The 574,271-nt window shown below is 38.1% G+C and overlaps 28 protein-coding genes, 9 long non-coding RNA genes and 1 pseudogene across 48 annotated transcripts; 22 read left to right on the forward strand and 16 right to left on the reverse strand.

Moving 5' to 3' along the window:
- The first annotated feature begins 5,309 nt into the window (after nucleotides 1–5,309).
- On the forward strand, nucleotides 5,310–6,462 carry LOC123876656. The gene is made up of 2 exons (XR_006798388.1): nucleotides 5,310–6,054; nucleotides 6,160–6,462. It is a non-coding gene; the product is annotated as an uncharacterized LOC123876656 (long non-coding RNA).
- Nucleotides 6,463–24,161: 17,699 nt separating this feature from the next.
- Nucleotides 24,162–27,262, forward strand: LOC123876657. The gene is made up of 3 exons (XR_006798389.1): nucleotides 24,162–25,268; nucleotides 25,564–25,731; nucleotides 26,435–27,262. It is a non-coding gene; the product is annotated as an uncharacterized LOC123876657 (long non-coding RNA).
- Nucleotides 27,263–29,367: 2,105 nt separating this feature from the next.
- LOC123876655 lies at nucleotides 29,368–31,042 on the forward strand (annotated as a pseudogene).
- A 3,531-nt stretch (nucleotides 31,043–34,573) lies between these two features.
- LOC123876654 lies at nucleotides 34,574–37,056 on the forward strand. Its single transcript, XM_045922954.1, has 2 exons — nucleotides 34,574–35,013; nucleotides 36,325–37,056. Exons 1-2 carry the CDS (start codon nucleotides 34,842–34,844, stop codon nucleotides 36,999–37,001), a joined length of 849 nt encoding a protein of 282 aa, XP_045778910.1. The 5' UTR covers nucleotides 34,574–34,841; the 3' UTR covers nucleotides 37,002–37,056.
- LOC123876653 (protein ALP1-like) lies at nucleotides 35,011–37,843 on the reverse strand. The gene is made up of 2 exons (XM_045922953.1): nucleotides 37,415–37,843; nucleotides 35,011–36,249 (listed from the first exon to the last, which is right to left on the reverse strand). The coding sequence occupies exons 1-2, from the start codon at nucleotides 37,765–37,767 to the stop codon at nucleotides 35,373–35,375; spliced, it is 1,230 nt and encodes a 409-aa protein (XP_045778909.1). The 5' UTR covers nucleotides 37,768–37,843; the 3' UTR covers nucleotides 35,011–35,372.
- A 60-nt stretch (nucleotides 37,844–37,903) lies between these two features.
- Nucleotides 37,904–38,304, forward strand: LOC123876658. The gene is made up of 2 exons (XR_006798390.1): nucleotides 37,904–37,937; nucleotides 38,151–38,304. It is a non-coding gene; the product is annotated as an uncharacterized LOC123876658 (long non-coding RNA).
- A 635-nt stretch (nucleotides 38,305–38,939) lies between these two features.
- Nucleotides 38,940–40,689, reverse strand: LOC123877125. Its single transcript, XM_045923630.1, has 2 exons — nucleotides 40,075–40,689; nucleotides 38,940–39,410 (listed from the first exon to the last, which is right to left on the reverse strand). Exons 1-2 carry the CDS (start codon nucleotides 40,519–40,521, stop codon nucleotides 38,940–38,942), a joined length of 918 nt encoding a protein of 305 aa, XP_045779586.1. The 5' UTR covers nucleotides 40,522–40,689.
- Nucleotides 40,690–52,323: 11,634 nt separating this feature from the next.
- On the forward strand, nucleotides 52,324–60,721 carry LOC123876880. Its single transcript, XM_045923280.1, has 3 exons — nucleotides 52,324–52,683; nucleotides 59,175–59,266; nucleotides 60,206–60,721. The coding sequence occupies exons 1-3, from the start codon at nucleotides 52,443–52,445 to the stop codon at nucleotides 60,698–60,700; spliced, it is 828 nt and encodes a 275-aa protein (XP_045779236.1). The 5' UTR covers nucleotides 52,324–52,442; the 3' UTR covers nucleotides 60,701–60,721.
- On the reverse strand, nucleotides 59,263–60,854 carry LOC123876879. The gene is made up of 2 exons (XM_045923279.1): nucleotides 60,723–60,854; nucleotides 59,263–60,183 (listed from the first exon to the last, which is right to left on the reverse strand). The coding sequence occupies exons 1-2, from the start codon at nucleotides 60,798–60,800 to the stop codon at nucleotides 59,365–59,367; spliced, it is 897 nt and encodes a 298-aa protein (XP_045779235.1). The 5' UTR covers nucleotides 60,801–60,854; the 3' UTR covers nucleotides 59,263–59,364.
- A 4,335-nt stretch (nucleotides 60,855–65,189) lies between these two features.
- Nucleotides 65,190–67,938, forward strand: LOC123876873 (piggyBac transposable element-derived protein 4-like). The gene is made up of 2 exons (XM_045923267.1): nucleotides 65,190–65,854; nucleotides 65,975–67,938. Exons 1-2 carry the CDS (start codon nucleotides 65,530–65,532, stop codon nucleotides 67,402–67,404), a joined length of 1,755 nt encoding a protein of 584 aa, XP_045779223.1. The 5' UTR covers nucleotides 65,190–65,529; the 3' UTR covers nucleotides 67,405–67,938.
- A 1,917-nt stretch (nucleotides 67,939–69,855) lies between these two features.
- LOC123876876 (MYG1 exonuclease) lies at nucleotides 69,856–75,382 on the reverse strand. 3 transcript variants are annotated; one of them, XM_045923273.1, is made up of 7 exons: nucleotides 75,235–75,376; nucleotides 75,062–75,098; nucleotides 74,665–74,783; nucleotides 73,613–73,744; nucleotides 71,884–72,309; nucleotides 71,311–71,451; nucleotides 69,856–70,414 (listed from the first exon to the last, which is right to left on the reverse strand). In XM_045923273.1, the coding sequence occupies exons 2-7, from the start codon at nucleotides 75,065–75,067 to the stop codon at nucleotides 70,249–70,251; spliced, it is 990 nt and encodes a 329-aa protein (XP_045779229.1). In that variant the 5' UTR covers nucleotides 75,068–75,098; nucleotides 75,235–75,376; the 3' UTR covers nucleotides 69,856–70,248. The 3 variants fall into 3 exon arrangements, with proteins under 3 accessions (XP_045779229.1, XP_045779230.1, XP_045779228.1); XM_045923274.1 differs by lacking the exon at nucleotides 75,062–75,098 and having other exon boundaries at nucleotides 75,235–75,382; XM_045923272.1 differs by having other exon boundaries at nucleotides 75,062–75,371.
- Nucleotides 75,383–79,507: 4,125 nt separating this feature from the next.
- Nucleotides 79,508–96,097, reverse strand: LOC123876885. Its single transcript, XR_006798450.1, has 4 exons — nucleotides 96,084–96,097; nucleotides 89,905–89,917; nucleotides 87,607–87,611; nucleotides 79,508–79,579 (listed from the first exon to the last, which is right to left on the reverse strand). It is a non-coding gene; the product is annotated as an uncharacterized LOC123876885 (long non-coding RNA).
- On the forward strand, nucleotides 84,552–333,461 carry LOC123876881 (fibroblast growth factor 10). 2 transcript variants are annotated; one of them, XM_045923281.1, is made up of 5 exons: nucleotides 84,552–84,624; nucleotides 85,338–85,530; nucleotides 154,756–155,723; nucleotides 281,430–281,533; nucleotides 325,889–333,461. In XM_045923281.1, the coding sequence occupies exons 3-5, from the start codon at nucleotides 155,504–155,506 to the stop codon at nucleotides 326,369–326,371; spliced, it is 807 nt and encodes a 268-aa protein (XP_045779237.1). In that variant the 5' UTR covers nucleotides 84,552–84,624; nucleotides 85,338–85,530; nucleotides 154,756–155,503; the 3' UTR covers nucleotides 326,372–333,461. The 2 variants fall into 2 exon arrangements, with proteins under 2 accessions (XP_045779237.1, XP_045779238.1); XM_045923282.1 differs by lacking the exon at nucleotides 84,552–84,624 and adding an exon at nucleotides 84,632–84,791.
- On the reverse strand, nucleotides 96,420–119,528 carry LOC123876883. Its single transcript, XR_006798448.1, has 2 exons — nucleotides 119,453–119,528; nucleotides 96,420–96,593 (listed from the first exon to the last, which is right to left on the reverse strand). It is a non-coding gene; the product is annotated as an uncharacterized LOC123876883 (long non-coding RNA).
- On the forward strand, nucleotides 110,593–135,512 carry LOC123876875 (protein ANTAGONIST OF LIKE HETEROCHROMATIN PROTEIN 1-like). Its single transcript, XM_045923271.1, has 5 exons — nucleotides 110,593–111,002; nucleotides 111,844–112,242; nucleotides 112,414–113,370; nucleotides 122,030–122,035; nucleotides 135,501–135,512. Exons 1-3 carry the CDS (start codon nucleotides 110,713–110,715, stop codon nucleotides 112,724–112,726), a joined length of 1,002 nt encoding a protein of 333 aa, XP_045779227.1. The 5' UTR covers nucleotides 110,593–110,712; the 3' UTR covers nucleotides 112,727–113,370; nucleotides 122,030–122,035; nucleotides 135,501–135,512.
- LOC123876882 lies at nucleotides 140,700–142,628 on the reverse strand. The gene is made up of 2 exons (XM_045923283.1): nucleotides 142,621–142,628; nucleotides 140,700–141,452 (listed from the first exon to the last, which is right to left on the reverse strand). Exon 2 carries the CDS (start codon nucleotides 141,401–141,403, stop codon nucleotides 140,750–140,752), a length of 654 nt encoding a protein of 217 aa, XP_045779239.1. The 5' UTR covers nucleotides 141,404–141,452; nucleotides 142,621–142,628; the 3' UTR covers nucleotides 140,700–140,749.
- Nucleotides 233,153–248,985, reverse strand: LOC123876886. The gene is made up of 3 exons (XR_006798451.1): nucleotides 248,974–248,985; nucleotides 240,884–240,891; nucleotides 233,153–233,281 (listed from the first exon to the last, which is right to left on the reverse strand). It is a non-coding gene; the product is annotated as an uncharacterized LOC123876886 (long non-coding RNA).
- A 1,516-nt stretch (nucleotides 333,462–334,977) lies between the features above and the next one.
- Nucleotides 334,978–336,672, forward strand: LOC123876878. 2 transcript variants are annotated; one of them, XM_045923275.1, is made up of 2 exons: nucleotides 334,978–335,544; nucleotides 336,039–336,672. In XM_045923275.1, exons 1-2 carry the CDS (start codon nucleotides 335,170–335,172, stop codon nucleotides 336,576–336,578), a joined length of 915 nt encoding a protein of 304 aa, XP_045779231.1. In that variant the 5' UTR covers nucleotides 334,978–335,169; the 3' UTR covers nucleotides 336,579–336,672. The 2 variants fall into 2 exon arrangements, with proteins under 2 accessions (XP_045779231.1, XP_045779232.1); XM_045923276.1 differs by having other exon boundaries at nucleotides 334,981–335,457.
- A 474-nt stretch (nucleotides 336,673–337,146) lies between these two features.
- Nucleotides 337,147–418,275, forward strand: LOC123876874 (calcium uptake protein 3, mitochondrial). 3 transcript variants are annotated; one of them, XM_045923268.1, is made up of 12 exons: nucleotides 337,147–337,390; nucleotides 405,820–405,961; nucleotides 406,500–406,610; nucleotides 411,440–411,487; nucleotides 411,685–411,767; nucleotides 412,343–412,408; nucleotides 413,042–413,125; nucleotides 413,877–414,011; nucleotides 414,417–414,531; nucleotides 414,974–415,201; nucleotides 415,778–415,935; nucleotides 416,194–418,275. In XM_045923268.1, exons 1-12 carry the CDS (start codon nucleotides 337,163–337,165, stop codon nucleotides 416,263–416,265), a joined length of 1,470 nt encoding a protein of 489 aa, XP_045779224.1. In that variant the 5' UTR covers nucleotides 337,147–337,162; the 3' UTR covers nucleotides 416,266–418,275. The 3 variants fall into 3 exon arrangements, with proteins under 3 accessions (XP_045779224.1, XP_045779225.1, XP_045779226.1); XM_045923269.1 differs by lacking the exon at nucleotides 412,343–412,408 and having other exon boundaries at nucleotides 337,148–337,390; XM_045923270.1 differs by lacking the exons at nucleotides 412,343–412,408; nucleotides 413,042–413,125 and having other exon boundaries at nucleotides 337,148–337,390.
- LOC123876884 lies at nucleotides 381,266–398,889 on the reverse strand. Its single transcript, XR_006798449.1, has 3 exons — nucleotides 398,821–398,889; nucleotides 389,932–389,939; nucleotides 381,266–381,276 (listed from the first exon to the last, which is right to left on the reverse strand). It is a non-coding gene; the product is annotated as an uncharacterized LOC123876884 (long non-coding RNA).
- A 1,179-nt stretch (nucleotides 418,276–419,454) lies between the features above and the next one.
- LOC123876788 (protein phosphatase methylesterase 1) lies at nucleotides 419,455–425,815 on the reverse strand. Its single transcript, XM_045923140.1, has 10 exons — nucleotides 425,639–425,815; nucleotides 424,832–425,033; nucleotides 424,298–424,407; nucleotides 423,762–423,919; nucleotides 423,184–423,274; nucleotides 422,646–422,711; nucleotides 422,136–422,363; nucleotides 421,702–421,859; nucleotides 421,041–421,105; nucleotides 419,455–420,594 (listed from the first exon to the last, which is right to left on the reverse strand). The coding sequence occupies exons 1-10, from the start codon at nucleotides 425,710–425,712 to the stop codon at nucleotides 420,496–420,498; spliced, it is 1,251 nt and encodes a 416-aa protein (XP_045779096.1). The 5' UTR covers nucleotides 425,713–425,815; the 3' UTR covers nucleotides 419,455–420,495.
- Nucleotides 425,816–426,300: 485 nt separating this feature from the next.
- On the forward strand, nucleotides 426,301–435,768 carry LOC123876996 (zinc finger protein 660-like). Its single transcript, XM_045923471.1, has 11 exons — nucleotides 426,301–426,590; nucleotides 426,840–427,080; nucleotides 427,489–427,584; nucleotides 428,299–428,388; nucleotides 428,704–428,760; nucleotides 430,288–430,447; nucleotides 430,955–431,079; nucleotides 431,692–431,811; nucleotides 432,458–432,599; nucleotides 434,400–434,544; nucleotides 434,891–435,768. Exons 1-11 carry the CDS (start codon nucleotides 426,462–426,464, stop codon nucleotides 435,101–435,103), a joined length of 1,518 nt encoding a protein of 505 aa, XP_045779427.1. The 5' UTR covers nucleotides 426,301–426,461; the 3' UTR covers nucleotides 435,104–435,768.
- A 4,127-nt stretch (nucleotides 435,769–439,895) lies between these two features.
- On the reverse strand, nucleotides 439,896–444,132 carry LOC123877003 (polycomb group RING finger protein 3). Its single transcript, XM_045923479.1, has 5 exons — nucleotides 443,862–444,132; nucleotides 443,325–443,477; nucleotides 442,467–442,609; nucleotides 441,778–441,921; nucleotides 439,896–441,369 (listed from the first exon to the last, which is right to left on the reverse strand). The coding sequence occupies exons 1-5, from the start codon at nucleotides 443,971–443,973 to the stop codon at nucleotides 441,244–441,246; spliced, it is 678 nt and encodes a 225-aa protein (XP_045779435.1). The 5' UTR covers nucleotides 443,974–444,132; the 3' UTR covers nucleotides 439,896–441,243.
- A 397-nt stretch (nucleotides 444,133–444,529) lies between these two features.
- On the forward strand, nucleotides 444,530–487,334 carry LOC123876998 (coiled-coil domain-containing protein R3HCC1L). Of its 2 annotated transcripts, XM_045923475.1 has the most exons (10): nucleotides 444,530–444,662; nucleotides 445,191–445,340; nucleotides 446,200–446,267; nucleotides 456,109–456,161; nucleotides 469,934–469,941; nucleotides 470,698–471,743; nucleotides 477,071–477,185; nucleotides 477,640–477,761; nucleotides 482,845–482,924; nucleotides 483,650–487,334. In XM_045923475.1, the coding sequence occupies exons 3-9, from the start codon at nucleotides 446,225–446,227 to the stop codon at nucleotides 482,919–482,921; spliced, it is 1,464 nt and encodes a 487-aa protein (XP_045779431.1). In that variant the 5' UTR covers nucleotides 444,530–444,662; nucleotides 445,191–445,340; nucleotides 446,200–446,224; the 3' UTR covers nucleotides 482,922–482,924; nucleotides 483,650–487,334. The 2 variants fall into 2 exon arrangements, with proteins under 2 accessions (XP_045779431.1, XP_045779430.1); XM_045923474.1 differs by lacking the exons at nucleotides 444,530–444,662; nucleotides 445,191–445,340; nucleotides 446,200–446,267; nucleotides 456,109–456,161; nucleotides 469,934–469,941 and adding an exon at nucleotides 456,177–456,378 and having other exon boundaries at nucleotides 470,695–471,743.
- Nucleotides 461,502–463,434, reverse strand: LOC123877005. Its single transcript, XR_006798475.1, has 2 exons — nucleotides 462,763–463,434; nucleotides 461,502–462,069 (listed from the first exon to the last, which is right to left on the reverse strand). It is a non-coding gene; the product is annotated as an uncharacterized LOC123877005 (long non-coding RNA).
- A 1,947-nt stretch (nucleotides 487,335–489,281) lies between the features above and the next one.
- LOC123876997 lies at nucleotides 489,282–491,077 on the forward strand. The gene has a single exon (XM_045923473.1). The coding sequence runs from the start codon at nucleotides 489,464–489,466 to the stop codon at nucleotides 490,952–490,954; it is 1,491 nt and encodes a 496-aa protein (XP_045779429.1). The 5' UTR covers nucleotides 489,282–489,463; the 3' UTR covers nucleotides 490,955–491,077.
- A 155-nt stretch (nucleotides 491,078–491,232) lies between these two features.
- LOC123877001 lies at nucleotides 491,233–492,384 on the reverse strand. Its single transcript, XM_045923477.1, has one exon. It carries the CDS (start codon nucleotides 492,319–492,321, stop codon nucleotides 491,392–491,394), a length of 930 nt encoding a protein of 309 aa, XP_045779433.1. The 5' UTR covers nucleotides 492,322–492,384; the 3' UTR covers nucleotides 491,233–491,391.
- Nucleotides 492,385–495,007: 2,623 nt separating this feature from the next.
- LOC123876999 lies at nucleotides 495,008–496,150 on the forward strand. The gene has a single exon (XM_045923476.1). The coding sequence runs from the start codon at nucleotides 495,014–495,016 to the stop codon at nucleotides 496,013–496,015; it is 1,002 nt and encodes a 333-aa protein (XP_045779432.1). The 5' UTR covers nucleotides 495,008–495,013; the 3' UTR covers nucleotides 496,016–496,150.
- Nucleotides 496,151–498,629: 2,479 nt separating this feature from the next.
- Nucleotides 498,630–500,034, forward strand: LOC123877002 (oleosin-B3-like). The gene has a single exon (XM_045923478.1). The coding sequence runs from the start codon at nucleotides 498,763–498,765 to the stop codon at nucleotides 499,678–499,680; it is 918 nt and encodes a 305-aa protein (XP_045779434.1). The 5' UTR covers nucleotides 498,630–498,762; the 3' UTR covers nucleotides 499,681–500,034.
- Nucleotides 500,035–503,641: 3,607 nt separating this feature from the next.
- Nucleotides 503,642–505,160, forward strand: LOC123877004. Its single transcript, XM_045923481.1, has 3 exons — nucleotides 503,642–503,742; nucleotides 504,139–504,531; nucleotides 505,028–505,160. Exons 1-3 carry the CDS (start codon nucleotides 503,706–503,708, stop codon nucleotides 505,132–505,134), a joined length of 537 nt encoding a protein of 178 aa, XP_045779437.1. The 5' UTR covers nucleotides 503,642–503,705; the 3' UTR covers nucleotides 505,135–505,160.
- Nucleotides 505,161–505,893: 733 nt separating this feature from the next.
- On the forward strand, nucleotides 505,894–522,698 carry LOC123876608 (phosphatidylinositol 4-kinase type 2-alpha). Its single transcript, XM_045922883.1, has 10 exons — nucleotides 505,894–506,280; nucleotides 509,422–509,540; nucleotides 514,691–514,891; nucleotides 515,104–515,229; nucleotides 515,564–515,661; nucleotides 516,112–516,241; nucleotides 516,895–517,040; nucleotides 517,161–517,236; nucleotides 518,062–518,201; nucleotides 519,067–522,698. Exons 1-10 carry the CDS (start codon nucleotides 506,055–506,057, stop codon nucleotides 519,152–519,154), a joined length of 1,350 nt encoding a protein of 449 aa, XP_045778839.1. The 5' UTR covers nucleotides 505,894–506,054; the 3' UTR covers nucleotides 519,155–522,698.
- Nucleotides 522,699–525,592: 2,894 nt separating this feature from the next.
- LOC123876609 lies at nucleotides 525,593–526,248 on the forward strand. Its single transcript, XR_006798382.1, has 2 exons — nucleotides 525,593–525,850; nucleotides 526,144–526,248. It is a non-coding gene; the product is annotated as an uncharacterized LOC123876609 (long non-coding RNA).
- Nucleotides 526,249–527,516: 1,268 nt separating this feature from the next.
- On the reverse strand, nucleotides 527,517–539,146 carry LOC123876607 (FHF complex subunit HOOK interacting protein 2A-like). Of its 2 annotated transcripts, XM_045922881.1 has the most exons (13): nucleotides 538,864–539,146; nucleotides 538,339–538,479; nucleotides 537,394–537,615; nucleotides 536,639–537,025; nucleotides 536,367–536,557; nucleotides 536,185–536,290; nucleotides 535,017–535,206; nucleotides 534,593–534,714; nucleotides 533,606–533,769; nucleotides 532,926–533,030; nucleotides 530,500–530,590; nucleotides 529,169–530,004; nucleotides 527,517–528,750 (listed from the first exon to the last, which is right to left on the reverse strand). In XM_045922881.1, the coding sequence occupies exons 1-13, from the start codon at nucleotides 538,906–538,908 to the stop codon at nucleotides 528,636–528,638; spliced, it is 2,715 nt and encodes a 904-aa protein (XP_045778837.1). In that variant the 5' UTR covers nucleotides 538,909–539,146; the 3' UTR covers nucleotides 527,517–528,635. The 2 variants fall into 2 exon arrangements, with proteins under 2 accessions (XP_045778837.1, XP_045778838.1); XM_045922882.1 differs by lacking the exon at nucleotides 532,926–533,030.
- Nucleotides 539,147–541,616: 2,470 nt separating this feature from the next.
- On the forward strand, nucleotides 541,617–549,233 carry LOC123877127 (septin-interacting protein 1). Of its 2 annotated transcripts, none has more exons than XM_045923632.1 (12): nucleotides 541,617–542,106; nucleotides 542,632–542,775; nucleotides 543,224–543,420; nucleotides 543,782–543,901; nucleotides 543,998–544,167; nucleotides 544,300–544,486; nucleotides 544,912–545,115; nucleotides 545,405–545,622; nucleotides 545,824–546,020; nucleotides 546,291–546,512; nucleotides 546,886–547,049; nucleotides 548,234–549,233. In XM_045923632.1, exons 1-12 carry the CDS (start codon nucleotides 542,001–542,003, stop codon nucleotides 548,621–548,623), a joined length of 2,319 nt encoding a protein of 772 aa, XP_045779588.1. In that variant the 5' UTR covers nucleotides 541,617–542,000; the 3' UTR covers nucleotides 548,624–549,233. The 2 variants fall into 2 exon arrangements, with proteins under 2 accessions (XP_045779588.1, XP_045779589.1); XM_045923633.1 differs by having other exon boundaries at nucleotides 544,303–544,486.
- Nucleotides 549,234–552,894: 3,661 nt separating this feature from the next.
- Nucleotides 552,895–564,828, reverse strand: LOC123877129 (mitochondrial pyruvate carrier 2-like). Of its 2 annotated transcripts, XR_006798500.1 has the most exons (4): nucleotides 564,541–564,828; nucleotides 564,415–564,455; nucleotides 559,482–560,097; nucleotides 552,895–552,945 (listed from the first exon to the last, which is right to left on the reverse strand). XR_006798500.1 is itself a non-coding variant. In XM_045923637.1 (3 exons), exons 1-3 carry the CDS (start codon nucleotides 564,623–564,625, stop codon nucleotides 562,555–562,557), a joined length of 351 nt encoding a protein of 116 aa, XP_045779593.1. In that variant the 5' UTR covers nucleotides 564,626–564,819; the 3' UTR covers nucleotides 561,229–562,554. The 2 variants fall into 2 exon arrangements, 1 of the variants encoding a protein (XP_045779593.1); XM_045923637.1 differs by lacking the exons at nucleotides 552,895–552,945; nucleotides 559,482–560,097 and adding an exon at nucleotides 561,229–562,779 and having other exon boundaries at nucleotides 564,541–564,819.
- On the forward strand, nucleotides 552,974–559,125 carry LOC123877126. The gene is made up of 2 exons (XM_045923631.1): nucleotides 552,974–556,212; nucleotides 556,738–559,125. The coding sequence occupies exons 1-2, from the start codon at nucleotides 553,317–553,319 to the stop codon at nucleotides 558,543–558,545; spliced, it is 4,704 nt and encodes a 1,567-aa protein (XP_045779587.1). The 5' UTR covers nucleotides 552,974–553,316; the 3' UTR covers nucleotides 558,546–559,125.
- Nucleotides 564,829–565,389: 561 nt separating the features above from the next.
- Nucleotides 565,390–568,697, forward strand: LOC123877128 (atrophin-1). Of its 2 annotated transcripts, XM_045923635.1 has the most exons (2): nucleotides 565,390–565,784; nucleotides 565,821–568,697. In XM_045923635.1, exons 1-2 carry the CDS (start codon nucleotides 565,601–565,603, stop codon nucleotides 566,858–566,860), a joined length of 1,224 nt encoding a protein of 407 aa, XP_045779591.1. In that variant the 5' UTR covers nucleotides 565,390–565,600; the 3' UTR covers nucleotides 566,861–568,697. The 2 variants fall into 2 exon arrangements, with proteins under 2 accessions (XP_045779591.1, XP_045779590.1); XM_045923634.1 differs by having other exon boundaries at nucleotides 565,394–568,697.
- Nucleotides 568,698–569,659: 962 nt separating this feature from the next.
- On the reverse strand, nucleotides 569,660–572,235 carry LOC123876793. The gene is made up of 4 exons (XM_045923144.1): nucleotides 572,131–572,235; nucleotides 571,129–571,191; nucleotides 570,712–570,795; nucleotides 569,660–569,809 (listed from the first exon to the last, which is right to left on the reverse strand). Exons 1-4 carry the CDS (start codon nucleotides 572,204–572,206, stop codon nucleotides 569,724–569,726), a joined length of 309 nt encoding a protein of 102 aa, XP_045779100.1. The 5' UTR covers nucleotides 572,207–572,235; the 3' UTR covers nucleotides 569,660–569,723.
- Nucleotides 572,236–574,271: the final 2,036 nt, after the last annotated feature.

The raw sequence follows: 574,271 nt of genomic DNA on the forward strand, positions 1-574,271 counted from the left end.
ATGATGGAAACACAGCCAGAAGGTTTTTTGCTAATTATGCATGTGCTGCTACAGGTGCTGAAGACTTGAGCATTCACTTGTAATGAGCATTCGTGCGAATGTTACATCACAGAAAAATACGAGAACATTTTAGCGGGCATTCTATCGAGCGTTCTGGCGAGCATTCTAGCGAGCAGATTTGCTTGGAGCTTTTTGCCGAGCCAAGCTTCTGTCATCGTTCCGCGCCCCGCCGCTCTGCGACGTCCCTCCCCGCACCCCTGTTGCTCTCCAGTGTGACAGTGTAAAGTTAATAGTAATATTGCCTGGTTGTGCGTTTAGTGCTGTGTGCGTTCAAAATGTCTTGGGACAATGATAAGTGTCTACTTTTGATTTCAAATTATAGAAATAAAAGCATTTTGTGGGACTCAAAGCACCCTCAGCATTACAATAAAATTTTGAAAAACGATGCTTGGGTCGAGTTAGCAACTGCATTGGACTGTTCCATAGAATCCGGCAATCATCTATGGCATAGATGATTGCCGGAAAAAAATGACAAGTTTGTTGGCTTCTTTACGCCGAGAAAAAAGTAAGCACGACAAAAGTAAAGGAACCGGAAAAGGTTAGTTGTTTAAGTACAATGCCTATTTTTTGTGTTTGGGAGTCAGTAATTAATTAATAATGAAGTCAACATATTACAAAATGTTTTGTCTCAATTGGCACCGACTTCATTAATAATTGATTGTTGGAAATATAATAATGAGAACATAAAATATGGCTTTAATTTGTATCTTTAATATTATTTTGTTCCTTTTTTGTGCGAAGTTGGTTTTGTTTTATTAAAAAATATTTAATATTTACATAATAGACGCTGTAAATCTGTAAGCTTGCCATATTTACGGAAAGGTATTACTTTATTAATGAATATATTAATAGCTGCTCGTGCTGATTCACTGATTGACTGATTGATTGACTGACTCATTGATTGATCACCTCTCCTGTAAAATTCTGTATGAAAATTTTTTTTTGGACTAATAGTTTCGTATAGACGACAAAAAATGATTCAGAGGAAAAATATGGAGAGAGCTGATGATTGAGGATTTCGGAGACGGGTGAGGAGCACGGCCAGGGTATTGAAGTTAGGTGGGGGGTGCTCGAACAAATGTCACTCAGAACTTCATGCAATTGCCAAGGAGCTGAAAAAAATTTCCAAAATGGCGGATTCAAGATGGCCGCCATACAAACTTTGTCGGTGTCTATCTCGAAGAGTATAGAAGATGCAAGAGTTCTTCTTTAAGAAAAGATGATCAGGACCCGAAGGTCTACTTGGTGAACAGAAAAAAGTTCAAGATGGCGGAATTATTTATTTTTCCATACAAAATATATAACGAATATTGAATATATGAAATATGGCAAGCTTACAGATTTACAGAGTGTATATGTTCCATAAATGTTTCAGGAGCGGAAGAAATTTACAACAGTTCGTGGTTTACCTATGAAAGTTTGAGGTTCCAGGCCAGCGCGGAAGCTCAATTCCATAAACTGGTCTCGGAGATGGACCCATCCCAGCTTCTTACCAAGATTAACGAGCTTGCAAGAAATTCAGGAGCTGCAGGTGACACCGTGAAGAACCTCTGGCTAACACGCTTACCGCCATGGGTCCGAGCAATATTAGCTGCAAATAAAGCAGACACTAAGCTAGAAGACCTTGCTGAGATGGCTGACAAGATCATGAATAACCTTCGCAGCGGAGAGATTGCAGCCGTGGACGCTGGCTCAACATCCATGCCAGCGACTATGGAGGTAAACAGCGAACTGTTAACACAGCTCAGGAACATGTCGCTAGAACTGAAAAACCTGCGGGAAGAGGTAAGCAGCATCAGTGATCGACGCCAGCAGTACCAGCGATCCCGTAGACCCTGGAGACGCGATCGCTCTCGATCACGACATAGATCCAGCACGCCGCGACGTACACCTCACAGCCCAGACTGGTTGTGCCGATACCATTTCCGGTTCAGGGAGGCAGCACGTCGATGTGAGGCTCCGTGCAATTGGGTGAAGCCAATCAAGCCGGAAAACTAGACAGGGTGCAACCTAGTGCGGTGGTAGAGTGCATCGATAGGGACGAATGTCATCGCTTATGTGTGTTAGATTCAAACAATGAACTTTCTTATCGATACAGGTGCGAACGTATCAGTGATACCGGTTTCTAAAGTTAGTCCTAAACACCGTAGACATAGTAATAGTGATTACAAACTATTCGCCGCAAACGGCACGGAAATTAAGACATTTGGCGTCATAACATTAGAACTTAATTTAGGGTTAAGGCGTAGTTTTTAGTGGTCGTTCATAATTTGTAAACCTAACCAATAATCGGGGCAGATTTCCTTAAGGAACATCGATTGTTGGTAGACTTACACAACAAAAAGTTAGTAGATTCCGTAACACATTTATACTCTATAGGTACCATAATAAAGTGCAGTAATGCGACAGTCAAGAGTATACAGGAATCGCATCCGTTTCGTGATTTGTTGGAAGAATATTCAGACATCACGAAACCTGTGTCATTTAAAGAAGCCCGATGTACACACGCGGTCATATCGAGACGACCGGACCGCCTGTGTATGCGAAGCCACGACCACTGCCGTCAGGTAAGTATCAAAAAGTTAAGCAAGAGTTTCGTCATATGTAGGAACTAGGTATATGTAGACCATCACGAAGTCAGTGGGCCATTCCTCTTCACGTTGTCCAGAAAAAGGACGGCAATATACGACCCTGTTGAGATTATCGACGTTTAAACGCAGTGACCAAACCAGATAGATACCCCATACCTAGAATTCAAGATTTTACTTACGGCTTATCAGGTAAAACAATTTATACTCATCTAGATATTAATAGGGCATACCACTACATCGAAGTCGAGCAAGGAGATATCGAGAAAACTGCAATCACAACACCTTTCGGTTTGTATGAATTCCCAGGCATGACCTTTGGACTGAGGAACGCAGCGCAAACTTTCCAACGGTTTATGGATAATACGGTGCTAAAGGTAATAGAAAATATCGGTCGAAAGACGAAGCCCGTTACAACCTCGTGATAACCAAATTATCGAAGGAGGCGATTCAACAGGTAACTGATATATTAGTTTCCACACCAGCTACGCAACGGTACGATACATTAAAGGCGCGACTTCTCGCTATATACGAGGAGTCGGAGACGCGACAAATCCAGAGACTCATGGGTGAGCTGGAGTTAGGCGACCAGCGGCCGTCACAACTATTGCGGCGAATGCGCGATCTGGCACGAGGCAAGGTGCCAAATGACACACTAAGGATAGTGTGGCAAGGTCACCTGCCCAGCGCAGTAAGAGCGGTCTTGACAGTCTCTGACACCAAAGACCTTGACCGTCACCCCCGCAAATCCTCCAAATCGGTTCCATCCACGAGCAGAGTCGATAAACTATTAATGAAATTCAACAAAAGATTTTTGGAGACTTGAATATCGTCATGAAAGAGCTCTGGGAGAAATGGACACAACTTAGCCTCCATGATAAAGATAAAATCAAGAATGAGATTTGTCGAAATAGAGAAAGAGATACGACTCATGGGTGAGCTGGAGTTAGGCGACTAGCGGCCGTCACAACTATTGCGGCGTATGCGCGATCTGGCACGAGGCAAGGTGCCAAATGACACACTGAGGATACTGTGGCAAGGTCATCTGCCCAGCGCAGTAAGAGCGGTCTTGACAGTCTCTGACACCAAAGACCTTGACCATCACCCCCGCAAATCTTCCAAATCGGTTCCATCCACGAGCAGAGCCGATAAACTATTAATGAAATTCAACAAAAGATTTTTGAAGACTTGAATGTCGTCATGAAAGAGCTCTGGGAGAAATGGACAACAACAAAGGTAGGTGCCAGCAAGGAAACACCGAGGCGAACAAACAGGTAAACGCATGGGCAAAAACTTGTATACCGTGCCAGAAAAGTAAGGTCGATTGTCACGTCGTAACTAAAATAGGTACGTTTCAGACTAGTCAGCGTTTCGAGCACATACACCTCGATATAGTAGGTCCTTTGCCTACAACACGACATGGCAACAGGTATTGGATAACAATCATAGACCGCTATATACACTGGCCGGAAGCCATACCCGTCGCAAATATTACTGCGGAGACTGTAGCTAAAGCCATCTACGAGAACTGGTTCACGAGGTATGGAATATGTCAAAGAATCACGACCCATCAGGGATCTCAACTGGAAAGTAGGTAGACGTAGCCTATTTTGATTTTAGGAAGGCGTTCGACACGGTCGACAACGACGTCCTGCTCGCGAAGCTCGCCCGCGTGGGCTGTACGCCCAAAACGCTTGCTTTCTTCGCCAGCTACCTGCGCGACAGACGTCAGTACGTCGACTATGGTGGATACCGGTCGGAGCCCTACTATACGAGATCAGGCGTCAGTCAAGGTAGCAACTTAGGGCCCCTCCAATTTATCTTAATGGTAAACGGCTTACCGGAGGTGGTAACTGAGTCGACGTGCCTGTTGTTTGCTGACGACCTGAAATTAGTCATGGAAGTAGAAGAGATCTCGGATCACGATAGACTACAGAAAGTCATAGATGCAGTCAGCAAGTGGAGCCAGGAGAACAAGCTTCATTTTAATGTCTCCAAGTGTTCTGTGATGGCGTTCAGCCGCGCGCGCGCCCCGCGCCACCATCAGTACCAGATGGAAAGGCAAACGCTGCAGCGGGTCACGGAGGTTAGGGACCTAGGGATTCACTTCAGCGCCGATCTATTTTTCCGGAAACATGTAGCCGATACATGTAAGAGAGCGTATCGGAATTTGGGTTTTGTCCTAAGACAAGCGAATGTGTTCACTAACATCAAGGCGTCGCGTGCTTTGTATGAAGCCCTGGTGAAAAGCCATCTGGAATGCAACGTATCCATATGGTCACCGGGTGAAGCTAAGTACAAAGTGATGCTGGAACGCATTCAAAATAAATTTTAACACTCTTATTAATAAAAAATGCTTAGTTCAAGCCTAATCCGAAGGTACGCTTGGACTTGTTACTCCCAGAGTAAAGCTTTGTTCTGGTGATTATGACGTACAACGCTGCGGTATGCGGTATGCGTTGCCGGACACTCAATCATATGAAAAACGTCGAGAATGTTCTCTTGTTCCGTCGCAGTATGCGTCCGCGGCGAGGGGCAAGCGCGGTGAAGTGGGGAGGTGTACTCCCGCACAGCGCGGCGTCATTCTGGGTTCAACGCTGCGGTGTGCGGTGTGCGTCACGGGTGTGCGTCACGGGTGTGCGTCACGGGTGTGCGTCACGGGTGTGCGTCACGGGTCAATATGGAATTTTTCGAAGACAATTTAATAGAATTAGTTCGCAACTATCCTTTTTTTCTTTATATAAAAATAAAGACAAAAAACATAAAAGTTTGATAGTTAAAGAAAATTGCTGGAGGGAGATAGCTGAGAAGTTGAATAAAACACGTCTACCTTGGTAGCTGCGGCAAAATCAACTGACCACCACCACCGCAGGGACGCTAAATGCTGCGTCGTGACGCTGCGTTGCGGCGCATACCGCAGCGTTGTGCATCACGATCACCAGACCAAAGCTTAAGCGAGTATTAACTTCGATTTAATAATGTTATTAATAATCATGGAGTAACCTTGGACAAACAATACATTCCTTACTCTGGGATTAACACTTGCGTTATGGCAACCCACTTTTTTTAAAAGTAAAAAGAATGAGTCAATGAATGAAATTGTGACAATAATGACAGTGACAGACAATATTTAGACTGTGGATCTATCTCTATGCTGTGGACAATATTTTGAATTTGACAAATGACAATTTAGGAGTTGGGACGCGGTTTTCAGTTTCCACTTTCCAGTTTTCACTTTTCTGGCTTTGCTGCGTTGATAAATAGTTTATTTCGTTGAGTTTATTTTTAATACAAAATAAGTTTCAAGTTTTGTAGAAATCGTTTTATATTTGTTTGTTTAATATATTTTTATATGTTTTATAAACAAAAACGCTGTCGCTCCCTCAACTGGGATGAAGAAGAAAAGGTAAGGAATTATAAAATGTGGTCTTTTCAGAAGTGTATCGCTTCGTGGTTTTTATTGATAACGCCTACTTATTACTTATTACTTAATAAATTACTTATTTTTCAGCTTTTATTTCGCAGAGTGGTTAAAGACTACGCACACATAATTGAAAACAAGTCCCTGGACAATAATACCAACAAAAAAAAACTGAAGCGTGGGACGAAATCCACAAAAAGTAAGTATGCTTGGTATTCTACTTTTAATTGAATATGTTGCAGAATTTCAGCATAATTCTCCACATTTATAAAGCAAAAATTCATTTTAATATTAATATCATCCCTTATTTCATTTTCTGTACTAGGTTTAATGAATTAAATGGAAGACAGCGGCAATTAAGTCAACTGAAAATTCAGTGGAAGACGATGAAGATAAATGTAAGGAAGTCGTGCAGTTCCTACAGAACTGAAATCAATAAAACAGGCGGTGGAGCAAGACCAGCAACACCTGATGAGTCAATACTTCAAATAAAAGATTTATTGAATCTTGCCGAGTTAGTAAAAGACCGTAATATACAGGGTGTCCCAAAACTTGACGATAAAATGGTAGTAGTGTTGAATTGGGGATCCTGTATCAAAATCCATGGGGATTTTGGATCACTCTCGCTAACGCTCGTTCGCTACGCTCACCGTGATACAAAATCCCCATGAATTTTGATACAGGATCCCCAATGTAGGCTACTGTCCACAACAACACATTAAATAAATGGAGTATTCCTAAATCCAAGCAACAATTAATCACTATCAACAGTGAGACAAAATCCTCAATGACTAGTTATTGCGGATCCTATATCATACGCCCGCACCGCACAGTGGATGATATAATACGATGAGTTCGACGAGACTGCGGCATTCATAAGAAATGCGAACGAGCCCATATGCATGATAATTTTACGTCTAAAAGTTTGCTCTCGCATAGTTAACCATTTGATTTGTTGCGCTCAAATTATTTTTGTATATTGATCGTGTTTCTGCTTGATCCGGCATTGCTGTATTCATTAGTATGAATTTCGATCGATTGATTCGAGGCTTGCGCATACTTATAATAGGTTGGATAAAGGTAGACTCTTTAAATGTTTATAGCTCATCAGAAATATATTCGTATTACATTAACGATTGCTTTTCCACATATCGGACATAACATTTTATCCAACGATAAAGCACATTTAGTACACGTTATAGCATGACCACATGGTATATAACACGCAGCTACTTCTTCTACAAGACAAATTTTGCAGCAAAGTGTTTCTTTAATATTTTCAACACATAATATGTTTCTGTCTGCAAAAGAACTTATTATATTGTTATTTACAAATTGTTCAGATACTTTTGATGCACCACAAACATCTTTGCTATCACTTTGTAGGTATGTTTCACCCTTCACAAGTAAAACATAGGGACAGGACGGAAACCAGCGTGCGTGCTCCGACCATGGATGATCTTCGATGCCCCAGTCTTTGAGCCTGCCATCACAAAAGTAACAAATCACGCGATCACTATCTCCTGTATAAAAAAAACCAGCATCAGCCATTTCTTGAGGTTTTTGATTTAAATCTTGAGGCCAGGTATCAAAACTTCGCAATCTTGCGATTTGAGTTGCATAGCGAGGATATTTAGGATATATTAACTCCATTCTGATCTACAAACAATGAATTTTGGATAAAGATTTATTAGTAAAAATATATTATAGCAGATTTCTAGTAAGGTGTGCAAGCTTATCATACATTATTATTTATCGAAAATTAATTCTTTAATGATGAATTTAGACACATTTCCCGCTATTTAAATATATTTCGATTGTTATAAATACTTTGATAAATAGAGATTAATGGACGAAAAAAATACGTACAATGCGTACTAATATAATAAATTCACTGATGACCCCACGACTTCATCTGCATGGATTTAGGTTTTTAAATCCTGCGGGAACTCTATGATTTTCCGAGATAAAAAGTTGTCTATATCTCTCCAGTTCTTTTACTATACCCACGAAAAATCATGTCGATTCGTTGCTCCGTTGCGACGTGATTGAAGGACGAACCAATAAACAAACAAACAGACACACTTTAGCATTTATAATAAGTATGATTAGTGATGCAAAAAGGCGTCTGTCTAAACTAAAGACTAACGGCTGAATCTTGCCGAAATTTGATACACAGACAATTCACATCTTGGAGACGGATCCAGGATATTTTTTGACGTCGAAAATTAAAGGATTTCCACTCAAGTTTTAAATCAAATTCGCAAGGAAGAAGATTGAAGCATCAAATAGGAGCAAATATTATTAGACCTTTCACAAATTTTATACCTACCTATGGAAAGTAGTAAAATGTATAACCTTTTAACATTTTAACTATCGCGAGTCCGACGCATACCATTCCTTTTACGGTTAGATCTCAATTCACTGCGTAACTATAAACAACAGCGTCTTCCATGCTTCAAAATCGAACACCTATAGCTGATGCGGCAATAATTTATACGTAAGACAGTGTTCATACGAATGTATAAATCTAGTCTGATTACTTTCGCAAATATAAGTTTTATGTTGTGATGATTTAGTGTTTAAAGTTACATGCGCAAATGTTTAAATCTAATTTATTTCAATCCATTTCGTTTATTATGAAAGAGGTTTTAGAATTCGAGCGTATAAATAGGTCGATCCTAAGCGTCACCATTCCTTTCTTTCCGAGTTTTGGATACGACGACAACAACAGTCGAAATAAAGTATGTAAGTATTTTTATTTTATATGTTTATTTTTGAATTAAGCAACTAGGTACCTATTGAATTTTTATTTGGAGTTTTCATGTTGATAGTTACTTAAATTGTTTTTCAGGGCCTCTTCATCTTTCATCAATCCATTTGACGAAGACGAAGACCCCATCGCTTTGGTGCAGCCCCCATCAACATCGAAGTCTCTTAAGAAGAAACGTGAGGTGAAGCGGAAGAAGACGATCAAGAAAAAGGAGGTGACTTCTTCTGCTCCGAAGAATCCGTTCGAATCGAGCGGATCGGAATCTGAACCCGAAACGTCTCCAAATACACCTACGAGTCCATCTGTTAAGCGGAGGAGGTTTATTACCGAATCTGAGGTGAGTTGTCTTATTTATATTTTATTGGATTAAAGCTTTTAAAAGACTTCCCAATAAGAATGTTGTTAGGCAATTGGTCTGTATATAAATTTATGAATATAGTTTGTTAAAGTTATTATTTTGTTAGGGATCATATCCGAAGGGTACCAGTGGGATCCTATTACTAAGCTACCGCTGTCCGCCCGGACGTCTGTCTGTCAGCGGGCTTTATCTCATGAACCATAATAGGTAGAGAGTTGAAATTATCGCAGATGATACTAAATTGAATATTTTTCAATTTCAGGATGAATCTACTAGCAAGCCAGTGCGCGCTGCGAAATTGAGAAGTTTTCTCAGTCGGCGCGTTGCGTCGGGGTATACATCCCAATCAGACCCATCGAAGAAAGGCAGCTACTACTTCGAGCTGCGCGTCTACAACTCTGAAGAAGTGGAGAAACTCGCGAACAATGAGCGTTGGAAGCATGCCATCTGCACACTAAAACTTGCAACTGATTTAAATTCGGTGGTATGGAAGTCCCTCACCAAATTAATTGATGATAGTAAGGCTGAACTAAAAAATATTCAGCCCATTTTATACCCTGCAAATGAAAATAATTTCTAAGATAAATTTTGTAAATTAAATTTTGTAAATCTTAGAAATTATTTTCATAAATAAATTCAAAAAATATTTCATCTGCAACATATTGTATATAATAAGTATGACAATTAAATTACTATCTTTATGTTTGTGCCTGTAAATATTTTTTAACGTGTTTTTTTTACAGAAATTACAAAGCCTAAACCATACAAAGCCTAGACCATACAAAACCTAGATCATACAAAGCCTAGACCATACAAAACCTAGACCATACAAAGCCTAGACCATATGAAACTAGAAATATAAAAACTAGAACCATATGAAACTAGAACCTATAAAATTAAATTAACGTGTTTTTTTTACAGAAATTACAAAGCCTAAACCATACAAAGCCTAGACCATACAAAGCCTAGATCATACAAAGCCTAGACCATACAAAACCTAGACCATACAAAGCCTAGACCATATGAAACTAGAAACATAAAAACTAGAACCATATGAAACTAGAACCATATAAAATTAAATAAAAATGTCTAAATGTTCATATCGAAAGATTTGAAGTTGGGATATTAATAACGTGATACTTACAACCCTTATACTCTTACTAAGTCTGCACATTGTCTGAAAATAACTAGATTACTTTATTTTAATACAGTCATCTCATAACTATCCAAAATTTAAAATCTAGAACTGAGAAACTAGAACCATACAAACTAGATACTTGACATGTTTGAATGTTGATATCGAAACATCGCATTACTTCCATTCTATTAATAACTGTTTACTGTTTATTAGCCAATAGCTTGATTTATTATTTAGCTGTATTTCCTTACCGATTTTTTATACGCAGAATATTAAAACCAGAACTGAGAAACTAGATACTAAATAGATAAACAAGATAAGCAATTCTATGAAATTGAAAATGTTTTTCTGCAAAGAGTGTAACCTTTATGTTAAAACATCTATATCGTCACATAACAGAACAAATACTCATAAATCTAATAGTTTATTTCAATCTAGATATGAGAATGTGCAAATTATAAAAACGGCTTTTAGAAACAGAATAATCAGTTACAAAGTAAATCCGACCTCTACAACTTTAGTTCCAGAGAGTTTTTTTTCACAAATATTTAAAACCACACGCGAGATCATAAATATATCTCTAAAGAAACACACTGCCATTAAAGTAAATTTCGAGTTATTTGTTTCGTATATTTTACCAAAAAATTTTGAAAAGTCTATTAAATCTTTCAGTACTAAATATGGTATTATAGTCCAAAGTACTGATATTGATAATTTTTTATTACAATGTGCTCAAAAGTTAACTTGCAAATGCGCAGAATTCGAACAGTCAGAATCTGGTTGGACAATTGATTCTATCAGTCATTTGGAGATAAATATTAATAAATATAATCCTCTGAAAGGTGGATCATATTTGGCATTACCATCACATATAAGAAATACAAAATCATGTCTAAATATTCATAATTTCGATGATTGTTGCTTTTTATGGTGCATTGCTGCTAAAATGTATCCTACAAAACTTAATTCCAATAGAGTTTCATCATATCCTCATTATTCATTGCTTTTTGACATAAGAAATATGACATTTCCTCCGGGAATTGAAGATATTAAAACCTTTGAGAAGAACAATCCAACTATTAGTGTAAATGTTTATGGGTTAGAAGCCAATAATACAGTTACAGGTCCTTTGTATGTGACTTTAGCTCGAAAACTTACCCATGTTAATTTATTATATATTACTAAAAATGACAAAGCCCATTACTGTTTGATTAAAGACTTTGGCCGACTTGTGCGAAGGCAATTAACAAAACACAAGTCTAAAATATTTTTATGTGATGAATGTTTTTTATATTTCGCAAATGAACAAAAACTACACAATCACGATTGTGCTAAAAGACAAACTGTACTTCCAGAAGATGGTAGTAAGTTGCATTTTTCAAACTATGAGAGAACTCAAAGAATTCCTATCGTGATATATGGCGATTTTGAGAGCTTGCTTTGTAAATATTCAAACGAAAATAAATCTCTTTATACTGAAGATATACAAACACATGAACCATCTTGTTTCGCTTATTACATATGTTGCCATTCTAAACCTGAGCTTAATGACTTTGTAAGCTATCGCGGACCAAACTGTGGTAAAAAATTTGTTGAAAGCATTACGCGAGATGTAAAAAGATTGCACGGTATTTTAAATACAAATAATCCAATGTTTCCTCTTACTACCGAAGAGTTGACTTCATATAATGAAGCAAAAATTTGCTGCATCTGTAAAACAATGTTTAAAAAATATGATATAATAGTAAAGGATCATGACCATTTTACAGGTAAATACCGAGGCCCTGCTCACAACACTTGTAACATAAATGCAAAAAAATGTACGTTTATACCGATCATTTTTCATAACTTGAGTGGTTATGATTGCCACTTATTTATTAAAGAATTATCAGAAATTACCGGAAAAACGAGCTTGATACCAAAATCTAAAGAAAAATATATATCATTCACAAAATTTTTACCTATTGATAAAACAAATGCTGCTCAACTGAAGTTTATCGATTCATTTAATTTTTTGAGTTCGGGTTTGGATAAACTGGCAAAGAGTCTTCATCCGAATGATTTTCAGCATATGCGTGTATTTATTAAGGATGAACACTTATTAAATTTGGCCTGTAAAAAGGGTGTCTATTGTTATGATTATATGGATGCATGGGAGAAATATAATGAAACAAAGTTACCAAAACATTCGATTTTTTTTAATAAACTCACAGGTGAAAATATTTCCATTGAGGATTACGAACACGCTTTAAAAATATGGAAAACTTTTGGTATAAAAAACTTAGGAGAGTATACAGATTTATACTTACAATGCGATGTCTTATTACTATGCGACGTTTTTGAAAAGTTCAGAAATATGAGTTTAGACTATTATAATTTAGACCCCTGCTATTATGTATCATCTCCATCTTTAAGTTGGGACGCAATGTTGTTATATACTAAAGTTGAGCTTGATTTGATTTCTGATGTGGATATGTATCAGATGTTAGAAAAAGGTATTCGAGGTGGTTTAGCCCAGTGTTCATTGAGATATGCTGAAGCAAACAATAAATATTTACCATCCTACAATAAAAATGAGTCAAGTACGTACTTAATTTATTTAGACTGTGTCAACCTTTACGGTTTTGCTATGATGCAAAAAATGCCAATGCGTGACTTTAAATTTTTAAATGAAAATGAAATTAAAAATTTTGATGTAAGGAACATTTCTAAAAAAAGTCAGTGTGGATATATTCTCGAGGTAGATTTATGTTATCCGGATAATATTCATGATGCTCATTCAGACCTACCATTTGCTGCGGAAAAATATTCTCCTGCTCAAAATCAAAGCAAAAAATTGGTGGCAAATTTATATAATAAACATCGTTTTGTTATTCATTATATGCACTTGCAAGAATGCTTAAAGAATGGTTTATTGCTTTTAAAAATATACAGAGTGCTATCTTTTTATCAGGACAACTTTTTAGAGCCTTATATTTTTTTAAACACAAGTCTCAGACAAAATGCCAAGTCTGATTTTGAGAAAGACTTTTTTAAAAAGCAGAATAATTCTATTTTTGGAAAAACGATAGAAAACAAAAGGAAGCAGGTTGACGTAAAACTAGTAAACGTTTGGAGAGATACTACAAATAATACTAATAAATTGAATGGAGCGGAAAAATATATTAGTGCACCACATTTTCACAGTTTATCAATTTTTTCTGAAAACTTAGTAGCTATTCAATTGAAAAAAACAAAAATTGTCTTAGATCGACCAATATATATTGGATTCACGATTCTTGAACTGTCGAAAACGCATTTGTATCATTTTCATTATTCGGTCATAAAAAGAATCTATGGAAATAATGTTCAGTTATGTTATACGGATACTGATAGTTTACTATATCTTGTAAAAACTGATGATTTTTATGAAGATATGAAAGATAACATTCATTATTTTGATACTAGCAATTTTGAAGATGATAATATTTTTAATATGCCGAAAGCTAATATGAAAATACCTGGATATTTTAAAGACGAAATGGGAGGAGAAATCATTTCTAAATTTGTTGGTTTACGCGCAAAATTATATTGTTTACTTTCTGAGAAAAAAACTATCAGTAAAGCAAAGGGTATCACGAAGCCTGTGACAAAAAAATTAAACTTTGAGAAATATAAGAAAGCCTTATTTTGCAATGAAAATATAAGAGATGATATGTTTGTCATACGATCAAAAAATCATCAGGTTTTTACTCAGAAAATTAATAAATTAGTATTAAATAGTGATGATAATAAAAGGCAAATAATGGAAAATGATTTTAAAACTTTGCCTTGGGGGCATTACAGCACGATTCTTTAGTAAAAATATTATGCTAAGTACCTATGTATTTTACAAATTTTTATGTGTCTAATTTTAATATTAGTTTTAATGGTAATTTAGCATTTAATAAATTTGATTAAGTTTACCACAGTGTTTTATTTCAAATAAAATCACAACATATTTTATATTCCCTTTATTAATTCAACCAATTATTTACATTACTTCATAAACTTAGTACTTAACATAAGATTAACGTATTATAAAAACTTACTACTTAATGGAAAATATTCGGACTACAACTTACTTGCATGATATGAAAATATAAAATATACTTTATACTTTAATTAGAACTCATTTATGCTTTTTATTTTTACAATCGCAAAATAACAATAAAATAATATTAAATTTAACTATTCAGGCACACTTAGCTTTTGTATAATCCTATTAATTAAATCTTCTGTAGCATCCATCATATTGTCATAATTATCACTCACTATGTACTGTACACTCAAATTAGTCTTTGCACTGTTCTCCTGTTCTTTACTATCAATTTCAAGTATTTCAATTTTTATAATGTGGCTTCCCTTTGCTTTATTTTTCCGTATAACAAAAGATGAATCTGGAGCTGGTGAAATCACATGATCTATTTTTGGAAGCTTCTTTTTTAAAGACAATTTATTTTTCTTTTTTATGGTTTTCAAACTGGTGTTATTTTCAAGTGTTTCATTATTTTTTTGCTCACGTAAAGCTTTCAATCTATTCTCTTCTTCTCTTTCTAAAATAGCATCCAAGTCTTGAGCTCCATAAAATGGATTATTCATACTTGTGTTTCTTTCGTCATCCGTGAAATAAAAGTCCGACATGATGCTGTAACAAAATACAAAATTTTATAAATATAACAATAAAACAACATTTATAAAAATATCAATAAACAAATTCTAAAATAGAAAAGAATACAGTCAAAATATTATATAAGTAATTTTTTTCACTAACCAGAAGCGAGTGAGTTCCTTGCGTGAGAAGATCTGGGAATGAAAATTGTTTAGTAACAAATCTATGGAGTCAAGTTTTCAAAACAATTGTATATACTTGTATGACATTCGTCCGCATTATGCAATCTCTAGCGACATGTTAGAACCTGTTTAATATTAAGTTCTTACGAATTTCAATTTCATACTATTATCACAAGGTTTAAATTAAAATGTATACCTACATTTTAATATAATCATCGACAAATAATAGTGCGCTAGACAAGTGCGAAGTGAAACACGAATGTGATACCTACAAGCAATACCTTAAAATTTAAATCAACTAGCAATAATATGAAGTTATTTAATAAGTTGCATTTTTAAAATTATCATCAATCAGTAATATGAAGTTGATAAAACAGGCTGAATCATTAAAAATAAATTATATAGATGTTGAAACACCACCACCATGCTTTAGCCGACATAGTAAACTTCTACCAAACATAATTCGATGCATAATTTGCGGACCCTCCAACTGTGGGAAAACAAATATTATGATAAACTTATTATTGCACGAAAATGGACTTAAATTCCAAAATGTTTATATTTACTCAAAGTCCACTTTTCAATCTAAATATTGTTTCCTACAAAAAGTTTTTCAAAATACTCCAGATGTTAAATTTATTATGTTCAAAAATAGTGAAGAAGTTATTTCGCCAACTGAAGCCTTAAGAAATTCTATTTTCATTTTTGACGACGTGACTTGTGAAAATCAAGTTAATATTCGAAATTATTTTTCGATGGGCAGACACAAACAAATTGATTGCTTTTACTTGACCCAAACATATTCAAAAATTCCTAAGCAATTAATACGTGACAATGTTAACTTTTTAATTATTTTCAAGCAAGATGATATAAACTTAAAACATATATATAAGGAACATGTTAATTCTGATATGAGCTGGCATGTCTTTAAACAATTGTGTGCAAGTATTTGGAAAGATCCGTTTATGTTTTTATCAATCAACAAAGATTGCGAACTAAATAACGGTCGGTACAGAAAAACATTTGACATATTCGTGAAATTCGACTAACAATTTTACAATTATATACCACATACGAGACACAAATTTAGTCAGTCAAATGAGAGCACTGGTAAGAATACCTACCCATATTTAATTTAAAAATGGAAGCCGTTGTAAAGAAACAATTAATTAAATCAATTGAAACCATCAAAAAGAAAGCAAAACAAATGCGTGAAGAAGAAGATGATTTAGAACTAAAAAGGCGCAAACTTTTTAAATCCATAACGGATCCATTAGAATCCATAGTATTGCAAAAAAAAGAAAATAAAAACAATAGTCACCATGATTTACCAGATACATGTTCACCTTCAACTTCTGATAAAATTAAAAACATAGAAAATGATGATAAAAATTATGTAACACCAAAACCAATAACTTCTACCCAAAATTTTGAAGAAATCGAAGAATTCTATACTCCATCTCCAACGCCTGAAAAAAGCAATGAAATCTATAATTTGAATGTACCTTTTGGTGTACGTAATGAAAATAGTAATTTAATGATTGGAAATACAAAAGTAACATTTTCAGATGGTGATGCTCATAGCAAAAATATGATGGCTAAAATAGGAAATAGATCCTATGAAGTAACCCCAGGTTTGGCAGAATTATTATTTCAGAGTAAACCAGATGTAAAGATTGTATCTGATCAAGATAAATTAGTATATAAAGATATTTTATGCAATACTAGTGCACATAGGAGAGATTATAACCCTACGAATCAGATTAAAGGCGATAAAGGGACAAAATATACTAAAATTGTGAAACCTCTCTTTACTGATAGTGAATTAAAAGAAAAAAAACAAGGTGGTTTTATGCCAACTCTTAAAACTTTGAAAAAAAATACAGATTTCATATACTGGGATGATCCGAATGAGTTAGTAGATAGATTGAAAATTTTAATTGCTTCAAAAGATGCTGGCAACACTAGTCATGACAATGAGATTATATCAATAATTGAAGAACTTAAAGAAGCTGGTATAATAAAATAAGTATATAAAAATAAAACCTGGTTACATTTTTGCTTAGTTCTATAAACACTGTTGAACATGAATGTCAACAAGTTTGGTCATCATGTACACAAGAAACTGAAAATGGATAGCTCTGCCTTAGAAAATATCTTTGATGCTCAACATAAAATCATCAAACATGTTGGTACACCCATTGACCCAAACGACTGTGCTACTAAACTATATGTTGACAAATTCTTAGATGGGCTCTATATACGATTAAAAACAGTAGAGGAAACATTGTTGCAGTTAAAATCAGAAATAAATAGTCTAAAAAGGAATATAGAAGGTGTAAGTCGTAAATTCAAAAAATGAGCAAAGATAGTGTAGTAAATGAAATACATAAAAATGTTAGGAAAAATTTTCCTCGAAGACATGTTATACTTAAAGACATTGATGATGTATGGCAGGCCGATTTAGTTGATATGCAATCATTCTCAAAAGATAATTCACAATATAAATATATTTTAACAGTCATCGATGCTTTTTCAAAGTATGCATGGGCATATCCGCTTAAACTTAAAAATAAAGAAACTGTGACTGAAGCATTTAGTAAGTTACTAGAAAAAGGTCGTGTTCCCAAAAATCTACAAACTGATTTAGGAACAGAATTTTATAATAGTTGTTTCAAAAAATTATTACAAAAATACGGTATAAATCATTATTCCACTTATTCCACTAAAAAGGCGTCAATAGTAGAAAGATTTATAAGAACGTTGAAAACTAAAATGTACAAGCAATTTAGCTTGCAAGGGAATTACAAATGGAATGATGGAACCCTCGAGCACATCATGAAAAAATATAACTCCACATTTCACAGAACAATTGGTACAGCTCCAGATAAAGTTAATGAAAAGAATAAACAAAATATACTAAAAAGATACAGACTACTACAATTATCAGCACCATCGCAGAAACGTTCAAAATTCAAAATTGGAGATTATGTAAGAATAAGCAAATACAAAGGAACTTTTGACAAAGGATATACTCCCAACTGGTCAACTGAAATTTTTAATATAGCTCAAGTTCAAAACACTCATCCAATTACTTACCTTCTAAAAGATGCAAGACAGCGACCTATTTTAGGATCATTCTATACTGAAGAATTACAAAAAACAAAACATCCTGATATATATCTTATTGAAAAGGTTTTAAAAACAAAAGGAAATAAATTATATGTCAAATGGTTAGGTCTGCCGCCTAGTGAAAACAGTTGGATAGATAAACTAAATCTTTTATAAACACATTTTATGTTAACAACTTTCAGTCTCTTATTATCTACGATACTGAGCAGAGTTCTCTTTTATTAAAAATGGAGAAACTAAAAATGGAAAAGGTTTTAAGAAAAGCTTTAAGGATATTGTATCTCGCGCGAAAAAACATATCCATAAATTGAAACCTAAATGCAAAAAAGCTGCAATCGAATTAGCTCTTGCTGCTGCTAAGGAATTAGCAGCGACATCTTCAGTTAATGTACCGCGTATAATACCCATACCAAAGACAGGTGGGGTTTTGCCACTAGTCCCCATATTTGCAGGATTGTCTGCCGCGGGCAGCTTAGCGGGTGGTACTGCTAGTATAGTGAAAGCAGTCAATGCTATTAATTTAATGAAAAAAAAATTTCAAGAACTAAAGAGACATAACGAGAAGATGGAAACATTGTGTATCGGAAAAGGATTATTTATAAAGCCCTATGGTAATGGTTTGGGAATATACACAGCAAAGGAAAAAAACTGATTCGGCGGCTACCTAATCGTGCTCTAAGTAACTTGGATATTCTAAAAATTTCAAAAAATATTCCTTATTTCAGAGGTGTATTTATGAGAAATGAACTTCCAAAATATCCTTTTAAAAAAGAGTGTGGTATCATCAACTTAGATAGCTCTCAAAATCCTGGAACTCATTGGGTAGCCTATGCAAAAATAAATAATTACATTGAATACTTTGATAGTTATGGTAATTTGAAACCGCCTAAAGAATTTGTAAAATATGTGGGAGCGAATATTAATTATAATTATGACAATTATCAAGGATCTAATTCTTATAACTGTGGCCATCTATGTATCAAATTTCTTATTAATTTTTGGAATAAAAATTGAAAATAAATAGATGATACAAAAATATGTAAGCTCATTTAACCATCATGTCTATTACACTCACGATCGTGGGTGAAAAATCTATTCTAGAATCATTTTACGCCCCTCCTCTTATTTTGGAAGACGAATATGAGTGTGGCTTAGTATATTTTTCTGCATTTAATTCAATTCCAAATGTAGACTATAATAATAATGTGTTTGAATATGGAGAAGAGAAAAAAAGAATTCTTATTCAACCAGGTGCTTACGATTTACAAGATTTGTATGAATACCTAAAAGAAAGAGTTGAAAATTGTGAATTACAAATAAAATCTAACATCAATACAATGACATGCTCTTTGTACTGTACTGAAACTATAAACTTTAATTCAGAAAATAGTATTGGACCTATGCTAGGTTTTTCTAACGAAAAACTAAAAGCAAATAAATGGCATGAATCTACAGAATCCGTTAACATTCTACCACTGTCTGTCATAAGGATCGAATGTGATCTTGTACAGAGTTCGTACACTAACGGTTCTCCTTCACATATTATTTATGAGTTTGTGCCAAACATTCCTCCAGGTCATAGATTTATAGAATCTCCAAGTAATGTGATATATTTTCCGGTCAAAAGAAAGATAATTTCATCAATAACAATAAAAATTTTGGATTTGGAAGGCAATAATATAAATTTTAAGGGCGAAACTATTGTTTTGTGTCTTCATTTGAAAAAGTCAAAATGATCGTATTTAACAAAAGTAATTATTATAAAGAGTATAACCCAACTATTAAGAAAGTTATTACCAAGGAAAGTGTAAAACAAAGAAGACGTGTTAGAGTATATAAAAAAATTCATCAGAGTAATAAACAATTTCTTAAAGCCCTCGGCTTCAAAGTATGAGCCTCCTTCAGATCAACGAATTACCTGAATTCGATAACTCTATCGAGAGTTATGAGGTTCATACATATAATCCATACAATAACAGTTTCAATGAAAATGATGAAATTCGGATACCTATTCACCAGCAAGATATTTACGTGTTACCATCAGCCAGTTCCATTTACATTGAAGGAAAAGTTTCGGTGACTCATAAAGATCAAGCTGGCAAAGTTCAAAAGAAAAGTGTTGACTTCAGTAATAATGCAATTGCATTTCTTTTTCAAGATATCCGATACGAAATGAATGGTGTTGAAATCGATCGTATTAGAAATGCTGGAATAACTACAACCATAAAATCTTTCATTTCAATGAATAGCGGTGACAGTAAAGCGGCTGCTGCTTGGGGTTGGAATATAGACGGATTTAAAAATCAAAATGGAAATTTTAATGCTTTGATACCCTTAAATAAGATTTTAGGTTTTGCTGAAGATTACAATAAAATAATAATAAACTGTAAACATGAACTCATACTTAACAGAGGTAGTACTAACATAAATAGTGTTGTCATGGGTAGCGATGATATTGTAGACATTGATATACAGAGAATCCAATGGCGAGTACCACATATTAAAGTATCAGATCAGCAAAGATTAATACTTTTAAGGAAATTAGAAAAAGATAATCCCGTACAAATAGCATTTAGAAATTGGGATTTGTATGAATATCCATTATTGCCAAAAACTACCAAACATTCATGGGCGTTAAAGACTGCTTCTCAATTAGAAAAACCTCGATATGTTATATTTGGTTTGCAAACTAATAGAAAAAACGTTAAAAACAGAGACAGCACAATATTCGATCATTGTACATTAACCAATGTCACATTATTCCTGAATTCCCACTATTATCCGTATGATGCTTTAAATCTCAAGTTTGAGGAAAATAAATACAGTATATTATACGACATGTACACCAAGTTTCGTCAGTCGTTTTACAACCTTCCTATTGATCCACTGCTTGATCTTCATACATTTAAAGAAATAGCGCCTTTATTTGTCATAGATTGTTCCAGACAAAATGAAAATTTAAAAACTGGTCCAGTTGATGTTCGTCTGGAAATAGAAACGTCTCAGGAAATTCCAAGCAATACCAGCGCTTACTGTTTAATCATAAACGATCGTCTTGTGGAGTATAGGCCGCTGAGTAACATTGTTCGAAAACTATCATGAAAATTATTGTGGACGTTCAAGGTTTTAAAAATGATCAAAATTACTTTCTGCCTAAAGAGATTGCTATAGTGTATAGTGATCGAGTTCAAGTTTTGTTAATAAAACCGCCATATCCCTATGAATGGCTAACAGACACAGAAAAGAAACAAGTTAAATGGATTGAAAAGAATAGAAAAATATTATGGAGCGAGGGAATCGTGCCTTACGAGACCTATAAATACCATCTAATAGATATTTTAAAAAATAATGATATTTATTGTAAAGGCCTTGAAAAGCAGTTATGGTTAAAAGATATATTAAGTAATCCTAACGTACATAATTTAGAAGATAAAGGATGTCCTCGTTTATTAACATTGTATGAGTTGTATAATTCACATTCTGACATATATAGTTGTGTTTATCATCCGACCATCTGTGCGCTGAAAAATGTAACTTGTTTAAAAAAGTGGTGTATGAATAATAAAGTTTTAGATGATTAAATATGCTTGTTTAATTTCCATATACCTGCTTCTTTTATTTAATTTACTGATTATACTCGTATTGAAAACACAATATTTGGTGTAGGTTGTTATAGCCAAATAGTTGTTTTTCATGTTGTAAAAATATTACATTTGAAGAGTAATTTCAAAATTCAAGGTTTCTTAGTACCTATCTAGTTTTATCAAAATATTTGCTCGTGCAAATAGAATGAATATTTCGTTCTTAAACCATGTGAATAGTTTGTTCAAAATACGGATAGTTGATTAATTTTTGCTTGGATTTAGCTACACTCCATTTATTTAATGTGTTGTTGAGGACAGTAGTTTAGAATTGGGGAATTCTGTATCAAAATTGGTGGCGATTTTGGATCACGGCGAGCGAAGCGAGCGAGCGTAGCGAGAGTGATCCAAAATCCCCACCAATTTTGATACAGAATCCCCAATTCAACACTACTAATGGTACCGACTGAGAGGCCAATTCATACCAGTTCTGGGAAAAATAAGAAAAAAATTCTATGTCACTTAGCTAAGTAGTAATAGACATTTATCAAAAAAGTTGAAAATTGACACCCTTGGTCGCACTTTTAAGTACTGTGATCACAAATTTCATAATTTGGCAGTGATTTTTTTAATGAAGTAATCTAGAATAACCGTGCTATAAATCGCAACTACAAATAAACATAATAAACATTGTTAATTTAGTAAAATGAATTAAGTTTCTTTGAGTCATGGTTTACAAAAATTTTGTCAGTTAACTTTGACACTTCATTTTGGGAAAAAAAAGTACTATACTACCCTTGGCAACTTATTTCAAAAGATGGCCCATTTACTCAAGATTTCAAAATGGTGCAACACTTGCCACTTTTCTTTCCTTTAAAAATGTTATTTTTAATTTTTTTGCAAATCGACCTCATTTAAACAAATAATACCTAATACATTTTATTGTATTGAAATTTAAAAGATAGATGTCTCCATTGTGTTTAGTGGACATAAAAGAGACAGAATGAGATAGATAGTGACGCTGTCAGTTTGTCTCACAGAGCTCTCTCTAGAGCGAGACAGATTGATATTCGACCTTTACTCCGATGTTTGATGGGTCGTTCATTGAATTTAGTACTCATCGTTTCTTCGTTTACTACGTACGCATTTCTCGTAAATTTCTTATAACTTTCGTACTAACGACTTTGGCTTGTGTTAAATTGGATTCGATATTGCATCCGTACGACGACTGACTTGTGTTACCTTGGACTTGATACTGCACCCGTTCTGACGACTGCTTTTCTGGACTTTGTGCTGTGCAAATTGTGCGTAAATAACATGCCATATCTGTACACAGCGGAAGAATATGCAAATATGCATCTTATCTACGGTGAATGCCGTGGTAATGCCTCTGCCGCAGCCAGATTGTATCGCGAGAGGTACCCGAATATGGACCGTCACCCAGATTATCGCGTTTTCCAAAATGTGCACACGTCATACTCGGAAGGACGATTGCCCAGTGCTCTTATGTCCGGTGGGAGACCTCGAAGAGAATACGATGACGTAGTTTTGAATGGAATTCAAAATGACCCAAGTACGTCGGTACGTGCGATAGAAAAAGAGACAGGAATACCAAAAAGTAGTGCTCATAGAATTTTAAAGCGCTACAAATTTCATCCATATCATGTACAACGCGTACAAAGTTTGCTACCACGGGACTACGAACCCTGAATTACTTTTTGCAGGACAATATTAGGGAGAATTAGAGAAAATCCAGATTTTTTAAATAAAATTCTATGGACCGATGAATCCACATTTAAAAGAGATGGTTATTTAAACCTACATAACCTTCATGGATGGCACACAGAAAATCCGAATTTAATGCGTGAAGATCGATCCCAGTACCAATTTAAAGTAAACATGTGGACCGGAATTTTAAATGAACAAATAATTGGACCGTTTGAGCGGCCTCAAAATTTAAATGGCACCACCTACTTGCATTTTCTCCAAAATGATTTGCCAAGTTTGTTAGAAGATGTACCACTCAATATCTACAGAGAAATGTGGTTTCAACAAGATGGTTGTCCAGCTCATTATGCTCGGCCTGTACGAGATTACTTAAATGAAGAATATCCCGGGAGATGGATCGGACGCCTTGGTTCAATTTTATGGCCTCCTCGCTCCCCCGATCTGAATCCAGTGGATTTTTTTTACTGGGGATGCATAAAAGAAAAAGTTTATTCGAAACCAATCCAAAATCTATCGGAACTACGCCGAAAAATGATGCAGCATCAGAAGAAATAAATGCACGGAGATTTGCACGACTGGTGAAAAGGTCTTTTCTGAGGCGATGCAGAGCCTGTATTCGTGCCGAAGGAAAGCAATTTGAGCATTTACTTTAGTTTTAAGGAGGAAATAATTAAATTAAAGTTTTACGATAGTTAATTGATTCATTTTGATTAGTTTGACTCTCTTACTTACCTCTTTGCTAATAATAATAGAAATAAAAATATTTTTTTCAGACTATTTTGTCAATAATTATAAAAATTTGCTAAAGTTGAGTTGTTCGCAATGAGGTCCATTTGCAAAAAAAATTAAAAATAACATTTTTAAAGGAAAGAAAAGTGGCAAGTGTTGCACCATTTTGAAATCTTGAGTAAATGGGTCATCTTTTGAAATAAGTTGCCAAGTGTAGTATAGTACTTTTTTTTTCCAAAATGAAGTGTCAAAGTTAACTGACAAAATTTTTGTAAACCATGACTCAATGAAACTTAATTCATTTTACTAAATTAACAATGTTTATTATGTTTATTTGTAGTTGCGATTTATAGCACGGTTATTCTAGATTACTTCATTAAAAAAATCACTGCCAAATTATGAAATTTGTGATCACAGTACTTAAAAATGCGACCAAGGGTGTCAATTTTCAACTTTTTTGATAAATGTCTATTACTACTTAGCTAAATGACATAGAATTTTTTTCTTATTTTTCCCAGAACTGGTATGAATTGGCCTCTCGGCCGGTACCATTTTATCGTCAAGTTTTGGGACACCCTGTATATGATTCAGATGGAATTGTGAGTTTTTTCTCTTTGATTTTTTTAAGCTAACTTTTGTTTTTTATTAAATTGAAAGTTGACCTGTCCTGGCTTCGCACGGGTAGGTCCATTAGATAATAAAGCGTCCTTCAATTAAAATTTTCAAATTATATTTAATATACAGAATTCGTCCAGTTACAGTTTTATTATATTACAGACAATATACCTATATATTTTTGTAAGATTTTTAGTTATTTTGTTTCAACAGATCCCAAGTTCATCAGAATACAAAGATATTATGACAAGTACAGGTAGTACTTGCATAATAACTGCAACGTCCATCATTGACCATGGCAATTCTAGCGAAACATGTGCAATTACAATACAGGTTAGTAGGTTAAAACTCTCAGGCATATATGGATTAGCCTTTCCCATACAATTCCGTCCGCAAAAATACGCTTGAATCTTACGTCATCGTCATTGACAAAGTCAAGAGACTTTTGCTATTTCTCTTGACTTTTTGAGCGCATTTTTTTTTTTATCTTCGAAGGGCCCATCCATATACATCGATGCTCTCAGGCAATACATATTAATTAATTAATTTGAATAACATAACAATTCATGAATGTGTTTAATGTGTGTGTGTCTTGCTTATTACTATGTACTTTTATTTTTTATTTCAGGACCCAAAACCAATTACATATCTGATTAAAGATTCGGAAACATGTACAAATTATGACAGTCAGCAGATTTTTACAATTAAGTACAGCAAATGTGGTTCAAAACGAAATCTGAGTACCAAAGTTTGCAAATAAAATTGGATGTGACAGTAAACCTAAGAAGTATCTATTGTAAGTGCTTTGATTATTATGTTATGAAAAATTATGTACCTACTTAATTAGCTTTGAAGTATGATATGCAATAATAAATTCTCTCAAATTCTCAAAGTCTAAAGTAAGGTTTAATTAGATTAGAACATAAATATTCATCTCCCGGGTGTCAGCCACATCACTAGGAGAGTTGCCTAACTAACAGCTGTAACGTGTACCTGAGCGGTCCCCTTACATCCCTTATTTTGATTGCATTTTTTTATAGAAAATTGTTAACATAGCCTCAAATCTAATTGTTTACCTTTTCGTATGTCAGTTGTCCATGCACCAAACTTCACAATGACGTTTAGGCGTGACGTTCGGGAATGTCATTTAACCATCTGTCAAACCCTCTTTCGTATTGAGGAAACGGGTAACATTTTGACAGCTCGTTTTTCCCGAACGAAGTTGGCACTTTTCGGAGGCCATCTTGCAAGCTTCCACTTTTTCTTCCTGAGATTCACGCGTAACATTTGCTCGTGAATTTTTTTTTCCAAAAATGTGACTTTTATTTTAAAGTTAAAGGAAATATTATATTATAATGGGCCTAAGGGCTATAGACAGGTAGGACATGGCGCTTTTTAGCGGTAAGTGTTTATTTTCCTGACCAATCTCCCCATTAAGACAATACATTTTCCAACAAGAAAATGAATAAAATTTTTAACCCAACATTTTCTTGTTGCAGCCGTTATCCACCGATCGTTATTCACCGTTCGTTATCCACCGTTTTCATCTTTTAACGCAACATTTAATAATTTATCATGCGGATTTTCTTTAAAAATATCATTATGGATCGTGAATGAGGATCACGTGTTAGGAGTTATATCGGATCCCATCCCAAGAATTGTGCGATGGAATGCTGTTTTCGGCCTGCGAAATTAGTTATATATTCGTCATGTGCCTAGCTGATCGTAAATTTTAACAATTTTGTGATTTTTTTTTTTAAATCTTTATTTATTTTAATGAACTTGTATACAATTTGTACATGTCAGTTCTATAGTACTTAAACCTAGATTAAACTAATTAACAATTGACTTAATAATTTTCTTAATTTATTTTCATAACCTCGTGTGTGGCCATGTGGCTCAGGTTACCCTAAGTTTGTTTTATTTTAAATCTTTGTAATGAGTATCCTATATATATAAAATTAAGATAAAACATAGAACAAAGAGACGTTATTATAAATTTTCGTATTTTTTTTCCTTTTGTAAATAAAACCTCTTATAAAATTTTGGAAATTTAATAAATTTATTTTAAATTCTAAATATATTTCTTTGATTTTTATTCACCAATCTTTGTTACGATTGTCGGCTCGAATAGAGAGCACGGCTAGGTAGACCAAATCCCTGGCTTGTGATTAAAAGTTCAGGCCTCTGCGAGACTATCCGAGCATATTTATATCCCAGCTGGCTGGCGCCCGAAGGTTTTCTTGTATCCATTTTCCTTTTCTATTTTGTCAACTGGAAGTAAGAATTCATTTTTTTTATTTTTATTTATTAACTTAATTTACATTATCATTCATAACCTAACCTAACTATATATAACGATTTTTAAATATTTTTTAATTTTTCACCTACCTATTGGGGGTGAAAAATTTATTTGTGACACAAGTTATGGTATAGCGGCGGACAAGTCTTTTTAAAAAATTAAGTTAAATTTCACAAAAGAAAAAGAAATTACAAAATAATAAAATACAAAAAATCAAAATAATATCTATGTTGAATATCGATGTGAAACGATAGCGCACAACCTGGACTGGCCTCTCTTCCCATTGTTCGGTCGGCGGTCTGTAGCGTAAAGCATGTGCTACACGGTTTCAAACGGCGCGGCGGTTTGAAACAGAGGTTTGAAACAGTGTAGATAGTTGTTTTATGCCAAATTTCGTTTGACCTTTAAACACCCTTGGCAGCAAGGCTTGCGTTTGAAACCGCTGGTAGAAGCGTTGGTTTGAAACTTGTTTGAAACCGTCTAGCCGCTTGTTTAAAACCTCGCGTACGACAGTCACGTAGCAGCGGCGAGCGCAGCCAGACGTACGCGACGACGACGTTCTGGCACGAGAAGAAAAATGGCACGAGAAGAAAAAGAACGAGAAGTAGTTACAGAACTTCTCGAGCTATATAGAGACTTGCCCTGCCTTTGGGACTTAACATGCGAATCGTACAAAGACTCGACTCAGAAAAAAAATGCGTGGGATATTTTAGCCACAAAATTAAAAGATATTGACCCTACGGCCAACGCCGCGTCTGCTAAAAAGAAGATAGACAATCTAAGAATTTCTTATACACGGGAATCGAAGAAGGTAAGTAACTTAACTTTCTTTAAGTTAATTATTACTATAACTATATAACTATATTATAACTATGACTATAAATAAACTAACTATAAATAAAAATAGACAAAATACAAAGTAGTATTGTTATGTTTTAGCGTATGATAGCAACACCATTGTGTTAGACGAGAAGTTATTATATTATTTTATGTCTATTGGTTCATAATCTTATTTTTGTATTCGACCTATTATATGACGGCGCATGGAATGAGAGCGGCTGTCGTTGTCAACGCGAGTGACAACTGACGGCCGCTCTGGCGAAGTGTCGATGTCTATGGTGGCGGGGCGGCCATGTTTGTGCGGAACGAGGCCGTCGACGCACCGTGGTTGCGACAAATCGCCGCCTATCTGTTCCAACCGTTCGGATTTTATTATTATTTTATACAATTTGAGTTAATAACGTCGAGCAGATATTAATTTGGTGTTGATTTCCTTTAATATTCTTAAACTCGCGGTAATACAAGGTGATTTGATAACACGTGTTTAATTATAATAAATTATAATAAAAGTCATATCAAGACAAGAAATACAGTAGAGCGCTCATATGGGGTATGGAAACGAAGATTTCCATGCATTGGCTCGAAGCTGAGATTGAAACAAAACAGGATAGAAGCTATAGTTGTAGCCACAGCTGTGCTGCATATTATGTGTAAGACCAGAAATGATCCTGAGCCAGATTTGGCAATCCAAATAGATATTTGGAACGTTGAGAGTAACGTCCCTAACTCTATAGATAACAGCAATGGGCAAACTGTTATCAGTAGTTTAATTCACCACTATTGGAGGTGCTTCAACCACTATGCCACTGCAGACATCTCCATCATATTGTGTAAGGTTATTTTTTAAAAAAATATTTGAGTTGTCAAAAATAATATAAAATTATTAATTTATAGTTTGATAAAATCGATATTTGGCTCATTCGATGTCATACAATCTGTTGCTAGAAGGCCAACAAGATTGAACTTGCATAAATACGGGTGTTTCGAAGGTTTTAGTTTAGTCTCCTTCTGAGATTCGGAGCGATATCGCATATTTTCGGTATTTGGATTGTGAACTGGATAATTAGATGTTGTGATAGCAATCACGCTCTAATTAAATTATTTATTTTGGCATTAGTTTGTTTAGATTAAGACTCTCGGATAACCTTTACACATTGAACTTGTGTTTTTTGTGTTGGTTTTGAGAGGACATTCCAATAATCCGAAAAATATTTAAATAATACCTGCTTTTCTGAGTGACGCCAATAATTGAGACTCAATCCCGAACACAGACTCTTTAGGGCGCTCCACATTCTCAAGAGAATCTCGCGAGAACGCAAGAAACATGCGAAAAACGTGAATGTGGAAGCGATTCGCGTATTCTTCTCAAGTTCTCGCGTGTATTTGACTCCACACTCGCATGTTTCTCAGTAGCGCGCGAGCCGCGGACTTGAACGGTTGTATAATATAGTGTACCACGTAGCGTCAATATGAGCGTAACTTGGACAAACAAACTTGAGTTGAAATTAGAATATTTCCAAGCGGAACCCGTGCTATGGAATACTTTAAAAGACTACAAAAATAAACTAAAAACCCATGATGCGTGGTGTCGTCTAAGTGAATTGATGGGAGTACCCATTGTGTCTTAAAAAACAAAAAAACTTCGTTATTTGCAAGCTACAGAGGGTACAAAAATAAAGTTAAGAAATCAGAAAACTCTGGAGCAGGTGTCGACGATATTTACAAGCCGATCTGGTTTGCATACGAAATAATAGACTCTTTTTTTGGGGATACTACGAAATGTAAGAAGACAATAAATACGGTAAGCAGCAACTTTTATTAATTATAATTATTATTACATATAGGAAAGTACGAAAGCGCCTTATTCGACGATACAGCAAGTTTTCCTTTATTACACAATCAACTTATGTCTGTTGACAACCAGTACATAACCTATCTACTGAAATATTTAGCGAATTCGTCTCTTATTTCTGTTGCGTGATGAGCCGCTCGGCGTGGAATATGTCGCGAATTTCGAATAGCACAGGTGCTCTCCACTTCTCCTCTCCAAGAGCCGGGCTCTATTAATAAATTATTGTTGTCATAAGTATCTATAGTTCCGGAAGGTGTATAGATGTGTGATGATGTAGTGCTTCGTCTCAAGAAATTATGTAAGAGTATGCATGTCAACGTTATCAAGGCGGCTTTTTCAGGTTGTAAATTTATTGGTTTCTTGAAAATTCTTAATTTTGTTACCAAAATGCCGAAAGTATTTTCAACTACTACTCGTGCTCCAGACAAAATCTGATTAAACTTTCGTTTTGGGATCCCAAGTTGTGATTTCCCGAATAGGTTGTCATAATGTTTTCCGAAAGGGCAAAAGCGCCGTCTCCCAAAAAAATGTACGGCACGTCGATGTTTGAACCAGGCAGCGGATGTGGTTGTGGTAAATTTAAATTATTTGTCTGCATTTTTGACCATAAAACATAAAACAATGTCTGCGAAAATAAAATTATACTGACTAGCAACCAACGCCATCAAAACTATACTGAATGTTCTTTTATAGTTATAATATTCTGATCCGGAATTTATGGGACATTCTAAGACAATATGTTTTCCGTCGATTGATCCAACAGCACGCGGGAATTTCAATGCAAAATCTTTTTCGATTTGTAGCCATTCTTCGGGGCACGATGGTAACTGCAACAATAAAAATAATCATTTTAATTTATTTCTATTTTAGGAGGAGCAGTCTACTGGTAGCGGAGGAAATGAAGAACTTGAAGAAATTCAGAGTAATCAAAATCCGCAAGCTGATCATCAAAGCAGTATCAACAATTCGTCGGCGAAAACACCCCACCGAACTCTTTGAAGCAGAAAAAGTTATGAAGGAAGCCTTGTCTACGTTTAATGCAACTCTGTTAAAAGAAATACACCTCAACCAATTCCAAAAGAAGACGATGATTGTGAGAATTCCAGCGACGCATTCACTCGTTGCAGATAATGGAGGACGAGGTGGGCCTCCACCAGCCGACGCATGCGGTTTTCTTCAATATTATAAATAATAAATGAACCATGCCCTTTATCATTGCTTTTTACTTTCGATGGGGTGACACCACCAACTTCCGCACCGGGTGCCACGCCACTGGACTCACTCGCACATTCGCATTATTCAAATGTCCTTGAAGATAATATATTTATTACAAAATCAAAATATTGAAACTAATATTGAAACTCAAAATATTGTCTATGAAAATCGCCGTATTTCACAAATTTCTTTTTTTCGGTTTAAAACGGTTTTTATTTGCTTCCAGAATCAGACGGCACTTCGGGGACCGGACCGTAACACGTGGATTTCTTTTTACTAAAATGCAAGAACAAGACTTGCCCGATTTTGATGCAAAATTGATTTATCTTGAGAGATATACTATTTTATCACAACTTATTTTTATTTCTTTTTTATATTTTTTATTATTATATATTTTTATTTATTACTTCGTCATCATCGTGATCAACTCATCGCCGGCTCTATTCAAAGCCACGGCGTACGAAATATCAATCCGACGTGTGCTGGCTTCGAAATTGCCTTTGCTGCAGTACTGATTAATAATAAATGTAATCTATCCAGCCACTCCCAAAGGGTCCAATTGGGAAGCAGATTCAGCCAAAATATGTCGTTAAACTCGTTAATAAAATCTTTTTTAGGACTAAGGTAACCAAATAAATAGTGATCCTGTTGAAATTGAATACGATGAAGTAATAAATGACCACATCTTAGTTGGAATACAAAGAAAAATCTGATGATAAAATCTTTGATATTTTGAAATATGTAACTGGATATGAAAAAGGTAGGACAAATGTGTTTAAAAATTGTAAAAGTTGTAAAAATAATTTGTACAGCAATGACTATAATAACTTAAAATCACAAGGCAATTACAGGCAAACATGTTGTGATGATGAGTCACAAACAGCCTAATACCTACGTACCGGCCGGCGTGGAAACATCTCGAATCTTCCACGGCCGGTTGCGTTATCGACTCGACGATACAGCCGGGCATTCATCGAGCTCCACGGCCGCGGCACAGCGATCCGCCCCCAGGGCCAGGGATATGGCTACCAACTCGAGTCAGTGCCTACCAGCATAGAGTGCAGTGCACCAATGCAACCGACTAAGACCGGTATCAATAAGGCCACTGTATCAATTCGAGCTGCTAGTGCCTAGTAGCAGCGATCTTTGGAAATGCTTGAAACAGCAAATTATAGACGCTTTTGAAATTGTTAAAAGTGACACTGACACATTAATTAAATTAAAAGAAAATTTACAAAAACGTGCTCGGTTATGTTTAGAACAAAATGGCAAGCAATTTGAACAATTACTTCAGTACAGGTAACTACCTCGGTACCTAATTTTGTTTTGATGAATGATTTTAACTGCAATCGTTTGTAAAAGTGTAAGTAGGTCGTTATTGATTCCAAGTTTTAATAATAATACGTCTGTAACAATTTACTTACAGTCAAGAAACCAGACATCGCAAATGGATAGATTGTAAACAGACCCACATCAATAAAAACCTTTTAAAAGATAAACTAATTCCCAAGTAACCATTAGAAAGATGCAACATGTGGCAGGCACACGGTTTATCAGTACAAAGCATGGGAATCATATCTGAAACACCATCGTCGCGACGGCGTAAAAGTACAAAAACCCAAAACTGCAGCGATAAGCAAAAATGCAGACATCCATTATGGCGCATCCACACATGCCCGGCGGCCAGGCCGCCGGCCATGCCGCCGGCTCATGCATCTTTTACCTGCGGCACGCGCGGCTTTTGGTGCCGGCGGCAGTTTGCTTGCGGCTTCGATACGGAGTGGTAGTGTTGTCGTATTCATTTAAATAACAAAATGACAGAATTTAACTGGGATGATAGTGCTGTACTTTTATTAATAGAAAAGTATCAAGAAAATGAACTATTGTGGAACCCAAGGCATATGGATTTCAAGAATCGCAACAAAAGAAACGATGCTGTTAGGGATATTGCTTCTGTGTTCAACATAGCATCAACAGAAATTGAGAGAAAACTGAAGAATTTATCTAGCCATTATTTTCGAGAAAAACGCAAATTTGAAGAATCTAAAAGGAGTGGATCTGGACGGGATGATGTTCAATTGCCGAAATGGTTTGCTTATAAGGCGTTATCATTTCTTAATGACAAGAATGCACCGGTACCGACTCTGAACAGCCACACACCTAGTGTAAGTACCCATCAAATTCTTATAATTACCTAAGTAGACTAGTTGGTCGACCATAATAAATTTAAAATACATATTTCATTATGCAATATTTTCGTTAATAGGGGTAGGTACAAAGTTTTTGCTTCGAGTATTAATATTTTAGATACCTACTACCTACAACCCGGTAACAATACATAATACCACGGAGCGCGGGCGAGCATACTCTCGTTTTTGACCTTATGTAGTCGGCATAACACTTACCGAAAGCGAAGTATTCGGGAATAAGCGCTCGTGAAGAGTGTACAGGGTTACTGGTGAGACATTTGCAATACTTGAGGACGTGATATATGGCCAACTAGCTGATGCCCGCGACTTCGTTCGCGTGGATTAAGTTTTTAAAATCCCTCGGGAACTCTTTGATTTTCCGGGATAAAAAGTAGCCTATGTCACTCTCCAGGACCTTAACTATCCCCATGCAAAAAATCATGTCGATCCGTAGCTCTGTTGCGGCGTGATTCAAGGACAAACCAACAAACACACTTTCGCATTTATAATATTAGTATATATTAGTATGAAGTAAGAAGTATGATATGTAAGATGAAAAAAAATATATAAAGAAATAATATCAATTATTTACTGAGTAAATGTAGCTTAAACTTACATAATTATTTGTATACACTATACATACATGTTATGTTTATAAGCTTGGTTTTTATTTAATATTTACATACTGATAGGATACATTCAAAATATAGTATTGAAGCTTGTTTGCAATTATTTATAAGATTTCCTTTTTATTTTCAGTCTTCTCAAGATAATATCACTCCCCAGACTACGCTACCTTCGACAAGGACTTCACGAAAGCGAAATATAGAGAGAGAACCTGAAGTTGATGAAGCTTTGCAATTACTGAGGGAGATCACGTCTAATGCAAGGCAACGCGATGATGCTGCTATATTTGCAGACTATATAAGTAGCAAGTTGAGGAAGATGGATCATTACACGATGTGTACAGTACAACATCAAATCCAGAATATTATCTATGAAGCAGAAATGAGAATGGGTTCGATGAATTTTGATACTAGTAATACTACTCAGCCTCTTCGTTATCAAAATGTTCGTCCAGGATACTTCACCGGCCAACCTACAACGTTAGCAATGTCACCGTCGCCCTCAACTTCGCGCTCTTACGGCCCGTTCACACATGGGAGTCCGTTTTACTGGTACGTTTTTAACGGATACGTCATAAATTTATGCTCTGTTCACACATAGGCACCGTATAAGGCCTCCTACGCACTGGCGACCATGGTCGCCGCGACCTGGCCGCGGCGGCCAGTGAATTCTGGACTTTATATGGCAATCGCTATAGCCCCTACGCACTTAGCGGCCAGCGACCAGCGGCCACCGTTGGCCGCGGCGTCCAATTTGATGCCACGCGACCAGCGACCAATCGTGGCCGTCGAGAACATCACTTCTGTATTAAAATTCATCAGTGCTACCGCATCGGCCGCGGCGACCAGACGTGTAGCTAGCTACAGAGTGATTATTTTACAATGGCCAATTTCGACACGGAAAGGTTCATAATTGAAGTTGAAAATAGAAGAGGTTTATGGGATTTAGCATCAAATGATTACTCCAATAAAGATGTTAAGCGGCAGTTGTGGCTTGAAGTGGTCGATATATTTGGCGGTGAATCCATGGAAGATAAAGAAAAGGCAGAACTTGGTTAGTATTTTATTTTATTATGCCTAAGTAAATTAATAATGCGATGAACTACAATAAACGCAGCAGGTGCTGTAGTAGCATTCGACACGTATATGTGACATGAGTGATTTTTTTTTAAAGTTGTTCCGTTCATTCAAAATCTAAGAAATTTTAGCAAATAGGTAATTGTCAAAAGTATAACTATTTTATTTCTACTATTTTTCGCTTTGCACATGAGTTTTGACAATTATTTGCTAAAATTTCCCAGGTTTTCGTAATGATTGGAATAACTTTTTAAAAAGATTACTCATACCGCATGTGCGTTCGACGCCATTTTGTTTACGGCGCGCAATGGCGGCTCGCGGCGAGCACCCATATATTTACAAATTGTGCCAGGGCAAGCGACCATCGGTACTGAAGTAGTTTGCGAATATATCTCGATATTCGGTTGATGTTCTATTTGCTCTATTAGGTAAACATGCAGGTATTTCTAATAAAGCCTCTGGTACAGTTAACGTGTCCTTGAAATCATATCCGTCTCTTTCTCGCACAAAATTATGAAGCACACATAGAGCTTTTATAATCACAACTGCAAATTCTTTCTTGACGTTTAGGGGTCGGTGAAGAATCTGCCATTTATTGGCTAATATTCCAAATGTACATTCAATATAGCGGCGGGCACGGGATAGTCGATAATTAAAATTAGTCTTTACATTATTCAAGTTTCTCCCAGCATACGGTCGCATCATATGTTCCGATAGTGAAAACGCCTCATCACCCACTAAAACGAACGGCATTGATTGGCCATTTTCTTTGATGGGGTTATTGCTCGGAATATCGAGATCATTATTTAAGAGCCTATGATAAAATACAGAGTCTTTGTAAATTGACGAATCACTGCATTTGCCGTATGCTCCAATATCTACGTAAAGAAATTTATAATTTACATCACATATTGCAAGTAACACGATTGAAAAATAATTCTTGTAATTGTAATAAAGAGATCCCGAATGTTGTGGTTTGATAACTCTAATGTGCTTGCCGTCGATGGCTCCGATGCAATTAGGAAATTGGGCGTATTTTTGAAAACCTTCAGCCGTTTGAATCCACTTATCTCTGGTCAATTGTGGCATCACAATTGGTTTTAATATCTCCCATATTGCTTCACAAACATCAAATACTATTTCCGATACTGTAGGAAGCCCTATACGGTATTCATGACTTATATGAGATAAAGAACACCCAGTAGCCAAATACCTGAAAATAAAATTCACATTAATAAACATAATATTAGTTTTGTAATATGTACTACATTTATTTATTGATTTACAGGCATTACTCTCCAAAAAAGATGGAAAAACCTTAGAGACTGTTTCACAAGAGAGCTGCGCCGTCTTAAAGATGTCAAAAGTGGTTCTGCTGCAAAACGTAAATCACAATACACCTATTTCAACCAATTACTGTTTTTGAAATCAGTGCTGGACACAAACGCAACAGAAAATAGTCTCGAAGAGGCAAGTCAAGAAAATGAAAGTGCAAGATCTTCTGATCTTGAGACTCAACAGTCTGCATCAAAGTCGCTTAGAACAAAAAGGAAGAAAAAAATACCAAACGAAGAATCCGATACAGACCCTCTAATTTCAGTTCTGCATAAGACCATAGCGACTACACAGAATGATTCAAATTGTGACAGATTGTTTCTTTTATCCCTCCTCGAAAGATTTCAAACAATCCCTGCTGCAATGAAGACCAAAGCGAAAATGGAAATCATGGAAATTATAGAAAAATACCAACCGAACTGTACACCTACAACAGCGCGCATAAACTATTCAAGTAATTTCAATACTCTTAACGACCAAGAATATGACCCGCATCGACCGAGTTATTCAGGTTATTCTACTACCAACAGGATATCAGATGATTCAAATTACAGCGATACTCATACTCATTATTCTGATATTTCTCAAAATTCAGAAATGATAGACCTATTTCCCAATTTGAATGATTAATTGTTCACAATTGCCATTTTTTAAGTTATGAAAATACAAATAATTTGATTATCTACTTCAGTTTTTTAATATTTAAAAACATGTTATAAGCAAGCCCTTTTCCTCTCCTTTTCAAAGTCGTAAAGTAGAATACTACTGAACAATAGTTCATAAATTTTTTAAAGTGGCAAAACCTTGGTCAATGAATTATACAGGTTGTTGTGAAAAACGCAACAGTGGTGGTTTAGGGTGATTCAGAATCAAGTCTTGTATAATTCAAATTTACAAAAAATCCGTTTAGCAGTTTAAGTAAAAAAAAAGGCCCTATCACATTATTTTTATTTTTCCTGTACACAATACTCCATTCCGAAACATCCTTTAAAATATATCACGTATTTTTTAAACATTCTGTATTTAAAAAAGAAAAAGCTTACCTTATTGTTATTACTAATTTTTCTTCTGCTGGAATGCATTTCCGATAGTTGTTACCAGTTCCAGTAATTTTTGGTTTTATTGTATCCAGTAACAGGTTAAAAGTATTCGTTGACATTCTCATGTAATTAAAGAATCTCTTCTCATACATTTTTAAATCCAAAAAATAAGTATAATATAATCCTTTAGTCTTTCTCTCGCAAAGTAATGGATGCACCCAAAACTGTCTTTTACGTGAAATCTTCCGTTTTCGTTTTCGTAGTAAATACACAAGCACAGTTAGCGTGATTATCTTCTGCACGTCCATCTTGACACATCCTTGGAAGTCGACTGCAAATTTTTCGGCCGTCCACATGTCGCGCTTGCCTACGCACCGGCGACCATAGCCGCGGCGGCCTGGCCGCGTCTATGGTCGCCAGTGCGTAGGAGGCCTAACGTTCAACGGATCCGTCATTACTGGATGCGAAATTTTTCTGATGAAAACTCGCAGTATACCGCCGCTATTCAACAAGGATGGAAGCTGTCGTGTTGTATTGGTACTATCGTCAGAGAAGGAAGATTCGACGTTATTGGCAGCATCCACTTATGGCCCAAAGGTCTAGAGAGGGTGCTTACAGTTTACTTATGAGTCAGTTACGAGGTGGTGAATCGAAATTTTTCAATTACTTTCGTATGTCAATGTCTACTTTTGATGAACTTCTTAAACTATTGGAAAAGGATTTAAAAAAGCAAGATAAGCGTTGGAGGAAAAGTATCTGCCCAGTATATCCGTATATTTCCGTTCCGTCCGTCCAGTATTCGATGACAAAACGGAATGTCATTTTTTTACGGAACGATATTTTTTACTGTATACAGAATACCGTGCCATGTGTGAAGTCGCTCATACAACTACATACGCCATCGACGAAAAAAAAACGTACGCGATAAAACGGAACAGTAAAACGGAGACATGTGTGAACCGGCCGTTACTCTGTTCAATCAGACTATGAAATGCAAAATAGCCCAGATGTCAATACAAGTGACAGTCTGTTACAAGTCTTGGAAAATAATTTAACCGAAAATAGTGTAATAGATTAAAATAAGGTTACATATTAAAATGACGAAAAACGCAATGCCTTTACTTAAAACTAAAATAAATGTTTATATTTTCGGTTAAATTATTTTATTTTAATAAAAGCTTAAAATTATTGATACATGTTTCTGATTCCTAAATAAAACAATTATTTGAATAATCATATTTTATTTCTTTCAAACATTATATTTGATATTGCCAAGGAAGCTGACCTTGTTCCGATAGAAAATAACATTTTAGCTCATTTCTAATTACACTTGGTTCTACATTTAGAGCGATCTGCGGTATATTTTGTTGCATTTCGTTCAAAACTCCATCAGTAGTTCTTTCATTTCTCTTCATAAAATTATGCAGATGCACACAAGCCATCACGACAATTTTTGCTTTCTCATTTTGTAAACCAATGCGTGAATGCAAAATTCTGAATTTATTAGATAAAATGCCAAACGCGTCTTCTACAACCATGCGCCCGCGACGCGAAGTCTATAATTAAAAACCCTCTCAGGTGATCCTTTTGCATGATATCCAGAAAACGGTTTTATTATATTCTGTGAGATGGGGAAAGCATCGTCACCGATGAAATAAAAAGGTACAGGTGTATTTCTCCCTTGTAATGGAATCGCTTGTGGCAGACTTAAAGTTCCATCTCGTATCATATCAAATAAAGTTGAATTTCGTAGAACTCCACCATCAGATATTCTGCCCTGACATCCAATGTCTACGTATAAAAAGTTATAATTGGCATCGATTAAAGCTAGCAAAACAATACTGAAATATGACTTATAATTAAAAAACTCAGAACCGCTATTAGTTGGACATAGTATACGTATATGTTTCCCATCGAGGGCACCTACGCAATTAGGTACATTCCATTTCTGCATGAAACTTCGAGCCACTGATAGCCATTCTCCATGTGTATTCGGCATCTGTAAAAAAAATTGTTTGTGATATTTGTGTGTTTAGTTCTAGTTATATGTATGTAAAATGTGTGTGAAGTTCCAGGTAGGGGAGAGTGGGTAACGGTGGATCAAGGGGTACAGTGGATCGAACGCGGCCTATATAATGCGCACATTTACACGATATAGCATTTTACGTTCTATTTTGTATTGCCCTTGACTCGCTACCGGGGTGCGACGGAAAAGTAAGTATGAAAGCAAAATATTTTGATGTTTTAAAAATGTAATGCTGCAGTTTGTAAAAAGTATTTAATATGAATCAAAAGTCACATGGCGTCATCAGATATGACTATTTTTTTAAAGAAAGGGAAATCCTTTCTTTAAAAAAATAGTCATATCTATAAACCTGAGAAAGGTAGCCCTAAGATTGCTATGGCAGTGTGTACCTTATTGATTTTGCTCAGGCTTTATTATAAAAACACATTCTAAAAGTGTTAAATTGTGGCAATATTTAGCTCTACAAAAAAGTTGATTCACTGTTACCCATTGCACTCTCCCCTACAGTATAAAATCAAATATTATAATTGTGTCTTGTACATGCCGTAACTGTGTGAATGTATGTGGTCTGTTTTGTTTTCTAATGTAGGTGTTCAGTTTCTAACTACCTAATGTGTTACGGATATTTTGTACTTACCCTTAAATAATTGGATAATGTAGACACCAAAGTTTGACAAACATCTAGAATTATTAAAGAAATAACTTGTGGAGACACTTTAAACAGTGTACCGAGTGAAAAATAAGAGTCTCCTGTAGCCAGGTATCTCAAAGTAATTGCTAGTCGATCGGAAGCTGACACAGCATTTCTCCAGCGGGTGTCAGTTTTTGATATCATGGGTCCAGTTAAATTCAGTAATATTTCAAATTCTTCACTAGAGATCCTTAGAAAAGTGTTAAATTTCGAACGAATATTTCTTCGGTTTATGTCGTCCCTTCTAAAATCTTCAAGTATCGGGGACACATTAGGCCTATTTCGAAGACTTGGTCTGACCCAATATCTTCGTTTGATTTTGCGGTTCTTTTTATGAATAATGACATACAACACTACACTTGCGATACACGCAACTATATCATAGTCCAACATCTTTCGATTCTACGTACACGACTAATTTCAACGAAAGTCACAACACTACTGCGTAAATTGCAACCGCGACTGCAGGCCGCCGGTAAAGCCGGCGGCAAAGTCAGCGGCAAGGCGGTCTGAAAGTCGGCGGCAAACCCGGCGGCATAAGCCGGCGGCATGTGTGGATGCGCCATTGGAAACACAACTACTGTCAACGGGGAAGAGATTCGGTTTAACTTGCCGGATTTAGCAGTTCCACAACCCGCGGATGATGCTATACCATCGGGGTCTTTCGGGCCTATTAACCCTGAGAATCATAATATTAACGAATGCTATATCTCCCCTTTAGTTACAGCGAATAGGGTGTTGAACTCCAGAAGACCAGTTGGAGCTCCAGAAATTCCGCCCCTTCCGCCTGCGCTCGTACCAGCCGGCGCCGAACCAACCATTAATCTGCTTGGCCACGGACCAGCTGATGTGATACATCCTGAAGCCCGCCATAGAATTGATGGCTTTGATTTTCCGAACGGAGATTCTGTGTGTGCCCGTTTGAAGATTTGTCCAGAATTGATGAGCCGGGTTAATACCGTTCGAATTGAATAAAATTACTAAGTTAAATTATACCTGCCCTTTTGGCTTAAGCTTTTATAACATATCGATAAACCACGGCAAGGAACTGGCAATAGCAATGATGGTAATACAACAGGCCCGTCCATTTTATATGAATTCCCATTGCACCTTGGAAATCACTGGTGTTAACGAAGATCTCATTAAAAAACTCCGTATAATTAATTCTACAGACCAGCATAAAATATGTAACAAACTCGATGCAAGCATAAAAAATCAACCAACAGGGCGCTTTAAAAAAATCTCTTTCGTTGGCTGTGTGACAACTCATTTTATTCAATTTCCGACATTTTTAGTTAGAAGAATAAATAATATTAATATTGATATTTAATTAAGAGACATGTTACAATATAAATTAATTCACTTTTGGGTCTCATCAGGATTATTTGTTGGTCGCGCGAAAATGCTCGAAAACTGCTCGAATTTCCAAAATCCTATTCCCAATACATAGACCCATCCTATATCGGCAATACCGCTAATTACCGAGAGATGGCGCTAGCCGTCCAAAATGCATTGAATTAACTGTGACTGAACTCCCCGCGCTCGCGCACGAGTCAATAAACATGGCGGATTGAAGCTAAGTGCGTGAAGATGTTTTCTCGACCCAACCGCAAATTAATTAAGTTCGTTTAGCGATAGTTAAACGTGAACCTTACGTTGAACCATCCATATCCATTTGAGAACGAATATAAATTTTATGTCTAAAGAAACCCCGGGAAATTATTTCAGAAACAAAGAGTGAAACTTTGCTACAACCTCGTCAAGTCTGGTTATATCTGAACATTTAAGCATTTCAGTGAAAATTTCAGTGAATGAGGCGCCATAGACGTACATGATAGATGAACAAATGCTAGCATTAAAATCAGTCAGATTTCAACACTTGTTTTTACCTTTTTAATTTTTGTTTCCAGGCATGCTGTTAAGCAATTATTTTTTTTTATTTTATTTTATTTTATTCCTTTATTTGTAAACAACAGCGGTACAATTATTATAATTTTACATTTTAAACTATATAAAAATAAGGCCAAATGGGTTTACAATATATGAGTATGATTACAGTTAACATAAAAGAGATTATAAATTATAACAGAACTAAGCGAGTGTTAGTGTGTATGTGTGTGTGTGTGTGTGTGTGTGTGTGTGTGTGTGAGTGTGTGTGAGTGTGTGAGTGTGTGATTATTTCCCAATATTCCTCCAAATTTCGATCCATTTGAGGTAACGAATGTAATTCTATCATCCAATAGATTTTGTCGTCCAATATCTATTGAATTTGCTAAAGAAACCCCTGTAAAAACAAGGGAAATTATTTCAGAAACAAAGAGTGAATTTTCTTTGCTACAACCTAGTAAAGTGGTTATATCTGAACATTTCTTTTAAATGCGTTTCTTTTAAATACACAATAAGAGTTAAACTCATACTGATGAAGGACTATTTTCATTCGGTGGAATGATTATGAGGTCCCATAGACCTAACATGAAAGATGAACTCTTTGAATAAATATTAGTATTTTTTTGGAAAACCTATTTTGGAAATACATATTTTGCATTTTGTATTTAAATACTATTACAAAAAAAAAAAAAAACACGTCTCTAATGAGCTTGGCAATGATAGACGGGAGGGTTGCACAAGTGTTGATACTCCATCTACATCTGTGTGTACAATATGCCTAGAGTCAAGAAACCAGACATAGCAAATGGATAGATCGTAAACAGACGCACATCAAGAAAAAACCTTTTAAAAGATAAATATATTTTCAAGAAACCATAAGAAACAGGTTAAACCTTTTTTCAAAGGTTGTCTGGGAGAGATCACCGTTAGCGATAAGACCGCATTTGTATGATGTAAATTTCTGTTCCTACTTTTTTGTTTAGTTTCTTCTATTCATCCTTTAAGTGCAATATAAAGATTTTAAATTAAAATCAAAATTGCAATCTAGTAAAGTACAAATTTCTATTTTAAAAAAATCCTCTGTTAACAAATAAACTATTCATTCATTCACAGTTGCGATTATCTGGTGTAAAAATGAAAGCTCACTGTACACAAATGATGAAAAAGTTTTTGCACTCTCACGATATAAATTAAGTAATGAATATTATAGATTTTTTCAAATACGCATTAGACTACCAAGTAAATCCACTTTAAACTCGGCGTGACCCGGTCCTAAAAATTGTTTACAACACTTGACAGATGTTGCTTTGGTGTTTATTTTGAGAGGTATCTTTTCACCCTGGAAGATACCTATTGCTTTTTATTTTGACAGGGATCGGATCGAAACCTTTTTCTTAAAAAAGATTCTTAAAGAAATCATTGAAGCAATTAATAATCCAGGTTCTCCTGAGATTACCTGTATCTGATCAAGGACCAACTTAACCGTCTATTGTGAATCAGAAACCATTAGACTCCTTTCATAACGACCATACATACATATGGGCAGTCGCCAGTAAAGACTAAGCTCCAATCTGCCTTCTATGCCTTCCAATATGGATTCTTCTGTTTATCTTTTAAGGATGATATCCTTGGCACCGTGGGTTGTTCAATCGTCGCAAGGTGTCTCGCCCTGAAGAATTGCTTTTTTGCCACTTACAACTCGATTAAGGAAGCGAAATAATAATCACTCTTACCTGATCGAGAGTGGAAATTACCAATATTAGTACAAAAACAAAACTGCAAGATCTTTTAGTTACAGCTAAAATCTTAAAAAACAAAGATGTTTACAAAAAGAAAAACGGTTTTGGTTATAGAAAGCCACTTAGACAATGGCGTATTAACTTCAACTCAAGAATTCACAACGTTGATTCTAGCAAAAGCGAATGAAATTGGAAGATTTGGTTATAAGTTCTGAGGCGAGCTCGGTTAGTCTTTGCGCTGTCCTCACCACAATATCGTAATCGCGTAGGAGCGGTGAATGATGGCCGAAAACTTTTTAAAGCTAAGGTCTAACAGATTCAAATTTTTATTTTTAGTTATCACAACAACCAAAACTTCGATTTGTAGACATAAAATTTATAAACTTTGAAAATCCACATCTCTCTTATGTATGCCTCTATTTTGATCCGGTCTTCTTACATATTCGGGATGTCTTACACCTGCCAGGTACCGATGGTCTTGGCTTAACCGCTTGGACTGCGAGAAAGAAAACCTCTATAAAAATCACTCCGAATCACATGCGGCGGCGCACCGTGAGGAGATGCATGGCTGATGGGTTGTTGAGCCGCTAGTGCGTTCTTCGTCAGAGTACCGGCCGGCACCCGTGACGAGTTACGCTTAGACTTATGCGGGTGCAGAGGACACCACCCGGATGGACTTGTTTATATCCCTTTTACTCGTGGGAACAAATTGCCAAACAAATTGCCGAACAAATAAAACAAAAACGTGTTTCGGAGGGAGAGGAGAGCGAGCCCCAAGCGGAGTGGGGTCGGGGTCGGATTCAGAAGGCTCCAGAGCATCATCGAGGTATGGCATAGCAAGCCGTGTTAGACCTTTGGCCAGAGGTTGCAGTACTGGCATCGCTCATGTCGGAGCCGAATTGAGGGACGCCAAAGAGGAGACGAGAGATGCAATTTAACCAGTATCTCAGGGATCAAGTTTATCGCAAGGAGACGCCAACCGCATTACCGGACTCTGAGAGAATGACTGAGGTCCGAACGGAGGATCCAAACAAACTGAGTGCTATATTTCATGCAATATTTGGGACCTATCTTAAAGATTAAACAATTTTGTCGCAAATAATGAGTCATATTGAAAAATGGCATCAATGCTGTGATCTCAATGATGTTTTTCACTCTAGCTAGAGCGTCGCAAAACTCTTATTGGTTACTCCAGTCTCCAATGCATTTTATTTACTTAAGTATACTTCTAAAATGGCACAATCACTCCTCCACAAGAAAAGTTTAGAAAATATGGATCCTGTGGCCATGAGTAGACCCTAATTTTCTGGATTCAGAAAGCGCACTCATAGACATAGGTTGGCAAAAAAACATAGGAAACTTTGAATTTGTTTCAAAACTTAAAAAACAATATCAATTAATGACATCCCAGGAATTTCAACCACTTTACCCATACATTATCAATAATTTTGAAAGAAAATTATCAAGTCTCTGATGACATGTTTTATCATCAGTGAAATATTATTCCTGCTTTTAATTAAACTATGGACGAAAGCTTCACAGGAAAAGGATCGATTTTTAATAAATATCAGTAATTGGTCGGACTCATAATATTCTGTAACTTTAGCAATATCGGAAGATATTACAACTGATTCCACACCATGTACGACTTCTGGAAAACGTGGAAGACCATGCGTATCTTATACGGACTCGTCACAATACAGCAAAAAAAAGAATAGTATGTTACATAAAGGGACACAGCTACAATGCAATCTTCAAGGATTCCGGACAAAATGCTAACAGTTGAAGAAGCATTGGGCGTGTTGATTTAGATTTAACGAAAGCACAATATTTGTACTTGAGTCATTCAACAAACGAACTGTCACAACCATATCGCTGAATTGCTATTTCCGAATGAACATCAATAATAAATAATTGTCAATCAAAATGCTACATATCGTCCAAATCAATCGATTCTCAATCATTAAGTCTCATCTGTACCAACTTCGGACCTGGTTATTGCCTGCCGGTTGGACCTCAGAGAAGGACTGAAGGAGGAAGACACCGGACTGAAGAACCCAGAGTTTAGAGAGTGAAGTACTCAGTGACTCAAGTGTGGACAGTAAATAAACGGGGTGTCTATCAACTTCGTGTTTTGTTTTATGAGCACCAGACACCACCTAACAGAACGAAACTGTTTTATATTCCCACCATATTGCAAAGTACGAGAAACTAAACAAAGATTGGGCTGCTACAAGAAACTAAGCAACAGAAATTACAAACACAAGAGCAAAAAAAGTAAAATTTCAGGATTTACAGAAGGAACTGCAGCTAGAAATTTGCAAATAAATTCCGTGTATAAGAACGGATTGAACTCATATACTTACAGTAAATGGGGATGTTGAGATGGTCATGCCGTTCATCAACGATTTTATGACCATAGTACTTTGAAGCTTTTGCTCTTAGAAGAAAAACGGCTATATGAAAGAGAATAAATTACCCTAAAATTCGGAGAATAGTTGGAAAAAAAAAATTAAAACGAAATAAACTACGTACAAGAGGGTGAAAAATACATCCTAAAACTAAATTACGTTTGAGTCCATCCATAAGTTAACAAAAAATTAACACGGTCTAAAAATCTTTCTTTAGAAATCTTTTACAAGTGCAATAAACATGATATAGTATTGCAAACACACGTGCGCGAAGGAAAAAATACCGTGGGGGCTAAGGAGACAGCGAGTGGACCAGTCAGGACTATTGGGGCGGAGTCTTTAGGGCTGAACTTAGAAACGCAATTTTTTCTTCCCACCAATGAAATTTTGATGCGCATGAGACGAACGAATCACGAATCAGATGTATTCTCGCTGGGATTGATTTTGCTGCAGGATTGGGAGAAATGGAGAGAGTTGAGGGGAGACGATATAGGCAAAAACTCAGAGGCTGGTAGGACATTCATTCAACATTCAACATTGAAGTTTGAGAGCTCGCTTGTAGAGGGCAATTATATTACTAGTGAAATAGAAAGTTGTACTTTAAAAATATTATTTTAGTAGTAAATTAATGTGTTAAAATTTTGTAATTAATGAATACTATAATAGTGTAAAGTCTTAATAAACAGTGTCCATTCGAGCCAACAGATCCGATATTGGGTGATGTACTAAAATTGCATTATTTCAACTAGATTATTTGAAACCAGCTCCACAACTCTAGTTTACAAAATTAGTTGACTGATTTAATTAGAAATGAATCCAGACAATGCATTAGACACTTTGTATTTTATAAGACGAAAATCGGGGTTTCACAACAGGTCATTAGTAGAGATGGTTTTAGGAGTTTTATTTGGTGCTATGATACTTTACATAATACTAACTAACTACTCCGCGCTCGGGCATGGAATTGAACAACTTAAATCAATGGGTTTGAATGAAACGAAATACCTAACTGTGCAGCTAGGATCCAAATACATGTAGAAAAGAAAATAAATATTGATTGTATATAAAACTGTGCATAATGTGTGTCTTTAAAATTTACTCTATCATAGAAATAGGAATTATAGATAATAACATCTCCTTTAATTTGTGGGCATGAATATTTAGACATAAGGCTGTACATAATACCTAAAGCCGAAAGGGTTTTTCGTTTGAATGTTGCTTTTCCCTTTCAAAATTAGTGTGGCATAGGAAGCAACATTCGGCTGGAAATTAATGTATTAAGCTACTTAATTTCCCGTCTATAAAGACCTTAGCATTTGATTATCAGGTTTACACTGCAGACCTCCTTGCCGACAAAGCCATAATCCCGGGCTTAGCCCAGTGGCCCCATGAATATGATCGTCAAGCCCATAGAACAATGCATGGATTCTTCCCTATAGCCCCTCTTAGGACCAGCAATAATGTGATAATAAATTATTTATATAATAAATACAGTTTCTCTTTTTTTCTTGATATTAAACTGAGTGAGTAAATGAGAATCTATTCACTAGGAATAAAGTATATGAGTATTAATTTTCCTCTTTTATTGCTATATTTAATTACACCTCTAGGAAATAGTGAATATTGGATGGTGATTCAAGTTAAAGATTTATCAGGTATGGTTCTTTTCTTGGATAAAAGTAAGAATAATACGCGGGAACGGTTCTGGTGGCCTTTGGATACATATATTCAGCGTTGGATAGGCTCGTGCTAATTTTATTGTGTGCTAGCTTGCGTTCCGCGCCGCCTTATCGACTATATTATGACCATAGGCCAGCGTATAGGTACCTACATATATCTTGTTGTTTTTGAAGTGAAACGCTTGGAGTGTTTTTACACGCAAAATGGAACGTCTGCGCAAGCTTCGATTTTTAAATTAAAATATATTTTTTCCACTTTTGGAATCGTGTACTCTTTAAAGTAAAGAATTTAATGAGTTTTGTCCCAAACAATGGTATCAAGTACATGAATTAATTGGCATATTTGATTAATTGTCCATATTTCCGTAAGTATTCCCTTACGCAATTAGAAAATGTCAAGATTTGCGAATCCCATTTCTTACCGCGGTATATCGTAAGTCATAGATTAATCAAAGATTCAATTCCTTCGCTGAATTTGTACATTGCAGTCTTCTAAAAACACTGGTTTAGTACATTTAAAAATTGACAAATTTCTAGAGATATCACCTCTACAGACTGGTAAATCCCTTGATGTTAACATAGCGGACTGTATCCCATCGACTTCACAGTCAGACAAACAAAGTAGGAATGAACAATATTCTGTTATTTCAAGTCCTACTTGATTTAGTAACCCCCTTGGCAAATATACTTATTCCTGACAAACAGAAGCCACCAGATTTAATTCAGACAATACACTATATTTTAGAGCCAACAACTTCTATCACTCATTACTCGCAACCACTGAGTCCTGTGCCTCAAGTCCCTGCGTTCCGAGGTGGTATCTGCTTCACAGACTACATTTCCTTCTGCGGATGTTCAAGTTTCATTCCGTCTTTTCCCATGCCTCCTGAAGATGTATCTGCTTTACAGACTAAAAGTTCCATTCCGTCAGATCAAGATATGTCTGATCAGAGGATGTGCCCAATTCACAGGCTACAAGTTTGATACCGCCTGATTGTTGGATTTTTGCGTTTTCATTCATGGCAACCCCTTAAGCTACTGTCAAGTGTCTTTTTTTTTCTCTTTGATTTTTGCACAAGAATTGTAACCTAGCGTTCTTCCTCCACGTTTTGTAAAAGTTGATCCATTTTCGTTATTATACCATTTACACCTACCAAGTCGTTTTTTTACCTTAACACTGAACCTATGCCTTGTTGTCTGCTTTACAGACTACACCGAAACGGAAAAGATCATAGTCTAGGGTATCATCATAAAAAGTCAGATATAATTCCTGGAGTACGTTTAGATAAAAATCAAGAAACTCCTCGTAAGCAGAAGCTACATCAGGGTAATAAAACATTGAAAATAAAATTGACGAACATAATCATAAGATATTAAGAGTCAAAGGCAAAGGAGCACTTTCTGATAAAAGTAAAACTCTTTATTAAAAAGTATCCTCTTTTGAGTAATTTCGGAAAGTTATAATAAGACTCACAGTTAAGACTATCCGGTGTAAAATCTAAAGGTTCTAGATACAATAAAGATGAAAAAGTTTTTGCGCTTTCTTTATACCTACTCATAAATTAAGTCCAAGATGTTACAGATATTTGCAAAAAAGATTAAGATTACCAGCTCAATCCACTATAGGCTCTATATTAAATAATATACCTTTAAGAGCAGGTATTAATGATTTTATTTTTCAGCATTTGGCAGACGCTGCTAAAAATAAAGATTGTATGGGGTTACAGTCTGTATTGCTGTTTGACGAAATGGCAATCAACAATATTTTTTCATTTTAAGTAAGCAACTTGATATATTTATATACATTACAAGGTGCTTACTTTTATATTATAATCGAAAGACAGAAGAAAGACAAAAAGAAACCACACAATAAGATCTACTTAACTTGCAACCCAATTCATATGTGCTTACTTTTATTTATTAAAACATGTTTTTAGTTCTTTTTTAAATATTTTACTGTCATATAATCGAAAGAAGAACAATGACACAACAAGATCTACACAACTTGCAACCCACTTCAAATGTACTGACTTTATTTATTTGCATCTTTTTTAGTTGTTCTTTTTGACAACGTTCGTGACAACGTTTTATAATTCGATAGAGCCGGCTGCACGCACGAAAAAACATGACTCTTGCGGCGTTACCTCGCTCTGAGGCGTTCCATGTAAGGCTTGAAGTGCAAGCGAGAGCGCGGAACGAGCGACAAAGAAGCACAATCGGCCTTTGTTGTCACGTTCAACTATCGTCAGTAAACCGACTTTACAGACAACCAATTTTTTTTACAGTCCTTAATTAGTACTGCACGCCATCTTGGTTCAGCTTCCAAAAATATTGTAACACCATTTCACGTGTACTTTTTGCAATTCATGAATTATAAATATTTTAATCACAAGACGAACAACCACACAATTAGATCTACATAACTTGCAACCCAATTCAAATATTTTGTTTCCAATCAGGAAAGGAAAAGTTAGCAACTTGATATATTTAGTCATTTCAAGGTGCTCACTTTTATTTATGATCATCTTCTTTTTTTTTCTTTTAAGATCATCTCGTTTTTGTTTTAGTATCCCCCCTAGAACTCATGTGACACCATTTTTGAATGAGCACTGCTCATTAAAGATGAGATCGAGGAGAAAGGTTCATCTTGCAACCTTACCCTTTAATGTGATAAAAAATGGTAAGCCACCATACATTTACGAGAAACTAGGAAGAGCATATGAAGATAGGGATCATTTTAGAGGCACACTCGCGAAATTCTCAGTGTCCCCCGCCATTGCACTGCTGCTTTTAGGGGTAGCTTCAAGTATGCCGCAATCCGTTGTTGGAATAATATTCCTCCGCCAATTCGGGATTCTTGGAGTAAAGCTACTTTTGTTTACAAATTAAAAGAGTTAAAGTATGTCTGACTAAAAAAACATGAAGGCAAGAAAGTTACAAAGAAGGCTTACCATGTTAAAGAATTCAAATACAATGAATTTGAAGATTTGAAAGTAGGTACCAGCAGAGACGTAATAATAGAATAGATAATAGAAATAGAAACACAGAAGGCGAAAAAGTTAACTGGCTCAAGATTAAACGAATGAAGTATATGAATGGAGAAAATAAGATTTACTATAATTAAGACATTGCTAATGAATTTATGATCTTGGGTGTTACTACATCCATGAAAACCAACTTGGGCGAAATTACGACGACCCCTTCAACTTATGCAAGACATGGTTATGCTACCAGAAACATGCGTAAGCAACACGTAGGTAGTTGATGAAATATCTATGCAACCATCCAGTTCAGGAGCTATCTTTCCTCCCTTGCAACAACTGTAGTACAGCGGACGTCAAACATATCCATAGCTTAGAAAAAAGATCTGATTAATCTTTGCAATAAAAGTGTAATACTGGAAGAGTAACATGGGTGGTTCCAGTGTTCCAGTCTCTGGCTACTGAAGATAGCAGAGTTGATCGATTGCCAGCCGCAACTATCTCTTAACACTGATGAGGATGACACATGCTTTCTGTCTAGCTTAGAAGATTTAACCATGTTGTTTTTAATATAAAATAAAGCTCTTGTCCCAGTATTATGATTTTTTAAATTAAATCTACATATAAATCTTTATTAAATAGTATAAAACAAAGTCGCTTCCCGCCGTTTGACACTCTTTCGGGCGTATTTTCTGTGTTCGGGTCTCACAGTAAGCTCGAACGCATAGTGTAGGTTCCACCAATCAGATCATTGTAAATTGACGTGATACAGTCATCTGATTGGTGGAACGGACACTGTGCGTTCAAGCGCACTATGAAACCTCATAGTAACGTTTGTGAATACGGGTGTTTATGTACTCGTATGAATGTACGCTACCGCTGACGAACAACCACACAATTAGATCTACTTAACTTGCAACCCAAATCAAATATTGTGTATCTTTTCTTTCCAATCAGGAAAGGAAAAGTTAGCAACTTGATATATTTATAGTCATTTCAAGGTGCTCACTTTTATTTATGATCTTCTAAATCTTCTTTTTTAAATATTTTATACTGTGTTCGGCAGCTATGACTCACGGGAGGAGACGCGCGGGGAGGCCACCAGGCAAGCCTCCCGCACGGGACGGCGCGGCGTTCACGCATTAGCATTCCCTTGTCTTCGTTCGCCTCGTCACCACAGAGACGTTATTATAATTATATATAATATTCATATACTTAACTAACCTACTGCTTACTAATGTAAGGGTGCTCCCTCACCGGGAGCATTCGCGTGTAATGTAACGTTACAGATTTGAGCATTACATCAGTGAAGGAGGAGAACCGAGCATTACAATGCGCACCTTGTAATGATACAAAACGGGCATACATCAGTGAAGGAGGAGAACCGAGCATTACAATGCGCACCTTGTAATGATACAATGTGTATTATCTTGATACAACTTGTAACATCAATGCGCTTCACAGCTTCAGCGGGCGGGCGGGGGGCTTCACTGCCCCTAGCCCCCCGCCCGCCCGCTCAGTAGCCTACGTGACAGTGAAGTGAACGCACGTTGTCATAAAGTGTTTCTGACGCTTCGGAGATTTTTTTGGCGTCACGGACAGTTCTAAATTTAAGTAATGGCTTGGGACAAAGAGAAGACTCTATTATTCATAGAAAAATATAGGGAAATCAGGGAATTATGGGACCCTAAGCATCCTCAACACTTTAATAAAATAATAAAACAAGACGGTTGGGTGAAATTATCGGATCAATTTGGAATAACCGTAGAAGAATGTCAAAAGAAAATCACAAGCCTTTTAGCATCTCTTAGAAGAGAAAAGAGCAAAATGAAAAAAAGTGCTTCAGGAACCGGAAAAGGTGGGTAACATATTTTATTTATGTACCTACATCTACTTTAGTCATGACAATAACTGTGAGTGTGAGTGGCGGAGAGGTCACATTCCACACGACTCGTGGGTACCTAGGGCACGTTTTGTTTGTTGATGATACCTTCACTATAGGCCATTTGTTTAGAAAAAATGTAAACAAACTTGATTAGAAATGATCTTGATCAATGTTGATTACACTTCAAAACTGGGCATCCGCATACCTAAACAAGTGGACTATAGGTGCCTTCACCATACTATATTTTGTCAGAATATTTTTCAATTCAGTAAGGTGCGTTGGGGTAAGATCATAAATGGGGGAAGACCGTATTTGTTAAATATATTCCGAATTAGTACTTATTTTTCTAATCTGGCAACAAAGCGTGGGACGTCATTTTGTATTGCGCCACTTCCCAGTCCGTGTTGGTCGTTCCGACGCATCAGACGTCAGTTATGCGCGTCACACTGGAAGTGTCGTCTTAAATGATAATTTGTGAGATCCGGATTTACCCCAAAAACATTTTGCTGGTTTTTTTGGTGAGTATTATCAATTTTTTCAAATAATAAATCTTTGAGTTATTAGAATATGTGGTGTCTTGTGATATATCTGTTTGAAATAGGCTAAATAGAGCTGTAGGATGAGATCCGAACTTGTCCCAAGCAAATATTAACAGGTGAAGTACGGACTAAAAATAATCCGATCTTAAACTGCAGGGAAAATGCAAGTGGTTGTCAAACTTTATTTTAATCCGAACTTTAACCTCCGATGTTTCGTGGTGTTGCAATCTATCATTATGTTATATGAAGCTGAGCTGGTTGATAAACAAAATTTCTCATGAAGTTGTGTTTTGTATTTTGTTTATTTTATTATATGAAATTATTTATATTTTATCAGCTCTAATTATGTTTTACTAAAATAACCAATATTAATAGACTTTTAAGATGCCTTTTATGGGCGCAACATAAAATATACTGTATCTCCGTAATATATAAACTAACTTTATAGGTATACTAGCTGATGCCCGCGATTTCGTTCGCGTGGATGTAGGATTTTTAAGATTCTCGTGGGAACTCTTTGATTTTCCGGGATAAAAAGTACCCTATGTGCTAATTCAGGGTATAATCTAACTCCATTCTAAATTTCAGCCCAATCCGTCCAGTAGTTTTTGCGTGAAGGAGTAACAAACACACACACACACACACACACACACACACACACACACACACACACACACACACACACACACACACACAAACTTTTTCCTTTATAATATTAGTGTGATATATATACCTATAGTTAGTTTTATAAATCCATACTAATAATATTATAAATGCGAAAGTGTGTCTGTGTGTCTGTCTGTCTGTCTGTCTGCTACCTTGGCACGGCCCAACAGTGTAACCGATTCTGACGAAATTTGGTACAGGCTTAGCTTATGTCCCAGGGACGGACATAGGCTACTTTTAATCCTGGAAAATCAAATAGTTCCCACGGGATTCCTAAAAACCCATACGCTTAACGGATTTGTATGAAATTTGGTACCAAGGTAGCTTGCGTCCCTGTAATTGACATAGGTATTTATCCCGGAAAATCAGACAGTTCCCACGGGATCTACGGGACTAGTATACTCATAAAAGCATTTTCTTTGTAGGGTCATAATGCCGCGTCAGTACAAGAGAAAGTCACTGCGGGCAACATCGTATTCGCAGGAGGATTTAAGATTGGCAGTAGCACAAGTAAAAAGCGGAGAACTCTCTAATTATGCAGCATCAAAACTTTACGGTATCCCTACTTCTACACTTAATGACCATGTTAAGGGTAAAACAGGCTTACTAAGTCAATCACTTGGCCGGCCCCCTGCAATCCCTATAGAGATGGAGAATAAGCTGGCACATTGTCTTAGAACCTTAGAAAAATGGGGCTGGGGTTTATCTAGAACAGAAATTTTGGACATTGTTTCAGAATTCATTAGGGCAAACAAAATTATTACACCTTTTAAAAACAACCGACCTGGGCCAGATTGGTTCATCTTATTTCGGTTAAGACACAACCTGTCAATAAAAAAACCGCAATCTGTAGAGTATCTTAGAAAAAGAATGACGGATCCATTTGTGATTGCCGAATATTTTACTTTACTGAAAAAGACGCTACTGGAATTGGATATACACAATCCTGAGCAAATCTGGAACCTAGACGAGACATCGGTATGTCTAGATCCCACGAAAACAAAAGTTGTTGGAGGCAAAGGCCTTCCATGCACAAGGACTACACAAGGTTCGGGGAAAGAAAATGTTACAGTGTTAACAACCGTAAATGCGGCCGGCTCGAAATTGTCTCCTTTGATAGTTTTCAAAGGTAAATACATGTACAATGAGTGGATGAGTGCGAATCAAAAAGACAAATATGATTTTGAGATTTCTTATGCCGCCAGTAAACGTGGCTGGATGGAGACTGATATATTTTACAATTACATGAAGAGGATTGTCATTCCTGGTTTAGGTGAAAACCGGCCAGTTTTAATGATTTACGATGGTCACAGCACCCATGTTGATACCAGGGTCGTAGCATTAGCGAGTGAAAACAATATCACGATTCTTAAATTACCCGCCCATACCTCTCATTTACTCCAACCCCTGGATTTGGCGGTATTCAAGTCATTTAAAACAAGCTGGGATAAAAAGCTAGTGCAATGGCAACGACAAAACGTCGGCGTAAAATTACGTAAACAAACATTTTCGGAATTGTTTGCTGAAACGTGGCATCAAGTAAGTCCATTTGTGATCCAAAGTGGCTTTAGAAAGGGAGGTATTTACCCATTAAATGCAGATGTTATACCAGAAGAAAAGTATGATCCGGCGGCCTTAAGAAGATGGAAATATAAGGTGTCTCAGAACAAATCAAACGAGTTGAAAACACTGAAACAAATGTGCCTGGAAGTAGTAAATAAAAACATGTCTTGCAACTTTACTTCGACTACTCAGTTTGGTATAAGCAATTCGCAGTTTCCGCCGCAATACGAGACTTCATTTGAAGAACTACTTCTGCAAAAAGTTTCGCAACATTCTAAGAATGGCACTGGCTCTAATAAGACAGTCAAGTTATCACGTGCTGCAAAAGGAAGCGAAGTCATCACACGCACATACTTGGAGAAAATGAAAGAAAAAGAGGTACAGAATACACAAAATACTAATATGAACTCAATAGAAACATCTGCTTCTCTACCCAACGATAATGAAAAACCCGGCCCATCTGGCATATCAAACAAAAAACTTAAGAAAAAGAAAGAAACTCAAAAAACTAGAACTCAAGACAAGAAAGTAACGATTGATAAGACGAACGATCAAAAGAACACAATTATTACTAAAAAGGGAAAAGGCGTGGGCAAAAAGTCTAAGACTGTAATTGAAAGTCACACTCGGACGGATACCCTCGAAAGTCGTGGGAAAGATACAAATGAAAACACAATATGTCAGAATATATCGAATAGCACTAATCTGAATATACAAAATGCGGAAAATTGTTTCCAGAAAACTGGTAGGAATAAAACCAAACATGTACCTAAAAAACAAAGACTGAAAACAACATGTTTCAAAAAAACAATGAAAAAAATTAAACGACCTCCCAGTGTCACAACGACTTCTGAAAGTGGCGAAATAAGTATCCATAGCGACTCAGATATAATAGATGTGCTTAGTGATATTTTTTCAGAATCAGACTTTGTTCCTTATAAAGAGGAACAAGAATTATCAAGAACACTAGAAATGAACCAGATAATTTTGCAGAGAGATCAAGACATGGAGGAACTGCAGATAAATGAAATAGTAGAAGTGTTGCAAAAGGGTGAGAGAATGGAAGAGTTGCAGATTGAGGAGAAAGTGGATATCTTGCAGATGGATGGGAAAGTGAAACAGTTGCTGATGGATGGGAAAGTGCATGATAAGAGAGTGGATGACGAAATAGCTGATAAAAGAGAGAGAGTCACTATGTTATCTTCTGTTCGTTACAGACCTGAAAATAAACCTTTTATCGGGAAGTTACAGCTAAAAAAAATTGATTTAAATTTTGACGTAACCAATAAACGTCGCAAAGATACAAATGATGAAAGAAACAAAGAAAATAGACCAGCAAAAATACCTAGACGGTTGAATTTTAACGATGAAAGAAATGAAGAAAAGAAAAATACACATAAAAATGAAGAACTATCAGAAACAAAGATCAGAGAGGATAACATCTATCAAAAAGGAAATGAAAAAAATTCACTGGGTAATACTAAGATATATAACACTGGGGATACAGTTTTGGTTCGTTACTACACAAAATTTTGGAAATATTACGTCGGTGTTATTGAGCACATACATAATGAAACAGAAAAAAAGAAATATTCAATAGCTATTACAAAACCATTGGTAAAAAATACCATGTAAAATTTGTTATACCTAAACGTAGGGACCAAGACTGTGTGCCTGAAGATTCAATTGTGAAGCAAATAAAATTGCTTCAAATAAAAGAGAATCCGGGTGAATTTACACTATTAAATGTCGAAGACGCGATTTACTTTTAATTTTTAACCGACTTCCAAAAAAGGAGGAGGTTCTCAATTCGTCGGGATCTTTTTTTTTTATTTTTTTTTTTATTTTTTATGTATGTTCCCCGATTACTCAAAGACCCCTGGACCGATTTGGAAATTTTTTTTTTTGTTTGAAAGGGTATACTGTGCAGGTGGTCCCATATAAATTTGGTGAAGATCTGATGAATATCTTCGGAGATGGAGAACAGAACTCCTCAATGGATAGGAGCAAATTGCTCGCGATCACTGTAATAGCTTAGTAAACAGTAGGGTTTTAACTGGGCACAGCATATTATAAGTACAGTGGGGCCACTAAAAATTGTGAAATAAAAAATTTTCAAAAGAAAAATAAAACCGACTTCAAAAACGACAAACACTAAAAAGTGAAAAATAACTTTTGTTTAGCTACACGTGTAATGCACCTAGGTATGAAGTCGGGCGAGCTTCACTCTTGGATTTCTAATTTTGTTTTAATATGCTCGCTCGACTTCATACCTAGGTGCATTACACGTGTAGCTAAACAAAAGTTATTTTTCACTTTTTAGTGTTTGTCGTTTTTGAAGTCGGTTTTATTTTTTTCAAAACAAAGTTAGTTATAATTAGGCTACAAAACAAAGGCTAGTTATAGTGTTTTTTTTTGATACTCAATTATTAATAAACAAGCATTTTTTGTCTAATGTTGATATTCAGAATTTTAATATTGTTCCAATTTTGAACTTTGTGTAATTTTTATCTCATTTTTGAGCATTACCATAATAAAAACAATTTCATATTTTGTTGCTATTTTAAGTGCGTTGGTCTTGTAGTAGTATGAATAATATTGTTAAAAATCTTTACTTCTCCCCAGGCACCAACGTACAAAGTTATGTTACTTACTAAGCAAGGACAACTTTTTATATTTACTTTTTAATCTACTTAGACTCTTTAGAAAATATTTCTAAAGAGTACAATTTTAAAGTCAAAATTATATTAATTAAAGGGTGATTGAATGTATCATGATAACAAACAACTTTCCCAAAGGAACATGGGTGAAAAAAGGAAAATATAATCACCGACCCATACAAAATACACGATCAGTTGATCGACTTATTATGGGAAGGCGAAGGTTTTTTTTTCGACCCATGTTCATTGTTCATACACTTTTCTATAGGCGACTAAGTAAAAGTCACCCTATGTAAAATAGGTTCTTAGATAAAGTTATTGTTGTACTTTCAGATAACATTTTGAAAAGTTTATTTTATTTTAATGTATAAAGACAAATAATTGGTCTCAATACCTAAGACTGATTAGAATTATAAATAAGCAGTTAAATAAAATTTTGATCAGCAATAAATTGTAAGGTTTTATTTATATATCCAACACATAAAAGTATAACCTATCCAACCTTTTTTTTTTTTAAATTTGACTGCAAAAAGTTTATCAGGATCAGGAACACGAAAGTTTGAGAGTCACTGTAATTTGAGATTTGGTCTAATGGGGTAAGATCGGACGTCCGAAACAAAAAAAAAACAAAAGTACTGTTCCAGGTGACTTTATTAGAATATAAAAAAATCCAAAGATAATCTTGTAGGACGTATAAGAACGGATATTCTCTTTCTATGAACCCTGTGTTCTAAGCCACAATGGCGATTTTAGAAGGTAGTCCGATCTTTACCCATGAATGTCCGATTTTTCCCAAGGCTTTAAAATTTTATTCATATTTTAAACACCCAGTAAACAGTAGTTGTTTCATTTATAACTAGATGAAAAACATTCTATCTGTAGCTTATTTATTAACAATCAATTTTCACTATAATTCATTGTGATAACTATTGTAACTTTCGTGTAAAATAAATTTGGCCAACATCTTCCGAATACAACGAAAAACCGTCCGAACTTACCCCAACGCACCTTACATATTACATAATCTATATTTCAGGTGCAGAAGAAGTATATACTAGTACCTGGTTCGCATATGCAGCTTTATCATTTATACTGGACAGATATGAACCACGGAAGACAACAGATTCAGTTAGTATATTATGTATATTACATTTAATATCTGTTTACACAAGTTTTAAATATTTTTTAACCTATCAAGGCTAAATAAAGCAGGACATTAATAAACATTAAGCATATTCGTTTTGCCATGGTACTGCTCCTTCTTGCGAACAATAATTACTAATTTCTTCACGTATCTCTTGAGGAACTATTTGTGCTGCTTCTTGTTGTTCATCCAAATCCATTAAACCAGTATTTTCTTCGGTATCAGCCCTCCAAGATCCTGGTGTGATTACTCCTAAATTGTCCCTGTCGAAAGATCCCGGAGGTGTGTACAAATCCCTACTTTGCCGATTTCTTCGTAAGAAGTTATGTAGGTGTGCTATGGCATTAACTACTAAAGTAGCATTTTCTGGTTGCAATAACATGGGTTTCCGCAACACTCTGAAAACTGCTGACATAATGCCAAACACATTTTCGACTACTCTCCGTGCTCTACAAAGTCTGTAATTATAAATTCTCTCCTTTGTTCCTTTACGATGATGTCCTGAATACACTTTCATTATATTTTCTGATAATGCGAAAGCTTCATCCCCAATAAAATAATAAGGAATTTCTTTGTTCCGCATCGGCAATGCTCTTGGCTGTGGTAGATTCAAAGATTTATTCTGCATTTTAGTATACAAATTACAATTATTAAATACTCCTCCATCAGAGATTCTCCCTTGACAGCCACAGTTTATATATATTAAATTGTAATTTGAATCCACAGCCGCAAATAGAACTATACTAAAAAAACCTTTAAAATTATAGTAATCGCTTCCACTTCTGTATGGGGCTTGCAGGACTACATGTTTGCCATCTATAGCGCCGACACAATGAGGGAAATTCCACTGGTTATTGAAGTTTTCAGCCAAATTTAGCCAACCATCTGGTATGCTAGGTAACTGAAAAAAAACCTTGTTTTAGATTCCTTGTGAACCTGGGACACAAGACTTGCAGGAGACTCGCGACAAGCCACCTGAAAATCCTGATGCACCACAACGGAAAAAAGCGAAGGTGGATGGAAGTGATGATATAATGCACTCGACTTTCCAAATTTTGCAAGACTTTACTTCTGCTAAATCGGATGAATGCACTACTTTTGGGAAATTTATTACTGAAAAACTCAAGACGTACTCTCATAATACTAGGGCCTGTGTACAGCACCACATTTCCAATATCTTGTTTAGTGCCGATCGCGGTGAATATGAGTACATGTACCAGCAACATGGATATTGGACTCCTGATTCTCAACTTTCGCGTAATGAATCAAACCATGCTGGACCATCAGGCCTCCAAAGTACACCCTCACCAGCAGCAGTTCCATCCACTGCAGACGCCCAACTTTCTTCGCCTGAAGCCAGCATTAATAGCCAAGAAAGTGAGGGGTTTATGCGTGAATTTGGAGATCTGATTGATTAATAAACTAGATTAATAAACTCACCAGTATATTTTCTTTTAAACATCCAATTATAGCTTCACTCACTTCTTTGATAATACAACTTATAATCTGATTGGACATTCTAAAAGTAACCTGCAAACTTGAATAAGAATCACCAGATGCGTAAAATCGTAATGTAACAGCTAATCTTTCTTGCACTGTTATTGCTTGTCTATAATTAGTATCTTCTTTTTAACATATGGTCCAATGAGATTTATTAAGTGTTCAAAATCCGAAGAAGAGATTCTTAAAAACATTTTAAGTTTACTTATGGGTCGGTTGATTCTTTCTAAAATATCCAAACCGCCTGTATTTTGCCGGTTTTGATATAATTCATGACACCAATATCGTTTCTTCTGTGTTTTTTTTTTACGTAAATAACAATGTCGAATTAATATTGCCGCACTCAGCACAACGACCGCTTCGTCTGACATCTTGCTATGAAATGCTGAAAATGCTCAAAGTCGAATCAATATTACATTACACGCAAATACTCGTCAGTCAGGGAGGTAGAATTGTAATGTAATGCTCAAAGACGAATCTATATATTACATTACACGCGAATGCTCGTCAGTCAGGGAGGTATTAATGTAATGTAATGCTCAAAGACGAATCTATAATGTTACAGTACACGTGAATGCTCCCGGTGAGGGAGCACCCTTAAATACACATAAGTGATAACTTGATTACACAAAATTGTGAAACGATGGTGTAAATTCATTCGAACCAGCCCACCACAGCGAGCGCCGAAACATACTGTCATAATCGAAAGACGTGAGGTGTGGTAGCAAAGAGTATAAGTTAGTAGTAATAAACAGACTTCACTTAAGAAGGACGTGTGTATCATTGGGACCCCCTTCCCCCCTCGCGGGCACACCATAGACGAACAACCACACAATTAGATCTACATAACTTTGCAACAATTCAAATGTGCTTATTTTTATTTATTAACATCTTTACAGTTCTTTTTCAATACGTTACTGCCATATAATCGAAAATACGAACAACCACACAATAAGATCTACATAACTTGCGTGCCAATTTAAAGTGCTCGCTTTTATTTACTAACATATTTTTTCTTTACTTTTTATTTTACTGGCATAGAATTGAAGACGAACGACCACACAAATAGATATATGTGTGAGATCTACATAACTTGCAACCCAATTTAAAGGAGAATGCCCATGGACAGTACTCTCACAAGAAGCATTGTACCTTAAATTTTTTATTCATTTATTAAAGCTAAAATAAAAACATATTTTCTCACTAAGTTTCATGAATATTTGTTTTGGGATAATTTTTGTCGTAAATAAAAGTGCTTTTAAACTTCCGGCTGTTATGTAAGCCATTATTGTAGTTAGTTTTAACTTTTAATTTTCATCCCCTTCAGGAAAGGCAAAGGTCGTAGACCATGCAGCCTGGTAAGAAGCCATTATTGTAGTTATTTACTGATTGCCATTCATTTGTCACAAAAGTACTGAGAAGGGATGTCCATTTTTAAAATGATATTATTGTTTGTTATATCGATTATCTAGGTCTACGATATCGATTTTTTTAATTTGAGTTTTGTTACTCTGAATTGTTTTTTATTATTTTTAGAGCCTATTTTTACTGTGAATAATCTTTATTTTTACCGCATTTATGATTTTTTAACCTTTTCAAATGCGGGGTAATTAATAACACGTTTTAATGTAAGTACTTATATAATTCGAAGAAAAATAGTCGATGAAAGTCGAATCGATTTATCTTTATCGGCAAGAGTACATAGCCCCAGTCTATACTGTCTATGTTCGAGATGCCTAGCGATATATGTATAGACGCCATATTTTTGGTTTGTTTAGATTCTATTTACCTAGTATGTTTTTATTTCGGTTTGTGTATGTTACGCGCCGAGTTGAGTAGCTGTAGGACTTTGCTCATAGCAGAGCAATTATCCAGTAGAGTGGTAACTAGCCACAGCCAAAGCCTCCCACTAGATGCATTATCTGGTCTCATAAAGCTAGGTATCCAACCATCATCATTATCAACCGCTAGACGTCCACGGCTGGACATAGGTCTCTTGTAGGGACTTCCACAGACCACGGCCTTGCGCCGCCTGAATCCAGCGGCTCTTTGCGACTCGTTGTCTTTCCACCTAGTGAGGGGTCTTTCAACGCTGCGCTTTCTGCTACGAGGTAGTGATGCCAACACTTTTGGGACCCAAACGCCTATCGTTTTTTCGAACTATGTGCCCTGCAAATTGCCAGTTCCTGTATCCAATACGGGTGATATATTATTTCCTAATTACTATGCAATCATTCATACTAATTATTACTACAGAACATGTAGAGTTCTGTCATCAGTGTTAGTCGTGTATAGGTCAGCGATGTACCTATATGTGAACGTGTACTAGGTAGGTAAGTATTCATAAAATCAAAGGCTATATTTTCTTTCTCTGCTATCAGTCGAATAACTACTCGACTATTTTGTTTAAAAAAATCTGAAACTGACTGTTTTATTAAGCCTATAAAGATCCTTTCTTACTTTTTAGCTGGACCTAACCTCAAAATATTGTAATTTTTTATGGTTAATATTTCTGAAATGCGGAAACCGTTTTCACTAATTTTTTCTACAAATATTCTGATGATGTCATTTAACAAATAGAACTTGATTTGATGGTGCTACAAAAATCTTGAAGACAGTACATTTGTTCATACTTGAATGGGCATTGTCTTTTGCTCACTTTTATTTATTAACATCTTTTGTAGTTCTTCTTTTATTAATATTTTACTGTCACATATCGAATGACGAACAATTACACAAGATCTACATAACTTGCAACCCAATTCTGCTCACTATTATTTATTAAAATGTTTTTTAGTTGTTCTTTTTTAATGGTTTACTGTCATATACAATCGAAGAGAAACAACCACACAAATAGATAGACATAACTTGCAACCCAATTTAAATGTGCTCACTTTTATTCATTAACATCTTATTTAGTTATTTTTTAATTTTTTTACTGTCATATAATTGAAAGACAAACAACCACACAATTAGATATACATAACTTGCAATCCAATTCATTTTTATTTATTTACATCGCATTTAGTTCTTCTTTTTTTAAGATTTTACTGTCATAATCGAAAGACGAACAACCATACAAAAAGAACAACATAACTTGCAACCCAATTCAAATATTGTGTTTCCAATCAGGAAAGGAAAAGTTAGCAACTTGATATATTTATACTCATTTCAAGGTGCTCACTTTTATTTATGATCATCTTCTTCTTGTTCTTTTTTTAATATTTTACTGTCATAATCGAAAAACAAACAACCACACAATTAGATCTACATAACTTGCAACCCAATTCAAATATTGTGTATATCTTTTTTTCTCTCCAATCAGGAAAGGAAAAGTTAGCAACTTGATATATTTATAGTCATATCAAGGTGCTCACTTTATTTATGATCATCTTCTTCTTGTTCTTTTTTTAATATTTTACTGTCATAATCGAAAGACAACCACACAATTAGATCTACATAACTTGCAACCTAATTCAAATATTGTGTATATCTTTTCTCTCCAATCAGGAAAGGAAAAGTTAGCAACTTGATATATTTATAGTCATATCAAGGTGCTCACTTTTATTTATGATCATCTTCTTCTTGTTCTTTTTTTTAATATTTTACTGTCATAATCGAAAGACAAACAACCACACAATTAGATCTACATAACTTGCAACCCAATTCAAATATTGTGTATCTTTTCTCTCCAATCAGGAAAGGAAAAGTTAGCAAGTCGACATATTTATAGTCATATCCAGGTGCTCACTTTTATTTATGATCTTCTAAATCATGTTCTTTTTTTAATATTTCACTGTCATAATCAAAAGACAAACAACCACACAGTTAAATCTACATAACTTGCAACCCAATTCAAATATTGTGTATCTTTTCTCTCCAATCAGGAAAGGAAAAGTTAGCAACCTGATATATTTATAGTCATTTCAAGGTGCTCACTTTTATTTATGATCATCATTTTTTTTGTTCCTTTTTTAATTTACGGTCGTATAATCGAAAGACGAACAACCACACAATTAGATCGACATAACTTGCAACCTAATTCAAATGTGCTCACTTTTATTTATGATCATCATTTTGTTTGTTCCTTTTTTAATTTACGGTCGTATAATCGAAAGACGAACAACCACACAATTAGATCGACATAACTTGCAACCCAATTCAAATGTGCTCACTTTTATTTATTAACATCTTTTTTGGTTCTTCTTTTTTTAATATTTTACTGTCACAATCGCAAGACCAACAACCACACAATTAGATCTACATAACTTGCAACCTAATTCAAATATTGTGTATATCTTTTCTCTCCAATCAGGAAAGGAAAAGTTAGCAACTTGATATATTTATAGTCATATCAAGGTGCTCACTTTTATTTATGATCATCTTCTTCTTGTTCTTTTTTTTAACACGTTGGCTGCCATAGAAGAATAATTTTTTTTTATATAAATTTTTTTTGATGAAATTTGGCGCGGAATGTTAAGATTTGAAAATATAACTAACTTAAGGTGAAATCGGTTTGATAGTTTTCAAAATATTTTCAAAAAACCTGACGAGGTCACCGGTGACCTGCATGGCGCTGTGAAGCGAAAATATGAAAAACCGTTACGAAGGCGCCGGAGTGACCGCAACCCCGGTCACCCGCTCCCCGTAGTTGTTCGCAAACACTGGAGGAGCGCGCACGTCGCTTTAGATTAGGGTTATATTGTCAGTTTTGTTTCGTTTTTTTATAACGCTCTCCTTATGAATCATGGATATTGAATCTTTAGATTTGGAAGATTTTAATATTACCCAAGAAGATTTACGTGACATCGATTTACTTGAAGCTAGTATTTTTGAAGAGATAAGACGGGATTGTGATTTGAGTGAAAGACAAGATACAGATAGCGAAGAGGTTATTCATGTTCCGAGAAAGCGTAGACGTATTTTAATTACAAGTGATTCCGAGACAGAATGCGATCCCGTGGAAAAGTTCGTTACAGAAAACATACCTAGTTTGAGCGGAAGTACATCACAAAAATGGGTTAAACCAAAGGGGCACCAACCATCTGTTATCGCCTTTACAGAGCCAACAGGTAATTGTTTTTTTTTACTTGTTACACCGCACCATGAATTTATTCATTTGTAGTAATAATCTTCGGCTTACATCATTGCAGTTAAATGAAATGTACATATAATTTTCTATTATTTTAAAGGAATGAAGGAACCATATGCCAGTCAACTGCGGAATGCTGCCCAAGGAGAATATTTCAGCCTGATGGTACCAGATAACATCTTCGAAGAAATCGCAGATCAGACTAATTTGTTTGCAGAACAACGAGAAAGAAGTGTAAAGCCTTCGTCACGCTCACATAAGTGGAAACCAACCACAAAAGATGAGGTAAAACGATTCTTTGGCTTAATATTATACATGGGTCTTGTGAAGTTGCCAAAAATCAGTCTTTATTGGAGTACAGACCGTGTTTACAGGCAAACTTTTCCTCCAACTGTCATGAGCCGAAACAGATTCGAAATATTATTGCAGAATTTGCACTTTACAAATAACGAAACAGCTGATCCTAAAGATAGAATTTGTAAAATACGACCTCTCATCGACAAATTAAACGAGAACTTTGAAAAACACTATGGGCCTAAGGAAGATGTCTGTGTCGATGAAACGCAGGTCCCATTCAGAGGCCGTATAATCTTTAGGCAATATAATAAGAGCAAAAGACACAAGTATGGAATGAAACTATTTAAACTATGTACAATACCAGGCTATACATGCAAATTGCAATTGTATGCAGGTAAAAATAATGAGGTTTTAAATACCTCTCCCACAAAAGTTGTGATGTCTTTATGTGATCACATATTAAGTTTGGGCCATACAGTTTCAACAGATAATTGGTATACTAGTTTAGAGCTGGCAAACCAACTTCTTGACAAAGATACTCATTTGGTCGGAACCCTGAGGAAAAATAGGAAAGGTTTGCCTAAAGCAGTGGTAGAGGCTAAATTAAAACCAGGTGAATCTATTGCAATGGAAAATGAACGTGGCATATGTGTACTAAAATGGAAAGACAAACGGGATGTGTTAATGCTATCGACAAAACATTCAAAAGGGTTCTCAAAGGTTACTAAAAAGGGCAGGACAATTCGAAAACCAAGAATGATAATAGCCTACAATAAAGCAAAAGGAGCCGTCGATATGAGTGACCAGATGACTGCGTATTCGTCGCCATTAAGAAAAACAGTAAAATGGTACAAGAAATTAGGAATCGAAGTTATTTTAAATACAGCTGTTGTAAATGGATGGATCATGTACACTGAAAATAAAAAAGTTAAAGAAAGTATAGTAGAGTACAGAAGGCAGTTAGTGGAGTATCTGGTAGATTCAGGAATGGATAGTGAAAAACCCGAAAATACTCAAAGACCGAAACGACTGAAGCACCAGTTGGAAAAGCGAGAGGGCAATGTTAGAAACACAAGACGTTTCTGTTCAGTATGCTACAAAAAAAACACTGCAATACTCGGTTATAAAATTGCCAAAAATAAAACAAAGAAAGTTGCAACATACTGCAAAGAATGTCCAAATGAACCATATTTTTGTTTGGGTTGTTTTAATAAGTTTCATCGTTATGTTTAAGTTTTTTAATTTGAAATTTTAATGTTATTTTCGATTGATAATTTGAATAAAATAAATAATTAATGCGCTGTGATTTTCATACTAAAGTTGTATTATTTTTCTTTCAACAAAATTTTCAACCCTTATGATTCTTATATGAAGTTATATGTATGTGTAGAACATTTGAGATTGAAATAGTATTTTTCTATTATGTTATTCTACCATATAAGCTATCCCTATGCTAACTTTCATTAAAATTAAGCCATTGGATAAGTGATAAAAGCACAAACAAGTTGCTTTTCACTTATCACAAACTGTCATATTCATAATTTTAGAAGTATTTTCGAAATGAAATTAGGTAGGCAGGAACCACGCCAAACATGTATTCTACAGCGCCACTCCGGTCACTTCAGTACAGAAAATGTATCAGAAACGCGTCCTCCGGCGCACAAATTCGTTCCAAAAATAGGTTTACCTTGAGGTCACCGGTGACCGTAGTGGCGCGTAGATGTAGGTAGGGGTCCGGTCACCGGTGACCGGGGTGGCAGCTAACGTGTTAATATTTTACTGTCATAATCGAAAGACAAACAACCACACAATTAGATCTACATAACTTGCAACCCAATTCAAATATTGTGTATCTTTTCTCTCCAATCAGGAAAGGAAAAGTTAGCAAGTCGACATATTTATAGTCATATCCAGGTGCTCACTTTTATTTATGATCTTCTAAATCATGTTCTTTTTTTAATATTTCACTGTCATAATCAAAAGACAAACAACCACACAGTTAAATCTACATAACTTGCAACCCAATTCAAATATTGTGTATCTTTTCTCTCCAATCAGGAAAGGAAAAGTTAGCAACCTGATATATTTATAGTCATTTCAAGGTGCTCACTTTTATTTATGATCATCATTTTTTTTGTTCCTTTTTTAATTTACGGTCGTATAATCGAAAGACGAACAACCACACAATTAGATCGACATAACTTGCAACCCAATTCAAATGTGCTCACTTTTATTTATTAACATCTTTTTTGGTTCTTCTTTTTTTAATATTTTACTGTCACAATCGCAAGACCAACAACCCACACAATTAGATCTACATAACTTGCAACCCAATTCAAATGTGCTCACTTTTATTTATTATTAACATCTTTTTTAGTTATTTTTTAACCGACTTCAAAAAAGGAAGAGGTTCTCAATTCGTCGGAATCTTCTATTTAAAAATGTTTTACTGTCATACAATGTATGAGGAACAACCACACAAATAGATCTACATAACTTGCAACCCAATTTAGCTAACTTTTATTTATTAACTTCTTTTTCAAGTTCTTTTTTTAATATTTTACTGTCACATAATCGAAAGACGAACAACCACACAAGGTCTACATAACTTGCAACCCAATTCTGCTCACTTTTATTTATTAACATCTTTTTTAGTTCTTTTTTTAATGTTTTATTGTCATTTACAATTGAAGAGAAACAACCACACAATTAGATATACATAATAATAATAATAATAATTTTTATTTCAGGCAATATAAGTCACAAGACAACCCATAACAAACAAAAAGAAAAAGAAAACAAGAAAACATAACTTGCAATCCAATTCAAATATTGTTTATATCTTTTTTATTTCATCATCACGAAAATGAAAAGAGTCATCTGATTTCATGTTACCACAACATCTTTTAAACAACTTTTTTTTATGAAATTAAATACTGATGTTTATTACTGATGTTTCAATTTTCGTAACATCGGTAACGATGATGTCCTGCCGACCTAGCTTCGGCCACGGCGGCCAATCTCCAACCAGTGTACGTAAACAAACATTGGTGTTCTCTCCATTCCCTCACTCTCATTGCCCGATGGGACGGAAATCCGACACGACTGGAATGAGATCAGGCGCAGGATCGACATCAAGTGCTCTCCGGAGGTCGAGGCTGTAGTAGGTTACCGAGGTTAGGAAATACTTCCTAACTCCGGGCTAGTACTGAAAATTTCTTAACAGAAAAATGCAATTTATTGCCCCAACCCAGGAATCGAACCCAGGACTTTGTCATCTGCGGTCGAACATGCTAACCACCAGACCAACAAAACAACGTATAAACATATTTTACTTACATAATTTGCAGCGCCATTCAAATCATCACCATCATCATTACCTCAACCCGTCGGCTCACTACTAAGCACGGGTTTCCTCTCAGAATGAGAAGGGTATATCTCTCCATAGGATTGGCAGAATAGGTACGTACCTTCGAGAACATTATGGAGAACTCTGTCATGCAGCTCACGATGTTTTCCTTCACACATAAGTAAAAGGTGCGTGCCCGGGATCGAACCGCGGACCTCCCGACGTCTTAACCACTAAGCTATCCCCGCTATTTCTAGCGGATCTCACCTTCGTGTCGTCCTTCAACGGGGCAACGAATCGACGTAATTTTTACATGGATATAATTAAAGACCTGGAGAGTGACATAGGCTACTTTTATTACGGAAAATCAAAGAGATCCCACAGGGCTTATAAAAAACCTAAAGCCATGCGGAGATCATGTATAATAGTTTCAAATGATTGTACCATGCAGCCTTGTGGTATCAATGTCGTCGATTCTGTTTCTCCAATCTAGAGTATCTGCATCTTTTTCTTTTTAATATTGCTAGTAAAGGACGGTTTTTTTTTTTAATTTGAACAATAGGCTCGCCAATTGGCAACCAAAGTCACAAAGTTTGACAGTCCTAAATTAAATTAGGTTTGTCTGTCCTTTTCTAATTACATTGGTAAGAAAAAGATGCGAATACACTAAAATTTAATTGTAATCAGTACCAATGTCGCAGTATGTTTGCTCCGTCGTTAGTGAAGTTTTAGATGGCGGCGTTTAAGCTGTCTATCGCCATGGCTAAAGCACCACCACTTGTGGTGTTTCCGCCGATGAAGCCGGTGCTGTGACAGAATATACAATCTTCTATACCGGCCACTTGGCTAAGTTCTGTGTCGCGGACGCCCCACCATTTCTTGTTCAAGGGTTTCCTGTGAAAAATAGAGAATGTTACTGTTGGATCCATAAATATATTAAGTATGCTCCTACAAAAATCGGTCAAGTGTGAGTCGGACTCGCGCACGAAGGGTTCCGTACAAGACATAGTATGGCATGTTATTGTAAATTGAACACTTGAAAAGAGCAACCGCCGAGTTTCTTGCTGGTTTTTATAGGTAGAAACGGCATTCCGAACCAGTGGTAAATTATTTTGACGATTCAAAAACACAAAGTTTCAATTGTTAAAACTTTCTATTCTAACACTGTTTTTTAATTTGCATGACGGCCATTTTTAATATTTTATTATTTGTTGTTATAGCGTTATAGCAGCAACATAAATACACACTCTGTGAAAGTTTCAACTCTCAACAATCCATAACAACACAGGCCGCATAAATACTGACTCAGTGTTTAAGCACCTTTGCGCAAAATGACACCTGAGTATGTTTCAAAACATGGCAGTCCATTACCAGTCTTTTTTTTAAATTCTAATACAAGTTACCATCTCACCTGGTAACTGATACGGTCTAAGATGGAGGCAGGCTAACTTGGAAGGGTTATGGAAGTGTCATTAAGCCCAAACCCCAGTTCGGTTTCTACGCGGCATCGTGCCAGAACACTGAATCGCTTGGTAACTAGCCACGGCCGAAGTCTCCTACCAGACCAGAGACAATTTGGAAATTATAAATTACTGGAAACCACTACGCCAGGGAGGTTGTCAATCTATAAATGTTGTATATTTCTAACAGTTAACCGCGACCTTTGATAGTAAATCTATTAACCACTAGAAGGATGTACACATCCTTTTCAGATAAAAGCTAACCACAAAAAAAAAAACGAGTGCAGTTCACACGTTTTTTTTTACAAAAAGTAGTATAATATCTTGTACCTTGTAACAAAGCTGGTTGGTTTAACGGGAACAGCCTGAACTCTCCACGAATTAGGTTTATCCTTGAATATTACATATTTGATTTCACCGCTGATCCCTAATTCCTCTTCCAGGTCAAACAGATGCTCCTTCCATGGGAATCTACGAAACAAAAAAATAATTAAAAAATGATCACATCACACTAATATTAAGGCTCAAGTTTGTGTGTATGTATATGTTTGTTGCCCTTTCACGCAAAAAGGTTTGAAATTTGTATGTGAATCTGTCAGTTTTGAACTTATATCCATGAAAATTGCTATTTAGGCAGTTTAAAATGAAAGAATATATGTTTCACAATTTTCGGAAATTCTAAGAGATATGGAAGGGAAAATTCAAAGGGACCTTTCACATGCAGATGCAGGCTACAAGGTTTTAAAAACCTAATTCACAGACGAAACCTAGTCAAATATACTCTCCTTTTGGTACTTATGCGTTCGCGCATCGTTCGTCCGATAGAGTAAAAACTTTGTGCAGTTGCTGTCGGCACTTTCGGGAAGTAGTGTCATCAACATGCAAATAGTTTAAATCACTCACCTTTCCTTAAATTCTAATATTTGTCCAGATTCATGCACTTCTAACCGTTCTTCCAACGCCGACTTAACATAATCTCTGGCAGGCAACCATACTGTTATAAAATAGTTAACAGTATACAAAAACTCCTCGCTAACCAAAGCCATAGCGGTTTCAAAAATCTTGTCAACGTTGGAATTCAACTGGGAATTCCATTCCGGGTTCAATCTATGTATTCTAGCGCTCAAATGGGTACGTATTTTGTACCGTGGTTCTTCGTCTGTCATTGGCACCCCATTGTCTATGGCGTCCATTTCTTCCACTAAGTTTTCGTATACTTTCTTGTATATTAACCGTAGGTCCTCTGGTTTTAGGGGGTCACCTTTTGGTGTAAGTTGCTTAAGGACATTTTCGCCGTAAAACGCGTAGATCAGACCGGCTGAACTTAATCTAAACAAGTGTAAATTAAAAATTTATAACACCCCCCCACAATTGAAGGTTACAGTAACTAGAAAAGAGCTTATGACTTTCAAACGGCTGAACCGATTTTCTTGGATTATAGATAAGAACACTCGATCAAGCCACCTTTCAAACAAAAAAAAAAACTAAATTAAAATCGGTTCATTAGTTTAGGAGTTACGATGCCACAGACAGATACACAGATACACACGTCAAACTTATAACACCCCTCTTTTAGGGTCGGGGGTTAAAAATAACAGTTAGTCAAGTGCGAGTTGGACTCACACGCGAAGGGTTCCGTTACATCAATCATCATACAAGAAACAACCCTTTTGAACCCTAGCCTAGCCCAACGTGCACTTGTGCAAGCACCAACTATGATGTGGTTTAGTAGACATATTCATAGACACATTTTTATATTTTTTTTGTAATGGGACTACAAATTCATTTACAGAACTATTAACTCACAACGTAAAGTACCCTATAGGTTTTTATTCCCTTGGGTCTTCACATACATGCAATGAAGTGATCCTATTTCTGATTTTCTCCAGAAAATGGGACCAAAAAAATTTATCTCAACACATTTGCTTCTAGTGAAATGACTGATTGTATATTACCACAGAATAATATGAAATAAAGAGTATAATTAATGCAAACCCTTCAGCAATGTTCCCACTAGATTTTTCAACATGTGGTTATTCAAGGGGTGGATCAACAAATTACTGAAAGGCTGAATGAATCATTCAATGAATGATTTATTCAATAAATCATTCATTCATTCAGCTAGCATCACAAAGTCGATTCCTCTGGTGCTGCAAATGTTCATGGGTGACGACAATCAATTAACATCAGGTGACCTCAATTGCTTGCTATTTTTAACAGACTTCCAAAACAGAGTGGTTCTCAATTCAGCCTGATTTATTTTTAATTAAAAAAAAAATGTGAATCTGTCAGTTATATTTTCACAGCCCATTTGCTTCACTGATTGGATAATATTCGAAAGGGATAGCTTACATCCATCTTTAAAACAAGAGTGAATAAGCACCTTCTAGGTAAACGCGTCCCATCTTAGACCACATCATCACTTTCCATCAGGTGTGATTATGGTCATGCGCTTACCTATAGTGAATAAAAAAAAAAAAAAACATCCCGGAAACAAACGTGGGCTACTTTTTATCCCAGAAAATTAAAGAGTTTTTCAAGTCACACAGTCTTTTTTTTGGGATCTTTTAATCACACACAATATTTAGTTAGTAGTAAGGATAAAATAAAACATTATCAGAGCATAACTTACTTGATTTTATATTTATCGCCAAGCTCTGGTCTCAAAGAGCTTAAGGTCTCCGTAAACTCTCTCTGATGGTGGTCATACCGTTTCTTTTCATGGTCAAACTCTGCTCCTACGTCCACCACTATGTCACATGTCCTGTAACAATAATAATTATTTTTATAATATGCAAGTAAATTATCTATACTAATAAATAAAATTGGAGTGTCTGTCTGTAATTATTTCGAAATAACTGCCGCATATTAAGGTCATATGGTTATTTGAACGATACCATAACTGAATCACACGTTTTTAAAATTTTTGTCTGTCTGTCTGTTTGAAAAGGCTAATCTTGGGAACGGCTGAACCGATTTTGACGGGATTTTCACAGACAAGTAGAGAATTGACCAGGAAGTAACATAGGCTACTTTTTTAACCGACTTTCAAAAAGGGAGTTGTGTTTTTCTACCTATGTACACCGAAATCTCCGAGATTTCTGAACCGATTTGCGTCATTTCTTTTTTAATCGATAGAGGAACTTTGCGACATTGTTTCATAAAAAATTTGGAGTCCAACTCTTCGATCCTGATGCAGCAGGGGATCTGACCAATCCACGCGGGCGAAGCTGCGGGCATCAGCTAGTTGTTATATAAAAAACTGGTCAAATTCGACTCTGCCCTTGCCCTTTTCTGGTTCCCTACATAATTGTGAACAGCATATTTTGGGTTTATGAAATATTTTTTTCTGAGCTGGAACTTTGCAATAAACCGTGAAAGAAAAACCTAAAAAGTGTTTGTTTGTTTTGGTCACAGCTTACAAACTATTATAAAAATATTGTTTTCAGAATTCGTTTAAATAAAATATACTTCATATACTGACCCCTTAAAGTAATTTTTGAAAACAACCCACCAACTTTGGAAATGTGTTTCATTTAAGACAACTCAGATATATCAAGACTACAACCAGTTCAGAAATTTCTACGGAGAAAAGCCAGCAAGAAAGTAAAAACTCAGCAGTTATTCTTATGGCTATAAGAACAGGATCATCAAATCTGTATCGCCAAATCTTTTACCACATACCTGAGTTTGTCCATGTCCCTAGTTCGGACGATCTCCGCATCTTTGTATTCAGGTAAACGTTTGAGCATGTAACATGCGAGGACTTCGTCGCAATGGAAGACGCCATCGTGGGTCCCAATCTATGAAATTGAAAAAATATTTGTATGAAAATAAAGTGAAAAAAACTTTTTCCTTACAACTAAACTGTTGTTTCCCACAGTGATTTACTATGTAAATCTGGCTTATTAATCAAAATTCTAGTCCTACGTAATGTAGAAATAGATAAAATCACGAAGCTTCCCGTCCAGTAAAAATGCACGTGGCACGCCATTACCAAACTTTAAAAAAGTACAGTAACTGTAAAGAATTAACGACCACAAGTTTATCAAATATGATTAGTGTAATAATTTAAACTAACCTTCATGATTGGATATTTGCACAACTTTAGGCTAGCACTAAAATTACGAAAATTAGATTGGTTAAGAAAATGTCTACCAAGTTCCCGAATCAACATGGCTCCCACGGAATTGAAATATTTATGAAACTACTATTTTGCATGGTTAGGATCAATGTTTAATAAATATTACTTACAATAACAACGAAAGAAACTTTTTACACTTGGATTAGAATATCAATTATAGAGGAATAAATTATATTTTTGCAATTAAAGTTCAAAAACTACAAAACTACAACGCCGATCCGCTGCCGTCCGTCGAATATATTTTTTAATAGAGAACTAGAGTGTAGAGATGTCCACAGTCTATTTGTCCAGAGTCGTTCGTCAATTATTCGACTATCGATTCAGCAACTGTTTTAATTCGATTTGCAACTTTATTGACTCGGTTTGGCTCTACAGTAATTATTAATCTATTATAACTATTATATCATTTGAATAATCGTTTGAATAATGAAGCATTTTAAATAGGTATTAAACAGTTCTTTCTATATTAAAAGCAGTAACTTTACATAATGTTTTAATATTCATACGAATAGTGGAAGTGGAAAGATTTATTTGCTTTAAGTTTGTTTGTAATCGATAAACTATCAAACTACTGAACCGATTTTAATATTATAATATTTTCACCATTAGAAAGCTATTTTATCCAGAAGTGATAATAATAAATGTGCTATAAATTACATTTGAGCCGCGGGTGAAGTCATGGGCAAAAGCTAGTATAAAATATTTTGATTAATTGACTATAAATAATAATTTTAGGTACCTATCTAAAATCAAAAAATATTCATTTTGTGAATTTTTAGTTTTTAAATTGTTTTTAAAGGTCAGAAAATGGATGAGTGAGTAGGTAGGCGGAGGACCATCGCGCTCTCAAGAAGGCCTATGCCCAATTAAAGTAGACCAAAATGGTCCGATTCTGATTTATTGAAATCGATTCCAAATCAAGCATCGATCGTTATTTCTTCGAACAATTCAATGATTGGCACCACACTAGATACAGGATATTACTCTTTTTATCTATGGTTTAGTTTAGAAACACTATCTTACAATAGATATCTCATCAATAAATTCTAAAGAAATTAAGAATTATTTTATTTTAATGTGGGCGTTAGTAAATAAATAAAATTACTATTATAATATTTGTGATCACTTAATAATGGGTTTATGTTTATAAAAATCATGTACTACATTTTTAAAACCGCCATCTTACGGCTTGTATTTATTATAGTATTTTTAAAAACGGGAACTAGAGGGCGGTGCTAGTATCGTAATTAAAACCGTGAAAACCATAAATGTAGTATGTAGTACATACTACATTTATGGTTTTCACGCTATGTACGTAGTGAAAAATCGTAGGTCTATGGTGAAAACTGTAATAATGGTCACATGGTCAGCGCACATTGACACTGCTCGAAGATTTTTGAAGTTTTTATTCAAAGCGAATAGAGAATAAGCCAGCTTTATACCCGGCTGAGTTTTTTGTGGGCTCTTCTCAGACTTGGGCGCGTTTGGAACCCTCTTAGCTTTAGTTTTAAGTTACGTAATTAATTATCACCACTATATCGTACAACAATTTCGACCATCAAAAGGAGTACAATTGTACCTACTTTGAATGAATGATTTTGACTTTGACTTTGACTTTGCCAGCGCGTACCAGACCTTCGTTATTTTATAAAAGCTGAAAGTTTCTCTGCGTATTGTCCTCAACACGAAGGAACGATAAGTGATTATGAAGTTTGGATCATGGTGGCTTTGGGAGATAACCGGTAATATAGGTGTAAAAAATCAAAGTCAACAAAGTATAACAATTTTTTTTCTCAAGTATTTTCTTCGGAACAGTAGGTATCATGCATTGCCAGACACTGTTTGCCCGTAAGGTGTTGACTAGCCACGACCGAAGCCTCCCACCAGACCAGACCAGGGACAATAATTTAAAAATCAGTAACTCCCGAATTGCTTCTTCCGACTTTCTATATTGACAATAAGACCACTACACCAGGGCGGTCGTCAAAGGATTGGAGAACTTTCTTGCTTGCATTCCCTCATGATGTTTTCCTTCACCGTCAAAGCAAGTGATGCTTAAGTTAAAAGTTAATTCCGAAAAGTTAAGAGGTGCGTGCCCGGGATCGAACCCCCAACCTTCCGATAGGAGGAAGTGTGTGAACCTACTAAGTGTATGTACCTATTACCTAAGTGTGGAAAAAACCGGCAAAGTGCGAGTCAGACTCGTGCACTGAGGGTTCCGTACTCCGGGAATTTTGCACGATAAATCAAAAAATCTGTTTTAGAATATACAGGTAAAGCCCTTTCATATATGTTAGCCCACTTGATATAGTTATCTTACTTTGAAAATTGAAACACATTTTCATTTTTTTCAAATAATTTAGTCACAAATTCACGGTTTTCGGATTCATTCCTTTACTTGTGCTATAAGACTTACCTACCTGCCAAACATAATTCTAGGTCAACGGGAAGACCCTATAGGTTTTCTTGACAGACAGACAACAAAGTGATCCTATAAGGGTTCCGTTTTTTCTTTTGAGGCACGGAACCCTAAAAACCGGTCAAACGTGAGTCGGACTCGGACACGAAGGGTTCCGCACCATCATACAAGTAATCTCAAACTAGTAGGTATGATAAGCAAGATCTTGATGTGATTTAGTAAGCTAATTATTTTGTGGACCGATGACCTGAAGAAGGTGGCGGGGAGCGGGTGGATGAGGAAGGCGGAGGATCGTATTGGTGGCGCGCTCTTGGAAAGGCCTATGTCCAGCAGTGGACGCTTACAGGCTGATGGAATGGAATGGAATGGAATGGAATGGAATGGAAATATTTTTTCGGGAACACAAGACTTCAATTTTTTTGTGATGTGACTGATGTGATAAATATACATCTAAGGCCACTTCACCGACCACGATTCTAGGTCAACATCCCTATAGGTTTTGAATTTTGATCCCACCGAATTGACAGACACGACAAATATACATGGAGAAAACGAAGTGATCCTGTAAGGGTTAGGACTTTTTTTTGAGGTATGGAACCTTAAAAACCTAACTCCACACGAACGAAGTCGCAGGCATCACCTAGTCTCCCATAAAAACCCGGGGCACGCGTCCGTTTCCCAGGAACAAATCTTCCCATCGCCCGTTATGGTAGTATTAAATCATCAGAAAAGTGCCAAGCGGGGTTTAAGTGGTCCCGTGCTGTATTTGGGCGAGGAATGTTGTACACATATCGAAAATCAATTTACAGGTTACTTTGTTTTGGATGACGGGACTTTGTTTGTGAGTCGCGGCTTCTTTTTGTGTTTTTTAGGGGTCCGTACCTCAAAAGGAAAAAAGGGACCCTGATAGGATCACTCTGTTGTTTGTCTGTCTGTCCGTATGTCCGTCTATCCGTCTGTCCGTCTGTCCGTCTGCTCGTCTGTCGTGGCTGTCAAGAAACCCTATAGGGTATTTCCCGTTGACCAAGTACCACGAAAGGCAGGTAGGTAAGTCTTATAGCACAAGTAAAGGATAAAATCCGAAAACCGTGATTCTAAAAAAAAATTAAAATGTCTTTCAATTTTCAAAGTAAGATTATACCAAGTAGAGTGTCAGATGAAAGGGCTTTATCTGTACATTCTTAAAAAGATTTTATTTATTTTTATGCATAATAGTTTTCGATTTATCGCGCAAAATGTCGGAAAAATACCCGAGTACGGAACCCTCGGTCCGCGAGTCTGACTCGTACTTGGCCAGTTTTTTAGGGTTCCGTACCTCAAAAGGAAAAAAGAACCCTAATAGGATCAGTTCGTTGTCTTTCCGTCTTTCGTGTCTGTCCCCCTGGTTTCTGGACCGACCGATTTGGTTTTTTTTAAATCAACAGGAGAAGTTTCCGTGCTGGTCCAATAAAAATTTCTGGACCCAACTCTTTAATCCTGATGCTGCAGGGTTATTGCCCGCCTTAGTTATCAAGATTCAGGAAGTGGTACCAAGTAAAGACTTCATGCTTAGACTCCAAGTCCCAACTCCTCAACCCTGATGATGCAGGGTACAGCATTCCTAAACTGTAGTGATTCAGGAACTGCGGATGGTGCAATATTATTTTAAGTACCAAGCGTGGACTACACCATTGAACTTCGGATCCCAACTCTTCAATCCTGATGCTGCAAGTTACTGAAGGTAGTGAGGATTCGGGAATTTCTAATGATGAATTGATAATTTAGGTATCAAGCAATGGCTTTATGTTACACTCCAAGTCCCAACTCCTCAAACCTGCTGATGTAGCACTCCTAAACCATAGAGATTCAGGAACTGTTCCTGTGAAACAATATTGTAAATGCCGAGCATTGACTTTGTTATTGTATTCCAAGTCCCAACTGTTCAATCCTGATCCTGCAAGGTATTAAACTTCCTGAGCCGAGTGAGAAAGTTTTGCTGTGAATTGATATTTTAGGTACCAAGCAATGACTATTTACACTAAAAAGCTTGAAAAAAACTGACTTCCAAAATCACTACAAAATAACCATAAACACTAAAAAGTAAAAAATAATTTAATTTATTACCGATATATTATGTAGGTATATGTATAACTTACAAGAGTTAATGTAGTTCTATTCTAACTTTTTTTGGAGCCGGTGCCAATTAGCCGCACGAACCTTCTACTCTTTATATTGTTTGTGACTCCACATTGGCAACTCATTGGCACCGACTCCAAAAAATATTAGATAGAACTACATTAGCACTTGTATCACACTAATATTATAAAGGAGAAAGTTTGTATGTGTGTGTGTGTGTGTATGTTTGTTACTCCTTCACGCAAAAACTACTGGATGGATTTGGCTGAAATTTGGAATGGAGATAGATAATATCTTAGATTAGCACATAGGCTACTTTTTATCCCGGAAAATCAAAGAGTTCCCACGGGATTTCGAAAAACCTAAATCCACGCGGGCGAAGTCGCGGGCATCGGTTAGTACATAATATATTCGCAAATACATTAACTATACTGAGCTGTTACACCGATCTCGAGCAATTTACTCTTATCCATTGAGGAGTCCTATTCTCTATCCCAAAGATATTCATCAGATCTTCACCAAATTAAAATGTGGTCCTATTTTAGTTTGATACTAGTAAGTTTTTTGAAGTCGGTTAAAAAAATATCATCACTTTAAAATAAGAAAGAGTTGACTATGCATATCCGATGTCATCGATTCTTTGAACTACTTAACCATACACTAGCACCAGCACAGGATGCTAACTCATGGCAACATTTCATAAATTCCGAGGGAAATCAAGAGAGATGGTGCCTACAGAGGGTGCCTACTGCCTACTAGTCAAATCAGCAACTTTTTATCAAACGTCAAAACGCTCGCACAGAGCACACAAAGGGAGCTTGTATGAAATACATAGATGTGACTTGGGACTTCGTCTGTGTCGGTGTTAGCTGGCGGGCGTGCTCTGCCTTTTTGGAGTGTTTATTTGTTAAATCTGACTGGAAAGCGCTCTAAGGGGGTGCCGTGCGTGTGTCGGCGAGCGCCGGCACAGACGGGGTCCATACTTGTATAGTTTATCTAACTTGTTACAAATAACTACAAACTTGACATTGGCTAATCTTTGTAAAGCCAGACGAGAGAGAGAAAAAAAGATGTGACTTCATAATCATTTGACGAACTTTTTTATCTAAGTCGATAATTTAAAGTGATTAGCAAACCTAAAACTAGCAGATGTGGATTTTAAGAATTTTGGAAAACCCTCTATTTAGTAATTACGAAGAAATAATTTATGTTTGACACTATGCACCATCCCAATTGCGATTTTAACAATGTTATAATCACAATTTCCATACTAATGTGGGCCATGAGTTAATAAAAACTCTATATTGATAAGGTGCCAGCTTTACGATACAATGTAAGTAGGTTAAGTTTACACGTTTATCAGTAAGTTTTTTATGGAAAGTAATACTTCTTATACAATGTGTTTTTTTAACTGGGAGTATGGCGAAATCCAAACCATAGAAGATACCTTGTAAAATTCCCTGTGTAATTTTGGTCAAGCGTATGTTGTCCATAAAAATAGCAAAAAATTGACTATGCTAAAATTATTTTCACAAAAAAAAAGACTGTAAGGTTCCTAAGACAGTTTCCCTGTATCTCCTATAGTTTTAGATTTCCCTATACTGTCCCAGTTTAAAAAAAAAACACACTGTATATTAAGTAAATACGTGATTTTGTACACAATATACTTAAAGATACAGCACAGTTTTAGTTCTCGTTAGATAAACGCGTAAGCGACGTGATTTACGGTGCGGCGCATTAGACCTTCTGGAATTAACAGGGCTCTCTCCGTGCAAAATTTCATGGACTTTGGTTGCTTAGTATTCAAATGAAATTGGAACTACGATTGTATGAAACGAGTGACGGAGAGAGCCCTCTTAAGTTTTTCACTCGCTTCATAATTTCTTTATTAGTCCGCGGCAACAAGCTGGTATGGGCCGCGAAAAGTGCGCCCCTCCGTGTTATAGCGAGAATCTACTTGTTTACCTCATAAGAAAACTAAGCTAAACTGTAAGTAAGTATAAGGAGGTATTAACTATTACCTAGGCTGTCTATGACGGTAAATATTCAAACCAATCGCTGTATAAAAAAAAACCGGCCAAGTGCGAGTCAGACTCGCGCACTGAGGGTTCCGTACTCGGGTATTTTTGCAACATTTTGCACGATAAATCAAAAACTATTATACATGAAAATAAATAAAATTTGTTTTAAAATATACACTATACAGGTAAAGCCCTTTCATGTTATGATACTCCAGTTGGTATAATTATTATCTTACTGTGAAAATTGAAACACGTTTTTTAAATGATGTAACCACAAATGCCGTTTTCAGATTTATTCCTGTACTTATGCTATAAGACCTACCTACCTGCCAAATTTCATGATTCTAGGTCTACGGGCAATACCCAATAGGTTTCTTGACAGACAGACAGACAACGAAGTGATCCGAAGTGATCCTATAAGGGTTCCGTTTTTCCTTTTGAGGTACGGAACCCTAAAAAATATGTTTTAGGAAGAAAAAATAATAGTGAAATCCTATTTTTGGAAACAATATTCACTCCAATCTTAAATAATTAAAATGTAGTAGGAATATTAGACATAGCTCAAAGAATTAGCAGACTGAAGTGGCAATGGGTAGGCCATGTCTGTCGCAGAACCGACGGCCGATGGGCAGACGTGTTCTGGAGTGGAGACCGCGTACCGGCAAGCGCAGTGTGGGACGACCTCCAGCCCGCTGGACCGATGACCTGACGAAGGTGGCGGGGAGCGGGTGGATGAGGAAGGTCCGTATCCAGCAGTGGACGCATACAGGCTGACGGAATGGAGTGGAGTAATATTAGAATAAATATTTATTGTATAAATACTTAGTTCTAGAACTCAAGAAAAACGCCGAATGATTGCAATTATGTTTAAAATAATTTCCACCAATTATTATCTTACTAGCTGACGCCCGCGACTTCGTCCGCGTGGATTTAGGTTTTTCGAAATCCCGTGGGAACTCTTTGATTTTCCGGGATAAAAAGTAGCCTATGTGCTAATCCAAGGATACTATCTATCTCCATTCCGAATTTTAGCCAAATCCGTCCAGTGGTTTTTGCGTGAAGGAGTAACAAACATACACACACACACACACACACACACACACATACAAACTTTCGTTTTTATAATATTAGTGTGATAGTGTGATACCTATGTGATACCTATACTTACTAGTCCAAAAAGGTGGACAGATGACATCAAACGAGTCGCAGGGATTAGATTCAGGCGGCGCGGCGTGGCGTGAGGGCTGTGCAAGTCCCTACTCCCTACAGGAAGATACCGCACGGTTGAAAGATCCCCAAAGCCCAGTATGTGGACAGATGACATCAAACCCAAACTGGTCGCAGGGAGCCGCTGGATTAGGGCGGCGCAAGACCGTGGCTTGTGGAAATCCCTATAAAGGTGCCCACGCACTTGAACTGCACTGCAGCGGAACTGCGCGTCGCGTCAGCGCCCCGCACGATATTCTCTCCAGGCCGCGCCGCGCGGCAGTGACGTACGCGCGTTAAGAGAAATATGTCCAGCTGCTGTGGACGTATTTCGGTTAATAATAATGATTTATCTTGGACACCTTATCGTCCAGCGTCGACACGTTTCCATTGTAATAAAGTTTTCATGTTAGTTAGTCTATTAATTCTAGTTTTATTAGGTTTAATTTTGATATGGTATGTAGAATATAGGTAGGTAGCAGGCAGGTAGGTATGTATAGCTTGCTTCCCATGACATAGGTACTTTTTATCCCGGAAAAACAAAGAGTTCCCACGGGTTTTTGTCAAAACTTATATCCAAGCGGATAAAGACGCGAGCATCATAGAGTAAACTATGAGTTTTAGAAATTGCAGAGTTTTATAGAAGGGTGATTCTACAATTTTTTGTTAATTTTACGTTTCACGATTTTTTTGTCGTAGATACCTAGTCAGTTCCAAATCTTGACATAGTTAGTTAGCCTAATGTAAAGTCATAGAAAGTAGACTCTTTTTAACCGACTCCAAAAAAGGAAGAGATTCTCAATTCGTCGGAATCTTTTTTTATTTAGTCATAGATGGTAGCCATTTTGCTTATCGTGGTAAATCGATGGATGGTAAATTCCTAAACATAGTCGTAAATGGAATAATTAAGCAAACAGAAACATTTTTGTAAACAGTAACGACCTAACCTTTCGAGTCTAAAATAGATTTTTTAAAATTTTAGGTAAAATAAAATAAAAATATTTTTTATTCAGTTATACTTTTACAAGTATTAAAGAACTAAATTTTCGAGTCGTAAAATACTAGTAAGTAGTAAATTTTCTGTTTATAAATAATAGAGCCCTTATAATAATTTTCTTTTTGTAGATAATGGAAAAGTAAACTTAGTCGCAGATAGTACGGTCTAAAAATTTTTAATCATAGATAGTAGATGGTAGAATTCTAAATTTAATATTCGTAGATACTAGAATTCTATTCGTAGATAGTAGTCCTGAACTTTGTAGTCTTAGATGGTGGAGTAGAGTCCTAAATTTTTAAGATGTACCTAGATGTTAGAGTTCTAAATTTTTGATTTGTACATGATAGAGTCTAATTTTTTGAGTTGTAGATGACAGAGTCCTAATTTTTGAGTTGTAGATGATAGAGTCCAAATTTTTTGAGTCGTAGCTGGTAAAGTCTTAAATTTTCAATCGTAGTTCTTAACTTTCCTGTCATAGAGATCGCTTGGACTCTCTTTTCTTGTTTTTGCAGTCTTTTACCTTTCTAACTGATTCTAGGGGGGAAAAATAGAGTCAATTTTTCAGGAACTTTTTTCGCTTACGAGCTTTTTACGGCTGTAGTTTCACTCAGACAGTACGATATGACCACTTAGAATCTCACTCAGTTTCTACGGTTCCTCAGTATTGCGCGAGACTCGGCACGCGTCGGTCGTGTCATGCCCACGCACGCGATTCCCAAACGCTTACGATAAACTGCTTTCGGTAAAGTGTAACACCACGGAATATTATAGAATCATTAAACAAAAAAAAAAAAATTCGCCGAAAAAATCCCTTGTTTCAGTGGAAAAAGTCTTGAAAACTCCCACCGCGTAGTTGCATAACATTGCAGACCGGCGTGGAAAATGTGTTTGAAAATTTCGCATATGCATGTACGTGTGTAGAAGTGTGTTGTGCCGTCCACGCGGTCGCTTGCCCAGTCTGATTTGGACCGATTTCAGTTGAACATGCGGTTACGAAACGCTTCAAGCAAAAAGTTCGCCGAAAAAAGTTTCGCCTGACGACAGTAATCTGATAATTTCGGCCCCGGTTCGTAATTTCTTTTCGCGCGGCTCGTATTTACCTGGCTCATTATTACCGTAAATATTATCGGTTACCGTTAATTTCGCAAAATATTGAGGTCACTATTGACCAATTTTTTAAAAGGCGATTTATATAATTTCCGTTAAAAAATATTTTTTTATTTATTTTCCTAGGTCGGTTGTGATTTTTCAAAATTTATTTTTAAAATGTTGCCGTTTTAATTTTTCGGGAGATGTTTTTTGAACTTTTTTGCAAAAATTCTAGAGTTTAAAATTGACCTATTTACGCGACTTTACAAAAAATTGTTTCCATAAAAAAACTGACTTTTGTTTAAAGCAATTCTGTAATATTTTGTGGTGGAGTGCCCGTTAGTGACAGTGTTCTGTGCATTTCAGTTCTCAGGGAAATACTAGATCTGTTACAGTTTGTATGTGTTACCAGTGCAAAGTTACAGACCGCAAGTGATATCCAACTTATAGAGGAGGATTATAGTTACATGGTTAACACGGAACCCGCGGTTGTGAAAAATACCTAACGCTGAACGGTATTTCGAAAGTGCAACCGATTGGACGACCTTTCCGCTTATAAGTAAGTTGAAATCATTAATAACCATACTTAATACGATTTTGGCTTTAAGCTTATTAGTTTTAGTTTTAGTAAATCTTCGTGTGATTATGAAGTATGTAGATTGATTGGAGAAATTTTTAACAGTTATTTAAAAATGTAGAGACGAAAAATTTATACGAAAAAGTTTTTCTATATATTATCAATTTTTGATTGATAAAAGCTTCTGTTGATGGATTGTAAAAAAACTATCAAAATGTAGACTTGAATGTAGAGTAAGAACATTTTCAATTTATTGAAACGAAATACATCGTTTGCTCAAAATGTAGAGAAAGGAAATTTTCAATTTATTGAAATGAAATTGAAATTAATATTCCTGTAGGTTGATTGTTAAAAAATATTTATAATTATATTATAAAAGAAAAGACGGAAAATATTAAATGAAAAGGTTTTCTAACGTCTAAACAATTTTAATTTTTTTCAAATGTGAACTGTAATAGTGACATTTTTATTGACTTATTGTGAAAAAAATAGTGCCTGATTCAAACTGTAGTGATGGAAAAAATACATCACATTTGAAAAATCTAAAGTAATTTCCATATGTGATTGGTATTTATGAAAATGATGACGATTCATGACGTAGATATTAAAAAATACTTACATAAAAAAGTTTTTCGACATTAATTTTATTCAAAATGTGATTGATGTTACATTTCTGTGGACTATTAAAAAAAAATTGAAAGTTAATTCAGTATGCAGAGATGGAAAGTGAACCAAAAACTTTACCTTTCTAGTTTTTCACTTCAGAATTTAAAAAATAAGTAAGGTAACCTACCTATAAATAATAATTGATTGTAGAGACTGCTATTCAAAATGTAGAGTCTTAGAGAGACTTATTGATTATTTATATTGATTAGAAAAAACAATTGAAGTAGGTATAGAGTGAATTCGATGGACTGAATTCAAAATGTAGAGTCAGAAAAAGTGACCCAAATGTTTGTCTCGCCGCCGGTCTGACGTGCCGTCTCACAAAAACTAGGTACTGAACTGATTTTAATGGAGATTTGATTTTACTTTTTTATTTAAGTAAATTTAAGGAAAAAATTATTTTAGAAAATATAAATATCTAGCTAAAATAGCTACTTCATTCGAAATAATTTTTATTTCGATTTTTAAACTTAGATCTTGAATTTCTGGAATTAATTTATAGTCATTCCAACCGATTAATCATTGTGCAGTACTTTTCCTAAAAAACGGTGAACCTCTATGTTTCGACGCTTTCACTCAAAAACAACACTCAAGTAGTTTTTGAGTTATCACCAAAAACACACACATAGATACGTAGCACACTTTTGAGAAACATCACTTTTCTAAGTTCCCACATTTTTGGCTATAACTCGAAAAATTACTTTTTGGGGTTAGCCACTTTTTATCAAAAGGACAGCATTACCAAAACAGCAACAAAATATAAAATCATTTGGAATGAGTATTTATTTAGTACATTACTCAGAAATACCTCAATAGCTCAACGGTTTAAAAGTAGACTGAAATCGAAACGGTCTGACTGATATAGTCCCTACTCCTACCACCACAAGCTTTACGCTTATTAGGAGGGGAAAGGGGAACAAGTAGATTTACAAAAAAAGTTAAATCAAGAAAAAATAAATTTCTCAAAAAAAAATTGATTTACCCACCTGTCTACTCTAAGCTACGAGTATGATTGGATAAATCGGACTTCGTCCGCGTGGACGACAGAAATTTCAAACCCCTATTTTACCCCCTTAGGGGTTGAATTTTCAAAAATCCTTTCTTAGTGGATTGTTTCGTCATAATTGCTATGTAGCTTCTCCTTTCAGCAAAGGTTACCTGGAAGAGATTGCTCTAAGCAATAAGGCCGCCTTTGCACACAATTGTTTTTCTGTTTTATTCTTTCTGTGTTGTGTTCCTTTAGATGTGTTTTTGTGTGCTATAAAGACTTCTATCTATCTATCTATCTGGCATCTGCATGCCTTTTAGCCCGATCCGTCCTGAGCTGTGCGTTGATAGTTCACTCAGTCGCCTTTTCATACTATTTGATAACTATAACTGATAATAATTTACAAAAACTAGCATTTTACGTAGAATAACGCTATTATTCTGCTTTGCATGGTAAATGGTTTTAGCATAAAAGTTTACGTTCCCATAATATTGTATTTGACATATTATACTCCCATTACGTAAGTTTGTGCGTATTTATTTATTTACCTACTATTTCTATGATCAACCCATTACCGGCCCACTACTGAGTACGGGTCTCCTCTCAGAATGAGCAGGGTTTACGCCATAGTCTGCCACGCTGGCCCAATGCGGATTGACAGATTTCACACACCTTTTAGAACATGAAAAACTTTTAGGCATGCAGGTTTCCTCACGATGTTTTCCTTCACCGTTAAAGCAAGTGATATTTCATTGCTTAAAACGCACATGACTGGAACGTGAGAGGTGCCCGGGATCGAACCCCCGACTTCCGATTAGGAGCTGGACGTTCTAACCACTAGGCTATCACAGTTTCCCTTACTATTTAAAGCATATTATAATCATGGTCATCATTATAGAAGTGTCATCATCATCTTGATCAACACATCGCCGGCTCGATGATAAGGGTTTGGCCATTGTCCACCACGCTGGTCAAGTGCGGATTGGCAGACTTCACACCTTTGACGACATTATGGAGAACTCTCAGGAGAACTTCCTCATGATGTATTCCTTAACCGTTAAAGCAAGCGAAATTGCCCGGAATCGAACTCCTGACCCTTTGATTAGGAGACGGACGTCTTAACCACTAGGCTATATCGGCTCTCAATATAACTATAGCAATCGGGGTATGAAACAGGAGGGGGGGGGGGGGGGGTCATTGCCATGTCGACCTGTCGCAAGCTATAGGAATAAGTACAATATACTTAGGATATAAAGAATGTGAGATCATTATTTTAAATAAGTATAAAAAGTTATCAACCTAACAAGCGGGATGGACCAAAATTCCGTTTCCCCCCCCCTTTTGGTAAGGTCCCAAAAACGGTTCATTATGAGTCCGGGCCCATTTACAGGACCACAAGTCTTGCTTGAGGCCAAGTTTGAAAATACTAATTGGTACCGGTAGTTTTTGTCGATTTATTTTTGTACTTACTACGTTATGTGAATTTTAGGTAAGCTTGTTTTGTTAACTTTTAGTTCAATTGTGTCATGATCAAGTAAAATATTAAATTTTTATTAAAAAGTGGTTGAAATTTAAAACTAGATTCTTCAGAAAAAATACTTATTGACTTAATAAGTAATTTGTAATTACAACTCCAGGTAGACAAATCACATGGAACTGTGGTTTTTAACCCCCGACCCAAAAAGAGGGGTGTTATAAGTTTGACGTGTGTGTCTGTGTATCTGTGTATCTGTCTGTGGCATCGTAGCTCCTAAAGTAACGAACCGATTTTAATTTACTTATTTTGTTTGAAAGGTGGCTTGATCGAGAGTGTTCTTAGCTATAATCCAAGAAAATCGGTTCAGCCGTTTGAAAGTTATCAGCTCTTTTCTAGTTACTGTAACCTTCACTTGTCGGGGGTGTTATAAGTTTTTAATTTACACTTGTAAAATGAAAAGAAAAGACAAATTCATACGACACAAAATAACGCCCATTTAAAGCAGGATTGTTTTCTAATACCTAAATAAAACTAGCTTTAAAATAATAGGTACCTATTTGAAAATATAAAATAATGTTGTATCAGTAAAAATAGGTTTGCAAATTATTACGATATTTAAATATCTTGTCTACTTGTAAATAATCGGTTCAGACTTCAGTATCAGATAAAGACTTTAATAGAAGTCTAGAATAAAAAAAGACAATAGATATCTATTGTTGCTCCAGTTTTCTTGTCACTAATTGATGAAAGACGCGTTCAACCTGATCTAGGCGAAAAGGTGAGTAACCTGGATTAACTAGGTCTTAGGTAGGTATTTTTCGAAACACGTCCCACAGTATTTTATTTTATTTTATTTAATAGGAAGCCAACGGTATACAAAGAAAAGTAATTATGACGACTTATATAAACTTAGGACTATCAATGTATACTCACTTACAGGCTAACTCAACATGCTTAATCTAAAACTTCTAAATAGTAACACTTAACCTAAGACATTCTTTGCATATAATCTATACTAATTAAATTAATTACTCAATAAGCCAAAAGTACAACAATTTTTAAAACTAACAATAAAAACTACAAAAAAGACTAAAAATAGCACCCTACAATTTCAAAATGAATCTTTAAATATTTTATATTACACTTAGTATGGAATATTTAAGTCTTTTCTTTTAATTTATGGTATTAAAGTGAGCTGAATGATCCTCTCTACCTATATACCTACATATTAAAAAAAACTTGCCCTTACTGACTGACTGACTGACTGATTGACTGACTGATCTATCGACGACATCCTAAACCATTCGTCTTAGTAATTTGAAATTTTGACTATTGGTTGATGTAATAGACGCTCACTAAAAAATTATTTTTGAAAATATCTCTAAGGGGATTGAGCAAGGGATAAACCGTGAACGTTTGTATGAAATGTGAAATGTGTGAGTGTGATGTGTGAAAAACTAGTGCTTAGCTAAGTTCCCGGCTCCCAAACTAGGATCAAGTTATTAAGGAAAAGCTATCAAGTTGCTTGCGAATATATTTCAAACTAGCGACCCGCCCCGGCTTCGCACGGGTGGACACTACCACGAAAAATCCTATCTATTTTCCGGGATAAAATATAGCCTATACAGATTCGGAAGAATCCCTCTAAGTAATGGTAAAAGAAATTTTGAAATCGGTTCAGTAGTTTTTGAGCCTATTCAATACAAACATACAAAAATACAAAGGTTTCCTCTTTATAATATTAGTATAGAAGAAGCAAGCCTACTTATAGATAAAGGAGACGGCGAGTCAAACAAGAAACGTTACTACGAGAAATCTCAGATCCAACCTTGAGCCAACGAAATTGCTAAATAGTCGCATCACAACGTCATAGGCTTTGCAAATATTCAGCAAACAGATAAACGCCGCATCGTTGTCTAACCTGGTATTTGTCTCTTCCAAGATTTTTTAAAATCCATACTAATATTATTATAAATGCGAAAGTGTGTCTGTCAGTCTGTCTGTCTGCTCCCTTTTCACGGCCCAACAGTTTAACCGATTTTGACGAAATTTGGTACCTACAGAGTTAGCTTACATCCCGGGGACGGACATAGGCTACTTTTCATCCCGGAAAATCAAAGAGTTCCCACGGGATTCCTAAATACCCATCCGCTTAACCGATTTGTATGAAATGCGGTACCGAGGTAGCTTGCGTCCCTGCTATTGACGTAAGTAACTTTTTATCCCGGAAAATCAAAAAGTTCCCATGGGATCTTTAAGAACCGAAATCCACGCGGACGAAGTCGCGGGCATCCTCTAGTACTTAATAAAATAGCGAGCAAATGAGCAGGCACCCGCCTGCTCGTTTGCTGGTGCACCTGGTGTTAAGTGATTACCGCCGCCCATGAAAATTTGCAGCCCCAGAGGTACCAGCGATGTGCTACGGCCTTTCAGGAATTTGTTGGTCTGGCCCTTGAATGAGCCCATATTGTAAATCAACATCAAGAGTACACCCACCTACTGATATAATACAAATTAAAAACACTGTTTTAAATATCGATTTACACTCGATCCAAAACTGTAGAGTTGTTTGTCTGCGCTATTTATAGTTGAAAAGAAATTTTCCTCCGAGGTCATTGTTTTACTGTAGCATAACATATAGTATAGACTATAGATTAGCACGCATGTTCTCAGACGATACGTCTGCATGAATGTAGCGTTTACAGTTTACATTACATAATGTTGGTTTACACGACGGAAACATATTTACCCGACTTTTTTGGGGTTCCGTACGTTGCATACGAATGAAAAAACCAGTCAAGTTTAAGTCGGACTCGCACACGAAGGGTTCCGTACCGTCGTACAAGAAATAACCCCTTTTTGTTTTGTTAAAATTTTCATGGCAACCATTTTGATTTTTTTTTATTTGGTGTTACAGCGGCAATAGAAATACACATTTTGTGATAATGATCTGGTCTGGTGGGAGGCTTCGGCCGTGGCTAGTTACCACCTTATCGGCAAAGCCGTGCTGCCAAGCGATTTAGTGTTCCGGTACGATGCCGTGTAGAAACTGAGCCTTCAAAGTTAGCCCGCTTCAATCTTAGACTGCATCATCACTTACCATCAGGTGAGATAGCAGTCAAGGGTCAACTTGTATCAGAATTAAAAAAATCAACGCTCTACCTATTGCGGTTTACAAGATACAGCCTGCGGACAGACAAACGTACGGAAGGGCGGACGGAGAGACAGCGGAGGCTTAGTACATAATAGGGTCCCATTGAGTACCCTATGGGTACGGAACCCTAAAAATGTGGTTAAGTTGTCATAGCCCAGCTGTGGGCAAGCCAGTGCTGAAATAAGCCAGTTTAACATCTGAGTCTTATCAGTTATCACTACACAACCATATCTAACTGGCACTGATTTGATTGTGATAAGAAAAGAAAGCATACAACGATAGCGCGAATAAAGCCATGGTCACACATGACGCGTGGCGTCAACAAGTCCAATCCGCTGAGTCGCTAACTGTCTAATGAGCTCGATGGTTAACTACCCACCTCATTAGATAGGTTAGGTTAGAAGGTTTTCTATGAATAATTATTTTATATTACACAGTGAAGCAGCAATGTAGAACCAACCAATGTCATATGAGCTCAGTGGCTACTGGCTATCATTCAGTGTTAGACACTGAGTTAACGAATCACCCCGCCGCTGAATGCTGCGATATGGTATGGTATGGTATGGTATGGTATGGTATGTTATGGTATGGTATGGTAATGGTAATATTTAGCAACTCACTTCTATAGCTATTTTGATTTTATTTAGTTCATTCTAGTTTCATCAACCTGGATTTAGGAATTTAAAAATCCCGTGGGAACTCTTTTAGTTTTAGTGATAGAAATTGGCCTAGCTCACTCTACAAATTTTTAAGTATATCCATGCAGAAAATCACATATCTGTTGTAACTCTGCTGCTTAGAATCCAGCTCGAGACCTTTCACTTATAAGATCACAGCGTTCACCACTGCGAGAGGGAGACCTCAAAAGCCGTCGTGTTGCCGTTCGGCGTCGTGTTTGACCAGGACCCTAACTATTATCAGTCCCTTCCATTATCTGCCCCCCTTTACTATCAGTTACCAAAACTGACGGAAGCGTGGGTTAGTGAAAACTTTAAGATTAACCAGTTAAAGCATCTGAGATTTTTGTATGCCCTACCTAAACAAATATTAATAATAGCGTGATAGCGTAGTGGTTAAAACATCGGCCTCTTTATTTGTCCAGGCACATGAGTAGGTCAAGGGTTCGATCCAAGGCTCACACCTCTAATTTTTTGGAGCTATGTGCTTTTTAGACAATTAAAAATATCACTTGTGGTGAAGAAAAACACCGTGAGGGGTTCTGCATGGGTGAGAGTTCTCCATAATGGTCTCAAATGTTAATAAGCGTGGTAGACTGTGGCCTAAACCCTTTTCATTTTGTCCGTTCTTAGTATTGGTTGGCGATGGGTTCATAAGTGATAATGCCCCTGAAAAAGTAAAAGAAAATATTTAGGACAGAAGCTTATGAAGGTATTATTCCCTGAAGTTAAAATTATTAGAAATGAATAGTCACGATTAAAAGTTAAAACAATACCTCTCTTCTGGCCCACAGTCGGGTAAAAGAGGGCCTGGGCCGGTCGCGTTAATCTGGGTTAACAGTCAACGGCAATTTGGCACAGGATGGTAACTTTAGTATGATTCGACTAGGGTAACCACACGTAAAATTGAAAAGTCCTGACAAAAAGCCTGATTTCTCCTGAATAGATCTAACAATGTGGCTTATTTTGTTGTTTACAAACTCTACAATAAACTAAAATGACAGAATTAATTAAATGTATAACCATCTCTTTTATAATGTTCCCTGTGGAAAAGAAAGGCAATATTGTTTTAGTTGTACTAGGCCACAATAAAATCTATTTTATGGCAGGAAGGAATTTTTATGTCGCTTATTCATTGTCGTCAACTGACAAACATAGATCTCTTGTAGGAATTTCTAGCTACCATAGTCCTAACTCCTATATCACTTGTAGCGATGATAATAACTTTTTTATTCACCAAAGAAATATAGTACCTAAATAAAAACAAGTCGTAGTTATAAAATTAAAAACATGGTTAGTAACCAAGGTAAGAGTCGTGTGATAAGTTCAAATGTTATGTTTTATTTTGAAAAATATCATAAATAGCGACTGATTTGAAAATATTACAACAAAACATAAAGCTAGCCAAATATAATTACTATACAAATCATACCCGCGTGGAAGGGTGCCAAGAATACTGGCTGCATTTCCACGCTGGACAGCCAGGCTGATCCGTTGGGCAAAAAATGAGCCAGCCCTTCTATCACTAATTTAAATAATAATGATGCAGTTAGAATTTCCGACAAATGCCTAAAAGTCCTGACATGTCGCACAATTCTGACGTCTGGTTATCCTAGTTTCAAATGACCTGCTCGCTTGGTGCAATGCGATCGCTTGCAATTTGATACAGGCAATTTGGTTAGTTGAGTTAGTCAGTCAGTTAGGTCTTGTTGGAACCAATTTAATAAAGATCATTTTCTAAACTAGCCTAATGTGCAACTTTTTAATCTAGGTTACTTCTTTTAATCTAGGTTTCTTTTTCTTCTGACTGACATAATCAACGTATGAATATCTGCAGTTCAAACTGTTCGTTGGGTATCTTGCATGTATAAGTACCTACGTAACATCCGTTAGGTAATTTTTTTTTTCGTATAAAATGTAGCCTATGTCACCCGGACCTTTACGACGAGTCGATTGACACCTCGTTCATCAAAATCGGCCCAGTAGTATAGGCGCTACGGTGGAACACACAATCTGGATACATACATACACACACTTACATATATACATACATAGATTGCTAAAATCATAACCCTTCCTTTTGGCTTTGCCACAGTCGGGTAAAAAGCTAGAATATTACATAGATAATGTTCAGGGCTAGGGTCAGAAACCTGCACTTTGCTTCACATATCTTGGGCTAGTGCCTTATCTTATCACTGGAGCTCCACATTTTCACCAGTGCACTGTTATCTTATAACTACAGTTGTTTCAAGGGTTAAATTGTTTTATTTATTTAGGCCATCAACGATATGTTAATTATATTCGCCTCGCCAGCAAATTGTTCCAAGAAATCTGTTTGGAATTTAAGAGATAGATATGGATCGTTTGATTATACTTAAACCTACTTCTTAATTAGTTATAGCCTATAGGTTTAACTTAGGTATTCTACCATCTAAATACTAATATTAGAGGTAAAGTTTGTACCTTGTAAAATTGGAATTTAGAAAACTTTATTGCACACACGAGATACGTACAGAAAACATTAGAAGAAACTATACTAGATGGTGCAAAGGTGGCCTTATTCTTATAGCAATCTTTTACGGGCAACCTTTGGTGTACTGATTTAGTGCTCAGAGCGCGTTTGTTTTTGTTAGCAGTAATCTCTAGAACTACTGAACCAATTTTGAAAAATCTTTTTGAAAAATTATTCTTGAGTGATAAAGCCTTTTAAAAACTATATATTATTTTCAAAAAAATTAGATATCCCTACGAAATAGCTACCCATGTGAAGCCGGGGCGGGTCGGTAGTATCTTATGCAAACTTCCTTATGAATCCATACTAATATTATAAATGCGAAAGTGTGTCTGTCTGTCTGCCTGCTACCTTTTCACGGCCCAACAGTTTAACCGATTTTGATGAAAGGTACAGAGTCAGCTTACATCCCGGGGAAGGACATAGGTTACTTTGGTTACTAGAATCTCGTCATTTCTGATTTGCTCACGTAGAGAAACTACAAATAAATATAACTTTCTCCATCGCTGACTCCAAACTAATGACTAGTAACAAGTGTAAATTAAAAATGTATAACACCCCCGACAAGTGAAGGTTACAGTAACTAGAAAAGAGCTTATAACTTTCAAACGGCTGAACCGATTTTCTTGGATTATAGCTAAAACACTCTCGATCAAGCCACCTTTCAAACAAAAAAAAACTAAACTGAAATTGATTCATTAGTTTAGGAGATAGAGACAGATACACAGATACACACGTCAAACTTATAACACCCCTCTTTTTGGGTCGGGGGTTAAAAATTGTTTAAATAGTTTGAGGTGTTATTTTCAATTAATTTTATTTCCCAATACCTATTGCATTGGAATGGCACATAACTTATTGTGCCTATTACTAAATCGTGCAATGTGTCTGTCTATAAACAAGCGTATGTGCGGTAATTGGCAGAGTTGTACAATTGTGACATTATAAATCTTTGCGAGACAGTTCAGAGAAACATTACCCTCCTTCTAGTGCAGTCGGCTAAATGGGATACTTTAGTGCCTTTGCGTCTTACATTTTGACTCTGGCGTCTGATTTTTAACCGACTTCCAAAAAGGAGGCGGTTTTCAATTCAGCCCGTATTTTTTTTAATGTATTTACACATAGAGATATTCATCATCATCATCATCAGTCTGTGGACGTCCACTGTTGGACATAGGCCTTCCCTATAGAGCGCCACCACACCCGGTCCTCAGCCTTCCTCATCCAGCCACTTCCCACCAGCCGTTTTATATCGTCGGTCCATCGTGCTGGAGGGCGTCCCACACTACGCTTGCTTAAAAGCGGTCTCCATTCAAGGTCTTTCCGGCTTCAACGGCCATCGCCTCTACGACAAGCATGGCCTACCCATTGCCACTTCAGCTTGATAATTGAGATAATATGTACACCGATTTTTTTAAGGTTTCTGGACCGATTTGTATTTTTTTTTAGTTTTTGTGGTGGCGACTGGCGATTCCGTGTAAAAACCAAGGGTTTGTATGGGTTTACTAAAAACTGCAATACCCCTTCCAGGTTAGCCCGCTTCCATCTTAGACTGCATCATCACTTATCACCTAGTGTGATTACTGTTAAGGGTTAACTTGTATCTGAAAAAATAAAATAAAAACGGTAGTTCCCTAGTAAAACCCAATAAAAAAAACTCAAAAAATAATTATGCTAATTTCTTCATACCAAGCATGCTTACGTGTAGAATTCCGTAGTGAATGAGAGGCCAATTCATCTGAGAGAGAGAAATGTCAACGATATTAATACGCTGAGTTATTTAAACAAACAAACAGTCATCCAAAATCAATATCGCATGAGAAGTCAATTAACCTCGATCTCGGGCCATTAAAGTGTCGCCCGACACACGAAATATAGGGATTAAAAGATATTGCACAATCATTTAAAGAAATTTTGATTAAGTATACATATATCATTATCATCAGCCTGTGGATATCCACTGTTGGGCATAGGCCTTCCCTGAAGAGCGCCACTACACCCGGTCTTCAGCCTTCCTCATCCAGCCACTTCCCGCCAGCCGCTTTGTATCGTCGGTCCATCGTGGTGGAGGGCGTCCCACACTACGCTTGCTTAAACGCGGTCTCCACTCAAGGACTTTCCGGCTCCAACGGCCATCGCTTCTACGACGGGCATAGCCTGCCTACTGCCACTTCTGCTCGCTAATAGTTCTCCACGCTTTTTTACGTGTGAATAGATATTTGGGAATGCATTTGTTCTATTTGGACGCTTTTTTAACGGACGTTAAAAAAGTTCTCGTGTAAATGAGGCCTTAGTATAGAGATATTAGTACGAAATTCGGTCCATGAGTGATCCTAATTCCTAATATTCTAATACGAGTATAATATTATAAATGTGAAAGTGTGGATGTTTGGAAGTTTGTTACTCAATCACGCAAAAACTACGGGACGGATTGGGCTGAAAGAATGGAGATAGATTAAAACCTGGATTAACACATATGCTACTTTTTATCCCGGAAAATCATTGAGTTCCCACGGCATTATTGAAAAACCTATATCCACGCGAACTAAGTCGCGGGCTTCAGCTAGTTCTAATAATCCTAATATATTATAAATGTGAAAGTGTGGATGTTTAGAAGTTTGTTACTCAATCACGCAAAACCGGCTGAACGGATTTGGATGAAATTTGGAATGGAGATAGACTATACCCTGGATTAACAACACATTGGATACTTTGTATCCCAGAAAATGAATGAGTTCCCACGGGATTATTAAAAAAACCTAAATTATTAAAATAAATGTGAAAATGTGGATGTTTGGATGTTTGTTACTCAATCACGCAAAACCGGCTGAACGGATTTGGATGAAATTTGGAATGGAGATAGACTATACCCTGGATTAACAACACATAGGCTACTTTGTATCCCGGAAAATCATTGAGTTCCCACGGCATTATTGAAAAACCTATATCCACGCGAACGAAGTCGCGGGCTTCAGCTAGTTCTAATAATCCTAATATATTATAAATGTGAAAGTGTGGATGTTTAGAAGTTTGTTACTCAATCACGCAAAACCGGCTGAACGGATTTGGATGAAATTTGGAATGGAGATAGACTATACCCTGGATTAACACATTGGCTACTTTTTATCCCGGAAAATCAAAGAGTTCCCGCAGGATTTGAAACGGGACGAAGTCGCGGGCATCAGCTAGTACGACAATAAAACGTTACGGTACGTGATCACACAGTTGTGCAGGTGCCGCGGCCGCCAGTACCCGGCGCGCTATTTATACCCCACGTCAATCGCTTGTCACGCCGGAGATTTCGCAATGGGTGTAAATGACCGCACCGACGACGACCGATTTTTTTATAGGGCTTGTTTGTCACTCTTGTTAATTACTACATCTATTTCGTTAGGTAGGAATCACTTGTGAAGACGGAAAGAACGATTAATACCTTTGACCAACTCATGACCTATGAACTATGACTACATGAGACCTATAGAACTTAAGAAATAACATACGTAATTTAAGTGTGTAATTCTGTGGGCATTTTTATGAGAAACTAGAGGATGCCCGCGACTTCGTCCGCGTGGATGTAGGTTTTTAAAGATCCCGTGGGAACTGTTTGGCTTTCCGGGATAAAAAGTTGTCTATGTCAATTATATGGACGCAAGCTCAATATTATAAGAAAGAACTTTATTTAGGTCGGTTACTTAGGTTTAGGGTTAGGATTAGGTATGACAACGATATAGAAAAAAAGCTACAAATACAAAACAATGCATAAACATTACAAATCCATGGATTACATCCATGATACTTATTATTTAACATAAGTATCTACCAATAGGTGGATACTTATATTAAATAATAAGTACTAAGGAATTATTTGTAAAAAGAAATTTCTATCAGGGAAATTTCTTTTTACAAATAATTCCTATAAATACATATTATTATATTCACCCAAAACTTACGAATAATACTTTACGTTTCAAAAGAAATTAAAGTTCTATAATTTTTATTTTGTCGCATGAGTAGGTACATAAATAACCTAAGGAAAGTAAAGTATACTAAGTAATTGAATTAATTTAAACATTTGAATAAAGTGACATTTTATACGCCTAAAGTAGAATATAAGAATGCCGAAAATTATAGAAAAATGGTAGACGGAGCAGCGGAATTGAACTATCTGATGATGTTCTAACTGTTGTTTAGTGCTTATAACAAACTAGCTGATACCCGCGACTTCGTTCGCGTGGATGTAGGTTTTTAAAATTCTCGCAGGAACTCTTTGATTTTCCGGGATAAAAAGTAGCCTATGTGCTAATCCAGGGTATAATCTATCTCCATTCTAAATTTCAGCCCAATCCGTCCAGTAGTTTTTGCGTGAAGGAGTAACAAACATACACACACACACACACACACACACACACACACACACACACACACACACATACACACACACACACACACAGACACATACAAACTTTCTCTTTTATAATATTAGTGTGATAGATTCTCTTAATGGTAGAAAAATGGTAGAGACCACGATTTTTTGGGATGACTCGACCTGTCTAGCTATGGGTCTTTAACATTTTGTTTTAAATAAGCCCTATAGGTAAAAAAATTTAAAATTTATTTTTCATTAATATTGGCTATTTTTTGAATTCGACAATATTTCCTTTTCTCATTTAAATCATAATTTCTACTAATATGTACTTACTAAAGATTTTCTTATATTTTTATTCGTTATTTTTAAAATTATCAAACTAAAATAAAACCATATGGAAATATTAGTTGCTGGTCACGTCGACTTCGTTATTTTTATTTGAAACAAAATAGCCCGATGTTTTATTAATTATTGCGAGTTTACCGTCTATTTTATTCCTTTAGTCCGTGAAAAATGCATTAACTAGAAAACAGAGCTCTGGTTTTTCTTCGGAAAGTTACCCAAACGACGGTTACCGGAAAACCGGTGACTTGGTTAGCGATCAATCCCATCGATATGTTAACTGGAATCGGTCGACTTGATGACAAGTGGTAGAATGTGTCCAGTTAAAAGTTGATTTTTCTTTGGAAAGATACCGAATAAATTACCGAAAAACGTGCATTTGGATTCGGTTTATTCGGAGCCAATCAAATATATTATTTTGTCGCCTTGCAAGTTATTATCTTCACAATTTTGCTCCTTTAAAAGTTAATAATATGTCTTTTGCTGGAATTCTCCTTTCAAAGTCAAATAATGTAGGTATTCCTAAGACTTGATGTGATTTTTGATTGTCAATTATTATTGTTGGATTTGTAAGATGATGTAGGTAAAATGGTGATAATTAATTACTTAAATAAAAAAAACTAAAGCTACGAGGGTTCCAAATGAACTCAGAGGTCTGAGATTATGTCACCATGCGGCTTAAAGACGAATATTTTTTAAAGTTTAGGACTTTAGGTATAACGTACATTAAGTTAAAGAGGAGCGGTCCCTGATTTATGTCTCAATTTGAATGGACGCTGAAGATATTTGATACGAGGTAGGTACATAATTAGGTATTTAAACGGGCACTTAGTATTCCTGATACGACTCACTGATAAGGGGAGTTTAGTGTCCCTCAAGGTGGATAATAAAATGGCAACTTTAAATATAATGACTTTTACTCAATATTGATAAACGGAAAGTCGTTTTTAATGTAGTTTTGACGACTAGGCCAATAGACAGACAAAATAAATTGGTGTTTGGATGTTGTTATCCTTACTACTAATTACTAACCGTATTATAAATGTGAACTATTGGTTTGTCTTTGTATTCGCAACGAAACAAACAGATGAAAGTGATTTTTTGCATGTACCTATAATTATAAACCTAGAGAGGGACATAGGCTACAATTATTCATGCAAAAATCATGCAAAAATATCAGATTTGCGTGAATGATGAAGCCGTTGCGTTGCTCCGTTACGAGACGGCGTGATTGAAGAACAATCCAACAAACAAACACATTTTCTCATTTATAGCGACCCGCCCCGGCTTGGCACGTATAGCTAGCTTATCACAATTATTTTCGTAGGGATCCCTATTTAAAAAAAAAACAAATATAGCCTATGTCACTCAGGAATAATGTAGCTTTCTACAGGTGAAAGAATTTTTAAAATCGGTTCTGTAAACCCAGAGATTACTTCCTACAAACTTTATCCCTTTAGCATATAGGATACCTATAAAAGCCTTTTAAAAATATTAGAAAAAAACTATTTATCACACTTAATATTATAAAGGCGAAAGTTTGTGTGTATGTGTGTGTGTGTGTGTATGTTTGTTACTCCTTCACGCAAAAACTACTAAACGGATTTGGCTGAAATTTGGAATGGAGATAGATAATATCCTGGATTAGCAAATAAGCTACTTTTTATCCCGGAAAATCAAACAGTTCCCATGGGATCTTTAAAATCCTAAATCCACGTGGACGTTGTCGCGGGTATCGTCTAGTAATTTATATAACTAGGTAGATAGCATAGATAAACAGATGTCAAGAGGTCGTGCTTTATAACTTAGATAGTAAATAACTTAATTGACCTCATTCCCTTTCAAAGTTTTCCCATTTCACACTTTGCCTCAATTGTTTGGCCAATTAAGAATAATAACCTTTGTACGGAACCTTGTAGCTTAACGATGTATTTTTTGGCGGAGTCCAAGCATGCCTTCGGGCGAAATTCGTGTTTAAAGATTTACGGGCCAAATTAAATTACAGAGTACTTTTTATCTCTTAATTTTCATTATCGCGTTCTTAGAAAGTAATATTGTAAAGAAAGAAGCGCTTTTGGCCATCACTGTTTCCAAAAAGTACGGTAAACTTTTTCAAAAACTTCTTCCTACTATTTTTTATGATTACGCTTTCTAAAGAAACAAAAGGCAGGTAGGACTGACAATGGTTTTTTGGAGGTTTAATATACTATAGTATATAAGTGTAAATTAAAAATTTATAACACCTCCGACAAGTGAAGGTTACAAATTACAATAATAACTAGAAAAAAGCTGATAACTTTCAAACGGCTGAACCGATTTTCTTTTCGCATTTTTTGGCTAAAATGCTCTCGATCAAGCCACCTTTCAAACAAAAAACAAAAACAAAACTGAATTAAAATCGGTTAATTAGTTTAGGAGCTACGATGTCACAGACAGATACACAGATGCACAGATACACACGTCAAACTTATAACACCCCTCTTTTTGGGTCAGGGGTTAAAAATTGACTTTTACATGAAAACGTACAACCTACAGTTTTCTATCTAGATTCTAGGTAGTAGGTACTTACTTACCTACTTAGATTTTGGTAATTATATTATCGCTATGACATAATCAATATCTCACTATATTTAGAAATTACATCAAAAAACCTAGATTTCTAAAAACATGCTATAGACATATCTTATTAAAATCTAGGTTCACGTCTGAGAGATCAATAGAAACGGATCAATATTTGCAGATCTATTTTACGCATCGTTTAAGCCTCGTCTCCTGTTAGATATACTGTAGGTATACAAGACCGAAATACTTACTGTTAGTCTATCTAGCTGATACCCGCGACTTCGTTCGCGTGAATGTAGGTTTTTTAAATTCCCGTGGGAACTCTTTGATTTTCCGGGATAAAAAGTAGCCTATGTGCTAATCCAGGTAATAATCTATCTCCATTCTAAACAGCCCAATCCATCCAGTAGTTTTTGCGTGAAGGAGTAACAAACATACACACACACACACACACACACACACACACATACAAACTTTCTCCTTTATAATATTAGTGTGACTAGATAAAGCCTGCGACTTCGTATGCGTCGATTTAGGTTTTAATAAAAATCCCGTGGGAACTCTTTGCTTCTCTGAGATAAAACGTTGCTAATGTCTATTTCCGGGACGCAAGCTACCTCTGTACCTTTTCTCCTTGATTTTCCGGGATAAAAAGTAGCCTATTTCCGTCCCCGGGATGTAAACTAACTCTGTACCAAATTTCATCAAAATCGGTTTAACTGTTGGGCCGGGAAAAGCTAGCAAACAGACAAACAGACACACTTTCGCATTTATAATATTAGTATGGAAGTATGGATTGTCATCCAAAGCGCAACCGGCTAGGCCAGTTTAAGTGTGCAAAATTTGAAGCTAAATGTCTAGGTTGAGAGAATTTTTGCGTTGAGTGTTCCCTATAACCGACAGATGATATTTTATACTTAGTTAAAAATTAAAAAAACCCCCGATACTAAAACCTCTAAAAAGTAAAAAAAATAATAGTAATTAAGTATGTATTGGCCGTAGAAGTTTAATCTAATAAGTAAAGTTTTTATCCATACTGTATATGTATATCTATCATAAATTAATTTTGATTAAATTTTTTAATTACTTAGCTGATGTTTGTAAAAAATCCTTGCGACTTGGTACTATCCAACCTCCTTCCTAGAACTTCTCCTTTCAGCAAAGGTTGCCTGGTAGAGATTGCTCCAAGCAATAAGGCCGCCTTTGCACACAATTGTTTTTTTTTTCTGTTTTCTTCTTACTGTGTTGTTATCCTTATATGTGTTTTTGTGTGCAATAAAGAGTTTCTATCTATCTATCTATCTATCTATCTATCTATCTGATTTCTCGTTGAGCGTTTTTATTACATACCGAACTCTAAAAACAGGTTGAATCTGAAACTAAATATCCGCTATTCGAAATTCGTTAGGCAATTTTATAGTGCCTAGGCGAAGTTTATGACGTGAGATATCTTCGATACAACCGTGATTTGGCACAAATTATCCACAGGCAGTTTTTAGTCTTTTTTGTAGGCTTTTCTGGTTAAAACAATTATTTCTGTTAGGTCATTGACTGGTCAATTCTCAGTAACCATAAAACTGATCGCATACTAGAAACCACCGCATTCGCCGTACGCAACGCATATTTCAGTATCAAAAGTGTAGGCGATAACTTTAGTATATCTTTAGAGTATAAAATAGGATGTTAAGTAGAAACCAGGTCTTTAATTTGGTTCTAATTAGCATCCTTTGTTAGAACACCAACTTTTTATTTGATTTCCCCTCTCACTATTTTACTATAGGACCGTGAGCCATCGTAAAGGTCTGCACTCCTACATAATCAAAATTCTACGTACTCATACGAAACAATTCGCTTGTTCGTTTCTAATACGCACTGCTAGAATATGATATGTCCTTATGGCTTCCACTTTTCCTGCTAATTTCAATATAGAAAAGAAAGAAAATGCATCTATTTGTTGTTGGTGTCACAGATAAATACAATGTATACATAAGTAGAGTAGAGTAGAACAGAATAGAACAGAACAACACAGAACAGAACAGAACAGAACAGATTTTTATTCAAGTAGACTTTTACAAGCGCTTTTCAATCGTCAAAATAATTTACCACTACAGTGGCCCCCCGGTAATCCGACAAACGTATTGCAGGACATTGTCGGACTATCGAATTTGTCGGATTATAGAGTACTACTGCCTAAGACCCCCTATAGTTCGGAATTTTTTACAAAAGAGTATCTTGTAATCTGACAAATTACAAATTCAATGATAACATTCTATATGTCATAAATACTCTGAAGTACAAATCATACTTCACTATGAATGTCAAATTTAGTAAATTCAATAATAATAGACATGTCGGATTACAGGGGGTGCCGGATTAAACAGGGGCCGGATTACCGGGGGTCCACTGTATATAATAGGTATATCTATAAGAGTGATTAGGCACGGTCTAGGCAGGCGTACATCATCACATATTATTTGGTTTGATTACAGATAAATATAGAATAAAAACGTGGAATATACTTATTAAGTTTTGTGTTTAAATCGGCGCGTGCGTCATTATGCAGTGGCAGATACAATCAGCAATCACCTTAACTCGGCCGACTTTAGTTAAATGAGTTTTGAATGGATCGATGTTATCGAGTTGCAATCGCGTTTTAATCGCTTGTAGATAGGCAACGCTGTATTTATATGCGTACATATTACATATACATTATACATAGGTAATTTGTATAGGTAGTGCTAATTAGTAGTACATCCGGATTTCTGTACGTCTAATTGCACAGCGCTGAGTAATCATGCTTTTTTGGGTCTAGTCATAAATCCGAAAGTGTGTTTGTTCGTCGGTTTGTTCTTCAATCACGGATGGACGTAATTTTAGGGTTCCGTACCTCAAAAGGAAAACGGAACCCTTATAGGATCACTTTGTTGTCTGACTGTCAAGAAGCCTATAGGGTACTTCCCGTTGACCTAGAATCATGAAATTTTGTAGGTAGGTAGGTCTTATAGCACAAGTACAGGAATAAATCTGAAAACCGCGAATTTGTGGTTACATCATTTAAAAACAAAATGTGTTTCAATTTTCAAAATAAGATAACTATACTAAGTGGGGTATCATATGAAAGGGCTTTACCTGTACATGATAAAACTGATTTTTATTTATTTTTATGTATAATATATGTATTTTTTGATTTATCGTGCAAAATGTTGGAAAAAATACCCGAGTACGGAACCCTCAGTGCGCGAGGCTGACTCGCAATTGGCTGGTTTTTTTGCATGGGTATAGTAATAGACATACCTGCGCTTTTATACATATAATGTTATTAGGCATGGGTGAATTATTAAAACCAAAATGCATTTCCTTGTTACCTACCACCTATAAAAGAAAGTTATGTATTCCCTTTGTGATGCAACCTGATCTAAATCTCTATATGGTCATTCTATCGTTAATCTGTGACCTAGTCCCTTTGCAGATAGTCATCTTGGCGGCAAGTGATCACAGCCACAATCTTGTTGTTTCATCTCGCGCAATTGTAGTTAATAAGTACAATGCCTTTTGAGTTTAACCGTTAGCTTATTATATTTGAACTTAAGTAATAAAATTATTATGCTACTGTTTAATAAGTGGAACCGTTATAGCTTAGTGTTTAAGACCTCCGCCTCTTATATGGGGGGTCGGGAGTTCGTTCCCGGACACGCACCTCTAACTTTTCAGAATTGTGTGTTTTATAAGCAATTGAATATCGCTTGCTTCAATGGTGAAGAATTGTTTGAGTTCTTCATAATGTTCTCAAAGGTTTTGCCAATCCACACTTTGACCAGCTTGGTGGACTATCCATAGTTTTTAGGGTTCCGTACCTCAAAAGGTAAAACGGAACCCTTATAGGATCACTTCGTTGTCTGTCTGTCCGTCGTGTCTGTCAAGAAACCTATAGGGTACTTCCCGTTGACCTAGAATCATGAAAGGCAGGTAGGTAGGTCTTATAGCACAAATACAGGAATAAATCTGAAAACCGTGAATTTGTGGTTACATCATTTAAAAAAATTAAAATGTGTTTCAATTTTCAAAATAAGATAACTATACCAAGTGGGGTATCATATGAAAGGGCTTTGCCTGTACATTCTAAAACAGATTTTTATTTATTTTTATGTGTAATAGTTTTTGATTTATCGTGCAAAATGTCGGAAAAAATACCCGAGTATGGAACCCTCGGTGCGCGAGTCCGACTCGCACTTTTCCGGTTTTTTTTACGTGACAGTAGTGCGCGACCGGCATCATGGTGGGGGAATTCCGCCTTACTTCTAGTTATAGAGAGTTTCATTGAAAAAGTAAATCGGGGCTTAAGCCAGGTCAGAGCGAGGTCAAGTGCGAGCCTTCCATAGTGCCATCAATAGAGGGGGAAAAATCTTGATCTTATGCTCTCCTTCAGAGTAGGTACTCAGTCTTAAGATCTCTTATTGTAGTGTAATCCATACTAATATTATAAATGCGAAAGTGTGTCTGTCTGTCTGTCTGTCTGCTACGCTTTCACGGCTCAACCGTTGAACCGATTTAAATGAAAGGTACCGACTTAGGTTATTTTCCGGGGAAGGACATAGGCTACTTTTTATCCCGGAAAAACAAACAGTTCCCGCGGGATAGCACGCTATCTTACACGCATTTGTCGTTCAATAACTTCGCAACAGAGCTACCGATTGACGGCATTTTTTGCATAGACATAGTTGAAGACATAACAAGTAATATAGACTACTTTTACTTTCAAAAAAACAAATAGTTCCCACATGCTATAACACATGATAAAATAACTTAGGCATTGCACCAAAAAATATTGTAACAAACCTCAAGTATTATTAAAACCTTGAGTCACGCGAGCGAAGCCGCGGGTAATAGCTAGTAATATATAACTTGAAGGTAATCATAAAGTAAAGTCAGTTGTGATTGCGGTGGGATCCGAACCCAAACCAAAGAGACTGGTGCTTCAAAATACCAAGTACCTACTTTTTTTTTTTTTTTCTTCGGGGGAGCAAAAAATCCCTACGGACATCTGCCTGCTGGCAGGGTGTGTCCGACTTGCACGGACTAAAATAACCTCCCCCTGTCTGCCAAGGTGAGCACGGAACTGCGTGGCATTACATCATGCTGACCTCCTAAATCTCTATCTTCTTCTTTTCTTCTTTTTCTTTCTCCTCCCTTCGCATCATGGTAGCCCTCAGCATTTGGCTATATCTTAGCCAGGCGTCTTCGCTCGACAGCATGCGCGCCATAAGATTTCCGGCATTCACGTCCTCCGCGTCGGTCGATCGAAGCGCTTTGGTCCTTAGGTCGGCACTACCTGGGCATTCGAATATTGCGTGTCTCGGGGTGTTTTCCTCTCCGCAAAAGTAGCAGCCTTCGCTCGGTGCTTTCCCAATTGCGAAGAGGTAGGTGTTAAACACCCCGTGACCGCTGAGCGCTTGTGTCAGCCAGCGGTCTACTTCCCCGTGCTTCCTAGTGTGCCATTTTTTACCCAAGTACCTACTGAATCATGAAAAGGATTTAAGTAAAAACCATTGTGACTGTTACTAATTCTGTAGGAGTAATTCCTGGTGGGAGGTTGCGGCTGCGGTTAGTTACCATCCTACCGACAAAGCCGTGCCGCCATGCGATTTAGTGCCGTGTAGGAAATTAGGTTTGATTATATATGCCCAAAAAACTGTACTTTTCCACAGCTGGCAAAGAGTAATGACCTACATTTGCTACGTTTCGTACTGTCGTTAAAGCAATTATATTTAATAAGACCTCAAATTGCTTTTAAGAACTGGAGCTGTTCAAGTACCTACTAGCCGAAAGGTTATGCAACCAAAAATCAATTTCTATATGTTGAGTAAAAGTTTTCACAAATACTATAAAATATACTTAAATATACAAGATAAAGTTGAAAACTAAAACCCGACTGCGATCGGCTTAATAAACACTGAAACATTATAGTAAAATTGTTTTTCTGTCGCTTGGTATGTTTTAATATTGTAGTGCATTTATATTTATGAACTCAGAATTGTCTCCTCTTTCATTTGACACCCCACTCGATACAATAGCAAAAAAAAATTTGGAGACCCCCACTTTTTTTCATGTAACATCCGTTAGGTCAATTTTTTCGTATAAAATGTAGATAGGCTACCCGGACCTATACGACGAATCGATTGACACCTCATTCATCAAAATCGGCCCAGTAGTTTGGGCGCTACGGTGGAACACACAAAATCTGGATACAAACATACACACACGCATACACACATATACATAGACTGCTAAAATCATAACCCTTCCTTTTGGCTTTGCCGTAGTCGGGTAAAAAATTACAAAACAAAATTAATGTCATCCAAATCACTGTAACGAGGCAGGGTGCCCAGAATTTAAATATGCACTTTATAACCTAAATCAAGACGTACGTATCATTTTTTTTAAATAAAAATTAGAAGTGGTGATAGCCTAGTGGTTAGGACATCGGTCTTCTTTTCGGGAGGTCATTGGTTTAATCCCGGGCAAACTTTTCGGAGTCATGTGCGTATCAATATCCGGGATGCAAGCTTCCCCTGTACCAAATCCATACTTCCATACTATTAATATTATAAATGTGAAAGTGTGTCTGTCTGTCGGTCTGTCTGTCTGTCTGTCTGCTACCTTTTCACGGAACAACAGTTTAACCGATTCTGATGTTTGGTACAGGGTCAGCTTATATCCCGGGGACGGACATAGGCTACTTTCTATCCCGGAAAATCAAAGAGTTCCCACGGGATTCCTAAAAACCCATCCGCTTAACCGATTAGTAACCCTGATCATAAATAGTTTAGATTTTTAGGGTTCCGTACCTCAAAAGGAAAAACGGAACCCTTACAAAATCACTTTGTTTACTGTCTGTCTGTCTGTCTGTCCTTCCGTCCGTCCGTCGTGTCTGTCAAGAAACCTATAGGGTACTTTCTAATCCTTCCTTCCTAAGGGCAAATACAATGCCAAACTTCTACTAGAACTAATTACTAGAATGTAATACTAATACTAAAATACTATTACTAGAATGTAAGATGTACTTTGTCAAAATTTGAATTTCGCGGGCAGACCCGTCATATCCACCTTAAGTGTAAGCAAAGTCTCAGTGTGTTCTATAGATCTCACCCTTAAGACTCATACTTGTGTATAAATATGTAGGGTCAATAAAAGGTCTTAATTATTCAGTAATGTGTATAAGAACCGTCGAAGGTTTTCGACATGTTTAACTAAGTAGCATATTTAAGGGCGACCTGACCAAATCACGCGAAAGAAAAACCGGAAACCTTCGAGTTCAACGCCTTTCTGACTTACTACACGTCAATTTACTCGCTGAATTCGTCATATTTTTAGGGTTCCGTACCTCAAAAGGAAACAACTGTAAATTAAATAACACGCTTGACATGTGAAGGTTATAGTAACTAGAAAAGAGCTGATAACTTTCAAACGGTTGAACCGATTTTTTTGGATTAAGTATAGCTAAGAACACTCTCGATCAAGCCATCTTTCGAACAAAAAAAAACGGAATTAAATCGGTTCACTAGTTTAGGAGCTACGATGGCACTTACAGATACACACATCAAACTTATAACAACCCTCTTTTTGGGTCGGGGGTTAAAAAAAACGCTTATAGGATCACTTTGTTGTCTGTTTGTATTTCTCTCGTGTCTATCAAGAAAACCTATAGGGTACTTCCTGTTGACCTAGAATAATGAAATTTGGAAGTAGGTAGGTCTTATAGAGGTGGACCGACCAAATTAAATCTGCTGTGGGCGGTCCCTTGCACGAGTGTACCAGGCTGTCAGCCAGCAGGGAGAAGTGGCGAATGCTCGTGAGGCGTGTAACATCTGCCCTCAAAGACGTTGCTTCATGATGACCACGACCGCTCTGTCAAGAGTGACACGACAAAGAAGAGGTCTTATAGCACACGTAAAGGAAAAATCTGAAAACCATGAATTTGCGGTTACATCACAAAAAAAAATGTGTTCACGACAAAAAATTACTAAATCAGCTATAGGTAGCGCAGCCCATCGTTAACTGGCAGAGTGTTCTACATAAAAGTGTAAGGTATATCTTGTAGTGTACTTTTGTGTATTGATTGTAAGTGTAAGGTACGGAACCATTCTTGTGCAATCCTGACTCGCATTGACCTTTTTTTTCATAAATGGCGAGCAAACGAGTCACTTGTAAAGTGATTACTGCCGTCACAGAACATCTTTAGCATCAGAGAAACTGTAAATGTTTTGCCAGATTATAGGCCTTAAAAGGGTTCGGACTTAGAGCTAGTTCAGACATGGCGGATTCCGCGCGGATGCAAATCGCGCGGTTCTAAACGCAAGTGTTCAGACAGGCGCGGATGTACATGCGGAGTGCCGTTATTCGCATAGGGTGACAGTCCAATCATGGAAGTCGAAGAAGCAATATGTGTGTACTTGTTGCTCCGTAAAAAAGAAAGAAAGAAGAAACGGCAGTATTGGGTGCATCCAATATTACGCGATCGGTTTACTCATGGTCAGTTTCAGACTTTATATCCAAAATTAAGAAGTTTTGAACCAAAATTCTTCAATTATTTGAGAATGTCGATAAATTCATTTGATGAATTATTAGAAATGATGAGTAAACAAATTGAATCTAATGATACCCATATGAGGTCAAGCGTGTCCCCAGAAGAAAAACTCGTGATCACATTAAGGTAAGATATTTATTTTATACGTCAGAATATATATTTTGTACTATAGAAGACTGTGAATCGTCAGTGCTATTGCATGATAAAGGCGATGGAGACTCTCCTGGTACTATTGTAGAATATCCAGTGAAATATCCTTGTGGGTTTGAATATTGTTGGTTTTGCCAAAATACTGCATTAGGCGTGTTTTGCTGGCTCGTGATATGAATAGGCGATGGTAATTTCTGCCCTTTCTGTATTACCTGGAGCAATTCAATTTTAGTAGCCAATCGTTTATTTTCTGGAACTTTCTTTAACTCTTTATACAATGACATGCAAAAAAGTTTATCATCATCATCTTGCTTTGACATACTTTCTTGTATTTGTCTTTGTATTTTATCTCTTGATTCAATACTATTTTCTAATATGTTAGCCAATCGCTCTTCTGAAGTAATTTTAGTTTTCTTCCTTTTATTGGGTACCGGTTGTATTTCACGTGCATTTACAAAATTATCTAGCTTTTGGTCAATGTTCCGAATTTCTTCATTTTTGGCTTCATCTATGTTTGTGATAGTTTCTTTGTTTTCTATCGTCTTCTGAAGAAAAGAAAGCCGGTCGAAATACATGTATTTTGAACCTTTACATGCACCAGAACCAGAAGGAATTGATTTGCCTTTCTTGAATTCCTTATTATAAGCATCACGGATGTTCTTCCATTTTTTTTGTAATGATACACCTGGAACAGAAATCACTATCTTTAACAAATATAAATACAGTAGCGGTTAGGTAATTCAAGACACTCATTATGCTTTAACTAGCGGACCCGGCAGACTTTCAAAACGATACAGATTAATATTTTATTTTTCAGATATCTGGGTACTGGTTGTTCCTTTGGAGAACTACATTACAACTTTCGTCTTGGCAAATCTACAATCACAGGAATTGTCCGTGAAGTATGTGAAACTCTGTGGGAAAAAGTCACAAAAAACGTCATGCCTGAACCCAGCGAAGATATATGGAAGAAAATAGCTAAAGATTTTGAAAAATATGCAAATTTTCCCAATTGCATAGGCGCCATAGATGGCAAGCATATAAGGATTACAAAACCCAAAGATTCGGGTTCTTTGTATTATAATTACAAAACTTTTTTTTCCATAGTACTGTTGGCACTTTGTGATAGTAACTATTGTTTTACTTTCATAGATATCGGATCTTACGGAAAAAGTAGTGATTCTGCAATTTTTAAAAATTCAGCATTTTATAAAAGGTTAATAGAAAAGTCATTACACATACCAAAACCTAAACCAATATCTGAAACAGATCCTAAACCATTGCCATACGTCATAGTTGGCGATGAAGCGTTTGGTTTATCCGAAAATGTAATGCGACCCTATGCAGGTAAAGGGCTATCATATGAAAAAAAAATATTTAATTACAGGTTATCAAGAGCTCGACGTTTTATTGAATGCACTTTCGGAATTCTGGCAAACAAGTGGCGCATTTTTCATAGGCCTATAAACGTGAATATAGACTTTGCCGAAGACATAATAAAGGCCTGTTGCGTGCTACACAATTTTGTTAGAACTAGAGATGGTATACAGTATGAAGATACTTTACATACTGCGCCAATGAGTAATCTTATTACATTACATGCAGGAAGGGGTACACCATCATCATTAAACATTAGAGACAAATATGCTAATTACTTTGTGAATGAGGGTCGTGTAGAATGGCAAGACACGAAAATATGAAATTAAAATTGTTACAGTTCGCGCCAAATAACTAAACTCAAGATGGCGCGTCGCGTTGGTGGGTTGTACATATTACAGTTAATAGCTATACGTTACTGTGGTAACGTGATAGTTTTCCCGCGCTCGTTACGTACCGCCAAACAACGTTATACACATTTCAGTTATTTGGGGTGGACTGTCTATTACAAAACATGTAAACTACCCTGGTAAAATGTATAATTAAATGTCTACTGACCAAAAAGAACCTTCTTTTCCAAAGAATCCTCATTTTCTCCAAAAATCTCCACCAGCTCCTGCCAAGCTCCGTTTTTAATCGTTTTGTTAGAATATTCTGCACATTGGATGTTCCACAAAGCAGGTCTTTTTTCCACCTCATCGATGAATAGCTCGGTGTCGAAGCGATCCATTGTCACCGTCCGATACGCGCGGCTTCCGCGGAGCAACTGAACGCCCTCTAGGTACGTCAAGTAAATAAAACCGAGCGGCGACCGCGCGAATTCATTTTCTCGGTTGAGCCGCGCGGATTGTCAATCCGTGCGGACAGGTATGAACGATTTGTAAGGCGCTAATGTAATTAGGATCCGCGCGGTTCAACCGCGCGATTTGCATCCGCGCGGAATCCGCCATGTCTGAACTAGCTCTTAGTCTACCACGCTGGCCATTGTGCGGCAGACATAATTTGAGAACATAATGGAGAACTGTCAGACATGCAGGTTTCTTCACGATGTTTCCCTTCACCTCTAAAACAAGTGGTATTTAATCCATACTGAAGATTATAAATGCGAAAGCGTGTCTGTCGGTCTGTCTGCTAGCTTTTCAGGGCCCAACAGCTTAACCGATTTTAATGATATTTGGTCACAGAATTAGCTACATCCCCGGGACGTTTATAGACTACTTTTTATCCCGGATAATCAAAGAGTTCCCACGGGATTCTTCAAGGCCTATCCGTTTGACCGATTTAAATGAAAGGTACAGAGGTAGCTTGCGTCCCGGAGATTGACATAGGCAACTTTTTAACCCGGAAAATCAAAGAGGTTTCACGGGATTTTTAAAAAATCTAAATCCACGCGAACGAAGTCGCTGGCATAGACTTGTTAGGATATAAACCTGGCTAGTAAATAGTTAAATTAGGTTTCATGTTAGCAGTCACCCATCAATATGTAGTAGGTATTTGCCGACATTGGTATCGTCAAACACATCCCATCAAATTCATTAGCTAAGGTATCTCTCGTGATCTTTTCAATCTGTTGCTTGATTCAACTCAGTTAGATTACTTTCAGATTGAAGTTTTTAACTGCACGGTTATACGTTATGTAAATTTTGGGGCATAACTGTGATTTTAACATCAAATGAAATATGAATTTATTTATCTTATTTACAAAATTTTATTGTAAAGAGCCGGCAAGAAACTTGCCAAAAAAATAATTAGTATTTCCAATAAAATCAAAATAAATGAGAAAGAAATAATTAGTATTTTCAATTTTCAAACCAAGATATTTATACCAAGTGGGGTATCATAATATGAAAGGGCTTTATCTGTACATTCTAAAACAGATTTTTATTTATTTTTATGCATAATAGTTGTTGGTTTATCGTGCAAAATGTGGAATAAAATACCCGAGTACGGAACCCACGGTGCGCGAGTCTGACTCGCACTTGGCCGGTTTTTTTAAATAAAAATAGTGAGCAAATGAGCAGGCGGGTCACCAGACAGATGGGTCACCTGATGTTAAGTGATTACCGCCGCCCATGAACATTTGCAGCACCAGAGGAACCGACAATGCGTTGCCGGCCTTTCAGGAATTTGTTGATCCGCCCCTTGAATAACCCCGTGTTGTAATCTAGTGGGAACACCGTTGAAGGACATCCGCAATAACGTCGCCAGTGTGAAAGGGCTCTAACAGCAAGATATCTGTAATGTGTGCAGTTTATTTTTACCGGGTCATAAATAGCGGCGTGGTTGGCCCAGTGATCTATGTCGCGATATATAACGCTGCGGCAACATTAGCGCACTGAGTTGTGACTGGTCAGCATAATGCCTTGTATTTTTACACTAGTTTAAAAAAATCCATTAAAAGTATGCTCCTGGAAAAAGCATATTATACAATCGAAGATTAAGTAAATGACAAAAAAGCATGGATTTGATTCGCTCTAGCAATGCGCGGGGCTGCAATTGCTTGTACAGCATATCACACTAATATTATAAAGGCGAAAGTTTGTATGTGTGTGTGTGTGTGTGTGTGTGTATGTTTGTTACTCCTTCACGCAAAAACCACTGGACGGATTTGGCTGAAATTCAGAATGTAGATAGATAATATCCTAGATTAGCACATAGGCTACTTTTTGTCCCGGAAAATCAAAGAGTTCCCACGGGATTTCGAAAAACCTAAATCCACGCGGACGAAGTCGCGGGCGTCAGCTAGTTATTGATAAATGAACATTTGATAAGAGCAACCGCTGAGTTTCTTGCTGGTTCTTCTCGGTAGGAACGGCATTCCGAACCAGTGGTAGATTATTTTGACGATTAAAAAGCACCTGTAAAAGTATACTTGAATAAAAATATATTCTATTCTATTCTATTATTCTGTGATTGAAGGAAAAACCAACAAATAAACTTTTTTTTATTCCGATACAAGTGAGCCCTTGACTGCAATCTCACCTGGTGGTAAGTGATGGTGCAACCTAACATGGAAGCGGGCTAACCTGGATGGGGTATGGTACGAGGTAAACTCACTTTCGCATTTATTATACCTATTCGTAGATGAAAATATGTAAACTAAAAACTGCTAACCTGAAAGAAGTAACACACCTTTCCGCGCAGTTGGGCAATTAAGTAACATAGGTACTTAGTTCGAGTGGATTGCACAATATATGCACATTAGAGTCCGTTGTTACTTTGTATTGCCATTTGCCACTGCTAAGTGACTAAGTCCAGATTCCCTTTCTAAAACTGAAAGTCGAACACTTACCTTCAAGTGGACTCATTGTTTTATTTTGTGGAAACTAGTAGCACACCTCCGACATTTCACACAAGCGAACAGATTTAATCATCTACTGTTAACAAAGACAGCGCTATAATATACGGAAAAAGAGCGGGACAAGGACAACGCTTCATAGTACTACTAAGCGTATCCTTCGGTTGCGGGAGTCGCTATCTTACGTGGTATTTAATAGTTCGTTTTACTTTTTGTTAGTAACCAGTTAAAGTGGGTTAGGCCTGGTTTTACCAAATAACTGCCACGGTAAAATATAGCCATAAAAATGAAAGTGTAATTAAAATCCATTTTATCTCTACCAGTTTTAATATGATTGATGTGTTGACGAGTATGTATATAACACATGTATGTTAATTGTGATATGTTGCAGTCAAAATATTTATGCGGTACAAACTACTTTTAACTGCAAAACACAGTCAGTGCTTTTGACTATAGAGTTTGGTTAAAAGTAGTTTTGACTGAAATTCCGTTCAAAACTCTTAGCTGGATAAATCATCACGAAGTTATAAATAATGCATTATAAGTAATCAATCAATCTGTTTCTGTTCACTGCTGGACATAGGCTTCCCAAGACCACGCCACCACACACAGTCTCCCGCCTTCCTCATCCATCCACTTTCCGTTACCTTCTTAAGGTCATTCGTCTAGCGAGTTGGAGGTCGTAAGTAAAATATGTAGATTAGTTCAATTCGTTTTGATGTACGTATATTGTAGTGTTACAGACAGTACAGTGATCAAATTAAAAAGTTTTCTTTCTTTCTTTTTCTATATAAATTAATATTTTTTACTTTTGACCGATCTGTATAGTTTAAAGAACTTTAATAAGTAGTTAAACCCAGATTTGACGTGATAAAAGTTCTAACCGTAGCACCCGTAGTACAGAAGGTCATAGTACCGTTTTATTTCGGCTGAACGTTTGATCGTCCACGTTACAATGTAGTGTAGAGAGTACAGACTATGTTGTTGGCAATGACTGTTATCATTATCAATGTCGATGAGTGAAATGAGTTCAAAATATTACGTGTGTAAACATCAACAATAAACACGTCTTTGTTGTCGAGATTTTTAGAGTTCCGTACCCCAAAAGGAAAAAAGGAACCCTTATAGGATCACTTGTTGTCTGTCTGTCTGTCGTGTCTGTCAAGAAAACCTATAGGGTACTTCTCGTTGACCTAGAATCATGATATTTGCAAGCAGGTCGGTCTTATTGCACACGTAAGGAAAAAAAACCGAAAATCAAGCATATTCGGACGAAAAAAGTGAGTTTTAGCCAGATTATTGTATTCAAATATTTTGCAAATCGGTTCAAAAACCTCGGAAAAATCAGTGTATAGAATTAAAAAAAAACGGGCCGAATTGAGAACCACCTCCTTTTTGGAAGTCAGTTAAAAACGGGACGAGTTCTCAAATTGATTCCTCGTTCGGTCGGTCGATACGTATTTTTGTAAAAACTATTTGAATTGAAAATCCATTACTTAAGGTCTATAAGAACGTAATGAGGTCATTATCAAAGCGCTACTCTCCGTGTGGCTACCAACTAATAGTTATATTTTCCGTTATAGTTTACGTAACTTGATATTACAGCTTCCTGTATTAACCCACCGCATATTAGTTTAATTATTCTATCAGTAATGGATTTGCTTTGTAAGGTTACCTATCCGTTCTCTAATCCAATCTTCTTTTGTATAGAAATATCGGCGGTTTTGTTCATATGATTAAAATGATAAAACAGCATAGTTACATTCCTCAGAATCAATTATGGGTGTAATGGCTCTTTTAAAATCAGTGGCTGATCCCTACTTATCCATATTTTTTATCCCGGAAAACAAAGAATTTTCTCGGAATTTTTCAACATAAATCTACGCGGACGAAGTCACAGACATCATCTAGTAAAATAATATTTTAATACTCTCAGTTACTTTTAGGTTCTTCTCAGTAGAATTTACTTTCCGAATCGGTGGTAGAGTTATTTATTTTTATTTCATAAGGATGGAGAAACTGGGTCTTAGCTAACATAGTATTTTTCCTACTAAATTAAATTTCACTATGTATAATAAGCTATTCGGCCTTCACAGACCTTTAAAAGTATGAAAGTACCTATGTATGCAAGTAAATATATACATACCTATGTATAAGTTTGGTATGCGATACACTTACTCCTAGGTAAGGTATATGAATATTTTGTGAGTTCTAAGCTACACTTGAACTAATAAAGTTTTTTTTCAATTCAATTCAATTCAATTTAAATTTGTTTATTGCGAATATGGGTAAATAGTAGAGGTGTTACAAGCCAACCGGCTAAGTGCGAGTCAGACTCGCGCACCGAGGATTCCGTACTCGGGTGATTTTTCAGGTGATTTGCACGATAAATAAAAAACTATTATGTACCAAAAATAAATAAAAATCTGTTTTAGAAAGTACAGATAAAGCTCTTTCATATGATACTCCACTTGGTATAGTTATCTTACTTTGAAAATTGAAACACATTTTATGTAACCAAATTCCTTTGTTTCCTTGTTTTGTTGTGTTTCCTTGTTTCCTTGGAAAATTTGTTTCCTTTTACTTGTGATATAAGACCAACCTAACTACCAAATTTCACGATTCTAGGTCAACGCGAAGTATTCTATAGGTTTTCTTAACAGACACGACGGACGGACGGACAGACAGACAGACAGACAACAAAGTGATCCTATAAGGGTTCCGTTTTTCTTTTAGAGGTACGGAACCCTAAAAAGGGTAGATTGTTCTGCATGCCAAATTCCAGTCCGAGCCGTCCAGTGGTTTGAGCTGCGCGTTGGTAAATCAGTCAGTCAGTTATAGGTTCATCCCTTTCCCTTCCCTCCATGTTTCCCTTTATGTGTTTAGATTTTCTTATCAATTTTCCCCGGCTGCAGTGTAACGCTTGCAGTCTCGCACAGAGTCTAAATCCGCGGTGTGCGTGTATGCGCACGCGCATGCATGTCATTATCCAATTGTTATGTAACACGCTCGTGAGCCGGCGACGACCTAAAATCCGATCCGGACCGGGCGAGACGTCGCGATTCCGGTGGACGCAGTGCCAGCGGAAATAGGATGAGCGAAAGATCACGGCTCGTTAGATAGCGAATTCGGAGCACATCCGGTGGTTTTGTTGTCTTTGATCGGTAAGGAACAATAAATTTACCACCCCGGTGACACAATGGTGGTAATTTGGTTGCAATGAGTAAATTGACAAATCTAAAAAGCAGTTTGCTTATCAGTCTTAACATATCCAAAAGAAAATTCTTGACTAACTCACTGTCTGACTCCTCATAGCCCAGCCCCTGGATCTACATAACTGGGAGCACCGAGATACCCTTTAGAATTTAGACAAGAAATAAGACCGAATTTTTCAAAATTCCCACGGGATAGGGAATATTTTCGTCGAGCTTAGCCGTGGCACTATGTTTTATCACTGTCAATTTGACGCCCTCCCTGGCGCAGTGGTAAGCGCTGTGGTTTTATTAGTGGGAGGTCTCTGGTTCGATTCCCAGCAGGGGGTTGGAATTTATAATTCTAAATTTCTTATCTGGTCTGGTGGGAGGCTTCGGCCGCTGCTAGTTACCACTCTACTGGCGAAGCCGTGCTGCTAAGCGATTTAGCGTTCCGGTATGACGCCGTGTAGAAACCAAAGGATGGGTCTAATGAAAACTGCCATATACCCCTTCCAGGTTACCCCGCTTCCATCTTAGACTGCATCATCATTGACCACCAGGTGAGATTGTAGTTAAGGGCTAACTTGTATTTGAATAAAAAAAATCGGTCATACTTATATGTATAACCGGCTTAACTTATTTGATATATTTTATATCTATCTACTTAATATCATCTAGAACATAGGTTGTGGGCATTACCTAGTAGAAAATAATAATATTTTTACCCCCGACCCAAAAGAGGGGTGTTATAAGTTTGACGTGTGTATCTGTCTGTGGCATTGTAACTCCTAAACTGATAAACCGATTTTAATTTAGTTTTTTTTTGTTTGATAGGTGGCTTTATCGAGAGTGTTTTTAGCTATAATTTAAGAAGAAAATCGGTTCAGCGGTTTGAAAGTTATCAGCTCTTTTCTAGTTACTGTAACCTTCACTTGTCGGGGGTGTTATAAATTTTTAATTTACACTCGTCTACTAGATAAGTCGCTACAAGTCACACCACACACTCTAGTTCTGCTAAATCGGAAAGCGCGATAGTCGCCACTTTTCAAGGGTATTCAGAATGTGGTTGGGTTACTATTATTCGCGCTCTGTATCACCTGCACGCATCACAGAGGCCGGGTAGCCTGCACAGGTGTCTCTTGTACTAGATTTATGATAATACAGAGATGTTAAGCCACTAGAATTGAACTTACCGCTTTTTCTTTTGGAATTCATCCATCCATTTGACATTAGGATTCTAATAACAGAGACGATTTAGATATATTGTTTTATATTATATTCATTCATACATAGTATATCATATAAGTTGTAAAGAATTTTTTTTTGTTATTTTATAAAGTTGTTTAGCGGATTTAGTAGCTTTCTTCAGAATAATATTCTAATTTTATTAAAATGGTAACCATTTTGAAATTTGAACACACAACACTTGAAGGAAGTTCCGTAATTTTACTTTTCTTTATTTTATTTTAAGAGGGCTCTCTCCGTCACTCGTTTCCACTCGTTTCATACAATCGTAGTTCCAATTTCATTTGAATACTAAGCAACCAAAGTCCATGAAATTTTGCACATATATTCTAGAAACTAATATCTATGTCTGTGGTTTTCCAGATTTCTGTTAAAATATTCGGTTTCAAAGTTACGCGGTCTTAAAATTTTCATACAAATCTTTGAGCCCCTGTAATTTTAAAACTACATATTTTTAGAAAAATCTAAAACACCACAGACACAGATATCAGTTTCTAGAATATGTCTGCAAAATTTCATGGACTTTGGTTGCTTAACATTCAAATGAAATTGGAACTACGATTGTATGAAACGAGTAGAAACGAGTGACGGAGAGAGCCCTGTTAATAGTCATACATACTCTATCAAAATCTCTGCTGGTTCCACAATTTTTGATAAGCACCTATTAAAACATTATTTCATAATTCAGAACTTCATTACTAACTAACTGACATACTTTGTCTGGTTTTCTGCAGATTTAATTACTAAATCAGTAACTAAGACCCTGATTAGATTGTAACTTTATAATAAGTATAAGTTATCAAGTGAACTTGTTATTGATACCTATTACTTTCCTATCTAGATATTCGGTCCACTAGTTTCTAGATCCTAGATCGGCACGTGTGTGAGCTAGGCTACTAAATATGCCTGTTCGACCAGTGCACTTGTAAACACACGGGCGTATATTGCGTGCGGAGACGTAGCGTGTAGTTCCCGGTTGAATATTTGTTTTATCAAGAAGCTGACTGACTGACTGACTGACTGATCTTTCAACGCACAGCTCAAGCTACTGGAAGGATCGAGCTGAACTTTGGCATGCAATTAGTTATTATGACGTAGACATCCATTAAGATAGGATTTTTTTAAAATTCAATCCTAAGGGGTTAAAACAGTAATTTCTTTATGTAGTCCACGTATACGAAGTCGCGAACAAAAGCTTATAGTTTCATTAAAGATGAAATAACTGAATTTTTACGTCTTTCAAGCAAAACATTTTTTTTTGCTTTTATCCTTTTTTGATAGTTTTGATAAAACTTCTTAATCAATTCCCGCAACAATCCATGACCACGATCTAGTTCGCGTTGTTTTAGGTTTGGAAAAATTAATGTGCTGGAATGGTGACCTTGCACCGGAAAGTGCAGAGGGGATACACCTCCCGCTGGATTCAGGCGGCTCATGAGCATGTGGAAATCCCTCCCTATAAGGAATCTAATATCTGGTTGTGGATGTCTATTGGGAGATAAGATTCGCAGGAGAACCAAGGTCACTGTCATAGCCCAAACTATTAGCAAGCTGAAGCAGCAGTGGGCAGGCCATGCCTGTCGTAGAGGCGATGTCGGGAAAGTCCTTCTGTGGAGACTGCGTTTAAGCAAGCGTAGTGTGGGACGCCCTCCAGCACGATGGACCGACGATATAAAGTGGCTGGCGGGAAGTGGCTGGATGAGGAAGGCTGAGGACCGGGTGTGGTGGCGCTCTATAGGGAGGCCTATGTCCAACAGTGGACGTGGGTGGCTGATGATGATGATGATGACGGACGTCTATTAGGTGATAACGACGACGATTAAGTTAGGGAAAGCAGTTAGTTCATTACTTTAATATTTTGATACACAAAATAATTTGAATTCGGAAAGTTGTATGTAAAATATGTCATTTTGTAAAGCTTTTAAGAGACATTTCAAATTGCAATACATTATTTATTCTCAAACAATAAGCAATCAAACAGTCCCAAGTTGTCCACGATACAACATAGTTGCATTTATGTCAACAACTTTGAATGTGTATGCACTAAAAACAAAATATTTGTAAATCTCTTTGATGTAATAAAATATATTGAAACTAAAAATTACATAATTATATAATTTTTTAGTTTCAAAATTATATAATTATATATATATTTTAGTAATATAATAATTATAATAATTACGTGACTGCCCAATAAAAGTATTATTATAATATTTTCAGGCTTTTTGTATCTAGTATGTGAGTTTCTGTATCCCACTATAACTTCTAAATGCCTGATCAGATTTGGATATAATGGGATATCGTTAGAATCCTTATATCAACACGAGTAACACTGGCTATATTTTTTGTTAAAAGGAAATATGCCAGGACAGTTGTGTTTTAATTTTAAGTATTCTAAAATGTTGTAATGAATTTCCTAATATAAAACATTTTAAGTAATACGAAATGTATCAAGTTATCTTATCATTCTTATGAAATTAAACATTTGCATCAAAAACGTAAAGTATGTAATTTTTTTATTAAAATACGAAATACATGACAATATAAACACTTGTTCAAATAATTTACTATCGCGTTTAAATTTTATACATAGTGACTTTGAAGGCAATATCAAAGATATTTATACGTTATTTGGTTGACAGATAGGACATAGAATGAAGTCATAAAGTCATTCAGATAATAAAGTGCTATTTTTGAGAGAGTAAAACAACAATCGTGTTTATTTTAAATCCGTCAATTTTTAATGCAACCCAGACACTATAAAATATGTCTTGCTGTTTGCACATATTAATATTGACATTTCATTTGTAAAATATTTTAAAACAAAATAATAAACTCATAGTTTTCAATTAAGTGAGAAATATAATTTTTAAGTTGGTAGTTTAAAAATCTTTCGAGTTCACTTTTTTTATTATTAAATAACGTTGTTTAACTTTTTTAATTGTATATTTTTTCTGGAATAAATATCTTTTTTTAATGACGTGTTCTATTATTTTTCAACAGCCCAATACCCAATAGCCTTTCTACATGAGTAGACGTCTTTGGTGCAGATTCATACATATTTTATGGTCCAAACCACGAGTTGTTCTATTAGCACGTTCACTCGCGAGTTTCTAAACGGTAAATAACGTCACATGTCCAAAGTATGTTATGTCACCTAGCCTTAGGGTTTCCATCCGTTTATATTTCATCGGATTTGTCCTAGTTTTAAAACTGAAAGTTTTCTTCAAAAGCATTGATCTTGATGATGATTGATTTTGACCATGATCGTAGATAGATGCAATTTGAAGTACTCCCATGCTCATGGAAGGATGTTCTAGACCATAACCAGACAGCAATATGCCACTATTGCCTATTAATACATATAGAAAGAAAAGACTCATCTTCACCTAGCACAAACACTTGGACCTAGAAAGATAAACTTTTGCACGGAGCTTTTATAATTTAGAAAAGAAATAGGGCTGAATTTTTGAAATTGTCCCGCGATAAGAGGAATAATATTTTTAGCGAGCTTAGCCACGAGTGGTTGCTAGGAATATACATACTCGTGCATATTTTTCTTCAATGGCTAGTTAGTCCCTAACTACGTTCTTAACGCTGTCTAAGTTTAAAATCTAGGCAAAGAGTCGTAATATTACTCTAGGAACGGAATACCAAGAATACCTTAAGTCCTAAAATATAGTTTATTGCATGGTAACCTTAGTTAAGCCGTCTTTTATTGTTTCTTAATACAACTTTATGGGAATTAAAGACAATTTGTGTTAGCATATTATTATAATAGCTTAGGTTTATACAATCTTGTTTTATAAACTTATTTCTTTTTAGATGACATAGGTGAACATTGTATTTTATGATAATAAGTTTTAAAATGGTAATAACTACAGAGTTGCAGGTTTATTTCACCTTTAAAATTCAGTTGCACAATTTTTAGTTTTCCGTATTTGCGGACAATGGTTTTGTGCACAGCACCCAATCCGAGTCCGATCCACACCCGGAGACGTTTGCGTGACAAATATATGGATAACTAGCTGATGCCCGCGACTTCGTCCGCGTGGATTTAGGTTTTTCAAAATCCCGTGGGAATTCTTTGATTTTCCGGGATAAAAAGTAGCCTATGTGCTAATCCAGGATATTATCTATCTTCATTCCGAATTTCAGCCAAATCCGTCCAGTAGTTGTTGCGTGAAGGAGTGACACACACATATACACAAACTTTCGCCTTTATAATATTAGTTTGATTCTTTGCTCCATCAATCATTTACAGGTCATGATTGACAGAATTAACTCAAGCAAAACTTTCGTCTCCAGACGAAATTTAATTTAGCACGCCTATATATTTGTGATTAAAATAAATAAAAGCGCGTGATATTGACTCGTATGTTTCATGCTCTAATACAAATATCTGGATACCAATCGATTCAGGTACTTACTAAAGCGTATTGTATTGTAATTTACACAATACTTAATGCAGTAATTGGATGTAGGTTACTTACCTAGTATTAATAGACGGTACTGTAACCTATAGTAAACTAGATTTGCCCACGGCTTCGCCCGCGTGGATTTGAGTTTTTAAAACCCCATGGGACCTCTTTGATTTTCCAGGATAAAAAGTAGCCTATGACCATCCCCGGGATGCAAGATATCTCTGTACCAAATTTCGTCAAAATCGGTTTAACGCCGTGAAACACTAGCAGATAGACCGATACCTTTTGTCCCGGAAAATCAAGAAGTTCTAACAGGATTTTAAAAACCTTAATCCACCCTTACGAAGTCGTGGGCATCATTTTTTTAGAAAGAAAAAGAAAGAAAGATAGTTTGCATCCTGAAAACGGACATAGACTTCTCTTTTTTTAACTCCCGACCCAAAAGGAGGAGTGTTATAAGTTTGACGAGTGTATCTGTGTATCTGTCTGTGGCATCGTAGCTCCTAAACTAATGAACCGATTTTAATTTTTTTTTGTTTGAAAGGTGCTTGATCGAGAGTGTTCTTAGCTATAATCCAAGAAAATCGGTTCAGCCGTTTGAAAGTTATCGGCTCTTTTGTAGTCACTGTAACCTTCACTTGTCGGGAGTTTTATAAATTTTTAATTTACACTTGTTAATTAATTACAGGCAAGCGTTTGACCACAATCACACCTGATGGAAAGTGATTATGTGACGTAAGATGAGACACGTTTACCTAGAACATGCCTATTCACTCTTGTTTTAAAGATATATTAATTTTTGTATTAGTAAAATAAAGAGTTCCCATTGGATTCTTATAAAACCTAAACTCTCGCGGACGAAGTCGCGGACATCACCTAGTATAGCATAACGGTGTGCTTTGTTATATGTTTGAAGGATAATCACGTTTCCCTTGATTTGTACCACAATATCACAAAGACACTAAATCTTCGAACACGGGCGATGGCTATGCTAATCCATCTTGGCATTTCACAATAGATTCTTGGCAATCTCAACAAGCTTTTATTTTTTCCAAAAAAGAATGAAATATTTGTTTGTGAGTGTTTATTCCACCATAACTTCTAAATGAACCGATTTGGATAGGTATACGACAGTTATCGTTAAAATCCTTATCATCCCGAATGAATCAATATTTAAAGTATTTAAATCAATATTTTGAAAAAAAAATATGGTGGCTGTATGGTGCCATTTAAGGTTTTATGTAAAGTGTAGAAATAAATTAAAATAAAGTATGATCCTGTTAAAATATTAGGAATACGTACCTATGTTTATAATCAGTGTTCATAATTATCTCCTTTTGTGGTAATCTGACTTCGGAGATATCGAAACCTCGTTTAGTTGTTAAATTGTTTAATTTTGTTAAGAAAATGTCTGAAACTTATCTTGACTGAGGAATACCTACTAATTAACAGAGCTCTCTCCGTCACTTACTCCATACAATCGTAGTTCCCATTTCATTTGAATATTAAGCAACCAAAGTCCATGAAATTTTGCAGACATAGTCTAGAAACTAATATCTGTGTCTGTGGTGTTTTAGATTTTTCTAAAAATATGTAGTTTTAAAATTACAGGGGCTCAAAGATTTGTATTTTTCTTCAAAAAAAGGCCCAACTTTGTGCTCGTTTTTCTAGACAACGAAGCAATTTAATGAAATTTGGAAAAACCACAGACCTAGAAAATTTAATGAATATTATGTAGTAAAAAAATTATCGTTATATATTTTATATTGTTATAATTATGTGGGAACTACGAAAACCAGAAATTACACCCAGAAATCTTGAAAATTTCGTGCTGTCTCGATTTGTGCAAGCGGGGTGGTGAAGTGCGGGGGACGACACGTGAAACTGACAGAAACTGACAGTCTAAACACACGGGCCACATTTAGACTGCACCCAACTCCAAACTTGTCGATAGGTCTAACTAAATACACTGGTACATTTCAACTTGCGTTAGACGTATGCGTTACCTACTCAGACGTTGCCTGTAGATAAAAATATGTCTCATGTTTGCTGGCAATAGCGCATGCATCAAACCCTGCAAGTTGCAACTCTCTTGCAACCTATTCCTCACGCAATACGCACAGCTTTAATATTATAATTTTTGACAATGTATACTATATGTAATGCCATATCACAGGTCACTCTCTGATTTATTGCTAACAATTTACTTCCAAATGCAAAGAAATCTAAGTGTGTTCACACTGCCCAATACCAGGACCTTAAATGACATAAATTCATTGATAAATAATCATATGTTGAAAATAAAGGAGAACCCCGTGTTTCTCGGTATAATGTTAGATGCAAAGCTTCTATGGAACACCCACATATCAACACTTGATGGTAAACTCAGCTCTGCTGCTTACACTGTTAGAAAAATTCGACAGGTACTGACGTGGAAACTGCAAAAATTGTATATTTTGCCTATTTTCACTGTATTATGTCTTACGGACTCTTGCTATGAGATAAAGCGGTAGATATTGAGAAAAAAATGTATTACAGAAAAGGACAGGACGTGCAATTTATAATTTAAAACCGCGCGCTGCCATACAATAAAAATATAAGGAAATAAGTACCTTATCTATTATCTTATAGTAGCTTCTAAATATATTTACAACTAGTTAATGCCCGCAGCTTCGCTCGCGTGGATTTAGGTTTTTAAAAATCTCGATCCTTTCATTTCCCAGAACAAAAGTTGCCTGTCCGTAATAGCCCGTCCCCGGGATGCAACTTGTTTCTGTATCACGTAAGAATTATTAAACGGATGATCCTTTTCAAATCCCGAGGGATCACCAGGATTTAGGAGTGCAATTTCTTACAGCATCAGGGTTGAGGTCAACGACAAAGTGTTTACTTGGTATAGATACCTTCAATATCAATTAATAATCGACACTTTTTAAATCCCATTAGCTTTAGTAGTCAGGTCCCCTGCAACATCAGGATTGAGGAGTTGGAATCCAAATTTTTTATTGAACAATGTCGCAAACTTTCTTTATCGATTAAAAAAACTACCCAAAATTACGCAGTTAGGTTACCTGCCAACAAATTTCATGGTTTTGAGTCAACGGGAAGTACCCTAGAGGTTTTCTTGACACACACGACAGACAGAGAGATAGACAACAAAGTGATCCAATAAGAGTTCCGTTTTTCATTTTGAGGTACGAAACGCTAGAAAACGTAGGAACGGCATTCCGAACCAGTGGTAAATTTTTCTGACCATCCAAAAACACTTTGAAGTTTACCTAAAAGTTTACAGGAATAAAAATTTATCATTGTATTCCATTCCATTTCATTCTATTCCATTCTGTTCAAAGATAAATAGATAATAAAAATATTTGTCACCGAAACAATAATTTACGATACATCGACCAATATCAATTTTACTGATGACAATCTGACTATTACCAAAGTGAACGACTACTATAGTATCTATTATATACGACTAACATAATATGTATTATAAATTGTGTGCCGTTTGCATTCTCACTAGGTTCTCATTAAGTTTGTTTTATTTGGTTAAACTTTCTGGCATTTATATTGTTATGACGTTTAATTGGCAAACAGTCTGTTTATTGGCTGAAACTCAAAAATTCAGCCAATCACAACAAAGAAAATATTGTAATAATGATTGATGCAGCTTTCTGTAATTGAAAACAAAATATTTGACATTAACTTGAATGTGACAGTGTTTTCCGGATAGGGTTGCCAGAGACCCCGTATTTTACTGGTTACCCCGTATTTCAGGATACAGAAACCTGTAATTATGAAAATAAAATACGGGGCAAATAAAACTAAATATTTTTAGGGTTCCGTAACTCAAAAGCAAAAAAGAACTCTTATAGGATCACTTCGTTGTCTGTCAGTCTGTCAGTCTTTCCGTCTGTCCGTCTGTCCATCTGTCCTTCTATCCGTCTGTCATGTGTTCATGAACAAATATTAGTATTTTCAATTTTCAAAGTAAGATAACTACATATATCAAGTGGGTTATCATATGAAAGGGCTTTACCTGTTCATTCTAAAACAGATTTTTATTTATTTTTATGCATATTTTTTTAATGCATAACAGTTTTTGATTTCTCGAGTAAAATGTCGGAAAAAATACCCGAATACGGAACCCTCGGTGCGTAGGTCTGACTCGCACTTGGCCGGTTTTTTACAAATTCAGCAGGAGCTGGCTGGCGAAATCAAACACTGACGTTATGTCCAGTAGAAAGAATATTTTCCGTTTGCGGCAATGCGTAGCCGAAACCCACTCGATATTGATCATGGTAGCCAAGGCGGCGGGGCTTGGTTTGAGGATGTAAGCCTTTTTTATACAAGTTAGCCCGTGACTTTAATCTTTTCTAGTGGTAAGTGATGATGCAGTCTAATTTCTTGGCCGTTAGGGCCATACTAACCATATAACTAGCCATGACCGAAGCCTCCCACCAGACCAGAAATTTTGAAATGGCGACTGCGCCTGGGAAGCCGTCAAAAACCTAAGCCTAAATTAATACTTACACTATTTCTTGCATTTGCTTACCAATTTTTTTTTGGAAATATATCAAACATTTCGCACTCACTTCACTCGCGCTTTGAATTTCTATTACTTAGTGTAAACCCCGCATTTCGTTTGCATGAATTTAGATTTTTAAAAATTCCGTGGGGGATTTTCCGGGCTAAAAAGCCGCCTAAAAAAAATGTCTGGGATGCAAGTTACCTCTGAATAGTAAGTACCAAAATTTTGGTAAAGAAGATGGGCCGTGAAAGGGTAACAAATAGATAGGCAAATAGATATACTGTCGTATTCGTAATATTAGTATGGATAGGAAGCTTTAAAAATAAAATCTTGCTATGGCTACACTCGTTTCCCTTTCACTTTAATTTTTTCTGTATTGAACCAAAAACACTTACGCTCACTGCGCTCGCGCTTTTTTATTGTTGTATTTTATCTCACTGTCAAATTGAAAGGCGAAATTCCACTAACCAGGTAATTAGCCCATAAAGTTGAGCGAATGTTTTTTTCCTCATGACAGGATTCAGTTCCGGCCCTGATAAAACCTCTCCCGCAATCGATTCCTGGCTACGGCCATAGTATTGATACTGTGAAGGTGGAATTACAAATTAAATGTAATTTTAAGTTGAAATGAAAAGATTGTATGCATGAAATGTATAACATTTTGCTTTACAACACTAAGAGTTTTTAAAAGCTATTTAAATAAATAAATCTTTTATTTAAAACCACATTGCAAACACAGTTCACCAATCAAGACACGGCAACATACAGAGAAAAAATACAAAACTTACAAATAAACTGAAATATCTAAATAGGCTTTCCATGCATTTCAGAGAGAACCACCGCCTATTTCTTCAAATACTTCAAATTTTCAAATTTCTTCAAATCTAAACCCCGTATTTTTGATGGTGGTAGCCTGTAAATCAAAAAGAGCCAGGTGGCAACCCTACTTCGACCTAGACAGAATGAAAAATTGTTTTCATTACTCGGTATGCCTACTGCCATAGTGTGACAGAAAGTGTGACGGTAGTTGTGACCTCTGATTGGCCGACTCTCTTTCACTATTTGCTAAAATTGATGATTGCAACAACAATTTTTCTTTTTTGTAATCGAAAACAGAACACGGACGTCAAACAGGTTGACTAATTGCAATCATTTCTGACCGGCTAACATTGTTCCGCTAGTGGCTAAAACTCACTGTCGCAGCAAGAACATGGTAAATTCAGCCAATCACAGCAATTTGAAATTTGGTTATCACAAATGTACCGATCTAGGAACCGAGAATGCACGAACCAGGGCAGATAGAGATAAGAACAATAATATCATACGTAGGAAATCGACGGGGGATCGTTGACAAGGATAGCCTATTTTACTTTTTCTTTATTAGAGATTTAAGTACTTTTTTTTTAATTCTTCATATTGTGTTTTTTGTGATTTAAGCTTTATCACACTAAAGGAGAAAGTTTGTATGTGTGTGTGTGTGTGTGTATGTTTGTTACTCCTTCACGCAAAAACTACTGGACGGATTGGGCTGAAATTTAGAATGGAGATAGATTATACCCTGGATTAGCACATAGGCTACTTTTTATCCCGGAAAATCAAAGATTTCCCACGGGAATTTTAAAAAACCTACATCCACGCGAACGAAGTCGCGGGTATCAGCTAGTACTTTATAATCGTATATCGGGCTTTATAGTCGTAGAATTAGTTGTTAAGCTAGAAATAAGTGCTAACATAGGTTAAGTAATGTCTGCCATACTAACACAGTTATGGGTTTAAGGCCTGAAGTAAAGTAAGTTTATTATTTATTTATTTTATAATGAAATATGATTGGTTGTGTTTATGTTTAGATGTAGAACAGTTATTCTCAAATCAGAATCGTTTTATTCTAGAAACGTCAACAATACTTTATAATACTTGAACATGAAGTGCTAAGATGTAGGAAAATGTTCTCTAAACTGCTGCAGCCATAAAATAGAAATGGAAACCATGTTCCTAATGGCGGGCGTTCCGTGTTCCAAAAACGTCGCATTCAATTCCATGAATATTTAAGGGCCTTTTGGTTAACGACCACGACTAGCCGATACGACTTTTGATTATTAAAAACGAACCACAACCAAACCAAAGAACGTGGAATAAATATCGTAAACAATTCTACAACTTCAAGTCAAAAATTTACCTGAAAAATGTAGTATTATAAGCTCTTTCAAATATTTAGCAGACTGAATTAGTAAAGATAGAATTGGGAGATTTGATGGATTTAGACGCATCTAGGAATCCGGATACTACTAGTTTCCCTGAAATGACTGATGAAATTATTGAAAATGTGTACATATTTGTTCAAATACATTTATATTTATAATACATATTTTGCATTCCGAACCGGTGGTAGAGTCATAGACGTAGCAAAAGAGATACTAGTTGTCCTATATTAAATTAATAATTTTGATTTATTTTTTAAGTACTTGATTGGATACAAAATGATAAACAAAACATTGTATACATATAACTATTTTCAGAGTCCAAGACCTACTTTTAGCTTCTTCGAACATTACTCAATAGATGATTGAATTTTTACTTTATGATTATAATTTGGAATTTCAAGTGCTTAGCTTTCTTTTAATGAAAAAAATCCTTTAAGTTAGTATATTAAGCACTAACTCTACCATCGTAAAAATCGATGTCGTATCGTAACGACAAATTTTTGTTGTATGTTGTAAATAAGTCTAAGTCAAACAAATCGTGTTTCATAGTAAAATAGTAAAAGCAATGAATAAACTATTGAATGACAAAAAACTTTTCAATACTGTTTTTTCTTTCAAATCACGATTTGTCGTATTCAAGGTAACCTAGATCGTTAACTGTGACAATAAGTACAAATCAAGATGTAAAAAATATTCAATTTTTTAATGAAAATCAATAAAAAGTTGAAATCTGCTTAGTTAGTATTTAAGGTAATGGGGATAATGCCTGTGCCAAAAATAAATTATTTCTTTGTAATTTATTAAATGGAGAGGCTTCCAAAATTCGTTAAATCCACGTCCGCTGTTAGTTTTAAGTTTTCTAACCATTTTAAATTATCGATTTAACTAAGAAAGTACATAAAATTATGTCAAATGCCTGGTGGGAGGCTTCGGCCGTGACTAGTTACCACCCTACAGCAATACCGTGCCGCCAAACGCTAAATTGCTTGGCGCCACGATGCCCTGTAGAAACCAAAGGGGTATGAGTTAAATAATACCATATCCCTTCCAGGTTAGCTCAGTTCCATCTTAGACTGCATCTTCACTTACCACCAGGTGAGATTTATCTGTACATTCTCTCTTACTAACGTTACGAGCGTTTTGACGTTGCTGATTTGACTAGTACTTAGTCATTATCCCTATTGTGTAAAAAAGGCTGTTATATTTTTAGAGTAGGTATTATTTTTATGATACGCACGTGATAATGATTTGCTTAAGTACCTAGTTAGTTAAACATGTTTTCTAAATGCTAAGTTATAGAAATAAATCTAATGCTCCCATTCAAGTAGCCGGGCAGGTAATCTCGGCAGTCAGTCAGTAGTCAGTAGTCAGTCAGTCAACGCGTCGCTGCTCGTATCAGATCTTGTTAACGCGGGGCAGGTTTACTTTGCGATGTTCTGTCAATGTCAATGCCATAGATAACAGTCGGTGACCATAGACTGCGCTAAATCAGGGCTGCCAAAACATTAGAAAACATTTTGGTTATACCAATCTCTTTTAAATTAATATTTTCTATTTATGATCCTCTTGACATTGACAATAGGTAGATAATTCTAGATGATGCCTGCGACCTTAGGTCCTGATACCTGCGATACCTATAGGTTTTTAAAAGCCCATGGGAACTCTATTTTTGTCCGTCCCGAGGATTTAAGCTAACTCTGTACCTTCCTTCAGAATCGGTTAATGGTGCTGCAAATGATCATGAATGGACGGCTGTAATCACTTAACATCAGGTGACCCACCTGCTCGTTTTGTCGCCATTTTTTTTAAACTGCATACTACAAAATAAACTGATTTAAAAAATTTGCGGTAGTGGGGTACGTTTTGAAATTTTAAAATATAATTTTAAACAAAATAGTTTCACAGCCCTAAAGCCTTAAGTTAACATGCAATGCCTAACCTCCTTACAGTAACCGTAGGCGTTTTCAACGATTAATGATTTTACAAAGTGTGAATCAGTTAACAGTTAATTTGATTTAGAATAATTACCATATTGTTGTTACAGCAGGAACCGTTTAATGTGTTCATTTGTTAAACTTAACCGTTTTATTGAATCGTAAAATTTCCTTAATGTCCCTTTGTAGGATAATTTCTTTTGTGATTTATAATTTCCTGGATAGAAATGCATGAAGAGACTGGGTTTTATATAATACGACTGATTTTTACTTTTGAATCGTGTCTTGAAGTCGAAATAAATTTTAGGTGATGCTTGCAAAATATAGGTAGTTTTAAAGCTTAGTCAACGATAGCTTGCATCCTGGAGAACTTGGACCTAGGATAATTTTTATCCCGGAAAATAAAAGTAATTTTCGAAACTTAAATCCACATGGATGAAGTCGCGGGAACCATCTAGTCCCTATTCAAATTTATTTAGCCAATATGTTTACGACTATTCAATAAAAAAAAAATAAAAACTTAGGCACCCAGCTCCTATACCTAAATCATTTCAATATGGATGCACTTGTCAATTTTGCTTTATCGATATTTGATTTAGATTAAAAAGCGATAAGTAAAAAATACAAGACTTGACATGGAGTCATTCCAGCAACTGGTTTATATGGACTTATGCAATTGTTGTCATTTCAAGAAATTATCACTTTATCTCCAGAGGCAATGAATTAAGCAGTAGGGGTTCAGGTAGAGGACCATTTAAATACAGGGCATTCCCATATCCACCTCCGTTCGCATCATTACCATCATCAACTTATTGTCGGTCCACTACTGAGCACAAGTCTTCTCTCAGTATAGAAAGGGTTGTGAAATAGTGATAATAAAACAAATACTCGGTTGAGTTTGTTGTGGGCTTCTTCTCAGACTAGGGCGCGTTTGGTCGAGTGTGTTCTGGTGGGTTTGTGTGGTGTTGCGTGGTGGTACTTAGGGCTTGCTTGGTGGCTGGTTTTTCCTGCAGGCTTAGCAGTGGGAGGGCGGATGGTGCATGTTGTACTATACAGATTTGCCTTTTCAGCGGATTATAGCTAATTAAGCTTTTGATTCTTTGTAATTCGCGGGTATCAGCTAGTACCTACCTACTTACCTACCTAAGCTATGAATTACGCGAACGTAGTTTATAACACCTCCGACAAGTGAAGGTTACAGTAACTAGAAAAGAGCCGATAACTTTCAAACGGCTGAACCGATTTTCTTGGATTACAGCTAAAACACTCTCGATCAAGCCACCTTTCAAACAAAAATAACTGAATTAAAATCGGTTCATTAGTTTAGGAGCTACGATGCCACAGCCATACACATATACACACGTCAAACTTATAACACCCCTCTTTTTGGGGCGGGGGTTAAAAATAAAAACCGTAGACCTGGCGTCTATTCTATCAATAAGTAGTGTATAAATAGTCCACTTATCAAATTATTGATACGCGGGTTGTTGGCTACGTGACACAGCGGTTAGTCAGTTGGCAATAGGCCGTGACTATTTCTGCTGAGTGTCTAGCTATACATAGATCAATGAAGTCACGTGGCCAAGGAAACTAAGCCCGCTCTACACTCTCGCCGAGCCCGCGAACGCCACCTTTGCCTTTTTTTTAAAGGTTGCCTGGTAGAGATTGCTCCAAGCAATAAGGCCGCCTTTGCACACAATTGTTTTTTCTGTTTTCTTCTTCTGTGTTCCTTTACATGTGTTTTTGTGTGCAATAAAGTGTTCTATCTATCTATCTATCAAACTATAGATTGTCGGTTTGCACGTCAAAATAGAATTAACATAAGCGAATTCAATAGTTAGACATATTGGTAGTGATTCTGACCGCTTGGAATTTAATTGACCACTTGGATATCACCGTTTCACTTAATGAGATAACTTTTAAATATTCTTTTTTTCGAGTTCCGTACCTCAAAAGTAAAAACGGAAGCCTTGTATGATCACTTTGTTGTATGTCTGTCTATCTGTACATCCGTCTGTTTGTCTGTCTGTCTGTCCGTCTGTCCATCTATCGTATCTGTCAAGAAAACCTATAGGGTAATTTCCGTTTACCTAGAATCATGAAATTTGGCAGGTACGAGTAGGTAGGTCTTATAGCACAAGTAAGTAAAGGAAAAAATCCGAAAACCGTGAATTTGTGGTTACATCACAAAAATTAAAATTTGTTACTGAACAAATAATTAATTAGTATACTCAATTTTCTAAATAAGTTAACTATACCAAGTGGAGTATCATATGAAAGGGCTTTACCTGTACATTCTAAAACAAATTATTCTAATAGTTCTTGATTCATCGTGAAAAATGTCGAAAAAATACGACTGTAGTCCCGAACCCTCGGTGCGCGAATCTGACTCGCACTTGGCTGGTTTTTTTGATTTACTATTATATATAGTAAGTATAGGTGCACGCTTGACCACAATCACACCTGATGGGAAATGACGATGTGGCCTAAGATGGGACGCGTTTGCCTACAAGATGCCTAATTCACTCTTTGTTTAGAGATACCCGGATTATAATTGGCAGGAATTTCAATTTGAAACCGCAAAGCGCGTCCGAAATTCTCTGAATTGTAGCTGATAGAATCTAGGTATAGATCTAGACTTGAATTTAGACAATTTTAACAGGCTTGATGTCCCCGCGTCTAGTAATGGACGTTAAATGGAATGACATGGTGTCATTTGTTGCAGTGCTCAGCGGGCACCCGGTAGTGAGTGTAATTGAGGGTACAATCAAGCCCTTACATCATCTTTGACGCCATACAATAGGTATTAATCGTTATTTGAATACGCGGAAACTTTGATTGATTGTGTGAGAATTAAAATTTTCGAGTTATACTACCAATGCGGAAGTGCTTGTTCGTTGGTTTGTTGATTTGACGCCAAGGAGCAACGGATTGACGATTTTTTACATAAATATAGTGAAAGACCTGGAGAGTGACAAGGCTACTTTTGATCCCGGAAAATCAGAGAGTTCCCACGGGATTAAAAAAAAACCTATATCCATGTGAACGAAGTCGGGGGCATCAGCTAGTTTTAAATATACATATTAAAAATTGCGGAACCGGCAAGATACAAGATGTTTTAATCCAGGGTACAATCTATCTCCATTTTAAAAAGGCAAATCGGTCCAGTAATTTTTGCATGAAGGAGTAAGAAACATACAGACAAACTTTCGCCTTTATAATTTTAAGTTTGTGTCATAACTTATAACAGTGAAAGAAAACGTCGTGAGGAAACCTTCAGTATGGTGGACTATGGCTTGAGAGGAGTGGGCTGGCGATGCGTTGTGATGACAATGATCCTTTAGCAAGTTTTCAAAAGTACATCAGTCAGTTAGGAAGTTGTACATCGGAATGTGACCGGTAAAAGGCTATTAGTTACATTTAGCTAGTGCTAAATGTTTCGCATTATACTGTAACTGGCGAACACTAATTAATGGGTCGTTTTATTTACCGGTTAACGTACTGTGGTACTAGACTGTAGTTAAAACTAACTGAACTGAATACTGAGAACTAGTTAAATATTTTGAAAATTTCAATGGCTATCTTGTTCTGCTTTAAACTTTAAACCTCCTTGGCGCAATAGTGAGAGCTTTATACGTAAGTTTGTGTAGTTAGATTCCCAGTAGGAGCAATTTGGAAAGTTATCATCTGTAAATTGTATCTGGCCTGCTATGGTGGGAGGCTTCGGCCGTGGCTACTTCGTAGTAAAAATACCAGCCAGGTGCGAGTCAGATTCACGCACCGAAGGTTCCGTACTCGGGTATTTTTCGACATTTTGCACGAAAAATCAAAAACTTTTGTGCACAAAAATAAATAAAAATCTGTTTTAGAATGTACAAGTAAAGCGCTTGATATAGTTATCGTACCTACTTCAAAAATTAAAAATACTTATTATACGTTCATGAACACATTTTAATTATTTTTTTGTGTAACCACAAACTTACGGTTTTACTAGACTACCCAGTTTAACTAGACGGACAGACAGACAGATAAATGGAAACTAAAAATAACACATGCGCAAAATAAGGTCTCCAAAATTAATTTAAACCGTTAAAATAGTCCAAACATAGATGTCTCAAACACAAGAATCCGATAATTTACCGCCATTAATACCACGACGCCTCTTATCTGCAGCAGTAATTTACTATCTTCAGTAAATTACTATCACATTGGTAAACATAATGCGTTGACCCATATATTTACTGTGTGAATATTACCTTAATTGATGTGTAGATAGACCTTTATGGAACTGCTTTCTTTCATGTCTGATTGAGTTAGATAACATATTATGTGTTTATTAAGGTCTATTTACACGTTCCGGTTTCGGGTTATCCACCAGTGTAGTTAAAATGTATGAAAGTTTGTGTGTATGTTTGTAATTCTTTCACGCAAAAACTACTGGACGGATTTAGCTGATATTTAGAATGGAGGTAGATTATACCTTGGATTAACACAAAGGCTACTTTTTATCCTGGGAAATCAATGAGTTCCCATGGGATTTTAAAAAAAACCTATACCCACGCGAACGAATTCGCGGGCATCAACTAATCTATACTAATAAATAAAATTGGAGTGTCTGTCTGTAATTTCGAAATAACTACCTCATATTAAGCTCATATGGTTATTTGAACGATACCATAACTGAATCACACGTTTTTAAAATTTTTGTCTGTCTGTCTGTCTGTCTGTCTGTCTGTTTGAAAAGGCTAATCTTTGGAACGGCTGAACCGATTTTGACGGGACTTTCACAGGCAAGTAGAGGATTGACCAGGGAGTAACATAGGCTACTTTTTTAACCGACCTTCAAAAAGGGAGTTGTGTTTTTCTACCTATGTACACAGAAATCTCCGAGATTTCTGAACCGATTTGCGTCATTTCTTTTTTAATCGATAGAGGAACTTTGCGACATTGTTTCATAAAAAATTTGGAGTCCAACTCCTCAATCCTGATGCTGCAGGGGATCTGACCAATCCGCGCGGGCGAAGCTGCGGGCATCAGCTAGTCATATATAAATTCCAGCTTAAAACGGTCTTAAATAAATCATCCGATCAGAAAAGTGTGAAGCAGCCATAAGTTCCCCGAAGCATCTGGAAGCATTGAGTGCCGAATTCCTCCGTAATAAATTACTGCTCCCATTCAAATGGATTTATTTGAATTTATTCGAATGCAAAGTGATCGTTCATTATCAATTGAAAAGAGTTCGCCCTCTGGAGTTCCGTACGATTATTTTATCAACTAGCTGATGCCCGCAGCTTCGCCCGCGCGGATTGGTCAGATCCCCGGCAGCATCAGGATTGAGGAGTTGGACTCCAAATTTTTTATGAAACAATGTCGCAAAGTTCCTCTATCGATTAAAAAAGAAATGACGCAAATCGGTTCAGAAATCTCGGATATTTCTGTGTACATAGGTAGAAAAACACAACTCCCTTTTTGAAAGTCGGTTAAAAAAGTAGCCTATGTTACTCCCTGGTCAATTCTCTACTTGTCTGTGAAAATCCCGTCAAAATCGGTTCAGCCGTTCCCAAGATTAGCCTTTTCAAACAGACAGACAGACAGACAGACAGACAGACAAAAATTTTAAAAACGTGTGATTCAGTTATAGTATCGTTCAAATAACTATATGACCTTAATATGCGGTAGTTATTTCGAAATTACAGACAGACACTCCAATTTTATTTATTAGTATAGATGACAGGTTTTGTATGCCATTTCAACATAATTCTAATTAATTATAAAACAGTTTTTATTTTACGTGCACCTTTTGATAACCTCCCTAGCGCATTACCACTGTGGTCTTATTAGTGGGAGGCCCCGGGTTCGATTCCCGACAGGGGTTCAGAATTTTATAATTTCTAATTTTCTGATCTGATCTGGTGGGAGGCTTCGGCCGTGGCTAGTTGCCATTACCGACAACGCCGTGACGCCAAGCGATTTAGCGTTCCGGTACGATGCCGTGTAGAAACCAAAGGGGTATGGGCTTAATGAAAACTGCCATACCCCTTCTAGATTAACCCGCTTCCATCTTAGACTGCATCATCACTTACCATCAAGTGAGACTGCAGTCAAGGGTCTACTTGGGTCTGAATAAAATAAAGTAAAAAATATTTTTCTCTTTTTAAATTATTATATTTTTCTTGAAAGAGGTGTTATTTTTAGCAGAACTTTTTAGGACCGGTAGCTCTCCTGGAGATCTTTTCTGATTTCGGAGTTCTGCTTTCACTGTTTATCACTCTATTGCAATGGCTTGAACTCACAGAAGTCTGACCGCGACGGTCAACCGCCTGGTACGCGCTGTCGCAACTAGACCGCCTATAGAAATACTAGAACAGTGACGCCTGCGCAGCGCATAATATCGTAGCTATATCCGTCACTGAGTATTGTTGGTGCCACTGACGATTTGACACAGACTAACTAATAATACGAACAGAAGTCTAAGTAATATTATTATTGAAAACTGCTCTGAATCCTGAAGTTGTTTGAAGAATGAAATTATGTAAGAACTAGTTTATGCCCGCGACTTCTCCCGCGTAGACTACACAAATTTCGAACCCCTATTTTACCCCCCTAGGGATCGAATTTTCAAAAATCATTTTTTAACTGACGTCTACATCATAATAGCTTTCTACATGTCTAATTTCAACTTAATCCGTCCAGCAGTTTGAGCTGTGCGTTGCAAGAACCATGTTTAGATTCTGTTATTCAGATTTTATAACTATTTGTCCCAGTTACTCGGATTTCTATAAATAATTCCTGGACAGTTGTGCACTTGGTATCATGACCCTGACAATGTCATGATACCAGTTGCGCTACTGCCCGCATTACATAATCTGTGACCGCGTGGATTTGGGACTCGGCTATTTGCATTTGTGACCGGTTGTCGAATTAATTACATAAAATCCTCTTTATTTATGTACGTTTGCTTCTTGAATGCCGCTTTCACGTTTTAACATTATCTGAACCTTTTCAATTGCTTTTCAATGAAAAATTCGACCAAGCGCAAGTCTGACTTGTTAAAGCGTCCACTACTGTGAAAAAAATGTATAAAAATATACATTTTTTTTTTCACTCGCGTCAAAAATCTACATATGTAGCAGCCATGCAGCGTATGATAGATAACTTGATAAATAAAAATACCACTACATATTATTATTTGTATTACTTGGGCTGTATTTACAATATGTGCTTTGGTTACAATTAAAACTGTGGTAGAAAAACGAGGTCCGGAGCTTGATGCTAGACCGAGGTGTTTCGGTCTTGATGGTCTTAAGTGAATAGGTTGAATGCGCTGCCCGGGGTTCGTCCAGGCCAGCAAGATATTTTGAATCGCTCCGAATTCAAATTGTGTTCTCTAAGTGACAGCTGCAAAGTGTGTTGCTTTCTTCGCAGCTGCCGGTCTTAAAAGAGGCTGCATGCCTCTACATCACCCCCCTACGGAGTGAAAAAGAAGAGAAAATAAAAAAAATTAATAAATTATTTGCTAAGCAGCTTGATAGGGTACGAGGAAGCGAACCCTACGACCGGAACGAGTAGTGACAGAAGGTTGAGACGATTGCGAAGGGTGAGAAGGTGGAGAAGGATGAGAAGTTTGAGAAGGCAAATCGGCTTGTTGAGGTTGAAAGATATAAGCCGGTTTTAAACGATCAATGGTTACTGCCATTGGTTTGCCTTTCACTTCAAGTTTAAAATTCTTCTCACCACGTTCTAAGACTTTGTATGGGCCAGTGTATGGTTGTTCCAATGACCTTTTCATTGTTCCTCGACGCAAGAAAACGTAATCAGCGGAGGATAAATCCTTCGGAATGTAGAACACTGTTTTACCACGTCTCGACGATGGAGTCGGAGATAACTCTGACATATAATTGCGAAGCCTATCAGCGAAGTACGCCGGGTCAGAAACACGATCATTAGTAGGCGGGTTGAAAAATTCACCCGGTAATCGCAAAGCTTCTCCGTAGACCAGCTCCGCACTGGATAATCCAAGGTCTTCCTTCCATGCGCTCCTAATACCTAGGAGTACTAATGGTAATACCTCGGTCCATTGTGGGTTGGCATGGCACATAATGGCTGCCTTGAGCTGTCGATGTAACCGCTCTACCATACCGTTGCACTGAGGATGGTACGATGACGTCATCCGATGCTGTGCACCGGTCAACTCGACGATCTTCGTGAAGAGATGCGAGCTGAATTGAGAACCCCTGTCAGTTATAATGGTTACTGGACACCCTAGTCTCGCCACCCAGCCAGCTAAGAAAACGCTAGCACATGTTTCTGCAGTAATGTCTGGCATTGGGAATACCTCAGGCCATCGCGTAAAACGGTCAATGACTGTGAGGCAGTACTTAAAACCAGAGGAATAAGGTAAGGGACCTACTATGTCTAAGTGAATTACAGAAAAACGTTCAGATGGTGGACTAAAGGTTGATAATGGGGAAGATGTATGACGAGTGATCTTCGAACGTTGGCAAGCTTGGCAAGCTCGTGCCCACATCCGACAATCCTTCTGTATAGATGGCCATACATAACGATCCATGACTAGACGAGCAGTTGCTCGAACACCTGGATGACTGAGGTTGTGAAGTTTTTCAAAAATGCTCCTCCTAAACTGTGGAGTTACGTAAGGACGGGGTTTTCCCGTAGAAACATCACATACCAGTTTGATATTCGTACCAGGTACCGTTATGCAGTCTAAATTCATGGAAGTTTGATTGCGCAGGCTCTTTAATTCTTCATCGGAAGCTTGTGACTGCGCGAGTGCAGCTAGGTCGTCTTCTAAGGAGATGCTCTCCACACGCGAAAAAGCATCGGCGACCAAATTGTCAGCACCCTTTACGTGCTGAATATCCGTAGTGAACTGTGAAATAAATACTAATTGATTCAATTGTACAGGCGGAAGTTTCTCACGCCGTTGAGTGAAAACATATAATAAGGGTTTGTGATCAGTATAAATGGTGGCCTGTTGACCTTCAAGAATGTGCTTAAAATGTTGCACGCTTTCATAAATGGCCAGAAGCTCTCTGTAGTAAGCCGGCCATTCGGATTGCTTTACAGTTAGCTTTTTGCTAAAAAATGCAATTGGTTGCCAACCCTTATTAACTTGTTGTTGTAAACAAGCGCCGACGTGTGAGTTAGATGCATCGGTAAATAATCCGAGTTGAGCGTCGGCGACTGGATGAGCTAACAGAGTTGCGTTAGCTAAACTCTCCTTGCACGAGTTGAAACTACGCTCTAAGTCAGGCGTCCAAATAAACGGCTTAGCGCCTTTACCTTGAATGGCTGACAGAGCATCAATGAGTGGAGCCTGGTACTGGGCTATGCCCGGTAAAAACTTACGATAAAAATTCACCATACCGAGGAATCTTCGAACACCTTGTACCGTCTTCGGCAAGGGAAACTCCTGAAGATCCTTGATGCGTTCAGCTGGTGCGCTTACGCCAGCGGCGCTGATTTTATAACCTAGGAACTTTACTTCTGAAACATTAAAACGGCATTTATTTTCGTTTATTACAACGCCGTATTGTTCTAAGCGTTTGAATAAAATATGTAAGTGATCCGCGTGTTCCTGTGGATCTTTAGAAAAAACAAGAATATCATCCACGTATGCGAAACAAAAATCAAGACCTCGGACAACTTCGTCAATGAATCGCTGAAATGTTTGCCCAGCGTTACGGAGTCCAAAAGTCATGTAAGGAAACTCGAACAGACCAAAAGGAGTTATAATAGCTGTCTTACAAATGTCGTCTTTTGCAACGGGAATCTGCTGGTAAGCTTTCACTAGATCAATTGTGCTAAAGACTGTTGATCCACGTAAATTTTGGTTGAGATCGCCTATGTGACGCACGGGATACCTGTCGGGTATCGTGCGCGCGTTTAAAGCCCGGTAATCACCGCAGGGACGCCAATCAGCGTCTCCTTTTGGAGCCAGGTGCAAAGCTGAAGACCAGGGACTATCGGAAGGTCTAGCAGAGCCGCATGCAATCATATTTGCGAACTCTTTCTTTGCGATGGCTAATTTGTGTGGGCCCAGGCGGCGTGGACGACACGATACCGGCGGACCATCCGTCGTTCGGATGTAGTGCACCGTGGTATGTTTGATATCACGCACAGGGCCTGGAGGCCTTAAAATAGCAGGAAACTTAGATAATATTTCATGCTTACCATTTACGGTCTTTACGCTAACATGGCCATCTGCAGTTATGGATGCCATATGAGAAAGACCAGTAGTGTTGTCGATCAGCCGACCGCTTCTGCAATTTGGCAATAAATTAAAATATGATAAGAAATCGGCCCCTATAATAGCGGTGTTAACATCGCATATTATAAAGTGCCACTTGAATTCACGGCGAAGGCCTAAATCTAATACTAAGGTAATTGTACCATATGTTTTAATATCGCTGCCATTAGCGGCGCGCATGGTAAACTCGGTAGCCTTAGGAGGTCGATCAATCCAAGTCACCGGGTAGCACGAAAGATCAGAGCCAGTGTCTATTAAGAAACGCAATTTAGATTTAACCTCAGTGACAAATAAACGGCGAGTATCAACTGGACAGTCAGGCATCGCCCCTACTGACTGTCTTTGGCGTTTTCCTGCCCTGTATAGGAACATGGTTTGATGCACTTCAGGGCACGTGAAGAAAACCTTCGATGGTACCAGCACATCTCTCCACCACCATTGCTCTATGATCTGTGAGGAGAAGTTGATTTAAAATTGTTATTAGAAAAACGACCTCTAGATCTACTCCTCGTACGTCTATGATCCCTATTCCTGCTAAGCGCAGCAACTTGTTCAGTTAACTCCTCAATGCGTTTAAGAAGCGAAGACACACTGGGATCAGACAAACTAGCAGAAGTAGAAGGTGCCCTGATGTCAGGGGAGACCTCTAAAATTTTGTCTGCCAATTCGGCAACCTTATCTAATGAAATTTCGGACTGCGCAGCTAATATGGCTTGCAAATGTTGTGGCAAGCGGCGCATCCAAAGTTGACGCAAAATATTCTGGTCGGTAAGTACGTGACCGGCCAGGGAACGCAAATGGCGAAGAAACTGGGACGGCTTACGATCTCCTAGTACTTCGTCATTAATAAGCTGTCGGACCCTCTGCTCCTCTGACGTCGACAACCGACGGATGAGCTCCTTTTTTAAGAAAGCGAAACGGTCAGTAGGCGGGGGATGAGTTATAATGTCTTCGACCTCACCAATGACACGTGAGTCGAGCTGAGCAACAACATAATTAAATTTTGTTTGGTCTACCGTAATCCCTGAAATCTCAAATTGCGCCTCTACCTGGGCGAACCAAACAACGGGGCGATCCACCCAGACAGGAGGAAGTTTTGCCGTAACCTTACAAATTTTAGAATGCTCCGTAGGGGTTTCCGATACGTTAGCCAATTTGGTACGGAGCGATTCGTTTTCCTCCATCAGAGGTAGGGCGGTTCCTGCTAAGTCCTTAATTTTTTTTAACAGAGCTGCCTTCTCCTCCTCTAACTCTTTGACTTTTTTATCCATTTTATGCAGCTGAAAACCTTACACGGAAAAGAAAAGAATCACAACATAAAAAATACACAAAATAAAATTTGAAATGTTTACAAATATTATGACACTAATTTAACGTTTTAATTTAGTTTTTAAGTTTTTGAAAGTTCGAAGTCACTTAATGTCTCTATTGTTTATGCGTGTAGATAGAAGAGTTCTTATAAGGATTTTAAAATTTAAAAAGTCAATTGTCACTCCAAAATGTCTTTCACCAAAAAAATGAAAAATAAATGACACAATAATAATAAATAATTGTTCGAATATGTTTTGCAGCACAGAAGAACAAATTAATGTTTTTATAGAACCTGGATCCTCCTTAGGGCGCCTCGGATATGTCCTCACGAGGCATGTATGAACCAGCGCGTCGGGTTCAAAGGGTTCAAAGGTTCAGCTGTAGCGAGCCAACTATTATGGCAGCAATACCATCGATGTATAAGCAATACACATATTATGTTTGCGTGTTCTTCTCGGCGGTCACCAGAATATGTAGCAGCCATGCAGCGTATGATAGATAACTTGATAAATAAAAATACCACTACATATTATTATTTGTATTACTTGGGCTGTATTTACAATATGTGCTTTGGTTACAATTAAAACTGTGGTAGAAAAACGAGGTCCGGAGCTTGATGCTAGACCGAGGTGTTTCGGTCTTGATGGTCTTAAGTGAATAGGTTGAATGCGCTGCCCGGGGTTCGTCCAGGCCAGCAAGATATTTTGAATCGCTCCGAATTCAAATTGTGTTCTCTAAGTGACAGCTGCAAAGTGTGTTGCTTTCTTCGCAGCTGCCGGTCTTAAAAGAGGCTGCATGCCTCTACACATATAAGTAGCAATGAAATTAGCTACAACTATAAGTTTGTTAGGGTTCCGTAGCTAAAGGATATATGGAGCCCTATTAATATGTCACTCTGCTGTCTGTCGGTCTGCCCGTCAGCCCGTCTGTCCGTACGCGTGTCACAGGTCACTAGGAGAAGAAGAAATGGAGATAGATTATACCTTGGATTATCTACAATTCTATTGTAGGTTACATAGGCTACTTTTTATCCCGAAAAACCAATGAGTTTCCACGGGATAGACACCTATATCCACGAACGAAGTCGCGGGCATCAGCTAGTAGGCTATAAATCACAGACTCCTCGGTGTTACAAACTATAGGTACATACCTATAATCGCGAAAAAAATTAACTGTGTAATTATTACTAATTCCTCAAAATATGATTCTTCAAATAAATATTAATCTGAATTGAGTGTAAGTAATTAAAATAATGTGTATCACAGCAGGCATTGAGGAATGGCGATATATTTATAATTCCGAGCAGCCTTGGTGCGACCTTTTGTATAATTTATCATGTATTTGCACGAAATCACGCTGATACAAGATTTATGCGTTTCAAAGATGGTTTAGGGACATAATTCTAAATAATATTATAAATACAAAAGTGTGTCTATCTGTCTGTCTGTCTGCTAAGTTTTCACGGCCCAACATGTTCATCGATTTTGATCTACTTTCTATCCCCAAAAATCAAAGTTCCCAGGGTATCCTTAAAGGCCCATCCGTTTAACCGATTTATATGGAATTTGGTACAGTGATAGCTTGAATCCCGGAAATTGATTTAGGCGATTTTTTATCCCGGGAAATGAAAAAATTCCCACGGGATTTTTTCAAAACCTAAACCCACGCGGACGAAGTCGCGGGCATCCTCTAGTTAATATTATAAATGCGAAAGTGTGTCTGTCTGCCTGCTAACTTTTCACGGTCCAAAAGTTTAACCGATTTTGATGTTTAACACTACACACAAATACTACTACAGAATTAACTTAGGTAAATCCCGGGGAAGGACATTTTTTATCACGGAAATGAAAGAGTTCCAGCGGAATTTTTAAAGGCCTATCCGTTTAACCGATTTATATGGAATTTGGTACAGTGATAGCTTGAATCCCGGAAATTGATTTAGGCGATTTTTTATCCCGGGAAATGAAAAAATTCCCACGGGATTTTTTCAAAACCTAAACCCACGCGGACGAAGTCGCGGGCATCCTCTAGTTAATATTATAAACTAGCTGATGCCCGCAGCTTCGCCCGCGTGGATTGGTCAGATCCCCTGCAGCATCAGGATTGAGGAGTTGGACTCCAAATTTTTTATGAAACAATGTCGCAAAGTTCCTCTATCGATTAAAAAAGAAATGACGCAAATCGGTTCAGAAATCTCGGAGATTTCGGTGTACATAGGTAGAAAAACACAACTCCCTTTTTGAAAGTCGGTTAAAAAAGTAGCCTATTTTACGCCCTGGTCAATCCTCTACTTGCCTGTGAAAGTCCCGTCAAAATCGGTTCAGCCGTTCCAAAGATTAGCCTTTTCAAACAGACAGACAGACAGACAGACAGACAGACAGACAGATAGACAGACAGACAGACAGACAGACAGACAGACAGACAGACAGACAAAAATTTTAAAAACGTGTGATTCAGTTATGGTATCGTTCAAATAACCATATGAGCTTAATATGAGGTAGTTATTTCGAAATTACAGACAGACACTCCAATTTTATTTATTAGTATAGATGCGAAAGTCTGTCTGTCTGCCTGCTAACTTTTCACGGTCCAACAGTTTAACCGATTTTGATGTTTAATACTACACACAAATACTACTACAGAATTAACTTAGGTAAATCCCGGGGAAGGACATTTTTTTATCACGGAAATGAAAGAGTTCCAGCGGAATTTTTAAAGGCCCATCCGTTTAACCGATTTATATGGAATTTGGTACGCGATATCTTGAATCCCGGAAATTGATATAGGCGATTTTTTACCCCGGGAAACGAAAGAGTTCCTACGGGATTTTTTCAAAACCTAAATCCACGCGGACGAAGTTGTGGGCAATCATCTAGTTCTAAATGAATCGTGAAATTCGAAGTAGAGCTGTTGTTTACTGCATATTTATTTAGCTGGAAATCCCAAATGATAGGATGGTATACTTGTTAAATAGTTGGTTGATTCACCTCGCCTGGTATCTTTTTTAGTTCTAAAGAATGTAATTATTAACATTATATTCATAGAAATCTACTTAAGAGGGCTCTCTCCGTCACTCGTTTCATACAATCGTAGTTCCAATTTCATTTAAGTATTAAGCAACCAAAGTCCATGAAATTTTGCAGACATATTCTAGAAACTAATATCTATGTCCGTGGTTTTCCAGATTTCTGTTAAAATATTCGGTTTCAAAGTTACGCGGTCTTAAAAAATTTCATACAAATCTTTGAGCCCCTGTAATTTTAAAACTACATATTTTTAGAAAAATCTAAGACACCACAGACACAGATATTCGTTTCTAGAATAAGTCTGCAAAATTTCATGGACTTTGGTTGCTTAATATTGAAATAAAATTGGAACTACGATTGTATGAAACGACTGACGGAGAGAGCCCTGTTAAATTATTCTGATTCGGGAGCGAATATAGCTATGAAGAATTGCAAGCGGCCAATGTCAAAGACAGGATCTGCATCTATGCTAATCCATATACCATACTAATATTATAAATGCGAATGTGTGTCTGTCTGTCAGTGTGTTAGCTTTTGACGCCCTACCTGTTTAATCATTTTTGATGAAATTTGGTATGGACATAGCTTCCATCCCAGGGAAAGACATCGGCTACTTTTGTCCCGGAAAAGCAAAGCATATTCACGGAATTCTTAAAATCTAAATGGACCTGGAAGTCGTGGATATGATTCATTTGGTACAGAACTTGCGTCTTGAAGACGGGCATCTTAGGCTACTTTTTATCCCAGAAAATTAAAGATTTCCCACGGCGTTAAAAACCTAACGATATCGGGAGCAACATCTAGTATTTTTAAAAGATAGATATTTTGATTTGATTCACATATGTTAAGAATGTGTTGGGTGTTGATATTAAAAAGGAAACTATTATATAATAACAGTAGTTTTATTTCATTTCCCAGACTAATTCATACTAATAAGTAATAGTAAGTTACTATGGGATCACCTACGTACAATAATTATGTACGTAGTTAAGATTATAATAGGTTTGGCCACCCGTGCGAAGACTGGGTGACTTAGCTAGTAAAATTCTTAATGTAAAAATGCATAACGAACCAACAAAATCCGGAAAGCGTGGAAAACGATAGATAAGCGCGGCCATTGACCCCGTGACGTTGATAACAGATATAGCCGGCAATTAGGAAGCCGGTGTATTTGTGGCGGAGTTTTTCGGCGAGTTTTGGCAGCCGCTAATGACGGATTTAGACGACGCTTTGATGTACGCTTCCCGTTATAGGAGCATTGTGTTTTGACGTCTTGTCTATGAATTTTTGGGACTATGACGAGATAATTCTATAAATGCAAAAGTGTGTCTGTCTGTCTGTCTCTCTGCTAGCTTTTCACGGCCCAAAAGTTTAACCGATTTCGATGAAAGGTAGGTACAAAGTTAGCTTACATCTCGGGGACGGACAGACTTTTACCGGAATTTTTATACCGGAAAATCAAAGGGTTCCCACAGGATTTCTAAAAAACCTAGATCCACGCGGACGAAGTCGCGGGTTTCATCTAGTAGGTAATATGCAGGGACCCTGACCACAAAATACATAATAGTACAGATACGTGAACTTTCGCGACAGGCCGAGATGGCAATCGGGGAAGGGATGCCCCGCAGACCCGCACAGCGCCCGCGTTATCCTGGTGCGTGATACTCGTAGGGCGGTCGCTACGCGGGTGTGCGGGGCGTTTCTTTCTACGACTCACCATTACCCGATTGTCATATCGACCTGTCGCGAACTATACCTATAGTTCACATGAAGTTAACCCGCATTTTTATCGAATTTAAAGCTATTTTACCATAGATCATGTCTTCCTTTACCGTTAAAGCAAGTGATATTGAATTGCAACGCACTATAATTACTCACGCACTAAAATACTCCGAAAAATTACAGACGCATGCCCGGGATTGAACCCTGGACCCCTGAAGTCACTTATCCCAAGGCCGAAGTCTTAACTATTGTAGTTCGCGACAGGTGGACATGGCAATCGAGGTGGGGATGCTCCGCACACCCGCACAGCAACTGACATTGCAATGCCATGCGAATTGTAGGCTATCGCCGATTTTTATCTCCGTTATAACAGTTCCAACATAATCAATATACCTACAATACTTATTCTGATAAGAATTACGATCACCAAATCAGATTTAATGACTTAACAACATAATAATACAATTTTTTCAGAGTTCAACAACCTCATTACTGTTATCAAACACCGATAATGCACTAAACGTAGCTCTATTTAAAATTCAACTCTAAACGACTTGCGAAAGCTATACTTAATTGTTATTTTATTGACTACAATATTGATATTTGCTACCAATATGTCGTAAAAGCTAACCAGTTTCGGCATTAATTAATCTATTTAGCTACTAGAAACTGGCTAAAATATTTGGAAATAATTTGGTGTCAATCTTGAACACTACAGGTACAGTGCACGGTACGGCTCCTAGTTTTTTTTTTTAAATAAACATAGCTTGGGATTCTTCAGAATTAGCGGATTTAGATTATCCTATAACTAGATAGACCTCTGTAACTCTGTATAATAGGTAAAATAATAATAGCCCAGTCAAAATAGATATTCAAGGTTATAATAATTCGCATAGAGCTGAAAATTTGTACAAATCTTCGCAACATCATTATAAATGAAATGTAAAAAAGTGTAAAGACATTTTTTATAGATAACTAGACGATGCCCGCGACTTTGTCCGCGTGGATTTAGGTTCTTAAGAATCCCGTGGGAGCTTTTTCATTTTCCGGGATAAAAAGTAGCCTATGTCACTCTCAAGGATTTTAACTATAGCCATGCAAAAAATCACATCAATCCGTTGCTCTGTTGCAACTTGATTAAAGGACAAACCAACAAACAAGCAATCACACTCTCGCATTTATAATATAGGTAGTAATACACTCTTATTTTATGCCCGGACATTTATACATACATTCTTATTTTATGCCCAGACATTTATACCTACCACATACATTTTTATTTTTGCTCGGACATTCATACATACACCCTTATTTTATGCCCCGACATTCATAAATACATTATTATTTTATGCCCGGGCATTCATACATACATTCTTATTTTATGCCCGGACATTCATGCATACATTCTTATTTCGTGAGAGGCCTAAATCTTTAACCACTAAACTATCACCACCTCAAGTAATGATCAGACATTTATCTATCAGCTCAAATATTCAAAACATTAATTAAGAGCATAGTTGCTCAATGGCGGCCATTGTCATTTCTGGAGTCAGTGAAGTTCATCATCAATCACAATCAGTAACTCGATACGTTGAATGATTAAAGAATGACCGAATCGATTCTAATTGACGTCTGTGACCACATTTAATTATGTTTCTTGCGTTTTTTGCCACTTTTATATTAGAGCCAAAATTTTCTGCCGTACAAGCTGCGATAGCCGGTGGTTAAGACGTTCACCTCTTATACTGGAGATTGGGGGTTCGATCCCGGGCACGCATTTCTAACTTTTCGGAGTTCAATCAATCAGCCTGTAAGCGTCCACTGCTGGACATAGGCCTTCCCAAGAGCATGCCACCACACACGATCCTCATCCACCAAGGTCGTCAGTCCAGCGGGTCGGAGGTCGTCCCACACTGCGCTTGCTGATACGCGGTCTCCACTCCAGAACACGTCTGCCCCAGGGGACGTTAGTGCTTTTCGGAGCTATGTGCATTTTATTAAGCAATTATGATTTTGTATATCTCAAATTGTACCTCAAATACATGTATACTTACTTTCATATTATGGCATAACTTATGAACTTTTAACACTGTTTGGGGGGGGGGGGGGGGGAATTTATGGAGTCTGGATCAGACTCCATAAATTTTTGCCCATGGTCATTTGAAAAGACGGATAAGAAGGTTCATATTATGTTATTAGGTTGGTTTCAGTATGCAGTGGCTTGGAAAGTATTTCTAACAATAGGAGGAAAAGAATCAGAATTAGAAACTTCCCGTTTAACAAAATTAATAAAGAAAGCGTGAAGACAAACTATCTTTGTGACACTGTTACTAATTATAAAGTTAATCAAGCTGCGAACAGTGACACAACCAATTGGTTCTTCAACAAATTTGATGGTGAGTGGTGACCCAGAACTTACATCCGTTATTGCTAGGCCTTTCGCCTATTCTAGACCATGATAGAGTGAATCATAAAAGGATTATTAAGAACAGCGGTTTCTTATTTGGTTTTACTGACAATAAATCTTATAAATATAAAAAGAAATGTTCACTGACTGGCCCATACCTAGGCATTAGCCTAGCTCAAATCCTTAGAACTAGAAAGCTTTGCACAGACGTTATCTAGACAATCTGGACAAGGAATAACGAGATTTTTAGAAATTCCCACGGAAGTGAAGCCGTGGGTGATCGCTAGTCTAAATATAAACAGCAAAATCCGACTGACTGACTAATTTATCAACGCACAGCTCAATCTACTGTAATGTATCGGTTGAAAGGCATTCGCAGAACGCTATTATGATTTCATATTCAAATTCAACCCCTAAAGCGGTTTGAAATTTGTGTAGTCCATGACGACAAAGTCGTGGGCATAAGCTTATATTATATGAACACGTTTAAGAGCTTCTAAAATTTACTATCTAAGACGCAACGGAATTTTAAAATTAACTCTTTATAGGCGAAGTTGCGATAGCAAGTTTGTTTTGTCTAGCAATCTAATCCATGGCCGTTTTTTTAAGTCTTTTTAAATATGGCTGCGCTTCGTTCCGGGGGATTATAAAAATTAATTACATACGTCGAAATCAACACGTGTTGAAATAGTTTTTTTTTCATTGTTATCTCATTCACACGGGTTCTTGTTGGCTATTCATTAATTTGGCGGAGAAGTTGAACTCATTAATCATAGTCTTAATTTGACGTACTCGTATGTTTAACGTTGAAGCTATGAACTCGATGTAGAATAACTTCATCTAATTTACTAATAATAATCAAAGGGCCGATATTTGAATCGTCAAATAATTTTTATCTGAGGAATAGAAGTGTAAATTAAAAATTTTCAACACCCCCGACAAATCATTTTCAAATAAATAATTATGTTTATCTAGGCAACGTCCATCTTGACAACTTGACATTTGTCAATTGACACTTGAATATTATGAACCTAAGGGTTATCTAACCTTCTTTTCTACAAGAAAACTAGAAAATAGCTGATAACTTTTAAACGGCTGAACCAATTTTTTTGGATTATAGCTAAGAACACTCTCGATCAAGCCACCTTTCAAACAAAAAAAAGTAAATTAAAATCGGTTCATTCGTTTAGGCGCTACGATGCCACAGACAGATACACAGATACACGTCAAACTTATAACACCCCTCTTTTTGGGTCGGGGGTTAATAAAAAACGCAATCAGATGGTGCAACTCTGATTCTTTATTCGACTTTGTCATCACCATCTCAACACACCGTTGGTCCACTACTGAGTACGGGTGTCCTTTCAGAATGAGAAGGTTTCAGCCATAGTCCACCACGCTAGCCAACTACGGATTGGCAGACTTCACACACCTTTGAGAACACTATGGGGAACTCTCAGGCATATAGGTTTCCCCACGATATCCGAGATCGAACCCCCGACTCCTTGAATAGGAGACAGAGACAGTGAAAAAGAAACTCTTCTCTTGATGTAGTGATCAAATAAAAAAGTTTTCTTTCTTTCTTTCTTTCTTCTCAGACTTGGGCGCGTTTGGAACCCTCGTAGCTTTAGTTTTAAGTAATTAATTATCACCACTATATCGTACAAATTTAACAATCTCGACCATCAAAAGGAGTACAATTTGTACCTACTTTGAATAAATGATTTTGACTTTGACTTTGAAACTCATCCAAATGGCCGAGTTGCCCCTAGGCCGACGTTACGTCTTGCACCGTGCTAAGAAGATACACAGATACACAGATACACAGATACACAGATACACAGACACACAGATACACACGTCAAACTTATAACACCCCTCTTTTTGGGTCGGGGGTTAAAAAACAGTTTTGACAGATTTCCTACGTTGGGAACCCAAAGTCTATGACCGATAGAAAGGCTTTCCTAACTAAATCTACTTAGTATTAAAGTAACGGAGCTTTCCAAACTAAATCAAGTATTAATAACGGATTTACCAGTTAAGGTTAGGGTTTATTCGTTATGCTTTAGAACAGTCGGCAGGTACTTAAGCGAATTTAAAAATAATTCTCATCTTTCAACCAGTTTCTAAAAAGATTCCTCGATTATTTAATTCGTTCCGAACTGTTAAGATTATAAACGGGATATTTGTATGATGAGAATAATTTCGACAGGTTTTGAGTTATTTGGATTTCACACTTGAGCTGCGAAGCGAAAAATTGTTGAGTTTTGTAAACAGAGTTATCGTCTATCGTACCTATTGTTGGTTTATCTGTGATTCAACAGTTTTATTATTTTTTGTTTCGAGCTCGGATTGTGTGAATGAATGTGTTGCAGGTTTTTCAAACAATGTGTTTGTTTTTTACCCGACTGCGGCAAAGCCAAAAGGAAGGGTTATGATTTTAGTAGTCTATGTATGTATGTATGTATGTATGTATGTATGTGGGTATGTATGTTTGTATTGTGACTATCAATATTCAAAATTATCAAATGAAAATGTAAGCCTTACGTTTTCATTTGATAATTTTGATACATAAATTCATATTTTACGTAGTTTTGCATTGTAAATTGAAGTATTTGCCCCATGCCTTAACAATTGTAACAGCCCAGGTATCCTTAACCATATTAAGTTCATTCAGCCCAGGTATCCCTTCCTACAAATAGTTTAATTGCATCACAATAGTGTAAGTTACATACAGACATTTTATGTCCGAGCTATTATTAACATAGACCTATCATTTGTTACAGATAGTGAGACGGCGCCCGCAAATCGGATCGTTTGTGGCTTCGTGTACCGAGTAGAGTTACAAATTACCACTGTGGTGCAATACACAATGCATACGTTCATAAACAGGCATCGACCAACGAAACTAAACTCTAAGTACAACACTTAAACAAAAATAATAATAATTGTTAAGTGACAAAGTAATATGCATCATAAGTTCGTGAGTGCGACAGTTAATTTCGAAGATCCCTATTTACAAAATTACTCCCACACTAAACAGTGAAAATTACAATCGTTTATCAGTGAGTCAATTAATATGCGTGATGATTGGTACGTGAAACCTGTGATTGTGACTGTAAATGTCAAAAACCGAGCGCTGAATCCGAGCATACCATTCTGGTTGTTACAATTGACAATCATATATTTGGTGGCTTTAGCACATTTCGATTGTCCTGGCTTAAAATTATTGAAAGTCCCTGATTGGGCGCCAAAATTGAAAGTCCCATACCGGGCCCTAAATTCTATCTCATTTTGGGAGTTAAGACTGACTGTTACATATTTGGTGGCAAGTGAAGTCCCAGATCGGGCGTCAAAGTCGAGAATCCCGTTTTGGGTGCCATTGACAGTTATATATTTGACGGCAAGTTTAGCACGTGGTCCCTGGGCGCCTCGGGCTAGCGCGTGGGGCAGCGAGCGGGGGTAGTCGGGCGGGCTATGCGCCGCGGGTGAGCAGTGACGGCGCCCGCGCGGCGGCCATGGGCGCGGCGCGACATGATCCCGCGCGCGCGCCCGCTGCGGCTGCTGCTGGCGGCGCTGGCGCTGGCGTCCGTGGCCGCGGCGCCCGCGCCCGAGCCGCGCGCGCAACGCTCGGCCAACCTCAGCCACATCACGGGCACCTCGCGCACAATACAGATGTTCCTCAAGAATCGCTATCTGCAGCTGATGCCGGATGGCACCGTCAACGGCACCACAGACGCCAGCAGCGTTTACAGTGAGTACTTACCTACTTAAGAGGGGTCTCTCCGTCACTCGCTCCATACAAACGTAGTTCCTCTCTCATTGGAATACTAACCAATCATACTCAAGGAATTTTGTAGAAACGTTCCGGGAACTAATATCTATGCCTGTGGTTTTCCAGATTTCCGTTAAAATATTCGGTTTCAAAGTTACGTGGTCTTAAAAATTTACATACAAATCTTTGAGCCCCTGTAATTTTAAAACTACATATTTTTAGAAAAATCTAAAACACCACAATATTGTTACGCAAATAAATAAACCCACGTTTTTCACGCAAAAATCGAGCCAAATAAAGTGAAGTGCTGTGCTGTGAGCCGCAAGAAGGGAAAGCTGGAAAGAAGAAGAGAGCGAAAGACCTTTCCTGTAAGTGCTCCCTTGTTCCTTTTGTCCAGCAAATTTTAGCCGCCACGCCCGCCACCACTCTAAACCGCCATTCGAATTTTTCCCGCAAGCGCAACCAATATGTCTGCAAAATTTCATGGATTTTGGTTGCTTAATAATATTCAAATGAAATTGGGACTACTATTGTATGGAGTAAGTGACGGAGAGAGCCCTGTTAATAATAAAATTGAATATAATATGACACTTAAGACCACGACTTGTCTGACAGAATATGCAGGCCTACCGTCTAGAAGCTTTATTTTTCTAAGGCCTGCCTATTTCTTCCCCAGCGTGAAACGTGACGTGAAAGCCCTACTTTTTCTTTTAAGGCTGGTTTACGCCGGGACTACGCGTACCAATTCGGTATATATGAATTGATTTTAAGGTAGACACGGCGCGTACATTGCGGACATCGTCACTCGGCTACGACCAATTTGCTAAGCTTCCCTTCTCATAATCAATTTTTCTAGTTTTCGTAAAGCAGTTTTGAGTGGGAACGGGTTGGATATAGGGATGCTCCAGTGAAAAGGTCGCCCTTTGTATAATAATTAAGTGTATCATATATTCTGTCTTTGTAATTTTGTTACAATAAAGTTGTTTAAATAAATAAAATAAATAGCTCTATACCAAAATTTCGGATTGTTATTATTTATCATACACTCAGTAATTTTCAGGTTTTATTGGAAAACCTGGGATTTATCAATACGCCTGATTTAGGTCTGTTTTTAAACCCCCGACTCAAAAAGAGGGGTGTTATAAGTTTGACGTGTGTATCTGTGTATCTGTCTGTGGCATCGTAGCTCCTAAACTAATGAATCGATTTTAATTTAGTTTTTTTTGTCTGAAGTTTTGCTTGATCGAGAGTATTCTTAACTATAATCCAAGAAAATCGGTTCAAGCGTTTGAATGTTGTCTGCTCTTTTCTAGTTATTACTGTAAACTTCACTTGTCGGGGGTGTTATAAATTTTTAATTTACACTTGTAGCATAATAATTATGCAGTTTGGTTACATAGTACTACGAGATAACAACTTGGTTTGGACATCCTTTAAATAGCAGAAATATAAAATTATCTCCAATAACTTTTACCTCAAAGTTCAGTGAAGGATTTTAATTACATACCCTTTCTATAGCGTTTCCATGTTGCATTGCGGTTGGTGTGTTTCCATTTCCCGGTATGCGATTACGACTCGGTACATGAGTGTAATGGACACTGTGTGAGTAGTGTTATGCCACATATCGCCTTCGCGGAAGCGCTTTGCGGTCGGAGAAATGGTAATACAAACAGACATACATCCTATAACAAACAATACCTCAGCTGGATTAAGGAAAAGGTGCACCATTGCTACAATCTTCATTTGTTGTGATTGGCTGAGTTTATGGTATTTTTGCTGCAGCAACGTATTTTAGCCAATAGCGAGAGAGTGTCAGCCAATCGGAGATGCAATCGTCACACCGTAGTTTTTTGCAACGCACCGATTCTTCAATAAACCGATAAAAAAATTGGCAGTGAGTGGAGACTGTCAACAAAAGTGAAAACTTTAAATTATGAAACAATAGAAGATTTTTTGGATTTTGAAATAGCATTATTCAAATTAGCTTTCAAAAGTGGTAAACCCGCCCGAAGAAATTTTCACATAAAAAATCAATGCTTAAACCTGTAAAATAATGTCATGGAGAAATAATAGAATAGAGGAATAGAATGTTTATATAGTAAGCAAATAAGATGTGAAATAAGTAATTATTAATTAAATAATATTCATTAAAATCGCCAAGAATAATTTAATGAAAGACAAAAGTATAACTCAGAAATAAATAAAACAAAATCTAATACCAACGTCCAACACGTAACCAAAAATTTAAAATAAAAGAATAAAAATAGCTCTACAATATCAATGGAATTCAAAAGAATGCAAAATATACACATTATAATTTATAACATTAATGTAAATCAACAAAGAATTTTATGTGAAAACGAGAAAACGGTCGACAAACGGATAACATATTTTAATTATAATAAATTATATAAATATATTCAGAGAATTTTCGCTAATGGCCAAAATTTGTTTATACCTATTTTATAGTCGCAATGAATGGTGACCAGACGGCCGCCAGACGACCGTTGCGTAATAGCGACGTGCCTTGACGACACGATTTAACAGGGCTCTCTCCGTCACTTACTCCATACAATCGTAGTTCCAATTTCATTTGAATATTAAGCAACCAAAGTCCATGAAATGTTGCAGACATATTCTAGAAACTAATATCTGTGCCTGTGGTGTTTTAGATTTTTCTAAAAATATGTTTTTTTTAAATTACAGGGGCTCAAAGATTTTTATGTGAATTTTAAGACCGCGTAACTTTGAAACCGAATATTTTAACAGAAATTTAGAAAATCACAGGCATAGATATTATTTCTAGAATATTATGTCTGCAAAATTTCATAGACTTTGGTTGCTTAATATTCAAATAAAATTGGAACTACGTTTGTATGGAGCGAGTGACGGAGAGACCCCTCTCCGTCACTTGCACTTACACTTACTTAACTTACTTACTTACGTACTTACTTAAATTTTTACACGAACCGTCAGAAAAAAGGAGTGTATTGTTTTCAGGATGTATGTAGTATACCTTTTTTACACGACTTCGGCAAAGCCAAAAGGAAGGATTATGACTTTAGCAGTCTAAGTATGTACCTACTGTATGTAGGTTTGTATTTATGTGTGTTCCACCGTAGCGCTTAAACTACTATGCCGATTTTAATGAACGAGGTGTCAATCGATTCGTTATTATGGTCCGGGTGACATAGGCTACATGTTATACGAAAAAAAATATCTTGACGGATGTTACATCCCAAAAAGTGGGGGGTCTCCTAATTTTTTTTTTGCTATTGTATCGACTGGGATATCAAATGAAAGAGGAAGAAATTCTGAGTACGTAAATATTAATATAATACAATGTTGAATACACCGAGCGACAGAAAAAAATTTTGCTAAGTATATCTATCGCTCGCTATGTACCCGCTAGGTTTGCAACCGTGAATCTAATAGAAATAATAAAGTGAAGTTAGTGGTCGCGCAGTAATAGGTAATTCATCCATACTAATATTATAAATGCGATAGTCTGTCTGTCTGTCTGCTACCTTTTCGCGGCCCAACAGTGTAACCGATTCTGACGAAATTTGGTACAGGGTTAACTTATATACCGTGGACAGGCTACTTTTTATCCCGGAAAATCAAAGAGTTCCCTCGGGATTGCTAAAGACCCATCCACTTAACCGATTTGTATGAAAATTGGTACTGAAGTAGCTTGCGTCCCTGTAATTGAAGTAGGCACCTTTTTGTCCCGGAAAATCAATCAGTTCCCACGGGATCTAAAAAAATCTAAATCCACGAGGTCGAAGTCGCAGGCATTCTCTAGTAAATCAATAATTAAAGTCTACTACTCGTACTATGCGCAGTGGCATAAATAACCCAATACCTTTAGCTAGAGGCGCAGAATATATGTAGTATAGTAAGCTACAGATTAAAAAGTAAAAAAATCTAGGTAAGTAGGTACGTAATTACAGCGTTAGACGCCTAAACAGTAGATAATAACGATGCGGGAGATCTAAAAGTTTGATCTACTTTGATCTAGTTAATTATAGGTTGTGCAGGCTGACTGTCAAATTGTAGTAATGACTCTATTACGATTGGGATCGCCCCGGGCGGCCGCGAGGTGCTCCGATTGTGATCGTTAAAGTGGTATAAGGCTTTGAGTTTTGTATTACGTATGCTGATTGACATTGAATTCTATAGAGTTTTTTTTATTTAATACTAATATTGTAAATGCGAAAGTGTGTCTGTCTGTCTGTCTGCTACCTTTTCACAGCCCAACAGTTCAAACGATTCTGACGTTTGGTACACGGTTAGCTTACAGCCCGGGTACGGACATAGGCTACTTTTTATCCCGGAAAATCAAAGAGTTCCTACGAGACTCTTAAGGATCTATTTATTAAACCGATTTATATGAAAGGTACAGAAGTAGCTTACGTCCCGGAAATTAACTTCGGCAACTTTTTATCCCGGAAAAGCAAAGAGTTCCCACGGGATTTTTAAATAAACCTAAATCCGCGTGGACGGAGTCGCGGGCATCATCTAGGATTACAATAAATAAAACTTAAGGCTAGCCTCATCTGCCTCCTATAGCTAGCCTTATCTAATTACACTATACTACTGTAGAGTTAAATATTTTTTACATCCATCACACACACATATGTACAAACAGCATCGTGAAGGAATCTGCATGACTGAGGGTTCTCCATAATATTTAATTTAATTTATTTATTTAATAATCGGACAACACAGATCCATTAGTGTTAGTAACAAAAAACTTAAAAATAATATGCTCAAAGGTGTGTGAAGTCTACCAATGCGCACTTGGCCAATTCCTTCCTCTTCTGAGATGAAACCCGTGCTCTGTAGTGAACCAGCGATCGGTCTTATGATCAGATTATGCCTGTGACTTCATCCGTGAAGATTTAGGATCGTGGACGAAGTGTTGAAAATATAAAATTGTCCGTTTTTGAAGAACCTTTACAAGGGAGTTCATTGGGGTCACAACTGTTTAATCTATTAAAAAAGACGTTATTAAAAAAATACATAAAAACGTTTATAAAGTGAAGCAAAGTAATAAATCAGTCTGGTAAATATGCTAAATGAAAACTTCTGTATTTTTAGCCATTTGTCTATGAGCGCGGTCGTAAAAACAGAAGATTAGTTTGCGATAATTTTGGTGATTTACTGCATTATGAATGTGTTATCAGTTAAATGTTTTTAATGTGAAAAAATACATTTTAATATCAAAAGAAAAGTGGCTCTATTTTGGCTCTATTATTAAAATCATTCAAAATGTGTATACTTATTCATCTATATTCTAATATAGATGAATAATATAGATAAGTATTATTCATGAAAAATCAAGTGAATCCTTTCATCTGTTGCTGAATGATTGAAGGACGAAGGCGTGAAAAATGGCATAAGTACCATCTCGCATGGACCTTTGTTTTTCCAGGGTTTTTGCATGGATTTAGGTTTTTAAACATCCCGTAGGAACTCTTTGATTTTCCGGTTATAAGTAAATAAATATTACTCTTCAAGTCTTTAACAGTATACCCACGCAATTACATCTATCCGTTGCTTGAATGCAAGCTAACTCTGTAGAGTTTATGCCCGTGCTTTCTTCAATTTGGTTTTAGTTTTTTTTTATCCCGTAGAGACTCTTTGATTTTTCGGTTTAAAAAGTAGTCTATGTCACTCTCCAGGTCTTTAACTATACCCTTGCAAAAAAGCAAACAACAAAAACCAACAAACCAATTTTTATTGAAAAAAAAAAAAACAATATGGCGCCTGAATGGCGGCATTTTCAAATGTGAAAACTTTTACTTTTTAACCGACTACAAAAAGGAGGAGGTTCTCAATTCGTCGGAATATTTTTTTTTATTAGTCATAGACCTATTACTATTGTTTTTAGTTCTTGACCGGCAGTCGTGCTTTTAAGTTATTTAATTACGATTTTTTTTAAAATTTTTGATTACGAATTATTTTATTACGATTTAAGATCCATATCTATCGTTAAGTTACGTAATGGCACCGAAATAACATTTTTATATCCGCCACCGCCAAAAAACGGCCGCCGCGATCAAGCTATAAAAACATGGTGTTTATTGTCTATTGCCAAATTAAGCCCATATAAAAACGAATTTAATGCCACTAAATGTTTGAAATGATATTTTTATACCAATATTTGCAATATTAATACAAATGGTTAAGAGTTTATATTCTTTGAAAATCCTTTTATTCTGTGGTTTATGAAGTTCTTATGAGAAATAACCCTAACGCGCTACCCAGCGCTTTTCATACAAACGTAATTTTTATCAAGCTCAATAGACACGCTCCAAAAACAAATATCTGTGTCTGTGGTTTATCAGATTTTCATTCAAAAACATGTAGTTTCAAAGATACACCGGCTCAAAGATTAGAATATAAATTTTTAAGCGTGATCTCCATAAAAATCAAAAGTGTATGAAGTCTAATTTAAGTCAAATCTATATTTGGCCAGCGTGGTGGATTATGGCTTAAACCCTTCCAATTTTATTCTAAGTTCCAATTCTAAGAGGAATTTCATGCTCAGTAGTTGTTGAGGTGATGATGAACCATCGGTAAAGTTTTCCCAGATAATTTCAGGAAAGTAGGTAAGTACTAGGTAGGTACTGAATATTTTTTTTAGTTAGAAATTATATTTGCATTTAGCAGAATGATGGATGCGCAGTGCAGTGTAGTATTTAGTGTTTACGCTTCAAAGAGATAGGTCGTCCATTTTATTTCAAAGTGCACTCAGTCATAGCTACTAAATCAAATGCTCCGTTATAAATTACTTGCTGAGATGTAGGTGGGCACTTTTAAATATCAATTACTTATTCTTTGCCAAGAAACCCGGCATTATAGTAGAGACTAGCTGATGCCCGCAGCTTCGCCCGCGTGGATTAATCAGATCCCCTGCAGCATCAGGATTGAGGAGTTGGACTCCAAATTTTTTATGAAACAATGTCGCGAAGTTCCTCTATCGATTAAAAAAGAAATGACGCAAATCGGTTCTGAAATCTCGGAGATTTCGGTGTACATAGGTAGAAAAACACAACTCCCTTTTTGAAAGTCGGTTAAAAAAGTAGCCTATGTTACTCCCTGGTCAATTCTCTACTTGTCTGTGAAAACCCCGTCAAAATCGGTCCAGCCGTTCCGAAGATTAGCCTTTTCAAACAGACAGACAGACAGACAGACAGACAGACAAAAATTTTAAAAACGTGTGATTCAGTGTTGGTATCGTTCAAATAACCATATGAGCTTAATATGAGGTAGTTATTTCGAAATTACAGACAGACACTCCAATTTTATTTATTAGTATAGATTTAGAAACACATAACGAGCAAACGAGCCGGCGCGGAGTCACCTGATGTTAAGTGATTACCGCCGCCCATGAACATTTGCAGCATCAGAGGAACCGCCGATGCGTTGCCGGCCTTTTTGCAATTTGTTGGTCCGCCTCATTCAATACCCTATGTTGTAATCTAGTGGGAACACCGCCGATGGTTCCACAGTTTGCATGTTTGAGGTGCGAGCCGAAGAGAACCTCAGACCACCCGAATAGGAATCCGACAACTTAACCACTGGGCTATCATCGCTTATACTATTAGGTACCGTTTATGATGCTAGAGTATAATATTATCACACTTAATATTATAAAGGCGAAAGTTTGTATGTGTGTGTGTATGTTTGTTACTCCTTCACGCAAAAACCACTGGACGGATTTGGCTGAAATTTGGAATGGAGATAGGTAATATCCTGGATTAGCACATAGAAATCAAAGAGTTCCCACGGGAATTTAAAAAACCTACATCCACGCGAACGAAGTCGCGGGCATCAGCTAGTCCTAAATATACGCTCTACCTTCTAACTATTCCTGGGTAACTGGACAAGGTGATAAATGGTGATGATTTGTAGAGACATGTCCCGCCTCCCAACACTCCCTGCAAGCCTAAAGGGCTAAGTAAATAAAACTAATAAAATCGTTGAGCAATTTATTACCTAGCGACACGACATGTCCTCGCGACTTCCTCTAGTTGCAAATAGAAATGTTTTGCTTTAATTTGCGATATCTGTATAACTTAATATTAAGTCACACAATATTATATTTATTACGACAGCCAAAAAAAGCTTAAGAAATCATTCTGAAATTGATATTCCGCCTTTTATTTTTCTTAGTTCATAATTAGGAATAAATCGGTCACAATCTCTTTTTGCCATTTTACTCTAGTTTGCATTAATTAGAGAAGACAGACAGACTGATTGTCGGTTTGTCTGTCTGCTAGCTTTTCACGGCCCAGCAGTTTAAACGATTCTGACGTTTGGTACAGAGTTAACTTATATCCCGCGGACGGACATATGCTCCTTTTTATCCCGTAAAATCCAAGAGTTCCCACGGGATTCCTAAAGAGCCACGCGCTTAACCGATTTGTATGTTTGGTACCGAGGTAGCTTGCGTCCCTGTAATTGACATTATGCAACTTTTTATCCCGGAAAATCAAACAGTTCCCACGGGATCTTTGAAAACCTAAGTCGCGGGCATCCTCTAGTTACTAATAAATAATAATTAATTAATTACCTATTAATCTTCTGATGTAAAGTAAACCATTAAGAATTCACTTCATATGAGATTTGGGAAAAATTACAAGTTTAATTCCGCTTACTCGTTCATCTATTGGTTAGGTTACCTTAGTAGGTTATTAATTGTTCTTTTCGCAGACAGAATAGATATTAGTTAGTTATTAGCTAGTCATAGACAATGCTAGATGACCGTAGATTTAGTCAATGACAATTAATTTATTACCCATAGGGAAACGACCTTTAAAAACAGCATTAATATTATAGTCCGTACCTAAATACCGTATTGTAATTTACTATGCGCACGTGCTATGTACTGAAGACGTAATAATTCAAGATTATTTAAGCTGATCTTGATAATTGTAATCAATTCAACTCGCGAGCAAATAATTCGGGTCAGTCACAATTTACAATAGTTTTATTTCAATAATAGACCAGGATTTTCTGCTAGTAACTTTTTGTGTAAGCTGTGGTGAAGTAAGAGATGGTGTAAGGCCTCAAAGAAAACAGGTAGATTTCATTAAAGGTAGGACCGGTAGGTAGGTATCGTTAAAATATTTTTAAAATATAATTAAAATATCCTCCCAAAACATACGCGAGGAATACAGATCAATGGCAAAATAAATTATGTAATTAGAGTTGCAACATCTAATTATCCAATTCACGATACATTATACGATGATAACGATGATGATGATGAGACGATATATTATACGATGCAAAGACAGAATAGAATACGAATCGATGTTAGAAATCTGAAATTGGCCTTTCTCCCATTTTCTAGTAAGTAAGATTACTAAAATAACTGACTGACAGACGAATGTCAGTCAAAATTTTAAGTAGGTGGAGAGTAAACAGTTTTTGAGGCTAGATTTTAAAGCCGAGATTCCTAGCGAGAGAAACATTTTCAAAACAATGCAAAATCGAGGCAAATAGGCCAAAAATCCTTGTAACGTAGAAAACACTAGGAGCTAGGTATTGTTCGGCCCACGGCAGATGAAAGATTATACACATATAAATAGAAATCGGTTGTCCGATCTGTTCGTGAAGGATTTATGTCGCTCGAGGTCCATAAAGTATGAGATGTGAAGTATTTTTTGCTATTAGGTATTTGAAATTGTTGTGTTAGGCTTATTTTGCTTGTATATTTTCAGTTTTACGCCATTTAGTAAAAGGTTCATTTGCTTCACAACCTCTAGCTTCCTTTTTGGATCATAGAACATTAATTTTCCATCAATTCATACTTAAGTACAATTTTTTTTTATTTTTAGTCTTTTTTTGTTAAGTCATACTTACTAATATTAATATAAATGAGAGATTATGTCTGGGTACAACTTGCATCCCAGGGAAGAATATAAGCTACTTTTGGTCCCGAGAAATCAAGTTTTCACGGAATTATAGTTTCAATATTTTGTTAAAGTTTTCATAAACGTGAAATCTTTATTAATTTTGGAAAGTAAAGTTGTTTACAGAACGTAAAAAAGCTGAAACAGTAAACACGTTAACCTCGAGCGAAGCGAGCATGTTTTTTTTCACGGAAAGTAGCTTTTTACCCGACTGCGGCAAAGCCAAAAGAAAGGGTTATGATAAGTTAATAGAGTTTGACTCTATGTATCTAATAATGAGCCAAAATTACCTAAGTATATAATATTTAAGTTTTCATTTCAGTTTTGCGATGTTATTAATCTTTAATTGGCTTCAAAAAGCTACTAAAAACACCCGCCTTACGCTGAAACAAAAAAGAAAATCGAGAACAATCCCGAAATTTACCCGCCAAAATCCAATTAAAATCCTCACGCGATCCCAATTAGATAACCTCAGTCGATCGACCAATTTACACTGCATAAATTTTACACAAAATTTGTTATTCAAAATGCAAGAATTCCATTTTTCATGGCATAAAGTCTGCATGGAATTAAGAGGGGTCCGTCCGTTATTCGCTTCATATAAACGTAGTTTTGTATTTGAATACTAATCAATAAAGCTCAATGGAATTTTGAAGATACGTTCTGGGATCTAGTACCTGTGTCTGTGGTTTTGCAGATTTTCGTTAAATATTTTGTTTCAAAGTTAGACGTATTTACTTGCCCGTGTAACTTAATAACTACCTACTTAGTTATTTTTACGGAAATCTGATAAACCATAGACATAGATATTAGTTTTAAGATCGTATCTACAAAATTGCATCGTCTAATATTTTTATTAATATTCAAATGGAACTTTACTTCCGCGATGTCTCACTAAATTACAACATGGGGTTATTTAAGAGGAGCGAGATCAAAAAATTGCTGAAAGGCCGTCAACGCATTGACAGTTGCAAGAACCGCAAGTGTTCATTGGCGGCGGTAATCACTTAACATCAGGTGACACGCCTGCTCGTTTAAAAAAAAAATGGGAATCAAACTACGCTTGTATAGAGCGAGTGACGGAGGGACTGCTGTTAACTGGTAACCTGCAGTAATGATGATATAGTCGGAGGCGATGCTAACAGGTGCAAATTGCTATATTAAACCGCCGTGCTATCAATCTCGCTGTCGACATGCGCCGGCGCAAGCACGACTTTGTAAAGCTCCTGACACATCGGGTGTTCCTTCAATGTTGTCGAAATCCCATCTAAATGCATTATAAAGTTATTTTGCATGCCACTCCACCGTGTAATCTACTTTTACCAAGGGTCCTAACCTACTTACACTAAGATAAATTATTTAGAGAAATTAGATCAATATTTTGAGAATGTCTGATTTTTTTTTTTTATAATAAAATAGCGAGCAAACGAGCAGGTGGGTCACCTGATGTTAAGTGATTACCGCCGCCCATGAACATTTGCAGCACCAGAGGTACTTACCGCCAATACGTTGCTTGTTCTATTCTAAAATTCGCCTAGTGTAGAAGCACCCTAACAGACATCCGCGCAAAATTTATTGTTTTCCCTTCAAGTTCAATCATGTTTTTTGTTAGCCACTAGTTTCCGTAATAACATCACAGCGATTAGCTTGATCAAAGTGTCAGGATCAAAGAGTCATCATCAATGTATGCAGCGCCGATCACAAATCCTTCCTGCATTGCAACTCTGTCCGCGAGTTATTGACTCCGTTTGATTATATCGACACTTGGGAATTACTGCTTCCTATAAATTACTGACAAGTGATGATGCGGTCTAAGTGGCTCTCAGGCTGACATTTATAGAGCGCACTTTGACTTAAGAAACTGTTAAAACGAGACAGTGCTATACCGCTGTCATAAATCTGTCTCGTTTTAACTGAAACTTGACTCTGAGCAGTGTTCTCTATAGATTTCAACCTCAATAAACTACTTTTATGGCGCTGTCGTTAGGCTAAGTCTCCTGAACTCTCTCGCACACTCTAACATTTTCAATGATTGTGAAAGACACTTTTAACAAATATAGCTCAGCCAAGTCCTAAACAATAAAATTATGTTCATTTTAGTGATATTTTTTATCGTAGCATCAATAGTATTTCATAGAGCAAAAAATGGGGAAAACATTCAGTATATTTCAAAAACCAATAATTATAATAGGTGAAAACTTTTGACAAAAAAAAATATCACTAAGTTGTTTTAAAGCTGAGTCCCTTGACTCCATGCAGTGCCATCAATTTTTCTCTCCTCATTCTAAATTCAAAAAAATCCTTACGCAGTCTTTTCCCGACATGTTTCTTTTTTTTTTTAAACTCATATTACATGTTTCTAGCATTTTTGGGAGATGATCAAAATGCTAGAATCCACAGATGTAATATATGTCTTTAAATTGCACTTTTTTTTTCAAATTTTGTGCAATAAAGAAGTCATATGCCGCTTAGAAGTATTTTACTGGGTATTCCAAAGGAATCAGGAACTATATTATTAAATAGTGAGCAAAGGCTAGACGCTAACACAACCAAAGTAAAATCGTCCATCCGTCTGTCTGTGCGAAGTGTTCCAGAGATAGATAAGTGTAAACTGCAATGACGGGCGCCAGACGCGGTGACATTTCTGACTTGACCCATTTGTGCTGCGAAATTGTTTTAGATACTCCATCGTAATTGTATTTGATTGTCACTTGCTTTAACGGTGAAGGAAAACATCGTGAGGAAACCTGCATGCCTGAGAGTTCTCCATGTTCTCAAAGGTGTGTGAAGTCTGCCAATCCGCATTGGGCCAGCGTGGCAGACTATGGCCTAAACCCTTCTCATTCTGAGAGGAGACCCGTACGTCCGTAGTGGGACGGAAATGGGTTGATCATGATGATGATGATGAATTGTATTTGATTGTCACTTGTGTTGCGGCGAAATCGGCTAATTAATTTATGTGGCCGATTTAAATTAATTAATTAATAATTTTATCTAGCGTGTTTACATACTGAGTGGTATTTAGAAATTAAGGTTGAATATAGTGCGTACAATTTGAGAAAGGACTCGCCATATTTGCTCCATGACCGTATCTACTTTGGACGTGACAGTTGACACAGAGTCCTAATATAGTGAGCCTTTTTATTTAAATAAATAAATAAATAAAACGATTCAATAAATATTCTTTTATTTGGGACCACAGCGCAAACACAGTACACCGAATAAGACACAGCAACATACAGAGAAAAAAAACTTACAAATAAACTTAAATACTTACCTAAATATTCTCTGCTACTATTTTATACTATTTCTCAAAGCATTCATCTTCTAAGCGCGGTGCAAGACGCCGCGTCTGCCTAGGGGCAACTCGGCCATTTGGACGAGATTCAAAGTCAAAGTCAAAATCATTTATTCAAGTAGGTACAATTGTACTCCTTTTGATGGTCGAAATTGTTAAATTTGTAAGATATAGTGGTGATAATTAATTACGTAACATAAAACTAAAGCTACGAGGGTTCCAAACGCGCCCAAGTCTGAGAAGAGTTTCTTTTTCCTACTGTCTCTGTCCAAGGAGTCGGGGGTTCGATCTTGGATATCGTGGGGAAACCTATATGCCTGAAAGTTCCCCATAGTTATCTCAAAGGTGTGTGAAGTCTGCCAATCCGTAGTTGGCTAGCGTGGTGGACTATGGCTGAAACCTTCTCATTCTGAAAGGACACCCGTACTCAGTAGTGGACCAACGGTGTGTTGAGATGGTGATGACAAAGTCGAATAAAGAATCAGAGTTGCACCATCTGATTGCGTTCTTAATAAATTATAAGCTTTGACAAAACAAAACTTACAATCAATATGACACATTTTAACGACAACCTGCCTATATCGGGAATAATGACGTAAATTACGCGTTTTTTATTCGTTAACGCATTCCCAGATATCAATGTAATTATATCAGGATCCTCTTTTAATGGACCTAAGTGTAGTTATGATTTCCATGAAATTAAATTTCGCACTTGATAGCAAGTAAGAAAAATTAAATTAAGGTTTTAAATGTTTGGTTTCAAATAACATGTCTCTTACTCATTATCTCGATCTTCAATACGAAAGTGTGTCTGGCTGCCTTTTATATTTTCATGGCCCAATAATCGATTTTGCGTATACCTTGCACAATTTGTATAAGGAAATCAAAAAAAATGGGATTTTTAAATACAATAATATCTTATTTATTTATTTAATTAACTACTTGATTTTCATGTAATTCTAAAATGGATTGTTTTAAAAGTAGCTGTTGTTAGATTACAGACTTTTAACTTTTCTTAATTTAACCTAGAATTTATATCTGTAAGATGTAGAGAAATAAATTCTAGGAATACCTTCTCGTCGCAGAAAACTTTATACTAAGAAGCATTATTTTACGTTCATTGTTGCAATAAATTATATTGTTTGACCCGATGTCTCGCGTAAATAGATAGTGGTTAATAACTATTTACCTACAATATAATATTAGTTACAGAAACCAATAAATAAGCTAACTGGGCCATGTGCGTGAATCTAGTGCTAAATTCTAAGCGATTGCGTATAATATTGGCGATTTTACATACGTAGTTTTACATACGTAGTTTTACTTACGTAGTTTTACTTACGTAGTTTTACTTACGTAGTTTTACATACGTAGTTTTACTTACGTAGTTTTACTTACGTAGTTTTACTTACGTAGTTTTACTTACGTAGTTTTACATACGTAGTTTTACTTACGTAGTTTTACTTACGTAGTTTTACATACGTAGTTTTACATACGTAGTTTTACATACGTAGTTTTACATATGTAGTCATGGGGCATAGGCATAGCCCCAGGAGCGGAAGGTGTGGCTGTGTTGGGTGACTGGTGAAGAGTGTTTGATCACCCATCTAATGGCTGCCCCACCGGTTTATCGCCTGTCCAGTTTGGTGACGGGCGAGGGAGATGTTGAGAATGGGGAAAGTAGAAAGGGAATTGCCCACCCCGCGAACCCTAGCCCTCGGGAGGACCTGTGAATGATGGACACGGGGTGGTCCGTCGTTCAAAGTGTGGACCTCGGGCTGGTTGGCGCTAACGGTGTTTGGGGGTATGGTAGTGGTGGGTCTGCTGCGGCGGACGTCCGCTGGCGGAGTAACGAGGCGTTGTCGATCCCTAGTGCTCCGTCATCAGCGGTGGGATGGAACTTCATGAGGTTTAGTCGGTAGGAATCCGACATATCCACTGTGCTCTCCCGTGGCCGGTGGTATGACTGATTTTCCTCACAGAAATATATCTGTAGTATATCTATAGTAATCGAAAAATTCGTTGAAAGATTTCAAATTCAAACTGAAAGCTCGATAAAACTGGTTAAAAGCGGTATGTCGGGAACAATGCCGAAATACTCATATTGTCTCAACTGGGCGCAGCACTCAGCAGACTGTCGGACGGGCGAAAATAAACACGCGTCAGATGAAGATGCTGGATATTTTTCTCACTGACACTCGGGTTTTAATGGATGAGTGATAAGTAACGTTTGTAGATCGCGCCTTGTTATGTTTGTATATTTTAGGGATCCGTATCTCCAGACAAAACAAGGAACCCTTATAGGATCATTTCGTTGTCTACGTATCTGTCGTGTCTGTCAAGACCCGTTAAAGGAATCAAAACCTATAGGATACTTCCCATTGACCCATAATCATGAAAGGCAGGTAGCAATGTCTACTAGCACAAGTAAAAGAAAACCTCGAAAACCGTGAATTTACATCGCAAAAAATACATTAAAAAGTGTTATTTCTGAACTCATCGTAATCGCGCCACCATGATCCAAACTTCATAGTCGCTGATCGTTCCTCCCAGTGTTGGGGACAATACGCAGAGACACTTCCAGCTTTTATTATAAAATAACGAAGGTCTGGCACATGCTGGCTCTCTCTATCTAGTTTCTTTCAATCAAAGAGTTTGTATGTTCATTTTTAGCCAATTAGTGTAACATATCAGTAACATCTCTACAAGAATAATGCTCTTTTTGCCATAGAACTTGCTACATTATCAAATAACACATTGAATTGGTAATGACTCGCAACAGTTCTTAGAGATGACCATTGCTGCTACTTTTAAATCAATTTCATTTGTTTAAATTATTTTTTCTTCACAGTGATTTCACAGGTGATTTTTCACGGATAATGATTTTTAAATTTTCGCACTAACAATCGTTTGCTAATTATTATTTAATAGGGATTGAAATATAGAAACATCAATAACTCTAATATTTCACAGGTGCCATTTCACGTAAAAAAAAATCATTCGTTCGTGTTATTTAATAAAAAGAAAAGAAGTTAGTTACACCATCCTTAAATCACGAATTGAACTTTTCCATGCTAGCAGTTGAAATGGACTTTTCCACACAGATTTCGAACGATAAAAAAAGCCTTTCCGAACTAATGAGATTAAAAGTTGTATGTTTCGCACGACTGCAAAATTTTTGCGCTCGTGCCTTTGAATTCCTCGTTTATGCTCAGGGTTCTATTTTTGATATTCTGGGTTCAACTTTAGAACCCTTCGCTTGCTCGTTCGAACGAAAGGCGGGATTTTTGAAAAAAAGTGTTTATTTGGTGCCACAGAAAGTACAAATAGAATAACTATAATATAATATATAACATATAACTATAATATATATATAATACTCGAAAAAAGGTCCTTTGGTTGTGATACCAAAATGGACTCCACTCGGTTATTTGCTATCTGCATTTTCACATGCTATCTGTGAAATAGTCCATCACTAACAGATATGATGCTGTTATCTGATCGTTTGTTTGCTCAAATCAAGCTCTGTCGATGCAATGATACACCGTCTGGCATCCTAATTGAATTCGTGATGTGAGAGACACAGATTGTGACCTTTGCTATCGCTAATGGATGTAGCTGTAGGCTTCTTGGTATCACTTCACTTGTTCGTTACTTGAATCGTGTCTTGTTTCGATGTTGAACTTACAAGTAATTTAGCCTTGCATTCAGTAAACATACAGGATGAGCTATGATAAGGATTTGGTTATAGATATACAGCGTGTTTGATCAACCATTACTTGACAAAATATAAGCTAGAATGTAAAAAACCATCAGAGTCAGACTCGCGCACCGAGGGTTCCGTGCTCGGCTATTTTTTCCCAAATGCACGATAAATCAAAAACTTTTATACATAAAAATAAATAAAAATCTGGTACAGGCAAAGCCTTTTCATATGATACCCCACTTGGTATAGTTACCTTACTTTGAAAATTGAAAATACTAATATTTGTTCATGAACACATTTTAAATATTTTTTTGGGATAAAACCACAAATTCACGGTTTTCGGATTTTTGCCTTGTTCCAAAACCAAACCAATCCAAAACTTAAGCTGTTGAAAGCGTGCTATAATTGGAAGGATACGGTAGTTAATTAAATCCTTAATATAGAAAATTTCTTTTAACGTTTGTAGTCATGTTCGACATTGACAAAGCGAGTGACGCCGGCGACAAAGCTAGTCCTTTGTCATATAGTCAGGCAATGTTCCAATGCGATCAGACGAAAACTAATAAAATAGCGAATTAATGAGAACACGTGCCGACGCGAAGCTTTGTGGTCGGTGCTTGTTATATTTTTTTCTTTATTTTAAGCTTTTCACTAAGATTATTATACCTAATGTCATATTTTGCGCTTCGTGCTACGATAAAAGTCTACTGTGTGAATCACGTAAATAGAAATCAAAGAAAAAATATTATTAGGCATAATGGTATGCCTAATAATATTTTTTTCGCAATGTATTCCGATTAAAACATCTAACTGACGCTTGAGGTCAACGAACGTTGCGTAGATAGGTGCCGTGGGGTCAATGAAGGCATTAACCCCGAGTTTTGCACGCTCTACATTGCGGGTTTGAAAACTACTAAATCACTAAAACTACTAGTATAAGGCAAATGGTTATTGGTATTGGATTGTGTTTAAGTAATAATATAATAATAGCGCTAATTTTTTGCTAAATGCATCGAATCAGTATCTTTAAGAGGAAAACCTGACTGACTGATTTATCAACGCATAGCTCAAACTACTGGTCGGATCGGGCTGAGGCATGCAGATAGCTATTATGACGCAGATATCATCATTATCATCATCATCAGCCTGTGGACGTCCACTGTTGGATAAACGCCTTCCCTAAAGAGCGCCACCACACCCAGTCCTCACCCTTTCTCATCCAGCCACTTTATATCATCGGTCCATCGTGCTGGAGGGCGTCGCACTCTACGCTTGCTTAGACGCAGACATACGCTAAGAAAAGATTTTTGAAAATTCAATCCCTAAGTAAAACAGGGGTTTGTGTAATTAATCCACGCGGACGAAGTCGCGAGAATAACCTAGTCCTGTATAATATGCTTGTTATTAGCAGCACAGGTGCATCGACAGCCGACAGTCGACACGCGTAAACGCTCCGCAAACTGGTCGGTCGGGTGCCGCGTCACAACTGCCGACATTCGGCGCGATTCGGCGCTGCCGGCCGATAATGAGGTCTGACGATTACAAGTAAAAAACCGGCCAAGTGCGAGTCAGACTCGCGCACCAAGGGTTCCGTACTCGGGTATTTTTTTGTCATTTTGCACAATACATCAAAAACTATTTACTATGCATAAAAATAAAAATAAATAAAAGTCTCATTTAGAATGTACCGGTAAGGCTCTTTCATATGATACCCCACTTGGTAGGTACCTATCTAACCTATAGTTATTTACTTTGAAAATTGAAAATAAGTAAGTATCCTATAGGTTTTCTTGACAAACACGACAGACGGACAGATGTACAGACAGACAGATAACAAAGTGATCCTATAAGAGTTCATTTTTTCCTATTGAGGTACGCAACCCTAAAAACACATTACTTTCAACTGTCGTTGGCGTGGATACCATAAAGTTACTTATTTCTCACCAACTCTGGTTTTTAAATAATTTTAAATACTACAAACTAAAAACTTATACTTAGATAGGGGTTCGATCCCGGACACGCACCTTTAACTTTTCCCAGTGCTTTTGAGAAAATCACTAGCTTTAACGGTAGGAAAAGGAACACATTGTGAGGAAACCTGCATGCCTGAGAGTTCTCCATAATGTTCTCAAATGTGAATGTGAAGTCTGCCGATCCGATTTTGGCCAGCGTATTAGAGGAGACCCGTTCTCAGTAGTGAGCCGGTAATGTGTTATCATGATGACGAAAATTCGGAAATAACCGAAGCATATAACATCAGAAAAGTCTGTTAACACTTTGAGTTTTCGAACAAAGCTTAAAAAATATATAAAATGGTTAAAGTCATTTTACTATTGATACAGCAAAATGGCCGCAAAATACCCGTATAGAGTAAATAAATAAAATGACAGGCACTGAGCGTACCTACCTACTGTCAAGTAATGAACTTATGAAAGCGTGCCGCGTAGGTGTCTTAGGGCTGGTGCATACTGTGTGAGATAATTTTAATGACATGAAGACATGAAATGATATTTATTACATTTCATGTAGAAAAACTTGTGCCACTTAGGATATGTGAGGGTTCTACCAGTTCGGAAAGCAGATTGTACTGAGAAGAACTAACAAGAATCTCAGCTTACTCTTTAAAAAGCAACTGCTCTAATATTTAAAAATTAAAATACTAAGTTATGAACCTATCATACTACTTTGTGGGATGCTGAAAACTAAACAGGTTGTTTCCATGCAACATGTCACTGTATAATAATCTCATAAGTATGAAATGATAAATGAAATGAAACGAATGAAACTACAAATGAGTAATTTATTATATGTACACCAAGACTCTACCACCAATTCGGAAAGCAGTTCTACGGAGAAGAGTCTAATAATCTCTAAGAAGGTACTAATACAAAAGGTACATGAGATTTGGTAAGTAGATATGTTTGTAGGTTTTTCTATATACTAGGCCTAGTAAGAAATGGTTTTCAGAAATTTCACGGAAGCAAAGCTGGGGACGGGTTAGCTAGTAGAAAAATAAGATGTAAATAATTATTTATAATGTGATAATTAATAATGTGTAATAATTAGTAATCTGTAAAATTATAATACATGTTACAATGCCGCTATTATTGTTACAATACGGCTTTCTCATTATTTAAGCATCAAAACATTATACCTCCATGACACCTAAAAACTAGAATATACCTAAAAAAAATATTCCTAAAAATTCCATAAAATTTCACCTGATCCGATAAAACTTTAATTCCAAGGCGATTGTGATTGTCGTTATCAATGAATTACATTATTTACACTATTTATAGTCTCAACTTATTAGACATATTATAGAAATTTAAAATTTCTGTCTGTTTAAATGTTTTTACGCGTATCACTCCTAAACCATTGAATCGATTGCTCTCAAAAGAGCTCTGTGCCCACAGTATAAGATTTTACTTCTCGCCAAGGCGCAACGTTGAAGTATTGGAGTATATGAGTATCTTTTATTATTATTATTAAAAATAAAACTTAAACTACATTATTTTTTGACTTAACTTTGATTTAAATCGGTCGACTAAGACAGCTCGACACGATTTTCACCCGGTCGATTCCAGGGGCAAAAACTAGTTAACAATGTTTATGGTTCCCTCATGCTGTCAACGAGGCTGTTTGGAGTAAATAACGAGACAGATCGCGTTACTCTACCGTGAGAAAACGTTACAGTCGTTAAAATGAGAGAAAAAATTGGGATGATTGCCGTCACATCAATTTATTTGTGACACACACACTTCTGATTTTGAAAGCTTCGCGCCTTCGAGCTTTGGTTCAAGAAGTGAAGTATTTTATGTATTTTATTTAATTAAAATATTTCTTAAAAATATTTCTATTACGCAAAAATGTTATGCCTTGTGATACAATTTTTTCTTAAATCATTGTTTTCTTATTAAATAAAGATAACTACACTTTTTTGGAGATACTTAATGTTATTAATTTCACAACTTACTCAATTTTTTTGCTAAGCTTTATCGAAATAAATTCAGTTTTATTCTTTTAAAATGTATGTACGATACAATTATATTTTTTGTAAAACAGTCATTGTCATTCGTATTTAATAAAATATAATATTTTTTTAAAAATAAATATGTTCGTTCATGTGCGCTTAGCCTTACAGTAAGTAAGGTAGTTTTTCAATTACTACACGGATCTCTTTGTACCCTTGTCATCGCGTGTTACGGTAGGCTTATCCGGCTTGTACAAGACACGCTTATAATGTGCGAAATGGCGTAAACCATGATTTACTACACTTCAAAGTTATTTTAATACCTTAAAGTGGGTAATAAATCCACGGTTTCTAAGTAATAGTTAGGTATTTACTACGCACGGGACATTCTAAGTCACTAAGTAAAATAAAAACCGACCAAGTGCGAGTCAGATTCGTGCACCTTGGGTTTCATACTTACGCACACTTAGTAATGCCGGGTTTTAACGCGACGGTTTTTAACGCTCTTGCGAATTAGGGCTAAGGGTTCCTTTTTTCCTTTTGAGGTACGGAACCCTAAGAATTGCAAGCTACACGGATAGATAGATCCGGAAGTATTTTAAGAAATTCCACCCAAACGAAACCGGGGTAGTTTAGCTTGTTTTAGCTAATTTGATTCAGAAATAATAACTCAAACTCCAAGGATACGATATCAAGTTTAAAACAAGTTCAAAATAAAATAATTCAAACCCCTAGATCTTAATTAACTCATGTGTAGGCGCAATTGATTTATGTCGGGATCGCTCTAGCGCGCTTCAAATAGAATGTGTTTATCCTGGATTTATGGCCGCCATAAAAAAACAAATTGGGATGTCAAAATGGCGGACACGCGGTGACAATTGACGAAGTTATTAAGGACTCAAGATTGCTGGTTAGGGCTGTCCTAATCAATAAATTGGCTGAGAGGGAAGCGAGAATTATTTTTTGTCTATAAATTCTGTGTAAAGATTTCGAGCATGCTTCGCTCGCGCTTATTGTACGCTGATGATAATATAGTACGAAAAAAAACTATTTCAGAGAAAAAGTTATTGATCCAGGCTCCAAAATGGAATCTCGCACCGCCCGCGACGGCAACACTAACCCTCGGCCCTGCTTTCAAATCATCTTATCTATACTAATATTATAAAGAGGAAACCTTTGTATTTTTGTATGTTTGTATTGAATAGGCTCAAAAACTACTGGACCGATTTCAAAATTTCTTTTACCATTACTTAGAGGGATTCTTCCGAATTCGTATAGGCTATATTTTATCCCGGAAAATAGAAAAAATAAATGTCCACCCGTGCGAAGCCGGGGCGGGTCGCTAGTCGCCAATAAAATGACAAATCACATCATTTTTTACTGTATTAGAACATTGTCATACTCACTATGAGGTATTATGTCACATAAATGGTAATGTATAATTTTATAACAGTTCCAAAAGATACGTATGTCATAACTTTGTCATTGTTTAGCTTGCGTAATAAGATAGGTGATGGTTCCCATAGACTTCTATGGTTCTTCTTGTATTGGAGCTAAATAAATATGATTAAAATTTATGTAAAATTTTCCATTGATGTGGCACCACGTTGGTTCAGCACGAATATTTTGAATACGGTTTATCACGCATTCAGAATCAAAAAGTAATTATTTGACTAATTTTGTACTGATTTCCTGTTTGCTATTTCCTGGTATGCAACATAATATTAACTATAGGTTAAAAATAAACAGAATAAGCCCCAGTTTCAAGTTTTAATATATTTAACACTTCATTTTTCAATAATTATTTCATTTTGAATTTGTGGTAGAGTCACTAATAATAGAGCAGAGATGCAAAAGTCTAGAATAAAATCTTTCTTTCACATTGAACATATTAGGCCATAAAAAACCTTGCAAACAAATGATGGACAATTATTCAGAATTTGATGATTACTTTATGATCAAGTCGATGAAGCGTGGTTTATATTTTTTTTTAATCCCATGAGAACTCTTTGATTTTGGATTATAAAAAATAACTTATGTCCGTCCTTGGGACTCAAACTTCGTAAAAGTACAAGCAAGTTTTAACGTTTTGATGTTTGGCTCATACCAAACATCAAAATCGTTAAAAAGATAGATACACTTTTGCGTTTATAATATTAGGTTAGCCAAATTTTTAGTCATATCTGCTTTCTATTTAAAAAAAAATGACAAGTAGATAAAAATGTGAGGTAAGGCTTTTTAACCAGCTCTTCGTGTGGTTGAACGGTTAACATACCTAAATCAGTGGAATGGCCCATTTGTAAGCGGTTATTGGTTATGGTGCATTGTCTGACGTTGTTTTCGTGAAAGTGGCCTTTTCTTTTGTTATGCCTGCCTTTATGGATGTTTGTGAGTTACACCTTAACAGGGCTGTCTCCGTCACTTACTCCATACAATCGTAGTTCCCATTTCATTTGAATATTAAGCAACCAAAGTCCATGAAATTTTGCAGACATAGTCTAGAAACTAATATCTGTGTCTGTGGTGTTTTAGATTTTTCTAAAAATATGTAGTTTTAAAATTACAGGGGCTCAAAGATGTGTATTTTTCTTTAAAAAAAGGCCCAACTTTGTGCTCGTTTTTCTAGACAACGAAGCAATTTAATGAAATTTGGAAAAACCACAGACCTAGAAAATTTAATGAATATTATGTAGTAAAAAAAATATCGTTATATATTTTATATTGTTATAATTATGTTGGAACTACGAAAAGCAGAAATTACACCCAAAAATCTTGAAAATTTCGTGCTGTCTCGATTTGTGCAAGCGGGGTGGCGAGGTGCGGGGGATGACGGGGAAACTGACAGTCTAAACGTGGTCTAAACACACGGGCCACATTTAGACTGCACCCGACTCCAAACTTGTCGATAGGTAACTAATTGAATACACGGGTGCATTTCAACTTGCGTTAGACGTATGCGTTACCTACTCAGACATACGCCTATAGCTAATAATATTATGTCTCATGTTCGCTGGCAATAGCGCATGCATCAAACCGTGCAAGTTGCAACTCTCTTGGAACCTCTTCCTCACGCAATACGCACAGCTTTAATATTATAATTTTTGACAGTGTATACTATAATGCCATATCAGGTCACTCTCTGATTTATTGCTAACAATTTACTTCCAAATGCAAAGAAATCTATGTGTGTTGAATTCACACTGCCCAGTACCAGGAACTTAAATGACATAAATTCATTGATAAATATTCATATGTTGATATCAAATAAAGAAGAACCCTGTGTTTCTCGGTTAGATGCAAAGGTTCTATGGAACACCCATATATCAACACTTGATGGTAAACTCAGCTCTGCTGCTTACGCTGTTAGAAAGATTCGACAGGTACTGACGTGGAAACTGCAAAAATTGTATATTTTGCCTATTTTCACTGTATTATGTCTTACGGAATCTTGCTATGAGATAAAGCGGTAGATATTGAGAAAAAAATGTATTACAAAAAAGGACAGGTCGTGCAATTTATAATTTAAAACCGCGCGCTGCCATACAAGAAAAATATAAGGAAATAGGTACCTATTCTTATAGTAGCTTCTAAATATATTTACAACTAGCTGATGCCCGCAGCTTCGCTCGCGTGGATTTAGGTTTTTAAAAATCCCGTGGGATCCTTTCATTTCCCAGAACAAAAGTTGCCTCTCCGTAAAAGCCCGTCCCTGGGATACAACTTGTTTTTGTACCACTCAAATCCCGAGGGATCACCAGGATTTAGGAATGCAATTTCTCACAGCATCAAGGTTGAGGACTTGGGTCCTCGAGGTCACCGACAAAGTGTTTACTTGGTAAAGATACATTCAATATCAATTAATATAATCGACACTTTATAAATCCCATTGCTTTAGTAGTCAGGTCCCCTACAATATCAGGATTGAGGAGTTGCAATCCAAATTTTTTATGGAACAATGTCGCAAACTTCCTTTATCGATTAAATTTTTTTAAATTTTCATGGTTTTGAGTCAACGGGAAGTACCCTATAGATTTTCTTGAAGTTTACCTAAAAGTTTACAGGAATAAAAATTTATCATTCTATTCCATTCCACTTCATTCTATTCCAGTCTGTTCAAAGATAAATAGATAAAAAAAAATATTTGTCACCGAAACAATAATTTACGATACATCAACCAATATCAATTTTACTGATGACAATCTGACTATAACCAAAGTGAACGACTACTATAATATCTATTATATACGACTAACATAATACGTATTATAAATTGTGTGCCGTTTGCATTCTCACTAAGTTTGTTTTATTTGGTTAAATTTTCTGGAATTTATATTGTTATGACGTTTAATTGGCAAACAGTCTGCTTATTGGCTGAAATTCAAAAATTCAGCCATTCACAACGAAGAAAAGATATTAATAATGATTGATGAAGCTGTCTGTAATCGAAAACAAAATATTTGACATTAATTTTAATGTCACAGTGATTTCCGAGTAGGGTTGCCACAGGCCCCGTATTTTTAAATTAATTATGAAAGTTATTATGAAAATAAAATACGGGGCAAATAAAACTAAATATTTTTAGGGTTCCGTACCTCAAAAGCAAAAAGGAACTGTTATAGGATCACTTCGTTGTCTGTCTGTCTGTATGTGAGTCCGTCTGTCTGTCTTTCCGTCTGTCCGTCTGTCCATCTGTTCGTCTCTCCGTCTCTTCGTCTGTCATGTGTTCTTGAACAAATATTAGTATTTTCAATTTTCAAAGTAAGATAACTACATAAATTAAATGGGTTATCATATGAAAGGATTTTACCTGTACATTCTAAAACAGATTTTTATTTATTTTTATGCATATTTTTTTTAATGCATAACAGTTTTGATTTCTTGTGTAAAATGTCGAAAAAAAATACCCGAATACGGAACCCTCGGTGCGTGAGTCTGACTCGCACTTGGCCGGTTTTTTTACAAATTCAGCCGGGCTGGCTGGCGAAACCATACACTAACATTATGTCCAGTAGAAAGAATACATATTTCCTTGTGCGACAATGCGTAGAATAATACCTGCGTAGCCGAAACCCACTCGATTTTGATCATGGCCGTAGCCAAAGAGGCGGAGGTTGGTTTTAGGATCTAAGCCTTTTTTTATACAAGTTAGCCCTTGACTTTAATCTCTCCTAGTGGTAATAGTGCAGTCTAATTTCTTGGCCGGTAGGGTCATACTAACCATTTAACTAGCCATGACCCAAGCCTCCCACCAGACTAGAAATTTAGAAATGGCCACTGCGCCTGGGACACCGTTAAAAACCTAAACCTAAAATAATACTTACACTATTTCTTGCATTTGCTAACCAATATTTTTTGGAAATATATCAAACATTTCGCATTACTTGGTCTATGAATTTAGGTTTTTAAAAATTCCGTGGGGGAATTTCCGGGATAAAAATCTTATGTTCGTTTCTGGGGTGCAAGTTACCTCTGAATAGTAAGTATCAAAATTTTGGTAAAGAAGTATCTTGCTATGGCTGAACTCGTTTCCCTTTCACTTATTTTTTTTCTGTATTGAACCAAAAACACTTACGCTCACTGCGCTGCGCTTTTTCATTGTTGTATTTTATCTCACTGTCAAATTGAAAGGCGAAATTCAACTAACCAGGTAATTAGCCCATAAAGTTGAGCGAACGTTTTTTTCCTCATGACAGGATTCAGTTCCGGCCCTGATAAAACCTCTCCCGAAATCAATTCCTGGCTACGGCCATGGATTGTTCCTGTGAAGATATACTGATACTGTGATACCTACCTATTGATACCTATTGATACTGTGAAGGTGGAATTACAAGTTAAACGTAATTTTAAGTTAACATGCAAAGATTGTATGCATGAAATGTATAACATTTTGTTTTACAAAATGAAGAGTTTTTAAAAGCTATTTAAATAAATAAATAATCTTTTATTTAAAGCCACATTGCAAACACAGTTTACCAATCAAGACACGGCAACATACAGAGAAAAAATACAAAACTTACAAATAAACTGAAATATCTAAATAGGCTTTCAGAGAGAACCACCGCCTATTTCTTCAAATACAATAATAAACAATACAATAATAAATAAAAAACAATGTCTCCCGTAAACAAATCTAAACCCCGTATTTTTGATGGTGGTAGCCTGTAAATCAAAAAGAGGCAGGTGGCAACCCTACTTCCTAGAATAATTGCCGAGTAATGAAAAATTGTTTTCATTACTCGGCAGGCCTACTGCCAAAGTTTGACAGAAAGTGTGGCGGTAGTTGTGACCTCTGATTGGCCGACTCTCTTTCACTATTTGCTAAAATTGATGATCGCAACAACAATTTTTGCTTTTTTGTAATCGAAAACAGAACACGGACGTCAAACAGGTTGACTAATTGCAATCATTTCTGACCGGCTAACATTGTTCCGCTAGTGGCTCAAACTCACTGTCGCAGCAAGAACATGGTAAGTTCAGCCAATCACAGCAATTTGAATTGGTTATCACAAATGTACCGATCTGGGAACCGAGAATGCACGAACCAGGGCAAATAGAGATAAGAACAATAATATCATACGTAGGAAATCGACGGGGGATCGTTGACAAGTATCCTCTTAACGCCACAACATGACGACTGATTTGACTGGGAATGGGAACAGGTTACCCTGAATTAACACATAGGCTTCCTTTTATCTCGGAAAATCATAGAGTTCCCGCGGAATTTTAAAAAACCTAAATCCATGTGGACAAATTAGCAGTAACCTTTTACAAATAGGTAAATAGTACTTTTGAATCGTCTAATGCATCTACCACTGGTTCGGAATGCCTTTCCTACCGAGAAGAACCAGCCAGAAACTCGGCGGTTGCTCTTTTCAAATATTTGATTTACAATATTAAGCCATTTAATTGAAGTCCCGCGCATTGCTGGAGCGAGCTGCAGGTCAAATCCACGCTCTTTTATCATTTACATAACCCATCTACCATTGCTTTAGAATGCCTTGATTAACATTATTAATAATGATTAATTAGGTATTATAGGTATACTATAGGTAATATTTAAATAGGTAATGTGAACAGGTAGGTTTCAGCCATGATCTGTGAGATCAGAGAATGACAACTACAGTGTCATGATCACAATCACCTCTGATTGGCCGACACTCGCTCGCTATTGGCTACAATGCATTGTTGCAACAAGAATACCATAAATTCAGCGAATCACAACAATTGAGATTGTAATAATGATTGATGCAGGTTTTCCGGAATCGACCTACAGTCTAAAAATCATCAATCTTAATGGATCACGGATATGACCTAGGATCTAAATGACACAAGGAAGTTTTAATTTTATGAATGATTTATGGACGAAGTAGCTATAGTGCAAATAAAATTGCCTTGACACCAAACTGGCATATTATTATGTATTATCTTACATAAACAACCGCGCACACACTTTGTTGTAGTTACTAAGCGCTTGCATACACTAGGTATCAATATAACTACTAACCATCCATACATTATACTTATAGTATGCGACAGGTCGAGATGGCAATTGGGGTGTGAGGCGTGGGACGTCCCGATTGCCATCTCGAACTGTCGCGTCGCACATTGCGCCTACGCCTTCAACAAATAACATAAATTACATAAGTAATACAAAGTACATTATGTATTTTTATATACTTAAGTATTTTTATATGTGATTTTTTAATAGTAAGTGACTAATAACAAGTAACCAAAAGCTTCCAAACTATTGCAAAGTCAATAGTTTGCAATTAGGCATTGTAAGGTCTACATCTCCTGAGGATGCTCCAGTGTCGGGGTGAAACGTGCATCGAGTGGTTTTGGGATTTGTGTGGTGCTGCGTGGTGGTGGTGCGTATTGCTTGTTTGGTGGCTGGCTTTTCCTGCATGTTTAGCAGTGGGAGGGCGGGCGGTGGATACATCATGCAGCATGTTGCACCATATAGATCTATATAGATCTGTCTGATTTAGCGGATTATAGCAAATTAAGCTTTGGGTTCCTTGTATATTATCGTGGACTTCCGCTTCAGTAAGTAATTAAAAAATTACTTAACAGGGCTCTCTCCGTCACTCGTTTCCACTCGTTTCATACAATCGTAGTTCCAATTTCATTACCAAAGTCCATGAAAGTTTGCAGACATATTTTAGAAACTAATATCTGTGTCTGTGGTGTTTTAGATTTTTCTAAAAATATATAGTTTTAAAATTACAGGAGCTCAAAGATTTGTATGTAAATTTTAAAGACCGCGTAACTTTGAAACCGATTATTTTAACAGAAATCTGGAAAACCACAGACATAGATATTAGTTTCTAGAATATGTCTGCAAAATTTCATGCACTTTGGTTGCTTAATATTCAAACGAAATTGGAACTACGATTGTATGAAACGAGTGACGGAGAGAGCCCTCTTAAGTTCAAAATGAGCGTTAATTTTTTTAAATCTCCAAACGCTGAGCTGTTCGAAATAAATTCAAAAAATTAAGTACAGATTAAACTAATTTAATCACAAGAATTCTATGGAGTCTCGTGCTTGAATTAATTTAATCTCCACTTTAATTATTGAATTTCCTTGTGTGTGTTAGTTAGAATTTTTATATTAACCTTAATTGGGATTTATTGGAAACATGAAGCTTTAATCTATTAGTGTATTAGTTATTTCGTCACATGACGGGCGAGGTATTATGTAGGCTCGTAGGTATGTTCCGTTATAATTAAGGAACTGAGATATGATTCGCGTAACGACGTGGTTCAAATAAAAAATAAATTAAATGATAGAAATCGACTCGCGAAAGACCGGTCTCCTGACTCGAGGGCTGCCACAAATATTTAATTCGATTTTTTTTAGATATTACGGCAAATTTCCAAAAAAAAGAACAGCAAGTCACGGTTCCTGAAAAATGCTTGTTTTTGAGATATTGTCCTCACACGGTAGGTCTTAAGATCGTCGTCCCTGAAGCTAAATAAATCCCGAGGACATCATGAGAGCAGACCTGAGAGCCAATAGACTCAGTAAATCGGATGCTCAAGACCGGCCAGATGGGTGGCAAAATGTAGAAAAGCGGACCTCCACTTAGCTGGGACAACGCTAAGTCGAAGGGGAAAAAGTATTTTAATATTGATCTATACCTAGGTACCTTCCTTATTTCTGTAAAGTTGGTTAGGACATACTAAAATAATAAGCTAGCAAGTAAAGTGTTAATTGTTTAATTCCACATCACGTTTGAACTATTTAACGAACGAGCTACAAATGTGCGTGGAATGTAAACACGTGTAAATAAATAATTTATGATTTCACTCTCAACGCTTGGCTTTGGCAACTTCTGTTTCTAAATTTATTTATGCAAAAACACAAGTTTTCGGTTGTTGGATATAATTAGCCGTTACTTTGCGGAATTCCATTATATACAAGAAACTAGAAGCTTAATTCATAATTGCAAAATGCAGTACATCGTCATATACTTACATTACACACTTTGCATTTGTGCATTGTGGAGTTTAACATCTTCTGAGGATGCCCCGAATATTGTTGGAGTGAAACTTACGTGGGGGGTGTTCTGGAAGATCTGAGTGTTGTGTGTTGGTAGCGTGTATTGCTCGCTTTACCTGCTTCTTTAGTAGTGGTAGGGTGGAAAAGTATGCATAGAAGTCATTGGCTGGGAGGTGCAGGTTGACTGTTTCAATCAATCTTGCAGTTTCTAGTATTCAAGCTTGATTTATGTGAAACACTACTACATGGTTTCTACACCGGCTAAAATCTTGCTGTAACGGTTCATATAATAGCAGTGGAGCTTGTAGACTATCGTGCTTAGTTTAATCAATCATTTATAAATTTCATTATACATCATTTTTGTTTCATTTCATTTTAATCAGCCTGTTTGCGTCCACTGCTGGACATAGGCGTTCCTTTTGGTTTTGCAGTCGGGTAAAAAGAATAATATTACTTTACGTTTGATCCTTGTCGTCTCCCCGAGTGACAACCCTGGGCAGGAGGCGCAGTTCGTTAGTAGCTCATTAGTTGCGATCGACGTTAAATATGTGTTGTTTAAAATTTCAAATCGATGGAAACTCTTGCAATTAGAGGGAAAAAATGCACTTATTTGTACTGGCATCGACTTTGTTCTACTTACAGTGTCTTCATCTCGTGCCGACTGACTTTACACAAGACTGGTGGTGAAATTAAATTCTCGACGTGGTTACGCCTTCCATTGACCTGTAACCAATGATATTATATGTATTCCATTGACCTGTAACCAATGATATTATATGTATTCCATTGACCTGTAACCAATGATATTAGAAGTAAATTTTTGCTTCTAATATCATTGCCTGTAACATATAAATCCATACTAATATTATAAATGAAGCTGTGATAGCCTAGTGGTTAGAACGTCCGCCTCCTAATCGGAGGACGGGGGTTCGATCCCGGGCACGCACCACTAACTTTTCAGTTATGTGCGTTTTAAGCACTTATCACTTGCTTTAACGGTGAAGGAAAACATCGTGAGGAAACCTGCATGCCTGAGAGTTCTTCATGTTCTCAAAGGTGTGTGAAGTCTGCCAATCCGCATTGGGTCAGCGTGGCAGACTATGGCCTAAACCCTTCTCATTCTGAGAGGAGACCCGTACTCAGTAGTGGGGCGGAAATGGGTTGATCATGATGATGAATATTATAAATGCGAAAGTGTGTCTGTCTGTCTGCCTGTTAGCTTTTCACGGTCCAACAGTTTAAATGATTTTGATGAAATTTGGTACAGAGTTAGCTTAATATCCCGGGTAAGGACATAGTACATACTTTTTATCCCGGAAAATTAAAGAGTTCCCACGCGATTTCATTCAAAACTTAAATCCACGTGAATGTAGTCGGGGGCATTTTTTTAAAATGAACATACAAACGAGCTGGCGGGTTACTTGATGTTAAGTGATTACCGCCGCCCATGAACATTTGTAGTACAGAGGAACCGCCTACGTTGCCGGTCTTTCAGGAATTTGTTGCTCCGCCCCTTGAATAACCCCATGTTGTTTTGTTTTTTAACTAAAAATAGCGAGCTAACGAGTTAAAGGGTGTGCCGTGAAAAGCAAGCAGATAGACAATTAGACAGACAGACAGACTAATACACTTTTCATTTATATTAGTATGATGAAGTATGGATATTAGTATGGATAATCATCGATCATCATCATCCATCACCTCAACCCATCAACGACCCTCTACATGCCCCTGAGCACGTAAATGAGAGGAGTTAGGGCCGTAGTCCACTAAGCTTTGTAGTTGACTGACAGACTTTACAAAGCTTTGAGTATATTATATGGAGAACTCCCAAGCATGCAGGTTTCCTCATGATGTTTTCCTTCACCGTTAAAGCCAGTGATATTTGCTTAGTTGCTTAAAACACACATAGCTCCCAAAAGGTAGAGGAAGGGAACACCCCGCACACCCGCACAGCCCTCGCGCTAACTCGATGCGGGCGACGTGCGGATGTGCGGGCACCCCCCCGCCTCATACCCCGATCGCCATCTCAACCTGTCGCGTACTATGGCTATCACTGCATTAAAATATACTACGTTGATGATATTAGTAACTAATTACTAGTCTTTACACCGCCTAAAACCACTATAAATGTTCGTCCATCACAAATTATTCGATCCGACGTTTTTATCACCCAATTATATCCGTGTAACGTTTAAACAAATTCCCATTTAAATATTCTTATTAAGAACTAACGCAAACGGCCGATTTTTGTTGAAATCGATGTTTATTCGCGAAGGACCGATTTTAGATACATGAAAAGCGCTGTCCGATATTCAGTTGACTCAATTCACACTGTAAAGCGTATATTATAGATGCCCTTTTGTTCTTTATTGCCGCGATATAAGTAATCTGCCACAAACTAACACACAATTTAGCGCTTGGTTAAATGGCACGTTTATCTCACGCAGTGCATACTTCGAATGAAAATAGAAATAATAATAATAACCGATTTTCGTAAATCTATTTTTGGTGGGAGGTCTACTTAGCCTCCGCTGTCCGTCCGTTCATCCGTCCGTCTGGGCTGTATCTCGTGAACCGTAATAAAAACAATAAAAATTTCAACATGGCAAAAAAAGTGTTATTTCTTGCACGATTGTACGGAACCATTCGTGTGCGAGTTCAACTCGTACTTGACCGATTTTATATTTGATAACAAGTTAGCCCTTGACTGTGACGTGACTCATCTGATGGAAAGTGATGATAGAGTCTAAGATACTCGTAGAAGTGGGTTAACCTGAGAAAGGTATGGAAGTTTTTATTGAACCCATAACACATGTAGTGTAAAACACTTAGTCACTTTTGAACATACAGCGTATAACTGAGTATTGTACAAAAACTGTTCCCTGCTGCGCTTATCGGATCTATTTTTATCGGTTGTGTGCGGTAGGTGTAACTTTTAAAACAAATTCCTATTTAAATATTGTAATTAATATTGATTTAGGATAGCCGCGTCGCTGTTCTTAGAACTTGAATGGTAGGTGTCGTTTATTGGTGAATTCGAATGCTTGAAATTTCTATTGGTTTATTTAAATTCCATTATTTTTATTTACAAATTTATAGATATTAGGTAATTCTAAGTATGTCGCTTTGTTAGCGTAGACTTTTTTCTCAATTTATTTAGGAATTCATCCAATTGTTTCAGTAAAATTATTTTTATCTCAACTAACCACTAACTTCCCTGTATGTTGGGGTGAAATGTATTTTTTTATTCCGATACAAGTTAGCCCTTGACTGCAATCTCACCTGGTGGTAAGTGATGATGCAGTCTAAGAAGCGGGTTAGCTTGGAGGTTTCTTTAGACCCGAACCCTCGGTTTCTACGCGGCATCGTACCGGAACGCTAAATCGTTTGGCGGCACGGCTTTGCCGGTAGGGTGGTAACTAGCCACGGCCGAAGCCTCCCACTAGACCAGACCAGAGACTCTTCTTCTTCCTGTCCTTTATAAATTCCCAAATTGCCAGAAATCAAACCCAGGACCTCCATTAATTTGTATGATCACAGCGCTCACCACTACGCCAGGGAGGTCGTCTAATGTTAACAAGAAAACACTAAAACCACGTGCTTTACGCGAAATCCAGCAGAATTTGTGTTAACGATAACTCTTATCAGTGTCTACAGTGTTATCAGAATGCCCTGACTTGGGTGGTCATTGCCACCACGCGAAAATAGACCTTAATTTCACCAATGATGATTGAAATTACTGTAACGGAAGTTTTAAAGGCCAAAATGTAATTGTTTTTCTTTTATTAGGATTTTATCATTTCATCCAAGGTGTGAAATAGTGCATGAGTAATAGAAATTTTTGAAATACCCAGCGTTTTAAGCCTATGTAAGCCTGTTGCGAATGATTGACTAGCAAATAGCTCAAAATATGAAACTTGAAAAGTACCTTGCAAAATAATGTTAAAAAATTCATATGTACTGGATATAGGTAGGTACCTACTTCATTAACTTTATGGTTCCGGACCTCAAATCGCTCTTCCAGTCTTTAACATTTTTATCCATAGAAAATTATCTCGATCCGTTTGCGTTATTGTGGCGTGACTGAAGGACAAACTAATAGTAAACCAACAAATAAGCTTACTTTAGCATTTATAACAGTAGATTTCAATAAAATAAAGTAAACAATCAAAAAATTCAATTGGTACTTAAATAAAGTCAATAAATACACTATCGGTTAATCAATTGATGTCCCTATTTTGACTGAACGGCATAAATATTATGACTCGCGTCGTTTTCTAAGATACTGTTAAAACGAGACAGCGTTATACCGCTGGCATATATATCTGTCTCGTTTTAACTGAAACTTAAGTCTAAGCAAAGTCAAAGTGCGGTCTATAGATTTCAACCTTAGAGTGCATGTAGAGATTTCGAGGTTGTGAATTTAGAGCCGGTTCCACACTTGGGGGAAATAACTTTATCTTATTTCCGTTAAAACAGGTTATTTCGTTGGCATACCTTTACATAAGTAATTATATTTTAATCAATTACGTGTAGTTATCCGACGTGTTTTACCAGTTCAATAAAAAAAGTTAATGATACACTTTTTTGCTGAAAAAGTATTTCACGACCACCGGGGTCGTATGATTCGTTCATAAGATTTTTGGCATTCGGAGCGTTTGTGCACTACTCCGATCCGGTATGAAAAGCGATTTTCCCTAAACCAGGAATCGAACCTGCAGAATCTTGGAATTCAAAACAGACTGCGATCAGGCAGGTTTCTGTTTTTATATAGGTTGAAATATATTTAAAACTTATCCGTCCTATATTTCTAAATCGAGCACGGTGACACACTTGCTGGGAAGTGATCCATCACTTCATATCTGTTTTGTAAACGATTATGATTAGGTACACAGGCTTCCCCACTTTATATTCCACCTCAGTTTTTAGACACGTATCACTGTGTCTCAAAAAATGAATCTAGATCATATTTTGTACAAATACAAAACAAGTCGTAGTGAAAGAAAATAAAGAAACATGACTGCCCTGCCAAAAAACGAGCTAATAGAATGTAAAAGCAATATTTAAAAATGGTGCCATACAGCCGCCATATTGTTTTTTATTTTTTTAAATATAACCAAGTGTCACTCAAGATGATGGCAGAGATTCTAAGGCAACCCCATACATTCTAATCTGTTCAGGCATTTAGAAGTTATGATGGAATAAAGAAACTCACATACATAAATCCTGATAACGTTACATACTCTTTTTTGGGCTCTATCCACGTGATAATAATAAAATTATATACCCTTCAGAATCCCGTAGGAACTCTTTGATTTTCCGGGATAAAAAGGGGTGTAAGCTAACTCTGTACCTTTCCTCAAAATCAGTTAAACTGTTGGGCCGTGAAAGCTAGCAGACAGACATACAGACACACTTTCGCATTTATGTATGGATATAGATAAAATGCAGAAGAAAAATACATTTGTAGAATTTAAAAATTTCACAAATCTACATAAGTAGGTAATATTAATAAAAACAAAAATCAAGACACGAACGAATATCCATGAGAATAATACAAAAAATCGTCCAAATATGTGAATATGCACAAGTGCTATTTATTTGCGTACATCCATTGTTCTGTCCGACGGGAGGCAAGGTCTGTACCAGCTCCCATAAATAAAAACTATTCCATGAAATATGTATTTACACATATGGCACGGTTGTGACGTCATTGCCTAGGTATAACGCACGAAAATGGTTTTTTTTGGAAAATATTTTAATTAGGCGATAGTTATTATAATGATAATAAAGCCATGATAGTCGATGTTTTCCTTCCCCGTTAAAGAAAGTGATATTTAAATGCTTAAAGCTAACATAGCCCCAAAAAGTTAGAGGTACGTGCCCGGGATCGAAGCCCCGACTCTCCGGATAAGAAGCGAACGTTTTAACCACTAGGCTATCACAGCTATATGGGGCTATAATAATAAGCCTACTGAAATCCATACTAATATGATAAATGCGAAAGTGTGTCTGTCTGTCTGACTGCTAGCTTGTCACGGCCCAACAGTTGAATCAATTTTGAGGACTTCGTCTGTGGTGGCGTTTGCTGGCGCGCGTGTTGTGACTTTATGGAGTGTTTTTTTTGTTAAAACTGACCGGAAAGCGCTCTAAGGGGGTGTCGTGCGTATGTCGGCGAGCGCCGGCACAGACGGGGTCCATACTTGTATAATTTAACTAACTTGTTACAAATAACTACAAACTTGACATTGGCTAATCTTTGTAAAAGCCAGACGAGAGAGAAAAAAAAAACCAATTTTGATGAAATTTGATACAGAGTTAGCTTACATCCTGATGAAGGACATAGGTACGAAGTAATATACATATAATGGACATGGCTACTTTTTATGCCGAAAAATCGATGTGTTCCCACGGGATTCTTAAAGGTCCATCCGTTTGACCGATTTGTGTATTTGATTCTATCCTACATCTATTTGTTCCTACATGACACCTAAATTGGGCATTTAGATTTAGGTAGGCAATTTGTACATCATAGTGTCTTATCAAAATCAAATAATTTAAGGACAAAAATGATTTGGATTTTATTTCAAAGGTTTTATAACTTCGGTAGCCAAATCTTTTCCTTACTATTACTGTTTTATGTACTGGCTTAGATTCCATTAAAATGAATCTCAGTTACAAAGAATAAGGTCCTCAGCAAACGCCGTTGGTACACAATCCCTGTTACAACACTGCTCTTGTAAGTGACGGTCGTTCAAGGAAATTGTTTGGGAGTAGTTATATTATGATACTAAAACGGCCTCTGAACAGGCGATTAAGTGTTGTAAATAGAAGTAAAGTGGAAATAAATCATTATGGTCTTACAGTGTCAATATAAATTCTGATATTACTCTACTATTAAATATTAGATTACTAAGCGTTGATAGCTTAGTGGTTAATGTCCGCCTCCAGTTCGGGAGGTCGCGGGTTCAATCCCGGGCACGCACTTCTAACTTTTTGGAGTGATAATTCACAATTTGGAGCCTGGAGCCTGGATCGCGCTAAAGAAGTTTTCAAGGTGGAAGGCTAAATCCAACTTCCAAGATACAAACGGTTGAACCAGTTGGGTCCCCTATAATACTGATATAATTTTCTTAACTTTACTTCTTTATATTATAACATTAGTGTACCTAGATTACATTCTATAACTACCCATATGATAAATGCGGAAGTGTGTTTGTTCGTTGGTTTATTGGTTTGTCCTTCAATCATGCCGCAATAGAGCGACTACGGGTCAGCGTAATTTTTTTTATGGATATAATCGTAGTTAAGGTCCTAGAGAGTAACATAGCTTTTTATCCCGGAAAATCTACGAGTTCCCACTAATAAAGCTCACTACATAAACTAGACACTAAATAAGCTCACACACTAATAAGTAATAAAGATAAAGTTGAAAACTAAAACCCGACGGGGATCGTCTTAATAAACGCTGAAATATTATATTAAAAGTGTTTTTGTCGCTTGGTTTATTTTAACGTTGTTGTAATTTATATTCTTGAGCTCAGAATTTTCTCCTCTTTCATTTGACACCCCACTCAATACAATAACAAAAAAAAATTTGGAGACCCCCACTTTTTTCATGTAACATCCGTTAGGTCACCTATGTCACCCGGACCTTTACGACGAATCGATTGACACCTTATTCATCAAAATCGGCCCTATAGTTTAGGCGCTACGGTGGAACACACATAATCTGGATACAAACTTACACACATACATACATACATAGACTGCTAAAATCATAACCCTTCCTTTTGGCGTTGCCGCAGTCGGGTAAGAAGTAAAAATAAAGCATCTGTTTCCGTGGCCCACCACGAACCCATCTCAGCACCTCAGCATTACACCTCTATTTGACGATCACTACGTCACACTGGTGTCAAGGTTATTAGGTTACTGTCTTTATCCACTTAGGGCTGCCACTCGGCAATTTCATATTTTCACGACTGCCCAAAAACAGGACTGTAATGTAATGTTATTAGTGTCCATGTATGTAAACAATAAGTATATGAGTTTCTTTATTCCACCATAACCTCTAAACTAACTGAACAGGTTTGGATGTATGAGGTATTGTTAGAATCTTAACATAATTTCAAGTGACACTGGCTTTAATTTTGAAAACAATTAAATATGGCGGATGTATAGCGCCATTTTCAAATATTTTTTTTTACTTTTTTGTTCGTTTTTTGGCAGGGCAGTCATGTTTTTTTTTTAAATTACAACTGGTATGTTATAATCTACATGGCAACATGCAAACTACAATGTTGTCATGTTACTGCTGAGTGCTGATTCAATGATCACATCTGATTATAAGAGAAATATTTTGATAATTATCTGGAAAGAAAATAGATTCCGAGAGCCTTGCAATGGGAAAGCCCTTGTTTAATTTTACGGTAAACTCTACGTAAACATTTTGTAAAGTGGCAACCCTAGATTTAGGCTTCTTTAATCAGTGGTTTATCTTAAAGAGTTATGAGGTCGTAATTTGACTTCAAGAATGCGTTTTAGTTAGGGACTTGTGTACAAACAAAATGATTTTGAGAAAAGTGTATAGTGTAAGTGTGTGTGTGTTTTTAAGGTTCCGTACCTCTTATAGGGTCACTTTGTTGTCTGTCTGTCATAAATTAATGACGTGAATGAAGTCCCGAGCAAAAACTAGTTAGAATTAAGATGAACGTAATTCTCAACTCTACATTCCTAATTGACAGTTCGCATTTAGAATAGAAGCCTACAAAAGCATAATAAATTACAGACGATTACAACACGTATTACAAAGATTACAGCCCTATGAGCTTGTAATTAACGTACCGTTAGATCGCAATTAGGTTCCGTGTAATTGGCTACTTAATTTCAATGTTACAAATCGTTACACTACATTTATACATGTATGATTTTGTAACTGTATAATATCGCATCTTAAAGAATTTTATATTCAGACTAGCTTTTGCTCGCGGCCTCGTTCGCAGTCCTACATATTATAGTACCTACGCGACAGGTCGAGATGGCAATCGGGCTGGGTACGCCCCGCACACCCGCATAGCCCCTGCGCTAACCTGGTTCGTGATAACGCGGGTGACGTGGGGGTGTGCGGGTTTCCCCCCGCCTCATACCCCGATGGCCATTTCGACCTATACATATGCATATGTACAAATAGCCTATACAAATAAGAGGTACTTAAAATACAAATAATCGGGGGTAGTGTACTCTATATTATGACAATGAAAGAATTTTCAAAATCGGGTCATAGTTCCGGAGATCACGCTCATATCCAAACTTACACATGCGACATCTGATAGCTACTTTTGTAAAGATTAAAGTATTATCAAAATTGGTAGAAATTTGATAGCATGATCAACCCATTGCCGGCCCACTAATGAGTACGGTCTCCTCTCAGAGTGAGAAGGGTTTAGGCCATAGTCTGCCACGCTGGACCAATGCGGATTGGCAGACTTCACACACCTTTGAGAACATGGAGAACTCTCAGACATGCAGGTTTCCTCACGATGTTTTCCTTCACCGTTAAAGCAAGTGATATTTAATTGCTTAAAACGCACATAACTGAAATTTGATAGAGCTATCGATTAAAGATTCCTACGCTTACTAATAATGGTTCCTTAAAATGATACGGTTTGATATTTTAAAAGACCCTTGCTTAACCTTAAAGGAAAACGTCCTGAGAAAATTTGCATGTCTAAGAGTTTTCCATGATATTCTCAAAGGTGTGTGGGTGTGTCTCATTCGCACTTGGCTTGCTGGATGTAACAAACCCCTTCTTATTCTGAGAGGAGACCCGTATTTAGCAATGAGATTATGTAGTAATTTCTACAGATAAACTTCTGCATCAATCCTATCAATCAACCGCCGAGTTTCTTGCTGGTTCTTCTCGGTAGGAACGGCATTCCGAACCAGTGGTAAATTATTTTGACCATTCAAAAGCACTTGTAAAAGTCTACTTGAATAAAAATCTATTCTATTCTATTATAAGCTGTGATAGCCTAGTGGTTAGAACGTCCGCCTCCTAATCGGAGGTCGGGGGTTCGATCCCGGGAACGCACCACTAACTTTTCAGTTATGTGCGTTTTAAGCAATTGAATATCACTTGCTTTGAAAACATCGTGAGGAAACCTGCATGCCTGAGAGTTCTCCATGTTCTCAAAGGTGTGTGAAGTCTGCCAATCCACATTGGGCCAGCGTGGCAGACTATGACTTGAACCCTTCTCATTCTGAGAGGAGACCCGTACTCAGTAGTGGGGCGGAAATGGGTTGATCATGATGATGATGATGATTCTATTCTATTCGATAAGCGAATGCAGAAAGCTTCTTGACTTCAGAACAGTGAGTCAGTATAAGATAGGACAGGAACAGTAAGCCAGGTAAAAGTAAAAAGAAGCGCCCGCTTGGAGCCACAAAGACACGTCTTACTTAAGTTGACAACGTACGCAGTCGTGGAGATTTTTTCAACGGAGTATGCGTGTTTTCATTGCGCTATAACGACAAAAATAATAAACACTTTAAATCTCTGTTAGGTTTAGTTTATTTATTTTATCCATGTTCACCCATGCTAATTACGTATATTATAAATGCGCAAGTGTGTCTGTCTGCTGGCTTTTCTCGGCCCAACAGTTTAACCGATTTTGATGAAATTAGGTACAGAGTTAGCTTACATCCCGAGGACGGACATAGGCTACTCTTAACCTGTAAAAACAAAGAGTTCCCACGGGAGTCTTACAGGCCTATCCGTTTAACCAATTTATATGAAGTTTGGCACAGAGGTAGCTTGCGTCCCGAAAATAATTGGCATAGACAACTTTTTATCGCGGTAAAGCAAAGATTTTCCGCGTTCTTTTTAAAAATCCTAACTCCGGGCCGGGCATCAATTAAAAAGTAAATAAACAAATAAAACATAAATACATAATATCCTTTTATTGGGGACTAGCGACCCGCCCCGGCTTCGCACGGGTGGACACTACCACGAAAAATCTTATCTATTTTCCGGGATAAAATATAGCCTATACGGATTCGGAAGAATCCCTCTAAGTAATGGTAAAAGAAATTTTGAAATCGGTCCAGTAGTTTTTGAGCCTATTCAATACAAACATACAAAAATACAAAAATACAAAGGTTTCCTCTTTATAATATTAGTATAGATCAATACTGTGATCAATTGTTACTTTTTATAAATCAGTACAAGCAAAACAAAAATCAACTAACAAACAATTTAAATTAATAGAGGTGCTTCTGAAAATATTGCAGGTATAACTTACTGAATCCGTGCGTAAATGGAAACGCACTCTCTTCCCCCGTTTCTTATAGAGTCATCATTAGATAGACCACCGCGGATAAAAACGTATGAATAAATACAGATTTATAATGTTGAATAGCAAAACTTTACTTTTTATGCGCGCTTTAAATACAATCGAAATTCCTCATACTTGTAAAACGTAACCGAAGTAGGAGCTTACGCTTGTTTTATAAATAAAACGCTCCTTGAATGAGAATCCTATGAATTATGGGAAATATGGTTGGATTGTATGGTCATTTTATTGACAAGGGTCTATGTCATATTAATATGTTTCCTTTCCACTAGATATAGGAATCCCTTTAAATTCTTAGCTTAGCTTGGGTTTCCTACCATTTGAATTGGTAGAAACCGATACTTATAATTAAACTATTATAACTGTCTATAGGGCACATTATTATCGAAATAAAGCTCAAATAAAATTTTTGTTCGTCTGTCTGTGCGCTCATCACGCTGAAACTACAGAACAGATTTGAATGCAACTTGGTATACTCATAGCTAATACTTGGGGCAATATTCCGAAAACAATAGGGATAGTTCGGGCAAGGGAACGATAATTTTGTCGATGTTCAATGTATGGTTTTCATCAAGTCCATATGTCTGTCTGTAGGATTAGGTACAGCCATTTTTAAGTTAAAGTTATATTAAAGTTCAGTTACTTATTTATTTAAAACTCATATTTTTTTTAAATTAATTTTTATAGTAATAGGGGATTTTATACGCTTTGTTACTAACGTAATAATATCATTAGTAGCAGATAGTAAGACATAATTTACAACATAGTAACATACTAAATTGTAAACTAAATAATGCTCCTTACTCCTAATAAAAAGCAAACAGGAACGAATATAAATCGAGATTCGTTAATGTGCTTCAAATTAAATAGTTCCTCGCCCTTGAAGGTATTACACCAATATATCAGGATTCAAATGATTACACGCTAGGGCGACTAACTAATCTGTTTTTCAAGGATACATCCTGTTTAACTAATCTCGTACATCATTTATTTCATGCCTGGACTCCTTAGAACTCCGTGGTAAAGTTACTTAAATCTCAACTTAAATTTTTGACTGTGTTTCAAACAACTCAGCGTTAGGCCACTGAAATATTATGCCTGAAAGTTTCTACGTATCTGTCTGATTTATTTGTCTTTGATCCTGATATAATAAGAAAGGATGATAAAAATTAGAGTAAATTCCGAAAAATGTTTTTATTTACATAAATGAAAAAAACTAGTTTTTCCGCCTAAAAAAGGCAGATAAGTAAACGAAATTACTAAAAAATTGTCTATTTTTCATTATATAAAACGAAAAATAACATTGATTGCATCAGCTGAGTCTTTTTCTTTAGCCCTTCGAGATGGTAACCCCATAACAAAGTACCATAGATTTATAGAGTTAATTCTAACAACCGCGCAGCACGCGATAGTGTGAATAAGGTTTTTACCACGTTCTTACTGTCTATGGTCTATGCACTTTGTGAAATTAAAGGTGGCGATCGGTGCACAGATTTCCAGATAGCATGCTTAATGTTTTTCTGGGATAAAAGAAGCCAATCTCTGTCCGCGGGACGCAAATTATCCTTGTGCCTCAGTCGTTTAGTGGATGGGATAGGCAAAGATGCATATCTACTTTCGCTTGTAAAATATTAATTAATATGGATTAACCAATCAAAGCGAACTTTTGTAGACACTCAAGAAACGAAAATTATACAAAGAATAAAATATATCCGTGTCTGTAGTTTATCGATTTCTGTAAAAAAATGTGGTTTCAGAACTGGGATGATACTACTACTTAGGTCAAAAATTTCTTAATTTATTAAATCCCACCAAAAACATTTCATGTAAAAAGTTAGCCAAGACTCACAACTTCATAATGTTTTCACTGTTAAAAAGTTATGAGATCTCTAGTAGAGCCAAGCCCCTAGCTGATCTTAGATTTGTGCTGGCCATGGGACCTATCCCAAGTCCAAAGTAATATAGCTCTTAAATGTTCTTGACTATATCACATTTATAACAATAAATAACAAATCACTCTACTTACAAGCTCTGATTCTACAAACCCTATATCTTGGTAAAAAAAGTACGGTTTGGCCGTTTAATAACTTTTAACGTTTAATATGTTATGTCATGTAATAGTTTTACGAACATTAAACGGCCAAGCCGTACTTTTTTTACCAAGATATAGGGTTTGTAGAATCAGAGCTTGTAAGTAGAGTGATTTGTTATTTATTGTTATAAATGTGATATTGTCAAGAACATTTAAGAGCTATATTACTTTGGACTTGGGATAGGTCCCATGGCCAGCACAAATCTAAGATCAGCTAGGAGCTTGGCTCTACTAGAGATCTCATAACTTTTTAACAGTGAAAACATTATGAAGTTGTGAGTCTTGGCTAACTTTTTACATGAAATGTTTTTGGTGGGATTTCATTTCTTTTTGGCAGGTGCCCTAAATTTTTTTTGGATCTATTTCTTGTAGGTACATCATTTTCATGGCCCACTCTCTATCGTTACCTCTTTTTTTAAAAGCTTTTATTCAACTTGCAATGTACTCGTATGTAAGTATATTTGTTCGGGTGGAATCTTGCAACTCAATTTTGAAGCAGATATACCAAATTTCAGTCTTTTAGGACTTCAGGAAACACAGATACTTGGTACGTTTGATAAATCTGCCACGGACATCTTATCATGTAAACTTTAGTATTCGAGCAACAAATTTTACAGATATGCATCTCATATACGAGGGGATGAAGGGGGACCCGATTTCTTAATTTATCTGTTGTTCATAATTCTTGAAATTTGTACTTAATGCCAAATTTCAGTCTTCTAGGACTTCGGGAAGTACCCTAGAATTACAGACTAGAAGTTTAGACTGTCAATAAATCTGAAACTATAATAGCTAGACAATTGATACTCAATGCGTTTAATCAATTTGCCAAGGACATCTTATCCTGAAAATATCAGCATTCTAGCGACAGAATTTACAGATTTGCTTTTCTCATAAGAGGCGTAGAGGGGGGAAAATTCCAATTTCTCAATTTTTCTGTAGTTTGTATGTAATTTCTAGTCTACACACCAAATTTCAGCCTTCTAGGACTTCGGGAAGTACCCTAGAATTACAGACTAGAAGTTTTGACTGTCAATAAATCTGAAACTATAAAAGCTAGACAATTGATACTCAATGCGTTTAATCAATTTGCCAAGGACATCTTATCCTGAAAATATCAGCATTCTACCGACAGAATTTACAGATTTGCTTTTCCCATAAGAGTCGTAGAGGGGGGGCATTGCCAATTTCTTAATTTTCCTGTAGTTTGTATGCAATTTCTAGTCTACATACCAAATTTCAGCCATCTAGGACTTCGGGAAGTACCCTAGAATTACAGACTAGAAGTTTTGACTGTCAATAAATCTGAAACTATAAAAGCTAGACAATTGATACTCAATGAGTTTAATCAATTTGCCAAGGACATCTTATCCTGAAAATATCAGCATTCTAGCGACAGAATTTACAGATTTGCTTTACTCATAAGAGTCGTAGAGGGGGGGCATTGCCAATTTCTTAATTTTCCTGTAGTTTGTATGCAATTTCTAGTCTACATACCAAATTTCAGCCTTCTAGGACTTCGGGAAGTACCCTAGAATTACAGACTAGAAGTTTTGACTGTCAATAAATCTGAAACTGTAAAAGCTAGACAATTGATACTCAATGAGTTTAATCAATTTGCCAAGGACATCTTATCCTGAAAATATCAGAATTCTAGCGACAGAATTTACAGATTTGCTTTACTCATAAGAGGCGTAGAGGAGGGGCATTGCCAATTTCTTAATTTTCCTGTAGTTTGTATGCAATTTCTAGTCTACATACCAAATTTCAGCCTTCTAGGACTTCGGGAAGTACCCTAGAATTACAGACTAGAAGTTTTGACTGTCAATAAATCTGAAACTATAAAAGCTAGACAATTGATACTCAATGAGTTTAATCAATCTGCCAAGGACATCTTATCCTGAAAATATCAGAATTCTAGCGACAGAATTTACAGATTTGCTTTACTCATAAGAGGCGTAGAGGGGGGGCATTGCCAATTTCTTAATTTTCCTGTAGTTTGTATGCAATTTCTAGTCTACATACCAAATTTCAGCCTTCTAGGACTTCTGGAAGTACCCTAGAATTACAGACTATGAATTGTGATGATCATCAGTGAGGGACGAAAACGGCGTATTTTAGGTATCAATAAATCTGTAACCATAAAAGCTAGATATTTGATACTTAGTATATTTGGTAAATTTGCTGAGGACACCTTATACTGAAAATTTCAGCTTTCTAGCGTCATCCAGACCGAAGTTATGACGGGTCGAAAAAGGTACTACGTAGCGCCCCGGCCGCCGTTTGGCTCGTCTTGGCGGGGGCACTGCCGTGCCCCCTGATAAAAGGGTCTTCCAAAAGTCGGTAAACTCACGTTTACTGTCAATTTTAAGTTTGCTAACCATTTTTAACCCCGATCCAAAAAGAGGGGTGTTATAAGTTCGACGTGTGTATTTGTGTAATTGTGTATCTGTCTGTGGCACCGTAGCTCCTAAACTAATGAACCGATTTTAATTTAGTTTTTTTTTGTTTGAAAGGTGGCTTGATCGAGAGTGTTCTCAGCTATAATCCAAGAAAATCGGTTCAGCCGTTTGAAAGTTATCAGCTTTTCTCTAGTTACTGTAACCTTCACTTGTCGGGGGTGTTATAAATTTTTAATTTACACTTGTAAATCATCGAATTAACTAAAGAGGGATCTTTAATAAATATTTTTATGAAAATCTGACAAAGCTTTCGAAGCATGCAGAAAAAATAATAGGCTAAATTAGCACCACCAAAGTAGGTACCCTGTTTAAATTGTTTTCAGTGCTATTTAATTTACACAGCACTGCACTCTGGTTAGCCGGTAACTGCTACAGTTAAGTGTTAACTGTGACGCAGTGTTTCGGGTCGTTGTTTACCTTACAATAACAGACGGACATGTTTTGGTTAACTTGACAAACATGGAGGCTATAAATATACATAACACAATTAGTTTGTGCAGTAGATATGCATGTACGATTTAAATATAATATTAATATATTAGAACTGTGATAGCCTAATGCTTAAGTCCTTCACGTCCTATTCTGGAGGTCGGGGGTTCGATTCTGGGCACGCACCTTTACTTTTCGGAGTTATATATGCATTTTGAACATAGTGAGTAAATCTGCATAATATTCTCAAAGGTATGTCACGTCTGCCAATTAGGGGCCAAGACTCCATGAAACTCACATGTAAAATTTTTGATTAAAAAAAAATCATTTCATCATTTCATTTCATTTCAATCCGCACTTGTTCAGCGTAGTGGATTATGGCCAAACCCTTCTCATACTGAGAGGAGATCCGTGCTCCGTAGTGAGCCAGCATTGATCATGTGCATGTATGATAATGATTATAATAATTGAATGCATAGCCAGTACAAAGCAGTAGGTACATATAATTTCGCTGTAATTTCTTCACAAGTGATATTATATTTGACTAGCTGATACCCGCGACTTCGTTCACGTGGACGTAGGTTTTTTAAAATTCCCGTGGGAACTATTTAATTTTCCGGGATAAAAAGTAGCCTATGTGCTAATCCAGGGTATAATCTATCTCCATTCTAAATTTCAGCCCAATCCGTCCAGTAGTTTTTGCGTGAAGGAGTAACAAACATACACACACACACACACACACACACACACACACACACACACACACACACACACACATACAAACTTTCTCCTTTATAATATTAGTGTGATTAAAACTCCGAAAAGTTCCAGGTGCGGAATCTGGAACCTAGAAGGTAACAAGTACCCGGATTTAAACTCGGCCTATAAACTAGAGGCCAACGATTTAACCACTAGACTATCACGGTTTTACGTAATAGAGTGGTTTAAATCATACTGGGTTATTAACCCTAGCTAACCGTCCGTCGAGACGGGTATAAATAGCGTGTTAACAGGGTTTATAAACACTCGCCCTTCCTGAAACTCCGTAACTCATGGCCAGGTGTAGACGCCCAAATAAATTCAGCTAAGTATGGACCGGTCATCGCCTGAGGAGTGTTTCGTAATGGGGATGATGCCTAGGTCAAAAATAAATTATTACTAAGTAATTATTAAATAGAGGGTCTTCAATAATTCGTAAAATCCACATTTCCTGCTAATTTTAAGTCTGCTAACTATGTTAAATTATCGATTTAACTAAAAAAGTACGTCCAATTATATCAAAATGTTTATGACATCACGTCTGTTTGTATATCATACAAGCTCCCTTACTAAGCGCGCGTTTTGACGTTTGATAAAAAGTCGCTGATTTGACTAGTAGTCATCGTCCCTATTATCAGCAATAGATTTGGATAGTCTAGTTTGATGCCAGACTTCCCTGGGATTCCTGGGAATCCCGTGGGAACTCTTGGATTTACCGGGATAAAAAGTAGCCTATGTCCGTCCCCGGGATATAAACCCTGTACCAAATTTCGTCAAAATCGGATAAACTGTTGGGCCGTGAAAAGATAGCAGACAGACAGACAGACAGACAGACAGACAGACAGACAGACAGACAAACTTTCGCATTTATAATATTAAGTATGGATGCATATGAAGTTAGAGGTGCGTGCCCGGGATTGAACCCTAGACCTCCCGACTAGGCCGACAACCACTAGGCTATTAACTTTACAAATAATATAAAGCTAGTTAAAGATGGTGAGAACTCGATCGGCGCCATAAATTATTCGACATGGCCACAGCAAATCCCGGCGAAAAGTTAGATTAGACAGTAGTAAAACTTTTATGTTTCTCGCTTTGATTGCGCACCGCCGTGTTTTGAAATTTTTATAGCTAATAAAAAATTATCAATTTCGTCTGTTCGTTGGCCATAAAGCCACACGTGTAGAAGACCACATTCCTCTGAGCCCTGAGTATAAGTTTAAAGTTAATAAAAAGGATCGCGTACCGGTCAGCGCAGTGTGGGGCGACCTCCAGCCCGCTGGACCGATGACCTGAAGAAGGTGGCGGGGAGCGGGTGGATGAGGAAGGCGGAGGGCCGTGTTTAGTCGTCCCAAATCAGCTACGACTCATTAAAAACTGTAATCTCACCCTTGGATGATACGTTAACAATTTTTTTGACCAACTGGTCCGCTACAGTGGCACAGGCATATGCATATATTATTCACCTCGCTCACAATAGATCGGGTGGCTTACTGACGCCTCGGTCGCCTTTATTCCTGGTTATTATCGATATTGTTTTTATGTGAAATTAATAGCATTTTTATGGCCCCAGTAATATCTACGAGTCATTATGTTGAGTAGTTGGTAATTATATAGAAGCTGTGTCACATGTGTTCTGATACTTATACACGATCTCAGGCGTTAATTCAATAAATACAACCAAAGACCAGTATTCTGTTGTGTAGAAATAGAAAGATTCTTTTTTTTAAACAAAGGCGACCACTCTAGTGCAGTGGTAAGCGCTGTGGTCTTATTAGTGGGAGGTCCCGGGTTCAGTTCCCGGCAGAGGTTTGGAATTTTATGATTTTTTAATTTCAGGTCTAGTGGGAGGCTTCCGCCATGGCTAGTAACCACCCTACCGGTAAAGCCGTGCGCCAAGCGATTTAGCGTTCCGATACGATGCCGCGTAGAAACCAAAAGAGTATGAGTTTAATGAAAACTGCCATACCCCTTCCAGATTAGCCCACTTCCATCTTAGACTGCATCATCACTTACCAACAGGTGAGATTGCAGTCAAGGGCTAACTTGTATCTGAATTTAAAAAAAATACTTAAGTACGTAGTCGAAATTCCACGGACACGTACGGAGCGATTTGCCTCCTCGTTTCTTATTCGAATCGCTAGGATATGGAATGCATTTCCGGCATTAGATTGGTAAACTTCACACACCTTGGAGAACATTATGGAGGACTCTCAGGCATGCAGGGTGCCTTCACCATTAAAGCAAGTGATTCTCATTCTGAGAGGAGATCCGTGCTCGGTAGTGAGCCAGCGACGGATTAATGATGATTATGAATCTTTACACCTTTTTTTAAAGCTAAACATAGCGAACAACCGGTGGGCCACCTGATGTTAAGTGATTACCGCCCATGAAATTAGCAGCACCTACCAGAGAAATCGCCAATGCGTTGCCGGCCTTTCAGGAATTTATTGGTGCACCCCTTGAATAAACCCATAATGGAAACAACGAAGAAAGGAAATGATTCCACAGTTTGCATGTACGTGGAAAAAATATGATCTGGCACAACGGGTGGTCGAAGTGCACCAGGTATCCAGGTAGTGAGGGTGAAATTGCTCGCGGTGGTGAGCGGTGTGGTTGTTGAAAACGGAGCTTTTTGCTTGGTTCTGACCTCTTGCTGATCATTCCCAAGCTATCTATTCCCTGCGACATCACTCCTTCGCCATAAAATAGTAATGGGAAGCTGTCGATAAGTCAGGCTGTGTCGATATGTCGATAAACGCACTCCTTTCCGACGTCGCGTCGTTAAACTTTTATGCGTTTTTCAGTTAATGGATGTATTAAAGGTTTCGGCTTAGTTGCTTTGGAATCTCTTTTTTATTAATAGTCATAAGTGTATGAGATTTATAAGGGTGTGTGAAATAGTTAGTGTTGGACCATTGAGTTGAGATTGATTGGCCAAGACCTCTTAGAGACCCAATTATATGAAACTATTTGTTCGTATTATTATAATAACGAATAAAATATCCGTCCTCGCTGATGTGGAAGACATAAGATACAAAATGTACGAGAGTAGAAGAGATGGCTAACTCCACAATGCAGTAGGTACATTATGATTTTACATAATGACTAGCTGATACCCGCTACTTCGTTCGCGTGTATTTAGTTTTATTTAATCCCGTGGAACTCTTTGATATTCTGGTTTAAAAAACAGCCTATGCCGCTCTCCATGTTTTTAACAATAACTCTATAACTATGCAAAAAATCACGTCGATCTTTGACCTTTTGCGAAGTGATTGAAGTTCAAAACCTAACAAACCAACAAACAAGCATTTCGTATTTAAATAATGGGTAGTGATAATAAAATGTGCAATTTACATAACCTCAGCTTTTAAGCTCTTAAATATAACCCATCATCAAATTAGCTCAATTTTTTTGAAACAAAAGTTTTACTGATTGAAAGACAAAACAAAGTTTTTAAATCCGATTTCAGCAAATCGGTTTAAAAATTTCGCGAGTTCGTTAGGCGTGACAGTGCAATTATTTATTCAAATCAGAATATTTAAACCCTTTGTACATGTTCCTTGAAATCAGTTTATCATCTTGGAGAGTGGTAGCTCTATACTGTTCAAACTTCAAATCATCCATTCATCCAGCAAATTTTCCATACTAAAGAGTATTTAAATGCAAAAGTTTGTCTGTTGCTTTTTCACTGCCCATCTGTTTTTGAGGAAACTGATTTTGAGGAAAAGTACCTACTCCCGTGACGGATATCCATGCATCCGTCCATCCAGCAATTTTATCCATACTAAAGAGAATAAATGCAAAACTGTGTCTGTCTATCTATTACTTTTTCACGGCGCATCTGTTTAACTGATTTTGAGGAAATTTAATACTCCCGTGACGGATATAAGCTACTTTTTAACCCAGAAAATGTATTTATTCTACGTTCAAATACGTTTGTATGAAACGAGTGACGGAGAAACTGCCGTAAAGTATTAGCTATACTCTCTCATACAATTCATCAAATAATGACTTTGACCGCGATGAGAGAAGCACAAATGACGAGCAAACAGAAATGGCGTACAATTATGTAACCGGTTCACACAATAAGAAAAATCAAGAGTGGTCCGACAACATCCGCGCGCACCAAAATACGACCCGCCAAATTACTTTCTGTTTTTTTCAATCCATACCATACTCGTAAGTACACATAACAACCTTCCTGGCACAGTGGTCCCAGGTTCAGTTCCCGACAAGGAATTTTATCATTTCTAGTCTGGCATGGCGGGAGGCTTCGGCCGTGGCCGCACCGCCAAGCAATTTAGCGTTCCGGTACGATGCCGTGTAGAAACCAGAGGAGTATTTTAATGAAAACTGCCATACCAGGTTAGCCCGCTATCATCTTAGACTGCACGATCACTTACTACCAAGTGAGATTGCTGTCAAGTCATAACTTGTATCTAAATAAAAAAACCCCCTTAATTTTAGATTTAACTAGCTGATGCCCGCGACTTCATCCGCGTGGATTTAAGTTCTTCGAAATCCCGTGGGAACTCTTTGATTTTCCGGGATAAAAAATAGCCTGTGTGCTAATCCAGGATATTATTTCCATTCCAAATTCCAGCCAAATCCGTCCAGTAGTTTTTGCGTGAAGGAGTAACAAACATACACAAACACATACACACACAAACACACTCACATACACACAAACTTTCGCCTTTATAATATTAGTGTGATATGATGAAAAATGTCAAAAAAATACCATCTCTCCCTCCCTCTTCCGTGATCCGACGCTTGCGAAACGAAAAATTGGAAATAATTTGAGTTTTGGGAAGCTTTACAGTTCCTACTCTGTTTTAATACGGAACCCTAAAATCACCGTTCCCGGGATGCTGTGGCGTGACATGCAAAACAAATTTTCCGAAAATCAACCAACGAAAGATTAATGCGCATAAGCAAAACATTTCGCTTGACTATTAACAGATGTGAGAATAGATATATTGTGATAATTAATAAATTGAAATATAGGTAAAATAGTTTACTTCTTACTATCTTTTACAACAAAATTCCACAATCATTTTGGACTTGCCTTTACACAAGTTTAAAAATCTATTAAAAATGCTCCTGAAAAAATCATATTAAACAATTGAAGATCATGTTAATGATAAAAGAGCGTGGTTTGACCTGCAGCTCGATCCAGTAATACGCGGGACTTCAATTACTTTTATACATGGCATGATATTGTATATCAAATCTTTAGAAAGAGCAACCGCCGAGTTTCTTGCTGGTTCTTATCGGGCGGTGCAGGTGGGACCATTTGACCAAATAAATGGGACCAAAATAAACCTAACTACATACTAAGTAGGTGACTGATAAGGCAATGAATTTGATGGGTCAAATTTCAATACAAAAGCTCACAATACAGAATATACTTAGATCAAAAAAAAAACGCCCAAGTGCGAGTCGGACTCGCGCACCGAGGGTTCCGTACTCGGGTATTTTTTCCAACATTTTGCACGATAAATCAAAAACTATTATACATAAAAATAAATAAAAATCTGTTTTAGGATGTACAGGTAAAGCCCTTTCGTATGATACCCCACTTGGTATAGTTATCTTACTTTGAAAATTGAAACACATTTTTTTTAAATGATGTAACCACAAATTCGCAGTTTTCAGATTTATTCCTGTATTTGTACTATAGGTAAGAGCTACCTACCTGCCAAATTTCATGATTCTAGGTCAACGGGAAGTACTCTATAGATTTCTTGACAGACAGACAGACAACAAAGGGATCCTATAAGGGTTCCTTTTTTCCTTTTGAGGTACGGAACCCTAAAAATTGTGTGGCTATTCAAATAACTTATAATTACTCCCACAGACATAATAATTCAGAGCATCCAGGGTGGGCTACCAGCAAACACACAAACAAACACACTTTACGACGCGCTCACAACATAATTCACGACATGTAGGATTATAAATACGAATAGTTTCGGTAAATGATTTAATAGTTATCCTTCCGTATACCTTACTGTGGATACGCCTACGATATTTTTCCCCGGCTATTATAAAAACTTTATTTTTCAGTTTGCTCAACAAATAATTTATTAATAAGAATGTTTACGTTGTGATATGAAAAGCAAGAAATAGATTTTGTTCTTGGAATAAATAACTACTTTGTTTTGTAATACTGTTTAAATACCTATTATCAAACTTAGCATATGACAACATTTTTTTTTTGTTAATATTACTTACAGTATTTTTGATCTTTTCTTTTTGGAATGAAAATAAACTTTTGAATTTCATTGAATGAAATATTGTTATTATTCCGAAAAGCTTTTTAAAATTAAATATTGGACCTTTTCCCCTCCTACCTGTCCCTTTTTACCCCTACTGTGGGGTAATAAAAAGCAGTTCTTAAATTTTAGATAAATTGAAAACTGATATATTTCAATTATTCAACCAAATTGAAAAAATTGAGTTAAAAATGGTCAGATAACTGATTCTTTGATTAGTGTTTTATATTTTGATATAGTAGGCTCGGTTTTCACCGTACAAAAAAATCGAAATAGGAAAATTGGACTTATGAGCCCCGCCCTAGCCAGGTTTTGACAAACAGACAGACAGATAGACAACAAAGTGATCCTGTAAGGTTCGTCAAAATGGATTTTTACGAACGAAATTTTTAAGTACGGAAACCTAAACAATAATTAGTGTCCTGCAGAATAATTTGTTATCCTGAAAGAATTCAAGGAATGTCCACAAGTCCCTAGCTAGAGCGCTTGGAGTTTAAAAATTGGAATCAGTTTAGGTTGCTTTATGACGAAGTCGGTAAACCGTTAAGGCCACTAAAGTTAATCACAGGATTAATCGATATTTTGGATCGCCGGTTCCTTCTCCACTCATCTAGGTCAGTTTACCTAATTTTAAAATTATTTGCGATGAATTTATCTCTTCTTTGCGGAAAAGTCTTCTTTGTTTCTTTGTAATCGACAAACTCTGAAACTACTGACGATGAGATATGGGCAAAGTATAAATGAAACTATGTGAGTAGATCTAACATAAATAACTTAGAACTAATAAGAGTTTTTGGTCGTTTAGGAGTTTTTTAAGGTGTTCTTAAACGCAGGAACTGAACTTGGATTTCTCAGAGGAGGAAACTATAAGTTATGGCAAACGCTTATTGGCATTGGATTGGGAAGTATAAAATAAGTTTTTGCTAGGGTTCTAGTTACAGAATGTATAGTAACAGAATTTACATTAGATTATTTACTATCCAGATGAGCGTGTAACACACTGATAGTACAGTAATTAATAAACAATGCTGCTTAAACACAAACAGTAAACCACTATCTCGGAGGCTAAACAGCCGACATAGTTCAAATGCTTACAATTACCTAGTTAATAGTAGTTAGAGGCCCTTTTGAAATGCCGAAACTGTTGTACCAGAACATCGAATGGTCTCTATGTGATAAGTGCCTTTTAAAATGATTTTATTTCTAACTAGATGATGTCTGTAGTGACTACGTCTGCGTGGATTTAGGTTTTTAAAAATCCCATGGGAACTCTTTACTTTTCTGGGATAAAAGTTGTCTATATCAAATTCCGGGACGCAAGCTAAGTACCTCTGTGCCCATGTAAATCGGTCGAACGAATAGGACTATAAGAATCTCGTAGGAACTCTTTGATTTTCCGAGATAAAAAGTAGCCTATGTCCTTCCCGGGGTGTAAGCTAACTCTGTACCCAACAAAATCGGTTTAACTTTTGAGCCGTGAAAAGCTAGCAAACAGACAGACATACACTTTCGTATTTATAATATTAATATGAATATCGGTTATTCGAACTATGTATTAGGTATGTCTGCCAATTATTGTCACTTCAGCTTCACAACCCGTTGAGCTATGTCGGTTCCTCTGGTTCTGCAATCAATCTGCTTTCTGATTTGAGATCACGTAGAGGCCCATTAATTAGCGACCATGTCACTCCTAAGGATTGCACTAAGAAAGAATTTTAAGTAATTCCTATGGGATCTTTAAGTAACATAAATTCTTGAGAAGCTAATCACTACTCATTATTAGCCATATTATAAATGCGAAAGTGTGTTTGTTTGTCGGTTCATTGGTTTGTCCTTCAATCACTTCGCAACAATACAATGGATCGACGTGTTTTTTGCCTAGGTATAAACACCTTAATTAAACACCTACGAAAAAATTTGAGCGACATAGAATTTTCATCCCGAAAAATGAAAGTTCCCAAGGAATTTTAAAAATCTATATCCACGAAACGAAGTCACGGGCATCATCTAATCCATACCTACTTAATATTATAAATGCGAAAGTGTCTGTCTGTCTGTCTGCTATGTTTTCACGGCAGAACCGCTGAACCGATTATAATGTTTGGTACAGACATGGGATACATCCCGGGTAAGGACATAGGCTACTTTTTACCCGGAAAAATCAAAGAGTTCCCAAGGAATTTTAAAAATCCAAGTCCACGTGAACGAAGTCGCGGGCATCACCTAGTCGCAAATAAAATATTAGTGTCAAAACAATAAACCTTTAAAATGCCATCACATTTATGCAAAGCCTCGCCATCGTTTAGGTGTAGCAAATCGATTATAATATATTAGTCTTTGCCTCGTACCTACCTACCGCTTTACACATATTTCCATATTTTACAAAGTAGGTAAAGTACTAGATAGAGTTAACTGTAGCCTTTCATGGCCAATCCGTTTTACCGATTTTGAGGAAATTAGTTAGGACGTCGTCAGTAAGCTTTCTGAAATCTTCCCCAAACAACATTATTGCTAACTAGAAGAAGCTCGCAACTTAGTCCGCGTGGATTTCGGTTTTTTAAAATCCCGTAGGAACTCTTCGATTTGCCTATGTCAATTACAGGGATGCAAGCTACCTGGGTTCCAAATTTCATGCAAATTGGTTAAGCGGATGGCTATTTAGGAATCCCGTGGGAACTCTTTGATTTTCCGGGATAAAAAGTAGCCTGTGTCCATCCTTGGGATATATGCTAACTCTGTACCAAATTTCGTCAAAATCGGGTAAACTGTTGTGCCGTGAAAAGTAGCAGACAGACAGACAGACACTCTTTCGCATTTATAATATTAGTATGGATTTTTGAAAACACCAACCAACAAAGTAACCACATCAGGGGCGTCTTACCTCACAAGTATGTTTTGAATGACTTAATCGACCCCCTAAAATTATATACTTACCACGAAATGTAAACACCGTAAGCGTGGGCCCCCAAGCGTACAATTTACATTCAAAATTTTGATAACTTCATCCAAAAATAATCACAGTGTTGCATGAGTGCATCAAAAACGAACGGCCAATCACGCGCAGCGCGTTTACATAATATTTAAATTTCGAACACATTGGCGCATAATTTTTTTTTTCATCGATACATACTGACCCAAAATCAAAACTGAAATTCAGTCCTATTCTTCTTAGTATACGCTGAAATATAATTACTTAGTAAAATTGTTTTTCTGTATTTCGCTTGATATGAATTATTTTAACATTTAAAACACAGAATTTTATTCTCTTTTAAATAAATTGTGCCATATTATGTCACATTCATCAAAATCAGCGCAGTAATTTAGGTGCTACGGTACATCGACACAAGATAAAATTATAGACTACAAAAATCATAAGCTTTTCTCTTGGCTTTGACCTAGTCGGGTAAATAAGTTTTTTTGATTCCGAGATATAAGGCAGCCTTTGACTGTGATCTACTTATACGGCATTGTGCCAGAACGCTAAATCGCTGGGTGGTACGGCTTTGCCGGTAGGGTTGTAACTAGCCGCGGCCGAAGTCTCCCATCAGACAAAAGTACATAAATATCGATATTTTTAGCTTACCTACGTGCCCCATCAAAACACAAACAAATTTTTCATTTTGCGTCGGACCACCAATAACAGTCAGCTGTTCTTGGTGGTGTGTAATATCAAAATTACAGCATCATAATTTGCAAAATGAGATAGACCTTACGAATAATAAAACCTCAAGGAAACCTGGTTAAACAAATTCCAATGTCACTGAACCCAAGTGAAAGTAATTGACCGTGTAATTGAATATTTTATCAGTTTACCTACTTGTATTACACAGAGCACTCTGTTCCTAGAGAATTCTTGATAAAAGACAACAATTGAGCGCATTGTTGTTTATAGATAGGCAAAGATATTTAGGTAAAATGTCTTTGTAGGTAGGCTAGATATCATAACAGGTTAATCATAAAAATGGATACTTTCGCATCTTTTTTACTAAATTTAATAAGATAGACAAACTTAGAATAAATTTAATTTAAAACTGTCAAACCTTGTGACTTTAGGTGCCACGCTTGTACATAGTGTTTGTAGAGTACAGTGCTACTCTACAAACACTATTTAGAGTATTAAAGAGTAAGAAATTAAAAAATCATTTTTTAGCAGAAAAACATGCAGATGTTTAGTAGAGAAAGACAGATAGACAAGTCGAAAAAAAACACAACCGATGCCATTTATCTACTTAACGGAAGTACGTGTAACTTTAAAAATGATTATTTTAACGGTAATCTGTAAAACCACAGCCTTATTATATTGTTTCTAGCACGTCACAAAATTTTATTGAGTTTGATTGGTTAGTATTCACATGAGAGCCTAAGTGTAAGATCCCATAAGGGTTCCTGAGGTACGGAAGCCTAAAAATATCAATATTTTCACTTAAACCAGATGCAGTGCAAACCGCAGTCGGGTTTGTCTTAACTTTTTAAATGACTTGTTACGCAGCCTCTGATGAAAGCTACCCTGTGGCAATCAACCCTCATAAATATGTATAAAAGACCCATTCATTCCCTATTCGCTAACGAAGGCTTGAAAGTAAACTTGTGACGCTGAAATTTGGGAAATTTCACTTTTCACCCGTTTTGACCTCTTTTTACCCCACTTACCCTCGGGTTTATTACGCAGTTCACTTTTATTGCTTTGCGTACAATTTTTGAGTGGACAATGACCTTTGAATGGGGGTAAGGGTCAGCAAATTTTTATTAAAACATTTTACGTTGAATTATGAGGGTAATAAATTTATTTTAAAAGTCAGATTGTGACCTTTAGAATTTGATTTGACAACCTCCCTGGCGCAGTGGTGAGCGCTGTGGTGTTATAGGTAAGTGTAAGGCGGGTTCGATTCCCGGGAGGGGTATTTTGGTATAAATCTAAACTCTGTCGTCTGGTTATCAACCTACTGGCAAAGCTGTGCTGCCAAGAGATTAAAGGTTCCGATACAATGCCGTAACCCGATAAGGGGTATGGATTTAATAAAAATTAACTTAACATCTTAGACTGCATCATTCATCCCTTACCACCAGGTGAGATCGCAGTTAAGGGCTAACATGCAATTAAATAAAATTAAAAAAAACCGGTCAAGTGCGAGTCGGACTCGCACACAAAGGGTTCCGTACCATCGCGCAAAATATTTTAAAATTTTTATTTGTAATGCTGCGAGTTAATGACATTTTTTTGTGATGTCACCACAAATTCACAGTTTTTGGATTTTTTTGCTTTATTTGCGCTATAAGACCTACCTACCTGCTAAACATGATTCTGGATCAACGGGAAGTAGGTACCCTATAGGTTTTCTTGACAGACACGACACACAGACAAACAACAAAGTGATCCTAATAAGTGAACAAAAATATAGACTCCTAAATCCACAGTTAAAATAGCCATTCGACCTTAAATCAAAAATCTAGCACGCAAACATTGTACCTACTTGAATACTATGTTTTCAACTGCATGTCCATACTCCATACTAAACAACAATACACTACACACTAAAATAATCCCTAATATCAAGCAGTAAAGTTCAAATCACGTTATACCCTATCAAACTCTGAAGTCGCCGCTAGTGATATAAGTTCTGACATATTGCTTGATCTCTGACCTGCAATTAACTGGTCTTACACTGAACAGCAGCTGATAGAGTTATATCCAGTTTACTCACAATGTGTGATGTATATTGACGGATTGGTTAGATAAGGCGTAATTGAATTGCTTAATTGAAAAGCATTGGACACATCGATAGGTTAGTGATCGAATGTGGTTTGCTTGAACTAAATATTTTGTACATCTGCATCATAAGTAATTCACTGTCATAGGTCCTTTATATTCTTTTTTGGGGTTCCGTACCTCAAAAGAAAAACGGAACCCTTGTAGGATCACTTTGTTGTCTGTCTGTCCGTCTGTCGTGTCTGTCAAGAAATTATACCAAGTGGTGTCACAATTATCACAAGTATCACTTGAAACGGTTTTACTTGTACATTCTAAAACTGATTTTTAACCCCCGACCGAAAAAGAGGGGTGTTATAAGTTTGACGTGTGTATCTGTGTATCTGTGTGTCTGTGTATCTGTGTATCTGTGTATCTGTCTGTGGCATCGTAGCGCCTAAACGAATGAACCGATTTTAATTTACCTTTTTTTGTTTGAAAGGTGGCTTGATCGAGAGTGTTCTTAGCTATAATCCAAAAAAATTGGTTCAGCCGTTTAAAAGTTATCAGCTATTTTCTAGTTTTCTTGTAGAAGAGAAGGTTAGATAACCCTTAGGTTCATAATATTCAAGTGTCAATTGACAAATGTCAAGCTGTCAAGATGGACGTTGCCTAGATATACATAATTATTTATTTGAAAATGATTTGTCGGGGGTGTTGAAAATTTTTAATTTACACTTGTTATTTATTTTTACGCATAGGTACTTAATAGTTTTTGATTTATCGTGCAAAATGTCAAAAAAATACCCGAGTACAGAGTCGGTGCGCGAGTGTGACTCGCACTTGGCCCGTTTTTATACCAAGTCTTTCTGTTTTTACTAACACTAGGCATCCTATTTTTCCCTCCACAATGTAACTAGACACCTGATGTCGAAGCTCATCACGTTAGACCTAGGCATAGGATAAAAAGTCAAGCCCTAGATGTAATGTCAGATACACTTTCCCGCGGTCACTCAGATACGATGAGCACTGGCATGTTTGGCTTCAGGATTGAATTACTTAGACCATGGTGGACAGGCGGAGCGGGCGCAGAAGCGGACAATAGAAATTAGAGCTGATGCCCGCGACTACATCTGCTTGGATTTAGTTTTTATACAAAAATCGTGGGTTTCCGGCAAGGTTTCCGGTTGATTTTCCGGTTTCTTTAACTATACTCATGAAAAAATTCACATCAATCCGATGCTTGGATGCAAGCTAACTCCATACAAAGGAGATGATGCCGGCGATTTCTTCAGTGTGGTTTTTTTTAAATGATTTTCCGGGACAAAAAGAAAAAAAAACACTGTACTTAACGGGGCTGCAAGATACCTCTGTATCAATTGTTATCATTATCGTCAAATTGGTTAAATGGATGGGCCGTAAAAATCTAGTAGGTACACAAAATCTAGACACTTTCGTATTCATAATATTGGTATGGATATGGATGTATGGAAGTATGAAAGTATGGATTAGATAGGTATCGCCTCTCTTATCACCATAACCACCGCTCCAGCCCCCTGTAACCCTATAACCCGACGCACGCTCCATCAAAGATCACTTTCACCGCCCAACTTGTCTCGTAATAAAACTACCATGGAAAAAACCTTCAAACACTACTTTTATACTTGTTTTCTTTAATAGGGTTAAGCAGTGGTATACTTTAAGATTCGGCGCCCTCTCTATCATTTAATATGATTAATAGATTTAAAAATGAACACAAAATGATAATAATAAATACAACCGCAAGCAAAGCGAGCGCATTCGTAGTTTATCAACAATGAATTTTATATAATATATTTTGTTATCACTTATCTTAAATTCTGTAGGCTTAAAAAAATACTTAGGAAAATCAAGTCAAAACGTTATAAAACAAAAGATAACCTATACTACTAACCTAACTAACCTATAATACTATAAATGCAAAAGTGTTTGTGTCTGTTTGTTGGTTTATTGGTTTGTTGATTTGTCTTCCAATCACGCCGTGACGAGCGACGCGACGGATCGACGTGATTTTTTTGCATGAGAAAGAGTGACATAGGCTACTTTATAATTATTCAGAAAAATCAAAGAGTTCCCATGGGAATTTAAAAAAACCAAAATACACGCGGATGAAGTCGTGGGCATCCGCTATACATACTATACAATACATACATATGTTTTCGAATGTATGTTTCTATGAAAGGTACCTTCTACAAACTCAGAGAGGCATTTTCAAAAAAAATCTCAATAAATCAAAGTCAAAAGAGATAAGAGACGAAGACCTACATATCAGAGCTTATGTAACTGCACTGATAAGCGGCCAATGACCCCGCCGTGACGCCGAATCACGATCTGATAGCGCCGCAAACCAATAAAGATTACATAGGTATATTACATATTTTGGCAATAAAAATGATAATTTAGCATAATCTAGCTGATGCCCGTGATTTCGTCCGCGTGGATTTAGGTTTTTAAACCCGACCCAAAAAGAGGGGTGTTATAAGTTTGACGTGTGTATCTGTGTATCTGTCTGTGGTATCGTAGCTCCTAAACTAATAAACCGATTTTAATTTAGTTTTTTTTTTGTTTGAAAAGTGGCTTGATCGAGAGTGTTCTTAGCTATAATCCAAGATAATCAGCTCTTTTCTAGTTACTGTAACCTTTACTTGTCGGGGGTGTTATAAATTTTAATTTAATGACAAAAAAACTTGGATTTGATTCGCTCCAGCAATACACGGCGCTGCAATTGCTTGTATACAGTATGGCATATTATTGTAAATTGTACATTTGAAAAGAGCAACCGCCGAGTTTCTTGCTGGTTCTTCTCGGTAGGAACAGCATTCCGAACCAGTGGTAGATTATTTTGACGATTCAAAAGCACTTGTAAAAGTTTAATTGAATAAAAATAATTTGAATTTGAATTTACACTTGTAATCTTAATACTTTTTAATTTACTTTATAATCCCGTTGAAACTCTTTGATTTGAAAGAATAAATTGTATCTGTCACTCTCCATATCTTCAAAAATTACGTCGATCCATTGCTCTGTTGCGACGTAATTGAGAACAAACCAACGAACAAACACTTTCGCACTTATAAATATGAGTAATAATTCGTATATTATTATCTATGTGACCTGATTCTGATTGCTTTTTGGCGTCGATTTTATTATTTATCAGAAAAACATCTGGGGCTGTTAACAATAGATTACTTACTTAATTTCTGACTCATCCACAATCTACTAAGCACGGTCTCCTCTCAGAATGAGAAGGGTTCAAGTCATATTTCACCACGCTGGCCAAGTGCGGTTTGGCAAACTTCATACAACTTTGAGAACATTATAGAGAACTCTCAGGCATGCAGATGTTTTGATATTTAATTTGGTAAAAGTTATAATGCACATAATTCCGAAAAATTAAAGGTCGGGAATCGAACTTCCAGACCCCTTGGATACATAGCCGAGTACTAGATTAAATATATTTTAAATCCATACTAATATTATAGATGCGAAAATGTGTCTGTCTGTCTGCTACGTTTTCACGGCTCAACCCTTGAACCGATTTTAATGTTTGGTACAGAGTTAGCTTACATCCCGGAGACGGACATAGGCTACTTTTTATCCCGGAAAAGCAAAGAGTTCCTACGGGACTCTTAAGAATCTATCCGTTGAACCGATTCATATGAAATTTAGTACAGAGGTAGCTTACGTCCCGGAAAATAACTTCGGCAACATTTTATCCCGGAAAAGCAAATAGTTCCCACGGGATTTTAAAATAAACCTAAATCCACGCGGACGGAATCGCGGGCATCATCTAGTTTATTATATTTTCAATAGATTTTGAAATACCAAGACTTAAATCATATAATTTAGAAAAAAAACGTAATGTAGGTTACTCAAAGTGTTTTGCCCTCTGAATCCTTTCCGTACAAACTATATTTTCCAAAGTCATTGACTTTCCTATTCTTACTACATACTCTGATCGCATCATATGTCTAGAATTTAGATCTAAACCAAACGCTACTTCACTCGCTATATTTAGGTACGCTGAAATTTTCCCAGCACACATTACGTAAAAATAACGCACGCGGCGGAGGGCGGCGGGGAGGCCGTAGTGTTATTGTTTCAAATATTTGCGTTTTTAACACCGACTGTTCACCCTAGCGCCAAGGCCGTGGAGTCCATGGACACACTTTACCGACAAATCCATACTAATATTATAAATGCGAAAGTGTGTCTGTCTGACTGTCTGTCTCCCTGTCTGTCTGCTATCTTTTCACGGCCCAGCGGCTTAACCGATTCTGACGAAATTTGGTACAGGGTTAGCTTATATCCCGGGGCTATAGGCTACTTTTTATCCCGGAAAATCAAAGAGTTCCCACGGGAAATCCACGCGGGTGAAGTCGCGGGCATCGGCTAGTACTTTACAAGTAGGTACTTAAATACTATTCTTTTAATAAATATATTTTTTGTTTCAGGTAAGTTCGTATGCTGTACATACTATCTACTAGGTTAATCCTGTTTCATATAAAGAAAATAGTGTAAGCAGAGTAGGCTAATATTGTGAACTCCCAAGTTAAACCCATGTAGTTGTAATAATGTTTTACTTTATGCCTTGTAGTACAATGTTGAAGTAATAATGCGAGTCTAATGGAAGATACAATGGTATTTGAATATTTAGATCCGACATAATATGGTTCAATGTTTTGTCGGGCATTTTATTAAAATATCTTTACTGCTTACGATATTAAGAAAGCTTTGTCGACGATTTTTTCAGGTGGTTTTTGTATGACTGTAAAATTAAGGGAGATTAGTTTTTGTTACCTACGTCTAGAATATTAAATCTGTCATTTAGAATGGACGGAAACTTACGGAAAATCGTGATTTGGATATCTTCCTAATACAGTTTTTTGCACAAACTCATGAATAGTTAACGTTAACTTCAAAACTGCATTCAGGGTTGTGATTTAGGTACAATGGAGTAATTGGGATATATTAGTTTTACTAAGATTTTATTATTTGTGCTATTTTTGTTTATTTTTAACTCAATTTTGAATTTAATAGTTTTCATGAAAACCAACAAATATAAGCTAATGGTATATTGGTATTTTTCTTGTTTTGAAATATTTCAAATAATACAAATTATAAAATTTAAGACGAACTTTTTAAAAGCTACAATTCTGCGCATAACTAACTGCTTTAGCTATTAAAAAATATTACCTCTTAAATTCTTGATCAGAAAAGTTAAAATGTTAAAAAGTTAGATCGCCACAATATCATATCGTATCGTATAAAGACACTCAGATATCGCAACACGTCATTAAATGTAAAATCGTAATAGGTTTTCATGCAGCAACATTCGCACAATATTGTAACGTTTTCACTCCCCAAGCAATTTGCATAAATAATTCGATTTAATATGTTAACCTGCCTTGTTAACATTCGCTTTGTTAACCTAGGGCTGGAATACTTGCTAAGATATACGAGTACATATTTAAGTAAAAATCTGTGACTGTCAAGTTGATTAGTAAGTTGATTGGTACCTTCTTCAATTATTGAAAAATTCATTAGCATAATGCACAAACACAGGTACACTCTATATTTGCTGACTCTCATCTAATGGAACGGCAATACGACACGACTGGAGAGAAATTAGGCACAGAATTATATTAAAACGTGTTCTCCGAGGCATGGGGGCATAATGTGGCCAGCATCCTAACTCCGAGTTCCTAGTCAGAAATTTAACAGAAAACCCGGACGAGATCTACGTATCAAAATAATTAGCTGAATAAGATAGCTACCAACGAAACAATAACTATCCTATTTATATCAGTATTGTATTTTACTCCTGTCAACCATAAGTTAATCTAGTTACGATGATGCAATTGACTATAAGATTGGTTAAGTGTTGTTGACCAAAGTCAGTCACTGGATTGATTAACTAATTAGTAACAGTCATAGCAGTATAGAAATGCATTTGGAAAGGAAAATTTAAGTTTACATCTAATCAGATCTACTGTAGTGCTATGTAACTACAATGTAACCCTGCGTTAGACCAGATTTGACTTCCATTAATTAAACTCATTCATTAAACTTATCCTACTTGAAATAGCCTAACCTGAGCCTTTCTTTAAATTATTCAACAACAGCACAAAGGGGTTGCTCAAACATTTACTGTAGAAAAACAAGATTAAAATTATGTTTCCATATCTTCCTATCTCTACAAATATTATAGCAAACCATCAGCGCTGAGCCTTAACCACTCTATATTGCCTTGAAACAGTATTATGTACCGGAAAGTATGAAATAATTGATTTCATAATGACTACTTTGCACGGGAGATTAAAGGTATTAAATTTACCTACTTAATGAAGCTTATAACTTGATGAACATTACTGTAATCATTAAATCCAATACTTGCTAATGTCTTTGTAATTAAATTTTTATATTTTCTCATACCTATGGGTTACTTACCTTGTAATTGGCCTAAAGCGTTTCTTCAGGAAATAAAGTACCGTTTATTATTGTTATTTAAGTTTACATGCATTTAAATTTTACAAAAACAAAGCCGAAAATCTGAAATTATTACCCAAATTTGATGTACGTGATTTCGTTCGCGTGGATTTAGATTTTTATCCCATAAGAACTCCGATCTTTCAGGATAAAAAGTAGCCTACGTTAGGAGGGGTTCTGTGAAAATATCAAAGCTTATTCGGCAAAGCTTATTATGCGTGCTCGGGATCAAACCCCCAACCCCTTGAATAGGAAACCGATGTCGTAGCTATTAGACCTGTGCAGTGTGTGTGTGTGTGTGTGTCAGCATCATCACGATCAACTAATAATAATAAATAATCAATCAACAACAAACAAATTCATGGTTTTCGTTTTTTATTAAATAAAAAATCAAACAAGCAGGAGGGTCACGTAATGTTAAGTGATTTCCGCCACCCATGAACATTTGCAGCACAAGAGGAACCGTCGATGAGTTGCCGGTCTTTCAGGAACCCCATGTTGTAATCTAGTGGGAACACTGCTGATGGGAGTTGATTCCACAGTTTTTTGTACCCTATAGGTTTTCTTGACAGACACGATAGACGGACAGACAGACAGACAACGAAGTGATCCTATAAGGGTTCCGTTTTTCCTTTCGAGAAAACGCGGTGTACCTATATAGAACTACCTACCTACTGTGAGCAATGCAAATGAGTCTACGATCATTCATGATTCAATAAACCCGACCAGATGATTCCAGTCACGTACGAATTGGCATCATGCGCCAGAGTGCTGATAAAATATGATTGTAGGTACAGCGTTGTTACTTGCGTAATTTATCTTTACTGCCCGCTATACTCATAATTACATTCATTATTGTAATTTTCACTTGTGCATACAAGAAACGAAATCAACCTAGATCTCATCTTTTTTTTATAACAAGTGTAAATTAAAAATTTATAACACCCCCGACAAGTGAAGGTTACAGTAACTAGAAAAGAGCTGATAACTTTCAAATGGCTGAACCGATTTTCTTGGATTATTAATTTCTTGGATAGCTAAGAACACTCTCGATCAAGCCACCTTTCAAACAAAAAAAAAACTAAATTAAAATCGGTTCATTAGTTTAGGTGCTACGATGCCACAGACACATACACAGATACACACGTCAAACTTATGACACCCCTTTTTTTGGGTCGGGGGTTAAAAAAAAAATAGCCATGTAAATCATTACCAATATCCCCCTTTTCCCTCCAACTAAGCGTAAAGCTTGTACGGGGTGGTCCGTCGCTCACAGCGTGGTCCTCGGGTTGGTTGGCGTGCTGTGGTTCCGGCATGCCTCTACGGTGTTTGGGGACGCGTAGTGACCCAGTGGCGGGTCTGCTGCGGCGGGCATCCGCTGGCGGAGTAACGAGGTGTTTTCGGTCCCTTGTGCTCCGTCATCAGCGGTGGGATGGACCTTCGTAAGGTTTTAAGTCGGTAGGAGTCCGACATAACCACTGTGCTCCCCCGTGGCCGGTGGCATCTATGCCGGTGTGAACGGTATGAAGTGATTCAATCAATCAATTTATTGCGGGTTATATATACATTGGTTTTTACATTTTATATACATTGGTTGATTACACTAAAGTGGCCCGGTAGAGAAAAAACTTTTGGAAAAATGAGCATTTCTACAAGGGGGTGCTGCAGTTTAAGCATATGCCTTTTCCGGGATAAAATGTAGAGGCCTATGTGTTAATTCCGGGTATAAAGTAATCTTAGCCAACTCGGTTCTGCCGTTGTGTCGTCGACGAGTAACAAAAATTCTGTGTTTATTGCTAAAAGAGGAATTATGTAAATATGAGCTCTGTACGTGCGACCTACACGAACAATATGTAAATGATTACGACTTATTACTGCGGTAATACTGAAATAGCTGGTAATAAATCGTATAATTCGCCCATCTGTACGCTATAAAGCTCTTATTAAGTGTTTTTCAGCGAGTATAAATTATTTTAAACATTCTACTAGTGAGACCACACATTGAGGCGGTTAAGGGGCATAGCTAACAAATTTTTTGACATTTCTTTCATCTTATAAAAAGCGACTAACTCCGAAAAGTAGCTTTTGAGTCGTCGCCTAATTAAGCGTAGAAATTTTCAACAAATTAAATTTATTTTTAAAAATTAGGACTGCCCTGCCAAAAAAAGAAAAAAATTTAATATTTGAAAACGGCGTTATACAGCTACCACAAACAATTTTTTGGGGTTATAGTCCCACTTCACATGATAAATGCAAAATACGAAATTACCATATTTTCAGTCAGTCAAAACAGTGAATGAACTCATATACATTGTTGATACAAAAAACGCATCTTAACACAAGACCCAGCTATTTGGCCCGCCGCCAAAACAAACTAGAGATTTCGTCTGTGATGGTGGCTGTAAAAATGAAGATATGGCTAACATATGGCGGTCATTAACTCAAGGTCTGCCTTTGAACCTGTCTTACCTTGGAGACGGAATAGGGTCACCATAGAACCGCTGTGACCTTAGATTGGATTATAGCTTCAATGAATTTTTTTTTTATTCTTAATTTTAGGCTTTAAATATATTATTTTTAAGGTCTAAAATTTATGTCAAAATATTATGCTAGCTTTATTTAATTAGTGTTCAAAAGGTCCCAAGAATACTACTGACTGTATTTCCGCGCTGGACAACCAGTATATGAATAAATAATGAATTAAATTCTTCTATTTAATTATTTTTCTAGATGATATTAGAATTAGTACCTGTATGTATGTAAAAATAAGAAAAACGTGTTTCAGGATTTTGAAAATTCAAGCCTCACATGGATTTTCAAAAATTGCATTTGAACGCGTGGGTAAATTGAATAAGGTGATAGAATGGCAACCCCATGATGTTTGAAAGATAATTTGAGTTACTTCCCAATTTTTTTTATTTGTAACTAATATTCCAAAAACGTATGGTCAGCCTAACTCATACGCCATATTCTGGCCAAATGTGGCATGGAATAATAGTCAATATTTAGGCTCTACGCCAATAGATACACCGGTGGGCGATTAGTCAGCCCATTAGAAGCTATGTATTTAGTTTAGACACTCCATTATTGGTTGATTTATGAATGGGCGAGTCGCACTCGCTTTGGTATAATGACCTCCCTGGCTCAGTGGTTAGCCCAGTAGATGTCTTAAATGCCAGAGGTGCCGGGTTCGGTTCCCGGCTGAATAATTTTTTTTTAACTCAGACTCGGACGGTTAATAATTTCTGAATTCGGTGATTTTCTTTAAAAGCGGTAATAGCCTAGTTGCTGTACATCAGCCTCCTATTCGGGGGTTCCAGGGTTCGATGCCCAGCATGCACTTTTCGTAATTATATGCATTTAAATAAATAAAGTAGGTATTAGGTACTAGCTTCCATCATCATCGTCATTAACCAATCGCTAGCCCATTACTGAGAATGAGAAAGGTTTAGGCCATAGTCTGCCACGCTAGCCAAGCGTGGATTATCAGACTTTACACACCTTTGAGAACATTATGGAGAACTTAGTAGGTATAGTAAGGTAACCTATAATATTATGTCATTTGTCACTTGTAAATAAATTATTATTAATTTAATCACAGTTTTAATGTCCTGTTTTGCCTAACTAGAATATAATTGCATAAATTAATTAATCACGGAGTAATTAGTAATTCAATGTATATTGTAGGTATGTCATGTGTATAGTTGTTTAATTGGTTAAACGTCATGAGTATGGTTGTTCGATTTGCGTAATGGCTTTGCAGGCGCCATACGGATTAATGCCTACCTGTCACCTATTTAATTATTTCTTTTATGGATATAATTAATTATGTACATGTACTGTTGCCATTTACGACTACATAATATATTATAATCCTTATTGCTTATATCTATTCTAATATTATAATTACGGAAGTTTGTCTGACTATTCGCTGAAAAGTTTAGGTACTCGTTTTTTGGGCAGTCCTGTAATCATCATCATCATCATCAGCCTGTGGACTTCCACTGCTGGACATAGGCCTTCCCTAAAGAACGCCACCACACCCGGTCCTCAGCCTTCCTCATCCAGCCACTTCCCGCCAGTCTCTTTATATCGTCAGTCCATCGTGTTGGACGGCGTCCCACACTACGCTTGCTTAGACGCGGACTCCACTCGAGGACTTTCCGGATCCAACGGCCACCGCCTCTACGACAGGCATAACCTGCCCACTGCCACTTCAGCTTGCTAATAGTTTGGGCTTATGTCAGTGACCTTGGTTCTCCTGCGGATCTCCTCATTTCGGATCTGAAATACAAATACATAATTTTTGCTACCCGTGCGAAACCGGGGTGGGGCGCTAGTGTATGTATCGAAATAGCTGTACGCGATTAGCGTACAAATTGGTTAGTAATTAATCACCAGCAAATTGATATGTAGGTGGATACTGAGGCTGATTACATTATAATTGGCTTCACATAAGTACTCGTAATGGGCATCTATTGTGATCTCGTTATATTTATAATGCGTCTAAGGTAATTAGTTCTATTTAGAGCTTAAAGGAGTTTAAAAGTAGGAAGTAGTTCGTAATTATAAATGTAGGTGTATAAGTATGTTTATAAGTTTATTATATATATTTTTTTTGGGTTCCGTACATTTTTTACGACAAATAAAAAAAACTATTATGCATAAAAATAAATAAAAACCTGTTTTAGAATGTACAGGTAAAGCCCTTTCACATGATACCCCACTTGGTATAGTTACCTTACTTTGAAAATTGAAAATACATTTTAATTTTTACTGTGATGTAACCACGAATTCACTGTTTTCGAATTTTTTCCGTTACTTGTGCTATAAGACCTACCTACCTGCCAAATTTCATGATTCTATGTGAACGAGAAGTACCCTATAGGTTAAAAGCGGAAGCCGGAAAGGCTTTCCGTATTCTAGCTATGCGTATTAGAAACGAGGAAGCAAATCGCTTTGTACGAGTCCGTGAGATTTCGTGGATATAGAGCTGCACACCTTGACAATGACTCGCGGTTCGATTTGCTTTCAATTAATTTGTGAGCTAAGCTGACAGTGACTTTAAGCGTTTAGCAGCTATTTGTACAGCTTAATATAGATTAAAACAGCTTAATACCAGCTCCTATTCGCCACGGTCTGGCCGTTTCGCGAACGAATGCCGGAACTGAAGCATTCATTTGCGTATGTTTAGTGTAAACATATGTAAATCAATTTATCAAGATTAAACTGTCCCGGCCACATTGACGGCCATTTACGCGATGTTCAACGGCATTTCCCGCTAAACGTAGATGTAGCCACGATCAACGAACAACGGCATTCACAATGTCGTTTGGCGTTAGACGTTCAAGTGTGGCCACTCAGTTTACCGCGTTGATTATCGCGATAATTGTGGCGTTGTCGGGCATTGACGGTAACCTTAATATAGCCGCAGCAGCAAGCTAGCAGTGCACCGTGACAGCCTAGTGGTTAAAATGTCCGCCTCTTATTCCGGAGGTTGTGGATTCGATCCCGGGATGTACTTTTTTGAGTTATCATGTGCGTTGTAAGCAATTTCTTTTACAAAAACATTGTGAGGAAACTTGCATGCCTGAGGTTCTCCAGAATGTTCTCAAAGGTGTGTGAAGTCTGCCAATCCGCACTGGGCCAGCGTGGCAGACTGTAGACTGATGAACCGTTCTCATTTGAGAGGAAATTAAAAAGTTACTCTAATAAAACAAACTTGAAGTTGCAAATTCGATTTCCGGGTAAAAAAAAATATCATAAGTACATAGAATTGCTATCTAAATCATTAACAAGGTTATTTCGGATTAGTTTTGATGTTAATTATAAAAGTACGCATATTTTCGAGACGCTAAACCGATTACTGACATCTAAGAGACGCCGCCTGTCTTGTTAGCATTAAAATTGACTCTTAGCCAAAGATCTTAAATATCTTAATCGCTTTGCACTTGCACATACTACTTTTAATCAAAGATATTTAAATAATGTAAAGCGGTTAATAGAAAATGTTCGAACAGATAAAGAGGTAAAGTTTGTCAGTTTGTTTGTGGGAAGTAATCTCTGGAACTACTGAACCGATTTTGAAAATTCTTTCACAAGTAGAAAGCTACATTATTTCTGAGTGACATAGGCTATATTTTATTTTTAAAAAAATTAGTGATCCGCACAAAAATCGAAATAAATTAACCGTGCGAATTTTAATAATTTTAGCTTGTTGTTAAGCGTTAGCAATATGGTGTAGGGTCTTTATATGTCATGAAATTAATGATTTTCAATCGGGATAGTCCAGGCTGGATGGGAACGTGTGGTGGCAGGTATTGGAAGCAAAAGCCGGCAGCTATTGGAGGCAAAAAGCCGTCGGGATGGAGTCGTCACGCGCTGAGCCGCGGATGAGTGTCGGATGATGTGATTAGACGTTTTTGCCGGCCCTTACCGGTGGCACAAGATTGGGGAATCAGCGGGTAGAGATAAGCTACAATTAGAAAAGAAAAATCGCGAAAACGTAGCGAAACGTAGCCAAATTTACAAAGATCGATCGATTTAAAATTCGTGTTTTTTTACCCATTTTTACCCAATTTTGTCAATTTTTAACCACTTGTAGCATAATTTTGTATTGTAGACAACGATTGCACCACGATTGATTTGGTGTTTTTAACTGCCGATATTTCGACTCGGTTGCATGAGTCGTGGTTACAACGGACTGCAGTACTGTGTTAAACCACGAAATAAGCCTTGTAGCACAAGCTTTACGCTTAATTGAAACGGGATTAAGTAGTCATTGTTTTACATAACTATTTGATGGGACGATCGGCGTGACTTTTTGCATGGACATTGTTAAAAATCTAAAAAATTTGCACTAGTTAGTGCCTGGGTCTGGTGGGAGGCTTCGGCCGTGGCTAGTTACCACCCTACCGGCAAAGCAGTGCCACCAAGCGATTTAGCGGTCCGGTACGATGCCGTGTAAAAACCAAAGGGATATGGGTTTCATGAAGACTTCCAAAACTCCTTCCGGATTAGCTCGCTTCCACCTAGACTGCATCATCACTTACCACCAGGTGAGATTACCGTCAAAGGCTAACTTGTATCTGAATAAAAAAATAGTTACTTTTTATCCCTGAAAATCATAGAACCGGGATTTCTAAAAACCTAAATCCACGCAGTAGTGGGTTAAATGAGACAGCATACTTTAAAACTTGTAATCGCGTTCAGTTCACAACTTAATTCAGAAGCCTCGTTTATTTTTTCATTCCCACGGGTTATTAGTATGCAAATATCGGTGTCTTCTTATTGCTTCAGTAAGCAATCATCTAAAGTATCATATACGAGAGATTTGTCTGTCTTAACTTAATATCTGATGTTCATTGTGTTCGCACGCGACTTTGTGATTGGAATTTGATTTCTTAATAATTTATCGTTTTGTATTGCGTTTTTTTCAGCCAATTCCGTTTTTTCCGCCATCTTACCATATTGGTAAATAGCTAGATAAGAAAATGAGCCGATCTGATTTTCATTCGAAAGATAAAATCCAATATTTCTTAAAACTATTGGTAGGTACCTACCTATAAAGTAAATAATATAAAAATAACTATTTTGGTAATTATTGGCTTCCTAAACTTAAAAATCTTATTAACAAGTATAATTAATATTATATGTAAATGTGAAAGTTTGAATGTTTGGATGTTTGTTACCTTTACGCCACAATGACTCAACCAATTCAGCTAGGAATGGATAACTGGAGAATCAAAGAGTTCCCGCGGGATTTTCAAAAAACTAAACCAACGCGGACGAAGTGGTGGATCATATTCTAGTACTAAAATAAACATCGTCAGGTACTTAATAAATATTTATTTTAATAAATCATAGTCACTACTCACTCCTTGTGAAACCTTGATATTAAAAATAGAGGAATTATAAAATAACACCCATGTGATTATTACATGTAGGACAATTCACTGAGTATCGCCATCCCGCGGCATGATATTGTAATTACGTCAATTATCGTGTCATTACCGCACTAGTGATCTACGCCTATCAGACCCCATAAAATCAACATAAACAACACCTTGATTCGTTGCGGCTACCGTAGGATATCATTTTATGGGTATTTGGGTTAAGTTTACTGTTTATTGAGTCATTTTCATAGTTATTATATTATTATGGTGTTATAGTTTCGCTTAATTGTTAGTTAAGCAAGCTATATCTGTATATAACACTCTATATCTCTATATAACACTAGCTGATCCAACCCGCCTTCACTTGTTTGGAATTTCTAAAAATCTTTCTTATGAAAGGGCTAGCGTATGCCCGCGACTTCGTCCGCGTGGACTACACACATTTCAAACCCTATTTTATCCTCTTAGGGGTTGAATTTTCAAAAATCCTTTCCTAGCGAATGTCTACGTCATAGTAGCTATCTGCATGCCATATTTCAGCCCGATCCATCCATTAGTTTGACCTGTGCGTTAATAGATCAGTCAGTCAGTCAGTTTTATATATTTGAGGGATTACTTTTATAAAGAAAACCCTACATGCAAAATCTGTGATAAAATCTATTGGCTCAGATACCAGCCTCCTGTTACTATGCACAGGGGTTCAACTCTGGGCTTGCACCTCTGTCATTATGGAGTTAGAGCAAATTTTTAAAACCGCAAAGAAATAGCGCATTTTATCTTTTCTACGCATGTATAAAACTAGGACTTAACGGCAGCTTATACCTAATGTTTTAACTTAATTAGTTGGTATGCTAAGCCATTCGCTAATTACTGCGCACTGACCTATTAGGTATTTAACTATAGTATAGTTATAGCACAGTTTTACGGTATAAATGTCGTAAAACTGTGGTTATAGTAAATAGCGGATATCTAGAATGGAAACCGAACAAAGTGATTGTATAGAAGCAGGCGTTTGGCGGATGTCCATGATATAAGAAAAAAAAACAAAGAATCAAAAGCTTAATTTGCTATAATCCGCTGAAAAAGGCAAATTTGTATGGTACAACATGCAGCATGCGACATGCACAATTATTTAGTTGGTAGGTACGTATAATAAGATATCCTTTCGTTTCTCTCACGCTACGGACATGTCAGCATGTATGTAACCCTTCTTTTCCTTGACATGGAATGGTATCTCCCACACATAAAATCCCACATATTACATTTTTAGTTAATGAAGGAAGGGTATAAATAAATTGCAGCTTGCAATCAACGTCGGAGCATCTGCCTGTAAGAGCTGTCAGTCACAGGCAATTAGAAGAGGACTCTCAGAAGACGCGGATGCTGTAAAGGACACGCAACCCGTGAAATGTAAAAAGTGTCTTGAAAATTGAAATGTGTAGGACGTGCTACAGGAACATACGCAAGCCTCAAGCTAAGTGAAAAGTATGAATATTCGAATAGTACCCAAAGGTGTCTGAAATTGAAAGAAAAACCTTCCTACAATTTATATTTCGATATACCAGAACGTAGTTTTAGTAACTGTGTAGTATCTGTAACTGTATAGTATATGTACTGTACTAAGTAGTATATGTGCTACACATACAAAGTGGAATGGTTGCTCCTTCACCTCTCTACCATCGTACTGCAAGGCATCGTCAAGGTTTGCATCCGTACGTAGTTAAAGTTCCTCGGACACGTACGAAGCGATTCGCTTCCTCGTTTCTTATCCGAACTGCTAGGATGTAGAACGCCCTTTCGACATCAGTTTTCCCTGACTGACGGACGGTTCCGTTTTTCCTTTTGAGGTACGGAACCCTAAAAATTGCGCAATTTTAATTCTAAGCATTCAACTTTAAAAGGAATCTTCTCTTTTATTTCCGAACGTTACTAAGAGAGACTAAGAGTTGATACTTATGAGTTATGACTGAGTTATGAGTTATTAAGTAGTGCTATGCATTTGCTTGAATTTCCTGGCGCCTGGTGCAATTAGAATAATTTATTGAATATCGCGGGAGCTTCTTGCCTTACAGCTCGTTCACACAGGCTGTGTAAGCGTTGCGCAAGCGTAGACGTTGCGCGTACCATTGCGTTGTAATGTATGGAACTGTATGAGACATGGCATACCGCTTGCGTGGCGTGAACGTTCACGTAGACGTGCAGTTATGTCTACGCGAGCATTTTACCTTATCCTCAGAGAGGTAATAAATACTAGAGCGGGAGTTCTCCGCGTGAAGTACAAAAATCCTTTGTAGGACCTTTGTATGACGTTATTTTAATCACCTTCCGTACAGCGTGACGATTAACGTCACGTTTAAAATAAAATCATTATTTTTAACCCCCAACCCAAAAAGAAGGGTGTTATAAGTTTGAATTGTGTATCTGTGTATCTGTCTGTGGCATCGTAGCTCCTAAAGTAATGAACCGATTTTAATTTAGTTTTGTTTGTTTGAAAGGTGGCTTGATCGAGAGTGTTCTTAGCTATAATCCAAGAAAATCGGCTCAGCCGTTTGAAAGTTATCAGCTCTTTTCTAGTTTCTGCAACCTTCACCTGTCGGGGGTGTTATAAATTGATTTACACTTGTTATTTAATTATTCTATTTAATAATGAATTATATGGGGCATAAACTACCGTTATACAAAACATCACATAATTTTATTACTAGTCCCTATAGGCACCAGATGTACTTGTGTATAAGGTAAATATATCTTATGGTAAATAACTCAACGCATTTACATTCAAGCATTTATGTAATATTTCATACATGTATTCCGATTGTCTAAAAAAATTGTATCAGCAATAAGGCGCCGGCGAGCGCGTACGGAATGTTTTTATGAATTGCAAATTAATTCATTATTTTATTATTAGTTATTACAGCAATATTGTTGTCAATACTACATTGCTCGGGTGAGTGAATTGATTGAAATTATTAAGAAGTCGTCAATAAACTTCAATAAACTTAATGGCATGATAAAGAAAAATAAATCGTTTTAATGAACGTGTTGGTATGATGATGAAAAATTAATTCATATTTCTGGAATAATATTGATTATCTTTAATTGTTATGGGTAGAGTGTCATGATTCAATTGATATCTGTATTGAACTTGATTGTTATATTTAACTACCTAGCAAATTCATTGTGTAGATTGACTGAACCGATTTTCTCACGCGATTATGATGCAGTGGTCGTAGTTGCGCAGGTCATAGACTAAGGATTGAATACACAAGCCCGGCTGAGATCTGATTTTAGGGTTCCTTACCTCAAAAGGAAGGACCAATTTGTTATCTGACTGTTTGTGTGTCGTGTCTGTCGAGAAAACTATAAGGTACATCCCGATTACCTAGGATCATAAAATTAGGCAGGTAGGCAGATCTTATAGCACACGTAAAGAGAAAAATCCGAAAACCGTGAATTTGTGGTTACATTACAAAAAAAAAAAAAAACATTAAAATGTGTTAATGAATAACATGATAGTTTGGGCTATGTCAGTGACCTTGGTTTTCCTGCGGATTTCCTAATTTCGGATCTTATCCCTCAAGCTAACTCCTAACATAGTCTTCTCCATAGCTCGTTGAGCGAATTTGAATTTGTAGACAAGGCTGTTTGTGTGTGTGTCTGTGTTTCAGCAGCATAGGTGAGGACGAGAAAGACACACTTGTTAAAGACTTTTGTTTTCAGGCATTGAGGAATTAACGATGTGAAGACTTGACTTAATTTTCCAAAAGCTACCCAACCTAGCCTAATTCTTCTGTTGACTTCCTCGTCGACATCCATACTGGTCTGGCATTATCTAATGTCCAAGTACCTATAGTATACACGTAATAAAACTATAAGGGTAGACGATCTAGGTGTCAATTGTATCGATCTATTTGAATACAAATTTATCGATCTTATCGATATCTACTAGATCTGGTTCGGCCGGCGTGTGTGGATTTATGTGGTGCGCGCACGCACGCTGATTTACAGGCAAGGAAGCGGACGCACACACTAGTCTACAACACCGACGACACGGCTACAACACAACACAACACGGAACAAGCCTTATCGGGAAGATAAAATTGTTGTACGGATTTAGATCGTGTCCGTTGAGCTTGCTTTATTTTTAATCCGCTTTAGAATTAATTCTTTCATGGCCGAATACAAAAATTCTTTTACTTTACTGATTTTCCAGGTGAATTTGATTGATTCAAAGTGAAAGTAAGAAAAAATATTATTTTCAGAAATTCAATTTTAAACCTAAACAAGTGTAAATTAAAAATTTATAACACCGCCGACAAGTGAAGGTTACAGTAACTAGAAAAGAGCTGATAACTTTCAAACGGCTGAACTGATTTTCTTGAATTATAGCTAAGAACACTCTCGATCAAGCCACCTTTCAAACAAAAGAAACTAAATTAAAATCATCAGTTTAGGAGCTACGATGCCACAGACCGATACACAGATACACACGTCAAACTTATAACACCCTTCTTTTTGGGTCGGGGGTTAAAAATCCTATTAAGTATTTCTGTGGTCGCAAGGAAAAGGGGCATAAGTCAGATACGCGGCTACAGCTCGTTTCGCCAGTACGGACCAAAGAAAGAAATTAGTCGAGACACCGTTTCTTAAAATCAAGATACACTTTGAAATATACATTATATTGTGATTTAATTTATAGTTTTCTTTTGTAAATGAGCTCATATAATATATAATCCAATTTTTTTAAAATTTATTATTATATATTTTAAATTAATGTGACTTGTGCCTCTTTTCTAAACCCAACTTCGACTGCCAACCTTACGTCATACTAACTTAGGCCATTTTTTAGTAAGTAGTTATTATTAAAAACGAACAAATTAAGATAATTTGTTTGTTATACTATTCATTTATTTGATAAAAATGCTTATAATCTTAGATCACCGGATGTAGCTGGTTCAAATCTCAATAATTGGAAGTATTTGTGTTATGAACACAGATTTTTAGATGATTCTATGTTTATGTAATTGTGATTTTGATATTATATTATATTAAATATTATATTATATTAGATAAAGATTTATATTATATTTAATTTTTGTATGTTTGTAAATTATTTTTAAAAGTGATGTTAACAAGAATTGCTGCAAACCAAAGGTTAATCTTTCATTGCTGAAGGTTTCTTTGTTTCTTCAATTTTCTAGATTAGCAAAATCTGCTTTTATTTGATGACTGTCAAGTTGGTGTCTCTTTTTCAATGGGCTCTACTAATTTAATTATCATATGTAGCGCGTCATAGATATTACACGTGTCTAGAACTGGCTTTTGAATTTAAGACCAGTGCTCTTAAATATTTTGCCAAAGTGTAATCTGGAAACTGGATATGTCTTCTTTATACATTTCGTTCCCACATAAATTGTTAAGTTCAAGCATAATAGAAGATAGGTTTTGCCTGTGTGTCGTCGTGAATAATGAGATCTATAAGTTATGGAAGTCATAAAGTAAGTAGCTTATGTGGTCAAGAATTAGTTATTCTTTTCTTCCGAAATTTTAGAAGGTGGAGTTGTAAGATCTAGTTTTGTCGTTACTTGTAATAATGCTGGATATTCCAAAGAAGGATTTTTAATAACTGTTCGCATAAATTTGTCTGTCTCACAAAATGTCTGTTTGAAAGATTCTTATTTGAACTAAGACAATCTAATCCCGAAATACATGGTCAATGTAATTGACATTTCTTCAAAAAATAAATTTTGTCCACTGATCGTTAAACGGACCTACAATCTTTTTAGGACCATGTGAAATCAGTTGTGCTAAATATAAAACTCTCTTATTGAAAACACTATGGTTTCAGTATTCTTGAAATATCTGACTTTGTAGCTCAAAGGTAAATTGTATAAGCTTATAGGCGAAGACTCTCCTTTGTTGGCGAAACTTCAAAGTCTCGATCACCGCCGTAAGGTCACTGGGTTATCGGTGTTTTATAGGATATATTTCGGAGAGTGTGCACAGGAACTTTTCGATCTTGTCCCCCCTTCACCATTTTACCACCGAACCGCAAGACGTCGGGCGAATTTCCATCCTTATGTCGTCGACATTCCATCTACACGCACGAAACGTTTTGCCTCATCATTCCTCATACGCATGGCTAAGGTTTGGAATACTCTTCCCCGATCTGTGTTTCCTACCAATTACAATCCGGGTGTCTTTAAAACAAGAGTGAATAGGCACCTTCTAGGTAAACGCGTCACATCTTAGACCACATCATCACTTTACATCAGGTGTGATTGTGGTCAAGCGCTTGCCTATAGTGAATAAAAAAAAAGCAGATTTCTTCCTGCAATCTGATTAATATTTTACTCATAGATATGTGTTTTACTTTACTTGCACTAACTATTCTTCCTTTTTGGGTTTATATAATGTATCCTCTGTTTCTTTTAAGTTTTATAATGGATCTTATATTGTTGGTCTTCCTCTTTCTTTCGTTGTGAGTAAAATGAATCTAGAATAAGAAATGTATTTCTGAATTTACCGGTAATATACAAATTATACAACAAAATTATAGAAGTAGGGCGTAGGACTACGGACACGTTTTGACAACAAAAATAACAAATAAGTTCTAAACCGTTAACTAAGTAATAATAAATTAGAAAACTTATTACCTACTTAGGTACTTCCGAAGTGGTACAAAAGAATCCATAACTGACTTAAATAAAACAATGGTGGTGGAATCTTGTGCAAAGGTCCAGGTGCCTAACAAACAGTGTTGTCCTATAATGGGATTGGTTACCTAACGGTTCGATAGTAATAATTGGCCCAAAAAAACACCAAAACAATTAAAAAGTGTAACTTCGGTCATTTATCATGAGCTTGTTTTGTTCTGAAACGCAACGATTTGAGAACTAAGTAGACATGATGCCATATTCCAAACCAAAAATTTTGCGAAACCTTGTTACAAGTAGGCATGATTTAAGTTGTGCCCCTATTCTTTGTTAAGAAGTGGTTAAGACAGACGATAATCGACTTGTGCCCAATTTTTGTTTAGTTTTTACTCTGGAATAAACAAAGTTTTCGTAAAATATGCCTTTTTCCCTTGAAGCTTGATATAATATATTTCATTTGTGAGTTTTTGTAATTTTAGTGAAAAATGCGACTTGTGCCCCTTTTCCTTCCGACCACAGATTTAATCTTTTACATGCACCTGTGTGAAGACAGTTTTGCGATTTACAACTGTAAGGACATGGTAATAAAGATTATTTTCCATAAAAATAAATATGTATGATTAATCACGAAAACTTGTACTGAAGAATGTCTTAATACAAACACTAAATACATGGTGTGCAATTCCGCAATTTTTTTTGTCATTTTTATTTCTTGGTTTCAATATTTAGGGTAGGGCCACGAAAATAACGATTTCGGTTGTAATGGAAAAATTGATCATTTGTAAGACCAACTTCAATGATTAAAGTCTCAAAGAACCGCAATTGCTCGAAAGTTTGAGTGCGTTTTGATCCCATAATGTTTCCAAAGGTGTGTGAAGTCTGCCTCTACACTTTGCCAATGTCCTTTCTTATCTGAAAAGAGATCCCATGTTGATTAGAAGATAGATTGAAAGTTGAAACCCAAAGGTCGTAGGCTTGAATACAATCTGACTAACAATACCAAATGGGGTTATTCACGGAAAAAAAAACGTAAGAGCTTACTGGTTTAACGTAATCACTTACCAACAGATGACCTGCCCACTCGTTTGCTTACTATTCATATAAGAAAGTTTATTATTCATAGCGAAAAGGCGGACTACTGTACTGTCGGCTCGACTCAAACCTAACTGGACGTCAATAGGTATTTAAGATTTAGTAAAGATTTCTTCAACAGTAATTTCAATTAACTGATGAGATCTCACCATGATCCAAATAGGTACTTAACCTTTATTACTGAACTAAGTACATTCCCTTTCTTGTTAGCGATCCGACTGCTTAATAAGATCAAGCTGTGAACGTGCGACGGACGTGAGATAAATCTCTACGTCCCATTCAAATGTTGTCATCGCAGCCTAAAGAATTATCCCGTTGATACAGTCGCCCGACGCATACTTACCTCTAAACAGACCTAAATACAGTGAGTCTCAGGGCCAATCTGAGAGCCGGAGCGAGGCGTCACACACACACACACACACGCACGCATGCACGCATGCACGCACGCACACACACACATACAGAAGAACTACTGCTTAGTATGTAAGTTTACTCTTAGTACCTATGCTACTACTCTCCTTGTTTAACCATCAAATTATTCGTGGTATGTACTCATTATTTGCGTTATTCAAAATTCAAAATTCAAAATGTTTTTATTCAATTAGACTTTTACAAGTTCTTTCGAATCGTCAAAAGCATCTACCACTGGTTCGGAATGCCTTTCCTACCGAGAAGAACCAGCAAGAAACTCGGCGGTTGCTCTTTTCAAAGATTTGATATACAATATTATGCCATGTATAAAAGCAATTGAAGTCCTGCGCATTGCTGGAGCGAATCGAAGTTCAAATCCACGCTTTTTTATCATTTACATAATCTTCGATAGTATAATATGCTTTTCTCAGGAGCATATTTTTAATAGATTTTTTGAACCTGTGTAAAGGCAAGTCCAAAATTGAGGAATTTTGTTATAGAAGATTATACCCATTCCCACAAATGACTTTTGGACCTTCCTGAGACGGAGCGTAGGAGTCGCAAGCCTGTTATAATATAAAGTCACGAGGTTTATCAGTCTGAAATTTTTAGTTTGTCTGTCCTTTCTTCATTACATTGGTAAAAAAAGATGCGAATACTTCATTAGCTACCATCAGAATCAGTACCATTGATAGAGACCTCAGTTAAAAAAATAATCATAAATCATTTTCGTGGCTCCACTGACGCATAGTAATTGGGGTTACACTGGCTGTCTGTGTGTCATTAAGGCTATGTTCGCAGAAACACGTCACGGAAATGTGTGTGTGATGACTTAATGAGGTGATGACTGTCTTGACGTGTGGAGTCAACTCATTATGACGACCTGTTCGAGGAGTAGGAATGCGAAGTATAAAAGATATGAAGGCTCTTTTGATATCACACTAATATTATAAAGGCGAAAGTTTGTATGTGTGTGTGTGTGTGTGTGTGTGTGTGTGTGTGTGTGTGTGTGTGTGTGTGTGTGTGTATGTTTGTTACTCCTTCACGCAAAAACTACTGGACGGATTGGGCTGTTTAGAATGGAGATAGATTATACTCTGGATTAGCACATAGGCTACTTTTTATCCCGGAAAATATAAGAGTTCCCACGGGATTTTTAAAAAATCTACATCCACGCGAACGAAGTCGCGGGCATCAGCTAGTTTTAAATATGAATTGACAAATGTCTAATTCAAAGTTGCTCAGCGAGCTATGGAGAGGGCTATGCTAGAAGTTTCCCTGAGGGATAAGATCCGACATGAGGAGATCCGCAGGAGAACCAAGGTCACTGACATAGCCCAAACTATTAGCAAGCTGAAGTAACAGTGCCATCAGTTTGTTGTCTGTCTGTCTGTCTGCCCGTCTGTCTGTCGTGTTTCTCAAGAAACCTATAGGGTACTTCCCGTTAACCTAGAATCATGAAATTTGGCAGGTAGGTATAGGTAGATCTTATAGCACAAGTTAAGCAAAAATAAATCGTGAATTTGTGGTTAAATCACAACAATAAGGTGTTTACAACAAAAAATATTTACTAAATCACAATATAGGTAGATGGCGCAGTCCGTCATTAACTTGCAGTAAAAAGTTTTAGGTATACTTTTAATGATAGTACGGAATCCTTCGTGTGCGAGTCCGACTCGCACTTTACCCAATTTTTTTTGTTTTTCTTCGGAATAGAAATCACGTCATGTATTGCCAGACCAAACACTTAGTATCGTGGCAACCCCCTGCCAGACACTTTAAACATTATATCTTGGACAGTCAATTTAACGTCTTCAGGCATAAATTTAACGTCTTTGCAATATGAATTTCATAGATTGCATCCTCTTAATCAGGCCTATGATAAGATTCTCATTAGGAGATAGTCGGGCGATAGTAATCGAGCTATTTGTCGTGCGCTAAACAGGGCATAGAAATCCCGAGTAATTAATTACGAATAGATTAGAAGGCGTTATAGACTACAGCAGGACATGTTCAGGGACTTTCTATTGAAATATCCGCTTCCATTATAAATAAAATTACTAGCTGATGCCCGCGACTTCGACCGCTTAGTTTTGGTTTATTAAAAATCTCGTGGGAACTGTTTTTCCGGAATAAAAGGTAGTCTGTTGTCACTTGTTAGTGAAGTTCAAAGAGCGCGTAAGTCATTTTTGGCGGGTTTTAAGAGGATACTTGTCAACAAGCCCCCGTCGATTTCCTACGTATGATATTATTGTTCTTATCTCTATTTGCCCTGGTTCGTGCATTCTCGGTTCCTAGATCGGTACATTTGTGATATCCAATTCAAATTGCTGTGATTGGCTGAATTTACCATGTTCTTGCTGCGACAGTGAGTTTGAGCCACTAGCGGAACAATGTTAGCCGGTCAGAAATGATTGCAATTAGTCAACCTGTTTGACGTCCGTGTTCTGTTTTCGATTACAAAAAAGCAAAAATTGTTGTTGCAATCATCAATTTTAGCAAATAGTGAAAGAGAGTCGGCCAATCAGAGGTCACAACTACCGCCACACTTTCTGTCAAACTTTGGCAGTAGGCCTGCCGAGTAATGAAAACAAATTTTTCATTCTGTCTAGGTGTAGGGTAGGTGTAGGGTTGCCACCTGCCTCTTTTAGATTTACAGGCTACCACCATCAAAAGTACGGGGTTTAGATTTGTTTACGGGAGACATTGTTTCTTATATATTGTTGTATTATTGTATTGTTTATTATTGTATTTGAAGAAATAGGCGGTGGTTCTCTCTGAAAGCTTATTTAGATATTTCAGTTTATTTGTATGTTTTGTATTTTTTCTCTGTATGTTGCCGGGTCTTGATCGGTGAACTGTGTTTGCAATGTGGTTTTAAATAAAAGATTATTTATTTATTTCAATAGCTTTTAAAAACTCTTCATTTTGTAAAACAAAATGCATGTTAACTTAAAATTACATTTAACTTGTAATTCCACCTTCAAAGTATCAATACCATGGCCGTAGCCAGGAATTGATTTCGGATTGATTTATCAGGGCCGGAACTGAATCCTGTCATGAGGAAAAATACGTTCGCTCAACTTTATGGGCTAATTACCTGGTTAGTTGAATTTCGCCTTTCAATTTGATAGTGGAATAAAATACAACAATGAAAAAGCGCAGCGCAGTGAGCGTAAGTGTTTTTGGTTCAATACAGAAAAAAATAAGTGAAAGGGAAACGAGTTTAGCCATAGCAAGATACTTCTTTACCAAAATTTTGATACTTACTATTCAGAGGTAACTTGCACCCCAGAAACGAACATAAGCTTTTTATCCCGGAAAATCCCCCACGGAATTTTTAAAAACCTAAATTCATGCAGACGAAATTGCGGGGCATACACCAAGTAATACAAATTCAAAACGCGAGTGAAGCGAGCGCGAAATGTTTGTGTAAGCGCCCTCTAGTTACTTAAGTTATTATTATATATTTAATTACGCTATCATACATACACACATACAAACACTCACGCACACATAAAATTCCATCCTATTACCCGCTCTTACACCCCGCTCCTGTCAGTTACCTTTGAACCGGCGTTTACGCACGTCGAGTCTGAAACCCGCTAACTGCGTGACGCCCGCTGTACAAACGCCACGCGCCGCTTGTGTAAAAAACTCATATAACGCTAAATTAATCACGCAAAAACCCGCTATTAAACTGTAAAAACGCTACGCTAAGTAAATAACTTAAAATCACATAAACTTTAAAATTAAGTGAAGTGTTCTGCGAATCTGTGCTTCGAAGAAACTATCCACGGAATACGAGAAAGGGAAGACTCCAAACCACCGGTGACCTATCCTGCCTAAATCCAGGTATTTATCCTACAATTTCTCTGGTCCTTCGAGCCGGATCCTATTTCTCTTCCTAGAATCGTATTCATATATAATTCAACACTAAACACGCTATTTATTGTATATTTCAATATTCATTGCAATAGAATTACGTTCGGAACATAGGTACCGCCGCTAACAAAAATATACAAAAATCTTGTATAATTACGCATATTTATGTTTAGATCCACGCATTACATTATATCAACGCATTATATATAATTATTTATGTATATTTTTCAATATTTAAAGATTAAAACATTTTATATCTACCTACAACTAACTCATTATAAAAATTATATCGCAATAATTATTCGCCCGTATTGAGTCTTATTCGCTTGAAATAACGTTTATTATCGCATATCAGATATCAGAATGTCGAAATCTAACGAAACCATTGTTAGATTAGAGGCTAAGAAAGAATTCTTGTTTTTATCAATTCAACAAATATATGATTTAAGTCTGAAGGTGAGTGATCCTGTGAACAAAACGAATTTCTTGTCTCGCGTTCAAAGTTTAGAAAAATTACGTCAAGATTTCGCGATAGTTATAGACGATTTAATTTCAGCCTATTTGAAACATGACCCTGTTTATACGCCGAACTATGCCCCGCTAGGCGCATTTGACACATTATACTGTCAAATTCAATATACTCTAAATGAAATTAAAAGTGAATCAGCTGTGTCACAGTTTGACAACCAATACAGTTTGTTAAATAAAAAATTACCTCCGCTGAATTTAAAAACATTTGATGGCTGTCCGTCAAAATGGACTGTCTTTTATGAAAACTTTTTGAACTTAATCCATAACAACAATAGACTCACTGATGTACAGAAAGTCCAATACTTAGTTAGTTGCTTAACTGATAAGGCGCTTTTGGTTTGTTCTGGTATACCACCCACCTCTGAGAATTATCTTATTATATGGAACGCATTATTAGAGAAATATCAAGATACTAGAGTGCAAGCTACTCAATACATAGATACAATTTTAAATTGCAAACAAAATCAACCGCTCGAATCTTTTGTTGATCAATTTTGCTCCGCGCAAGCGGCACTGCAACGCCTAGAAATACCAGATTTATCAGACTTTATGATTACACACATTGCACTCTCAAAGTTAAGTAAAGATGTTGTCTCGTTATTTGAACAAAATCATAAACACATTAAAATACCTACTTTTTCCGATTTAAATAACTTTCTAAAAGAACAATTAAAAATACAAACATTACGCTCCGTTCAAGTTAACACTCAAACTCCAAATAAAAAACCTAATTCATATAAACCTAAATCGCAAACTCAGACTTATACGAGTACAGTCAGCAACAACAATAATTATAATTTAAATTCTCAAAATACTCAACGTAAGTGCATAATCTGTAAAAATCAAGACGCTCATCCGCTTTACAAGTGTGAGGTTTTTAAAAACCAAGACGCTAAAACTAAGCTAGACATAGTGAGAAAAAATAGATTTTGCGAGTTCTGCCTAGGATTTCATTTAAAATTCCGCTGTAAGAGCCAGGGTCGATGTGGGAACTGTGCATCTAGCTCACATCACAGTCTGTTATGTAGCTCTTTTTCTAAGCCTAGGTATGAACCCGGGACCTCACAGTCACATGCCACCGCTTACTCACTGAACCGCTATGGTGCTAACAACTGTAACACTCCGATACAGATGCCACCGCAGAATGATAAATCTAGCAATTTACCAAAGATTACAGCACCGCTACCCGCACCTCACGCTCCGCCAAGTAATCCTACAGAATTAGCACTTTCAGTGACTACCTCTTCACGCAATTACTCGAAAGATACAACTGTACTTTTACCTACCGCGAAAGTAAATGTATGTAGTAACAACACGCAATACGCTATCCGTTTATTTTTAGATACAGGTTCAATGACTAATTTTATTTCAAAAGAATGTTGCCAACGCTTAAATATGAAAATTAAATTCGCTCCGTCAGTTGTAAAAGGCATTGGTCAAACAGAAAGCACATCCCTGGGATTCGTAACATTTAAAATTTACTCTCGCTTTGACTCACGCTGTTCTTATACTATTACCGCTAGGGTGATAGACACAATTACCGACCACTTACCAAACGCTCGTATCGATGTTTCCCAGTTAACTCATTTACACGCATTGCCATTGGCTGACGACGATTATCATACTCCAGGGCCGATCGATTGCCTAATCGGTAATGAACTGTTCCCCTTCTTGCTTGGGTGTGACAGAGTGGTCTCGCCTCGTTCGTCTGTAGTCGCGGTTCAAAGCACGCTAGGCTACATACTGATGGGGAGAGCAGACTGCGCAGCTCACAACTCGACTCACCGCTCAAACGATTTTAAAACTTTTTTATGTCACACAGACTCTCCGTCACTTGATGAAATTACTGAACGCTTTTGGTCATTAGAAAATGTACCTAATAAAATTCACATAAGCCCTGATGATGAAGCATGTGAACGCATCTTTAAAGATACTTACTCACGCGATGAAACAGGCCGATATACTGTTCACTTACCCTTTAAAGATGATCCCGCTAAACTCGGTGACTCATACTCAAACGCCAAACTCCGCTTTCTTCAATTGGAGAAGAAATTAAACGCTAATCCCGCTCTTCGTAAAGATTATAACGCAACCATTCAGTCATACATTGACAAAGGTTATCTCACGAAAGTAGACAACCCTTCACGCGATATAAATTGTTATTATATTCCGCACAGAGCTGTTTATCGCCCTGATAAGCAGACTTCGAAAACTCGTATCGTTCTAAACGCTTCAAGTCGAACTACCTCCGGAAAATCGCTTAACGATTTATTATATGTAGGTCCTAACTTACAAAATAATATATTTGAACTCTTAATAAATTTACGCTTATTCTCAATCGCAGTAACCGCAGATATTGAAAAACATTATTTTCAATTAAATTTAACGCCCGCGCATCACGCTTTTCAAAGAATTCTTTTTAGATTTGACACTGAGCAATCTATTGACACTTATAACTTCACCGTAGTATCATTTGGAGTATCTAGTTCACCTTATCTCGCTATGAGAGTCGTGCGTCAGCTAGCTGAAGACAGCATTGACAGGTACCCGCTCGCAGCTAATGAAGCTACTCATCACATGTACATGGACGATTACATAAACTCAATCGATGGTTTTGAGAAAGCCAAAGAAACTTATCATGAAATGGTCGATATGTTCAACTCGGGTGGTTTCAATTTAACCAAATGGATCTCCAATGACACTAAATTTCTAAATGAAGTTCCTAGCTCTCATAAAAATCCGCACGCAATTAATTTTGATTCAGATGCTCAAGACGTTACAAAAATAGTAGGAATGCAGTGGCATCCTAAACTCGATACTTTTACTTTTAAAATCAACGCTAAGGAAAGTCCACGCGATTATACAAAACGCTTAATTCTTTCGATTACCGCGCGCCTGTTCGATCCAATCGGTCTAATAGGTCCTGTTACCGCTTTTATGAAACTTCTCGTCCAAGAATGTTGGAAATTAAATCTCGACTGGGATACTCCAGTACCCAGCTCAATCGCTCATAATGAAAATTTTGAAGAAGCAAAAATTACTGTTCTAGCAGTTGAAACTTCTGTTTCCGACACTCAACATCCGATTGATATCTTAGCCGAACGCTCTTCTAGCTGGTCTAAATTATTGCGCACCATTGTTTACATGTTAAGATTCTCCAAACGCTTAAAATCACGCGGTTCTATTACAGTTTCAGATCTAGATTTTGCAGAAACTTATATAATTCGCTATGTTCAAAATAAACATTTTTCTCAAGATATTCACGCTCTCAAAAATAATAAACCTTGCTCGAAATCGATCTTAAAACTTAACCCATTTCTCGCAGACGACATCATCAGAGTTGGTGGTCGTTTACGCAATTCGCAATTAAATTTTGGTCAAAAACATCCAATAATTTTACCTTCAAAAGACCGCATCACTCAGCTAATAGTTGATTATTATCATATCACTAATTTGCATACAGGACCCGCGTTATTACTCGCTTTACTCAGACAGAAGTTCTGGATCATTGCTGCCAGAAACTTGGTTCGACAACGTGTACACAAATGCAATATTTGTTTTCGCACCAACCCTCAATCTACTTTTCCACAAATGGGAGAGTTACCCGCTTTTAGAGTAGCGCAAGTTAAAGCCTTCGTTCACACCGCTGTGGACTACATGGGACCTTTCTTTGTAACTCACATTCGCCGCCGAGGTATTAAAAGTCATAAAGCGTACGTCTGCATATTTACATGCATGACTACCAAGGCAGTACACCTAGAATTAGTCTCAGATCTTAGTTCTGACTTATTTCTTGCAGCTTTTTTAAGACTAAGCGCACGCAAAGGCCCTGTAAGTCTAATATACAGCGATGGAGCTACTACATTTTTTGGTGCTAAACGCAAATTAGATGAACTTTACACTCTCATACAGTCCAATGCTCATAAAAATTTCATTGAAAATCGCCTCGCAGAACATCGTATTCAATTTAAACATAGCCCGCCTTACGGCCCGCATTTTAATGGTCTTAGCGAAATTAACGTTCGCTGTGTAAAAACGCATTTATACAAGGTAGTAGGGACACAAATCCTTACTTATGAAGAATTAAATACAATTATAATTCAAATCGAAAACTTATTAAATAGTAGACCATTATGTATTTTAAGCTCTGATCCGTCAGATCTTTCCGCACTTACGCCCAATCATTTTCTTAATCTCACTCCCGCAAAATATTTACCTGTCGAGGATTTAACGGATATTCCCGACAGCCGCTTATCCCGCTATCAATTGTTAACTAAAATTACTTGTTCTTTCTGGAAACGCTGGAGCCAAGAATATTTGACTTCTTTACAACACAGACAAAAGTGGAATACTCCATCCAACCCTGTGAGTCTTGGAGCTGTTGTTGTAATCAAAGACTCCAACGTTCATCCTCTTTGCTGGCCTCTAGGAGTTATAGAAGAACTCTATCCAGGGAAAGACAGTATAATTCGAGCAGTCAAAGTTAGAACGCGTTCCGGAAGCTACATCAGACCTGTAGTTCGGATATGCCCTCTACCTTCTCAATAGGCTGCTATTAACTCTATTTAAACGCTTTTAACGCTATAATTTTATCTCTCTGTCTTGCAATTCGTTCTGTTTAGAGGATTACCTCTAGGCGGGGGAAGTTGTAAGCGCCCTCTAGTTACTTAAGTTATTATTATATATTTAATTACGCTATCATACATACACACATACAAACACTCACGCACACATAAAATTCCATCCTATTACCCGCTCTTACACCCCGCTCCTGTCAGTTACCTTTGAACCGGCGTTTACGCACGTCGAGTCTGAAACCCGCTAACTGCGTGACGCCCGCTGTACAAACGCCACGCGCCGCTTGTGTAAAAAACTCATATAACGCTAAATTAATCACGCAAAAACCCGCTATTAAACTGTAAAAACGCTACGCTAAGTAAATAACTTAAAATCACATAAACTTTAAAATTAAGTGAAGTGTTCTGCGAATCTGTGCTTCGAAGAAACTATCCACGGAATACGAGAAAGGGAAGACTCCAAACCACCGGTGACCTATCCTGCCTAAATCCAGGTATTTATCCTACAGTTTGATATATTTCCAAAAAAAATTGGTAAGCAAATGCAAGAAATAGTGTAAGTATTATTTTAGGTTTAGGTTTTTGACGGTCTCCCAGACGCAGTGGCCATTTCTAAATTTCTGGTCTGGTGGGAGGCTTGGGTCATGGCTAGTTATATGGTTAGTATGGCCCTACCGGCCAAGAAATTAGACTGCACTATTACCACTAGGAGAGATTAAAGTCAAGGGCTAACTTGTATAAAAAAAGGCTTAGATCCTAAAACCAACCTCCGCCTCTTTGGCTACGGCCATGATCAAAATCGAGTGGGTTTCGGCTACGCAGGTATTATTCTACGCATTGTCGCACAAGGAAAATATGTATTCTTTCTACTGGACATAACGTCAGCGTTTGGTTTCGCAAGCCAGCCCGGCTGAATTTGTAAAAAACCGGCCAAGTGCGAGTCAGACTCACGCACCGAGGGTTCCGTATTCGGGTATTTTTTTTCGACATTTTACACAAGAAATCAAAACTGTTATGCATTAAAAAAAATATGCATAAAAATAAATAAAAATCTGTCTTAGAATGTACTGGTAAAGTCCTTTCATATAATAACCCACTTGATTTAATATTTAGTTACTTTGAAAATTGAAAATACTAATATTTGTTCATGAACACATGACAGACGAAGAGACGGACAGACGGACAGATGGACAGACAGACAGACGGACAGACGGAAAGACAGACAGACGGACAGACAGACAGACAGCGAATTGATCCTATTTCCTTTTTGCTTTTGAGGTACGGAACCCTAAAAATATTTAGTTTTATTTGCCTCATATTTTATTTTCATAATTACGGGTTTCTGTATCCTGAAATACCAACCAGTAACCAGTAAAATACGGGGCCTCTGGCAACCCTACTCGGAAATCACTGTCACATTCAAGTTAATGTCAAATATTTTGTTTTCGATTACAGAAAGCTGCATCAATCATTATTAAAATATTTTATTTGTTGTGATTGGCTGAATTTTTGAGTTTCAGCCAATAAACAGACTGTTTGCCAATTAAACGTCATAACAATATAAATGCCAGAAAGTTTAACCAAATAAAACAAACTTAATGAGAACTTAGTGAGAATGCAAACGGCACACAATTTATAATACATAATATTATGTTAGTCGTATATAATAGATATTATAGTAGTCGTTCACTTTGGTAATAGTCAGATTGTCATCAGTAAAGTTGATATTGGTTGATGTATCGTAAATTAGGTATTGTTTCGGTGACAAATATTTTTATAATCTATTTATCTTTGAACAGAATGGAATAGAATGAAATGGAATGGAATACAATGATTAATTTTTATTCCTGTAAACTTTTAGGTAAACTTCAAAGTGTTTTTGAATGGTCAGAAAAATTTACCACTGGTTCGGAATGCCGTTCCTACGTTTCTAGGGTTTCGTACCTCAAAACGAAAAACAGAACTCTTATAGGATCACTTTGTTGTCTATCTCTCTGTCTGTCGAGTGTGTCAAGAAAACCTCTAGGGTACTTCCCGTTGACTCAAAACCATGAAATTTGGCAGGTAACCTAACTGCGTAATTTTGGCTAGTTTTTTTAATCGATAAAGAAAGTTTGCGACATTGTTCAATAAAAAATTTGGATTCCAACTCCTCAATCCTGATGTTGCAGGGGACCTGACTACTAAAGCTAATGGGATTTAAAAAGTGTCGATTATTAATTGATATTGAAGGTATCTATACCAAGTAAATACTTTGTCGTTGACCTCAACCCTGATGCTGTAAGAAATTGCATTCCTAAATCCTGGTGATCCCTCGGGATTTGAAAAGGATCATCCGTTTAAATGTTCTTACGTGATACAGAAACAAGTTGCATCCCGGGGACGGGCTATTACGGAGAGGCAACTTTTGTTCTGGGAAATGAAAGGATCGGGATTTTCAAAAACCTAAATCCACGCGAGCAAAGCTGTGGGCATTAGCTAGTTGTAAATATATTTAAAAGCTACTATAAGATAATAAATAAGGTACTTATTTCCTTATATTTTTATTGTATGGCAGCGCGCGGTTTTAAATTATAAATTGCACGTCCTGTCCTTTTCTGTAATACATTTTTTTCTCAATATATATCGCTTTATCTCATAGCAAGAGTCCGTAAGACATAATACAGTGAATATAGGCAAAATATACAATTTTTGCAGTTTCAAAATTCAAAATTCAAAATTCAAAATGTTTTTATTCAATTAGACTTTTACAAGTTCTTTCGAATCGTCAAAAGCATCTACCACTGGTTCGGAATGCCTTTCCTACCGAGAAGAACCAGCAAGAAACTCGGCGGTTGCTCTTTTCAATGATTTGATATACAATATTATGCCATGTATACAAGCAATTGAAGTCCTGCGCATTGCTGGAGCGAATTGAAGTTCAAATCCACGCTTTTTTATCATTTACATAATCTTCGATAGTATAATATGCTTTTCTCAGGAGCATATTTTTAATAGATTTTTTGAACCTGTGTAAAGGCAAGTCCAAAATTGACTGAGGAATTTTGTTATAGAAGATTATACCCATTCCCACAAATGACTTTTGGACCTTCCTGAGACTGAGCGTAGGAGTCGCAAGCCTGTTACGGTGTCTAGTCAGCCTGTCTTTCACGTCAGTACCTGTCGAATTTTTCTAACAGTGTAAGCAGAGTTGAGTTTACCATCAAGTGTTGATATGTGGGTGTTCCATAGAAGCTTTGCATCTAACGTTATACCGAGAAACACGGGGTTCTCCTTTATTTTCAACATATGATTATTAATCAATGAATTTATGTCATTTAAGGTCCTGGTATTGGGCAGTGTGAATTGAACACACTTAGATTTCTTTGCATTTGGAATTGATTTGGAAGTAAATTGTTAGCAATAAATCAGAGAGTGACCTGTGATATGGCATTACATATAAGTAGTATACATTGTCAAAAATTATAATATTAAAGCTGTGCGTATTGCGTGAGGAATTGCGTATTGCGTGAGGAATAGGTGCAACTTGCAGGGTTTGATGCATGCGCTATTGCCAGCAAACATGAGACATATTTTTATCTACAGGCAACGTCTGAGTAGGTAACGCATACGTCTAACGCAAGTTCAAATGTACCAGTGTATTTAGTTAGACCTATCGACAAGTTTAGAGTCGGGTGTAGTTTAAATGTGGCCCGTGTGTTTAGACCAGTTTAGACTGTCAGTTCCGCCCCCCGTCACCGTCGGGGGTTGGTCGTCCCCCGCACCTCACCACCCCTCTTGCAGAAATCGAGACAGCACGAAATTTTCAAGATTTCTGGGTGTAATTTCTGGTTTTCGTAGTTCCAACATAATTATAACAATATAAAATATATAACGATAATTTTTTTACTGCATGATATTCATTAAATTTTCTAGGTCTGTGGTTTTTCCAAATTTCATTAAATTGCTTCGTTGTCTAGAAAAACGAGCACAAAGTTGGGCCTTTTTTTAAAGAAAAATACAAATCTTTGAACCCCTGTAATTTTAAAACTACATATTTTTAGAAAAATCTAAAACACCACAGACACAGATATTAGTTTCTAGACTATGTCTGCAAAATTTCATGGACTTTGGTTGCTTAATATTCAAATGAAATGGGAACTACGATTGTATGGAGTAAGTGACGGAGAGAGCTCTGTTAACATTCTAACCATTCGATGAAGATAGTTCACCCGCTTTCATTCGACCAATCAGAATCATGATGTCCTTTATTTCGTCAATAACAGCTCATACATCACATCATATTATCATCACACAAGTGTAAATTAAAAATTTATAACACCCCCGACAAGTGAAGGTTACAGTAACTAGAAAAGAGCTGATAACTTTCAAACGGCTGAACCGATTTTCTTGGATTATAACTAAAAACACTCTCGATCAAGCCACCTTTCAAACAAAAAAAACTAAATTAACAGGGCTCTCTCCGTCACTCGTTTCATACAATTGTAGTTCCAATTTCATTTGAATAATAAGCAACCAAAGTCCATGAAATTTTGCAGACATATTCTAAAAACTAATATCTTTGTCTGTGGTGTTTTAGATTTTTCTAAAAATATGTAGTTTTAAAATTACAGGGGCTCAAAGATTTATATGAAAATTTTTAAGACCGCTTAACTTTGAAACCGAATATTTTAATAGAAATCAGGAAAACCACAGACATAGATATTAGTTTCTAGAACATATCTGCAAAATTTCATGGACTTTGGTTGCTTAATATTCAAATGAAATTGGAACTACGATTGTATGAAACGAGTGACGGAGACAGCCCTCTTAAAATCAGTTCATTAGCTTAGGAGCTACGATGCCATAGACAGATACACAGATACACACGTCAAACTTATAACACGAGGGGTGTTATAAGTTTGACGTGTGTGTTTTTGGGTCGGGGGTTAAAAATACTTAATTAGTCGCTGTCCTGAAACATCTACACACGCTTTTGTAGATACCTAATGAGCGTTCTTTGTGATCGTTGATATATTATCACAAGTGACGTATGTCACTATTAAGTATAACGGTAACCGTAGTATATCTACTGCGGCCGATAAATCCGGCCAAAGCTCGCGGCGCGGTGTAAATTAATTCGCAGATAATCCCGTTCTAGGGCGCTCGTTACAAGTCAGGAGTTAAAGTCTATTAAACGCTAAGCTTTCCATACTAAACTGTGCATACGACGTTCATTAGAATAAAACAGAGTGAAAGGTGAAAAACGTAGACTGTGGTGAACTGGTGGCGAAATAAATGTAAGGGCCAGCGCTGACCGCGTGCGCTGAGTGATGACGAGTCGAAGTGGCGAGTAGAGGCATGACGACTATACTTTATACACGGAAAGAAGTTAGTATAGACCTGGGCGCGTTTGAAGCTCTCGTAGCTTTATTTTTAAGTTTACATTACATATTATAAATTCGACAATTGACAATCACAAAGTGTATAATGGTACCTTAGCCTGAATAAATGATTTGACATTGACTTTTACTTTAGGGCTCTCTCCTCTTTCTGTTACTTAATCTCTTACAATTAATGATAGAGAAACTTAGTGGGTTAACCATTTTGAGTGGTCTATTAATCATAAACATGTTTTGTTGTGTTGTTTGAAAGAGTTCGAGTTAGATTTTTATAAAACCTAACTCCACGCGGACGAAGTCGCGGGCATCATCTAGTAAATAATAATCCCATTGGTACGCTTGTTTGGAGAAATATGCGGTTTGTGCATATGCAACCTTAAATTTAAACAACCACCTATCACATTACTTGTTTTGTAATTAAGTTGTAAAAACTAACCAACGTAATTATTACAGAACTTATCATTTATCAAGTAGGAAAATAATCGTGTATCAGCCTTATCTCATAGCCAGAGGCGATGGCTCGGGAGATACGAGGGGGAATTAGTTCTGGCAATAATGGCGATGCACTATGCGATCTGGCAATAATGGGGAATCACTAACGAACAAACCCGTGTATTGTAATTGAGAGATAGAGCTTAATTACTTTGCAACCACGTTTACACTACGGGGGCCCGATAGTTTTTTTTTTAAATTAAATACCAAAAAAAAATTAAAACACGACTGCATTGCTTCCATCCATAATGTCTCAATCCATATTGATTTTCTTTTTCAAAAATTATAGTCAGTGTCACTCGATGTTATGTAAAGATTGTAATTCGGATCTCCGCAAACTACGTATACGAAGAGCTCTTCAAACTGTGTTTGCATGGAGTCGTCTCGTTTTCATGTAAACGGTGTCCAAACCTTTACACCATAGTCTGGCCCGATATGATCTCTTGAATGTATCTAATGGTTATCTCTGGATGCTTATTATGGCGTAATGATAGCGCGATGCGCTTTGCCTGCGAGACATAGCGTACGAGTGTATTGCGGCTATGTCAACACTTCAACACGTTGTTTACATGTTTACTACTACAGTTTACGTCAGATATAGATGCGCCTCGAAGATTACTAGGTGTCAGAGGAACTGTACCTCAAAAGGAAAAACGGAACCCTTATAAGTAATCACTTTGTTGTCTGTCCGTCTGTCGCGTGTGTCAAGAAAACCTATAGGGTACTTCTCGTTGACCTAGAATCATGATTGGCAGGTAGGTAGGTCTTATAGCACAAGTAAGGAAAAATCCAAAAACCGTGAATTTGTGGTAACTTCACAAAAAAAAATGTGTTCATAACAAATAATATTATTTTCAATGTTCAAAGTAAGGTAGAGCTTGATTATTTTAAAATGTCGCGCCCCACCACGGCAATTTACACATAGATGTGTAAATTGCGGTGGTGGGGCGCGTCATTTCAAAATAGACAACTATACCACTAACTAACTATACCAAGTGGGGTATCATATGAAAGGAATTTATTTACCTGTGCATTCTAAAACAGTAATTTATATATTTTTATGCATAAATATGTAGTTTTTGATTTATCGTGCAAAACTTCGGAAAAAATACCCAAGTACGGAACCCTCGGTGCGCGAGTCTGACTCGCACTTTTTTTTTAGAGCTTCGTAGTGCAACAAGTCTGAAGTAAGCCTTATCGTTTCTTTATGTCTGTTCAATTGTCTGTCCCCGTGTCACAGCTCCCAGCCATTTAAAAGATAAACTTCATACCTAGCTGTAAAATTGGCAAATTCATCACCACCATCTTGATAAGCCCATCGTGTATCAGCCCTCTCCTAAGACCTAATCTAAGAATGATAAGGGTTTAGGTCATACTTAGTCCACCACGCTGGCCAAGTGCGGACTGGCATACTTCACATATCTTTGACATGCAGGTTTCCTCACGATGTTTTCCTTCACCGTTAGAGCAAGTATGACCAAACCAAACAAAGTAGACCAAGGGAGTATGGGTTTAATGAAAACTGCCACACCTCTTCCAGACTTAGACTGCATCATCACTTACCACCACGTGAGATAGCAGTCAAGGGCTAACTTGTATCTGAATAAAAAATAATTAAAAAAGTGATATTAACATAACTCTGAAAAGTCCTGATTTAAGCCTGGAATTGAACCCCGATGTCCCAAATAGCAGGCCGACGTCTTAACCACTAGGCTATCTAGGCTAGGCTAGGCACCGCTTTATTGTACCTACGAGTAGGACATCTTAATGGAAGAGACGCCGCAGGGCACAACTAGTTTACAGCTCAAAAGAACGTAGTTAGAACATCACAGCAGTAACGATCTATGACAACTGTCGGCCAGGATCGAGTAATTCTAGATACAGGATTTAACTTGTGTTCTGTTTCTAAGATATTGAATCCCATAACGGTTATTTGAAATTAATGGGTTTGTATTGTTATGTTTAAACTTGAAAAATCGGTCAAGTCCGACTCGCACACGAAGGGTTCCGTGCCATCGTGAAATAAAATTTTTAATTTTTTTTAATTTTAATGACGGCCATTTTGAAATTTTAATTTTTTTTCGATATTTTGCACGATAAATCAAAAACTATTTATGCATAAAAATATATAAATATCTGTTTTAGAATGTACAAGTAAAGCCCTTTCATATTATGAATTGATACCCCACTCGGTATAATTATCTTATTTTGAAATTTTAAACACTTGTTTTTATCCCCTTTTTTAATTTAACTAAAAATTATTTACGGTTTTTTTTTAATTTTAATGATTTTGAGCCACTATTGTATACACCTATTCCAAATTTCATAGTAATAGCTTCAATATTTACTAAAATAATCGACTGTGACAGACGGACGGAGAAAGTTCCCTTTTTACCATTTCGGTACGGAACCCTAAAAGCTATGCTTGTTTAAAAAACGCTGGTTATAGCACTAGTGTCACTTCTCTAACTACAATAACAATCTCAACGCGAAAGGCCCATTTCAATAAAGTCAGTCATCCGTCCATTGCATAATAAGACGGCGATTTAGTTTCAATTACAATTGGCAAAATAGGGTGATTGCTGCAGTGCACGCCCACCACTGTGAGACCTCTCCGACCCTTCCTTGTTGGCCCCTACCACGATACCTAAAACTTAACTCGCTATAACTCAAAATCTTGACCGTTAAAAACAAACTTTTTATGTAAAACTTCATTAGGCACGACTTAAGGGTACGCATCAGATTAATCAGATCTTTTTCCGGATGGAGTAACGTCCATATTCGTCACTTCAGCTGAAAATGGCTGCCGAACAGATCAGCTGTTTTGAGACCGCCATCTTTTATCGATGTAATACTAAGTACTCAATGCCATAGAATAAAAGCTTTTTTTTGTGTTCCATACCTGAAGGCTACCAACAGGAGCCTATTACTAAGACTCCGCTGTCTGTCCGTCCGTCCGTCTATCAGCAGGCTGTATCTCATGAGCCGTAATAGCTAGAGAGTTGAAATTTTTACGAAATGTGTATTGCCACTATAACAAAATAAAAAAATTCAAAACATGAAAAAAAAAATATGAAGTATTACTTCTTGCACGATGGTACGGAACCTTTTGTGAGCCAGTCTGACCCGCACTTCACCGATTTTACTTACGATACTGATGACATGAACGTCTGAAAAAATATATGAGCTACTTACTCCCAAGCAATCTGTCTGTCTGCACCTAAAGAAGTTATATTTCAAAAATTCGTATTATTAAAGTTGCGATACGTTAACAAGTGTTTAAAACGTCGGCCTCTTATTCAGGGGTCCTGACATTTTATAAAATAACGAAGGTCTGGACCTCTTCGTCCGTAATCAAAGTTGTTTAGTTCATAAGGGACCGTTGGTAGGGGCCAGCCATTATGCTAATGCGCTGGGAAGGGCCGGTAATGGTGCGCTCTGCCGACCGATAGATCGCGCTCCGGATAAACAAAATGGCGGAGCGCAATTATACCCCCGGTAGCTGGGACTTTGTTTATAGTGAGCTTAAACTAAATTATCTTATTACGTTGCATGTCTGTGGAATATTTGAGTAACTCAAGTAAGTGCCTATATAATATAATGTTGCAAATAGAAAAAACTTACCTCAAAAGTTGCTACTTACTAACTGGTAGATACTAGCTTTGATTCCGAGTCAACTAAAATTAGAAAATAATGCATAGCTTTTTGGTAATTTGCCTTAATTTTAATAGTCTCTTCTTGCTTCATTGCTTATTTTTTTCATACTTAGTAAAAAAATTAAAGTAGTTAGGTAAGTTACCTAATAAAACATAGTTATGGTTATGGAATTAAGAATGATAGTCCTAAAAATAACTTAGTGTTAAGTAAATAAAGTACCTCCCTACCGGAGAAGATACGAAATGATGATCAGTCTAAGGGTTCTGTTCATTTCCTAGACAAATATGTGATTAACTAATACAAAGTTTATTGGTACCTAAATAACTAATAATACTATGTTAATTCACGTAAAGTTCCTGATATCTTAAGTATAAACCAAAAAGCTGTACATTCATGAATAAGACTTAGACATGATGAGTAAATATAAGTTCAAAGGCACGTGACTTCAAAAAGTCATATAAGCGAAGACTTGATACCTACTTGACATATCATAAGTGCCACTTATGTTCAATAAGGAACCCTAAAATCCCAGCTAATAAGTCACATTAGTCGATAGAATTGACAATATTTTTCTCGTAACATATTACAATGCACAGCATCCCGCTGGTTTTTACGCTGATTTAACTGACTGACTGCAATTTATATGTATTTCGCAAATAGACTAGACGCTAGGCAGTATGCTTACTTTAGCTAAGCTATGGCTTAGGGGCATGAAAAATAGCATATTATACATTTTATATTATTAATACTAGCTGATTCCCGCCACTTCGTCCACGTGAATACACGTTTTAAGAATGCTTTATCGTTTCTTAGTAGTGGACGTGTGTCCTATCTGTGACCCTGCATTATCATCGATTGCGATTGTTAAGCAACGTTGACCCAAGTCGGTAACTGGATGGGTGATCGACTTTGGAGGTTCAGTCCTTTTCATATCCTCCGTATCTCGGAGCGCATGTTAAACCATCTTTCCCGGTTATTATCACTAATAACTGTTTAATTATTATCGTATGGCACCTAAGTTGGTCCTCGACTGCGATATCATCTGGTGATAAGTGATAAAGCGGGCTAACCTGGAAGCGGTATTAAAATATTTATTTAACCTATACGAATGATCGGATACTATCGGTGACGACCAAAACCTCTTACCAAACGAGATCTGAGACAACATAAAAATCATTAATTTCCAAATCACCCCTACTGGGAATCGAACTCAAATCCTCCCATTTATAAGATTATAAGAACAGCACTAACAACTGCTTACGGTGTAAAGTCACCCTTATTCGTATGTTCTAAGCCTTAAGTACCTCCAATATAAATTGCGATCGTTCGCGCAGTTTAAAACCGTTTATTCCGAACCTAAGACCTAGGACCTCATTTATAAGGTCTATAACATAGTTGGCAGTGATTTATGGACGAAAGTTGGCCAGTTAACACCACGCTGTAGCATTATGATGACAATAAACCTTATTTATAGGAAACCAGCTTTTATTCGCGGGTATGTCTGCATTAAGCTGTTACTGGCGGGTACTAGAGTATTAAGGATTTTACTTATAGACGTGGTAAAACATCGATGGAGGAAACCTGCATGCTTTAAAGTTCTCCATAATGTTATTAAAGATGTGTTAAGTCTGTCTATCAGAACTTAGCTAGCGCCAAACCCTTCTCATTGTAAGAGGAGACCCCGTGCTCAGTAGTGGGCCGGCGATGGGTCATATCATGAACAACCCATAGCCAGCACGATTCTCCTCTCAAAATCAAGAGCGTTTGGCCATAGTCCGCCCCATTGGCCAAGTACAAAGGCAAACTTCACACACTTTTGAAAACATTATGGAGAACTCTCAGGCATGCAAGTTTTCTTACGATAATTTTCTTCTTCAAGTAACTGATAATAAATTGCTTAAAACGCACACAACTCTCAAAAGTTAGAGCTGCATGCACGGGATTGAAATTCCGACCTCCCGAATAGAAGGCTTAACCACTAAACTATCACGGCATCTTATCATCATCATCATCAGCGTGTGAACATCCACTGTTGGACATAGGTGTTCCCTAAAGAGCGCCACCACACTCGGTTCTAAGCCTTCCTCATTCAGCCACTTCCCGCCAGCCGCTTTATATCGTCGGCCCATCGTGTCAGAGGCATCTTGTGTAAAGTGATTATTTATTATTTAAATTTAAAACTAAAGCTGCAAGGGTTTCAAACGCACCCTGGTCTGAGAAGACGCGCATAATAAACTCAGCCGGGTATTCTTTGAGCTCATCAATCATCGAGCCAGTCATTAGTATGAGGTAGGGTAAAGGCCTCAGTAACCCTCCCAGTTATAGGTGAGACGCGGTCGGGAGTCGGCAGTTAAATTATTTTTGGTAGCACCTACTTATTAACTCTCCACCTTATTGTAGTGCAACCATGCAATCTTGATACTTTTTAGTTACTAGTTAAGATAATAATTAAAGAGGTTTAAGTTTTTGAAAATCCTATTAGAACTTTACATTTCCTGCAATAAAAAATAGCTTATATCTGAGTCTGGAATGCAAGCTATCTCTATACAAAATACATAGATAATACGCGAGAGTTCTATTTATGACTCTACAATTTTGGAGCCAAACGATATACGACATGAAAAGCCTTTCAACATGTTTTAAAGTAATTAAATAAGGGCCAAAATATTAGATTATGTTAAAAAATAATTTACTTGGCCTCAACTCAATATGTGTAGTTTTTACAGTGCTGTCAATCATAAGCTACTTGAAGAAGAACTCATATTAAGAGGTTTTTGATGCTACTTGAATAAATATCTAGTGGCACACACTGCATCTTAACTGGACATAAGTAGCTCAATGATGCTTCAAGTTCAAGTGCACTTCAAATAATCATGTGTAAGTATTTATTTTGTGATCTTATGACTTGCTTTGAAGATGCTTTATTTATATGTAGATAATGCAAGTAATTTTGTACGCGGGGATTTAGGTTTTTGAAAATCCCGTGAGAACTAAGAATTTCTGGCATAAAAAGTAGCCTATGTTCAGTCCCGTGACAGTAGATTGCAACATTTTTCAAATGTGTAATTGTAAATTGAGTAATTTAGTTAGTAACTATTTTTTAAAGTATCAAACCCTACCATTCCATCTATAAACCGTATCCCGCACGTGCTCTAAACATAAACAACACAAAACAGAAAATTATATAATTCGTAAATTAATCGTTAGTAAGACGTTAACACTCATAGATTTTATGTAAAAAAAATGAAAATGCTATGTCAAAAGTTTTTAAAATTATTTTTATTATAATTATATTAACAGAGCTTTTATACATTACGTATAAATAATGTGACAGTCGTATCGTACCTTAAAACATAGATTGACCTAATTAGCGATTATTATTGATGTCAAATTTTATATATCTACTAGTAAATATTCTACTTATCTAGTACCTAAATAATAACCCTAAATATCTATTTTTAAGGATTTATTTATAAAGTTTTCACCGAAATGGAATTCGATTCGGCTAAAATACTATTTATGAAACAAATTAAAGAGTTGAGAGTTAACGAATTGAGAGAACAACACTCAAATCGTTATACAAAATTTTATAAATTTAATTAGTGCCGACGCATAAAAGCAATATAATAGGTTCGTATTTACAAATAAATTTATATAAATAATAGAAATAATATGTTAATCTTGGTAATCAATATCAAGAAAGATATTCCTAGTCGCCAAATAGGCGTTAATAGGTAATCTTGTCTCCGATAAGACGTTAGAGCGCGAAGATATCTGACCCTATAAAAGGCAATGGCTATCGATTTAAGATTTACTTCACGGCATTCTAGTGATAGAGTGTTGAATATTAATAAATGATCTACCCGCGTTTACATGCTACGACTAATTGGCTACATGGGCTGATTACTTTATTGCAAATCTAATCCAAAATAGGTAGATAGAGTTTAGAATCCAGAGTTTTGCGAGCAATATTGCTAAAAACCAACAGAAAATTTGGTTTACAAGTGTGGGGATTTAAAATAGAATGGAAAAAATTCAAATAAACTTTTGCAAAATGTTTTAAAGTGAATCTACCTTTAGTTCGGAATACCTTTCCTATCCAGAAGTCTCATAATGCTCGTATTCTTTTAACTTAAACTAAAAGTAAGTACAGAATATTTAATAGTAGGTACCTTCCATATAGGGATCACTCTGCAAAGAATTTTAAGCTTAAAAAAAACAGCGACTAATATCACGATGCAAATATTAAGTGCAAATCAGCTCACACAGCGATTTTTCACAGTATCTCTTTCTCCCTCATAAGAGATAATAGAGAGCTTAGATTAGAGATTTTTCTCGGGCCATATGACCAAGTGAGCCAGCCTGGTTAAAATTGTGCCTATCCCAAATAAATTAAACTAGGTATTATATTGATCTGTCCAAGTCTTTCCAGCTTGTCTGACTCAGGCTCTCGTATCGTACATCTATGCCAATGTCAGGCAATGTCGTACAGTGTAAAAGTAACGTATGTGGCAGTTTTCTAGAAAATTGAATCTATTATGAAAATCTCGATTAATAAACCTCAGGTGGCGCGTAATTGATATTATTTCGGACATTGAGAGATGGCGCTAGTGTCGATTATTTATGGCCACTCCAGTTAACTGTACGCGACTTGATACGGTAACCAGCCTGTCGGCGCTATGATGTATGTGCCGGGAAAAGTGTAAAAACTGGAATTATGTCGCGATTTAACTATTATACAGATTGGAAGCAACTCTAAGAGCTCGTTCACACAAGATGCGTAAGCGTAGACGTAGCGCGTACCATTGCGTTGTAATGTATAGAACTGTATGAGACATGGCACACCGCTTGCGTGGCGTGAACTTTCAACGTAGTCGTAATGCGTGCAGTTACGTCTATGAAGAAAAGCCTTATGTGGTTCTTGCACTTATTGCAATTCAAACTTGAAAGCTTGCATAAAAGTCCTACTTACAAAGTAGGGGAATTCGTGTTTAGTTCTGAACTGAATGATTGCTAAACTAGGATCTTTATGAAAGTTTATTTTAAATTATTTAAAGCTTTTTTATGCATAGCTGTGCGAATGCATGCGCAGGCGCAGTTCTAGGTTCGTCTAAGTACTGGTTGGAATACTTTAGTGCAGGGAAAGGTGTGAAAACTGGTGTGACGTCCCAGCTTCGTATGAATAGTAACTTGAATAAATATTACATGGTTATAAATTACTAGATGATGCCCGCGACGTCGTCCGCGTGGATTTAGGCTTTCTAAAAATCCCGTAGGAACTCTTTGATTTGCCAGAATAAAAGTAGCATATGTCCTTAGCCTCCCTGGAATGTAAGCTAAGTCTGTACCTCTTCAAAATCAATTAAACTGTTGGGCCGTGAAAAGCTGACAGACAGACAGACACACTTTCGCATTTATAATATCATATGGATGGATGTAGGTATAAATCATCGTCATTTTCATCATCGTCAACCGATAGACGTCTATTGCTTGGATATAGGTCTCTTTACACATGCCATGGTTTACTTAGAGGTGGTTTTTAAATTCAGATACAAGTAAGCTGCTTGACTTGCTCTTGACTGCAATCTCTCCTGATAAGTGATAATGCAGTCTAAGATAGAAACGGGCTAACCTGGAAAGGATATGACAGTTTTTTTAAACCCATTCCCCTTTGGTTTGTACACGGCAAATACATGATACTGATAAACCTCCGAAATACACTGAGTATCTTTATCTTGTTTAAGAATCATTTCAGTATTGTTGACAAAAGGGCCCGTTACTCAAGCGTCCCGATCTTAACCCATAACATGCAATCGATATTTCCGCTCAATATATTTGTATCGGGAACAGGCTATTTACAATTAGGCCAACAATAACACCACGCCGTGCAAAATACCGCTTTCCGCTAAGTGGCAGCACTAGTGATCCGCACTCACGATTTTCGGTATCGATAATATGGGGAGATATCTATAGAAAACTAAGGTATCGATAAATACACGGTTTACAGGCCATCGATAACATACCGTGTAAAATACCGATTTCCGCTAAATAGCATTACTAGTGATGACACACGAACGATTAGCGATATCGACGTAATTGATGAACAAGTTTATTTTTCGATCGTTTTAAATACATAAAAACCCGGCTTTACTCACGTGTTTAGTCGGCGTAAGCCCGACTACTTTCGAGCCGATCCGGGGTCCTCAGGGACTCAGCTCGCAAACGCATTGCGGTTTTTGATCCTAAAGAGTTCCCACAGGATTTTTAAAAACCTATATCCACGCGACGACGCGACGTCGCGGGCATAATCTAATTGGATAGATAGCTTGCATCCTGGAGATGAAAATAGACTGGGTAATTTTATTTCGGAAAATTAAACCATGGGATTTTTAAAAATCTAAATCCATGCGGATGAAGTTGCGGGCATCATCTATAGTTTGTTAATATTTGGAAAGTCATCACACCTAACTTTAAGTTAGGTGCAACTGCCCTCTAGGTAAATCTCTGTGATAAACTGTAATGTAGTCGTTTTACTCTTCCGTATTTTGTAAAGTACCTAACTACGCAGTAAACTGTATGATATCGGTGCCCTATAGGCAACTGAGAGCGTCGTATTTTGCGTACAGCCGTTGTTTACTGTTCAATTTGCTTTTATCTTTACGAATTGTGACGGTATTTCGGATTTGAAGCGATTCGTTTGGGTTTAGTTATTGAAGTACGCCGATAAGCTATAAATCAGTATGTAAAATAATAGACAAATTATATAATTCACGTAAACAAGTCGACAACGAATTGAGGATACCTACTGGTACTAAGTTCGCTTATGTAGGTATATCTCATCTAGTGACAGAAGGGCGGGATCATTTTTTGCGCAAAAGATGATCCTGGCTGTGCAGTGCGGAAATGCAGCCAGTACTTGGCACCATTCCACGCGGGCATGATTTGTACAGTAATTAGATAAGGCTAGCTTATTGCAATATTAGCTAATGCCCGCGACTTCGTTCGCGTGGATATAGGTTTTTAGCTCTATAAATTCCGTAGGAACTCTTTAATTTTCCGAGATAAAAGGAGCCTGTATTAATGCAGGGTATAATCTATCTCCATTCTAAATTTCAGCCAAATCCATCCAGTAGTTTTTACACAATCTTTCGTCTTTATAATATAGGGTGATTTTCACAGATAAAAGAGTTTTTTTTTTAAGTGCACTTCAAACCAACATAGTTTGCCCACATGCGTAGATATTCTGTTTTTTATGTGCAACAAGAGTTCAAAAGTATTTGTACTTAAATTTCTTGCTAACAGACAAATTCGTTTCACAGCTCAGCCGCATAAGATATTGTGTCATTTTTCGCGGGATACGACTGTAACTTACGACGCAACTAACAGCTTATCGACAGATTTATCGATGTCTGTCTGCCAAATTCGATAAACATCACTAATTGTTTTCGTTACGCATTTTTGTTTTTGTACGCCAATTTGTATTAAAGTATTTATTTTAATTCGTATTCCAGAAAAGCTTTTTAACTTGATACTTTATGTTACGGTTTGTTTCATTTTAAAACTGAAACTACCTTATACCACCGACTTTGTCCGCGGACTATACAAATGTTAAACTCCTAGTCCACCTAGCCGGCTAAGAACTGATTGGCAGACTTCAACACCTCTGCTGAGGACGTTATGGAGAACTCTCAGGCATGCGGGTTCCCTCGTGATATTATCCTTGAATCAATATAAAAACAAAACCAAAAATTTTTGGAGACCCCTACTTTTTTTGATGTAACATCCGTTAGGTCATTTTTTTCGTATGAAATATAGCCTATGAATGAGCCTATGTCACCCGGGCCTTTACAACGAATCAATTGGCATGTCATTAATCAAAATCGGCCCAGTAGTTTAGGCGCTATGGTGGAGCACACAGAATCTGGATACAAACATACATACATACATAGACTGCTAAAATCATAACCCTTCTTTTTGGCTTTGCCGCAGTCGGGTAAAAAAATCCATCAATAATTATCTTAATCCAATCAAAAATTCAGAATTAAGTACTTTAACAATTGATCATTCAAGCTTACTATAATCCACCAAAACTGAAAAATCTGTACGCTACAACGCGCAGCATGCAAGATGCACCGCGCGCCCTTCCCCTACTAAAGAAGTAGAAAAAGCAAGCAATCCACATTCCACACTACCAAAAATACAGCACAAAACTTCTGTCAAATCATTTTTTAATGAAGTAGATCCTGCTAGGATAGCCATAACTTGGTTAGTAGAATAGAAGTACAGAATTGTATCAAGGAACACAATACTGTAATGTACATTCTTGTATAATGTGGCTGTTATAGCACGCCCTATCATTTTAGGATTATAAGTATACCGGGAATGGTTAGGGGTGTACGAAATAATTATTGTAATTAGGATATATTAAATTTACGAAATATTTTTTAAGATTTTTATATTTTTCAGTAGAGAGTGCTCATAGCCCAGGTGGTTAAGACGTTGGGCTTCTATTCGGAAGGTCAGGGGTTCGATTCCGGCCACGCACTGAGTTATGTTCAGTTGCTTTAACAGTGAACGAAAACATCGTGAGGAAACCTACATGCCTGAGGGGTTTCCATAATGTACTCATAGGTGTGTGAAGTCTGTCAATTCACACTTGGCCAGCGTGGCGGACTATGGCCTAAACCCTTTTGATTCTAAGTAGAGACTCGTGCTCAGTAGTGGGTGGTGATGGGTGACGAGGAGTTAAAATATCATCATCATTATAATCTTGTTAGTTATTCTAACTAACACCGAAGTCCCAATGGGCAGATCTTCTCAGGTACGTTAGGAAATGAACAATGAAACCATCGTATTCTTCAGCGGATAACGGTTTTTATTTCTGACAGTTCTTATATACAATTTGTTGACTATAGGATCTTTAGGCACAATCTACATTATAGACGTAATAGGCCGCGAAGGCACTATCAACCTAATAAATAAGCGTTGTTCTTGAGAACTCTTCAGGCGTGCAGGTTTTTTCATTTACTGTTGGCTTACTGAAAAATTGATACTTTATTATGACACGAGTGCCAACCCTACTTGAAGAAGATGTAAAATAGTTGACAAGTTCACAGTTTTAAATTACGAGCACATCCCTAGGACATCAGATAGCTGCGGCGTTGTAAAAGGGGCTTTAGGGTGAGAGCACACCGCCGATTTTTTTGACAACTCTATATGTAGGTATATCTAGGACCTGTTGCTTGAGTTTAGAAAACCTGTATCCATCACTACATGATCACTACCCATAATTAAATGCGAAAGTGTTTTAGTTTGTTTGTTGGTTTATTGGTTTGTAACAATAACGTCCAACGGAGCAACGAATTGATGTGATTTTTACATGAGTATAATTAAAGATCTGGAATGTAGAAACAGGCTACTTTTTATCCCGGACAGTCAAAGATTTCCCACGGAATTTTAACAATCGAAATCAATTTTTGAAAATTCAATCCATAAAGGGTAAAACAGGGCCATAAGCTAGTTTGAAATAAAATGTATACAAGAATCATCAGGCGACGTAAATGTCGCTAGTGTAGTCCATCGGTGAAGGATAAATAACAAAAATTACACACATATCCATAGAGATGTTAATTTATTGAGATGCGGTCGATAGTCGGGATTTATGAGTGTGCAGGGTCGGCCATTAGAAAGATAATAGGTGTCGATAAAATATCCTCGTGGAACATCACTATTATAGGTGTTTATATGCTTTACAATATCAATTTTATTTGTTGATGTACTTTATCATCATCATCATCAACGGCTCACTACTGAACACGGGTTTCCTCTGAGAATGAGAAGGGCTTAAGCCAAAGTCTGCCACACTGGACAAGTGTGGAGACAGACTTTTCACACCTTTGAGAACATTATGGAGAACAGACATGCAGGTTACCCCACACTCAGCCAATCCGCACTTGGCCAGCTTGGCAGACTGCAGCCTAAACACTTTAAAAGGAGACCCGTGCTCAGTAGTGAACCGCCTATAGGTTGTTGATGATGATGATGATTAACAGTACATTTGGACATTTCCAAATCATTAGAGTTCAGGTCAAAATGATAACATAAAGTTCCATTATCACTCGATCTTTAAAGCGATAAAAACGGAATAAAGTCTCTAGAAGTCCAACATTCCACTACATTTCTACAACTACACATCTCGATATCATGGCAAAATAAAGTTAAACCCAACGGTTACATAAAGCCACTCATCCACCCAATGATTTAATGTAGAGCTTATAGTATTTGCAATTTGCGTCGGAACCAACTCGTTTCGGCGCTGTTCCCACTAGATTACATAGTCTATGACTCTACTACTGTTCGGAATGAAGCTTCTACTGAGAAGAGCCAGCAAGAAACTCAGCGGTTGCTCTTTTCAAATCATAAAAACAATAATATGTAACAATACAACTACAGCATCTTTTGAGCTATTGAAAGCTCAGCCGGTTGCTTCCTTCTTACTTATCTATCGCTCATCAATCACACTGGCACACAAGCTCTACCCGCAAGATCTGAGATAACAAATCCCTAGCACTGATAAGCGTCCGCATCGCGTGGAACAGGTCTAGATTTCCTGCGCTGAGTCTAATTGATACAGTCAGCGTACAGGTACTCAAGATTTGTAGATATTTCACGTTAAATGCGCCCCTCATTACAAAATATTGATTTTTTCGAATTAGTTGGAAAAATCCGGCAATGCCATGTCGCCAGGCGATTTAGCGTTCCGGTACAATGCCGCGTAGCAACTGATCAAGGGTAGGTAGGGGTTTTTTGAAACTTCCATACCCTTTCTGTTTAGAAGTATAATATGGCTTATAAGTTTCACTCATAGGATAAATTGTAATGTTAGTAAAGTACGACTGTCAGCACTTACGATTAAAAAAAACCTCTTTCAAGTTAACTAAGACTTATGTGCGATGCTAAACATTGTGAGGAAACCCGCATGCCTGAGAGTTCCCATAATGTTCTCAAGAGTGTGTGAAATCTGCCAAATTGCAATTGGCCAATGCGTGATAAACTATGGCTTAAACGATTCTCATTATGAGAGGAGGCCCGTGCTCAGTAGTGGGCCGATCATAATGAAGTCTTGTGTGCCAAGTTCGAACACTTATTGTCTATCTCAGTGTTATAATTTTCCCGTATTTATGCACTAGTAAACTATGGGATAGCTCGTAAAGTGGATCGTTATGCTTTCCGCGAAGTATAACGGGTTCGATACTCGTGTCCATAACTCTTCATTTTACGGCCACCAGTCACGGTTGGACATCTAGTTAGGTATATAATAGGCTTTATCCTTCGTTTAACATATATTTTACTGGCTGATGCCCGCACTTAGTCCGCGTGGATTTAGACTTTTAAAAATCCCGTGGAAACTCTTTGATTTTCCGGGATTTTCCGGGGCTTATGTCACTCTCTAAGTCTTTAACTATATCCATGTAAAAATCACGTTAATCCGTTGTTCCGCTGCAGTGTGATTGAAGAACAAACTAACAAACAAACACACTATAGAGGAAATTCAAAAACCTAAATCCATGCGTTCAAAGACACGGACATCGGCTAATACTAATCAATACAATTATACTGCAGAGTGAAAGTCGAAATTTCATAAATAAATATTGTATAGGTATAGTGCAACAGCCATCACATGAGACTTTTATTTAGAAATCTGTATGTCCGTATGTATAAATAAAAAAATCGCCAAAACCGACACTTATTGACATTCCCCGCGTGTGGGGTCCTGTCAAATTAATTCCTCGCCTGTCAACTCACTGTCGCAACTGTCAGCGCTAATGATAATCTGTCAAACTTAAGGTAATTGGTCGCGCCCTTTATAATCCAAGAGCGCGTGGAACATTTAAAAAGCTAATTGATAAAAGGTGAGATGTTTTCTCGTCCGAAATTAAACAGTGCTTGAAAACTAAAGTCTTTGAACAGTGTGTTGCTAGTGACTAGTGAGAGACATCACACTTGTCACACTAGTAGTACTATAAAGGAGAAAAAATTTGCGTGTATGTGTGGATGTTTGTTACTCTTTCACGCAAAAACTACTCGACGGATTTGACTGAAAAGAATGGAGATAGATTATATCCTGTATTAACACATAGGCTACTTTTTATCTTTCCCCGGGATGTAAGCTACCTCTGCACCAAATTTCATATAAATCGGTTAAACTGCTGGGCCGTGAAAAGCTAGGAGACAGACACACACTTTCGCACTTATAATATTAGTATGGATGTAGTAACTCCTCCGAAGATCCCGTCAGTTTTCCGACTACGATGTGATTGATAACAGCCGACTCCAATTCACACTTGTTTTATTTCGCACTTCATTTATCACTACATTAATTTCGACTCGCTTAATTAACCTCTTCAGTCTCTTAAGTATAATGCGTAAATTTTGAAAAAGGGCCCGCCCGCCATTATATTTGCTTTATGTTTCTACTGTGATATGTCTAACCCATTTACCCATGGAATTACATATTACATCCATGGGTTATCGTACTAAATCATTATACATCGATGTACTTTTGACATTAGAGTCGGACACCCAATCGGATGTCAGATTTTTTTTTGAAAGAAATTTAGCCATGGTAATCATGACTAATACTCACTCCTCTTTCCCCTCCAATTAAGCGTAAAGCTTGTGCCAGAAGTGGGTGCGACAATAGTGCGACGGGTGGAGTTTGAACCGCCGACCTTTCGGAATTCAGTCCGCTCCTTAACCGTTGAGCTATCGAGGCTTATTATCGGTATTTACTCAAATCGATAATTTTTATCTTTGAAAACTTAACAGTTTATGTTAATATCCGATTATCTTCGTTCTAAAAACCCTTGTTTGAACGGTTCCAGTTAAATCTGTGTCAAGATACGATTTTCCCAAAAAATCGCGATTCGCGCCGAAATTCGTCGCGCCATAGAAAAGTACATTTTAAATTAAGCGTTTAGCCTCGAAGCGTTACCAGCTGGATTTTACGACTTTTGAAATTTGATTTTTAGGGTTCCGTTTACAAAAAAAAATAGTACAGACCTTTAGGCTTAAAACTCGTAGTTTTTGGGTTCCATATCTCCAGAGAAAAACACCCTTAAAGGATCACTTCATTGTCAAGACCCGTGAAATCAAAACCTATACTATAGATTTTGATTTGACGGGTCTTGACATCCCATACGTCCTATGGAGTAAGAGTAACTTCCCGTTGACCTAGAACCATATTTGGCCGGTAGCAATGTCTTATAGCACAAATAAAGGGAAACATCCTAAACCGTGAATTTATATTTTGTAGAAAAAATTAAAAAGTGTTATTTCTTGTACGGAACCCTTCATGTGCAAGCCTAACTCGAATAACAAATCAATCATCTGGAACATCGTCCTCTCATACGGAAGAGATCCGGGGCACGCAGCTCTAACTTTTCGAAGTCATGTGCTTTTTAAACCCCCAAAAAGAGGGGTGTTATAAGTATGACGTGTGTATCTGTGTATCTGTCTGTGGCATCGTAGCTCCTAAGCTAATGAACCGATTTTAATTTAGTTTTTTTTGTTTGAAAGGTGGCTTGATCGAGAGTGTTCTTAGCTTTAATCCAAGAAAATCGGTTCAGCCGTTTGATCAGCTCTTTTCTAGTTACTGTAACCTTCACTTGTCGGGGGTGTAATAAATTTTTAATTTACACTTGTTAAACAATATCACATCATGAGTGAACCAACGTGAAAACTTCCGTAGCCTCCGTAGCGTGCCGAAATTATAGAAATTCTTTGAAAATAGTACAAATATGTTCTCCCGCCATTAATAAAGTTTGGCAAAGTTCCACGTGTCATAAATTTCTCCTAAACAGAATGTAAGCATGTGACACATATCCAACAATAACTATCACGTGCAGCTTTTGTTGTTTCGCGGTTAAATCAATACACGTTTATAGGTTTCGGAATTCCAAGTGGCTTTTCTTTTATTAAACGAGAATGCAGCTTTCTTGAAGTTTCTTCATAACTTTTTAGGGGTCAATACTTACTTCAAAAGGAAAAGGAACCCTTATAAAATTACTTCTTTGTTGTTTGTCTGTCTGTCTGTTTGTCCGTTTGTCATGTCTGTCAAGAACACCATAAGGTACTTCCCGTTCCTGTAAAATCATGCAATATGGCAGGTAGATAGGTCTTGTAGCACAAGTAAAAGAAAGTGAATAAATGAGTGAACACACTTTAATTTTTTTTGTGATCAACACTGTTCATGAACAAATAATAATAATTAGTATTTTCTATTTTTAAAAGTATGTAAGATAACTATACCAAGTGGGATATTATATGAAAGGGCTTTACCTGTACTTCTAAAACAGATTTTTATTTATTTTTATGCATAATGATTTTTGATTCATCGGACAAAACGTTAAAAAAATACACGAATACAGAACCCTCGGTGCGCGAGTCTAGCAAGCACTTGGCCGGTTTTTTGGTAGATAAATACAAATTACTACCACTAGATGGAGACATCAAACGAGCCGCTGGATTCGGGCGGTGCAAGACCGTGGCGGTACAAGAGACCTATAATGTCCAGCTGTGGACGTCCACTCTATCGGATGATGATGATGATATTTAGTCTGCATACCAGCTACAGGAAAACTTTCCATTTAGCACTTGTCAGCCCATTAAGATTATTGCTCGTATATTTTTTACTGTTCCAACTTTATAGTCTGTTCTAAAGGTGTTTATTGTTTTTGTAAGCTTCCTACCGAACCCTGAATCACGATCGAGTTTTATGTTTACATATAAAATGTCTAAATCTGATTATTTATCGGATGTAGAGTCGACCAAAAATTTAGTAAGGCACAGTTAGAAATTCAGTAAAGTATGGTCAAAATGTTTTTAAGACCACGTCATCTGTAATCCTACTAAATATTATTAACGCGAAAGTTTGTATGTATGGATGTGTGGATGTTTGTTATTCTTTCACGCAAAAACTACTAGACGAATTTGGCTGAGAATAGAGATAGGTCACATCATCAGGATTAACACATAGACTACTTTTTATCCCCGAAAATCAATAAGTTCCTACGGAATTTTTAACCCCCGACCCAAAAAGAGGGGTGTTATAAGTTTGACGTGTGTGGCTTCGTAGCTCCTAAACTTATGAACCAATTTTAACAGGGCTCTCTCCGTCACTCGTTTCCACTCGTTTCATACAATCGTAGTTCCAATTTCATTTGAATATTAAGCAACCAAAGTCCATGAAATTTTGCAGACATATTCTAGAAACTAATATCTGTGTCTGTGGTGTTTTAGATTTTTCTAAAAATATGTAGTTTTAAAATTACAGGGGCTCAAAGATTTGTATGTAAACTTTTAAGACCGCGTAACTTTGAAACTGAATATTTTAACAGAAATCTGGAAAACCACAGACATAAATATTAGTTTCTAGAATATGTCTGCAAAATTTCATGGACTTTGGTTGCTTAATATTCAAATGAAATTGGAACTACGATTGTATGAAACGAGTGACGGAGAGAGCCCTCTTTATTTAGTCTTTTTTTGTTTGAAAGGTGGCTTGATCGAGAGTGTTCTTAGCTATAATCCAAGAAAATCGGTTCAGCCGTTTGGGTGTTATAAATTTTTAATTTACACTTGTTAAAGACTTATATCCACGCGAACGAAGTCGCGGGCATCAGCTAGTCAAACATATACTATTCAATAGACTGGCAACCGAGGCAGTAAGTTATAATATATAAGCATGCAAATAACTGTTACTATACAGAAATCACATAAACAAGGAATAAGGCCGGATTTTCCGGGAACATATTATAAAATATTATAAATCTCATAGTTGTTGTAATAGATTAAGATAATATATCTAAATATTGATTACCGCCATTTTAATTAATTTCCATAACGAATGTCATCAATAAATTGAATATTTAATTGCAATCACATTTCATTATCACGCCGGCTAATGGCTTTACTAACGCGAACCTGACCTTGTCCACGAATTGATTGATGTATAACATAACATGTTATCGACTAAATTGTTCAAATAAATCGTCACTTTATTCGAACATTGAACTCAGAGTTGCAACTCGAACGTAAATGCATGTTATTGGCCTGAGCAGGGAGTAATGTAATGTTAGGATGTGATTACGCAATGCATCATCCCGTGCAACAGTTTAATGTACTTAATATTATATACTAGCTTCTCCTTTCAGCAAAAGTTGCCTGGTAGAGATTGCTCCAAGCAATAAGGCCGCCTTTGCACACAATTGTTTTTTCTGTTTTCTTCTTTCTGTGTTTCCCTCCCTCTAAGTAATGGTAAAAGAAATTTTGAAATCGGTCCAGTAGTTTTTGAGCCTATTCAATACAAACATACAAAAATACAAAGGTTTCCTCTTTATAATATTAGTATAGATTAAAATTTACTTGAATAAAAATATTCTATTCTATTCTATTTATTTATTTTATCTACTGCTACCATACGTTGCAATGTGACGAATCATTCATCATCAACCCATCGCCGGCCCATTACTGAGCACCGGTTTCCTCTCAGAATGAGAAGGGTTTAAGGCCTAGTCCACCACATTGGCCGGACGCTGATTTGCATACTTTGACACGCCTTTAAGAGCATTTTAGAGATAACTCTCAGGCATGTAGGTTTCCTTTCAATATTAAAGCATAGGTATGCATTTAATTTCTCAAACCTGGCAATTTAATAGTGATGTAAAGTTTTAAATGATACAACACTATTAAAAAGTTATATTCGTATTAGTTCATTTGACGTGATTCAATCAGCAATCACATGATATAGCGATACCATTTGTGTTTATCGATAGTCTGGTGACGCGTATCCCGCGCGTCACTAGAGGCGCGATACGTGCGCCGGCGCACGTCGCGCGTCGAGTCGCGTCAGAGGAACGCGAAAATCTCCGAACAAGGCCGAACGATGACCTCCATGGTTTTGCGATGTTTAGATTTTCAGATAGTAAAATGAAATTTTCAGGATAAACACTCTTTCTCTTTCTGCGTCGTATCGCTCATTGCTGAGGGCCCTGACACCTTTCCTTTAATCGCATAATACAAATAGGTATACCTAAGAACAAGATAAGAACCTAAGAAGAAAGAAGGCATCCTTTTTAAATAAATGATGTCATCTTGTATAAATAATTGCATGTGAAGATGTCAAGAGTCAAAAGATTACCTGATTCATTATTTTTAAGGACAGAGTTATAGGTATTTCGAACTCTTAGATTATGATACTGCAAAGGTATGACGTGACTATAATACTTGCCTGTAAAACTGTAGTCAGTTCGTGATGAATTGTTTGTTTTCGGTAGATTAGAGGCAGGTTTACATCAGCATCAGACGCAGGCGTCGGAGCGGACAGAATCGATGCCGTGGAAGAAATCGAGCTGACAGCACAATCGTGCGTGCTGCGCAGCTAAGTGTGGGAGCTAAGTTCTATTCATGAAGACTCACAACTAATGGTAGAATGATCTTCTCTGAATCTTTACTTTAAAAAACCAGCCAAGTGCGAGTCAGACTCACGCACCGAGGGTTCCATACTCAGTTGTTTTTCCGACATTTTGCACGATAAATCAAAAACTGTTATGCAAAAAATAAATAAAAATCTGTTATAGAATGTACAGGTAAAGCCCTTTCATAATATGATACCCCACTTACAATACATCTTACTTTGAAAATTGAAAATACTAATTATTTGTTCATGAACACATTTTTATGTGATATAACCACACATTTACGGTTTTTAAATATTTCCTTTACTTTTCCTATACGATATTGCTACCTGCCTTTCATGATTCTAGATCAACAGAAAGTACCATATAGGTTTCGTGTTCTAGCTATCGCTGTATAGATATAGCCTGGAAAGGCCTGAAAGCCCTCGAAAGGCCTAATAGGCGTGAATGGCGCAGGACAGGCATGAGAGGCAATTTCTAGGGTCGTCGGAGGGCAAAACCTCGTAGGGTCACTACCAGAGAAAGTGCTAAAGTAAACAGTTTTAGGGCAAAGTCGGAGATCTACGGCATTTGTATACACGAAATACGCTAAGTCATCACTGCTTTATTTTTAATTTTCTTGTACAATTTCACCGGTTTTTTTTAAGAAAATATGCATGAAACTAATATAAATTATAGCTTCCCCATAGAAAGTCATGTCATCCAGTCATTATAAAGGCTAATCCTCACAACAATACAACAAGGATACCCGATTGTCTCACTATCGTATCAACACACGATAAGCGTCATTCACGTCCAATGTACAGAGCAGGTGATGATAAATTAAATCCCCATTGACAGCCAGGGACATGGCTGACCAAATAATATTACCACCATCTAAACACGAGAACACACTAGAGTTTTTGTCTCGTCGATTTCCCAGACAGTAGCCACGACGGACGATAGTAAAATTTACGTAGCACGCGTAGCACGGTAGAAAAATTTACTTTTCGAACTACTCGATTCATAACTTACTGACTTATTAATGTGATTTGCTAAAATTGACGATTCATCAAAACAAAGCAAAAAAATTTGTAAAAAACTGAGTTGTGTTTCGGCTAAAAATCTGAGATTTTTGTATGTTCTGGGAATTCTTGCTCCATTCCGCACTGGAGCATGGTGTTAAGTTTAAGCTTCGAATATTTCCCTTCTTTAAAAGAAAAGGGCTTTGTCCAGCATTAAGTATATTAATTTTATTATATCCTATGTCTAGAATTTCGACATATTGTATTCGGAGATAAGAAAAACCAGCACAAAGTACAATGGTACATATTATATCACAGATTAAAACATAATATTTACTTGATGTAAAGCTTCGAGGTTCTGAAGACCTCGAGATCGAGACCTTTATTTATTTATCATTGACTGTCTTCCTTTAGAGAATTCGATTCAATTTTTCGACACAGGATGGAGTAGGTGTGTTCATACGCTTAACTTGCATGGCGGTGGCCCTAGCCGGCCTTATTTTTGACAGCTACCAACTTTCTCCGTAATTATTATTTATACACTACAGTCCCACGTACCAGCCCTTATCTTCGAGTTCATAATTTTCATTACAGATCAGGGTTGCCACTAAGCAATGGAAAAAAACTGATGCATTTGTTTGACTCTACCAGTCCTAAATTGGTCATACTTAAATTAAAAAGCTCGATGAATCTAGCCGTAGGTAGGTATAACATTAAAAAGAATTATTTAATCGACATCAAAGATAAAAAAAATGGTCAACTTAAGTGCGTTGGACTCGCAAACGAAGGGTTCCGTACCCTTGTACAAGACTTAAGCACTTTTTAGTAATTTTTTCAATTTTCAAGGCGGTCATTTTGAAAATTTTATTATTTCTTGTTATAGCGGCAACAGCAATACACATTTCAACTCTCTACCTATTACGGTTAACGAGATACGAGTACAGCTCGGCGACAAACAGACAGATCGACGGACAGCCAAAAGCTGTAGAATCAATCAATCACACATGATTTATATCAATGTCATTTTTGTTTTCTCTTATTCCATCCCTGAATCGGTTACATTTCTGGTTGTATCGCCTTTATCTCTCGTAGATTAGGCGTCAGCGTCCGTAACTCCGCTTTAATCACCCGATCACCGTCAGGGCGACCTCGAACTGTGTTCAATTAAACATTAGAATATCTCATAACTAATGATGACTTCCGACACTGCACGGGTAATTGGAAACCCGTGCTAGTTTTGGGTTGAAAACATTGATATAAAAGTTCCGAAGATATCCACAACTGTACAATTTTCTAAAAAAAACTGTCAATTTGCGTGTCAGGCTGAGATCATAGAGCGCACTTTGACTTTGCTCAGACTTAAGACACTGTTAAAACGAGATAGCGTTATACTGCTGGCATAAATTTGACTCGTTTTAACTGAAACTTAAGTCTAAGCAAAGTCAAAGTGCGGTCTATAGACTTCAACCTCAGACTCCCACACGAAGGGTGTCAGAAATAATTTTTTTTAATGTTTTTATATCTTGGCAGCCAGTTTGTAATTTTTTATTATTTGTAGTTATACTGACAATGGAAATACACATTCTGTAAAAATTACAACTCTCAACCTATTACAGTTCACGAGGTAGAGCCTGCTGACAGACTGACATACAGACAGATAGAGGGACGGATGACAGCGGGGGCTTAGTAATAGAGCCTTGTTGGCGTCCTTTGGGTACAGAACCCTAAAAAAAAGACAATAGATACAAGTTCTCAGGATTTTTAATATACAAAGTATACATTAATTTATGCCCTCATGAATTTACACCTATCTTGTATATTTTGTATGTCAGTGTGTTAGAAGTATAATATATAGTTTACTATGACACAAGGTCGGTCCACTTATAGAATCATAGAATTATTGAATTTTAATAGTAAATACTTGAATTTATTGAGTTTGGTATACATCCGTGTGACAACATAAAGTATCGGCTTTCATACAACCGGTACGGTTATTTTAATTGAAATTTGATACTTGTATTACTCTCCTTATACAATAATAAACTGATTTTAAATCATACTGTATATATTATTATGATCTTTATGAACCGTAGCTACTAAAATCGTTAGACTTAAGTACAAAATAATATTCCCCTATCAAAAGCAAAATTTATTTCATGTAGACTAAAATGTCTCAGACTTATGCTTCGTCTGGGACCGGGCGCTACTCTGATCTGTACTACCATCTATATTTTCAGTTTTCATGTTTTTTTTTTATTGTTTGAGCATAATATTCCCTTTAATTCTTCGATTTAGGGATACCAAATAATTTGGGTATTCCTGAAGGCAGTATAACGCATAGGTTCTATAAAATGTTTTCTATATGCCAAGGTGTTATTACGCATTTAAAATGCATTAGGAATCAATGCGGATAAACGTTACTGGTCAGAAAAGGGAAGTTATACGTCAAATTCAAGTTTAAACCAGCTACTCGTCCCGTCGTTTATTGGATTAATAACAACAATTAGCTCGCGACGCGTCTGTCCGCGTGTGTGGTCCTCGCGTGACTGACGCAATTATGGCGGGAAAGATTGCGCCACTAGCGCCATCTGCAATTTATGTTTACTCGGATGTGGTTCCAATTTTGAAATTAAATGTTTGTAGCCAACGAGCGCGTGTGATTGATAACTAAACGTGACATAAATGACATGCATAATATAATATGTACTAGCACAGGGGTTGTCAAACCTATTCGTATGTTCTTACCAACTTTTTAACATTGTATACCTACTGTTTATAAGGCACATCTACTAACAAATAGTGCATAGCAAAATATTATACAATAATATTTAGAATAACTATTTGTGCATTGAAATAGTTTAAGAACTTAGAATGAATAAATGATATAATAAGTATAATAAGTAAAATATCATTTGAGCTAAAAGTGGTGATAGCCTAGTGGTCCATACATCAGCGTACTATTCGACGGGTCCGGAGGGTGGTTCCGGGTCTGGTTATGCTTTGTAATTCACTAGCGACCCGTTCCTGCTTCGCACGGATAGCTTATTAAAATTCCATAGGGACCTCTTATTTTTTGAAAATAAAATATAGCCTATGTTACTCAGGAGTAATGAAGCTTTCTACTGCTGAAAGAGTTTTCAAAATCGGTTCAGTACTTCCAGAGATTATCCCCCACTAACAAACTTACAAACTTTACCTCTTCTTTTTAATACGAGTAATAGTATAGATTTACCTACAGTTAACCTAAATAGCAGATATTTGTGGGAGATACAATATGAGAGCGCATGGAAATCCGATAAGTTCAATGGTGACATGGTCATTCTGTGGTTTGTCCCAGATTCCAAGATATTGACACGAAAAGAACATATTATATCTATGTTCAGGAATAAAGACGTACTTATCTACTGACAGTTTTTGTATATTATTTTAGGCGAAAATATCATTCGATGGAAAATATAGAGTAAAAATTTACAATCAAGAAAATGAAAATAATCTAAATATATTTATTTTTGCAATACTTCAAAGGATAAAACCTTTGTTATCTATGGATAAAACTTAAATGGGTGTGTAGAATGCATAATTTACGTTGGTAAATAAATCTATTGATCCTTTGCAATGAGTTGAGATCATTGCTCTAAAACTATACATACTAAGTAGGTATAATATTATGCTCTATTCGCAATATTAATAAAACACAAAGCTAATATCTATTATCTTTATAGCTCTAATAAAGTATTGAATAAATAAAATAGATAAAGAAATCGTGATCCACCAATATTCATAAATGCATTCGACTTTGATATACAGCGTGTTTCAAAATACTTAGTTCAATTTTATTTTATTCATAATATTATTTCAAACAGGTCCTCCTTTTTACACGACTGCCCAAAAAAAGAGTTTTTTATGTATGTGAGTTTCTTTGTCTAAGGAAAACCTGACTGACTGATCAACGCACAGTTCAAACTACTAGACGGATCAGGTTGAAATTCAGCATGCAGATAGTTATTGTGAGGAAACATCCGCTAAGAAAGGATTTTTTTAAATTCAATCTGTACAAAAACTAAAACTTTGTAGTTCGTTTTCTGTCAAGGCAGTCGTGTTTTTTAATTTTTTTTTATATTATGTATTGTTGTTAACCTCCCTGGCGCAGTGGTTAGCGCTGTGGTCTGGTCTGGTGGGAGGTTTCGGCCGTGGCTAGTTACCACCCTACTGGCAAAGCCGTGCCGCTAAGCCATTTAACGTTCCAGTACGATGCCGTGCAGAAAGCAAAGGAGTATGGGTTTAATGAAAACTGCCATACCCCTTCCAGGTTAGCACGCTTCCATCTTAGACTACATCATCACTTACCACCAGGTGGGATTGTAGTCAACGACTAATTTGTATCTGAAAAAAAAAAACCAGCCTGTATAGTATTTTAAGATGCGATCGTGTCGATTGCGCGGCAGATACGCCGCCTCGCGCCTCGCGCCTCGCGTCGCCTCGGCTTAATTAAGTTATCCGCCTTTATTGCCGGCCTCAGCGCGGAAGAACAAAGGATCAATCTGCAATTAAGATAAACATCACTTTGTTACGTAATTTATCATATTTCGCCGGCTATTTATGAGTTCGGCGAACATTTTGGAACTTTTAAAGGAATTTTACAGATTTTGCTTCATTTTCATCTGACGGCGGTATTAGCACGAAAATTGGGACTGTAACTTTGCTACAATCGCTTTGCTCTAACTGCGCTGTCAATCTGTCAATATTGAGTAACTGTTAATATTGAGACTACATAACTACATGATGCCCGCGACTTCGTCTGCGTGGATTTAGATTTATTTCCACTTTGATTTTCCGGGAAAAAAGTAGCCTGTGAGCGTCCTCAGGATGCAATTTACCTCTGTACCAAATTACGTCAAAATCGGTTAAACGGATAGATAGACTGTGAAAAGTTGATAGATAGACACACAGACACATTTTCGCATTAATAATGGTAACAAATTCCCCTTTTAACTCAAATGAGTAAAAACCACTTTACATCAGGAAACAGTAGTTCCATACAAGTGTTTATTCCTTGACATAACTCAAAGTCATTAACTTAACGCACGGGAACCATTCGCGTCGCCACACATTAGGGGACACCATAAAATGCCACGTTTTACCCTTGTATGGTACACCATGAAATGTATGGATGCCCTCACTGGTATATAAGGGAAGGAAACCATGCATATCGATCTAGGAAAAATAAAAATAAAGCACAGAATTCATAGAAAATCAAATCTTTTTTTTAACTCTCTTTTTCTCTCTCTCATTACATAGTACTAACTTGAAACCTTTCAATTAGGAAGTACCTTCTCTAGTACTTAAAAATTCTTTGGTTGAACTTAAACTAAATTGACGGACCTTAATCTATATTATAACCTGTGCTATATATGTATAACCTATCTTTTAAGCTTTGAGTTTAGAGATGGTGTATAATAGAAGTAGTCACATTGTTTTTTTATTTAGGGTTTCTAGCCAGCAACATCCTGCTAAATCCTAAGTTTGGCATCTCATTCTGTTACACGTCATTCTTCTCGCTTACTAAAAAACTTACACTGAAGATGGAAATATCTTAGCCTTAATAATTCCCATAACGTATGACGTTTCCTACTTCGAACAGCTACCTATTACCAATTTAGAAACCGCGTAAAATTCGCAAGGCATTCCTGAGCGTCGTGCCTTGTATTGTCATGCTAACATTACGGCCCATTGCCCATGGCAGCCATTAGAGCTTATTCTACGTTTTCTGGAAGCCGTGGCGATGATGGTTATTGTTTGATGAGATATGGGATGGCGGATGCCCATGTTGGAATTGAAAAGGGGTTTACAAAGTGAGCAATTATGGTACTTTAGGTAGCTTTACTCGGGAGTAAAGGATAATATTTTAAAATTACCGATTTAGGATGACTTTAGGAGTACATAAATGTAGGTGTACTCCATAACTAGGAATTCTAAAGAATTTAAAGCATACTATTACGAAAACTTTATGTAAACTATAAAGCTATTACCTACTGTGAAATGTTTCTATTCAGTTCAGTACATTCCTACAGCATAATAAGTTATAATATGCTTTAGGCCAGTTGTATGACGGTTGGTTAAAGTTCTTTCTTTAATTGTATACTTCATCGCCGAGGGTAGTGTCCCCTTACCATCACATAATGGGTATGACTACTATAATAACTTGACAATTTCTGTTTTATTATGCAGGGTGTAATCAGAACGCTAGCAAAAACTTTGCGATATTATTATACTACCTAAACACTATCCAATACCAATAACCATTTGCCTTATACTTGTAGTTTAAGTGATATAATATTTTTCAAATACGCAATGTACAGCGCGTAAAACTCGGGGTCAGTGCCCCGTCTACGACGCAGCATTGACCTTGCGGCACCTAACTACGCAACTTTAATTGATTTCTAGCGTCAGTCAGATGTTTTATTTGCAATACATTGCAAAATTTAAAAGAATATAGATTTTTTAAAGATCTCGTTTTTTTGGTGGTTTTGTATCAGTAATATCATCTACTACTATCGTTCTTATTATATCCTGCATGCATTCGTTGTATGAACCCGTAATAATGTGTGTCCTTCTGTTTGTTGCAGCGATACTTCAGCGTGCGACGTACAAAGTCGGCCTCCTGACGATCCAGGGGGTCTCCACTTGCCTCTACCTCTGCATGGATGCCTGCGGGTTTCAATACGCTAATGTAAGTACCTTACCTTACGTTGCCTTACCTCACCTTATCTTACTGTTACAATGTAAATATAACTACCTACAGAAACATAAGACTCAGTCTCTAAAAGTGGTTGAAGACCTAGACCCTTATTCATTGAGAGCCTGTTGACTGCTTAGGTATCCAAGCAAACTTAGGTAGGTATGCTTTGCTTAGCAAGAGAAAGCCTATAACTTTGCTTAGGTATGAATTGACCCTAAAAACAAGCAAAGGTTGGTTGCAAAACTCTGTGCAACCCAAACTGGTGACTGGTAAATTTTTAAGTGGTCTTAAATAGTTTAAACGGTAATCTTACGTTAACCGCCTGATGTGTAATTCACCCTAAGTCATTTAAATAATGTACGTAGGTACATCTTGTCAACAAATAATTATTAAATCAAAGTTAACAGATCTTGTATGAAAATATGCCACAGATAATTCATAAAGAATCGCGACGCACACAAATTAAGACTGCCTTTAGGTAGAGTCTAGATCTAAGACTTAGGTGCCTACTACCTACGTCCTCTGCAAATAATATGATTATTTTTTTACTGGAAACATTTTCATATTCAATGGAAGATTGATATAATATAACGCTAAGGTATCATCGAAATATTAATAAAACTCAATCATAATATCATGAACTTTATTATAATAAAAATACAGCTGTGTCGAATTGCCAAGTGACCCGTATTTTACGGGTTACCCCGTATTTCAGGGTAGGATAATAAAGAAACCCGTTATTGCGAAAATAAAATACGTGGTAAATAAAGCTCCCGTATATTTCACAAATTCAGTCAGAGCTGGCTGGCGAAACCAAACGGTGACGTTTTGTGCAGTAGAAAGAATATTTTACTTGTGCGGCAGCCGGCAATGCGTAGACCATAGACCAATACCCGCGTAGCCGAAACTGACTCTGTCGGTCTATTAATACTGTGAAGACGGGTAATATTAAGTTAACATGCAAAGATTTTTGTACATTTGTTTCACAAAATGAAAGGCTGTTTCTTCAAACAATAAGTAATTAGAAAAATATATATGTAAAACACTATCTCCCGGAAAAACTCTAAAACACGTATTTTTGATACTGGTAGCTCATAAATCAAGAAGTGGCAAGTGGCAACCTTAGATGTAGGTAGGTATGGTTACCACAAAATCAACATAAATCAATCTCCCCGCAATTCGGCCGCGCAGGCATACCAATAAAATTAATGTCACCAATCAAAATCACTCTTAATCATTGATACACTCTTGATGAACTGAATGTGAAACAATCGCAATCAACGATCGCGGTTTTTAGGGTACCTTCAAAGGAAAAACGGAACCCTTATAGGATTGAACGGAACGGACTTTGTTGTCCGTCTGTCTGTCCGTCTGTCGTGCCTGTCAAGAAAACTTATAGGGTACTTCCCGTTGACCTAGAATCCTGAAAATGGTAGGTAGGTAGATAGCACAAGTAAAGGAATAACTCCGAAAACAGAGAATTTATGGTAATACAAAGATGGCGCTGTTGTCATTAACTTGCAGTGTTGTACATAAAAATATTAAAATATTTTGTACGGAACCCTTCGTATGCGAGTCCGACTCGCACTTGGCCGGTTTTTTATTGAACTGATGAAGCCTTGGCATAGTTATTAATGAATCAAACAACGCGACGTGTGTGTTTATTCGACTGACGTTAGCTCGTAAACTCTTCTAGTAAACATGCAATGAGTGACTGAACTCTGGCGACCTCGCCTATAACTGCTATGGGGAACAAACGTCTTGAAAGCAAAAGTTGGTTTTTTTACCCGACTGCGGCAAAACCAAAAGGAAGGGTTATGATTTTAGCAGTCTATGTATTTCTATTCAGAGACATGTTAGCCCTTGACTGCAATCTCACCTGGTGGTAAGTGATGATGCAGTCTAAGATGGAAGTGAGCTAACCTGGCCTTTTCATTAAATCCATACTTCTTTGATTTCTACCCGGCATCGTACCGGAACGTTAATTCGCTCGGCGGTACGGCTTTGCCGGTAGTTAGCCGAAAGACTTGCACTATGGATACTTAGATATGTATCCATACCTACCTAAACCCACCTAAATACCTAACTAAATATACTTATAAAAGAAAAAGACGACTAACTGACTGACTGATCTGTCAACGCACATTTCGAACTACTAAACGGATCGGGCTGTTTAGCATGCTATTATGACGTAGACAACCGCTAAGAAAGGATTTTTGAAAATTCAACCCCTAAGGGGAGTGAAATTGGGGTTTGAAATTTATGTAGTCCACGTGGACGAAGTCGCGGGCATAAGCTAGTTGATATAAGATGTTTTGGTTAACGCCAAGCTTGCCTTGGGTTCAAATATAAACCTTTGTTTACAGTGGCGACGCCATAACATTTAATGAAGTGGTAAATAGTCCATTACAGTTGTGGTCGGCACGGTGGTGGTACCCTTACCCGGAGTCATTCGTTAATCGTTAATTACGTAATTAAGATAACGAAGTCATCTATACTTCAATGGTTTGTCTGTTTCATGTTAAGGACACTGTCAGAGTTCTGAGTTTTATACGTATATTCACTGTACTCTGTAAGATGAATTGAATCTTACGTGTAACTAGGAGTGTGCCTATATACCTATAGTAGATTTGAAACCGTTTGGAGCCTTATTTCAATGGACCTCTGCTCGCGACGCGGCGCCAAGGAGACTGCAGTGCCAGCGACAAAGATCCGCAGAAACCGTCGGAATATGATCTGGAGCCAATTCCCCTGGCTTTAAGCTATAGATACCTACTAGCTGATGCCTGCGACTTCGTCCGCGTGGATTCAGGTTTTTAAAAATCCGGTGGGAACTCTTTGATTTTTCGGGATAAAAAGTCCCTATGTCACTCTCCAGTTCTTTAATAACTTTACTGACTTCGATTTGATTACTATCCCAAGTGTAACCTGTAACACAATACTTTTTCCATAAAGCCGGCGTCATAATAGAACTTTCACCTCGCCGCGATCATCGATCATCGATAGATCAATAAATTCCTCTCAGATCAGTCGATAAGCATAATATACTGTAATAGACTTCATTGTTGATTCACTTTAAATAGCCCTAATATCTCTATGTCCAAACAATAAATATATCGATAGGTATCGATATAATTTATCGGATTTTGATTTCAAAACGACCACGATTCAACATTTCATCATTTTTTGTAAGGGTTTGGTCAAACAAAAACGTATGGAATGCATTTCAAATGAGAAAAAAACAAAAAACATCGTGAGGAAACCTGCATGGCTGAGAGTTCTCCATAATATTCTCAAGGGTGTATAAAGTCTGCTAATCGGTACTAGACCCGAATATTACTATAGAAAACCTTCTCATGCTAAGAGCAGACCCGTGCTCAGTAGTGAGCCGGGAATGGGTTGTTGATGATGATGATGATGATCATTTGTTTTACAAAGCTAGTATCAAAGAAATACCTCAAGGAAAAAGCATGTGCCATCCACTTGTAAGTCGTAAGCGGTTAATTTGAGTGGGTGTATAAACTACATGTTAGTTACTTGTTAACATCATGGTTTTGGGTTTATAGCTTTGATGTTATTTTGATAACTACAACCATTGAGTTACAGTTCATAGAGGTGCAGACCTCATAAATTGAACGCCAAAGAAGAGCCCACACTTAATTAAACAAAGAGGCTATAGAACTGATATAGTTCTTTAATTAAACTTAATTACAAAAACTTTCGACTCGCGCATTATATGGGACTAGCTGATGACCGCGGCTTTGTGTGCGTGGATTTAGGTTTTTAAAAATCCTGTGTTACTCTTCAGGTCTTATATACAATATAATAAACCACGGCAATCCGTTGCTCCGTTGCAACGTGATTGCAGGAAAAATCAATAAACAAACACTTTCCCATTTATAATATTATGGGTAGTGCTTAACAGCCCAGATCTGGGTATGATTAAATTGCTGCTTTCTAAAGTTTTTGTGGTAAGACCAATTACGTTAATCTCTTTTCCTTTTTTAGGAATCTTACAATATATATTATAGACTATTCACATATAGCTATTTTTTTGTCTTTAGTAAACCGTTATTTCTCTCAAATAGTTTAAGATACTTTGATTGTAAAATAATGTGTCCCTTAAAAATATCAGAATAGAAATAATATTGGCACTTATTGTTATTTTTATCCATCAGGCAGGTTCAGACCGTTTTACGAAACATAACCACATCTAATAAATAAATATAACACCTCTCTTACAAGCATTTTAATTCTCTAAACGTGTTAATTTGGGGTTTTAATAAAACCTTTTCGTGGGAAGCTCTGACTATCAAATAAAACAATTATATGGGCTTAATTTAATAAGTTTCTTAACTATGGTGGATATGATATTTTTACTATTTTAGATTAAAATCACTGTTTAAGGCGTACTACACACTAGCGTTTTTGGACTCATCTGTTTTTTTCTTTTTACTTGTGATAAGAAAACTATTCTTGTCTTCGCATGATTATGAAGACTCAACAAAATCCGTTTAACGCTCTCAAATAAACAGGTACTATGGGATAATAACTATACCTACTAATACTTAAAAGTATAAACTATGAATATTTAGACTATACTATGTATGATTAATGACCAATTTTTCAATGTCAAATAGGTAATGTTTAACTGATGAATAAAGCCATTTTATTTTCGGATTAGAAATCTTTCAAAATATCAAAACTTTATTTGACGATTTAAAAATTCAACCTTATTTTTGTTCCTTAAATTTCAAATTAAAAATGTTCAAAATTAATTCTGTAAAGAAATTCATCGGGATTGATTCTAGTGTTGTATATGAATGCTAAAACAAGAAACTCCATAGTTACTCTGTATTCACTAAGTAGGTGACTCGATTTATGCATGACTACATGAATAATTCAATGCATAATTCATTCTATATTGATTCAATTTTCAATTTAGCCTGCTTGAGTTGCAATGCTAATAAATCATCTCTAGTTTCTACTAGCGGTGTGCCTTTATTTATTCAAAGCCTAATTCTTTGTTTGCTTTGAAAAATAAAAAAATCACGCCTGACAGGCGCCATATTGATTTTTTCCCAAAAATTTATAGCCAGTATCAATCGGGATACTATAAGGATTGCAAAGATACCCACCCCATACATCTTAAAATGTTCAGGCATTTACAAGTTATGATGGAAAATGAAATACATGAACCTTGAAAACATTACTCACGCCTTTTTTGTACAGTTGTGTAGAAAGTAACATGATTCTTAGCTAATCACTCACTACCCATATTATAATTTACGAAAGTGTCTGTTAATTTGTCCTTCAAACATATTGCAAGAGAGCAACGGATTGACGTGAATTTTTCATAAGTATAGCTGTTAAAGACCTCAAGAGTAATACAGGTCACTTTTTGTCCCGAAAAATCAAAGAGTTCCCACGGGAATTTATTAAACTAAATCCACGTAACGAAATATTGAAATGAGTAAAAACGCACGTAAAACGCTATGCAATAAAAACGCACGTAAAACGCTATGCAATAAAAACGCACGTAAAACGCTATGCTTAAAAACGCACGTAAAACGCTGCGTAACCGTCCGTCAGTAAGCAGCCATTAATGTAATATTAGGTTCCGCGTACCGCGGCGTTGATAGAGTCGGGAAAGGTGTTCTGGTTTTGGCCCGTCATCGGATCTGAGTGTGGGCTAACCATACGTTTATTCGTAATACATATTGGTTATGTAGTTTGCATCCATACTTCCACCATACTAATATATAAATGCGAAAGTGTGTCTGTCTGTCTGTCTGTTAGCTTTTCACGGCCCAATTTTGATAAAACTTGGTACAGAATTAGCTTACATCCCAGGATAGGCAACATTTTATCCCAGAAAATTAAAGAGTTCCCACGGGGTTCTTAAAGGCCCATCTGTTTAACCGATTTTTATGGGTACAGAGATAGCTCGCGTGCCGGAGATTGAGATAAACAACTTTTTATCCCGGAAAATCAAAGAGTTCACACGGGATTTTAAAAAACCTAAAACCACGCAGTCGCGGGCATCAACTAGTAATCTAGAAATTATATATTTCATCATAGTCACCATGATCAACGCATTGCCGGCTCATTACTGAGTCCGAGTCTCTGCGCAGAATCAGAAGGGTTTGGTTACAGTCTAGCACGTTGGCCGAGTGCTAATTGGCGGACTGGCAGAATCACATATTACGTACAATCAAAGGCCGTAATTCGTTTAGCACCTTAATGATCATATTCGCGTGACACGGTTATGCACATGCGTTAGGTGTGTGTGGCGTGTTTATAGAAAAAGGTCATAAGTGCGACAGGTTTTGATGCAATAGTTTTGCTTGCTACTCAAATTCTGACGCCAACCGTACCTCGGACAAAGTCGTGGGCAAGAGCTATAGTAGAAAGATCGTAGCTAAAGTCTAGACTAAACCAGTCAATGTCAAAAAAAATATAGTATAGAGCTGTAAATAATTGTAATATCTTTAAAACTAGTTCACTTAACATAACTAGAGTTGTTTATAATTAAATTTATAGCCTAGTAATGTACTAAGCTTGTATGTCCGGCTGTTAGCCATATCATTACGTGTAATGCGTCTATATATTACTGGTTTACATCGATTGAGCCTCGTAGAGATAAGAAAGTGTAACAATTCCCACCCTGGTCCTGACTCAGTGTGTAGGAGGCTTAAGAGCCTATAAAAAGTTATTGCGAACTACATAGAGTTTTGGGTGGTGGGCGCTCTTTTCTGGCTAAATTATGTCATACTTCTTAATACCAAGAAAAAGAAAAAATCTTTTATCTTGTGAAGAAAAAAACCCGGCCAAGTGCGAGTCAGACTCGCGCACCGAGAGTTGCGTACTCGGGAATTTTTTCCGATATTTTGCACAATAAATCAAAAACTTATTATGCATAAAAATAAATTAAAATCTGTTTTAGAATGTACAAGTAAAGCTCTTTCATTTGTTATCTCACTTTGAAAATTGGAAATACGAATTATTTGTCTATGAAACATTTTCATTTTTTTGTATGATATAACCACAAATTCACGGTTTACAAATTTTTTCTTTTACTTGTGCTATAAGAACTACTTGCCAAATTTCATGATTCTAGGTCAACGGGAAGTACCCTATAGGTTTTCTTGACAGACACGACAGACAGACAGCAAAGTGATTCTATAAGGGTTCCGTTTTTCCTTTTGAGGTACGATACCCTAAAAATAACCAAAACAAACCCCAGTCGAAGTCATTAGCTTTCTATTAGTATGCATTAAGAATGCCATCAACACTCAACCCCGCAATGCATCCCTGCATGCGCTGACAGCAATAACTTATCTTCGTTACATCTGCTCGCCCCCGGCTGACGCGCCGGCGCTACTGTTACGCTAATGATTCTTACAAGTGTTATTTTTTCGCTTTGATGCTTACGACCATGCGTAAGGATGGTTCCCCGCTCGACTTTTAATACAATAATTATAAAATACTAGCTGATACTAATTGAAACTTTGTACCTACAGTATTGTCGGGAGATCATGACGACACCTGCAATTTAAAACATTGTAACTCATTTTTCACAACTTTTCAGGAGAGCGATTTAAACATTCAAAATATTCTCACTTTGTTCCTAAAAGTCCTAGCGTCTTCCAATTTTGTAAATATAAGTAAAAAGGGATTATCTACATTTCTGTATGACTAATAATTGTTGTTTACTTATGTATTTTATATGTTTTTATGACTTACAATGATTTTTCATTAAAAACTGGTTTCCAAATTACAGTTGTAACTCAGACATACAGTGCAATTTAGTAGGGCAATAACTAATTTACCGAGAAAAATAATTGTAAGTCTGAGTTACAATGGATAATATTTATTTTAATACATAGTTGGAGTTACCATAAAAATAAAAAATGAATTAATTTGCATTGTTTTTATTATTATAGTTCCAAAATATCAAAATAAACCTAAAGTTAATCAATCTTTACATTTAGGTTTACATAGGTTGTAAGTTTTACAAAGTAAAGTAACAATAATCATAGATTTTCAATTATTTTAATAAGCGTTTAAGGACGTACAACAGTTGCCTTTAGGCTTTATTGTTTTTGCGTGGAAGTAGGGGAAAATTGTCTTTTGTGACAGAGTGATGGCTTGCTTTACCCTCCAATTTCACGCAGCTACATTAAAGTTAGACAGAAACTGTAAACTGTGAATAATAGACATTTTAAATCTTCATTGAAAATTAACCATCAATGAATCAGCCTTTACAATTTAGAAAAATGTCTGTGTTACATTCCTGTCATACTTTATTGTAGTTGCCGTAAACTGGTAGGAGAAGCAAGTCATGCAAGCAATCGCTATGACTCAGAGTTTTAAGACAAAGACAGAGCAATCATTTTCCCTATGCTTTCTCGCAGGTTTATAAATTATTTGCGTGAAAGCGGAGGGAAAATGATCGCTCTATCTTTGTCTTATAACTCTGAGTCAGAGCGATTGCTTGCTTCTCCTTCTAGTTCAAGCAACTACAATAAAGTTTGACAGGAATGTAACACAGACATTTTTGAATCTTCATGGGAACTAGGGATATCAACCAATCACTTTCTAATTTTTATTCAACTAATTAAAATCAGTCATAATAAACCTCGACAATATAATGTAAAGATCCTGTTAAACATGTTTAAATATGTGGGCGCTGGTGGTAGGTGAAGAAAGTGGATAAGCTCTCTCATTGTTTCTTTTACAAAAGATAAGGTATTTTGTTAAAGAACAATGAGTAAGAGCTGTTGCTTTCTTCACCGTTAAATGGCACTCACATTTAAATATGTTTGACGGGAACTAAATACAGCAACAAAAAACTTATTCTTTATAATTTATGCATCAAAAAATAGACACAATTAGGTACCTATTAATCAGACTCACTTGCATTTGGTACGTTTGAGCTCAAATGAGGCAAATTTATAAAATAATCATGATAGATATCTGGAATAGCTTTGCTATTGCACAAATTTATTAAATCTTTATATTTTGCAGCAGATATAGGCAAGAGCGCGTTATAAGCCTTTGGAATGTTAATATTTTGATCATTGTTTTAAGGTTCCTTTACACTATGACGAGTACCTGATCGAACAGAAACTTGAGCTATATTTATAGACATCTTAGTGTCACTTAAGAATCATATTGAAAAGTAATTATGTTTGGTAAGCTACTGATAAATTTAATGTGCATAATTTTACTCCAGGTTACTTTTACATTGTTAATATCGCGATCCCAATTTTTGTAAAATGATAACAGCTATTTTTAACATTAAAACAGTACAAATTAATTAACAATGCGTAAAACGCCGGCAATGCACGTGTTGTAACTCGATCAAAACAAGAAGTGCGGGGTCGCAGGTCGCAAATCTTACCAAGAAAAAAATTGTATCTTATGTTACAATTATTGTTTTGTAAAATTATTATTACTTACCACGGGCAAGTGTGTGTAACTAAAGATACCTTTTTTTCATCGTTAGTGGACGACTAGTTACAATGTTTTTATGGTGGCTAAAATCGTAACGGGAGTGAATTGAGATACGGTAGTAAGCGCAAAAAAAAGAGCATTTTTTTCTTATTAACCCTGTGTTTAAAGGTCATTTTCGCTAAAAAGTGAGTTACAATGTTTTAAATTGCAGGTGTCGATGATTTCTGGAGGTTTCTAACATAGGATTCGACGTACGATAGGTGACGCGCGAGTCGCTTTACAAAATACGCTGGACATTAGCTAGATAATACGAACTTTTAACTAAATTAATATTACTAATAATACAATCGTTTCACACTAATATTATAAAGGTGAAAGTTTGTGTGCATGTTTGTTACTCTTCATGTAAAAACTACTAACCGGATTTGCCTGTTTGTAATGGAGATAGATAATATTATCCTGGATTAGCACATAGGCTAATTTTTATCCAAAAATCAAAGAGTTTCCACAGGATTTCTAAAAAACCTAAATCCACGCGGATGAAGTCGCGGGCATCAGCTAGTCATAGAATATTTTCATCTTACACGAAATACAGTCGAGTGGGGAGTACACCCCTTCAAGTCACTTAGTACTTGTCGTCTGTCTTGTACGCCTTTTTACGCGCTATTACGCTCAAAGGGAAGGCGGGAGGAGTGTCAGCGTTTGTTTGAACTTCCCTTTTTCACGCACAGATTTGTTTATACAAAGCATACACATTATTTATCCATAAAATTTCATATAATGGGGAGTGCTCTGAAGAGCTGTTTGACCTCATTCCACCCTCCTTTTTCTACAACCGCACCGCACGCCACCAGAAGCAATTTCACCCTCACCACCACCTGCCCGGCTAGCATGGGCAGTAGATAAAAATTATATCCCCGATTATATCCACTGATTTCTATGACATCAGTGGATATAATCGGGGATATAATTTTTATCTACTGCCCATGCTAGCCGGGCTGGGTGCCTGGTGCACTTCGACCGCCCGTTGTACCAGATCCTTTTTTCCACGCACATGCAAACTGTGGTATCAACTCCCATCGGCGGTATTCCCACTAGATTACAACATGGGGTTATTCAAGGGGCGGACCAAGAAACTCCTGAAAGGCCGGCAACGCATCGGCAGTGCCTCTGGTGCTGCAAATGTTAATCGGCAGCGGTGATCACTTAACATCACGTGACTCGCCTCGTTTGCTCGCTATTTTTTATATTAAACAAACTTTATTAACAATATTAATTCCAAATTGGTCTGTCTTCCTACAAGAGATCTATTGTCCAGCAGTGGACGTCTATCGGTTGATAATGATGATGATAATTAATGCCAATTATTTTACGGTTCCATCCTATTGACCGTCTGCCTGTCCGTCCGTCTGTCTGTCAATCAATGCGCAGTATCTCATGAACCGTAATAGGTAGAGAGTTGAAATTTTTGCAGATTTTGTATTTTTATTTCTGCTATAACAACCGAAGATTAATTATAGAAATTAAAAAAAAAGTAAGTACAGTTTTATATCTTGTATCATGGTACGGAACCCTTTGAGTGCAAGTCCTACGTGCATTTGACCGGTTTAAAAAAAAAATTGAATGAAGAAAGGCGCTATACCGGAATGCTCTTATGACGTAACCTAACGTAAATTCAGCAGCTTATCCCATTTGAATAATTATCCTCCAAAACTATGACTTACGACTTTCTAAACAGGTACCGGCTACTCTCCAAATGATATTCAATTTATCTTGTTACTTATGAATCTCAAATCACATTTATGAATGGAACTATGTCAATCGCGGTTTATGGTTAAGCCCGCACTACACTCATACTGCGATAGCCCGCAGACGCCGCGAAACTTTGGCGGCACTCCACCGTGTATTATGAAGCCCGAAAAAATGGGCAATACTCCTTTTATCCCGATTCTTTTAGAATCTAGTATAAATGAATACAAGCAAAGCTCCAAAAAAATTGGACCCTTTTTATCCCGATTCTCGTAGTATGAATGAAAACAAATGCAAGAGTAAAACTCTGATGTAACAGAAATCCATAGATTAGAAAGAAAAATTTGAAAATGAACTTTTCTTATCCGAAATTAACAAAAAAAAAACACAATTTAACAAATGTGATAACTATCAAACTCATTTTTAAAAACAATAGAAAATTAGAAAACAAAAATAGATCGCTGCGTAGTTACTTGAGATTTTCTCTTTTTAACCAACTTCCAAAAAAGGTGGAGGTTCTCAATTTGGCGCATTTTTTTGTTTTTTTTTTCCTCAGCGTGTTGTCAGTTTCGTTGTCCGCGAGTCGCGACTAAGGCTGAGATCTATAGAGCCCACTTTGACTTTGCTCAGACATAAGACTGTTAAAACGAGACAGCGTTATACCGCTGGCATAAATCTGTCTCGTTTTAACTGAAGTCTAAGGAAAGTTAAAGTGTGCTCTATAGATAGACCTAAGGGAGGCAGAGTCGGATTTTTCATGGCTACGGTTCGCGCGTGAGTGTAGTGCAGGCTTTACATTGCTGAGGTCTATACTGCGTTACCGTTAGGTATCCTCTAGCTTATACTCAGCCTAGCCCTCTGCCCTAGACTTGCAGTGTAGAGCAATACATTGAGAGCATGTGCATAATGCCGTATTACCATAAGTTTGCAATGATGCTGCTAACATTACAAGTTTAGTTTAGGTACTATCGATATCTTTGAAACTATACAATACTATAAATGTCCGCGACTTTGTCCTCGTGCACTTAGGTGTTTACTCAGGATGTAAACTATCTATGTAGCAAATTTCATTAAAATCGGTTAATCGGAGGGAGCCAATTTTAATATTATTATAAATGCAAAAGTATGTCTGTCTGTCTGTTTTGTCTTCTCGGTGCATAATTAAATTATGTTTAACTGAATATGATGGAATTCTTCAAGATAGCTTGCATCCCAAAAACGACATAAAGACGACGATTAATTACTTTTCTCAAAAATCAAGGAAGAGGAAAACGAGATTTTTAATGAAACGAAATCCACGCAAAGTCGGGGGCCTAATCTAACACAGAACATTTGGAGTTAAAAAAATCTGCCCCAAAAGCAGTCCAAAAATATTTTTATCATAATCTACAGAAATCCCTCGTAAGTGCTTCTCCCGACGCATCTCGGCGGATGCTGGAGCGCACTTGACAAATGGACCCGTCACAGATTGATCCCGCGGCTTAGCCACTAGCGCTCTCGCGGTAAGAGATTTAGAAAATGTGCCTAAGGATACTAGAGTACTTTATATTGTTGTCCAACGAGAGCGAAGCGAAGGCGATAAAACGCTAGGGGTGACTTGTACTAACACACAATTTATAAGGAGATGCTGCCTTTCGTCCAGATATTAATATTATTGAAAGAAAGATAAATAAGCATTTATTTTAAATCACAATTATTCAAAGTCAAGAGTTAAAGATTTAATTCAAAGTGAACCATTGTACACTGTTTGAACCTAAAACAGAATTTGAATTTAAAGTAGGTAAAGATAAATGACTTGAATTTTGCATTGCATTCAAATATTTAACTAAAACATATCCAAGAAAAATGAATTTTGGCTACTAAGATGCAGAATAGACAAAATGAAACAGACAAGAGGGAAGAAATTCTCAAAAGATGAATCATACTAACTATGTCGAAATCATACCAAGGAAGCCGAAGTAGTAGCCACCAGGGCCTAGGCGATTATAACTGTGACAATGCATTTGTAGCAAAGGAACGTTTCCTAGCTTGTCTATCGCCTAGCTTTTACTAGTGTCAAGTCTAAAGCCCCCTATCTCAATAATCCCATTAAAGACGCAACACCACCACGGCAGATAAGCGAAGTGACACCATTAATCAGGCGGTCGATTCATTACCCGCTGACTATCCACGATTTGTCATCGACGGCCACCGACGATAGTGGGGGCAAATTGGTCCTTGCTCGTGTCCTTTTGTTTCTATACCGGGACAATTGTCTGGGCTATTTTTAATAGATACTGTCTTGTACTATCGCCTTAGATCCTTTTAGCGCTTATGGATCTTTGGAACGCTATGGGTAATGTTTTGTTTGTAAAACTAAGATAGTTTCATCATTTAAAAGCTGTGGTATATTACATTTTTTAGTTTTATAGCCTGAATTTGCGATAATTTTCTCTGAAATCACTATAAAAATGTCGGCTAGGGACAAGGCTCTAATTCTCTGATTTTGACGATCTCCCTGGCGCAGTGGTGAGCGTCTTGTGATTGAGAAGTCTCAGGTTCAATTCCCGGCAGAGGCAATTTCAAAATATTTAATTTCTGAATTATCTCTGATCTAGTCTGATGGTCAGTTACCAACCTACCGACGGAGACGTGTCGCCTAGCACTTTAGCGTTTGGGTAAAATTTCGTGTAGAAACCGACAAGAGGTATGGATTTAATAAAACTGCCCTACCCCTTCCAAGTTAGCTCACTTCCATGCAAGACTCCATCGTCACTTACCTTTAGTCTATATATTTATCAAACAATATGTCCTGCCCATTGCCACGTTAGCTTCGCAACCCGCTGAGCTATGTCGGTTCCTCTGGTTCTCCTACAGATTTCCTCATTTCTATCATCAACTATTCTTCATTTTGATCACGTAGAGAAACTCCAAGCGTAAATAGCTCTTTCTATATCGCCTGCTGAGTGACTCTAAGCTTTTTATAAAGTCCATAGTTAGCGATCATGTCTCGGATCGATTTGTCATCACTAGCAACATACAAAGTTGGAAGACTTTGATTTTCAAGCACTAAAGCGTTCTAGACATGAAGACATCCAAGACAGGACAAAAATTAAGTATTAGGTACATAGTTGCAATAATAAATAAGGTCGCCAAAGAAATAACAGCACGGAAAACTGGATTATTGCAATACAATTTAAAACTAGTTACATCAATCTATTCATATCCTGTTATTAACCAGGCTATGCTTGTTATTCTAAACCATATTCGACATGACTACTATTTATACAAATCTGTCAATAAAATCTATTAACTGGCAGAATCATATCAGAACAAGATCCCAGGACTGTCAGACTTATGGACTAAGAGCCAGGGAGGGCCAGACCTTCGTTATTTTATAAATGCTTAATATAATAAGGAAATTTTAATATGCACATGTAACTAAACCTATCTATCTATGCTGAAAGTTTCTCTGCTTATTGTCCCCAACACAGAGAAGAATGATGAGCGACTATGAAGTTTGGATCATGGTGGCAGGCATTGGAAGATAACAGGTAAAATATGCAAGGAACCAAAAGCTTAATTTGCTAAAATCCGGCAAACCAAAGAAATCTGTATGATGCAACATGCAGCATGCGACATGCACCATCAGTATCAGTGGGAGGGCGGGCGGTGCATGTCGCATGCTGCATGTTGCACCATACAGATTTCTTTGGTTTGGCGGATTTTAGCAAATTAAGCTTTTGGTTCCTTGTATATCATGGACTTCCGCAAAATGACGCCTGCTTCTATACTACAGGTAAAATATGTGTAAAAATTTTACATCAAAATATAATATGTAATTTTTTATGTTTTCTTTGGAATGTATTAGTATAACCACGTCATGTATTGCCAGACTCATACCTAATATCGTGGAAACCCCCTGTCAGACACCCTTTCACTCTAGCAGGGGGTTGCCACGACCCTAAGTTTCTGGCAATGCAATGACGTGATTACAAGCTTACTAGCTGATGCCCGCGACTTCGTCCGCCGGGATTTAGGTTTTTCAAAATCCCGTGGGAACTCGTTAATTTTCCGGGGTAAAAAGTAGCCTATGGGTCAATCCAGGGTATAATCTATCTCTATTCCTAAATTCAGCCAAATCTGTTCAGTTGTTTTTGCATGAAAGAGTAACGATCACACATAGAAAAATTCACCTTTATAATATTAGTGTGATTATAACCATTGTGTTGTGTAACTTGCAAAAGGAATGTATTATGCAATAAATAAATTTGACTTTGACTTTGAAGTAATGTCTGGCGGCACTGGGATCTTAGACCATATTGGTTTCACGAACCAAATAAAACTGAAGAATGTAGAGCATGAGTTTTGCTTCTTGTTTATTTGTTATCTCTTTTGATTCCTGTCAGTTCGTCCTTTGTTCCGGGCTATCTCCTCAATTTAAATTTCATCTAACTGTCAGCCACTAACGGTATGATTGTTCTGGTTTATAATGCCTTTTATTTTTAATTTTTATATCAGAGTACCGTTTAATAGTATGGGATGGAAGGGCGTGAGAAGTTAGAGATAGGTGTTGAACAAATATTGATAACTTGATGTGAGTTTTATTTTAACACTAGAGGATGCCCGCGACTTCGTCCGCGTGGATTTAGGTCTTTAAAGATCCCGTGGGAACTATTTGTTTTTCCGGGATAAAAAGTTGCCAATGTCAATTACAGGGACGCAAGCTACCTTGGTACCAAAATCATACAAATCGGTTAAGCGGATGGGTCTTTAGGAATCCCGCAGGAACTGTTTGATTTTCCGGGATAAAAAGAAGCCTATGTCCGTCCCCGGGATATAAGCTAACTCTGTACCAACGTTACAATCGGTTAAACTGTTGGACCGTGAAAAGGTAGCAGACAGACAGACAGACACACTTTCGCATTTATAATATTACATAGTATGGATTTTGGTTTACTGCCTCGAAGAGATAGTCTACGTTCTACCACACAATGCCCGCGATTTCGTCCACGTGTATTTAGGTTTTTAAATAGCCTGTTGGAACTTTTTGATTTTTTTGGGATGAAATGTAGCCTATATTACACTCCATGTCTTTAACTATAATATTATGCAAAAAATCAAGTACATACTTCGCCCCGTTGCGACTGATTGAAGGACATACCAATAAACCAACAAACATACACACTTTCGTACATATATGTAAAATATGGATTTTATTTTGTAACTTAAAAAAAAGTTTGATTTATAAATATAGATGGATAAATAACAATTTAAGGTTTATTCTGGATATATAATTCTGAAAGCTACTGAAAGAAATATTGAGAAATGTTGTTCCGCAGAGTTTATTAAAGAATATACCGAGAGTTCTGATGGTTGTCTGTCTGAGAGATTATTATTACCTTAGAATAAACAAAATCTATAATCAATGAATTATCAAGCTATTCATTTTTTCTGACTCAGCAGATTTTAACTAACTTTTTCTGTGATCCATTTTGTACTCCTTTTATACTGGTGCCTTGGTGCAGAGATCTTATGGAATATTTATAATCAAATTACGTCAGGACTTTTTATTTTAAATTGTCATCATTAAGTACAGTGTAGAATCATGGTAGAATCATTACATCGAAGTCAAAGTGTGCCGGGCTCAAATATACATCTGTATTGATCCTAATCATAATGTAAGCTTCTAATGCTTCTTTATGAAGCAGAACCAGCCCATTAACCACAGTAGCTACATAACTAGCCCCGTAGATGGTCGGGAGCCATTATAAATAATAAGCTGTCCACTCCACGTATGTATTAAATGCTTTGACGGCCTCGATGTGAGGCCTGGGTAGAGAAAGCGCGACGATAGAATATGCTAGCAAAAACAAAGACAGGTATTAGTACTGATGATTACTGATAAGATACCGTGAAAAACTACGATATTTTTTTATACTTAAATTATTTTTAAAAGTTCACAATATATTGCAAATAAAACATCTGACTGACGCTAGAGGTTAACCGTAAGTACCACTTGAAGTCAATTCTGCGTCGTAGGTGGGGTACTAACCCGAGTTTTTCCCGCTATAAAGTGCGGGTTTGAAAAATACTAAATCACTAAATCTGCACGATAAGGCAAATGGTTATTGGCATTGGATTGTGTTAAGGTAGTATAATAATAACGCTTAGTTCTCGCTAGTAATTACCTATATTACCTACATGGCTTAATATTATATTCTAGGAGCTGCGTTGGGCAAGTCATCGTCGCGCGATGTGTGTGACCAAGGCTTTAGAGCTATGACGATCCCGGCTATTAGAAGATAGGCTTTGAACTATCGCCTATTGCCTATAATTACTGTACGATGTGATAAATGGGGACATAGTGAACGTTTAGTGGTAAACGTTACTAATTTAGTGAAAGTGTCTATATTTTTAATTGAAAATATTACAATAAAACTTAAAGCTAGCGTTATCTAATTACTATATAAATTATGCCCGCGTGGAGTGCTAGATAACTAAATTCTAATCACCTACCTACCTATTTACGTACTATATACAACAGAATTAGCCACATTACACGTACCTACCTACACCTATTTTTAGGTTTTAGCAAATCCCTCCCAAGATTATAAATGCGGACGTGTGTTTGTTTATTGATGTGTTGGTCATAGATATGTATGTTGGTTTGTCCTTCAATTACGTCGCAACAAAGCAACGGATGGGCATGTCTTGCACGGGTGTGGTTAAAGTCCTGGAAAGTGGCATAGGCTACATTTTATTCCGGAAAATTTAAGAGTTGCACGGGATTCTCAGGAACCGAAATCCACACGGACGAAGTCGCGGGCATCAACTAGTAGTTAATAAAAATAAACAGCTTAGTATAGACTTACAAAAAATTATGAAAACAAGTTGTAACACAACAAGTGTAAAGTGTAAATTAAAAATTTATAACACCCCCGACAAGTAAAGGTTACAGTAACTAGAAAAGAGCTGATAACTTTCAAACGGCTGAACCGATTTTCTTCGATTATAGCTAAGAACACTCTCGATCAAGTCACCTTTCAAACAAAAAAAACTAAATTAAAATCGGTTCATTTGTTTAGGAGCTACGATGCCACAGACACACAGATACACACGTCTAACTTATAACTCTTTTTGGGTCGGGGGTTAAAATATACCTATTAGACGAACATATAATTTATTGGCCAGCAAAAACAAATATCCCAAAATTTTTACAACAGCTTGGGAATGCCTATTTTATAAAAATGCCTGAGAAGTGAGAAATTCAAATTCAAATTCAAATTATTTTTATTCAATTAAACTTTTACAAGTGCTTTTGAATCGTCAAAATAATCTACCACTGGTTCGGAATGCTGTTCCTACCGAGAAGAACCAGCAAGAAACTCGGCGGTTGCTCTTTTCAAATGTACAATTTACAATAATATGCCATACTGTATACAAGCAATTGCAGCGCCGTATATTGCTGGAGCGAATCAAATCCAAGCTTTTTTGTCATTTACATAATCTTCGATTGTATAATAAGCTTTTTCCAGGAGCATACTTTTAATAGATTTTTTAAACTTGTGTAAAGGCAAGTCTAAAATTGATTGTGGAATTTTATTATAAAATATTACACTCATTCCCACAAACGATTTTCCCACTTTCCTGAGGCGGAGCGTAGGATATGCGAGCCTATTACGGTTTCTAGTTTGCCGGTCGTGGAAATCACCGATTTTTTTGTAACTATGAATGTTTTGTCGTACAAAAGTTATATTAGCGTAAATATATTGAGAAGCTACTGTAAGAATACCTATTTCCTTAAATTTCTCTCGTAGGGAATCGCGCGGTTTTAAATTATAGATTGCGCGTATTGCCCTTTTTTGTAATACGAAAATTTTTCCAATATCTGCCGCTTTACCCCATAGTAAGATTCCGTAAGACATAATACTGTGAAAATAGGCAAAATATACAATTTTTGCAGTTTCCACATCAGTTATCTGTCGAATCTTTCTAACAGCGTAAGCAGCAGAGCTGAGTTTACCAGCAAGTGTTGATATATGGGCGTTCCATTGAAGCTTTGCATCTAAAGTTATCCCTAGGAACACGGTAGTTTCTTCTACTTTCAACATATCATTATTTACCATTAAATTAAAATCATTTGCCGTCTTAGTATTGGGCAATGCGAATTCGACACACTTAGTTTTCTTTGCATTTAAAAGCAAATTATTTACAGTAAACCAATGAGTAACCTGCGATATGGTTCTATTTACATCGTCAAAATTATTATAATTTCTATCGACTTTAAAAATCAAAGACGTATCATCAGCAAATAGTACAATATCGCAATCATTTTGGACGAAATATGGTAAATCGTTTATATATACCAAAAACATGAAGGGACCTAAGATAGAGCCTTGTGGAACACCCATTAGTGAGGCTGATCCGGATGACTTCACATCATTTACACATACAGTTTGTATACGATCACTGAGGTAGGACGCAATGAGACTAAGCGCAGAGTCTTTGATTCCATAGTGGTTCAATTTAGCCAAGAGAGTCTCATGCGAAACGCAATCGAATGCTTTAGACAAATCACAGAAAATTCCAATAGCATTCTGTGAGTTCTCCCATGCATCGAATATATGCTTTAAAAGCATTGCGCCCGCATCGATTGTTGATCGACCTTTAGTAAAACCATACTGCTCCGAATGAAGTAATTTATTCAGATTAAAGTGCTGGAGCAGTTGGTTGAGCATAATTTTTTCAAATATCTTGCTAAAAGTCGGTAAAATTGAAATTGGCCTGTAATTATTTGGGTCAGTTTTACTACCCGATTTAAAAAGAGGAATTAATTTACTGTATTTCATAAGATCTGGAAAGGATCCTGAATCTACGGACTCATTAAAGATTAGAGCAAGATATGGAGCAACAATATCAATAATATTGCTGATTACTTTTACTGAAATTCCCCATAGGTCTCCGGTTTTTTTGTACTGTAGCGATTTGAATACTTTAACAATATCATATGGGGTAACGTGTTCAAATTTAAATAATACACTGCACTCAGAAACATTGCTCCTTAGAAGAGTGTAGGCTTCCGTTGGCGACGAGTTAAGGGAACTGGTAGTGGTAACTGGAATGTTTCGAAAAAAGTCCTCAAATACGTTTGCTATTTCTAAGTCGGAGTCAGTAATATGGTTGTTAATTTTAAGTTCCAATTTATTATTTTCCACTTTACGTTTCCCAGTTTCATCTGTGATGATATCCCAAGCTGCTTTGATTTTATTATCAGAATTAATAATTTTCTGTTTTATGTGAATTGACTTAGCTTGTATGCAAACATTTCTAAATAATTTTGAATAATTTCTTACATACTGAACAAATGTTGGAGTATAATTATATTGCTTTTCTGCATACAAGTCAAACAGCTTGTTCCTACTTTTATAAATGCCAGCAGTAGCCCACTCACTAAATTTAAGATTTTTAAACAATCTTTTTTCTATGACTTTAAAAATACAATTAAATTGGGAGTTTATACAGCTAAAAAAAGCTTTATAGAGTTCATCCGGACCACCCTGTGTAAGGTCAATTGTAGGTAAAGTAGATAAAATATTGAGTTTGAATTGCCTTACTTTTTTGATGGTGACTGGCCTATACTTTATAACTTTTGTTATATTTTGTTGAGAGCTGGGAACAGATATCATTTGTCCACAGTGGTCGGATCTAAGAGTGGTGATAATGGATTTTTTAACAATTTTACAATCACCAAAAATGTTATCAATACAAGTAGCTGAAGTTGCAGTTACACGTGTGGGCTCAACAAAAATGTTTTCTAAATTAAAACTTTTAAATAAGTTAAGTAATCTGTCTGTAAAGGAGGTGTGAAGTAAAATATCAATATTAAAGTCTCCACAAATCAATATTTTTTTTGATGACCTACATATCCGCCTCAGTGCCTCCTCCATGACGTCCTCAAACAGAGAAAAGTCACCCGAAGGAGGTCGGTATGCGCAAACTATAATATATCGCTCCAGCTCAACACAGGACAGCTCAATAGTGCGTTCAACCGAAAGATTAAGAATGTCTTTTCGTTCCTTGTAATTAATGTTGTTGCGGGTTATTATCATAGATCCTCCGCGAATAGCCTTCTTTCTTGTGAACGCACTTGACAATGAATAATTTCCAAGATTGATAATTAATTGATAACTATTGAGCCAATGCTCAGTAAGGCATAGAATATCGATATCTAATTTTTTTATAAAAAGTTCTATTTCATATTCTTTTCCAGACAAGCCCTGTATATTTTGGTGTACAAGATTAATCATACATTGCTTGTCTGTTGTATTACTACTTGATTTAAAATTTTTACCATCCTTGCCGGTGAGGCTCTGTATGTTTTGATGTACAGTATTCATTTTACAGAGCTCCTCCGTTGTCTTACTATCTAGTTTAAACAAGCAATAGGGTTCCTAATAGTACATAAACCATTGCTTGAGTCAATAATTGAAATATTAGTACTGGAAGTACTCGAGTCAATACAGAAAATATTAGTACTAGACGTACGGTTTGTATAAGAGTCAAGAGACTTTGTTACAACACTTGTAACTGAATCATTTAAATTATATGCTAATAGTGAAGCAATATGCATCTTGCATCTCTTTGGAAGATGCATACTGTCACCGGTCAATCTAAACTTATTAGTAAAACTATTAATATCAAAGTAAGAAATAGCTTCGCTATAATATTTTGTCAGATTATACATTTTCAAATTTAATGTATGTATATTCTCATTTTGTTGTTTATTAAATGTACCAGAATAAGGAAAGGCACACAAGACAAATTTACATTTGGTTTTCTCATGTAAAATTAGTAATTTTTGAATGCATTTTACAATCTGTTGTTTTTTGACTTGTAAACTGTCCCCAAACAACAATATGACATTTGTATTGCTATCCAATGATTTTTCATTTAAATTATTAATTAAATGGTAAAAAGTAGCACCAGGGGAACATCTATTAATCACTGAATGCTTTAAGTAATAGCTCATCATGGAGCCGAGCCCTCTACCTAAGCTGTCAGAAATAATTACAGTTTGTTTTATTGGCTTAGTTGAGGGATTCATATTGTCTGATGAAGGAACCGTAACATCTATGCTACACTGCTCTGGGCAAGTATCTGCTTTCACAGGGAGCACTGTAGGGCTATTTTGGCAAATTATAGGTACATTTGGAGAACAATCATACCTATTTGTTAATGACTCAAAACGAGCCATGTTGTAGTTACTTAATGTTAACAATTGGTCCGCTGCCAGTATTTGCTCATGGACCTGTTTTTGTGACAGCTCGTATAGGTCGGTAACTTTATGAAGAGACTGAGTCAATTTGGAAATTTCATCATTTAGGGTTTGAACATCCACATCATATTTATTCTGCAGTTCAGTTAAGGATATGCAACAAGCATCAAGCTTATTTACTAATTGGGAACGTTCCTTTTGTAATGATGAAATATTTCTTGTATAGGTTTTATGACATTTTGTCAATCTTTGTGTTTTCCTGATAATTTTGTTAAGTTTAATATATTTTTTTATTTTATTATGGCTATTTAAGTTTACTAAGTTATCTTCCCGTAGTGGATTAGTATCACTAGCACAAGGACTGTCACATGTCAGATCGATGGTCACTACTGGCGCTATTGAGGATGAAGTGAGCAGTTCGTCATATAAATTATTTGTGTCCTTTGCTTCATAACTTTGCAATTGAGACTGAAGGTCATCAATTGTTTTCTGAGCCCTACTCAATTCATTCTCTAACATAGAAATCTTGCTAAGAGCCTCATCGTATGTTTGGATGCACTGATTGAATGAGCCAACTGCATCCTGGAGTTGGTCCCGTTCCTCGAGTACCAGAGTATGAACTTTATTCAAGTCAGCTAGTTCAGCCTTCAATTGAGTGTTCTTGGCAATAATGGCTCTTAACTCAACTTCACTGTCCTCTTGTTCCTTCAACAACTGTTCATTTAGCTGTTTCAGCAACTTCAGTTCCCGGAGGGCAGTTCTTAGTTTCTCTTGCTCCTCCATTACTGCTGCCCTCCTGGTTGTGGGTGCCATTGTGTATATAAAATCCTGAAACACACCAAATAATATATGTGAGTGAAGGAAAATAGAAATAAAAGTTTACAGGATATGGAGACAGAATGGTCTTAGAAAACAGAGAAAAAAGGACAAAGATTCACAGACTTAGAGAGATAAAATTTATATAAATAATTTGGTATGTCTACACCTAACTACCACTAACTGCACCAGAAGATTATATCATAATATGGTGTGCACTTTGTACCTATTTACTTTTAAAAGTTATTATTTAGCGATAGACTTAGTATATATCATGTGTTGTGTAATGTTAGTATTTTGTCTGAGGCAGTATTCGTTATTCTCCAACTATACTTCCACTGTTTGTCAAGTAAGTGGAGAAAGGTTTTTGCCTATTGTGAGGATGGACGTGACTCGATGTTATCGAGAAAATGAAGAGTTGTGAGTATGTATTGTGTAATGTTAGTGTTGTCTGAGGCAGCATTCGTTATTCTCCAACTATACTTCCACTATTTGTCAAGTAAGTGGAGAAAGGTTTTTGCCTAATGTGAGGAGGGGCGTGGCTCGATGTTGTCGAGAAAATGAGAGTTGTGAGTGTAGTACCTAACCTAATTATGTAAAACAACATTCAAATACATAAAATATAAGATTAAATTAGGTACTAAAAGCAATACTCCCCCGGTTAAAGCAGTTAATTTTCAAACACCGGCAGCCGCCCTCTGTACTCGAGTCCTTTGTCTGGTTGTGTCGCTTATTTATAGTTGCATGTCACGATTTATTACAATATTTATAATCACTTAATCATTAATAACAGTTTCACACTGGTTTTTTCACATATTTCTATTTAAATTTACTTAAAGTTAAATTAAATATAAGGAACAGCTGATTTTGCGACATGTCAGCTTGACGGTTGCGTTCCGTTTCTAAAATATAAAATATCTACAGAGAAACTATACAAAAAGGCCAATAGAGAGGTACCTATACTGTTTACTAATGTATGTACTTAACTTTCAAAATATATTTAATGTACAGAAATCGTTCAGTTTTTTATTTTAGTGTAGTAACTAGTAAGTGTTTTATTATAAGTAGATGTTATTAATTTTGGATCTAGTGATGGATCCCAAAGATAACCATCATCTTTATCGACTCACTTTCGGATGAACCTCTTTCGTCGGTCACATTAACGCGTTTCACTTTCTCCGGGTCGGTGCAAGTGAGGTGCAAGTGAAGTGCCGTGACAAGTGACAAGGCCGGCTACGTAGCACACAATCGATCATCTGTAATCTGTTGCTTCACCGCTTCCTTTACATGCTACATCACTACTGCTCTCATAAGTTTGAGGTACACCAAACCTGCTGAAATTACACTCGTTATATTAATGTATACAATCGCTGTAGACAAGTTGTAGACTAAGTATCTTTTGTCTACTATAATATCTAAAGCGCATTTGTGAATGGCTTGGTAACATTTTGTCTCTTCTTTAAAAGTTTAAATTACTAATTATAAGTAGGTGTATTTTTATGCGCTGACTCAACAAATAAAGAAGTGTCCAATAATTTCAGGGATCCTCTACATTTATGTATGTGAGTTTCTTATTTCTTTACCTCACCATGACTTCTAAATGGACGGGGTATCGTCAAAATCCATACACCACCCCGAGTTAGACTGGCTAGGTATTTCGAAAAATAAACCAAAATGGCAGTTGTATGGCGCCATTTTCAAATGTGAAGTTTTCACTTTTTAATTTCTTTTTTAAATTACGATTTGTACATTGTACTTGCACGTAAATGGTGTTTGTCCACCATTAACATCCTTAAATATTATAAATGTAATGCGTCTACCTTGATGAGCACTGCAATTCATGGGTAGGTATTGAATATTGCAGAAATGAAAAAGTTCCCATGGGGTTTTTTTAAAACCTGAATTCACTTGGACAAAGTCGCAGGCATCAGCTAATTTCCATATTATTTTCTTTTACTATATACCACCAGCTTAGTTTGTACGTTCGTAGATATACTCGTAGGTACATAACGGGTGGTGGGAGCGTCAACGTCGGGATTACCGGCGTCGCAGCTTCCCTCAGCTAATACCATTACTTGTCACGGGTTGGGAAATACACCATACTGGATAATACACCGTAAGAGTGATACTAATAATATTTTGACGCAAAGAACCCGATATACCTATATAATTACCATAATATCTGGAGAAAATTGTAGGACTACATTTTAAGGTTCTCTAACTGAATAGAAAACAGCCAAGTGCGAGTCAGGCTTGCACACCGAGGGTTCCGTACTCGGGTATTTTTTCGACATTTCGCACGCTAACTGTTATGCATAAAAAGAAATAAAAAACTGTTTTAGAATGTACAGGTAAATCCCTTCCATATGATATCCCATTTGGTATAGTTTTCTTACTTTGAAAATTGGAAATACTAATTATTTGTTCATGAACACATATTAATTTTTTTAATGGTGTAACCACAAATTCACGGTTTTCGGATTTTTCCTTTACTTGTGCTGTAAGACCTACCTACGTGCCTTTCATAATTCTAGGACAACGGGAAGTACCCTATAGGTTTTCTTGACAGACACAACGGACGAACGGATCCTATAAGGGTTCCTTTTTCCTTTTGAAGTACGGAATCCTAAAAATGAACCCTCATAGTATCACTTCGCTACCAAAGTGCCGAACAAAACTGTATCACCCAAAATAAAGCGTTCTAGATAATAGCGGGAAAAGGATTAATAGTGCATCCCTAGAGATTACGACGCACTAATAGTTCACTGGGAACTAACCGAACTATTTAAATGTTAAACAGGCTGCGCGGGAGAGTGCGACAAATCATTTGACTGAGACGAAGCCCAAAGGAGGGTTATGTGTTTGACTTGCATGTATGTCAGTTTCTATGTACGCTAGTAACTAAACTAAAGGGCCCATGTCAATTATTAAAATGTTCAATCCAGGCCTTTTTTTAAACAGAAAAAAAAACAAGAAAACCCACCTGGATTATAAAGTTTTTATTATTCCACTTTTCTATGCGAGTTACTAAGTATATTAAGTTAGTTTGTATGTGATAACTGGTAAGTTACCTACTTATAGTTCTCAAAGGTGAACTGGTGATGGGTTGATTTGATGATATCTAGCTATTAGGTACAGGCCTAGTTTCCTAGTACCTAGATCTACATAATACATTTATTATGTTAGATATAGTATGTAAAGTAACAGTTTCTATTCTCTATCATCACACTAATATTATAAAGGCAAAAGTTTGTGTGTATGTGTGTATGTTTTTTATTCTTTCACGCAAAAGTATTGGACGGATTTGGCTGAAATTTAGAAAGGAGATAGATTATACCCTGAATTTTACTTTTTATCCCGAAAAAAAAAAGTTCGGGATTTTTTAAAAAGTAATATCCACGCGAACGAAGTCGCAAGCATCAGCTAGTATGTAATAAAGCAGACCGCGCGTTCCTTTCTATAATAAATCTTTGACTAAACAGTTTAGCCGTCGCAGGCGCCGCCGCTCGCTTCCACAAAAAATGCTGACGCACAAAAAAAGCGAAAAAAAAGTGTAAACCGCACCACAAAATAGACATAATTTATCCCTGGATTAACGATGGCATTGTGTGTTTTCCCTGTAATTTTTATTTACGATTGTTTACCCTATTTTATGTTTTAATACGGCTAATTTATGGCTATCTGATTTTTGTCCTGGCACTATTTATTTTCTCGTAAGGGCCAAAGGGGTTGGGTTATTTATGAGGTATCTCCGAATCGACGTTTTGATGATGATCGCATAGAGTTATTTTCTTTGTTAAATGACAATTAATATCCTTTTTAAGGGCTATTGTTGTATTATTTATTAAGTCGTATAAAGTGGTATAAATCGTTTGAATAGCTGTTTAATTGACAGTACAAAATGTATCTATAAAAGTCAGATAAAAGTAAATATTTGGTATAAATTGGCACTTTCAGACTTATAAAGGGTTCTAGTATATCGATTACTACAAGTTGTACAATCGTTGTTACAAGCACATTTTTAAAACTTCTGTAGAGCTGAGCTAGAAAGCTAATTTATAGGCATTTCAAATAATCCGCTAAAAAAAACTGATTATTTTCAGAATCCAGAATTAAATAATACTCGTAATAAGAGGCAAAGTTTGACAGTTTGCACGTAGGAGCTAATCTCCGAAACTTATCATTCGATTTCAAAAATTCTTTAGCTGACAGATACCTACATTATCCTCAGCTATTACACATAATATGCATATTTCACTGGCTTTATATGATATTATCATGTAAAGAATGAGTGTTTACATGCGCAAAATAAAAATTAGTAATTAGTCACGAGGTAATTATGAACTAGTTTAAAAAAATATGCATTGAATACAGAATAAGCTCCTTCGGAAGTATTACTTCAAAGTTTAATGAACAATTTGGGGAGCGAACCTAATACCATCCCACCTATTAAGTTTTATTATAACACGCAAGATAAGAAAATAAAATATAAGTTGTCAACGTAACTAATTCTAGTATCAAACTCATGAAACGTTCTCACCCTGCCTGGTTAAACTATCACTTTTATAGCTCCGTCGTAAACTTCACGGAAAATATCATTTTACATAAAATCCAGAACACACAGTGTCTTTATTTCAAGATCGGTCTAGTGATGGGCAGTTATAAAACGGTTTTATAAACGGTTAAATGGAAATAACTATATCTATGTAACATCATACATACTAAACCGGTGAATCTAGAAATTTGGCACAAGGTTCTTTCTATAACGTAGATCTGCACTAAGGATTTCAAGGAATTTCAACGGGATCCTTAAAAATCTAAATCCACCCGGACAAAGTATAGTTTAAACTAAAATATAAAAATTTGACTATTGATATATATTGACTATGACTTCTAGAATAGGTAAGTATCTAAGACTCCGAAATAGGTATAATCCTTTTTCCTTCTTTACCAAACAAGCACAGTTTCCTTATCTTTTCTTTTCTAAGTTCACTGTACTTTGAACATTTTGCATAGAGAAAACTCAAGCAAATTTTGCTAGCGGAAAAAAATGCATATTGTAATGAAATCATGCTCCCCTTTCTTTAAATGTCGTATTATACCGAAATTCATTGTCCGAATTTCCACGCATTTTTGTTTCTATATTTGATCCTTGTTTTATTAAGACCATATAAAAAAATATTAGTTAACCAAACGTTCGTTATTAAAACATTTGGATCAGTAAACGTGTAAACGTCCCAATTTTAAACTTTTAATATCAATGCCCATCTCTATCTGCCCTTTATACAAATATCGACAATCTCATATTTTATAGGTTTTTTATTGTTGTGTAAGGCATTCCTTCCGAAGCCAAGGACTAAAGGACCCGCTCTCAAAGATTAAGGCTTGATTATAATTTGTTATAAATTTATTAATGATTAATAATGATATCGAATTTTTGGAGTATCCAGTGTGTAGATAGAATCGTGGAGGTTACGGGGACTTGGGTGACGAGAAAAAGAAAAAAGAAAAAATAAAATCTATGGTATTTATGTACTGTTAACACGGTAAGCGGAGGTTTTTATAATACGGTTCATCTATTTTATCAGCTTTATTTACGTTATATTGCTTACTTAGTTATTAGTTTTGTTTTAGTGATCCGTTCTCAAAAGTAAAAACGGATCACACAATAATATGGAGCCAGCGTCTTTGTCTGTCAGTCTGTTGTAGCACTTTTTTCTGAAACTGACACTTAGCACTGTTAAATAAACATAATACCTAAGGAGTTTGATTTTAATACTTACTATTATAGTAGGTTACATCATTTTCTAAAAAAAATGAGGTTTTTTCTACACCAAATGCCAAAATTTCAGGTTGTAACTCATTTCGTTTACGAACTAGAGACCTGTGACACGCGGACAGACAGAGAGACAGACAGATTAAAATGAATGAATAGGTAATAATCATCATCATGATCAACATTTTATTCAAATAAACTTTTACAAATACTTTTGAATCGTCAAATGCATCTACCACGAGCATTTGGAATGCCTTTCCTACTGACAAAATCCAGCTGCTAGAAACCCGGCGGTTACTCTTTTCGAAGATTCAATTTACAATATTATGCCTGAATACAATTAAATTCGATATTAAGTCGTCGCTATATACGAATAACTAATGCCCAACTTTCTTCACTCAAAGACCTGCACCTGCGAATTGAATAATCATTTTAACCGGCAGTCTTGTCGCAATGACAATTTATATCTTCCCGCTGACAGTTATTATGATAAACTGGCTAAATTGAAGAAATTCAATCATTTGCATAGATATCTACCCACTAGCTATCTACCAGTTAAATCTAGCTAGACCTGAATGGAGGTTTCACTTCAATATTAACTACTAGGGCCAAAAGATAAAATTACAAATTGTAATTGATACTAGTTGCTACTTATTATACAATAATAATTTATATCAGGCTTTAACGTCATCTATGAGTATACATCCATAAATGAAATTGAAATATATCTGTCTGTAACATTTTCAAGGCGCCCACATAATCGAATTTGAGATAGCTTGCATCCTGATGATGGACATAGATGGACATAGGCAGGCTAACTTTTATCCTGAAAACTCAAAGAGTTCCCACGGGATTTTTAAAATCCTTAGGTGCCTACGTATATTATTTAGGTTAAAAAATAGACCTATTTTTAATTTAGTAATGGCCTGTTTTAAAACAATAAAAAACAAATCAATCAGACTACGAATATTTTACAAAGTTGTATTTAATGACTGCTTTTTCTAAAATAAATAATAACAAAAAAAGTTCAAACTGTTGTTCATTCAAATACTTACTACAAGTATACTACAGAGTTTAATCCATAGGTTTAATCTACATAATATTATTCTACTAATATTATAAACACGAAAGTTTCTACGTATGGATGTATGGATGTATGGATGTTTGTCACTCTTTCACGCAAAAACAACTGGATGAATTTTGATGAAATTTGGAATGGAGACAGATTATACATTGAATTAACATAGAGGCTACTTTTCATCCCGGAAAATCAATGAGTTCCCGCGGGATTTTTAAAAACCTATATCCACGGGAATGAAGTCGTGGGCATCAGATGGTAGTTTATACAAATACATAACAATACAACATTGAGGGTTTAAAGTCCCATCGAGTGAGCGACAATATCGACGTACCGGGCCGTAAACTTTATCTCTACACCCTTTTATTTTACACCTTTGCCCTGACACTGTGGAAACACACACACACCACACTGCCAGCTATTGCAGGAGAGTCCTAGAACGTAATTTGAAAACCTGCAGTCAGATTTATATCGCTATAGACCTACCAAACTGTATTATAAAGACCGCTGGACCAGAATTGAATCATTCGGTGTATAGTAACGTAAGTACAAAGTTATAAAGTCAGAGTCAAAACATTTATTTAAGAAAATAGGTATGATTGTACACTTTTTGACTGCCGATTGTTGAATCATCATCATCATCAAGCGATAAACATTCAATACTGGACATCGGTCTCTCGTGGAGACTTCCACACGCTTTTGCGCCGCCTAAATCCAGCGGCTCCCTTCGCTTCGCCTGATGATGTCTGTCTACCCAGTCTATCAATTTCTCTAAGTATGTGATCTGCCCATTGGTAGTTCAGTTTTGCAACCCGCTGAAATACGTCGGTTAGGTACTCTGGTTCTCCTACGGATCTCCTCTTTTCTGATCATGTAGAGAACCCCCATAGCTCTCTCCATCGCCGGTATTGAAACCGACATTTCTTACGAAACCCATAAGAAATTTCGAACCATTAGGGACCATGTGTCGGATCCATAATAATTATATGTCATCATTGGCAACACGGATGGTTCGAATACCTTGGTCTTTAAGCATTGAGAAATTCTGGATAAGAAGACATTGTCATGTTATATGTTTTATTAAACACGCTGTAAATTATGTCCTAGTTTTATTTCCCAAAAGTATGGTGAGCGTATTATAAAAAAAGAGTATCCTTTACGCAACGCTAATGTGTTGTGACCGCAGCCTTAAATAAAAAAAACAAGTGGCTATAAAGTTTTTGTTCTACGGAACTAAAAAATGGGGATGTAGAGATTTGTCGCTCTATTCATTTGGCTTTTATTTTGCGGTTTATCTACTTTGTTTTAAACACTTGGACTTAATAAAATTTAACGATATCTCACACCACAAAAACTTTAGGCGCAGTTTGAATTAATTATTTGAAACATGTGTGCAGTGTGGGAAATTTGAGTTTTACGTAGAAAAGTAATTGTACGTTTTCCCATAGAAGAATAACTATACCTAGGTGTTTAAGTGCTTTGACCTTTTTCAAAATTAAGGCCAAATAAATATCTAAGTGCAGATTTTATAGGTCTATCGACCGCCCGCGGCTTCGTTTAGCGAAAATATTCTCTTTAGTTCCGTGGAAAATCAAATGAAAAGGGTTTAGGGTTAACTTGGCTAAATGCGGATTGGCAGACTTCACACATAATACATATTTGAGGACATTATGTAGAACTCTCAGGCATACAGGTTTCCTCGCGATGTTTTCCGTTACAGTTAAAACAAGTGATGTTTAATTTCGGTGCGTGCTCGGAATCGAACCCTAGACCTCCCGAATAAAAGGCCGACGTCTTAACCACTAAACTATTGCCGCTCACACTTACTTGGGTTACCTATACATCTATGATAATATTATAAATGCGAAGGTTTGTCTGTCTATCTGTCTGCTAGCTTTCGCGGCCCAACAGTTTAACAGATTTTCATGAAAGGTACAGTGTTAGCTTACTTCCCGGGGACGGACATAGGTTACTTTTATGGCTCAAAATCAAAGTGTTCTCACGAAATTTTAAAAAACCTAAATCCACGCGTTAAAACCTAGGTCGCGGGCATTATCTAGTACTTAACTAAATATAATAATTCAATCACCGATTCCTTCTATTAATATCTACCTACATTAATACCATACCTAATCGGTAGATCAAACAATCTAATAGGTATTGGTCTATCAAATCAAACACCCTATTACAACCTAACATCACTAATAATAACACTAATTCGACTAATAACAAACTCCTAGCGCTAAAATTCACAACAATTTATAGTGGGTTAACAAAAAACCCAACAATTAGATAAAACCCCTAAAGGTCAGAGCTGTTAGACATTAGACCATTGATCATCTAGTAATTACGTTGTTAACTGAACGTTAACATCTAGATCTAAATTAAGATTGGTCTAGATTTAAATTAGTATTTGTTAGGCGATAAAAAATATCGGTAAGACACATCGCTGTGATGTAGGTAGGTACCTGTTGATTTTGAAATATATACTGAACGGTTTTATGCCTGTATATAAATACAAATACGTTTATACGTTTAACAGTTTTTATGTCCGCGTGGATTTAGGTTTTTAAAAAAACCCTCTTCAAATCCTTTCTTAGTGGGAGTTCAACGTTAGACATAACCCAGATTATCATTATCGTCTTAATGACTAACCCATCACCGGCCTACCTACCCTACTCATTCTGAGAGGAAACCCGCGATGCTCCTAAACCTTCTCTCACAATGAGAGGGGTCTAGCCTAGTGATTAAGCCAGGCACCTGTAAATCTTCGGGTGTTTTAAGAAATTAAATATCAATTGCTTTGATGGTGAAGAAAAACATAAGGAAAACGTCATGAGAAAACCTGCATGCCTAGGAATTCTCTATAATGTTCTCAAAGATGTGTGAAGTCTGCCAATCCGCGCTTGGCCAGGCGTGGTGGATTATGGCCTAATCTCATTCTGAAAGGAGACCCGTGCTCAGTAGTGAGCCTGACTATGATGATGATGTAGGATTTATATACGCAGGCAGGTATTCAGAAATAAGTAGGTATTTATACTTATCAGGGAGATAGCTCCCTGATCCATTAAAATTCATATACGGGCCACAATCGTTAGGATTCGTTTTTACTTCATTAGCAAGTAACCCTAAAAAACGATACTGATTAAACAAACACGAATACATTTTGGCAGCTCCATCGTAATTTTTTATATGTTACGATAAGATAATATAAAACCAGTAGGTAAGTACGTGTATGAAATTGAGAATTGTAAAGCTCGAATCTGAGATTTTTAGTCAAGAAAAACTTTTAAAATATCTAGTACCACACAGACGCTATTAATTTTTTTAGTACAAATAATAAAATTAATAAAAGTTAGTATAATATAATTAGTCCCCCTTTCCCCTCCAACTAAGCATTGCCTGTTCATTATTTTTGTTATTAATTAATTAGGTAATTAAAATATTAAACTCCGACGTTAAAAGCTTGATCTACTGAGAGCTTGGTAGAGCTCAGAATAGAGTACTGCTTTGTGTATATTTTAATGTGTTTAGAAAACTAGGTAATATCCTCTTACCTCTTACCTCTTACCTCTTACTTAGCTCTTTAGCTTACCTCTGCCGTATCCATGTCGGATCGTGATCGTCTGATATGAAAGCCCGCAGAATCCGAGATGAATAATTCAAAAGCGGCGTTTGAGACGCCTAACAAAAACAGCCGAAACCTATCATTAAAACTGAACCTCGTTATTATTGGTTCAGCAAATTATAATGCGCTTAGCTTGTTCCTACTGCTAATAAGGAAACACTAGGTTCGGCTTAGTGCCTAGAATTTCGGATATGTAATTAAGTAGAACATAGGTCATGGTCAGTTATAAACTTTAGACAAATAAATAATTTTTATTTTAAGACTTATCTAATCTTATGCGCTTCCTTTTTTAACATAATACCTACAGTTTAAGCTTGTAAATAAGTAAATTAAAATTTATTTAATAAAACCGGCCAAGTGCGAGTCAGACTCGCGCATTGAGGGTTCCGTACTCGGGTATTTTTTCCAACATTTTGCACGATAAATCAAAAACTATTATATATAAAAATAAATAAAAATCTGTCTTAGGATGAACAGGTAAAGCCCTTTCATATGATACCCCACTTGGTATAGTTATCTTATTTTGAAAATTGAAACATATTTTAATTTTTTTTTAATGATGTAACCACAAATTCGCGGTTTCCAGATTTATTCCTGTACTTGTGCTATAAGACCTACCTACCTAACAAATTTCATGATTCTAGGTCAACGGGAAGTACACTGTAGGTTTCTTGACAGACAGACAGACAACAAAGTGATCCTATAAGGGTTCCGTTTTTCCTTTTGAGGTACGAAACCCTAAAAATCTAAAAGTACGCGGACGAAGTGGCGAGCTTCATCTAGTATTATATTATATCGGCAAAAGTAACATCAAAGAAGTATACTACAAATCCAAATTAATAGGAGCTGACTGTCAATTTTTTGTTCCCCAACCAAAATCGGTAGCATGAATGTAAGTATGCTAAATTAGAAATGTCGAGCGTATCCCGGGCTGTAATTTACGCGTCTCGGGAGTTATTTACCCCCGCAATAAACACGTCAATTAGCCCGCTCTAGCCGGGACGGATTTACCGCCCAACTAACCGCCCGCCCGGGAAAATATCGTCATATGGACGCGGGGCGACGTCGCGTAAACGACAGCTTGTTTGTATGTAGGCTGTAATGTATAGCTTTCGAAATATTCATTGGTAACTTGTCTAAATTATGGTCTGATGTTTTATTTTTAACCCCCGACCCAAAAAGAGGGGTGTTATAAGTTTGACGTGTGTATCTGTCTGTGGCATCGTAGCTCCTAAACTAATGAACCGCTTTTAATTTAATTTTTTTTGTTCGAAAGGTGGCTTGATCGACAGTGTTCTTAGCTATAATCCAAGAAATTCGGTTCACCCGTTTGAAAGTTATCAGCTCTTTTCTAGTTACTGTAAACTTCACTTGTCGGGGGTATTATAAATTTTTAATTAACCTACACTTGTTTTAGAGCTAATGCTCGCTACTAAATCTGTGTATAATTTTAGCTTGAGGAAGATAACCTTATCTTAGAAAACGTGTAGTTAAGTAACCTAAATAAAATCGATCACTCGGTCCGTTGGCACCGTTCGGGTACGGAACCCTAATAAAACAAATCATAGTGCATCCTACTATCTTGTAAAAGGAAAAGGCGACTGACTGACTAGCCTCATCGGGTGACAGAAGGACTGGCTCATTTTTTGCGCAACGGATCAGCCTGGCTGTCCAACGCGGAAATGCAGCCAGTATTCTTGGCACCATTCCACGCGGGCATGATTTGTATAGTAATTAGATAAGGCTAGCTTTAAGTTTTATTGTAATATTTTCAATAAAAATAAAAAAAGGATTATTGAAAATTCACTTCCTAAGGGTAAAATAGGAGGTTGAAAGTGTAGTTAGTCCGCGCAGAAGAAGTCGCGGGCATAAGCTATTCATGTGATAAATTCAAAAAAGTGTCAATCTGTATGTTACCTTTTACAGCTTAATCAAACAAAATTTATTTACCCACGCTTAGCATTAGATATAAAAAAAGTAACCTTTAAAACTAATCAGTAATTAGATCTATTTACAAAATACAAATTGCTTGAGAGCTTTTTCCCAAAGCACATCATTCAAGATTACATCACGCAAATCTGAGATCTGTCTAGGTCTAACAACCTGACCAAATGCCAGCCCAAATAGTTCCCCAGGGAAAACTATAAATCTAGACGAACGACCTTCTAAACTTATGTATCCTGCCTTTTAAATTATATCCAGATTATAAAAACCCTACGTTAATTCACAGGGTGCTACATTTAATGATAAGTTGTCAAATTATTATAGGTATTGTTTTTTATTTTTATTCAGATAGGTACAAGTTAGCCCTCGACTGCAATCTCACGTGATGGTAAGTGATGATGCAGTCTAACTTAGCTTTGTTAGTTAACTAGATACCTTTAAAAAAAATTAAAGATTTTTGAGAAAGTATCTACACAAAAAAACTTTTTTGATACCAAGCTATTAAATTGTGTATGTTTGCTACTGAGTCTATTCTCAGAATGCGAAGGGGTTAGTCCATAGTTCACCACGCTGACCAAGTGCGTATTAGCAAACTTTACACACCTTTGGGAATATTATGCAGAACTCTCGAGCATGCAGATTTCCTCACGATGTTTTCCTTCACCTTTAAAGCAAGTGATATTTAATTAAAAACGCACATAACTCCTAAAAGTTATAGGTGAGTATCCGGAATCAAACCGATCTACCGAAGCAGGCGGACATATTAACCACTAGGCTATCACGGCTTTTAAGTTCTTGTTCTCACATTCCTTTTTTTTTAAATAAAGAATAGCGAGCAAACGAACAGGTGGGTTACCGCCGCCCATGAATATTTGCAGCACCAGAGGAACCGCCGCCGATGCGTGCCGGCCTTTTAGGAATTGGCTAGAAATTCCCTTGAAGAGACGTCTTTGCAATGTTTAAGTTTTTGGTACAAAATAAAGATACTGACAAAGCTTTGATAGACTAGTAGGTAATCAAACACCCTGTAGAACCGTTGGTCTATCTTATATTAAAGACCTGAGGGTCCGAATAAATTAACACTAGATTCGCAGACGACAGTTCGACGTTCGTAAATATTCCCAAATGCGAAATCCATCAAAATACTTGGAAGAGGTCCCTGAGACCCATCCATCTTTGTCCGCGCCGCTTCGCAGAAATCTTCGGAATCGGCTCTTTAAATTAGGCTGCTCTGATTTCGGCGCCATTCGACGATATTCGGCATTCTTCTGTTACACCGTTACCTTATCGCTTTCAATCAAACAAATTTGGATTTTTTGTTTGTTTATTTGCTAGAAATATCCCCTACACATGTCGGTCTAAATCACTATTGTATCCTGTGGGATCATTCATCATTTTCTTCCAATATAGAAAGAAAAAAATATGTTTACCCACTATGTTTTTTCGTTCATTACCTAAAAGTTCGTCCATCGTATATCCAATTAAGTTAAACTTTGTACAGCTGTTGTTGGCACTTGTACGAAGCTTTCTGACATAGTAGTTAGTACCTACCATCAACGTACAACATCAAAGGTGGCGAATAGCACTGCGCGTTGCAAATATGTACCTACTTAAACATATTTCCTCACGATGTTTTCCTTCACCGATAAAGCACATGATTTGTAGGTATTTGAATTTCACTACTTAAAACTTGCATCATTCCGAATTTAAGTTACACTCTAGTTAACTCTAACATTACAGCATTCTCCTTAAATAAACTTTTACGATCACTTTATTATTGACAGTTGACAAGATTGGACTTGTACTTCAAAATGGACTTCAAATTAAACCTTGAGTCCTTTACGGGTCCAGGCCGTCAAACGGGACGTCCATCGATTGTTTTCAACATAGATCCACAGATAACCTCTGCTCTAGTGCTGCCCTATTGTCCTTTACTTATCGATAGTCCATCTATCGATGCTTCAAGTATCGCTTGACCTGGGGGTTGAAGCGATTTATCGTTTGGAAAATAAATGTAAACATGATGGGAATCGGTAGGACATTTGCATTGGGAATTAGAATATACTTGTTAGATACGTAGAGATGCGCCTGATATACCGTCACAGGTAAATACTAATATGAAAATACTAACGGTTACTCGTGAATTGTGGGCATTAATTCCTTTTTTTATGAGCAAGTATTTTCTAGCGCCAAAAAGTAGCCTATAAAAAACAAATTATCTCTAAGTATTGACTGCACATACTTTGTCTATTTTAGCCGAGTAAATATATATTATTATCTGTTATCTAAGTCATAGGTACTAACGTTATAACTGATTATCTCTACCAATTTAAAAAAAAGTAAACACGTAATTATCACGACTGCCCAAAAAAGGACTGATCCCTAAAAATAGCGTGTATGTATGTGAGTTTTTTACCCCACCATAACTTCTAAACAGATTTAGACGTATGGAGATACGTTAGAATCCTTATATTATTATAATTCCGAATAACACTGTCTACAAATTTTGAAAAAAGTCAAAATGGTGGATCCTACCATTTTCAAATGCGAAAATGTCCTTCGTTTTTTGACAAGGTAGTTGTATTTTTAATTTTTTCCCCTCTTGCGATAGAAATAGGACAACGAATAAGTAAGAGAAATAGTAGAGAAATAGGAACAGACCCGGTTTGTGTCTATCAAAAAATACCGGTCACAATCTTTATGTTTAGAGATTTATGAAAATTGATAAAATTTTAACTAGTATTTTGTCACAGGTATTTTTCACAGTTAGTATAAAATCACAGTATCTGATACTCGATATAATAACATTTAACCTAGAACGTCTCACCTCTATAGAAACCACTCGTACCTCGCGGGACCAGTCGGGATTTACATTTCATACGCTGACATTTATCGCATGCCGCGAGGAAAATCAACACATTCATAATGTATAAGCCAATGGAATCCACGTCGCTATCACGTGGAATTAAGATAAGTCCTTAATAGAGATATTACTTTCTTCATATGTAGCTTTTGATTACTCATTTGAGCTTAATAAACGTTCGAGTTCATTAAAGATTCGGTTCAGAAGCTATTCAATTACGGTAAGCTTCCTTATCGTAATAATGATACTAAAAGTAGGGTTTCTTGTGAGATTATTCACACTAAAACCGGTGGTTACTTAGTCACTAGAAGCGGATTAGAAGGTAGGTACTAGAAGTTCCAAAAGGTAATTCTACTTAAAAAAGTCGCTTCATTTTTTGACATAAAATGAGTTCAAGGACTAAGCCATAAAAAGGTAAGGGACAGACAAACAGATAGACAGATATCCATACTAATAATAACAGGCCTACAATACAAGATATCTAGTTAATGTGATCCAACCTGGCGGAATGAAAAAAACACCTGTTTATATCTAGAATGATCTTGCAATAAAAGTTGACAGTTTAATAATTTTCTCATCGTATAAACTTTCGATAACTTATAAATTAACCATTAACAAAGAAATAAAAACCAAACAAATATATTAATTGCGTGTTCGCAATTAACAAATTACAGAATAAACCGCCTGTCGCGTTATTTATCGTTATCATATAAACCTACTCGATAATTAACTCTCTAATAAGTCGACAAAACTCCGCTCTCATTAGATGTTTGAAGGAATGAGGTCGCATTAATTAGATCATTTTATCGATAGTCGATATCTTGGGAATCAATCTCTAGTTATCTTCCACATCACTGTTTATTACAAGCATCGCGTCGAGAAGAAGACATAGCGTCTTCTTAGCGCCTAGCTGTGATCAACTACATTTATTTTCAACAAAATTTGCGGATTTTTGATTGTAAACTGCTAGCAAAATATCATGCAATAAAATATCGAAATTCAGCACATACACCCTCAAAGAAATTGAATTTTAATACTACGTAACACAGAATATAGAACGACATAACAAAACTCAAGCAGACTCAGACGTGCATTTTTTCTCGGTCCAGTGCTGCAGTGGTCCTGTACTTTGGCAGAAGGCAATGTTCCGATCCCACCTCTTTCTTGAGGGGAGTTGCTTTAAGGTTTATGATCTAATTTTCTTAAACAGTGTCTTGGCCATTATTGTAAATGGACTTAGATAGTAAGATAAGGGTTTGGGAGGATATTTGGAGCAGTAGGATTGTTTGTAAGAATTCAGGCTATTAAATTCTTTTTGTGGGTGTCTCGTTAACGTTATACTTCAAGCAGCGCTCCAAGCTTCTCAGACAAATAAAAAGGCCGATTCACACCAATTGCATACACGAGACACGTGCGTAAACCCCTAACGGTTACACATACGTCCACGATTTACGCAAGCGGTGTGCCATGTTTCATACAGTTCTATACATTACAACGCAATGGTACGCGCTACGCCTACGCTTACACAACGCTTACGCAGCCTGTGTGAACTAGCTATAAATCTCATCAAGACACACGTCAGTGTCAAAGCCAAGTTCGAATAAGACTCGAACGGCGACACGTTAACAGTATGTATCTCTTTTACAGAATCTTCGATTGTACATATTGTGATACTTCTCTCTTGTGCAGGTCTACTTTTTTCAGGAGCATGCTTTTAATAGATTTTATCAACTTGTGTAAAAGTTAGTCAGTTCCTAAACATTGCAAGATCTAAACAATGTATCACTTTAATCATAAATTCAAAGCACGTTCCGAGTTTTAGCGACAGTGAACAGTTTACAGAACAACCGGTCCATCGATCGCTAACTAGGGAACTGATCGTTTCGAATACGCAACAATTTGCCGACCAGACTTGTAACGAGATGAGAAAGCGTGCCAGTAAACTATTAGTGCAAATTGGCCCCAGACTCCCTATTATACCATTCTAAACACCGTGCTCGCAGAGATAAAACTGTCAGCCAGTCAGCTCGCGCGAGTAGCTGGCGCACGTCACTAACACATCATCCCGAGGAACGCCCGACGATTTCCTCCGTTTCAAACCAATTGCTTGCACCCTTATACGAGCCGTGCTATAACCTCAGACCGTATGAAAGGAGATAGATAGTAAACAGGCGTTTATCCGTAACTCGTGCGGAGGTTAGGTGACAAAGGCCACGTCTAAAAACTTTTAAGTGGTCAAATCGGTAGAGTAAAGCTTGTTTTTCTGACATTTGCGTTTATGCTACTTTCACTGAATCTGCGGACCTATTAGCCGATACAAGACGAGTGGCAATCAGAGGGATTTGCTGTCGCATTGTATCAAAGTTAGGGGTTAAATAAGTAATTCCTTCCTTTTCCATTGAGTTTCGTAAAAAAAAATCACCTACTAATTCATGCCTAACATGACATCTAGGACATATGTATTGTCTTCTTGCCTAAGGACTAATGTCTTCACGGTACAAGCACGAATTATAGCACCGTCAATTTTGCACCTGGCACTGACGGCTTGTCTCACTTCATATTTGCGCGGGCTCCATCCATTTATTATTTTCTTAGTCTATGTCAACAACGGAGTCCCAGTAAACAAATTGGCTATTTTGTTCATAAATATGTATAAGTGAATAGCCGCGAGGCATAATGCCTCCTAAATTGTCGCGCGCGTCGGCCTCGCGCGTTATGTTCTGTAGTCGCGGCGCGTCGGCGTCGTGCATTATATCACATTATTGCGCCTCTGAGTTACCGGCTGGTAATTTGCTGTACCGGAAGTCGTGAAATATCGGCTAAGGTTGATAACCTTCATTTGTGCAAACGTTATGTATTTTATAGGGTTGCGTACCCGAAGAGTGCCAATGGGACTCTATTACTAAGCCTCCGCTGTCGGTCGTCGGTCTGTCCGTCAGCGGGCTGTATCTCGCGAATCGTAATAGGCAGAGAATTGGAATTTTCACAGAATTTTTCTATTACCGCTATAACAACAAATAATAAAAATTTAACAAAAAAAAAAATGGCCGCCAGGAAAATTCAAAAAAAAATAAGAAGTGTTAATTCTTGTACGATGCTGCAGAACCCTTCGTGTGTGAGAGGAGACCCGTGCTCTGTAGCCTGAGCCAGAGATGGGTTGATCATGATGATGATGACTTCTCAATATATCTGTAGGTCTATCTAATTGTTTGATTTTAAAAAGTTAGCATTTCCAGTAAAATATTCCAAAGTGAAGGTATGATTTATGAGGTATAACAAGATGGTAACTTTACTACTAGACATTTAGTATCCAATTTAACAAACATTCAATAGGTACCGAAGAAAAATTAATTTTCACATGCTTGTAAAAACCATTGTCCTCCATAAAATCCCACAGGATTTATTGGCGTCTTTAACGTCCGCTAGATAAGTGGAAAGTTGCGATATTTTGCATTTTACAGCTGGTACAAGCTTTTAGCTATTATCTGAGTTCGCCGTAAATTGTGTTGAGGTTCCCTTTCTCCAACAATGAGCTGTCAGGATGCGAAGGTAAGCATGGGCGCCATGGGACCACCCATGGCGATTACCGTGGATGTCTACGGTAGTAAAATATTTAACTTTATGCGCATCTAAGGTGCATTTGCACAAGACAACATTTTCGCGTTCAGTGATGCCTTTTTCATGAACGCACGTCATCCGCCCATCATCATCATCATCAACATGACTCACTACTGAGCACGGCTCTCCTCTCAGATTGAGAAGGGTTTGGGCATAGTCTAAGTACTACGCTAGTCAAGTGCGGATTGGCAGAATTTACATCATTGAAAACAGTATGGAAGCATGCAGGTTACCTCACGATGTTTTCCTTCACCGTTAGAGCAAGTTATATTTAATTGCTTAAAATGCACATAACTCCGAATAGTGTTAAGAGTTGCGTATCCGGGATGGAATCCGAATAGGAGGCTACAATCTATCACCCCTTGAACGCTTAATAGTCTTAAATGTACTAATATTAACAAGTGTAAATTAAAAATTTATAACACCCCCGACAAGTGAAGGTTACAGTAACTAGAAAAAACCATCGATGTAAAAAACCGAAAAGACCTGATAACTTTCAAACGGCTGAACTGATTTTCTTGGACTATTCCGCGCCTACGATCTAATTCTAAAGTATCTGAGTTTTCCAAAACATCATTTTCAAATAAATAATTATGTATTTAGGCAACGTCCATCTTGACAGCTTGACATTTGTCAATTGACATAATATTATGAACCTAACGGTTATCTAACCTTATTTTCTACAAGAAAACTGGAAAAGAGCTGATAACTCTTAAACGGCTGAACCATTTTTTTTGGATTAGCTAAGAACACTCTCGATCAAGCCACCTTTCAAACAAAAAAAAGTAAATTAAAATCGGTTCATGCCACAGACAGATACACAGATACACAGATACACAGACACACAGATACACAGATACACCCCTCTTTTTGGGTCGGGGGTTAAAAATGACAAAGTATTTATCTTTGTAAGTAATATGTCTGTTATTTTTTCACGCTCATCCGGCTCATCCATTTAAATAAGTTTGACGAACTTCTACATTCTGAGTTTACATCTATGTATAGATACTTATAATGGTAATTACTCACGATAATTTAAACATTAAAAAAGATTGACGAAATTTGGAGCTTGGCATCCTGGAGACGGGCATAAACTTCAATATCCCGGAAAATCAAAAAGTTCCCAAGGGATTTTCGACAAACCAAAACTTACGCGGAAGGAATCCGAGCTTTATCTCATATTCTGTAAAATAACGATCAATATAAATCCTAATCACAATAAACAATATCGACCCTTGAGCCTTTTGTAAAGAATGCAGTTTAGCGCAGCCGGGTTAGCCTTTAGATGCACCTCTCGCCAGTTTCTTGCAAACGGGAAGGGAATCCGAATATGCAAATATTGTCTATTTGCCTGTCTGCCTGTTTGTTCGCCGGTCACGTTCGCAGTATCGTGGGCCATTGGGAATTATCTGGCGATTTATTAATGCATATCTGGGATAACAGTATTGTACCCACAGCGGGCTCCAATGCAAGTGCATGTTTGAAGGAACCATTGTTATAGGAGCTAAAGTCTAAACAGTAATTGTGTATGCGATGTTAGCTGATGAAAATTCTTTCTGAGGTAATACAACGAACCTACGTACCTACTTGCAACTACATCGATTGATCAACGTTCCTTTGTTGTGTCACAATTTATAAAATAAACGTTTTTAGGGGTCCGTACCCGAAGCGTTCCAAAGAGTCTCTACACCCTCCGCTGTCCTTCCGTGCGTCTGTTAACGGGCTGTATCGCATGAACCGTAATAGGTGCTTAAAGAGTTGAAATTTTCACAGAATGTGTATTTCTATTGCCGCTATGCGGTAACGATAAATAATATCAAAATGGCTGCCATAAAAATAAAAATAAGTACTTAAAAAGTATTTTTTATTCAGATACAAATTAGCCCTTGACTGCAATCTCATCTGGTGGTAAGTGATGATGTAGTCTAAGATGGAAGCGGGCTAACCTGGAAGGGGTATGGCAGTTTTCATTAAACCCATACTCCTTTGGTTTCTACACGGCATCGTACCGGAACGCTACTTGTAGTACGGTACGGAATCCTTCGTGTGCGAGGCCGAATCGTATTAGTTATAATATTTAGGATTTCGTATTTCTTTCTATGACTTTTATGATCGGTGCATTTTAACGAAACTGAATATCTGTGTTTGTTTGTTCCAGAAGGATATCTCGGACGACTGCGTGTTCGAGGAGCACATCGAGGAGAACAACTACAACACGTACTCGCGCATCCGCGGCGGCAAGAAGACGTTCCTGGCGCTGGACAACCGCGGGCGCGCGCGCCGCACGCAGATCCCCGTCAGCCGGCCGCTGGGCAACCTGTCGTCCTACGCGCTCACCATGACGTCGCGCTGGGCCGGCGCGCGCCCGGCGCAGTGCCCGCCGCGCCGCCACCGCGGCAAGCTCAAGCGCGCGCCGCCCTTCCACCGCAACTGCCAGCGCCGCGTCAACCGCCAGAACCTGCGGAAGCGGAAGCACAAGAAAGCGAACGACTCGAAGAAGAAGCAGCGACACCCCAAGGCGAGGAGAAAACACGACGGGACCACGTCCACGACGGAGTCGTGGGACGAGTCCACCATGTCCACGATGTCCACGACGGACGCGGAGTTTTTTCGGTCGGTTGCGCCGGACGGGCGCGCCTGAATCTGCTCGCCTTGGCTGCCGTGGCGCTCGCACACTAGCACCGTTCCACCCTTCCACCGAATCTCTAGCATTCCCTTCGACGCCGTTCCGAGACGAACGGCTCTCGAAACTCACTTGCGTCGCTCTCTTATAGTTGGGCTCCACTATCGGGATTCAGCAAATGATTTGTGGTACCTCACACCAAGGCGCGCTCGGAACCCTCGTAGCTTTAGTTTTAAGTTTACGTAATTAATTATCACCATTAGGTATATCATTATACAATTATTAGTACATATATTTTTATCATCTTACAAACCCAACAATTGACAATCAAAAAAGTAAATGCTATCTATTTTGAATAAATGATTTTGACTTTGACTTTGATATCGTGAATTGGCTGCCGGCAATCGTATTGTTCCACACATTCGCGCTAACCCGAATCACCTGGCGCGAATATAACTAGGTATTTTAAAAATCCCCCACAATCTCTTTGTTTTTTCGGGATATATCTACACACATTTAAAAACATTTAAAAATTCGCAAAACTCAAAGCATTCGCCGTATTCCATCCCAAATAGAGTGGTCAGTAGATTAGTCGAATGCCTAAATATCGTAGCCCGAACTCTAATCATTTGCTGAATTCCGATAGTGGAGCCGAACCATTAGCGCAACGCTCAGCTACAAGCGAAGTGTCCTTGCAGTGAAGTGTGAACAAAACCTGCAGAACTCTGGCAACTCACTCCCGCGGTATAAATACTAGCAGTAAGTCAAAATTGAAATTAAGAAATTGACTTACTGCAAGTGTTTACACTGTACAAGTAACTAGCCAGAGCTGTGTGCTTGGTATGAGATTCTACATCCTACCTAACGTTTATAAAATTCGAGATCAAGAAACAATAACGTTAGAGTGAGACGATTTTAATTTTCCAACGTTTCCGCTTAGAATTTGAGCTTAAAAACATGATAGTAAAAGTCCATTTTACCTTAACACTGAAGTGTTTCGACGCTCGAACTCTACCAACATAGATGTGACGTAATATCTCATACTAAGCCCACTGTAACGTATCAAAATACTCAATCGAGCAAACGTCGATGCTGTCGAATCAAATTCGATACTTTCATCGATAACGTAATGATATTATAGGTACTACCAAAGCTGAAATTATCTATCTCAATTTGTATTCCTAGTTCGCTTTAAAACGTAGGTTTATCGGCAAGATTCCAATTGTCTTAGGGCACTGACTCACTAGGACACCAGTGGCGGCGTAACCAGTCACGCTACCAATAAAATCTATAGGTAGGTAAGTACAGTCCTATGGACGATACCTCACTTGCGGGGTGATTCGGTAATTCAGTGATCATGTCACTAAATGAAAGCCATTAACCTCATTTAACATTGGTTGGTTCTACGATGCTGCTTCGACGAACAATATAAAAGTAATATTTCATAGCAAACCTTTAATGGATTAAAAATAAATGTCAAATGAGGATCACTAAGTTAGCAATCACCCGGATGGTGTCCACATGGTTGCGAAACCAATTTGGTGGCGGCGGCCAGTATCATCCAATGGTGACTCAACCACTAATATGCATAGAGCTATTATACTTATTCGGTTACCAGTTGCGCTACCAGGGATGCTTTTCCTGCATACTGCTCGTGCGTGAGGATGTCATCGCATATTATGTACACTGCAGCTGATGTGAGGTGATTGTTCTCGCCCTAGTGTCTGCTTTGATGTTTCTCGTTTGGTAGCTCAAGACTCCGCGATGGCGCGATCGGTAGCGCCGACATGGTATCCTAGTGAGATATTGGCCTTAGTTATCATGAAATTATTAACTTAGATGTTATTCGATAACTTAATGATTAATTAATTAACGGATTCGCTTTAAACGAGTCGAGATTATCGTTTGGTAAGGTGGAACTGTGTTAGAGGAGAGAGGGGGGAGGAAAGGGTCCCACTCGTGGCCAGTCGTGGCTTCGGCCGTAGCTAGTTAACTAGCGGGTAAACCGTGACGTCAAGCGATTTAGCGTTTCAGTACAATTTTGTATAAATACTAGATATGTATGGGGTTTTTGTTAAAAAAAATGCTATAGGTAGGTAGGCCAGGTTAACCCATTTTGATCTCAGACTACTTTGATTTTACTTAGAGTTAAAACGATTTAAAGTAATACATTTGTCTCGTTTTAAGTGTAAGTATTTATTTGGAAAAAAAATCTATGTAGGTATTTCTGAGCAAAGTAAAGCGACTTTGCTGACTTAGAGCTAAGACGAGACAGATTTATGTCATACATTTTGTCTCGTTTTAACTCTAAGTAAAGTCTGAGCAAAGACAAAGTATGCTATATCGATCTTAGCCGACTGCATGATCACTTACAACTAGAAAAACATCGCAGTTAAGGGTTAACTTATCAATCTAATAAAAAAACAAATTCCTTCCAAACATTTCCGCATCCCTGCAGACATTTCGAATCTATTTCCATCGTTACACCACACCGAGACCGTGTTTATTATTCGTACATCATCCGAATCCATTTCCTAACTGACTTCTAAATTTACTTTAATTAAATCTAAGCGATCCGTTAATGGATACGATACGGTATACGGGCTCTTTGATACCACTCCGAGTTTATCGTTACAGAAAATCGTAATTCGCTGAGTGCTTTCCGATTACTAACATTCGTAAATCATAAAAAGGAGAGTTATTACACGAACCTTCTCAAGTAAATAATAACTGAATACGTCCCAAAAGTAGTAGTCGGGTTCTTAGTAAATAGTCGAATTACCTTGTCCTATTACAAAATTAATTCGGTAATCATAAAAAAGAGAGTGGCGGAGAAAATATGCACGAAACTTCCGTAAGAAAATATTAATTATCTTCATTTAATAAGACTTCCCATAAGCCATTTTCCATCCTATCACACAACATTGATTTTTTTTTAAATGACCTAATATCGAATTTAAAAATCACCTTATTAAAATTCGTAAATCACGAAAAGCTCTTCGCGGCGAAAATTTACATGAAAGTTCCTCGACTTGCCACGAGTGGAGAGCATAGTGAGATTTTGTACTTAGTGGGACGGGTTGGTGTAATTTCATAAGAAATTGACTGAAAAATATTGACTGAGTAATGTAGGTACTGTCGGTTTCGGAGTAGGCTATGAACTATGATAGGTTATGTGCGGCGGGCGGCATGCTTCTGTATTTATAATTCTGAGGGCACGAAGCTAGTGATCTTGCGAAGAAAATAATCCAAACATCTTGGAATGTAACTAGTATTTTATATATCTTATTCTTAGTTGAACTGTTGTAAAAATAATTTCGAAACTTTGATATCTGACCAAATCGTAATTGCTGACTCTTTTGCAATACCATTTAACTACCGTGGTCCTAAAGTGGAGTTATACTGGGTTTAGTTTCAATCGCAGAACCACTCGCTTCGTACCATTCAAAGTGGAATTAGTGATAACGTATAACGACGAAGAAGTGACTATTAGTAGATAGTTTATATAAAAACGTGTATCTAATTTGTAAATTATTTATTTTATTTTCCATAGAGAAAGTCGTATTTTGTTAACGTTTTAGTTGATTTTTTAATCTCTGTCCCTTTAGTTCGTCCGATGTAAGTAGATATGTCGGTTGTCATACGCTTGTATTTTTAGTGAGCCAATTTATGTGTATTATATTTATAACCATTCAGTTACAATATAGTCTATGTAAACTCTGATCACTCAGATAATGTCACTTATTTACTATTTATTCTTTACCATAGAAAAGCCAGAAGCCGTTAGTGTTGTCGAACTTAAGTGATTAACATCAAATCAATTTGTCCGAAACTTTTTTACTAAATGTTGTTCAGTACGTAATTTCAGGTGGACCCGATGTTTTCTGCCAAATATAACTTGCCTTGAAGTATTTCAAGGCAAGAGTGAAGAGACTTCTTTTAGATGAGCGCGCTCCAATCTATAGACCTCATCCAATCCACCAATTCCACCGTCATGATTGGTCGTAAAGTATTTTGTTTTGATTACCTATGTACCTTGATTTGAATTTTTTTTAATGAAAGTTAACGAACGCAACGTTAGTTCGTTATAACAAATACGAATAAATTGATCTAACAAAAGTTGGCAGTCTTCAAATGATCAGAGTTAATATAGTGTATATGTGTATGATGTACGCAAATATTGTGCTTGGATGGACGATTACATTCTTAGTGATTTCCCTCGCATTCTTGTTAAAATATGAATGATGCGTATAATGTTTCTATTTTATATCACACTGAGTCAGCGAACTTAAAAAATATATTTTTATTTATTTATGAACATTTATACCTATAAAAATGTCCAATGTTACAGTCGAAACATTTTTAAATGCAGATACAATTTTTTTATTGAAGTAACTACTTTAAGGACAGATGAGAAAATCATCAGAAATGGGAGAGTTAGATTTTATATTTTTGTCTTATTTTATGTAGAAGGAAATATAATTATGAAAATGTTAAATTAATGTAACTTAAATAAGAAAAATCCCACTTCTGATGAAAAAAGTTCCTTGAATAAATACAATTTATTTAATTTATTTAGGCTAACTTCACAGGCTCGTGAAACAAAAAAGTGGAAAACACGACTCAACATTACAGTTCTAAAATGCATACAGATTTGCTATAATTTAACATTGCTGTAACTTAAACACTGCCAGTAATTTACAGGGTTACCATTTTACAACAAAAGAAATTATACAATCGAAAATTAGGTACATTGCGTAATAGTTCGCTGATTACAGTAAGTCATACGAATACGTCAATATGTGTGGCAAGTTTATGATTGTACCTACGAGTGTCTGAGAGAATGTGTCCAATTAATTTATGATATTATGTTACGTTGTATGTAATTGTTTAATGTCAAGGAAAGGACAAATCTGTACACGATTTAATGAAGCATTTACTCAAAATAACAACTTTTTAACGTATCGATTTTGTCATTTTCACTCGTAACTTATTCGGGTTTGTTATCGATTACCTGACTCGTATTGTAGATAAAATAAAAACCAATCGATCTTTAGAAAGTAGAAGCAGTATTTCGGTATTGTAAATTTTCTCCAGTTACAGTACCTAGTTTTATAGTTTTATATTTGTAATAGACGTTGTAAGAATTGTGTAATTTCTCATCTATTCTGTAACGTTAATCGATTCCTAATCGTTTCACGAATTATGGTTGCATACGCACGAATTTAAATACATATTTCTCGATAAATAAAGTAAATACCTATTTCCTCGAATAACTAAGGCATCTAAAATGATATACAATAATTATAAATCATTAGGATTTAAAGCAAATCATTAAAGCCTGTAAGTAAGACACTTTATCATGTTTTTCAAATAGCTTTTTGTTTAAAAGGTAATTTTCTCGATTCTATATTTTTTAATATACATTAGTAGTAGTTAGTAGAGAATTTTGCAAACCTTTTATAGTTCATAAATTAACTTTATTTTTCGGGAAATGTGAAAATTTGAAGATAATGGTACCTATTTCGTTTTTGTATAAATATGAGTTAATTTTATGTTATTTATACGCATGTGCCATAAAATACCTACTTGTAATAGATTTACCGACTCAGAGAGTACTAATGTTGTTCATTTTCATTCGCACAATGTTAATAATAATTATTGTTTGAACAAAAGGCAAAGGGGTTTTACACAGGAGTCATTTAGAACTAAAATACTCATTCATATTATCATACTTTTAATGAATCGAATAAATAAATTATATAAATCAAATAATTAGGCAGTGCAGCTAAAAACTTAAGTAATTTTCAACTAGTAACAAATGGTAGCTCAACCAAAAGCTTAACTCTCATTTAAAACTACGCAAACGAAAATGTGTTACCACTCAAAACAAATTATACCTACCTGTGATACAATAATGTCATTTACAACGTATTACGACTTTAATCGAAGTTTTAATTAAACATGTAAGGGAATAATGTGTTCTTTGGATTGCCATTTATTTCCCTTTTTGCAGAACGCTGGATTGTATGAACTCAAGTTATTCAAAACTTTTAATACATTTGTCTGATCAATGAACTAGGTATCACACAGTTTTGACAATATTTGGTTGAGCCACCACTTCAGTTAAGCCAAATAAGATTAATAAAATGTAAAATAATATGAATTGTAATAAAATAATTATATAAATGCTGAGAGTGTTAGTGGAATGCTTATAAAATCTGTTCCCACCAATATATGGCTCCTAACGCCCCACTTTTTCCCGGAAAATACGCCAACGGGAACGTCATGGGGTCTAACAGTATTACTTAATTAATTTCGATACCTTTACATTTTTACAATAATAATTATTATAATGGCCCTAGAGATGGTGGCAAATTTTGAAAAGTGTTTAATAAAAGCTGGAAAATATTTTTTGTAAAATCTCTCTGCATTCTCCGATTATGGACGACTAGACTTTTTTACAAATCCAATGAATATAGGATCATGCAGAAAAGGGGTACTAACCTAAACGGCGATCTACTCTATGTATCTTTATAAAAAAAATCTACATTTACAATGGGGCCAACCCTTAAATCCTTAAAAAAGCCTTAAATCCTTAAAAAATGCCAAATAATAATTTATCAAGTGACAATGATATTTTTATATAGAACGGCTGCTTGTTTTTAATATTTAAGGCTAGGTCCTTAATAAAAGTTAATAATGAGGACGAGGTACACTGACTCCTTTTTGGATTAGTAGTTAGTACTTCCCTCTTTGCATGCATGACCCTGTATAGTCATATTCATGACTATCATCCTCCTGGATCAATGTTTCAAGTAAGGCAGTAGAGAGACTATTACAAAATTTTAGTGTCTATCAAGTTCTCTCACAAAATTTCCCACCAGCTCTTAGCCTATAACGTATTCGTTGCTAAAGCAGTTTAATGTACAAAATGGAATACTGCCGTTAATTTAAAAAGCCAAGGTCATTGAACTTATCTGACGTATGTCGAAACCACCTTATGACGTATTTTAAGTCTCACCAAAAGATTGATCGAAACTTTTAGACAATAAACTTTTTACAGCCTCTTATACCGAAAGATAAATAAAATGATTCTTAAAATATATTGTGTTGTTTCATTTAATATTTTATCATAGTCAGATATAAACAAGTAGCCTGCACGTGTTTGGCTGATCATCATGATCACCAATCGCCGGCTCACTACAAGAGGCCTTGTCTCCTCTCAGTATGAGAAAGGTTAGGCCATAGTCCATCACGCTGGCCAAATGCAAATTGGTAGACTTCACACAACTTGAAGATCACTATGGAGAAACTTTCCGGTGTGCAAGTTTCCTCACGGCGTTTTCCTTCACTGTTAAAGCAAGTGATATTTAATTGTTTAATACACACGTAACTCTGAAAAGTTACAGTTAAAATGATTAATATAGTGCCTGGCAAACAACTTGAACCTCAAGAGGTGTGGCACGAATCCAGGAAGCAAGTTATCAACCAATGGCGTGCTCCCGCACCGACCGTTCGAATACTCGCGTGCACCCACCATTCGAGAATCAATTCAAAAACGTCAATGTTCAAGTTCTTTACTGACCACTGTAAATGACGTGAAAAAAATATCAAATCATCTATCAATAATCTGATGGGTCCACTGAACACATCCCTGCTCCGCTCCGCTAAGTATATACCACGCTTTAGGGTACGTTTTCATTGAAGCGGAGCGGAGCAGAGACGTGTTTTCGACCTATCAGATTCTTAAAGGTGCCCAGCCGGGACGCGTGTATCGCGTAGCGCGTCACTGCCGCGCGTCGCGGCTGGAGAGAATATCGTGCGGGGCGCTGCCGCGACGCGCAGTTCGGCTGCAGTTCAGTTCAAGTGCGTGGGCACCTTAAGAGATGACGTGATAATTTCACTTCGCTTTAGTGGAAACGCTCCTTAATCATGTCAAGAAATGACCGGTCTCACTGAGGTAGGTACTCATCGACGCCACTTGGACTGAAAAAGCTGAAATTTTGCACAGAGTTATAACTAATATTGTACACAAGGAATAAGGTCGGATTTTCAAACTTTCCAGGGGACAGGAAATTAAAAGGATTTGTATTTTTACCGAACATTCATTTAAAAAAAACCGTTGTTTGGGGCTTGCAGCCTCAGCGACCAAGCCAAGACCTGCAGAACACTCGATTGGGTAAGTTATCGCTCAATAAGATGTATTTTTCAAACAATTCAGAACACTCGATTCGGTAAGTTTTCAATGAAAAATACATCTTATCGAACGATAACTTACCGAATCGAGTATAATCTGAATTGCCCGGCTGGCTCAGGCTAGCGATATTTGATCACCTTTTAGGTAGATTTGCGGTCGTCTTTATAGAGCTGTCATAAAAAAAGAAAATCATGTTTAGGAGCTGTACCGATAGATGGCACTATACACATTGTTGAAAAATCTTTTTAAATATATAGCACATAAAATGTTACAAAATCTTTATTAAAATAAATGAAAATAATATTTCTACATTAATTAAATGACCACTTTTTTAATTTAAATTAAGCACAGATACAACATAAAATCGCCACCATAACCATAGAGACTAGAGTTGAAGGTTGAAAGCTGGTTGGCTGACGCGAGCGGCGAGACGTGATTATCGAGTGAGGTTGCCTGCCCGCTCGAGTTCTGCAGTTCGCTCGATGTTTCGTCGATCGCCATCTTGTTGTGACAGTGATAACAAGAATCGATGCGTTTTTACTCGGTTACGATTCTTTAATCATCAATATTAGGCGGCAAATAAATTGATCTGTGATCGGACTGATTGGGAATCGATATGAAGAAAACATCGTCTTTAGTGTGGAGGTTTTTTGACCGACTGGAGGAGAATCAACGATGTGTTGCAGTGTTGTGTAAATTATGCGATACGCAATACAAGTATTTCGGTAATACGACGAATTTGAGAACGCATTTAGTGAATAAACATCCGATACAGTGGGAATTGCTGCAGAATGGAACCTTGGACGATTCGAATTTCCGTGTCTTCGACGAAGATGAAAGCACAAACCAAAGTACTAGTGCGCCTCGAAGGAAGAGGTTTACTAAAAACTACAAAAACGATAACGTACGTTATTCCGTATCTGTTAATAAAAAAGGAAATAGCCGAAACCCCTCTACAGAAAACTCTATGCCGGTTATAGAAATACAGCGGGTATTTATTTTCTTAAATAGGTTGATAAATAAAGTACATGGTGATAACAATGTTTATGAGTCGATTCGAGAAACTAATCGATATTGGATACAAGCCATTGATTAAATCGTTTTGGCTAGGTAGGAACTTTTTGATTAAGTGTATCGATTTTGTTTAACTTAGCTGAGATATCGACTATCGATACCTACTTAAAACGATTATGATACCAAAACAAAACAAAACGGTACCTATACAATAATATTTATATTGTAATTAATTGATTATTTTTCATCATCATCAACCCCTCGCAAGCTCACTCTAACGACGGTTCTCCTCTCGGAATGAGAAGAGTTTGACCATAGTCTGGCATACTGGCCAACTGCCGATTGGATTTACCTTAAGCTTTTCTTGTTATCAAAAAGAGCCTTCATACAAAATTATTGATAAACCTAGTACGTATCCAATTGTGTTTGACTAAAAAATATTTTTTTCCTAAAAATATTCCTCAATTACAGGTTGATGTGCTAGAAAATTCTGAAACTGACAATGAAAACCCGGCAGAAACCAACGGGGAACCATTGAACATAGTCAGGCAGATGCAAGCCTCTGACGAAGAGTGGCTCAATGAGGAAATCTACGAGACAGTGGACTACAAACCAAAGCGTAAGAAGAAGTACAGGACTATCAAGAGAGAAGTGCTGACACCTCCACCCAGTGCTCCAAAGTATAGGGTTGTACAAAATCCTGCATACTCTAAACCAATGCCAGAATGTGTAGTTGTAGATAAAAGCCAAAAAAAAGATGAATATTGTGTGTTCGGAGAATACGTAGGTAATAGACTTCGCAAATTCAAAAATCCTCAAGTCCGAGGCAACGTACAACAGTTAATATCCACAATACTGTGGCAAGCGGAGTATGGACTCTATGACAATATGGAGACGGTCAAACGAGTCTTGTTACATTCTGTGCAAGGAATGGATGTAGAACAAATCCCAGAACAGGTGGTCATTGAAGATCTAACAAAGGATAAAGAGGGTGCAAAGATTGCGGATTGATTAACTAATTGTACCTACCAAAGACTAAAGATAATTCATTTGTAAATTGGGCTAATGTAATTATTGTTTGATATTAATAAAGACTTTATAAATACACAGTAGATAGTGTGCATAAAACAAGTAGCCCAATCTGAATATGAAACTTATGATTTGATATGCATTGGACAATAATACAGATCTCATCAGTTGGGTTTGTGTATTCAATCCTTGTCTATGAAGGATGCATACTGCCATGTTACAACTTCACATTGGTCTACTTGTTCTGTGTGCACTACTTATTTCATTCCATTTTCAATTAGAATACATGAATCCCTATTTCTAATACATTATTTTCAGTCATTTTTGAGTAAAAGCACAAAAAATACCTACTTTACCTACACTTAAACTGAAGCTAATAAATAGTAATCACTAATTCCAATTTTAATGAAATGCAAATTCGTAGGATTGAGGTTTTCAAATTATTAGGTATGATATCATGTAGTAATTTGATTCAAAAAGTAAATAAAACCTGAGAAATTGGCGCATGCGCCATGCGCAATGGAAAGAAAACTGTTCCCATCTCGCTCGCTGTCAAATCGAATCGAATGTCAATCAGCTGTTCTACCAACATGGCCACGTTATGCCGTACATCGGGAAAATTATTAGGAAAAGTGCAGTTTTTACCGGTTTTCTCACGTAATCTAAGTTCAATAAAGTGCAATAGATCTTATAGAAATGTTTGGAAGACATGTGCATGTGTTTTCGGTGGCGGGATTCTATTGTACGCTTCAAATTATAAGCACGGAGGCATCGTATACGCTCTCAAAGCTAAGGTAAGGATTATATTTAGATCGTCAAAAAGCTATTTTTAACCTTTTATAATGTGTTGTAGTAGCGTAACGAACCAAAAATGCTGTGAGAGTTTGCAAAAAACGCAATAATGAGTACTTTAATTGATTGCTAAGGTTATTTCCTTATAGTCGTCATGTTGGTACTGACAGCTAATTTGCAAATGTAAACAAATGATTGATAACAGCATTGATAATGATAATGAACTTGAATTAAGTAATTATGCTTTAATGACATAATCACATCATTTTATGGAAGTGTAAATTAAATTTCTTGTAAACTAGAATACCTAGGTGTTAGACTGTGAAGGAAATTTACTATATAAGTAAGCTAATTAGTTTTCTTTATCTGGCAGGCCAGATACTGGATCTTAGCTTAGCTTATCACCTTTGAACTGTTCCAAATCTTAGAAAAGACTAAGTAATAGTTATTGTAAGACTAGCTAACTTGACCCGGCTTCGCTGGGGTGGAATGTCTGATAATTCCATAGTAGAGGCCTTCCTTAGTAAGGTCTATGTTTCAGACAATCTATATTAAAATCTCAAGTTTCTAGACACAAATATTAAGCTGTATATAGATACAAATATGACAATCAGTTTCTATATAATACTAATATGAGCATAGACTTACATTACTTCTGGTACTAGCTAATCTGGCTTCGTTCAGATGAAATTTAATATGTATCTAACTATCTATATACTTATGCACAATATTACATACTTAACTATGTTAATTCTGGATAAAGCACTTTTCTAATAGAGAAAAAAAATTGTTAATCTTGCACTGGCATCATCCAGTGCCTCCTTGTGATGACTCGCTTGGTGGTGTCCATCCACCTTGTGAGGGGTCTTGCAATGCTGCTCTACCTGGTGTGAGGTCGCCATTCTAGCATTGATGGCTTTATATACTCTTCGAGGTAGGTCATTTTTCCCCACTCCGGGCTGCTACTGAAAATTTCTTGACAGAAAAACCCCATAACTTTTTAGCCTGACTCAGGACTCGCACCTGGGACCTCCTGATCTGCAGCTAAATAAGCTAGCCACTAGTGACTAAACTGAGGTGGTTACTGTCAGGTATAAGTAAGTAAATAAGTCTTTATTAAAACATGGTTTCTTTTACATCCATTCATCCCAGATCAGAGTGCTTGATAACAATTTGAACAATTGAAAACATTTAAACAATCGATTGTTATCGAATAATAACAATAATCTTACAATTCGATTGTTTTTCGAATGAATCACCCATCCTATACTTGACCCCTGCTATTGCTCGAATATCGTCGACCCATCCTTAAACTGATCTACCCCTTTTTAGGGTTCCGTACCTCAAAAGCAAAATAGGAACCCTTATAGGATCACTTTGTTGTCTATCTGTCCGTCCACTGTGTCTGCCAAGAAAACCTATAAGATAGTTCCCGTCGATCTAGAATTACGAATTTGGCAGATTGGTAGGTCTTATAGCACAAGTAAAAGGAAGAAATCTGAAAACCATGAATTTAGGGTTAAGGTACCTACATCACAAAAAAAAAGTGTTGACGAAAAAATTAATTTACTAAATCAAATTAACTTGCAATGTTTCACATAAAAGTATTAGAGGTACGTATATCTCGTACGAAATAGGTACAGAACCCTTCGTGTGTGAGTCCAACCCGCACTTGACTGGTTTTTTGACTTGTTTTCAAAATATCACAATAGTAGTAGGATATTGGGACACAACACCGAACACCCGGATATGTCCGCGTGGCGAATCGTTCGATCAAAACCGCCCCGCGTCATAGATAGTGTCACTCGCGGCCGCTCATGTGTGAAGCCTCGCCGGCCCTAGATGCCGATCGTAATCGCTCGCTATCGATTAATGTGACCATTTCTGCTAAACGAGATTTAAACGGGAGTAAAAATATTATGAGCGGAGCCAAAGACATTATTAAACTCCAGTTAGACAAAGCTCATATACCTAATAATTTTTAGGGTTCCTTATCTCAAAAGGAAGAACGGAACCCTTGTAGGATCATTTTGTTATTCATCCTCCGTCAGTCTGTCCGTCTGTCGTGTCTCAAGAAAAACTATTGGGTAGATACTTCCTGTTGACCTAGAATAATGAAATTGGGCAGGCAGGTATTTGTGGTCATATCACAAAAAAAAAAATTGTTATATAAATAGTATTTTCAATTTTCAAAGTAAGATAACTATACCAAGTGGGGTATCATATAAAAGGGCTCATTCTAAAACAGATTTTTATTTATTTTTATGCATAATACACAGTTTTTGATTTATCGTGCAGAATGTCGGAAAAAATACCCGAGTACAGAACCCTCGGTGCTCTAGTCTGACTCGCACTTGGTTGGTTTTTTAAAGTGAAGACAAATTCGTACGCTTGTGTGTGTGTGTGTCACATACATTCACAAAATGTTCTTCACTTTGTAAGCGACACAGGCTACATAGGTACTGCATAGATGTACGCAGGGTTTACCAAGGTACCTTTGAGGTGCCTTTTGGTTTAAAGGTAGAAACTAAGCGAGCTCCAAAAAATGCTACCAGGGTTCGAGCGATCAGTCATTGGCGAAGATACCTAATCTAAAGATTCTAAAAATAATTGAGGAGATGGCAAACAAACCAGCAAAGTTTTTAAGTACTACATACTTAAATATTACAAAAAAAATCTTATTATGGACTCACGACTATTAAAAATCGGTTTCGAAAATTATTCTTAAACAATAGGTTGATAACGCACGTCAAATGACATTAATTTGCTAATGAAGACCACCTGCAGTTAATGAATGACGTAAAGACACCATCATTTACAAAAGGCTTGCACCATAACCCCATGGGTTAAACCCACATCCCACATCCTGCTAGGCACATAATATTATGACAACTATCTATGATTTAATAGTTCACACAAAAGATTGTATGAGCACTTGTTGGTCACTGATGATAAATTATTCATTTGGCAATCTCTGCGGTGAACCGGCCTAGACGTTAGATCGCGGAGTGTTTTCGCGTATTGATTTGACAATGATTTCTAGTGAGTCAGTTTGAATCATGAATTGAATCATATTTTTTTGAACAATTTCCCTGTGTGATACAGGCGTTAAGTATTGCTGCCTCGATTTTTTATGTAACCTAACTATCATAGCCTACTATCTCAAAAATCTAGATGAGATTTAATCCGAATAACGGTGGCTATCACAGTAGATCGGTAACGGTCAACGTGGTACAGGATTTGAAGAGCCCTGCATAGCCTAGACCTTTATATAGAAGTAGAAGAAGTACCTAATCCATATCCATACTAATATTATAAATGCGAAAGTGTGTCTGTCTGTCTGCTACCTTTTCACGGCCCAACAGTTTGACCGATTCTGAGAAATTTAGTACAGGGTTAGCTTATATCCCGGGGACGGACACAGGCTACTTTTTATCCCGGAAAATCAAAGAGTTCCCACGGGATTCCTAAAACCCCATCCGCTTAACCGATTTGTATATTTGGTACCGAGGTAGCTTGCGTCCCTGTTATTGACACAGGCAGCTTTTTATCCCGAAAAATCAAACAGTTCCCACAGGATCTTTAAAAACCTAAATCCACGCGGACGAAGTCGCGTGCATCCTCTAGTACTGTATATAAAAGACTTGTTTTCAAATAACTTTAGCTTGCACAGCCATTAATTAGCACAAGCTGTCAACAAGCAACATCAGATTCCAAAAGCTCGGTGAAATGGAACTACACGTCCAGTAACTAGAACTACACATGCAAGTGGTAAGTAAAGTAGGCAGCGGACAGTTTATCGCATTCGCCTTAATTGAGCGCGCTGTCGCCTCCGTTCGACACCTAGATCTCGGTCAGATGACCCCAGATCAATTATACAGCTTGCAGTATAACTGGGAGCCTGCGCTAGGGGTTCCTGAATACAACCACCGGACCATTAGTTTATATCCGATTCTGATAAGAAAGAGATAGGTAAAACTACTGGGATTATTTAAAAACCGGTCAAGTGCGAGTCGGACTCGCACACGAAGGGTCCCGTACCATCATACAAGGTATACGTAACACTTTTATTGATTTAGTAAATCATATTTTTCGTGAACACATTTAAATTTTTTTTTGTGTGATAAGTATACCTAACCACAAATTCACGGTTTTCAGATTTTTTCTTTACTTGTGCTATAACACCTACCTACCTACCTACCTGCCTTTCACGATTCTAGGTCAACGAGAAGTACCATAGAGGTTTTCTTGACAAACACGACAGACGCACAAACAGACAGACAGACAACAAAGTGATCCTCTAAGGGCTCCGTTTTTCCTTTTGAGATACCCTAAAAATTGACTTCAGTGTGTTATCTATTAATAATACCTACTATCTCCGATTTATATCTTCTTGAAGGCAACCTATCAAATAAAAATCAATTCACTGATTGGCGACAAAGCGCTATCACTTTATTCTAAGCTCCAAAGTTGAGAACGTCCTTATCGCAAGGTCACACGAGTAGATCTGTCCGTCGGTATTCTACACCTACAGGATGTATTTCGGAGATTTCTAGAGGAACATAGCTTCTACAATGCCTCAAGTTTCAGCACCAGAAAAGGAAGGAAATGTTCAATGAAACTGATTCTGGGACAAACCGGAATGTCACCCATGCAAGTATGGATCGTATAGTTCGTGATTGAAATGAGACCGCAAACGAAGATGACGGCATCCAATGATCTTCGTTCAAGGAAATGCGAGTACGTGACCAATTACACATACCTAGATAATGGTGACAGACTCATAATTAGATGCTTACTAATATTTGAAATGTATCCGTCAGTTATAACTTCTATCAGCTTTTTCCAACCATTACCTTTTCACTGCATTTAATTGATCTTGACGTTTGCCTTATTTATGGTTCCGTAGTTCCGTACTTCAAAAAGAAATGCGGAACCCTTATAGGATCACCTTGTTGTCTGTCTGTGTCTGCCTGTCCTACTTGCCCACTTTAAAATATCGGAAAACTAAAGTCCCACGGAAAAAATAAAAGATATGATGTAAATGAAAAGCCGGCCTAGGTCGGTTGGTTCATTTTTGATTGATTTTCTTGAAGCTTACAAAATATAAAAGCTAACTAAGTAGGAGTTTTTCACCACAAAAAAAAGCTATTTTAACGCACAGTGTTAGGTGTTACCTAAAACAAAGACAAACACGTCTTCGTAACATGTTGGACACAGGATTCCGATCATAGCGCCTCAAGTAACATTGCATTCTTTACAGATACAACAAAAAATAACATAAAACAGAATGGTAACCTTGGTCCGCGGCCGCTGTAACTAAACCCTGGATGTCTCGATAATATCGCACTCACGATTAAAAGTAAATCAGTCGAGCCGTTCCATTCACAGGTGACCCTAAATTGCATACAAGTGAGTCAAGTGACAAGCCCAAGGATAGTTAAACTTAAAATATTAGTCACAGACATGACAAAGAGTCAACGGTTAAGAAAAGAGCCCTTTGGCAATTTCCTTCTATTAAAAGTATAATATATGAGGCTTATTCAATTTCAATGTGGCTTATTCGTTTGTACACAATCTCTAAACTAAAAATACTGGTCTAAATGTATTGTTATCCCTTTCATAATGCTCCCTACTGATAAGAATAGATTCAGACCTATCAATGTAGTTTAGTTAAAGTCAAAAGAAATTGTGTAAACACAATTAGCACTATTGCCGACTTTACTAAATAATTTATAAATGTTAAAGTTATTTTATTTTGCATAGCTCTTTACAATAATCTAAAAAAATGTATTTCTAGACGTTTATTGTACATTAATGGTAAAACTCAAACTCAAATTATTTATTCAAATTAAATACCACTTTTGATTGTCAATTGTAGAATTTGTTGATCTATCCTCTAAAATGTTCGAATGTGCAAATGCATTTTACGTTCTAATACCTTTTTATCTGTAATTCTATACATCGATCACAATAAAAATTGCATGTTTTACAAATTGCGACCTAAGTATATTATCCGCTCTACCGCTTAGTTAAATCTTTACGCTACAACCCCCAACAAACAAATAGGCCATAACCTATTAAGTAAAGGGTGTTTCCAAGAATAGACCACCGACGTCGTCCATTGATCCAGTTAATTCTTTACCATTCCTCCACCAATCCTCTCAGACTCCACAGGTTACGATCATTGTTATACGCGACAGTATAATGATGTAATTTGTTGTCAATCTTAAACTATGAACAGCGAAAGATACAATGGGAAAGGATTAATGCGTACAATAGACGTTTTTAGGGTTCTGTACCTCAAAAGGAAATACGGAACTCTTATAGGATCACTTTATTGTCTGTCTGTTCGTCTGTCACTCTGTCGTGTCTGTCAAGAAAACCTAAAGGTTACTTCCCATGACCTGGAATCATGAAATCTGGCAGGTAGGTAGGTCTTATATATAGCACAAGTAAAGAAATAAATCTGAAAACCGTGAATTTGTGGTTTCAGTGGAAACAGAAAAAAAATTAAAATGTGTTTTAATTTTCAAATTGAGATAACTATACCAAGTGGGGTATCATAATATAAAAGGGCTTTACTTGTACATTCTTAAACAGATTTTTATTTATTTTTAAGCATAGTAATTTTTGCTTTATCGTGCAAAATGACGGAAAAATACCCGAGTACGGAACCCTCGTAGCGCGAGTCTGACTCGCACTTGGCCGGTTTTTTTCTAATAAATATTGAATACTAGATCATACCCGAGACTTCCCAAGGAGTCCCAAGTAACTAGGTATCCATTGAAAAACTTTTTAACTGACATGTATCACAGTTAACTTGATTTACGTCGACATATTCAAATAAGTTAACTATGGATTTTACATAGCTCCTGCATTCATGATTTGAAAAAGTTATTTCGTTTATTGTTACTTAGTAACTGAAGTTTTTATTTAGTAAGTTAGTTAGTTGACTAATCGAAATCCTTATCTAACGGCCGAGACCGCTAAAACTATTTAGGTATTCAGCCAGTTTTAGAGAGCCACAAAAATAAATTTTAAAAACATAATTTACTAGAAACGAGAGGTAGCTGAAGAAGTTTTGCAAAAACCGAGAAATAAAAAACACGGAGGGTTAGTAATAGACAAAAAAAAGATTTTTTTTTAAATTTGCTATCTCCTACGGATGCTCCAGTGTTGGAGCGAAACGTGCGTCGAGTGTGTTCTGGTGGATTTGTGTGGTGTTGAGTGGTAGTACTCTTGGAGCTGGCTTCTCCTGCATGCTTAGCAGTGGGAGGGCGGGTGATGCATGTCGCATGCTGCATGTTGTACCATACAGATTTGCATTCTTTTAACAAATTAAGCTTTTGATTCTTTGTATTACATGGACTTCCGCAAAGTAACACCTCCTTCTATACATATGTATACAATGCTTAGTAGGTAATAGAATAGGGTGTCATTAGCAAGCACTCTTCGAGTTTGGAACCTTAATAACTGACTGCTGAGTTTTAGTAACGAAGAGGTTCATGAAAAAGAAGTTAATGTAAGTCCTGAGGTTCTTTCAATTAGCATTTCATATCATCTATCTGTAGATGCCTTCGCTAGACCGCAGGAAGCCCGGACAGCAAGTCTGAATATTTTACCATTGATTTATAGCCGAGGCAATTATTATTGAAATATTGTGTGGAGTAAACATGTTTGCAACAAGTTATATTTCCGTATAGGATATTAAAACCTAGGTTCCGTTAATAACACCTATTACTAAGCGTGGACCTTACTTTCTAGCCTATCGGGGAATCGTGGGGACCTTTTGAAGGAATGCTATTCGCACCAATGATCCATGTTCCATGGAAACGAAATAATTCTGAAAACTGTCTTAATTTGCGCTGGAAATTATACTAAAAGTAACATTTTATTCACAAGTGTAGATTAAAATTTATAACACCCCCGACAAGTTGATAAGCTGATAACTTTCAAACGGCTGAACCGATTATCTTGGATTATAGCTAAGAACACTCTCGATCAAGCCATTCGATCGGTTCATTAGTTTAGGAGCTACGATGACACAGACAGATACACAGATACACACCTCAAACTTATCACAACCCTCTTTTTGGGTTCGGGGGTTAAAAATACCAACATTGTACACTTTTTGACTGTTGACTGTTGAATTTGTGAGATAATAATGTAATAGTGAAAATTAATTACGTAAACTTTAGAGATCCAAACGCGCCCTTGTTTAAGAAGAAGCCTACAACAAACTCAGCCAGGTTTTCTTTTCACTATCACTTTTTCACAATATCATATAAACTTATTAGAACTATTAAAGATTTTGATAAATACCATTATTTTTACTATAATAATGTAAGTAGGTAATCATAACTTAAAGAAAGTTTTAGTAGGATGCTATTTTGCGGGCTCTTTTATAGTTTTTTGCGAAAATGTATTTCTAGACTTTTGTACATCAATGTTGGCACCTCTGAAATGTTGGAATGTGCAAATGCATTTCTCTTTCTAATGCCTTTCTATCTATACTGCTATTTAACACTTAAGGACAGGTGTGGCAAGAGATTCCAATAAATTGATAACTATACAATTTATTGCATTTTAACCATATTGCGACCTAATAAGGTTTCCTTTTTGTCAAACAATGTAAAGAGAAAATGTTTTACTAACGACTATTTATCATCATCATCAACCTGTGGATGTCCACTGCTGGACATTGGCCTTCACCCGGCCACCACACCCGGTCCTCAGCCTTCCTCATCCAGCCATATCACCACATTATGTAAATGATAAAACAGAGTGGATTTAACTTGTAGCTTTCCGCAGCAATGCGCTAAACTGCAATGGCATAATATTATTATACAAATAGAATCTTTGAGAAGAGCAACCGCCGACTTTCTTACTAGTTCTCGGTAGGTAGCATTCCGAACTAGTGGTACCTAGACGTATATTGTGACGATTCAAAAGGTTTAGTAAAAGTTTATTTGGATAAAAAAATCTGTCTATTTTTGTTTTCGCTAGATTTACAAGTAACTCGCTAATTCGTTTGAACAGTCCCCTGTCCAGTCCCAAGATCCCCGCGTCGCAATCAATGATCGTCAAGCGTGTGCTAATTCGACGTCCGTTCGCTGCAGGCTGCTCCGCTGGTAATTGATTACCGGTCATTGATTACCGCTGGCTGGTTAGGGCTCGGTTGACTTCATGACTGTTTGGGCACAAGAAGAAAGAGGAGAAAGTTCAATTATATGTAGATCTTTGAGGTAATTTAGACATCATAAATTCCCAAAACTGCCCCTGCCGGCTGTCGAACCCGAGACCTACCACTCATAAGACCACATCGCTCACTTCTGTGCCAGGGAGGTTGTTAGAATCTATCGATTCCATTCAATTATCTCCACCGGAAATAGCTGCAGGGTGTCAACTATCAACCACGCAAATGTCACAAACAAAACATCCAACTTAATCTTTAGCTTGGAATTTTTCAATCAACTGCATACACTTCATAATTCCACCATACGAGAACCCTGATGATAAAGATCTTGACAATGAAAATTAAACCGTGACTACTGATGAAATATGGTCTAAATTAGTCTGATGAATAGAAAAGGTGGAAAACATAATTCCTCCATATAACAATCCTAGTGATAAAGATCTTGACATTGAAACTTCAACCTAATCATCCAAAAAACTAAGTTCAAAATGGTCGGACGAATTGATAAAGTGGTAAAGGTGAAATGGCGCATACAATAGGTTGGGTGGGTCATTGAAACAAATCAGTTTAGGGGCTTTAGGGCGAAGGGCAAACATCCTAAACATGTCGGAAACTGGATTGAACATCTGATGGTAGATTAAATAATTCTGTTGACTGTTTGAACTTATTCGATCGAAAATGATTTCAGTGGAACCCTCGACGATATTCAGCAGGACTTATTAATTTGGGCATGATGATAATAATATATGAGATAGTCAAGTTAAGCAAGTCGATTCTAAGCTTCAAAGTTTGGACCATAGGCGCAAAGTTGCCTGACTTTCGTTATTTTTAGGTTAATTCCCTACTCTCTGGTCCCTCCTTCACTTTTCTACTATCTGCTAGGACATGGAATGCATTTACCTGCATCAGTTTTCCCCTCCACTTTTAATACCTTCAAGTCAAGGGTGAACAGTGAACAGGCATCTCCTTGGCTAACGTGCTGCATTTAGGCTACATCATCACATGCCAGCAGGTCTGATTGCAGCCAAGCGTTTGTCTGTCTATAAATGTAATAGAAACGTGTTATCAGTTAAAAATTTTAAGTTTAATAATTGGCTTAAATTTTTGTTTAAATCTTAGACAAATTATTACCTACCTACTCCCAAAAATTTCATCCCGTAGTCCTATAAATTATTCTGAACAGAACACATATACAGTGCAAGGATAAGACCCTGATATGGCCCCCGAAACACATTACATTACTGCAGCCAAGTGATTTATTCCAAAACTGTCGATCCCATATCGTATAATACATCATTCCCGAGCTATATTCATTGTATTGTTAAACCTCACCCTCAATCTTATCTGTCTGGGAAAATTTCTATTCTGTTCCTCCTTTTTCTACTCCAGAAAATCCATTCATGTGCTGTGAAATTGAATTTTCTCCTTTCTCGACGATTTCTATATTTACCTCGTCCCTATTATTTGCCTTTTTTCTACTTTCTTGATTCGAGAATCACAAATAATCTAGCGAACGTTAAAGGGATAAATAAAGATTAATACGACACGAACGTCGCCGGTTTAAAGAAAGCTATCAATATCATTCATCACGGTTTCTCATATGGTAGTGCTTCGAGGACTATTTTAACCGAACATAAGTCAAAAAGAATCCACTTCATTACCACGCAAATCTTGTTATGTAACGCGGCTATCTTTGGCATCTCCGCGGCGCCGACAGACGACCCGTCATATCGTATCGGGGGATCTTGATTGAGATTTATTAGTCACATCGGATGAGTCGGCTCGCTCCATATAAATCAGTCTTCTGTAGTTCTACACCAATAATTTTACCGCTCAAAAAAGTATATCACATTTCTTAAGCCTTTGGGATACGGTCTAAACTTAGAGCGCCATTAATTTCAATGGAGGAGCGTCTTCGTCGGCAAATTGGTTATGGAGGCGATCTTTCCGGTTTGTAGCGTCCGATGATTTGTTTTGACCATTCGTTAGCGCTCCTTGTCGCTCGCCCGATTTGGAAATTAGGAGTTATGAGTTAGCAGAAGACCTCACTGGTTTCAAATTGATTGGTTCTTAATTGAACCCTGAGGCTGTTTGTCTTAACGTTAACATGGGCCGATTTTTTTGTCTCTAATGATAATTGCATGGCTTTTAACATGTTAAAATTATACTTTTAGATTACGACAACTTTCGCTCTAGTTTTTTTCTGTTCCTACCTTCAACACATTCATTGTGCCTACTCTATTTAATTTTGTTAAGGCATACTTACCGCTGCACCTATCTAATAGTTAACAAATAGCTAGTGTTATAGTCCTAACGTGCTAACGTCCACGGTTGACCATAGGCCTTTCCTGGTAAGCAAATAAAGCACCATTATATTTCCATTCGTTTTAATCTATTTAATATTTTAAACCAAGATGTTTGTCATTTTTTCATTTTCATATTTAATGTAAATCAATCAGGTAGTGAGTTTTTCTGTATTTTCAAATGCATATTTATAAAAACTTTGTTGCATTACAGTGTAAAATTACCGGGAAACATTGGAATTGCAAAAACAGACATTGAATTTTATGAGCTACTAATGCCATGGAAATTACTAAGTAATATTATTGAAAATAATATAAATATTCTATTGCAGGGTTGATTGGAGGAGACAACACCTTACCATTCACTAATAAAATACATACATTCGACACGAATTAATATACACTTACACAAGACGTGTTTGAGCAAACACAGGTGAACTCTCTATTCCCTCACTCTCATATTATGGCAGTCCAGCACGACCGGAAAGAGATCAAGCGCAGAACCAACGGTTTCTGTACGTGCTTCCCGTGGTATTGCTAACTTCCCAGCTTAGGAGTGCTCCCTGCTCCTAAGAATTTCTTGAATAAAAATTCAATAACTAGATTTGACTCGGGAATCGAACCCGGGACCTCTCCTGTAGTCAGAATAAGTCAAAGACGCAAAATTACCAATTAAACCGTGAACTGAACCAAACCTCCTGATGGTCTATTTTTCTGTTAATCGCCATAAATTATGGTTTTTCGAAGTTATTTTTGGACTTTATTCGTTTAATAAAGGGTTTGAAGTTGAATGTGTCGTGGAAGGTTGTTTAACGGGTAGTTCCTGGTAGTGATTGACGAATGAGATGGTTATCAGGAGACAATGCGTGTGGCGCGGGCTCTCATTTTGTATCGACGCTAACGTATGAAATGAAATGACAACTGACGATACTGGTCTCTTACGGCCATTATTAAGAGGGCTCTCTCCGTCACTCGTTTCATACAATCGTAGTTCCAATTTCATTTGAATATTAAGCAACCAAAGTCCATGAAATTTTGCAGACATATTCTAGAAACTAATATCTATGTCTATGGGCTTTGGTTGCTTAATATTCAAATGAAATTGGAACTACGATTGTATGAAACGAGTGACGGAGAGAGCTCTGCTAATCGAAGCTTACGGCTGAAATAAATAAATCAATAATAATTCCTATCTGTAGTCTGTCGATAGGTTACATAGCAATATTTTAGATTACGGATAGATTGATTCATTAACTTCAACCGTTAAACTGAAATGAAGATCTAAATAGCAGCAAGAATGAATAGGTACGAAAAGAAACTTAACTATTTGTCTATTTCCAGTTTTGCTGTGGATCTAATTAAAATGTGCTTACTAAAGTATTTACTTACAGTAGCTAGGTACTTACCTACAAGTAGGTATAATAACTCATACATAAGGTGGTTTATATCGTTTGTAATATACTAATGTATGTATACATATATAACTACTGCGTAACTTTGTGCATATTTCCCACATTCTAATAGCAAAGTTAAAAAACATCTGACAGAAGGACTGTTAGGATTTTTATCGTGCATTCTATTGTACTCGTATATGTATAGGCAAAATAGGTATTTTGTAGTAGTTCCTTAAACCCACACTCGTTTAAAAATGTGAACTATTTGTAAAAGATTTAGTGGGTTATGTAATAGTGGTCCACATATCATAAACAATTGGTACGTTTTACAGCTTTCTCTTTATACGACGCCTGTTGCATTCTTCCTTTGATTTACAATTACTGTGACGGTTTATAAAATCCTGATGAGAAATTCGAGCACGCTATCTTTTATTGTACCTATGTATATAGGCACCTATAGTACGCGACAAGTCGTGATGGCAATCGAGGTATGAGGAGGGCCTGTGACATTAATAGGGTTCCGTTTTTAGCTTTTCGGTACGGAACCCTAAAAGCAAAAAAGAGACATGACCGCCCGCATTGAGTTGCCATCAATCGTCTGCTATGAAAGATGTTATAATTATTGACATTTAAGTACAATACTACCTACTTATCAATACACCCCTACTGTCCCTCGGTGCAAGATTGATCGCGATTTAGTTTGACAGCTTCCAAAGACCCCTTTTGTGATGTAAATAATTGTCATACATCAATATCTATATGTCGGATCCAGTCACGAATATGGTCTTGGACTTGAGTCAGATTTCATGGTACATTCGATATTGCTGTCTTAACTCGCACTTGTAGTTAAAGTAACTAACTATACTTGTACTTTATGAAAGCAACAAATAAAGAAATTGAAATTAAAGTAACTTCTTAGTTCTTTGTTTGCAATCGGTCTCTCTTGCGTTTGCAACCCTTATATAAATTTTTTGTTCTCTGAAAAAATAAGACCAACGATCATGTTATTCAGATTTGAAGCATCTGTATTCCATCAATCTCTCATAAAAAAACTTCCCACCAAATCAAATGTTATGACTGATCTCGTTGGTCTTGTGGACATGTTCGACTGTCGTTGGCGAAGTTCTGGGTTCGACTCCCGGATCGAGCCATGAAGAGTCAGGTAGACTTTGGAAAGAATTTCTCACTAGCACGTTGCAAGTGGATCCACGTCAAATAGGTAGTCTATTGAAGAAGGTAGAGTAGCTATGTAGAGTCGGGGCAAAACACCTAATAAATCAAAAGAGTCATTTATTCCTCCATCATTAGAAGTTGCTACTTGAGACAAACAAAAGCAAATCCCCCGGGTCCAGTCCACAAACGGGTTCCATTCAAACGTGGCCGAGTTTATTGATGCAGTGTCGTTTGGCCCGTGATTTGTGACGCAGACACAAACTAACGCCTTGTTATAAGGCTTTTACGTTTTTACAGCCACCATCAATGTCGTATTTTATGGTATACGAGACATCGGAAGCTCAGGAATAAATGCGCATCGTTTTTGCGATTTATTGCAATAGGTTTAATGAAAAAGCTACACAACAAAGTATAAACGTGTCTAAAGTTTCCTGTCATGTGTTCTTTACTTACCAACAAACCTTTGCCTATTGAACCAGTATTTTTTGTAACTATAGGCAACCTAGAAGATGCCGATTCGCTCTTGTTTTACCCGGATTGTAATTGGCAGGAAGAGTATCCCAAATCTTAGCCATACGTATGAGGAATGATGACGCATAACGATTCGTGCGAGAAGATGGAATGTCGACGACATAAGGATGGAAACTCGCCCGACGTCTTGTAGTTTGATGGTAAAATGGTGAAGATCGAAAATTTTCCTGCGCACACTCTTCAAATATATCCTATAAAACACCGATTCTTTTGACGATTTAAAAGGGCTTGTAAAAGTTTCAGGTATTTAACCTGTTAAGACGTCGGCCTTTTATTTGGAAGGTCGGGGGTTCGACTCTGGGCACGCATCTCTAACTTTTCGGAGTTATGTGCGTTTTAATTTAAGCAGTTTAACGGTGAAGGAATGCATCGTGAGAAAACATATACAGGTTTAACCTGAGACCATAATGTTCTCAAAGGTGTGTGAAGTCTATCGATTCGCATTAAGCTAATTAGACTATGGTCAAATCGTTTCATTTTGAAAGGAGACTCGAGCTCAGCAACCTGGTGAGAGGATGATGATGTCTATCCTATAATGCAATTAATTGGCTCATCATTGGTTAGTTACTCAAGAAGGAACCTTTTGTCTATTGGACCTCTCAGACGGCCTCATCCGTCAAGGTCAGGGGAGATCGTGGCAGTAGATGTCATGGTGGAAAGTTGTACAAGCAATAATGGGCAGTGTTTTTATTTGAATAGTCCGGGAGGTCCAGCGAACGGACATGACGGAGCGCCCGCCGCCGCCGCGGGCGACGCTCCCGCCGCACGAGCATCCAGCCCGTGTGTATGTACATCCGATATCTGCCCGCCGAGACGAGCATTACCTACATCGCTGACAGCACAATCATAACTTACAACATACAGTTTATTCGAGACGCCGCCGTGCGCTGTTGTCTCGCAAAAAAAAAAAACAATAGCATGAAAACCGGTCAAATGTGAATCTGACTCGAACATGAAGGGTTCCGTACTATCGTGCAAGATACCCCTATCATATTCCTAACAGGGCTCTCTCCGTCACTTACTCCATACAATCGTAGTCCCAATTTCATTTGAATATTAAGCAACAACATGAAATTTTGCAGACATATTCTAGAAACTTATATCTGTGCCTGTGGTGTTTTAGATTTTTCTAAAAATATGAAGTTTTAAAATTTCTGGGGCTCAAAGATTTGTATGTGAATTTTTAAGACCGCGCAACTTTGAAACCAACCACAGGCATAGATATTCCCGGAACGTTTCTACAAAATTCCATTGAGTATGATTGGTTAGTATTCCAATGAGAGACGAACTACGTTTGTATGGAGCGAGTGACGGAGAGACCCCTCTTAAAGGTGTGTGAAATCTGCCAGTTCACCCTGGGCCAGCGGGGCAGACTACGGCCTAAACTCTTCTCAGTGTGAGAGATGACCCGTGCTTCGTGCTCCGAAAAGTTAGACGTGGTTAGGAGGCGTGCCCGGGATCGAATCTCCGAGCTCCCGTACAGATGGCCGACGTGTCAACCACTAGGCTATCACGGCTCATAACGACATGTCGTTCCTTATCAAATTGACGAGCTTCGTGGCGCAGTGGTAAGCACTGTGTTGTAATAAATGGGAGGACCCAGATTAGATTCCCGGCAGGGGTTCGGAATTTTATAATTTCTAAATCTCAGGTCTGGTCTAGTTACCACCCTAACGGTAAAGCCGTGCCGCCAAGCGATTTAGCGTTCCGGTACGATGCCGTGTAGAAACCAAAGGGTTAATAAAAACTGCCATACCCCTTCCAGGTTAACCAGCTTCCATCTTAGACTGCATCATCACTTACCACCAGGTGACATTGCAGTCGAGGACTATACATGTGTCTGAATAAAAAAAGCATTGGCAAATTCCAGAAGGACTGACGCCAAATTGGGCAACAAGATAAAACAATTTGTCGGCCACATCAAAGCACAACTCTCATGTTGATCCCATTATGCTGTTATGACCCTCCCTCTTTGATTACGATGCTCTTTCCAATGTTGTTTTTGTTTTGTTTGTCTATCAATTTATTAGGCACATTAAGTTTAGTACAAAATCTGACATTAAAAAAAAAAAAAATAGCGAGTAAACGGGCAGGCGGGTCATCTGATGTTAAGTGATTACCGCCGCCCATGAACATTTACAGCACCAGAGGAACCGCCAATGCGTTGCCGGCCTTTCAGGAATTTCTTGGTCCGCCCCTTGAATCTAATGGATGAATCTAGTGAATGGAACACCCCAGAAAGGAGATTAAAGCTTTACTATTAAAACCTCCCATTTTTAGGGTACCGTTTTCATTATTCAGCATCTGAGCTTACATCCGGTGTGAGCAAAAGCGTTTGTTTTTTACCTGCCGTTCGTCATTGGTCCTAATTCCGCTAATCTTGTCCTTATAAAGCATGATCTCTCGCACCTGTCCTCCAACAACGCGTTTAGGAGTCCTCCAGAGGTCCGGAGGGCATAAATAAATACATTACATTATAATTGGGAGGTGGCGGGTTCAGTATACGCCGCAGGGCAAAAACGCGGGGTTTTTCTGCCTCGTCGCAATAGTGCTTAATGGCTCTAGACCGTTACTTTTTAGGAACAGGAAGATCTTTACATGTAGCGATTTGGGAGAACCTTGAATTTTTATCCAGGAAAATGAATTTATTCATTGTCGTCATCAACCCTTCGCCGGCGTACTACTGAGCACGGATCGCCTCTAAGTATGAGAAAAGTTTGGTCAATAATTCACTACGGTGAATTGCTATTGAGAATATAATGAAGAACTCTCAGGTATGTAGGTTTCCTCACGATGGTTTCCTTTACCGTTAAAGCAAATGATGTACCAAAAATTTAGCGGTGCGTGCCCGGGATTGAACCCTGGACACCCCGAATAGAAGACGTCGCGACGTCTTAACCAGTAGGCTATTACCGTTTTTATTATCAGTAACAGCTGATAATACCTGTTAAATCTAAGACTTGAAATCCCGTTCTCTTAGTCGAGTCGGATGTGGAAAGATCCGCATTATTATCTCAAGAAAACTCCCAATTATGTATTTATCTAAATATATAAAAAGAAAACTGACTGACTGATTGACTGATTGACTGTCTGATTTATCTATCAACGCACAGCTCAAACTACTGGACGGTTCGGACTGAAATTTGGCATGCAGATAGCCTATATATCCAGGGTATAATCTATCTCCATTCCGAATTTCAGCCAAATCCGTTCAGCATTTTTGCGTGAAAGAGTAACAAACATACACACACACATACAAACAAACTTTCACCTTTATAATATTAGTGTGAAGTGTGATGGAAAGGGGTCACGACCCTCAGCATACGATGCAGAGAGATTTCAAAGTCGTGTGATATAAAAGGGGTATTCAAGTTGCCGAAATAAATTAGTAAATCGGCGTCGACATTCCCCGCGCCGTCCGTCCGTCCGTCCGTCCGTCGTGAGGGTAAAAAGCGCGACAATGTCTAATGTATTTATGAGAAGCCGAGCACAATGCCTCCGATGCTGTCTAAACACGCACCGATAACAACCATAATACTCTACCCCTGCGCCGTCGATATACTATCATCATTATTGTCCTTGAGTGGAGACCGCGTACAAGCGTAGTGTGGGACGCCCTCCAGCACGTTGGAACCACGATATAAGCGGCTGGCGGGAAGTGGCTGGATGAGGAAGGCTGAGGACCGAGTGTGGTGGCGCTCTTTAGGGAAGGCCTATGTCCAACAGTGGACGTCCACAGGCTGATGATGATGATGACGTCTATCGGTTAATAATCGCTATCTAACTAACTAATGGGAATTTGGAACATGCGATGCGTGGGTGCGAGGTACATTTTTAAGGAACTGTGTATCTATAGTTTTGTATCGATGCTCTCTATTGATGTTGTCTCATGCCCTCGCGGCTTATGGTATTCAATTTCAAATCTCATTGAAATCTGTATAATCTGTGGCGCCAGAGAAAAACATTTTTGTATGGACTCTAGTTTTTATCCTCCCTTGAAATAATATAATATTATTGATAAACTAGATGGGTTGCTTTATTAACTGCTTCAAATAACTTTTGAATTTTGATTGATGTATGGATATAGGCTTAATTTTAAACCCTTGATACAAAAACAGGGGGCTATCAAGAACTAAATTTTATGAATTTTACCAAGAACATATATATCAATGGCCGAATCAATAGCAATGGTAGAGTCTCGACTCTCGACATAATGACTTTAATATTTTCAACTAGCTGATGCCTTTGACTTCGTTCGCGTGGATAGGCTTTTAGATCACGTGGGAACTCTTGTTTTCCGGGATAAAAAGTAGCCTATGTGTTTGGCGCGTTTGTATATCAGGGGATGTATACACCCTATGTCTAAGGAAACACTGTTGTTTGGAAAGCTTGTAAAGTGTCCGTTTAACTGTTAAGTAAGTTTGAGTGATTTGCATCTCTGCGCTCCGATTTATGTGCTGTCTGCGTCGCCTACACTTTCATGCAAAACAGCACGCTTTGCTGATCGCGCAGGATTACATGTTAATTGTTGATTGTGCAATTAGATCTATGCTTTCCAAATTTGAGGATAATGATCAAGATAATATAACAATACAGCGTGGGTGACAAATCGTATAACATAAAAACCGACCAAGTGCGAATCAGACTCGCGCACCGAGAGTTCCGTACTCGGGTAAATTTTCCGACATTTTGCATGATAGATCAAAAACTATTAGGTATGCATAAATATAAATAAAAATCTGTTTTAGAATATACAGGCAAATCCCTTTAATATGATACCCCACTTGGTATAGTTATCTTACTTTGGAAATTGAAACGCATTTTAATGTTTTTTTTATGATGTAACCACAAATTCACGGTTTTCGGATTTATTCCTTTACTTGTGCTATAATACCTCCTACCTACGGTCAACGAGGAGTACCCTATAGGTTTTCCTGACAGACACGATGGACGAACGGACGGACAGACAGACAGACAGACAACAAAGTGATCCTATAAGGGTTCCGTTTCCGGTACGGAACCCTAAAAAAAGGACTCCGGATGGGTTCAAAACTAGTCAGGCTTACGTCGACTAAATACGGGAGTATAGCCGTAACAATCTAGTAGTACTTTACTTATAATGGAAATCACTAACTAAAAATAACTTGGTATTAACACCAAGCCCTGAGCGGTAGCCAAAGTTTACCACTACATATTATACCGGAGTATTTTAATTAATTGTTTTATAGGCATATTCTTAAATAGGAAGTCATTTAAGCACCGGTTAACATGCAGTCGACAGAACTATAAGGACAGGCGTAAATCGGCTGCAACAATCTCGTCTCGTCATTAACATGGAGACGGTCATTATAATATTATAGTCATTATAGTATAAAAATTACATATTTACGCGCCATCGGTCTGTGTTGACAAGTAGGTATGTTTGAAAGGGAGGAACTACACATATTCGCAAGGTACTGTCTCTTTACAATTCCAAAGGCGGTTGATCACGCATCGGTACTTATGATGGACGTTAAATGTCCATGAGCTTTGAGGCTCTTTCAAGACCTAAATCTGGGCCAGTATTGAGTTCTGTACTAGGGCATCAATCATAATCATCATCCTCACTTTTGCTGTTATATTCGTATTTTTAATCTTATGATTAGATTTAAATTAAATTATTGACGATCGTGATATAATATTTTATAGTACTTACGTGAACCAATCTTCTCCAACCATTGTTTATCTCTCTCTTACTGGTACATCAAAAAGTATAAAATTCTAAAAATCCGAAATATTATGACGATCGGGTGTGTATACGTTATTTACTTGATATTTCCTGTACATGTATATTTTTCTTAAAAAATATTGTGACATGTAAAAAAATGTGTTATTAAAAATGTGTAATGTGTCGTGTGTTATTAAAAAGGCGAATTTGAATTGTGATTGACGTATAGTGTATATTATGAATATTAAATGGCTATGACTATGACAATGACTTTTCTTTTTGTCTTCGAGGTTCTGGTCTTTGGCAAACAACTTATATAGTTTATCAGTTAGACCGTTTAATTCCCGATAAGTGTGTGCAGCCCCTGGTATGATGCTTTAATCCATTGCGCTAATCGATCATCCTGTCACTCGCACATTACTGATATCCATACTGCAATAATAATACAAACTCAAAAGCTTGTATGTCTGTTGGTCCTCTCTGAACGGGTAAATCACTGAACTAATCTTGATTAAATTAAGCAATATAGCTTTCATTCTGCAGAGGATGTAAAGTGCTTTTTAGTGTGGGATAGTAATATCTCATAAGGGAAATTAAAAGATTTGAAAAGAACGTTTATTTATCTAACGAGGACGAAGTCGCTAGCAAAACTTATACCAATTTATCACATCAATTAAATTTAGCGCTTATTATGTTGTTTTAAGGCTTATTTTGCTATGTATAGCCAGTATATTTTGTCCCCCTGTTTTTCCTGCAATTAGCAAGGCTTGTACAATTACTAGTTGGCGGTGTCTGGTTATTAATAGAATATTCAAATAAGTAGTTTAAGTCGTCAAGTATTAAGTCATTTGATTATACTAAATTGATCCAGCGTCTTTTAGTGACCTCTTGGAGCAGTGCTATTGTGGCCCTGTAAAAGTACTAGGTTCGTCTTCGGTTCACTCAATAATCTATTCATTGGTGTATTGAGATTTTGATAAATAATTAATTTACCTTTTATAATTGTTTCAGGTATTTTTACACATTATGTGAAATGGTAAAATGGAGAATACTGCAACTGTACAATTACCTACCTAGTACCTACCACCCTTCGTAGGTATAATAAGTATTAACTTGGCTCAACCAAGCATCAAATCCGGGACCATATATTTTTGCTTCGTCATCTCAACCTTAACCCATCGCTGGCTCACTACCGAGCACAGATCCTACGCTCGCTACGAATTTGCAGACTTCACACACATTATAAGACCCTTCTTATGGTGTGTGAGGCTTCTTCAGCGGCTAGGCTGTTTAGGCCATATTTAGTGCGTACTATGGCCTAAACACTTGTAAAAGTTTAATTGAATAAAAATATTTTGAATTTGAATTTAAACAGTCTAGCCCCTTATTCTGAAAGGAGACCTATCCTCAGTAGTGGGCCGGTGATGAATTGATCATGATGATGATAATGATAAAACTGTGTAAATGATACCGAATCAGGAATAGAATCCGAGACTATGCAACTTTCTTGTATACGCCTGCTGGGCGAGAGAAGTCAAAGATAATAGCAAAAGGCATAGATAAGTAATTAATTTGCAATAATTTATCTCAGGGTTCCCTACATTATAAACTTTCACAAACAAACGACATTTAAAGTGAAAGTAAGTAAATGACCACTTGGCATAAAGCATTGGAAGTGAAGGAAAACACTCACGCCGCAATGCGGAGCCTGACGCGCGCGGTAATCGAACCTGAAACCTCGCCATGTAAATTATGTTACTGTTAACTTTTGATCTAGTGCCAGTGCTTATATAAGCACGACTGCGTTCGTTAAACGGTGTAAGTCATTACTTCACAAAATGCAGTTGTAGGTTCAATTCCTGATTGTAGCAATTTCGCAGCATACCTACTGGTATTCGGCGCTACATAATTACCTAAATACGAAACTTTTATAAACCAATGTGGCATACTTCGTCGTATCCTACAAATAATGCCACAACGGCACTCACAGGTTTGTACAACTCCGTAGAATGATGATGATAATAATCTATACTAATAAATAAAATTGGAGTGTCTGTCTGTAATTTCGAAATAACTACCACATATTAAGGTCATATGGTTATTTGAACGATACCATAACTGAATCACACGTTTTTAAAAATTTTGTCTGTCTGTCTGTCTGTCTGTCTGTCTGTCTGTCTGTCTGTCTGTCTGTCTGTCTGTCTGTCTGTCTGTCTGTCTGTCTGTCTGTCTGTCTGTCTGTCTGTCTGTCTGTCTGTCTGTCTGTCTGTCTGTCTGTCTGTCTGTCTGTCTGTCTGTCTGTCTGTCTGTCTGTCTGTCTGTCTGTCTGTCTGTCTGTCTGTCTGTCTGTCTGTCTGTCTGTCTGTCTGTCTGTCTGTCTGTCTGTCTGTCTGTCTGTCTGTCTGTCTGTCTGTCTGTCTGTCTGTCTGTCTGTCTGTCTGTCTGTCTGTCTGTCTGTCTGTCTGTCTGTCTGTCTGTCTGTCTGTCTGTCTGTCTGTCTGTCTGTCTGTCTGTCTGTCTGTCTGTCTGTCTGTCTGTCTGTCTGTCTGTCTGTCTGTCTGTCTGTCTGTCTGTCTGTCTGTCTGTCTGTCTGTCTGTCTGTCTGTCTGTCTGTCTGTCTGTCTGTCTGTCTGTCTGTCTGTCTGTCTGTCTGTCTGTCTGTCTGTCTGTCTGTCTGTCTGTCTGTCTGTCTGTCTGTCTGTCTGTCTGTCTGTCTGTCTGTCTGTCTGTCTGTCTGTCTGTCTGTCTGTCTGTCTGTCTGTCTGTCTGTCTGTCTGTCTGTCTGTCTGTCTGTCTGTCTGTCTGTCTGTCTGTCTGTCTGTCTGTCTGTCTGTCTGTCTGTCTGTCTGTCTGTCTGTCTGTCTGTCTGTCTGTCTGTCTGTCTGTCTGTCTGTCTGTCTGTCTGTCTGTCTGTCTGTCTGTCTGTCTGTCTGTCTGTCTGTCTGTCTGTCTGTCTGTCTGTCTGTCTGTCTGTCTGTCTGTCTGTCTGTCTGTCTGTCTGTCTGTCTGTCTGTCTGTCTGTCTGTCTGTCTGTCTGTCTGTCTGTCTGTCTGTCTGTCTGTCTGTCTGTCTGTCTGTCTGTCTGTCTGTCTGTCTGTCTGTCTGTCTGTCTGTCTGTCTGTCTGTCTGTCTGTCTGTCTGTCTGTCTGTCTGTCTGTCTGTCTGTCTGTCTGTCTGTCTGTCTGTCTGTCTGTCTGTCTGTCTGTCTGTCTGTCTGTCTGTCTGTCTGTCTGTCTGTCTGTCTGTCTGTCTGTCTGTCTGTCTGTCTGTCTGTCTGTCTGTCTGTCTGTCTGTCTGTCTGTCTGTCTGTCTGTCTGTCTGTCTGTCTGTCTGTCTGTCTGTCTGTCTGTCTGTCTGTCTGTCTGTCTGTCTGTCTGTCTGTCTGTCTGTCTGTCTGTCTGTCTGTCTGTCTGTCTGTCTGTCTGTCTGTCTGTCTGTCTGTCTGTCTGTCTGTCTGTCTGTCTGTCTGTCTGTCTGTCTGTCTGTCTGTCTGTCTGTCTGTCTGTCTGTCTGTCTGTCTGTCTGTCTGTCTGTCTGTCTGTCTGTCTGTCTGTCTGTCTGTCTGTCTGTCTGTCTGTCTGTCTGTCTGTCTGTCTGTCTGTCTGTCTGTCTGTCTGTCTGTTTGTTTGAAAAGGCTAATCTACGGAACGGCTGAACGGATTTTAACGGGATTTTCACATACAAGTAGAGGATTGACCAGGCTGTAACATAGGCTACTTTTTTAACTGACTTTCAAGAAGGGAGTTGTGTTTTTCTACCTTTGTACACCAAAATCTCCGAGATTTCTGAACCGATTTGCGTCATTTCTTTTTTAATCGATAGAGGAACTTTGCAACATTGTTTCATAACCCCGGTTGTTTCATACCCGAATCTTCCTTAGCATTTGTTATATTATATCCCATCCAAAATACTTATGATTTATCTTTTAAATATAGACAACAAAATGTGTGTTTTGCATAAAAAATGACATATGGGTCTCCAAAGGAATACAAAATATATATATATATATATATATATATTTCTATCCGATAAATAAAATATGATAAATGTTTTTCGCTATAATATTCGCCTAAATCATAAACACTGACAAATGACCCCAAGCCAAATAAAATAATGGCCGAATAAAATTAATCACTCAAACCACCTACCTATTAAGCTTAGATTTATATTGGTAAAGATTTACTACCATAGTTGAAAAGCAAACGAAGTTCATGGTCGAACTGATTGAATACCACCAACATTTCTACTATGTTACAAATCAACAAACATATTTAAATGTTACATTACTATGTCAGAGTGGACTAGAGTGATGGAACTCTCGGTTTGATCCTGAATCCACGATATGTCAAATATTAGGTTAGGGGTGACGTGAATCAAAGAAAAATAGGCTATTCATAGGCTACCTAGCGTCAAAAGTGGGAATATTTTACGCCTGCAAGTGACGTCCAAGCGTCGACGTTTTGTTACAAGGTACCTGAATGTCATGAACTGTCAAGAAAATAATCTATACTAATATTATGAAGAGGAAACATTTGTTTGTTTTTATATTATTATTCACAATAACCTCTCTACTGTTTAAATATCTCCATTCTAAATCAATCTCAATGTTTTTTTTCCCCAAGCGGATATCATCGACACCATATTTAGCGAATTGAAAAAAAGATTATCTTAATTCTTTTACCATTCTATAAAAGCCTACTCAACGGCTAATAGCTTTTCTAGAAAAAAATCAGTAAGCTTGCTTACTAAGGAATGATGTCATTTTTTGTATATATGGTGGAAGATTTTGAACACTTACGATTTGTTGCTAAGTATTGAATTGGTCTTTATTCTAAGCCATCATTAGCCTGTTCATTATTAGTTTCATTTTATGCCTCATTGACGAACTTAAAAGAAATTTTCATTTTTAAATTCAAACAACCTAATGATTTAACGTCGGCTTTCTATTCAGAAGGTCAGGGCTTCGATCCTGGACATGTACCTCTCACTTTTTGGAGTTATGGGCATCTTGAACAAGTAAATATCACTTGCTTTAACGTTGAAGGAAAGCATCGTGAGGAAACCTGCATACCTAAGAGATTTCCAGAATGTTTTCAAAGGTGTGTTAAGTCTGCCAATCAGAACTTGGCCAGCGTAGCGCACTATGGCATAAAGTGTGAACCCTTCTAATTCTGAGCGGAGTTTTGTTCTCAGTAGTGAGACAGTGATGGGCTCAGGACTTCAGCTGACTAATTCCTCGAAAAAACCTCGTAAATATCAGCTTATTTGGATAAATACCAAATACTCTTAAAATAAACTTGTGTTCTACTTAAAAATTAAAATTCATGTAGACGAAAAACGCTGCAAGCTGTGCAAAGATTTACATTGATTAATATCTACAAAATTGTTCAAAAAAAGAAAACAAATTGGAACACTATACCACCCAGTGCGAACAAATTGTTTAAAAAAGCGAATTAATTTGAGTTTGAGCCACTTATAAATAAAACATGCAAATCAGGTGGAATTAGGACTGCTCGCCAATTTGCTGATAGAGCCATCATAACTAAGCGCGGGCTGAATAAGCGCTGCAAAAACTTGCTAACGTGCCGGGCGAAACTGATTTGCGTGGAACGGTTCCTTACATTCGTATCTTAGAAATTTCCTGCTCAGATGCACGAATCGTAAGAGAGCGAGTGTGACCAACTTGAACTTTCATTGAAGCTGGCCACTGGTTTGCGGATAAATTTTTCTAATCAACTTCTGATTTGAAGTGTTGTTGCCACGATGCCGTCTGCCTAGCGTTTGGTTGGTCGATCGGTCCGGAGTTGTCCAAAAATCTTGCTATTTTCAGTTCATCTATTTCATTTCTACATTACAATTGGTTTTACATTATTTAATTAATGTAAAGGTTTAGTTAATTACCTTTACATTAAGTAATAATGCTATCTGAATTGGGTTGCTTACTCGGCCTCAAAATATAGCCTTGAATGTGGGGTTGGACAGGGTGGGTTAACATCTCCTTCTCTGTTTAACATATATATTCATTAACCATCAGATTGATGAACTCTGCAGGATCGAAATACGATAGTCTAATAATGGAACCATAATTAACAACCTGAGCAATACCATATTTTGGTTAAAATGTACTGTACATTTTCCAAATGGTTTTATGTTCGTGGTATTGCAGTGAATGTAGGAAAAGATAAAAGTACAGACTATGAAAACAATTGAAGAATATATAGAGGTCATTAAATCTCTTGCCAGGGATCTCTAAGAGCATCAGAAAACAAACAGGCACATAATGAACCTGCGCAAAAAGCAGACACGCTCAGTAATGACACGTTAGCGCAGTATAATTGTATGGAAGCCTGACCGCGGACGTGCATCCACATTATCCCGTCCTATTTGGGATACCCCAATTTTGGACGGTTTTTGTTGAAATGATTAATGATTGTTTATATTAGAAGACTCTTTTGGAGACTATAATATCACTATAGATGTCTATTGATATTAAAATTCTGTTTAGTTATTAATTATATCCTAAGTTATTTTTGAACGTATCTAATATTTAGTAACTTCACACAGATGAAATGCTTCCTTACGCCTACGCCTCGTCTACGTTATACACAAATCTTACGTTATGTAAAACCTCGTTTCTAGGTCCAGTGGTATAACTTGGACAGTCGTATGTTAGTCAGTCAGTTTGAGCTTTTATATCTAAAGATTTAACTCTACGAGTGCTTTATCATCACGTTATGTATAAGTATAATATTATGTAGTATAACTCGATTAGTTTTAAGATACATTGTAGTGTTACAGTGACCTAATAAAAAAGTTTTCTTTCTTTCTTTCTTTCTTATGAATTACATTCAATAATAAATATACTAAATAGAAACAAAAACTATAACTTTTAGAAATAATGTGGGTTTTAAGAAATTTAATATCACTTGCTTTAGTTGAAGGAAAACATCGTGATTCGTGAGGTAACCTGCATGCCTAAGAGTTCTCCACAATGTTCTCGAAGGTGTGTGAAGTCTGCCAGTCTACACTTAGCTAGCGTGGTGGACTATGGCCGAACTTTTCTCATTCTCATTCTCAGTAGTGAGCCGGTGATGGATTGATCACGATGATGTAGTCGTTTAGCAAAAAGTAAAAGAGTACTTAGAGTAAGTAAATAAAGAAGAATTGTTTCTTTCATAATTGTCGCGACCCCTTGCATGGTTTCGCACATTACCCGCACTCATAAATCCAATTACGCAGCTTAAGCTTTACCAAAGAGATTTACTTCAACGTAGAGACGCTGCGAATATTTTCATATTATTAAAATCGGTGACTTTGGCTTAATGGTACGGCTCTATGATCGGTATTCAGCAAATGTTTTGTAATATCGTGAATTGTGTGGCCGGTGGCAATCGTATCGTTCTGCACGTTCGCGCTAATCCGAATGTTTGGCGGAAATATAGGTTATTATAGGTAATATAGGTTTTGTTTTTCCGGGATATATCGTTATCGATGTATAGTTGATTTCTTCCGTAGTTAATATTCTTACGATGCGATATTATCATTTACTGAAAAGCGCATTACACATCTAAACAGGTGTTTTCTCGTGGGGGCTTTACATGACTTAACTATTAGGCCACTACAACTTTGGGCTAGCGTTTTATATTGCAAGTTACAATAGACAAAAATAACCGATTGGCTCCTTTTTCTAGGCTAAGTCTTTTGACGCTTTGCCCCATCTGTCACCAATAATATAACGTCCCAATATCTCAGGGCTTGATGAGCTGTAGTACTTCCTCGGTACGGTCACAAATCCTGATGAATAGAAACAGTAAATTGTGATCATGAGAGACTAAGCCTATTCGTGCGAATCTGAATTGGCGTGAAGTCTAAGTTATATTAATAGTCGACGTGTCTATTGTCTAAGTATATCTTTGGCACATTTAGGAATTATAATTGCTATTAAGTCACTATTAGATATACCTATGGCTTCCTTATTAAATGTCTTTCTGCGTTTATCTTGCTTACTATGTGTAGCTTGAATTGAGCTTGAATGCTCTGCTGGCTTCTGTTTTTCCAACTTATTAAAACTTGGATAGGTACCTACCCGTGTGATGAGAGTGCATAATATACCTGTAGTGCGCGACAGGTTGAGATGGCAACCGGGGTTGGGACGCCCCGCACACCGGCATAGCTCCCGCGCTAAACCGCTGCGGGTGACGTGCTGGCCTTTCTCCCCGCCTCATAGCCCTATTGCCATCTGAACCTGTCCCGCACAGATTGCAGGCATCTTGTAGGCAAGTCTCTGTCCATCTTAGATTTCTTCTCTCTTGATGGAATGGAACATATTGTTTTTGCACAGCTCAAGCGATTGTAAACCTGAGTATTTCATTTAATAATTTCAACTTAACATCTCCACGCGTTCTTGAGAAAAAGAGTCTTGACAGACAGACAGACAACGAAGAAATCCGATAATCCTTTTTTCCTTTGGAGATACGGAACCCTAAAAAACAAACAAATTCCGTTAGCGTGACACAGCCTCGCGACCATTAACATTCAGATACGCCATAAAATACCAATAACAGCTAATAGTTTTAGTGTCTACTGTGACGTCAATACAAAGAATAGGTATAGACATACTAAAGCCATTGAGAATGTCCCCGCGCAGATGTGCAATGAAACATCAGTGCGCGTCATTGCGAAAACAGTAGTAGGTACCTACTAGAATTTCATTTGCCAATGAATGAAGCGCATATTAAGCCGATGAACTTTGGGGCCCCAAGGGGCTGATGGCAATCACTCGCCGGAAAGCGTGGCGTTGGAACACCCCCCATTAGGTATAGTCGCATGGAGCCGCTGGATCCAGGCGGCGCGGTAGCGTAGAGCGTAGACTGTGGAAGTCATTGCAAGAGAGTGGAGACCTATGTCTATGTGTCTATCAGTTGACGACGGCGATGCCAGTTTCATTTAGGTTGCTCACTAAAGACCTGTACTTTCGAATTATTTTGGTAGGAGTTGTCAGCACGCTGTCCCGTATAATTAAAAAGCAGATGCCATTTCTATTATCTTATTTAGAATTCTTTGGTCTCATTGAAGCTGGGCGAGCAATTTTACGAGCGACTCGAATTCGCATTGACAGCTCCAATAGCTGATTCTACTCTATTCTGTGATGAGAGCTGATTGAAATTTATATGTGGACGAAATTATATGTCAACTCAATGAAACCTATAACTCAATGAAATCTGTAGATATTACGTTCTAGGAACTAGTAGCTGTATATAATATTGTCTGAGTTTTCCAGATTTCCTTCAAAATATTCAGTTTTAAAGTTAAGCAGTCTCAAACATACAAATGTTTAAACACGTGTGACTTTAAATTTTTAGGGAAATCTGGTAAACCACAGACATAGATGTTAGTTTCTCAAAGTGTCTACGAAATTACATCGAGTTTGATTGTTTAGTATTCAAATGAGAACTAAACTACGTTTGTATGGAGCGGGGGACGGAGAGGCCGCCGTTAATTTTAGTTGAAAGATTGAAAGGTTTTAATTCCGTCCGTTAAACGGAAAATTCGTTATTTATTAGTGAGGTGCTCCGTCATCATAGCGTTATGCAAAATCTCAAGTTTCTAAGCTGTTTGAGCTGTATGTCAGTCGAGGAATCGCGAAACAAAACAATAAAAAGTTCTAAAATGTTTCCCAACAAGCAGTAGCATTCCAATCAAGTTAATTTCAACATTGATCCATGATTATTCCATATTTAACGCCTCCACAACAGTCCCTCATTGCGCAAACTAGTAAAAGCTTTATAATGATCTGAGCATGGTTTAACTTTAAGCTTCACTTAACATTAACACGTCTCGAACGGCAGGATATTTAGTCATCTGTCGCTTTGATATAATTATGACTACCGCGTTCAATTTATCCTACAACAAAACCCTTGTTCTAGCCCAAGGATATGCATAAATGTAGATACTTACACAGTGTCACGCTAATGTATTTTAAAGAAAAAATATGTGTGCAGTTTACACGCGGTACAAGTGTAGTAGAAGTGAAATCTTTTAGCAAACTAAACTAAAAATATGGGAACCGTATCTTTTCAAAGTTTATGTTAGTAAATGAGGATTTTCTGTTCAAAATCCAAGTACCACTAGCAATATAACTTAAGTCAGCACTGGTAACAATCGTAGCAAGTCAAGGCAATTTTAATTCGGGGAACTATTCTATCCCCCCTCGCCATTTTACTATTGGACCCAGAGGCATTGCAAAGGTCTGCGACCCTACTTAGTCGAAATTCTACTGATTTCTTATAATTAATGGCCTTCTGGCTTCGGTTTCCACCACCTACTACAAAAATAGGACCTTCAAAAGAAGAGAGAATAAGCACCTTCTTGATAAACGCGCTTGCACCTTATGGTGCATCATTTTAGTGTGATAGCAATCAAGCGGTATGCCTATTAGGTTTAAAACAAGGAATACGTGCAGAAACTAACACGACAATGACAATCGACTACTGCATGCTAATTTAAAGCTGTGTTTAAATCTTTGGTTAGTATATCATCGTCTCAGCCCCAGAAGTTAGAAGCTGTAATGGCGTACACGGGCCCACCATTACAGATAACATGGATTTATTAATCAGGATGCGATACCGAATCATAACAACGAGCTAACAACAGATGCTAACTAACCGCAACTAGACAAGTTAGCGCATAGATAATCAAATTAATGTGGTTGTAAATGGGTTGTAATTATTTTTCCTAATCTCTTGTTTTGTATGATTTAATGTCAGCGACTAATATCTTGGTGACTTAACTTTCTAACAGATTTTGCGTTCCAGTTTGGGTAAACAATGTTTTAATAACTTAGTTGGCGTAGAACAGATATATCAGTATTAGTACCAGCAATGAAAACCCCTTTTTCTACAATGAATGAATGCGGATACATATTATAAGTATTTATTCTATACCAACCTATTTCAAAAATAAAACACTAAACTCTAAGGTTGACATGTATAGAGCGCACTTTGACTTTGCTTAGATTTAAGTTTCAGTTAAAACGAGACAGATTTACGCCAGTGATATAACGCTGTCTCGTTTTAACAGTGTCTTAAGTCTAAGCAAAGTTAAAGTGCGCTCTATAGATCTCAGACTAAGGGCAGTCCATAATATTACTTAATATTAACTACTCTGAATATTAACTATTTAGCATTAATGAGTCTTTAGACTTCGTCAATTTTTTTCATTCACTTTTGAAATTACTTAGTCTATTTCTAACCACGCTGTGAGGCCCTTGTGAGTGTCTCATAAATCCAAAATGGGTGCCAAAGTAAACGTTTGAAAACCACAAATATCTAGAGATTAATAGCAAGTTAGGCGTTTCCAGAAACATCTAACAACTGAGCTAGGTTTCCGTTATTAGTGTTAATTTACGGACACACTAGAGACTTTTTGTTTTGTCTTCTTCCTGTACACATCTGCTTTGACAGCATTTAGGTGAATAGATAAAGTTAGAATCAAACTATCCAAACCAGACAATTACACACATAATCTTATTTGTCTAGGTAGAGATGTTTTGTCTGGGTTAAATATTTTGTCAATGCTCTGACTAAAGACAGATCAGAAAGAGAACCTGAGAAAATCTTCAGACATAATATCTCGACAATTTTGTACCGCAGGTTTATACATCACAACATTGTTGTCACATTGCAACTATGATACCTAGCAACGATTTGATAACATATTCTTTTGTAAAAGTTGCTTGCCGCACCGCAATAAGTTATCGCTTATGGCTATGATACAACGTAACCTTGCACTGTTGCCAGATACAGCCAATAAGATCTTTGTTTCGTCCTTGCCAGCAGTTTTGATTTTTGATCTTGTCGATATGACTCGCATGATGTTCCATACAAAAATGCGGGGTATTATAGCAACTTTTGACATGTCGCAAGTGTGTAGGACAACTTATTCGCTAGCGCTGTGGTCTGTGTGGTCTGCCCCGCCCACACGTCACCGATGATATACTGCCATCTAGATCCTTCATTAGCAGTTCAGCCAACGGCTCATTAGCCACTGATAACTGATGCTGCGAGCCGATTGGGAGAAACTACCAGTATATCGATGACGTGTTACGGTTAAGTGGAACTAGGTTTTGCCTAGATAATGAAGACTTCTCTGGCGCAATAGTGCCGCCTGGTGAGCTGGTCACGGGTTCAAACTCGACTGGCTCATCTTAGAAAGATAGATTTCTGATAATACATACTAGATAGATAGAATAGAACTGGTTCAAGTATTTTGAGAATATAAGTTTTATCACATAATATAAATAGATTTGTTTTATTGAGAGACTAGCCGATGCCCGCGATTTAGGTTTTTTGAAATTCCGTAAGAACTCTTTGATTTTCCGGGATAAAAAGTAGCCTATGTGGTAATCCAGGATATTATCTATATCCATTCCACAGCCAAATCCGTCCAGTAGTTTTTGCGTGAAGTACTCCTTCACGCATTAACTAACATAACAAGTAACAACAAACATACACACACACATACACACAAACTTTCGCCTTTATAATATTAGTGTAAAGTGTGATAGGCTTGCACTTGACCACAATCATCACTACCTATAAATTATTAATGGGAAAATGGGCGTGTGTTGGTTTGATGTTTGTCCTTCAATGACGCAACAACGGAGCAACGGATCAGCGTAACTTTTTGCATGGATATGGTTAAAGTCCTAGATAGAATAGAATAGAATAGATTTTTATTCAAATAAACTTTTACAAGTGCTTTTGAATCGTCAAATAGTTTACCACTGGTTCGGAATGCCGTTCCTATCGAGAAGAGAGAGAGACTGTACTAGAGAGTGGCATAGGCTAGTTTTGATCCCGGAAAATCAAAGAGTTTTTACGGGATTTCAAAACCCTAAATCCACGCGGGCATCTCGAGCTAGTGCTTCATACAGCAATGATGAGGGCTAGGTTAGAACGCGCTTGCCTAGAAGATGCCTATTCACTCTTACCTCGAAAGTATTTAGATTTAGGTATGTACCTACTTAGCAGAAAACAGCGACGCTGGAAAAACATTCCACAACTTCGCGGTTCGTATGAGAAAAGTCTAGTTTGGCAGAAAACTTTAGCTATTCACTGTGTTTAGACTTTTATAATAGAGACGTTTCATGGGGTTTTAGTTTTATCTTAAAAATGACGTAGCTATGGGAAACATCCCATGGCCGCGTACCTACTTCTCAAGATACAGAAATAATTCTTTTCAAAGTGTTAATTGGTCACAGCGGGCCTCAAAGAAAGTAAAAGCCGGCGCTCGTTAGAACAAATTAAATGGTCAAACGCCATTACAGTCCATTGTACACATTACCATGGAAATGTCTTTATTTTCGGAAATGATCCTTATTTTCGATGGTAGACTATGAATGGGCATTTGTTACTATTAAACTACGGGGGATGCGTTTGATAATACGATTTCGTTGTCGTAGTTCACACCAAATGAGTTAACATTTCGAAAACGAGTTTAATTCATAAAAAAACTATATATTTTTTTAACTAAAAAGGCAAACTCTTTTGTGGTGGGATTAGTGGGAGGTCCCGGGTTCGATTCCCGGCAGGTGTTTGGAAATTAATAATTTCTAAATTTGTGGTCTGGTCTGGCGGGTAGCTTCGATCGTGGATAGTTATCACCCTACCGACAAAGCTGTACCGCCAAATGTTCGATGACTTTGTCTAAAAGATTGATATGATCGTGTACAACTATTTGCCTACAAAGTACAATCCATAGAGTATTGTATTGATAGTAATAATTCGAGATAATCGATTAACCCTGCGGGCTGGCGTGAATATCGATTTAATGGGTTTAATTGTATCAACATTTGTACACGATAGATCAAGAGTCGGGACGTTTATCGGTCCCGGTCGGGGCAATTATTCATTGTAAAACAATAATTAAATTTTATACCTTAATAGAATCATCCCACCTAGAACGAAAGTCACATAAGTACATCTCTGACCTAACAGTACAACAGTAAGATATGAGTTCAAATCCTGAGAAACTTGTCTGGAGGTTTTGGCCGACAAGTGACTTTAGCTTTAATAGACTTTACCTGATTAATTATATCAAATACTAACTTATCCGCCCGGCTTCGCTGGGGTGGAATTTAATGTATTGAGACTAATATTATATAGGTAGTTCGTGTTACTTCTGGATAAAGTAGAACAGAATAGAATATATTTTTATTCAAATAAACTTTTACAAGTGCTTTTGAATCGTCAAAATAATTTACCACTGGTTCTGAGTAGCTTTTCAATGGTGAAAGAATTATTGATATCGATTCAGTAGTTTCAGAACTTTTCCAGAGTTTATCGATTATAAACAAAAAAATCTTTCCTCTTTATAATATTAGTAGGTATAGATGAAATTGGCAAGCTATTAGCTAATTCAATATTTGGTTTTGGGTCAACGTTCTACACCGAATACCAAAATTTCAGGTTTGTAACTCATTTAGTCTACGAGCTAGTGACCTGTGACACGCGGACTGACAGACAGACAGACAACAAGGTTATCCTATAAGGTTTCCTTTTTCCTTTTGAGGTACGGAAACCTAAACAGAAACAGTCTAGCATGGACCTGCGCAGACGCAGCTCCGACCTCGGCCGTTCGTCTTTAACTTGAACTTGACTCAATAAAGCCCGTCTATTTAGATCAAATACCTACCCAAATCGGCATTATGCTTATGAGCAATTTGGATGCGAGCTTATGTAACCAATCGTAGAGACAAGTAGACTCGCCCACGGCACCATAATATTATCGATATGAAAGCAAGAAAGCACGAAAAATGTTTTTTCGAGGGATATGGGTATAACACATTTTACTCATAGTATGGGCAATATCGGTTTGTACAGCTTGTTTTAGTGCTCATTTCCCTATGCCAGTAAAACAGTCTAGTGTGGTCCTGCGCAGGTGAACCGACCTCGGCCGTTTGCCTTCAGCTTGACTCAATACGCCTATTCAGATTTTAGATCGAATACCCCCAAGCTCCCCTACTTAGATCAAATACCTATCCAAATCGGTGTTATGCTTATGAGCGATTTGGATGCGAGCTTACGTAACCAATCGTAGAGACACCACGCCCACGGCACCTTGTCGGTTATCGATTATCGATTATCGATACAACAATTTATGTCGGCACCGGCGACGATGCTCACTATAATTAGAAACGGAATCTAAATTAACAACGTTGCATAATGTTCATTATAGTCATTATAATGTGATCAGCATAATGTGATGTTGTGTTTATTTATTGGTGTAATTATGAAATATGATTTGAGTTGGACCGGCTTTGATTCATTTCCAAATGTTGTTTTCATTTTTTTTTATTATGATGACGAAAAGTAGAGACATGCTTACATGACTAATACACTTAATTGTAAAATTAAGTTTTGTCTCCATATCTTGACTTGTACTGCGCCTACCTATAACAGGCCAATATTTCCTCCGGACAATTAAATCATCCATAATATTACGTGCAAAATGATACTTTACTGCACACAGATTAAATCGATGGATAAAGAGATAAAAATCCCCTCGAATACTGCTTCAATTAACTCATTCCCCATTCATCGTTTCGGAAATTATCTTATGACACTTAAACGACCATCTTACGACTGTTATTGAGCCATTATGGTCATAAAAAACCTCATTGCTTATTGATCGTCACGATTGCCGCTAAATTACAACCCTTAAGCCTTAAGGCTGGCAATTCTTTTTGTGTTTTTTGCAACGTTTATCCTAGTTGCAAGAGATTTATCGTTTCATGACCTGATTTCTCTCGATGTAGGGTTTAAGGCAATTTATCATAATAAGTAGGTGCCGTATGAAACCGATTTGGCCTAGTTTTTAACCCCCGACCCAAAAAGAGGGGTGTTATAAGTTTGACGTGTGTCTCTGTGTATCATGTGTCTGTGTAAATAAATAACTGTGAATGATTGACGATTTTCTTTGGCAACCTATTTTTTAATAAATATGTCAAATGTCGAAGGTTTCTTTGACACCTGGAAAAAAGGGGACCTGGATTTTTAACCCCTGACCCAAGAAGAGGGTTTTTATAAGTTTGACGTGTGTATGTGTATATCTGTGTATCTGTCTGTGGCATCGTAGCTCTTAAACTAATGAATCGATTTTAATTTAGTTTTTTTTTGTTTGAAAGGTGGCTTGACAGAGAGTGTTCTTAGCTATAATCTAAAAAATCGGTTCAGCCGTTTGAAAGTTATCAGCTCTTGTCTAGTTACAGTAACCTTCACTTGTCGGGGGTGTTATAAATTTTTAATTTACACTTGTTACATGGTACGCATCGTTGACTCAAGTCCGTCAAATATTGGGATTTGGATTGCAATTACTTATACAATACAGCATAATATTTATTGTACTTAAATTGAAAATATTTGAAAAGAGCAACCGCCGAATTTCTTGCTGCTTTTTCTCGGTAGTGCGAACATTTCGAACCAGTTAGAATAGAATAGAATATAAGTACATATTTTTATTCAAATAAATTTTTACTAGTGGTTTTGAATCCAAAATAATTTACCACTGGATTCTTTTGGCGATTCAAAAGCACTTGTAAAAGTTTATTTGAATAAAAAATATTTCTATTAACTTAATTTTAAATAAAAGTTGGTTATTAGTTAAGTATAATACTTGACAATCCTATAAATCCATACTAATATTATAAATGCGAAAGAGTGTCTGTCTGTCTGTCTGTTTGCTACCTTTTCACGGCCCAACAGTTTAACCGATTCTGACGAAATTTGGTACAGAGTCACCTTATATCCCGGGGACGGACATAGGCTACTTTTTATCCCAGAAAATCAAAGAGTTCCCACGGGATTCCTAAAAACCCATCCACTTTAGCGATTTGTATGAAATTCGGTACCGAAGTAGCTTGCGTCCCTGTAATTGACATAGGCATTTTATCCCGGAAAATCAAACAGTTCCTATGGGATCTTTAAAAACCTAAATCCACGAGGACGAAGTCGCGGGCATCCTCTAGTCTAAAATAAATTAAATTAAATCTAAAACCTCACCACTTCTATTTCTATTTACATTATGGATAATTCTGTAACTGTATCAAACAATCTTTTTTAAAAATCTTGCTAACCTTTTCAAAATTCATTGTTATTCTTCCTAACTTTTTCAAAATTCCTTCCTATCCTTTTAAAAGGATACCACTAGATTTAGACTTATCAATTTAGTTTTAACTTTGTGTGCAACAGCCACATTCGTTCTTATTACAAAATTGCATAAAGTTATAGGCTCGGAAATATTCTAAAGATCAAATCGAATCTTGTTGACATAAACTGATTAGCAATCAGACGACAGAATTTATGTAACAATCATCGTAGGCGTGTAATGGGCTTAAAGACAAAATTAAGTGTTTTAGATAAAGGGTTATTGATCGGCTGTATTACCCGATGTGCATATTATCTTTCTACAATATACTATATTACTGATAACCTAGGTTTGTGGTGCTGTCGTGCGCTTGTATGGTAATCAGGCCATTTACATATTATTTTTAACCCCCGACCCAAAAAGAGGAGTGTTATAAGTTTGACGTGTGTATCTGTGTATCTGTGTATCTGTGTATCTGTCTGTGGCATCGTAGCGCCTAAACGAATGAACCGATTTTAATTTACTTTTTTTTTTGTTTGAAAGGTGGCTCGATCGAGAGTGTTCTTAGCTATAATCCAAAAAATTGGTTCAGCCGTTTAAGAGTTATCAGCTCTTTTCTAGTTTTCTTGTAGAAAAGAAGGTTAGATAACCGTTAGGTTCTTAATATTATGTCAATTGACAAATTTATGTCAAGCTGTCAAGATGCCTTCACTTGTCGGGGGTGTTATAAATTTTTAATTTACACTTGTGTTATGTACCGGAATATGAAGAAAACTGGTGAAAGCTACGGTCAGCAGCATAGAGACTTGAGAGAGAGATGATGCAGGTAGACAATATAAAGTACAATAGAGCCATGATAATAAGATAAAACCGGTGATAGCCTATAATGGTTAAGATGTCGGTCTTCTAGGCGTTCGGAACCGAAGTTCGATCCCGGGATGCACCTCTAATTTTCGGAGTTATGTGCGTTTTATTTTAATTTCCAAACAAAAATTACTTACATGAGTTTTAATTAGATTTAACAATCAAGTGCATTAGATTTACTGTATCCAAACAGCTTCCATATGAAAAGCACAGTTATCGGCAAAAAAAAGATGATTTAAACGACTATAATATAAAAAAATAGGTAAAAAAGAACCCAAATCGGTTTACAATTCGTTACGAATCGGTTACATCTAGATTATAGGACATCGACGCCACAGCGTTAGCTCTAAAACTAAAATCTCTAGATTCTTGGAAAGCCAACAAATTGACTTGGACGCAAAAAGAATCGGCGTGAAATGAACGAACACGATCGAAGCTTCTCACGATTAACATTTAACTGAATGAAGAGGTTCAGTACGTGTAGGTACGTGCGTTCACAACATGAACCGACATGGCACCACCATGGTACCACCATTCGAACAAATTGTTAACCCTGATACAGTGACAGTTTGAAATGGAGGAGGTAATTTATCGCCGCTGGGTACAAGACAAGATTGTGAACTTGGTATCAATCATCATCATGATCAACCCATCACTGGCCCACTACTGACCACGGGTCCCCTCTCAGAATGAGAAGGGTTTAGGCCTTCGTAGCATTAGTTTTAAGTTTACGTAATTAATTATGACCACTATAATATCATCTTACAAACATAACAATTCTGACTATCAAAAGGTGTACTTACTTTGAAAAAATGATTTTGAGTTTGAGTTTTGGCCATAGTCGCAACACTGGCCAAGTGCTTCACTCACCTTTGGGAACTTTATGAAGAACTCTCAGGCATGCCTTGCTTGCTTTAACGGTGAAGGAAAACATCATGAGGAATCAGCGCCCAGACAAGTCGCCAAGACTTCAGGGCGCTAAGAATACAATGTAAATAGTTGTAAGAATAATATAATACAATAAATAAATAAACCTGCAAGCCTGAGAGTATTCCATAATGTTATCAATGGCAAACTATGACATGAACTCTTCTCATTCTGAGAGGAGACTCTTGCTCGATAGTGGGTGGTGGTGGATTAACCATGCAGATGATGATGATAACCCTGAATAAGCTAAGCTGATTAATAGCTCAGCTGATTAATGAAACACGGTTTTGGCGAATTACGCTGGACACACACGATCAAATTTACCGATCAACTAGTGTGCACTGTGCAGCGTCCTACAGTAAACTTGACGGTAATTGGTTATCAGTGTACATGATGACATGAACTTGATGGTATATTAAGCGGAATTCACATTCCGAAATTACTCTCATGCATGTTGAGATTAATGTCACGCAACTACGCACAAAATTAGACGTTTACACTTAAAATTGCTTATGAAATTATAATGTCATGTAACTAATTTCATACCACTAAATTCATAATGTAAATTCGGCTTTATGACTATTACTTGACTGGACGCCGCTTCAAGTCCGCTGCACACTGGACGGTAAACTTGATCGTGTATGTCCAGCGTTATGGAAGGTAAATTGGGGTTATTGTTCCTTGCGTGTCAATGAAAGTATCACAGACGGACTGTCATATCCAAGCCCAATCTACTTCCTCACACGTTCCCGGTGTACAAGACAAGTTCGCTCGTAACTCGTAACTCGCTAGATAAGGCTCGTGGGCGCGCGACGCACGCGCGCACGATTGAGCCGTGACGAGCGCGACCACGTCGTCGTGAAATACTGCCCTGATAGCGCGCAGTGTGCCGGTGGGTGCGTTAGTAGGCGGAACTGAGTAGCGGGAACATGAGCTTGGAACTTGGAACTATGCCATTCATTGCAGGCGTTGAACTTCATGAAGTACAGTCCCAAGCAACTGTTACTAAAAAGTTACAATATTATGTGTGAAGTCTGCCTTCAGAGGAAACCTGTGCTCAGTAGTGGGCCGACGACGGGTTGATCATGGTAGCGGGAACATAAGGTGACAGCTAAGTCGATTAACATTAATTACTATTCGAATGACAGTAATTACTTCTTGTAACAGTAAATATATACGTCTTGTGGGCAACAGTAAGCTCAGCCGGTTGCTTCCACGCAAATTTTGTCATAGCACTGGGTCGGAAAGCAGATTCTACTAAGAAGAGCCGGCAAGAAACGGCAAGGCTTTACCGGCAGGGAGGTAATAATTAACCACGGTCGAAGCCTCCCACTATACCAGACCAATTTTAAGATTATAAATTTTGAATTGCATCTGATAAGAATCAAACCAGAGACTTTCCACTTGAAGACATCGCTCATCACTGCTAGTCAGGCCGTCATAATACCACTATGTTCACTTTTCTCTGCCCTTTGATAACCTACTCCTTTTCATCGAAGAATGATAAACCTGACCTATGGGATGACAACTATCACTACATTATAGAGCCCCATTAACCGCCCATAAATCACCCGTTCCATAAAACATGCCATACTTACTAATCACTATTATATAAAGCTATAAATCAAGCGAACTTATCAGCTATAATGGGACATTTTGTACCAGTTTTGTTGAGAGACAACGCTTATCAGTCGCGCCGAATTAAACCCACGGCTCTGTCAAAAACCAATGACTCACGGCTTTCTGTTCGGCCTCGCTTTGCTAATGTTTCCTTGCACTTTGTTACACCGTCAAAGGACCTTTATGAAAATCTAGTAACACTTTACACTAAGCTAGTTACTTGGCCGAGTAACTCATAATCATAAACATCAGTTATTTCAAAAGAAAAACTATCACTGTGTTGCCAGTTCCAAACATCGTGAAGAAACCTGCATGCATGAGAGTTCCCCATAGGTTCTCAAAGGTGTGTGAACTCTGCCAATTCGCTCTTGGCCACCGTGGCGGACTATGACCTTAACCTTTCTCATTCTGAGAGGAGACCTGTGCTCAGTAGTGGGCCGACGATGGGTTAATCATAATGATTGATTGTTTGGAGGGAGACTCGAAAAATAGGAGCAGGTTCCAGATTTCGCAGATGCACGACATTGATCTGGCATAACTAGACAACTGAAACAAAAAAAGAAAATAATTTCAAGGACCAAATTCATCAAAAGATCTCATTTTATTAAGGGCCTTAATTTGCCCTAAATAACAATAATTATTATTATGTGTATATGCACTGGATACCACCATTTATACTTTGGATTCATTTACAACTCGGTCAATTTAATGAATGAATACACTTTTTTTAATTTAAAGACTAGGATTTAGGTTCAATATGACCTGCTGCGAGCCAAATGGAGCGCGCTTGCCTTTGTATTACACTTATACTGTACTTTTATATTTTAGTGTACACCACAAAACATTAATAGTACAAGTTAGGTAGAAGGTACATTATTACAAGTGCTATGCGTTATCACTTCCGTATACTGGGCACATGTGAAAGTGCCTTAAGGCTCGAGATAAATAGTAATCTACATGAAAGGCCACACGGAACTTGCGAAATTTACATTCATGGAAATGATAGGGGGGTTATCTTTCGCCCCTTTACACGTAAAGGATGGCTAACATTGCGGAGCCTCGCACGATAGCGAGCGAGCGGGGACCTCGTAGGTCAAGAGCTAGTGGAATGTATGCATGAGGGTGTGGGACTTGAAACATTCCTTCAGTATCAGCGACTCTAGAGGATTTCTATTTTTCTGTTTCTTGCGTGGGCAAAGTTTAGTCGCTTGATGTATATCGCGAAACAGCAGAATTTCCATTCCATTTCATTCCATCAGCCTGTATGCGTCCACTGCTGGACATTATTTTCATCTATCTCGTAGGGTTCAGCTAGCGTTTGTAATGTAAGCGCAAAATCCGGATCTTTACAAATCCGTTGCGTAGTTGTAAAGATCCAAGCATACATAGGGACAGACAGCGGGAAGCGACTTTGTTTTATACGTCGTAGTGATAATGCAAAAATTGGAACTAGCTCTTAGTGTATAAGCTATTTGATATTAAAATTGCCCCAGCATTATATAATTGTTATCAGTCGCGTTTCCGGCTTGGCTTCTTGGGCAGGCTGCCCTGCTCGCTACTATGTTGCTTTTGTTGTCGGACAAAGGGGAGTTGTGTCTTGATCTAGCTTAACTGTAACCCTTGGGAAGATATGTCAGGAATGTTAGAGTTCACCGGCTTTTATTCATTCATTAATAAAAGATGGTTAACATAATAATTTTCAGATTACTCTTACGACCTTAATAGACATTACGAGTATTTGATATTTTTTAATCGTTCATAATCCTCCATAGTATATATATATATATATATATATATATATATATATATATATATATAGTAATTTAATATTATAAATGCGAAAGTGTGTCAGTCTGTCTTTCTGCTACCTTTTCACGGCCCAACAGTTTAACCAATTCTGACGAAATTTGGTACAGAGTCAGCTTTTATCCCGGAAAATCAAAGCGTTCCCACGGGATTCCTAAAGACCCATCCGCTTAACTGATTTGTATTTTTGGTACCGAGGTAGCTTGCGTCCCTGTAATTGACATAGGCAACATTTTATCCCGGAAAATCGAACAGTTCGTACGGGAGCTTTAAAAACCTAAATCCACGCGGATGAAGTCGCGAGCATCCTCTAGTCATTTATATTTTGTAGGTAACAAGGGGTGAGGGGATCTTTGTTTTGCTTAATTTTGAGGAAATAGAGAAAACAGGAGAAAACCTACCATGCAAAATCCAGACCCAGTCGGGTATATAGACATAATTTCAGTCAGTACTTACGTTAATCCTTTTATGAATAGACTAGCCGATGCCCGCAGCTTCGCCCGCGTGGATTGGTCAAATCCCCTGCAGCATCAGGATTGAGGAGTTGGAATCCAAATTTTTTATGAAACAATGTCGCAAAGTTCCTCTATCGAAAAAAAAAGAAATGACGCAAATCGGTTCAGGAATCTCGGAGATTTCGGTGTACATAGGTAGAAAAACACAACTCCCTTCTTGAAAGTCGGTTAAAAAGTAGCCTATGTTACACCCTGGTCAATCCTCTACTTGTATGTGAAAATCCCGTTAAAATCGGTTCAGCCGTTCCGAAGATTAGCCTTTTCAAACAGACAGACAGACAGACAGACAGACAGACAGACAGACAGACAGACAAAAATTTTAAAAACGTGTGATTCAGTGTTGGTATCGTTCATATAACCATATGAGCTTAATATGAGGTAGTTATTTCGAAATTACAGACAGACACTCCAATTTTATTTATTAGTATAGATTATCTGGTATTCTAAAGGGCATTATTTTTCATTATGATTTGCAATAATAATAGTCTAAGAGACGTCTGCAATTAAAGACGGCGTACTAGACATTGCATATTCATAGAAAATGACAGGTAACAACGTGTGCCCATATCTCACTGGCGTCCCTAGATACGAATCCACTTGGAACGACAATAATAATGCGATTACATTTGAATTTCAAATTCCTGTGCATCTCTTATGACGGATAGGCGCCTGTCTTGCCTGTATGATTTTGAGAAAAAAAGTACCTAAGTACATAATATCCTTTAAGAAGCGATGATAGCCTAGTGGTGAAGGCATCATATTTTCCTAAAGAGTCGGGTAAATATTCAATCCAGGTTTCAGAGTAATTGTACAAATTATCGTTTAATTACAATTTGACACTGACATACGGCTATGTTTGGGCATCTAAATCACTCACGCGCCGACTGGCACGCGTCGCAGCTTCCAGCGTTACAAATACAAATTACTATCAACTTCCATAACACGTTGATTGTAATTTATTCATGTTCCAATTGCTATTGCTAATAATAAAGTCATTTATTCAAAATAGGTACCATTGTACACTCTTCGATTGTCATTTCATGAATTTTTAAGATACTAAGTGATGTAATGGTGAAAATTAATTATTTACGTAAGCTTAAATACATAGTACAAAACCTCAAACCTGCAAAAGTATATGAATTGAGTGAACAATGAAAGCTCTAATTTACGTTCGACGAATTTAAGTTCGACATTCCATAAAATGTATGGGAAGGATTTTCTCTACTGAAAGGCTTAGTTTAACTACGAGTATATTACGTAGAAAGGTTAGAAAGTTGCCTAAAACTAAAGCTATGAAGGTTCTACACGCGCCCTGGTTTGTGAAGTAGCCAAACTCAGATTCTTACAATATGAATGAGCCATAAGTGTAGCTTACCACACAGATCACGATACACATGTCAGAGGCGTTGCACCATAACACCATAAAAGCCCTGTATTAATGGCGTTTAACTCGCGTGCAACACCCGAGGTGCCATAACATAGGTGGGCGGTAGCAGGAATTTTGATTGAGTCCGAACCAGACGAGACAGTAGAGATTTATCGATCGCCCTGTATATATGTGGTAACAATAAAATCATGAAATGGTTTCATCAACCTCGTCAATTCTGGCGGTATTCTGCAGGATGCACTTCGGAAAGTGTGCTAAGGAACTATTTGTTCCGGTTTTTCCTTCATCATTTTGCTATCAGACCGCGAGGCATTGTAAAGGTCTGCAGTCTGCACCCCTATTCCGTCGAAATTCCATAGAACCAAAGGAAGCGATCCGTTTCCTCGTTTCTTATACGCACTGCTAGAATATGGAATGCCCTTCCGGCTTCTGTTTTTCTTGTCAATTACAACATTGGTACCTTCAAAATATGATTGAATACGCACCTTCTATAGGCGCTTCACTATAGGCTGCATTATCGCCTACTATTTGTACATCAAAGTATGTGCCTATTTAGTTTTTTTATTAAATATAAATATATAAATAAATATACATATATATATGACATAAATTGTCTCCATCTCCTGAACTATAATGTTATGAGGTAACTTTCCGGTAACTGGTAGTCACAGATTATAGCTGATGTAATTCTCATGGGTTTTAATTGTACCAAGAAAAGTAAAGCTGACTGACTGACTGACTGATCCATCAACGCTCAGCACAAACTTCTGGAAGTTCTGGATCGACCAGGTTGAAATTTGGCATACAGATAATGCCTTAGAAATCCGGTAAGTTTTTTTTGTAAATTCAATCCCTGAAGGGGTAAATTAGTAGAAAGAAATTTGTGTAATCCCCGCAGATGAAGTCGTGGGCATAAGCTAGTAGATTATAATTAGCAAGTATTACAAATTGCAACAAGTGTAAATAAAAAATTTATAACAATAAGGTTACAGTAACTAGAAAAGAGCTGATAACTTTCAAACGGCTGAACCGATTGTCTTGGATTATAGCTTAGAACACTCTCGATCAAGCCACCTTTCAAAAAAAAAAACTAAATTAAAATCGGTTCATTAGTTTAGGAGCTACGATGCCACAGACAGATATACAGATACACACGTCAAACTTATAACACCTCTCTTTTTGGGTCGGGGGTTAATAAGAATCTACGCGAACGGAATAATTATGGTTAATTTATAAAACATACGATTAATTATGTTTACAAATACTACACGGTCGTAGTAGTAAGCAATGTAAATACATTAAATCTCAGCTGAATACAAGAAAAGCTCGTAAATCCATCATGCTCTTCGCATTCCAGTGTGTACAGGCCGTCGGGGGCGAATCAAGTCCACTTGTTTTGACGGATCGCAGCATCTTTGTGCGCTCACATCACATTCAGACACTTCACCGCCTTGAGATTATATTAGAATCAAATATAATTTTATTAGATACATTTTTACCCGACTGCGGCAAAGCCAAAAATGTTTATGGTTATGATTTTAGCAGTCTATGTATGTATGTATGTGTGTATGTTTGTATCCAGATTCTGTCTGTTCCACCGTAGCGCCTAAACTACTGGGCCAATTTTGATGAATGAAGTGTCAATCGATTCGTCGTAAAGGTCCGCGTTTTATACGAAAACGATTTTATAAGAAAAAAATTGACCTAATGGATGTTACATGAAAAAAGTAGGGGTCTCCAAAATTTTTTTTTGCTATTGTATCAAGTGGGGTGTCAAATAAAACAGGAAAAAATTCTGAGTTCATAAATATAAATGTACTACAACATTAAAATATACCGAGCGACAGAAAAACAATTTTACTATAATATTTAGCGTTTATTAAGGCGATCGCAGTCGGGTTTTAGTTTTCAACTTTATCTTGTTGTTGTAACGGTTGAAATTAATTATTTTGCTCAATAATAAAACTTCATTTTCTAATATTGGATTCGGATCGAATTTTTCCCTTTTGCTACAAGACATTGCTACCTGCTTTTCACGATTCAAGGTCTAGAGAGATTCTAGAAGTATCCTATAGGTTTTGATTCCATTGACGGACAAACAGACAGACAAAGAAGTGATCCTATAAGGGTCTGTTTTTCTGTGGAGATACGAACCTTTAAAAGCAAATATAAAAACTCGCAGAGGACTCGCCTGAGCAGGATTCAAATCTGTAACTCTTTGATTAGAAGCCAAGGTTTTTAACCACTAGGCCTTATAGGCTTAATATTATGGCCACTAACATAACCATAAATCATTATGTTAAGTAAGTAACTGATTTATGCCTCGTAAGAGTTAGGCTCAGAACACAGCGCTCCTTTGTTCTATTTCTACACAAAAAATACCTATTTGCCTGTCAGTTAGTACTATTATATATTCTGTGCTGTCAGTTTAACTGTTCGCGTAGCTGAGGCTTAGCTGTTACGCTAATTGAGCTTAAAAGGATCACAAACATTGAGTCACTCTGCATTATATCTTTTATGCCACGCAATAGATTCGCAATGTCTGGAATAGGGATGTTACACTAAACTATCGATATCCGACCAACTCAACCATTTCTGTAACGTTAGCCGTTACAGAAAACTTTGAGTTGTACCCAAATCAAATCTCAGTCAGTCCCATAACACATTCAAAATACAAAACGTTGTGAAATCATTAAGTTCATTTATAACATACTTACTTATTAACATACTTACTTTCCCTTTCGTACTTTAATTTTCATTCAGTTATTCACAGTTAGCCTTTACCTAAATAGGAATCGCTTTTGGCTAGATATAGTAAAATTAGATGTTCTCAGATTAGAATGAAATACATACCTAAGTAGTAAGTAGTTATTATAAAATACTTAAAGACGCGAACCAAAATATACTTTATCGATATCATGTCGATAACACCATCGATACGATATGCACCGATTATGTGTCAGCATCATCCCTACGCCAGTGCGTAATGTTCTAAGCTTTCAAGATCACGTAGAAGCTACTCTTGTAATAATGTTTTCAATTTATTATCCTCCATTAAGTTTGATTATAGCAAAACGTCTTATTCAAGAAGCAAATAAGGAAATCTTTATTTAATATTTCACATAATATACTTAAGTGTACTACATATAACTAGCTCATAACCGCGACTTCGTTCGCGTGGATTTAGGTTTTAAAATCCCGTGGGAGCTCTGTGGTTTTCCGGGATAAAATAAAAAGTAGCCTATGTCACTCTCCAGGTCTTTAACTATATCTACGACAAAATTGACGCCGATTCACTGAAAACCAATAAACCAACAAATAAGCACACTTCATTTATAACATGGGTAGAGATGGGTAATGATTACTAATTGCAGTATGTGAGTGATTACTTGAGCACGGTATCCTCTCGGAATTAGATGGGTTTGGCCATTGGCTACCACACAGGCCAAGTGCGGATTGGCAGGCTTTACGTAGGTACGGTCGGCTTCAGAATTCGAGTAGCAATTCCGCGAAATTATTGCATCAAAAACCTGTCGCACTTATGACCTTTTTTCTATAAACACGTTACACACACCTAACACATGTGCATAACCGTGCCACGCGATTATGATCATTAAGGTGCTAAACGACTTACGGCCTTTGACTGTACCAACCTACCTTTGAGAATATTATGGAGAACTGTCGGGCATGTAAGTTTCCTCACGATGGCTTAAACTTTAAACCAGTATCTCCCCCTAATCAATGTGTACGCGGTTTCTGGTTCATACCGGAGCGCTAAATTAATAGAGTAAGCAGTATATTATTATGACGTTGTGTAAACCCATAGCAACATTCAAAAATTATAATACGGATGACAATAAATTGCTGTGACGTACGCCTTTCTCTTGTTAATGTTAATAACATGCGCATAGTCCAGTCAAATAGAAATTTCCAATAATGTACCAAACAAATTCAGTACAGCCATTCTAGTTGTAACTAATTTTAATCAGTTTTAAACTATTCGCATCAAAAAGGCATTCCGAACTAGTGGTAGATGCATTTGACGATTCAAAAGTACTTGTAAAAGTTAAATAATTTTTTTTTTCAATAAAATTACTTAGATTCTCTGCGTAAATGGATTGCGTACCTACATAGGAACTTTGTTGCTTGTCAAAAAATATCATATAATTTGTGAAAAAACGACGTTTGTTATCCGCATGTAAATAATCTGTAGATAAGTTACTTAGCAAAGTTGTTGTTTTTCAAAAAATACCACATAGTTTTTGATAAAACAAAGTTGTTATTGACAAATTACACGTAGATGAGAAGCATTATTGATTTAAATGTGAAAATTTAACCACAATGCAGAGATGGACATAATCACGCACTTGAAAAAAAATGAAATGTATTTATTTGCTGGATATGAATAAGTACATAGGATGTTATATTTTTATATATATGTTATTATAATTAAATATAAGTGTCCTTCATATTCTGCTACATAGGTTGCCATTTGCCAATATTCAATACTCATCAATAATAATAATTGTAATATGTATTAGATACGGATTTGGGTTTTAATTATTTTATTGGCGTCAATTTTGTTTGGATGATTGGAAATGTCTAATGAAGCAGGGCACACTTCTCTCACTAATAAACGTAAAGAGCTCTTATCTGCTATCTAATTCGTGTTATGTACGACTAACGCGTCTGCTCACTTAAGGCGAATGGTCACGTACTCTGTGCCATACTCAGTTTCTTTTCCCTAATATGGAGCTGGTTATTGTAACCGACATAATCTATTGAGCTATTCGCGATTTAAATTTAATTGTTGTAATAAGTTGTAACTAGTTGTTAGAATATGTGGATTTCTGAGAGGTTTCCATTGTGAATTCCTCCTTTCCTTTCCAGAACCTTTTAAACTTTCAGTAAAAATCTGTACTTAATCTTTTGTACTTGCATTTATTGTGTGTTATACATTAAGAAAAAGCAATCAACTTGAAACATCTCCCTCACAATATTTGTTTTTTTAATTTCATATTATACCTACACTTTTACACACTAAAAGCGATAGCCTAGCTTTTTTTGAGGTTTTCAAGCTTATGGGCGTTGTGAGCAATTAGTGCCGTTAGTGTCATTTGCTTGAACGCTGAAGGAAAGCATCTTGCGGAAACCTCATGACTGAGAGTTCTCCGTTCTAAAGGTGTGTCAAGTAATCCGTAGTTGGCCAGCGTGGTGGACTATCGCCAACGCCAGCGACGGATCGAAGGTGCTGAAAGAAATGTTTCTTGTTTTTCTATTAGAAAGTAAGAAATTAATTTGGCTTAGAAATTATTAAAGTGGTGAAGATTCGCCTTAAAAATTCCTTTTAAACTTATTACCGTGCGGTTCAAAGTTGAAGCAGATTACTTCAAGACGTGACAACTACAGTAAAAGCCATTATTGTTGTAGGTATGTCTCACCTTATTTATAGCGCCACATTTGGCCTCCCCCGGGACGCTCCGGGATGCTGCGAGTGCCAACCGCTGTCAATAAAGTGTTCACTTAACGCCGCAAGTGCTGAGGTTTTAGACAGCATTAACCGAAAGTGATAAAGCTCTCTAAAATCTCAGCATCCCCCGCCTCTTAATACTACTCTCGACTGCAACATCACTTACCACCAGGTGACATAGCAGTCAAGGGCTAACTTGTATCTGAATAAATGAACCTACTAGATGATGATGTGATAAAACTAGTAGAAATATAATTTCCCTAACTAAGTAGATACTAAATCAAGTTGTCTCCAACCAAAACACTATTTAAATAGACAAACATGATGGATTATGATAACCACAAATAGGAATACCTACCTCGGTAATATATTGGGAAATTACCAACAAATTATACTATCAAATTATCAATAACTACCGACTGGCCTTTACGGGGTCTAACATCTAAATCGGGCACGTTGTAAATCAAACGGTTTCAAAACCAATAAACTTGCCGCATATACCATCGATATTACATAACCAAAGATACTCAGTGCCTTCAAATCTTCTTCAACATAAGGAATCATGTCAATGTAGAATGTCTTACCTTAGTTTTACTTTCCCTGCCAGACATCTGATTTGCCATCGAAACCACAAGCTCTATGATTTTGTCTCAGGGATTCTCGAATTACAAGGTACAACAAAATTAGTAATTTCTCACTTTTTGATCGTAAGTAAGTCAGACTTATGATTATAGTGCGGAAATCTCGTCAAAATTAGTAAACTTACTTAAAAAAAAAATGTACAAATGCAACAAACACTGGCAAGGCCCCCTCGAGCCTTGTTCCTGGCACGCCATACGTATTTACGTATGTAGATATTTTATTTTTATTTTTCATGTTCTTTAATCTTTACCTACTGTTTTGGGAGCATAAAGGAGCCTAAAATTGTGTATTTAAAAAAAAACTGTCTTGCCGATTTTCAAACGCCCCATCTACTATATAGCTATGTCAGAGAAGAGCGAAAAGTTGCAGAGAAGCGACCTTCCTTAGGTTTCTAGTCTAAAGCTTGTGTGTTACTGGTTATCCGCCTTACTAAGGCTGTCCTATCCACGTCTATCTACGCTGGTATACCCTCCCGGCTTATATCTCGGTAATCATAGATCAGTGAAACAATAGTTTGACGGTCGGGCACAGTGGGCAGCGCGGAGTAACTCACTGTGACACTAACATGAAATCGTTCCTCCTAGGATTACAGAGAAAGTCTGCACTCTACACACGTTCAGTACAGTCGGACATGAATCATGTTTATTTCCACTGAAATAAAGGTTTTTGCTCAATCTGTATGTTGCTGTAAAAAAAGCCACAAATAGGTACTAAATAAAAAAATAAGTTATGTATTAAAAATATATTATGTAATCATGTATGTATAAGAGTCAGTGTAGTTCTAGGTATACTTAATAATTTTTTGGAGCCGGCCGCCCGAACCGTCTATCCTACACTTTTTTGTTATCTATATTTAGTAAAACAATAAAATTGTAATTCTAATCACACCTGAAGGAAAGTTGTGATGTGGCCTAAGATGGGACGCGCTTGCCCAGAAGATGCCTATTCACTCTTGTTTTAAAGATAAAATAGATATTTATTTCAATAGATTTACTAGCTACTTGTATTTTGACTCTCCAAAATTCTGTTAGTTTTGGCTCTACGTCCTAGTTCCTACTAAAATGAGCGAAAACTGAACCAGTGGTACTTAGATGCTTTTGGCGATTCAAAGTCCTTGTAAAAGTTGAATTGAATAAAAATATTTTGAATTTGAATTTAGGAGTAAAATAATACGAGTCAAATAACTTTTGTATTTGCCTGTGCGTCGCAGTGACACACAGACACACAGCTCGCCGCGGTCGCAGCTCCAGGATATCGCGTTACACCACGTTGTACCCAGCACAGCCTACAGTCCAAGGGTACCGTTGCTTAGACGCCAGCTGCTGGCTTGGGGTCAAAGAATCTATCAACGGATATATTATGTATGTATCTACTAGCTGATGCCCGCGACTTCGTTCCCGTGGATATAGGTTTTTAAAAACCCTGTGGGAACTCATTGTTTTTCCGGGATAAAAAGTAGCCTATGTGTTAATCCAGGGTATAAATCTATCTCCATTCCCGTCCAGTAGTTTTTGCGTGAAACATACATCCGTCCATACATTAAACTCTCGCGTTTATAATATTAGAAGGATTTTGTTGCAATAATATCTCTTTAATTTTCCGGGATCAAAAGTTGCTTGTACCTCCCACGTAATGCAAGTATCTATACCAAATTTCGTCAAAATCAGTTTTGATGAACCTTAAAAAGATAGCAAACAGACAGACACACTTTCGCATTTATAATATTAGTGGGTATAGAGAAAGGATTTAAGAGTACATTTAAAGAATAGTCACTTAAATAACAGTTACTAACAGCTTCCAAATTCCATTTTTTATCGATTTCTAATCAGTTACACAGCTAAACACCACGGATAAGATTACCAAAAGTTCTACAGCAGCTTACGGTACTCGCAGGTTCACACACAAATCAGCCACAGAATCGAAATAATGTAATAGAAATGGTACTTACTGTCTTTAACGGTATGTAAGCAATCCACTCATAAAGAAAAACATGCAAGATTTTTGCTGGTTATTCCTATGCTAAACACGTAATGATCGGAGATCTGTTCAGGTCTCGCCATTTCGAAGAAGCAGCAGAATTTTGAATTAATTCCAAAGAACCTACATCCAATTAGACAGCTGCGAAGTGGTTATATTCTAATTATTTGTGGCCAGCAACATGTGGGCAGCGAATATTATATGGAATATTATTGTAAATTGAACAATTGAAAAGAGCAACCGTCGAGTTTCTTACTGGTTCTTGGTAGGAACGGAATTCCGAACCAGTGGTAAATTATTTGGCGATTCAAAAGCACTTGTAAAAGTTTATTTGAATAAAAATCTATTCTATTCTATTCAAATAGAGATCGTATCTTCTTTGCAGAAGATACGATCTCTATTTGAACACTTCCAGAACATTATGAAACAGTCTCAAGATTGCAGGTTTCCTCTCAATGTTTTCCTTCACAATTAAAGCGAATGATATGTAACCGCTTCTATGCAACGTAGTCAGAATTCTGCAGCTAACAGGCTCCGTATATCACGCGCTGTAAACTGCTCCTGCTGACCGAGATACCCTAACGAGGCGGATATCTAAATGATGATTTAGCTCCACCATCGCCGGCGTTACTGCGATAACTCCATGCGTCTTAATATAACTGTTTCTACCATCATATCAGCTGATTGATATTGAATTCATTCGTTACGTTAGAAGGGTATCAGAAGGTTACCTTAGCGTTTATGAATTCCATTTCTATATTATTTGGTGTACAATCCATACTAATACTAATATTATAAATGCGAAAGTGTGTCTGTCTGTCTGTCTGCTACCTTTTCACGGCCCAACAGTTTAACCAATTCTGACTAAAGGTACAGAGTTAGCTTATATCCCGGGGACGGACATAGGCTACTTTTTATCCCGGAAAATTAAAGAGTTCCCACGGGATTCCTAAGGACCCATCCGCTCAACCGATTTGTATGAAATTTGGTATCGAGGTAGCTTGCGTCCATGTTATTGACATAGACAACTTTTTATCCCGGAAAACTAAATAGTTCCCACGGGATCTTCAAAAACCTACATCCACGCGGACGAAGTCGTAGGCATCCTCTAGTAAAGAATATTTTACTTTACTTACCCTCACCACCAGGGTGCCTGGTGCACTTCGATCACCCGTTGTGCCAGATCCTTTTTTCCACGCACATGCAAACTGTGGAATTAACTCCCTTCGGCGGTGTTTCCATTAGATTACAGCATGGGGTTATTCAAGAGGCGGACCAACAAATTCCTGAAAGGCCGGCAACGCATTGGCGATTCCTCTGGTGCTGCAAATATTCATGGGCGGCGGTAATCACTTAACATCAGGTGACCTGTCAGCTCGCTTGCTCGCTATTTTTATTTAAAAAAATAAAAGAAAACTTAAAAGTGTGGCATAAAATTCGATAGAGGGATCCTTAACAACTGAACTAAGTATTTGTCAAATAAATAATTAGTTCCCAGAAGTATTCTTATGACTGGCCATCAATCGAGAGTGGCCCAGAAACTGATCAGCTCGTCTAAATAGCGAGCTGGCGCTAGGCCAATGTCGGCTTAGGCCTGCCCCGGTATGTGTTGTCCATTACCATGAGATATACGTGTAGTATCATAGAGTAAAGGTGGTATGTTATTAGGGTTCCGTATTACCTACCAGAGATTCAACAAGCCGTCTAGACAGAGCTATCGTACTCACCATCTCAAACAAAAAAATCAGTCCATATTTGGACAACAAACAACAACAAAAAATTAAAAAAAAAAAAAAAACATACAGCCGAATTGAGTACCTCCTTCTTTTTTGAAGTCGGTTTAAAAGACAATAAAGAAATGATTATTCCGCAGAAAAAGTGATTACTTGTGTAATTTTAAGGTTTCTCTCGTAAAAAACAGAAGCTACCCAAAGTTTTCTCTAGTTGCTTTATAATAATGCATATCTGAATATTGGCTAATCATTCATACTCGTAGCTCCAGGTCACGTGGCTATGATAACGAGACATTTCCACATCAAAGTGTATGACAAGGTATTCGTGCGATGATAAGGTGCTTACAGGATCATAAAGGATAAACCGTTAAGCGTAAAGTAAAATGGGTTATCCTAAACTGATTAAGCTGGTGATATTATCACATAGTTGACCTACTTTTACTGCTGTATGTATATAATATGTGAGTTTCTTTGCCTATAGTTTTAATGTAATGAAATTTATTTATTATTCTTATTTTATTTATTCAGATACAAGTTAGCCCTTGACTACAATCTCACCTGGTGGTAAGTGATGATGCAGTCTAAGATGGAAGCGGGCTAATCTGGAAAGGATATGGCAGTTTTTATTGAACCCACACCCCTTTGGTTTCTACACGGCATCGTACCGGAACACTAAATCGCTTGGCAGCACGACTTTACCGGTAGGGTGGTAACCAGCCACCACCCACCAGACCAATATCTAAACCAAATACAGAATCATATTATAAAGATATCTACTATTTCAATCCGACACCCAGTAGAGAAGTAAAACTGAATGTGCGTTGGGTTATATTTTTTTGAAAATGAGGCTCTATATCACTACATGGTACCTCGATAAAAGATGACAGTTTCAAAACAGCAGGTGTGTTTGCGGCTATTTTGTTGCTATAAAGAAGTTTAGTTTTAGTAGAAAGCACGTCATACAATACGCACTGAAACTTTCAGCTTTTATAAAATAACGAAGGTCGGCACGCGCTGCCTCTCTCTCTATCATGACCGCTATTTCCACAAGTTCGTGATACTAATAACTCCATACCTCGTTACGCCTGCCCCACATTAGCCGCGCACCTCGTTACACTAATTACATACGCGGGTCGTACTCCGTTATCGTGACAAATCCGCACTCATCAGCGGTAAAGCATGCGAGGTGCGAACTAGACCCTGAGCAAGGGGCATTTGTCGACATCGCGGTAACCACCATGTAGGTCAGGATGTTATATTTAACACTGGACTAGAGGATGCCAGCGACTTCGTCTGCGTGGATTTAGGATTTCAAAGATCCTGTGGGAACTGTTTGATTTACCGAGATAAAAAGTTGCCCATGTCAATTAAAGGGATGCAAGCTACCTCGGTACCAAATTTCATACAAATCGGTTAAACGGATGGGTCTTTAGGAATCCCGCGGGAACTGTTTGATTTTCCGGGATAAAAAGTAGCCTATGTCCGTCTCCGAAATATAAGCTAACTCTGTACCAAATTTCGTCAGAATCGGTTAAAATGTTGGACTGTGAAAAGTAGACAGACATTCAGACAGACAGACAGACATACTTTCGCATTTATAATATTAGTATGGATTAATTCCTAGAGTGAGGAAATCTAAATAGCGAACATACTTCAAAAGGTACGGTAAGTTGAAAATTGCGCATTTTATCTTTACCCGACTGTTTTCACGAGGTTCCCTTCGAGACTGCGGCAAAGCCAAAAGGAAGAGTTATGATTTTAGCAGTCTATGTATGTAGGTTTGTATTTATGTGTGTTCCACCGTAGCATCTAAACTAATGAGCCGATTTTGATGGATGAGATGTTAATTGAATCGTTCTTATAGTCCGGGTGACATAGACTACATTTTATACGGCAAAAAAGTTTTGGTCTCCAAAAATTTTTTTTACTGTTGTATCGAGTGGGATGTCAAATGAAAGAGGAGAAAACTCTGAGTTCATGAGTGTAAAAGTACTGCAACATTAGAATATACCAAGCGACAGAAAAACATTTTATTATAATACATTTCAGCGTTTATTAAGACGATCGTAGTCGGGTTTTAATTTAGGTATTGTGCTGAAAGTAACACAGTAGTTAAGTAATACATAGTTTAATTTATCATGCTCATGTTACTCGTATCGTAATGGTTCTGTATGTAACGCCATCATTAACTCACGCTTAACGTTAAGTAGTTATTTAGATTACGTAATTACCTATAGCAGTGTTTTACTACGCGCTGCAATGCAGTAACTTAAATAAAATGCGTTTAAATCTAAAATAATTGTGATTATGTAAGTAGTATTATTATTTGTTGCCGAGACTTTCTCGAACCCGAGACCTCAAGATCAGCGGCCAAATAAATTTTCCAGTAGAGTACAAGACAGTTACTTTAATTTTCCTTGAAGTGAAGAGTTCTGCGTGATCAAATCAGAAATGTGGAAGTCCATGGGAGAACCAGAATAACAGACATAGTTCATCGGTTTGCGAAGCTGAAGTGGCAATGGGCAAGTAGTTAGAAAAACCAATAGACGTTGAGGTCCCAAGGTGCTAGAATGGTGACCTCGCACCGGAAAGCGTTAAAAGACCTCCCACTAGGCGGACAGACGACTTCCAATAAGTCGCAGGGAACCCCTGGATTCAGGTGGCTCAAGACCATGGCTGTGGAAGTCGTCCCTACGAGAGATTAATGTCCAGCAGCAGTCTATCGGTTGATAATAATGATGATAATAAATAAAATCAATTTAATATTCAGATCAGAATGATGTGAGATCGCACATCTACTATAACATGACTGACTGTCTGATTGTTTCCAACTACTGGAAGGATCTGGCTATTTGCAAATATGTAGCTATAATGACGTATACCTACATCCGCTAAGAAAGGATTTTTGAAAATAAACGAAGCCGCGGACATAAGCTAGTTTTCTCGTATATCTGTTTATCCCGTAAACATTCGACTTTACACTTCAAGGAAATAATGTACAACGCGTAACCATAACCTCAAAGTGAAGTGATAGCCAGTTAGCGCCCAACCGGGTGTGCGCATTCATTGGCAGCGAGTGATTAACCGCCAGAAGACCGCCACTAACCGAGCGTTGGCGGCCAATATGGATGTCCACCGTGTTACCCTCGGGCGGTGTAAACCTCACTAGGTACGAGAAAGTCCGACAGTAAGATCATATCGATATCTGTATTTAATATTATCGATAAAGGAATATTTGATTTAGGTATTTTTAATCAAATCAAAACAAAATATTTTTTAACCCCCGACCCAAAAAGAGGGGTGTTATAAGTTTGACGTGTGTATCTGTGTGTGTGTCAGTCTGTGGTATCGTAGCTCCAAACTAATGAACAGATTTTAATTTCGTTTTTTTTTGTTTGAAAGGTGGCTTGATCGAGAGTGTTCTTAGATATAATCCAAGAAAATCGGTTTAACCGTTTGAAAGTTATCAACTCTTTTGTAGTTACTGTAACCTTCACTTGCCGGGGGTGTTATAAATTTTTAATTTACACTTGTTATTCAATTATACTTATAAAAGTACTTTTGAATCGTCATTGCATTGCATCTACGCGTTTCCATCCTGTTTCTATACGTTTCGCGGGAAACCTTTTTGAGTGAGAAGGGCTTAGGTCATTGTCTCCGACTTTAACACTATGGAAATTTCTGAGGCATGATTGATTGTCAACACAGGTCAACACAGATGGATACAATTTATTAAGAACATCCATGGAACATCCAGTTTTAATGTTGAAAATAACTGTCTTAGTACTAAAATAAAGAACCTCATAGCGTGATACCTGTGGGAGATATGAGAACTTAAATAATTTGTATAAAACTCCAGTGTAACAACCCTGCAAACGGCTGATCGAGGAAATGAATTCGTAAAGGACCAACGTTTGTAAAGCAGCAGAGACAAATTCGACTTCAAAATATTTTTATTCAATTAGACTTTTACAAGTACTTTTGAATCGTCAAGAGCATCTATCACTGGTTCGGAATGCCTTTTCTACCGACAATAAAAGAATCTATGGCACTATTTGCAGATATTACATCCTGACTAATTGTCTAGTTATATATTATTTATCGGTACCTTCATCCTTGGTATAAACTTTACCGATATTAACTATCGACATTGAACCCGAAGAGCGTCCCTACTTGTCCTACAAATGTTAGTCGGCCTAAACAAATACTAGGTAGTTAAGACTGGCCTGTGTCCGGTACAAGATAATTCCCCGACTCGAACACGGCTGATTGATAATCGATAAAGCCCTTTATTGCCGGGAATCGATATTTAATACAGTCACCATACATATTTCATGGCTACCGACGGCGAGAGAGATGGGCCGTTAGCTAATAAAAATAACTTATCGCTACTTTGTACACTTTATAAACTTTAATTTGAGAAATTTCTCTCTCATGATCTTTATCATAAACCAGCTTGTGCCCACGACTTCGTCCGCGTGGACTACACAAATTTTAAACCCTTATTTTACCCTCTTAGGGGTAGAATTTTTAAAAATCCTTTCTTAGCGAATGTTTACATCATAATAGCTATCTGCCTGCCCAGCCCGACCCGTCCAGTAGTTTGAGCTGTGAGTTGATAAATCAGTCAGTTAGTCAATTCAAGGCTTTTCCTATCAAAAAGGTAATATATTTAACATCACAATACGGTCTTAACACTTTTTAAACCCAAACCTCTGGAAACAGCAAGTTTTTTCGCTCTCTTGTAAACTTATTTTGATTTTCGTCGATATGCATTATTGATAGCCTCCAAAATGTCATATCTAAAAAGCAAACACTAGTATAACAAGTACGGGGTTCCGAACCCCACAAACATGTCAAAGGTAGCGCTGTCCGACCTCCTCCTAAATCACCGCCCGCCATTAACCATATCCACAGCCATATCGAACATGTTCGGCTAATCCGACACAAATATTTGTACAAAGGGCACTGTTTAGCCGACCGGGAGATTTATGGGAGGCCTCGTCGTGTTCCCATTACTAACGAGAGGTAAAAGAATCTACTTTGTATTATTCCATGGACTAACTATAAACAAACTTAAAGAAATGATAGACAGAGAACGGGCCAGCAATAAAATGAAGCACCTCCGGGAAAGCCGATTTCAAATAAAGAAGCCAATTATTACTTTAAGACTCTTCATGGTCGCTCCAAGCGTGACAGCATGCTATTGCAATCAACATTTACGGGTAGGACATGTCAAGAGCGAGACGCGTGAAGTGTGGACAATTCGAATAAACTGTTTTTTGTTTTAGATCTGAGCAACAACATAATAGAATAATAGGCGTCATACGTTTGTACGTAGAAGCGCGTACATAGAGCATTCTTAAGCCAATCATCACCATCATGATCTACCCATCGCCGGCTCACTACATCAGCTCATTCTGAGATAAGCATGGGTCTTCTGTCTTCTCTCAGAATGAAAAGGGTTTGGCCATAGGATACCACGCTGGCCAAGTTCGGATTGGCAGACTTCACACACCTTTGAGAACATTTTGGGCTCTCAAACTTGTTGTTATCCTCAAAATGTTTTCCTTCACCTTCAAAGCAAGTGATATTTAAATTCATGGACATCAGTAGTTTACAATAATTAATCTTTCATCAACATACAAATATTGAAGTTGCGTAATTGATATTCCACCAGTTTCAATGAAATCGTGATTATTTAATGATCTATAATTTCGTCAAGCGGGCAATAAATTGCGTTTAATAGTTTTCAATTTGTTGTAAGTTTATTGATACTGCTTTCAACAACTTCTGGTTGAATTATGGCCTGATTAACTTACTGCTAAATGGTCAGCTAGCTATAAAAAATACAGCACAAAGTCTAACTAGCTTATGCCCGCTTTTTGTCCGTGTGGACTACACAAATTTCAACCCCCTATTTTATGCCCTTAGGGGTTGAGTTTTCAAAAATCCTTTCTCAGCAAATGTCTAGTATCATTATAGTAGCTATCTGTATACCAAATTTGAGCCCAATCCGTCCAGTAGTTTGAGTTGTGCCTTCAGTCAGTCAGTCAGTAAATCAACTTTTCCTTTTGTCTTTAGATTTATTTTTCTGTTTTGTGAACATATTTTTATTCTCTCGCTTCTTATTCCGTCCATCTATTTCGTCGAGTCTGTGCGATCAGGTAACATGAGACGAATTGCATATTTCTCCAGCTCTCCTCAGTATATCTTCCATCTGACATCGTGATTAAATAATCGCAACTTTTATATCGCCTAAGAATAGCTTATGAGAATTTATGCGAGATAACATCCCATAAAGAAAGATAAGTCCATTTTTAAATACCACAAATAAATTGTAAAGAAACATTAAGTACCTACTGAAGTCATAAGTTCTGTAATATTCATAGAAAGTTGCACTGTTTTTAAAATAATCCTACTAATATTAAAAACGCGAAAGTTTGCTTGGATGGATGGATGTACGGATGTTTGTTACTCTTTCACGCAAAAATTACTGGACGGATTTGGCTGAAATTTGGAATGGAGATAGATTATACCCTGGATTAAAACATAGGCCACTTTTTATCCCGAAAAATCGATAAGTTCCAACGGGATTTTTAAAAACCTATATCCACGGGAAAAATTATTAGTTATTATAATTTAGAATGAAAATATTATGATAGTAAGCAATGAGTAAAGATTGAAGAGTGGATAATTTTTAATCGGCGTTTTGAACAATTCAATATCACTTTGCCTTACTGACGAATAAAAACATCGCCAGGAAACCTGCATGCCTGAGAGTTCTCCATAATGTTCTTAGGTGTTTCTCAAGGTGTGTGAAGTATGCCAATCCGCACTTGGCAAGCATGGTACAATATGACCAAACTCTTCTGATCCTGAGAGCAGACCCGTGCTCAGTAGTGAGCCGGCGATAGGTTGATGATGATGATGAAGTTGGAGCAAAACAGCTGAATTAGCTTACACAAATTTCAAACCCCTATTTTACTCCCTTAAGAGTAAATTTTTCGAAAATCTATCGGATGTCTCATCTGCATACCAAAGTTCAGCCCGATCCGCCCAGAAGTTTGAGCTATGTGTTGACAGATCAGTCAGTCAGCTTTTCCTTTAATATCTCAGAAAGGTAAACATAATATAACAAACCCGGAATCAGATTTAAAATCATCTCAGACAGAAGAGGGCGTTGACAGCAGCATCGCTTGTTTTTGATCCGACTTTACGACAGATCAATCATATCAGATGCATCAGATGCTGCAACCCCCAAGTTATGATGAAACTGACTAAACTGTGCAACGCGATCTCACCTTTATTCACTTGAGCTAATGATTAAAATCCCGTCACAAAAGGCAAAAGTATTAACCGTATACTGGGTGTACCAACTTGAAGTACAATATGTAATGCAAGTGTTAAGTATTGCATCTCGGAGCTCGTAAAACGTCGGGGCTCTCAGAGAATGTTACAGCAACGATTTAATTATTGGGGCTATTCTGGAACTTTATACGAATGCGGATTATTGGTGGTAGGTATATGTTCTGGTGCCTTTATGAAACAATGGACAGATTAATTATCATATTACGCATGCACTGGTAAAGAACTATATTTTTCACGCTCGGCGAAATATTTTCAGGGTTCCGTACCTCAAAAGGAAAAAGGACCCTTCTAGGATCACTTTGTTGTTTGCATGTCTGTCTGTCTGTACGTGTGTCGGGTCTGTCAAGAAAACATATAGGGTAGTTCCCGTTGACCTATAATCATGGGCATGCAGGTAGGTCTTATAGCACAAGTGAAGGAAAAAATGCGAAAACCCTGAATTTGTGGTTACATCAGAAAAAAAATGTCTTCATGAACAAAATAATAATAATAATTAATTAGTATTTTCAATTTTCAAATTAAGATAACTTCTATGCCAAGTGGGCTATCATATGAAAGGGATTTACCTATACCTACATTCTGAAACAGATTTTTATTTATTTTTATTGTATAATAGTTTTTAATTTATTGTGCAAAACTCGGTGCCCGAGTCTGACTCGCACTTGGCCGGTTTTTATTATCCTTATTAAAGTTGGGCCAATTTGATAAATCACATTTGACGGTGGCGCTTCCAAAATCAAAGCATTTGACCCTTCATCAAAATGCAACAACGTTAGCGGAGGGCACACAATATTGACAGATGTCAAATGTAATCTGTTAAATTGGCCCTACTTTACTAGGTCCATCGGATTAAATGTTGCTCTGACAGCTTTGATAGTTCTAATAAGTTTTAATTGATTGGTAAGTATTGTGAAATGGTGATTTCAAAAACCGGCCACTAACTCACGGTTTTCGAATTTTTCCCTTTACTTGTGATAATAAGACCTACCTACCTGCCAAATTTCATGATTCTGGGTCAACAGAAAGTACCTATCACATTGGTTTTCATGACAGACACAACAGACAGACAACAAAGTGATCCTATAAGGGTTCATTTTTTCCTTTTGAGGTGTGGAACCCTAAAAACCCTCGGTGAGTTGGTTGTGGGGTGGTTGTGGGGTTTGCGTGTTTGGAACTCTCGTTGCTTTAGTTTTGAGTTCTCGGTAGGAACAGCATTCCGAACTAGTGGTAAATTATTTTGACGATTCAAAAGCACTTGTAAAAGTTTATATGAATAAAAATTTGTTCTATTCTATTCTAGAAGAATTTTGCCCGATAATATCCAAGTTAAAATAAAATTTACAAAATCGAAAACTAAGCAATCCTAGTCAAAAGCGCACAATCCCTCAGGCAAAGTGAAGTGTGTAACATTGAACATTGTGATTATCACGTTAGGTTGCGACGTTAGATGTAACGCCGATCGGATGATCAGAGGTTGTTAGCGCTTATTTATCAAATCGCGGATAGCACCCCGCAATCTAGGCTCCGCACTGCGGGAATTATGGGGGGAAATTATACTGCTCACTGACTCTGTAATCGGAGTAGGTAAATGTAGTAAAATGATAACAAACTAGATTATAATGTAGTCAACTTAGTGCTGACTAGTGACCCGGCCCGGCTTCGCTCGGCTTGGAAAAATTCTTCTTTAAATGCAAAATTTCATTCATCTCTACATGGTGTAAAACATAATAGCTTCCCGTCGTTTGTTAAGATTAAAATCCGTTGCTGCTGCGCAACGGATTTTATTGCGGTTTTCAATTTTTCATCAATATGGAGATAGAGTTATTTGAGAAGAAGGTTTATACGTATGATTTAATATTATTCTGTGTTAATTTGTTGAAATAAGACAATAATTGACCACGATGTCGCAAGAAATCAAGCCGATTTTGATGAAAGACAAACACTGACACCTAGACACCGTGCGAAGCCGGGGCACGCCGGGGTGGGTCGCTAGTAATATTCTTCACTATTTCACTATCATGCCCATATTATAACTGCAAAGTGTGTGTGTCTGTTGTTTCATTGGTTTATCCTTCAATCACGCTGAAACGTAGCAACGGATCAGTTAAAATTCGAATTCTACTTGACCGATTTTACGCGAACTTATCTTCTCAGACCTGGGCGCATTTGAAACCTTCGTAGCTTTAGTTTTAAGTTTCCGTAATTAATTATGTATCACCACTCAAGTCACTATTATATCATCTTACAAACTAAAAATTCTGACTATCAATACAAAAACTCAAACTCAAATCATTTATTCAGAGTAGGTAAACTTTGAATAAATAATTTGAGTTTAAGTATGCAAGTTAGTTTAATGTTACTCGTTAACCATGGATTTTTTGTTTGGTGGATTAATTTGGTTTATTATTGTCACAAAGCTCACAAATAAAAGGTACAAACAGTAATAAGATAATTCGCATAGATGCTCAACCTTAGATTAACCACCTGCTCAGTCAATATGTTAACGCATTGAGGTAATAAGTCCCCACGTTCCCCGGCGTCAGCGCAGGCGCAGTACGTCACCCGCGCCTGACTCATGCATCACGGGCATTAAGCGCATCCTAACGGCTACCGGTCCACGCCATAACACACTACTCATAACCGCGGTGACCACGCGATTGCATGTGTAAGGAAAATTGTAGTTGTTGTTAGACGTAAGCTTACACCAGAAGTGGACCTAATATCTAATATCCTATACCTCCATGTCTGCCAATCTGCACTGTCCCAGCGTGGCAGACTGTGGCCTTTCTCATTGTTTAAGGAGACTCGCTGAGTTGTCGGCGATGGATTGATCATGATGATGTCCTCTAGGTACAACGTTGATAAGCTTATGATAGCTGATAAACTGCAACTAATCAATTTTGTACGTTTTAAACGATTTAAATATCAATGCTTTAACGATGAAGCAAAACATTTTGAGGTAACTTGTAGCCAGAGAGCTCTCCGTAATGTTCTCAATAGTTTGCCAATCTAAAAGTGCATCTAATTCTAATATCTATGTCCTATACAACGTTGATAAATTACGAATATGTATAAATTTTGAATCTATCGACCCATCCTTCTTGAAGGTTGCATTTTCGTGACAAAATGTAAATATCTGAAACTTTTCTAAAATAACTAACACTTTCTTCTAACACTTAGTTATATCCAGTATGTATTTCTAAAGGGTTGGTCATCCTACTAATAAAGTATGGGCTATTTGACGAAGGTGAAAATTTAGTAATGTGATAAAGCATGCCCACGGGCCGCCGGCGTTCCCCGTGCTACGGCAACGGTGCTAAGTACTTAGGGGCCTCGGTATTTAGTAGAGATGGACCATTTCACAGGTAACATGTGAAATATCACGTGAAAAGCTTTTTCATATGCAACATTTGCTATCTTACTTAAAGTAGCCTGTGAATATTCACGAAACAAAATCTCAGAAAGTTTAAGGATTTGATTCCGCTTTATTGTTCCAATTTCGCGCCGCGCCGTTTTTAACCCGAGCTAAAGAGGGCTCAAGCGAGAACACTCGCATCGCTGCGTGTTAAAAAGGCAAAAACATCTACCTAGTTCAATTAATCGAACACGTTTCACGAAAAGCGAATTTACGCACTTATCTATAGTAATATTATAAAGAGGAAACCTTTGTATTTTTGTATTTTTGTATGTTTGTATTGAATAGGCTCAAAAACTACTGAACCGATTTCAAAATTTCTTTTACCATTACTTAGAGGGATTCTTCCGAATCCGTATAGGCTAATATTTTATCCCGGAAAATAGAAAAAATAAATGTCCACCCGTGCGAAGCCGGGGCGGGTCGCTAGTAATTCATAAGTGCTAAAATTCATTTTCCGTGAAAACTAACCTGCAAAATATCAGCGCTATTGATCTTGATAATAAAATCACTTTCTGTGAATAATTGTATGTGAAATCACTGTAAAGAAAAATAATGATTTTACCAAATGAAAATGATTTAAAATTCCACCCCTACTAAGTATTTATTAGTGTCTATTTGTGCGGAGATATTATGCGCCGGGTCCGCTAATTTACAACTGATATTGTGATTTGTGTTAGAAAGTAAACTATCAAATGCTTTTCAACACCATTACTTACGTAGCTTACAGCATTAACAAAGATATGACTTAATTTTTTAATTGCCGCGGGGACTATGGCTTTTTACGAGAAAAAAGAAAGCTTGTGTGTTAATCCTCAGATTAAAACACACACACACACAAACACAATCTTTCGCCTTTATAATATTAGTGTGATGTAATAAATCCCGCAAACAAAGTCGCAAGAAGAAGTCAGTCAAACATTCAACCCCTTAACAAAAAAAGTTAAACCTGTCCCATACCTGCGTTTGAATACACTTTAAAACAACCCCCGCAGTAAATTAGCCGCCCAGCGTGCCACGGCCACGTGCCAATAAATCAGCCCAATAAAATGGCGGCACAGCCTCCTAACAGCCGTTTTGTCACAAATATAGCAATAAATATCCCTTTACCGCGACCCTCGCCGCGGTATAATCTCTATAGTTTAAACTGAGGGTTAGTGAATGAGCCGTGATGGGCCGTGGGTAGTGTGCAGTTAGATTAAATGGCGCTTACTTAATTTGTCCAAGGTTTTAGTTGCAGAAGGATCCGAATTTGAAGATTTGTCTTCTAAATCTATAAAAGGAAAAGGTGACTGACTGATTAACTGACTGACTGATCTTTCAATGCACACCTCAAACTATACTGGACGGATCGGGCTAGCTATTAAGACCATCCAGTAAGAAGGGATTTTTGATAATTCAATCCTAAAGGGCTAATAAGGGTTTGGAAATTGGTGTTTGTCCACGCGAACAAAATCGCGATCATAAGCTAATACTCGTAAGTAGCTAATAAGTTCAAAGTATTTAACGCTGAAACTGAACGATACTGAGATAATGTCACCATTTACAAAGCTTTGTAACGAAAGTTGTTTTATTTTACGACTAGTTGTCCGCCCCGACGTCGTTATAGATAGACCAATATACCGTATGAATAAATATTATAAATATATGAATGTGTTATTTAAGAATCTATTGAAGAGTTTCCTCTATCCTTAATGTTGTTCTAAAAGTTCTCCATAATGTTCTTAAAGACAGAGAAGTCTGCCGAGCCGCACTTGGCCAGCTTGACCTAAACTCTTCTCATTCAGAGAGAAAACCTGTGTTCAGTAGTGGGCTGGCAATGGGTTGATTTAGAATGTTGAATTAGAATTTGATATCTAAATGGACTTAGGCCTAGCATTCCGCTGAGTATCTAGGCCTAAAGCGATAAGTGGAAGGGGACCTCCCGTCGACACTCAAGAATCAAAATGGAGGTAAAAGTGAAACCAAAGGTTACTTAGCTTGACAAGAAAGAAACTCGATACACGGAAGAGTGGTCCTCATTCACCACTAAAATAATTGTCGGAAGGATAGTATAGGGTTGTCACTCCTGAAATCTTTTTTTATGTAAAAAAAAAACACCTTTGAAGGGTTAGGATTGTAGATGTATTTATGCATATATATGTAGGTTTGTATTTATGTTTATTCCACCGTAGCGCCTAAACTACTGAGCCGATTTTTAACCCCTCGACCCAAAAAGAGGGGTGTTATAAGTTTGATGTGTGTATCTGTGTATCTGTCTGTGGCGTCGTAGCTCCTAAACGGATAAACCGATTTTAATTAAGCTTTGTTTTGTTTGAAAGGTGGCTTGATCGATAGTGTTCTTAGCTATAATCCAAGAAAATCGGTTCAGCCGTTTGAAAGTTATTTACTTTTTAGAAGATTTCGTGTCGGGGATTTTTAAATATTTTAATATTATGATGAATGAGGTATCAATTGATTCTTTATTATAGTCCAGGTGGCATAGGCTACATTTTGTAGAAAAAAATCGACCTGACGGATGTTACATCCCAAAAAGTGGGGTCTATAAAAATTTCTTTTGCTATTGTATCGAGTATCATAATAATCGAATATCAAATGGAAGAGGAAAAGTTTACAAATATAGTACAGTGTTAAAATACACCGAGCGACAGAAAACAATTTTATACTATACGTTATCTATCGGCAGTTCGCAGCCAGTAGTTGGGTTTAGTGCTGTTTAACTTTATCTTGTAATTGTAAAAGGCACATCCCTAGCACAGCGTGGGCACAGTGGGCAGTCTATTCTCGTCACTTGTCTGTGCTAAGAATACCTATTTGAAGTCATTAGAGCTACACGTTGGTTTGTTTACTCGGTGCTCTATCAATCTATTGTTGCTTGCAATTTAGTGGATATCAATTCACTAAATCCTCAAATCTCTCATGAATACGAATTAGCTCAAAGCGGTAAGGGAGCGAATTATTAAATTAATGAGCAAAAGGGGGCTCGCATTCAGACCATTGTTTACTGTGGTTGGATGTAGCTAGTCTAAATATTTAATATTTCTAACTCCATGGAAGAAACTGACTGACTGTGTCGCTTAACTCGCTTGGTCTAAGAATTTGAGATTTTGAATGTGATAGGATGGAAAAGGTTCTCCAGCCTTAAATAAATTTTAGTAACTTTTTAAGTAAACCTTTTGTAACTTCTATTGGTAGTGCATAAAGTGAATTAAAAACAACAGAGTAGATAATGCAAATGTTTCCTTGTTGCAGCAACCAGATGAGCTGGCGAAATCGGTGAAGCTGACGTCCCGAGAGCGGAGGTTCATCAAGTTCGCGAGCGTGGAGTTCGGCGGACAGCTGTACATGACGCCGCAGGACTTCCTCGAGTCCGTCGTCGAGCAGGAGCCCAGGCGTGAGTCCATTCACCGTCTAACTGCTGCTCCTTTTCTCATTTCTATTACTTAATACTGGGTTCTTGTATCTTCGTAGAATAGAACTAATAGATTTTTATTCAAGTAGACTTTTACAAATGCTTTTGAATTGTCAAAATAATTTACCACTGGTTCGGTTCGCCAGTTCGCGGTGTTCGGCGCCGTGGGTTTTTAAGGATCCCGTTGGAATTTCTCAAAATTCCTCATTAAAGAGGGTCTTTCTCTACGTTATAGAAAACATTGCCATGTACGACTTAAAGATTCTAGATCCACTGGCTTCGGCTGCGCGTCGTCTGGCAGTCAGTGATGGCGCTGTTCAATGACATTAATCAACATCTATAATTTTATACTTTTCCTACGATCTATAGATACCTGCTCTACTTTCCCTACTCTAGAAATTGAAATTTTTAAGTAAAGCTTCTTCTTTCTATCAAATGGCACATCATTTGATAGCCTTGCCTTGCCTTGCCTTGATACAATTGATTTGACTGATTCGTGTTTGTTTCTGGTCCCATCCAGCTCGTCTGAAGCGTCGGATCCTAACCGCCAAAGAGATCGACCAGCTCCGCGACCAGGTGCCGCCGCTGAAGAAGGGCTCGCCGCAGATGTTCCGCAACATGAGGGACAAAGGCGAGTACAACCAACTTAATATCATTTAGAATAGAATAGAATATATTTTTATTCAAATAAACTCTTACAAGTGCTTTTGAATCGCCAAAATAATTTACCTCCGGTTCGGAATGCCGTTCCTACCGAAAAGAATCAGCAAGAAACTCGGCGGTTGCTCTTTTCAATTGTTCAAATTACAATAAAATACAGTCCCGCGCATTGCTGAAGCGAGTCAAATCAGTCAGATTTATTCAAAGTAGGTACTATTGTACTCCTTTTGATGGTCAGAAATGTTAAATTTGTAAGATGATGACGACTAGGTGATAATAATTAATAACGTTAACTTAAAATCTCATCTCTTACTTAAAACACCTAATCGACTCTACTTTGACCATCTTTTCCAGATTTTGAATGTTAACGACAAAATTTTCTTCGTATTTAATTTTTGGATTTTAAGTACAAGTTAAAACTACTAATAATCTTATTTTAACTATGTATTTTTGTCAAATTTTGAGTCACAATATTTAGATATATTTTTCTATTGATGAATGAATGAATGAATGAATGAATGAATGAATGAATATACTTTTATTGTACACCACAAAATTAGTACAGAAAAACACATACAAAGCTCAACAAAATATAGGTACAATTTGGCGGCCTTATCGCTACCTAGCGATCTCTTCCAGGCAACCAAAATGGTCCAAAGGATATAGCTATAGATATTAGAGGTAGGTGGTGTAAGTATACATTTACATTTATATATAATATTAGAATAAATAAATATATAAATAAATAAATAAATACATAGAAACATGTTAAAATTTAAATAATGTACTAAATAATAAAATACATAATATAGACTAAAAAAATAATAATAAATAAATATGATATATAGATAAATAATAAATCCTCATACTATTATTAAGACTAGTAAAATATGTTCCAATAAATCCGATAATGCTAAAGTGATAGTGACAAATAGTGATCTTTCACCAGCCTCTTAAAGATATTGATGGACTTAGCCTCCCTGATTACGAGAGGCAAGGCATTCCACAATTTAATAGATTGAACTGTGAAGGATTTATTGAAAAAGGAAGAAGAATGTGAAGGCGTCCTTAAAATAAGCTTCCTAGAGGTGCGGAGAACTTGTCCCGGACGCGCTGCAAATTCAAATTTCTCCTTCAAGTAAGGAGGAGAAGAAGGGTGAAACAATACACAGTACAGAATAGAAAGGACATGTAAGTTCCGGCGAAGTCGGATGGGTAACCACTTGAGACGAGACCGAAAATGAGACACATGGTCATATTTGCGCAACCCAAATATGAACCGAATACTAGTGTTTTGAAGTCTCTCAAGCTTGTTTAACTGATCTTCTGTTAAGTTAATATAACTTGCGTCGGCATAATCAAGGATAGGAAGAAGTAAAGTCTGTGCTAACATAATTTTAGTAGGAATTGGAAGAAATGATTGTAGACGACGCAAAGAGCTCAGAGATGCAAAAGTCTTCCTGCTAATCTGTTTTAAGTGATTCGTCCAACCTAAATTGCAATCCATATGTATCCCCAGATTTTTAACGGAATCACAATATGGGATGACAATACCATTGTACTCGATGGGAGGAAGCGTAAACCAATCAATTTTTGAGATAAGGTTCCGACTGCCAATAATTATAGCCTGAGATTTGATCGGATTAACATTGAGGCCATAAAATCGACTCCACTCCAGAATTAGCTCAAGATCATTATTTATTTGAGTAACGGCTGCCGGAAGGTCCACAAGAGTTGCCTGGGTGTAAATTTGGACGTCATCTGCATACATGTGGTACAGAGAAGATAGTTTTTGAGTTAAAGAATTAATGAAAATAGAAAAGAGTAATGGTGACAACACGCCACCCTGAGGCACACCAGCAGTGATATCGCACCAAGACGAATGAGTTTCCTCGACACGAATACGCTGCTGGCGACCGCTTAGGTAACTATGCATCCAGTCAGTTGCTGATGGAGATAAGTTAAGAGAACGCAACATACTCACAAGTATATCATGGTCCACAGTGTTAAAAGCATTACTGAAATCGAGCAAAGTCAATACTGTGAGTTGTTGATTATCCATGCCCCAGCGAATGTCATCAGTAACTTTAATCAGAGCAGTAGCCGTACTATGTCCAGAACGGAAACCAGATTGGAAAGGGTTAAATAGGCAGTGACTATTCAGGAAAAGGTTAAGTTGATAGTGAATTAACTTTTCAAGGACTTTGGAAAGAAACGGTAAGATGGAAATGGGACGGAAATCGGAAAAATACTCAGCATTAGCCTTTTTCGGAAGAGGTACAACATGAGCACTTTTCCAGGCATCAGGAAATTTGGACGTTGTAATCGATTCGTTTAGAATGTGGGTGATTGCAGGAATTACAATATTCACGATAGGAATTATCATATTACGGCTAATCTCGTCGCTACCAACAGCATTCGAAGAGATGGACAGTATGCTCTTCTTAACATCATCAGTAGAAAACTGGCTGAAATTGAACGGAGGATAGGAAGGGGTAGGAGTCGTTGAAAGAGAATGAATAGTTTGTAATTTATCAGAACTATTAATGGAGTTTAGAGGTGATGAGAAATATTGATTTAGGAGATCAACGTCAACGTTAGGTGGAGATGAATTATGTGACGTTTTACCAACTCCAACCGTCTTTAGAAATTTCCAAACTCTACAAGAGTCGCCGTTCTCGACTGATGCATGAATATGGCGTCGCTGTGCATCTCGACACAATGTATTGCAGCGATTCCTGAGTTTGTTGTATTTTCTGTGGTTTTCCTCAGATGGATTGCACTTTAGTCTGGTTTTCGCTACACCTTTCTTAAGAATCAGATCTTTTAAATCTTGCGAAAGCCAAGGTGCAGGTAAATGTTTGAGTTTAACAGGCTTAATTGGCGCATGAATGTCATAAAGCTGAGTCAGTAAGGAATTGAAAATGTCAACCTTACGATCGACGTCGGATACAGTTTCAACAACTGACCAGTCAACTTTACAAGCATCTACACACAATCGATCTACATCCATTCCACCAAAATTACGCCGCAGAAGTATTTTAGGTTTAATTTTTGGAGGGCGCAATTTGTACGAGAGAAAAAGTAAATCGTGATGAGAAAAGGCATCCGCAGAGCATTGGCCATGCTTAGATACAAGGTCAGGAGAAGACACTATAATCAAGTCAAGAAGAGAAGGAATGCAGTTAGGAAGGTTATGAGTAGCCGAAAGCGGAAGAATTGTCATGTTACAAGATTCAATAATGGATTCTAGTTTATTAGCCCGATTGTCACCTTTAAGCAAACAAGTATTAAAGTCACCCATTATTATGCTATGAGTATATGTAGGGAGTAGGGATTCTAAAAGTGATTCGAATGAGGGGAAAAAATTAATAGTAAGCGAGGGACTGTAGAAAACGCCAAGTAAGATTTTTGTTTGTGATAGGGAAACCTCAATAAGTAAATGCTCAGCAGCATCAACAGGAGGCGGTTGACATGACGAACTAACAATTTTGTAAGGAATGTAAGATCTAAGATAGATCGCCACACCACCGCCACCCCTATTAGTGCGATCATTTCTTATGAGAATAAACCCCGGCAAAGAATAAGAAGTAGAAGGCAGACAGGGCTTAAGCCAGGACTCAGATACTAGGATGGCATGAATATTTTGGGACTCAAAAGACGCAAGCATATCAGAGTAATGTGCCGGAACACTTTGTGCGTTTATGTGAATAGCATTGAAGTTTTTCACGCAATCGGAGAAATGAGAATTTAATGTTACATTGAGTGGAAGAGAAGTGGCTGTACTATGGTAACTTGCATTACTATCTGTCACATCACTAGATAACGACAAAAACAAATCACTGTCTATACTTAAATTTGAGGATACCATACTATAATTAAATAATAATAAAAAATAAATATGATAAAGCAAAAAGTAAAATAAATATATATACAATCAGTAAGGTAAATAAAACGATAGACGAACCCACCCGCAGTTGCAAGGAGAAAATCACTTCTAACAATATACAATAAGTAGGTAAAAATGCTCGACCAAAAGCCTTGCATCCAGGGTAGTTATTTTGTCTGTGGCTAGGATGTCAAATGTCACAGCTGTCATTAGTTAATGATTGACACTTACATCTGTCAGTCATGATCACATGCATGTCACATGACACAACACAAGCAACAACTATTAAATCTACCTACCTACAACCTATTATTTTAAAAATTACAGTTCATAAAAATTATTATACACATAAGAGCAATAACATAGACTTTATGATAGTGACATACTTAGAGCAAGATAAATAAGCTGTTATAAAAGGCTTGCAGCACAAATATTGTGTAAAAGTAATACATAGGTATATAGATTAATGATAGGTTACTTATTTTTGATTGTTCTTTTGGACCTGGAGGAAAGACTGGCAGTGCCCTGAGTCAGAGGTTTAGAAGACTGTGGTATGCAATGGAGGTCAGCCTTACACTCAGCTCGATGACGTGAACCATCCGGGGCTATAATATGAATGCAGCCATCCCTTGTCCAGCACTTGTTGACACCAAATCTCTGCCTTGCCTCCATAAATACGTCGTGACGGCTCCTCGTTAAAAACTCTGATACAGTTATACCGCTGCCTTTAAATCCAGTTTTAGAGAACCAAACCTTATCCCGCAATGTTGCATCTGCAAACTTTACCACTATAGGGCGAGGTTTCTTGTCAGAAGGACGTCCCAAACGATGAGATGACTTGATATTTTTCTATTGATTTGGCTGAACTATTTAAACAGTTAAAATCTTATACCGATTTTTCTTTTTTTCAGGAATCATCTCTTACACAGAATATCTGTTTCTTCTCTCAATTTTAACGAGTGAGTAAAATATGTTTTAAATTTTGTAACTTAGTTTATTAAAATTCAGTTATTATCATCAACAATTTTCACCTATGTTTCCTCGATGATTATATTACATGCAACAAAGTTTTCCTCTACTTTCACACTTTATTTTTCTCTCGAGCTCATGCGTTATCCAAACATATGTTAAGGGTCTATTAAACTGTACTTTTCAGAACCGACTTCTGGCTTCCAAATCGCTTTCAACATGTTCGACACGGATGGAAACCAAAGAGTAGATAAAAACGAATTTCTAGTCGTAAGTTCATTTCACACTTTTTTATTCATTAGGTATATCTATAAAGAATATTGCTGTGAATTCTAGAATTAGATGAATGCACTATATCCGTAGCTGCACTAGGTCGTGGTATTCTCCTGAAAGGGCGGAAACGGCCGTATCTCTTTTACCACGAATTCTATCATAAAAACCATTTTATAGACACTATATTATTTATTATAAACAGTAGTTGTAGTATTACACTGTACTCGCATATTTTATTTCTAATATCTATTAGATCGTCGCATTATATTTAATATACAAAATCCAAGATACAGTTCATTTAGATGTAAGTTGCAAAAAAGATACGAGCTAGGCTGAACCGCAAATAAGAAAGAATTAAATTTTTAATTTTCTGATACTTCAATTGTTTCTACATAAGTGGTAATTTTTAAAGAGGCCTTATTTTCGTCATTACTTGGATTCTGTATATTTCAATGATCAATACTATATATAGTATGTATTTTATGATTTCACTCCTCCTTCACAGACACATTTTAGTTATTTTCCATTTATGTTTTGTTTTGAGCACATACTTAGTACCCCGCACTCATTAGATCCAGCGTTTGCTCGGCGGCTCATTGAAGGAGCGCAAAGACCTGGACGCGAACAGCGAGAAAGCAGTGAGTTTGTGTGTTTAGGGATAAGCTTCGTTTTAACTGCGGTTTTACGATATCTTCATCACGTTGATCTGTCTATTCAATGTTTTTTGTCAAACTAAGATATCTTGTTTCATAATAGTCCAAATCTTCATCGAATTTGGTGGAAGGAGAAATCGTTTATTTGTCAACTTTGTTAATTTTCGTTACACTACATATTATCCTTTTATGAATTTCATCAACCAAATATTTTGGAACTATTAGTTTAATTAGTATTTTTATGTACGTCTATTTCCTATGTATTTTTAAATATATTTAATGTGTTTTGTTATTTTTATTAATTTCATCTTAATTCAAACTCTAGAAATTAAACTGTGCTGTCTGTATTTCCTTATTGCTACAAAACTTGATAAAGCAAATGGGGATGATCTACAAAAGATCTTGTTCCAAAACTACAAAACATTATTCCGAATAATATTCAATAAGAACCAATAAATGAACTTAATTGGATGGATATAACTTTAATGCCTAAGAAATTTATTAGTCATGAAAGTTATTCTGAACGAGAAGAAATAAGTTATTATCAAAGCTATAAGGAAACGCGGATGGCACAGTGAAAGGGCCATAAGTCACGCTATTCTCTGCGTCATATTGTAGCTGCTTGCCTTAGTGTCGGCCAACACACTGCGGGACAGGCTCGAGCAGGCTCAGGCAAAGAAGAAGCCTCACCAGCCGTCCACAGTAAGTCGGCTGCCTCGGTCTGTGCCATGAGGTGCTGTGTTTAACCTTGTGCTTTGTGATTTACGTATGTTATTGTTTTTGTAATAATTGTGATTTACACATGAATCACACATGAGCTCTGTATCATGTGTAATTTGTCCATAACCTTGATAAGTCTTGAGACTTTATTCTAAGAAGCTGGACGATTTTTGATTAAGTTCTTCTAATTTACCGGAATAATTGAAAAGTGTCGTTTTGACAACAGTTTTGGATTTCAGTGGGCTTATTTACAAATATTGACTCTGTTTCTAATATTATCGTTATTATGTTTAACTAATTATATTATACTTTTAATTTTTCTTTTTAAAAAGGAAAATAATATTCCTTGTCTTTTGAACTTTAATAAAAACAACAATTTTATTTTTTATCTAAAATTATGTTTTGGTTTTGTATTAAAACATTTAAATTAACTGTTTTCTTACTTCTTCTTTTGATATAATAATTATTATCTTATTAAAAGCCCTTTTTGGTTATTTTTAAGTGTTTTCTTTGCCTATGTTTTATTAAATTTATTTTATACCTATATTTCTCAATCGATTCACTTCAAATTGTAAATAATTTCAAACAATTATGAACGATATTAAACCCTAAAAACAGACATAGTCCTCCAAGTGCCTCCGCCCAAACTCCTGACAGTGCTGGGATTGAGACGATGTATTAAAACAAACTGAACATCATAATTATCAGTAAGATCTGGCACCTGTATTCGCAGATGGAGAAGATCTTCAGCTACGCGTGGAGAGGCAAGCGCGGGATGACGGACGAGCCCGCGGACGGGAAGCCTCAGGACCACTACGTCGACGACCAGGGCTTGCAGAGGAGGCACAATGTCGATACATTGTTGCAGGTAAAACTATACAACCAACTACCAATGGTACTGATTCTGAGGGATATTTCAGAGTAGGTATTTGCAACTATTTAACTATTTCTTACTAATGTACCTAACAAGAAAGGGAGAGACAAAAAGAGTAATTTAAAGCCTCGTGTTCAGAGTTTTTAATTTAAAATTCTTTTACCGTCTTTTTTTAGAACTAATAAAAATAGAAATATGTAAATACTCTAAATATAGTATAGAGAAAGACATCAAAATTGACGCCAATGTCCGAATTCATAAAGATTTAATATGTCATGAAAACCTAAAAATAATGAATGCTACTAAGGAATGAGGAAAGCATAATGATAATCAATATTGAGCCTAATACCTAAGTCATCGTCATCTTTATCTATTCAACATTTAAGATCGTAATTGCAGGTACACTTTTTCGGTAAGAAGGGCACGAACGACCTGAAGTTCGAAGGCTTTCGGCAGTTCATGGAAAACTTGCAGACTGAAGTTCTGGAGCTGGAGTTCCATGAGTTTTCCAAAGGTGATATAAAAACTTAATTGTAAAATTATAACTTAACTGAAGCATTTTTCTGTATTTATCACAAAAATTTTTGCACATTTCTATAATAGTACTTGTAATATTTTTAATAGCCCTTTTAATAACAAATTATTTAATTCATATTATAAGATTTATAGTTCTAAAAATATTATTTCTTTATGATTAGTCAAGGTGTTCAATAAGGGTGTCCTCTAAGCCCTTTATTATACCCACTATATATTATTTCTAAACAAAAGAATATTCCAGAAAATATCCAGTATCAGAAATACTAATAACTAGCTATTTTTACGATTTTGCCCTCTGTACATTTGGATTTTCAGGAGGATTAGAATGGCAAAATTAAAGATAAAGATAAATTTATTTGGCTCAGCAACAAATATGTATAACATAAACGTAACAAAACATTTCTTCTTAATCTTTATAGGACATGAGACTATATCCGAAGTGGATTTCGCGAAGATCCTGCTCCGTTATACTTATTTGGACACGGACGAGTACGACATGTACCTGGACCGTCTCCTGGACCGCGTCCGGGACGAGAGGGGCATCACCTTTGAGGAGTTCAAGACCTTCTGCCAGTTCCTCAACAACCTGGAGGACTTCACCATCGCCATGAGGATGTACACTCTCGCTGATCATCCCATATCCAAAGGTACTTTGCCCCTTTCTTATATTATATATGACACAAGGGGTGTCCCCCTAAAGTGCCTTACCTTGTCTCTCGGGTAGAGATAAATGAACGAATCATCTATTTAATCATGTTACAAGAAGGTGTCTATTCCAGTTTATTTTCAAGGAAAATCTCAAAGCACCTAACTTTACTTTATTTTCTAACAGACAAGCCGCGTTATGGGAAATCTATAATTACGAAAATCCATTAGGTCTACCCTTAGTGAATATTGCTCCCTAGCTCTAGACTTTTCTTCGGTCAACTTCTTTATTGTAAAGAGTGTCAGCTTCTAAGGTAGTAATTATTATCGTATCGATTGCTATATTTGGTTCTAAAATGAGGGTATTGACAGGGTAGAGTGAGATAATTAAGTATGAATGATGTGCCGATCGGGGCAAAAGTATTTGGTTTTTTACACTCCTAGTATAAACAATGTTTGTCGGCCATTTCGGATTAAAAATTGGATTCTAAACCAGCAGCTTGAAGCCATTTTACCGCTATAGTTTTTATTAGTGGGTGAAGATGTTTGAGGGTAAACTGGTGTGTTTATGTCATCAGATGAGTTCCACCGCGCGGTGCGCATCTGCACGGGGCAGGCGCAGTCGCACCACGTGGTGAAGACCGTGTTCGCCATCTTCGACGCGGACGGCGACGGGCTGCTGAGCTACAAGGAGTTCATCGCCATCATGAAGGATCGCCTGCACCGCGGGTTCAAGGTAACCCTCAGCAGATGATGAACACATCATCATTGTGCCGGTGGCCACGTGTTGACACCATACTCTTTCCAGGAGTGAAGTTAGTATAGGGCTCCTGTAACACTTATACAGGTATCTTCAATCAATGGCTATGAAGCCTGAATCACGCTAGCGAAGTTTTAATTAGTTTTTAAAATTGCTAACGAATTCTTAATTAGTTTACAAAAATACAGCTTCACAAAACAGCTACATCTAATCTATACATTGTTATTTTTGCAGTCATATGCCAAAAACGAAGGCTGGGAGGCGTTCAAGTCGTGCGTCAAGCAAGAGATGAAGAGCTCCGTGTGAATCGTATTTACTCACTTATATACTACATACAGTCTTCTGGCTACTATTCGATAATGTTCAAAAATCTATCAGCATATTAGGTAATAACTCAGCACAACTTTTCTAAGCGAAATCTCAAAATATGCACTTTGCAATTTTGAGCAGAATACTTAAAGTACCTACCTAGAATCTTTTCTTTGTACTATATTTTCATATTATTAGAATTTAAGCGTACTTTTTTCTGCTGTTTATGCTTTACGATATGTGTTAGAGATATTTTATATCCCTGTGAGATATTTTGTTGTGATACAAGATTTAATACTGTGCAGGAAGCAACTTGCTCACGACAGTTAGGCCCGGTATCCACCAAAGCGAAGATGAGCGGAGAGGATAAAAGGTTTGACCCTCGACCCTCAGCAATGAGGAATACTACGAGTACTATAATTAATTATTATTTACGAAACCATCTCTTTGGTGGATTCCATGCCTTAACGTTTACTTTACATATTATCTAAGACAAAGTCCAGTGAGATATACTAGTGATCTAGTTGCCTAATTTATTTAAAAAAAAAATATGTATTTATTGATGATGCCAAAGTCATATTAGCATTGTATACTTATTATTATATTGACGATACAATATTGATTATTGAAGATCAAAATAATATGTAACGGAATTTATATGTTTTTCTTTCGATTTTCTCCGTCGACTATGTATAGAACTGGTCTAAGTTACTTATTTACCATACGTTTCTAAGTATGCGTACACCTTGCTGGTTGTTATATAAACTTATTATATAGTTATATCTGGTTATAGTATAAACTTAAAAAACCAAAAATTAAAAATTGTGAGATTATCAATATTCAATACGTAGTTACATGTAAAATGTTGAGATTACTGATTTGACAATTATTTGTAATTTCTTTGTGTTTTAAATTTTAATTTTGTTGTGATTTGTTTTAGTCAAGCCGTAAACACAAACGCCACGCGCTGGAGTGATGCGTTCTATAAAGTTTTTTTCAATAAAAATAACACGCGTACGCGCGCGTTTAAGAGGAGTTAGCACGCTCTGAAGAAACGTGGTTTGGTTCTTGTTTAAATAAAACCAACAAATAGAACTCAATGAGTTCACATCATCTAGAAATGGTTTTCTATATTTTTGTAAAAATGTGTAATTTTGAAGTTACATGAGATTTACATTCAAATCTTTGATTAAGTTTGTCCGTTGAGTTTTAAATGCAAATCATATATTCAAATTGGCTGGCAACAGTTTTTGACTGTCAATTGTTGAATTTGTAAGATAATGATGTAATGGTGATACGTAATGTAAATGTATGTTTGACTGGTTGATATCAAAATGAGAATCAAGCTACGTTTGTATGGACAGCGCTGGGGAAACTGCTGTGATGTTCTGCTGGTCAGTAGATATTCGTCGGGCTTTGTGTTTGGGGTTGAATAGGTAGTGAAAACTAATGCAGTTTTTCTCTGCGTACTTAATTTATATTGGTTTTGCCATGAAATAGGTCTCAAAGACGAATTAGGAGACTTTGTTTAACCACAAAAATACAATCTTGAAAAGATTAAGTAATTTTACGTTGTTGTGAATTAAAGTATTAAGATTAATTTAAGAATTAATTTATTTGCACTTTGATAAATAGATTTCTAGAATACAGACATAAAGATGCATCGCATATTTATGTAGTTATCATAAACTATTTATTTGAATTATAAATTCAGTGATGTATAAAAATATGTTTTTAAAAACTCCTTGACTTCCTAATAGTTTGACGTTCTGAATTGTAATAGAAATTATTAAAAATTAAAATTATAAGTAGTTAATACTTTAGGATAATGAAATATTGCCATGATTTAAATTTTAATTTGAAAACGTGTAGTGATTTTTTGCTAGTCTTTTGAGAATTATGGATTATAAATTATTTTTATTCTTGCCAATCACACATTATCTATTTGGATAAAAAGAAATGTATCTCTCTAAATGTTTGTGGTAATAAAGTGTTTTAACACCATTACTTATTGTTTTATTTCAATATAAATAAATTCCGATTCTAGATGAAATAAAAAAATACAAGGAGGCCTACGAGTATGCTTTCTGTTCACGAGGTCAGTCGTCCTGGGCACGCCTTGACGGCTTCCCTGGCACTGTGGTCTTATTAGTGGGAGATCCCGGGTTCGATTCCCGGCAGGGGTTTGGAATATTATAATTTTTGGTCTGGGCTGGTGGGAGGCTTCGGTCTCGTGGCTAGTTACTACCCTACTGGCAAAGCCGTGCCGCCAAGCGATTTGGCGTTCCGGTACGATACAAGTATGAGTTTAATGAAAACTGCCATACCCCTTCTTCCAGGTTAGCCCGCGTCCATCTTAGACTGTATCATCACTTACCACCAGATGAGATTGCAGTCAAGGGCTAACTTGTATCTGAATAAGAAAAAAACGCACTACTAACTTTCTGAAGTTATGTGCGTTTTAAACAATTAAACATCAATTGCTTTAACGGTGAAGGAAACATAGTGAGGAAAACTGCACGCCTGAGATTTCTTCATTATATTGTCAAGTGTATAAATAGCCGATCCGCATTTTGCCAGCGCGGCGAGAAGAGACTGGTGCTCAGTAGTGGGCCGACATGAGTTGGTCGCGATGATGATGTTTAAAATAAAAAATCAGTTTTGATTTGACAATTTATTTTTGTAAACATAAATTACACTTTGAGAACAACTTTAATACTTCATAGACATACCATGTATTAAAAACTAATACAACATATTATTACTTCATTATATTCAAATTAATTACAATCATCGAGATAATAATCTTCATCAGGGGTTGTAGATTCGATTTCTACTCTTACGGTTCTAGTCTTACGAATATCCCCCTTTCCCTTCCTAATTAAACCTCGTGTACCTTAACAGTAGTCCAACGGTGGGGTTTCAGTCCACTAAACCGTTGAGCTATTGAGGTCTATATTCGATTCGATTATTTTATTGAATTTAACTTAAATTATTATTAAATTAGTAGCGCAAAAACTAAAAAATATAACCAGTAACATAAATAAATACTTAAGTAACATTGCTTAGATTCACTGCAATATTAAAATGGCGGACTTTGAAAACTAAAGAAATCCGCCGCCATTTTGACATTGCCTTATGATTTTGAAGGATAAAAAGTATCCTATGATTTTCAGGGATAAGAACTAAATACGTCACCAGGATATAGGATAGAATATCTAATGAAAATGACAAACATATAGAATATACATACACTTTCGCATTATACATAGAATAAATGATTACATATGAATGATCTTCTAAAATAAAAGCCTGAGTTGTTATCTCAGCTGAATTCTTAAATTAATTATATTATTATTAATAGTGAGTTTGAAAATAAGCAACTTTTTCTCTTCTTTAATTTTTATTGCAAAAAATGATACTAAATAACTTATAAGCTCAATCTAGCATATTTTTCTCATTTGAAAAAATATTCTAAGATTTAAATGTATTTCACTGCTTCAATTCTTTCTGTATATATCCTCGAAAACTACCTAAGTATCTATACAATTATTTCCCCTGAACAGTCGCGTTTATTTTTTTTAAACAATTTGTTCGTACAAATAGATAGATTTGCTTTTGAAAGTGTTTTCATTAGTGCATTACGCATCACGAAACTTGAAAATGTGGACTTAGCGAGTTTAGTTTGCACGTTTGTGGTAAATATAATTAAAAAAAACCGCTCAAGTATGAATCGGACTCGCACACGAAGGGTTCTGTATCATTTACAAGATACTATGTTCTTGTTATTATTTTTTTTGGTTTGCATGGTGGTCATTTTGAAATATTTATTATTTGTTGCTACAGCGGCCAATAGAAATAAATGCACACTAAAAAATTTCAACACTATCTATACCTACAGCCCGCTGAGAGACAGTGGAGGCTTAGTATTAGGGTTCCCTTGGCACTCTTCAGGCAAGGAACCTTTTTTGACAATGATTTCATTGAACTCGATTGCAAAAAAAATATGGCAGTATCTAGACAGTCACAAACGATCGTTAAATTAAAAACAATCAGCCAATAAGTGATAGGTTCACTTGTTGGTTTGTTTAGAAATTATTTATTTAGTTTTTAATAGAGAATTCCTTAATGCAGAATGACAAGGTTAATTTTTTAATGTAAGTGTAAATTGCCCTTCAAGTTTGGTGACGCGATGTGTGTTTGTTTGTATCTCTTGTGGGTTGCATTTCAACATCCGGGCGCGGAAATGAGTTGTAGTCGCTCCCCGCACTCCGTGGGAGATGTGAGGCGATGTCGGAGCGCGAAGGCCGCCAACACTCGCGCCACCTAAAGGGGAAATAATGAAGTATTATTGCTAGTATAATCAACTAGATGAAAACAGTAAGCTCACTAGGGCCATAAGCCAAGATGGCGGGCCCTAGCCGGTGAAATTCCGGCTTAAAGATCGCCACCAGCGTACAAAGTTGCCCTGCGCCTCACCCGGGTAACGAGGCCATGCCTCGAGGCCAGTACCCCCCGCATAGTCTTCGGCCAACGGGAGAAGACCCTGTCATCATCAACTAGATGATACCCGCGAGTTCGCGTGGATTTAGGCTCTTTGAAAGACCCATGGGAACTCTTTGATTTTTCGGGATCAAAAGTTGCCTATGTAAATTTTCTGTATCAAGAAGATCTTCAAGAATCCCGTGGGAATCCCGACTAGACTAGACGATATACCAACAAAAAAATTTGAAAAGTAATATCAAATCGGAATTGGAAAATGAGTAACCCACCTCGGCGGGAGAGTCCTCGTGCACGGCGTGGCCGCACCGCGTCAACACTTGCATTTGGAACTTGCCTGAAACAATGGAGTCTTTCACATTTCTAAATTCCATTATAACTTTTAAAAACATTTGTAAGGTAATAAAAACAAATAACGATCGACCGAAGATTCTGTTTCGATTTCAATTTCGGATGAAAAATCTAGCTTCTGCCAGTTTCGGTTTCTGCCAAAACCCGACCGAAATCTAGTGTTAGTGAATTGTCGTGCATCGTTCGGCTAACTTTGGGTGAGTTCGTGTCTCATATGTGGTCACCAGCTGTAGCTAAGAGCTGAGAGCTGTAGCTGAGAGTATAATAAATCTTAGCTAAACTAAGGCGTCTGTACTTTGTATCTAAGCGTTTTTAATTCAGACACAAGTTAGCCCTGGACTACAATCTCACCTGATGGGCTAACCTGGTGGCAGTTTTTATTAAAACCATACCGCTCTGGTTTCGCCACGGCATCGCACTGAAACGCTAAATCGTATTAAATTGTTAACATAATTAAAGAACTATTTTTAACGAGTTTGGTAAGAGATTAATTTGTCTATTGAGAAACTATAACACTGTTTCTTCAAGTTCTGGCCTGCCACTGAGATTGATGTGTGATCAGGGTACCCAATTCGCGGTCACCTTGCATCTGTCCCACGGTGAGCGCTCGGTCGAGGCCCTCGAGTGAGGCCAGCAGCAGCAGCCTGGGGGCCCGGGTGGACAGGAAGGCGGCTGAGAGTCCCAGGAACCAGCCCGACCAGTGACGCTCCGAGCGGGACAGGTCTACGCGCCAACGGTACCTGCACGGCAAAAATTCAATTTTTTCTGATACAATCCATTTCAAGTAAAAATCACAAAATCTAATTATCATAAAGATCTATGGACCTTTAAGATAATTAGATTTTGTGATTTTTCACAAATGTCACAAATAAATTTTTCACCGGCCGATAGGTAGGTGAAAATTTTTAAAAATTATTTAAAAAACAAAAAGAAAAATCGTTATAGTTAGGTTAAGTTATGAATGACAATGTAAATCAAGTTAATAAGTTTAAAAAAAAATCTCAACAAAAACTCACCTCATGCCGCCCCCCTCCACCGACGAGGGCATCACGAAGTGCGGCGCGTCCCCCTCGGCTCCGTGCCCCACCTCCCCTCCGTCCCCATCTCGCATGTCCGCGTCCCCCTCCTCCCCCTCCTCCGCGATGACGTCAGCGCGCACGCCGCGCGAGTTGGGCAGCAGGGGGGAGGGGGGCGCGCTCTTGTAGTCTTCTATCTCCTTCGTGGCGAGCTCGCCCGTTGTGCAACTGATATTAACAAATGTTTTTTTTTTAATTATTTCATTCCAAATTAGACCTTGACTGCGATCGCACCTGGTGGTAAGTGATGATCCAGCCTAAGGTGGAAGCAGGCAACTTGGAAGTTAAAATTATTATTAAAACTTATAAACAATTTAAATACATATCAAAAATTGTGGAATTGGCAGAATTTGATATGTACTTAAAATTCTTTATTTTCTTTCAAAGGTAAAGGTTAGGTTCACTATCATAAAAATTATAAATATTAAAACTTAGATCTGCGCTACTCACTTAACAATCTGACTGGGCATGGACACTCGCGCCGACTCCACGTTCCTCACTTGCCCACTCCTCACACTGGAAAACCATAATTACCAACTCAAAACCGGCCAAGTGCGAGTCAGACTCGCGCACCGAGGATTCCATACTCAGGTATTTTTTCCGACATTTTGCACGATAAATGAGAAATATTATGCATAAAAATAAATAAAGATCTATTTTAGAATGATTCATATGATTCATATGAACCCTTAATTTCCCTTCATAGTTTTTACCTTTATAGTTATCTTACTTCGAAAATTTAAAATACTAATGAACACATCTTAATTTTTTTTTGTGATGTTACCACAAATTCACCTATTTTCCTTTATCCGCTATAGATTTTCTTGACAAACACCACAAATGGACAAACAGATATACAGACAGACAGACAACAAAGTGATCCTATGAGGGTTCTGTTTTTCTTTTTGAAATAGGGAACCTTAAAAAAATCTGGATTTAAGCTTCCTCGTTTGAGCATAGAGCCTTAAAAAGTAAGACAGATGCATACCACCACTCTACAGCGTGTTCTATGCTCTTGAAGTGCGTGGGTCGGCTGCGCAGGAAGCTCTGCATGCTCGCTAGGGCTTCCATTGCTGTTCCTGCAACATTCATATTCTTTTAAGTTCCATAAGTTATCACCTGGTGGTAAGTGATGATGCAATCCTAAGATCGTAGTGGGTTAACTTAACCCTTAAAGGTAACTGCGGCTTTGCCGTTAGGGTGGTAACTAGCCTTCCACTGACTAGACTAAGCCAGAGACAATTTAGAAATGGGAAATCACAAAGCTGTCCCTGATGGGAATAACCAGGGCCTTCTCTTTTATAAGAGCTCAGCGCTCCCCGCTCAGTCATCAGTACTGTAATAAACCATGGAATTGATTTCATGCAACTTCACATTTCTTTATTGTACATATACTTAACATATCATTATCCATTTTATAAAAATGAATGAATTGGGTGTTTATTCTTCAATCACAATTTGGCTAACTAATTAAGACAAAGAGGTTGGACCCCTGTGGTATCTGACCTCTTGATTTACAGTCGAAGTGGGATAACGATAAGTAGGTATCAAAGGTACTCTATCTACCTTCTACAACATCGATGACCGCCACACCCTGCACGTAGGGCTCCAGCGCGGGCAGGTGCGAGGCGCGCACCGCGACGGCGCCGCCCATGGAGTGCCCCAGCAGGATGAGCGGCGGCATCTGCTCACCAAACAGCTTCAGCAATACGGAGCCTACGTCACTGCGGTGCGGAAATCATTCATTAATATCAACAAGACATCATAATTCAAAAACCCTAACAAGTGCGAGTAGAACTTGGACACAAAGGATTCTGAAAACCTTTTTAATTTTTTTGTGATGTAACCACAAATTCAGTTTTCGGATTTTTCCCCTTACTTGTAGTATAAGACATTGCTACCTGCCTTTCACAATTCTAAGTCAACAGCAATACCCTATAGATTTCGATTTTCTTGGTTTGACAGACACAATAAGCAGACAGTGATCCTATAAGTATCCCTTTTTTACTCTAGAGACTTTTTCAAAAAATTTGTAGTTTGTGAGATTGACATGAGATTGATGCACAACACACATTACTGAAAATAAACTGATTTAGATTTACCTGACTAAAGTGTCAATGCTCAGATCATCACAATCCTGAGCCTGAGTCTCCCCGTGGCCGCGGATGTCCATGGACACCACCTGGCAGTGTATGAGGCTCGTTATCTCCTCCTGGAAAACAACTTTGCGTAAGTGTCAGTCAGAAAAGCAGGTATCATTGAAATATTTTAAATGAATTATTGGTTGTCCTCTCAAACTTACATGAGGGCACAGGCACGTGTAAAGGTTTATTAAGAATTTTGATTTAAAATACTAATAGCAAATACCTAGTTTATTTCATTATAGTGTGATTGCTATTGCAACATCTAATTGTTCAGAAAAAATGTCAAAACACAAAATTGTAAGGATCATCTATTTTTTTTTTTTATAATTCAAAGCCATCTGCAATCAGTCATTGATGTGAACTATAATCAGATTATTATAGGTAGGGTATGGTATTATGATTAGGGTATCAGAGTAGGCATCATCTAGTAATGATGTAATTTGTATTTTTTAATATTCATACTGGCTAATGATGCAACTATGCTGTACCTACTGTGAACAAAGCCCAGCTCAGCCCGGAATATCCTCCCCCGTGCAGGGTGACTATCCTTGGCCGCTCCGCGTGGTCGGGCTCTGGAGACAGGTACACGCGGAACACCCCCGCCGCTATCTCTACATCCACATACTTCTCAAAGTAGTTCTTCCAGGATATAGGGGAGTAATCCTTCCGCCGAGCCCCACCAAACGGTGCCAGTCTACACCAAAAAATTCAATTTTAAATGTTTCTTTCCAATTCAATCTTCATGTTATTGTTTTTACTGTACTTAATTTTAACATATTATTTATTAACTGATAGGTTATCTCTTTATCTAGATGCTATAAAACAGACATAAAATTATTAGCACTATATGACCACGCGCTGCTTTATTCCCATGGGAATTTCCAAAAATCAGGCTTTATTCCTTGTCTACATTATAAAGGGAACCTCTTCACAGAATTTCAGTTTCCTAGGTCCAAGAATTTGGGCTGGCTGTTGATGAGTCAGGACATTTCTTTTTATATATGTATTGAATATGGTTTGGTTTAGGCGAGGATCCTTTTCTTCATAAGTAAAAAGAGATTCTTTCTAGCTTTTCAGTCTAGATTGCTTTAAAAAACAAATAGGAAGCATTCAAAATTTTGTATTTATAAAAAGGTTTTATACTGTTTTGGTTAATCTTTATTCTTAATAATATTCTAACATACTAATACATACTTACATAACATACAACTAAAGTAAATTGTTTACCATAATTTATTCAGCAATAACAGTTTAATGAAACTGTTTGTTGTAAATCAAAAAGAAATTGTTTTTACTCACTTAGATATACCAGATGTCCTGGGCATTCTGGGTGGAAGTTTGTTCTTCATTATAGTCTTCTGTAACGAGGACATCGTTAATGTTTCTGTAATAATTTAGTAAATTCGTTTATTTATTTAGAAAGTTTCGATAAAAATAAAATAACGCGCCCGTCGCCAACATTCATTTTCTATAATAATGTCAATGTCAAAGTCAAAAAGCGTCAGTCCTTATGGTCCAGTTGATGTCAATGTTAGTGCGTAAATCCAGAAAACAAAACGATTTTAAATTATCGATTCCTGTTTTCATGAAAAAGCAATCGATTTGCTCATTTCTGAATCTAATTTTGTACTTTATGTCCTGACTTCGTCTGTGATGGCGTTTGCTGGCGCGCGTGCTGTGCTTGTTTGGAGTGTTTTTTTTTTGTTAAGAGTGGCTGGTTTTTGTGTTAGTTGGTGTTTTTTGGTGGTAGAACTGACTGGGAAGCGCTCCAAAGGGGCGCCGCGCGTATGTCGGCGGGCGCCGGCGCAGACGGAGTCAATACTTGAAATTCAATAACTTGAAAATATCACAAACTTGACATTGGCTAATCAGAGTAAAGCCAGATTTAAAGAAAAAAAAAAAAAAAACTTTATGTCCTTTAATGATAAAAGTCTATGGTTTGGACAAAGTCAGAAGTCAAAGTGCTGTCAAGTGTCAGATAACCAACCTAACCAACAAACAAATCAACAAATAACATTGAAATTAAATTAGGAATTTTTTACAAATTAATTATTTTAAATAATTACTGCGTTAACAATAGTATCGGGCTGTAAGACCAACGTTACGGTGGCCTATACAAATTATGGATTTCAAAAGCATATGCAGGATCTGCCTTGAATCATCAAAACAAACCTTTGATATTTATACAAGTTATTATGTGAAAAGAAATATTTTATACTGCGAGATGTTATCACATTGTACTCAGCTCACGGTGCGTATGTATTTTGTTTATGACTTGTTACTTTAAAAAAAAAACTTTCATTGAGGTTACTATCAGCAACCATAATAGTGCTAGGCTAATCATTTGTACTGTGCTTAAGCAGTGTTAGACTAGTCATTATAACGAGTATATCGTTAAACGAAAGGTAGATCATAGACGGTATGAATTAAACGCCTACTTACCTTGAGTTTAGATCTTGGCAGAATTGTAACTTGCTTAAAATACATTGTTTTCTTCCAGCCTGTGGAAGAAGATGGCCTTCCACGTTTAATTTGTAAAGACTGTAGCCGCCAACTGAAGAGGTGCTATGCATTCAACATACAATGTACAGAAAGTGATCAGACGCTAAGGCATTACCTAGATACTGTTGTTATACCCAAAGCGGAGAGGGACAATGTGGAGGTGAAGAGTGAGGAGCTAGATCGGCAGCTGGAGCTGATGCTGAAGGAGAACAAAGTTTTTGATGATAGTGTTAAATCAGGTAACTTCAATTTTGATAGAAACAGTTACAAGTTTAGTGTTATGAAAGTTGGAATCGTCAAGTGAATATACCACTAGTTCAGAGTGGCCTTCCTACTGAAAAGAACCAATTAGAAACTCAGCAGTTGCTCTTTTCAAGTATTGATCTTCATCTCTTCATCATGAAATGAAATGAACTTATTTATTCCATGTAGCCTGTGCGACTTATGATAATATGTCCATACTCTACCACAGGTCCAAAACAGATTCTATTGAGAAGAGACAGCAAAAACTGCAGTTTTTTTTTAATAAAATATTTTGATATGTAAATAATACAATGGAATATTACCTTGTGGACTGTAGAATGTTAGTAGTGGCAGTTTCAAACTAAAACTTGTAAATGCTTAATGCATGTATTTGTGCTGTGTAGAGCCGGAGAATGCCAGTGAAGCAGTGGACAGTTGCTGGGATGCGGAGGATGACAACATGGCCCTCGGGGAAATCAAGCTCAACAAAACATTGGCAGGTAATGATCATGTAGGCTTGCACTGTGCCTTGTTTGTGAGTGTACCATATTTCATTCATTGTATAATTAGTATCATCATCTCCACCCAACTACTGAGCATGGATCTCCTCTCAGAATGAGAAGGTTTCATGCTTTCCAAAAACACTAGGGGTAGGACTTGGTGGAGATTTGTGGTGCTAAGATTTTGTTTTAGTTTAGTGCTCAGAACTCATGGATTTTCTTTATTGCCACAACATGTCATGGATTTATAGCATGATAGCCACAACACGAATTTTGCTGTGGACATTCTGCAATTGCCACAATGCTTTGCAAGCTGTTTTTTCGCCCATTGAGCGTTTTCGGTCTTTGAGTGTAATATATGAAATCTGTAATAAAAGTCGCTCACAAAGCGTACCATTTTGTATTTCTATTTCCACATAATAAAAAAAATAGTAACAAAATATTCCAAACATAAAAACAGTCAATTTTCGCTAGAAGATTTTTGACACTGTTTATAATTAGGAAGAAATGGTAGACTTGTATGGTCAGCCTCAGAATTTGAGTATCAATTCCGCAAAACTATTGCACCAAAAACTTGTCGCACTTATGACCTTTCTCTATGAACGCGCCACACACACCTAATCATGTATATAACCATACCACGCGAATATGATAATTAAGGTGCTAAACGACTTACGGCCTTTGGCTGTACATTGAAGGTATTTTGTATTTCAGAGTCAAATCACAGCAGCAGTGGCAATGATAAGTTGTGGGAACCAGATGAACTGCTAGATGAAGACGCTATACCAAAGAAAAATATTAAAGGTAAAGATTATAATATGCAGTCACCACCCATAGCTGGCCCACTACTGAACTTGGGTCTCCTGTTAGGATGAGAAAGTACCACCTCAAGCTTTGTGATTGGTCACAACCCAACGTGACAACCCTGCAAACAGTTGATCGCCGAAATGAACTTAAAAAACTTCTGTGAACTCAAAAAAACATTTTGAACGTTTGTCAAGTAGCGAAGACAACGAAAGAATCTATGGCGCTATTTGGTACTACATACTTTTTTGACATGTTACATGATTTGTCTAACACGCTGTATAATGATTTGTTTATCAGAGGTCGTTTTTGTAGCTCTTGTCAATGGCGAGAACACCGGGTTGCCTAAGAAAAGGGGCAGGAGAAGAAAAGGTAATGCCAAAGACAACTTCGATAAATATAAATAACTATATTTAGAATTAAATTAATTATTTTAATGTAATTTTGAGTGAGTTTTGCCTAACCCAGATCGTCGCACCACAAACCACTCAATCGCTCAACAGTAAGTCGCACGTGAGCTCTCACGTTAATTTACGTACAACTGCTTGTTTTTTAGCTATTGGTTCTGTAATTTTTTATTTTACAGTAGTCAAAGTCAAAGTCAAATCATTGATTCAGAGTTGTTACCATTGTACACTTTTTGATTGTCAATTGCTTAATAGAATAGAATAGAATAGAATAGAATAGAATAGAATAGATTTTTATTCAAATAAACTTTTACAAGTGCTTTTGAATCGTCAAATAATTTACCACTGGTTCGGAATGCCGTTCCTACCGAGAAGAACCAGCAAGAAACTCGGCGGTTGCTCTTTTCAATTGTGCAATTTACAATAATATTCTATACTATACAAGCAATTGCAGACCCGCGCATTGCTGGAGCGAGTCAAATCCATGCTTTTTTATCATTTACATAATCTTCGATTGTGTAATATGCTTTTGCCAGGAGCATACTTTTAATGGATTTTTTAAACTTTGGTAAAGGCAAGTCTAATATTGACTGTGGAATTTTATTATAAAATATTACACTCATTCCCACAAATGACTTTCCCACTTTTCTGAGGCGGAGCGTAGGAGTTGCGAGCTTATTACGATTTCTAGTTGGCCTGTCATGGAAATCACCGATTTTTTTGTAGCTGAGGAGGTTTTGTCGTACAAAAATTATATTATTGTAAATGTATTGAGAAGCTACTGTAAGAATACCTATTTCCTTAAATTTCTCTCGTAGGGAATCGCGCGGTTTTAAATTATAAATTGCGCGTATTGCCCTTTTTTATAATTTGTAGAATAATTATGTAATAGTGATAATTACGCTATTGCGCTTGCGCTGGAGCGCCGCCTGAGATCAAATTACTCTTGCAAGCGCAGCTTTAAAGTTCCATATCTTAAAAAGGTTATTTGTTGAGATATTTTAATGATTCTTTCAAATTTTTGTTATTATACTTAAATTTTGTATTTAATTCATTGAAAAACCGGACAAGTGTGAGATAGACTCGCGCACCGAGGGTTCCGTACTCGGTATTTTTGCCGACATTTTACACAATAAATCAAAAACTATAATGCATAAAAATAAATAAAAATTTACAAGTAAAGCCCTTTCATAATATGATAACCCACTTGGTACAGTTATCTTATTTTGAAAATTGAAACACATTTTAATTTTTTTTAAAGATGTAACCACAAATTCACAGTTTTCAGATTTATCACTTGTGCTATAAGACCTACCTACCTGCCAAATTTCATGATTCTAGGTCAACGGGAAGTACCCTATAGGTTTCCCTGACAGACAAGACGGACGGACGGACGGACAGATAGACAAACAGACAACAAAGTGATCCTATAAGGGTTCCGTTTTTCCTTTTGAGGTACGGAACCCTAATGACGAAAACTTCTCCATTCCAGAATATGTCCTGGATGAATGTCAGCTGCCGGACAGCAAGATGCCGTCCCAGTGCGACGTGTGCGGCAAGATCATCAGCACCAAGAGTAACCTGAAGGCGCACAAGATCTGCCACACCGACATCCGCCCCTACAAGTGCGACCAGTGCCCCGCTACCTTCAAGTTAGTGCGAATGTAACTTTGATTCACTCCAACTAAACACATTTGTACGGTCGGCGTCAGAATTCGTGTAGCAATTTCGCGAAACTTGCGTACGGTCGGCGTCAGAATTCGTGTAGCAATTTCGCGAAACTTGCGTACGGTCGGCGTCAGAATTCGTGTAGCAATTTCGCGAAACTTGCATCAAAAACCTGTCGCACTTATGACCTTTTTCTATAAACACGCCACACACACCTAACGCCTGTACCACGCTGTAGATGCCACGGAGAGCTCATTCTTGACGATAATCCACTGCATTTGGAAGTGATTACGTCTGTGTGCGTTCGCACATGATGGGGCTGCGTACGAGTAACCGTGCGATAGCCGTGCCACGCGAATATGATCATTAAGGTGCTAGTCTGCTAAACGACTTACGGCCTTTGACTGTACAAGTTACTTTTGGTATTAATTACAGTTCTTCTTGCAATAGTTCTGAAAACGCTGTAAACATACTTGTATCGTTGGTTGCAGAGGTCACAGCGCTCTGTTCCAGCACAAGAGGGTCCATTCGGGCGAAACGCCGTACCACTGCGAATACTGCTCCAAGCAGTTCAGCCGGCGAGCGGGGCTCGTCAACCACATACGAGTTCACACTGGTGAGATATTACCTTTGTACACATCTCAACATTCATCTCAACACATCGTCAGTCAATTTGGGAATATACAAGGAACAAACAGTCGCTATTTTGACAACTTTCCTGGCGCAGTGGTAAGTGCTGTGGGCTTATTAGTAAGAGGTCCCGAGGTCGATTCCCGGCAGGGCGGGGAATTTTTTAATTTTTTAATCACTGGTCCGGTCTGGTGGAAGGCTTCAGCCGTGACTAGTTACCACCCTACCGGCAAAGCCGTGCCGCCATGCGATTTAGCGTTCTGGTAGGATACTGTGTAGTTAGAAAGAGGTATGGGTTGAATAAAAACTTCCATACGCCTTTTAGGTTAGCCCGTTTTCATCTTATACTGCATCAACACTTACCACCAGGTGATATTGCAGTCAAGAGCTAACTTGTATTAGAATTAAAAAAAAAATCCATTAAAACAGACTACAATGTGGAGAATTCTATGGCATACAGGTGAAGAAACACATAATGTAGTGATATTTAGCTGCTAAAATCACACATAACTCCGAAAAGTTAGATTAGAGTTAGTAGAAGGTGGTGAATAGTTGTGGAGAAAAGTTGGTGATGACTTATGAACGTTGGTTGTTTCAGGAGAGAAGTTGTTCAGCTGCACGATTTGCTTCAAGGACTTTGTGCAGAAGACGCAGCTGTCCATACACATGAAGAGGCACAAGGGGGACAAGACCTTCCTCTGCCAGGTCTGCGGGAAAGGTCCGCATCACATCTCCCGATACTTATGTGGCGGTCGCCACAGTTGCAAAAAGAGAGCGCTTTCTTTATTATTATCAAATATGGAATGTTTTGGGAAGTCTGCTTTTGACGCAACGAAAGAACCACTAAGGTTTACTTGATGTGTGTCATTCCGTCTATTTATCAATACACTCACTTCTCACTCATACCAAGGACATCAATCAACTGTCCTCAATACGAACCTAAGCCAGTCGCCACTCACGACGCTTTCACTAGATGGCAGCACGAGTAGCTTACAGCTGAAGCTCAAGTAGAACACGTAAAGCTGAATCGCAATAACGGAGCGTTTAGGAATCTGCACTATATACAGAAGTTTCAAGATACAACTGTCCGCGTCGACCGGCTGGCGCTGGAGCACGACTAACTGCTTGTGTGTGTCAAAAATATTGAAATTTGCACCTAAACTTTTACTTACAATATAAATAAGTAAATAACCTCTTCAAAGAGTGCATAGGCGTATTATCGGAAAGCGTAATCCAACCTAGACCTCATATTGTATAGAGAAAATATCTTGAAAGCAAAAACTTAGCTTACAATGAAAGTATTAAATTTGATGTTGTGACACAATGTATAAGTCACTCTATTCATGAATGCAATAAATGTGCAGGTTTCCCCATAAAGTCGGACTTGCGAGTCCACCAGCGCACCCACAACGGGGAGAAGCCGTACTCGTGCCACCTGTGCGACAAGACCTTCGCCACCTCCGGCAACCTCTCCATTCACATCAGGATACACAATAAGGAAGTCAGGTAACACTTGCGAGTCCACCAGCGCACCCACAACGGGGAGAAGCCGTACTCGTGCCACCTGTGCGACAAGACCTTCGCCACCTCCGGCAACCTCTCCATTCACATCAGGATACACAATAAGGAAGTCAGGTAACACTTGCGAGTCCACCAGCGCACCCACAACGGGGAGAAGCCGTACTCGTGCCACCTGTGCGACAAGACCTTCGCCACCTCCGGCAACCTCTCCATTCACATCAGGATACACAATAAGGAAGTCAGGTAACACTTGCGAGTCCACCAGCGCACCCACAACGGGGAGAAGCCGTACTCGTGCCACCTGTGCGACAAGACCTTCGCCACCTCCGGCAACCTCTCCATTCACATCAGGATACACAATAAGGAAGTCAGGTAACACTTGCGAGTCCACCAGCGCACCCACAACGGGGAGAAGCCGTACTCGTGCCACCTGTGCGACAAGACCTTCGCCACCTCCGGCAACCTCTCCATTCACATCAGGATACACAATAAGGAAGTCAGGTAACACTTGCGAGTCCACCAGCGCACCCACAACGGGGAGAAGCCGTACTCGTGCCACCTGTGCGACAAGACCTTCGCCACCTCCGGCAACCTCTCCATTCACATCAGGATACACAATAAGGAAGTCAGGTAACACTTGCGAGTCCACCAGCGCACCCACAACGGGGAGAAGCCGTACTCGTGCCACCTGTGCGACAAGACCTTCGCCACCTCCGGCAACCTCTCCATTCACATCAGGATACACAATAAGGAAGTCAGGTAACACTTGCGAGTCCACCAGCGCACCCACAACGGGGAGAAGCCGTACTCGTGCCACCTGTGCGACAAGACCTTCGCCACCTCCGGCAACCTCTCCATTCACATCAGGATACACAATAAGGAAGTCAGGTAACACTTGCGAGTCCACCAGCGCACCCACAACGGGGAGAAGCCGTACTCGTGCCACCTGTGCGACAAGACCTTCGCCACCTCCGGCAACCTCTCCATTCACATCAGGATACACAATAAGGAAGTCAGGTAACACTTGCGAGTCCACCAGCGCACCCACAACGGGGAGAAGCCGTACTCGTGCCACCTGTGCGACAAGACCTTCGCCACCTCCGGCAACCTCTCCATTCACATCAGGATACACAATAAGGAAGTCAGGTAACACTTGCGAGTCCACCAGCGCACCCACAACGGGGAGAAGCCGTACTCGTGCCACCTGTGCGACAAGACCTTCGCCACCTCCGGCAACCTCTCCATTCAAATCAGGATACACAATAAGGAAGTCAGGTAACCTACTACTAGCTACTTTAAACAATAACTCTTTATTTTTGATTAGAGAAAAACTTTGTCTCAAGAAAAGTTCGAAATCTTCTACGCCTATTTTCATACGCCATTCATAAAAACTTTTTGAATTCTTTATTACTATTGCTTTCAATAATTAAAATCAGTTTTTGTACATCTTGTATTTTTTCGCTATTGAGGTGAAAAGTTGTATGTATCTCATGATAGCAAAGTTTTTGTTCCTTGTGCCTTTGAATACCTCTCTACACTAAGGATTCTGACCTCACTCGCTACGCTTGTTATTCTATTATAGAATCCTTCGCCCGCTCGGGGTTCAATCTAGACACTCGCTACAAAAATGAACTTTGCTATCTTGTTGAACAAATAATTGTATTTGAATTTACACTGCATACACCAAATATCAAAGTTTCAGGTTTGTAACTCATTTAGTCCACAGTCTACGAGCTAGAGACTTGTCGCATGCGGACAGACAGACAGTAGTGTTTGACGTTTCAGATACAACTGCAAGGAGTGTCACCGAGGCTTCGTGACGTGCAGCTCCTACAACGTGCACCTGAAGAGACACAAAGGACAGAGGGACTACCTGTGCGAGTGCGGCAAGACCTTCTACACCTCCTCCGCGCTCAAACAACACAAAGTGGTAACTTTCTGCCTCTACCATATTTCTCTCTATCCTAGTTCTTACTGTTGAGGGCCTCAATCGCTTCTTCTCTGGACTGGTTTCCGTACTTCCGTCTGTTGTGCGTCCGGCCTAAAACTCATTCATTTGTCACCAATGGTATGGGTTTTCTTAGGATTACAATAGGTTTCAAAATCCTATTTTCAAATTAATGAATATACCGTTTAAAGTACTATGTGCACACGGCGTCTAATATACTGTTTAATGTACTTCGTCAGGTCCACACAGAGTCTAATACATATACCATTTAATTTACTTTGCCAGGTACACACGGAAGTTTAATATACCGTTTAACGTTTTTTGTCAGGTCCACACGGGGATCAAGAAGTACCAGTGCAAGATCTGTGAGCGCAAGTTTTCTCAGACCAGCCATCTCAGCAGGCACTTCCGCAAGGACCACGCCAAGCCCAACGCCCCGCTGCCTCCTTCAGACCACTACCGCCTGGTGCTGCCTGACGACAACAGGACGCCCACTGTGTTCAATAAATACCCGGACGGCGTCAAGTTCGAAGCCTCATAGCGATCTGTGCAATAGGGAAAACATGAGCCTCCACACACTTCTTGACAGACAACAAAGTGATCCTATAAGGGTTCCTTTTGTTGAGGTACTGAACCCTAACAATCAGCAAAATATGTCAAAGTGATGCAACTAGTGTTATAAGCATAGATATGTTTATAAGAGATCATTGTGATGTGAGCAATCTCAAATACTCTTTTTTTTTTTGTAAAAGTTTATATGTGAGAGTATTTCTGCACTAAAAATAGTGCACCACAAATGTACAGGGATATTAATTTTTCATATTTTGAATACTGTAAAATTTAATTGCCATTAAAATAAGGACTATAATCGTACTTTTTAAAGTTAACATGGCGCGAGAGAAGTCATTATTTACGCATTATACATATTTATTGGAAAATCGGAATAATATAGTAGGCTCTTACGAAAATCAGATGAAACACCTACTTCAAATACAGTACCTGAATTATTTATTTATTAGGTACAATACAAGACAACACTTGAACATATTATTGTATTTTGTTTTATTGATGGCTTTTAGTGTAGCCATCTCTTTGTTTAGAATTAATAACATTTTGATGATCTGAAATTATTTTTAGTTTAAGTTAAATTATTTTATTGAGATAAATTAATATTTTTGAAATGAAATAAATGTTTTCATGGTTTTATTGTTGAAGTTTTATTTCATGGGCAAATGTGTGAAATGTGTCTTGCAGGACCACTACAAGTCACAACCAACACTTGGAAGTACTCTGTCGAGATCTTCCATCCACCTAGTGAAGGATGTGCTACTGCATTTTCCCATTAGGTGTTGAGGAGAGTACAAGCTCTTACTATAGCGCGACAGGTTGAGATGAAAGGTTTTAAATTGAGTGATACAGTGGATATCCTTTGATAAGCATTATATACGAGTCCAGAAAATTCTTTGTTAGATAGAGAAGTTAATATTCCTTGCTGAAATCCATGGTATACAAGGAACCACAAGCTTAATTCGCTATAATCCGCCAAAACTGACAAATCTGTGCAGTAAGCGATATGCATCGCCCGCCCTCCCACTAGCAGCAGGAAAAGCAAGCAATGTCCACACAAATCTTGCAAAGCAACTTTGCAATTGTTCACTGTGGCGTCTACATCGCCTGAGGATGCTCTGCGTCGATATTACAGTGAAACTTACGTTGAGTGTGTCTATCTAGATTTTTGTGTTTTGTTTGCTGTTCCTGCTTCTTGAGGGGGTTCTTGTAGTTCCTTGTATACGGTAGTCAGATAGTGGCAGGTGGTAGTGGATTTTAAAAATAAAATTCAAAAATGTATTCAAATAATTTATTTACACATACAGAATTGTCTTCTAAATCATATTGCAAAACGTTGACTGATTCACCAATCAGCTCCACAAATAATAAAAACGGTAGCATAACAAAAAATATGATTTCTCTAACAACAAAACAACAAATTAAAGACAAAATGAGAAAGGAAAATTAGTAAGATCTTATTGGAACCTCGAATGTAATTTTTTGTGAGTTTTCAACTCACTAAAGTTGGCATATATCGCTCAATTTATTATTGTAACTGTTTAGGCATGGTTTAGAGTTTGTCGTAGAGTATAGAGTATATATAAACTGTCAAGTTTATTATACAAACTAGCTAACTCGACCTGCTAAGCTGCACTTGTGATATTTTTCAAAATTGTTTCTTAGTGAGGTCTCCTACGAAAACCTATACCTATACAAAATCTCAGGTTTCTAGACCGAATACAATTTTGTAATGTACTTCAATATATCAATCAGTCAGTTAGTGTAAGTTTAATTAAATAAAAAGCTACACTCAAGAGGCTCAAAAAAAAAGAACTAAAATATTTCTATTAAAAATATTTTTTCATAAATAAAGGGGTTTGGGTAAAATTGGTGCCTTTTTTTAGGATAGCGGCCACCGATAAAACTGGTATTTTATGAAAGAACAGCAAAAAACAAACAAAAAATATTATGTAACATATATAGCTAACTCACATCGGGGCAGAGATATTCCATCTTTAATATGTTAAATTCCATTGATTACACCCAATGTCTTTTTGTAATTGTTCGCACTAAAAGCAATAAAAAGTGCTTTCTTTTGACTCACAAGCAATGGCCACACCAAAATGCATCGTCATCATCATCACTATCGACCGATAGATGCCCACTGCTGGACATAGGTCTCTCGATAGGGCTTCCACTCGCCACGGTCTTGCGCCATCCGAATCCAGTGGCTTCCTGTGACTCGTTTGATGTTGTCTGTCCACTTAGTGGCGGAGTTAGGGGTGGGAGGGGGAAGAGGGGAGTACAATTTCGAGTGCAGGGCTCTTAACAATTACTGGATGGGACGGGACATGAGCATTAGACATGATTTTAGTTCGTCTTCCTCACGTTCATTTATGGACCCACCTATACTTGGATATAACACTTCAGCACTTAGATATACCATTAGCCGTTTCGGTGTCTCTGTAGCGACCTTAAGACAGCCCTAGTTTCTACCAAATTGAAGGCTCATAGTCCACAAACGGTAAGCAAAGTGGTCGATTATGCTCTTCAGTCTTCTGTATAACCCTTTTCTTTTACGTAGGGAAATACTCATGGATACCACCGCACTCGGGGAGGTGGTACCGACTAATACCCCACGTTTTTCCGTCATGGTCGTTATTACTGGGCACAGGGACATGAACGTATTCAACTGCAACCCAGCTAACGGCACCCACTTTGGTGTCCCAAGTCTCGCTCTGGGACTAAAAGGGATCCCAAACGCACAGTATAAGACTCACCGGAAACACGGGCTTGTTTTCCAACTCAAAAACCTACTCTCCCGTGGGCAATAGACTCCCCGTGCCTATTACCCGTAGGTCCTATTCAAGGGGGCAAGCAATGGTCATGCGCAGCTCTCCTGCGCCCGATTCTCCAGCAGCGCATGGAATAAGAGTTCTCGGCTTCCTCTCTAATCCTCTCCGCTGCCTCCTTGTGCGTCATTACTTCCTCGCTGAAGGAGACCATCGCTTTCTAAGCCCTCTCACTGTCCACCATAGATTCAGCCACGACATAATTTCCACCAGCAATTGGCGTGGCGTCTATGTCGGGCACTTTGTCAGCGTATACTGTGCTGTGTCTAAAGCACTACCACAATGGTGGCAATTCTCTCTGGGCTCTCTTCGCACCACCTTGCTCAGGTATTTCCCAAAGCACCCGTGCCCCGTAAGAACCTGTGCAAGGTGGAACGTGAGTGCTTCGTGCTTCCTCTTCGCCCACTCCTCAAGGATAGGACGGATCACCTCAATTGTCTGGTGACCGGCTGTGGGTGACTCGAGCCTGCTCTGCCAATAGAAGAGGAGCTTGGTCTGCGCTAATCGCTGCCACCCATATATTTCCATCGGAGTCGGTTGTTCCTCCAGTAAACGGCCTCCACCCTCCTCTAGTACACACTAGCCAGTGTCATAGCGTCCAGGTCCCATGGTGGGGGTCCTAGCCAAGACACAGGATGCCTCGTAGGATATGGTTCGATATATTCTTTCCTGCATTCTATATAACCTGCCGTATCGGGTGGGTGTGATCTATTGTACTGAAGCCTATTCAGAATCCGGCTTGTTCGGTAGGCTGGCAGTCATCAAAACTACGAGCGAGACGATTCGTGATGACTTTCAAACTTACAGACATACCTCAGCAGCGAGATGGGTCTATAATTCTTCAACAATACCTTATCTTCCTTTTTAAAGAATAGAACCACTACGCTTCTGTACCACGCCTCTGGCACTATGGCGACGTGAATGGCGGGATTACACAAACGCTGAAAGACTTTATGTACTGGTTTTCCATCCGTTTTCAGTGGTTCTGCTGTGATTCCGTCATCACCTGGTGCCTTGTTGTTCTTGAGCCATACTAATCTCATAAAGGCTGACGTCCGGGACATTTTTGGTGTAGCGTCGGGTCAATTTGGCTCTGGGATCTCTAGCCAAATCGTTAACAAGCTTTTGTGTAGTGGTTTAGAACTGTCTATAGAACGTCTCCCAAAATACAAATGGAGGAGCACCGTGTTTACAGCTCAGCCAATCACAGCGCAGGGTTCGTCTACCTACGGTCAGCGCACGGTGGGCAAATGCTCGAAGTTTTAAGTCCCGAATTCAGTCCCATCATTCTTTGAGAAGAATTTACTTTGTTTAGGTATATAGCCTGGAGATTACAGGGACTGCGTGCTCTCATCATCATCATCATCATCATTATCAACCAATAGAGGTCACTGCTTGATATAGGTTCTTGTAGGGACTTCCACACGGTAAGGTCTTGCGCCACGCGAATTCAGAGGTTCTCTGAGGCTCGTTTGATGTCTTTTGTCCTCCAAGTCTTTGGTCTTTTTAGCTCAAAATAAGATCATTTTATATTTATAGATCCTATTCATTGTCATATCTACATATTTAAAGATATTATTCAGTTAGAAAGTGAATTTGAAATCGGTATTCATGGTTCAAGTTTAATTTTTCAAATTCAAATATCTCAGCCCCGATGTCACTTAGAGCAATATTATTTGTTGTCATTACAATGTTTAAAGTAGCACTATAAAATAACACTAATACCATCAGTGGCCGCAACATAAAAAAAAGGCACCACTGCTCCATACAAAGTTACCCAAACCCCTTTAGTTTACAATAACAACTAAAAGGGAGCGCCAAAAATCTCCTTATTTGCTAAACGTATAAAAGTTACTAAGTTTCAACTCATTACACCTATTATCTCTTATTACCTATAGGACAGGAAACAATGCCTTAATTTCTACTAAACCAATTTTGATGAAACTCACTGAAGGTTTTTGTTATAAATACATATATCTATCTACAGTTAGTAAACATAATTTCTGGTATTATTTCATAATACTCCATATTTGTTTGTTTGGTACAAATATAATAATTTTTTTCTCTTTGAATAACTAGGGACTTTTTAACTGTCCAACTTAAGCGGACCAGTTAATGTTTATTCTTCAACTTGCTTGGAAACTAGTAAATTATTTAAAAACAAAACATCAAATGGCTCTGCATTACAGTCTGACAAGGCTCTCTTGGCAATTGGATGCCATTAACAGGGAGGCGTAGTTGTGGCATAAAGGCTGCCAGCAAATAAAAGTTTTTCTCAAGTTTAGGGAATATCTTGAAAATGTCAATGTTGAAAATCGAGTAAGTTTTATCTAATTTTAACTGAAAGAGAAATTAGATAAGATGTCCCTATTTGTACATCAAAAAAGAATCATAACAACCATTGATAGGCTAGGGACCAAGCCAGGGCCTTGAAAACTATCATGTTTACCTGCTCTGTGCTCAAATACTATACTTACCTAGTGCTAAGTATAAGATGCAGACACAATTATGCTGTATTCATTATCAGAATATATCGCGACGTTATGTGTATCGAATGACCCTAATATTAAAAAAAAAACAGTGAAATTCAGATTTTCCCCCACAGACAAGGGGGCAGCATGACACTTCACAAGATGGCGGCGTTAGTTCCAATTTTGGCCACGCGCCTAGAGAGCCTTGTCGCACTGTATATTCCATTTGCAACAACACAATAGCAGAAGTAGTTGGACAACTTCATACTGTTCCATGAGGTTCTTTAAGTGTTCTTTAAAATAAAGGTGTAACATAAAAGCTGAACATCAGTTTTCATAGGTTTAACACAATTTTTAAGTTGTTTAGTAAAAATGAATACTTTGTTAATTGAAAGAAGAATTATTTGATTTTACTTGGCACTTGCCAATGATAATAATTAATTAATTGTTGTTAACTTAACAAATCGTTGAAATCATTTGTTTCATGTTTCCTCACAAAATGAGAGAAAAGCACTGTAAAGTCTCAGCCGAAATAGTACCTAACGATCTCGTTTAGTTTAAAGGACTCGGATGCCTCGATCGCTAGCCGTGTCTTTTTAAACTAAATTTTAAAATTACTTGGCTATAAATTGATTTATTTCCGGCCTGGACAGTAACTCAATACTTTTTTTTTAATTACTAGTAGACATTGGGTTCTGGTTTGCTTTTGGATGTCAACTAAAAAGTCACTGTTCAAGCTTTTTCTAGCTGAAACCAAGTCCATAAGTTCCCAGCATCATTGGTATAATATCCTAAAGTAGTGACACTAGCTACAGGTCGATCTTGGGGCGGTACTGCAGCCGCAGCGGCGGGTCGCGGAACCTCCATCTCGTGACGTACACAAACTTTAACGTGTGGTCCTTGCCTAGAAGCTCGTCGTTACATAGGATGTCAATCTGTAAAACAATAAAAAATTATACATTATGTATGTTCATCATCAACCAACTCCTGACCATAGTAGGCCTCTTGTAGGGACTTCCACACACTACGGTCTTGCGCCACCGCCATCCAACAGCTCAATATAAAAATTAAGACTCAATTGTTCAGCAGTAAAGTGAACTCAATTTTCCATACATATTTTTACAATTAATTCCTACCATAACACACTGTGTGTATGGGTAAATACGAATTGCCCTGGCACCCACTGGTGGGAAAAGCCGGTTTAAACCCCATTGTTGTATATTGTCGTACTTACCATACAAGCTTTATTTTTAGTTGGAGGGCATAGGTGAATATTAGTCATGATTACATAGCTAATAATCTTTCAAAAAAAAAAAAAGAATAAATAATAGTAGTATACTCACTTCTCTATACTTGTCCATGGCATTCAAAACCTTTTTAGCTACAAACTTCTTGAGGTGTGTGATGGTGGCCTGAGCAGAACATCGGATGAAGCTGCGCTTCAGCGTGCGCAGCGACGTGGATATGCACTCCAAGCACACATTCACCTGGAAACAAAAACTATACACTAGAAAAATGGTCTTTTTAATTTTCTGGCCTTAATGCTCAAGTATTAGAGCTCTAACCAAATCTATGGGTATAACTGGTGATGTGTGATACAACTTTAAAAATAAACAGTTTTCTTTTCTTTAGATACACAACTAAAATTATTGCAATGTAACGGACTAGCAACCGCCCATAGCTTCCTTCCAGTGCGCATTTTGACAACCTTATTCTTTATCTACATTATAGGAAGAACCTCTGTGCAAAATTTCAGCTTTCTAGGTCCAAGAGTTTGGGCTTGTGTGTTGTGGAGTCAATCAGTGAGTCAGTAAAAACTTCAACTGGGTCAGATTTTTTTGTTTCCATGAGAATAATAAATGGTAAGAGTGGCTGCTAGTAGAAAATAATAACAGGAATTGAAATAACTAGACCACAACTATAAAAAAAAATATGTTGAAATAAAAGAGGATTAGTCTGGTTCTGTTGCAAACTCCTCAATGGATATGTGTAATATCCACTCCACTCTCACTATAGCCCTAATAATACTTACCTGTTCATCTTTCCTATGTGAGTCAGTGTTGTCAGGCTGCTCAGGCTCGTCACCTGCGCCCGGCTTGTCGGCCGCCAGGGCGGCGTCCTTGGGGCAGGGCAGCCCGCGCGCGCGGTAGAAATCCCTCTCCCTTTTGATTTCATCTGCAATGAAACATTTGTGGATCAGTTAAACTGCTGTTGGAATCTTCTAGCAAGCAAGCCTAAGGTGCTACTTTATCACCCCATCAATCATCAACCCGTAGCTGGCATCAGAATGAGAAAGGTTTGGCCATCCAATGCTGGCCACTAGTTTAATTGGCGGACATGCTTTAACCATGAAGAAAAACATTTTAAGCAAACCTGCATGCCTGTGGGTCCTCCACAATATTTTCAAAGGTGTGTGAAGTCTGCCTTGTACAGATTGGTTGTATGAAACCCTTCTCATTCTGAGGACAGAACTGTGCTAATAGTGGGCCGGTCACGGGTTGATCATGATGGTGATAATGAATAGTGTAGTGTAAATTATTAGTGTGTATTAATATTTTGTCTATGGTAAAATGTTATTGAAAATATGGTCTCTACTGTTTAGCTCTTTATCTCTGGTTTAAATTCAGTCTCATTGTATTGTAAATGTAACTTGCAATGAAAATAAAATAACTTGTTAAAATAGTTACAATAAAATAGTTTTGACAGGGTCTCATCACTCTCATCTAATGTACCTACGATCTACATGTGAAATGCAAAATAAAGAATATGAATATGAATACAATAAAACAAATAAAAAAAGTGAACACAACAAACAGAAATAGGAGTTTCCAGAGACAGACTGTTAAGACAGGGCGGGCCAGTTAGTATTGTGACAACTGATGGGACTTACTGTCCTGCAGATCTGGCACCAGCTTGTAGACAATGTCCTGCATGGTTCTGTCAAAGCTGATGTACTGTAGTGGGTGCGACTGGTGGATCACTATGTTGCATGTTGGACACGTGTTGTTCTCCTCCAGGTGCTTCACCAAGCAACTCTTACAGACTGGAATATACAAACACCATAATATGTTAAGGAACCAGTTATCTCAACTGTTAAACTGAACTGATGACTCTGATACTCTTTATATTAAACAAAATGTGCATGGCAGTTTTATCTAAATCTTTTTTCTTTCCAGTGGATCTTAAAAAACCTGAATTGACACGGACAAAGTCGCGTGCATGAGCTAGATAACAATCACAATTACAATAGTAATGTTTATAGAAAATAAAAAACAGTATAGAAGAAAATGAGGTTAACAAAATATTTTGGCATAAACATTTAGCACATTCATTTTAGCTAGTAAGGAAAGTTAACGAAAGATAGATAAATGGTAATAAAATTGCTCAATTAATACTTTTGAAGAAAAATAAAGGCAAAAGTCCTTACACGTATGAAGACACTCGGTGACCGTGGTCGCGTCGATGAAGTATCCGCGGCAGATCTTGCAGGTGATGTGGCTGTTCAGGGTCTTCAGCTTGATCCTCCGTTCCATGGTCATCACTAACTACACTACACACTACATCTAAAGTCTAAACACTAAGCGAAAAAGGAAAACCATAAGAATAACGAAAAGAAAACATGAAGAAATTTACGATCACCCAAACAAAATTTTATTGACGTCGGAATGTAAAGTTGCCAGATGAAATTAGAAGTTTTCATTCAGTCATGGTGACAGAGCATGACAGAAGGGCTCTGAATTCGAAGGGCTGGCTCATGTTTGCGCAGCGAATCAGCCTGGCTGTCCAGCGTGGGAATGCAGCCCATCTTCGTACCATTCCACGCGGGCATTTTATTGTAATATTTTCAATGAAAAAATATCATTTTTTACATCTTTTATTGATCACATCGAACACTCTGAACACATTGTACTTAGAATCGAGTATAAAAATCGATTTTCGTTCTTAAATACTGTTTATAAACCAAATAAAATGAAAAAGTCAACTTGTGCGTGTTGCTAATTTCAAAACTGAAATGTCAAACACAATGAAAAATTGAAAATGGACGACCGATAGTTTTCTTTTGGCACGTGAATTTGAATATTATTTTTTGTTAATTTCAACCAAAACAGTTCGCCGTCAAACTGGGTGCCAAAACGGTGGAGCGTTTTCTGAACCTAGCCGACGACAGCTTCGTCGAGGATGTCAACGAAGACCTAAAATGCTTCCTTGCCGAAAAAAAAGTTGACAGGTAAACATTATTTATATGGTTCGTTTCCCTTTTAATTTCCCGTTACATGTAGGCTTACGTGAGCTATTTTTAATGTGGATAAAGGTGGATATATTCTTGTGTGCTATTATTGTAATTTGGGTTGTTGGGTGCAATGTATCGGTGGGTTTTCAAGGTTATGCGGTTCGCACACACACGCAGGACGCCGTCGAAGCGCGATGATACCTTGGACGCTAATAACTGTACAATGTACTGTACGTGTGCGAAAAAAGTGTAAAATCCACCTCACGCTCGGACCGCCGACCACTTGGGGTTTATTATTTATGATATCTTGCATGAAAAATGTATATAACAGTTTTTTTTTATTAGATGCGTTTTTTATAGGTATAAACCTGGATTTATCTATATTTAACATTTTAAATGCGAAAGTGTCAGTCTGTCTGCTAGCATGTCTTAGCATCCAAGGGTTTTGACAAGACTACCTGAAACTTATGCAGACTAAGTCACAAATATCATCTAGTTAATTATAAAAATGTTGAATATTTTCAGTGTGCTGGTGTTTCCACCAGTGAGCAACTACCGGCGCTTCCTGATCCACCGCTGCGTGGAGGAGCTGGGCCGGGCAGACCTCTCCACCTTCTCCATCGGCCTCAGCGACGAGCGGCGCACTGTGGTGTGCTACCGGGACAAACTACTGAGGTACCTACTACTGCATACTGGCAAGAGGAAAAAAATACACAGGCTAAATTTATGGGCCTAAATTTGAAAATTTGGAGGTCACATTCCCTAAGTACCATATTGATGCACTAAGGATAAGCAGCACTCAGTAAAAGCAAGTATTATTGAAATATTTCAAGCAAAAGTAAAGAAAACCTTCACATATTGTGTAAAGACAAGCGCTTCTCCAACATGCATGGTATAAATGTCTTACATTAACCTCAAATAAAGGCTTTAAATGTTGTTTTCCTTATCTCACAGGTGAGTGGATCTTTTAACAGATATTGTTATTGGTTATGTAAATGTAAATAGGTTCTTACTTAAACTATATTTCACAAATATGGTTGTGTTTCTCTTTGAAAATATTTCACAGAGAAACACAACCATTTCCCTTAAAATATTTCAAGACATTTCCTTATCCTCATTATAGGAATCTGGAATGCCCTCCCAAAACCTACATGAGAGATACAAATCTGGACGTATAGAGGTTATATTAGAGTTTTAAACTAAAAAACTAATGGCAAAATTAGTTATTTAGGTGAAATCAGAGCGTGATTACTATGCCAACATGCAATTATCCAGTAAGCAATCTAAACACTGAATATTTTGGAAAATTACCTAACAATACAAAGGAGGAAGAATTTAAGAGATCTCAATGGATTCTTAAAAAAATGTATGAGTAAGTCATCCAAATCACTCACTATATAAAAAGATAAGCTGTCTGGCTTATCAACACAGGTACTCTCTAACTCTGGTAACTCTAGGCCTAGAAACTTATTTTGGTAGTAGGTTTCCTCTATAACAAAATGTATTGTTTGTTGACTTGTGTTTATTTGTGCAGTGATGAAGCTTGTGCTCGACCAGCCATGGGCCTGACTCCGCGGAATGATGCAGAGCTCTCCGACAACAGTGAGTATCTTCACTCCTCCCCTAACTACCTATCACGTCACAAGACCCTAAACAAAGTTGTATAGAAAGTGTTCAAAAAAAAAAATTTTTGTGATCAACTAAAACACTGAATTGACAATAGACACTGATAGGACTTAGGAATGATAGGGAATGAACATCTAAAACTTAATGCAAACAAAATTACATAGCCATTGAGAATTAGATACAGAATAAGCCTGCTGGTGTAATGTGCATGTAATGTAATGGAAATGCAATATTGTGGTTTCCACTTTATTCATTTTTGTGAAATGTGAAAACTATTTGAATGAATTTGTGGCTTTTCTCTTTGGTGTAGTGCTGGGGCGCTCTTAGATTGGATTTCTATTATGGCCATACAAATACATGGCTTGTAGAATGGTTGTTTTTTATGTTTGTCTGATTGATTTGCGCTTCGCAGCTTAGACCACATTGGGCGGCTTAGGCACGTGTAGTCGCGGCAACTATGTGCGTATACACACAATGACGTCCATGTAAATTGTCGACTGAGTCGCCGGCGACTAGAGTTATAAAATGAAGTAGTATTTATAAGATTAAGTGATACTTAAAAAGATTTAAATAAATAAATAAATAAAGCCTTTATTGCTGATAAATTTACAATAATAAACTTAAGTCTCGCACTTTGGTTATTTTGCAATCAGCGCGTCCTCCGACGCATAGGCCTCCTCCAGGCATTTCCAAACGAGTCTATCCCGTGCTTGCCTCGTCCACAATGACCCAGCCGTCTTCTTTATATCATCGGCCCACCGCTTTCTTTGTCTTCCCTTTTTCCACTTCGAGCCATCCCTAACTTCCCATTCTGTCATAGCTTGGGTCCATTTCTTTGACTTCTCTCGAAGCATGTGTCCAGTCCATCTCCATTTAAGTATTTTTGTTTGGACGACTACATCTTCCAGTTTAGTGATTCGTCTTATATCTTTGCATCTCTTCCTGTCCTTTCTAGTGAAGCCCAACATGCTGCGTTCCATACCTCTTTGGCAAGTCCTAATTTTTTGAAGGGTTTTCTGGGTCAGCGCCCATGTTTGGCATCCGTAGGTCAGGGTAGGAAGAATGCAAGGGTAAAGAGTTTTCTTTTTGAAGACATAGGGAGAGAGAGAGAAAGAGAGAGATCATGAAGAACTGCCAGTACCCTATGTCTTCAAAAAGTAAAAAGATTTAACTACTGCGAAATTTAGCAATCGTTGTTCGAATTGTTCCATTTTCGACTTGTCCATGCTTAACCATACGCCATACTAAAACGCCAATTACGATTGCAATTGGCGTTTCGCATAACCATTAACCATCTTAAATCTATTACATTATTTAAAATTTATAATCAACAGAATGTATAATATTTCGATTGCATTGTCGATTAAAATGAACTATGTAGGCCATAAACTGGAGTAGCAACAAAAATGTTATAATCGTCATTATGTATGTGTTAGCGGTTGGATAATGGCTAGTTTTCAGCGTAGCTACCTCGCGCGCCCACGATATTACTCGTATTATGGCACCGGGCGCGGTCACCCGTGCCGTGCCGATATTGAGTAATAGCATTCTGTAATACACTCAAATATCTTGCATGAGATTTCCACTTAGCCTCAATATCCGTGGGTTTTACAGTACTGAGAACGGGTATCTTCGCAGCTCTCAGGCGTGCAGGTTTAGTCACGATGTTTTCCTTCACCGTTAAAACAAGTGATATTGAGTTGCCTAAAACGCACGCAACTCCGAAGAGGTGGGTGGCCGGGTTCGACCTCAGACCCTTCAGACTAGGAGGCTGATGTTTTAACCATAGTGACTAGGCTATCACCGTTCTAAATGTTAGCCTGAAACACTCACTACCTGAATTTGGTTTTGCTAAATTTATGTTAACTTCTGGGTTAAAAATTAGTTCATTAGTTTTTATCCGAGTTCTGGACCAAAAGTCATCATTAATCATTTAAATGCCTTGGAGTACATAAAGCACTCAAAGTTATTTGAAGTCTGCCAATCCGCACTCGGCCAGCGTGGTGGACTACGGAAGAACACTTCTCATTCTGAAAGGAGACTCGTGCTCAGTCACCATGGAGCAACCGCCACCGCCACCGGCTCACCAGCCGAAAATACATTAATTAGTTAAGTACTAGTTAAAAGATGTGGTACGGAGTACATAAAAGCAACGCGTTTAATTTCGTAGCAAACCGCTAAAAGAGCACGCGTTTTGTTCGCGTAATGACCACTTAATGCAATAACAAGCAATTGAGCACAGCTCGCCCCAAAAAGTGACGGTAACATTCGTCCTTCACAATGCCGCGAGCGCTGACATAACGCGGCGTGTTGCAACAAGCGCGCCCGCACGCGGGGCGCGGCGGCGCGGGGCGACGTGAAAGTGGCACGATGGACGCCGCTGCCTCCGCGCGAGCTATGCGGACTACGAGGTGACCTCTTTCGCTATTGTGCTAACTGATTATGACCTGTTTAGATGTAAATAAGGAACAAAACCCGCTCAAGTGCGAGTCAGACTTGCACACGAAGGGCTACGGAACCATCGTACAAGATATTTTGACACTTTCATATTCGGCAATCAATTTTGGACTTGCCTTTACGCAAATTTAAAAAATCTATTGAAATTATGCTCCTAAAATATCATATTATACAATCGAAGATTATTGATAAAAAGCGTGGATTTGGTCTGCAGCTCGCTCCACCAATGCGCGGGATTTCAATTACTTATATACATGGCATAATTTTGTATATCAAATCTTTCAAAAGAGCAACCGCCGAGTTTCTTGCTGGTTCTTCTCGGTAGGTAAAGCATTCCGAACCAGTGGTAGATGCATTTGACGATTCTAACCATAAGTTGAGTAAGAAAAGGTAACGAATAGACACACTTTTGGGTTTATAATATTAGAATGTTTGAAGTTGAGTAGTTGTTGATGTATTCAGCCTATGGGAAGTTCCCACGCTCAGTATTGTCAGCAAGTTTACGGATACATTAGTGATTGTGCGTGTAACTCCAGTGATTTCCGGTGGCTGTTATAAAATAAACTTAATCGTGTATGGCCAGCGTGATATGTCAAGGGTCTAGGAACTTGAGGTTTTGTATGTAGATTCTATAGTTTTACTAATTTTCGCTATAATGTAGAGTCCGGGACTTTCAGTACTAAAGCGATGGCGGAGCGGGCTAGCCCGTCTGAAAATAAGATTAATTATGGCATTAACTGCGGAGCTGCAATATTCTGCTTTCCATTTTGCCTTCCTCATAGCTAAATGTCATTTTGTCGCAATCTCGAACATGACAAATGATTTTCCTGACCACTCGAGACGAAATACTGAAGAGCGCGGATTTGTGTTAAAAGCCTCTCATAAGTAGTACGCGACAGCTCGAGATGGCAATCGGGGGAACGTCACCCGCGCCATCCCGCACCGGGATAGCGCGGGGGTTGTGCGGATGTGTGGGGGTGTCCCCACCCCTTTTGCTATGTCGAGCTGTCGCGTGCTATCTAGCATTATTGCCGCCCAAGTGGTACCTGTAAGAAGCCATTTTCTTCACATTGCTAGGGTTCCGTAGTAACCAAGACACTTTTAAGTTAAGCCATTCCGTCCGTCCGCAGCATAGCTCAGAGACTGTAAGTACAGGAAAGCTGTATTTGGCACGACTACAATACGTAATATTGATAGGAAAACAATAGACGTTGGAGTCCCAAGGTGTTAGAATCGGCCGGTGTAGACCGCGCACCGGAAGGCGCAGCGTCGGAAGAGCCCCACTTGGCGGGCAAAGGACATCTAACGAGTCGCAGGAAGCCGCTGCAAGACCGTGGTATTTAGAAGTCCCTAGGCCCTGCGAGGGACCTATGTCCAGCGGTGGACGTTCTTCGGTTGGTAGTGATGAGGATGATAGTGATACATATTAATCAAGTGTTGATGCTTATGGTAGCTTGGAATCTGCACCAATATAATAGCTCCAATCCATTATGTATTCAGTGCATAGCTGGTAATGTTTTGCCGCTGTATTCTCGAACTACTCCAAATATTACGCAACCCAATAAAACGCGATAAACGTTACCACATTTAGATTGTTGAGATAGACCATAGAGTAGCAGACCTTATGTCTTACAAAAAACGCCTCCGTATTGTGGATTCACTGAAGACGCTAGACGCTAGAAGACGACCTGTGCTTCCATTCTACAGGCATAGCAATTAATGCTGAGTGGAGTCCATATTGGGATACACATACAATTTCTTCAGAGTGCCTGTGCCTGTTTCTGTAACTCTAGTTCCTGATAAACGAATTAGGCATCTTCTAAGCGACGCGTTCCATCTTAGGCTGCATCATCAATAGAGGAAACCTACTTGCCAAATGTTAAGTTTTTAGATCCAGCAATTTAAGCAGAATGTTGGCATGTTAGTCAGATTATCCTTTTATAAATAATAATAAAATATAAAAACGTTATTTCATCACTTGAGCATTAAAGCCGACATGCCTCAAGCAGTAGAAGCGCCGGAATAAACTGTGTCACATGTGGCACATTCCGAAAAGTTGTTCCAGCTCAGCATAATGCAGCGGTATGCTCTATGATTGCTGCTCCACTGATGGACAGCTCTCCGGGTGAGTGCATGGATGATGGACACGGATCGTTGCCGGGTCTGGTCGACAAGTAAAGCGCGGCGCTTCACGCTTGACCAGTTTGTCAAGTGTTGTGGTGTTTCCGTGTGTTATGTTATGTTGTGCTACCGTTTTTATGGTTTCGCGCTTTGTAAGTTTTCCCACTTTGGATGGAATTTTCCAACGCCTCACGATGCTAACAATCCGTTGTTGATCAAAATTTTGAAAGACGGACCGAAACGTTAATTAAATGCTAAGTGCTTTTGATCTCCTGACTAGCTCTCCCCTGTATTAAATTTCAGCTTTTCAGCGTTTCAACACCCAGTCCAAGGGTTTGGGTTGGGCGTTGATGAGTCAGTATGTGAGCCAGGATTTATTTATATACACTGGACAGCAAATAAACCGGGCCACCCGCTGCCTTGGAACTCTGATTCGATTTTCTCAAAAAGTATAAAACTTACAACTATCAAAATTATACCTGCAGAAAGAGCATTTCATGATGATTAAAATGAATTGAAATTCATTGGGATTAATCAATTAATTAGGGGTTTATTAAGGATTTTACAAAGAAGAGTCGTTTTCCAGCCATGTTAATCGTTAGTAATCATGAAATGAAAACAAAAATTAAAGCCAGAAACAAAGATAAAATTAAAAAAAAGTTTTTGGTCAGTATTCAGTATTCCCTCCCCTTGCTCGGATAACTGCCAGCATCCTCGTATTCATCCACCTCACGAGCCTGACGATGAAATCTCAAGGAATTGCATTCCGCTCCTCTTCAATTACGATTCGCAGCTCTGGAAGCCTTGTTGGAGCAGGTATCCGGGCTCGAACCCGACGTTTCAGCTCATCCCATAAGTGTTCTATCGGATTCAAGTCCGGGCTTCGAGCTGACCAGTCCATTGTACGAATGCCGACGTCCGATATCCAACTTCTGTTCTGCGAAATTGCCTCCTCAACGCAGTTCAAGTCCAATAAAGTCTGTGTGACGAACGCCAAGTGGTCATAAACCCAGACGCCATCAGAAGGAGACTTGTTGAATTTGTACACAATTGCAGGTTATGTAAATGATAAGAGATAGATAAATTCATCGCATCCAGCTACGCATACCTAACACTGCAATTCCTAATTAGTTTACGAAACCAAAATTGGGCACATGAATATGAAACATCATTGTAAAAAAATTGGTAGTTTCTTCTGCTATGAAAATCCTGAGTGATAGTGCGGTGCCATTTGCATTGCTCTTCATTGTTATATTTTTGACGTTAAATTATTATGTATGATGGTCAGCTGGGCGACTTGTGCTATGACATCAGAGGCTCTTGGTGCAGCTCGGAAATAGCACTTGCCGATAGCATTGATTGATGTGTTCTTCTAGTCTTTATCCCACGCTGCGTGGGCTCGGCTCAACACGTCTTCCTCTTCCACTCTCTTCTGTCACCCGTCAACGCATTATCCACCGCTTTTACACGCATATCCTTTTCTCTTACATGCATATTTAACATATAAATCATAATTATTTGCAAGAAACGCAGATGTGCGTTGTCTGTCAGTCAGTATCTCAATGTTGGCGTAAGATGTACAAACAGTGCTGCAATGATATCTAATATGAAACAGATGATTACAGAGTACATCAGTATAGCCAGTAATGCAATGTGGCGCGGCACGGGAACGGCGCAGACGTAACGCTGCGACTCAGCGGCGGCGGACTGCTGCGGTGGGACGAACTGTTCTTCCGCATTTTATCTAGTTTCCTTCAAGTCGCTATACGTCGCCCATTCCGCGAAACTAACGCATCAAAAACCTTTCGCACTTATGACTTTTTTCTATAAACACGTTACACCTAACGCGTTTGCATAACCGTACCACGCGAATATGATCATTAAAGTGCTAAACGACTTACGGCCTTTGACTGTACATCAGCAATCTTATCGATCTAAGGTTTGTGTGACAAAGACAAAGAAAATCGTTTATTCAAAATAGGTTACATCATTGTACTAACTTTTTTTTGATGGTCAGAATTATTAGATTTGTAAGATGATAGTGGTAATAATTAATTACGTAAGCGAGCATATTAAAACAAAATTAGAAATCCAAGAGTGAAGCTCGCCCGACTTCATACCTAGGTACATTACACGTGTAACTAAACAAAAATTATTTATTACTTTTTAGTGTTTGTGGTTTTTGAAGTCGGTTTTATTTTTCTTTTGAAAAATTTTTATTTCACAATTTTTAGTGGCCCCACTGTACTATAATATGCTATGCCCAGTTAAACCCCCACTGTTTACTAAACTATTACACTGATCGCGAGCAATTTGCTCTTGTCCATTGAGGAGTTCTGTTCTCCATCTCCGAAGATATTCATCAGATTTTCACCAAATTTATATGAGACCACCTGCACAGTATACCCAATCAAACAAAAAAAAAATTTCCAAATCGGTCTAGGGGATTAGGAGTAATCGGGGAATATACATAAAAAATAAAAAAATAAAAAAAAAAGATTCCGACGAATTGACAACCTCTTCCTTTTTTGGAAGTCGGTTAAAAATAGTTTACATCATTGTACTAACTTTTTTTTTGATGGTCAGAATTATTAGATTTGTAAGATGATAGTGGTAATAATTAATTACGTAAACTTAAAACTAAAGCTACGAGGGTTCCAAACGCACGCAGGTCTGAAAAGAGCCCACAACAATCTCAACCAGGTATGATCTGGTCAGAGATATCACCCTACTATTGGCGTCACTCAGAAAAGCAGGTATTATTTAAATATTTTTATCGAATTATTGGAATGTCCTCTCCAAAACCAACACAAAAAAAACACAAGTTTAATGTGTAAGGTTATCCGAGAGTTTTAATCTAAACAAACTAATGCCAAAATAAATAATTTAATTAGAGCGTGATTGCTATCACAACATCTAATTATTCAGTTCACAATCCAAATACCGAAAATATGCGATATCGCTCCGAATCTCGGAAGGAGACTAAACTAAAACCTTCGAAACACCCGTATTTATGCAAGTTCAATCTTGTTGGCCTCCTAGCAACAGATTGTATGACATCGAATGAGCCAAATATCGATTTTACCAAACTACCTTCATCAGCTAAATTAATAATTTTATATTATTTTTGACAACTCAAATCAACTTTTTAAAAATAACCTTACAGTTCGGCCGTCCTGAATTTAACACGCCCTCGTGTTTCTAAATAATCTTGTCATGTCAGTCGCGGGCTTCCTTGCCCTAAGTCAAATCCAAATCATGGGCTATCCTGCCCTCCGTCAAATCATTAAAACCTACCCCTGAACTGCCGAACTCTCAGTTTTAATATCAAGTCAACAATAAATCCAAACGACTAACTTCTCATTCGATGTATACAAAATCTGAACCACTCATTGCAAATTACTTTCCGATTCACAAAAGACTAAATTATAAAAAAAAAACTAAAAATTTTAATCACCAAATCAAACTCAATAAAAATTTTAATCAAATGTGGGTTGTTTACAAAAAGATACCAAAGCGAAATTAAGACAACGTGAGACACGTCCCGCTTCTGAATTATTGGCGTCACTCAGAAAAGCAGGTATTATTTAAATATTTTTATCGAATTATTGGAATGTCCTCTCCAAAACCAACACAAAAAAAACACAAGTTTAATGTGTAAGGTTATCCGAGAGTTTTAATCTAAACAAACTAATGCCAAAATAAATAATTTAATTAGAGCGTGATTGCTATCACAACATCTAATTATTCAGTTCACAATCCAAATACCGAAAATATGCGATATCGCTCCGAATCTCGGAAGGAGACTAAACTAAAACCTTCGAAACACCCGTATTTATGCAAGTTCAATCTTGTTGGCCTCCTAGCAACAGATTGTATGACATCGAATGAGCCAAATATCGATTTTACCAAACTACCTTCATCAGCTAAATTAATAATTTTATATTATTTTTGACAACTCAAATCAACTTTTTAAAAATAACCTTACACTACCGACAAGAGCTGTTGTCGTTCTGGTCCTATGGCGTCTAGAACCCAAAGGGGTACCTATAGTTTGAATTTAACTGCCAAACTTTATCCAGGTTAGCCCGTTTTCATCTAACCGTAGATAATATCAAGGAACAAATGCAGAAAATTGTCGTAAATTGGGTTGATTTGTTTTAGCCTAAGATGTGAAAAACTTGAACGACTAAGTACCTAAGGAAATATAAAAACTTGGATCCACAAACGATGACTTCAGATTATCTAAGGGCATCTTCAAGGGCACTCCATTTTAGGCTGCATCATCATTTGCCAGCAGCTTTGATTACAGCCAAGCGTTGGACTAGCCAGATTGTTTTTACAACGATAGGTAGGGTCTAGGGATAGGGTCTGAAAAATAAAATTATGCTGTTAGTTTTGTGAATGCGATGGCTGACGATCACAAATACCTATCTGGATAATTCTCTGCTCCATCAATCGTCCATCATTCATCATGATTGACGAATGCAGAACGCCGGCGAGGTCGAGGAATTCCAATAAGTTCATCGTATATCGCGTGTATAGGCTCGAGAATTAATTGCTGAAGTCTTAGAAACATAAAATAATTGTTATAAGTATAGGAATTTACTGAAATGTTTTACGAGTAATTTAAAATGGCGTGTCAGAAAACATTATTTTATTGAAAAATGCTGCACTGAAAATAAAATAAATTCATGTAGGCTTGACAAACCATTAGAAACCAGAAACGTATACATAGATGACAGACCGTGGTAATGCACTTTATTACGCGACAATGGTGGTAATATTGTTTGTACAATCTCTAAAGAAATTAGACTAAATTGGCAGGTCTAAGGTCCAGTTGCATGGCAGGGGGTTAAATTTACGGTTAAACTTTGACCAATAAAATGAAAGTGGGTAGCACAAGTCAGTATTCGTATCTTCATGATTGTGAGATCCTTGATTTTGTTTTATTAAAAGTTTAACCGTAACCATTGCGAATTAATCAATGAATACTCTTACTCCTTTATAATGTAAGGGGATTTTTTAAATCGCATGTTAATATTTAGTATGTTGTGTCCTCAATGTGTGTCGGCGGTGCTACTAGTCCCGAAAGAATCAAAGAGTAAACAAGTTTTCGTGATCACATAACTGATCTACCACAAGTCGAGTTCACATAGAGAACAGTATCTTTCCTGGTATCCTATATGCTAGGCTGTATAGTTATAGGACAGGAACTTATGGTGTGTTTATGTAACAGACGCGGCGGGCGGCTGCAGGGCGGCGCGGGCGCAGGCTCAGGAAAAGCTCCGGTGAGTGCTCGCTTCCTACTTCGCTCACATGTTGTCCGACCTCGCTCCGGTGCAGACGTGCGCTTGCTCCACGGTTATCACATAAATAAACACTCGTAACACAAGGAATTGTATTTGTGATTGTGAAGTGAATGTTGTGGACCTTATCCGGTGGTGATAGAGGTGGTTTTAGTGCGGTCGTGCATGTCGACCTTGGAGGGCCCTGACGTCGATACTGAGTTAGTACGCTTTGATAAGGGGTTTCCGTGTTTTCCACTTGTTTTGGCTTTTTTAGAAGTTTTATGAAGTTCGTATTATGATTTACTATTGGATTTTCCGAGTTGAAGGAAAACCGTTCCTTGTGAAGGAAACCTGCATATCTGAGAATTCTCTACAATGTTCACTCTTTCTCTATAACGTTCTCTATATTGTTTGCATTTTCTGATATAACCTTCATTTTCGCTCGTGCCACGTATGTTTAAGGGCATTCTCAGATAGGTAGGTAAATAATTGAAGTTCTTTGTAAGATCTTCATTGAACTAAATAAATTGCTCGTGGTTCTATCGAAGCACATAACACATCGTGCAACTTATTTAGTTCGGAAGGTGATTGATTCTCTGTACCAGGCGCTTGCCATTTTCGGATACTGAATTATTTTCGAATAAAATAAAGCAAGTCAATCGTTGTAAAATGTGCTTGCTTCCAAAAGTTTCAAAACAACATCCCCATCAACATCCGAAAACCTTTGTTTGGTTTTGAACACTTTATGTTAGACGTATATCAAGTTTAGTATTCATCACTATTGTATCTCACAGTAAGTAGGTAAATAGGTAATAGCATAGTAGTAGACTCAACTTGCTATCCTTGATGTATCTTGTAGTAATGAAATCATTTTACAACAGATGTGCATAATTCATTCAATACAAATAATATATGCATTTCTTGTCGTTAAGTACGATTATTAATTATTAAGTCAATTAGTAATACATACAGAAGTATTTGTATAATAAATATTGACATTAACCAATGTAACATACGCATCTGGTATTAACTGTCTGTTTACGTCATTTGTGTGTTAATCTGTTTTGTTATTGTATTGACATGTATGTTGCTACAGTATCATAGTTGCTGCGTAATTGCAATAACAATTATTGCGTTCATTGACTGATTAGTAATTACCAAGGTAATTACTTTGGTAATTACTAATCAGTACAATGTCGCCATCGTTATCATCAATTATTTTATAACCTCCAATTTTATCAATGCCTCTTTCTGGCACTGAATTTCACGGTACGCCTAACTACAAGCTGTTGTCGTCAAAACGCCGTCTTTTGCAATTTTTTATCGTGTAAAGATGCGACCTAATAGTAACTTATCAGCGTCCGGTCCTACAATTTTCTTCAATGTCCTTCAAAATCCTTTCTCAGGTTCTTTTTCAGGGTTTACTCATTAGTAAACCTGAAATTCAACGCATCTCTAGAAAAAATTTTTTGAAGCATAAAATTAATTAAATTAAATAGTCAATGGCTAAAAAAAGATTCCGACGAAATGAGAACCTCCTCCTTTTTTGGAAGTCGGTTAAAAATTGGATAATAACTTGGGAGCAATGTTTCAACAGAACTTGTTTTTCATGTTTTGTGTTTTGATGCAATACCTACTCTAGCAACTTGTAAGCCATAAACATTGACATTTCGTTTGCTAACTGTTAACCCGGTTTCATAATTTTTGGTTTTACATGTAGGTATGGATATCGTGGTATACTTAGAACTTATCTTGGAACTCGTTTCCTCATCGCAAGTGATTTGGTAATCATAATTTCACGCTCATTACATTTGTGATTTATTGATTGCAATGAATATGCAGCAGTTCGTTATGTGTCGTATGTTCTCAAAGATAAGTGTGTGAAATCTACCAATCCGCACTTGGCCAGCATAGTGGACAAACCCCTTCTTATTCTGAGAAATATAATGAAATGAAAATTTATTGTTAAAAAGTAGGTAGTCCATGCCTAAAGCTTGGGCCTAAATTTAATTTGAAAAACCTGTATCTCAGCATAATTAAAAACCTACTGTTTAACACGGATCGCGAGCAATTTGCTCTTATCATTGAGGAGTTCTGTTCTCCATCTCCGAAGATATTTATCAGATCTTCACCAAAATATGAGACCATCTGGGAAGTATTAGGGGTTAAAGTATGAAATTGCCGATTTGTACTGAAAAATAAAAATTCGTTTTTTTTTTTACCAATGCAATATATAGATAATAATTACCATTATTATCTATACATTGCTGCCATCTAATAGGAAGCTCATTTATGCCTTTGCGATAGAACTCTGGTAATCTAGATTCGACAAACTGTGTGAAAGCATTTTGCACTGCCTCCTGAGAAGAAAACTTTTTATCGCGCAGAAAATTGTCCAAATCACGAAAAATAAAACCGACTTCAAAAACCACAAGCACTTAAAGTACCTAATAAATAATTTTCGTTTAGTTACACGTGTAACCTAGGTATGAAGTTGAGCGAGCATGATAAAACAAAATTAGAAATCCAAATGTGAAGCTCGCCCGACTTCATACCTAGGTACATTACACGTGTAACTAAACAAAAATTATTTATTACTTTTTAGTGCTTGTGGTTTTTGAAGTCGGTTTTATTTTTCTTTTGAAAATATTTATTTCACAATTTTTAGTGGCCCCACTGTACTATAATATGCTATGCCCAGTGCCTACTGTTTACTAAGCTATACACTGATTGCGAGCAATTTGCTCTTATCCATTGAGGAGTTCTGTTCTCCATCTCCGAAGATATTTATCAGATCTTCACCAAATTTATATGGGACCATCTGCACAGTATACCCTTTCAAACAAAAAAAAAAATTCCAAATCGGTTCAGGGGTCTTTGAGTAATCGGTGAACATACATAAAAAAAAAAGATTCCGACGAATTGAGAACCTCCTCCTTTTTTTGAAGTCGGTTAAAAAAATGGTAGTCCGTTGGAGCAAGGTCTGGCGAATATGGAGGGTGACGAATGGTTTCTAATTGCAGTTCCTGTAGAGTTAAAACGGTTTCTCGTGCTGTATGAGGCCTCGCGTTATCATGGAGCAATAATGGTGAAGATCGATTCATAAGTCGGGGCTGTTTCACTGCTAGTCTCGCTATCATTGTTCGGAGTTCGGCGCAGTAGACATCTGCCGTTATTGCTTGACCAGATCGGAGAAAGCTATAGTGAATAACACCACGCTGAGACCACCAAACAGTTACCATTACCTTTTTATAGGTAAGCTTTGCTTTAGGACACTGTTGCGGCGTTTGACCTGGGGTCAGCCATTGCATTTTCCGCTTACGATTATCGTAAAGAATCCATTTTTCATCACATGTCACAATTCGATCCAATATTCCTTCATTTCTGTATCGATTCAACAAGGCAACGCAAGTTTCAACACGCGTTTCTTTCTGCAGATCAGTCAAATCATGAGGCACCCATTTTCCATATTTTTTTATTTTATTGATTTGACGCAAATGAGTCAATATTGTTGGTAAGGTAACGTTAAACCATGCCGCTAATTCCTGGGTAGTTTGGCTCGGATCGGCTTCCACCATCTCTTTCAAATCATTGTTATTCACCTGTGTGGGCGGTCTTCCACGTGGTTCGTTCTTCAAATCGAAGTTTCCATCACGAAAGCGTTTAAACCAAAATCGCACAGTGCGTTCATTAGCAGTCCCCTCTCCAAACGCAACATTAATATTGCGAGCTGTTTCTGCCGCGTTAGTTCCGCGTCGGAACTCGTATTCAAAAATCACACGAATTTTCGAAGTATCCATCTTTATTGTCTAAGCTGAATAAAAAAAACAACTGAAAGTTGATAATCGAATGTTGCATATTTTTTAAAAGAAGACCTACATAGGTACCGTATGAAAAAAGTTTCACTCAAAAATCTCAAACCATGAAGGTTCTATGTCAATTCGAAGTACCTATTACAATAAAACGGCAATTTCATACTTTAACCCCTATTATACATATCGAGCAAATAACATCTAAAGCTTCAAAAATATCCGGACTAGTATTCAGACAAATGAAAATATTCAAGGACCCCAGTTTATCTATACTGGTCTTCAACAGTGTTGTCCGTAGCATCCTTGAATATTGTAGCACTGTATGGAGTCCAGGGTATCAAGTTCATTCTGATAGAATAGAACGAATTCAAAAAAGGTTTCTATACCATCTAACTTACAATGACTTCAAATGTGACAAATTGTTTTCATACGAATCTCGTCTCTCTTACTATAAAATGAAATCCCTTAGAGACCGTAGTAAGATTACGGATGTCATTTTTCTGGCAAAACTAATGAAGGGTCTCATTGATGCGCCTGAGTTACTTGAACGCTTGAAGTTCGTTGTGCCCCGTGACTGTAGCCGCTTACACAATCGCAAGACGTTCTGTTTGCCTCAAACCAAAACCAAGCTTGGGCATCATAGTCCGCTATATAGAATGCAGTCTCTTGCAAATTGTTACAGAGATGTTATAGATATCTTCTGTGACAATATACCAAGAATAAAAAGTAAGTTAAGTACACAGATAAGTAATTGTTAGAAAGTAGTTTGTATAAGGTTTTTCCTATTTTGTTAGTAGCTGTTCTGGTTTAAGTTTTTGTTCCTTGTTTGTTAAGTTTATTTTGTGTTGCGCTGTAGTTTTGTACCTACATACTTTAATAGTGCATGCCGAGTCCACATCGAGAAGACGCAATTGCGCGCATGTATCTTTGTCCATTTATCATCTTGTATTTTTTCTTACCAATTGTAGTCGGTTTTGTGGACTGAATAAAAAAATAAATAAATTATAATACCCTTTCAAACGAAAAAAAAAAACCAAATCGGTGCAGGTGTCTTCGAGTAATCGGAGAACATACTGTTGCAAAATAAACACAAAAACTATTTGAAATTAACTATTTTAATAATTAAGTTACAAAGGAGTTTGACAGGTGCGTTTGTACAGTAATTAGTTTTAAGTTGACTGTGTTGTGCAGTACATTTTATGCTATCATACTAATAAAAATTTAAAATAAACTATAACTAAATTGTTTACTTTAGAGTAAATAATTAAATTTAGCATAAATTGGTGAAATCTTAATTATAAATTGGCAGTACAGCTATTTTATTAATTGCCCTTAAATGCTTATGTCCATTCTTTGTTTGGACTTCAACGGCTCTTACATAACCATCTTTGCTTGTGATGGTTTTCACAACCCTGACCACTGGCCACTGTAAGGGTGCCAGGTTCTCGCCCGCCAACAACACTAACATTCCCTTGTTAATGTTGGGACAAGCTTTGTACCATTTTGGTCTGCTTTGCAGATGAAATAGATAGCTTTTATGCCATGCTTTCCAAAAATCTTGATGTATCTTTGTACATTTTTTCCAAAAGGTGAGACTGCTGATGTTGTTGGAAGTTATTGCAGGCTCAGGGTAAGTTGTTAGGGTTAGAGTGTTATTGTTCGAGCTATAAATGTTTTCAGAGCTCCCAGAAAGCTATCCGTTGTCAAATCTGACACTAGCTCTAAATGTGCATTTAGTTAAGGGGACCTTCAGTACATTACACCATACATATTTCGCTTCTCAGAAAAGAAGCAACGTCTGGCGACACTGGGATCTTGGAACATCAAGGTCATCTTTAAGGGCGATATCTAGAATAATGATTATAGTCATACAACTATTGGGTCGGTTTCCGCTTCATGCCAGAGGTAAAGTTGTCATTTTTACTAGTATTTACATGTTGAGTTTGACGCGTAGTTTCATTTGGTAGTGTCTTTTTTGTTATGCCACTTCTTTCTGTTATTATTTTGCCGGCGTTATTGTGCCTGTGGTGGACTAGCCGATAGACCGGCGACATTAGTTGAAGCCGCGGTCTGTTCTTCCTGTACTTGTACTTTTACCTGGTTTAGTTTCTCGACCAGTTCGTCTTTGACGACGGCATTCCGCCTAAGGAGGGCCGGCTGGGCTATCATTCGGTAATTTATGTGTCGGACGTAGGGCGGAAATGATATGACATGTAGCCAGAAGGTAGTGCCTGATAAGAACATGCCATGCATCATGATGATGAACATGGATGCAGAGCGCCATTTCCATGTGGTGACTGATCTACTCCGTCGTCTTTGTCCTCCTCATGCTGTCGTACATCATGTACAGCGTACTCGGGGGCCGGTGGCTCGAGGCGGGCGGCGGTGAACCTGGCGTCGAAGCCATCGTCCAAGTACACCTGGCGACACGAGGCCAGTATTTATTATTATATTTCTTTCAAAATTTTGCCTCACAAAAGGCGGCATCGGCTGGCACACTGCAGCCGCGCCTTGAGTGTCGTGCGGAAGGACCTCGGCTAAGGAGAGGACGTGCTCTCGTCCATTTTTCTCGCTTCCTCATCTCGGCATTGATACAAACATTTTAACGCCGCCATTTGCTGGGCGTTGAATGGCCTACTGCTTTGGTATAGCTTTAAATGGCTGTTCTGGTCTATAGTAGGCTTGTTGTATGTCATCCCGCAAACTTCTTGGCTTCTCTCGAAGAATTTTAGGAGCAGGTGAGGGTCGCCGTTGCCCGCCTTGATTAAATTTGCGCGCTTGTACTTTTACCTGGTTTAGTTTCTCGACCAGTTCGTCTTTGACGACGGCATTCCGCCTAAGGAGGGCCGGCTGGGCTATCATTCGGTAATTTATGTGTCGGACGTAGGGCGGAAATGATATGACATGTAGCCAGAAGGTAGTGCCTGATAAGAACATGCCATGCATGGATGCAGAGCGCCATTTCCATGTGGTGACTGATCAACTCCGTCGTTTTTGTCCTCCTCATGCTGTCGTACATCATGTACAGCGTACCGGGAACCTGGCGTCGAAGCCATCGTCCAAGTACACCTGGCGACACGAAGCCAGTATTTGATATATTTCTGTCAAAATTTGGCCTCACAAAAGGCGGCATCGGCTGGCACACTGCAGCCGCGCCTTGAGTGTCGTGCGGAAGGACCTCGGCTAAGGAGAGGACGTGCTCTCGTCCATTTTTCTCGCTTCCTCATCTCGGCATTGATACAAACATTTTAACGCCGCCATTTGCTGGGCGTTGAATGGCCTACTGCTTTGGTATAGCTTTAAATGGCTGTTCTGGTCTATAGTAGGCTTGTTGTATGTCATCCCGCAAACTTCTTGGCTTCTCTCGAAGACTTTCAGGAGCAGGTGAGGGTCGCCGTTGCCCGCCTTGATTTTTTCCATATATGTATAGGGTAGATAATGAGTGTCTGTACGCGCGTATGTAATCAGTTCAGCAGGCGCCAATCCGCTATCTGATGCCTTTTGTCTGTATCAACTCCGCAGTATCTTTTGAGCAAAGCGGCAAGCGATTTGATGCTGAAATTGAGTATTTTGGCGGCTCGATAAGTGTCAAACACACCGATGACGTAGGTAAATACCAAAATCTTTCTGCAACCATAGAATGTCGCAGTCACAGCCATGGAAGATTTTTAAGATTTTTAGATTGGTGAATACCTCATTTAATTTGTAAAGATGTTTTCATTACGAGTGACACAAAGATTTAATACCATTCACCCATAACTGGTGCCCATATTATAGTAACAAAGCACACAAAAATGCAAACATAACCTTTAGTGATAATTGAGCGTCGCATACTATACTGTTTTATGTGAAAACGGCCGCAATAATCTATGCCCACTTTATTGAAGGGCCTATCTTGCACAGCCCTATCAGCTGGTCTCTAGTCTCTACCAGCTGATGCCGTCAGCTGCTGTGATCTTTGAATGAACTTGTAGCAAGTCATGCATTTATTAATTATACTTTTGACGTGTTATTGCATTTACAATATAATATCTTTGATGGAGACTTGACAATGTCAGCTTTAAACCACCGTGTAATAATACATGATGCTCTTGCCTAATTTACCCGTTATAAAGTTACCCGGTTTTGGCAGTATAATGGGGTGTGTTTGCTGTAAGGGATGCTAGCATTGTCAAGCCTCCCTCCTACTCTCATGACACCATCACTGTCAATAAAGGGAGACATCTTTTTTAAATTACTACTAATAGTTTTATTTTTTAATAAACCACCTATTTCCTCAGCAAAATACCTATTCTGAACTTGCTTTATTATAGTTGTCGTAGATTGAACAGTTAATTGTTTAGAGTTGCAACGTTCATTTTTTCTGATTTTACAGTGTTTTATAAACCGCAGTACGTAACAGACTACACGCTGAAGTCTTAACAAAGATGAATATTTCTCTATAGGTAATACATCTTCAGATACATTGCAATGAACGACTGGTTCATCATTTGTTAATTATAAACTACCGTTAACCTCAACCGTTAACGAGAACAGAAAGGTTTTAGTAAAATATTTTCATTTTGGTGCTGCGGGGGTCCTTGCCACCACAGGAGCTTCGAGCTTAGCTCTGAAGGCATCAAGCCTCGTGACAAGCAGTCTGCTGTTATTGGATCCAGCCACATGTGACCACACACAACCTGTTGTCTGCTCCTATATAAGCTCTATTCGGTTCTTCACATAGTTGCCTCGTGTGGGTGGATTCAATAGCCAGCAGAGTGCTATTTGTGAATCGCTAAACAAAATGCGATTTTGAATTGACAGCTTGTTCAGCACGGCACACACTTTATTAGGCTGATTTTAGACTCACGCTCACTCACCATCAGCGCTCATAGCTCAGCGCGTAGTTCATCAGCGCTGAGGCTCAGCGTGGCTCGTTTTAGTATCGTACTGAACGCCTTACTGTACAGACGACGACAAAAATGTGGAGTGTATTAATTATTGCTGCTTTGTACTAGCTATCCCAAAGGAATAGAAACCGGCAATTCGCCATAACTGTACACGCTGACTACATCCGCTCCGCTCGACACTAGAACGCTCATAGAAGGCAGAGGCGCTCGTGCAATGGTCAGCGCCGACAGCTACGCGGCGCAGACGCGCGACGCGTGCGGCCGCGTAGCTATCAGCGCTGACCACCGTGCGCGCAGATAGCTACGCGTCTTTCAAAAACGCTTCCTATAATTTTATACATCTCAGCCATCAGCGCCGACGGTGCGCGTGCGGTCGGCGTGAGACTAAAATCAGCCTTAGCTTAGCTAGCAATACACAGGCCTTAAACTCTGATTTGGGCATTGTAAGCTTTGCCTTTAATGGTGCAATTCTAGATTTGCTACATAATAGAGTGACGTGCACATAGCTGCCATGTGCAACTCTTAAATAAATACAAGGCTCCATAGCCTGTGTTGGAAGCATTACAATAACCTAACAGACCAATATTGCAGGTATCTGTTAACAACATTAAATGACGTTTGACATTGATCGGAGTCATGTTTATTAAGTCAGTTACAAAATGATTCCAGGACTCAAGTAAGCTATTTGCCAAGGGAGAGTCCCATTCTAAGTTTTCTTGCCAAACCTTTTGAAGAAATAGTAGCACACATCACTATCGGCCCATCCAATCCCAATGGGTCAAAAAAGGTACCAATGAAGCTTAGTACAGTACGCTTAGTCCACTGTTGAGGCAACTGCCCTTTGGGGCTTGAAATTATGAATTGATCGCCTACTATAATTTGTTGAACAGTAGACTGGGACCTTTTACTGTATGTTATCAAAATTTGTTATGTTTTGCGAACAATATTTTATCTTGAGATAGACCTACTAAGATATCTGGATGATTAGCACATCATTTATGTAATTCAAAGCTACCTAATGTTGCCAAGGCTGTCAACTCATCCCGCACTCGTGTAACCTCTTCAACAGATGACCCACCAGAGAGACAATCATCAACATACATGTTATTGCGAATCACAGAGGCTGCTAGGGGATACTGATCATGAAACCTATAAGCTAGCTCTAGTACACACCTTGTGGCAAGAAAAATTGAACAGGTGAGACCATAGGTCACTGTTAAAAGTTGCAAAATTTCTGCGTGATGCGCCAAAAAGTAACAACACTCCAAAGGTTTTTCAATTTTGGTTAAATCAATTTTTTTCGCATGGCCTAAATCCACGTATTCTTGAATAAACTTTACGTATTTGTCCCTTAGTTCGGGATGTTTATCTTTTTGCACAAAGAGTTTAGGCGTTGTAAGGACTGAATGAATTACCTATAACCACTTGTTCTATAGGAATTTTTAAAGGTAAGCTAACCTGAAACCTACTATTTGGAATCTTTGGAATTCCGTTTCACACAGTTGTTGGTTTGCTATGCTCTCTTTTGGAACTTCAGGAATATGTTGTTCGTCCCAAATTTTTTTTAAGATTCTACCTTATTGTCATTTACAGCTTGCAGTACTACCTCTTCGTTCGACACTCTTTGTATTGACATGCAGTCGATGTCATGTTTTATATTGCCTGAAACAACGAAGCCGAATCTAGTTGATAGTAATATTAATTAAGTCCCTAGTTAGTTGCATTTTGTCTGGCTGCATAATCCTGAAGAAGACATCGGCTGAGACCAGAAAGTCAATATCGCTAGGAACATTAAATGAATCGTCGACTAATTTGATTGCCTCAGGAGTCGCAATGTCACGAAGTTGAATTTTGTGCTGTGGTAGATAGGTAGTATTTTTTTATTTTTTTATTAAGGAACGCTAACAATATACATATTTAACATTTTATATATACTTACATACAAACTATTACATGACCGATATGTATATCAATAACTAGCGTCCACAACATTTTTGTTAAGCGCCAGGTAAACCAGGTAGTAATGTTGTCTACTACTGAAAATAATACATTGCAACTGTAGTCGTCGTGCATTGAAGGAAAGGCTAATAAATTGATAGCCTTGGCAATGGGTTTTTTCTTTTGACCAAGAGCCATAAGATTAACATTGTAGGTAGCTAAATGGAAAACCATTTAATTGTTCAACTAATTTTGTAGTACATAATGAAATTTGACTCCCCAAATCTAACAGACCCCGGGCAGTAATGTATGTCCCATCTGCTTTCTTAAAGCGAGCTTTTATAGCGTGGCTAAAGTATCATTTTTTGTTGGCTCGGCTTGTATTTGCAAAATTACAGGCATTTTGTTCGCAGTACAATAAACTAGAATGACTCTTGCAAATTGAGCATTTAAAGTGATATTTACATTTAGAATTATGAGAGTTTAAACAAACCATGCACAGCTTATTTGTTTTTACAAAATTAATTCTCTCGTTCTGCTAGCGCCTGAAATTTTGGACAAGGAAATATTTTATGGCTGGTGTCAAGAAAAAATTTACATACTACTTACTGACTTTTCTATAGTATTTGCAAGATGAGCTGTCCAAGATGGATTGTACTTATTTATTACCTGATGATGCCTGAGACTCTTTGAAGCTCAACGCTCGCTTCTCTAGGAATTCAAACAATTCCTCTAATGTAGGAAGCGAGGTTGTATCTTTTTCCATATGGTACATTCTGCAAGAAAAGGTGTCAAGTTTCCGGAGCAAAATAGGAATCGCAATCATATCCCAATGCTGAACTAATTGTCCTAGATTTTGAAGTGCCCTAAATGCTGTCTAGTAACTGAGACAAAGTGCCTCAGCTCGGACGCTGTACCTCTTGGGATTGGCTGAGTGTCCAGTAGTGCGTTTACATGATGTGTTATTAACAAACATTTGTTATCGTAACGCTTTCTTAATACCTCAATTGGATACAAGTTGTTTGTTAGTGGTAGTCCGTCAACTAAAGACAACGCGTCACCTTTTAGGTACTTTTTTAGATAAAATAACTTTTGCACTGCACTGAGAGTCGTGTTACTTTGTACGACCGCTGTGAAAATGTCTATGAATGTCGTGATGTCTTGACCGCCGAAGGTGTTTATTTCCAGCTGTGGGAGCTTGATATTGTGCACTTTCCTTTCCTCACCAACTTGCACCGCCGGGTCCCTCTCGCCAGGCCGGGACATCCCGATGACGCCCCTCAGCGCCGCCATCACTTCGTAGTACCTGGGTTCGACTGCATCGTCATCGTCGACCGCGCCGTCCGACACCAGCGTGAGCTCTCCTTGTAGGCCCCGAAGCTCCGTTGCAGCTCTTCCATGCGGATCCGCAGACCCTCCACGTCTATTAGCACCTGTTCCTTTTGTTCCTTGAAGTATTTGTTGCAACGCGTGAGCTGAGCTTTATGCCCACGCACGCGGTGAGCTTTGTCACCTGGGCTGGTTGCGGCGTAGCCATTGTGTGTCGGCCCCAAATTTGTTGTTCTATTCGTTTCGGCACCAACTGTGTTGCAAAATAAACACGAAAACTATTTGAAATTAGCTATTTTAATAATTAAGTTACAAAGGAGTTTGACAGGTGCGTTTTTTTTTTCTCGTCTGGCTTTACACAAAGAGAATATAATCACTAACTTTACACTGATTAGCCAATGTCAAGTTTGTAATTTTTTACAAGTTATGGAAACTATATGTATAAGTATGGACTTCGTCTGTGCCGGCGCCCGCCGACATACACGCGGCGCCCCTTTAGAGCGCTTCCCAGTAAGTTCCACCACCAATAAACACCAGCAGAACACAAAAACCGGCCACTTCTCACAAAAAAACACTCCAAAAAAGTACCGCACGCGCGCCAGCAAACGCCACCACAGACGAAGTCCTAGGTGCGTTTTTGCTTGCAAGGACCCGGATTCGTGGTCTGTGGCAAGGACGTGTTGGAAGTAGGCATGGGCAAAAAATATCGATATATAAAAATATCGATATTTTCCCATATAATTATCGATATATATCATATATCGATATTCGATATAATTAATCGCGATATATGGATATTCGATATTTATTTTAGAGTATCGAATTCGTATCAATTTCGATATTTTTTTAACGCGGCAACTTTGGTTTCGTGTTTAATGTTATTAGATACTTCTTGAATGCTCTTCGTGTATTTTTAACTTTAAAAAACCCCGACACAATCTTTATGAAATGCAATATAACAGTAAGTGTATTGGCTGCGTGCACGAAAATACCAATGCTGTTAAACCATCAGTGTGAGACGTATATGACCCTGAAGTTGACAGACAATTAACAATTTTCGGATTTATGTTTTTGTATAACTGTTTAGGCCCGAGCATTAATAAAAAATACTATTTTCTTCTATTTTCGTCTATTCTTTTTTACGAAGTTTGAATGCTTTAGGAATTTATGTATGAACTAGATGATGCCCGCAGCTTCGCCCACGTGGATTGGTCAGATCCCCTGCAGCATCAGGATTGCGGAGTTGGAATCCAAATTTTTTATGGAACAATGTCGCAAAGTTCCCTTAACGAATAAAAAAAATTACGCCAATCGGTTCAGAAATCTCGGAGATATCAGTGTACTTACTTAAAAAAGTAATCTATGTTACTCCTTGGTTAATCCTCTACTTGTCTGTGAAAGTCCCGTCAAAATAGGTTTAGCCTTTCCGAGGATTAGCTCGTTCTAACAAACACGACACTTCGATAATTATCGATACTGTTTAAAAATATCGATATTTTTTTCCCCTAGTTGGAAGAGAGAAAATGGCCGCTGCTTGGGTTGCCAGCTTAGCGTTGGGGATACCGTTACACAATTATTGTTTATGTTTTATGAACACATACCTACATGAAAAAACCTGAGAACCTCCTCCTTTTTTGAAGTCGGTTAAAAATGCATGTGGTAGCTCTATAAGGGGTCAAAAGCCATTGAGCCCGCTGCAGTGTCAAAACAAACACATTAGAATGGTGCGGGAGTATCGGCGCGCGGAAAGTGTGCCGGTGAGAGGCTATTACGACCCGCGACCTTGCCCCGCTAAGCGTTACGTCGCCGGCGCATGAGGCAATGGCGACTACCAATCACCGCGCCGGACCCGCGCGCTGCCGGCTCTCGTAGCGCAATCGAGACTGTACACAATACACTAGCTTATTTCGGCAGCGGACGACACAAGTCAAATTTCAACCCCCTATTTTACCCTCTTAGATCGCCCTCAAGTTTGCCGCAAAGTGATTGGTTGAGGCAGCGCTGCAGCCGCGCGGTCACTTTGCGCGGCGAAGGCGTATTTAGGGTTGCATTTGCAAAAACCCTTTCTTAGCGTAAGTCTACGTCTATCTGCATGCCTCAGCCGATCCGTCCAATAGTTTGATCTGTGCGTTGATTGATCAGTCAGTCAGACCTTTTCCTTTCATCCTTTTCCAGTTGAGAGAACGTAACGTACCTATTATCTTTATTCATTAATTGATACTGTATATTTGCATATTAACTACTTTTGATCATATTTAAATGAGTGTTATCATTTTTAAATGAGTAACTACAAGCCTACATACCTAAAACAGTTCCCATGTGAATAGAGGAATTCGTGTAGACAATTCAAACATTTCTAATCATTCGCACAAGAATTAAACTTCACATTACCAAATTAACATAATACAGCCTTTATATGTTGTTACGCTTAAACCATCTCATTACTATTGTGTTGCGGTAATAACAGAATTCTCTCGTCGCTAGACGATCCGAAATGATGTTTCGGCTTACGCAAGCACAGTGGAGCGAGTGGCGGGTATTGGCTAACGTTCCATCGTTGTTGCAGATCCGGCGCCAAGCCGCGCCGCCCCGACCGCGCCGTGTACGTGCCGCGGGCGTTGCGCGCGCACGACCACGCCGACGACGCCAGGCCGCCGGAGACCAAGAACCCCGCCGTGGACGCCAAGTGCCCCAAGTCGCCCGCCGCCAAGGACAGGTCGGCGCACGGCACCCCCAAGCGCTCGCTCGACAAGCAGTTCTGCAACGTGTACACGCCGCCGCACCTGAGGCACCCGCCCAGCGCGCCCGACGACGACAAACCTGTGCCTTCCGTGCCAAATAGTGATAGTGCAATATCGTTTAGTGATACTAGTTGTAACGAAGTAGACGTAGCCGACAATTTTTATATAGGAGATTATTTCGCGAACGGACAGTTAGGGTTCTACCGGCCGAGCTTTTTCGAGTACGAGAACAGTTGGAGCTCCCATGACTGCAGCGACATGGCCGTGCGCGCGTCCAGCGATAACGTTAACATAGGTAGTATTATAGATAGCGACTATTTGTACAGTAAGGACGAGGATGTGGAAGCCAACGAGTTGAAGCGAGCGTCCCAAGAAATCAATAGAAGTAGCAAACGAATCATAAAGCAGAGTTTCGACTCTGACGTTTTAGTCATATCCGATCCGATCGAAGAGGCGCCCAGTCTCAGGAGGCCGAGCCACGCCGACAACGGTGTCGTAGAGGCTGAGAGTCCCAAACCGAAATTACAAGCGAAAGTGTCATTGAAACGCGAGGAGAATGACTGGGATGCAGTTTTCGACGACAGCGGGGAGTGTCTGGACCCGTCCCTGCTCGAGGAGCTGACGTCGACGGTGGGCAAGGTGCACATCACCAAGACCAAGAACAACTACGAGCAGTACCAGACGCGCGGGCAGGCGCTGTTCAACGCGCCGTTCGACGAGACGTTCGCGCACGTGGTGGAGGTGTACGACTTCCCCAGCGAGTTCAAGACGAACGACCTGCTGGCGCTGTTCAGCGAGTACAAGGAGACGGGCTTCGAGATCAAGTGGGTGGACGACACGCATGCGCTCATCGTCTTCAGCAGCGCTAAAATTGGTGAGTAAACAATAATTTTATTTTTCGTAGAATTTAGAAAAATATCTGGTCTGGTCTGGTGGGAGGCTGCGGCTGTGGCTTGTTACCACCCTACCGGTAATGCTGTGCCGCCAAGCGAAAAGGGTAGGGGCTTAACAAAAAAAACTACCATACCCCTAGCTTATCATACCCATACCCAGGTTAGCTCGCTTAGACTGCGACATCACTTACTACCATGTGAGATTGCAGTCAACTAAATATCATTTTGCGTCGTATTCCGCATAGTCAGAATTGCATGACAGACAGGGAACTTGTAATAAAACGTCGAGGCTTCGACGTCACTGTTAGGCGTCAAATGTTACCTACATTTGACGCTAGGTAGCCTAAGAATTGCCTGTTCTTTGATTTCACGTCACACATAGCCTAATATTTGACATATCGTCGATTCAAAATCAAACCGAGAGTTCCCTGACTGTAGTTCACTCTGGCATAGTTGAGGGTAGTGGCCCCTACCCGTTAATCACATAATGATAGGGATATTTCGTGAGATATTAGTACGGCGGTTCCCCGATCTTTCGGCGTACGACTCTAGTAAGAAAAAATACTATTTCAACTCTTGGTTTTAACGATTCATCATGTTAGCTATTACAAAGTAAGGATAACTCGATCCGAATCGGAATGTGGGTGCAGTCAAACTGTGCATTGCAAAAGTTATGTAGTTAACTTTATTATTAGTAGGTAATGTTGTGCGAGTATCGTGAAGTAACTTAGGACACGGTAATAAGTGCTTAGGAACTCCCTCGCTGATAAGTACATCGCGCTGATTGACAGATATACGCGTGCTGTCGTGAGATAGATTCTGTATTTGATTCACACAATTATTTTGTTGTTTTGTTTTGAATGCTCGTGGGAAAAATACCACATACATGTTTTGGAACACAATTACTTTATTCCAACTATTATTGGGTTCGTTAAAAATTACTAATTTGGATATTTGCTTTCATGCCCCTAAAAATTGAATATTTTACTTTAATCTGTGTGAAGTCTGCCAATTCGCACTGGGCCAGCGTGGCGAACTGTGGTCTAAACCCTGCTCATTCTGAGAGGAGACTCGTACTCAGTAGTGGGCTGTTGATAAGTTGATTATAATGAAGATGCACATACCTACTTAGCAACATCACAATAATTATAACCTACTTTATAATACTTGATATGTACGTAAGTCGTAACAGCATTTGGGTTAACCCACAAAGCAGGTAGAGTCACCTTCACCGACGCGGTTGCTCAATAAATCGTGTTCTTGCATGATTAGCCGTTACCGAGTAATCCTATTTGACTGTTGAAACCACGACAACGACTCTGCACGAATTTATGATTACATCATTCCATACGTATTTCCATACGTATTCACTAAAAATAGATTTTCAGACTCACGAGTATAAAAATTTTTGGTGTTTTTAGAGCCAAAACCTTTCAGAAGCATTCTGTGAGGGGACCTACTATACCAGGGGACCTACAAAGCCGTGAACGTTGGCATCCTTAGACCCGGTTTCCACCTAAGCGGAGCGGAGAGGAGATATGTTCAATCATCAATTTTCATGATATTTTTCAGAATCATCACGTCATCTTTTAAAAATCTGATTGCTTGGTCGTACACATCTTCTCTCCGCTCGGCTTAGGTGGAAACCAGGCATTATACTTCCGAAATTTTTTGCTCATTTCTGATACTGAGTGGAGTGCTCTTTCTGCATCCTTGATTCCTGCCACGTATAACCTAAAAACCTTCAAGAGTGATCGCTCCAACTTAGACCTTATCATTGCTTTTCATTAAGCATGACTGTCGTCAAGCGTACGGACCACTATATAAGTAAGCCTATCTTGCAATTCAAAATGTAGTACTTAATAACTTTCATTTTCCGTGGCGCAAGTGGAGAGTGGAGAGTGACCCAGTTGTCTCGATTTTTATTCGAAACACGATCCGTCGTCGCCTTGAACTTGACAACGTGCTCGCCTCACGACTCGAGCCTCTTAAATAATAATGATTACGCTTTCATCATTTTATCGTGTCTTCCACGTAATATTGAAGGCTTAAAATCTTTTCAAGCGAATTCAATCTAAGAATAAGATTATGTCGATCGGACATTTTTCATAAATAATGAATGAACTGATTTGTTGATTGCTTTTCGATCACTAGGGAATTAGAATTGTGCCAGATAATATTATATTTCGAAGACGCTACGGATTTGATACTTCCGTGATGTTTTTTTTGTCAGGAATTGAGGCCTCATGAGAAAGCTTAAGAGTCACTCAGCGGTCAAATCAGAAATATGGAGATCCGTACGAGGATCGGAGTTACCGACATAGCTCAAAGGTTGCGAAGCTGAAGTGGCAATGGGGCAGGGCACCATAGTCGTCGGGGTCCCAAGGTGACCTCGCAGTGAAAGCGCAGCACTGGAAGACCTTCCATTAGGTGGACGAGTCGCATGTCAGAATGACAGACGACATGACACAAGACTGCGGGAGCCGCCCCAGAGGGCGCAAGAGCGGGCGTGTGGCAGCTCCTACTGACCTACGACTATCGGTTGATAACGACGATGATGATTGGTCCAGTTTGTTGTCTAAGCGAAGACATAACTAATTCTACTTTACACACGCCGTGCGCTGTTGCCGGAAGCGCGACGGCGGCACGAGTGGCAACAATGGTATTTTCCCGCGCTACATTCCGTTAAAATTGTCGATTGGAACGGAACAAGTTGTTACTACAATTGCAAGCTGGAACTGCTTGTCTGTCTGTCACTATCACTTCCATGTGATGATGGGAACTACTTCCTTGTTGCTCCATTGTGTAGTGAGATAGTGACGTATTGACGTTTTCTGATTATTGTTATAGATGCAGTAATTAAATTCTCAGTTTGTAATTGTAACCTAGTTCGCTTTCTTTGTTGGAATCTGAAAGTTATACCTATGGGCAAAATTGGCGTAATAACATACGCCACAGAATAGCAAACCGTGAACGTCGGCGTCCTTATGAGGTTGACAACCACGATGCTCGCACGAAACGTTTCTGATATACGAACCGCTAATTGTAAATGTTTGAAACCAAATCTCTTAAATATTTTGAATTTGCGTGATTTCATGAGAAGTCGGGCTTTTTACCATCTTAAAACAAGAGTAGCTAGTGTTTCGTAAGCTTTTAGCAAAGCTTCTTACTAGCAAACTATCGTAGTAGCTATCTCCAAGTAGCGGCCGACGCACGTAACCTGGTACCCGGGCGGTGTACATCGAGGAAGCTTGTTAGTGCGGCGCTGTTGAGTAATGTGATGTAATGCAATGCGCAGTGGAGCGGCACAACCTTGGGTGTGCCAGATTTGCGCCATCCGACGATCAGCGTGAGGCAATTACTTGAGGAAGTAATCTGTCTCTAATGGAGGCTAATATGTAATCAACGTCATCATGATCAACTGAAACGGGTCTCCTCTCAGAGTGAGGAGTTGGCCATGCTCTACCACGATTGACAAGTGCGGGTCGGCAGACGTCACGCACCTTTGAGAACAATATGGAGATCTCTCAGACATGCAGGGTTCTTCACGTGGTTTTGCTTCACCGTTAAAGCATTTGCTTAAATCGCAGATAACCCCGGGAAGATGCAAGCGCGTGCCCGAGATCGAACCCGTCGACCCAATCTCACGAAAAACTATCATTTACCTGTAATGACTTAATTTTTAACCGACTTCAAAAAAAGAAGGAGGTTCTGAATTCGTCGGAATCTTATTTTTTATGTATGATCTCCGATTACTCAAAGTCGCCTGGACCGATTTGGAAATTATCTTTTTTGTTTGAAAGGGACACACTCACACTTCACACTTGTAGTTTCTTTTATTATGCTCGCTCGACTTCATACATACATTACACGTGTAGAAACAAAAAATATTTTTTACTTTTAGTGTTTGTGGTTTTTGAAGTCGTTTTTTTTTTTTAATTTTTTGTCAGTGCCAATAAGCGAGTCTGTAGTTTACCATATTATGTAATCAGATGCCACTGTCCGGCCGCTGAGCTAGTAGGTCTGTAGTCTCTAGCGACACACAGCCTACTTAGCGGTGCGGGGTTCGACGACCGCGTGACGCAACGCTGGGCAAGTGGGCCGCCCCGCGCCCGGCAGAGGGCCCTTTCAGACGAGCGTGGGTGCTGCTGGCTTTCTACATTCTTGATATTTATTCTACAAAATACCAGCTTAGAAGATTTTTGTCAAAAGCCTTGCTATAAAATATTACAATTTATTTTATTTATTTGACCATTTACGATCCCACCTTATTCTGGCGTCCTAGCCAAAGGTACAACTTTGATATTAATATCTATGTCATGGCAGCTGTTGGTGTAATCCAGGTTTTATGCGTGGCCGCTATAAAAAAAAATGGCCGAAAGTAGGTTGGTCAGACTCCTATACTTAGGTACTAAAATATTCAAATTTGTTTGTTCTTATCTTTCCATATAAATAAATATTTACCGTGTTCGTGTGAAAACAACTTTATAATTAACATACACTTAAACAGATATTGAAATGAATCCAATCAAATTATTATGTCTTAGTTATGTGGAAATCTTTATTCTTTATTTTCAATTTGATTGAGGGTAATCCGAAACCGTGAAGATTTAGGAATGGCGAATTGATATTGTAGATATCAAACAGATTTCAACCGAACTCCATGCCCCAACCCTCAACCCTGATGATGCTAATTCGTACTTAAGCGAAGGAAAAAGTAAAGTTCTTTAGAATCCTCGATCCAAAGTAGCCCTAGTACTATTGGTAGTTGTACGCAATGCGTAAAGAGCCTTATCGTAAGTTCTGCAGCTCGCTCACTCACGTGTATTGTACACACGAGTCTAACAGACTGCATTAAATGTCCCACAAGTGATCAATTAATCGGTTGTAATGAGTCGGAGTCAGTGACCAATCGACTGTGAATGACTAATGAGCGTCGCGACCTGTGACGTGTGCGAGTGACGAACGAGCCAGACAATACAGCTGTCACTCGAGTAGATCGACCCACTGATTCATCGTTTCGAGCAACTAACCTCTCGGTCAACCTCAATCGCGGTGCGGGCCTCCTTGCCCGGGCGTTTCCTCACAGGATAGTTCCTCTCATTCTAGGCAACTTCCTAACAGTTCCAGCAGATCTTCATCGCGGGCTCCGTCACCGTGATTCAAGCATGTGGAGTTAACGGTGCCCTCTCCCAAGGATGGATGACGTTGTCCTAGCGTTAAAAACTTACACACACCACTCATCGCGGCCCTCGCATCACTCACGATAGTAGATGAAGCGCTAAAGTAATAATGTGTGGTGTTCCAGCTGCGGAGGCGCTGTCGGCGCCGCGCTCGCTGGGGCGCGTGCGGCCGCTGCACGCCGCCACGCTCGAGTCGCGCAACAAGGCCAAGAAGTGCGCCGAGTTCCTGCAGCCCTACAGGTACGACCTACCTATATCTGACGACTATAACTTGAATACCTTCAAGTCAACATTGCATAGGTATCTCCAGGCAAGCGCGTTCCAATCTAGACCTCATCATTGCTCTATGTCTCAGGCGTGATGTCGTCGAGCGCAAGTCTATCTCACAATTTAAACAAATCTACCTACTTGACAAATTTCATGATTCTAGATCAACGGGAAGGACTTTGTACGATTTGATTCTCTTTTCTTCACAGACACGACAGACAGACAGCGAAATGATCCAATATAAGAGTTCCTAAAAAAGTTTCAGCTCAGCAAAACTCTGTATGCCCTGATACACTAGAGCATACAGCGTTGATTTTCAATGGATGGCTGATGGAGTTGTCGGTTGCGAGAGGTGTGGCGCTGCAGAAGTATGTCGCCGCACCTGAGCGTGTAGAGTGGTTTATATCGATGGCATCGCGTGTTGCAGGCAGCGGCCGGAGACGTGCACGGCGCTGGCGCGGCGCCTGGTGTCGGGCGCGCTCGGCGTGCGGCTCAGCACGGCGCAGCAGGAGCGCGCCGAGGAGCGGAGACTCATCACGAGGGCCAGAGGTACCGCAGTTTGTTTTTAACTAGCTTTAAAACTTTCTGCACTGATTTGAGTGTATTTCGTTATACAACCTACCAGAAGAAATTCCTGGTTGCTTATTCTTTTCCTTCTCCTTCTTCTATGTGTGCGTTTCGAACAATTAAATAGCACTTGCTTTAACGGTGAAGGAAATATCGCGAAAAAACCTGCGTGCCTGAGAGTTTCCCATAATATTTTGTCAAGGGTGTGTGAACTCTGCCAACTCGTAGTTGGGCAGCGCGAGCGTGGCGAACTATGCTCTAGACACCCTTCTCATGCTGAGAGGAGACTTGGTGATGGGTTGATCACGACTCCTCAGTTGCAATGCTAAAGTCATACCTAAAAACCTATAAAATTGCCTGAAATAAATGACTTTTATTATACGTCACTATCCTTAAGGCTATCGTTGTCAACGATCCCCCGTCGATTTCCTACGTATGATATTATTGTTCTTATCTCTATCTGCCCTGGTTCGTGCATTCTCGGTTCCTAGATCGGTACATTTGTGATAACCAAATTTCAAATTGCTGTGATTGGCTGAATTTACCATGTTCTTGCTGCGACAGTGAGTTTGAGCCACTAGCGGAACAATGTTAGCCGGTCAGAAATGATTGCAATTAGTCAACCTGTTTGACGTCCGTGTTCTGTTTTCGATTACAAAAAAGAAAAAATTGTTGTTGCAATCATCAATTTTAGCAAATAGTGAAAGAGAGTCGGCCAATCAGAGGTCACAACTACCGTCACACTTTCTGTCATACTATGGCAGTAGGCATACCGAGTAATGAAAACAATTTTTCATTCTGTCTAGGTCGAAGTAGGGTTGCCACCTGGCTCTTTTTGATTTACAGGCTACCACCATCAAAAATACGGGGTTTAGATTTGAAGAAATTTGAAAATTTGAAGTATTTGAAGAAATAGGCGTTGGTTCTCTCTGAAATGCATGGAAAGCCTATTTAGATATTTCAGTTTATTTGTAAGTTTTGTATTTTTTCTCTGTATGTTGCCGTGTCTTGATTGGTGAACTGTGTTTGCAATGTGGTTTTAAATAAAAGATTTATTTATTTAAATAGCTTTTAAAAACTCTTAGTGTTGTAAAGCAAAATGTTATACATTTCATGCATACAATCTTCTCATTTCAACTTAAAATTACATTTAATTCGTAATTCCACCTTCACAGTATCAATACTATGGCCGTAGCCAGGAATCGATTGCGGGAGAGGTTTTATTAGGGCCGGAACTGAATCCTGTCATGAGGAAAAAAACATTCGCTCAACTTTATGGGCTAATTACCTGGTTAGTGGAATTTCGCCTTTCAATTTGACAGTGAGATAAAATACAACAATAAAAAAGCGCGAGCGCAGTGAGCGTAAGTGTTTTTGACACAGAAAAAATTAAAGTGAAAGGGAAACGAGTTTAGCCATAGCAAGATTTTATTTTTAAAGCTTCCTATCCATACTAATATTACGAATACGACAGTATATCTATTTGCCTATCTATTTGTTACCCTTTCACGGCCCATCTTCTTTACCAAAATTTTGGTACTTACTATTCAGAGGTAACTTGCATCCCAGACATTTTTTTTAGGCGGCTTTTTAGCCCGGAAAATCCCCCACGGAATTTTTAAAAATCTAAATTCATGCAAACGAAATTGTGGGGTTTACACCAAGTAATAGAAATTCAATGCGCGAGTGAAGTGACCGCGAAATGTTTGATATATTTCCAAAAAAAAAATTGGTAAGCAAATGCAAGAAATAGTGTAAGTATTATTTTAGGCTTAGGTTTTTGACGGCTTCCCAGGCGCAGTCGCCATTTCAAAATTTCTGGTCTGGTGGGAGGCTTCGGTCATGGCTAGTTATATGGTTAGTATGGCCCTAACGGCCAAGAAATTAGACTGCATCATCACTTACCACTAGAAAAGATTAAAGTCACGGGCTAGCTTGTATAAAAAAAGGCTTACATCCTCAAACCAAGCCCCGCCGCCTTGGCTACAACCATGATCAATATCGAGTGGGTTTCGGCTACGCATTGCCGCAAAAGGAAAATATTCTTTCTACTGGAAATAACGTCAGTGTTTGATTTCGCCAGCCAGCTCCTGCTGAATTTGTAAAAAACCGGCCAAGTGCGAGTCAGACCCACGCACCGAGGGTTCCGTATCGGGTATTTTTTCCGACATTTTACTCGAGAAATCAAAAACTGTTATGCATTAAAAAAATATGCATAAAAATAAATAAAAATCTGTTTAAGAATGAACAGGTAAAGCCCTTTCATATGATAACCCACTTGATATATGTAGTTATCTTACTTTGAAAATTGAAAATACTAATATTTGTTCATGAACACATGACAGACGGATAGAAGGACAAATGGACAGACGGACAGACGGAAAGACTGACAGACTGACAGACAACGAAGTGATCCTATAAGAGTTCTTTTTTGCTTTTGAGTTACGGAACCCTAAAAATATTTAGTTTTATTAGCCCCGTATTTTATTTTCATAATTACAGGTTTCTGTATCCTGAAATACGGGGTAACCAGTAAAATACGGGGCCTCTGGCAACCCTATTCGGAAAACACTGTCACATTCAAGTTAATGTCAAATATTTTGTTTTCAATTACAGAAAGCTGCATCAATCATTATTACAATATTTTCTTTGTTGTGATTGGCTGAATTTTTGAGTTTCAGCCAATAAACATAAAATAAATGACTGTTTGCCAATTAAACGTCATAACAATATAAATGCCAGAAAGTTTAACCAAATAAAACAAACTTAATGAGAACCTAGTGAGAATGCAAACGGCACACAATTTATAATACATATTATGTTAGTCGTATATAATAGATATTATAGTAGTCGTTCACTTTGGTAATAGTCAGATTGTCATCAGTAAAATTGATATTGGTCGATGTATCGTAAATTATTGTTTCGGTGACAAATATTTTTATTATCTATTTATCTTTGAACAGAATGGAATAGAATGAAATGGAATCGAATACAATGATAAATTTTTATTCCTGTAAACTTTTAGGTAAACTTCAAAGTGTTTTTGGATGGTCAGAAAAATTTACCACTGGTTCGGAATGCCGTTCCTGCGTTTTCTAGGGTTTCGTACCTCAAAATGAAAAACGGAACTCTTATAGGATCACTTTGTTGTCTATCTCTCTGTCTGTCGTGTGTGTCAAGAAAACCTCTAGGGTACTTCCCGTTGACTCAAAACCATGAAATTTGGCAGGTAACCTAACTGCGTAATTTTGGGTAGTTTTTTTAATCGATAAAGAAAGTTTGCGACATTGTTCAATAAAAAATTTGGATTCCAACTCCTCAACCCTGATGTTGCAGGGGACCTGACTACTAAAGCTAATGGGATTTAAAAAGTGTCGATTATTAATTGATATTGAAGGTATCTATACCAAGTAAACACTTTGTCGTTGATCTCAACCCTGATGCTGTAAGAAATTGCATTCCTAAATCCTGGTGATCCCTCGGGATTTGAAAAGGATCATCCGTTTAAATATTCTTACGTGATACAGAAACAAGTTGCATCCCGGGGACGGGCTATTACGGAGAGGCAACTTTTGTTCTGGGAAATGAAAGGATCGGGATTTTTAAAAACCTAAATCCACGCGAGCGAAGCTGCGGGCATTAGCTAGTTGTAAATATATTTAGAAGCTACTATAAGATAATAGATAAGGTACTTATTTCCTTATATTTTTATTGTATGGCAGCGCGCGGTTTTAAATTATAAATTGCACGTCCTGTCCTTTTCTGTAATACATTTTTTTCTCAATATCTACCGCTTTATTTCATAGCAAGAGTCCGTAAGACATAATACAGTGAAAATAGGCAAAATATACAATTTTTGCAGTTTCCACGTCAGTACCTGTCGAATTTTTCTAACAGTGTAAGCAGCAGAGCTGAGTTTACCATCAAGTGTTGATATGTGGGTGTTCCATAGAAGCTTTGCATCTAACATTATACCGAGAAACACGGGGTTCTCCTTTATTTTCAACATATGATTATTTATCAATGAATTTATGTCATTTAAGGTCCTGGTATTGGGCAGTGTGAATTCAACACACTTAGATTTCTTTGCATTTGGAAGTAAATTGTTAGCAATAAATCAGAGAGTGACCTGTGATATGGCATTACATATAGTATACATTGTCAAAAATTATAATATTAAAGCTGTGCGTATTGCGTGAGGAATAGGTTGCAAGAGAGTTGCAACTTGCAGGGTTTGATGCATGCGCTATTGCCAGCAAACATGAGACATATTTTTATCTACAGGCAACGTCTGAGTAGGTAACGCATACGTCTAACGCAAGTTGAAATGTACCAGTGTATTTAGTTAGACCTATTGACAAGTTTGGAGTTGGGTGCAGTCTAAATGTGGCCCGTGTGTTTAGACTGTCAGTTTCTGTCAGTTTCACGTGTCGTCCCCCGCACTTCACCACCCCGCTTGCACAAATCGAGACAGCACGAAATTTTCAAGATTTCTGGGTGTAATTTCTGGTTTTCGTAGTTCCCACATAATTATAACAATATAAAATATATAACGATAATTTTTTTACTACATAATATTCATTAAATTTTCTAGGTCTGTGGTTTTTCCAAATTTCATTAAATTGCTTCGTTGTCTAGAAAAACGTTGTCAAAGTTGGGCCTTTTTTTAAAGAAAAATACAAATCTTTGAGCCCCTGTAATTTTAAAACTACATATTTTTAGAAAAATCTAAAACACCACAGACACAGATATTAGTTTCTAGACTATGTCTGCAAAATTTCATGGACTTTGGTTGCTTAATATTCAAATGAAATGGGAACTACGATTGTATGGAGTAAGTGACGGAGACAGCCCTGTTAATTGCGGGAAGGATTGTGAATTGATGTCGTATTAATAAAGTTAACATCATTGAACTGCAGAGCCCTCATTTTGGGTTCGGTTTAAAGGACGGTACTACGCACTTACGACCAAAGACTGGAAGCGCTACGGCACTCCAGCGCAGCTCCGTATGACGTCACAAGCTGTGACTGAAGCCGATATAACCTGCAAGTGATGATGTTTTCAGAGAAGAAGCGGCAAGCGGCGCTGCACAAGGAGGCGGCGTGGGACGGCTCGCTCGCCAACACCTCGCTCGACGCCTGACAGGTACCGCGCGCACCCTTCACCGCACCCTACCTACACCACATCGCACCCCACAGATTACACTCCGCACCCTACGTATACCACCACGTCGCACCCTACGTATACCACACCGCACCCTACACATCAAACGCTACACCCTATACACCGCGCCCTTCACAATGCATCCCACACAACACAACCTACACACCACACCCTTCACAATGCACCCTACACAATGCACCCTACACAATGCACCCTACACTATGCACTCTACACATTACACCCAACAAATACCCTAGCAACGCGGGCAGCGAAACACACCCGCGCAGCACGAGCCCTTGTGTACCACCTACCAAAGTGACTGCTCAAGCCATAACTTGCCAACATTGACTATGCGTAAATTTAAACACTAGTACTTTATTTAAAAGTGTTTTCTTAAACATTGCCTGTTTCAGAAACGAGATATTAACAAAATACTGAATACGGTCAATAATACTCAATAATCTCTAGTCGATGTACGAACTTTCTAGCGTCTAGTTTAATTCAATAAAAAGTAGCAGCTTTTTAAAACGTATTTTTAAAACAAATTTTAACTTCTTTTTGAACTGCTTTAATGATCTTTGTTTTCAAACACAGCATAGGTTGGGAGCCCGCTGTTGGACTGTGGACTGTGCTTCTACCATTTGTACATCGATAGATCGATAGCGTAGTTGTTTTACTGTGACGTATTGACTTGTGACACGTTGCAGAAGCCGCGCCTCGCGCCTCGCCGCGCCTCGCGAGGCGGCCCTCACACACATGCAATTTACTACGTTAAGAAGCTCTCAAATAGATATATATAATATAATTTTACATTTTAACTAAATAAATTATACAAATAGCTATTTTTAAAAGAAAATATCTAGTTGAATGGAACGCGTAGGAGGCTTTGGACCTTATTTTGTACGTGCTAAGGTTTAAAGTTTATGTATGTATTATGTAAAGTTATCATTACATGTTTTAAATTCGAAATCTGGAGAATATTATTTAATTGTTACTAGCAAAAGAAATAAAGTGGTTACTTAATTCTAATGTATACAATCTAACTAAATTGACATGTTGAAATCTAGTGCTATCTTTTTCCGTGAGCAGCAAAATGAAAGGGATAGCAATACAGGGTTAGCAAGGGTCATAATAATTTAAGACCTGTCATTTTAGTTTAAAAATAATAAATATATTGCTATCCCATTCATAATTATGAAAGAGATAGCAACATGTGTATAGAATTGTAATTATTTAGTTAGTAACATAGTTTTAGAAAATGTGTACAATAGAATTGACCAGCTGTTACTTCAGATATTGACGACTTCATTATTGCATTTTGGATGAACTGGCAATATATTCTATTTAAGACATTTTCATACATTTTTATTGAGTTTTACCGCCATATTGGATTGACAGTGATGTCACAAACGCAGTTGTGTTACACTGAAGCATTGCTAAGAAATTCATAATAAAATTGGTCAGAAATAATATTATTACTATACATTAAAATGTATTATTAAAAAGGTGATTCAAACTACTTTTAAGTTTTATGTAATTTAGAAATTGATTGGAAGTTCCGTAGTCATTTTAGCGAATCATAGACTTACTCTGACTAAATGTGATACTCATATACATTTTTTAACTTATTTTTTTCTTAAAAATTTTATCGCAAAAATGAAAATTACATAATATAATTAAAAAAGTTGGACAAAAAATGGCGTGAGAATATATTATGAGTTTGCGTAACGTGCGTCTATCATTAAGTTTTTGTGTAAAATAACGATTTCACGCAAAAACTTGATATGTTGGTTATAATTAAGTAGCTAATGTTTTTGTAAATAATCTCCAACCGATAGCTTTACTCTTTATATAGAGAGTGTTATGTTTGAAAAATTATATAACTTTTTAAAAATTTAAGTAGATACGTTTTTTTTTATTTAAAATTGTACAGAATTTCAAAAAAGAACAGTTAGATAATACACTAATGAAATTACCATGTTTTCGATTTTTTTATTGGTTTTTTTTTAACCGAAACCGAAAATGTAATAAAACTTAAAGCTAGCCTTCTGGAAAAATTAAAAATAATAGGTATTTTAAAATCACAGTTATAGTACGCGACAGTTGGAGAGGGCAACCGGGGTTGAGGCAGGGCACGCTCCGCTCCCCGCCTTATCCCGCACCGAGTTATCGCAGGGGCTGTGCGGGTGTGCGGGGCGTTCCCACCCCGACCTGTCGCGTACTATAGGTTACCTTAACCACTTTTCCGTTTAAGTGACCATTTAGAATTTTCGTGGTTTCAAAGTTTTGATTTTATTGAATGTTTTATTGTTTCGATGCATTATAATTGTTATTGTACTAGTATTGTAATACCAAATATTAGTAAGGCGTAATGTATCGCAGGTTATCGCTCACCGTGCTCCGTTGTGAGGCGTGCCTTCGTGTCTAGTCGATAGGTAGCGGGTCCCACGCCTCTTGCCGTTCCAGCGCCGTTTGCGCCCGCCAGGAAAGATTCCACATCGACCTTTAGAAAGAGATTTGGTAGAGCGTTGTCTCTGTCGGTTCACCTTTAAAACAAGGACTAAAATCGTACGTTTGACATGACAGTTGACACAAAGTTAAAATGGCGTGCGAGTTCTCATTTTGTACGTATTTATACGTATTGTAACAGAGACGACGCTCTACGGAGCCGATATCTCTTTGTAAAGTTCGATATGCAATCTATGCTGCCGGGTACTTTTAATTCTAGTATAGGGCCTAACATTAAAACTGCGATGCGAATTCGCATTGAAAATCACACCGTTAAGGGTCTCGTTGCCTACGTAACCGTTCATTCGACGACCGTAAAGCGTAAACATATTTTTTGATATCCGTTAGAACACGTTCACGCTAGATCTATTACTCGTAGACAGTTCGTTACGTATTATTTAAAAGTATATCATAGAAAAAAGCAACAGTAGTTACTAATGACCCCGTAGCTCGATTGCGGTAGAGTGATTGCTACAATTTGACGATCGCAACCACCTCTGATTGGTTGTCGCTCGCTCACTGTTGGCTACAATGCACCGTTACAACAAGAAAAGCATAAATCCAGTCAAAAACAACAATTGCGATTGTAATCATGATTAATGAAGGTTTTTCGGAATGGTCCTACTGAACTTGTCGCTCGTACGCGATGTCGCAGTTTTGAAAGTTGGCCCCTAATGTTAAGGTATCACGGTTTGATATTGTGTCGTTTTGATATCTTCACGATGAAAGCGACTTGTCTCAAAATTAACAAATTCGAGCCGAATAATTTTGCCAATCTCGATTCTCGATAGATTCATTGGCTAAGAAATAGAATTATTTATGCTGTAAGTAATAAGTATTAACGTTTTAAGGTAAAATTGTGCATGAAAATAAAATAAAATTAAGTCACTTTTGTTTTGAAGATGTTGTCCATAATGTCGACCAAAATGAAATTATTTTAATGATCTTTAAAAATGGGCATGTTTCTGTGATTATGCTAGAAGGATGTGTTGAATAATGATTGTTGTCTTTGTCTCTCGATACTACTGCAATCAAGCGACTTGAAATGTTCTCAAGCTGATCAAAATGAAATATTATTAAAAACATTTTCGCATTGTAGGTCAAACCTCTGTGCTTTTTGCAATGCGTGCTACCTGATTTTGAATTGTTTCTGTAGGTATATTAATAATAAATTAAAAAAAAAAAAAACCAAGTGATACAAGGACACCTTCAGAAAACTAAACTTTGAGAGAATGATGCAAATACAGGTATCAAGAATAGAAAAATTGTGGGATTTATTCATTATAATGTTGTTACCAAGTTAAAAAATCATTATATATTTTATACAATGTTCCATCACATATTGCACGGGACTCCCAAGTTTTCAATTTCAACAAAATGACACGAGAGACTTATGGTAACTAAAGTATTAAATTATACAAAATACTGTATAATAATGTATTCTACCTCATTCTCTCGCGGGTTAAATCCTATAATAGATGTATTTGTCTCTTTTTAGTATCGGTCTTTGGTTTATTAGGTTTCAAATCACAACGTTACTAAAGAAGTTTTGCTGAAATTACATAATTTCATTCCGAGATTTGACATATTTGTTGAAATATTTCAGTTTTACAGAAGTATACATTTGTGTACTTCTGTAAAACTGAAATGCCTGTATGAAACAGTAAGCCTTAACTAATGTAGTTATCATGTAACTAATGCGGCGAATCCAATCTATATAATGTTGTGTGTTCCGTTGTTGAGCATTTACTGTATTTCAACATATTCCATTCCAGTACAAATCACGTCACGAAAGTTGGAAGTAAGATAAGCCTTAATCTATGTGGCCTTGAAACAACACACCCTGGAAAGTTCCTCATTTTACATGATGCTACGACATCAATTATTATTAGAAAAACCAAAGAAAAATCAAAATTCAAAATAGCACTAATTTGTTAAATTCGCAGTAAGATCTTGTGACTGGAATGGAAATAAAATGTTGAACCGTCCACAAATATCATTGTTACATTGCAAAAATACCTTTAAAAGTGTTAAACTTTGTCAAAATGTAAAACTGTAAAAGTATTTGTAACTCGCTACGCCAGAGGTTTTGGGTCAAGTCCAATTGCAGTATTGTATATGACCAGAAACACACCACGAATACCCGACGCTACGTGGCTGTTGGGGCTTTAAAATGTGTTTCCAGCATAAAGTTGGACCTCCACGTGCTTACATGCTGGACGTTTTATGTTAATTTTACCAATCGACATTTGAGTTAGAGTCTAAGTTACTCGTCGAGCATGTATCGTCGTGGGGAGCCAGCTTAATGGCAACACAAGATTGTCACAAAGTTGTCTGTCCTATGATGTGATCTATGAAGTTTTAAACATTCTTTCGAAAGCGACGGTCACTATAAAATATATGTATGTGAAGAAAATATTTTTATATTCATTCATTTTTTTAATTTATAAAATAAATAGTCAAATACCTATATTTTTGTTTTATTAAATTGTTCCTATCAATTTACCATCCATTTTTTGTATCCGACGAAACAAACAAGTTTGTCTAGCCGTCGCCGGCCCACTACTGATCACGAGTCTCCTCTCAAAATGAGAAGGGTTTAGGCCAACAGTCTACCGCGCTGACTCAGTGCCCATTGGCAGACCGCACACCTTGCAAAACCGCAGACCTGCAGGTTTCCTCGCGTGTTGTCCTTCACCGTAGCAAATGATATTGAATGCACATAAAACTTCGAAAATTCCACATCTTTTTCTATAACGTCCGCGAGAAGCAGACCAACAAACAAATAAATGTCTCGGCGAACTCATTTTGTTTAATTAATTTAGTTATGTGCCCAATTATTGAATAAATATCAGTTCAGTATCAAGGCAACATTACAATGATAGTGTTGGTTTCGCAATCGTAGATGTACCTACCATGAAGCACTCGAAGTTTCGTTTAAATTGTCATGGCTATAGGTACTCACTTGGAATATCTTCGTTGGAAAACATCGCGAGGAAACGTGCACGAGAGTCCTCGAAGGATGTACCTACTTGGCTGCAGCGCGGTGGACTACGGCCGAAACCCTCCTCATTCTGGAAGGTGCCCTTGCTCTCCTCCTAGTACGACGAGGTAGATAGGTTTGTATAGCTCGTGCGACGATTCGAACTCCGACAGTCATTGAAGAAACCTTATCATCGATGCTTTAGTTAGATTCTCGTGACAAGTATTATGTCCAAGAGCATGTTTGAGAGATAGACAACTGGAAGTAGCTACCTGGTGTTATAGTTTTGCTTGCGCGTCGATGGTCCGCCGACTGATCAATGGACAACGTGCCAGTTGTTGACAAATGCAGGAATTTGTATACTATCTGTCCTACCTACCTAAGTAGGTTATTACAGTCTGCTAGAGACTCAGAAATCGTACGGAGACATAGGTATAGTACGCGACAAGTCGAGATGGCAATCGGAGCATGAGGCGAGAGAACGCCCCGCACACCCGCGCTATCCCGCACCGGGTTAGCGCGGGGGCTGTGCGGGCCTGCGGGGCGTTCCCACCCCGATTGCCATCTCGACGTGTCGCGTACTATAGCTACCTAGTACCTACATGTTAACATAAGCAATTATTTTCAGTTGGATAGGTTCTGGGAATTCCGATCAAAGTGTTCAATAATTATTTGATAAACATATTTTTACAATCCGCTAGGTATATAGGTAAGTACCTACGGTCTAAGATAAAATATTTTATTTATCGATATAACTAGGCGTTCTCATAACTGTACCCTTTCAGATAGGATGAATACCTACCGAGTACCGGATAATAATTCGTAAGGCACAAATGTTGTAACTTGTAACTAAGCTAAATTGTAAGCACAGGACATTTCTCAATTTATTGACCGGTATGCAGCTATTGTGATTAAAACAATGACCGCTGAAGTGGGGAAAAGTGAACAGTTGATATTTAACATCAAGAGATTGTCAATTGCCAGTAGAAATAAAAGGTCGTGAGAGAATCCACGCCCCATGTAGCGCGCGATGAGGGCGATCGTGCTGCTGTGCCTGCTCACGCGCGCCGCTGCGGACGCGCAAGCTGTCCAGCGGTACTTTGCCGCGCGCAGGACGAGCCCCGGCGCCGCGCCCGTCCGCGCCGGCTACGTGTACCGACAAACGCTCAATGGACCCGCAACTATCCAAACTTTCCATACTCTACACTCCGATACCGAGGGCAAAGGTAGCGCTGTGGAAAACGCGACCGATTCAGAAGCGAACAAACTCAAAGAAAAGTCTACAGAGTCTTCAAAAGAAATCAAAAGCAATATAATGACGAGCAAAGGACCGATGATGACGTCCAAAAACAGCATCTCGTTCAGTGAACACAAACTTTGGCCGGAAACAGATGCAACCGGAAAACTCAAGCTTGCGGCGAGCAGAGTGCTGAACAGTTACATATTTCGTGCCGATGATGAAGACATACGCACTGGTTTTAGGAATCCCTTCGACATCTGGCCTTTCCCTTATCAAAAGCTATATGAACCCAAGAAAGATCTAGACGTCGAGAAGGTGAAAGATAAACGGTCTGCGATTCCAAAGCTCGAAAAAGTTATACCGGTTCACGAAAAGGTCGACGAAACGACTGACGACCGACATTCCGAGAACAAAGACAATTCCACGCAAGATTACAAACACACTAATGCAGCGACGACTGATAAACCAATTTTTGGCAATCAACCGTTTTCCTCGTACGCTCCAAATGACTACTTCGATAAAACTGACGAAGATGACCTGATTACATTTAAAGGACACCCTTGGGGGAAAGAGTTCGACCAGGAAATGGGTTTACAAAACATCGACGATTACGCTAAGCGAGTGAGACGCTTAGAGGGAAATTCCCCTAAAGCTAATAGTAATAGGGAAGAGAACAAGAAGAAAATGATTACGCTCACGGAACACGATGCATCACGCGAGTCATTGAATAGCAAGGGCCGCGATTCTCATCGCGAAGCGGAGTCTAGTGAGAAGCGGGATGACAGCGAGCACAGCTACGACGGTATGCACCAGTATGACGGAGACCACTATAGAGGCTTCAAAGATTTCGCAGATTCTTTTGCGCACAGATTCGGTTCAGAAGACCACAACAGAGAGGCTAACTACGCCAAGAAAAATAATGCAAATAAAGGTGAGAAAAAGAAAGGATTTCGTACGATCCATCATAAGGACGAATATCAAGAACACCACGACTTTTTCGATAACACGGGTAATAGTGAAAATGCTGACGAGAAAGGTTCTTCTAAAGTTCATATCGGAGGCTCGGAGGCACTTCTGCGTTCCTCGGCAGGCGCGGCGGCGGGAAGCGATGTGAATAAATTACGCAACGCTGAAAATATTGAGAGAAATCAGTATGAAAGAAACCATGAAGACAAACAACGATACAACGGGATCGAACGGGAACTTGACCACTACAGAGACGTGGCCAAACATACAGCACTCAGCGACGACGAAGATTATGTGGACCGCTATATGATATGAGTAGGTATCTGCGCTAGGTTTATTTTCTTAGTATCGCCGATGCAACATTTTTTAAGTACCTATATAGTTGATAGACATTAAGGACTAAAAATACAAAAATAGAGGCTTTTATTTTATTTCTAGGTAGGAATAGGCGTTATCATGGTTATCATTTATCATTTGGATAATCCATAAATCGATGTTGTCTTTCCGAATCGACGCATTTCATGCAACGAGATCATAGTATTTTGATATGTTCTAAGTTTTTTACCTTTTGTTAAAAATAAAATTTTACTTAATTTTAATGCAACTGTTTTATTCGAACGCTAACTTCCTATCTACTGTCGATTCAATAGCAAGTGATAGGTCAAAATAATTCAATCTATCCTTTAATTTACAATATATGATTGTTTTTCATAGTTACATTAAATAATATTATGTTTATAGATACCGTTATGTTAATCAGAAAGAGTACCGCCAAGCCGTGGGTCTGCCATGGCCGTGTTTTCAGCCATAACATCGTCGTTTACTTTCTTCGGTGATGAATACATCTGAGGAAACAGCGGTAAATATGACAACATTTTAGTAGCAAATTCAGAAGTTTTCTCTCCCAACTTGTCCACGTAAGTGTCATAACTGAACGGAATCATTCTCGTGGTTCTCATCGGTCGAATCATTTCTTCTTCTCCACTGTTTTCAGTTTCCTCTCTGAAGGATGGCGTATCTCTGACCGCAATCGTTGGTCTCTGTTTTTCCGACGACTTAGTAATCGCTGAGAATTCTTCGTCATATTCTTCTTTCATTACACCAGCTACTTTTCTTACCACTTTGATGGACGGTTTCCCTTCGCTGTGTAGTATTTCAACTTTGCTCTGACTCAGTATAGGAGCCGGGCGCGGCTGCTCTACCTTTGCTGGTGTAGGTCTGCGCTGCCTGCTCACTTCCACTTTCACTCTCGGCTGCAGCGGCTTCCCTCTTCCAGCGAACTCATCATGATCGACGTCGAAGTCGTAATCGTCAAAGCTGAAGTCTTCGTCTTCGTGTTCTATCGTATCTGAGATCTTACTCGGAAATCTTATTTTCGCTTGGTAATCATCTTCACTCTCGGTGTATGTAAACTTTGGGATCGGCTTTTTGACGAGAGCTGCCTTCGGTTTTGCCGTTCGTTTAGATTGCGTTACATTCGATTCCGGATTGGCTTCATTGGTATGCCTCGGATTGCGGATAGTTTCGGTTAAATATTCGCTATCGGTACCGCGTTCTTCTTCGGAAGTTTGTATAACCGTAACGGTTTCTGTCACTCCATTCTTTCCTTCAGTCGATTCGCTGACCAGTTTAGCATCTACTAAATACAGAAGATAATAAATAGCTAAGAAGCGTACATTCATTGTTACACGGCAACTATCGACCGCACATTGTTCACATTGAATGGACACAACTCGAGTGTTATTAGTTCCTGTCCGCAGACAAAATTAAACAACGTATGAGATGTTAATGTCATCTTATTCATACTTACAATCTGTTTTGATAACATTGCCGCATAGCATAGCTGAAACACTTGTGGCTGTGATAATATATTTTTGTAACGGGTTTTGCCTATTAATTTAACCTTAGAAGAAAACTCTGTATCAAGAAGCTGGTATGACAAAAATCTGCTATAGTAGGCCTCAGACAAAATTTGAAATGTTGAATTTTGTGAACCCAAGTTGTAGGTGTGTAGTTACTTATTTTCTTGAGTACGGAAAGTGTTAAACTTATTGCTAATTTTTTTGCTAATATTTAAGCTAATCATTTTATTAATTGAAAAAGCAATATTGCGAAAATACTTTTAACTAACCAATCTCTATAAAATGTTAGTGTTGCCGTTACATCTTATTCCGCTCAAACTGTTTGAAAAACTTGAAGCGCATGAATGGATCGTGACGACGACCTCGATCCACTCATTGTTTCGATGTTGGAATTTGTTTGTTTATCTCAGCCGCGAGATGCTGCTGTAAACAACGTGACACTAGACATTTTATATAGTTATTTTCATGCCGATGCGTATGCAGTCGTCGTTCGGACGAGATGGAGACGTTTTTAGGATTGGTGCGCGCATTGCTCCGTGTTACAGCTGGTCCCGCGCCCGCCGCTGGCCCGCGCGCTCTACGTCTACGACGCCAGCCCCGCCGCCGGCTACGTGCTGGCGGCCGCCGACGAGGACCTCTACCGCGAGAACATGCCCGCTCCGAAGACGCACTACCTCAGCAACCAGAAAAACATTAAATTAGTCAACGAGCGAGTCGTGGATTCTTATTTTAGAATCCTACGAGCTACGCCGCAATCTATCGCGGCCGCGCCGGGCAGGGATCGCAGCTCCGCTCCGCAGGTGAGGGTCGCTGTCGACACTCAACCTCCGAAGCGGCACCAGAAACAGACCACAGAAAATACCGCATACGAGTTACGAAACGATACGAGAAAAAAGAACAGAGACAAAGGAAAAACGACATCCGGTGTGAACCAGGTCGCGGAAGTCAAAGACGAAGAGCTTCCCAAACCGAACCGCAAGGAGCACTTCAGGAAACACACCGTTCACGAGAAACACGGCGTCGTCTCCAAGGGGATCCAGAGGAACAACCGGCGGCCGCATCGCGCCCACTTCCGCCAGAAGATATACAACTTGTCACAAGTGAGGGACAAAACGCTACGCAAGGCCGACGACGACCGCCCCGCCCGCCTCCTCGCTCACTCCTCCCAAACCGCAAACAACAAACATTCTCACAGCGCGAACGATAAAGGGTTCAGGAAAAGAAATACGATCGATAAAGAATCGATTCTTCAAACGATATACGGACAAAACGATAACCAATTAAATTCCCCCAAATACGTGCGTGTAAGTGAAGACACGTATCAAAAAGGCAAGAGAGCACACTCGATGGGCCGCTACGAGGCCGAGAGCGGAGTGAGCGCGCCGTATGCGATGTTCTATAGCATTCATCAGGAGCATGCAGCCTCGCCGCTGGACCGCCGCGCCGCGCTCGAGGAGACTGCGGAGGGCGCCTACTACCGCGGCGGCGCCAGCAGCTACGTACTTACACCACAACTTCGGCAGGGAATCCACGCCACTCAATTGATCAAACCCTACTTATAACTAATACTATAGTCAGTTATTGAAAACAAACAAATGGAAACAGATCATTTTCAAATCCCTGAAAATTGTACCTATTTCAATACTGATCGTAGCAATTTTCTAGAAAATAAAAAATTTGTTTTATCGCAAACGAGACTTATTTTCCGTAGACATTTTAGATAACAGACGTTCGCTGTCTACAGAATGATTAAAGAATTCCATAGTAAGTAAAAAGGGAACTTTCTGACTTGCTGTGGTTTTGCCAGTCTTTAAGTCTGCCTGCCATCATTTGGTCGATGTCTGCCTGTCTGCCTGTGTATCACGGCCATATAAAACAGATTATAAGACTATTTAAAGTTGAAATTTAATACGTTACGTAAAAACCTATCGCTACACAGAAACATATTTGAAAAAAAAATTACACGGCGCCTCCTGAACATGGAAACCTTGAATCGAGAAAGAGGTATTTCAAAAACTTTATATTCAGCTTTCTTAGAAAGTTTTTGGAAAAAAAAACAACCGTTCGAGAAGTACTTAGGCAGCAAGTCTACTTTTACGAATCTTATGCGTAATCTGAATTTTGACTCGCACTTGACCACGTTTATTTCTTTGAAAAAGTTTTTTCCATTGCAATCTTGTTTGTATAACTTCTTATTTCGAACCTATGGAAACTATTACATTTATCACATTAATTATTACCTTATTGTGCTTATAATAGGATATTTAATCAATGGACGTCCTTCGTCGTCGGAACGTGCGCAGCTGCGTGATTTTTTTTGTCGCTGCGGCTCCGCGGGCGCGGCGGCGCGCAAGTTGTAGGGTTATTCATTATCATTGACACAGAAGAGTATTGCACAATCTCGAGAGCGCTGAAATGTTTCATGAATGTCAACGGCGCCGGTCGCGAGTCGTGACCGCTATATAAGCGATCGAGCTGACCTCTGCCGTCATTGCTGCTACGCCGCCGCAACATGCTGCGACTCGTGCTGCTCACGGCGCTGACGGCGCTCGCCGGCGGCATGGAGACGCGCGAGACCGTGCAGCGCCTGGTGATGGTGCGCACCACCGGCTCCGACCTGCAGCCCGCCGCCACCGGCTACATCTACAAGAAGGACGACGACGGGCCCGAGAGCGTCGTCCACATGGCCGAGGGTGAGGTCATGGAGCACCTGGCCAAGCTCTACACGCGCCCCGCGCACGCCGCATCCGACGACAAAGCCCACACTAACGAACGCGTCATACCCGTTAAAGAACCCCACGGGGAAAGCGTCGACGGCATAGCGGACGTCGACTACAAGAAGATCTTCGACGACTACAGCGCCGCCTACGGCCACGATCGCGCCTACGATGACTACCTCAAAAACTTGAAGCGCTTCAAGGGTGGACTCTATAGCAAATACGATGCAGACAGGGCGGAGGACGACAAAGGATCCAAGCACCACAAGCACGGTAAAGGAGACGCCAAGAGCTACCACAACGAGAAGTTCGAGAGCTACTCCATTTCAGGAGGCCACAAAAAGGATCAGGATGATGGCGACGCCCACAACGCTCATAAAAAACACTACGACCACTATGGAGGCTTCAAGAACGACGAACAAGACGCAGCCCGCGGCGAACACGGCGCGCGAAGCTTTCACGGAGTCTACGATGACGACAAACATGACCACCAATACTTCGGCAAAGGCGGCAAAGCGTTCGCGGATGAACATAAATATTATGGAACGGGTGATAGAGCACACAAATACCATAGTTATGAGCCCGAACACTACGCAGCTAAAGTTGAGCACGGCGAACACCAGGGAAACAAGTCTGCAGAACAAGCAGACAGTCGTTCCTCTGACGAATCTACGGTTTCCGACGAGACTACCGGAGACGCCAGGCCTCCGGCCGGACGTACTGGAGACAGCAGCTACGTCGGACCTCAGGACGGACAGGCTGATGGCAGCAGCTACGGCTATGAGGTCAAACACTAACGGGGGCGCGTTAAAGATGATTGTTATAGTTTTGTTAACTTTTGTAAATATGTAATTTATTTTTAGATAAAAATAAGCCATAACCTGTAATTGGACTTAATTATTTTTGTCGTCGAACCCATTCAGCGATCCAAATTAAATAATTTTAATTTAATAAATATATCTTTATGTTTACCCTTCAACGAGCTTTCTAATATACGCGTAATGAGTAGGGTCCTTACTTGAACTGATTTACGCTACCGAAGGGCGAAAATATAATTTTATTTAAAAGGGAAAATTATAAATTCTTAACTTTTTGCTAGATAATAATATGATGAGTATAAAAGGTTATGCAAAGTCTTTGAAGACTTAGCGTTGTCTTCCACGCAGCTGGGGTCCGCTTTCCTGCATTTTGCCGCTCACGACATCCAACCAGCAGCGCTTTCTCGAGCGGCCTCGGAGCTCGTCTCCGGGGACGGCGATGTGAGAGACATTACGACGCAAGTTTGTGGTCAACGCTATGCAAATGCAGTAGGTACCTGTAAATGCCCTTGTACCGAATTCTGCATTCAGTAAAAATGAGACGTGTTCTATTATTCATTTTAAATAGAAATTTTACTGAACGAAACTAATTAGTAACCTAAGTAAAGTAATGAAAAAATGCTCGCAAACATTGTACACCCATCCCTACTGAAACAAGCCCCCAACCCAGATTCACTCGACGAGCAAGTTTTTCAGGATATGATATTGACACCCCGTCTGTCGGATGCAACAACCCATCCACCGGAATAATACGCCCGTAGAGGATCGCGCCCGGGACCTCTCGCTTACCTACCTATTATAGGGTTAATTAAATAAAAAACCGGCCAAGTGCGAGTCAGCCTCGCGCACTGAGGGTTCCGTACTCGGGTATTTTTTCCAACATTTCGCACGATAAATCAAAAACTATTATGCATAAAAATTAATAAAAATCTGTTTTAGAATGTACAGGTAAACTCGCTCTTGGCCGGTTTTTTTGTTTAATACAGATAAAAAAGCAAAATAAATATAAACGAGCTCAGCCATAACAAAATCTCATATTTATTTTTCCCATGTTTTTATCCCGGATAAACAAAGAGTTTCCAGGGAATTTTCAAAAACGTCAATCGATGAGGACGAAGTTCAGGATAGCAACTAATGGACATAAAAGCGCGAGCGAAGCAAGCGCGAAATTTTTGATATATAAAAAAAAAACTTGTATATTGATATTCGCGAAAGTCCTTTTCCGAGCCCATCTTCTTAGCCAAAATTAGAGTAAAATTGTATATTTTAATGCTGTTGTATATATTTATATTCATATGAACTCAGAATTTTATCCTCTTTGACATGCCACTCAATACAAAAAGTGGAGGTCTCCGAAAATAATTTTTTGAAGACCTCCATATTTATTGATGTAACATCAGCTAAATTTTTTTTTTCGGATAAAATATAGCCTATGTCACCCGGACATTTACGACGAATCAATTGACACCTCATTCATCAAAGTTGGCCCATTAGTTTAGGCGCTACGGTGGAACACGCAGAATCTGGATACAAACACATAGATTGCTAAAATCATAGCCCTTCCTTGGCTTTACCGCAGTCGGGTGAAGACTGTCATTTTTTTGTGACGGCGATGTTTTGTAAAAGCTAATGACTGCCTACAACTTCGCTTAGCAAGGAATACAAGTCCTCTTATTCAGTGCAAATTTTGAAAAATCCAGCCTTATTTATAAAGGGAAGGTTGACTTTATATGATGTAGAGAAAGAATAAGGCCGGATTATGTGCATTTCAGCAGCATCCAGGTCCCAGGGATGGCCTATGCGTTGATGAGTTAACGGGACTTTCTTTTTATCCGACTACGGCAAAGCCAAAAGGGTTATGATTTTGTATTTAGGTAGGTAGGTACTTAGATTATTATAATACCATGTGAAAAGAGAAAATCGGATCGTGTGGTTCTACAATTTCTCTCTGTAAATGATGATTTTGAGCGTATATTTGTTTCTTGTGAGCTCTTACCAAGAACGCTGTGTAGACGCCGCGCGCCGCGATGAGAGCCTATTTTATAAAGTCGAAATCTATGTATCTATTGTGCCTATGACCTTAGCATGGGGCGTGTGGAGAGGATGCCACCCAAAAGAGGAGTTAAAGAGATGACAACATTGACACTCCAGAATTGCATAGCGGAAGATCTACAGACAATTATTATTGGAAAGCTCACATCGTGGCAGGAAGAAGTAGGTAAACGATAAAGATAAAAGGAGAAAACTTGTAGATGTTACGACCCACAAAATATTGTAGTGCTGAAGAAAGTAATGACTTTTGAAAAGATGTACATGTACCTATGTCTAAAGGTACTTAGTGTAAAAATCATCACCGAAAATGCGTCTACTTAATTCATTAAATTCAATCATTAATAGTTTATCCACATTTAAACTTATTTTTGCTACAAGAAATAAAATCATCCTAATGTTTTGCATCAAATAAATCTTCGGTAAACAAAAAGCATTTCACGGCGCGCGGGCAGGCCGCCGATAACATTACACAATCATTTAATAAGCTATTTTTTCATTACCGCCGCTTTGTCGTCCACCAACCTCGGACGAGTGATCTGGTACATGGCTACGAGAAAGGTTCGGGGCTCGGGCGCGGCGGCGGACCTTCTTTGTTTCTGACATACATATAAATATTGGGCAACGGGGTCGGTGAAGTATTCCAGCTCTGCCAGCTGAACGCGACACATCTCAGCATGAGGACCGCGATAGTTCTGTTGTGCGCCGCCTGCGCCGCGGCCGTGCAGGTGGGCTTCCCCGCCGCCACCAGCTACATCTACCGCAGCGACAACGCCGGCCCGCCCAGCCTCATCCAGCTCACGCCCGCCTTCGCCGCGCCGCTGCCGCTCGCGCCCGTGCCGCTGCCCTACGTCAACGCCAAGCCCATCGCCATCGAGGACGCCGAAGAGGACGAGGAGAACGGGTACGACGACTCCGACGACGACGACGACGACGACGACGGCGGCAGCGAAGGGCTCCTCGCACACGCCCACGAGAGCGGCGGCGGCAGCAGCTACGGCGAGGAGCATCACAACGCTCGCGGCGAAAAGGGGAGCAAGGGCTACGCCACCAAGGGCCACCACGCCAAGGGAGTCGCCGGCCACTACGGCAAAGGTCAGGACGAAGGCTTCTACCGCGAGAGTAAGGGAGAAAAAGGCGCCCACCACGACGAGGCCGACGCGCACGGAGCGCACCACCAGGCCGGGAAGAGCTACGAGGGCGGCGATCACGGCCACAAGAAGCACTTCAGCAAGGGCGAGGACGTGACCGGCTACCACAAGGTGTTCCACAAGGACGAGTTCAAGAAGGACCACGACTTCTACGACGAGGCCGCCAAGGACGGCCACTTCAAGAAGCACGGCTACCACAAGGCGCACCACGGCGCGGAGAAGGGGGCGCACGCGAAGGGCGGCCAGAACGCCGCCGGCTACGAGAAGGACGGGTACGGCAAAGCTGGCTACCACACCGAGGGGCGAGTGGACGAGGCGGACGAGGAGCGCGCGGCGGAGCGGGGCGGCGACAGCCACCACAGCCGCCACGAGGACTACGGCAACAAGGGCGCCCGCCGCCGCGGCGAGGAGTACGCCTACGCCGACGGCGACGACTACGAGTGAACGTTCCGTCCAACCTTCGAGTCCTATTTTGTCTGTTGTACATTTTAATTTATTATTCTAAGTGCTACTGTCGGTTATTTTGTTATGTTTGATTACTTACTGAATGAGGCTGTAAATATTTTTATATTTCGTAATTGTAAATAAAAAATGCATAGCATGTACTTACTCGATTTATTTTCTGAACCCTTTCTGAAACTTCCTACGTCGTCTTTTGCCTACAGCTGGCTGATCTGTAGGTGCAGAACGAAGTAGTGTTATGTGCCGCTCCTAGTGTCCAGACTACTCGTACTCGTGATCCTCCGTGGTACGTGGGCATTCATAGATTTAAAGCACTCAAACACTGGTGCTAACTGGTGGTAACTTTTAATATTGATTGATTAAAAGTATCTAGATAAATGCCAACCTGATAACCAAACCAAATATAATATAGCCAAGTAACAATCCTTAAAAAATACCTTATTTAATATTTAGAAGTACGTACCTACCTAAATACTTGCCCAATTTAATAATACCTATTACTAGTTATATTATAATGATTATAAATATAATATGTTGAAATGTGGACAAATTCTAGTAGACGCGACGTAAAGTGCATGCTTAATATTTTAAATAGACAGATAACCTAAACACCGGTCAACTGCGAGTCGGACTCGCGCTCGAGGGGTTCCGTACCATCGCACAACATCAACATGATACACTGATCTGTAGAACACTACAAGTTTGTGTTTTTTTTTTGTGATGTAACCTGTAACCACCAGTTTTTGAATTTTTTCCTTTAATCGTGCTATAAGATAACGGGAAGTGCCCTATATAGGTTGTCTTGATAGACACGACGGACAAACAGACAGACAACAAAGTTATCCTCTAAGGGTTCATTTTTCCTTTTGAGGTATGGAATTCTAAAAACGGTTTATTCAAGGAACAGTAAGTACCTACCTGGTACCTACTAAGTATGTAAGTATTATCGACTTAATTGAATTGTTACCTTTAAAATTCAACACTGAAGTTTTTACTTGCGTCTTATTTCTGTGACTCCTAATAAATAAATAAAATATAACAATATAATATTAAAATATAAAATTTACTTTTTGGTTTTTGCAACGTTTTTATCTTTGTTTTTGTTTTTATCACTTTATTTTGGCGGCATTAGTGTCACCTTTTGACGTTAATTTTACGTTACGGTAAATAACTACTTAACTATATCATTTAGAGGTGACCCTGAACATTTTGGGAATCGATTTGATTTTAATCGATTAAACAATCACTGTTAATTAAATTAAGAATATTCAATACTAGAGGATGCCCGCGACTTCGTCCGCGTGGATTTAGATTTTTATAGATCCCGTGGGAACTGTTTGATTTCCGGGATAAAAAATTGCCTATTTCGATTACACGGACGCGACGCAAGCTACTTCGGCATCTTTCATACAAATCGGTTAAGTGGATGGGTCTTTATTAGAAATCCCGCGGGAACTCTTCGATTTTCCGGGATAAAAAGAAGCCTATGTCCGTCCCCGGGATATAAGCTAACCCTGTACCAAATTTCGTCAGAATCGGTTACACTGTTGGGCTGTGAAAAGGTAGCAGACAGACAGACAGACACACTTTCGCATTTATAATATTAGTATGGATTGAAAAGCACGAATAAATTCATATTTTTGTTAACTACCTATATATCATTATAAATCCATATTCCATACTAATATTATAAAATGTTAAAGTATTTCTTTGTCTGTCCGTTATCTTTTCACATGGATCACAAAGATACGTAAATTACCGACATGCTGGAGACGGATACACTAAATTAATTTTTATCTCGGAAAAACGAAGAATTCCCGCGGGACTTTGATAAACCGAAATCCACGCGTAAGAAGTTGAAGGTAGCCATCATCTAGTCATTAGTGTTATGTGTGTCTTTGTATCTGTCTTTTACCTATTCATGGCTAAACCGCAGAATCGATCTTGAAGTGGCACAGAGATGAAAAATTCTCAAATCAGAGTGGATTACTTAATTCATTTATTGAATTTTTTGACTTTACATATTTTTCGTTAACTTCGTAACTATTTTTTTGTATCAGATCATAGCCATAACATAGTCTAAAATTTTAACGGTATCGAATTGTACCCTAATCAATTTATATATGGTAGGCTAACTTTTTTTGTATTTTATCGTTGACATATCGTTGATCAATAATTTGATAAGTTCTTCACTTTACTTTTTGACACGTGGATCGAAATATAAATGTCACCGAAACTGTTATTACCTATACTCGTTGGAATTTAAACACCCGAATAAAAATGAAAATGAATGCAAGCACGTAGGTAGTAATAAAGACGCTTTCTAAGTAGGGAATAATAGATATAAAAGATGATGATTTCTCATTATGCATCCAGAACTCTTCCGCCCTGCGCGGCGGGTAATTCTAATTCTAGAGCCCCTTAATAAATTATTTTTATAATTTTATGTTTTTCTTTTCTCATGCTTTTTGTCATGTAATCTAAAAAGCTTCTAAGGGAATATACAAGTGGTCACTTCTAATGACGATGTTTCATGGTACACAAAAAGATCTTGATATGGTGCTCAATGATCCAGCAGAGGTATATATTGCTGCCATAAATAATTGTTTAAGATTATTTGGTATGGTCGGTGTTGATCGTCGTCGGAAAGTCGATTACTTGGTGGAATCGATTAAAGTTCAGCTAAGCGGAACCACCAAACGAGGAATCTTTGAGAAAAAACTTATCCTTGTCCGCGAATTTTCCACTAAGGCTATATAAAGTTAGCAGATCGCATGTATGTCAGTGTCGTAACCCACTTCGATTGCGCAAGATTGGGCATTCAATTTAAACATGCAGAAGAAATTGTTTTTTGTGCTGTCACTGACATCGATTTTATGCTGGGCTGACGCCTTGCCGGTTGATTTAGGTTCGTTGGAGTTCGATAGTCTTGACACCGATATATCCGACTTGAAGTATGAAGGACAAAGTGGAGATTTAGATGACTTCTTCAAATCTTCTGAAAAAGACAATGCAAACGAGAAAAAGTCCAAAAGTAAAGTAAACGTATCCGAATTCAAGAAGAAAACCTCTGACGCTAAAGGTATAAAGGCGAAGTTCGATATCGAAAAATTGAAAAAAATTCTCAAGCAGGCTGGACTACATGATATTGGATCGTACGACGATGGTGCTGTTTATGCCATAGCAAAGGGTTTAACGAAATCCGGAGTGGGCATAACTGGAAATGAAGAAAGAAAATACAAAAAAGGCACGAAATCCAAAGGGTTTCATAAAATTGCGCACAAAGATGAGTATAACAAAGAAAAAGAGTTTTACGAAGAAGATGAAACGAATGGAGTGATAAAGAAAGTGGGTGCAAAAGGTATAGGATTTAATATTGGCGCTGGTGCGGGAATCAAGAAAGGCTACTTCCATCATGATCGCGAAAAGGGATTACTCGGTAAAGAAGGATTTTCAAATAAAGGGAAATTGAATAAGGAATATGAAGGATTCAGTGATTCTCAAGGGTTTGATGCTTATTTTAATAGTGAATAGTGCGTGTGTTTTTGCTTTTGAATTAAGTAGTTATTGGATTTTTAGTTAGAACTAGTGATAGTGTGAATAGGGATTTTATTTATCTGTGAGCATGACTAATTTATTATTATTGATGAATGATCAAGGTTTCCAGATAATCATTTTACGTTTGTTGTTTTCTATGTAAAGAATTTTTTGTTAGGTTTTATTAAAATATGCCAAAAACATACAAAATAATACCTATTATTTAATAACGTCATCAGTATTTATGTACTAAACTACATGACTAAATAGGTAGGTACTTCCTAAGCTAAATCAGTAAATCACTCAAATAGAAAAGCGTTCGTAATTTAAGTAGATTGTTACGCTATAAATTTAATATCCGTAGCCACTAACTTCTGTATTTAAAAAGGATTCAATACAAAATTGTTAGTAATATGTAAGTAATTTATAATTTGAACAGTAACTACGCATAAATATTTCCTCTTTATACTATGCGGTGGTTGAAGCATAAGTTTATAAAAATATGCGGTAAGTTTAGCAAGTAATTAGGTGGGTACCTATCTTGTCTTCATTTTTGTCATAAGGCGTTGCGCTGCAGTTACATTTATGATTTCTTGACTGTTTTTCTAAGAAATAAAATACACCTCCAGGCTTATTATATACCTACTAGCAACACGCCCCGGCTTCACATGGGTGACGTGTTGCAATTTTTGTATGGATTTCTAATTCTTTTTGTAAACCTGTGAAAGAGTTTTCAAAATCGGTTCAGTAGTTCCAGAGATTACACCCTGTAAACAAACTCACAAATTTTACTTCTTTATAACTAGTATTAGTGGGTATACCTAGATAAATAATACCATAGCTGACTAAACATGAATTTGTATTAAATTCATTTAATTATTAAGAACATTGAACTTGTTTCAGTTGTAATAGTTTTTGCAGTAGTTAGCTGTACAGACTGCTTACATTTAGTTCCCGCATCGTATCCCTGTTGCGATAACTTAAGTCCATCACCAGACTTAGGCAGTGTTATACTATCGAATACTCCCGGAGTATACAATCCACTTAACCTAGATTCAGAAACAGATCCCTTCAAAAGTGGACAAAAAACCTTTGGACTTATAATGCCTCCTCCGTTTGTACCTGATGATGATACAAGCACTGGATACCAGACCAAGGCTTTCAGCTGCTCTTTGATACCATGCCTCGAAGAAGAAAAAACGTCGCCTGTGTGCGCCTGCAACTTCAATACGGGCAATGTTGTTACTTTTAAAAATAGTTGTGACGTTAAAAAACATAACTGCAGGTTTGATACATGTAAGTGCTTCCAAGTCATAACACGAGACCATATAGAGAAGCTTATAATAAATTAACAATGCTAATTTTATTGTAAACAATCTCTAAACTAAATTGACAGGTCTAAATGTAGAGCTATCGTTTTCCACTGAGAGTATTATGAAAGTTATACATATTCAAACCTGTCATTTCAGTTTTCAGAGATTGTGTAACTGCAACAGAATTAGCTACACTATTAAAATATACTAGATGGTGCCCCCAACTTCGTCCACGTGGATATAGGTTTTCTGAAATCCCGTGAGAATTATTTGTCTTTCTGAGATGTAAATATCCTAAACTATCCTCCAAGATATATGCCATGCATCTCTGTGCTTTTCTTCAAAATAACAAATAGGCACAATTTCAATATTAGTATGGATTTTTGATAATATTGTTTATATTTCGACTTTTTACAATTGGCTAACAGAACTTGCCAAGATACGCCAACACTACTGATATTTCATTTTATTCCTTTCAGCATTCAAAGTTATTCTAAACGAGATTTGTCCCTGGGAATATGAATCGCGACGAAGTAACAAAGATTTTGAAATCGACTACAATGACTCTAAGTACTATAATAAATAATAATTATTTAATAAAACGTGAACAAAAACGTGAATCTTGATGAGTCTTTTGAATCTAATCCCGAGACATTTGACTACATAAAGATATAATTTAACCTCCTGTATTGTACGATATCCTAAATCCAACCTATACCCATCCTATACCTACCTTGCAAAATTTAAAATTATAGAAAATAATACTAATTTTAGTCAAATTCACTGTTTGTTTATTAGGTAAGTGCCTGCCTACATTTTGAATTAAAAACAAAACTACCTAAGTAGGTATTGAACTAAAAGTGTGTGTGCAACCCGCTACCACCACTACCCAGTGCAACCGTGCCAGCGATTTGAAACACTTTGAAAGGCAAGCTCCCGAAGCCTGACTTAGGTACACGTAATAGTACCTGAGTCTTTTCTATATTTAATTGTTTAATATTATTTTTCGTTTAGATAATAATATTATGATGTAAAAATGAATAACACTTGGTACCTACTTACTTGAATATTTACAATTTTTGTAGCCAACTACCTGTTTAATAAAAACAAATACCTACTGTAAGTAAAAGTTATTTTGCTAGAACAGCGTTTTTATTTCCTTTCAGTCATGACAAAATATAATATCAAGATTTCAAATCAAATCGATTGAATCGATTCTAATTTCTAAGATCGTAAAAACTACAAAATCAACAAAATAAACTCTTGTCTATGTTTTACGTCACTTTTGCTTTTGCCCATGGACGTCTTATAATAGCTTTATGCTTTTGCCGCTGTCAGCTGTCACTTGACTGAATGTCAAGATGTCAATCTATAGTCTCTGAAACGTAATGAACATAATGAATTGTACATTGAAGTTGAAGTGTTTGTGTAAATGATTGTGAAACAAAGAATATTACAATACGAAATAAATGAGGCTCGGTAGAGACAAATTTTGGAACATCACTCATGAGTACGGAAGAGACTCTGTTGAATCTCGACTTCGACAAAGTCCCCACAGCCAGTACGCCTCCCGATGACGGCGTGGTATCTCTGTCGAGTAGCGCCGAGGACATCTGCCTAGTGCCGGAGGTCGGCTTCGAAGGCAACGTGGAGTCTCCGGGCGTCAACCGCGAGTCGCAGCCGCTGCTGGGCGGCCGCGGCGACCTGGACCTCTCCTGCAACCACTTCCCAGGTACCCGCCGCCCCGCCGCCCCGACGCCCGCCGCCCGCACTTGTGCGTCTTCCTTCACGACGTAGGGCTTCCTGCCACTAATGACCAGCACTACAGTATTACTCGTAATCTATTGGCATTGCACCTCATTGCACGAATTTTAACGAGATTCGATCACCTTGACACTAAAACGTAGTTTTCCTTGATAAATGTTGTTATTATTTGTTTTGTGTCTTGAAATCAATTTTGCTAGCAATTTGGCCAACTTCAGATTTTTTTCTTATAGATGTAAGTCTGTATTGATATTGTTTACACTGGGCTGAACGTAGGCACAGATTAGATTTTCATGTCAATTTTCAGTGGAGCCTAACAGCTGTTGTTTTCAGCAGTTTTCAGTAGTTTTTCTGATGGATTTGGTATTTGTGTGTAGTGAGTACATATTTGTTTAGTTTGTTGCTTCTGGTGTATTTGTGAAACTAAGAATATTTTAAGAATATGCTCCAAAATATCTACAAGCCTTCCATATGGTGGTGTGCAAACTGAAAATATTCAGTACTTGAAAATGAATGTAAAACAACATGCAAAGTTAAATAATTGTAATGATGGTAACTCTAGTTCTACACTCAGAGTTTAGGTATTTACATGTAAGATATGTCTTATGCATGGGAAGTGATGATAGCCTATTGGTTAAGACTCCCGCATTCTCTCCCGGGCATTCAACTCTCATACTTTTAAAATTATGTGCATTTTAAGCAAAAAAATAAACTAGCTTTTATGGTAAAGGAAATTTTCATGAGAAAGCCTGCATGGCTGGTAGTTGTTCATAATCTGCAGCTTAACGGTGTGTGAGGCCTGTCTCCACACCTGCCAGCATGGTGAACTATGGCCTAAACTCTTGTCATTCTGAGAGGAGACCTGTTCCACACTACTTTGTATAAAAACTTACCTGTAAATCAAGTTTGTAGATCCAGCTTTTTATTTGATTTGTGGATTTAGGTTTTTAAAAATGTCACAGGAATTTTAAGATTTTCTCAGATAAAACATATTATGTCTGCCCCAAGGATGCAAGCTGTCTCTCTACCAAGTTTTGTCAAAATTGGTTAAACAGAGGCACAGAGCAAAAGCTGGCAGACCGACAAACGGAAACACTTTTGCATTTATAATACTAGTATAAAAGTATGGATTTGAGTGACCTGCCCTGATTGTGTAAGAAAAACATATTTATCGTAATCAACAGCAAATTCTGGTTCTTGATTTGCTGTTCACCTTTTTACAAGCTATCATGGGGTAGAATTAGCTACCAATTATGATTATGATAAATACATTTTTGTTACACAATCAGGTTGCTGTTTTATTGCCAATAAAGCAGGTGACTCAAATATGAAACTATCAATTCCAACTACTGGTTATGACATAAAAATACTATGACTGGTTATCTCATTAGTAGCTGCTACTATTCAAATTATGTTAATGAATTAATTGTTTCATGGTCAAAGTTACTTGGTTATTTTAATGTAACAAGTTATATTTATTTTCTGTTTTGAAGTTCCAACAATAATTTTATACTGAACACTTATTTTCTCATATTTAATTGATTAAAGGTACTTCTTGATTCCGTCTTCACCTTGTCAATAATGTACAGAAAGACATTGCCAAGGTTTGCACCTGTACAATGTACATAGTCACAATTCTAAGGACCCTTTTGAAGTTTGTTTTATCAATGATTGGCATCCTCGTTTCTTATTCAAACTGCTAAAATATGAAACACCCTTCCAGCATCACTTTTGCTTCTACTTTTAATATAGGTTTTTAAATCAAAAGTCAATAGACATCTTCTAGGCAAGCTCACTCCATCTTAGCCAGCATAGCCTATAAATATAAATAAAACCAACTGATCAGGTACATTTCAAAATTATTCACATAATATTATATTTACTTGACCTCTGATATAAAAATAAACCACAAAGCCTTGTAGTGAGTTAAAGCTGGTAAAGATTTTATCTCAATTAACTAATACAATGGTCTTGTCAGCATTCTATTGTTTTGGGGCTCTAATTAACATTGCAAAGGAGTCCAATGTTGAAGTAAAATCTCAATGGTAAGTTTCATAAGGTTGGAATTAGTTTGAAGAAAACAACAAAAAAGTGCCTATTTGAGTTGTGTCAAAAAATATATAAACCAGTCAAGTGCAAGTTGGACTCGCACATGAAGGGTTCCATACCACTGTGTAAAAAGTAACACTTTTTAACTTTTTTTTGTGATGTTAACTACAAATTCACGGTTTTCGGATTTTCCCTTTACTTGTGCTTTAAGACTTGATAAATTTCATGATTCAACATGAGGATTGAAGACTTTCAGAATGAGGTCAAAGGGAAGTATCCTATAGGTTTTGATTCCCTTCACAGGTCTCGATTGCCAGACAACAAAGAGATCCTATAAAGGTCTCTTTTTTTCTTTCGATGTATGGAACCCCTAAAAAAATGGTGGTCTGACTTTACTCGTCTAATTAGGAACCACTGCAATATATATTTTTAAGTTTGCAAAAACACCCACGATTCATTAATAACTCAATTTAGTATTTATTTGGTGTGTAGAGATAAGAGGGACAAGTAGGTATACTTGGTTGTATTGTTGTGTAGTTGCTGTGATAACATGCAGCTTGATACAAGTTGTCCACGTCTTTAGATTATATCAGTCACTAACCTATGACATTTAACTTTAATTTTATTCAAATATCTTATACGCAAATTGTATCCAAGTCTACAGCCTTACGATGCATTAACTCCAATTTGCTGAATGCTGATTATAATTTGGACTCTCTTTAATAAAAAAACATTTTCTAGTTCTACTTTTAAAGATGTTACATCTCACATAAAGCAGGAGAATGAAATCATTGAGGAAATTAACCACATATACTAATTTAGAAAATCGTTATTCTAGCTCTTTCTTTTGCCACGGCCGAAGTATCCTACCAGATGCAGACCCTGGTCTTCATCATCATAATCATAACTGACCCACCAACGGCCCACTACTGAGCACGGGTTTTTGAGTGATGTTTACTAAGTCTCTTAAAACACACATACTCGTCACTTGGAAAATTTAGAGGTGCATGGCCGTAATGTGTAAGGATTGGTGGGCTCACGTGGTTCGTGTGACTTGCAGATGACCCCGCCTTCAGCGAGCTGGTGTGGCAGGCGGAGGTGGCCATCGACAACGGCATCTTCCCCGAGAGGATCTACCAGGGCTCCAGCGGCTCCTACTTCGTCAAGAACCCTGCGGGAGTGAGTCTACCCAATACAGTTTTACACATTTACATGAAAATAAACGTTAAACCAGTCAATCAAATCTGCATTTTCATAGTTTATCATTTGAGCTCTTAGCTGCCAGTAAGTTTATTACGAATCTCAGTGGCTATGCAATTTAGTTTTACCTAAACTCTGTGTCTAAACAATCGTAAGTCTATGGTCTAACCGGACATCGGCTGTATCCTGTCATGGACATGCAATTTAAGCTGAAATCCACAGAGTGCACTTTGCTCAGATTTAAGGCACAACTAGAACACTTGGATTTATAGGAAGGGCCTGAAGAATGAAGATGGTCTGATGTGAGTGATTACTGATTACCTACTTACCTACTACTGATTACCTTTATTTTTGTTGATAAAAGCTTGTTAAATTAACTAATTGGTAGCCAAGTAATATACCTACTCGTTAACTGTATTAGTTCAAGTTGACCGTTATCGATATTGGAAGTGCGCATGTTGAAACCAATACCCTACAACTGTGACCTTAGCTAAAGTCCACTGTTTGAGAACCCAACTTATGGTACAGCTCCACTATCGGCATTCGGCGAATGATTCGAGTTCGGGCAATTTGTATGATATAGTTCGGCATTCGGCAAATCAACTTGTGACACTATTCGGGATACGGTTTGTTTAGCAAATTTTTAAATAAGTACCTATAGCAAATCAGAGCGAGCGCCCCAAGACGCGGTATTCCTCCTTGTGGTGTACTAGATGTATCAAGTTACTCAAAGAAAACTAGTAACCGAGTCCTAAGGAAATAAATACGGTGAGCGCACCAGCGCATACATGATCCATCGCCTAGTGAATACTAGAATAGAACTAATTAATAGAGTTTAATATAAGTTAAGATCCTATTGTATTTACAAACTGTAACGATCCCCATTTTTTTTAAATAAATATAACTTAATCGCGTTAAAAAAAATTGCCGAATCCCAACAGTGGAGTCGAAGCATAATAAAAAACCAGACAAGTGCGAGTCAGGCTCGCACACTGAAGGTTCCGTACTCGGGTATTTTTTCCAACATTATGCACGATAAATCAAAAACTATGATACATAGTAGTAGAATAAAAATCTGTTTTGAAATATACAAGTAAAGCCCTTTCATATGATACCCTTTACCGTTCATATGATCATATGATGGAAAAAAATTCAAAAGAAAAATAAAACCGACTTCAAAAACCAAAAACACTAAAAAGTAGAAAATAATTTTTGTTTAGCTACACATGTAATGTACCTAGGTATGAAGTCGAGCGAGCATATTAAAACAAAATTAGAAATCCAAGAGTGAAGCTCGCCCGACTTCATACCTAGGTACATTACATGTGTAGCTAAACAAAAATTATTTTCTACTTTTTAGTGTTTTTGGTTTTTGAAGTCGGTTTTATTTTTCTTTTGAAAATTTTTTATTTCACAATTTTTAGTGGCCCCACTGTACTATAATATGCTATGCCCAGTTAAAACCCTACTGTTTACTAAGCTATTACAGTGATCGCGAGCAATTTGCTCTTATCCATTGAGGAGTTCTGTTCTCCATCTCCGAAGATATTCATCAGATCTTCACCAAATTTATATGGGACCACCTGCACAGTATACCCTTTCAAACAAAAAAAAAAATTTCCAAATCGGTCCAGGGGTCTTTGAGTAATCGGGGAACATACATAAAAAATATAATAAAAAAAAAAAAAAAAGATCCCGACGAATTGAGAACCTCCTCCTTTTTTGGAAGTCGGTTAATAATTTTTTAAAATGATGTAACCACAAACTCGCGGTTTTCAGATTTATTCCTGTACTTATGCTATAAAGCCTACCTACCTGACTTTCATGATTCTAGGGCAACGGGAAGTACCCTATAGGTTTTCTTGACAGACACGACGGACGGACGGGCAGACACTCAGACAACAAAGTGATTCTATAAGGGTTCCGTTTTTCGTTTTGAGGTACGGAACCCTAAAAATGTAATCTCGTGCCTCCATTTCTATTTGCATACAGTTTTATATTCCATTGAGCGAATTTCGATTATTTAGTCAAGGTCAATGTAATGAATGTTGTAACTACATAACAGCGTAAGTATTTTATGTGCTAACAGTTGGTCGCTAGTCGCTACTACTTCCCTTCTTATCCCTTTGTTTTAGTACTTTACAAGTGCACGGCCCGCGACTTCGTCCGCGTGGATTTAGGTTAATTAGAGATCCCACGGGACATCAATGATTTCCGGGCTATAAAGTTGGGATGCAAGTTATCTTTTTATTAAATTTCGTCAGCGGATGGACCGTGAAAAGCACAGGCATACACACTTCGCCATCAAATTAGTATGGAATAGAAGAAATAACCCAAAAATAGGTCAAGTGCCTGCCTATAACTTGAGTTATAGTGTTGTGGGCAAGCATTTAGTGCTGCGTCGCTTCATATTAAGTGATCGCGATAAGGACGGGCCACCTCCCGAGCCGATGCTAGATAACATCTATACCATATAATAAAATTGTAGAAAAGTGGTGTCTGTACAATGGAAATATATTAAAAAAAAGTAGCAGGGGTTGTTATTATATCGATGCCGAACCCGAAATTGTAATCAATTTTTTTTTGTCTGTTTGTCTGTGTGTTTGTGCACGCTAATATCAGAAACGGCTTATTCCATTTAGTTACGGTTTTCACTAATATATTGTAGTAAGCTTCACTTAACATTTAGTGTTTATTTCATGTCAATCGGTTCATAAATAAAAAAGTTATGTCAATTTAAAGAATCACGGCGAACATTTTTAACGTACAGAGTACGTACTACACGCCTCGCGCCTGAGCGTCCGTGGCTATATAAAGCGCGCTGAGAGCTATTCCACGGCACGGGCACAGCTAGTTTACAATAACATACAAGTCTGCGATTTCTGTAACTCAAAAACCTGCATCAATCATTACTTCAATCGCAATTGTTGTGATTGGCTGAATTTATGGCATTCTTGTTGCAACAACGCATTGCAGCCAATAGCGAGCGAGCGACAACCAATCAGAGGTGATTGCGATCGTGACATTGTACTCGTCGTAGCTGTCATTTTACCGTAGTTTTGACACTTTGATGCGGGATTTATATTTTCTCGTGGTTTCTCTCGATTTTATAATATTAGGCAGGATAAATACAAAATTTTCTGCTTTTCCATGGGACCTATACATATATGTATATCCATACATATAATAATAAGACAGCCCGACTGACCGATTTAGCAACGTACAGCCTAATCTACTAGGGTTTAGAAATTCGGAATTTTGTCAGTAGGATCCTTGTACTATGTAGACACGTTAAATAGGGAGTGAAAATTTAAATGAAAGTCCGTCATTTTCCAAGTCCCACAAAATATTCCATGAAAATTGGTATTTGAGCTTTCGGTTAAAAATAAAAAAATATTCGTACAGGGAAATAATTGTACCTAAGTATTTGCTTCCAAGCTGACAGGAGCTGCTGTCTCTTCTACCTGTAGAGGAGCCGAGAGCAGTTCCCAGTGCAGGAGCGCACAGTGTACTTCCTTTGCGGGGTTGCGGCGCCCGGGAGCCTGGGCGCCGCACTTGGTGTAAAGGAAACATACATAACGCTATGCTGCGATCGACATCAGCCGTGTTATTCGCTAACTACTGCTACTACTACGGCAAAGCCAAAAGGCAGGGTTATGATTTTAGCAGTCTATACAAATGTATGTATGTATGTATGTAATTATGTTTGTATCCACATCCTGTGCGTTTCACCGTAGCGCCTAAACTACTGGCTCGATTCTGATAAATGAGGTGTCGATCGATTCGTTATTATGCTCCGGGTGACATGGCTACATTTCATATGAATAAAATCAATATGACGGATGTTACATCCAAAATTTTTTTTTGCCATTGGTTCGAGTGGGTTATCAAATGAAAGAGGAGAAAATTCCGAGTTCATGAAAATAAATTTACTATTGAAATATACCAAGCAACAGAAAAACACTTTTACTATAATATTTCAGCGTTTATTAAGACGATCGTAGTCGGGTTTTAGTTTTCAACTTTATCTTGTCAAAATATTAAAAAGTCGTCAGCAGCGACGTATCGTTTGGACCCGCATCGTCTGCGAGGCACATAAGGATAGTCGGTGGTACTCCTACTGAGACTTAGCGCCGGCCTCGCGCGCTCGCCGCGGACACCCGATATGCTAAGTGTAATATTCGGGCCGGTCGATAGCAGACTATCCTATATTCCGCTATCGATAAAATGTGATTGTGTGTATTTTACGATATGATAGCTTTGTTTGTTGGCTATTATTAGGTGCGGCAGGTAATTGTTTTTGTAATTTGCAAACACCGTTTTTTAGGCTTAAAAAATTTTTTGGGTTTTGAGGTATATGGAAGGCGAACTTTCAAATCTAATTTGATTTTGCTTGTCTTCTGTAATAGACTTCCCAAATTAACATCCAGAGTTCCAACTACTTTGTTTAAAAATAAGTGAGCTTTGAAAATATTCAGAATAAGTCAAAATCCTTATAGAGTGCACACTGCAGACCTTGCACAGAAATGCACCCACTTATATGCCACCAAGTCAAAAGTATTCTGGATTCACATTTGCATTCAAACTAATTTAACCTATAGTCATGAACTAAAGGTCTAAAAATCACTGTCCCTGGAAAAGCCAGGATCATATCAACACTAATTCTACAACCGATCTAGATGTAACGAGTTGAGCCGCTCGCCTTCGCTTGAGTGAAATGTCTGAGAACTCTTCTTAGCTTAAGATCTAAAGCCCGTGGGCACTTTTGTTCAGACATCAGGCACTGGTGAAATGAGACATAACTCTGTCTCAAGTGTTATTCAGACATCAGGCACTGGTGAAATGAGACAGAGTTATGTCCCTCAAATAAAATAGCCCCATTTTAATTCTAAGTAAAGAAAGAGGTCGCTAGAGTTACATTCTAACTAAAATAAGTAGAGTAAAGATCAAAGTCAAAGTAAGCGCTTATAGATCTTAGCCTAAGAAAGTTTGTAATGTCTTTGTTATAAAAATAGTACTTATTTATATACGTGGATATGGGATATGTTAGTCGGTCAGTTTACCCACAATGTAGATTTGTCGACCATGCCCTAACAACTGTTAAATGATCCATATCGATTTTGGTTCAGAAAATCATCGGCGTATTCAAGCCGAAGGATGAGGAGCCGTATGGGCGGCTCAACCCCAAGTGGACCAAGTGGATGCACAAGCTGTGCTGCCCGTGCTGCTTCGGCCGCTCCTGCCTCATCCCCAACCAGGGCTACCTGTCGGAGGCGGGCGCCAGCCTGGTGGACCAGAAGATCGGGCTGGGCGTCGTGCCCAACACCAAAGTGAGTGTAGCAACATAGTCCCACATCAACATGGAGAAGGTCTCGCCAAACCTGGCCGTCTGTTTCCCAGTGAGGCCCCGCCTTTCCTGCATGTGGTAAAGCAAAGTAAAAACAAATAGACACCATAACATTTGTCATCTGACTCCAGTGCAGACTCGAAAATGACACCCAGCAAACTGTCGTCAGTCATCTTTGTGCGTCGGCTGTTGCAGGTGGTGAAGCTGGTGTCGGAGACGTTCAACTACCTGCGCATCGACCGCGAGCGCTCGCGGCTCAAGCGCGCCATCACCGAGCAGTTCCCCAACCTGCGCTTCAACCGCATGGGCCTGCCGCCCAAGGTCAGTCGCAGAACACCTACCCGATCTTTACTACCGGTATCGGCTTACGACATTTCTCCAGGCTTTATTCAGAATATCTTCTGCGCTTTTGGAACATTGAAAATGCTCTGAATAAATTCCTTGCCAAACCAAAAACTGATTTTGGGGATTTTTTTATCTGCTGGAAAAGAGTTTGGATTTTGCTACCGAAAGTCCTCAGTGGCCATCATCATTGCATATTGGAAATCTCTGCGTCTACAACATTTTGCTGATATGTTTGATTATGGAAAACTTGATTGGTGATTTGGAACATGTTTTGCAAGCGGATTTAGTAATATTGGTGTGCGTGTCGCAGGTGGGCTCGTTCCAGGTGTTCGTGGAGGGCTACAAGGACGCGGACTACTGGCTGCGGAGGTTCGAGCAGGAGCCGCCGCCGCCGCACGTCATGACGAAGTCAGTACTTGACACCATTTTTGTACCTACACATACACATGCATATAGTCACACACACACACACACTCACATGCGTAAATAAACACTCATAAATATGTATTTTATCTAATTTGCCTCAAGTCATTATTTTACCGGAAAAAGTAGAATTAGCGCCAGTAAATGTTGCGGGTTCAACGAGTAAGGTATATCCCAGCAGATAGATTGAAATGGCAGAAGTCGGCGAGTTGTACAGGCGCCTGGAAGACTGTCAGTATTTTAGCTTCTTTCCGCACCTGTCTGCTGAATTAAAATTTTTGAAGAAACTGCTGGAAATACCCAATTTTTAATGGAGGTTTATGTTAAGATAAAAAAACCTATATGCAAAAGTTTTAATTTCTCAACCCCAAGCGGGTTTGAGTTGTACGTCGATATGCCAGTCAGTCAGTGTAGAAGTTGGGTTGGTGTGTTCAGGTTCCAGCTGCAGTTCGAGCGGCTCGTGGTGCTGGACTACATGATCCGCAACACGGACCGCGGGAACGACAACTGGCTCATCCAGTACGACGCGCCCGACTCCCGCCACGCCGCCATGACCGAGCCCTCGGTGAGTCACACGTACCACTCCAACCTCAGGTTCCAGCTGCAGTTCGAGCGGCTCGTGGTGCTGGACTACATGATCCGCAACACGGACCGCGGGAACGACAACTGGCTCATCCAGTACGACGCGCCCGACTCCCGCCACGCCGCCATGACCGAGCCCTCGGTGAGTCACACGTACCACTCCAACCTCAGGTTCCAGCTGCAGTTCGAGCGGCTCGTGGTGCTGGACTACATGATCCGCAACACGGACCGCGGGAACGACAACTGGCTCATCCACGCTTTTCCTTCAATTGCCACCTTATATTTTTTGTTAATTGCTTGTTAAAATGCCCACCACTGATTTTGTGTGTGTGTTTTAGTGACACCACACTAATTTTCCACTCTTTTGACATGTATCAAGGGAAAGCAGTCGGCTTGACTGGCGTGTCACGTTGGCAGATATCATAGATCGGAATTTTGCGTTCAGGAATTTAGAAAATGTAGGTCAAGGGATACATTCAAATTATTTTAGAAACTGAAACTATCAGGTTTTATTGCGTAAACCATGCGATAGAAAACTCTAGAGGTGTTACGTCTCAATTTTGAATACGAATTGAATCGTTAAATTGAGTTGAGGAGCTGTACTGTGGTAGTGACATGAACGTGTGGTGTGCGCAGGAGTGGGCGGGCGGCTCGGAGATCCGGATCGCGGCCATCGACAACGGGCTGGCCTTCCCCTTCAAGCACCCCGACTCGTGGCGCGCCTACCCCTACCACTGGGCGTGGCTGCCGCAGGCCAAGCGCCCCTTCAGCCAGGAGACCAAGTCAGTGCCTCTCATTGTGTTTCTGTGTGTTATTGCTTCTGGTTATTTGCTTACTTGTTACCAATGGGATGCCAGTTGACGGATGTGACTGATAGACACATGTTGCATGGCTGGTTGCAGGGAGCTAGTGCTGCCGCTGCTGTCGGACATGAACTTCGTGCAGGAGCTGTGCGACGAGCTGCATGTGCTGTTCAAGGTGAGCCACTGCATATGTACTTTTCGCTTTTCAAGCTCGTAAAGTTTTTTATGCTGGACGTAAGCGGACTGAATCGGCTCGCGTGCATAAAAGTGTTGTATGGAAATGTCTATAGTGCCCGAGCGTCCCATGCTCTCCTGGTACATTATGTAAGCTACAGTTGGTGTCACGCAAAAGGCCTTGAACTTGCGCAGAGAGTGATTTACCGCTGCATGGCTAGAACATAATGTAATGACCAGAAGAGGTGAAGTATGAGAGTGAGCTAAAATAGCTAGCTCGCGTTCAGAAAAGAGCCGATTGACGTTTTGTTTTTTAGGGTTCTGTACCTCAAAAGGAAAAACGGAATCCTTATAGGATCACTTCGTTGTCTGTCTGTCTGTCTGTCCGTCCGTCTGTCCGTCGTGTCTGTCAAGAAACCTATAAGGTACTTCCTGTTGACCTAAAATCATGAAATTTGGCAGGAAGGTATAACTTATAGCACAAGTACAGGAATAAATCTGAAAACCGCGAATTTGTGGTTACATCATTTAAAAAAAAATTAAAACTTGTTTCAATTTTCAAAGTAATATAACTATAACAAGTGAGGTATCATATGAAAGGGCTTTACCTGTACATTCTAAAACAGATTTTTATTTATTTTTATGTACAATAGTTTTGGATATGTATCGTGCAAAATGTTGGAAAAATACCCGAGTACGGAACCCTCAGTGCGCGAGTCTGACTCGCACTCGGCCGGTTTTTTTACTAATGAAGCAATTTCCGAACCAGTGGGAGGAAATAAATAAATGATATGCAGCTGGCTAACGTTGTGGTTGTCCTCTGCAGCAAGACAAGGGCTTCGACAAGGGGCTGTTCGAGCGGCAGATGTCGGTGCTGCGCGGCCAGCTGCTCAACCTCACGCAGGCGCTCAAGGACAACAAGAGCCCCGTGCAGCTCGTGCAGATGCCCGCCGTCGTCGTCGAGAGGTACCCCGCCACACCACGCTCCACAGTAGTGTACGGGAGTCGACCGTACGCGTGCTCGGGGCTCAGCTTGTCTTCTGGTGTGGTTCAGGCTTCATAGTCAGAGGTTGAAGATACTTGTGGTGCCATCTAGTGAGATCGTCGTGAGTAATCCGCCTTAGGTTCGTATCGTGTCAAGCTATGGTATCCGCCACACATCCATGTGCAGTTGTGGCGGTCGCAATGTGTCGCCACGATACAAACCTAAGACGGAAAGCAACTCACATCGATCTCGCTAGATGGCATCACGGGTATCTTCAATCTGAAGTGAAAGCAGAACATGCGGCCTGACTCACGCTAACAAAGTTTTGATCCCAGAAAACTGTATTACAAGTTTCAAGATACAACGATCGGAGCAGCTGGCCCCGAGCATGACGCCCGCTCGAAAGAACGGTACTTGTGCGGTCGAGCCACAACACACTGCACCAGTACACAGTCACCATTATCCTGATCAACCCATTACCAAACCATGACTGACCATGGCTCTCATCACAAAATAAGAAGGGTTTGATCCAAGTCTATCACGCTGGCCAAGTGTGGATCTTCACACACTTTTGAAAATATTAAGGAGAACTCTCAGGTTTCCTCACGTTGTTTTCCTTCATATTAAAAACGTGATATTCAATTGTATTAAACGCTAACTCCGAAAACTTCCAAGGTGCGTGCCCGGGATCGAACTTCCGATCTTCCGAACAGGAGGCGGACGTCTTAATTGTTACTTAGAGCAAATATGGCGAGTTCTTTTCATACATTTAGATAATCTGTGCTGTTTCGGTTTCACTGTAGTAAGTGGTGAATGCTCCTCTAACCGTCCACGTGTCGCCGCCAGGTCCAAGGGCGGCACCACGTCGTCGCGCTTCTTCGACTCGTTCCAGCAGCGCTTCCAGCACAAGTCGCCCTTCTTCTCCTGGTGGTGATCGCCGCGCCACCGCCACGGCATCGGCACCATCCGCAGCCCATGAGATATCGCGGCGGCGCCGTCGGCAGGAGGCGGCCGTATCTAAGCGAACAGACTTAACAGATCACCCGATGGACGGTAGTCACGACGGAAGAGCGTGAACCTGCGCAGTGGGAGATTTATCCATCTATTTAGCAGTACGAAGCGACGCGCAACGGTGGGGGCTGTCTATGCGGCCGCCGATTGGTTTGTCGCGTAGTGTGATAGAACTTCCGAGCGAGGTTCCCCTCCCCTGTGGAACTTACATTGCCAACTGTTGAACTTGACCATGACCATTGACTCGTTAGAATACATTTTGTATAACTCGTGTCAGTAAAGAAACGAAGTCGAAACGGCGCTGATCATTCCGTCTCACTCGCACACTATACACAGGTATACTGTGCCAGTGAGAGATAGTGATTACCGCCGCCATTATCGATTCGTTTCTATATTGACACAAGTTATAACTAGTTATCAATTGTATACCTACGTTACATAAGCGAATACAGTTTAGGTCTCTTGTAATAAGTGGTATTTGTTGATGAGCTGTGTTTCATCATAATATTATGATATATCATGAATAATATCATGGTAAGGCCATCGCCGAGCGCGGGTCTCCTCTCAGAGGGACAAGGGTCATAGTCTACCACGCTGGCCGAGTGCAGATTAGCAGACTTCGCACACAGTGAGAACATTACTCGCGCATTCGGGTTTCTTCACGATTCCTTCACTGTTAAAGCAAGCGATATTTAATTGCATAAAACGCATATAATTCCGAAAAGTGAAAGTGCGTGCCCGGAATGTAACCCCGGACTGCCGACTGGAAGGCCAACGTCTTAACCACTGAATTATCAACGCTTTTTATGTAAAATTCCGTTGGATGAAATTGTTTTATTTCCATAATATGTAAATAATCAACAACTAGCCGATGCCCGCGACAAACCAATTAGCCAACAGACAAACACATTTTCATATTTATAATATGGGCCAGTGTCTGTTGTGACTGTCCATACATATATAATATACTAACTGCTAGATTACTGACACTCGTAGGTGTGAGGGCGCGTGTTAACGAAACAAAATCTTTTTCTTCCACAAGCAAAAGTAAAGTTGTAAACCCTCTAATTTCTTGTCGTTTTGCTGAGCATGTGCTAGCTTAACTAGATCGTTTCATTGTTAGACTGACTTCACACTTTTTCATATATTTGTTTCTACATAAATTGGTGAGAATATTGATTTTAAAACTTCTTGCCTCCATCTGAGTTACCTAAAAGGATTTATGATAGTAAAGAGAAAGAAGAAAGAAAATAATAAAGCATATTCAGTTGAATACAAAAACCTAAAATAAATTGCAAGTCAAATATAAATTTGAGCTGAGAGGTTTCAAAGAAAATAAATGAATTCCGACTTCAACAGTAGTGCTGTGCTCTTCTTTAAAGAGTATATTGAACAGGATAGCACGTCTTGAACATGTCAGTATAGTTTAGATATTTGTATTCAATCGAGTATACACAGTAGATAGTCAATTTTTTTAGTTTATATAATAACTACAGTGCAAAGCATTATTGTATTTATATCGAGTAATGTATAATTTATTGTTAATTTTGTATACTTGTGATAAGTTATTGTATTTTTAGTTCAGATTTCATTATCTTAGCAAGAAAATTGGTAATATGCATAATTTGATTTACTACAAGTAATCGTTTAACTACAACAATAAAATCCGTCGGTAGATACTATATCTATGGATCAATTTGCATAATGAAAATGCAATACTGTAATATTTTTTTAATAAAACTTCCAAGAATCTATACATGTAAAAAGACTTGTGTATGTATATAGAGTATATGTATAATTTGGGATTCGATAGTATGTAACAAATTGAGATTACGAAAGATGGCTGTTGACTAAATTAACCCGAAATAAAATGTCGGAAGTGACATTGAATGTATTTGTTACAAGACATAGGTCTAGTTCATGATATTCAGGATCGAAAGAGATCCCGTTACAAACTTACAACTTTTCAAGTTCCTGTTTTGGGAGCGTATATGTAGTCTTAAGGACAGATTTTCAATATTAAATATTATTTCTTTCTGTGATTTGCTTCAATTTTTATTACTCATTTCCGAGAATTTTCCGACGCTCTCCGGCGATTAACCAATGTTCATTTAGCGTAATACTACTACAGTAATGTATTCCTATACGTAGTACTTCACTGAAGTAGCTATGGCGTATCCGAAGACAGGTGATTATTATCGACCAGAAAATATTTAACTCGTGCCATTATTAAAAGGGATCAGAAATGTCGGCTTACACATTTCCTCTCACTTGCACACTCTTTCTGTGTAGTGTGGGAGTGAGATGGAATGATTAGCGCCACTTTATTTTGATGCGTTTATTTAAACGCGCGAGTAAAGCAGGATAAATTTGGGTAAATGTGTTTTGTGAGATTCAATTAAGTAATTAGTGAACAAGCTTGAAAAATAACTCAATTTCTTAAGATTTCCTTTTTAACCGACTAAATATTCAGTGTGTAAAAAATTTCATATCGAAGGATACAGTAATATGTGTCATATAAAAGGGGGATAGGGATAGGATGGGGGTTTTAACTGATGTTTGAACGTGAACATAAACGTAAGGATACGTCAATCGAGCGCCTCTCGCGGTCTTCGACTGGTCCTCCGAGGGTCGGCACACACACAGACACACAACACTATGCCTGAAACATTTACTCCGAAATGTATTCATTCTGAACATAACATACTAATAATTAAAATAAACATTAGACTCGCATATATCTCATGGCAGCAAAGAACTAATCGAAAATAGGCGGTTAATCATTCTCTTTCACTTATACACACACAATGATGTATGGTGTGCGAGTGATAAGGAATGATTAGCGCTGCCATTTCCGATTAATTTTTAACGACACGAGTTATGGTGTGTATCAGCTTGTTCGATGTGTGTGTGTGTGTGTGTGCGCGTGTCTCGTACAGTACAATGTTATTATCCCACGTGTTGTGCGTGTGTGCCGCGCGCCAACACAGGTAGACGTATGTAGCTAATATCCGATCAAGTTAACTAAACTAGTTGTAATGTAAGAGTGAGCGAGAGAGTCACTGTGTGAGTGAAAGGAAAAGAGATACAGCCTGCTTTGGGAAGAAACTGATCGTTTACATTGAAGACGTTTAGTTATAAAAGTAACGGTATACTTATACATAGTGTTTGGGGTTCATGGCAGCTTAATTATATCAAACGTGTATCGATTCCCTATACTGATGGACGTCCACGTCGTCTTAGGATCTTTTAAAATTAAAGTCTCGTTTTGAAACTTAATTTAAACTAAAACTGTCTAAAGTCTACAATGTAAAGTCCGTTCATCCCGGGAAGTGTAAATTGTAAGAAAATTCCACGTTTGTAAATAGTTTTGAACAGTTTTGTTGTAACTAATTCATGTTTATATAATTATTATAATATACATAATTATTTAATTTCCAGAAAAATATAATCACCATTGCATTTTACAATTGTTTGATTTCCTTCACCTTTTCCACGCGACATGTCAGTGAAATACATGGTAAAGTGCATTAAGCATATTAAAGCCTACACAGACGAGGGGCAGTTCTCGGGGGACTTTTTGCGCGTCAAACTACTTAGATCGCTTGCTGTGTCGAATAATGCACTCGGGGGTCTCAAAGTATCTCGTACAAAAAAGTCCAATAGGCGAGGACTGACCGGACCGCACGGGGGTCTAATGACGTTCCAAGGCGCGTCAACGCACACGTGTTCTAGTCCGCGTCGAGTACCTACCTGAGTTACCTCGTTCGCTTCCGGCGGACAGTTCCGGCACACCGCGTGCGTCGAGCCCGTGCCAAGCTTGGCTTGTATCAAATGTCTGATTTTCAAGACTATCGAAAAGTTGTGTTGTCCTCTTCCGAAAGGATATTGTGTAAGGCATAGGTGTCGCTGCACGAGCTGACCCACGTCCGGTTTCAATATCCATTCTATCTGTAAGCTGAAATAGTTAGGAAATACACAGATAGCGGATTACGGACATTAGAGGACAGTTCTACTATTGAATTGAAAATAAAACTCTTTTATATTAACGAGTATATTTATTAACAAATGCTTTCCAGTTGTTCCATATACATGTTACTGGCTTGTGCATCACATAAACAACAGGAGCAAGCTAAATCCTACTCGGTGATTCTCAGATTTGGCGCAAATCACATATCAGGTCAAATAAAAAAATAATGAATGAAGTTACAGATGAGAATTGCATTACAAAAGAACTCTTGTATATTCAGCTACGGGTGCCCCAAAATTCAAAATTGTAACTACAAAGGTTACTTCAGAAATAATATTTTTGATATTAAAAACTCACCTCCTTCTACGGGTAAAACAGGAGTCTCAGGGAAAATCGCTATGATTTTCAAAGAAGACGGTTTTAAACGAGCTCGAGTTTTTCACATATTATTATATACATCCTGAGAAGCAATTAAAATGCATTTTTACACGTACGAATCATTTAATTACGTCATAAAAAAATAACAAATGTTTGGCACAGAAAAAAAGTCATTACCTGCAACTGAGATGGCACCTCCAAAATATCCTTCTAGTATACATATTGCCATCCGTTCTCCCCTGCCCCGTACTAAGTCCTAATCAGCCTATCTAGGCATGTTGCGGAAAGTGGCCGTGCACTTGTAGAAAAAAAAATATTTACGCTTTTGGTGCCAAAACTGGTGTTTGGCACGACTTTTCACTCTTTGCCTTCAACATCATTTTAGGACAAATAATTAGTTTTTCTTAATAATTTTATTTTCTTTCATGTACTAATAACAACATAAGTATCTAGTTTGATGTTCATATATATTGCATTTTAAAATACGACGTTATAAAATTAAAACTGCCAAAACCTCATTTACGCTCTATCATTACCGTAATTTTCCTTCCGTTTTTAAATTGAAGGTAATGATGTTGAATTGAAGGAGGTGATCAATTTTTCAGGAAATAATGTTGTTCCAAAATTGTGTAACTAATCAGTTGAATCAGTAGCCCATATTGTTACAAGCAATTTAGAAATAACTATTCAAAATCCTTGCAACTCGAGGTATTTCAATATTAAAAATAACCATCATATATCGATTTTAGAAACTACCATAGTGAAAAGAAATAGTCAAAAAACGCGCGAAAAAAAATTAGCGCAGACTAAAAACACAAAAAACAAACAAAAACGAAGAACTAAAGAAAGATCTAGAAAAATATGCGAAACGTAAAGAAGAATGATGGAGTCCTTTCATTCCTTCTTGGATATTAGGGCTGCAGCAGTTGTTTTCTAGGTCTCCCTACGTTTGGTTGCTGTTTTGACATGGTTCCACGAGAATTCCACTCTTTTAAGGTCTGCTTCAATGGGCCTCCTCTAGGAGTTTGTTGTTCGACCAGGTCTCATTTGACCGCCAGGCTGCCAGGTAGGCAGGTTTCAATAAATGCCGCTTGAGCAACGTTTTCTTCCTCTCTTCGCAAAATATCCAATCACAATCGCCTCAAAGCTATTTCCTTATTTACTGGGAGTTGCTGGCATTTGTACCACAAGTCCTCATTTCTGATCGTGTTAGACCAGAAAATGCGGGGAATAACACTGAAACTCTTATTGTGGAAAACCTGAATTCTGTGGATTAGCGATATAGTTGTTTCCACGTTTCACACCTGTATAAGAAGACTGAATTTACAAGCGATTCAAACAGAGAGAGCTTTAGCTTTTATAATCCAGTTATTGACATCAGCCTTGGCACCGCCGCTAGGAGAAATGATGCTACCGAGGTTGTAGAACTCCTCCACCTGTTTAATTGGTTTGTCTTCTAAATAAAATGGTTCTGAAGCAGTAGAACTTATCCTCATCTTCACTGTTTTCTTTGTGGTTATCGGCAGACCAGTTAAGGAACTTTGTCTTGTAGGTATTTTGATTTGGACTTAATGTATTCGAGTCAATCTGATATGAGAACAATGTCATCCGCATAGTCAAAGGTCTTCAAGTTGCCTACTGCTCCATGATATCCCTTTCGGACTATTGGTGACGCATAACTTCGTCGATAAGCAAGATAAATAACAGTGGTGAGGAAGACATCCTTACTTAACTCTACGGATTATTTTGAGACTAAAGAAGAATAGAAAATCAAAACTCTTTGTTGACTGCAAGACAACAAAGAGTACAGAGAAAAAAAATACTTGAAAATTAAAAAAACATATAGAAAAAATAAAAACAAGTAAGCCGATTGAGAAAATACTGTTTAAGATAACAAGGGATTTAGAAGAAAATCATCCACAGAAAAATAATGTGCTCCTTGTGAACATACTACTCCTATAGTTATAAAAGATGTTATTTATTCGTCAAAACCTCTACAATTGACGTCAAGGGCTAGCTTTGTGTAATATACATTGTCGATGGTGTATGTCAATAATTATTAGGCTTTTGTTTCGACGGTTTGACGTGTTTTCGAATAAAATGGCGTATCGAAATGACCATGGTTATTAACTTCTTGTAGTATATTTCAGTGGCGACGAGGATGGGATTATATAAAAAACCTTTACAAGAAACTCTATCAGTTAAACAAATAAAACGGAAGAAGTTTCCAGGAAAGCCAGGAATTCACCAAAAGTAAAAATACTTTCTGATGTACGTTTCCATTGGACTAATACTCCTTTCTTTATTAATGGCAGATTACCTCTTAAAGATAGTACGCGTACGACTGATACTGGTCATGTCTGAGAACATGCCCCAGATAACCGACCTTTCTGCATTTGATCGCCAAAATTAGGTCTCTATCTTTACCGATGCATCTTTGTCATTTTTATTTTTTGAACCCAACTTACTCGCAGTAATTTTCAGTAGCAGTTGCTTATTGCGCAGTACTTTTTTCATTTTCATGAATAATTCACGGGCAATTTCAATTCAGGTCTTTATTTCAGAATCTGGATCCCATTCTTCATTTACCCATGTACCAAGATATTTGTGCATTGAAACTCTTTCGAGTGTTGTACATGTGAGAGTTCTTATTGAGGTTTGTTGCGGTTTTCTTGATACTGTACATAAACTTAGTCTGCTACATTTATAAACGCTATCTATTATTTTCTAATGATCTTGGGAACTAGAAGCCAAAAAAACAGTATCATCAGCGTATCTAATATTATTTATATTTATTTGTTTACCTTGACATCCCATTCCTTATTTTCCAATGCTTCTGAGATGATAGCGTCTCAGTATAAGTTGAACAGAAGCGGAGATAAGATGTGTCCTTGCCATACCCTATGGCCTACCGCTACTTCATCTGTTTCCTCAACTTCAACTATTACTGTCCCAGTCTGCCACCAGTAAGGGTTCTTAATGATCTTTATTTCCTTGCCAACGAGTTCAACATACTGCAAACGACGAATAAGTACCACTTGATGTACACGGTCAAAGGCTTTCTCATAATCAATGAAGGAAATTCATATATCAGTTTGCATGTCTCTATATTTTTGGACTAGTACGTTTATAGCAAATAATGCTTCTCAGGTTCCAACACCAAATCTAAATCCAAACTGACTCTCATTGAAGTAGTTGTCACATTTATTTCTAATCCCTTAAGAGCTCATAAGTAGAAACATCTTTGGAACATGACTCATGAGGCTGATAGTGCGGTATTCATTGCATGTCTTAACATTCCCAAGATGTTGCAATGATTCCTTGACATGTGTCTGCGAACATATCATTTTCTATAAATCGTTTTACAAATTCTTTTTGACTTCAGGGTCCAAAATTGGTTTAACTTTATCATCAACTAAAATGTTTATATACGACACCCTTCGCAGGTCTACCATTTCTATGCAAATTAAATAATCATGTTTTCGCTCATACTGTTCTATCACCAAACATTTGTTTTCGTGATAATATGCTCTCGCAGCATGATTATTTTATACATTTCAAGTAAAATTTATAGGTGATGATATGTCTGGAATAATATTTTTGTTAAAGTTTGCAATATTTCCGTTATTAATTCTGTTTACTTGATTAATAAGATGAAGAAACACGTTATTTTTTGAAAATGAAATATTGCTTCATTACCATCAGATAAACATCAACGCCTTCTCCATCAAAATCATTACCAGCACACTAGAAATCATTACCTTCAGTAACTGAAAATTTCAAATGCATATATCTCTGAAATTCATGGGTGCAATTTGATATAACTTGGTCATTCTTTTTAATTTCACCTATATTTTAGTTTAGTTCAGCAATTTTCACAATTTAAAAAATTCTCTTATTTTCTCCGATTTGCGCCAAATCAGAGAAGTACCCTACTAACTATACAATATTTGTATTTAGGATTAAACAAAATACATTTTAGAAGGAATGTTTCAAAAACATCGCTCCGTAGACTAGAAACGGGTTGACTTTGCTGCAGCTAAGGGCTTGGACACACAAATCGCGACAGAATCTGCACGATACGGGGGATTTGTCGCGCGTCGTGCGCCAAGCCTTCAAATAAATATCTAACAACTTAAATAAATAACTTCATAAAAATGCCATTGGAAGCTTATTACATGAAAAAATATAACAATTAATTTATTTAATACCCCATTAAGTGCAGTCATAGAATATTAAAACAAGAACAATACTCGAACATACAATTCACAAGATCATAATAATTTTATTATTTAATGTTTTAAATATATTCGGCTGTGTACAAACTATTCATTAATATTATATTTAGTGTAATTCGGTTGTACACTAATTAACTAAATTGACAAGTTCAAGTGACATCTTTTATTACAAAAATCTATTAATTTTCAAAAATCATGGATTTAAATCGATATTTATCTATTGATTACACCTATAACATATAGATTATTTTTTCTATCCTGTCAACTTAGTTTTTGTGTCAAACTGAATCGGCACTAGAGTGGACGGTTCAGCTGTACCGAACTCTAACTGCATTGTTCTAAATATAACCCTATCGTTTTCCACAGAAAGTATTGTGAAAGTATCAATGTATTTATAGCAGTCATTTTAGTTTAGAGATTGTGTACAACGGAATGGGCCACAATTGTCAGACTAGCGCGATGATAACTACTTACGTGTAAATAAATAATAACTTATAGCAACCTCCCGCCGCGCCGCGCCCAATTAAATATATAATTGGGTTTTATGTAAAATTGCGGCTTCTGGATCCTTTCGACCAGCGGGGATTAGAAAGGTCCAGGTACAAGTAATTCTATATTTCCCGCTACTCGAAATGATCCAGAAACCCCAATTCGACCTGCAGGAGCAAGGTCGGATTGGGGTTTCTGCATCATTTCGTCATCATCATCTTCATCATCAAAACGATTGCATGACTGTAGAGCCTTGCCGAATAACGCCGACTGGCTCCACCGACCAGCACCGACGGTCAGCGCGGACAGACGGCACGCTGACGGCGCGGCTACCGCTGTGCGGCGAGGTACTGGTGCTGGTGCTTGACGAAGGCGATGGCGGCCAGCTCCTTGCAGAACTCCTCCAGCACGATGAGGCTCTCCACCAGCTGGTTGTGCTCGCCGCTGTACACCGACCAAGCATCGATAAAGACCGATAACAAGTACAAGTTATGATCCTTGACACATCTATTTTCAGGGAAAATGAAGCAACTTCGTGCGTAAACTTTTTAAGAAAATTTAACATTTTAAAAGTAACAACATGGAGTACTTTACTCAAAAACATTTCCGTAGGTCTTTAGTTTGTTTGAACATATTGATTAGTCTTGAGAAAATTAGCACAAAACCAAACGTTGATTTCTATTGTTAAGACTCAAACTCAGTGAAATAGCAGCGGCGAGTTCCAGTTTCAAAAACGTCGCGCGTCTTCGCTGACACGGGCGCTGCCGGCCGCTGCTACTTCAGCGAGTTTTGCGCCATACACTACTCAACTTGTCAAAATGCGGCGAGAAAGCGTGCTCTCGAGAATAGTACGAATGCTTACATTTCGTCGTAGGCGGGGTCTTCGCTCATGAGCTGCAGCCTGGTGCTCTCGATCACAGCGCGGAAGTTCTTGATGCGCGGGATGTCGGCGCTCAGCCTGCCCGCCACTGCTCGCAGCGTCTTGAACAGCGTGCGCGTGGCGGCGGCGGTCGGCAGGCACGGCTCCAGCAGGTACTCGTGGAGGTCGGGATGGGGGATCAGCGCCAGTTTCGAAATGATCGAAGTCAGATGCAAGTTCACTTGGTAAGGCTGGTCGGGCATCGTCGATAACAGTTTGAAAAGCATCCGTAAAAATGGACCCTCATCGAATTCCTCTTGGAAACTTTCGGGGTCATCTCTACTGTGTATTACTAGTTTTTGAGTAAACCGGCAGTTTCCGCTTTTTCTGAATTCAGCTTGAGGTGAATCTAAAGTGTCGTCGTCGGTAGTCCTGGTCGGGGCGGGCGAGCCACGTTGATAGTCAGCGTCGATAGTTGTATCGCGTCTATCTACGTGAGATAGTCTCCTGTTGGTCGCACGCAGGTAGTGGTTGTCGTGTCTCTCGTCGAGAGATTGTCGCCTAGTATTATTTGGGGTATATGTGTGGTTGATCGATTTATTAATGAACGGTTGTTGAGTGATTATATTGGACGTGTCTGGTTCGTTACGACCGTCGAGGGGCTGCTCGACAAGACGATCTGCGTCCCCGTGGTCGGGGTCGAGTCGCGCGTGGAGGTGCATGTCGGCCTCGGGTCGGCTGTCGTAGCTGTGCGTGGAGCTCGCCGTGTTGTCGGGCACGGTGTCGCCGCCGTTGCTGCCGACTCGCCAGCTGTACGAGGACGTGATATCCAGCCACAACTGAAATAGTCATTATTACGTTTTCAAGTCGGTTACGAAAATTAGATAAATATTGACGGGAACAAATAGAAAATTCTATGTCGGAACTATACTTACTTAGTTGTGAGCTGTTCTAAGTACCAGGGTGTTATTACGGAGTGATCTCGGGCTTAGGCTTTTAAGGCAGGATATATTGAACGTTTGGATGTGCCTTTTTTGACTCTTTCTGTTTATTTGAATATGACTATGGAACGCAGTGTAGAAGGAAGGAAGGGAAACTATTAAAATATACTATATTATGCAGTATTATAATATACCTACACACAGTGAAGTATAGATTGTATATTCATTCATTTGTTGAAAGGGCAACCACCGAGTTTCTGACTGGTTCTTTTCGGAACTGCAGTGCATTTCGAATCAGGGAAAGATTCACTCGACGATTCAAAAGCACTTTGTAAAATCGATTTGTTCAAAATACTTTTGTTTCCGCGTGTCAGCCGTAGGGGGTTGTGCTACCTGGTAGTGGCGCTGCGCGTCGTGCACGTAGTGCGCGCAGTCCGCGCCGCCCGGCTCCGACAGCACGGCGCGCGGCAGCAGCAGCAGGAAACTGCGCCAAATCAAACTACAGCTTACTTCCATGCTTTAATGCTCAACGTCATACATCTTATACTATGCTTATAGCTATTAGCTACAATATACTAAGCAGGACACCGACGCTCACAGGACAGCTCAACGAAATAATCTCAGCACAGATTACACTAACATATCAATTTAGTGGCCATTGTTTTTTTTTATTTATAAACTAGGTCTCGGCTGCGATGGGAGCTGCCGGCGAGTGATGGTGCCTATGGCGCGCTCACCTAAACATTTATTGAATCTTGACTTGAAGTTGAGGGAAGAAGTGAACGTAGTTTTCCTAGAGAATACTTAGTGGTGATTTATCTGCAAGCCTTGTGACAGAAGAGATGACCTATTCGCCGCGCCGCGTCGAGGTCGAGTGTACTTCGTAATATAATTATTTTTAATTATTTTTCCACTCGGTTGAAAGGATCCATAACTCCCAATAGGCTATAAGACTAATTTTTGGAAACCGATTTAAATTATTTTTTATTACATAATAAGCATACTACATTGATATTTTTCAGAACATCTGCTGTATTGAGAATTAAAATCAATGATAAAATTTAAGTTTTGAAGACCGTCTTTAAAAACGACATTTCTGTAATGGCGCTGGTCACATGACAAGTGTGACGTCACACGCTAGTAAACAAGTTAACGTATGTTCACGTTGTGTGAACAACTGTCAACTTGTTTGCTAGCTTGTGACGTCACATCGAGCCTGATCTCGCTCATGGGCTTCGAGAGAAGGGTTTTGTCGTTGATGAAGCAGCGGCCCTAACAACAACATATGTATTTGACTGTGCAGATGATTTTATCTTTTGATACAGTAGTAATAACTTGCTCGCAAAAGGTATTGTTAATTAATAAATAAATAAACCATAGCATTGTTCGCATTGAAGATTATTTCATTTAATAATGTGCATTTATTTCATAACTAATAGGTACAAAGTTTTCTGAAATTATTGATGAGATATTTCGTAAATAAACTTATTTTATGCTGATTGCTGATATCCCACAGAAATTATTTAAAATTTTCTATATGTTTATAGTTTTGTTTTATTTACCATAAGTACTTACTTACACTTCATTTAAATGGCAATTTTGTACACTTCAAGCAACTGAGCAATCTTTATCACAACAAAGTAGGACATATTATGTAATATACTTACACTTTCTTACTATGTTTATGTACAATATACTAAAGATCAATAATGAATTTCAAAACATAAATGCAAATAATATGTAAAATTAAAAAAAATTACGAATCTCTGTGTTATATATGCGGAAGAAGTGAAACTTCACAGCACGCTCACTACTCCATCCGTACGTGACGTGTTTCCCACGCGAATAAACAAGTTTCACTTCAAGATAACCATGGCCCTCTGCAAAGTGGTCAGAGATCATTTGTACTTTGGTTTATATAACAATATGCCACTGATATGTCGTTTTTAACTAATTTAAATAAATGTTAATAGTATAGCTTATTCTAGTTAGCATAATACTGTTCCCGCCCACTGCCGACCATGTCGTCAACTTGCCGGCACAACAGGTACAACTCGTGCCAGTAGGGACACTGATCGTTCCTTCTCACTCACACATTATACACTGGTACAGCGTGTAAGTGAGAGAGAATCATTAACACCACCATTTCTTTTCTACCACCACTAATTTCTTTATAGGCACGAGTTATAAATTGTTAATTTATAACCCGTGCCTATAAAGAAATTCCTGTATATCTTCGAGTGAAAACTCTAATCATCATCAGAGTCGGAGGTTATCTGTGATTGCAAGGAGCTGCCAAGTTATTTAACCAGATTCACGCAAATTCTGAATACGCGTCTTTTAATTTAAAATTCCATTTAAGCTCAAATTTTTTAAGTCAAAACACGAGTGTAGTGATGTAGCACGCTCCCGGCACGGTCGCGGCACGGTCGCGGCACGGTGACGGCGAGGCGCGTGGGCGGGGCTTAGGTCTACGAGGCGGGCTGCGCGTGCGCGCGCGAGGCGTCGGCGGCCGCGAGCTGCTCGACGCGTGTTTTGAGTTGCGTTAGTCGCCTAGAAGCAAACAGCCACGTCAGCTAAGCGGTTACTTTTGTACAGCTAATGTTCTGTTGTGGCGCAGAATAAATAAAATGTATGTATTAATGAAGCATTTATTGCTAAGTAAAGTAAGAATTTATATCGCATCGATAAATCATGTGAGAGAACTGGGGAAATTACAAAGTATCACCGCTTGACTCCGTACATTTTATTAGATTGCAAACAGTATGAAGTTCCCGGAAGTTCTGGCCGAGTGTGTGGTAGCCTGCGTGCGCGCTCACCTGTTGATGGTGCGGTGCAGCAGCGGCGCGCACGGCTCGTGCGCCAGCAGCGCGCTCACGTGCGAGCTCACGTGCTGCTCGTGCTGCAGCTGCTGCAGCGCCTCCCTGCCGACCGACAGCACTCTTAGCTATCACTCCTCAAGATAAATAAACCGATCCTAAGTGATACTGCGTGTAGTGAATGTCTGCCCCAGAAAGGGGAGAAAGACTGAACAACTTGTAGGGAGTCAAGAATGCGTCCCTTGGAAACACACCCAGAGCAAGTACCGGGAAGCTATCCCGCGATTCAGCCCATACAACCGAGGAATGGTGGGGCCATGGGAGGTGGAGGGTCGTCCCTTACTATAGTGTGTGAGTGACAGATAATTAGCTTGTGAGCTAATTATCTTCTCCTCTTCGTCACTACAGATGATGGAGAGAGCGAAACTGGAATAGCTGTGGACGGGAACCGAAGATCACTAGTCAAATCACGATGACAAGACAGGTGTAAAAAATACTAAGTTAATATTTACTTTAATATCTATGGGTTTTAAATAATACACGTTACTTATCACTATAAAAAAAAATCTTCTAGCCGCATCGTAAAAAGGATAGCATTATACTTCGATTTGTTTAGAACCAAACAAATCATTGTTATTAAGTTCCGATGGAAACTCAACATTATCTGCAATTGTACGTACCTGTTCCTCTCCCGCTCCCTCGCGAAGGAGAGGTCGTTGAGCCTGTCCCTCTCATCCTGCAGCGGCGCGGGCGAGGCGGCCGGCGGCGCGCAGTGTGCGCGCGCGCACACGCGCGACAGCACCAGCCGGTCCATGCTGTGCTCCGTGCCCTTCTCTATGATCACCTGCAGACAATCGCCTACCGTGTACTCCACATACAAATATGTACAAACAAAATAATATGTCGTAAATAGACTGATAGACTTGTATTCAATTTCTGGAGCAGAGAATTGCCCAGATGTTTAGCCCACTGCTTCACTATACGATACACCCCCAATCTCGGGGCACATATGAGCGAAACCAGTTGTCGGTCGATTTGGGGTTTCTGGTTTGCGATTTAGGGTTTCTGGATCCTCGACTTGGGAGTTCTGGATCATTTCGATCGGTGGAAAAATTGGAGTGACCCTGGTACTGCCACTTTGCTATCGGTAACTTATAATTACTTTTAAGACGTACCTCGTGAACTGCTGACCAGAATGCCATCTGATCCGGCCTCGTAAGTCATTTGAGGGTGTAGAGCAAGGGTGAATTGTGAGATTAGACCAACTCGGACGGCGTTCGGACCACCACAAACGAGTGAAGGGCAATGTGTGAACGACACAAATAACTATTATTTCAGAGGTTTTCCGCACTATAGGGGACTAATACTCCCGGAACTCAACCAAAAGATAAGAATTACAGTAATATTTTAAAACGCATATCTTCAAAACGTAATTTCATTTTCGAAATTCATACGTGTTATAAAATGGTGGGAATTCGGCCTTCGACTTTTGTCGTTCCTTTCCCTTCGTAACGACTTACCGTGCTTAGGTCTGCAACTGTTAGATGGTGGGGTAACATTAGACCTTGGATCCATATGTCCCGCGTGAACTGAAGGTGCGCGAACACCGGATATTTGTCATGTGAATATGAATCATCATATTAAGCGAAGGCAATTTCAACGCTTACCTCGAAGAAGCGCAGCGTCTCCAGCGTGAGGTCGTGGTCGTCCGTGAGGCAGTTGTCTATGAGCGCCAGCAGCAGCGGCCACTCCGCCAGGTGGCCCTCGCCCACCAGCCAGTTGGAGAACTCTGAACAGTAACACCATACTGACACGAATTTAAATCGATTTTTTTATACCAGAAACTTTGTCCGCGTGGACCACATAAATTTCTAAACCCTATTTGCTCCCTCAGGGGTTGAATTTAAAAAAAAAATTCTTAGCTGAGGTCTAAGTCATAATAGCTATGTGAAGCACAGACAAGTCCAGTAGTTCGAGCTGTGTGTATGAGATCAGTCATCAGGCACAATTCCTGTTATACGTATATTTATTAGAAAAGCCATTACTGAGACATGGTGCGAGACGGACAGCCGCACGTCATGTCGGACTCACCGTTGATGAGGTCGGGCGAGTCCACGACGCGCAGGCACTTGGCCAGCAGCGCCGTGGCCAGCAGCGCGGCGCGCGGCGAGCCCCGCTCCGCGCCGCCCCGCTCCGCGCCGCCCAGCGCCTCCGCCGCCGCCTCCAGGAAGTGCGAGCGGAACACGCGCGCCAGGTGCGCCGCGATGATGGGGTGGCACTCCTGCACACGCGGACACGTCGGCACGCGGCACAGTCGAGGCGACCCGCTGTGACGCGTGCCGATCGACAAACATCATTCATCTTCCTAACATACTGTCCACTGAAGACGCCACCAGCCTACTGACTGCTCAAACTGTTAATGATATACAAGTTGAGAACAAAGTTGTATGCACGTTCGTTGATCCCATTGAGGCTTTTGGTACAGTCTCTGTTGCTATTCTTGTGGACAGGTTGGAAGCCATTAGCATGAGGGGAAATACGTGAAGTATCTTCAAGGACTATCTAACACAGCGAACGCAGGTTGTTAAGATTGGTTTTCTGTTTAGCTGAATAGCTTGAGTGTGCTCGGCCCAACGTTGTATTTGATTTATATAAACAATTTGTGAATTAAACTTCCAAATACAAAAATAGTAGGTCACGCAGACAACACAGTTCTGCTGCACTACTACTCACTCTCACTGACACCTGTTTGCTTTCTGAGCATCAAGCGTGCTATATTCACGCCGGTCGTAAACGTTGACGACTACTTTACGACTATGCCTTACCTTTACTAGTACACTAGCGACCCGCCCCGGCTTCGCACGGGTGGACATTTATTTTTTCTATTTTCCGGGATAAAATATAGCCTATACGGATTCAGAAGAATCCCTCTAAGTAATGGTAAAAGAAATTTTGAAATCGGTCCAGTAGTTTTTGAGTCTATTCAATACAAACATACAAAAATACAAAGGTTTCCTCTTTATAATATTAGTATAGAAGTATAGACTAGTAAGCGTTGACGTGGTTAACGTACGTCACTGCACTGATAGGCGAGCACATTTTTGTATTGTTTACGGATGTTTTGATACGACACTTTTGCATACAATGAGAAATCACAATAAAGGAAAGATGCATTCTTTTTAATTTTAATTTATAAGTTAATATGCGAGAGACAATATCCTAGTTTCGATATTGAAGATGGAAACATGCAAGTGATCACCTTCATGAGCGTGTCGCAGTAGTCGAGCCACGAGAAGAAGGCGGTGAGCTGCCGCCGGCCCGGGAACCGCGCCGCGCTCTGCTCGCAGAACTCCGGGGACACGTACCTGCACACCACACGATACTTCAGTTCAGCGGGCCGAGTGTGCTCGGAGGGGGTAGCTTGTGTGTGGAATATCTCACGCCCAGGTGATGTTGAGCTGGTCCACGTCGCCGGGGTCGAGGTCGGGCGGCACGGCGCGGTACTTGCGCAGCAGCTGCTCCACCACGCGCTCGCAGGCCGGGCTGCTGGTCACCAGGTTGGCGATGTCGTCCTCGGGCAGCGAGCACACGATCATGATGCCCTCGCACGCGCGCAGCACCACCTGGTTGTCCTGTGCGCACACAGACTGTTGCAGCTTCAAGTGCATCCCAACGAGACCAGTGTGGGTTAGTTAGTAACAAAGAGAGCTCACGGCACTGTTCAGGTAGGTGAGCAGCAGGTCGATGAGCAGGAACTTGTCGTTGTCGTCGTACACGGTCTTGTGGCTGCGGCCCGAGCCCGCCTCGTCCTCGTCCTCGTCGTCGCGGCCGAGGCGCACGAGCGCCACGCGCGCGCGCGGCGGCTCCACGTCGAACAGCGGGTTCCTCTTGGGCGCGCGCGCCTTGCCGCGGACGGGGAAGAGGCGCTGGATGTCCTCGGGCACGCTCGACAGGCCGGCGCGCTCGTCCGCGTAGGGCGTCGTGAACAGGTTGGCGAGGCCGGGCTCCTTGCGCACCAGCCCGCACAGCGTCAGCAGCAGCTCCACTTCTTCCTTCTCAGTGGGGGACGCGGGACTCTCGTTGCATTGCACCAGCATCCGCTGCAGCGCATATTATTCCATTTTAGGTCCTGATGAATGCTAACATGAACAGTTTGATATAAACCTTCTACGCTCACAAATGTCGGTAACATAAATTGCTCATAATTTGCTCGCAATTGATATTTGAAAAATTAGCCTCTCAAAGTAATATTGAATAATTTTGATTTAATTTTACTTTGATAAGTAGCTTTCACATGACGTTGATCGTCGGTACTGACTACTAACGTCAGACAGTCAGCTCGGAGCTGGCAGCTCGGAACACTTACTGCGGCGCTGAGGCGACGGGCCGCGGCTGTCGATGCCGACGACGCGTGAGGAGCAAACTAGGCCAGGGTTTACATTGAGTCTAAGGTGTGAGCGACACTGACCTGCAGCGGCCTGTACACGTGCGCGCTGTGCAGGCAGGGCTGCTTGGTGCGGCGCAGCAGCGCGGCGGCGAGCGCGAGCGCGGCGGAGCGCGCCCCCGCCGGCCGGTCGGCCCGGGCCAGCGCGGCCAGCGCGTCCAGCAGCGCCACGCGGCGCCGCACCACCGCCTCCAGGCACGGACCCACGCAGCCGTCCGCCTGCTCCGTCTGCTCCTCCACTATCAGCTGACACACACAGCACACGTCACACACTGCTTCTAGTGCAGAGCGTATGCACCTGCTGATCGTCAGCTCAAGTGCGGACAGCAGCCCGGAAGCGCCAGTGCCTCGGAGGGCACGTAAAGCCACTGGGTTTGAGCTAATTGACATCTTACTAAAAGAACTACAAATGAGTCATCATATTATTTGAAATAAATTAAAATAAATAAAAACAAGACTGCTAGCTTCACTCGGGATCATAAGGATTCTAACGATGGCCCCATTTGGCCACTGCTTCACAGTAGAGCCCCAATCGCGGGGGTTAATAAAAAGTTGGGGGTTCTGGATCATTTCAGCCAGGGGAAAGATAGGAGTGACCCTGGTGCCGCAACTTTGGAATCACCGACCTAGACATGCTTCGCGAAGACGTATGGCATGTGAATTTGGTTAAATTCTAAACGGACCTAACTGGTAATGGAACCCAGCACCTTCACATATAATCGGGTATGGTAGTTTTACTAAACCTTATCAGTTTCCACACAGCATCATACTGGAATAATACACCACTTAGCAGCACAGCTTTGCCAGTGGGGAAGGAACTAGCCACCACTGAAGCCATTTAGAAATAATAAATTTGTATATAGCCCCTGCCGGGAATGGAACTTGGCACCTGCCAAGACCACTGCGCCAGGGAAGTGGTTGATTGGTTCATTTGCAGATAAAGAGAATATACATAAACATATAGTAGACCTGTAGCATCTGGTGCAGATGGTGCGGCACGCGCGTGTCCTCTATGTGCAGCTTGCTGCTCTCGTCGTAGGCCTGGTAGAAGTTCACCACCATCTTCCAGTGGTACTCCAGGTCCTCCAGCCGGGACGCCGGCGGCGCCAGCTGACACATGCACAAGCACACTAGTACTGACACTTGGGGTGAAGGTCATCAAAACTATGAGGTATGGAAATCCCACTACAGACATTCAACAATTGTGTGAACACAAAACTGAAAGTTGAAGGGATTAAATAGATAGCTTTAGAGATAGAGAACCTAATGCACAATTAGGACTAGGTATTATATCAAAGACATAAACTGCTATTCTACTTTTGATTTTCAAAAAGAATATAAAGAAAAACCATAAGAGGTTATCAGACGAGCTATGTAGTGTTCTATATTTGGTACCTCTAATAAATGAAATGCATTACCTATTACCAATGAATGTTCATTGTGATGAATATGTGTATTAATCTGTGCCAATTGTAATTAATTAATTATACTTACAACGTCTGCGGCACTCTGCAGAACGTCGGAAAATCGACTTAGCATTGTTGACACGCTCTGTTTACCACCATGTCATTAAATTACAACCTGGCTACGATTTGAGGCTCTCAGAAAGATCTTACTCGTATTATTTCTATAGCATTTTTAAAATATTACATCGCACAAAATTGTAAAACAACGAGTTTTTGAGATATTTATTTGCAAAGTGTCAAACTTAAAGTCAATTTTCCAATAATTTCCATTTTCTTGACGTAGGTATGACAAGATGACATAGGTACTATCTCTATGTGACATTTATACTAGTACTTTTTTTTTTGGAATAATTTGTTGGGACTTCGTCTGTGTTGGTGTTAGCTGGCGGGCGTGCTCTGCCTTTTTGGAGGGTTTTTTTGTTAAAACTGACTGGAAAGCGCTCTAAGGGGGTGCCGTGCGTGTGTCGGCGAGCGCCGGCACAGACGGGGTCCATACTTGTATAGTTTAACTAACTTGTTACAAATGGGTAATTCTACCGAGTGATAAAAATAAAAAAATAAAATTTTATTTAACAATATTAACTTTCTGTTGGGTTATTATGATAAGTTTTAATGTAATAATCATCTAAAAAATTGAAACAGAGATCAATAACAATAATATTTTGAAATAATCGCATATTTTGGTTTTTTCATATCGACAGGAGTGACGTAAATTTCGCCATGAGTGACAGGAATTTTCTTAAAATTACAAATTTATGTAAGAATGCAAAAAAAAATAACCAGGCTTAATTGTTTTTGGTGTCAACAGTCTTAATATGTCAATTTCAGGAAGTGAAATTTAGTTAAAAACTATTAAAAAAATCAACAAACATGTTCTACAGAAATGACGTACTTAAACATAAAATTCCTGTAGAATAAGATCCTGAAAATAGAATCATTACAAAATATCATTTTCTTCGTCTGGCGAAGCAAAAAAAGTTTTTAAAACATGTTTTATGACATTTCGAACGTATCATACTAATTATATTTTATTTTTTGGTTTGCATTTTCCAGTTTGAAAAATATCAGAAGTACCCTCACATTCAAAGATTGATCTGTAAAAAATTTCAACCCTGGACGTGACGTTGTCGCTATTGGGTTCCTGTATATTCCTATATTATGATTGGTTCTGCAGATACCAGCTGTGAATGGGTTGGTTTCGTTAAATCAGGTCAGTCTTCAGTTTTTTTTTTGGGAGTAAAGTAAATAAGCCTAATTTTGTAATGGGAGCAAATCCGAGCTGTTTCTCAAACTCTGCTAGCTTAATTTTCTTAGCTTAAGAAGCAAATTTTCTAATTTCAGTGTTCATCTATTTTTGTCTGCAAGACTTTGATCTAAGGAAAATCTAGAAAATACTGTAGATATTTGTGAAACTGGACTTGAAGGAGAATTATCTTCTTTCCAATCCTTATACACGCTCTGGCCAACTGTTTCTTATTGTTTTTTGTGCTCTTGGTGTATAGTCTTTAATTGATTTTATTTTCCCAGCTTTTTAATAGGTTTTTTTTTTTGTATCTTTCTCTATATTTTCGATGTGCTCCTTCCGGTCCAGCTTTGGTCATTTTTTGTCTCTTCTTCGGTATCCAAGCCTTTTTTTGTTCTTCTTAAACGTTACTCTTTTTCTTTCTCCTGAAAAAACTACCAAAAAGAGCTATGCTTATTATTCCTGTAGAAAACAAGTCACTTCTGTCGAAAATAATAATAATAAAGCTAGCAGTACAATATCTAAAACCAGTTCATAATAAAAAACAGCATTCTGTATTAGTTAAATTATAATAATTATAAATTTGTATTTGTACACAGAAGATAAAATATATTAGAATAATATGTAAATTATCATTTCTGTAGAAATATCTCACTTCTGGAGAAAGCTATATCAACAGAAGTGAATTCTACAGAAGTGGCGTTTTAACTTAAAAATATGTTTTCGGTGCAAAATTTTATGTTATGAAAACAAGATTCACTCGATTATATTAATTAATCAACTTATTAATAAGGCCCTAAGCAAATCATATTTTTAAATTGTTTACTTACTTTTTTTTATTGAGTACAGAAATGAGACTTCAACTTTGACACTGGTGTAGAACGCCTATAAAACTTAATGATTCTCTGAAATGCTATCACTCGCGGAAATATGGCCTACACTAGTCATAACAAGGCAAATCATAGAGTTGCTAGAGCTTATAAACTAATGTTCCAACTTGAAAAATACAAATTTTAGAATTTCCGCAATTTTTTTCTACAGGTGTGATTATTTTTCACGAACATTGTAGAATGATAAATAACTTTTAAAATAATAAGTGAGATTTTTTATTATTTTTATTGGTGCTTTCTTTGTCATATACTTTACACAATAATTAATTTGCCATATATGTAGAGTCTTTCTAAATATTTTTTAGAGACACGTCAATATTATATCCTAGGTCGCGAACATTCTACAGGACGTGAGTAATCACGTACTGTACCACTGAAATAAAGTAAAATTTAATATTTAATTATAAAAATAGTTATTTAATATGTTGAAGAAGGTCATGAAATTTAATAATTAGGTTTTAAAATTAGTTCAAATTTACGGAGCTACGATATATTATTTTAAGCGAACACAAATATAGCGTTTCGGTAGAATGACCCAAATAACTACAAACTTGACATTGGCTAGTCTTTGTAAAGCCAGAAAGCCAGACGAGAGAAAAAAAAAGTATTTTTTTTAAATTTATTTTACAGCCCTGGATGTGACTCCTTTAAGGCCTTGTAAAAATTTTACAGATTATCATAACTCCTCGTACACCATCGTACTCTGTTGTATAGGGTGCATTTAAAATATTGGATTTATATCGAATGGAGCACGAATGGCGTATACGTATAGATATCGATAACTTTTGATTGATTTTTGCTTTTGCTTAGCAAACAAATGTCAAATGATAGTTGTCAAATGTCAAAATTGTGGAAATAGTACCTAGACCATAATTATACCTCTATGAGTAGACCGGTGATAGTAGACAATAGTAGAGTAGGTAGTAATGTAGTATTTACCAATTGAATAATTATCAATTATCCATCTAATACGTAAATATCGTGTTACTATAAGAATCTGCAGTCAAAACCAGAGTTAAATGTGATGTAACCATGTCCGACGACGAGGTTATCCGCTTCGAGATCACCGACCACGACCTGGACAATGAGTTCAACCCCAACAGGAACCGACGCGCCAAGAAGGAGCACCAAATATACGGTACGTTGACTCTCCTTCGTTTGTCTGTCAGCCGCAAATCATATAAAACATAACGACCCAGTCTGCTAAGACAATAGCAGCAGTATTCAGCTTTATACAATATAACATTTTCAATAGAAGACCTGGTGAAACTAGACAACTTACATGACAAATATTGGTTTTCAATAATCTGTAATGTAGATCTATCTGAAATATCCAATATTTACTAACAAACTACATTATTTATAGTATTTAAAGAGTATTTAAACAATGTTCATTCATATTTTCATTGTAGTCAGGTTGCAGTGATTTCAGAAGTAGATACTATTATGTGGCAAGCATTAAACTATCAGTTTATTTGACTAACAAGTAGCTGTTGCTGGCGGAGGCTGCCCTCTGTGTGGAATTGATTCACTTTTCCTTTTGCACTGGAAATATTTTGTCTCAGTTTGTAAATTAGTTTTTGTAAGTATAATGTGCACAAAAAAAAAAAGATAAAAATGTAGGTATTAATGTTGGTTTTCAAAGTAACAACTGTGTGTGTAGGTGTGTGGGCAAAGGACAGCGATGACGAAGACAATGAAGACAACATCCGGCGCAGGACGCGCAAGCCCAAGGACTTCTCAGCGCCCATCGGCTTTGTGGCGGGCGGCGTGCAGCAGGCCGGCAAGAACAAGGAGGACAAACAAGGTCAAATACATTCGTAAAGTCTAGAGTTCAGGCTTCATTACAATGTAAAAGTATCTGGTCTCTTATTCTATTTGTAACCTTCTAATGGCCTTATTTGATTTGGACAAAATTGTGCACAGCTACTTTTATTCTGGAAAGTTTCCACAGGGTTTTATAAAACTTAAATCAATGCAGAATGCGGATGAAGTGATGGGCATTATCTAGTAACACATAAAATATAAATACGAGTAAGCCATACAAGTACAAACTTTGTAAGTCTATGTACCTCTTGGTTGATTGATGAATTATTATTTAAGCTCAATTTTCGTTTATTAAGTTATTAAGTTGTTTCCTGCAAACTGATTGCTTCCATATTGTTTCATGTTAATTTGGTAAAAATTCATGTTGAGGGAATTTTGACTTATTATAGGTATATTTATTTATGGTTATGTTTGATTGTTTTTTCTAGAAGTGGAAAAGTCAGACGCGTCCTCATCAAAGGCGAAGTTCGTGGACAGTTCAGACGAAGAAGTGTCGGCTCCCGACGAGAGCGAGACGGCGGGCATTCGACGCGCGGGGCAGGGCATGCGCAGCGCGCCGCTCGGGGGCAGCGTGGGCACGTGGGAGAGACACACTAAGGGCATCGGCGCCAAGCTGCTGCTGCAGGTCGCCGCACCACGCTACACTCTCCCTCTTCCTCCAAGCATGTTCTTAAATCCTTTACTATTTACCAAATTGTGGGTTCCAACAGTTGTTTATACACAAACCTTTACCCAAACAACCTTATCTTCTGTCGGCGACAACAATCAAAAGTATCTCCAGGGCATTTACAATAATTACTATAATTTGACATTATTGTACATGACAAAAGTTCTTATGTTCTAGTAAGACACTGACTAGAGAGTAGATGGTTTCTACATTTGGATGTTTCCTTCTGCTGTCCATTTCTAGTATCTACTCTTATTTTGTGATGAAATCCTTGAATTTTTAAATCTTCATGTATTATAATAGTAGTGTTTCATTGTAGATGGGCTACCAGCCGGGCAAAGGTCTGGGCAAGGACCTGCAGGGCATCTCGGCGCCGGTGGAGGCCACCGTGCGGAAGGGCAGAGGGGCCATCGGGGCTTATGGGCCCGAGAAAGCTGCCGTGAGTCACTTATTATGTTGACTATACATATAGATAAATGAAATTAATTGAAGGTAAACTAAGAGTGAAATAACAGTGTAAATAAATTGATTGTAGCAAAAAGCCAAGCAGGAGGAGGAGCGTCGCCTGAAGGAGAAGGAAGAAGAGGAGAAAGGCACCAAAGAAAAAACGTATAACTGGAAAAAGTCACACAAGGGCCGCTACTTCTACAAGGACGCGGCGGACGTCATACAGGAGGGCAAGCCCACCATGCACACTGTCACCAGGTACTGCAATCTAGTTCCACACTGCACTCTTCCATGAACATGCTCATTGCCAACCTACAAATGCATGTATGTCTGTACGTCAATTTGGATTGTGTATTTGTGATCTTTCCCTCAGTAAGGTTATGTCACTTGCAGTGCGGCAGCATGCAGCACGCCCGTGATCGACATGACGGGGCGCGCGCGGCGCGTGCTGAGCGGCTACCACGCGCTGCGCGCCGCGGCGCCGCGCTACGAGCACGAGCCGCGCCGCGCCTGCACGCGCTTCGCCGCGCCCGCGCTCGCGCACAACCTGCACCTAGCCGTGGACTGCTGCGAGCGGGTGAGTGTCCACACACAAACATACGACTTTGTCTTCACTCCATAAGAGTAAAAAGCTTAATTTGCTACGATCCGCCGAAACCGGCATATCTGTATAGTACAAGGTGCAGCGTGCGATATGCCCCGCCCTGGGGGGAGACATGTGCTCTGAGTGCTTTGTGCGGTGGAGGTGAGTATTACTTGCCATTTGTCCTCGGCTCAAAATGCAGAAAAAGTTCTCTTCAGTTAGCTTATTTTGCATGTTTACCAGTGGGCGGGCCGGCGGTGCATATCGCACGCTGCGCTCTGTACTGTACGGATTTGCCTGTTTTGATAGCTAATAGCAGATTAAGTTTGTCGTCCCTTGCGTTTTTATGTTTGAAATACGAATGTAAGAGGTTTGGTCGATTACGAACTAGTGCTGAATGTCCGTGTGTCGGCCGGTAGGACATCATCCAGAACGCGCGCGAGCTGCAGCAGGCCGAGGACGAGATCGTGGTGCTGGAGCGCGACCTGGAGGAGTGCAACCTCAAGCTGCGCGGCGAGGACGAGGTGATCGGCAAGGTGCAGGCCATCCTGGCGCGCGTGCAGGAGCTCACGCGCCCCGACGTGTCGCTGGAGACCGTGCACGAGGTGCTCGCCGAACTGAAGGTATTATTGACATCATCCAGAACGCGCGCGAGCTGCAGCAGGCCGAGGACGAGATCGTGGTGCTGGAGCGCGACCTGGAGGAGTGCAACCAATTTTTATAGACAACTTACGCTTGACCAAAAAATTGACTATGCCAAAATTGTTTTCACAAAAAAAGAACTGAAGTTTCCTGAGACAGTTTACCTGTACCTCCTATAGTTTTGGATTACCCCATACTGTCCCAGTTAAATACACACTGCATAATCCAAGTTCTGAAAAGGGAGTTCGTGATTGTGCGGGTGTGGTGCAGGAGACGTTCCCGCTGGAGTACGGCATGTTCGGGCTGGGCACCGTCGGCGGCAGCATCGTCAGCCCGCTGCTCAGCGCGCTCACGGCGGGCTGGAACCCGCTGACGGCGCCCGCGCTGCCCGCGCCCGCCTTCCGCAAGTGGCGCGCGCTGCTGGACGAGGAGGCATACAACGCGCTGCTGTGGCAGCACTTCGTGCCGCGCTTCGCCGCGGCGGCTGAGTGAGTTCCTTTACTGTTTGTACACCACACAGTTTACGACACCACACCGTCTCGCTCCCCGAGCGGCGGCGACCTTGGACACTGCGGGTCAATCATGTACCGGTGGTCTGACTTGTCGTCTTTTGTGCATGTGTGATTACATTGTGATTACAGAAATTACATTGTGAACTCTCGTTTGTGAACATTTGTGTAATGTGGCAGGGAGTGGAACCCGCGCGCGCCGGAGCTCATGCTGGGCGTGGTGGAGGCGTGGCGCGACGCGTGCCCCGAGTGGGTGGCGCGCGCGGCCGTGGCGCGCCACGTGGTGCCGCGCGTGCTGGCCGGCGTCAAGGCGTGGGACCCCACGCGCGACCCGCAGCCGCTGCACGCCTGGGTGCTGCCCTGGCACCCGCTGGCCGGTGAGCACGACTCTTTTACAATCGTTTCCAAGCAAAATAAGGCTTAAAACTGTCAAACTTTTTTATAAGCTTAGATGTATACTATAACCCAAAGCAATAAATTGATTGATTGATTGAAACTTGTATAGTTTTGATCAAAATCACGAACGTTGGACTCGAGCTCGTGATTTCGATCGAAACGATAGCATTACAGTAAAGTTTGAACAGCTCGACACACTAGCGCAGATCGCGCAGGAAGCATCCATTGACCGAGCTCGTGGCGTGTCGCAGGGGAGACGCTGTCGCGCGAGGTGTACCCGCTCATCCGCGCGCGGCTGGCGGCGGCGCTGGCGGCGTGGCACCCCGCCGACCAGAGCGCCAAGCCGCTGCTGGCGGCGTGGCGCGGCGCCTGGGGGCCCGCGCTCACGCCGCTGCTGCACCACCACGTGGCGCCCAAGCTGGAGCACTGCCTGCACGCCGCGCCCATCGAGCTGCTGCACGCCAAGCAGAACTGTGAGTTGTGCTACTTTTAAATTGTGATGTTTCACGGGAAGTCATCTCCTAATTACTGTAGCACTTGCAATCGTTTACTTCTGTCTAGGCCCCTGCTCCGTACGGTAGTACCCTAATCTCGGAACCCATGAGCGAAACTAAGTGAAACACAGTGGTCGGTCGCTGGACAAATAACAGCGACTCTGTTACTGCCTCGTTGCTATTTCTGACGTATTTCATTATTTCCAAGACGGAACTGAACTATTGACCGGAATTTCATCCTTATGTGTTCGATGTAATTAAGGATACGAATCGACTTCCTCTAAAATGTGATGGGTCTGCACCTGGTTGCGGGCGCGGCGGGTGCAGAGGTGTGAGTGAGCGCGTGTTACAGCGGCGTGGCTGTGGTGCGTGGAGTGGGTGGAGCTGGTGGGCGCGCCCACCATCGCCGCCATCGCGGCGCGCGCGCTGCTGCCGCGCTGGCTCAGCGCGCTGGCGGCGTGGCTCAACACGGCGCCGCCGCACGCCTCCGTGCTGGCCTCCTACACCGACTTCAAGGTAACCGCGGCCCCGCTACATTATAATATTACTCCCTAGCCGATCCGCGCCCGCGCGATATCTTAAACTCCTTTGGGGTGAAATTACCAACATTGATAAAACACCTATTTTGCAAATTTTAATCAAGAACCCAAATATCAATTTTCAGATGCAACTTAAAAAGCACGGATTTTATCCCATAGGAAATGGAATTTCCAAATATTCTTAGTGACCGCTTACGTCTTAAAAGTTACCTTCGGACAAAATTTTATATTTTATTTCCAGCTGTTTAGTCTTCGCTATGATATATCAGTCAGTCGAAGTTAAATAAAACAGTAGAGTCAGTCAGTACAAGGTCAGTAGAGACACCAATAACAGTTAACAGCCGGTAGAAAATGTTCGCCAATATCAGGAGCACAATAGTTGCTTGCGGGAAATCTAAGAGACTCGTCCGACTCCGGGAAGGATGGCGTGCGAATGTATGAGGAGGTGTATCCGACAATGGATAAGTAAAGGCTGATATATAATCTCGTTCGTTTTGCGGACTACGAGTGATAAGAGCAGGATAACCATGCGCAGACGCATCCTGCGCCTGCCGCCCCGGTTTCAAAGATTTGTTTATGTATCATGCTGCTAGATCGGTCCCATATTATTATTATGTATAGAATTATTATAGAAATTATCTGTCAGAAAATTTTCTGGCGCGCGCTAAAAAGCACTTTGCTCATACATTTTGTACCAGACTTCGCAAATTGAGATTCGCCAGATTGGACGCGTTTCTGATATGATGAGGAAATGCGAAAAAGTTTTCGGACAGACATTTTATGATAATTTTTATAACCTATCCTTGCTTCTCAAAGGCTATCTCGCTTAGTGCCGCAACAGTTTCGGACTGCGTACAGGAGTCACCGACACAGATCTGAATGCACCTTTTTGTAGAAATAAATTTCTTTAATTTATTCTATTAAACTTTAACAAGAACTATTGAATGGTCAAATGCATCCAGCACTGGCTTGGAATGCCTTTTCTAAAACTTAGGTCTATACCCTCTGTGTTATAATATTACTTGTGTAATATGCATTGTATTTTCTATTTTATTTGTATTCATTATTGGCTAACCAATAAAATAAAATACTTTTATCGAAGATCAGTCACAATCGAGTCGAAACTTCTGCCGGCGAATTCAACGATGTGTATAATTTCAGAAAATGTTCCCCGAAGAGATCCTCAAGGAGGCCGCGGTGCGCGACATGTTCCGCAAGGCGCTGGACATGCTCAACCGCAGCTCCGACCTGCAGTGCGCGGAGCCGCCGCCCGCGCCGCGCCTCGCCGCCGCGCCCGCGCCCTCCGCCGCCGCCGACCTCGTGCCGGCGTCGCAGCACAAGAGCTTCTCGGAGCTGCTGGAGGCGCGCTGCGCCGAGCGCGGCATCACGTTCGTGCCGGTGCCGGGCAAGGCGCGCGAGGGCCGGCCGCTGTACGCCGTGGGCGCGCTGCAGTGCTACGTCATCCGCAACGTCATCATGTACTCCGAGGACGGCGGCCGCAGCTTCGCGCCCGTGCCCATGGAGAGGCTGCTCGCTCTGGTGGCGGAGTGAGCGCCGACCTCGTGCCGGCGTCGCGGCGGAAGAGCCTAGGCCTCCTAGGGCATGGAAGTATTGGCAGTCGATCGATCGACCTGTGTTTCAACACCACACCACACCTCGAGCTGAGTTACGGCTGTAGGCTAGGGGCACTCGCCTCAACGTGGAATCACGAAGCTTCTTCCAAGTAACCCAGCTCGTTGTCTCGGTAGCGCCAGTAAAATGCGAGATATTGTGTAAATATAAGTGTGAGCTGGGCTTACGAGCAGCAGCTCCAACTATTTGTCGTTCATTAAAGCCTGGAGCACGGCGACTTCTTAGGGATGCTTCACAATTGATATTCAGAATCCATGTAACAAACTTTCTTAGTGTCCCACAACTTATATCATGACAATACTTTCGCGAAACAAATCGCGGACGGCCATGACACTTGCAAAGACACTTTTGCCTAGAGATGCGAAGAGACGTTCGGAAATTAATAGTATTGCAATAATTTATATATTTTAATATTAATCGGGGTCGGACCGGCCCCGAGCGTGACACCAACCACAACATCTGCTCCCTGCACAACCTGCAGCTGCTACAAGTGATCACACTAATATTATAAAGGCGAAAGTTTGTATGTATGTGTAAGGTTATTTTTAAAAATTGATTTGAGTTGTCAAAAATAATATAAAATTATTAATTTATCTAATGCAGGTAGTTTGATAAAATCGATATTTCGCTCATTCGATGTCATACAATCTGTTGCTAGGAGGCCAACAAGATTGAACTTGCATAAATACGGGTGTTTCGAAGGTTTTAGTTGAGTCTCCTTCCGAGATTCGGAGCGATATCGCATATTTTCGGTATTTGGATTGTGAACTGAATAATTAGATGTTGTGATAGCAATCACGCTCTAATTAAATTATTTATTTTGGCATTAGTTTGTTTAGATTAAAACTCTCGAATAACCTTACACATTAAACTTGTGTTTTTTTTGTGTTGGTTTTGGAGAGGACATTCCAATAATTCGATAAAAAGATTTAAATAATACCTGCTTTTCTGAGTGACGCCAATATATGTGTGTGTGTGTGTGTGTATGTTTGTTACTCCTTCACGCAAAAACTACTGGACGGATTTGGCTGAAATTCGGAATGGAGATAGATAATATCCTGGATTAGCACATAGGCTACTTTTTATCCCGGAAAACCAAAGAGTTCCCACGGGATTTCGAAAAACCTAAATCCACGCGGACGAAGTCGCGGGCGTCAGCTAGTAAAAAATAGTTCTGTCCAACTAGTTTTTGTTAGTTTACTTAGGTCTTCATAATATTTTTAACGGCGTGTGAAATCTGCCGATCCGCACTGAGCCAGCGTTGCAGCCTGCGGGCCTGACGCCTCGGCCTTCTCTGTCTGAGGGAGAGCCGGCTCTGCCGCGAGGAGCTGATCACGATGATGATATTAATTAAAATAATCTCACCAACATTTACTATTCTATGCAAAAGTATGTCATTGAAAGAGGCCATTTAAGTACAAATAGATTAAGTAATACAAATTGCGCAAACTCATACCTACTATGAAATAAACGAGCCAAATATTTGTACGGGACACTTAAAAGTGACTTTTTGAGGATGTTTAGTAATTTAAAATATAATAATAAAGATGCTTTTATTATAATTAAGATATTTTATTATCAAATAAATGTGATATAAATACCTAACACAATATATATTTTATTCATCTCTATAATTTAACAACCCATAGAAAACCGTAGCGTTCAAATCATATCTGTCCGTGTCCACCCTCGACACCTGTGCTCGGTAGTGGCGCGATACGTATGATGGCTTTTATGCAGGTATGTGACATGCACTAAAGTTTTCATTATGATATGGTTGCTATACACTTACCTATGCATATCTTATCCAAAGTATTACCTATTTCTAAAATATGTAGGTAGGTACTGTCCGTCCGTTCATTTTACAGTCGATAACTAGGTAGCTACCTATCCGACTAGTTTATACCTCCCTACTTTACTCAGTGTATACAATGCGAATAAAATTAAACATAAGATACGTAGGTTTTGTATTTATTACAGTATTTTCCTTCACGACTTTTCATTATGCTCGCACAATATACTGAACGATTGTATAGTAAGTACTTCATTAAGATATCACGAACAGGAAGTGAGGTGCAGTGTGGAACGACAATAGCACTATCACACGAGTAGCCACTATTATGTATTCTGAGACATTAGTAACCAACTATAAATTCTCCATTGTTTGCAATAGGTAGGTATATGTATCTCATTTGCCTGACGTTAGCTAACCGAGAGGTTTAGAGAAAAATGTATTGAAATTAATATTATAATTATTGTAAACCATGAAACAGTTGAGAATACTGTAAGTTTAAGTACTGCAGTTCGGTAACTCATATAGGCCTACGTACGTCGAGTAGGGAGCAGGTAGTCATTCGTCCTAACTAAAGTACCTAATCGTAAAAACATAATGCCACTTTGTAATGTTAAGCAAATATGGAAAACAAAATGACAGATAACTCAATGAGATAACTCGTGTGTACCTACACTGAACAAGTAGGTATTAAGGCTTTTAGAGCATCATTCGAGGACAAGTTGATTACCTACCTACTTGTGTATCGGACACGTGCCGACTGACCTCGACTCGCCTCGTCGATGGACCAAATGCAAGCTTGTGACAAAACACAAGGGGAAGGATAGAAGTGACCGGCGCTAGAGCTGAATGTGTGAACCTCGGCCAAATAATATTATAGTTTCTTTTCACGCTCGCCAACATACCTACCTAATCGAACCCGGTACCTATCCATTGTGACAAATTCGCCTCATCTATTACGAATCTGATTGGTCGACTGAGCACATCAGCTGCAGTCCTCTCCGCTTAGGTGGATCCGGGCCTATACAGTATACATCTTATGCAAGGCGCATAAAAAATGCCCAGATTTAGGTCACTGCAGTGTAACAACAATTGAAGGACGACTTTCCGTTGCTTCTGGACCGAAAGTTCATGGGCATGCGCGTTCCACCAACTCTCACATTTTATGGCGTTCGGACTAGGTCCCTGACCAACTCTCAAACTTTGCCAAAGAGCTATGGAATCAAATCTAACAGATCGCGTACGGCGTCAGGTACGTACGTACCTACGTTCCGAAACGCAAGTAGTCGACGTTGGCCTCACAGCGGCTGTACCAGGTAGTGTGAGCCGCATGCCAGACCACGAGTGGACGAGACCTACTCGTACATATTCTGGAGTCTGGACATCCCGAGATCATCAACACCAGCACGACAGGCTGAGATGTTTCGCACACGAAGGGTTCCATACAATTGTACCTAGGTAGGTATAACAATGTGTATCATATTAATAATTTGCATGGCGGCCGTTTTGAAATTCGCCACCTTGGTTTTCTATTATTTATTGTTATAGCGGCCACTTTGCAGGTCTCTAGTTCACGAGATACAGCCCGCTGACAGACAGATAGATGGACGGACAGCGGAGACTTAGTAATAAGGTCCCGTTGATAACCTCGGGTACGAAACCCTATACACGCATGATGCGTGTCGCTGACGACGTGAGCAGTGACCTCTGCATGACCTCCACAATGTTGACACTAGATAAACAATTCTAACCTTCCCTACATAACTATTAATAGTAAATAAGTAGAAAAATTAATAACTTCATGTTTTTATTACCTAATTAAAAAGAGTAGGTAGTTAATAACTTGCATTTGCTTAAGTAATTACTTAATTAGGAAAATAAGTTTAATTTGGCACATATAAGATTTAACAATAACACTTATCGATGACAATTGGTATATAGACTATAATATAAAATTAACACGTCCTTAAACTTTAATTATTACCTACCTCTTCCACGGCATGAGTACAATCAGTATAATTACTTAGTGGAGGAAGCACATTCGATATTATATGATCTCATTTTATATTTAGGTACCTACTTATTGAAGATTAATGTATAGAATATATTTAAGTACATAATTTCATGATATAAGTACAAGTGTAAATGCTGTAAACTTTAGTTTAAAACGTGCGTGTTTTTGTGACAATACATGTATGGCAATAGATTAATTAAAGAAGACAGAAAAATTATATCTATAAAGTCCTTTTGTGTCTGGATGTCTTTATTTCTAGATGTCTGCAGTCAGTATACATTTTTCAAGTTTAGTTTAGAATAAAGTCTAAAGCCAGCAGATCTCAGATCGCTCGCACGATTCGAGTTGCCAGTTGCCAGTTGCCAGTTGCCAGTTGCCACACATCGAGCGACGCGCATCGCACGGAATACAATGCGACGTGTGCTTAGTGTCTGTCTAAATATAATTCTATGTAGGTACTTTTGTATCTGCTACTCATTTAGTGACAATTAAACCATCAAGTTGAACACACGTATCGGTGTTTTTTTGTTAGTTGTTACTCACAAACTCTTCCATAAAAACGAGCAAAACTCGATCTTATCCCGCTTAAACATATGGTCCAATCGACCGGATTCCAGAACCGCGGCGCACAGTGCCTACGTGACTCGCTGGCAGTTTTTTTTTAATATGAAGTTCGCCGGCCGCGTGTTCCGTGAAACCGAACGCAATTGAGCACATGTCAAAATTCTTCCAAAAAAGAATACGCGAGTGAGTTTTCTAGAGAACAGAGATTGAGTTGAGTTTTGTTATCACGAGTTTAAAGCACAATGGAAGAGTTAGTCGCATTCCAAAATGAGTTATTAGAAAACTTGAGACGCTCGGACAAAAACTTTCGAAAATCACCAAAAGACAGGCTGAGGAGAGCTTATCTTGAGTCACGCCTAGAGATTTTAGAGCAATTATGGAAAGAGTTCACGGAAGGTCACAAGGAGATCATTTACAAAGCGAGCGGCCTGGACAAAACTGTAACCGTAAGTTATCTAAAGGACAACACGTATGAACTGTTTGAAGATTTGTATTTGCAATATAAAACAACTCTGAAGGAAACCTTGCAATCGTATATTTTGGAGACAAATACAACGCAGACCTTACCGCCAACTACTGAAAAATCTATTAACGAAGTGAAGTTACCTGTAATTCAATTACCTATTTTTAATGGAAAGTACGAGGAGTGGCAAACCTTTTACGACTTATTCTGCTCTTTAATACACGAAAATAAAAGACTTTCACCTGTACAAAAACTACACTACCTGAAAAGTAACCTTAAAGGAGAACCTGAGTTAATGTTGCGCAATTTACCTACAACTGACGCAAACTACCAAGAAGCATGGAGTCAATTGGTTAAAAGATATAATAACAAAAGATATAATTGTAATGCAATTCTTAAAATCCTTTTCGGACAAAAACCAATAAGTATGGAGTCTGCATCTGCCATCAAGAACCTAGTCGACACAACTTCAATGTGCATCAAAGCCCTAGAAAACACAGGAGTAATGACTGAGAGCTGGGATCTTTTCATAAACTATTTAGTTGTTTCAAAGTTAGACACAGAAAGTGTCAAGCAATGGGAGCAAAATCTCAGCAAAGAGGACGACCAATTACCAACCTGGTTGCAATTAAAGGACTTCTTGGAGGCGAGGTTCCGGTCTTTGGAGATGATAGAAAGCAGCAAGGCAGCGAAACGGTTTACACCTCCTGCGAAACCAAAAGCGTTCCATACTAGTCTTGACAAAGAAGGTGTAAAAAGTGAAGTGAAGTGTGCATTCTGTAACATAAATGATCACTACATTTTTAAGTGCAAGAGATTTTGTGAAATGCCAACCAAGGAGAGGCAGGACTTTGTACAGAAGAGTCGTTTATGTTTCAACTGCCTTTCTTCCTCTCATTCTGTCTCTAGGTGCAAAAGTACAGCAAACTGTAGACGGTGCTTTAAACGGCACCACTCGCTGATCCATTTCGAGAAAGAAGATAAAGAGCAGAAGGATGAGAATTCAAAAGAAGATGAAACAACTTCGACAGGTACTATGAGCGAGGTGCAAAAAGGTAAGACTAATGCTTTGTCAAACTTAAACGACTCACATATAGTGAGTAACTTTTCTAGTAAGCATATACCAAACAATGTATTATTAGCGACTGCGAATGTATTTGTTAGAACTAAAAATGGTTGTAAGCGAGTAGTGAGAGTTTTGCTAGATCAAGGTTCACAAGCGAGTTTCATATCTGAATCAACTGTACAGTTTCTTAATTTAACGCGTAAACCAGTGAGTGGTTGGGTGTCAGGTGTGGGAGAAGGGCAAATGAGAATCAAACACATGGTTTCACTCATCGTGGAATCACGCCACAATCCCAGAGCTTCAGTCCGTGTAAATGCATATGTATTGCGTTCACTAACAACACTGTTACCCACTACTAACCTTAGCGCTCCTGAGTGGTCAGACTTAGAGAATCTAGAGTTAGCAGACCCAGGATACACAACACCAGGAAGAATAGATATTCTTCTTGGAGCTGAAGTATATAGTGATATATTGCTAGATGGCATCTTAAAACACCCGCAAGAAAACTTATTAGCTCAGAAAACAATTCTTGGCTGGGTACTATCAGGGAAGATGTCACGGGAATCAACTTCAGCGAGGAGAAACATTACAAGTTTACATATCAATGTCAAGGAGGATGAGATACTAAAACAATTTTGGGAGATGGAAAATGAGCCAAATAGTATAGTGAAGAACCTATCAAAGGAAGAAGAAAGATGTGAAGAATACTACAATTCCACAACCGTTAGAGATGAAGACGGAAGATACATTGTGAAATTGCCATTTAAAAATGAAGAGCCAGAGTGTCAATATGGAAATTCAAGAGAAATAGCAAGTAAGAGATTAGAGATTTTAGAAAGAAAGTTAAAGAAGAATGAGAAACTTAAAGAAGAATATACAAAGGTGATGGATGAGTACATAAATTTAAATCATATGACAGAAGTTGACGCTAAGGAGGTAGGTAATCCTAAGGCTGTTTACCTTCCTCACCACGCTGTCTTGAGAGAAGACAAGACTACGTCTAAGGTACGGGTGGTTTATGATGCCTCGTGTAAGGACGGCATCAATGGTGTCTCTCTGAATGACTGCCTACTTGTGGGACCTAAGCTGCAACAGGACTTGCGACACATACTAATGAGATGGAGGACACATAAGGTATGTCTTGCTGCAGACATTGTCAAAATGTATCGAATGATACGTGTAGCTGAGGAAGACACAAACTTTCAGAGATTGCTGTGGAGATGCTCACCTGATAAACCTGTAACCCATTTTAGACTATTGAGATTAACATTTGGAACTGCATGCGCGCCATATCTGGCAGTAAAAACTCTACAAAGGTTAGCTGAGGATGAAAAAACAAAGTTTCCTATCGCAGCTGAGATTACTAAACGAGATTATTATATGGACGACCTACTGACCGGCTGTGATAGTGTTGAAGAAGTTTTCCAAATTTATGAAGAAATGAATAAATTAATGACTTTGGGTGGATTCCAACTACAGAAATGGTGCAGCAATGATGACACACTACTAAGCTACATTGGACAAAATAAAAGAGATGATGATTTGATCACAATCAAGGCTAACAACAGTCTAGTCAAGATATTGGGAGTGAGTTGGAATAGAACAACAGATACATTTGAGTACACATTGAATTTACCAGACATTACACAACCTGTAACCAAAAGACAAATTCTTTCTGAAGTAGCTAAGCTCTACGACCCGCTTGGTTGGTTGGCTCCAGTTGTAGTTTTAGCAAAGATCTTGATACAGAAGTTGTGGAAAACAGGGCTACAATGGGATGAACTTATTACTGGAGAATTGTTAGCAGAATGGTTGCAGTATCGAGAAAAACTAAATAATATCAAAAATATTTCTGTACCGAGATGGCTGCACTACGTTCATAAAGCCAAAATTGAACTACATGCCTTCGCTGATGCTTCTAAAGTTGCATATGGAGCAGCTATATACGTTCGAGTCATTAATGAAGATCAAGTCTACACAACTTTAGTGACAGCGAAGACAAAAGTGGCTCCCATAGAGAAGGAAGTTTCAATACCAAGACTTGAACTTTGTGGAGCAGTGCTGGCAACTAAACTTATCTCAGAGACATCTCAAGTAATGAAGATACCGAAAGAAAACTTATACGCATGGTCAGATTCAATGATAGTTCTAGCTTGGTTGAAAGCTGGTCCGAGTAGATGGAATACATTTGTTAGTAACAGAGTTTCAGATATATTAAACATACTAGACTATGAACAGTGGGGTCATGTCAGTACAGACACCAACCCAGCTGATTGCGCCTCACGAGGATACAATGCTATGGATTTGTCGAGTCATGAGTTATGGTGGAACGGGCCAACTTGGCTACTTACACTGGATACAAACAGAAACATTTCTGAAATTGAAGATACACATGAAGAGGAGAAGGTGAGTTTGTTAATTGCTTTATCACATACTGAGGAAGATCTAATTTGGAATAAATATTCATCTCTATCAAGAATGTTGAGGATAATGTCATACTGCAGAAGATTTCTAAATTTAAAATTACCTAAAGATAAACGTAAAACTTTTAGTACAGTTGTTACACCGAAGGAAATGAATGAGACTTTAAATAATTGTATCAAACAAGTTCAAGCTATTGCATTTAATGAAGAAATAAAGCAATTAACATCTCAAGGGTACGTGCCTAAGAGGAGTCAGCTGCGCAAGCTTTGTCCCATTTTGGATCAAAATGGAATTTTAAGAGTTGGTGGCCGTATCCAAAAATCTCAAGTGGATTATGATGTACGGCATCTTATAATTTTGCCAGCTAAGAGCCATCTTAGCAGGTTGATAATTGTAGATGCACATCAGAGAACTATGCATGGAGGTCCTCAATTAATAATGAGTTATTTGAGATCAAAATACTGGATCCTACGTGCGAAGGTTCAAGCAAAAAAAACCTACCGAGAGTGTGTTACCTGCATCAGACATTCGAAAAGGAACGTCACACCATTAATGGGCCAGTTACCAGAAGCAAGATTAAAACCCAGCAAACCATTTAAGTCAGCTGGTGTAGACTATGCCGGGCCAATTAATATCAGATTTTCACCAGGCAGAGGCTCGAAATCATATAAAGGGTATATATGTCTGTTTGTCTGTTTCGTTACCCGAGCAATACACCTGGAAGCAGTCACAGATATGACTACACAAGGTTTCCTCCAGGCATTCCGTCGTTTTACAGCCAGAAAAGGTCATTGCCAGGATCTCCATAGTGACAACGGGACGAATCTGGTGGGAGCTAGCAGACAGCTCAAGGAAATGTTCAATAACGCTAAATCGACTTTTCCAAGGGAGATAGCAGAGTTGTTAGCCCAAGAGCGTACTACATGGCATTTCAATCCCCCGTATGCAAAAAATTTTGGCGGACTTTGGGAAGCGGGGGTGCGTAGCACAAAAACTCATCTTTTAAAAGTAATAGGAGACACTACACTAACGTATGAAGAACTTTCTACTGTATTAGCACAAGTAGAAGCCTGTTTAAATTCACGACCCATAACTTTGTTAAGTGATGACCCAGAGGATCCCCTCCCGCTGACACCTGGCCACTTTCTGATAGGTGAACCTCTGATAAATATACCTGATGAAAATTATACTCAATGTAAAATATCAAATATAGACAGATGGAGACTAACACAAAAGATGGTTGCTGATTTCTGGAACAGATGGTATAAGGAATATCTTGTCAATCTCAATCTCAGATACAAATGGAATACAAAAACTCCTGATCCAGAAATCGATGACATAGTTATTTTAAAGGAGGATCACATGCCACCTTGCAAGTGGTTACTAGGTAGAATAATACAAAAACATGTTGGGCCAGACAATATTACTCGTGTAGTTACAGTTAAATGTAAAAATGGTGTTTATAAAAGACCTGTCAACAGAATTTGTAGAATAACTAAACAAGACGGTGATTCTTAACTTCTTTATTATTAAAAAACATATTTAACAGAGATTATTTTACATTATAAGAATTGATTCTATAACTAGACTATATAACTTTGTACATTATTGATGCAATCATAGGCTAAGCATATGAGTACTGTCTTCGACTAACTTTGATCAGCACACCAATGTTTCTTATAAAACTTAACACTAATTAATTATTAATTCTGTATAAACTTCAGTTATTCAACCATGATTTTTACATAATTGGTATGGTGATCAGTCAAACTTGTTGCCAAACAAGGCTATAAAGGTTATTTCACTGTGTTATAATTCTTAGGATTAAAAACTTATGCTAAATTAATTTACTCTAAATACTAGGTATCAATTATGCTTAAGAGCTGAATCACATACATTTGAGTACTTATGAACTAAACTTTAAGCCTATTTGATATCTAAATAATCTTGAAGGTAAAATGATCACTTAGGTACTACTTACAAACTATATTATGGCCTAATTGATTATTTGCTTAATACAGTGTAATTATGTATACTTCTAACTAACAATGTGTGTAGGTAGGTACTTATACTTAAGTTTAAAGTGTTTGTTTAACTAAATACTGTAGAAAGCTTAAATCTAATGAAAATTGTAAAAATTTATAGGTATCTAGTACTTACCATATTACTTACCTTAAAAACCATTGATACAGTCCACATAGATACTTACTTCTTGTTTCAAGTTGTTTACTGAGTTATTGATATATTATATTTAGTGTTGTATTGTGAAAGGACTGCGTCCTTTGGCGGGCGGAATGTCTAAATATAATTCTATGTAGGTACTTTTGTATCTGCTACTCATTTAGTGACAATTAAACCATCAAGTTGAACACACGTATCGGTGTTTTTTTGTTAGTTGTTACTCACAAACTCTTCCATAAAAACGAGCAAAACTCGATCTTATCCCGCTTAAACAGTGTCAAACTAGTTACTAGACTCATCTTTTGTTAGGTACGTTCAGCTTAAAATCTAGGCCCCATTCTCTTTGGCATTAAAATACCCAATTACCCTCATTCAACTGCTAACAGATGCGGTTTTGCGATTCCTACTAGCTGGCATACAACGACTCCGTGGCATCATGTTGCACTAGCTATGTGAAGTTAGTGCGAGGTGTCAAGCCGTGGCACTAGCCATCAGCAGAGTGTCTGTAAGCATCAAACTCGGTCGCAACCCACTTCGCCCAACCAGTGACATTATTACTGATTGTAAAGAAACATAAATACTGAACATCGTGCGTACTTGGTTACGATTTGACTGCCATAGAGAATCAGGGCCTAACCCTACGCGGCGGCTTGGACGGCTACGCGGCGGCGAGGCGCGCGGCGCGCTGGTAGCGCACGGCGCGGAAGCACTGCACGGCGTTGGCCACGCCCAGCGAGAAGTTGCAGATGGACAGCGAGTAGTTGACGGGGCGGATGACGAGGCAGTAGCGCGTCCAGATCAGCCCCGTGGCGGCCAGCGTGGCCGACTGCGCGGCCGACACCGAGCCCAGCGGCCGCCGGTACTGCTCCAGCGACGCCGCCACCAGCGCCTGCGCACGCACCGACCCCCGTACAGTCATACAAGCGAGTGCTGCTACACAAAACCCACGCACCCAGAAAGACTTGTTTCCAAGTGTAAAAGCTGGACGCCCATGTGTCAGCACGCGACGCGTTTCAGTAGTTTTCAGCGACCTACAAACTGCATTCATGACCGCGATGCGAGTTCCCAACGCGGAATCCGCGCACAGCGACTACGATGTGTAGCGAATTGAATTGTTTTGAGTCTTACGAATCGCGTCGCTAGACAGTTCATTGTGTCGCGTCGCCGACGTCGCGTGGCGGTTGTGAGTTTCATCACACAAAAAACATTGAAAACTCACTTTTAAATCGAGACTAATAGGTGTATACAACTGATGAATCGTTTAGTGACAAAGTAGCGTGGACGCAACCGGCTGAGCTTTCAGTTGCAAAATTACTAATACTTCTTCTAAGTGTGTGATTCATCGAAGTTAGTCACTTTTTGTGATTTGAAAAGAGCAACTGTTGAGTTTCTTACAGATTCTTCTCAGTAGAATTTCCGGTGGCAAAGCCACACATGTATCTATCTACTGCGTAACAGACATTAGTGGTCCTACTCCTACGTGAAATAAATAAATTTTGATTTTAAATCTGAACACCAACAATAAAGCGCGTGCGGCGCGACCTCACACATGTGCGACCAGCCTAAGGATAACGGAATAATAAGTTTTAAACAATATTTTAGCAGTCAAGTAATCAAAATAACTAGCTTGCAAAGAATGTTAAATATGTGCATATTTTTCAAACCCAGATCTCGCAGGCCACAGCGTTGTGCATATCGTGTCGATAAAACATTAGATCGCATACCTTCACCTGCGCCTTCACCATGCAGAGCGCTCGACGCGACGCGACATGCCAGCCCGATGCGCGTTACCGCCACCTCGACACAAGGCGCCCGCCGTGCGCGTCGGATACGCGTTACCGACACCACCACACAAGGCGCCCGCCGTACGCGTCAGATACGCGTTACCGACACCACGACACAAGGCGACCGCCGTGCGCGTCTGACACGCGTTACCGACACCACGACACGGCAGCTGATGCAGTTAATGAGAATGGCAAACACCGGTGAAGCGACAGGGTGAACAGAAAGGAAAGAAACGTTACTAGTATAACAATATATTTACGTATCTAATTGAAAAAGGTCGTTACAAAAATAGTCAACATGTTCTCTTGTGTATAACAACTGTAATATACCGCGACCGCCGGCCGCCATACTACCTGCAGGTTACCACCTACCGCTACGTGTGATGATAATCTAACATCTAGGAAGACAATAGTACCTGAACTACATGTTTGCAAAGTATACTTAATAACTATGAACTTACAGTGTTTGTCCAAAGCGCTACATTTTGGCAGCCGGAGATACACGCCACCGAGTAGGTACATAGTTCAACAGGACTTATCACGTATCCTCTATCACAGTTAACACGGATCTTTGTCATCTCTTCGAGAGCTGTGTTACAATAAATACGCCCCTAAGTGCCTAAACGACTGTCTGTGTGTCTTTGACAACACATCACTAACTCAGTACCAAGAGTGAGACATTTTATGGCATTAACTCTCGGGATGAGATAACAAATACTGTAATTCTATTTTGCATCTCTAATACTTAAACGTTAAACCATTAAAACCCTGTTAAAAAAATGAATAAATAAATACGTTAACTACTTGTATTACCGTTTACATTTTATATCTATTCGCAACACTAATCGCGTCACTCGATCGAGAGCAGTGTCGCAGAAGGCTTCCGGAAAAGCAGAGCGAGGCGGAGTGGAGGGTTTTTTTAAATCTGATATTTTAAGGGGCTTTTATAGGTGACCTATATGCTAGCCCCACCGTTACAAACTAGATTAAAATTGCATTGCCGAAAGAGTGGAGGGTTAAAGTTTATGAGAATGGTAATTCATGCACATATTGTCTCGGCAGGAGCCTTGCAACATTCTCTACTCCGCTACCATCTACAGATGGATATAGGGCAAGTAGAGATCCTCTTCCCTCCACCGCGGCCGCGCTCCACTTCAACCCCCGCCCCTCACGCGCGACGCGCGACGGCACCCCTAGCACCGAACTTTGACATCATACCAATTCTGCTTTAGCACAAGTGAATTTAGACAAAACGTTAAGTTTCATTGCTCCGTATGGCATGCCATCCGCACTGCCCCGCATGCGTCGAGGGTCGACCGATGAAAATGAGTTGGTGGTGATCGCGAACTGAATCCTGAACCCGTGAGAGGTGACAAATCCTCCACTCGGTACAAGACGGTGGTTTAGTACAGAGCTCGCGGTCTGACGAACCCGCGCCTGCAAGAGATCGATTCCCGCGATGTAAGCCAGGCAGTGTAGTTTGTCCTCGTTGCGATGTAGATGTTCAAGATCGTGGTCGTATTCGCGATGCCATGTGCCGTCGGTGCGCGGACGGCGGCGCGCTACTGCCGCTTGAGCGCCTGCTGGTAGCGGTAGGCGCGCCCCATCTGGTACAGGTTGGTGACGGCCACGAACACGTTGACGGCGAACAGGCTGTAGTTCTTGGGGATGATGACGAGCGAGTAGCGCGACCACACCAGCCCCGTGGCGGCCAGCGACGCGCACTGCGGGATGGACAGCGCCTCCACCGGCCGGCTCAGGTCGCCCAGCCCCGCGACCACTAGTCCCTGCCGACAACACGCGCGTCCTACAGCTGCCGCGGTAACCGAGCTGCAAGGTGGCGGCGACCAACGTCAACCTTGTGTTTGTGCAAAACTATACTCTCGATTTTCATTTTCGCTCGTTTGACGACCGAAAACAACAAATCCGATTGACTGCCCACTCGATTACCGCAGCGGCAGTGGCGTGTAGCATACAGCATTGTATACCCTGAGTGAAACATTGCCGTTATCACGACCGGCACGGAACGTTCAACACCGAGTGACAGCGGCGCGCCGTGTGAGCTCAGAGCGTGTTCACGTCGCTAGAAAGCGTGGGCGCGGCCTTGTGTAGCACCACCTGCGTTATATGCTCCTACGTAAAAAAACTTCTGCAAGACAACAGTGAACATCTTTTCATTTGACGGCATCTGCGTGGCAGACACCACTGACCGTCACTCTGCGTGTCAACTGTCGCGACCTACAGCTGTATATGGAATGACTAGAACCAGGTGACCATGCTCCACAGGCGCTCCCACAAATGTACCCACACATGCCACTGATTGATGGACGTCCCAAAATGTGTGATCCGTGACTTTCATGAACATGGGAACATAAAGTTAGATGATGCATCACTTATATTGTTATCAAGTAATTATTAGGGTGCATCTGTATTATGTTGTCAGTTTGCTTGACATCAACAATGGTACATGTTATCAGTTACACACATGTAACATACAAATCCATGGCAATGATTCTTCTTTCATCACTAATGTTAATTATTTACTTAGTTCCTTGTGCACACAGCTGGGGCGAGGCACTGGAGCACGACGAGGACTACTAATAATAAAAGATATAGTCACAACAAACAAAACAACTGAGACTGGTTTTCTGAATGAGGGTGTCAAAAACAAGTCAACACTACTGTGAGGCAATCATGTTATAAGTTTCAGATGTGGATTCCAACAAGAAATTATCTAAGAACCGCTTGCACTAAGGTACATTTCAAAAAATGGTAATAAATGTATTGTTTTATTGCAACTGTGCACTTTAGATATACTGCTTCAGTAAGATAGCACAGGCTACGGGAGGGTGAGCCCCTCCCCATGCCTATCCACCTGCAGGTGAGCTGCGCTCACAACCCAACCCTGTCAACCCTAGCCTTAAGGATCCATTACATACATGCAGTTATTACTATAGTGATATTGGTTATCTGAAATAATGAATATTATGCCAAGATTATGGTTTTCACACTTCAGGCGATTGAACAAACTCACAAACCAAAGTAAATGTGATGTCAATCCTTGCACAAATGTTCAAGCATTATGTAGGTACCTATGGCTGCTACAGCATGAGGTATTGAGAACCTACTGCTTGAGTTTAATTGACCAGAAACGCATTGTATTCTTTAAATACATATAAACATTACAAATATGCAAGAATGTGTATGTTTGCTTGCTTTTCACGGCGCCATCTGTTTAATCTATTTTGACGAAATTTGGTATAAATTAGGGGTGACTTTTAATTCCAGAAAATCAATGAGTTCTTGCACGAATCTTAAAGAACCTACTAAGTTAAAAGTTGAATAATTAATTGCATTTTTTTGTGACGGGTGACCCCGAAACTAATTGACCTTGTGTATTTTAGATCATACGTAATACATACCCATTTAAAAGCTGGCGCCCAGAAGAAGATCGTTTTGGGACCTGGAAACACACTCGTGTTAACATCTAAGGGCAACTACGCCACTAGCCAGTAGTCAGTACACTGTTCAGCAGCCCCAGCACTCACCCGCATCGTGCTCCCACAGAGGACGCAGCTTCGACGGCACGAACCTGTCGGCCACGGCCACTATCGCTCGGTATGCTTTCGACATGATTCCTCAGTAAATTTGCTGACAAATTATTGTAATATTATTTATTATTATTAAAGAGCGCTGGGTTACATGAGCACTCGAGTCGGCCGAGAAGAGACCTTGACTTGAAATGAAATTAATAATGATAAAATTATTTAAAAAATTCTCTGAAAGACATGGGTAGTACTCCACTCACTCCTGTCAAATGTCAATGTCACTTCATGTCAATTGTCAGAAAGTACTCTTTTTTTTCTTCTCGTCTGGCTTTACATAGATTAGCCAATGTCAGGTTTGTAGTTATTTACAAGTTAGGGAAACTATAATATAAGTATGGACCTCGTTTGTGCCGGCGCTCGCCGACACACGCACGGCACTTCTTTAGAGCGCTTCCCAGTCAGTCCCACCACCAAAAACACCAGTAAAACACAAAACCCAGCCACCCCTAACGAAAAAAACCCTCAAAAAAGCCAGAGCACGCGCGCCAGCAAACGCCAACACAGACGAAGTCCCTCTGTGAGTGTCAGTCTGAGTTTCCAGTCACGTAGTGATTTTTTTTTCGCCCCTCTGGCATGGACGTAGTTAGCCATAATTATATCTCTATGCCCTCTTGCTTTACATAGATTAGCTAATGTCAAGTTTGTAGTTATATTACAAGTTAGGAAAACTATATACCTAAATTAATATTAAATAGAGTGTAGTACAGAACAGATCGATAGACTATCGATATCTTTTGTTGCCACAAATACCACACAATACAAAAAAACAATCGATACTATCGATAGTTTTTGCGGTTTTACAGAGTTGGCAACACTGGCTGTCTAAGCAAAATAAAACATGGCGGCGAGTGATTAAAAATGTGTCACTGTCTCCAATAATAATCATATTTTCTTTGTTTATTTTACTTTTTGCAAACTTTGTGTTCTCTCTTACTTCCTTTAATTTCGTGATTACAGATTTATGTGTTGACTTTTAAGTGCTATTCATTGAGTTCCGACCATGGGGACGAGCACAATGGGCGGCGATCTACATTCCGATAAACAGGACAAGCTGCTGAAACTGCAGGCCAGGAAGAAGGAGCTCGAGCTGATGCTCGCCTCCAAGAACGAGGAGCTGTACAAGCTGTGCGTGCAGGAGGTGCAGCTGACGGGCGTCATGCCGCCCGAGGCGCCGCTCAGCCCCGACGCGCCTCGCGAGCGCGCGGGCAGCGTGCGCAGCGCCGACGTGCAGGACGGCGCCGACCGCCGGCGCAAGCACCCGGCGCACCGCCTGTCCACGCCCTCCGCGGCCGACGCCGCGCCCTCGCGCCGCCCGCGCCGCCCCGACACCAGCTGCTCCAACTTCTTCCCCTCGCCGCCGCACGAGCGCCACCCCGACACGTTCTCCATCCGCGCCTCGCACACCTACCCGCGCCTCGAGCCGCCCGCCGAGCCGCCGCGCGCTGCGCTCGCCGAGTGCTCCAACCGGCTCTACTACCCGCTCCCCGCCGAGCCGCACTTCAGCTCCAGCCACCCCGACATCGCGCACCGCCACACGCCGCTGCTGTACCAGTACGCGGCGCAGCTGCGCGCGCACAGCCAGCACCTGGGCGCGCTGCAGCCGCCGCCGCCGCACGCGCGCCGCCCGCACGGCGCGCGCCGCGTGGCACTGCAGCGCACGCAGACCTACCACCTCACGTCGCACAGCGACTACAGCCAACACCTGGACGCCATGGCGCCGGCGCCCGGCACGCTGCCGTTGCGCGAGCGCGCCGCGCGCCCGCCGCTGCACCTGCAGCTGCAGGTGGCCACCGACGACTGCGGCGCGCCCCGCTACTCGCCGAGCGAGGCGGACTCGGTGAGCGTGGGCAAGTTCTCGCCGCTGTCGCCGCCGGACGGGCGCGCGAAGGAGAAGCAGTGGTACGAGACGTCGCTGGACGCGCCCGCGCAGCGCAAGGGCGCCGGCGTCAAGCGCGCGCCGAGCGCGGCGGGCGCGCAGCCGTACGAGGTGATGGTGTCCGCGGGGCGCCACGCGGCGCTGCGCAGCCCGCCCGGCGCCGTGTCGCTGGAGTCGCCCGGCAACATGACCGTCATCGAGCAGGGCAAGTGCATCCCGTACCGCGAGGAGACCAAGCCCTTCGAGATGTCGGACTTCTACAAGTACTCCACGAAGTTCCGGCAGGCCGGCGCCGCGCGCGCCGCGCCCCCGCACCCGCCCGCCGCCGCCTACGACGACGCGCCTCCGTACAACCCCCACCAGTGGCATGGCTATGCCAACTGATCATCCCACCAATGTGCTAACCGCCACTCGGGTGGAGACCGGCTCTCGTTAATGTGTACCCTGCAGTTTAGTTCACCTCAACATCAGAAGGTTCTTCCTTTGAATTAATTTGACTTATTTAATTTAGTAGTAGTCAGTACTTAAACTACAGGATCTCTACAACAATCACTTGTACATATTATATTTTTGTTCAACTCAACACATTCTATATTATTACAAACTCAAACTATATTAATAAAATCGACAATAAATAAAGGCCATAATATTAAATAGTGATTGGAGAATAAACTACTGTGATAGTTGAATGATATTCACTGTATGTGAGTGCACGGCTGAGACGCTGGTACTGCAGCTGTACGCGTACACTACTTGCCTATCTTTTGTGCTACAAAATATTACAGCAGGTACATGCCCTGCACAGTGCACATGTGCTATTGTTTGTAAGAGATACAATAATGTTTGTGTGATACCTATAGGAAGCATTATGTTTATAGTTTAGTGTTGGGCAGAATGGAAGCAAATTGCTGTGATGGTAATTATTATCATTGGTTTGATAATTTGTATATGGTTATTTATTGATGACACAAATATGCTTTGTTCCCACCGCTTTGTAAAGTGATTTTGAAGCTATGCCCCTTGCGAGAGGAGAATTCCTCGCATTTGTATTTTAGTGATTAGAGCTGATGTCCACTGAACAGTGACTCGCTCTATGGTTCCGCCCGCATTCACTGATCGGTGGAGATCATTAGCTGTTTGGAGTCAGGGAGCTGTAGCGATGGCGGGCGGCTGTCGGGCCTGGCTCCAACGGCCTGCAGATACTTGCCGTTGTCAAGTGACTGAGCCTTATTGACTGCCTTGTACTATCTCGTCCAAAATCGATTATACAGTTAGGTAGTTAAATGTACCTATAGATATAAAACTTGTTGTATAAAAAAATTATTTTGTTATAATATTGTAGATAGGAATCAATGATTCGATGGTATGTGTACGTCAGGTCCTGTGGTGCAAAAATATATTATTATGTAAAAGTATTGTTACACTTTGCCCTGACAATATACTCTACATCTAACAATCAAACATTTTTCCAAAATCGTGATTTTCTGCTTCGCTATTCGGCGCTGCCATGACAAAACACTAAAGGTGCCCACGCACTCGAACTGAACTGCGCGTCGCGGCAGCGCCCCGCACGATATTCTCTCCACCCGCGACGCGCGTACCGCGTAGCGCGTCACTGCCGCGCGCAGTTTAGCTGCAGTGCAGTTCGAGTGCGTGGGCACCTTAAGTATTTAATAATGCATTTTTTTTGTAAAAAGTGATCCTTGTGTTTAGGAGATACAGCGTTTGCCATTTTGCAATGACATCGAGGAGCGCGTTTGTCGCAGTTACGATAAAACACTGTATCTATACATACAATGTACGTGCAGTCTTAGCGCGGCAGAGCGACCGCGACGCGCGACACAGCGACCGCGACGCGCGACACTTGCGTGGAGAGCAACAAACTCTACCTCCAGTTTATCTAATTACTGCAAACTGAGCCCTGATGATGTCGGTCCAGTGCGCTGTCGCTGAATGCGTTGAGGAGCTCTGTGCGGTGTGTGTGCACGACGCACGTGTGGGCTCGGCAAACCCAACCCAGTTGATGATCTTCACATTATGAATTAGTTTGTATAGGACTAGGTAGGTAGTTATTGATATTGCAATTCAAAATTGCATGTATCAAAAATTGGAGATAAATTATTTTTGTATTGTTTATATAAGCGATTCGTGCAGAGACCACATAATATTTTGTTTAAGTCAAATAAAGTTTTTCTACAATTACTTACCTTGTTTTATTTATTTACCGGAATAGGTCTATGGCCATTATTTTCCACACTATAATATTTTAAAGACGTTTGTGAGTAGGTAAGGTAATTTAGAAAGTAATCTCTGGAACTACATACTACACCGATTTTGAAAATGATTACATCAGTAGGAAGCTACTCCTGAGTGACATAGTTAGTAGGATATATTTTATTTACAAAAATTAGAGATCACTACGAAAATTGTAATTGGATTGTAATGCTTGTTTTTATCACGGAAAAGCAAACAGTTCCTACGGGATTTTTGACAATCTAAATCCACGCGGCGAAGTCGCGGGCATCGGCTAGTTTTTAGGGTCCGTGCCCAAAGGGTAAAAACGGCGCGTTGGTAAGCGCGGTGGCCGTATTTCCGGCAGCGCGGCCCGCGGGCCATCCGCGCGACTGTAACGATCCAAGAGACGCAAAGCTCGTGGCCCGCGACGCTTACCAACCGCGCTGGGGAAAGCGTCACTGTTAAACCACACTCAGACGAGCAGACTGTCTTCGACAGACAGTCAGTGGCGTGCAGCTCATAGAGGTCGAAGAGTACTGCTTACCCTATAGTTGTAGTAAATCAACACTTATTTTCCATTATGACCTGCTAGAAAATAAGTGCATACCTTAATGACTACCTTGGCTTTAAATCTTGTGCACACCAGTGGACAGTCTGTCTGTCGAAGATACACTTTTTACTTTACCCTTTGTCAATACAAATACCTTTTTATGCTTCCATACCCAATGGTATGGAAGCATAAAAAGGTATTTGTATTTGTGTAAAGGTAAAGCATAAAGTTTAGGTAGGTATATGATGTAGTAGCTAGCTGTGAGTGTGTGCTGTTAGCACAGTTTCACGGAAAATGCTATTAGGTACCTACCTACCCAATAAAATACTTTGTTGAAAATGAAGTTATTTTATTTTAGTAAACAGACAATTACCAATTAATAAGTGCTATAATAAATTTGGGCGTTAAGAACATTTTCATACCGTAGTCTTTGTTATAAAAGATTCAGAAGGGAAACGGGCTTCAGAATTGAGCGTCGTTGAAAAGTTTTGCCAGAAATATGTAACGTAGTCGAGCTGCGAGGTAGTCGTCACTCAATTTCTTATTATCTGAAAGAAAAAACCATTTGTACAAAAGCGATAGGGTATCACATCACACTAATATTATAAAGGCGAAAGTTTGTATTTGTGTGTGTGTGTCTGTGTGTGTGTGTGTGTGTATGTTTGTTACTCCTTCACGCAAAAACTACTGGACGGATTTGGCTGAAATTTGGAATGGAGATAGATAATATCCTGGATTAGCACATAGGCTACTTTTTATCCCGGAAAATCCAAGAGTTCCCACGGGATTTCGAAAAACCTAAATCCACGCGGGCGAAGTCGCGGGCATCGGCTAGTCTACTATAAATGGGTTGAATAAACTAAAAAATAAAACTAGTCAAGTGCGCGTATACCTACACGTATCTCCGTAGGCTCCATGCCGCAGATTCCAACTTCCATGCCCCCGTAGGCTCCATGCCGCAGATTCCAACTTCCATGCCCCCGTAGGCTCCATGCCGCAGATTCCAACTTTCATGCCTCCGTAGGCTCTACGCAATACCAATGTACCTTATACTCTGTGGCTCTAAGCCTCTGTAGGCTAGATGACTACATCTACTTACGTAGTTGCGGGAAGCGGCAGTGATCATTATTTCCCATTACAACAACGTGTGTTTTCCAAAAACTGAATGATGGATGGCGGTTTCTCTTACACGTCTAGTAAGTAGTTACCTAAATAATTTTTGAAACTGTTGTGACAAACGAACGGACTGGACAAAACTATGCCTACATGTGTAAACAGACAGACGACTGCATTGGCACTGCGATTGTGCACTTCTTAGGCAAGCAGGTAGGTACCTATCTACCTACTCACGGCCTGCGCAGTGCGTCGTGTCAGCTGCAGTGAAACTGCAACTCGGCAGTCGTTTTGCGAGTTCCGCCTGCAGTGACGACTAGCGTCAACTGCGACTCACCCGCGCCGCCGCAGTCGCCGCCGCGCGCGTCCGCGCAGCGCTTGCCGGGGCTGAAGTCGCCGTTCACGAAGTCGTCGTCGCGACCTGTCACAACACGCACGCCATGAGATCATTCTGCCGGGCCAAGCTGGCGATCAATCGTAATGCTACAAATATATCCCCTTATTGGATTCGATCCTTAGCCAGTGCAATTTAGGAATTCGGTCAAATATTTCGGCATTGACTAAGTATGGCGTAGACTGAGCGATATCAACAGACTATCGCGTGAAGGCTATGAAAGATTTTCCTACAAACTTTAATGCCTCGCTCGAAAAGGGTTGATCCCGTGCGACGGAAATACACGTGGCAGAAATACAAACATACAGAAATACAATAGAACTTATACTAATAATAATAAATTGTTATGTAGGTAAGTACCTCCCCCCTGAATCTGGTCGTTGATGCAGCCCTCGTCCCACACGTTGACGCAGCGCGCGGCGCCTGCGACACGACAACACACACACGGTCATACAGCACAACCCAGTAGGTACATATTATGTTTATGAAAAAGTTTCCATATAAGAGTAATAATCTAACCTTATATACCGAGAACGGTTCATCGCGATCAGCCTATCGCCATCCCAGTAGGTACTCTCAGAATGAGAACAATTTAGGACGTAGTCCACCACCGTGACCAATTGCGGATCAGCACACTTCACACACCCCTGACAGCACTGCGGCGAACTCTCTAGCGTGCAGGCTTGTTGCTCACGACGCGGCGTTATCCTTCACCGTTAAGTGACACGTTACCACGGTAATATAATATTACCGTGACGTTACCCCAAAAAGTTAGCCACTAGGCAGTAGGCACTAGGCACTCACACTGAGGACTATAGAGCGCACTCTGACTTTGCCCAGACTTGAGACACTGATAAAACGAGACAGCATTATATCGCTGGCATAAATCTATCTCGTTTTAACCGAAACAAAGCTCTATAGATTTCAACTTTAGATCTGACTAGCTGATGCCCGCAGCTTCGCCCGCGTGGATTGGTCAGATCCCCTGCAGCATCAGGATTGAAGAGTTGGAATCCAAATTTTTTATGAAACAATGTCGCAAAGTTCCTCCATCGATTAAAAAAGAAATGACGCAAATCGGTTCAGAAATCTCGGAGATTTCAGTGTACATAGGTGAAAATCCCGTTAAAATCGGTTCAGCCGTTCCGAAGATTAGCCTTTTCAGACAGACAGACAGACAGACAGACCGACAGACAGACAGACAAAAATTTTAAAAACGTGTGATTCAGTTATGGTATCGTTCAAATAACCATATGACCTTAATATGTGGTAGTTATTTCGAAATTACAGACAGACACTCCAATTTTATTTATTAGTATAGATTAGATTGGTCGACAAGCCACTATCCTATCACCCATTTACCTGCAACCGGAGGCTTACTGGTCGCCGCACTGAGCAGCGCCAGCGCAGTGACTCCACAGAGCAGAGAGCAGTTCATGTTGTCGTCGCCTCCAACGCTTCGCTGCGGACCGGCAATGTGGTACGTGTTGGTGAGCGAGGAACGAGCAGGCTTTTATACGATGCTCTCGAGTGACGAGTTTCACTTTATCGTTTAGATTTGATTGGTATTGAGTGGCACTCGGCACTCGGCACTCGTGCTCACTCGAGATAACAGGAAATTACCAAAATTTAATAAAGATTTTATTACGGGGAGCGCTTATCTTGATAGTGAATCATAATCCATCAATCTTAAATGCGAATATTAATAAAATGGTTTTAATAGCCAAGATAATTAAATACGAATCCCTTCAAATACGTAGTTTAATTTTAGAAATGAAACTTTCCCGCGCGACGTAGGTACGTTGGAAATTTAGGAGACAGCAAAACGTTCCTTTCTGGGTAGGTTTGGTTCACAAACATCGATGTGCTACATACAAACACTAGCTACTCTACATGTGCGGTGGTACATACTTGGAACAGGGCTCGTACACGGCACACTTACACAAAGGAACTAATCAAGTAGGAATGATAAACTGTTCTCTTACATGAACAAACTGAAATAACTTCCTCCCAGACAGGTTTTCTTGAAAGATTTTCTTTCTCTATATGTCAGACACGACGGACGGACGGACAGACAGACAGACAGACAGACAACAAAGTGATACTGTAAAGGTTCCGTTTTTCATTTTGAGGTACGGAACCCTAAAAACGGTCCACGTGCGAATTTAAGGTTTTAAGGTTTCGTAGATAACTTATCATTAAGAACAATTTTTGTAATCAAGTGAAACCCAAATGATCTTTTTTCTTTGAATGAAAAAAAAAATACTCTAAAAATAAGAATGGTCTTTTCCTTATTTAGAATTCTTTATTTTTTTAAATAAAAATAATAAACATTATACTGAATCGTCATTATAGGATTATGCTCAGATAAATTAACTATGTAAATTTTTATTAAATTTGCTATAATAAATGTCGGTGAATTACGAAATACCAAAACATTAGAAAGAAGATACTAAATGTTTCAAAAATATTACTTTAAGTTAAAACGCCTTTATCTCTTGAATTCTTACATTTAAAAACCTGAAAAATAACGAATCAGCTAATCCTATAACACAGCTTTGAGAGCAATCAAAACAAACACTAACAAAATATCTTCCGAGATATAAGCGACCAAGATAACGTGTACCCAACATAAAAACAATCGGGAACAACCTACATTGACGAAAGCAGCATTTATAACTTTGTAAACTTAAGGACTAAGTTCTAACCGTTAAGTTATGTTAGGTAATGTTAGGTTATGTTAGGTTATGTTAGGTTATGTTAGGTTATGTTAGGTTATGTTAGGTTATGTTAGGTTATGTTAGGTTATGTTAGGTTATGTTAGGTTATGTTAGGTTATGTTAGGTTATGTTAGGTTATGTTAGGTTATGTTAGGTTATGTTAGGTTATGTTAGGTTATGTTAGGTTATGTTAGGTTATGTTAGGTTAGGTTAGGTTAGGTTAGGTTAGGTTAGGTTAGGTTAGGTTAGGTTAGGTTAGGTTAGGTTAGGTTAGGTTAGGTTAGGTTAGGTTAGGTTAGGTTAGGTTAGGTTAGGTTAGGTTAGGTTAGGTTAGGTTAGGTTAGGTTAGGTTAGGTTAGGTTAGGTTAGGTTAGGTTAGGTTAGGTTAGGTTAGGTTAGGTTAGGTTAGGTTAGGTTAGGTTAGGTTAGGTTAGGTTAGGTTAGGTTAGGTTAGGTTAGGTTAGGTTAGGTTAGGTTAGGTTAGGTTAGGTTAGGTTAGGTTAGGTTAGGTTAGGTTAGGTTAGGTTAGGTTAGGTTAGGTTAGGTTAGGTTAGGTTAGGTTAGGTTAGGTTAGGTTAGGTTAGGTTAGGTTAGGTTAGGTTAGGTTAGGTTAGGTTAGGTTAGGTTAGGTTAGGTTAGGTTAGGTTAGGTTAGGTTAGGTTAGGTTAGGTTAGGTTAGGTTAGGTTAGGTTGAGGTTAGGTTAGGTTAGGTTAGGTTAGGTTAGGTTAGGTTAGGTTAGGTTAGGTTAGGTTAGGTTAGGTTAGGTTAGGTTAGGTTAGGTT

This window comes from Maniola jurtina, chromosome 22 (genome assembly GCF_905333055.1).
Source record: "Maniola jurtina chromosome 22, ilManJurt1.1, whole genome shotgun sequence".
Classification (NCBI taxonomy): domain Eukaryota; kingdom Metazoa; phylum Arthropoda; class Insecta; order Lepidoptera; family Nymphalidae; genus Maniola; species Maniola jurtina.

What these genes read in the sequence shown, in the direction of transcription:
- LOC123876654 (XM_045922954.1), top strand. Translation starts at nt 34,842, where the DNA reads ATGGCCAATTTCGACACGGAAAGGTTCATAATTGAAGTTGAAAATAGA. An exon ending in TAAAGAAAAGGCAGAACTTG is followed by an intron (nt 35,014 to 36,324) that starts GTTAGTATTTTA and finishes ATTGATTTACAG; the next exon opens with GCATTACTCTCCAAAAAAGA.
- LOC123876653 (XM_045922953.1), bottom strand. Translation starts at nt 37,767, where the DNA reads ATGTGGACGGCCGAAAAATTTGCAGTCGACTTCCAAGGATGTGTCAAG. An exon ending in AAATTAGTAATAACAATAAG is followed by an intron (nt 36,250 to 37,414) that starts GTAAGCTTTTTC and finishes TTTTATTTTCAG; the next exon opens with GTATTTGGCTACTGGGTGTT.
- LOC123877125 (XM_045923630.1), bottom strand. Translation starts at nt 40,521, where the DNA reads ATGTTGGACTATGATATAGTTGCGTGTATCGCAAGTGTAGTGTTGTAT. An exon ending in CATTATCCAATTATTTAAGG is followed by an intron (nt 39,411 to 40,074) that starts GTAAGTACAAAA and finishes TTTTTTTTACAG; the next exon opens with ATGCCGAATACACATGGAGA.
- LOC123876880 (XM_045923280.1), top strand. Translation starts at nt 52,443, where the DNA reads ATGGCTTGGGACAAAGAGAAGACTCTATTATTCATAGAAAAATATAGG. An exon ending in TGCTTCAGGAACCGGAAAAG is followed by an intron (nt 52,684 to 59,174) that starts GTGGGTAACATA and finishes TCTATATTTCAG; the next exon opens with GTGCAGAAGAAGTATATACT. An exon ending in CACGGAAGACAACAGATTCA is followed by an intron (nt 59,267 to 60,205) that starts GTTAGTATATTA and finishes ACCTTGTTTTAG; the next exon opens with ATTCCTTGTGAACCTGGGAC.
- LOC123876879 (XM_045923279.1), bottom strand. Translation starts at nt 60,800, where the DNA reads ATGTCCAATCAGATTATAAGTTGTATTATCAAAGAAGTGAGTGAAGCT. An exon ending in GTTTAAAAGAAAATATACTG is followed by an intron (nt 60,184 to 60,722) that starts GTGAGTTTATTA and finishes GTTTTTTTTCAG; the next exon opens with TTACCTAGCATACCAGATGG.
- LOC123876873 (XM_045923267.1), top strand. Translation starts at nt 65,530, where the DNA reads ATGGATATTGAATCTTTAGATTTGGAAGATTTTAATATTACCCAAGAA. An exon ending in CGCCTTTACAGAGCCAACAG is followed by an intron (nt 65,855 to 65,974) that starts GTAATTGTTTTT and finishes ATTATTTTAAAG; the next exon opens with GAATGAAGGAACCATATGCC.
- LOC123876876 (XM_045923272.1), bottom strand. Translation starts at nt 75,157, where the DNA reads ATGTTGATTCGGGAACTTGGTAGACATTTTCTTAACCAATCTAATTTT. An exon ending in GGCGATAAATATAAAATCAA is followed by an intron (nt 72,310 to 73,612) that starts GTAAGTTATGCT and finishes ACACTTGTTTAG; the next exon opens with ATTAAGTTCAGCCGGTCTGA. An exon ending in CCAACCAGCTTTGTTACAAG is followed by an intron (nt 70,415 to 71,310) that starts GTACAAGATATT and finishes TATTTTTCACAG; the next exon opens with GAAACCCTTGAACAAGAAAT.
- LOC123876875 (XM_045923271.1), top strand. Translation starts at nt 110,713, where the DNA reads ATGGAAGTCGAAGAAGCAATATGTGTGTACTTGTTGCTCCGTAAAAAA. An exon ending in AAACTCGTGATCACATTAAG is followed by an intron (nt 111,003 to 111,843) that starts GTAAGATATTTA and finishes TTTATTTTTCAG; the next exon opens with ATATCTGGGTACTGGTTGTT. An exon ending in AATTCAGCATTTTATAAAAG is followed by an intron (nt 112,243 to 112,413) that starts GTTAATAGAAAA and finishes ATTTAATTACAG; the next exon opens with GTTATCAAGAGCTCGACGTT.
- LOC123876882 (XM_045923283.1), bottom strand. Translation starts at nt 141,403, where the DNA reads ATGACGTCATCGTACCATCCTCAGTGCAACGGTATGGTAGAGCGGTTA.
- LOC123876881 (XM_045923281.1), top strand. Translation starts at nt 155,504, where the DNA reads ATGATCCCGCGCGCGCGCCCGCTGCGGCTGCTGCTGGCGGCGCTGGCG. An exon ending in AGACGCCAGCAGCGTTTACA is followed by an intron (nt 155,724 to 281,429) that starts GTGAGTACTTAC and finishes TGTTTGTTGCAG; the next exon opens with CGATACTTCAGCGTGCGACG. An exon ending in GCGGGTTTCAATACGCTAAT is followed by an intron (nt 281,534 to 325,888) that starts GTAAGTACCTTA and finishes TGTTTGTTCCAG; the next exon opens with AAGGATATCTCGGACGACTG.
- LOC123876878 (XM_045923275.1), top strand. Translation starts at nt 335,170, where the DNA reads ATGAAGAAAACATCGTCTTTAGTGTGGAGGTTTTTTGACCGACTGGAG. An exon ending in CGGTTATAGAAATACAGCGG is followed by an intron (nt 335,545 to 336,038) that starts GTATTTATTTTC and finishes CCTCAATTACAG; the next exon opens with GTTGATGTGCTAGAAAATTC.
- LOC123876874 (XM_045923268.1), top strand. Translation starts at nt 337,163, where the DNA reads ATGTCAATCAGCTGTTCTACCAACATGGCCACGTTATGCCGTACATCG. An exon ending in TCTTCTCTCAATTTTAACGA is followed by an intron (nt 411,488 to 411,684) that starts GTGAGTAAAATA and finishes TGTACTTTTCAG; the next exon opens with AACCGACTTCTGGCTTCCAA. An exon ending in GTTCCATGAGTTTTCCAAAG is followed by an intron (nt 414,532 to 414,973) that starts GTGATATAAAAA and finishes TAATCTTTATAG; the next exon opens with GACATGAGACTATATCCGAA.
- LOC123876788 (XM_045923140.1), bottom strand. Translation starts at nt 425,712, where the DNA reads ATGTCCTCGTTACAGAAGACTATAATGAAGAACAAACTTCCACCCAGA. An exon ending in GGTCATCGATGTTGTAGAAG is followed by an intron (nt 423,275 to 423,761) that starts GTAGATAGAGTA and finishes TGAATGTTGCAG; the next exon opens with GAACAGCAATGGAAGCCCTA. An exon ending in ACGAGGACTCTCCCGCCGAG is followed by an intron (nt 420,595 to 421,040) that starts GTGGGTTACTCA and finishes TTTCCCCTTTAG; the next exon opens with GTGGCGCGAGTGTTGGCGGC.
- LOC123876996 (XM_045923471.1), top strand. Translation starts at nt 426,462, where the DNA reads ATGGATTTCAAAAGCATATGCAGGATCTGCCTTGAATCATCAAAACAA. An exon ending in CACATTGTACTCAGCTCACG is followed by an intron (nt 426,591 to 426,839) that starts GTGCGTATGTAT and finishes GTTTTCTTCCAG; the next exon opens with CCTGTGGAAGAAGATGGCCT. An exon ending in CTGCCAGGTCTGCGGGAAAG is followed by an intron (nt 431,812 to 432,457) that starts GTCCGCATCACA and finishes ATAAATGTGCAG; the next exon opens with GTTTCCCCATAAAGTCGGAC.
- LOC123877003 (XM_045923479.1), bottom strand. Translation starts at nt 443,973, where the DNA reads ATGACCATGGAACGGAGGATCAAGCTGAAGACCCTGAACAGCCACATC. An exon ending in CACATAGGAAAGATGAACAG is followed by an intron (nt 441,922 to 442,466) that starts GTAAGTATTATT and finishes TTTTGTTTCCAG; the next exon opens with GTGAATGTGTGCTTGGAGTG. An exon ending in CCATGGACAAGTATAGAGAA is followed by an intron (nt 441,370 to 441,777) that starts GTGAGTATACTA and finishes ATTGTTTTACAG; the next exon opens with ATTGACATCCTATGTAACGA.
- LOC123876998 (XM_045923475.1), top strand. Translation starts at nt 446,225, where the DNA reads ATGGGCCTGACTCCGCGGAATGATGCAGAGCTCTCCGACAACA. An exon ending in CTTCAGCAGCGCTAAAATTG is followed by an intron (nt 471,744 to 477,070) that starts GTGAGTAAACAA and finishes GTGGTGTTCCAG; the next exon opens with CTGCGGAGGCGCTGTCGGCG. An exon ending in ACTCATCACGAGGGCCAGAG is followed by an intron (nt 477,762 to 482,844) that starts GTACCGCAGTTT and finishes TGATGTTTTCAG; the next exon opens with AGAAGAAGCGGCAAGCGGCG.
- LOC123876997 (XM_045923473.1), top strand. Translation starts at nt 489,464, where the DNA reads ATGAGGGCGATCGTGCTGCTGTGCCTGCTCACGCGCGCCGCTGCGGAC.
- LOC123877001 (XM_045923477.1), bottom strand. Translation starts at nt 492,321, where the DNA reads ATGAATGTACGCTTCTTAGCTATTTATTATCTTCTGTATTTAGTAGAT.
- LOC123876999 (XM_045923476.1), top strand. Translation starts at nt 495,014, where the DNA reads ATGCTGCGACTCGTGCTGCTCACGGCGCTGACGGCGCTCGCCGGCGGC.
- LOC123877002 (XM_045923478.1), top strand. Translation starts at nt 498,763, where the DNA reads ATGAGGACCGCGATAGTTCTGTTGTGCGCCGCCTGCGCCGCGGCCGTG.
- LOC123877004 (XM_045923481.1), top strand. Translation starts at nt 503,706, where the DNA reads ATGCGGTGGTTGAAGCATAAGTTTATAAAAATATGCG. An exon ending in TAAGTTTATAAAAATATGCG is followed by an intron (nt 503,743 to 504,138) that starts GTAAGTTTAGCA and finishes AACTTGTTTCAG; the next exon opens with TTGTAATAGTTTTTGCAGTA. An exon ending in TAACTGCAGGTTTGATACAT is followed by an intron (nt 504,532 to 505,027) that starts GTAAGTGCTTCC and finishes TATTCCTTTCAG; the next exon opens with CATTCAAAGTTATTCTAAAC.
- LOC123876608 (XM_045922883.1), top strand. Translation starts at nt 506,055, where the DNA reads ATGAGTACGGAAGAGACTCTGTTGAATCTCGACTTCGACAAAGTCCCC. An exon ending in GCGTCGTGCCCAACACCAAA is followed by an intron (nt 514,892 to 515,103) that starts GTGAGTGTAGCA and finishes CGGCTGTTGCAG; the next exon opens with GTGGTGAAGCTGGTGTCGGA. An exon ending in AGCTGCATGTGCTGTTCAAG is followed by an intron (nt 517,237 to 518,061) that starts GTGAGCCACTGC and finishes TGTCCTCTGCAG; the next exon opens with CAAGACAAGGGCTTCGACAA.
- LOC123876607 (XM_045922881.1), bottom strand. Translation starts at nt 538,908, where the DNA reads ATGCTAAGTCGATTTTCCGACGTTCTGCAGAGTGCCGCAGACGTT. An exon ending in CTGCACCGCACCATCAACAG is followed by an intron (nt 530,591 to 532,925) that starts GTGAGCGCGCAC and finishes GATTTGGCGCAG; the next exon opens with TTTCCTGCTGCTGCTGCCGC. An exon ending in GACCCCGCCTACGACGAAAT is followed by an intron (nt 528,751 to 529,168) that starts GTAAGCATTCGT and finishes GTCGGTGTACAG; the next exon opens with CGGCGAGCACAACCAGCTGG.
- LOC123877127 (XM_045923632.1), top strand. Translation starts at nt 542,001, where the DNA reads ATGTCCGACGACGAGGTTATCCGCTTCGAGATCACCGACCACGACCTG. An exon ending in GCTGCACGCCAAGCAGAACT is followed by an intron (nt 546,513 to 546,885) that starts GTGAGTTGTGCT and finishes CGCGTGTTACAG; the next exon opens with CGGCGTGGCTGTGGTGCGTG. An exon ending in CCTCCTACACCGACTTCAAG is followed by an intron (nt 547,050 to 548,233) that starts GTAACCGCGGCC and finishes GTATAATTTCAG; the next exon opens with AAAATGTTCCCCGAAGAGAT.
- LOC123877126 (XM_045923631.1), top strand. Translation starts at nt 553,317, where the DNA reads ATGGAAGAGTTAGTCGCATTCCAAAATGAGTTATTAGAAAACTTGAGA. An exon ending in GAGTTGGAATAGAACAACAG is followed by an intron (nt 556,213 to 556,737) that starts ATACATTTGAGT and finishes ACGCATGGTCAG; the next exon opens with ATTCAATGATAGTTCTAGCT.
- LOC123877129 (XM_045923637.1), bottom strand. Translation starts at nt 564,625, where the DNA reads ATGTCGAAAGCATACCGAGCGATAGTGGCCGTGGCCGACAGGTTCGTG. An exon ending in TCTGTGGGAGCACGATGCGG is followed by an intron (nt 564,456 to 564,540) that starts GTGAGTGCTGGG and finishes GTGTGTTTCCAG; the next exon opens with GTCCCAAAACGATCTTCTTC. An exon ending in GGGCGCCAGCTTTTAAATGG is followed by an intron (nt 562,780 to 564,414) that starts GTATGTATTACG and finishes TGTTGTCGGCAG; the next exon opens with GGACTAGTGGTCGCGGGGCT.
- LOC123877128 (XM_045923634.1), top strand. Translation starts at nt 565,601, where the DNA reads ATGGGGACGAGCACAATGGGCGGCGATCTACATTCCGATAAACAGGAC.
- LOC123876793 (XM_045923144.1), bottom strand. Translation starts at nt 572,206, where the DNA reads ATGAACTGCTCTCTGCTCTGTGGAGTCACTGCGCTGGCGCTGCTCAGT. An exon ending in CGACCAGATTCAGGGGGGAG is followed by an intron (nt 570,796 to 571,128) that starts GTACTTACCTAC and finishes GTGTTGTGACAG; the next exon opens with GTCGCGACGACGACTTCGTG. An exon ending in CGGCGACTGCGGCGGCGCGG is followed by an intron (nt 569,810 to 570,711) that starts GTGAGTCGCAGT and finishes TTTTTCTTTCAG; the next exon opens with ATAATAAGAAATTGAGTGAC.